The sequence below is a fragment of the Lichenostomus cassidix genome, chromosome 1 (genome assembly GCF_008360975.1).
Source record: "Lichenostomus cassidix isolate B80296 chromosome 1, HeHo_3.0, whole genome shotgun sequence".
NCBI classification, from domain to species: domain Eukaryota; kingdom Metazoa; phylum Chordata; class Aves; order Passeriformes; family Meliphagidae; genus Lichenostomus; species Lichenostomus cassidix.
Genome location: NC_139479.1, coordinates 13169630 through 13717305, shown reverse-complemented (window position 1 = coordinate 13717305; position 547676 = coordinate 13169630). Strand labels below are relative to the sequence as shown.

General features: G+C 40.2%; 4 protein-coding genes and 2 long non-coding RNA genes across 17 annotated transcripts; 3 read left to right on the top strand and 3 right to left on the bottom strand.

Annotated features, from left to right (window-relative positions):
* The first annotated feature begins 10866 nt into the window (after positions 1 to 10866).
* On the top strand, positions 10867 to 50639 carry MBTPS2 (membrane bound transcription factor peptidase, site 2). 2 transcript variants are annotated; one of them, XR_014849730.1, is made up of 12 exons: positions 10867 to 11080; positions 16124 to 16272; positions 17976 to 18114; positions 22941 to 23044; positions 25344 to 25471; positions 29328 to 29446; positions 30285 to 30465; positions 32928 to 33022; positions 35304 to 35499; positions 35630 to 35694; positions 44419 to 44494; positions 45814 to 45851. XR_014849730.1 is itself a non-coding variant. In XM_085050658.1 (11 exons), exons 1-11 carry the CDS (start codon positions 11006 to 11008, stop codon positions 46034 to 46036), a joined length of 1485 nt encoding a protein of 494 aa, XP_084906784.1. In that variant the 5' UTR covers positions 10868 to 11005; the 3' UTR covers positions 46037 to 50639. The 2 variants fall into 2 exon arrangements, 1 of the variants encoding a protein (XP_084906784.1); XM_085050658.1 differs by lacking the exon at positions 35630 to 35694 and having other exon boundaries at positions 10868 to 11080; positions 45814 to 50639.
* Positions 36626 to 41910, bottom strand: LOC146444224 (uncharacterized). 3 transcript variants are annotated; one of them, XM_085050683.1, is made up of 7 exons: positions 41613 to 41910; positions 41203 to 41274; positions 41052 to 41120; positions 40497 to 40568; positions 39898 to 40066; positions 37306 to 37364; positions 36626 to 36775 (listed from the first exon to the last, which is right to left on the bottom strand). In XM_085050683.1, the coding sequence occupies exons 1-6, from the start codon at positions 41704 to 41706 to the stop codon at positions 37340 to 37342; spliced, it is 501 nt and encodes a 166-aa protein (XP_084906809.1). In that variant the 5' UTR covers positions 41707 to 41910; the 3' UTR covers positions 36626 to 36775; positions 37306 to 37339. The 3 variants fall into 3 exon arrangements, with proteins under 3 accessions (XP_084906809.1, XP_084906819.1, XP_084906800.1); XM_085050693.1 differs by having other exon boundaries at positions 36626 to 36772; XM_085050674.1 differs by lacking the exons at positions 36626 to 36775; positions 37306 to 37364 and adding an exon at positions 39059 to 39400 and having other exon boundaries at positions 41613 to 41904.
* Positions 50640 to 71872: 21233 nt separating the features above from the next.
* Positions 71873 to 116427, top strand: SMS (spermine synthase). Its single transcript, XM_085050610.1, has 11 exons — positions 71873 to 72031; positions 87579 to 87699; positions 96056 to 96149; positions 96878 to 96942; positions 99344 to 99519; positions 101313 to 101469; positions 102378 to 102465; positions 103444 to 103558; positions 104193 to 104272; positions 114567 to 114682; positions 116015 to 116427. The coding sequence occupies exons 1-11, from the start codon at positions 71980 to 71982 to the stop codon at positions 116055 to 116057; spliced, it is 1107 nt and encodes a 368-aa protein (XP_084906736.1). The 5' UTR covers positions 71873 to 71979; the 3' UTR covers positions 116058 to 116427.
* Positions 116428 to 116569: 142 nt separating this feature from the next.
* Positions 116570 to 232120, top strand: PHEX (phosphate regulating endopeptidase X-linked). Of its 3 annotated transcripts, none has more exons than XM_085050591.1 (22): positions 116570 to 122017; positions 138154 to 138222; positions 139391 to 139552; positions 155378 to 155464; positions 156501 to 156727; positions 159919 to 159987; positions 160601 to 160717; positions 163689 to 163772; positions 164077 to 164222; positions 171294 to 171387; positions 176528 to 176656; positions 180168 to 180269; positions 196636 to 196713; positions 198282 to 198385; positions 205696 to 205754; positions 214587 to 214641; positions 217734 to 217801; positions 218832 to 218962; positions 221765 to 221830; positions 221939 to 222043; positions 223709 to 223785; positions 227031 to 232120. In XM_085050591.1, exons 1-22 carry the CDS (start codon positions 121909 to 121911, stop codon positions 227131 to 227133), a joined length of 2241 nt encoding a protein of 746 aa, XP_084906717.1. In that variant the 5' UTR covers positions 116570 to 121908; the 3' UTR covers positions 227134 to 232120. The 3 variants fall into 3 exon arrangements, with proteins under 3 accessions (XP_084906717.1, XP_084906724.1, XP_084906710.1); XM_085050584.1 differs by lacking the exon at positions 116570 to 122017 and adding an exon at positions 133537 to 134060; XM_085050598.1 differs by lacking the exons at positions 116570 to 122017; positions 221765 to 221830; positions 221939 to 222043; positions 223709 to 223785; positions 227031 to 232120 and adding exons at positions 133534 to 134060; positions 219142 to 221755.
* On the bottom strand, positions 174209 to 176212 carry LOC146444221 (uncharacterized). Its single transcript, XR_014855891.1, has 3 exons — positions 176062 to 176212; positions 175183 to 175234; positions 174209 to 174389 (listed from the first exon to the last, which is right to left on the bottom strand). It is a non-coding gene; the product is annotated as an uncharacterized LOC146444221 (long non-coding RNA).
* Positions 232121 to 233263: 1143 nt separating the features above from the next.
* Positions 233264 to 533088, bottom strand: LOC146444219 (uncharacterized). Of its 7 annotated transcripts, XR_014849725.1 has the most exons (8): positions 532945 to 533088; positions 526645 to 526728; positions 496560 to 496644; positions 434017 to 434084; positions 377018 to 377213; positions 338216 to 338287; positions 252146 to 252229; positions 233264 to 234349 (listed from the first exon to the last, which is right to left on the bottom strand). It is a non-coding gene; the product is annotated as an uncharacterized LOC146444219 (long non-coding RNA). The 7 variants fall into 7 exon arrangements; XR_014849722.1 differs by lacking the exon at positions 496560 to 496644; XR_014849723.1 differs by lacking the exons at positions 233264 to 234349; positions 496560 to 496644 and adding an exon at positions 248847 to 249063.
* Positions 533089 to 547676: the final 14588 nt, after the last annotated feature.

Sequence of the window (547676 nt, the reverse complement as noted above, 5' to 3'; positions counted from 1 at the left end):
CTGCTGCTGAGCCTGTGGGCATGGGGCTGAAGAAAAGCCAGAGGAAGAGAGAGTGTATGTGTGTGTGTGTGAGAGAGAGAGAGAGGGAGAGAGAATTACTATAGATCATGAGGGAAGTGAAACATCACACAGTCGTGCTCATGCTGGCTGGAGTATTGTCCTAGTGAGGGCTACTGATGGAGATCTCGCAATGTCATGTGTGGGGCACATCCTTACGTTTCCACTTGCAGAAGTGCAGATTCCTGGTCACTGCATCTTCACAATAATGAATTTCCCTCTTCCTCACTCCTCTGCTGTGCCTGTTTGCTGCCAGATCCACAACAGTAATGGTGACAAGAGCAGTGTCAGTATGGGCAATCCTGTACTGGCCACATGCTGCTGCTTACTTGCCACTTTTAGGAGAAGAACAACTTTTAAAATTAGAGCTAAAGACACTTATCAAAGAACCACAGAATCACAGGAGTTGCTTTGGAAGGGACCTTAAAGATCATCTACCTCCAACCCTTCTGCCTTGTGCAGGGAGCCTTCCACTAGACCATGTTACTCATCAAAACCATCCAGCCTGTCTTGAACGCCTCCAGAGACAGGGAGTCTACAACCTCTCTGGGCACCCTGTTCCAGTGCTTCACCACCCTAAGAGCAAAGAATTTCTTCCTAATATCTAATCTAAACCTGCCCTCCTTCAGTTTGAAGCCATTCCCCCTTGTCCTATCACTACCTACCCTTGTGAGAGGGTACTCTCCAGCTCTCTTGCAGCCCCCTTTATGAACTGAAAGGCTGCTAGAAGGTCACCCCAAGTCTTCTCTTCTCCAGATCAAACAGGTCAAACTCTCTCAGCCTGTGTTCATGAGAGAGGGGCTCCAGCCCTTTGATCAATTTAGCAGCTTTCCTCTGGACTTGTTCCAACAGTCTTATGCTGGGAACCCCAGATTTGGGTGCAGGGCTCCAGGTGGGATATCACAAGAGAAGAGTAGAAGGGGAGAATAATCTCCCTTGATCTGCTGGTCACATCCCTTTTGATGCAGCCCAGGGTGTTCTTGGTTTTCTGGGCTGCAAGGGCACATTGCCAACTCATATTTAGCTTTTTGGCCACCAACACCCCCAAATCTTTCTTCACAGGGCTGCTCTCAATCCATGCTCCACCTAGCCTGTACTTGTGCTTGGGAATGCTCCAGTTCAGGTCCTTACACTTGGCCTTGCTGAATTTCAGTAGGTTTGTGAGGCAGCGCGGTATCAGGATTCACAAACGGCCACCCCACGCCGCAATGTGGAGGGAGCCGCCTGTGGCCAGAACACGCTAGGCAGGCACGTGGCTGTAGCAGGCAGTGGAGCTGCGGGGGACGCGAGACTCCGTGAAGGTGTGGCGATGGAAGAAATGCAGGATCACCATCTGAACTTTCCAGGGATTTATTAAGGTCCACAGTCGAGGGTCAGAGGAGGGTGGAGAGGGACGGAGAGGCGGGGGAGGGTTTGGGGTGCTGGAAAGCCAAGATGGTGAACGTCGAGGGACGGCTCCTCAGCAGGTTATCAGGAGAGGGAACAGAGGCGTGGTTACTCAGAAGAACCAACTAGAGGAAGCCAGAGGGGAGGAGCCAGGGAGGAGACAGGGGTAAACCAATAAGATTACAGCATGGGATGGTACAGGTTTCTGCTAAGGAGAAGTCTCCAGAACAGCATAAGCACACTACAACAGGTTTGCACAGGCCCATCTCTCAAGCCTGTCAAGGTCCCTCTGGATGGCAATTAGTTGTAACAACTCATGGCTGGGATAGTGATTTCAGAAAGAATCTCCCTTGACTTTAACTCATTTGACCAATGACTCTTTTCACTTCAAGTATCTCAAAGAGGAAGATGACCAGGCAGGCTGCTTCATTTAAGCCTGTGACTCATTCTCCACTGCCTTCTTTCCCAAAAATGTTGTCATCTGGAAGCCAATAAAGCTGATGACTTGCTCTGGGAGATTGCTGACTGCTTATATCCACCCCCTTCCCAAGCAGCCACAAGAAGACAGATGACACAAAACTAGGCACAGAAGCAGCACATGCATTTGTGTAGGTCAGGACTGATGGACATGTGCATAGCAATCAGCTCATTCCAAGGAGACCCCTTGGACTGTTCCTCAGAAAGGCTGAGTATGGCTGTTAAAAATTTTGAGGCATGAGAGGACTATTGCACTTGAAACATGGTGGAGCTCACAACAGGGCTCACAGAGCTGTTCTTTGCCTAGAATGGAGGAGTCTCCAGTCAAAAGCCCTGCCTTCCAGGTGGCTGAGACCACATTAAAACAAAGACAGAATCAGGTAAGTGATGTTACATACCTCCCTCTGCAGGTTCATATTTACAACAAAAGTACCAGAAGGTAACGTAAAAGGCAAGATATTTTTGTAACATGGCCTTGTACATGAAGTTATTTCAATTTATATAACAACAGTAATATTACAAACTAGCTCTTAAATACACAGTTCTTTTTTTCATGTGTTGTTAATTTAGCAAAGGTAGGCCATTGTTTACATTTTATAACCTCTTCATCTTGCAAATATGCTTAAGAAATACCAGCTCAACACTGTTACCTTCAACAAATTTTCGTAGCAGTGACAAGTAATTGAATAGATAGTCTTAGTGATGTCTGAACAGGAAAAGAGTCTACCTGTCACCTACCTAACACTCAGAAACTATCACACCTGAACTGTATTAAATTGTGGGGATGAAATGACTAAACTCAAATTTTATCACAGATATCAGAAAATGTAGATCTGAGTAGATTTTGAAGGGGAAAATAGTCACTCTTAGCATTATTTTGCAGCATACCATTGCCTTTGAATAACCTCTGGGCTGCACAGTCCCATGACTTGCAGAGTCATCTGTTAAATACATGCAGCAGATGAATTAGTAAGTAAATAATGAGGCGTATGTGCATTTTAGATGATGGATTCAGTGTCTGTCAGCTTAGGGTTCTGTACATTGACACACATGGTATAAGATTATTATGTCTCGTGTATAGAGATCCAAAAGACAGAGTAGCAATGCATTTATTCAAAGTATAAAATCCCAGTATAGTTAAAAATAAAGTTTTGTTGCATTGCTAGAAGCTTGTCTAATTAATATGCAGCCTGGCACAACTTAGTAGTTTTGAAAGTGAAGTTGATGGTTAACAGAAATGTGTATGTGTCTTGCTTCCCCACTAAAATATTTCACTGCATAATGTCAGAACTGTTTTTTAAAGCTGTCACTACTTAATACACTTGCTTAAATATTTTGCTTTTTGAGAAGCATCATGAGCACAGATAAAACTTCTCTGAGGGTTTCAAAAGAATTCTTTTCCTATTGTAGTCCACAAGGTTTTAGTGTAATGCAAACAGTGTAATACAGTTGAAAATGCAAGTCCACACAGGAGAAGTCACAACCTCAGCTCATGTGAAATAAGACTTCTTTGAAGTAAAAAGTTAAAAAATACATTTCTGGAGTTTTGCTTTAAATTACCATGGAGTAGCAACATATTATAGACCTTTAGCAACACAAAACTTTGCTTCTCTGTCTTAATCTTAGCTCCATAAATTACAGTTTATTACCAGGTAAGAATAGTGGGTCCATGATATTGATGTTTGGCTAATTAATTCCTTATCTTTATGTTCATTTGAATTTTTTGATGAAGAATATGAAAACTAAAGTCGCAGCGTAACTAGCATAACTATTCTCTTCATTCAACACATCTAAATTACTGATTAAGATGTAAAAACAAGAAACCTGCTATCAGACAGATTTATCAGAGGACTAATGCAGAGGATCCTGAAAAAAAACCCCAAATTCATCACCAATTTTCTAACTCACTCAGATTTTATTTGTAGTTTTGAGCTCTTTCCCCTTAGTAAAGATGCATCCAAGTAACAATGACTTGGCACATAGCCTTGATGAAAGGCAGAGACTTTTAGCAATGGTACACAGCCGCGTGAGGTCAGACAGAACTACAGAAATTTAAAATACAGTGGAGCTATCAGTTTTACTAGGCATCACAAACCATTCCTGTGCTTGGTTTTAACAGAAAACAACTTTGAATCCTAGATGACAGAAAGAGTATCAAACCTCAGCAATTTTGTCAGAAGAAAAATTATTTGAGGAAGTATCATCTACTGGTTGTTTATTTCTCTCCATTTTGCCCAATCTTTATTTCTTAATATCAAGAAAAAATCAAGCACTTGCTCTTGAGTTTCTACTTGTATGGTTATGCCAACCATTAAATAACATCAAGTTATTTAATAATGAATGACATAAAATAGCATGCAAAAATGTTTGCTGTTATCTAGTAGGCAGGAAATCAATAAAAAACATATCTAACTTAGCTGATTTTGTTTCTGTGGCATTTCTGGGCTACTAAATATTAATTCAATTCTTGCATGCTCTCTTTTCCATAGAAAAGCATGATGATTATTATCACAGACTGTTCCATAGAGAAATAATTAGCCTTGAATTAAGGAGATGGTCTCATTAAAGGCCTGCAGTGACCTTGTTCTGGATTTCAGAGTTACAGCATCATTAATAGTGTTGTTAGCATCATCTATGAATTTGTATTAAGTACTGAAAACTGCCTTATGAATATAACCCACACAAATTCTAGAACATCACAGCTTTAACCACTATTACCCAAAAGCCACATTCTCCATTGATTTGTACTGTATTTAAGTTATCTAAATGTTTTCAGTAACTGAAATATGGTGCTGCTGCTGCTGCTGCTGCTGCTGATGATGATGATGATGATGATGATGATGATGATGTACAAGCAAAAAATTTTTTTCCACTTTTATGCTGGTAAATTTTAACCAGTATATATGGCAAAGCTGACAGCATAAGAAAAAGCAAGGCTAATGGCAGATTTTGAAGAGAACATGAAATTTAAATTACATGTTCATTTTTGTAAACATCCTGTCTGCTGTAATGATCAACAATTATTTGGAAAAGAAACAAAAAACATGACACTACTGCATCAGATGCTGTTCTCAGCAAGGAAGTTTGACAAAATAGGAACTGACTAAATCACTGGTGAAACTTTGAACAGAGAGACTACTAATTGTTTTCACAAGTTAGGATAATTCAAATAAGCATTTACTATCTTTATCAATCCCATCACAAACTTATTTTGATGATGGCCATCCCCATGAGTTGATCACATCAGCTGTGCACTGTTAGATCTTGTCTTCAGTGGTCAGATTAAGACCTTACCTGACTTCAGCAATGAATTTTGCTGTTGACTCAACCCAGAGATATGAGAACAATGTACAGATGTACCAGAGGACTTGGGGACTCAGCACTACAGAAGGTAATTTATTTATCACTTGTAATAAAGCATGACAGAAAATTGCAAGTGTCCATGTAATCAGCTCACACACAGCTATGGTCCCTCTGTGAGTGCAATTGTCTGAAGTCTAACAAAGAGAACAATGACTAAATTCTGCTGATTTTTCATCTGAATGGCGTATTGAAAGGAAAGAAATACATGTTTGAGACATGAAAAATCTGTCTGATAGAAAGATGCACCCAGAACATGGGAGATGAGGAAAGGGACTGGAGGAAGCAGAATTTCAAGGACATTATTAATAAATTAATGCCTTTAGATAAAAAAATGACCAAACTCAAGGACAACTGCATCAACCTGCTGAATCATTTGTGATTTATCAGTTGCTCTCTCTGGTTTGTACCTGCAGAACAGAAAATAAAAGATGAAGATTGTTAAATCATGGGTGTGAAGATTTTTAAAGTTTTAATCAGTATCAGGACACTTACCTTAGCCCTCAAGAGTCATAAGGAAAAAATCCCTACCTCATCATACCTCCAATGTTCTGAAAAAATAAAACCATTAAGAATGAATGCTTCCCATAGTGAAGATTTGAATAAATCTACTAGTCATACCTATCTATCAAATAGTCAAACACTATCTATCAAACTTTAATTTTATTGGATCAAATCAGCTACAGAAACATTTTTCAATTATCTGTGGCCTCCTGCCATACAAATATTGCGGATGTTCAGAGAGAAATTGCCAAAAGAATTCAGTGTTGGCACAGAAAGACAAGTCCTCCAGCTGCTCCATTGGGCAATGATGTTTTCCAACACAACGTCAAATCTCAAGAATCAAGTGTACAAACAGTTTCTCCCAGGAAATGATACAAAGTAGTTTTTAAACCTTCACGTCTTACTTTGCACCCATATGCATTAGGGTTGTGGACAGCAATATCTTCTATACAGGAATAAAAACAAGTCTGGAAAGAGAAACTATATTAAGCTGTTTCACTTCATCTCTAGCTGTGCAACATGGGTGGCTTTTTGAGGTACAGTTCAGTTCTCAAGACCTGGAGCTAAATTTGATGCTTGAAAATCATTTGTCTAGGAAATTACTTTCGAGAACTGCGGGCTGCTCTGTGTTTCATGTGTCCACCAGCTACTGGTGAAGTGCTGACCATAATCCTTATGCTCTTACTAGAGCATCCATGAAGATGTTCAGTTTTATTGCAACCAACTCTCAAACTATTTATTTTTATTAGTAAGAAAGGAAATGTTCTTAGCTTAGGCTGCTAACATAAAGTGGTCTGTGTAAGGCAAAACCACTATTTTGTCATGGATAGTCCACAGGTGCTCTGGCTGACAAGGGGCAGAGGGGATTTGTAGTACTGGGACACCAGTTAAAATTAGTTTATCCACCATGTGCAGTGCTATGTAATCACAAAGCTGCTCCCTTTTGTCCTTGAGGTAGAACAAAAGCAGTGCTGCTTTAACTGAGTGCCATGCTGCATGATGAAGCAATTCAAGAGCTGCTTCAGCCATCTGCACAGTCCAAGTGGACAGTAACTGTGATAACCTCAGCAGTTCACCCTGTGCAAGACATTCCGATTGCTCAGAACAGTCAAGTGTCACATATGCATAGGTGAATCCATGCTGGAGGCCCTGAGCAACCTGGTCTAGGAAGATGTCCCTGTCCGTGGTGGGGGATTGGAACTGGATGTTTTTTAAGGTTTCTCCCAGCCCAACCCCATCTATGATTCTACGAATAGAAATGCTTCAGGCTTTAACAGCCTCCGAAATTATGAACTACAGACTACTTTGTCTCAAACCATGACCTCACTTTGACTTGCTTGTGCTAAGGGCACTTCTTTTCCTAGGGTGTACAGCTGCCCTACAGGTTTTGGTGCTCAAAGCTGATAGGTCTAATGCTACCATGTGCACTTACTTCAGGTTAGAGTAAGCATGAAGCAATACTTGTTAGACTGAAACTATTCTATAATTATTTTGCATTGTGCAGTAGAATAGGAGATTTCACACATAGGGACCTCACAGGTAACTTAAAACAAAAAAAAAATCCCCAAAACCCCAAAACAGTTGTTTGACATTATGCCCTTTTATGCTTTCGTCCTTCACTGACTAAGCCATTTATTTCTTGTAATTTAGGTAAACTCACATTCATGGATAGACTTTTAAAGTTGTAAAGGTCTCCCTACACAAGAGCTAATGTTGAATAGTTGTTCTCCAGTAGATATTTCATGTTCTTCCTCATGTATAATTTCTAAATGACTATAGAAAATGCAAAGTCCAACAGGTGGGCAAGCAAGACTATCATCTAAAATGAGTAGCATAAGCCTACAACTAATATTCTTATGGGACTGGATTCTAGAAAAATATTCAAGCCACATCTCTCAAGTTTCTGCATTTCCTTTGGTTTTCTTTTAAGTCTGATGCTTACTTCTCCTTGGAGTGCAACAGCTTTGAAGAACCTTCTTTTAGATGTAATTCCAGCTGTGATTTGCCTAACAGAGTTAACGCAGATGGGTAAATGCTGCAAATTGACAGCAAATAAGAAAAACCTATCATTTGTTTTGCTATAGATCAACACTGTGAAACAACTGGTGAAAAAGCTTGTACAACTACTTTTTTTCAGAATAATCTAGTGAAGGTATATTTCTAGGAACACTTGCACTTTTCCTTTACCTATGTTTCCATGTGATTAGTGATTTAAGAAGAAATTTCATTTCTTTTAAGAATCAAAATACCAGCTTTTCAGCAAGTATTTTTGGTAACCAGGTTAAATACTGCAAACAAATCCTGAACCCTAACAGAGTATTTTGACCTCATTACTATTTAAATAAAGCAAGACTGTTTTGTACTGTAATGGGAACATAAACCCCCCCAAAACAATAAAATTGTGTAACATTTTGCCCTTATCTTTTTTAAACAGAGCAAAGATGAAAGGGTTTTTTTATTTTCTTGTTTGGGTTTCAGTTTAAAAGATCACACATATAACATATCCCCAAAATTCCCATTACCTGAGGTCCTCCCCTACACTGAGATTTTGTATATAATAATATTAGTAAGGTAATGAAAATGTATTTGTCCTTCATACTTTTACAACCAATGCTCCACACATCCCTATAGTGTGCCAGTCTCTGCATACCTCCTCATGTCTCAGATTGCATCTTTAATCTGATCTTTTTATTTCCTCCAGAAGCAAACTCCTAACCTGCAGAAGTGCTTAATGCACCACCTGTTTCATCTTTGCCCACAAATTTCTTCTTTCATGCATCCTAGTCTGTACTTTAAATTCTCACCTAGGCTTGGAGGCTCATTCTGGAAACATTCATGTGCTCTGTAAAAGCACCCCTTCACTTTAAGTTACACTGGTACATAAACATTTGCAGAATCACATTTTGTCCCAGCTTTCTTTTCCTGTCCTTAGCTCATCTCCATGCCCAAAAATCTAGAGATGAAGACTACTCAGAACGTATCTAAAACCCCATTTTCTTTCCTTGAGGCTCAAGTACTTATCCAATCAAGTCATGTTCTGATTGTAGCATCTTCAAACTGGCAACATTTACAACCTGTCCTTGACAAAATCAACATTTTAGCTGATTTTAGGTCTGAGACCATGATGAACTGCAATTGGGTACAATTTCCCTGCAAACCCCTCTAACATCAGGGCTTTTTACAGTGCTGTTCAGGCTACTTTTACTTCTATTTTGCAATGTGTCTTCTGTGGTAATATCTGAATAATCAAACATCTACTTCAATAATACACAAAAGTTGAAGAGATTAATTATTAGATATATTGATAATTAATCTTAAGATAAATATACTTACCATGTCTTGAAATATATGCCTATGATATTAAATCACTAATTGAATTTGATAGTATCTTAATTACTGTATTATTAACACTCTGTTTGGGATTTACTCGATAAATTGTATTTAATCAATAATATTGTTTATGAGAGTATTTTTTTCTGTCTAAACTTTTTGCATGGACTTGGATACTCTTGTAAGATGATTGATGTTTAACCTTTTCCAACATTCTTTGACACTTGCCCTGTTGAGGTCCACCCATGCCCTCCCCCTGATGTGCCCCTCGGCTGTGACTGCTAAAATTCTGATAGCTGAAGTGCTCTGTAACAGCGTTTGGATACTGTGTACTCACATGGTTACCGTGGGGCACTCTGCCCTGGTCACTGCTCTGGCTAATATCTGGCTCTAAGTAAAACCAAGGGGTAAAATGTGTATCAGTATCTGTGATACCTTCTGAACCATCTAAAAGTGGAAATCTTTAATACCTTTATATTTAAAATGCTATTGCTCCGTGTTACACTTCATAGTCCACAACAATTTAACTCCATGGGAACAAGGATAAACTTTGCCTTCCTGCCACGGGCAAAACACCTGCTCAAGTTACCCGAGTCGGAGCACTGGGGCTGGCACTTCACTCAGAATATCCATCTTCTGCAGTCTAGAAAACCCTTGTTTTTGTTTGTTTTCTTGAGATAAACAGCAATAAAATATAGACTGTATTTTATTGTCATTCATTTTTTAGTTGCCCTTCAAATTACCATGAAAACTCAATAAAATCCAAGTCTGTTTTTATGGCACACTAACTGAATATAGAAGTCAAAACACAATAATGCTACAAAACCCATTTGCCAACTGGTTCATTTTGACATGTCCATTTTATTTTGCTTTATTTCAATGGGTGTATGACTCTTAAAAGTACTTGTGTTCTCAACTGTTTTAATACAATTCCCCTCCATTGCTTCTGAAGACCACAACAGGTTTATATTCTGTCTATTTATATTAAATTCATGTTGGTCTATGGAACAACTTGAGTTTTCGACAAATAAGGCACAGAATAAACCGTATTTGCATAATTTCTCAAGGATTTGCTGAACCTGTCTGCCAGACCCAATCTGGGCACACAGTCGGAGAATCAGTATTGACAGTGGTCTGGGAAGGAAACACAGCGGCCCGAAGAGCCTTTGCCTCAAAGCCACTCTCACAAGCAGCCTCATGGAACCATTTTGCTGTGCAACGTGCGAAATTTCTGAGAGAACGTCAGTGGTTAAAAGGAATCCTGTACTCCCTCGTCACTGAAGCGCTTTCACGAGCTGCTTTGATCCTGCCACCTCAAATTACTTTTATTCTCCCGCACAACTTCCTGACCATTGCGAGCGGAACCTCTGCAATGAACTCAGTGGCGGACGCAGCAGAGATAAATTTAGCCAAAGGACAAACCGCCCCCAGTTCCTACTCCCCTCAGCCCGCTCCCGCCCTCAGCCCGCTCCCGCCCTCAGCCCGGCCCCGCCCCTCAGCCCGGCCCCGCCCCTCAGCCCGCTCCCGCCCTCAGCCCGCTCCCGCCCTCAGCCCGCTCCCGCCCTCAGCCCGGCCCCGCCCCTCAGCCCGGCCCCGCCCCTCAGCCCGCTCCCGCCCTCAGCCCGGCCCCGCCCCTCAGCCCGGCCCCGCCCCTCAGCCCGCCCCCGCCCACCGGCCCCGCCCCTCTCCCCTCCTGCCCCCTACTGCGCACGCGCCCCGCCCTATCGACCCCTCACGCTGCCCCACGCCCCGGGCCGTGACGTCACGCCGCCACCTGCCCGCGCTCGACGCGCTGCCCGGAAGCGTCCGCCCGGGCAGTAGAGCCGGCTAGAGAAAGGTTCCGGGCGGGTTGGGTTCCGGGCTGCCCCGCTGAGGCGCGGCGCGGCCCGCGATGATCCCGGTGCCGGTGGTGGTGACCGTGCTGGGCGGGTGGTGCGCCGTGTACCTGGCGGACACGCTGCTCAAGGTGAGGGCCGGGGGCGCAGAGCCGGACGAGGCCGGGAGGAGGCAGCGCAGCCCCGTTCCCCACCCGCGGAGCCCCGGGCGGCTCGGGGCCGCGCTCCCTGGCCAGGCTGGCGGAGCGGCCGCCGTGCCCGGGCCTGCTGCCGTGCCCTGCTGCTGTGCCCCGCTGCCGTGCCCGGGCCTGCTGCTGTGCCCCGCTGCCGTGCCCCTGCTGCTGTGCCCCGCTGCCGTGCCCCGCTGCCCTGCCCCGCCGCCCTGCCCCGCCGCCCTGCCCCGCCGCCCTGCCCCGCCGCCCTGCCCCGCCGCTCTGCCCCGCCGCCGTGCCCCGCCGCCCTGTCCCGCTGCTGAGGGATCCCTGCCCCACACGAGCCTCCCGTCCCTTCCCGCAGCCGGGCCCGCCGGCCCAGGCAGCTCCGGTTCGCTCCCGCCCCGGCTGCGCTCAGAACGCCTGCGGCAGTGCGCGGGCTGAGGGCTGAGGGACAGCAGCAAAGCGACGGGAAGTTAAGGGAGACAGCTTTTCATCTGCTGCTTGAGCAGTTCCGTGGCATGTTAATGTGCTACCTGGAGTTTAACTATTATCATATTAAAAAAAAACTAAAGGACAGTCTTGTAAGCTTGCTGTGTAGAGTGTGTGCTTATAATGAGTTTTCTAAGAAATGTAAATATTAATGCGTATTTATTCCTTTTCAATGTCTTCAATTGTACTAAAAAACGATAAGCTGAGACAGAACTCCATACAAATACTTTCTAAAAGAAATAAACTTCAATACTCAGAAAGTATTGAAGGACTCCTTTTCCTCCTGATGTGAGGGGCAGGTTTGAGAAGAAAAGACACCATTTGTTATATCTGGGATGCATCTGTGCATTGCACGAGTTTGATTAAGTGGTGTGGGGTTGTTGGTGGTTTTTTTTAAGATTCAGAGGTACGATTTCTGAGACATGACTGAAATTGCAAAGAATTCTTGCAAAGTAGGCTGTATGCTAGTTAATTATGAGGGAAAACGAAATGAAAGGTTTGATGTGTAATTCTTAATGTTATAATCCAGGAGCTGCATCTGTTTCTGCCAAGGCAGATAAGGCTTAGTGATATGAAAGTACAAAATGTTCATTTTGTAAAATATCAGAAGAAATACAAGAGAATTCAGATGCTGAGAAAACTTGGAAAAGTGTCTCCCCCTGCAGCTAATTGGAGAGCAAATGTTGCTCTGTAAATGATGAGAGCTGTTAATTGCAAAATACTAGTCTGTACATAATAAGAATAAAAAATACAGTAATTTACCTGAAGACTTCTCAAACTTTCTTGCAGCAAGTCTATATTAAGTATTTGAAAAAAAAAAAAAGGCATTGTTTTGAAACAGAAGATTGGCCAGGTACCAGAAGAACATGCTCCTGACTGCAGTGAGACACAGCAGGAAGGTCAGCCAAGAGGCTCCTTCTCTTTTGGCAGCAACTGTGTGTCTGGTGAAGAATATTAGGCTATGAGGCAAGAACTGAGCTCAGGTACCAGACCTGTTGTGCCACGATGCTGAGACCATTTGCATCTCTGAGGTTCTGAAGATCTCTTTCTGCATTAAACCATAAAATCATTCTCTTTTGTAAGTTAGGAGAGCCACTGCATGTCTTGCAGCAGCAAGGGAGGGAAAAAGCCCTATGCTGGAGCCTTCTTAGTGCCTGATTTATGTTGAAAAAGAAGGGGGAATGCCTGGAATTCTACAGCAAACAAGAGAGTCCAGGAGTTAAATTTTAACTTTGATCTTCTAACTGAAAATTGACCAAGGTTATTAATCATCAGGAATTATATGGGAGCTGTTGAATTTCGGTGAATTTACTGGTAGATCTCATGTTGTACATCTCAATGGTAGGTTTCACTATGAGTACTACAGTCAAAATAGAGTTTGGATTAAATTACCAGTTTGATAGAATTAGGAAATTCAGGTTGCTTGTTTGTCTGCTGGTACTGTAAGTCTCCTACTACAGTGACAACCCAAGGCTGCTAACAACCATAGCAAAAGGCAGTCCTGTTTAAACCTCATATCACTTCTGGTGTAATTACACCAAGAGGATGTACAGAGCATGAGTGAAAAATAATAGTAGGAGCACTTTTCCATGCATGATTCTGTTGATATTTTTGGCAAGAGAAGGATGTGTACTGTAACTTGCAGTTATTGTTTATTATGTAAACATGTTCAGTGTTCAATGTCTTTTGTTCAGTTTGTTCCCTTACTGGTTTTGTTCAGATTTTAAATATTTTATTTGGCAGTCTGACTCTTAGAGTACAATGTAGAAAGGATAACTGTATAAATGTATTTTTGCCCAGATAAATTCACATATTATCATATTGCTAGAATTGCATTAAAAGGTACGTAAGTGTTAGCAAACTGAAGCTATGCCAAATCAAGGTGGGATTTGGAATGTTAAGTCCCTCTTGTTGCTCCTCATTGTACCACTGACACCAACGTTTTCATTGAAGTTTGGATTCTGTGAAAGGGAATCACGTAGACAGACCCCTGAATTCCTTCTCCCCAGCATCCTAAGTCATCACATTTCATTCTGCCTGAAGGATCAGGTGTGAGTAAAAGGTAGAAGGTTGTCCCTCCTTCTGCTGTGAGAAATAAAGGATGCATTAGACACATTCAGTCAAGGTTGGCTCTCAGCTTTTAAGGTCAGGAAGCCAAAATGATTCAGAGCTCTTGAACAGATTTTGTCAGCACAGAAGAATGCTAAAGACTCCAGCTTGCTGGCAGATATTTATGGAGCTCCTCAGGTATTTAGCAGATGTCCAGTATCTCTAAGGCTTGCATAAAAACATAGGTGTTGCTTTTATAGTAAAACTAATATAATAAAGATCACTTAGATCTCAAAGATGCAGAGCCAAGACCTGTGTGAAGGCAGCTTGAAATGAGGCATACTAGGACATGAGGAAATGTGTATAATGTGATCCCACTGAGATCAGGACAGAAGGAGCAAAAGTTTGCAAAGAGCTTTTTAATATCTTTTGCAGAGGATTGCAGTCATTTAGGGAACATGGATACCATTTACAAGCTTGTGAAGAAAATAGAAAAGGAAAATATTTGGTACCTTTCTTTTCCATATTTGACAACTGTATGGTCAATAATTCTATATTTCTTATGGAAAACTTCATACTTATTTATGTCTTGCTAGTGCAGTGGGGCCATGATGTTGTTTTAATTCAAAGGGATAAATTTGTGGCATTTCTAGGGAAAAAAGTGGGGTTTGCATGTGATAAAAAGAACACATTTTCAAGTGCCAAGTAAATGTATCCGATTAAATCTATTAGAATCGTGTATTAGGGTGGTTTTGAGGGTTTTTTGACTGTGTGAATTAGTACAATGTGTTTTTTTAAATTTCCAAAAGATAGTTTCTCATATCAGAGGTATATTAATAACATGTATTTTTGTTCTTAATTATCTGGTAGATTATGTGAGGAGGTTTTTTTTTTGTTTCCTTGGCTTATGTACCACTAATTGTGTACAAGTCTAATCATCTTTGTGATCTCTACTGTTAAAATTAGGAAAAACAGATCTGATTGTGGACACTAAACTTAATGGTGTCCTGGAGAGTGAGTGGTGTTGATGGGAATGCATTACAGTGAAAATTTCTGTTGGTGCCCTCAGCTGATGGAACAAAAATGTAGCTGCAATCAGTAAGGCAATGAAGCAGGAAATGACACAAAAATATATGGGCAGAAAGGATAAAGGGTTTAATAGGTGCTACATGAGCAACGACTCAAGTCAATGGGTCTCACATCTGAGGAAATTTGTTACTTAAAATAAACTTCTAGTGTTCAAGTTTTAATTAATTTGACAAAACAAGAAAAGCTGTTAATACATTTGTGCAATATGAGATCCTCAACCTCCACCATCATTGTGGTGCTGGGCAGGAGGAATGCAAAGAATTGCAAGTTCTAAATTTGTTCAAAGAACCACAGACAACAGCCAGAAACTTGTGAAGTTCCTTGTGGGGGAGAAGGGAGCCTGTTGTGAACTATGCATTCCAGATGTCTTCAGTAGGTGCTGCTGCTTGTAGGGAACCTTGGGAACAATGCTCCAGTTCAGACAGCTCCAAAGACTTGTCTGGGTTTTGTCAGAGACACTCCTGCCTTGGGAACTACCTGATTTCAGAAGGCTCAAGGCTCATGTGTGCTTTTGCTGAGCTCTGAGCTCCTCTTTCACCTCCAAGGAAAGCATTCCTTCTTCATCTGGGTTTCTGAGAGAAGCTTCCATGAAGCAGGTGACTAAAGCCTATTGAGAATTCAGGTGCCATATATTGTAAGGTCAGCAATTTCAAAAACTGTGTCTATTGGTCTATAGTACAAGATAATGTTGCAGACAAGTATTTATCATGTAGTTTGTAGGTCACATTACTCATCAAGAGAAATCTTTTGGACTACTAGAAGTATCTTGAAATGCTGGGAAATTACCATAGTGAACTTGCTATTGCAAAACAGCTTGATAATTTCAAATTCCTTGAGGCTTTTTGTTAGCATTATCAGATATTTAGGCATACTCTTTAGGCATACTCTTTGTGTTTGAAAAAGAGACCTCGTTTTTGTCCTTACTAACACGTATCTGCAATACTGAGCCATATCTCACCTGTATTAGGAATTTTTTCAGCTGAAGACAAAGGAAGCACTTTTCATTATTGCAGTTTTTAAAATGTTTATTGGAATATAATTGCATGTTGAAAGAATACCATCAACAGTCTGTAGCCTTCCAACCAGACAGTAGAAGTACTGAAAGTGATTTAACACTGGGAAAGATGGTGTAATATCTTGTTTGTCAAATAAGTCTGGATACCCAATATCTTTCACGAGCCTACAATTGTTGTAAATGACATCAAAACAGTGGCATAACTTTTTCATATTATATGTCACACCTGCCTATATGTAAAAATGTAAATAACGTGTAGGGCATTTACCTGAAGTTATACATCTGTGTTTATATAAACAGATCGCATTTACTGCTTGGTCACGTTACAAAATCTTCCTAGAGTGTTTTGATCAAGCTGGTGTTCCATTCTTTTGCAGTCCTCCAACTCTCTGAAGGCATCATACGAGGACTGGCTGGTGACGTATGGCTTGAGCGTCTCTCCCTTTCACCTGCGGTGGCAAACAGCTCTCTTCAACCGCCAGTTCTACAGCTGGGGCAGATGGAAACCCAGATTTCTCTACTTATGGTATAAATTCAGCAGCTTTTTCCTTCTGTCAAATACAGAGTCAACAACTGAACCACACCGCTGCCTTCCAGCATTAGAAGGGCTGTGGATAGACATGGTTATTTTAATAGGCTAATGATAAAACCAATTTGATTGCTCTAATTGTACTGTGCCATTATAAGTCTTCCGTCTGCTAAAAAATACGTAGTTGTAATTCAGGTTCCATACTGAGATACTATAAAACTAGAAAACTTTAAACTGTTTTTACCTGTGGTTTCAACTAAGCATAGTTCTTCGAGTACAGCTATTACATGCAATACTGCACACAGAAGTAGGTCTGAAAGCAGTGTCTTGGATCCTAGATCACTTCCAACACTTAGCTGTACACTTAGCTCTCCCAATCACCAGAGTTTACAAAGTATTCAGAGACAGTTGCGTGCCTGTAGTCAATCACTGTCCACACATTCAGCAGCAATACCTGCTCAGAATCACCTTGCTCACTCTTCTATCTTCCTTCACCTTTCCCTACTAAGGATGCACAGTGCTGGGAATGGGTAGAGAAGCAGGGTGGTTTAGTATGGGTGCTCCTGGACTGGTTTAGAAAACTATTACTGGGTTGCCTTCCTAGAATTACTTTGTATCTCTTCTGAAAATATAAAATGAGTAAGGTTTGAATTTCTTTTAATTTCCTGTATTGCTACCCTCGGTGAGATAGTAATAAAGAGAGGTCTGCTTCATATTGGTTCCTCTATGTAATGATTTTGTAATAATCAGTCTGAAATAGCTCTATATCAATTACAATTTTTAATGTGTATAATTTATTACAGTATGATGTTTCCACTAGTCTCTTTAATTAACATTACAAGTACATGTTGCTTAAAATAAATCTACTAATTCCCAGTGAGCTCCATTAAGGCTGATAAGAGAACAGTTACGCTTTTGTGAGAGGAAGAAGAACTGGTAGTGAAGTGTTTTAGTTATTAAAAAAAGTTATCACATCCTTCAAGTATAGGACAGTGTAAAATAAGAATAATAATAATGCTGAATAAATATTTGTCACTAGGTGGAGTGATGTGAATCAAAATTATTTTCAACACTGATTTTAATGAAAAATAAATTGGTGAGAAGAGCAATGTAGTTTAAGTAATTGGTCTTGCAGTTGTACTTTTTGGTTCTTTAAAAAAGATTCAGTCTCATTTATTGTTCTTTAGCACTTCATATTTGTGAGAAAGATGGAAAATTCACTGAATAAGCTTATATATTATATACATATATATTATATATGTATATATATATATATATTATATATATATATATATACATAAGCTGCCCCATCATTTGATCCAGGTCTCTATATATGTGATGGTGTGGTGCAACATGGTCAATTGTACATTGTTATGTTTATATATTCATAAAGGCAATTTACGTGTATTAGGTAACTGAATAAAAGTATTTGAAAATCGATCAGGATGTGGTTTGGAAGTAAGACATTTATTAAACAGGGAGAATATATGTTATTAGTGTTATTTCTGTATATTATTGTTATTAGTTTCTTTTAGCTAAATTTTTGTACTGGTCTGTTGAGATATGAGTTCTAGTAGCTTCAGGTAAGTTTTGCCCTGTGTTTTGTGTTCTGTGTTGTGCTATAAAGCAGTTACATATCCACAGATTCTATCCTTTTTTCTTGTGGCTGTTCATTGTTGAGCTGTTGCTTCTCTGTGTAGGTTCAGCATAGGAATGGTGTTTGGAATACTTGCCATGTTTGGCTCTGTCATTCTGCTCGGAAAGACCTTGCTGCAAACACTGACCCAGATGCTCACCGAGGCTCCAAGAGCCCAGAATGATCGTATGCTGCAGGTTGTGGTGAGTCCTCTCCTCAGGTCTTTGTTTGAGAGCTGTGAACAAATCTAAAGCAGCTTCTTAATGGGGTATGGGATACTTAAATATTCCCATGTAAGAATAACCCAAATCCTGATGTTCATCTACATGAAAATGTGCTGGCTTGTTATCAGCTTTAAAAATGGGAGTGGGTATAGTAAAAGGGCAAATGAAGGCAGACATGTGGAAGAGTTTATATTAAAAATTCTCAGGAGTGGGAATTGGATAGTAATTTTGAAAAGCCCTAAATTATGGTATAAGACTATAAAATGAAATTAAGAACTTGCTTCCTCTGAGCTGTGCAGTGTAGAGGCTCCAGTCGCCTTAAAGTTGGCACAGTTCATCCATAATTGACAAGAACAGACAAGTTCTGTTTTAATACAATACAAAATGGCAGTGGAAAAGGAGAGAAGGGCAAAAAGCTTTATGTGATAGTAGAAAAAAAGATTCATTAGTGAGGAGGTTTTTTTTCTTTTACTCTTCAAGGCCCTATGACTCAATTTGCAATGTGAAATTTCAAGTGCTGTTTCTGGAGGTACTAGTTAAAGTCTAATAACAATATATTTAATTGTTTTATGGATTTCTGGTGCTGGACAATATATTGTATGGTTTTAGAATGGAATGTATTTCACAGGATGGGAGAGATTGCAAATACTGTCTTTTTTATCCCTTCACGAGGCAGTAATGGAGGAACTGACATTGCCTTACAACAGTTTTAACCTGGAAGGACTCCTAGTCACCTTTTTTATACCAAGGGTATAATCTGGCCAAAATGTATTGTCATTTTCCAGAAATTCATAAAGTCTTATGGGATCACTGCCTTCTGCCAGATGGCTCAGAGCAGAGGTGTCCAACCATGCTACTCTATATAAGTACTCAGCTATTCTAGTGAACAGAAGTTTAGAATTGTCTACAGACACAATAGACCTCCCTGTAAACATTAAAGTGACTGCGTGCAGCTAAACTTAAAAAATTACATGTGTGCAGGGAGCCTGATGTAGCATGTGCCATAAAGTCAGTGCTTTTGGATGGCTAGGTCTGTTTTGCACAAGCAGGGTGAATATGTAGAGTGCAGTGTGTGTTGGTAAAAGGAGGCAGTGAGACCTGAGAGAGAACTGCTGCCACTGCCATCACCTGTCCACAGCCTGCTCCTGAATTACCTCCAGGGACACACAGGAGTGGGCAGTCTGTGCATCCTGTAGGGCATGAGCTGAGCATGAGACAGAAAATGTTTTAATTTACATGCCAACAGGATCTATCCTAATCATGTGTCATGGTTTGATGCTGCCCAAACACCAGGCACCCACAACAGCTGCTCACTCACTCTCCCCTCCCACAGCTGATCAGAGGAGATAAAAAAAATTTAACAAAGAGGTTGAGTTGAGATGAGGACCAGGAGGAAACACTCCAAGGGCAAAACAGGCTCAACTTAGAGGTACAAAGTGAATTTATTATTAACAGAGTCAGAGGAGGAAAATGAGAAGTAAAATAAGCCCTTAAAGACACTTTTTTCCCCCAAACCCTCCCTCCTTCCCACTGACAGCGCAGGGAACAGGGTGTGGGAGGTTTTAGTCAGTTCATCACCCAAGATCTTCTTCCACTGCTCAGGGAGAGGAGTCCTTTCCCTGCTGTGCTGTGGGGTCCCTCCTACAGGAGACAGTTCTCCTGAAGTTCTCCAGAGTGGGGTCCATCTCACAAGCAGCAGTCCTCCCAAAATTGCAGCGAAGTGTGGCGTGGGCCACTGTTCCGCAGGGTGCAGACCTCCAAGGACAGGCTGCTCCAGCCTGGAAGCAAGGGCCTCCTCTCTCCACTGGGTCTCCCACTGGACCACAGCCTCTTCCAGGCATCCACCACCTCTGGCATGGGCACCTCCCCATGGGCTGTGGGTGGATCTCTGCTTCCCCTATGGACCCCATGGGCTGCAGGGGCACAGCTGCTCCACCATGGTCTCACCACAGCCTGCAGAGGAATCTTGGCTCTGGTGCCTGGAGCACCTCCTCCCCCTCCTTCTCCACTGATCTTGGTGTCTCCATGTTGTTTGCCTCGCATGTTCTCACCTCCTTCTCTTCTCTGGCTAGAAAAAACTGCATGCCACTTTGGTTTGATTTTCTTCCTAAATATGTTACCACAGAGGCATAACCAACATCTCTACTTGGCCCAGGCTTGGCCAGCAGCATGTCCATCTTCAAAGCCATCAGGGATTGGCTCTGCTGGACATGGTGGAAGCTTTTAGCAGCTTCTCACAGAAGCCACCTCTGTGCCCCACCCTCTGCTGCCAAAACCCAGGCCATATAAAAACAACACACCATTCGTGTCTATTACATTCTGGAGTAAGGAAAGCCTCCCTTGCATCTTTATTTTCTGAGATCATTATATGGATCCGTCCACTTCTGTGACACCAGAGTAAAGTGGTCATTGGCAATATATTGCTCTTTGGAGAAAATAACATAGAGGCAACCAAAGTAGAGCTGAGCCTTTGGAATTATCTGGTGTGAATTGGTACAATGAAAGCAGAAAAGCAGGATAATGTTCACAATTTCAATGTGGGCTTGTTTCCTCAGTGACTGCCTGCTGGCAATATCCCTGCATTCAAACCAAGGATTGACTGGCATTGAAAACAATTTAATACATAGGTATAATTTAATATCATGTGTGGGGATAAGGTTGCTTCTCCTAAGTTTGGTTGTGGTTCTCTTCCTTTCTTATCTCATTCTTTTGTTTCTGAATGGTCACAGTTGAGTAATTCTGCCTTTAACAAGTTTCAGTATTCTTTCTAAGGGGAATGTGCTAGTGTAAATCGACACTAAAAAGATCATCATGGTTGCAAAGAGGCAAAAAACAACTTAGGAGGACCTTCTCATTTAAAATGTTTACTTGTATTTGACTGCCTGCAAGAGAGCAAGTTAGTTTAAAAAAAAAAAAAAACCAACAAAAACCACTTTTTAAACTTAATTTTTGCCTGTGGCATAAACCTGTTTAGCCTCTGGCTGTGGAAAAAGGCAGAAACAGGTTGGCTTGTATTTTACTAAGATTTTTGCATGCTTCTGGTTTTGTTCAGTCATGCACTTTCTTTAAAATACCTGTCTATAGGTAACTGGGCTGTTTTTCTTCAGCTGCCCCTTCTTGTATTGGTTGCCTACTGACGAAAGTAGGAAAGAGACAGATCAGTTACTAGCAAAGGATCTTTTACTAAAGGCATTCCCAGAAGATCATAAAACGCAAGATATATGCTTTTTAGCAAAATACTGCTGTTGGTTTCAGAACCCTTCATGAGAGGTAGCTTCTGTTTTGGGTGAATCTTAAAATAGCTTCTTTGACGTAAAGCCTGAAAGCATCTGGTGCTTGTGTTCTAGCAGGCTGTAGCCATGGTGGTATTGAAATGGCAACTCTGTCCTCTCACTGCAGAGGCAGCACCACTGAAGTGATGCTTTAGTGCCACCAGCTGATGCTGGTACAAGCCATGATGTTTAACAATTGAAGTGTAGCTGGCTTTCATACTGTGAGCCAGTTAAGATAAATACCTTGGTCATGATCACACTCTGGACAGAATTTGTGAGGTGATTAGTGAATCCATTTGGCCGATTTTGTTTAACTAGATTGTCTCAACAACCTCTTGTAGAGTTCTCCTGCATGGGTAGGTGAATGCATATAAGTGAAGAATGTGCAGGACTGAACAAAGGTAGAATCCAACTTGCCTGGTTGGGTGCACAGCCTTTTGGTTTCCACAAGGGTGGTTTTTATAGAGTTTTATAGACAGGCCAGGAGTTTTTGCCCACAGCATCTCTTTTGTGAGACTGGATTGCAACTCATGTTGTGTTCACATTGGCTGATAGTGACCATACTGGAGTGCAACCTGCCTCAAGTGGAAAAAGCTGTAGGTCTGGCAGAAGAAATGCCCCAGGGCAAGCAGCAGAAGTGGCCTTATCATCCCACTGCAGCCCAGCAACTGAGTGGGGATGGAACCAAGCAGGGTGAAGGTCCATCAGGAGGAAGGAGGGGATGGTTCCTCATACTTTGACTAGTGACCACTTTGAAGTCTGTCTGGAAGCAGTTGTTATCCCATGACTAGCACAGTGAAGGACCTAGAGTGGTGGGAATCCACAGCAACAGGAAGAATATGAGTGGCCTGCTATATTATGTCTTGGGTAAATTAAAATAGTATACTCATTTCAAGGTGGGGGTTTTTTAAGGTTAAATTGCCATATGTAGACTACCAGAACCTGAACAATAGATGAAAATTACCTTTTTTTTAATGACTCTGTAAACTGGGATAATCTTGTGATTTATATAGGGAGAGAGAAAGGAGTCTGACTGTTCAACTGTGAATTCATTTTTTAGCTTTTCGTGTTCATATTAAGTGCCATGCAATTTTTATTATTTCATTTTGAAAGATGTATCTTTTCAATAGTAATGACTGGCTATCGGAAATTGTAAATTAATGCTCACAGTGCCAAGCCTGTGTCATTTGAGTGGAAGTCTGTGTACAATATTATAAACTTCTTGAGCTTAATATAGAGTAGGACACATTTGGTCAGAGCTGTGGGAAATAAATAGGGCAGGGAGAGGGCTTTTGTGTCTGGAAAGCTATTTAACTTTCAACAAAGAATATATATATTTAATATATTTTAAAATACACTGAATAAGTTGGTAAAAGAGGTACAAACTGATAATGCTGCATGACAACAGCCCCTGTTCTGTTGTGGGTCTGAAGAAGCAGAGTGAGAACAGCAAATTTAGAAGCAGAATGATTTGTCTTTGTACCTCTTGTTTTCCTCCTGTGTTTTGTTTTGTTGTCATGCCCACATCAACAGGTGCCTGGTGTCAATTTGCCCATCAGCCAGCTGACCTATTTCTTCTCTGCAATCCTCATCAGCGGTGTGATACATGAAGTCGGCCATGGGGTGGCAGCTATTCGGTAATACATTGCTTTTTCTCCTACTCTGCCAACAAAGCCAAATATTCCAGAGCAGTTACTTACCTGTGAATGTTGTTATTTCTGCTTTGTTTTATCTAGAGAGTCTGCTTAATCTGTAATTCACAGCTTCCTTAGATTTGAAGTTTGGAAGGGTGTACACTAAGGATAGAGTTTTAATACAGTGTCTATTGTACAGGAATTAGAAGGAACTTCTACTTTGCAAATACAGCATCAGTTTTAAAATAATACTTTTTTTTAGGTGGTCCTGTTTTTTACACAGCAATTTCATGTCTGTGCCTGTGGCACTTGAAAAGAACTCATACAATTGCAGAATGATACTTTAAAATAGATTTTTAATTTATTTGTTTAAACATAGCTTGTGAAATAGCATATGACTAGGTTAAAGCAATAACTTGGTCAAATGTGATTTGCCCCATTAACCTCAGTGATTTATTAGTTTTGATCAAATATTTATTTTTAATGTTCTTAACTATGATGATTGTTTCACAAAAGTTCTTTGACAACGTTATTCATTACTGTTAAATGTCACTGTAGCATAAGAAAATTAAGCAGTGATTACTGGGACTGATGTTCAGGTGTCCTCTGTTTTTTTCCTGGACAGAATCATCTGTCCCACGAGCACGAAGCCTTAGGTTGTTTCTCTGATTTTCTTCTAACGAGTGTAGGGGATCATGACTGCATTTTAACCCATATACTACCTTTTTTTATAACCCCAAAAGTTCTCAATCAAAGGGATGGTTTGTGAAACTCTGTGTTTCATTTGCTCTGTCTTTCAGCTTTTTTTCCTTAAATGTACTCGGAATTTTCTGTGGAGGATGAACCTCTTGATTATCCCGTCACAGGAAGAAGCAACAAAATTTTTTTTCCCTTACATGTTGCTGGCAGACTGCAGAGAAGTTAGGAGTTACTACAGACCTCCTTTTAAGCATAAAGAAAGAATAATTCTTGGATCTTAGTGGTGTGATATCTTTATTCAAGATCTAGGGCAAATGCTTTGAATATTTGAATTTTAGGTTATGTTTTTGTCAAAAAAGTGTTTCCCAGGTATTTCCAGAGGAGAAATTAATTTGTCCAATGTACATTGGTAGCCAATGTTGTTGCTGCTGTTTTCTGCTTGACTTTTTTGTTTTCCTCCTAGCATACATTGGGTCTATAGTGATGTTACTGTAAATCCTCAAGGTTTCAATTTTACTAATATGCTGTGCTGTGGGCAAATTTTATTATTCTGGCAAATCACTTAGCCTTCCTGAAATCTAACACACTTTTGCCAAATTCGGTTCAAGAAAGCTTTAGCTGTGAACTACAAGAGCTTAAATATTTGAGCCCTAGCTTAGTCAAGGCCTGTACTAAAAAAGTCTTTTTTTTCTTCCCTCTATATCTTCTACCCATCATGAAATCATGAATAGGCATTAAATTGCCTGTTATTAATTGGTAGCATGGGATGAGTTAATGCCACAGTATTAGTGTATGACTTAATTTTGAATAATTTTGTATAATTCTTTGTCTTCTTTTGGTGTGTATACACATTAAATAGAAACATGTATAAATAGAATGTCAGACCCTGTATATTGTCTCAGTAAAGATATGGGATTAGCTGATCTGTGCCTGGTTTGTCTTGGAACATGATTGTGCCGTGCCTCTCTAAGTCCCTTATGCAATTCCTAGCTTCAAAAAACCTTTATATATTTGTTCCAAAAAATTCCATTTAAAAGTAGTTGGTAAACCCCTGAAAAAAAATACTTGTGTAATAGTGTCAGATACTAATATATTTAAATAGAATCATAGAGTGCTAAGGTTTTAGGAGAAACAGACAAATGAAAATCTCCAGAACTCTGAAAAGGTTTCTTTAAAAGGAAAGCGATTTCTTCTTGCAGATATTTTTACATAGATGAGTTTGAAACTGCTTCCTACAGGGTACCATTTTTTTCCACTTAAAAGAAAAATTACTCCAAGTGTATAAATATACCTTAATATGAAAGTTAGGTGGTTTTTGAAAAGTATTTTATATGTTATTGTTACCAGGATACAGAAAAGAAGTTGAACTTATCTTTTATGTTTTTACCAGACTTGAAAACATGTGCTGCTTAAAAGTGGCAGCTACTGCAGAAAACATCCTTTAGTTTAATTATCTTTAAATTACTGGTATTATAAAAAAATAAATTAGTTTTATAATTCAAATTTTAGTCGTTCTATTTGTCAAAAAAAGTGCGCTGTATAGAATCTCTCAGGTTTTTTTGTTTGTTTGCCTTAATACCATTTCCCTTTTCTTGTTTTTAAGAGAACAAGTACGATTTAATGGATTTGGGATTTTTATCTTCATTGTCTATCCTGGAGCATTTGTTGACCTCTTCACAACTCACTTGCAGCTGATATCTCCTGTCCAGCAGTTAAGGATATTTTGTGCAGGTAATTGTTTGTGGGTTTTTTTATTAAATCTTCTTTCTTAGCACCATTACTTATTCTAAGGCATCACTTGTGCATCTTTGATTGGGTGTTTAAGGTTTAGAATGAATAAGTACCAAAGCTTCTCTTTACCTAAAGGTGATCCCTCAGTTCTGAACTTACATTATCATCTCAGAAAATCATTTGATCATTACTGTCCTTATGGAGCTGCTTTCTGGGCTAGGGATGTCAATTTGTAGGATCTTACATGAGCTCTAATTTCCTGTAATGAAACAGATAATTATATTCTAGACCTGATTCAAAATAGTTGCATGTAAGAAATTCCAGTTGTGTGGTTGGGGAAAAAGTGTGGTTTCTGATCTTCCTCTCATTAGAAAGAGCTCTGATACCAGGTGCAGAAGTTCCTCTGTCTTTTTTGTTTGTTTGCTGTTTGGGATATTTCTACATATCATATGGCCTAAGTAGCAAAACCTGGGAGCACACAAACTGGGAAATACTCAGCCAGAATGGTCACAGGTCAACTTCCTTGAGCAATTCACTACCATTTTCTGCAATAGGAGCAATCTATTTTTCAGGAGGATTGTAAGTGATTTTCACTGACCTGTGAGTTGTGTTATTATGCAGGTCACTGTGTTTTGGTGTTGCCATCAGGAGGAAATAAAGGTTGAAACACAAACATCCAAAGAGAATCACAGCTTATGGCTCCAGATAACCTCCAGATGTTTGTAGCTTGTTGATGAAGCTTGTAGATGTTTTTGGAGTCTCTCTCTACTGAGAAGCAGAGCCTGGTTGCTGTGAAAAGTCAAACTGAGACTGTGTTGCTCTGCTTGAACCACTTGCATGATTATTTCTAGAAACAAAGGTAGTTCCCAAACAACTGAAATATAGGTAGAAAAGTTATCATCTTGGTTTAGTTCTTGATACTGGTGTTTTTCTGTTGCAGGGCACAGTAGGCTAGCAGCCAGCCTGTTGTAATGTTTAGTTACTAACATTGTTTCTTGAATATTGTCTCTAAAACAACATATAGAGGATGAACATACAGAAGCCTTTAGCAAATATGTTTTCAAGCTTCCATAAATCAAGGAAATAATTGATTTATTTATAAAATTAATTATAAATATTAGGTAAGTAAATATATCTGTATTCCAAATACACTAATCAACAGAAATCATTCACTACAATAGGCTCACTTTTATGAAGCCCCATTTCTCAAAATAATCTATTTCCATCTACTGTGAACAGAACTGAAAGAAAAGGCACACTGAATTTCAGAATGGGTTGCTTACATAGATTCCTGAGACATTATCTAGAAAAATAAAATTCAAAGCTGTAATAGAAAATACTTGCTTGCATGTTTCGATGACAAGCAAACACCTAAAATAAGATTTCATGTTTCTTGGGAAACCTGAAATAGGGGAGTACAAGATAGGAGCAAGCATATTGCAGGACTGGTTAGCATGAATGGTTTGTTTTCAGTTAGGTATAACAAGTAAATGCATTTCTTTAGAGTTTATGATAGGTATGTTTCTGATGTTTAATAGGATAATTTCTAGGATGTTTAATAATGATAAAATGCAATATTCAGTAAACAACCAATTTGTTTTATTTGTCAGAGCAGTTAAATGAACCTGTTCCTGGTGTTCAGAAGATTTGAATTTATAGAGACTTGCTCTCAGATTTTTGTATGGCAGCTAAGTAACAGAGCTAGACTAGAGGCCAATACCAAATATTCTTTCTGTAGTCCAGCTGCAGTCTGGAGATTGAAAAATATATTTGTTGTACAGCAGATGGCATCATGAGTTCAAGAATAGGAAATGAGTGTTCTTGTAAGACTCATGGTATTTATAGCATAATCCCATGCCTATTAGATAGATGAAAAATTATTCTGTGCAGCAGTTTTCTTGTAATTAGTTCAAATATTTATGTTAATTTCTGAGATAATTTTTAATACATTTCATCTTGTCTTTAACAGGAGTTAAATGTTTTTTTGTTTGGTTTTTTGAATTAATTAACAGTTAATAAATTATTTTAAGGTGTTTTAGGGTTGGGTAAAGTGTTCCTTTTAAAATGTAAGGAATTAAGTATCCAAGGATGAGGCTGTTTTAGCAAGATGAAGTTATACTGAGCAGTGTGCCTCCACAGGTGTTCTCACTTGGAGCATGTTTGTTTTTGTGTGGATAACCTGGGATGAGTTTGAAACCTTTCTGTTTTAGACTTTGTGCTGTATTCCACACAGCAAATGGCAATGTTTCCTAGGCCCATGTTTCCTAGCTGTTTGAAAGTATTTGTTGTCACACTCTAGCAGTTCCATCACCTCTTTTTATCATTCTTATTTAAGAGATTTTTTTCTTCTGTTTACTCCTGTAGCAGCCACGCCGTTGAAAAGAATTTTGTTTCCATTTTACATTTTTGTCTTTTGTTATGCTGTTAAGCTGAAAAAACATTTTTAAGATAAAAACGTTAAAACAATAAAGTTAAAATATTTGCTCACTACTTTTGGATTTGTTGCACATAAATGTGTGTGTGGGAGATAAGGAGAAGTGATTACAAAATCATTTCCTATATCTGAGTGCCTTTCCATGAGATACAATTAAAACTGTAGAAAGAAACTACTTGAAGAAGCATCTACTAGTGGGAGTGGCAACAAACCCTTACTTCAAGGACTCCAAAAATGTCACTCATTTCTGCAGCATTAGAAGTGTAAAAGAAGACCAGGTGAGATGTAGAGCTAGACAGGGGAGATAAGAGTCTGCCATATGGTATGATTTCAGTGTTATATACACTGCAAGAAAGATAGGTTTAATATATTTTTAAGTATGTTTGCCTCAGCTCCTGTCCTGTAACTGCACTGTAAATATAGATTTGAATCAAACTCCTCATAACAAGATGAAGCACTGTAAGAAGGAAATAGAATCTTCAACATGGAAAAGTTTTCCTGCATTGTTAATATGAAACTATTTGTCCAAAACCACAAACCAAATGAGAAAATTTGTGTAGTGCTGAATGTGGGAAGCTGTAAAGCTTTGATGATGAAAACCAGCTGTGTCTCATGATAGTGGCTCATTTCTTCCTATGGAGAACCACATACTATAAAGATGGCAATTGCAAATATGTTCCCCAAAATAATGTGTCAGGAAATGCTGATTTGCACAATTTAGTTTCTTGATGTTGGTTTAGGTCCATATTTTCTTCTAGAAGAAGCCTTTTTAAAAATAATTTTCTAGATTTGTTTGGCACATATACATGTAATAATTTTAATTGAAATAGTGTAGATTACCATCACAAATACTGAATTGCAGCTAAATTTCAGACATCTTGCTCTCCAGGACAAACAGTATTTATCCAAAAATAAGTTCATTTATTGAGATTCTTAAATTCAGTAGTTTATTGTGGTGGAAGGTAACACGTAATACATTTCATTCCACTATTTTGAAAATATTTATGATTGAAGGCAACTCTGTACATAGAAACTGTACTTTAATAATTAAGTCAGAAGCCCAGTTTTAATTCTGGGTGTGCTGCCCTCTACATACTTAGAAAAGTAGTGGTATGTAAAATCTCAGTCTGGTAGAATGACACCTTAGAACTGCACTTACTGCTTCCCTGTCTCTTTTGATAGTATAATTCTCAGTGGCTTAGAGGTTTTTCCAAAACTCCCTTACAAAAGAGCATCATAGAAGCTAAAGTTTGTAAAGTAATCTATGTACTCTTATGCCTGTGTTCACAAATTAACTTTTCATTCATTCTTACAGTAATAATTTCAGGGAAGTTAATTAGAAGGCAGCTGTAGGATCGTTTCAAAACCAGCTTTTTGTTATTAGTGTTTATTTAGAAGCTTTTTTTTTTGCCTTCTTTTTAGGGGTGTGGCATAATTTTGTTCTTGGCGTTGCAAGTTTCATGGTTTTGTTTCTGCTGCCAGCCATTCTTTTCCCTTTCTATTACACGGGTGTTGGGGCACTTGTCACTGAGGTCGCAGAGGTAAGAAAGACATTTGCTGCTTCCACATTATATGCTTTGTGACCTGAAGTGTGCCTGTATCTCTTATTATCACAGTCAGATTTGGTCAGTGCAGCATTTTGCATAATGTAATATATTGAGCTTCTTCCTTAAAATTTTCTTCTCGGTCTTCTGTATTTTAGTATTAGCAAATAAAGGAACGTGGTGTGAATAATGATGGACTGATCAACGTACTATAAAACTGTTGAGACATTTGAGATGAGTTTGCAGGTTTTTTTCTGGGGGGTTTTAACTGTTTTTCATTATTGGCACAAAGCAAATCTACTGGAAACTGCATTATCGCTCCAGTTACTGCTATCTGGTTTTAATGTTAAAGATTATTTTGAGCTGATTTCCTTGTTTGGTCAGCTGGAAGCAAAGTAGAGATAGACTTCTGGGATTCTGGAAAGGACTGGTTTTTTTCTGACTTAATCAAATCCAGCACAGTTGAACAGCAGAGCTGAAAGGATCCAGTCTTTCTTGGATCTGAAAGTCAACTGATAAAACTCAGGAGAGAGTGACATTTATTATGTTTCATTACCTTTGAAAGTATAGGTACACTTTCTTTCTTGAAAAGTTCAGGGTATTAATTTAACTTACTTGAACTTAGTGTATTGTGGGTTTTCTTGCCATTTTAACTGCATGAAAATACTCAAATTTGAGGTCTCTCCAGGACACTCCCCTCTATCCCCCCATTTTCCCCCTTTTTACCCCGTTTTTAGTGTCTTAACCTAAAGATTTCACAGTATTCAGTAGAACTGTAAATTAACCCTTGAAGTTTTAACTATAATAATATGACTGACTTCACTGTTCTTCCCAGGATTCTCCTGCCAATGGACCGAGAGGTCTTTTTGTGGGAGACCTTGTCACTAACCTGCAAGACTGCCCAGTTTATAATGTGGAAGACTGGAATTCCTGTCTGGGAGACATTTCAGAGAAGTCACAGGTCGGCTACTGTGTAAGTGCAGCCACCCTACAGCAATTAAGCTTTCCAGCTAGAGGTATGACTTAAGGTGCTCTCCTCATTACTTTATACATTAATTCATTTATATTTTAATTTTGTCATGTCTTAAAGACTATTTTGGATTTAGAATTTGTTGTTGAGGTCAGATGTCTCATAAGTCAAGTCTGCTGTCCTGTCTTAAGCAGTTACCAATGTGCCATGCCGCTTTGTGAAATATGAAAGTGAGAAATGGATAGATAGAGGAATTTCTTATGTCTTTCAATCATCCTGTGCAAATATCCTGTATAAATTTGCTTCTTCAGGATATTGCAGAACTTGGGTGTTAGCAGTAATACAATTATCTCCTCTATTTTAAGTTCTGTTAAATGGATCAACTCAGTGATCTTTTGCAGATGCAAATTCCACAGGTTACCTCACAGCTTTGATCAGCATGACATTGCAAATTGTATTGTTTAACCCAATGATGTGCTTTATTATGGTCACTTCTTCTGATGTGTCTAACTATAGGGTTTTATGTCATTGCCCATAAACTCAGTTTTGTCTGGATTGCACATACTGCTCCTGGAAGGCAGTCGATTTCCTTCTGTTTCTATTTATACATTAGAGTGCTTGTTGCTCTAAGGGCTTACCCCCAAGAAACTAAAAAAAAAAAAAGAAAAAAAAAGTGAACCAAACTAAACTAGAACAATAAATAAAAATTTATTGGAACAAAAAAGAGCAGTCAAGTTAAATTGGCTGAGTGTATTGTGACATGCCCTGAAGCTCTCTAAAGTTTCTTTCATGCAAGCATTAGTGGAAACAGAATTCCAAAGGTAAGGGGCTGCTGCTGAGCAAAACCTCTATGATGCTATTCAGAGCTTTGAAATTGTCACTGCATTTTTCCATCATACTGGAAATAAGCAGGAGGTCAGGCAACTCGACTACCCGTGGTTTTGATGCACTATAGTACTTTTGTGAGACTGAAAAAGTAATTTTCTGGGGTTTTTTAGTATGTAAGGAAAGTAATCTTATAGCTGGTACTAAGATAAATATTTAAACTGGAAACTAGTGGAGTATGGATAAGAACCTGCTTTTAGAGGTCTGACAGATTGGATTATGCCTCTGAAGAGGAGGACAACTCTGACACATGCTTTCAGCTGGGCAGGGATGGCAAGAACCAATTCCCAGATGCTGTAGGTATATATGTACTCAGATTCTGCTGTTCTCTGAAGTGCAGTTTGAGAGTCATGGGTATTAAAAGTGCATATTCTGCGGATGAACCAGTCCTATTTAGATTGAAATACTAGAGGCTTAATGCTGCAGCCCCAATATTGCTTCCAAGCCTGGTTACTGTATTGTGTTAGCAACCCATTGTCTCCACTGCTGTCTTCTAATCAGACCAGTTTGTCTGCATTTTCAGAGTCATAAGCCTCCAGCAGTGAGAAATATTCCTCTGAAATTAAATGAACTCTGTTTGGTCTCCAGCAGCTGTCGTTTGTCAGTAACTTGACAGTTCACAAGTTGACATAAATACAGAGTATTGATAAAAATGTATATAGCAAATGGACCCCATCTACCTGACCATAAAACAAATGGAGAGTGAACTATCTGAGTATGAAGCTAGACAAAAACAATGCCCTAAGGACCTACTTGAAATGAAAAAAAAAAAATGTATTTTCAATGTAGTTTATAAGGAAACTTAATTTCATGGTCATTCACTAATCAAAAATACATGTGGTTTCTTAGCCTCAGGGTACTTGAAAAAATGTTTGCACGGTACAGTGCTTGCACCTGTAAGCCCCAGGCATAAAGCTCCATGTCAGTGGACTGCAGGTTATGCAGTGATAAATCAGCAATCAGTATCACAGGCTTGATCTGCCTAAGGAAGGTACTGCAGCTGCTGTGATACAGATCCTTACAGTGGCCATTCTTTTGTGTGTGTGTGTTTAAGCTGTTGTTGGACTGTAAGTTAGGCTTAATTCATTTAAAGAGCATATGTACAAAGGTTCTGGACCAGACGAGTTAAATCGTGGTTTAAAACATAATTTAGTCAATGCTGCTGCCTTCTAGGCTTGGAAAGCTTTCAGAATCTGAGTCTTGTAAAGGCTTTCATGATTTAAAAAATATGTTTTGAGTCTTGGTCATATCCATAGCCAGCCAGTGAAATCAGTACAGTAGTAGCTAACAAATTTTTATGCCAAACATTTGTGCAAGTTAGGAGCAAGGGGTATAAAAGTGTTTTTGCAACTCTTAATGCTCAAAACGTTTCAGTGGTAGGTCCCCAGGATCTCAAGGAGATTTATTAAGTTGAAAAAATCAGTATGTGACATGACTGAAATTGTGTGACATTCATACACATTGGTGGTGAAGCTTTTAGTTGTGACTGAACCTCAGCTAGGCTGTGTGAATTACTGTAATTCTTGAAGGCCACAGGATGATTGTCTTACTTCATTCAGAGACTGATTTTTTTCAGGAAGTTACTATAATATTGATTATTTGCTCTATGCCTCTGTTCTTTAGTCTACAGAAGACTTGATGGCACAGTTGAATGTTGTAGTAACAACAGCCTCACAGACATTTGCTTTTCATATAGCAATAAGTTGGACAGCCATCTGGTAAGTTACTTAAACTGCTAATTCTCTTTGGTAAATCTAAATTTTTTTAAATTAAATTACTAATACTTACCAATATTTAGGCAGCATACTCAAGTGTTTAAGAATATCTGCAGTTTGTAATGAAGGTATATGTGTATACTATTCTGGAAATCGCAGCCTAAGACCCCCCAAAATATTAGTTATGATTTTTCCCATAATCAAACTGGGAGTCTCTGGAAGAATCATAAAAAATCTTGGACCCCCTCATTCCTTTAGGCAGGAAGACACCTCAGTCATTTTCAGTATTCTGGATGCACAATACCAGTGAGAAAAATCAATTCTTGAGAAGAAGGTGAAATTGCTTGTTTTGGTGCTTTGATCTTTAAAGGTATTGAGCACTACAGGGAAAGCAAAGCCCTGGAATGTCTGTTCAGTTATTTTGTCTGAAGCCAGCAGTGCTGCTCCCTAAATTAAACTAAAAACATGCGGGAGAAGATCCTAGAGATTGCCCAGTTTCTCAAAATTATGGCCCATACGTCAATCTTTTCTCATCATGTTGATATATAAAGTTTCTCAATAGGGTTTTGACTTATTCCATTTTAAAAGGGTGTAGAAGCATTCCAGTGCCTACAGGGGCTACAAGAGAGCTGGAGATAGATTTTTCACAGGGGCATGTAGTGATAGGACAAGGGGGAATGGCTGTATATTGAAAGAGGGCAGGTTTAGATTAGACATTAGGAAGAAGTTCTGTATTGTGAGGGTGGTGAGGCACTAGCACAGGTTGCCCAGAGAATGTGGATGCCTCATCCCTGGAAGTGCTCAAGACCAGGCTGGATGGAGCTCTGAGCAACACAGTCTAGGGGAAGGTGTCCCTGCCCATGGCTGGGTTTGGAATGAGATATCTTTAAGGTCCCTTCCAACCCAAGCCATTCTATGATTCTGTGAAAATACAGAAATGTTTGTTAAAATATGTGTTCCATTTTGACAGTGATGGAATATTTCTATTCGTTCTCTTTACAACCAAAAGGGCACAAGAATCAATGGTATAAACTTTTCTACACACACTAGTTTGTTATTATTCTGACCTCTAGTGATAAATATCTGAAGAAACTCGAATAATTTGTTCCAAATCTGCTATATTTACAGTTTCTACAGTGGTAAACTTCCCACTCAAGGGTGTTTTTGTGGTATTTAACCACTAAGATTTGAACACATTCCAGGAGTTCATTTGAAATATGGCAGTGGCAGCAAGATTTGATAAATCACTATGCCATTGAGCCTTGGCATTCTTAAGCTCATAGCTACTACTTACAAACAGAAAAGAAATCAAAACATCCAAAAGTCTGAGACCTTGTGACTTTCAAATGTCCTTAGACTGGCTGTGAGTTTTTGAAAAATTGTTTTAAATGGTCTTTGCAGTGCTATGCAGCAGTATTTGAAAGTGTGTCCTCTCGTTCTCACTAGAGTAGAAGGAGTTTGTGTCAAGGTGAGGGTCTGACACTCATGCATTTATGGAGAGTGCAATGATCAGGCTAAGAAGGTAGGAATTACTTTTTTTTCCCTCCTAAGGCAAAACAGTAGATTGGGATTCCTTGCTTTTATTTTTAGAACAAAAGGAAAAGTGTCACTGAGCTTTTACAAGAGACATGAAGGGGAAAGCTAATTTCCTGTTCCCTTCTGCTGTACTGTCTTTGGCCTGTGGGGAGCAAGAAGGATCTGGTCTGTCAGACTGCAGAGTGACAGAGTGTTATAGGTAGGGGGTGTGGCACAGCACTACACTGAGTTCTGTGCTCATCTTAGCTGAGAACAGTTTCTTAGCTACCCACACCTGGTAGGGTTTGTTGGTTTGTTTGCTGGACAGAAGGTTTTGTTCAGCCAAATGAGGTTTTAGATCAATGAAGACTAAAACTTCAGCTTGAGCAGGTCAGTCACTAGGATGTTGATACAGGCTCTGTCCATTAGACATTATGGTTAGATGCCTTGATTTTTTTTTTTAATTTTTTTTTTTTGGTGCATGCATGTGCCTTTCTAGAAATAGTTTGCTTTTATTTTAGTTTATGTACACACTCTCTCTTCCACACTACAAAATATAGAATGACAGGTTGAATATGTATCAGGTAGAGGTTCTTCAAATCTTCAGGATTTGACAACAAAAAACAAGGAAAAAAATCAGATTTTAGCTCTGCATGGGCTTGTATCAGTAAGGGATTTCTTTGCTTTAAAAAGGCGTATTTTGTTCCTTTTATCCTGATGTGTTGGAAAATACCTTTAACTTTCATAATCTTTCAAATGCCCTTTGCAGTATGCCTGCCTGCCAGCACGAAAAGTTATTGAAACCAGCAAAGTTTGTCGAACCAACACAGACTGCCATAAGGACTTTGTTCCAAGCTTTTGTGTGACTCCTTCTTTGGAGAACCAAACAAGGCTAATCAGGGTAAAACATCCACCCCATATTGACATGCTGTATGTGGGACACCCCATGCATCTTCAGTACACAGGTTGGTATTATTTATTGAAAGTTTAGCAAAAATAACCTCTAATATGGTTTCCTTTGCCTGGCTACTTAAACAAGGTCTTGGAGTGATTCTTAGTTAATTTGTTTAATGCAGAATCCATTTCTTGTTACAGCCAGTGGAGAGACATGGACTACTCAGGCCTAAAATGAAATGTGCACAGTGCAATGAGTTATGAAGGTAATAGAAACCATATGTGATATGAGATGGTTGGGTTTTTTTCAGAAAATTTGAAAGGTCAATTTCTAGAGCAGATCTTATTCAGGTTAGTCACAGGAACCAGGTACCTGCAATTTCCTAACACAGAAATGTCTCAAAATGCTATTGTAAAATCTCTAGGGTACCTTGCTCCAACACCATGCCTGGAATATTAGCATGACAACTTAAATCACACCTAATCCAAGTACGCTAATCCAAGTATCTGTGATAGATTCCTGTGACTACTGAGCCCCAAGTATTATCACAACATAGTTTTTTCCTGCTTTATTTTTTCGTTTGACTGCCTGAAATTAAATAACATATTACATTTTAGTTCCTTACTTTAAAGGCTCTCCTTTTGGGCAAGCATATATAAATAAAAAGTAATTCTGCTCCTGAAGTGAGTATGGAAAGAATGAACAAACTCTTTCACATCCCATTTGGTATCTTGAGTGGCATGATGAAAATTGGCTACAGATGGGCTTTAAGAAGTTTGAAGTGTTAAATTACTACCCCTTCCTGTGAGGAAGGTATCTGTTCCTCACAGACAGTTGAAACTCTCAGGGTGATTTTACCTCAAACAACTTGGAAGTATCTCCTTAGCAAGACATTGTAGTTTTCTGAATAAACACTGGACTTAGGTACAAAAGACCTTTAGAAACAATGATGAAATGTGGTGGTGTAAATCCATTAACATTCTTGCATACCATATTTTTAGTTAATCTATCATTCTTTATTTTTCCATGCTGGTAATTTCTTACTCTGTGAGGAGTTATTTATTTCAACTTTTTTGCAATATACCCTCATTTAAGCCCAAAAGAGGATCTCTTCATTTATAAATTCTGGCCTCATGTCACTTAAGAGGAAAACTTTGTTCACTTGTGTGTTATCAACGCACACTTTTATATTTGATGACATTTATTTCAAATGCAGCAATGTATTTTAAGGATAGAGTTTGATAATTATTCAGAATTCCTTTTCTTGGTCTGCAACAGTACAAACTATTGGCGTTGTTCTCTTTTCGAATACACTGGAGCAATGGAGTTTTTGTTGGCGTTTCCTGCTGAACAGTAATTTTGCAAGAGAATTGAACCTGCCAGTCTTTCAGAATTTAGAAAAGAATGTTATTGCATCTAAAGAGGTAGTTCTTCTTAAAGAAGTCACTTTGTGAAAATACAGTTTGCATACACATGTAGGAATATAACTGTAAAGCAATTTACTCTTACCCTTAGAATTGTGCACTGAATGTATTAATTTGAAAGCTAAAAGCTTGATTTTATTACCAACTTCACTGCAAATGCAATCTATGCTTTATGTTCCCTTTGGAAAAACACCAGACATAAAATTATAGAGTCCTGGCTTGGGTAGCAGGCTGTACAGTCTGCTGTACCACCACAGAGTTTCATACATTCCAGTGAAACTTCTAAATATTTTAGGCTTAGCTTTGCACTGTACAATACTGACTGCAGCTGACAGGTTTGGTGTGCGTTTTTTTTCCCAAATGTGACTGATCAGAATGTGGTAACTGTTTTTTACAGTTTAAAAAAAAAAAAAATTATTCCTCTACTGTGTGAGCTTTGAAATGGGACTTACCTAGAAGATAATTTCCCCAAGCGGGACCACTCTCTTACTTCTGTAGTATCCGAATCTCCCTAAAAAAAAAAGGCACTTCAAGGCTTTGGGGAGTTTATGAGCAACAGCAGCTGTAATCCATGTTAAAGGTCTCTCTGGTACAGCCTTTTTTCTCAGTATTTCCATGCTTGTTTGCCCTTATTGTGGAGGATTGTCCTTCTTTGCTTTTAACCAATGTTTAAAGGATTACACATACAGTTCTTCTGGAGACCACACAGAAATAATCTCATGCCATGCTGTCTGTCTCCTCCATAGCACACATGCCCTTTCCCCCATAAAGAAGTTTTGAAAAGCTACTTTGGTCAACCTAGTCTCCAAGTCACTTCTAATTAAAATTGTGTCTGTTGTGAATTCTTCTCAATATTTGCCAACACCATTTAGCATTAGCCAGCAAAGGAAATGTTATTTCCAGGTCAAAGAATTGTTTAATTAGAGTGGGAAAACAATGACTGTTTTCTCTCATCTGGGCTCATTGCTGTTCACCTCTTCCCAGCAGTGTCTTTGAAGACAAGCCTGGAGAACATAATTTCTGTAATTCTTTTGTTATTCTTTAGAGGACAAACTCGCCTATTGCCATTAGGTTTGGTCCTATACAATCACTAAATGTATTGCCTCATATTACAGTCTCTGGAGCTCAGTCCAGCAACTTCCTGAAGAGTTTCTTTGTAATTGGAGCTTACTTCAGCAGCAAGGTTTGGAGTTTAGATCCATGTCTAGTGGCTGTCAGTGACAACAGTTTATTGTAACAATGAGGGAAGATTGATGATCCATTCTCAATGTAGGCATAACTTCAGGTTCAGGAGAGTGACTTGGTAGTGACCATTAGATGTTTGTCAAGATGCAGTCAAGCTTTGAAACTACAGTGTATTACAGTGTCTGTCTTCTGAAACCTCTGAATACACTGGCTGCCTCAGCCATTTTGCTATTTTGGCTCATGAACAAGAGTTTTGATCAGATGTTCTGATACCAGCCTTCAACTTGACAAGTTGTTTGCTTTGGATATCACTTGACCTGGACATACATACAAACTGGGCAATGTGAGGCTGGAGAGCAGCCCCGCAGAAAGACACCTGAGTGTCTTGGTGAGTGGCAAGTTGAACATGAGCCAGCAGTGTCCTGGCAGCCAGGAGGGTCAGCTGTGTCCTGGGGGCATCAGGGGCAGCTGGGCAAGGGAAGGGATTGTCCTGCACTAGGGCAGCCTCGCCTCAAGTGCTGGGGGCACTTTTGGGCACCATGGCAAAAGAAAGATATAAAGCCATTAGAGAGCATCCAAAGGAGGGCTATGAGGGTGGTGGAGGGTCTCGACAGGAAACCATTTGAGTAGCAGGTGAGGTCACTTGGCTTCTTCAGCCTGGAGGAAACATCATTGTGGTCTACAACCTCATGAAGGGAAGTGGAGGGGCAGGCACTGATCTGTTCTCTCTGGTGACCAGTGACAGGACTGCAGGAAGTGACGTGAAACTGTGCTAGGGGAGGTTTAGGTCAGATATCAGCAAAAGTTTCTTCACCCAGAGGGTGGTCAGGCATTGGAACAGGCTCCCCAGGGAAGAGGTCATGGCACCATGCTTGACAGAGTTCAAGCAGCATTTGGACAACACTCTCAGGCACATGGTGTGACTCTTGGGGGTGTCCTTTGCAGGCCAGGAGCTGGACTTGATGATCCTTGTGAGCCTCTTCCAACTCTGGATATTCTTGTAGTAAGCAGATACTTGAGTGAAGACTGTCCCTTTTATTCAGACAAAAAGAGCTGATCCCTGAGGCTGTTGGTCATGTTTCTGTCAGTCCAACCCCTATCCTGGCAAGCCCAGCTTCAGCTTTGTCTGAAGGGCTGGGCCAGTGGGTTTGGGGTGGAGGGGGCTGTTTCTGTTGTGGCTGGGGCTGGGCAGTTTCCACAGCTGCTGAAGGGCAGCCGAGGAGGGGCAGGGCAAGAGGGACAGCTCAGGAATCAGATGTGTGAGTTTCTTAGGGCTACTGCAGGACAGGTTCAGGTGAACTGGTCTGGCTCTCTGAGTATGTGATCAGGCCAGCGCGTTCCTGCCGGTCTCCAGAGATACGCCTGTGGAGAGAGGAGGTGGCTGAGCTGCAGGTGACACACAGGGACTCTCCACAGCAGGGCCCAGAGCTGGTGGGGCTCACTGCTGTGGGTAGAGCTGCTGGCACACCTTGGCCGAGGCACCACCAAGTAGGGAGATTCCTCCAGGCAGGTTCACTGGTCAGCAGCAGGTGCCAGTGTATGTCTTACTTTCTAGAGCAATACCACACCCCACTCTTTTTCATCCTGACTTTGCTTTGCCTTTGCCTGTCGCTCATGCAAGCTACTGTTACGCAGGCAGGCTCAGTTTGAGCAAACGCTGGCTTCAGTCCAAGTAGGCTCCCCAAGAGAAGACCCAGAAATTAGGAGGCCAGTTAAACTCACTGACAGCTGCAGAAGCCTTTGCAGAGTTTTTCGATCAACCAGTAACTTGCTGCTGCACAGCAGCCTGACTAGAAATGCTTCGTGGGTGTGAGCTGCCTCTGAAGGAAGCAGGAGGTGTGGGGGGATCCATGACTCACCGTCTTCTCTCACACCACCAGCATACTGCGAGAGAGCACAGCATTATCGCAGCTGGCACGGCAACCAGGATTATCACTATGCCTATCATACAGCCTGTTCCATGACAGAAAATACTTTCGATGTGCTCACGGGCAGTAGTAACTTCTTTGGGTGTTTCTCCAGCCTTTTCTGCAAGAGGAATTCAAAATGTTAGCCTGTCCTCTGCCAGTTAACCACTGGTGAACTTGCAGCAGGTTTGATATCACCAGAGTGTTCTCTGTTTTGCCACCAGTGCTGGTTGTGGAGGCACGTTCCCACCCTTTGGGGACAGGTTGTCCCTCTGAACAGAACTCAAGTAGTCAGGAGGAGAGTACAGTGGGAAACACTGCTGCTTGGCCAGTCACTCCTTTGACAAAAACTTATCAGGCTGTTCTACCTGCAACTCCCCCCCTCTGGGCCAGCTCCCACACCCCAGTGGGGTGGAGTCAGGCCTTCACAGGAGACACTTGAGCCTTGCTCTCCTTGTCTGCCTTTTCTCCTGCATGGGCACCCCTTGCAGCCTCTGCCAGGTTTCAGGATGTGTCTCCTGCTAAGGGACCCCAGCAGGGCTGCTCAGTACCTGAGTTCTTAGAGTCTGCTTGAGAAGATTCGTCTGCTTTCCCATTGTGTCTTTCTCCAGTGTTTGATGGCACTGCCAAAAAGCAGAGACAGGTAAAGCCTCAGCATGGCTCAAGCATGGAGGATGCAGGAGGATGGGGAGGTTCCCTCTAGCTTCCCTGCCCAATATGGGAATCAGAACATAGATCTGGATCTCAGCTCATGAGAGGGATCCTGCTCTGGGCTATTTTGTGCTTTGGGCCTCTAGGTACTCAGGGCAGGCTCTGGGATGAAGCTACAGGGGGAGCTACATTTGTGCAAGAGTCCTGTTTTTCATTGTCTGTGGAATGGGATCCAGATGTCTTGAACCCAGCACACTTTCAGCTTGTTTGCTGATGTGACATGCAAGAGTAGGCACTGGGGAAAGAGCCTGCTGCCACACAGCCATCCTGTGCTGACCACAGGACAGCAATTACCTGGCCATGCCAGTGGCTGGCACTGGCCTTGGAATGAGCAACTTGCATTTCACATGGAAGGAAGATTTAAAGGTAAATATGCCTTCCTCCAACTAACTTACCTGTGGGATTACGCATGTGCTTGATGTCTGTAGCTGGCAAAGATCTCAGCAAGCCATCGGCCTCGATATCTTAAAGAAAATTGCTCATTAATAAGCTAGTGACACATTGGTGATAATTATTCTTTCAAAGAAAGGGACATTGAGAACTTACTTGCTGCAGGCTCACCCAAGGGCTCCAAACCATCTTTCTTCCAAGCTGCCATGGAATCTGCTAGAGACTCAGCTAGAAGCAAGCACGGAGAAATGTTTCCATTGTGTGTTGCAGTCTTCTGCTTTTCATGTACAGAAGCAGTGGGCAGGGGTCAGGTGACAACCTGGGAGCCAGATGTCAGTGGAATGCCAAAGCTGCAGAGGAGAGCCTGGGGACCTCTGAGCTGGCAGCTCAACACGTTAAACACAATGTACAACACCCCTGGAGGAGAGGTGGACCCTTGGGACTTTCTTAACAGGAGGGCACTCACACAGAGGAAACCCTTAGTAAAGCACTGGAGGAAAAACCCATCTTCTTGATGAGAAGACCCCTCTAGCCCATGAAAGGCTGGACCAGTGCTGGCAGCTTACCTGCTTCATCTGCTTTATGTGGAGCATACTTGGCAGCCCCAGGATGTGGGGCCATCAGGAGGATGAGCAGGAAAAGATGGTGGACAAGGGCCATGGTCCCACTTCCACCACACTGCTGCTGCTGCAGTCAGGGATGGGGGCTGAGCAGTTGGTTCTTAAGGCCAGAGCAGTGCCCTGGGGCTCTGTGACCTCATGGCCCCATGCTGCCAGGGCAGGGCTGTGTGGGGATGGCACTCAGGGTGATCATGGAGAGCCTCTGGGGCAGCATGGGGCTGTGTGACCTCACGGCCCTGGAATGATCGTGCAGCCAGGGTGGGGCTGGGTAGGGATGGAACTCAGGGTGCTCCTGGGAAACTAACATCCCACAGGGCAGCTCCACCCAAGGGCTGGGGCACAGCCCCCACAGCAGGATCAAGTGCACCTAAAACAAATTTGCAGACAATGCCAAGCTGAGTAGTGTGGTTGAAACACCTAAAGGATGGGAAGCCATCCAGAGGGACCTGAACAAGCTTGAAAAGAGTCTCATGAAGTTCAATATGATGAAGTACAAGGTCCTGCACCTGCACTGGGGCAAGCCCCTGTATCAGGCTGCAGAAGGCTATAGTGTCTCCTTGGTTAACCAGTGGAATTTTAAAAATAAGACTAAATCAGTATTTTAAAATACTGCACTTAGTTGAGTAATTTTGGGGAAAAAAATATTGTGTCTTTGGGGCATTTTTGTTGGTCAACTTTTTTTTATTGTAATGGCTTGATACTAAATACTGCTGGACAAACACACAGAATGTTTCAAAGAACTTCCCAGTTGTATCTCTGATAATCAGCAGCTTCTCATACAGGCTTTCTTCTAGAGAGAGATTAGATACAACAAAGAAATTCTTCACTAAGCATTGTGAGGCACTGAAACAGGTTGCCCACAGAAGTGGTGGATGCCCTATCCCCGGTAGTGTTCAAGGCCAAATGGGGCTTTGAGCCACCTGTTCTAGTGGAAGATGTCCCTGCCCATGCCAGAGAGGCTGGAATGAGATGATCTTTGTGGTCCCTTCCTACCCAAATAATTTTAAGATTCTGTGATTGACTTGGAAGCCTCTGACTTTCTGAGCTGGCTGATGCCCGATATTTCTGTCTGTTGTGTTCTTCACTGAATAGTCCAACAGAATTATTTTCTCTCAGTTCCCCTGAATCAAAGGTCATTCTTAAGCTTTAAAAAGGAACATGACTTTCAAGCACAGGGGCAGTTTCGATACTGAAAAGTTCTCAGCTTGTTGCCATACCAAACACATTCTTAATTTTGCTTCTCCTTGCTATCCATATCTTTCCAATGCATGGCGTGTTTCCTGGCTGGACTTATCAGAAGGGTACATATTAACAGAAGAAGATCTTTATGTGACTGAATGGACCAGTTCTCTGCCTTATGTGACTTTGGAACTACTTTCCCTCAACAACTTTCCCTTTGTTGCTGTGTCCTTGAATTCTTTATTGAACCTGAAGAAATCTGATCTCACTCTTTAGTAAGATATACTTAGCACACTTTTGGGATGTTATGTTCCCAGTGTTCTCTTAGCCAATGGTTAAAATTTCTGTAAGGGTGGGCTAAACTGTTCCTTTCCCAAGGGATGTTTGTATTGGATGGGATTTGAACTCTTGCCTTCACATATCTCTGTGGAGCTTTATATTTCTTATGGCTATAACTTCTTCCCACGTAAGTAGGGAAAATTCAGGCCATTTTGGCTGGCAACTCACATCCAAAGTTGTTCTTTAAATTCAGAGAGAGTATTGTTGGTACTGTGTAAGTTTATTCTCAAGGTGATTTCCTGATTCTGCCTTGATTTACCTTGACCTCTTCTGTGCTTTCCTTCTAGTAGGAAAGGTGTCTTTCTTGCAGCTGTCACAAAATGGTTTTCAAATGGTCCCTGGTGCTGGCAGACTCAGACTGCTACCCAGATGCAACATCCCTGTACTAATAAAATGCCTTCTGGTAGGACTCAAACTACCTCACTTTCCTTGAAGAATCTCTCAGAAACATTTGACATGCAGTCAACTGAAGGTTCATGTACACTTTCAAAGAACAATGTGGACAGTAATAAAGTATTTCAAGATCATGTGGTCCTTGCAATTTTCCATTCACTGTTTTTAGGGATGCCAAGTCCTGCCTCCCAGGTTTTTAAGTTGCACCAAGTTAAATCTTGGAAGTGACTTACTGTCTGAAAACAGAAGGGAAGCTACTTACATATTGGCTAATTGGTGTTGTGTGATGCAGCTGTGCATCCTCTTGTGGCCTTTGCTTTCTCAGAGGGACTCCAGAATTCTGCTCTCCATCTCCCCCACTCTTGTACACCATAAGCACAGCCTCAGGTTAGGGGGATCTTCTGCAGGTACTGCAAGAAAAGATTTTTCTGGCCTTCAAAGAAAATGCACGTGTGCACCCACAGTGTACATGTGAACTGCACATGTTGAAAAAGTCTGGTAACTATAATCTCTTTTCTTTGAAAAGTACTGTAATCATACAGTGGGATCTTTATGACTAAAGATGCTTCTGAAAATATGTATGGTAGATCTGGTTTTACTGAAATGCTAATTGTTCTTTGTGTAATGACTTTACTGTGACAGTGGCCATGTTTAAGAAAAATGTAACAGCTGCACTCATAAAAACAAGAAAACAAGCAAACCCTTATTTAGATTGGTTATTTGTCCTTGAAGAAGGTCATTTCACATGTGATTTTTCTGCAAACTTATAATCTAAAATTTATAATGTTATAACTTTGGAATGACTTTTCATGCTTTGTGTATCTTTATATTTTCATTTCAGTAAGTCTCAGCAGTTTCGTACCACGACAAAACTTTCTAAGTATTGATCTGCCTGTGGTGATAGAGACATTTTGCAAGTATCCTTTGAAGTATGTTTGTTCTTTTCAGGTAAAAGGGAACTGTTTAGAATTTAGTGACCTTGCAAAATTCCAGTTGGATATAATTTTAGACAGGATGCCCTGAAATATTTCTGTAGAGATTTGACATCTTTATCCCATCTCTGCATTGATTATTGTCCATGTGCCAAGTTAAAAATGAAATCTCTCACTTTCTTGTGCTTAAGAGCATATTTTTGGTCAGTGCTTTTTTAACTCTTGAGGGTGAGCCTTAACAGATGGGACAAGAAAGTTAAAGTAAGCCTGAATTTAAGTCAGGAAAAATGAGATGTTGTTGCTAGCTTTGCACTGTCAGAGTTTTATTATTTTTGTGTCATTATACTGAAATAAATAACAGGATATTGATGATCTTTTTATTTCTTTTTCTCCATTAGAAAATAAAACAGCTATTCAAAAAGCAGCATAATTCAGTTAATAATTCAGCTTATTAGTGAACAAGATTGTATATATACACAAAGATTAGTAGACTTGAATGTGGCTAATCTAGGGACCCTTAGCCTTAGAAACTGAAATGTTTCTGCATGGCTATAACACAATTAAGCTGTATAGTTCAGTTTAACAACTAGCCCATAGAACTAGAGTAAAGGTACCACATAAGCCCCTGTTTTCTTGGAACACATCAAGGTTCACGCTGCCTCAGCTGCTTTCTGACTCATATGTCTCCTTGCCTGGCCGTTTAGGATGGAGGGAGGTACTGCAGTCAGCAAACCTTTACCGACAGTAAAAATTACCTCCTCGTGCCTCATTCTCACGTGCACACACACGTACAGAAATCTACTCAGCTTTTCTGGCTAACAGGTGAGTAGGATAGATAGGCCAGATTTCTGATTATATTCTAGTCATTTACTAGGGAGTGTTTTGGAAAATATTCCTAATCATGATTTCATACTCGGGCCTAGAATACCTTCTTAGTTCAGGCATTGTGTCAGAGCTATAACATTCCTCCAAAACCACACAAAGCAAGCAAAGAAGATGGTGGGTTTGCTGTCTCCAACTTTTACTCAAGTTGTGAAGAGTGCAGGTTTAAGTATCCGAACTTAGTGCTTAAAAAATAAAAATCTATAAAGGCAATTCTCTGAACAGGTATGGTATGGTATGGTATGGTATAAAACTAATTTTACTAATATAATTTCTGTGAAACAGAATGGCAGCTAGAAAAATAACCTTCATATGTCTCTCTCTGCATACTAGAGAAAAAATACATAAATCTTTATGTTTTTTTTACTTGTGTTTTACATTTTCTTGGATACTCCTCATGAACCTTAACTAAAATCAACCAGGTACCTCGTCTCACTATCAGGAGCACTGGCAGTTATCAATGCTGTACCCTGCTTCGCTTTGGATGGTCAGTGGATATTAAATTCCTTCCTGGAAGCCACGCTGAGCTCCCTGATTGTAGAAAAACACAACAGAGAGCTTGTTGGCTTTTTAATTTTGCTTGCTGGTAGTGCACTTTTGGCTGCCAATGTTGCACTGGGACTTTGGATGGTGACAGCACGATAGAAGATTGTATGTTCTTCCATCAGTTCTCAAAGTACACAGAAATAATGAATCCATTGCCTTTTAAAATTTATCCAGTACTGAGATTGAAATAATTCCCTTAAAATGACACTGAAAGAACAATCAACTGGTAGTTGCTGTTTTAATTTAAAACTTTACAACACCATGCCTGTGGTCATGGGAAATCTAATAGAAAAAAAGTTTTTATTTACACTATATTAATTTTGGAGAAATTGCATTTTAAGATTTCACGGGAAAAAAATCAGACTTCATAAACTCAGATATCAAAGTAAGGGAATTATTTTGCCTCAAACATTTGTAAAGTGGGAGAAAAAAAAAACTTTTATAATTTAAATAATTGTCAGAAGATCTGTGTGGGCTCAGATAATTTCTCAATCAGCATAGTCTTGAGTGACTTGTTTTGGTTTTTTTCGTCTGGTATTCTACCAAACTGGATTCTAAGAAGCCCTGAAGTCTGGTCTACCAAAACAGGGAAAAGCTAGGTAAATGTTTACCATTTAAGCATTTACCAATGCTTCTCCAATTAATAGGGTGAGAGCAGCCATATGGGTTAGTGGCTTTCATTTTCAGCTGGCCAAAATGACTGGAGGAATGTTATCCTCAGGGTGGAGATGAGAAGTGCCAATGTCTGCCAAAACTGAGGCATGTGGGAGGATAACAAAACCCACATGTTTGCATTGCTTACACTTTCAGTTGTATATTATCATAGGCAGCTGAAGTTTTTTTAAAGGCAATATTTGTCAGCAATAGCTACAAGATAACTGAAATTTAGTTTCTAGGTGCTGAAGTATGCTGTGCACAGTTTTCCTAGGTGATCTGTAATGTGTTTTACTCAGAAAATAATACTGTATTCTACCTGTTCACAGTTAAAAGTGAAACCTGTTGTTTTTATGGTGTCTATCTTATGATGCTATGCATGTAATATGTACAGTAACTCACTGATGGTTTTCTATATTTCAAAGGGTTGTTTTCCTTTGCTAGGATTCATTCTGTTCAAAGATAGCTAACAAAGATATTTAGCTGAAGCTGGTGTTAGATAGGAATTATTTAGAGGAAGAACATGATGGTGAATTGAACTATTTAAACATTTAGCTTTGCTTTCTGAGGTGAATACCTTTCTTCTTAAATGAACAGTGGAAGAGCAGTCAGTGTTTTACTGACTGAAGTATGTCTGATATACTTTGAAGTTCTTTAAGTCTGTAGTATTTTGTACCCCATAGGATTACATATTGAATGTCATGTCCTCCTGTGATAGATTGCCTAGTTTGCATAAATCAGGTTCAGTCAGAGCCTTGCCTCAGTATAGGTTGATATTGAAACAAAGATGCTCTAGCTTGGGAGCCTAAATATTTGAAATAGGAAATTTTTGAAAAATACCCTGCAACTTCTGCCTCATACAGTGCTCCCCATAGGAGCTGCTGGAGCTCAGAATTCCTTTAGAGAAATGGCATTTCCATCAGGAACTGGAGTGGAACCTAAGCTCATGGATCCTGGCCTGCCTCTCTGGAGATGGTAGGCAACCAATTCAGAAAAACCCAAAGCTTCTGAATTAACATACACAAGTTACATCTGCTATAATGAAGCTGGCAGGTTGTTCCTGGTTATTTACTGTGCCACCAAAACATGAAGTTTTATCAAACAAAACTAAAGCCAGTTTGCTTTACGCAATCACTGAAAGCCACTGTTTTATTAGGTAGAACTTCAGTCTGTGTCTGACTTCATAAGCAGGAAGAGGGTAGAGAAGATATTGGTCATGGTTTTAGCAAAACAGGTACACTAGTGCACAGTAAAGACCCTAGATATCTGGTGTAGTAGAGTACTGGAAGTGTTTAAAAATAATGAGTACATTTCTGCTAGAATTCTACTGGGTAAGGGTGGATTTAGGTATGTACAGGTGCTTAGAATCAAGACTTTAAGCAAACTGGGTGACCCAGTACATCTTAGATCAGTGTGGACAAAGGTAATAGGTTATAACTCTCTGAAGAAGTTATTCAGTGGATCCATTTCATTCTCCTGTAATCCACATTTATGGATTACATTCTGATAAGCATGTGCCATACATACAGTTACTGGGAGGATTTTTTCCTGGGGTTTTTGTCATTTATTTGGCACGAGAAAACACAAAAGGACACAGTGATTTTTATGTGTTAGATTTTTACTGGAGTATTTGTGAAGTTTCTTTTGGTTTTGTAAAATTAGAAAGGAAGCTTTTCCTTAAAATGAAATCCTTCTACTTCTTATTCTAATTAGCCTCTCAGAATCTTTAATACAGAATCCATCAATATAATTAAAGGGCATATTGACTGGACTATAAAACACAGCACTCTGAAAGATTGGATGGCTGCTACTATTTATGTATATATTATGCATTTTAAATCTGTATCAGATGGAAAAAGTAATGTCTAATATTCAGAAATGTTATACTTAGCTTTTATTTGAAAATTTCCAGAAGAATTCCATAATTATAATCATTGTTCTGCTTTGTTTTTTATTAAATTGTTTTTTATATCAGCAAATATTTACATAGCATGTTCTGATAATGCATGATATGACATGCAAGTGGCAAACTCCTTAGCATGGGGGATGTTACATGCTCTTTGGCAACTTAGAAAATTAAAACCAGCTTGCTTTTGTACAAGTTAAATGAAAGAGGCTTCACTAGAAAAAGTATTGACAAACCTGCAGATTAGTCATCCCAAATTATGAGCCACAGTGGAAAATTTGTTAACTCATCCTTTTTATTTAGAGTGAAACAACCAACTATATTGATAGTTTCTTTCATTGGCAATTCTGCATTTGGGGTTATGTTTGTATACATTTATATAACAGATACATACACAGCCATGGGAAGTGTTAGTGTATTAGTGATGGGGACATGATGTAACCACAGCTGCATGAGTTTTATTCAGCAGATGTTTCAAATATGTTTCTTACTTTCTGTGAAGCCTCAGGTACCTGCAGGGTGAACATAGTTTTTTCAGGGCACCTAAAAGAGGTCAGCCTTGGAATCCATCACTTTCTTAATGCTGCTGTTTGTGCTGTTCTGAATGATAACTGGAATGAGCAAGACTGTGTAGAAATAAAGAAGAAATAAAGTTTTCAGGACAGACCTCTCAATGGTAGTGAGGATATTTCAGCTTTCTTTTAATAAGGATTTATTTTGTTCTGTTTAGCACAGCAGCAATCCCAGTGTTGCCATAGCTTCCCATACATTCATGTAACTATTTTTAAGATAAATTATTTATGTCTTACAAATTCAGAGCTTTCATACAGATCTCAATATCATTAATGACAGATGAAGAAGGCTTATAAAGGTTTATATAGCCTAGTCTGTATTGAATTGTTTTTAAAATATGTGAGTTAAACTCTAGATATAAATATTTGTAAAATGTGCATTCTGTACACCTGCATTCAGTCCAATTTCCACAACCAGCCTTGCCTCAGCTTTGTTCTTGGTATCTTGTGAGTAAGGAATCTTGAATCTTAACACAGGTAAGATCCAATACTGGCAAATGTTTTATAGCCTCTTTGTCCTGAATTTCATGTAATGTTTTATATTGTTTAATTATCTGATGTGGCTGAGTTACCTTGGGTACAGACCCTGCATCAGTATAGCATTTGGGAGCATTGCCCTTGGGACTGCCAGAAAACAGCAGCTCTGTGACTCCTGTTCCTTGGAGTCACCACTACCATCATGTGAAGAGCAGATGGCAGTGTCTAAGGGCAGTGAAGAACTTCAGTTTATGGCAGCTTTATGAAACTTTCACACTGCTGACCTGGTGTGAAAGGACAGGAACAAAGAGCAGGATATGACACTGCAATTCCATTCATTCCATTTACATTGTCACGAAACCTGAAAAGAACTTGTAATTAACAGTTCAGAGCAGGAAGGTATGTTTTCCAGCCCTTCACTGAATCATTCAGTGAGTGGTGATCAAACTTTTTTCTTAACATTTCGTCGTTCCTTCAATAAATACGTGCTGAATAAGTAGCATGGGTAGTTGTAGCTTATTTTGTAAAATGGACTTGGGTATTTCTCACCTCTAGATGTTCTTCCTGGGATGGTTTTTGCAATTACATTATCATAATGTAATTGATCCTCATTGATACTAGGTTGAAAGTTTGGAGGCTGTTTCCAAGCCATCACTAGAAAAATCTATTTCCAAGTTGCTTGTTAATACTTTAAATTCATCTTTTCCTTGCATAACATTGTTTTTAGATATCATATACCCAGTTGATCTTATCTGAAGCCTGTCAATGGAATATGTATTGTTTAGAAATTCACTGTGGGTTTTTTCCCTCTACATGGCCTTATTTTTCACACTGACTCACAGCTGTGGAATGTTAGATTTCTAGACCCTTTGTTCCCACTATGCATTGTTCATGACCATGTTGGTTTTTTTTAAAAGGGGGAAAAAAGAAGAAAGCTTCATTTTGAAAATGTCAGCTAACAAATATATGGAACTCTGAATAATGTATTGTGGTTTTGTTTTGCTTTTTTTCTCTATTTAATACCAAACAATAAGTATTGTTTTCTATGTATGATAAATGTATCCTGCAAATAAATTCATTGTCTGATTGTTGACGTGCTTAAGTCTGTTTTTAAAAATAGGTAGAGTGACATAATTCCTTATTTGTGGCAATTGCCATATTCTCTCTTAGATTCTCATTCTCTTTGTATGTGATTCATATTCTCTGGGTACCAACAGGATACACCATCCTTTTTGGTATCTGTCCACCTCCTAAACATAATAGTAACTATCACTTTCCCTTAATTATTGGCTGATCACAGTAGTAGTTGAAATATTTGACATAGGATGTCATCATCAAGGTAAGCAAAACCACTGCTCTGGCCAGTCCTGTGTGAAGATGATGTCAGATCTAAATGTCAGTCTTCAAGGATGAACTTTTGTATGCCAACCTTTGGTTTGTATCTGCAGGCCAGCCCAGAGCTGAGCACACATCCTGCCTGGTTCTGGACAAATTTCCTTCAGTGTCCAGGTGGTGTCTGGGCTGTGTTAGCACAGCACAGCCAAGCAGTTCAGCTTTGTTTGAGAGTGAAGCGTTGATGCTGTTTCTCGGGCAAGCTCATCTGGAGCCAGCCAGGTTGTTTGTACTGAGAACTAAATTGTCCTTTGTTGCTCATTGGACACACAGTTACTTTATACAAGAAGAGCTGTTTCAGCAGTCTTGGCTTTGTTCCCAGATAAAAGATTACCAAGAGAAATGGGCACAAAGCACAGATTGGACACATTGGTAGGATTTCCCAGATAGGTTGCTATGCAGTTTTTGCTATTTTTTGAATTGCATTTTACTGGCATGAGGAGATGCCTTCTTGTTTTTTAACTCTTACCCATGTTAAAGGTAGAGACAACAGCTTTTTTTTTTTTTTTTTTTTGCTGAGGCATGCATGCTTTTAGGAAAATTCTGACATTTTTCCGTTGGTTTTGAAAATGTTATCCGTTTCTGTGATTAGGTATGTTCCTCTTGTAGTCTGGAAAAAAAAATATATCCTAATGTCATCTCAAGGAATGCTGCTTCATTCACTAATATAATTTCAGGGTAAGATTTAAAAAATCCTGTATCTTTGAGTTATATTGCTGGTAACTTTATAAGGAAAGCTAAATATAATTCTTCCTCTCATCATACCACTTTGAACCACCAAGCAGAAGCATTCCTAAACACCTGCAGTACATCTGTATGCAGTGAACTCACTTAAATATTTTTTAAGTACTCTTATAATCTTTTGATGTGACACAACAAAATACAATTTAAGGTTTAATTCTAATCTCGCGGTGGTAAACTGGGACAGTTCACAACATTTATGAGGACTAAGCACACAGACTGGTGTGGCTAGACTAAAATTTTCCCCTTTTTTTTACCTTAGAGAGATGTGGGTCTGGTGTTTGCTTTCATACTTTTAAGGCTCTGGTGGTGTTGAAATAAAATTGGATGTTCTTACCAATTATGTGTCATGTTCTCTACATTTATGGTTAGTTCTACCTCTTTAGTTATTTGCAAGTACCTTAGTGGCTGAATACTATGTCACTGCCACTTCTAACTGTCTTAAAAACACATGGTCCTATATCCTTTTTTATTTCCCTCTCAAAGGAATCTTTCAAACTGAAAACTTTTTTTTTTTTTAATGCCATCCTTTTTATTTGCTATTGCATTATAAAAGTTCCTGTCCTTTTCCCTTTCATGGCTCTTCAAGGACCTCTATTAAAATATTACCAGATTTTTTAAATTTCTTCAGACCAACTGTATTTGATTGTTGCCCACGCAGGCATCTGGTGTGGTCTGAGATATCCTAAGGTGTTCTTAGGTTAAAAATCTGACTTGAAACAACATTTTGAAACTCATCCCCCACTTGTTTCCTTTTGTCTCCGGGTGGATAAGTCTTAGGGTTTCTGAGACCTCCACATGGGGCTGGCAGATGTGGGTGAAGGCCTGTTGGAGATCAAAGACATTCTGGATCAGCTGCTGGATACTTGGAAAGGTACCTGAGGGCATTTTGTATCAAGCCAGATGCTCACGTGTGGGCAACAAACCGACTGCTTTTCTTCCTTGTATTTTTTTCTTTTTGTCTCATGAATTACAGTAGACTATGAGGCTTTTTGAGTGGGTATATTTGACATAAAATTCATCTAAAGTTTTCTGTTCATGCAGAATAGTGTGATCCAGACTGTTGTATAAAGGTCAGGCTAGCAGAATACATGCATTCTCCTTCCTGCACTGACCTTATGCCTGCAAGCAGCAGAAATTAGTGTTGCTGCCTTACCTACAGCAAGAAAAAGGAAAGCTGATCTTATAAGGGAAATCCCATCAGTCTCAAGCTGTGGAGGCACCAGGTGGAGACAAGGCTGTGTGAGGGGACTGTGATCATCTCGGCCAAGTGCCACAATTGTGGATTTGACTGGTTTTTAACTTGCAGGAGAAAAGAAATTATGAGGCAGTTAAAAATGGGTTAAAATCAGAGAAGGGAGTGATAGAAACAGGTGGTTTGTTCATTTACAAAATCATTAATAACTCTACAAATGGCATTTTTACTACTTTTTTTGTTTCATTGAAGCATTTAGAGACCTGACATACAGAACTAACAAAATTCCGTCATTGGTAGAAACACATTGGTAGTAAGATCAGAGGGGCGATAAAAGCCTGTCCTTCCAGACAGCAGTTCAGGGTGTTCAGTCCCTCTCCCTGACTGAGGATGAGGAGCAATCTGACTTTCACTTAGCCTGGATGCAAAATCAGAACTTTTCTCCTCCTTTTTCCACATTCCCCCTTCAGCATGAGTTAACCTTGCAGATGCAATTATTAAGAAAATGAATTTTTTAATGTTTTGCCCCTTGGCTTTGTTTTTGTTCCTGCAGCTATATAAATAACTAGCAGAAACTTGGCCAAACCACCTGTATCTCTATCATTGCTGCAAAATCAACAAAGACAGATTATGAACGTGCGTTATAAACCATAAATTCCTGGGTACTTGCCACTGGTTATACCAACGAATTTAATTTGTTTTTTTTTTTTTTTTTTACTTTGACTGTTTACTGCTCTTTCTTAGAGGCTTGAATTTATTCACTGGAAATATTCTGTGAGGTGTTTGCAGTGCTCAACATGCTGCATTGCTGAAGAAAGGGGAAAAAAGGGCAACCCAAAACTTGCATAATGTGCTTTTTACAAGAAAATTCACTACTTCATTTATTGAACCAACACAGATAAGATTATTTTGCCATAGATGAAGGCTGTGGTTATTTTTCCATCATTTGTATTCAAAGGTACTCCTAAGGAGAGCACTTCAGTAGTTAACCTAACTGGCCTCTGTGTACCACTGGCCTTCTGCAATGAAATGTAGCTGAACCAGAAGTTAGACCAGAAGTTAAAATATTACTGTCATTGTTGTGAAAACTTCAGCGTATTGCCAAATGGTAATTTTTCATAAACATGCAGAAACCTATTGTTCACTTGAGATTTCAACTAACTGGAACTGCACATTTTTTTAAACTTTCCCTTTTTATTCATTTTGATTGAAAATATCAAAAGCCATTCTTTTAGCTTTCACTTACAAGGTTACTTAGAGGGGCTGTCTTTTAGCACGTGCAAACAATGGTGTAAAAATAAAACTTCATAGTTTAACAAAGTGCTGCTAAATGTGATTCTAAATGCATAAATCACTCTGTCCTCATATATGTGATCGTGAAACAAAACCTGTCATATTCTGGTGTAAAATAGCAAAAATAATCCAGAAAACTAATGGTCATGCAAGTTTAAAAAATAATAATTTTTATTATTAATTACAAGTAAGTAAATAAACTGGGAGGAAAGCCCCTTAAATGAAGGCACTCTTCTAGATCAAAAAGCAGTTAAAAGGCAAAATAAACCTCTTTTCTTCTGCCATGGGTTTGTGTATACACAAAGATATGAATTTGATAAGCACTTAGTTAATTTCTGCTGGCCTGCACTAGCACCAGTTTAGATAAAAATAATGATTGTTAGTGGCCTTAGGAGGCTGTTAGCCATACAGGCTGTAACCTCAGTGCAGTGGCACTGTCAGATGCACCAAACACAATGTGCACTGAAGAAAAGTGGTTGAGCAGCTGTCTGTGCGTGGGATGTGAGGACACCCTGCAGGACAGACAATCCTGCTGTGCCTCCCTGTGTGACCTGCAGCACCTGCCAGCTCAGCCTCAGGAAGGCTCCTGCAGTCCTTAGCAGTGACCCAGGCCAGAAGAGCTCACTAAGCTCTGCCATTAAGACCTTTCTTACCCTGAGGTCAGCAGCCCTCCAGAACTAGCTCAGAATAGCCCCAAGCTCTTCTGCACATGCCCAGCCCTGGCAGCAGAAGAGTCCACATGCAAAGACCAGGCTGGGCTCTGGAATGACATGTGCTGCTCCTCTTGCCTGAGAGGCTCAGCAGAGCACTTGGTCTCAGTGTGGAATTTTTTAATCCAGCATCCCACAAAATGCAGCAGGGGTTAGTTCTGTCTTTAAAAATGCTGTGTGTAGGGGTGTGAGGAGGATACAGCAGATGGGCAGCAGCCTGGATACAATCCAGTGTCTGTTTAGTGAACCACTGAACAGAGTCTGTGTAATACTATAGGTGAGTTCCAGGTCTTGGCCAGGACCTACTTAAAATCTCCAGGACAGAGCCACGGAGTTTCCAGGAATGTTTTAAATTGTGTCTTGATAGTTGGGTTTTTTAAATCTTTTCTATATCTGGAGAAGCATACAAACCATGTAAAAATGAGGTGTTTTCTTGCTGGAGAGGAATGGTAAAGAGATGCTGCCAATTTTAAGCTTTGCAGAAAATGTTTCTATTTTAAAGAATAAAAATGCTTTAACATTTGAAAAGCTGTTCTGCTTTTCTACAGTATTTGCTGAAATACCTTTTCAATGTTTAAAAAAACCTTTTAACTTTCTTCCAAGTCTAGGAAGTGTGCAGCTTAGTCCATGGAAGCTTATGAACAAAGGAGCTTTGAAATAGGCTGTCTCCTCTTCAACTGCTGCAAATGTTTGACCTTGCTGTATCAGCACCAGTTTGGTGCTGGTAAAAGCCTGCTGTTGTCCAGCTGTAAGGAAAGCCAGCTGTCTTAAGAACAGCTTAAATTATTAGTCAGTCGGGCATCCGAAATTAGAAATTCTTGCTGGTGCATCCCAGGCTTTGGAATGCTGTCCTATGAAATCTAACACTGCAGCCAGACAATCACACCTGATACCAGGAAATTGTAGAACCAAATTAAATGGAGTCCTTGAAGTAAACCCTGAATGTGATGTCCATGTGAAAACAGAGCTAAATTAGACATGACTAATAAGACTGTTATCAATATGCAAATGCAAAGTCCTCCTTTCTTCCATCCTCATTCACCACAGGCATGATCCGGCTGCACTGACATTAGTGGGAAACCTCCTGGCCCTATACGGTGGGGGGTATCAGGGGTTAAGGTAATAGTAGAGTAAGGTGGCTTAACCTAAACAACAGTGTCAGAACTGGACCTGCTGAAGTAGGAAAAGTTGATTCAACCTAGAGAATGAAGCAAGGGGTTTCTCTTGTTACAGTTAATGCATTTTGCAAAGCTCTTTACTTCTGTAGTGTAAGACATAGCGCTATTCCTCAAGCACATCTTGTAAAAGTTACTTTGTACTGAAGCATAAGGATGTAGCAATCAAATGGAATTCAGACGGTTTTTTTGCTTTGAGCTGTTACAAGCTTTCAAGGCTGCTTTTTAATTGAACAGGCTGCTGCTATGAGGAGAGGAATTCAGGGATTGAACCCCACCTAGCTTAGTCACTTGCTTTAGGCATTGGGAAGCCACCCTAGCCTCTCTCCACAGTCAATAAAGACAGACATACCACCACAGATAAGCCATCTGAGGAGCACCAGGCTCTGGGGCTGCTTCTCACCCAGCATACTATCCACCAGGCTGAGTGAGCAGCCCGGGCACAGCCTGCTCCACAGCCATGTTGCAGAAGGACTACATTAATAAATAGGATTATTAGAGCATCCCACAAAACCTAAGAGTATTGGTTTCTACACTGCCTTATTTCTTCTTTCTTTCTTTGGTCCATAGCACACTTATGAATAAAAAGCTTTGTGTGAATAAACAGTTTTGTGGCTGATTACTGTACTCAAAAGGTCTTTATTCATCCACATCACATTCCTTCAAAGAATGTTTTAGAACATGTTCTAAAAATTGTAAATATTGGTCTTAATCATTCCCAATTTTAAAGCATTTTAGTCTAGCAACACAATATATCTTCTTATATATGTATGTGTCTTTAAGATCACTGAAACATGATGAAGAATACTGTATAATTTCTAGGTATCTGGAACTATCAGTCTCTTATTATTTTTTAAATAAATAAATTACAATAAAAAGAGTTTGAAAAGTACTTCTTGCTTAAAAGTACTCATGGTGAAGATAGTAATTTGGAAATAAACCTATCTAGAACAGGCTTAGAAATAAGCCAAACATATGCCTGCAAACAGGCATTCTCAGTTACATGTGTGGCCTCACATCATCCCTGTCCACCTCCCACACCATACGTCTCTGCTGTAGTTGTAAATAATCACTTTTTACCTTCAGAACATTTCATTACCCTTTTCTCTCTATTTCTGCCAAGATCAAGCCTGAAGGCTGGAAAGCCAGTTGGAGGTACATCTTCCCTGTCACAGCTGACTGTCACATTCTTTCATTGAAGAGAGATTTTTCACAAGGGCAGGATAAGGGGAAATTGCTTTAAATTGCAAAAATGGGCATATTTAGATTATGTATTTGGAAGAAATTCTTTACTGTGAAGGTGGTGAGGCACTAGAATAGGTTGTCCAGATTGTGGATATCTCTGGAAATGTTCCAAGCCAGATTGGATGGGGCTCTGAGCAACGTGGTCTAGTGGGAGGTGTCCCTGTCCATTCCAGGGGGGTTGGAATGAGATGATCTTTAAGGTCCCTTCCAACCCAAACCATTCTATGATTTTATGATTCCATGATTACCAGTCTGACACTGAATTCACAACCTACATTTCTTCTACCTTCTGCCTTTCCCAACACCTCTCCTACCTCCTCACTAACAAATCTAGAACCACATTGCAGAGTTATTAGTATCTGCTTGCCTTTGTTTTGTCAGTAATACAGAATTTTTAAATGAAAAAGTGATAATTTCTCAACAAGCCATTCCTATGCAGTCAGGAGGAAGCAAAGGAGGAGCATGGCATCTGTGTTTTACTCTTGATTTAGCTGGGGACTTAATTAGCAAATACATTTGTCAGACTTTCTGGTTTTTACATGTCTTTAAAAGGAATGACTGTGGTTCTATGATTGACAAAGACTGCTTAGAGAATTACGACTCCCAAGGTAATTATGTTCAGTTTGCCAGCTGTGGCAACTATTTGAAAGGCTGCACTTCTGGCCAGGAATTATTAGCTTATATATACCAGGTTACATACTTCCATACAATCTGTTGCTTAATGCTTATCTCCCTTGAGGGCATTAGAAATGTTAGGGAAAAACCTGGATTCACACAGAAGGATAATTTGCTTTAGGAAGAAAGATGTTTTTACAGTGAATAAGCATTACATGTATCATGTAAAGATGCAGCCAAGATTCTAAAAAGCAATGACTGAGTCTGGGTACGTTTTTAGAATTCCCAATCTAGAGGATTTATTTTTCCAATGAAAGAAAACAGAAAATGAAGTCCTTTAAAAAGAGCCAACTTGCACACCAGAACCATTGCTTACCACACACTAACATTTGTGTTTGTATCTGTGACTCTGATTTACTTCCCACTGAAAGAAAAAATAAAAAGGTTGGAAAAAGTGAAGACAGGTGCTAGTAAGTGCACCAACTACATTATCACATGCAATCACATTAGTTTCCTGGACAGCTGAAATAATAGCAGCCTGGTTTAGCGCCTTGGACCAGTTTCTACTGGGAGACTGCACTTCACAGTAAAGCCTGCAACACATCTGTCATCAAAATCGACAGCACCTTAGATGTGACACTGAGTAACTATGGCAGGTGATGAGAAAATCTCCCAGACTTGGCTTTGCTTCTTAAGAACCAGGAATATGATGGTTAGAGTAACAGAGTATTTCCACCATTAGCAAACTGGACTAAGTTGTACAAGGTCTGAATTAAACTTTCAGCTCAACCCATGAGGTCTGAATTAAACTTTCAGCTCAACCCATGTGAAATAGGAGAAATAATGTTTTGGGTTTTTGCTGATTCCTTTTATTTTCAGTATTTAGATCACAAATTCTCTGTGTAGAAACTCTTTTCTGAGTGTAATGACGTGAAGATATAACTCACTTTGGAGAGGGGGCCTCCAGGTACTGATGCAGAGATGGTTTAAAAGTAGTGTGCACTGGAAAAACTGGTTTTTAGAAAAGAGTTACTAGGTCTTAAACATGACCTCTGTCACACAGTCCAAACCCCAACAGCAGCATACATTTGGAAAATGAATTCAGTCAATAAGTCAGCAACAGTGCAAGGCATAGCAAGAAAAGGAAGTTATAAACAGCAGAGAAATCAGAAACTGACGGAATGAGCATGATAAAAAGGACTCACAGCAGGAGGGGATGCAAATGACCAGTATCAAACAGAATAAAGTATGGTTTAGGAGAAGAAGAACGGAAGAAGCACTGAGAACAAACAGTGCTGCATTCAAAACAGGTTGGGCAAAAGAGCAATTTGAAGAGAAAGATGGAGAAAGCTCTGCTGATTTCTAAATAACAGATAAAGATGCTAAGGTAAATGAAACATAATAAAGTAAATAAAGTATCAAAGAGCTATAGACAGAAGCAGGGCTGGAGTAGCATGCAGCAAATGAAAAACCAAGTTAATGGAGGGCAAATAGTTGGGAGAGCATTGAAGAATGAAGCCTCCAGTCAGCAAAGATTTTAAGTGATGATCACAGAAAAGAAAGAACAGAGAATGGAACTGAGGAGACAGGAAGTTGAAAGAGGGAATGGGAGAGATGACTGGGGCTTGAAACTGCAGAAAGACTGTAAGGATTAAAGAGAGGTCATATAGATAGCCATTGCTTCTCCTTCATTCAGAGGTCTCTCATATTTGGTTTGTTTTTTAGTTTCCTTGTCTTCTTAATCATGCAGCACTTTTTGTATCTATACCACTGTTGTATTACATGTTTTTAACATTTTTTATTTCAAGCAGCTTGCAATATGACCTTAGGGGAGGTTTAAGGTTTTATAGCAACCTTTTACCTACCCACCACCTCTTCTCAGGAAATTTCCAGTCCATTCCTGCCATGACTGAAATGCTGCATGATAGCATCTTTACAAAGCCTTCAGAAACAGCACAGGGCCAAAAGCATCTTATTGCTTCCCAGTTAGCATTCTCTCAAAGTCAGTTTAATCCCACATATTTAGTGCTGCAAGCAAGCAATTTCAGAAAATTAAACTGGAATTTCCCTATGTGTTTATGACATGGCAGTAACGATAGATTTTTATTTGTAGTTAAATATTATCCTGCAGTGTTTACCAATTAAACATTCAAGGCACACAGGGAAACTGATTGTGGGCTTGACTGAAAGCCAGATGAAGAGAGAAAATGTCATCGATTCAGCTGTGGTTTAGAATTGATAAAACCAGCCCAGAGAATGATTTGTGAATAAATGTGTGCATTTCACTCATATTTTGGAAGTGAGAATGCTTGCTTTTAAGGGCTGGTACATTTATGAGACATTTAACTCCTAAACAGTTTATAACTAGATCTTTGTGATGTTTTCAGCAGAAGGATATACTGTAAATATGTTACTGGAGGCTACCACTCAGACAGAGAGCACATAATCCAGGCAATGAAATGTGCCATAGATGATGAATGTCATATGAATAGGCAATAACACATGCACTATCCCTTAAAGTTGAGCTTCATTAATTATTATAAAGGTAGAAGTGAGGCTTACTAGCAGAAGTAAGACTAAAGCTGATGCTACTCACAACATATAAGTTGACCAGAAATATCACCTACAAGCAGAAAACTGGTCTCTTTCCCATCAAAAGGTACCATTTACATTTTGAACAAAACACAGGGGAAAAAAACTTAATGTGTTTTTAGCTTTATATTATTCATGAATGAGAAAGAAAAACAATATGAAAACCACGGAATGCTAAAGGCTGGAAAAAGCCTTTGAGATCCTCAAGTCCAACCATCAATCTAGTGCCACCACCATGTTCAACATCAAACCATGCCCTCCAGTGCCTCACCCACACTTCCAGGGATGGTGACTCCAACACTTCCCTGGCTACCCTGTTCCAATGCCTTACAATGCTTCCTGTGAATAAATTTTTCCTAATATCCAATCTAAACCACCCCTGGTGCAACTCAAAACCATTTCCTCTTGTCCTGTCACTTGCTACTTGAGAGAAAAGACAGACCCCTACCTGGCTACAGACTCCTTTCAGGCAGATGTAGAGAGGGATAAGGTCTCCCCTGAGCCTCTTTTTCTCCAGGCTAAAAAACCCCAACACCCTCAGATACTCATCATAAGACTTGTACTCCAGACCCTTCACCAGCTTTGTTTCCCTTCTCTGAACTCACTCCAGCACCTCAAATACATCTGATTGAAAATAAAGCAAATTTGTTGCCCAATGGTCAGTAGTCTAAACAGTCCTATTTGTATAGTAATAATGGGCTTGCACTCTTGTCCAGAAGTTGAAGAAAATTTTCAGAGTCCCTTGGGTTTACCCTGCAAAACCAAAATCAGGTGGTCTCATAATTATTAGAGATCCAACATTAGAAATGCTGACAAGAAAATATTTCCAGGAAAGCAGAATATTTAAAGAGTAAGGTGCTTACTAGTATTTCCTCTGACCATCTTGGCTTCCTCCTATTGCAGCCCCTCCCACTGTGATCCCATGGGATTTGTTTCCATACCACTCACTAGGAAGCACCACAGCAAGTACTGTGCCTGCAGATCAGAGGGACCCCAACATCAGTACCCATTCATCAGCCTGGTTTATGACAGGGAAAGCTGTTATCTCTTAGGGTCGAGTCTTTTAATCCAACTACATAGTTTCAACGCAGGACAGTGTGTGGGAAAGCTGGAAGCTGTTGCTTCTACACTCCTGCAGTGCTGCAGCCAGCAAAGGCTGAGTCTGGCTGAGCCGAGCTGCCCAAAACACAAAAGATAGCTGGTCCCATCCACCAGGAGAGCCCTGTGTTCCTTGTGCCAGCAGCTCTCAGTGCCATAGCACAACCACGTCAGAGTGTAGTAAAATCTGTGTAAAAGGTTTCTGAAAGAATGGAGTCAGGCAACTGCATAATTTGCTCCAAAAAGTCTACATGACATATTGGTTAAAAGTGAGTTTTATGGCTTTGTTTGACATAGTAAAAAGTGGCTGTCACACAAAAAATGTGTCTTGTCTTTTCCTGTGCCATTTTTATTGCAAAATCTGTTATTCAGCATTTGTTGGTTAAAAAATGAATTAATACACTTTCTCATTAGTTCCTGCACACTTCCTAAGCAAAGAGTAAAAGTTAAAGGCTGGCAGTTCAGTATTGTTTATTGTTACATGGGCTCTGTCACTTTGAGCATGTGATGAAGAGAAATACAATAGTGCACAATTTAAAACAGGAATCAGGAAGAAAATACAGTGCAAGAGTTTCATTTCAGCATTCTCAAATATCTTTTTGAGTCAGTGTCTTTTGGCATTGGCAAGACACCAGCTTGAGCTCTTTTGGCACAATGAAACACAGCATCATTGATAATGACAGATGTAGCCCTGGAAAACAGGGCAAAATACAAAAAAGGTCAGGAAGTAGTGAGAGCTCAGAATACAGCAGCTTGAATTCATCAGAGTACAAAAACAAGGCCACCATATCACTGCCTGGATCAGAAGAGAAACCTAACCATGATTTCTAATACCCTGCAGGTATGACAATACATTCTTTTCTTCTTACAGCTTAACCCCTGCATAGCAGCAATCCCAAAACACTGAAAGCATGGGAGCCAGACCAATCTAAATTACCCACCATTTGCTTTAGCAACCTTTCCATCAACTTTTAATTGAAAAATTAAAATTTTTCTACACCAGAAATTCTCATGACAATACCTATTCATAGACTTTTTAAATTTTGTATGTCACACTAGTAAAGTTGGGATTGGGAAATGGCAGGAAACAAAACAGCTACTTGGGTTTTTTTCAGGATTCATGCACTCACAAAAGTGAGACCCTGAACAGATAAACTTTAAAATAAATAAAATACAATTGCTTGTTATTGCATAAGATACTTGAAGTCCTTACATTACAGAACCCTGTATGAACAGCCTTCCTTTATGTAGCTGAAAAATCTTTGTGTACTGAAGCAAGAGACATCTTCAGTCCCTATGCTTTGACAAACTCTCATTGAGGGAGTTTTTTGCTTCTAATTTTATCCAGACAGAGGAAATTAGCAACAATTTATTTTGTATTAGGAGCTCTTTTGCTATGTCTCTTCTTAAAAGTCTGCATTTCTCTCACCATCTTCAGCCTAAAAGTCAAAATAGATACAGTAATCAAAAGTCCTACCTTTGAAAATTATACTCAGGTGTTACCAGTAGCTGCAGGTTCTATTGGAAATCCCCTTAAAATTTTGAAAATCTTCCCTCTCAAGGTTTTCACCTCTCACCTCTTTGAAGAAAACCTTCCAGAATTCTGATGCTGGGAAGAAAAAAACCCACCTACATTTGAACTTTGCATATGGTAAGTATTCCTATCTGATTACTTTTCTGATTTTCTTGTATTCAAGGTTAATGTTGCTGGCAACAATAGTCATTAAATAAGTGTTGCAGCCAAAATCTCTAAGCAAACTACTTGTTATCTTTTGAAAAACTGCTCACTCATTGACAATATCTTTACATGCCATTTTGTGTTCATCAGTTCTTTCCATTTAAAATTAGCAGAGTAAAGAAAAAAACCTAAAAAAAGAAACCTAAACCATTCTGTTAAATAACTGGAGAACATACTAAAGAAAGTGTAAGGAATTACTCAGATAATGTAAGGCAAGTAATTAGGAACCCATTTTGGAAAATTTGTGTAGAATACCATATACATCATTCACAAAAGCAATTTAGAGCTACCTGTTGAATTTTTATTTTTTAAAATGTCACAGCTGAAAAAGTTTCTGTTCTCATGGGTCTACAAACTAATAGAGAAGAAAGTACTGTTACCACCACTTTTGGGGTTGAATGATCATTAGCAACTTAAGAATTAAAACACTGATCTGACTCCTAAGCTACTGCTCTAGTTTCTCTCAAAGTATCAGCTGAGACCTTTTACTAAAGACTGAGCTGGTACCAGTGAGAGCTAACTTCCACATTCAGCATATGTATCTGACAAACTTCTGGGTTGCAAGAACACTTAAGTTTTCTGATATTTACAACAGGCAGTTTCAGGCTGAAAATTTTTATGTCAATTCCAAAAGGCTTGTGAGTAGGGTTAGTACTTTTATGCAGGCTTTGGAGGATTAACTGCTAGACTTGTCTGTTTCTCCAAATTTGGTTTATTCATTTTAGCTCTAATTGTGAAAGCATTTAGGTGAGCTATAGATCAATCACTTTGGATTACATTCTTGACTCCAGATTTTGATTTAAAAACCTTACATTTAGAAAACAGAAATATTTATAATTAGATGTTACCTGACAACTTCTTAGAGGAATCGACTGTGAAAATGTCAAAGTCTTTCACAAAGTCCTATTAACTTTTTCTGTGATGTCTTTAATGAACTCAAAGATGGTCTGACAGCCAATATAATGAGATCATGTCCAGCTGAATTGATCAGTATTATCTTACTGTATTTTTTCCCCTTGGAAAACTCATCTCTCTTCCCTAAGCACATGCTGTTTCTTATTTACAATAGAAAATGGAGATGTTTGTGCAAAAGTTTCTGCTTAGGAGAAAACTTAAAAAAAATAATCATGGCTCTCATCCCCAGATGGCAATTCTTATTTCATCTTGAGAGTATCTCTGAATAGAAGGAAATTAATTTAATCTGTTCAAAGCACTCCACTGGTGTGGAATTTACCTGAACTGTTCATAGGAAACAGATAGAAGCAGAACAGATTTTATCTGATCTGAATTAAACTGCAGGGTGAGATGAACTACAGTTTAGAACTGGCTCTCTGCTGGTTCTGAATGCAGTCAACACAACCAGATCAAATACAGGCTTCTGGACTGTAGATGTCTGAGGTTAGAGGAGGTGAGCTTCACATGCAGAGTGCACAGGAGAGCCTGATGTGCAACAGCTGTTCTGCACTGACACCTTGGCCTGTTCAGACAGGCACCTTTATTTAATCTGCAAATCCCTTTGTGGAAGAGACCATTTTCTGACTTGGAATTTGTACTGCACTTGCAATCAAAAGAGTCACTTATGACAGGCATAATGGTAATACCTCATCTCATAATAAGAAATCTAAACTCATCAATAAAGTAATACCCCTTATAGAGCTCTGTTGGCATGTTTATAACTGAATTGTAGTTAGTATGAGTTATTGGCATGTATTTAAGCATTTTGTTTGTTCTCCTTGGTTTTATATTTTGAATGTTGTTCCATAAAATGCTGCCCTGAAAGTCAAATGACCAGGTAACAAAGAGTATTGGTCTAACCTTGTCTGCAATGCACCAGACAAATACTGACATTCAGGCTCCCTTGAAGTCAGCATTAATTTGTCTTTGACTTCAGTGGCAGCAGAATTTCATGTAAGAAGCCCTGAGTCCAATATATAATACAGATATGAGAATAAAAGCCAGACTATTATTTATCAGCATTTCTCCCAGAGTGCACATTGGTACATCATCACTCAAAAGTGAATTAGAAAAGGTAACTAAAATGAACAATATTATGAGAAACAATATTGTAAAATATGCATATAAAGTATGTATTACTGGTCTCTAGTTAAAGTCAAACATCTTTTCTGTTGTCTTTTTTTTTAACAATGTCTCTCTTTTGCTCGTCTGTTCCACTGCCTCTGTGCTATCTGGATGAATCCATTACTCTAATTTTAATCAATTTCCCATCCGTTCTTTTCTGTGCAGTGATTCCCTCCCTCCATAAAAACACTTTGATCAGCAAGATTATTTTTATCTTCATGTTATGAGAGGCTAGGATTACAAATTATCACCCCATGTATATTTTTCTCTAAGAGTTTTACAAAGTATAAAAGAAATTCTTTTGCCCTGATCAGGTTGTTTTAGGTTTGCTGTAATATTTACATTATTTCAACTGTAGCTGCTAATGTTGATCAAAAGAAAGGAGAATAGTGTCCATTGGATACAGACTGCAGTGATGAAAAAGAGGGGATTTACCTGTTCAGTGTGTTTTTTGATATTGAGGGGTAACCTCTTCCCAAATTCACCTGCATTACATGGGTAATTATAATCAATAGACAAGATGTTGTGACTTGAATGGATTGGGGAAACCTATGCATTACTGGCTTTGTGACAGTAATTATCAAGAAACAGAAACAAAACAGAAGGAGAACAGGAAAGAAAACCAACCAACCAACCAAAACCACCTCCATGTAATAGAAAAATGATTCTGCTGTACCGCTGGTGGAAACAAGGGCTATCCTTAAGCCCCAACCATGTCACACACAGCCACTCCCAGCACTGCTTTTCTGACCTCACCTGGGCTTGCCATCACTCTGCTTTGCATGCAGGGAAATGAGGCATCAGGATACAAATTTTTTTGTTATGTTCTTTTTCATTGTGAACCACAGGTCCTGTCCTGTACATGGGCCTGTAAGTCACCACTTGGGAGGGGTTAAGGTATTCTAACAATCTGATGCAGCCATCAGACGTAACTTCTACAGCTTAGGTCATAAAGGAAGACTAGTGCTGGCAGGCCCCACTGATGCCTGAGGAGGTGCATCCAGACAATGTGATAGGCATGAGAGAAGGTGGAAAAGCCAAGCAAGTCCTTTGGTTGCTATCCAAAATCATGACCACCTGATGTGGCACTGTGAATCACCTGATGAGCTGCCCATGGGGATCAGATGATAACTGGGGACAAAGAGTGAATAGGGGAGGTCATCTCATTGGAGTAATTCAAAGGTTCCTCAGAGGCTATTTTCAAACACTAAAAGGGACTTATAGGATGTAATTGTTCTGAGAGATGACATAGATCTTCAAGAAAAGCTTGGTCAAATTTTACTGCATCGTGTGGGGAGTTCACAGGCAAGACTGTGGTTGGGGTGGAAAAGCAGTTCATCTAGCCTTTCCTTGTACTTGCTTTGGGGATGAGGAAATACTCATTGGGTTTCTGGGGAACTCTGTTGAATGGTCAAACATCTATAGAGAAACACAGAAAGAAACTGTCAGGTCAGTGGCATTTTGGTGGTTAGGAAAAAACCCAAACCTCCCATTATGTGCAGGTTAGAGGTATGACCTGGGCTAAGCTTAGAGGATGCTGCTGGGGAGGCAAAGGTAAGGAAGGGTCTGTCAGTTGTTTCAGTGACTACTTATCAGTGTTATCAAAATAAAAAATTTGTCAGATTCTGTCAAGATTGAAACCTGATTAGTGAGTGTGCTAACACAAGTAAAGTGTCCCTGAAGAAGGTGTGCAAGATGACCAGGATCCTGGGGTGACTGGACTTGAGGTCTCACCTCCATGGTAAATAACCTCTGCCCAAAGGAAACAGACTGCAGTCCATTTGGACCAAAGGAAATCCCAAGGGTTCAAACGCAGCACTCTGGCTGAAATCCAGCACAGGGTTCTCAAAAAGCAGAGAGTATAATAGCTGCTATAATTTATGGTAGCACTTATTTAAGTAATTAACTCTTATCTGAGTTTTCTAACTTCCTGAAATTGTTCTCTTGTTCTGTGAGAAATCTTACATCCTATGATATAATTTGACTCTCCAGGGTCTTTCTTTGCAGAATTTAAAAAAAAAGAAAGGAGTCTTTATTCATCTTGTAATCCACCTGAGTAAGTTTCCTGTTGAACTCAATACGCTTGTTTTTAAAGTTAGAGATTTTTCTCAAAAATTCCATTAAGATGTAGCCTCCACACTGCCTAAATTTAATTTGGAAAGGACAGTTTGCTATAGTTTTTTTTTAAGCCTCTAGAGCTATGTCCCAGCAAGCCTACATATTAGATTGAAAGCATCCAAGAGAGGGGAGAGAAATTATATTTGTTTTAGTAAACAGTAACATGCTCAGGCACAAAAGTAGAAAAAAGAATTAAAGAAGTAAATTCATTACAATAATCAGTTCTAGTTTTCTTAGCTGTATTATACAGTTGTTCACCTCTAGAAAACATTAATTTCATCTTATAGAATAAGAGAATGCTGTTTTGCAAAGTGGTGAATTTCATGTTTGGTCATAATTGTGATACCAGATTGTTACCTTGAATAATTTCTAAAACAAGCACTAACTTACAAGACCATTTCTTGTCCCACTCCACCAATATTTTTCTAAAATGAAGTATTATCTTCCCTCTTCTACTCCTCAAAATTTACTATGACTTCTGTCAATTATAAGCAAATACTTAGGGACTAGAGCCGTGTTTAAAAAGAGAAAATTCCTAGGGAAAAACTTACCCAGTAAGATTCACAAACAGTGAAGACGATGGAAGCACTTTCAGGGGTTTGCATCAAGTTCTATCCCTCTTTTGTTTGCAGCCCCTGCTTTTCCCATTTTGGTACTATCATCTTCTAACAGACACTTCAGCAGGAGGTTACATGTTTGCACATGTTATTCTGCTTACAAAATTGTATTGCACTAAAGTTTAACAATACTTTGAATATACAGAACCAGGCATGGAAAGGAAAGAGAACCCATGTGTATGTGTGTATTTTGAAGAGATGTTTAATTTTGAGGTTTCAATTAGCATTGTGAGATGGCCACATTATTCCTGAGTGATAAAGCTGTGAGATGCACAAGTATTCCTAAACAAGATTGAATACAACCTTTGTGAACTCCTGTCTTAAATGTGTCATAACTTTAGAAACTTTTTCAGCCATTGAAGGAAAAAAAGTCTGCTGTTTTTAAGCAACTCTAGTGAACCCTAGGCTGGACTCAAAAGGATGTGAAGTTAATGAATTCTGAACAGGTCGTAAACATGAGGAAAAGAATCTTTGTCTTAAAGGATATTTCTTAGCTGTCTATGAGAAGAAGTTGGGTTTAACTTTCATCCCCAAGGTGAATTTTGGATTGTGACAGTTGTAAGTGAAGTATTTTCAGAACAGTGAACAGAGGTGGATGTAGTCAGAGAGGATGAACTGGGAACTTGTGGTTAAAAATGCTATTACAATCTGCTTGTAAAAACCTTGAGACTTGAAACACTTGGTATTTCAGCCTGCTGTGGTCCTGTATGCAGAAGAGGTTATGCAGGCTAAAATACACATCTAGTGCAGGTTATTGCAGACTGCATAAGGCCTTTGTCCCAACTATTTTCCGGTGCAAGACTGTTCCCATCAGCTGGTGTCTTTTATCTAATCTGTCCAATCCATCTGTAGAGGGTATGGTCTCTGGCCTTGATTCTCAGCACAAAGCTTTTCAAACACCAGTGCCTCAACCTTGTTTTCCCCACTTTTGCAGTTTCTATGAGTTTCAAAATATGCACGTAATCTCACACTGAATAAACTCTTTCCAAATAGTCTGTGCTAATCTTAACAACGTGATGTCATCCAAACTCCACAGCATTTGTGAAACATGTTTTAATATTCCAGATCTTTTGATCTTGTCTCATAAATCAATCCCTTCATCTCTTTAATTATTTTAATTGCTCTTTTTTAAATTCCCTTCAGTGTAATTTTCTAACAGGAAGATTCCCAAAAATATCCCAGGCATGACCTAGCTAAGTAGTATGCACAGAGTAGTCATGCCAAAAAGTGGAAGAGTATTCTGTTAGCTCCATCCTCAGCAATGGGATCCTTCACACAGAGGCCTAACTTCTGTGGACTTTATGATGCTCTTCTGTAAAACCATAGGTAATTTACTGTTTGCTTTCACTCCTGCATGTTGATATTGCAGGTTTCTTCCTCTTATTGGATGGTTTCCTACAGCTCTACCAAAATTTCCAAGATGAACCTCTTCTTTTCCATCCTTTATTGAATTTGTCCATGTTCGTGTTTCACCAATTTTCCCAGTTCCACCTAACCCAGTGAGTGGCTGCAAAAGCCATTTATGGCTAATAACTGTCCTTTAAATCAAAGTTTAAGAAAGAAAGACTTCACACTGTTCTTCATAATAATTCATTAGCCTTTTCAGCTCTTCAGCCTACTGCTAAACCATAAAATTCTAATCCATATAAAAAAGGACACAGTGAAACCACTGTTCTTTTTTCTGCAGCAAATTTAATTTAAAAGATGAGGTTTCGACTTTCTTCAAGTGCCAGTCTGGAGTGGTTGGCCTTAACGTGCAAAACTAATGCCAGGAAAAGATTAGCATGACATATTTATGTTCCCTTTTTTTTTTCTTCCCTGTAAACCCATCAAAGCTGTTCAAGTGTATGTAAGGGCATAATTTAGCAAGGCACTCAGCACGTATGAACAAATATATTTGAAGGTACTTAGGTGGCAGCATTGCTATTACCTTCTCCCAATTATTCCACAATGGAAAGATAATGCAATAGGTTGAACAGAACACAAGGCATTGCACCCAATGAAGACAGTAAAAATCAATCCATAAAGCTCCTTTATGCAATGAGGTAACTGAAACCACTGCAGCAGCCACAAGCAAAGGTGAGAGAGAAGAGATTTTAAAGTGCAGGGATTTTACTGGCTGTCTTGCATGTCTGGCAAAGAAAACCCCACCAGTACAGAGATTGAAGTCAGCAGCAAGGAAGCATTGATTTTGATTTTTTGGTTTTTTGCTTTCTTTTTTTAAAAAAAAAGACGGCACTAAGAAAAATCAGAAAAATCAGAAAAATCAGTTCTGTTTGGGTGGTTTGTGTATCCTTGTTGTCCTTCCTGGAGGAAGGACAACAAGGATACACAAACCACCCAAACAGAACTATGTAATCCCCTACAACATCCAAGATTGGATCAAATATGTTGACTGGGAATCTCCAAAGCTGTATTTTTTAGCTAATTAATCATAAAACCCTTCAGCCTCTCACACATGAGCTGTGTCAAATGAAGACCACCTGACAAAAGTATAGTTAGTACAGACCTGCAGATATCTGTGCATCTGCTGATGCTCTTCTCCAGTGAATGTTTTGGCTTTGCTCAGGGTACCTGTGTGAAACTATAACTGTTCAAAACAAGGATCCTGTGAGCTTGCCCTGAAAAAAACCTTATTGAAAGTCATAGAAATAATCACGGTAGCACATTAGATTACACACTAACAATTACTTGTAAATCTCTTCATTTAATTGTGGAATCATGTGAAACCACTGATGCCATGGCATTGTGCAAATCCACTCTCATTCATGCAATAAAATTAAAGGGATTTGCCAGCTGGCAAAGCTCCTAGTAACCGACACAGTCAAACATCTTCCCCGTACTCGGCACTGGTGAGGAGTACTGAGTCCAGTTCTGGGCCTGCCTGTTCAGGAAGGACATTGAGGTACTCAAGTGTGTCCAGAGCAGGACAACAGAGCTGGGCAAGGCTTTGGAGCACAAGTCTGACGAGCAGCGTAGGACACTGGGGTTGTTTAGCCTGGAGAAAAGGAGACAGAGGTGACTTTATGCTCTCTACAATTCGCTGAAATGAGATTGTAGCCAGGTGGGGCTCAGTCTCTTCTGCCAGGCAGCCAGCGACAGGACCAGAGGACGTAGTCTTAAACAGCATCTGGGGAGATTTAGGTTGGACATTAGCAGGAATTTCTTCACATAAATGTTAATTAGACACTGGAATGAGCTGCCCAGGGGGGTGATGGAGTTACCATGCCCGGATGTTTTTAAGGAAAGACTGGACATGGCACTCGGTGCCTTTGTCCAGTTGACACGGTGGTGTTCGGCCACAGGTTAGACTCGGTCTCAGAGGTCTTTACCAACCTAATTGATTCTGTGATACTGTGATTCTGTGGTAAGTCCTGTAGCTAGCTACTTCTGGATACAATTTTTCTGGGTTTGTAACTGCATGTGATTCACGTAATTTGTGGCTTCAGCACGCTGTTTTACAGTTATCCGTTATGTATAAAAAAGACTTTTATTTAAAGGGCCACGAGCCGCTCGGTGCCCACGGCGGGCAGCAGGTGACACTGCCGCCCATGGCACCGCGCCGCGGCCCCGGCGCCAGGACACCATCACGGGATCTCAGGGGCCCCGCAGCCCCAGGGCTCCGCACGGCTCCCCGCACACGCCGAGCGGCCCAGCCCGGGCTCTCCGGCCCGCCAGCTCCCGGCCCGCCCCGAACCGCCCCGGCCCCGCCCGCCGCGCTCTCCCCCCGCGGCGCCGCCGCAGCCCCGCGCATATAGGGCCGCTCCGCCGCACGGGCCGCGCCGCAGCCGCCGCTCCAGGCATGGCACAGGGCTCTACCTCACTATGGCAGCAGCAGCGCGGCACAGCACCCTGGACTTCCTGCTCGGCGCCACAGGTAACCGGGACAGAAGACGGCGGGGGGCGCGCCCCTTGCCCACCCCCAGTGTCGGTGTCTCGCCCGGGCCGCCGAGGATGAGGCCCGCCCGGGCCCCGTGCAGCGCCGCCTCCCCCCTCCGGCCCTTTCCTGGCGTTCCCGCCGGGCCGTGTTTGCCGCCGGTACCCGCCTCTGTCCTCGGGCAGGCGGGCGGCCCGCTGAGGCCTCCTGCCCGGAGCCCGCCGCGCCGGGGGCTGCGCGGCCCGGGGGGAGCCGGCGGGGCCGGGCCGGGAGGGGCGGGTGTGCGGGTTTCCCCGGCGCGGCCGGCCCGAGGGCTCGCTTCCCCGCGGGGGCAGGGGGCGAGAGGTGCCGAGCCGCGGGGCCGGGGAAAGGGCAGGAGGGCCTGGCTTGCGGCCGGGCCGGGGCACCCCCGGAGCCGCCCCGGAGCTGCGGCTGTGCCGCCACTGCGCCGCGCCCGAGGCGGTGCGACGAACCGGGCTGGCGGCTGCCGCCGAGCGAGGCGCGGGAGTGCGGTGTCACTGCGGTGCTGCTCGAACCTGGCGGAGGACGCGATTAGCGCTGGAGCCGCCGGCTGTGGCAGGGCCTGACCCTGCGGGGGGCACGTTCGTGCCGGGAACCGCGGCGGCAACCACGTTTCCCGGCGGCCGAGGCGGGTGGAAGGGTTTGATGGGGGAAGGGGGGAGCTGCCGTGGGCGCCAAAGCGCCTCGCTGAGAGCCGAGCAGGCCGCGGGCTCGGTGTGGCCTTCCCGCTCCCGGCACCCGCCTCTGGGGCCCGGGCCCGCCTGGCCCTGTGTCGAACCCCTTTCTCCTTCCCGGTTCGGTGTGAAGGCAGTTCCCTGCATCTGCAGACAAAATCTTTTAAAAGCTTGGTTTGAAAAAGAGGTTCCTGACCATAGGGGCTTTGCTGCGTGCTGTGCCCTTTGTGGCATTGCTGCATGTGCACTTCGGAGAGCCGGGAGCAGGGAGGGGAAGGTATCGGTGGACTTGTCACCAAACGGTGTGCTTTAGGATAGTGTACTGTGGTTTTCACAATGAAAACCTTGCACTTTCCCTTTCACACTGAGTTTTTTTTGAGGGCAGCTTAGCCACTCTTAATGGTGACCTAATGGCAAATGAGATAGTCCTGCTGTTTTCCTTGTGCTGGGCTAATCTAGTATGAGCAGAATTGGTAAGCTAAACTAATGTAAAAACTAGTTTCATAGAAATCAACCAGCTCCCACAATGACCTGTTTGCCTCTGTTTCCCTGAATGGGTTCAAGAGTTACAAAAGTTACTCTCAGAAGTTACATCAATGACTGTCTTCTGCAGAAGGGTCAAAATTGCCAGGGATAAAGTAGGTGTATTGAAAATAAGCCGTGAGTATGTGAGCTCCTCTATGATATAAAAGGCAAGGCCGTTAATTAGAGAATGTGGTAATGATTGTTATTATTGCTTTGGTTTTAGGTAGGCTTTTCTGTTCCATTTCCCTTTGCTTTTGAGGACAATGTTTGCATCTTTCTCTGACCAAGATGGATCTCTAAACAGGGTTGGGGTGATGGACTCACTATAGAGCTTTTGCTGTGTAGATCAAAGGAGGAAAGAAGCATTTTTCCCTTCTTATATTTGTCTCAGCACACTAGACATCTTCATTGAGGTGTGAAGAACTTTCTTCCAGCTGTGACTGCTCAGAAGTTGGTTTGTATTTTTTATATGGAGTTTTTTCTCTCATCTATTGTTTATGGTCCAAAGCACAAAGAGTTATCTAAATAGGAAGAATCGATGAACGTGCATGTGTAGTTTATGTTACAGGACTTGAACCTTAAAGCTTAATCACAGATTGTCTACTAATTGAGTTTTTTCTCCAAATTTGGTGGGCAGTTAGAATTCTGAATGGTCTGGAATGCCATGAAACAACATTTAGTAAAATTAAATGTGTGGGTTTGGACCTTCAGATCTTGTGCAGATAACATGTTTTTTCTAGGTCTCATCTAAAGCTGTTGCATTTCTGTTTGCATTCTGGAGAAGGCAGAATCTGTAAATTTGGTAAATGTACACTCCTTGTTCTTCAAAACATTAGCTGTGTCCTTGTTTTTTGACAAATGTGTATTTTTGGGTAGGTATGAATATAACAATTAAAGTTGCCAGCTTATCATGGAGTCATAGAATGGCCTGAGTTAGAAGGGACCTGAAAGATTATCTACTTCCTGCCTCCCTGCTGTGGGCAGCTACACCTTGGGCTAGGCTAAGTTGCACTGAGCCCCATCCAAGCTGGCCTTGAACACTTTCAGGGATGTGGTATCCACAGCATCTCTGGACAGTCTATCCCAATGATTCGCCAACCTCACAGTAAAGAGTCTTTTCCTAACATCCAACCCAACCCTATTCTATTTCAGTTTGAAGCCATTCCCCTTTGTCACTCCAGGGCCTTTTGAAAAAGTTTCTCTCCGTTGCTCTTCTAAGTTCCCTTCAGGTACTAAAAAGCTGTGATTAGGTCACCTCGAAGGCTTTTGTTTTCTAGACTGAGCAATCCCAAGTCTCTCAGACTTTCCATGTGGAATAGATGCTCCATCCCTCTGATCATCTTGGTGGCTTTCTCTGGACTTACTCCAACAGGTCCATGTCCTTCCTGTGCTGGGACCCCAGAGCTGGCTGCAGCACTGCAGGTGGGGTCTCACCACAGAGGAGCAGAGGGGCAGAATCTTCTCCCTCACCTGCTGCCCATGGTGCAGCCCAGGACACAGTTGGTTTTCTGGGCTGCAAATGCCCATTGCTGGGTCATGTCCAGCCTTTCACCCACCAGTGCCCCCAGGTCTTTCTGGGCAGGGCTACTCTTGATCTGTTCATCCCTAGCCTTTGTTGATACCAGGAATTGCCCTGACCTGGGTGCAGCACCTTGCACTTGGTGTTGTTAAACCTCATGAGGTTCTCATGGGCCACTTCTCAAGCTTGCCCAGGTCCCCTGGCATGCCATCCCATCCTGCAGGTGTGGCAACCATACCTCTCAGCTTGGTGTTGTCTGCAAACTTGCTGAGGGTGTGCTCAATCCCTTTGTCTATATCATTAATGAAGATATTAAATAACTGGTCCCAGTACGGATCCCTGAGGGGCACCACTTGTCCTGTGTCCCAATGAACATCAGTGACATGTGGTTGTTGACTGCAACCCTCTGGATGTGATGGTCCAACCACTTCCATATGTGCCAGACAGTCTACCCACCTACTGAATCTGGCTCTTGCCAATTTTGAGAGAAGGATGTTTTGGGAGGTTGTGTCAAAGGCTTTACAGAAGTCCAGATAAATGACATCTGTACCTTGTAGGAAGGCTGTACAATAGTCTGTTTCATTGTGATGCATCTTGCAATATCTGTACATGGTAGTGGTGGTGGTGGGGGGGTTAAGAATCTGCTTGTCTCAGAGTCATATGTTTCTCACTGTTCACTCTTAACATAGCAGCTATCTAAAGGCTTCATTGTTATTGTCTACCATCAAGACTGAACATGAGATAGTATTTGAGATGTTAATAATAGATCTCTGGGATCTGTTTATTACGTTGTTCTCTGGTATGTGTAGCTCATCTTTATCTTCAGTCTTTGGAGGTTCTCTGTGAGTAAAGGAGGGAGGCTGTCTTTATCTTTGGCGGGGAAAAGATCCACAGGACACAGCTCTGCATGAGGAAGATGGGACTTAGACATGTGTTAATATTCGTGTAGCTATTAGCAGCTGCTAGTGCTGCAGAGTGGTGTAGATTCTGGTGGGTTGCTGTCACTGGCTGACTTACTTGGAATGTGACAAACCCTTTCAAGAACAGCCCTGGTTTCTTCAGGTAGGCCAGTTGTCTTGGGGTATGGGACTGTGGAGCTTGTTATGTACCTTCTTCAGGGCCCAAATGTACTCAGCAAGCATCTTGAGAATGATAACTGTCATGTAGCCAGCTCTTAATGTTTGCAGTCATCACTTCCATGAGGTTGTTGGAAATGCCAGCAATGTCAATAAAAACATGGGTCTGGGCAGTTAGAGCAAACAGGTCCTCTTGTGTTGGTTTGAGAGGGGGAACACAGTACTGCCTTGGGAATGGGGTTGCATGAGATGAATGAAGCCATATACTTCTGCTGAAAGCTACCAGTTTTTTTCAAACTTTTTAATAATTTTTTTCATATACTACAAAAATCTCTGTATTAGTCAAAAGAAAAAAGGCCCTTTTGCCTGTCCTTATAACTGTTTCCTCTAATTAGGTATCTCATTAGTTTTTTAGAAATAGTAATAGTCAGTTAAATATAAGCAGGGTTGAATCTTTGATAGCTGGACAGCATAGCCTGACTTTCAGTGATGGTCTTCTCAAAAGCTGATTAAATTAGCAACTGTAGAGTTCAGCCCTTTCAGAAGAAGTATTTTGCTTATCTTTGACTCTGGAGATAAACAGACAACTTCAGCAGGCAAACAGCATAGTGTTCCCTATCCTAAAATACAAGAGGCCTACTTTAACGTTTATGAAAATGGACACAAGTCAATTGCCTACCTTAACTGGGGCATAGAAAGCTTTAGTTGGGTCTTTTTGTTAGTCATTCAGATGAGGTGAATTTGAGACTCCTCAAGTTATTTAGTTTGAGGACTTTATTATGAAAGTATATGGATATTTGATGCCTTTTACCTCTACAGAACTGATTTTAGATTTATTGTGTGTTATAAACCTGCTTGCACATGGGAGTGTTTCCATCCATGCATGAATTTGTCATATAAGCTTAGGTTTCTTGGTTGTTCAATATTGAACTGATTAATGTTCTTCAGGTTTCTCCAAGGGTGGGAGGGGAGATAATATGGAGACTCTTGTGAGATTTGGGTTCTTCTGTTTGCCTCAAGGTTGCTCTGAAAGGCAAATTAGTTGGAAATCAGTTTTAATTGTCTCCAGGTCTACTGTTTGGGATTATTGCTGGGGGTATTATATGTAGTTCATGGTACAGTGGCACAGTTGTGCCCATAATCCTTGGGGCCAGGGCACAGATGAGTGAGCTGGTGGAGGAGAGCAGTGATTACCTGAGCTGGCACAGTTACTAAAACAAATGCTTAGGAAGCTCTTGGATGAATTACACCCTCTGGGAATTCTGAGGTTGGAGTGAGTGCAGGTAAGTCAATGGTTAAATTTTTAAGAACATGGTAAGTGAACGTGTGTGTGCACATGATCTGGTTTTCCTCACATTTATGTTTTCTTGGAGATAGAAAGAAGGGAATGACCTTTTGTAGGAAGAGTGTCTTCTCTCAGTAGCTTTGTTCCCGTCTGCAGGGTTGGGTCCACTGCTCAATTCTGACACTGTGCAGAGGGGAAAAAGATCTTAATTATCAGATGTTCTGAGTTACTCTACTAAATATTTTTTCAGTATTTAAGTTTTCACTTAGGCTGTCAAATTGTTAAATATTTGAACTGCATGCAGTTAAAATAATACTTTCATTCTTGTCTTTGTTTTGATTGGAAGCCTTAATGCTCTTCATAGAGCAGAACCACAGTTTTATGTGCTTATTTTTGGCTGTGCTGGTCTAAACTTTTGAAGTGGGGGGAAGGGTTGATAAGGTTTTGAGTTTTGCAGCTCTTTGAAGCCTTGTTGAGTTGCCTTACGTTAAGAACTAACTAAGAAAATGCCTTTCTGAAGGGACAACCTCCCAGGAAGAGGACTGTTTAAGAGAGCTAAATGCTGAGGGGACTTGCTTTATTGGCTCTTGCTTGCTGCCATTTCTGAAATCTCTATCTAAATTTCTACCTGGGAAAATGCTGCATGAGTTCAGTTGCTTGTGTATTTTGAGCTGTGTCTTGCTGTAGTAAAGACAATTTGGAACTGGTGCTGATTTGGTTTGTTTAGCAGATCATCAGCAGTTCTAGATGTTGAATCATTGTCTATACCATACTAACTGTGGAAATAGCAGAGAATTCAGGAAGAGATGACTGGCATTGAAAACTTGTTATTTTTCTTGAAAATTTTGGGTTTCTTAAGTAAGTCAATCTTGGGTATGAAGGAGCAAGAAACTGTCAAGTCCATTATTAGTTTAAGATTAAGATTATGAATGAAACTCATGAATAAAACCTTTGAGCACTTAGCTACGTGTAGAGAGTTATTTTTAATTTGATATTCTCTGGTGGGTGCTTTTGCTGCCCTATGTACTGGAGATGCTAGGATTTTGTTTTTCTTATGAGACAGATTCCGCTTTTGCGGCTGGAGCTGGCTGCAGTTAGCTGTAAAAACATATTAAGTATATTTGAACTTCTTGTGAGGGAATGGCACCTCTGATCCTTTTAGCTAAATTTGACTGGTTCTGTCAAGCATTGGATTGTCTGAAGTGCTGAAACATCTGATTGCAGTGATAACATGCAGATGATAGGCTTATCTCTTTACCTTATTGATTTATGGTATGTGAGCAAAATTTGCTGACTCCTTAGCTATGATCTGTGTGCGAAGACCATGTAAATAAGGATTGAACAAGGCTCAAATGTCTTTGGAGCTTGCAACTGTGTTATCAACCTTGGCTAAAGGTGTGTTTGCAGCTGCATTTCAGGAATGGGTCTGTTTTGGTTGTGTTTCCTTAGCAGCCTCCATGAGTGGTGTGGGCTCAGGCTGTGCTTTTGTCTGGGCTGTTGTGAGCTGAGCCCTGCAGATCTCCATGTTCTAGTTCTGACAGGCCTGGGCTGAGAACTGGCCTGCTGAGTGTCAGAGCACAAACGGGGCTTGTCAGGAGGTGTTAATACAGGAATTAATAGCTTTCCATTTTTAGCAATAAGGACTGCTATGAATTCATTCCCTGCTTTTGTTGGTTTCTGGTTTTGAAGATTAAAATGCTTCATGACTGTAACTTTGAAAATACAATTATCTGATTCTCCAGCATGATGTCAAGTTTTCAATGGCTGCTTGCTCAGACATGAAGGAACTGTCACCTGCAAAGGTGAAGGTTAACAATGTGGGAGATGTTTTTCATGAGGGTATGGTTTGAGGCTATAGAGCAAATTCCTGCAGGAAATGAAGGCTGCTTTTGGCACATCAGTATTTCTCTGACCATGCCTTTTAAATATCAAAGTCTTTGAAAGGAGAGAAAAGTATATAGGACAAGTACTAGTCACTTAATATGTTTCTAGAAGATAGTCAGGTGATAGGTGATAAAAGTGGCTTGAAAGATGCAAGAGACCAGGAGAGCTGATATTATTTGGGCATGCTGAGGTTCTGTTACCAAGTGTGTTTTCTCTTTTACTGGATTTTTGGTAGAAGTGCTACAGGTATTTCAACAGGTACTAAGGTTTAAAATGTGAACAGTCTTTGTATGCCAGTTGATGGAATTCAGTTGTATGTTGCTGGGAGACAAATGTAGTTTGTTGAGTCATTGAAACCACACTTGTTGATATTAAGGCTCAAGTGGAGGCCTAAGTTGTTTTTTTGTTTTTTTTCAGAGTTAGCAGAGAATTGCTTTATGTGATCTGTTGTGCACATTTCCAGAAAATAGGCATTTAAAATTTGTAACTGCAGTAGGATGCCATATCATAACTAGCTGCAATTAGATGCCAGATATAGGAAAATTGCTTTTAAAGCATATGTTTTTTCAAAAATACAGAAAGAAATAATGTGTAAATGTCAGAGTGAATGGGGGAGACTCTAATAGTGATTGAAAATACGGTCCCTAATGTGCTTCCAGCAGCAATGAGGGTCTTCTAAAATTTTGCCAAAAGCTAACAAGGGAAAACTGCTCTCACAGGTCTCTGTGGTGGGTTCTTTTTAGTTTTCCATATTACATTGTGCTGCAGGAATCATCGGGAGTGAGCCTTCAGATAGTGGTGAATCCACAAGCAGATGGACCCTGAATCTGTACAGTAATCAAGCCAGAAGTGTGCTTGCAGTGCTTCATTTCCCAAGTAACTCCTCAGTTATCTAAGATGATAATCAAGTACTCCTGTGAATAAAATCAAGGTAGATGCTGGAAGGTGATCCTTTCTCTTCATTCTTTCAGGTAGTTTCAGTTCCAGGCATTCTGTAATTTTTTTTTTTTTTACCTTGACTTTACTGGCTCTTCTGTCGTCAGTCACTGTTACAGTGAAAGGTTTTTCTTTTTTCTGGGTATTAATTATGCTAATAATAGAGGTCTTCTGGTGGTCACTGCCTCTGCTTATCTGTTTGCACTGGTACAGATTTTCAGAGAGACTCCTGTGAAGGATGCATCCTGGCTGCTGCAGGTATCTCTGCAGGACTATGGCATAATGCTGAGGCTCTGTGTACCTGTAGTTGTCCTGATCTCTGGCCAGTGTGCCTTGTCCAATGTGTGGGTACAAATTCTGTGTGGCAGAGTTTTGGAGACCAGTAAATATATTTCCCCATACTAGTAGTAAAAGTTGAATAACAAAGCTGAGCTGCTTCACTTCAGTGATCTGTCTGAAGCCTTCTTTGAGTCAATGTCCATGACTTAATAAAATAATCTGCACACAAGTGTGTGGTAGTAGGTGTTAACAACCTCCCAGATAGACTCCTCAGCTGGTCAGTAGGATTTATCCATCCTGAGTGATCTGAAGATGCAAAATGCCTTTAGGAAGGCTCTGGCTTTTTTTTTTTTTTTTCCCCCCCAGAAGTGAATGGTGTATTAATAAGGAAGTCAGTCTGTGGGTTGATGGTAGGGGTGTGGAAATGGCCTCTGGTTATAAATTTTTTATTAATAAAGTGCTTTAATATTCACAATTAATTTTAAATTGGTCTTCCAAGTGTGAATGAGCTCTGAATTAGTAACAAGTACTTTCTTCTGGTTCTTTCAGTATGTATATTGCAGTGACAGGTCTTCATTTGTGCTTGAAATGGTTTTGTTAGCCTACCTAACTTCATGTGCAATGTGCTTGTGTTTTGTGCAAACATCAAAATTACTTGTTTAGGTAACACATTGACTCAGTGACCAGTTGTACATGAAAGCATGAATACATAATTTTATTTTGATGCTTTACTTTTCAGTTTGGCTTGTTGTGAAGAGAGGGGTAAAACAGGAAAGTGTTTTGTGGAGCTTTTACAATCTGTTTCTTGGTTTCTTTCTTCTGCCCCTTTACTGTGGTATGCTCTCTGCTGTACCTTCTACCTGGGTTGCTTGTTTGTGCTGTGTTTCAGAAGCACTGAACAGCATGGTTATTTTACACCAAACTGTAGAACAGTTGTAGAATTATCATGGCTGCTAAGCATGTGGCATTTCCTCAGAGAGAATGACAAAAAAATTGTATGCTTTCTCTCCTTTCTAGTAAAGGTGCTCAGCTTCTGCTGCAAGTTTGAGCAGCAGAGGTGATGTTAGAGTAATAAAAGCTCCTTGATACAAAGATTCTTGTCTCTAAGAAAGCATTTGTACCTGAGATGCTACTTGATGAGGAATAAAACTTCCCAAACTTCTTAGCAATCTTTACGTCTTCATTTAAATGTGTTTGATTGAAAATTCATGGAATAAAGGTAAAGATTGGGAATGCTATGGCATAGTCTAGTAAACCTTATGTTCTGCTCTCCCAGATTAATTAAACTCCATACTGTGGAGTTTTGTGATTGAAAGTACTGCTATCCTCGTAGCAGAAGTTCACCATTTAACATTTTCAAAAAGATGTTCTTGTCTAAAAGACAAGATGGAAATGGAATATTGCTGCCTATGGAACGATTTTGCTTCATCACTTCCACTACGATTTAGAGCCAAATTTACTTTTTCATGCAATGAATTTCAAATGATAAGACACCTTATTAAGTTGACTTTATAGTTAGTCATGGCTGTTGTGTGTAATACTGTTTCAGATTAGTCTTACTCTGTTTCTGTGCTTACTGTGGTTCCTGGAGTTATGATGGTGCCATTATTCTGCAATTTGATAATAGATGCTTTTAATATTGTAGTCCAGTAACTAGAATTTTATGCCTTCTTAAGGCACAACAGCAAGGCCACCTAAACCACACTGATACTGGAATGTATTGTTACTGAGGGTGAGTTTAGAGAAAACTTTAGAAACTTTAGATTCAAAAAACAACCAGGATTACTCAGTATACAAGATCAGTTCTGGTTTTGTGTACAGTAAATTGGATTTTTGACAGCCCTAATACAACTAAACAAGTAGAAGGAGGATGAAGGAATAACTTCTTTTTAATGTATTTATTCCATTATGGAAGTGGATGGACCTCATAGACCATATTTGCTGGAAACTTAAGATCTTCTGTAGAATTCTCCTTTGAAAGTGATTATGGAACTGATACGAAGGTGGTGGTAGTGCAGATGAGAAGAGAGGGTTGAATTCTCCTGTTTGTAGCTGAGTGTCTTTAATACTTTGAGAGCTCATTCTGGTTCATAGTTGTTTTACCCACAGTTTTCTGAAAGACACTTGGATGCACAGAGTGCCTCATGTTGGCTGTGGTGATGGCATGGATGTGCCAGTGAGTTCATGCACTTGCTGATGTGAGACAGTGTAGCTGGGTCTGCCTTAATTCACTATGTAGCTAGAAATCCTTAAAAGTAGGAATGTGGGAGGTGTTCTGTGGAAACTTTTGGAATAAGCAGCCTTCTACTCTTAGCCTCGTGTAACACATAATGAAATAGAGTAAGTGCACTAGGAGACTTGATCTGCTTTCTTATGGATGAATGAGTAGTAGATGACTATTCCCACCTGCTGCCCCCTTAAGCCTCATGCCATACATGCTTTGTTGACTTCTGTGTCTTAAGTCAACATGAGGATGATCCTTACAGGTACATATTGATTGAAAGGAATAATTCTAATATAGTTTTCTGCTTCCTTCTGTTTTTTGCTTTTGCAGAGCTGGCAAGGACAAAGCAAACAATTTTTCCTGTGTGTGAGTTCTGATGGGAGACTTTGAAACGTATTACGCAGCAGGTGTATGTTGCTAACACAAGTTGATTTTTTATTTGCATCTGTTAATGTGTAAGGAAAAAGCTACCTGCTTTGTTCTGGGCAGTAATGAAAGCAGGGGCCTTGGAGTGTGCTTGGAGGTGGTACTTGGAGGACAAGGCCCAGTTTAGGTAACTGTTGGCATTCTGACTTCAGTTGAGTCTGTGGTATTGCTGCAGAAACTTCTGTGGATAGTCTGTTCCAAACACCAGTGTGCTCTGCTCACTCATTTTCTGCAGGTGGATGCTTTTAACTAGGAGAAAAGAAGTACAGTTCTTAAGTTTCCAGGTTTTAAGAGAAAGATTGCAATGCAGGAGTTGATGACTAAGTGATAACAAGTTATCTGCAAATTATTATGTACTGCTCTATCCTCTCATGTACAGTGGAAAGGGGGACCGAGGAGGAGGAGGCGGTGGCTGTTGACTTTCCATAAACTGTTGAGACTTTTAGCTCTTGTTTTTTAAAAGTTATATTTTCTCTAGTACTAAAGGAAATCTAGGACATGGAAAATACATGGGAGCCTGAAGCTTCTCCTTGGCTCTGAATTTTAAAATTTATGAACAGTTTGCTCACTAAACATTTCTACAGCACACCTCTTAGTGATGCAGTATTTTCATTGTTAAGACTGACATACAATATTGGCATTGGAAAAATGCCTTGGATTAGTCTGTGAATGAGAGATCCCTTGTACAACTATATGCCTGAGGACACTATTTCCAGTAAGTGGTGATGGTGGAGGAGGCCACCAGTTTGAGTGTGATGGGGTCAGTGCCAGAGCAATCAGGTGGAAGGCATCTCCTCCTGCTGCTCTTCTTGAGCTGCCCCTGCACCTCAGCTGCCTAGAAATAAATCTCTTCTCAGGTGTGTTCCCTTCATCACTTGTATGTGGTGCCCTCCCACCCTGTACTCAGTATTTCCTTTTCCTGTAAGATTTTTTAAGAATTGGAGTTGATAGGTAGAGTGCCTATGTGCAAGGATATCAGACTTGCAAAACACAAAGATTTATTACATTGAAACCATTTAAACAGCTCTGAACTGAAACAATATGCCAGCAGTTCAGGTTGCTGTTTACTATTAGCATATTCTGCATCTTGATTCCTAATGTGTGCTAATTCTTTAATATATTTTTAATGAAACACTTAATTTGATTAGTTTCCTTCCCCTTTTTCTATTGACTATTTAGCTAACAAGGGAAAAAAGCATCAGATGCAGAATCATATATAAGTGCTTTGATGTGTTCTGTTGTTTTGGTTATGTTATATTCTCACTTGTTAGAAGAAATTACTTAAAATCAGGGTAAGAAAAATTTGAAGTTGAAAATGGGATGAATATTTTCAAATGAGAATTAATCTGTTCCCATAGCTTACTGAGATTTTGTTAATCATAGGGCATGAAGAAGTCTTAAACCAGAATATTTTTAGAGATAGTCTGACTCAATAGCAGATCACTCCAACAGTGAACTGAAGTATGTGGGTGGAACTAGCCAGTGTTGTGCATGAGGCCAGACTTGATGCTTATGGTGACTGGACTTTGCTCTCATGTTCACAGATTACTGTCAAGTACTGACTGCTTTGCTGCTCACATTTCAGAGGAACATCTGCAGCTGCTGCAAGACTTCTCTTCAAATGTGCTGGGGTTCAAAAACTTTCTGGCTAAACTGGGCATTAACTTTCCCGAGAAGTATATATGTCTCAAATCCTATACACAGTGGGTTTTGTTCCTGTTCTCTGAAGTTGAAACTGTGGGCCTTTTTCACTCCTTCCATCGGATAGTTATCAAATACCTAAACCAGTATTTTATGCTTGGTATCCAGAGTTTGTTTCCTTTGTTCCTGAATAACAAAAAAAGGTAATGACTACTTGAACAAGCATTTAGATGTAGATTCAAAGGTGTTCCTATTGTTCTAATCACCATTGTCCTTTCTGCTTATCAGTGCTTGATAAAGCATATCTGAGCTTGGAGTGAGGTGGTGACAAGTGGATTTGGGCGTGAGATCCTGAGATTGCTGAAACTTCCTGATGCCTTCAAGCAACCACTTATGCCTCAAACATTTTATAAAGGGATCTCCAACTTTGGAGAATTAATTAGCCCTCCAAGGCAAATCTTGTGTGGTATAACTAAAAGGATACATGATGAAAGAGCATGTTGTTGTTTTAATTTCCTAAAGTTAATAGCATGATAGGAAGAGCTTAATCAAGCTTGTGCCAAGGTCCTTAGTGAAGAACTCTACTGCTGAGTGATGAGCAGTATGTGAGGGGTTGGTATGTTCATGGAGCAGAAAAATATCAGTGATGATTTGTCCTGCAGTGTCTGCCAAGATGCACCTAGGAGGATTCCTTGAAGCTGTTAAAAACAGGCTAAACGTGGTATGAGCACTTCAGTTCTTTCGGTCTGTTCACTATCTTGCAGAAGTGAAGTGGTTTGGGGGTTGGTTGGGCACTGGTTCAACTTGGGTTTTGTGTCATTTTACTCTTGGCCCTGGGAGGGTATGGCATGCGTTAATAAACAGTTCTTTAATGTTTTTGTGGTGGTGACTTAAGAAATAAAGTATGGAAATGGACATTTATTTTGAAAAAGATGAAGAGAATAAAGGAGTTGGGCAAGGAAGCAAATGCTACTGAAGAAGTGGGGTCCACATATCTGAAGTGACAAATTCTTTATGAATGTACTGCCCTTGGAGCAGCTGCTCCTACCTTCTGTGAAAACTGCTGATGCCTGCCAGAAGCTGCAAGTTTAAAGTGTGCCTTGCGAAGTTGCCTTCCCAGTGCAGGGCTGCAGAGATTAGAACCAGGTTAAGAACTGTGACTCGTAGCTATGGCCCCATTTATCTATCCTTTTGATGTCTGAAAAACATGTTGGTTTGATTGCTGGCCCACTTATTGCCACTGTAACCATGGTTACTGGGCAGACAAGCTGTGTACTCTGAGCCTTGATAATTGTGCCATGGGAGAACCTGACACTGGATAGGAAGCCCAAAATCTTACTCTACAGATGATGCAGATTCCTACAGGAAGGTAGGGGGAGGAAGAAGTTTCATGGTGGTAATGGACTGTGGTGTTTTATCAGTGGTACTACTGACTAAGAAGGATCCAGCAGTTAAATAATTCACTGTAATCTAGCAATTTAGTTTTGTTTGTTCTATTTTCTTTTAGTTTGCAACATGGAGTTAATGATTGAGATGTAGAGGGTGAAAAATAAATCTATCTCAAAACATGCATCACGATCAGATAGTCTAAGCGATAAGCCAAGCCTTTCAACTTTTATTAAATATCCTTGGCTTTTGGGGAATTGGCTTGCTCTTGACTTTGTGCTTGAAGAAAAGTAAACACTATCAGTTATTTCAGTCTGACTGGTTAAAACATTCAGGGGTAATTCAGTCCAGGGTTTATGGATGGGCAAACATAAGTTTCAAGTAATCAGATTTTTAGCGTAGCCTACTGTGGAGTTGCATAGAGATGATAGATGAGCTGAACTTCGATTTATTTAGTACGGACTTTTTTTTTTCCAGTTTTTTATAGCTTTTACAACTGTTTTATTCTGGAAACTATTGTCTGCAGGCTACCTTTACTGGTTTCCAATGTATATGTGTTTTGGGAGCAGGGGGCAAAACAAAATTATCTTGGAAATACCTCTTTAATAAGATCACGATGGGGAAGAGTGTGCCTGTGCTGAAGCATTTGGTTGTAAGCTGTGCCTCCATAATGTAGCTGTGCCAGGTGATTTCTCTGGTAGAGCTACTGTAAATCTTGGTTACATTGTTGACATAATGCATGACCATAGTGGCTTCATTCTGTGGTTTGTAAAATGATGCTACTTGCCTTACTAGGACAGCCTGTAGATTAGTGTTTTGTTAGGTCTCCTCACTGACACTGGTGTGATAGTCTTTCCAGTTTTGTTTCTGTTCTGCTAAGTGCAGCTTTAGGAGCATCCTCCGCTAATTCACCTTGTCAATTCCAAAATATATGGGCAAAACTTACAACTTGTTTTTGAGATGCTTGTTTGAAGAAGCTAAAACTGTTAATTAAAACTGTGTTGTGGGTAACAAAAACCCACAAAACTGTGTAGCAGACTTGAGGATTCTGAACAGCTTGCTTTTGAAGGTAATTGTGCCATAATAACTTCAATTATTTCCTAGTGAGTTTTTGTGTGCTCTTCTGAGAGATCTTTTCCATAGTATCCTGAAGATTTCAACTGGGGACTTGCTCTGACAGGGGTGTTAGAAAAAAGGATGTTTGTGTAGGGGTGGAGTGGATAGGTTAGTCTTCAATGCCTTTGTGGTTTTCCAGTACTACAGCTTAAATTTTTTGACGTTTGTCGGTGCTGTGGTTTCTTTTCAGAATTGCTGTTTGTGTATTAGGTGATTTTAAAAGTAATTATCAGTAAAGGCTTGTGTGGATTGTGATACAGTAGATGACCAATAGTAGCCATAATAAAAATACTCTCATTACATCCATAGTAGATAACCATTTTTGCTCAAGTGTGAAAACTGATTTAAAAGAAAATTGTTTGAATACCCATGCACTGAGAAATATCTCTGGGGAGATGAGGATGGGGAGAAGATACATGAAAGATTGTTCAAATGGTACTTAAAGAAAAATTAATCCAGACTGCCAGGAAAAACTTTTCAGCCTCTAAAAAAAGGCTGAAGTAACTTAAGTGGAAAACCCTCACTGATTATTTTTTTTCTCTCTTAATCTTGCAGCTGATTGTAATGCCGTTCTTAAAGCTCTACAGCCCATTTTTCAGGAGCAGGGAATGACAGAAACCGTTCATAACTGGGAAGACCATGGTTATTTAGTAACCTACATCAAAAAAAATGGCAGGTGAGTAGATTTTCTTCCTCTAGATTATGTCCCCACTGTCCTTCCTTAAAACATTTATTTCTCTCTGTATTGTATCTCCTGTGGTGTTGACAGAGCAAGCTATCCTTTTATCAGCCTTGTGTATGAAGTAGCTATGATAAAGGAGAATATTGTTTATAATCTGGACTATGTCATCTTGCAGTTTGGATATCAGAAGGTTGAACTGGTCAGTCTGGTCTGTACCATAGAATGATGCCTTGGTCTGTGTCCTTCCAGATGCAGGACAGCTCAAGTCAGTTCAATGTATTTGTAATTTTTCTGGTCATTAAATATGTCTAAACATGTTGGAGTCTAACCCTAGCATGTGAACAATGACAGCTTTGTGTCTCTGTATTTAAATGCTCTTATATGCTTCAAATTCTCAAGCAGCTTCTGAAATAATTAACAGCATGATAAGGGTGGCTGATGTCATTAGTGACACAAAAGCTGAGTCTGCTGGGACAAAGTGGTAAACAAAACTACATTCACTTTATTTCCTGATTCTGCTTTACAGTGTGAGGGTTACTTGACTATGGTATACATTAATCTGGTCTATTTATAAGTAACTACCATGATTTTATTGCACTTCATTTCTTTACAGTTACTCTGTTACCTGTTCCTGATGTTATTGTGGCAGTTGGTGCTTTTGGGGGTGCTTGTTTTTTGGTTTTTTGCTGGTTGGATTTGTTTGATTGGGATTTTTTGTGGGTGGTTTCTTGGGACCCTAACTAAGGCAATAAGTGAGTGGATAGGAGTAGTTCTGTGTTCATCATTCTCAGTTGTGCTCTATGAAGTTTTTAGTGTATATCAGGTAGGTTTTCAAATGTGATACTGGCTTTTTCTGCTCAGAATTATTTGGTTTTTATACTTGATCTGCCTAGAAAATCCTGTTATGTGTATCTTGCTTTTGTACAGCCTTATTTGTTCTGTTTTTAGTTACATGTATGTTTATATTCTTCCTGAATAATTTCACCAAGATTCCAGTTCTGGTAACCTTTTGTCTTTGAGGTCAGTGAAAAAACAGCAAAGTTAGTAACTTACTACTCTGATTCTATCCTTCCTCTCTATTGAGTTAAGCTTTCATGTAATTCTCCTAAAAGGACAATATCTAGGTTCTACAAATTGTGAAAAATTAAAATACAATATACCTAAAAGTAAAAAGAAGTTAAAAGATTTAAAGGTTGGTTTTATTTGATTACCTGGTCTCATGTTGCTTTCCTGCATTTCCTTGAGTTAGAGAGGGACATGAGATGTGAATTCTTAAATTGGACTTCTCTTTCCAAACTCATCTGATCAACCCCCTTAAGATGCCTCTTCTAAAGCAGCAGTTTCAGAGTTAAATTGCCTCTCTTTTGCTGTGTTCCAGGAACTTCCTAGAAAACAGCCTTTTGTTGCATAACTTTTCCAGGAGATTAGAGAACTGGCACGTGGAAGCATCTCTGAGAAAGGTTCTCATCAAAATCGAAATTCTAAAATATCTGACTTGATTGCTCTTGTTACACTGTCAACTGAAATTATTTTGATGCAAGTTGCATTGTCTTTCTCAAGTGCTGGAGTACAATACTAGTGAATGTGTGAAGGAAAAAGAGTGTAAAAGTTGATTTCTTTGTGTAGGAGAGGTGGGGAGGAATTCATGATAGAGAAACCTGTGCACTGGTGTACAGTGCCCTCATGATAACAGAAGAGTTGGTCAAGTTGCCGGTTTCCTTGGTAAAGCATGGATATCCTGTTGCTTGGAGTATAGGCCTGACCATTCATATATTGGAGAACTCTAATGAAATACACCTCTGGTTAATTTTTTAGCTGCTTTTCAGAGCTGTCCTCATTTAGAAAGCATCCTGTTCTCCTCATTTCCTCCCTACTCCCCTATCATGCTGTTTTCTGAAAGCTGTGTGTAATAGATGGGCTTCAGCAATTGCTGAATGTTGGTACAGGTTTCTAAATGGGTTGTTTCCTGCATGTTTTGCTGTTGGTAACGTTGTACTTCCCAGCAGCATGACACATGGAATATTCCAGCTCTTCACTATGCAGCTAAATACAGATTAAGTTGTATTAGACAATGGTTCAAAATATTCTTACTCCTGTTGGAAGATGGGGAAGTGGTCTACTGGCCTTCCTGCAGGGAAAGGAGGGAGAATCTATTGTGTTAGGTTGTGGTCCTCTATATCTCCAGCCACTGTTTATTGTTGAGCTTCTAAGAGAAGCTATCTGGGAGAGCATGATAAACATAGTAAAGATTTGCAGTTTGTGATATAGCCTCAAAACTGAAGATTGAAGAACAAGAGTGCATGGAAGAGCTGAGCATGAAGAGGAGATTGTTCACTTTGCAAGTGCCTATTTTTTTAAATGGTGTAGTGTGAAATGTAAATTAATAAAGAATGGTTATTGCTCCCTTGATATATTCACTGCCATTTGAACTCCAGTGTCTACTGGATTTATCTTCCTTGAAAATTGCTCACTTTAGTTTGAGAACTTACTTTCTGTAATAAAGTATTTCTTGTGCTTTGCCAGTCCCATTAAACTCTCAATTAGGGAACACGTGTGCAGGAGAACTTTCTGTGAATTTTGGCATCTCTGCACTTTTGTTTCCTCTGGTTGTAGAAAGTCTGTATACTTTTTCTAAGGTAGCCTTAAATGGTATATTTCTATTAGTGTAGTTTGTTTATATTTCTGTTTAAAGTAGTTTCAGTTAACTTAAACAAATGAAGTTGTAAACCCATAAAACCTGACAGACTGGACAGTTGAAAAACCTTGCAAAACAAACACATTTCACAAGTTGTAAGAATAAACTGATGAGCACATGAAGGATTTCATACTAAGTAGGCTTTATTTTAATACCAGTGAGTTTGTCTGCACTTTATCTTAGTGCCCTAAAAGATCATATCTTTTTAGCTAGTTCAAAAATATTACCTGAAGCAACTAAGAAGAAATCAGCCAGGGCATGCAGATTTTTACTCATTTTTCCCCTGCAAAACAGTGTACTTCATTTCCAGCTGCAGCTTGTAGTAAAACATGGAAAAAAAAGAACTTTGATGGAGGGGTAGGTATGTCATGAGCAGCCCTTGTAAGGATGGCTGGTTGTAACTTGTGACAAGCTCCCTGGGATGAGGGATGGAGTGGGGAAGGGTTGTGTGAGGATGTGCACACAAACACATTGTTAGCCAGCCAAAGGTGACTGAGCCATTGCAATACAACAATGTGCAGTTGAGGTAACAAGCTGGGTAGTAATACCTAGGAAAAATATTTGAGATGAGATAGTAATATTTTGCTAAACAGTGTCTACACTCCAAAGTTTGCTGAGATAATCCCCATGGCCTGCAGGGTGCCCTGTGCTGCAGACTGTGGAATTGTGGGCACTGCTGTTGACCAAACTTTGACAAATATACCATGTGAACAGCCCCATGGAGGGCTGTGCTGGTTGAACGAATTGGAGCTGATTTGGGGATTAAGTCATGCTTTCCTGTTGTCATTATCAAAGCAACAGATCCCCATTCTCCTTTGTCTAAAGCTAAGCAAGCAAAAATCATATGTTGCAACTCTACCTGGTCTATTTACTTTGTGATTTGTTTTGACAAAGAACCTAATTGAGGGAGGTTCAGCTGAAAACTTTTACTAATGGGGTTATCAAGGCAAGGCTCTAGAGTGGGGCAGGAAATTACTCACTTGAGCCATTCAAGTTCTCTGAAATGATGGGGATGGATGCACTTTCTGCTTTGACCACCCCCTTGCCCAAACTGTGTTTGGGGAGCAGTAACATGTGCCAGAGTGGAGCTCTGTCTCTGAGTTTTGGAGCCCCAGCAGTCTCATTTTTCTGAGCTGTGTGTTTTCAGATTGCTTCCAGAATGTTTTTAGGGTCACATTAAGCAGCATGTTTTTACTGAAGTGTCACTATCTTGGACTAAACAATTAAAAGTTAGGTTTAAAAAATGTGAGGTTTTTATCTCTTTTAATGTATATGTTACTTTGTACAGTCATAGTGCCCAGTGTATTTCAACAGGTTGGGAAGAGTTATTAAATCCACACTAAGGAGAAAAATAAGTGAAGCTAATATTTGGAAATTGGTATCTTCTCAAGTAATAATTTATTTTAATGTCATTACTACTTGTGAGTAAGTAGTCTTTTATTGTACTGCATAGAGCTATGAGGTTTTTTTTTTCTTTTGCACATCTAGGCTCTCTCTTTTGTCATGTTCTGCCTGCAAGTTCTTCAAAAACCCCCAAAACCTGAAACCTGAGTCATCGTTTCTATCGTAGAAGAATGTATTTTAGAAGGACTTCGACCTCCCCTCTACACATACCCATTTTTAACTTCTCTATCTGAATTCTTGTTTAGAGAAGTATAATCCTACTGGCATTTGACTTCACTGTTCACAACAGTGCAAGCTTTAACAGTTGAATTTAGTTTGTATGTCACTGAGATGGTGACGAATATGTTAACACTGTGAAGGGAGAGAGGAGTGTGTTTACTTTTTCTGTGTTAGTCTTTTGCTAACCATTCTGTATGCTAGTCAGCATATTTTAAAGGAGCAGGATGAACATTCCTCAGCTCTTTGTTTCAGGCTAAAATGTTGTCGTTGCCTGTGGAGTTACCCAGAGTGTAAAAATGGGCTGAAGAATAGGAAGCAGTTGGTAGGAACCAGCAACAGCTCCTGTGGTAGCTTTTATTGGTTTAATTTTTTTATTCTCTAAAAACAAAGCTGGACAAATGGTGTAATGAAGAAATGTGATTGCCGTGTTCCTTACGGTCCCTCAAGTACTTTGTAATTAAGATGAACAACACTTTTTAAAAGAGTATGTTTTAGTGAAACAGTGTTGTGCCATTTTTAAAAAAATTCCATTTTCCTAGTATAAGCAGATTTTTATTTCCTCCCTCATTGGGTAGTTTGGTAGGTAATGCTTTCAGTGGCAAGCTTTTTTGGAATACTTGAACTATTTTATAGTGACTCAATGTTAGTCAGCAGATAAGAGCTTTGATGGGTAAAGAGAAGTTTGTAGGTACCTGTCTGTCTATCCAGTTTTATTCTCTGGCTGTGGGGGTATTGCGAAATCCTGTCCTGGATACATGGGGTTGCAATGTTCCTTACTTCTCAGTACAAGTAACTAAGGTAGGATGATAAACATTTTGGGTTAGAATATTTAGATCTCTTCTTCCTAGTTCTGTTCTATTTCCAGCCGTTACTTTTTGATTTGTGCAGTTTGGAATTATTTGTTGACATCTGATGTTTCCTGAAATTCAGGTGGTAAGATGCAGCACTTAATAGAATTGTTTCTGTAGTTGACACTTGTTAGCATACAAGCATGAAAAGCTTCAGTACTGCCTTGGAAGATGGGAGAGGTGCGAAGGTGCAGCAACAAGTGGAGCCTTGTTACAGCAGGGGCTGCTTCTCAGATGCAGATTTCCTTGCCAAATGGAAAGGAAGAGGATACCTCTTCACTGAGGTTTTTATTTTCCCTCACTACTTTTGTGAAATCACATGCAAGCACACACCAAAAGTGTGCCAGGTGGTTTATTTTTAAAACAGGAATTATATTTTTCAGAAAGACAAGAGGCAGAAGGGGAGACTTTTGAAGAAAACTTCTTCCTGCCGTTTGGATTCTGAAGTAATCTTTCCTGTATTTTCATAGGTAGAAAATGGAGACTATTACCATTGTTTTTAAGAATCCTCCTCCACATATTAAACGAGCTGCTGCTGCTAAAAACCTGGATTCATAGATGTTCTGCCAAGTAGACAAATGTAAAATGACAAAAGCCAGCACAGCCTTTGCTGTCTGCTGGTTGAAGCTAGTAAGTCTTATGTGGGTTCAGCTTTGGCCCACCACTACTGCCTTAATACTACTCAGTACTGGACTGTTCACTTTTTTGAGTATCCTTGTACTGTTGGCTGCATGTTTAAATCTTTACAAGCATTTTGGCTTATTTTAGGTGTCTGTTTTTATCTAGATGGCTTATAACCAAGGTATAACCAATCTGGAGCTATATTACTGTTGAGAATTTTTAATTCCATCAGAGTGTTTTTTACTGTAAATTAACTGAGAATATCAGCCAGAAACTTGGAACTTGACTTTTTGTCTCATTACACTGCTCCATCCTGCAGCCTGCCTTTCATGTCCTCCCCCTTGTCCCAGGTGTCAGGACCCTGCTATTCTGGTAGGGGTGACAATTGGATGAAATGAATCATGGTCTGCAGTGCTATTGTCTCTGTATTCTAATGCTGTCATATCACTTATAAATCTAAAGTTGTGTGGTTGTGCTTTCAGACCAACTCTCCTCTCTGCCTCTCGTTGTCTCCCACCTCAAAGCAGAGGCAGGAACATCCCATACTGAGGCTTCCATGGAGTCACAAGGGAAGTGAAGATGTCAGCTGTCAAATCGTGTGACAGCTACGTGATTCTTGAAGTTAATTTAAAAGAGAACTAGAGTCACGGGACAATCAATCTGTTGTTCATTTGTGCCAACAATTCCTAGAATATGAAAATAAGTTGATAAAAAACTTTTCTAATTGTGAAAATATTTCTGACACTGTGCCAGTTTTCAGGGAACTAAATTACGGAGCTGTCTTATGAACCATGTGTACATATTTCTGTCTGTAGTGCCACAGCTCTGGGGACTTAACCCTTTTCACTGTGAATGGTTGTATCCAAAACCTGCTGGAGTGACCAGTACTTCCACCTACCGAGTTCTGCTCTTTTGTCTTTCTCTCCTTTAAAAAAGACCCCAAACCATTATCTAAACAGAATTCTGCTAGGCTGTTGTGTTCCCTAACCAAAAACCTGTGTGGGAGGACACCTAGTGGGTAAGCTCTGGGATGGAGGGAGGGCTGCTCCAAGGTGGTGACAGTCTGTGGGCTCTGGGTGTGCATGTGTGTGGTGAATAGAAACGCCTTTCCTTCCTGGATGCAAGAACTGTGTGCAGAGTCTTGAGGAAAGCGTCAGACTGCCCAGAGCCATCCTCTGAAGAGAGATGGGTGACAATAGTAACACATGAGAGCTGCAGATCATTGCTGTTCCAAAGCTAGCAAGGATGTTTTTATACTTGAATTGCTTCAGTTTCATAGTTTGGTTGTTTTACAGTTACTAAAAGTTATATTCAAATAACACTCAGGGTTTTATCTCTGACTACAGCTAAGGGCTGAAGTTCCCAGCACCATGGGAGAGAGGGTGTTCATATTGAGGCAGACAGTTTGCAAAAGGAGCTCTGGAAGGGACAAAAAAAGGTGGGAGTGATAGGGAGATGAGAGGTCATCTAAACTTTTTGTCACAACGAGAGTTGGTTTGTGTTTTCCTTTGGGGCTGAGTGGAGTGATAAGAGCAGACAGGCAAAGAAAGGAGCATTCAGAGAATGATACAGCTTTATCTGAGTTTTTTGTGTTGTACGTTTCTATCTCTGAATACCCTTCTTTCTTTGTTCAGTCATTCCTGTTCTCATTCCCTCTTCTGCTCTTTTTTTCTAGTGTATGTTTTTCACCTCTACTTCCTTTGTGTAATCCCCTTGTAGCCTTTTTCTGTTTCCCATTCCCTCAGAATGGGAAGGATACTGCCTCTGCTACACTGTTTTCTGGTGTCCTTCCCCACTGCCCTTAGCTCTTGTTTTGTTTGTTGCAAGTTCTTGAAGATCCACTCTTTGTTCACCTAACGTGCTTAGCATGGTGCAACTTTGCTCTTTGGCCTATACATTTTCCTGTAGTAAATATACAGTAGGCATTTTCTTGACTTTTCATTGGTATTCATCAATGAGACTGCTGATGCAATTTCTTTGCCAGTCAAAGCTGTGGTTTGCTTCAGAATGCTTATTGTTTCTCACAGATTTTTACTTAACTTTGAATGTGATCAGTGTCTCTGAATAGTTGCTATAAAAAGTTAAAAAAACCCCAAACAACCAACCCCAACCACCCCTGCCCGCAAAAAAAACCAAACTAAAACATGCCCCCAGAAGTGAAAAGGAAAATACAGGGGAAGGAAAGTGTCCAGTTGTTTTCCTAAGGCTTGTTTTCAATTAAAAAGCCCTAACCAAAACCACACACCTGTTCCAGCAGGCCTTGTTTAAATAACTGACACTAGCAGTGTATTCTTACTGTACCACAGTGTTTGTGGCTGAAATGCCTTGTTTCACTGCCTTGCTTCCTACTGGTTTTATTACTTGTGTAGTGATAGGCAAGTTCTTGCAACTTTGTTTGCTCTTCATGACTTGTAGAGGAAGAATTGAGCTGTCACTACCAGCTGTTATGGATGCTGGGGAAAAAAAATATGCATTCTGAATTTTAATATAACTCATTTCAGATTTTTGTTCCTTACTCTGATTTTTGATAACTAATTTGTCATTGTTGTCTGTCTCTCTTTAGTTTTGCCAATTTGAGAATTCACCCTCATGGATTAGTGTTGGTGGATCTGCAGAGCTACAATGATCACATGAAAGGAAGAGAGGAAGTTGATCAGGTATGAGTGCTGCTTATCTTACTAGGATTGCCTGACTGCATGGGGAACCTGGTTTTTTCAGGTCTATCAAAGTCTATCTTGGTAAAAGATTAAGAATATGAAACTCAGTTCAAACCTGGATGTTCCCAGATGAGGAGCAGTAACACCTGTTGAACTTGCATACACATATGAATGCATGCATGCACACACTCCTCTGCAAGTACTGAGCTTAATGATAACAGCAGCCTTGGTTAGGGGTTGGGACTCTTAAACTGCCCAGAGCAGTGGGGGAGAGAATGAGATGCTTAGTCTGCAACCTGGTTTATTAGTGTCAGACTTCTTTTTATTCTCTGTTCTGAGAGTTTGGGAGCCTTCATACTCAATCTTTTTCCCCATGGAGAAGAACAACTTCATCTTCCCTGGTATGAAGGCTCTAGACACTGGATATTGCAGGGGAAGAGGCTGCTGCTGTAGCAGGAATGGAACTTTAAAAGGTTCTCATGTTCCTTTGCTGAGTTGTCCTGAAGAGCAGCTAAATGCAGTGATGACAGCTGCTGTAATACGCGCATTCTTGCTTGTAACCAGGCTGAGGAGGCCAGCTAGTTACTCATGGGCTTCTAATGTTACATTTCAAAGCCTTTTCATAGCAGTTGCTATGTTTTATTGCCTTCCAGGTAGACTAATTTAACAGATATTTTGCATTATGTGATGATCTACAGATTCTACCTCATGTTTGCTATTTTTTGCAGCTTCTAAACAAAGTAGAAGAAAGAATGAAAGAATTGTTTCATGGTAATATAAAAAGGGTGAAACGGTAAGTTTGTGTCTCTACTTCTGTATGTGGCTTGTATGCATAGTTATTGAAGATAATAAGCAAGTTACACTTTGCTGTAATGCAGGGAATAGCCTGGAGGATGAATGTGTGGATGGGATATTTTTGGAGTTTGTTGCAAAGATTGCATGAAATAGTGAGGGAAAATGCAACCTGGAAGGAGGAGCAGACTGCTCTGGAAGGGCTGGGCAGCCAAGGGTGTCAGGGGAATAGGCCAGGGCATGAATTTCACCCTATGGGCCACATCCCACAGCTCATGGAGAAGGTGAGCTGGTGATGGTGACCAGGGTCAGACCTAGCTCTGTGACTGCCAGGCTGGCCTGTAGTACTGAGACAGCTCTGAGGGTGAGTTGAGTGTCAAGGATTGGCAAAAGACTTGGGTAGGTGGGGGTAGAGCTGCAATGCTCTGTCACCAGGGTGGTAGAGCCTCACCAGGGGTGAGGGTTAGAGTTAAAATGAAGCTCAAGCCCATAGAGGAGACCCTGCCCTGACAAGGTTTCCTGCAGCTCTTTCTCTCACATCTCTGCCTCTGCTGTGCCTCAGCATGTTCACTGTGGGCATGTGTGGTTTAGGGGCTTGCTAAGAAGATACATATGTTTTGTAGCCAAGTTTTTTAATATAACTTAATGATGGAGGCTTTGCCAGCCCTCTGTCAGTTTGGATTATTTAAATTCAAGGCTATATATTAAACTTTAAAGACTCAAATTGCAACTGATGACGTGGTGCTTAAATAACTTTCACACTGGGTATGGCTTGCTGTTGTCTTTGTGGTGGCTGTCTGGCAGTGACTGATACCTTGAAGCCCGGGAGCACTTACTGTAGGCATGCACATGATGGAAGGTGCTTGAAGGAATATAGAAGTGAAAATGGGTTAAGAAAAGTAAAAAACAAGTGTGAAATCAACAAGGCGCAGTAAACCCAAGGAGCAAACTACAAAATAGGAAAACAGTTAAGCAGTACTATGGCAGAAGGCAGACCTGAAGGCTGAGACACCACAAGTAAAATGGTAGTAATTTGGAAAGCAATATTATACTTGAATATTGTTATTTCTGTTTAACAGTTGTATGTAAAACAGTAGTTATCTTGCTTTACTTGAACCTGGTAAAGCCTCACGAGGTGCACAGTGTACAAACATAGATGATCTTGTGTCTGTGTTTATGGAGGAGAAGCTTTCTGAGGCTGTTTTGATGCTGAAATGATACAGGGAGGTTATGGAATCTCTGGGATAGGAGTTTCTTAAAAATGGGTCAGGACAACATCTGCCTGAAGTGATCTTTTGGTTACCTTGGTATAGGAAGATGAACCTCCTAGAACAGTGTATCTGGCATGGATCTTGTCACACACTCCTCAACAGCATTTTTTGCTTGTTTTTGTTGGGTGTGGGGTTTTTTTTGTGTTTAAATTTGTTTTGCATCATTTTGGTGTTAGCTGCACGCACGCACCTGCAGTAGGATGAATGTATCTGGAGAAGTTGTGCCTTTTTGTTGTTCTGAGGTAAGGAAGGGTTGCTCTTGCTCCCACTGTGTGCTGCCATCTGCCGGCTCGCTGGGAGTGGGAAGTGTTTCTGGAACTTTGATAGGGAATCACTAGGGAATTTAGAGAAAAAGCCCCTTAATTCTTTGAAGTGTGTGTGGGAAATCTGATGAACTGTGCCTGCATATTTTGCCTAAACACAATTCCTTTGATCATTTGCTGTAATTTCAAAGATAGTTTGTCTTTACAGGTGAAATACTGATTTGAACCAAGATACATCTCTATGGAATTTAAAAAATCAAAAACCTAAAACCCACAAACAACAAACCCAAAACAATCTTTGCAGATGCTTTAACGACTTTTAAAAAGTTATGACTGTTAGCTGATATCCATACACTGCAGGGTGACCCAGCTCAGTTTGAAACACTGTAGTAATTCATTTTTTGTTTCTCTATGTATTAAAATGTCTCTCAGTACAGCCTCACAGTGACATCCACTTAATGTCAAAGAAATGGCATTCTTAATTAACTGAAGATTGGAAGAGGTTTTGTCATGGTTTTTTTGCCTATATTCTGCTTTTGTATTTTATTAATTTCTAGTCATGAGCTGATTCTTCTACAGAGGCTCATATGTTATGTAAATTCTTTCTCTTTGAATAGAGAGAAATTCACAAGTAAATTGTAGAAGTTATACACGAAGAAGATCCACTTATATTATCTGTGCCTTAGCAAGTTATGCATATTTAACATATGGGTGGTAGTTTTCTTACATCTGTGTGTTAAATATTGCAAGTTTTCTTAGATGCCTCTTGTAAATATTATTTATTAAGGTGAATCCATGTGATCTTTAAAGTGGATTTTTAAAAATAAATATTCCAAATTTTTTTAATCTTTCATATTGTTTTTTCTAGGTTGCCAGCCATTTTGAGAGGAGGTGTCATTGATAGATACTGGCCCACAGCTGATGGGCGCCTGGTGGAGTATGACATAGATGAAGTTGTTTATGATGAAGATTCACCTTTTCAGAATATTAAAATTCTGCATTCAAAACAGTTTGGGAATATTCTTATTCTCAGTGGGGATGTTAGTAAGTATCATCTCATTTAAGGGTATCTGACATGAAAATGTTGGAAGTGTTATTTTCTATGCTGCCATGGCAATTTTAATAGATTACTAAGGGTCATGGTTCTGATGCTGGAAACTATGTTTAAGCATGTACACACATACCTGCTCCTCTATATTAAGGATATTAATCAGGCTGACCAGTGTAAAATCTAGAGTAAAAAAAAAGATTTTTTTCCAGAGTTGGGATCTTAGTGGCAGAAACTGGCCCAGGAGAATAGAAGATGGTGTTCTATAGCAGAGCTTGCTCCACTCCATTCTTTTATATGAGCTTTCCCCTGTTTGTTGCCAGTCCAACCTTCTGAGAGCTTCTCTTTAGTAGTAGTAAAACAAGCTACTTCGTCAGCCTTCAAAACACAGTGGAGTTCTAAAGAAATATGGAGAAGTGGGAGCTGGCATGTGTGTATGTGTATAATCCTACTGCTCCCTTGATTATTTAAGGGAATTTCCTGCTTGGTGAGGTACAGGACAGCTGTATCTCAAACCATTTAGCTGCTTTATTGGTGGATATCTTTTAACTCTTCTTCAAAATAATAGAACTAACTCTTAATTAAAATAGTGACCCAACCTTTCTGTGAGGTTGGTTTATATGTGGTACTTTGTGCCTGCTAACCTTCGTATTTTTGAAAGTGAACTTAGAAGGTCAGCTACTGTTCTTTAAAGCTGGAGACTGCTCTTTGCTAGAAAATCTAAACAACAAAAGGAGTATGCTTTGTAAAATCTCTCAGTTCTTATGCTGAAAAAGACTGACTGTGGTAAATAAGGGATGTTGCTGCCCAGGGATAGAATATTTATCTTCTCTCTAATGGCAGAGTAATTAAGAAATTGAACTACAGCTTTTTGAAATCATTGGAAGTACCTCTAATAATTCAATTAGATTTCTGCAACTGTCAAGGGGGTTTCTGTGCAGATGGCAGCTGAAAAGCACTGTTATTGAATTCATTAGCAAGGTATTTTCTACTTCAGATAAAATTGTATTAGCAATCATCAAATTTGGTATTCAATATTTCTAGCCAGAAATTTTCATCAGAGTTTAATATGGAAGTGAGGTTTTGCTTGAAAATTGCAACAATGTGCCTTGTAGAAAGGGAAATATGCCATTACTTCCCTTCCCTTTCATGGGATTTTAAAATAATGCTTTGTCTCATTTTATTGTTGTGCACTCATAAGTGAGGTGATGATTGCCAGGCAGAGTGATCGGCTGTGCCATGATGTGCTGCTGCACAAGGCTTGGCCCTTGGTAGTGTAGATCTGTTGTTGCAACTTGGGAGTGTTGCTGCCTGCTTTGAAGCTAATGCTGGCAGAAGGTAAGCTGCAGGGCCCTTCAGCACCTGGCTGCTAATGGTCATGTTTGGTTCTGTGCAGGGATCCACTGGTGTGCATCTAGGTTGCTTTTTGTAGCTGGGGTCCACAATGTATTTCCAAAAATTTACAGATCTGTCTCTTGCAGGATGAGTCTGAGGTAAAAACCCACCGAAGTTTTAAATGTGAGCATCAAGTTACAAAGACTCACAGCTTTGCTTTTCTTGGCACACAATATTTCCCAGTGCTGAGGTGGCCATTGTTGGGTTCACATGAAGAACTGGAGAAATCCTGTGTGGGATTCTGAGAAGAATCTCATTACTTGGACTGTCTCTGCTGGGTTGTTTCTGTAGATGCTCTTGCTTTGTTCTGTATTGTATTACCTCTGGATTAGTAGTGAATTATTGAGAAAAACCGAAGATTTATTATTTTTGTCCGATTTTCTCTTCCATTCAGATCTGGCAGAAAGTGACTTGGCATACACTCAAGCCATAATGGGCAGTGGAAAGGAAGACTATACTGGGAAAGAAGTGCTAATCCTGGGAGGTGGTGATGGAGGTATACTATGTGAGATAGTCAAACTGAAGCCAAAGATGGTTACTATGGTAGAGATATCCTTTGACAAATGGCCCATCGTTCATATCAACCTGAATTTTCTGCTGATACCTTAGTGCTGAGCACAGTTTACTGTCAGGTCCTAATTTGCATGAGGAGATAGGGTCTAAAATGAAATTTCTTTTTGCCAGCTTAGAGAGACCCAGTGACTACATATTTGTGCATCATTATGCAACCAATCCATACTACTACTGTTCCCAATCTATACTGTAACTCTGAGCAGCAGTTTACATAAAGCTGGAAAGTTACGCTCCTGTCATCAGACTGATGCTTTCTCTAATAACAAAAGACAGGTCTGTCAAGTTTGTGGTTTCTGCTCAGTTCTGCCTTCTTGAATTCTTCTTTTTTCCGAAAGAAAGCTATAAAAAAATAGTGCCTAGAAGCAAAAAAAGTTTAATCAATAGGAATGTCAGGACTTGATGAATTGTATTGATGAATTGACCAACCCTGTGTTAAAAATACCAATACAAATCAATTTTTCAACTATCTGTAGTTCAGGTAGTTTGTAATGTAAACCACTGTTAGTATGAAATATTGATCATCCTAGGTTTTGGGATCCCTTTGCTAAGACTAAAAAGAATTGTTTTTAAAAATGTAAGTTAAAATTTTAACATGGTTTAACTTTATGGAGTTTTTAATAGTCTTACAGTTCATATTTCAGGCTTTCATGGTAGTGATAACTTAAAGTATCAAAAGTACTGGTTAAAACCAAAAATAAGCACTTCCTAATCTAATTGAATCTGGAGGCCAGTACTTAAGGTTGGCTATTGCAATATATATACCAATAGAAACATTTTATTATTCCTTTGTGAATGGCACCTCTTCGAGAATTTGTTTCTGAAGAAGTAGAAACTGTTTACCACTGTTATTTCTGGAATATATTAGGCCTTAACAAGCTTCAAACATTGACCAAATGGTGATCGACGGGTGTAAAAAACACATGCGTAAAACGTGCGGAGATGTCTTAGACAATCTGAAAGGAGAGTGCTACCAGGTAATGTTTTGTTTTTCTTTCATTACAAGTAATATTTCAAATACACTTAGAGCTAGTCTGGAAGACTGCTATGGCAAAGTTTTGTGGGCAAGTCTTCTGACTTGCGTTTGGGAAGCATTTTTTCCTTTTGTGTGACACTTGGGTGTTTTAATAGCTGGAATTTGTGTTGGAAATATTCTAAGTCCATGTTTGGATTTCTAAAATTAATTACATATGTAGCTTTTAAGGAGCATGAAATAGGAAAATGTTTGCTATAACTTAGAAATAAAGAAGAAATAGTAGTAAGAATGTAGTGTTTAATCATTCTTTAAATTGTTAAAAACATGTAAGAAATACATATTTTAGTTGTTCTGTCCTGTTCAAAATACCTGCATTTGTAATACACATTAAATAATTGTTTTTAATTTGAAGAAAAATCCCTTAGTATTACACTGCTATTATATTAAAAACTAAAAAAACCAAAAACCAACAAATGTCATGCATCCCTGTAGTTGAGGTCTTTGTGTTGCATCTGACAGCTCTTAGAAATAAGCCCAGGTGTAGTCCGACATCTTTTGGTTTTCATTCCTGACCTTTAAATACTGTCACAAATATTAACTTACAAGAGTGAGCCAAAAAAAACCACACAAAAAATTAACAGAAGTCACATCCTGTTCTGTGGTAGTCAGTGGCCCCTCATAAAAATACCTTATTCTACTCATATGTTGGGACTGCTGACTGTTGTCACCACTTGGTAGGAAGAACAGTGGTCACAGATCTAGGAACTTCAGTCCTGGAGTGCCTGTGTTGTCACTGTCATAATTCTTACAAAAGTTCCTCCTTTTTTATGATGTAAGAAGTTGAAAGTAGGGCCTAAAATTTTTAGGTGTTTAATTCCGTATTTTTCCCCTCTTAATTTCTGTGAATCCATATTTGTTCCTTTTACCTGGTCAATTTTAGAGTATTTTGAGGACTGGCTACAGTATTTCATTTTTATAGGTTCTAATTGAAGACTGTATTCCTGTACTGAAGAGGTATGCCAAAGAAGGAAGAATGTTTGATTATGTAATTAATGATCTGACAGCTGTTCCAATCTCCACATCTCCAGAAGAAGGTAAATCCTAATTTATTTTCTCAAACTTCTTAACTTTCAACATTTGTCTTTCTGCTGCATAATAGTTTGCCACATAAATGCTTTCATTTTTTCCTTTTAAAAAGCAAATCTGAGAGGCAAAAAAGATAGTAAGACATCTGTTTTTTGAATTCTTTAAATATTAGAAAAAAGTAGTGCCTAGCAATTTTTTAAATCTCTTATTCCAAAATAATATGAATTCATGTAGTTCTTAAGAAAGTATTTGGAGTTCATACTCCAATAAGTTTTCCTTACTTTATAATTTCTTGGAAACTTCTGGAAGATTCCTGTGAAGAAAACGAACAATACTCCTGCCATCAGTGCCATTGTGTATAGTTTACATCTGGGTTTTTTTAAATCTGGGCTTTATTTTTTCATTTTTTATATTTTTTTTTTAAGACTTTGTAAGTCTTAAATATGTAATAGTCTTGAATCTGTAATAAGTAAACAATAATGTAATAAGTAAAAAATATGTAATAAACAATATGTAATAAGTAAACAATGTAATGTATATGTAAATATACAAATATATGTAAATGTACAATATAGAAAATATGTAATAAGTAAACAATAAATAAGTATGCTGGTCTGTTTTTCAATTATTCCCCATATGCAGATTCCACATGGGAATTTTTGCGGTTGATTCTTGACCTCTCAATGAAAGTCCTGAAACAAGATGGAAAATACTTCACACAGGTATAACATCTGGATGTAATAAAGTATTGCTTTATATCTATTGCAATTTGCAATTTTTCAGTTAAAAAAAAGGACAAAACTAACTAAAAATCTACTACAAGCTGTTTTTCTCTCTTGAATGACTTATCAGGCATTTTTGCATGAAAGTTAGGCTTTGCGAAGTGACTTGTCTTTTTTCATTATTTCAGCTGAATTTGTAGCACTTTTGTCTGGAATTTAAAAGCATAATTTTAAGACTTAGCAAGGCATACTACAGAATATTGTGACTAAGCAATTATTGGAAAAGCAGAACAGATGGACTTTATGAAGAGATACATGGTTTTTAAGCTAATGGCTCCAATTGTAGAGTGTAAAACATGACGATCTGTCATTCATTAAGGTGTGAGAGTTTGACATAGGTGCAATGGGATGAGAAAATTAGTACAGCCACCTCACAGATAATAGAGTTGTGGTGTAGCTTTCAACTGAAAATGCTTTATGTAATCCTGAATTTGAAATGCCACAAAGCTGTGTGCAATTCTTCAAAATGTGACAGGAGTGTGACTTCAGTGAAGTCTAAGTCTCTATTTCTTTTGTCATGCTCGTAAACTACTTTTCCGATGTGTGGAGAATCTAAAGACCATATTTTGGAGTAACAACCTTAAGCTCTGAAATGCAGGGAATTTCGTTTGCTTTAAAATTGTGCAGGATTAGAAGGAAATTCAAAACTTGTGGGATGAGGTTTCTGGCAATTATAGTATGCTGCTCTGTTTTAAATTGCTGTGGTTGTATGGGCAAGAGAAATTATCCTGTGGTTGAAATATAAGGTATGATTAACATGGTTGTACCACACTGTAAATTTTAACGGCATTCCTGTCCTGTTAATGGTGGAAATATTTATGGCAGACTTGGATATCAAAAGGACACTAAATCTTTTGGAAACAGAGCAAGTCATTGTGTAGTAGTTGCTGTACTTGTAGCACACACAGTGATACTAGCTGGCCTCATTGGAATGGAGGTAAACATATGCCTGGGGACAGGTTTTGTTGGACTCTGCAGGAGGACTCTTGAAGAGAAGCTTGTGCTGAAAGCTGGAATGATGGCTGTGCTGTAGCCAGAGGATGGGGGGTTGTTTTGTCAGCTGAAACCAGCTGAGGTGGAGACTGCTGCAGCCCTGCTGCCTGTCCTGTCCTGATGGGAGTAGGTGGGTCTGTTCTCCGTCATCTGCTTGCACAGAAAGAAAGGACAGCAGTCCTGAGCCAGCCCTAGTGGGTTCTAGCTGCTGAGAAACTATGCAGTATTATATTTTGTGGTCCCAAAGCAACAAAGTGGGACATGGCAGGATGGGAAAGAAACAGTTAAAATTGGACTACGTTAAATTTGGGATTGTGGCTAATGGGTAGCCAGTGAAAGGGATGGAGTATAAGAAGCAGTGTTCTTTAGCAATTTAGTCTTTCTGAAGGTGTTGGAAAAGGGACAGTTAATACTGGGGGCAGACAGCTGTCAGAGCTTTTGATACATCTACTCATACATTACCCAGCCTGTTTGGTCCCTGTAGCCCCTTCCCAGTTGGGCCTGAAAAACTAAAATCATCCTCTGCAAAACCTGAATAACCCTCTCTATTGGGTTTATGTGGCCAGGTTTTGGTAGTGGGGGGGAGTGTGGTGGTCTCCCCCATGCCTGGGAGAGCCAATGCCAGCCAGTTTCAGGATGGACCAAAGCCGAGCCCATCAGTGACCATGGTAGTGCCTCTGAGATAAGATGTTTGAAGGGCCGAAAGATGCTGCACTATAGCAGTTACAGCCAGAGAGAGAAGTGAGAATATGTGAGAGGAACAGCTCTGCAGGTTCCCAAGGTCAGTGGAGAAGGAGGGACAGGAGGTGCTCCAGGTACCAGTGTAGAGATTCCCCTGCAGCCCATGATGAAGGTGTGTTAGGGTGTGCTCCTGTAGCCCATGAAGCTCCACAGGGGAGCAGAAATCCACCTGCAGCCCCTGGAGGATCCCATGCTGGAGCATGTGGGTACCTGAAGGAGGCTGTGACCCTGTGGGGAGCCCAAACTGGAGCAGGTTTGCTGGCAGAACTTGTAACTCTGCAGGGGACCCATGCTGGAGCAATTAATGAAAAATGGCAGCCCATGGAAGTACGTATGTTGGAGAAGTTCATGGAAGACTTGTCTCCCGTGGGGAGAGACCCCACTGTGGGGCAGAGAAGAGTATGAGAAGGAAGGAATAGCAGAAACAACACGGAATGAAGTGGCACAATCCTCATTCCCCATCCCCCATCAGTGCAGAGGGGAGGAGGTAGAGAATTTGTGAGTAAAGTTCACCTTGGGGAGAAAAGAGGGGTAGGTAGGGGAAAGTGTTCTTAAAATTTGGTTTTATTTCTTATTATCCCTCTCTGATTTGATGAGGGAATTAACTGGGTTTATTACCAAAGTCAAGCTGTTTGCCTGTGACAGTAACTGGTGAGTGATCTTTCCACATCCTTATCTTGGTTCACAAGGTTTTTGCTCTATTTTCTCTCCTCTGTCCAGCTGAGCAGGGGAGTGACAGTGAGTCTTTTATGGGCACCTGGCATCCAGCCAGGGTGAACCCACCACACCCTCAGACAGCTCAATAATCTCGTCATAGGATGAACAGACTATTGGGGTGCTTTAAATAAAATTATAAATTTGTTTATAGATTTTATAATGTTTATAACGGTCCATAACTTTGTTTAAATTATTTAAACAAATTTAAGTTAAACTAATTGAAGCAAGCTACTCAGAGGGTTGGGGTAGAGTATGGACAGAAGTTCAAACATGACCACTACCGACTTTGGCAGCTTAGTCACACACTGGAAACTCATCAATGATTTTGAATGTGCTGTTGTTTGCTGTTAAATGCCAGTGATTTTAGCTCTGTGTGTTAACATTGGGAATTTAAGTTACTTTTATTCCAGCTATCTACTTCCAGGATGCTTATCTCATGTACCAGGCCTTGCTGAAGAAATCATGTGCCTTTTAAGGCAGTTGTGTTTTTAAAATTCAGGACTCTCTGTGTTCCCTAGCCCCTTCTTTGCATTTTGGTTCTCTAAAGCAAAAAATACTAAATATCATCAAGAAAAGTGGCTGGGGGAGTGTCCACTTACTTGTTAGAGCCTCATCTTTGCTGTGATGGGGAAATGTCTCATTGGAAAGATGCAGCAAAAGGATTGTTGCCTGTTGACTACTAGCCAGTTATTATAGTTGCTGCTTCTGCCTTGGTATTGTGTTGTACTAACATTGGAAATTTCTGACCCTTGTAGTTTGTAGCCTGTCCCCTTGCACCCTGAACAGAATCATGTGCATCTAGTTAGGATGTCATTTATTTCAATGCCAAAGAAATATTTTACCCAAAAGTAGAACTGTGTTCACAGAACGCCAGCCTTTCACATATATTGCTGCCTGTCTAAATGCCACTGCTGGGAAAAATAAAAGGAAATGCTTGTCACCTCTTCATTGAGCTGTGCACAAGTGTTAGAAAATGTTCTGATCTGCACGTGAATTGTCAGCAGTCAGGGTCTAGCGCAAACTCCAGATGGATATAATTTATCTGAGATTATAAAAAGATTACTTCTGGCATGCTTCTCTAACACACCTGGTGGCTCCCTCGGGATTCCTTTCCTTGGTGATCCTCAAAGCAGTCTCCAAATGCTGCTGCAGAATGTCCTGTCACCACTAGGTGGAGGTAGGTAACCGGTATTGCCTGGCAGTTTATTAACATTTGTTGAGATTCTGCCTGTGGAAGGCTTTTCAGACTACTTATTTGTATTCCTACGGGATATAAGAACTTCTGTGGCCAATTTTAAGATGCAAAAGGGACTTCCTTTCTTCCAGCTCTGGAAAGATACAAAAAGGGAAGGTAATGGATGTCATTCTCAGCTGCTTTAAGTCTGTGTTTGAGTGTGTTTGGGGAAACATGCCTCTGTACTGTCTCTGTGCAAATAGTAATCACAGCTTTGAACAAAAACTTGTATGAATAGCAGCCGTGCTTTACATGCCCTTGCTTTTCTAGCTGTATCATCTGTATTGAGTGTTGCAGCCTACACAGGATCTGCACAGAGACATGAGCTGTAGGGCCCTTCGCCTGCAGAATTTGCAAACCTGTCTGTAGGTTTAAGACTTGAAGCTTGTTTGTGAAAACTTACTGTTGAACATAACCCCACCACTTTAAGGTTCAATGGTCATATGCCATGCTCTTATTTCCATTCTTCTTCTTCTGAAGCTGGTGCTTTGAAGTGTTTAATGATAGCATATGATTCAATACAATATGAGGCCATGTCTGAAGGTGCTCAGTGTTACCCTCTCCAAGGTACAGGTTCCCAGCCATCACAGTGGAGAGAAATGGGAGTTGGTGAGGATGTAATGCTTGGTGTATCCTGAGGTCCAGTTTCATCTCTAATACACCTTCCCAGCAACATGTTTCTGGACACATTAAGTGTTTTTACAGTATTGGACTTCTTAAAACAATATTTAGATGGCCCAAGCGATTTTTCATGTGAATATGTATACTTGTAGATATTAGCTTGAAATGTTGGTGGTTTTTGTTTTTCTGAGCCATCATTCTGTTTCGCCTTCAAAGCAGCATGTGAGGATTGTCCCAAGAGCTGTAAAACCATGCTCTAAGATGCAGAGACTGCTTGTAAGGTTGTCTCTGAGTGGATTGTGTGTAGCTAAGAAAATGCCTTTTTCTGTGCTAAGTTTTTGTCCTGTTGATCTAATCCTTTGAGGTTGAGAAGGCTATTATTTTCAGCCTGTTTATGAAGTGGAACCTTTAAAAATACCTCTGAATAGGAATTTGCAACTTCCTGGTTGGGGTCACTCAGCCCAGGCAGGATAGAAACTCAGGCCACTCACAGGTTCCAGTAAACAGCACTGACCCCTGGTGCAAGGGATCATGTGTCTCCCCCACGAACATGTGGCCTTTCACTAAGCTGTGTCTTCCTGGCCACTCTCGTACAGCCCTCTAAATGTCCAGACAATCATCGTGTTGCTCCATAGTTAGACTCCTTTTTTTGGCTGCTGTGTGGGCTTTCTAATTAGCACTTTCAACGAGGGAGCAAGATTCTCCATGACTGAACCATGAAAAGAGGCTGGAAGAATGGGTGTATGTCCCTGTGTGAGCCTCTGTGATTTCTCAGTAGTTTGAGAGACTTTAAGGGATGGACATTTTAATTTCCTTTTGTTATTGAGTGTTCAGCTTTGAACTAATTATCTTTTGGCCAGTGGAGGTACCCACAGTTAGGTTTGCCTCTATTGTTTCTTTAACAGCCCTCCTTGTCCCCTAAAACTCAAGCCTAGGTTTGATGCTAGGTGTTTGATGCTGTGTATCAGTGCCAATTAGTCAGTCTGAAGTGAGGAAGGATAAAACCCAACTATGGCCATATTCAGTTTTGGCACATCATTACAAAACAAAAATAGAAACACGTGTTAAAAACAGAAATGAGACTTGTCTGGCATACAGTCACAAAGGTGTCCAGTGACAATGACATGTAGGGTAAGACATGTAAGAAATGGGTAACTATGGAAAAGGGACCCTTTCACCTGCTTTCAAGTTTAATTTCTGAGGGTTGGAGGAAGCATAGTGGCCAAAGTTCAGCCTGTCATCAGTTGATGGACACATCCCCTTTTATAGATGGGCAGAGTTAACTGGAACTTACAGGATCGATTTAAACAATTTTTCATTGCTATTTATTTTGAGGAATACTTTTATTTTCTGTCCAGAACTGCATTTGTTATTTAAATTTGTTTTACACTGCACTGTAGAAACATAAAAACTAAACCCATGGAACTACAGAATGTATGCCTTAGGAGAGCCCAGAAAAATTGATGTTGGATGACAAGCATGAGCTGTTGAAGTGAGTGCAAGCACTGAGCAGCAGACTCAGGATGCAGAAGCTGTGAAAGAAGGAGTCATCCATCTTAAACAAGGTCTTATAGGTAGAGATTTGTTAATCTCCAAGTTAAAATTGCCTCAAATACTTTTGTGACCGAAAGGTGCTTCTTAAGGGGTAAAAGAAATTCATAATTCTTCCAAATTGTTTGACATGGAACAGAGATGAGGTAAGGGGCGGTGGGCAGAGGAATTTGGTAGGGTTTTTGTATATGTTGAAAACTTGACTGAATCCTGTGGGAGACAAAAGAAAGTGATTTTGCTAATTTTCTTTTGACAAAGTGTAATTGGTGAGTCATCTGCTTTAAACCTTATTAAACATTATTCAGTATTAGCTATTGTTTGAGTTGTCTGGTGTCTGTTCAGAACAAACAATGCTCTAGCACATAATTCTTCGTTAGGCAGTGGGAGTCAAAGTGAACACAGGTTATTAGACTGATCTCTGCATTCTGGGCTTGGTTCCCTGTGGCATTTTAGTGATCCTAGAACATCTAAGTGTGATTGACATTGTTATTAACACTATAGTCTTGGTTGATAAAGCTGGTCACTTCTTTAAATAAAGGTGTTAACAATTGTGATTTTTCAATAACTTTATTGAAATAAGCTTTAAGTTTTCTAGATTTAATTTTTGGAATGCTTAACTTTGTGTTGAGTGAAGCCTGATAGTTACAAAAAATATGTGGAACTATAAAATCTTGTAGTGTTTCTCCAGAATAAAAAGGTTGATAGAAGAGCCAGATAGGTTGTCTGAACCTTTCGGTAAAAGATCTTGATTTGGAGATTGGGGTGTTGTGGGTTTGAAAAGTAAAAATTGTTTCTTGGCACGTTCATTGTTCCTGTAATTTGTTTTCCATGGTGTCTGCAGTGATTTGTCTCCTGCTAGAGGAGGGAGAAATGATGAAATGCTGAAGCGACAGTCTGGGGAAACTGGACATTTTCTATCATTGTGTATCCTATTCAACTTCCTACATAATAGTGGTATGCTCTGTAAATTACCTAGCAATGTTTCTATTTATGACTCAAATTACACACACAGGTTGTTTTTTAGTTTCCTTTTGCATTCAGTCTGATGTTGAAACAAAATTATATGTTTGGTAAAGGGCAGCTGAACCAAAAAAAAAGGCCACAATCCCCTGGATAATAACAGGTTACTAAACAAGTATTGCAGCAGTCTGTTGATTGTTGTGCTCAGTTAGTGTTAGTCTTCCAAGTTTTTACAAATCTCATTTGTTTTCTGATACCCAAATCCAAATATAAAAAATTCCATATAAAGCATGTCACCTTCCTTTACCAAATAAACAAGTACAGGTTTGTTTGTGCAATATGATCAAAATGACAATCAAATATGTTTCATGCAAGTTCTCTTGAAAGAGGGCTTTCCCAAATGTGATTCTTAAAAGATTATAGAGTGATTGAATGGAGTGGAAGCATAGGATTTCCTGGCAAGGAAGGGGCCCACAGGAATCATCAAAGTCCAAACCCTGGCCCTGTACAGGACAACCCCAAGAATCACATCACATGCCTGAGAGGATTGTCAAGATGCTGTGTTAAGATTTTTTTAAGTTGAGGTTTTCTTTTCCACTTGTGAAAACTTGAGCACAATCAAAAAAAAAAATTGAGCAGGATGCAAAAAATTCAGAAGAAGAGTGGAATGAATTCTCTTTTCACTTCCTCTGGAAATAGAAATGTTTTAAATACACTGTGAAAAAATTCTACCAATAAAAAGTAGAAAAAATAGTATAAATCCCAAAGTCAGAATGTACAATTTACACTTTGGTTCTAGTTATCATCTGATGTTGCTACATGGAAAAAGCAATGTAAATGGAGCTGTTTAGAAATAATGGTTTCAAATGTGACCTCTGCTTGTTTTGGCCTCTGCCTGTTGTACATTGTTTTAAATAGCACAGATAGTAGTTGTTCAAACTCATTGTAGTTCCTTGCCTTGTGAAAATTAACTTTCAGTTGCATCTGTGTGCATGTAATCATTTTAAGACCATTTAAAAAAATCTGGGAGCACTAAAAAGAAGCTACACAGTAAAATGAATCTTTCTTAAAGAGTATTCCCCTGGATTTAAAAGTTTCACAGTGTGTTAGCAGAGCAACACAATGTGTGAAACATAGGCAGTCAGACACTTAGGAAGCATTAAGTCCTAGGTTCCTGGGGTCCTCATTTCAAGTTAGAGGTCCTACAATACTGAATAAGCTGTGACTGCAAGGGAGCTAATTTTTTCATTAGAGATAGCCTTTTATAATTGGACCATCTGCATTTTTTCACAGTCAGGTGCAGGTTACACATGTTATCAAAGGACAGGAAGGGGCAAGACATTGCATTCAAGAGTCAGTAAAGAGCACCCCCAAAATCGTGTACTTGTGTGTACACACAAACACTTCCCAAAGTCATTCAGTGCAGCTGGAAGATCCTCCCATTCCATAGGTGGAGGCTGTTGCTTTAGACTCATTTTCTAATACATAGCAAGAAATGCAAGGCACAGAAGTTGTCATTTTGTGGGGCTTTGGCTCTTGTGCTGGATTATTAGCAACTGTGTATTTGTTGACATAAAATTCCCCTTTTGTGCTTCTTTTTATCTTCTGTGGGAAACATTCCTCCACTAGAAGTGGTAAAATGTGGTGAGAAGCTGAGGATTTTTATTTTGAGAGTAACTGGAAAATGCTAGTTAATGCTTCTGTTTCTACTCATCAGAAATCAGAAAAGGAAAGCAGGCTTTGTGCTAGGTCAAGATAAAAGACAGTTATATGATATGCTAGTAAATCAAACCATTAGGGGAAGGTGGGGACACCTGAAGATGTCTCATCCTGCCCTGCATATGACCACGTTGGCACATGCTGTGTGGGCAGTAGAGATTCATAGTCATCATATAAATTGCTGTTAAAATGCAATGTTACTTCATTGGTTGGTTTATCATGCTCAGGGCCTAAAGGTTGAGCTGGAGGTTCCTCATGAAAGTGATGGAAGTAGAAGACCATAAATCAATTCATTTGGCTGTCAGTATGCCAAGGGCCTTTAACAATATCTCCACCTTGACCACAATCACAGAATGTATTTTCACTGTGCTGTGCCACAGCAACAGTGCACTTATCTTTGGTGAGTCTTCATTCGGTGCCTTGTACCTGGAAAAAAAATAACTGAATAATTTGTAGACCACACAGCGGTGACTGTATTCAACTTCATTTAATTCTAAATTAGTGTCCAAATAACTTGTATTTGCCACACTCTTCCTGAAACTGTGTTTCAGGTTGTAAAGTATTTGCTAGTCTACTCAGTTATGTAAGCAAGAAAGGCAAGAAACTTGTCAAAGTTTGGGTTGTTTTTAAATTGAACTTTCAGAACTGCCTTTCACTGCTTTGGGTAGTCAGTGTTTGTTCAGTCTGGTGTTCTGTGAGCTCACTGTTACTGCTAAATCTTCAAACATGTTATGGATATGGAAAATTCACTCTTCTAATTAGCGCTTTGTCCACATGGACATCCCAGGTATACATTGCAGTAATTTCTGCTTCTTAATGCTTAGATTGGGACCAAGGTAGTGTTTACAAATAGGAGTTGCTTGGAGGGGAATTGGGTGGGTTTTTTTGTTTCAGGTTTTTGGTGGGGGGGTGGTGTTGGGTGGTTTTGTTTGTTTGGGTTTAGGGGTTTTTTTTGTTTGTTTTTGGTTTTTTGGTTGGTTTTTTTGGGTTTGTTTTGTTTTTGTTTTTTAATTCCTCACTCTTTGTAATCCTTGATGTGTTTGTATTCCAAGAATTACATGTTTGGGTAATACCATTTAACCCCTAAGACAAAGTATCCTAGGAATCACTTCCTTTTCAGAAGCATGACATGTGGAAACTCATGACAATGTATCCTGCAGCTAGGGAGCTTCTGTATAATCTGATGTATTTTGTGATATTTGCACATAGAAGATTTTCTTCTTTGTGGAGGAATCTGTTTAAAATTAATAGTGTATAGGTTTTTTTGTACTGCACTTAAACATTGTAAGATCTAGGCAATGTTAAATAACTGAGAAAATCTGGATGTTGTAATACTGTTTACTAATGTATTTAAGCAATCATGAAGAAAACTTTTATGGAGTAGATGTTTTAGGTAAACAACACATGGTGGTCTGTTTTAACTGGAAGCCCTAATATAATGGTTACTTCTGCTAATGAGAATATAGATAATCTCCCCATACTTACCCTTTCTTGAAAGGATACAAATTGTTGTTTGCTGTAGGCAGAATGAAGACAAGCTGTTCAGTGTTTGCCTTGTAAATATTAAATATTAAGAACAGCATGTATCTGGTTCTGAAGTATGTGGGAACCTTGCAGTAATGTCAAAATGTATGTATTCATCTCAAATTTTTCTTATTTGCTTGATTGTGACTGGGACTTTTTTTTTTCTTTCTTCAGGGAAACTGTATCAATCTGACTGATGCCTTGACTCTGTATGAAGAACAGCTTAGCAGGCTTTATTGTCCTGTGGAGTTTTCAAAAGAAACTGTGTGTGTTCCCTCCTACATGGAATTGTATCCTTAAAGACTGAAAAAGACTGGAGAATGTGTATTATTAAATCAAACAGGCATAGATTGGTTGGAGGTAATAAACTCAAGGAAAAAGGCAGTTTGGATTTATACACTATTAATGCTTTTTTCTTAGTAAATGAACTACTGTAGTTTTATTTTGAGGATAATTGCAGGAATTGTTTTCTAAAAATGCTATTAATTCACAGCTGGTGAAATGATCAGCACCTTTCATGAACAGGCTGTGTTTTTGTTAATGTTATTGAGTGGTGTGTGTGTGATGTGGGATAAACTGGTTAGGGTATAAACTGGTAAGGTAAGGGATAAGGGTAATGTTTCCTGGGAGCTTTGACAAGGCTGTAACTTCTTATTTTCTTTTTTTCTTTTACAAAAATAAGGAACTGCCTTCATACAGATTAGCATGATCCAGATCCTTAAATATTGTCTAGAGTAGATCTATTCTTCAAAATACAGCTCAGACTTGATTTTTAAGGCTGGCGAATGGGGAACAGGGTGATTCCTAACAATCATTACTAGTTAATGTTACTGGGAAAAAAGATTCCAAGTGGAGGGGTATGCATATTTCTCAGCAACACCCCATTCCTAAAAATAATCCTTCAGAATTTCTTCAATTTGTGGGTGGCAGGGAAGTTATATAAGGAGCTAGAAGTTTAAACTTCAATGCCTTAGCTTGAGGAGGGGCATTTTGATCTGCTATAAGGTTGTTCTGCCAGCTGCATTTGCCTTGAGTGTTTATTGCTTTTGTGGGATCTCCCTGGAAATGTTTCTGCAGGGTGAAGCCTGCTGTGCCTGTCCCTCTTGACAGGAAACATCTTTCCAGGATGTGCTTATTCATAATACATTAAGCACGTGATGCTGCCACAGCCTTTCTTCTCTTCTGTGTGTTCATTTTGCCTCCCTTCTGTGTCTCTAATCCCAGTGCTGTTCTGTGCTGCAGCTTCCATATTGACCCCATACTGACTCTCACCAGCTCCTCCTGCTTCTCATTATTGTCAGCTCTCTGTGAAACTCAGATTTGACCTCACATTTTCTAGACAAAAGAACATGAAGGATGTAAAGATACTTGCCCTTAAAGCTTACAGTTTCAGAGAAACTGGTTATTTTTGCCTTAACGGAACGTGTGTGTGATTTGAAGTGTAGGTGTCCTTGAACTGCTGAGTCACAAAGAGAATCTAGAGAGATTTCACTTTTCAGTGTTTTGCCTACCCTTTATGAGCTACCAGAAGTTTTCAGAATATAAATGTAAGAACTACATTTTAACTGTGTACTACAAATGTTGCCTTTTTTTTTTTTCCCTTAACTGCTTATTTTCTCCAGATGGGTGTTCTACACGATTTGGAAGAAACAGACTGACATCTGAGCATCAAGATTATTTGAGATTATCCTAAATGTACATGCTGCATGGAGCATATAGGCCTGCCACATGCTGCATATTGGCATACTGAACCTTTAAATTATATGCTGTAGATGATCCTGAAACTTAGTCATGCTATTGATTGTGAATTCTTTAAATGTTTTTTTATTATTATTTTAATTTAAAAGCAAATGGAAAATGTATATTTTGACAAGCTAGGGTGTTATTTTTGGAAGTCAACTTAAAGATGAATAAGCAGCAAAACTATATAGCTGCTGACTGCACTGAACCTTTAGAATGTGATCCTTTTTATTTTTTTGTAGATCTTCACAAACTGGTTGATTAAAGAAGACATCTTTAGCATTTCATCCCTGAAGGGTGGTCCATGGAGTTTTTTGTTGCTTTTGTTTTTCCAACAGATTTTTAATCTATGGTGCTTTTTAAAGATGGGAAAGGGTTTTTGTGTGGTTTCAGTTTTTATTTCTTTTTTTTAATGAACACTGCAGTGCTTCCATACAAAGAAGGGCATAACTAAAAAAAAATCTTCTGAGAGGATACCCCAAATCCTTTGTTGCAAAGGGAGGAAAGCCAGTCTTAAATTTTTATTTACCCTAGTTTCATTCATCATTGCTGTAATCTCTGCTGCAGAAGAATCTTTAGCCTTTTACCTCCTGCGATTCTTTAATTGCTGCCATATTGATTATTTGGATTCTCATATGGATTTAACAGTAGGTTTGTACTGAAGCATGAAGATCAAGGCTGAGTCTTCATTCCACCACAGTGCAAGAAATTGAGTGTAATAGGTTCTTGTGGGCATATATTCTCCCCAGCCTTATGGGAAGCACTATATATTTATAGTAAAGGTTGGCTTAGAGGGTGAAGAAATGTGGGTGTGTTGTGATCTATCTTTATGTGCACCTGTACGGAATGTTTTGAGGAAAGTGTGTGTGTGTGCTTCTGTAGGGTCAGTGCTGGGTGTGTTGCCACAGATGGCCCACATTGTGTGAGTCTCTTGCTCAGTTAGGTTCACTTGCAGTGGAGAAATCAGTGGAAGCTGCCATGCTATGCCATTGTGATTCTGTTCTGAAAGAAAATGCATTTTTCTTTAGCAGTCTCTCATGTCAAAATTATATTTTTGTAAGAATTTGCTATGTATTGAGTAAAACTTTTGTGTTTAAGAATTCCACTTGAAAGGAGGTAGGAAGGATATAACCATTATGTGCATTTTTTACTTTTCCAAGATAGAATAAAAAGTGCACTATTTCCCTAAACACTCAAATCCTGAACAATAACGTTTCATTTGATACCCAGTATCAACATTTTCTTAGTTTTATTGGAGAGAGTTGATATGCCCCCCCCAATATACTGTTAAAACAAACAGAAGCTGTCCTTTATATTCTTGAACAATACATGAAGAAAAATTTTATTTCATCCCACATATATAACTGTTCATGTAATCTGGGTAGCCTATGCAGAATTCCAGACTGATACTAGAAGCCTTGCAAAAATTTGTTTTTTCTTTGATCTATAATTGGCCTAAAATTGTTAAAATGTTTTCAGTTTGGAGAGCCAATAGAAGCATTTTTCAGTCTTTTTATTTTAAATTATCTCATTTAACATTAATTCTCTAATATACATGGGGCACAGTTCTTCTGTGGCCTACAGCTTGTGCGTCACTAAATATTCCCAGAGAACAGCTCCCCCCTAAACAGGAATAAAGTGTCCTGCATTTCCCTGAGTGTTTTAGCTCTGTTGTAGGCATCCCAGAAAATACCTTGATATTATTGCCTATAATCTAGTAGAGATTATTTATGATTCATTTATGATCCAGGACTGTGATCAGTATATTGTCTAGCTGCAAATGGGTGCAGGTGTCCTGTAAACAGGTGCATCCATAACTTTGCAAGCATGAATATTTCCATTGGTTCTTAGAGTGATTACTCATGTAGGTGAAGTGAAGCACACTGGTGTTTATGGGGATAGAGCTTGGAGCATCTGTGTTCCTGGGTGAGCTTGGCAGATGTAGAAATCAGTCACAACCCTGTGGGGGTGTTGGTTTTTAGCAAGGAAACTTGTGAACTGGAAGATGGCTTAATCTGCTCGCTGTACCAGGGCTTGTACTTCCCTTTAGCTGCACTGCACAGGGAGCTGCTGGGTGTGCAGGGGTGTTCTGTAAAGATTCCCAGAATGACCAGGGGACCTGAATTGCATATTAATAGGTGGGAGACAGCAGTGCTTGCAAACTTTTCAACTAATAGGGTAGGAAGAGAGTTGGAAGAATTATTTTTTTTCTTTAACTTTTTTTTTTAATGTAGTGTCTTTGAAGTGATAGATTCAGTATAAAGCAATTCAGCAAACACTGAACATTATATATTTTTTAAGTTGCTGAATTGATTCTGAGCAAATATATACACACTGTCAGTCTTTATTTGTTGCTGTAGTGTAGACTTTTTAAAAAGAAAAACAAGTCTTTGTATTAGAATTTTCAAATGCAAACTGCTATAGCTGATCAGTTTTCCATGTTTAAGGCCAGTTGGGAAATAGCTATGATTGCTGCACTATGTATGCAAACAGTTCCCAAGATATGGTTAACATTAGAGGTTTCTTAATTATTCTTTGCACTAAATGCTGCTTCCACCTAGAAGTTTATTGATTAATAGTAGTTTGTGTGAGGAGAGGACTGCTGGCATTGTATCTACTGCAACAGTGCAGTGCACATGTTAAAATAAAGGTACACTATCATTCCTTGTCTGTTTGAATTGTTAAAGCCATTGTGGATTCAGTGTTCAAATGACAGAATTGATGGGTATGATGCTTACCATTGTACCTCCCTTTTCTTATTCACATGAAGGTACTTCTCGTCCTTTTATTTAGTATCTTTTCTGTCTCAGCTTAATAAATTCAGTTATTCTCCATATAATAAATGCTCAGATAAGATACTCTATGGTATGGAACAGCACACTGATATTTGTAATGGGGGGAATTACTTGAGGCTTCAGTGATGTTTGCCTAGAAAGTTAATTTTCTGTACAGTGTTTTAGGTGTGAATTCTTTGGGAGTCTCTAAGTGTAAGTTTGAGGTAAGTTGGCTTTGTGTGACAATGTGACTCATTGCGTGGCACAGAGAAGAGACAGGCTTAGGAGAAGTCAGTGGGACATTGGGAATGATGGAAACTGGCACAGAAGTTTAAGGAAGAGGGAGAAGGGCATGAACAGGATGGGCACATCAAAGGAGTTACTGATCTTTCTGAATCACGCCTCAGAGTAATGTCATACTATGAAATAAAAACGTGATTTCCAGAAAAGAGATGTACATGAATTACAGCTAACTGGAAAGAAGTATTACTTTCATTAAGTATCACTTTGCATTAAGTACAGTGACAGCAGAAGGTTTGATAGTTGGGGAAAAAGAAAGGGGGAAGGCTTAACTTTCTAAAGGGGAAAAAAGTCTCACAGACTGAGGGTAGAATAAGGAGTAATTTTGGAGCGCCTACATGCACAACAGGGAAGATAGGTATCTTGCTTTTTTATTTTTGCTGTTTGAGAGTTTGAGGTGTTGACAGCTTGCTGGAGGGAACAAGGCAAGGGGATGGGTGAGAGGAAGAGAATTCAATTTCTTATTTTAATTGAGGAATAAGAGACTGCAGATGATGTTGCCTTTGGGTAATAGGAGAAAGCTGACAAACCTTGCCCACAGACAGAAGAGTATTTGCAGTCATTAGAGATGCTGAGGGAGCAAGTGAGAGAAGTAGCAAAGCAAGCAAGTGCTGCCATGATTAATAATATTACTGAATGACTTAGAAGTGCCTTTTTGAAATGTGGAATACTTTAGGAAACAAGGAATGAGGAATGTGCATTGAGAATTGGGAGGATGTGAAGTTCATACAATGGTCATACATTGCAGTGAACTTGAGCTTCAGAAGTAGAAGTGGAGAATGTAGAAAAAAGGAAAAGAAAAATATGAAATGAACTTAGTTGGAAGTGTGATGAATATTCCTGTGCAGTTCAAGAGGGGAAAGGATGCAGGTGCAAGAGGCATTAAGATGGAGAGGAAGTGGGGTAATGAGCCAGGAGGAGGAACCAAGAAACAGGACAGCACAACAGATGTGGTGTGGAGATTTGGGGAACACATCTGGACATACAAAAAAGAGTACCAGTCACACTGCCCAGCCTGTCCTCTGATGGTATTGGACAGAGAAGGAAGAGAAATTGGAAACATTTGGGTTTGTTTTGTTGGTTTGGTTTTTTTTTTCTAACTGAGTAATGAATGCAAGATGTGTTCTAAGTATTTTAGAAGGAAAAGAGCTTAACTGCTGGAAATTAAATGAAGACGAAAAGGAAAGTTCAGATTAAGGAGTGTTTTAAGGGTAGACTGATTACTGAAGCAAATAAATACAAACTTCATGAAGCCCAAAGGAAAGGCAGCTGTGGGATTTAACTGTTGTGGATTGTCACTGAGCATGGAAGGGTGGAAGGCAGAAGGATACCAGTGGCATCTCTGCTGTCTTCAGCTCATGGAACTGGAAATATTGATCAGAACTGGTAAATGCATGGTAAAAATGATTAAAAAGCACTGCTACAGTCATCTGACTTCAACATGCTATGACAACTTTGTGTGCTACTTGAGAGGTTGTTTCATGATTTAACGGTGAATGCACAGCACAGTGTGCCATAGTGCCTGAGCAGCCCCTGAATACAAAAGTATTTTGTTGATGTATAATGGAATCATCTTTGTGCAAGTGTTCTTTATATAGGCACAGAAATACACCAGTGGAATAAAGCAATAGTTTTAGTAGATGGGAATAACAAAGATGAGCATGTACAGCTCTGTGAAACCTTTTGTGGTTCTGGTAGCTGCTGATGTTATCCAACACTTCTTCATTTAACTTTAGTTAATTATCAAACCTGATGGTTTTGATTTTAAAAACTACTTTATTTTGTTCCATGCTTTGTCCTGATTCTACTTTTAAGATTCACATTGGGTCATCCTGTGAAATTACTTCCTAAGGACTGGCATGTCTTGTAACACTTAGGTGTTTTCAACAATGTTTTATAACCACTGGTTAGTTTTTTGGGGTGGAAAGAGGACAGGTTTTTTTCAGGACACAAATTTTTGACAGCTCATTGTTTAAAATCCCAATGAAGACTGACAGAATAATTATAGGAACATGCATTGACTTTTCTTTTTAGAAAAGACAGAATACTGTTAGAAATTTTTATCTGTGTGTTGAAGTAAAATGTTTCTACTACTATTGTAAAATTCTTCCTGTATATATAACAGTTAAATACTAAGGAAAGGGAAGTTATTTGCTGGTGTTTTCTGGAGCTGGTTTGCAGACAGCCATGTGTCTTAAGTTATAGTCAAGATGCACTTAATAGAATCATGAAGATAGTCAAGTCCAACCCTTAACCTAACACTGCCAACACTAAACCATGTCCCTGAGTGCCATATCTACTGCAGGGCTAGTGACTCCCCTGGGCAGCCTGTTCCAGTGTTTCACAACCCTTTCAATGAAGAAAATTTTTCTTAACAGCTGGTATAAAACTGCTGGTGGCACTAAGTGAGGCCATTGGCTCTTGTCCTAATGCTTGCTACCTGGGAGAATAGTGACCCCACCTCACTACGACCTCCTTTCAGGTAGTTAGTTACAGTAGAGCAATATCCTCTCCCAAGTCTCTTTTCTCAAGGCTAGAGAAGCCCTCTTGCCTCAGCTGCTCCTGCTAAGGTTTGTGCTCTGTGTCCCCCAGAGTGAACCCCAGAGGCCTGTAGAGGCCACTGAGTTACTCTGTGTCTGTCAGACCTTCACCCGCAGCTGGAGCCTCACCACCTCGGAGTGCAGTGTGATGGCTGCTGGGAGATGGCATGGGTGCACAGACCTCTGTTTTTTGCTTTCCTTTCTGCGCTGCTCCAGAATAGATGTGTTGCCTGTGTCTCCCAGGCAGCTGAGAAGGTTGCTCATGGTGCAGGTAAATAGATGTCTTTGGCCCAGGTGTCTGGGCCTGGCAGTGGTGGAGCTGCAGGAGGGCCTGGGTGAGAAGCGGCAAAATGCTGCATAGTGGAGTTGGGAACAGCCCTGTGAGCAGCAAGGTGCCAGGAGGAGGGGAGAAAGTATTGCAAGCACCAGAGGAGAGGTTGCCCTGCTGCCCTGGGCATTGCAGGACTCCAATGGAGCAGGGCCTTCTCTCCAGCCCTTGGAGGGAACTAGGCCAGAGCAGGGATCCACGCTGTTCTCCACAGGCCCTGCACTGGAGTATGAGGATATTTCCTGAAGAAACAAGAGCCCCTCTGGCAGTGGGTTGATCCTGAAGCACTGTGGCCCTTGAGAGGAGTCCCACTCTGGCGCAGGGGAGGTGTGTGGAAGATGGAGCAGCAGAGTGCAGGTGGTGGTAATGACTGAGCACAGTCCCCTGTGCCTTGCACCCCTCAGGAGTGGGGTGAGGAAGGGGCAGGAGGGAATTTGAACCCAAGAAAAACAACTTTGGGTGTGAGGGGTACTTAATCTTTGTTGCTCACTTCCCTGCTTTTTTAATGGGCAGCAAATTCAACCAATTTTTCACAATCTCTGTTGCTAACTGGTAAAATGAATGGAATCTCAGCTGCAAGGAACATCTAGAGCTAAAAGTAATACCTTATCCAACTTCCCGACCACTTCAGAGTGACCAAAAGCTAAATCATGTTGTTAAAGGGCATTGCCCAAATGCCTCTTAAATGCTGACAGGCTGGAGGCATTCACCACCTCTCCAGGAAGCCTGTAGAATGGACATTTTTCTTAGCCCTTCTTTGGTTGTTATTCTATTTATACGTTCTCATCTCCTTGAGCCCTGATGCTCAGATGTGGCATGCTGTTTTCATTATGCATGTTTTTTGTTGTCCCAGACACTCTGGGGTGTGAGCTGTGAACTGCTGAAGGTACCTCAAAAGCGGAAGGCTGACCCAAGCTAGCCCAAAACCTCAGTGCAAGGGAGATGGGGCTGGCAGGTGCTGGACACTTACAGATACCAAAATACTTACTCATCCTATCACAGACACAGGCTTTTGCATCAAAACTGCAAATGCCTAATTGAGCCAAACATCATATGATGATGTCATATTCCAGCGCCCCACCTTGATCTATACCAGTTCTGACAAAAATGAGCTCACCTTAACAGAGGTTGCCTTACAGTCTGTGTAGAGTCCAGCCCACACATGAGATGTGAAGATATTGCTTTCAAGTACAATCCAAAGGCAACAACATGTGGAATGGGAAGTGACTGTGCTTGTCTGTTCTGCCATGTGTTCCCACAGCTGGGCTCTTTGTCTGTGTTGTGTGGCCAGCTTGCTGTGGGTGCTGTTTGCACTTGGACACCAAGGATAGAACAGGTCAGGAATATTGGATATATTAGGCCAATGCAGTTGTGAGGTGTAGTGCTTGCCCAGAGCCTCCCTTCTGGAAGTGCCAGACACAGGAGACATGGGTGACAGAGCTGCAGGACAGGGAGAGGGACAAAGCAGACTGATGGTTGTGGGTACAGCACTGTTCTCACCACAAGGGAAGTCTGCAGCCCACAGCCTGTTTACAGGGTCTGGGCTGGTAGTGGGTGGGTGAGACATGGGACAGTGTTCACCTGGATTCCTCTGGAGGACCATGTTCAAGCTGCAGAAATGCCTCCCTGGAGCACCTTCAACCATAAATAAAAGGCTATACATTAGGTGTGACTGGGCAAACAAGATAAGAGAGGAATTTACTGCTCTTCTAGGTAAGTAGGACAAGAGACAGCCTCATTAAAACTGAGGAGCCCAAACCATTTTCAAGTTGCTGACTGCTTAGCCTGGAGGCATGAAAATATTAGCAACTTTTGGAACTTCTGGAACAATGAAAGAGGTTGTTCTCTTGAGCTAAATCTAAAGAGTCGAACTACTGCCAAAGCCTTTCTATTGTAGTCTGTGTGCTAGAACTATTTTAAGAGCTTGCTCCCAATACAGACCTAACCCTTAGGTTTGCTGAGACTAGAAGGTGTAGTCCCTCTTGTCCCCAGTCTCTCTAAACTTCTATTTCTAGAAGTGCTGCAAATGCCTATGAAATACATGGAAATTTAATTAGCTGTAACTTCTCAAAGACAAATATTTCAGACTTTCAAACTTTCTTGACTGGAATGTTTTCTAAGGCCTGTTTAACCCAGTCCTCGCAACACTACAGCTTATGTGAGGAGATTGCTGTGAAGACATTTATTCCAGTGGTTGTGCCACGTGAATTGTCACAGCCATCTCTGCACTCTCACTGCTTTGGCCTCACCCTGTGTTGTCCCCTCTGCTGTGAGGGTGTCAGTGAGCTCTCCCATGGCCATGTGTCAAACCAAGTGGATTAAAAATGAGCAAGCAGAGACATTAAAGGGAGATGGGAAACTGATGTCACTCAGCTACACTGCTGAAATGAATGGGTGAAAAAGCAGTTTGTGCTTAAAACAGACCTGCCTAGCAGACCTCAGTGGTGGGCAGGATTAGAAACTGGTGGTGGGATGGGGGAGCCAGTCATACCCAGGTGTAGGATATGGGAAAAATGTTTAAAGTAAAGGCTGCTGAGCACCATGGTTTATACCTGCTTTAGAAATACAGAGAAGAGTTGTTAAGGGGGTTACCCCTTGGCTTTTTCTTGTCTTTCTCTTCTCCCATCGACTGAATCCCTTATGGATCCCTTCCAACTAGAGATATTCTACAACGTTATGATTTCAGTCATCCAGAAGTTTCAAATAGTTTGAACTTTTGGGAGCACATAAAGGGTGATCCAGTAACTTTGATCCAGTGGGAATGAAGAGCTTTATCTGTGTCAGTACTCTGTTGTCGGTATAGTTCTGTAGGAGAGTGTGTTTTTCAGTTACTTGTTGCCATTCATACCTTCAAAACTTTTAAATAAACTTTTGTTTATGTCAGCAATCTGGCTCTCCCAGATGATTTTGGTTGCATGGACTGATTTTGTTCTGTCTTCTGAGGCTAGATTAAAAATACGATAATGATATTCAAGTTTTAGATACATTTTTTCACAAGGAATTTGTTTTAAAGAATGTGGGGACAGCATCCATTTTGAGCAACATGAGCTTCCTGGCTCTTGATCTTCTTTGCTCTGTTCTTTAAAAAGAAAGAAATGTGAGGCCCAATATTTAATTTTATTTTTACTGCAAGAAAAATCAGCGATGTAGTTTTCCATACCTTTGCGGGAGGAGTGCTGTTATATTGTATCACAAAGGTAAGCCCCTGCTCAGTGAGTTACAGTGGCAGGGTACCCGTGTGGGCCACGGTGATTTCCTTTGTCCAGTAGAAATGCTTTTCTGCACTGAACATGTATTATTTGGGAGAGCAGAACAACATGGTCTGGATTTGAATCGTGCTCATGACCTGGCTTTCCAGCACCTGCCTGGCTGTCTGATGGCAGTAAGTGAATCAATTTTCCAGTGAACAGCAGAAATTTGGCCATTCTTGAGTGTTAAATTGTCAACAAAGGATATTCAAATACATCTGAACTTTAAGCATGCTAAAATACGTTTTATGTCATGCTGATCAAAATACATTTGAATGGCTTTAAATATTTTATAGTGTATCCAGATTCATGCAACAGTGGATGAGTTTCATTCAGTATTTTATTTAACTTAAAATTGTGTTTTATAGTTGCTTTTATGCCTAGATATAGGAGAGAAAAATACGTGGTTAAAAAAAAGGCAGCAAGCCATAAATACTTTTATGAAATGAAGTTGAAAATACTCAATACCTCTTAGGAGCATGTCTTCCAAAGGCAAAGGCTGCAATGCCCCAAGAAAATGTAGTCATGGTGTCATGCTATGAAAGCCTGGACAGGAGCGTGAGTTTATCTGATTAACTCAGAGTGAAGTGAGCTGCATTTGCATCATTCCTGATAACCTGTGCTGGTACTCTGGAAAGTGTGGGTAGTGACTGCAAAGGCAATAAATTCATTTCAGCAGTGGTCAGCACCTTGGCGAAAAGCAGGAACACGACACTTCATTTTTTTAGACTGCTTTTCCGGGGAAAGACTCGGAACCAGAGAGAGTTAGGAAAGGCCTGTGTAAGAGGAGCAAGTCCTGGGCTCTAGGAAGTGTAAGCAAGACCTGTGAGGAAATGAAGGTCTTTCACTGAAACATTTGATGTCCTGGGCTATGGGACCACATCCTAGCTGGCTACAGCACAGCCTGGGGTCCTGATCTCTCTGATGCCCCTGGCACACTGTAGTTCTCATCAAGGTCTTGCCAGTGTTCTGTTCCCAGCTGCCCTGAACACAGTGGGGATTGTGCCCAAATATGGAGTCAAGGCAGGTTTGAGAAGCCAGTAGGAGATTCTCTTGCATGTCTTAGTGTGGCTGTGAGTGCTTTCTCTCTGGTTTGGGGAGATGGAATATGCCTCTACAGGCTCTTATTTTCTCTCATTAACTGCTGCTTCAAAAGCCATGGTACTCCTATTTGGTTTTTAGAAACTAACTGCCAGCCAGCAGACTTTTGCTTAGGTAAAGCAGATGCTTTGAGTATGCTCTGGCCAATCTTATTTCTTTTGGTAGTCCAAATTACAAGACACTGATCATATCCATCACTTTTTAATGAAAAGCACAATCTTTATGAAAGTTACCTGGTACTGTTGTAAAGTTGGATAATGAATGTCCCATTTCAGTCAAACAGTTCAACCAAGGAAGAGGCTGATCATATTTGCAGTAATTTCAAAGAACTATCAGCAGAAATAGCATTAAATTATTAAAGACCCATGAATTTATCAGTGTTTTTTAGTGGACTAAGATTCTGCTATTTGCTTGGGAAGTGCATATTGGAGAAGCTAAGGCAACTTTTTCAGAAGACTGCGATCCTTTCTGCAAGTTGTGGAAAAGGATTTAGCTTTGGTCAGCATAATTTTCCTTCCCTGTTAAGTCCTTCCCAAGCAAGCTTGGTCATGACTATTTTTGTCATTGCTATTAACTTTGCTAACAGTATTGCTAATTTCTTTGCATAGTTATTTAAATAGCTAATAGTAGCTAGTTAGAGCAATACTGAGGCCCTTTCATCAGTTTCACCAATTCAGCTATTTGTTCCTAGGTTAGTAAAAATTTATGGGGAGCAATACCACATAATGATCCTGCTTTTGATGTCTAACAAGTAATTTGGGTATGTTTGACAGTACAGAAATCCTTATTTTGTTCCACAGCCTGTGTTAATAGTAAAGAAGACAACAAAGCATTATATGAAATAGAGATGTTGGAAATTTCAGGGAAGGGCTGTCAGAGACCTAGCAATTTGACTTGTAAAGATAATTATAGTTGGTGCCTAACTGTTTGATTTTTGAAGATTTCTGCAACTTCAGGAAAGCAAATGTTTGGTCTTGACAATCCTGTCTCATGGGGCCTCATGCTGTGGTTTCAACCTGATCTGACTCTGGTGTCCCCTTTCCCGAGAGCTTGCTGACTAAATACATTTAAACTCTGCTGAGGGGCTGCTGTTCATCATTATTAGATATGTACATAGTTACTGCAGTTGCACCAATATGGGAACAAGAACAGACAATATCTAGAAATACCTCCACTGGATTGACGACACACAAAATCTCACGTTGTCAAGGGGCGTTTTATTTAGGACATCAGATTTAATGTGGGATTTTTCTGTCTTTTAGCTGTGTGCAAAATGAATTTTAATGTCATTTTGAGATGAGGAAGAAGGAAAAACCTCCATCTATTAAAATGCTTTGAAATAAAACTAACTTCAGGAAGGTCCTGAGGTGGTTGTAGCAATACCCTGGGAGAGCAGGATTTGGGGTTTCAGGTTTATGGGTGGGGGGTTTTTTGCTGTTGGTTTTTGGTGGCGTTTTATTTTGATTTTTGGGTGGGTTTTTTGCTTGATTGGTTTTGGGTTTTTTTTGCTAGTCTGTTTTCTTTTGAAAACAGAGGTTATGCAGCTGTGCCTTCCTGCTTCTGTGCCCCCTCTCTCCCGCCCAGCCTTGCTAAGTAACACTGGACCTTGTCAGCCAACTTCAGTCAAATTTGACAGAGGGGATTTGGGTTCAAAGATATTAATTCTGAAAACTCTTTGCCTGTGTGACAAGGTCTCTTGTTTCTGCTCCAAGCCCTTGGTAGGTGCATTTGTTGTGCACAGAGATGTGACCCAACAGCCCCTGTGCGAGAAGAGCTTTCACCAGAGCTGCTACCTGATGGGACTGCTGAGCTCTACTGCCTTGGGCTTAAAGCACTTGGAGGAGCTTTTGCTCTACTTTCTCTGGTTTCCCACAAAAGTTAGCACAAGCAAGTTGATAGCAGTGACAGAGTGCCTGTTACCTGTTCAGTGGCACCTCTGTGGAGCAATTGCTCTGCTCCTGGCTGCAGCTGCCTCTGAGCTCTGCTGCTGAGTGTAAAGACAGATTTGTACTGCTGGAGATCCAAGTGGGAGAGCAGGCAGGAGACATTGCTTTTGCAGAGGCAGTCATGCTTCTCAGAGAGACAGGAGGTCACAGTGTAGGGATCTCTTTGGTAGATGCAGATGCTGAAAGTAGTCACATGCAGGACTGATGGCTCTCCTCTTCTTTTAATTCAGAATGCCAGTGAATGTATGTCTCAGTGCACACCTGAAAATTCATCCATGGAACACAAACTCCTTGGTAACCAAGCTTCTTGCTTCCACTGGTCGTATAAATAGGCTTTGACAGCTGTGAGCGAACATCTGGACACAGCAAAGTAAGTGGGTAAAACTCTGGTGGAATGAAGCAATATTTTAAGGAAACAAGAGACATTTATTTGTGTTCTGTCCACCTCCCTGCACCTACAGCTATGGCCATTGGAAAAGTGACATTTCCCAGCAGTGTCTTGTTCAGTGTCTTTACACTTTTTCCAGAGTCTTTACTCATATATGTAGTTAGATTACATGAAAAAAGCAAAAATTTGCTCTGAGTTACCCCAGGGTATCTTGTATCTTTCTTGTATCTTTCCACAGCCCATGTCAGCATGCACCCTTGTTTGATCTATGCAGTGGGATGACAGATGGGAAGGATGCCCCTGTGATGGCTCCATGTAAACACTCTCTTGTTGTAGTGCGAATGTGATCTTCAGGAGAAGTAGTGTTTGGTTTAGCTAGAATTTAATGTGCTTCTTGAAGAAAAATTGCTGAAAGACCTAAAGCAGTTCTTTCTGCTTGAGAACATATGCATTGCTTCATTAAAGTGCCTTTTCAAAAGCAGCAAATAAAAAGCTTGCAAACTTGAGTGGCTTAACTTTAATCATCCCAGATGTTGGGTTTCATAGTCAGTTGCTGTTTGGGTTAGATATAAGCACCTTTTGGTCAGAGAATGAAATGTTTCCTGCAGCAGGGAAAAATTTTTCTTGGATTAATGAAAATAGCTTAGTCTACTGGGAATTAAAAAAGAAAAGAAAATTGATTTGGGGTATTAAATGTAGGAGAACAAAGTTTTCTGCTTTGCAGGGTGTTCTCCTCACAGTTGCAGTTGTAGTTAGTGGAAAAGCTTGCCACCAGCAGTGTTTGGAGCCCTGAAAATCCTGTTGGCTCAGTATTGACTCCTAATTAATGACCCACATTCTCACAGATGCACTGAGGCCTTCTGTGATGTGGCTGTACCAGTGGAAAACAATGGAGTCATTAATTTGCAGCTGTATCTGTCCCATGAATAAAGGGCACGAAGCAGTGCCAGAGTGTGGTTTTTGCTGGCTGCAGCACAGTAATTTGGCAGCTTTTGTAGCCAAGGGAGTGTAATTTATAAAATTCAGAGATCTGATGACAACTGGTCAAGCTGTCTTCAAATGCAGTATGTTGGGCTTTTCTCAAGCACGTTTTGTGTACATAAAGCCCAGTTCTGGCTACAACAGCTGCATGCTTTGAAAAACAGTTCAAGGCACAGGGTGGAACCCTTGAAATGGGATGGAATACAGCCTTTACTCTGACTCACACTAATTAATCTCTTGCAGTGAAGCAAGCATATACCTCTGCTTCTCTGAGGAAGCCACTCAAGCTGTGTCTGGTGTCTCTGCTTCCATCAGTGTGATGGTGGCTGTGTTTTCCTTTTACTGCAGACTAAAAATGCTCAGTAGTACATCAGCACAGCTGTAATGCTGTGACTGTGGACTGCTTCTAAAGTAACATATCAGGCACCTCCCAGACAGGGCAAGTCTTTAATGTGCACCATGAGAACAGTGTCTTCTGAGGCAATGTCTGTAACTCATGTGTTGGTGTAACCTTACATGTGTTATATTGGGTTTTACCTCTAGAACTGAGCTGGGATTTTTTTCTTTGTCTGAAAAGTATCAGTGATTATTTTAATATGTTTTAAAGTTATCTATATGCCAGAATTATTAAATGTTTTAAAATTATCTCTATGCCAGAATTATTAAATATTTCAGTACTCCACTCATTGCAAACAGGTTCTTTAATCAAGCTTGGGCTGACTATGTGCTGGCCTCAGGCTATTTTGCCATTCTGGACATTCAGGAACACCTATGCAACTGCTTTTCAGTGTTCCAGTGAAAACTGGGCAACATGTGTGATTTTATCAATTGAATAATCAAACCTCAAGAGATGGGAACTTCCTTGAGCCAAGCTATATGAGGAGAAGCTGACATGGTCCCATTGATTTTAGCTCTGGTCAAGTGCTCTTCTTTGACTCTGACATATGGATGGAAGTGAGAATTGTGTCTGCTTGTGGAAGAGCAGGATAACACACATGTGTATGTTTGTGAGTATACGTTCATGTGCATGCACACACACTTATATTCACAGGTAGACCTTTGCTAGAAGCTGGGACACTTGCTGTGGTTCAGCCCAGAGCATGTTCCAGAGGGTTTGCCAGCTCTGGCATATAACCATGGATGGAATATTTTGTGCATTGTCCAGGCTTTGTTATAAGTGCCAGAGTGATTCCATTGTTTGAGTGGGATCTTGGTCAGATGGAACTCTGAGTGAATGAAAAGAGATTTGGAGCATGTAGTATTTAGTTATTACTTTCCCCCCCGCCATGTCTAGTCAGTGTTTTATGAATGTTTAGCAGAGTCTTTCCACAGCCTCATTAAGTGCCTTATTGGGCTGCAATGGCCAGGGGTGCTGTTAGCAGTTCCAGCAGTTAAGTGTGGCTGTGTGTCCTGTACCTGCCAAAGAGCTGCTGGACTCGAGATGAGCAAGGCAACCAAATCCTAGAATGCTGATCAAAAACGTGAATTAAATTCTACAGGCTTCTGTCACAGATCATCAGTATCAGGACCTTATTCACATGTGCTCTGTGCACCTTTTCAAGCACTGCCAGAAATGGACCTCTGCAGCTGTTGGCTGCAGCTGTTTATGGTTTAGCCATAATTTCATAGCTCTGTATGTGCTGGAGAAACCAAGATGGGTTATTGACTACAGCCAGGCTCTACAGCCAGAGGGAAGGACACTTATACTATGCTACAGTGTAAATAAACCCACAAACCCAAACATGGAAAAGTCATTCTGCTGCTGGCAGCTGATTTGTGATTTTTCTTGCCAGAAGGATTATGTGCTGCTTGGGGCTGGCTCTTCAGAGGACTCCTGTAGCTGGAGCTTGCTGGATTTTGTTGGGGTAGCTCCATGTTCCCATAGTCCCCACCTTCTTTTTGGGTGCTTGGGAAAGGGGAATGAATTGTCCAGCCTCTCCCTACTGCTTCCATATCTCTCCTTTCCCTCTTCCCCCAACACAGATTTCTAAAGTGAAATAACTGGTTGCTGCTTTGTGCTGTTGAAAGCTGTTCTTGGTTTCTGACCTGATCTTGTCCTAAAAAGAGATCCCTGAAAGCAAAACCCAGGTAGTGAAACACTGACAGAGCAAGATGTTCAGTACATACTAGTACTTCTCAAGGGGGCAGAACTTTAAATTTAGAACTTACAGGGGAATTGAGTAGGCATGTGATAATTCAGTGTTGGTTGGGTTGATATAAAGCTGATGGTCAGTATGAATAGATCTAATACCTCAGCATTTGTACTGTCAGGGGTTCAGTAGGAAAACCATCAGGTAGCCAACAGCAAATACTTGTCAAAAGGTCCTTTTGAGGTTTACTCAGCATTTGGATCATGGACACAGTTGGTTAAGTGTTGAGATCACACCATGCCCATGCATTTTCTGTGTCAATACCCTGCTGTTTCAGCAGCCCCTTTGAGACATAGTAATTTCTGATATGAAGACTCAATTGCACCAACATTGCTTAAATACCTTTTCAAACCTATGCTGTTAACACTCTTGTGCTGAGTATTGCTTATAACCAGAGATCTGTTCACACCCATGGACTCATTCATGCACGAGTGGGAATTTTTGTACTGGGAGGCATGTGGTCCTCCTAGTTCTGTGACATCATTTCCCTCTCCTGCCCCAGCTGATGGATGTCAAAAATCCTGGGTTATATGGGGGACAAGTAGGCAGGTGAAAAGGAGCAAGTGCTTTTTTCCTGTGCTGCACCTAGCAGAGATGAAAATGCCCTCTTGGAGCTTCCTGGTGAAGAGAGACAGGAATAAGAACTGAGGGCATTTTATTTGCAGGACCCCAGTGAGGCTGTAGAGGGGGTTGCGGAGTGAAGATTTCAGGACCTTCTAACTCTAAGTCTTCTAGATAAAGTGGGCTTTCTCTTAATGTCCATGTGACATCCAGGACAACTTGTGTGAGGTGTTCACATGGAAAAAGTGTTCAGTCTCCAAACTGATAACTGCTCTCACACAGTTTGTGACATATGTATGTCTTTCTTCTCTCTCCTTGTGCAGCTTTTTGTTGGCATGGTTGGGGGCTGAGATAAGGATTTGTAAGTCCCCATAAAAGTAACTCAGGCGCATAAACTGTTATTGAGAGCATGACCATGGTGCTGCCTCTCCCTGCATCCTTACATTTTGTATGAGAGTCCAGCTCTGGAGAAAGCAAGGGTTCCTCAGAGGGCTGACTGTCATGTTCAGCTCACAGAATTCACCCTGAAATGATTAATTTTGTAATTTGATGAATGGGAAAAGTTTGCTACGTGGAGAGAGGATTATCAAGTCTACCCACTGGGAAATCCATATAAGTAAAACTTTCAAAAAATTCTTCACCATCTTAAAGTTCCAAATAGATACTTTTCCATTGAGCTTACTTGACTTGGAAGCATAGGATCATCCCTTAAAATGTGTTGTGTATCAGCAAGGACTAAAATATCTTGCCTGGAAAAAAACCCAATCTAACTTTTAGAGCAGGACTATTCTGTAGGTTGTGCTGATTATTGCTTTGTGCTGCTTGACTGTGATTTTTGGCACACAGTGTCACATACCAAATTCCCGAAATAAAATGCTACATGATATTCTAAGCGTTCTTAGGAAGCTTTAAAAAGGGATTTGTCTGCTGAGTGGGTACCCCTTCTGGTGAAGCCAAATGATGCAGCAGCAATAGTTTATAAAGAGAAAGCTTTAGTCAGCAGATAATTAGTCTTTTTAAATAAGTGCAAGAAGAAAAAAAGAAAACCTACCATCAGACTTGTGTTTGTGGAAGTTGTCAGCAATCCTGCTTTGATTGGAAAGGGTTTGCAGCTCTTTGAATAGTTAAAACATCTGTTCAGCGACGTTGTGAAATGCTCGTGTTCAGAACCCCTGATAAGAGGGACTGCTGAGCGATTGGCTCATAGAGGCTCTACAGGCAGCAAGGCTGCACGAACTGTGGCCACTGCTTGCCTTTCCTCCTTCTGGGCAGAGGAAAACGTAGGAGACAGCTACTATTTTCATGTGATTCTGCTTTGAGAGGGAGAGAACAGGAAGTGCCTAGGAAATGGTTCATGACAGAAACCTGGAGTTTTAAATAGTAGAGAGGAGGAGGAGGAGAGCTCATGGGCACAGTTTGTGAACAGTTGAAACAGTGACACAACAGCAGCAGGGGAAAACCAGACTTCTGCGAGAGCAAGCACATCCCAAGCTATGCCAATGGAAGGAGAGACAGGACCTGAGACCAGGGGAACAACCAGCAAAGCCACACGGATCGCCCTTGGTGTCTTTGTGAGTGGCACTGTTGTGCTTGGCACTGCGCTTTTCTTGGGTAAGTGGAAGTGTTGACGCTAACCTGAACACAACCCTCCCCTGCCTGTCTGCTTGGTGCCAGTGTTTGTGCTTCGCAATGTCTTTTAGTGAAAATCTCAGTCTCTTTCCCTCTACCCCCATTTTATATTTATTCTGAAAGGGATATGTGTCAGTAAAGGAGTTCTTGTTGTGGGAACACTAGAGCTGGGAGATGCAATGTGAACTCATGTAACTTTTTGAATGCTGAATTTAAATTTGGATACTCAGTTGGATGTGTTCTGACCAGAACTGGGTTCTTTCACAGGACGAAGAGAAACGGGTGAGATTGTGCTGATTATGGATTCATAGGTTGTGACCGATGTGGAGTTGTATTCTCTGTTTCCTGAAAATGAATCTGTATAGTGCACACATTTTATGGAATCTTTTGGGTTTTCCTTCATTTGTTTTTCATTTAGGGCTTGACTAAAATTCCTGTAGAAAACTTCAATAGTGCATATGTGTGCACATTTTTTAGATCTTTCCATTCTTCTGTGATGAATTGCAAAGTTGCCTTTGCAAAAGTCATAAAGAGTGCACCTAGGATGAAATTAAATTATTTTGATCAGATACATAAGCTGTAACTGGATGCAATAGAGAAGGAATTAGTTTTCCTCTCCCAGATTTGGAATCATCTGTATTTTGGTTTTGTTAGAATATCACTTGAAAGCATTTGCCTGCACTGCTAAAATGATGTGTAGAAGTATAAATGTTCCTGGAAACTCCAAGCAGAGAAGAGGAAGCTGTGTTGTAACCTGTAAGAACTTTGCAGAGTTGGATCCTCTTTTGGAATAATTCAGCCCAACTTTTCATTTCTTCAGACCAACAGAGATTTTCCTAGACTGGAGGAAACCTTACCTCTAAGCATAACTTTTACTCTCCTCCAATGAGGAGCTTGAGATCTTGTTTGAAAAGTCTGCTTTGTTTATAGTCACAACATAGAAAACAATGCCAGGTTTTCTATAGAATATTTAAAGCACCAGACTCTCTCCTGGTTTGAGTTTTTCTGCTCTAGAGCAAATTCTGCAACATTTGCAGGCAAATAAATTGTATGTTAGTGATCCCTTTCAAATCAACAAAACTCTTTATGACTGTGAGCAAGTTTGAATCTTCAACTTTCTAGATGAAAAAAAAAAAAATTCATTTGAAGAATGTAGTATAAACACCAGGGAGTAATAATGGAAAGACCTTTACTTCTTTTGCCTGCACCAGACTGTTTTTTTATTGCTTAGAGCAATAAAAGCAATAGACGTTTACCACCATAGCTTCTCAGAGATGAAACGGCCTTATCCATAATCCAGGTGTGAAAATTCAAACAAATATATTAATTCTTACAGACAGTTTTCCAAGAGTGCCTGTGGCATGTTCTGTGGCCAGAAATTCAGTGTCAAAATTTTCATTGGCATAACTACTAAGAAAGTAAAAATGCTGGCCCTGGGTCAACCAATAATGCTTTTAGGATTTGCTTGGAAATTTTCTGAAATTTTCAACCCAAAGAACAAAGGAAAAAAAAGTTGAATTGTTTTGGTTCAGCACTTTCTCAATTAGATGTTTACACATTTCATTGTGACAGGGATGTGTTTGTAAGTTTGAGCTTAACTATTTTTTAGTTTTATTAAAATGTAGAAATAGACATCATTATTTCTGTCCATGTGAAATATTTCAGGCACCTCAAGATGTTCTTTTTTTCTTCAGTTTTCATTTAATCTGCAAAACTTGGTGTTTCTGGTACACCTGAAATCAATTTTCCAGCCTGAGGAGTGAAATGTAGCCTTTTCCTGCTTTCTTCTTCTCATAGTTCAATTATTCCTACAAGTCTAAGGAGGACGTGGGAGAATTAGATATTGTTATTGACTGTTCCTTGCTTGTGCTGGCTGTGACCTCACTGTGACTCCAGAGGGGAGCTAGCAGGGCAGTGCTCAGCATTGCTGGAGTCCTGCCTGTGACACTCTGGTCCCAGTGGGGGCTGTGGCAGGGCAGGAGCCACCTCCTGCTTGGGGGAAGCAGAGTGGTCTCCAGTTCCCTTGGGTGAGAAGTCAGGCAGCTTTGAATCACAATTTGAGAGCCTCTCCTCCTGACTTGGTGCTTCTATGGGATTCCCAGATCACAGGAATGTTCATGTTGTTTGCATTTGTATATTTGTATGCCTTTTCCCTTATAGATTTATTTTTTTTAAACTTAATTGTGGAGGGTATTAGCTTAAGAATCTGGAAACAGGCTTATAAAGGAAAAAGCTAAGACACTGAGGGTTATAATCATGACCCTAAGCAATAAGGTAATGATTAGTTCTCTTAACAATAAAAAGGCAAGAGAACAAAACTATGGAAAGTTTTTCTATCAAAATCAGTTGTTACTTAAAAGGGAAATGTTACTGCCACAGGTTTTTTAAAAAATTTTTCTAATGATAAAGTTGCAAGTTTCCCAGTTGCAAGGTATTTTGCTCTTGTTTATAAGTATCAAAAATACAAGGACTGCTTCAGATTAAGAATGAAATAAAGCCTGGGCTTTTCTCTCCTTTCTCTGCTTTCTTAAGAAAAAAAGTCAAGCAAACATTCAAGTCCTGAATGGATTCTAAAAGGCTAAATTCTAATCAGGCAAAAAGGTGAGCTGGGAGGAGTGCAACACTTAATTAAAAGGGACATTATCCATTATTTGTAGTTCGTATTTGTAGTGGCTCAAAATCATATTGTAGAAATCTCCACTTCTCTATTTTCTACTGTTCTTCAATATTCCAGTAACAACCTTTGTGTGCCTCAAAACCTTGTGTATTTCTTGGCTAAATTACAAAGGTGATTGAGGTGTTGTGTTTCACTGAGCCAATGCAAACTTTAGAAAAGCTGTCCAGAAATAGTTTCACATTCCCATTTTCTGAGAAACTTTGATTGAAATTCAGGTATTTCTATCATTAGTTGTCATTAAAACAGTGAGATTGGAAACAGCTTTATATTTAATTTTAGCTTTAGGAGTTTTTATGATAAAATTTTCCTGGGCTGAAATACTATTTTGCATTTTTCTATCATTTTTGAACAATATATAACTACAGCAGAAATTGCTTTATAACTATCAGCACTGTTAAAGCTATGGTACCATAATATATTCCATTGTTGGGTTTTTTTTGTTCAGTGTTATGTGCCTTTTTTAATTTTTGCCATGGACTATTATTAAGATAATGGATGTAATGAGACATTTCTTTACGCCTACTGAGCACATCTAGTGAGTCCTATTTCACCTACCCCTTGGGATTCTCCCTTCTTAATCCCAAGTATCAATTATCTGCATATTTGCTGCCTGAGAGCAATGTCTGAAATTAGCAATTCCTGTGCTTAAATTTCAGCGGCAGTTGTAATACATGTTTTTAAAAGATGAGCAAAATTAACTGACAATTTCATAGTTCTTCTCAGCAAGGTTTTTGGAAGTAAATGCAATTACAATGCCTTTGGGAGACAGTTCTGACAGAAACTGGGTTGTGCCTTATAAAGCACAGCTATCCTTGCGCCCATTGCAATCTGCTTTATTCCAGGCTGCAATGAGGAGACCCTGGAAGTGTCCTGTTGGTGCTGAGTTGTGCTGGGCAGTGCAGTGCTGCTGCAGGGCACTGTGAGCAACCTGCTCTAGTGGCTGCTCCCTGGCCATGGCAGAGCATTGGAATTAGAGGATGTTTAAGGTCCCTTCTAACCCAAGCCATTCTATTCTCCTGTGTTTCCAAGCTCTGAAGGATGATAGCAATGCTGAATTGTTTGTATTGTGGTGATGCTCACTGTCAGTGAGTAGGGCTGAAGTGATGCTACTCCAAGCACTGTGCAGAGACAGCTCTTGCTCTGTGCTGCCCGAGAGCAAAGGTGGGGGAAGGAGAAAGCAGGACCAGGAGGGGAAAATTATTTGTAAAAGCTGCAGTATTTACTTAATGCACATTCTAAATATTTACTTAACATACATTTTAAGTGTTCTAAATCAATGTAGTCAGAAGCACTGGGACCAGAGGCTGCACTGATATTGGAATGATTGAGTACACAACATTTGGCTGCAATTTTCCAAATTCATTGCAAATGATCTCATTATGGTTTTCCATTTTGCAGTTAGCCAAGGTCTTATAAAGTTTCATCCGAAGGAACAGTACTGTTTGACTGCAGAATGCATTGAAGCTGGTAAGCAGCAATTTTATCTTCTCAATTATAACATGATTATAGTATGTTAGTGAGATATTTATACCATTTAATTTTTTTCCCATTACACATTTTACTCAGAAAGCTTAATTAATGAGGGAGAAAGAACAACAACCCCAAAGTTTTTAAAAAGTCACTGTTCAAGTTGCTTCTGTTTTATTTTGTACAATTAAAATTCATGTTTTAATTTGGTCTAATGCTACTCTAACCAGGTTGACTCAAAGTTTCCCATAGGGGTTAATTTTCTTTTTTTTTAATAGGAAACAAAGTGTTGAGTGACTGGACCCTCAGGTATATTTTGTTGCTTCCTTCCAGTAGTCAGAAAGCTAGCAAGTGAATTGTTAAGCAAGGAGTTGCTTTTGTATCAGTCTGGCACAGACTTTATATGATTTTAAATTAAAAGAGGATAGATTCAGACTAATTATATGGAAGAAATTTTTATGGTGAGGGTGCTGAAACACTGGCACACGTCACCCAGATAAGTTATGGATGTCCCATTCTGGAAGTGTTCAAGGTCAGGTTGGATGGGACTCTGAGCAACCTGGTCTAGTTGAAGATGTCACTGCTTATTGCAGAAGGTTGGACTAGGTGACTTTTAAGGATTCCTTCCAACACAAACTATTCTATGATTTTGTTATTAGGTACTCAAAAGCTATTGAGTCTTGGGCCTGTCAGACTGATCTTTCTCTTGCCACCTCTCTTTTACCTGCAATAATAACTGGTGGGGAAGCAGTCACAAAATGGAGCTGAAAATACTACAGTTATAATTTCCAATGTATAGTAGATCAGAATTTTATTTGTTTTCTTGCGCAGTATTCAGCTAGAGGTAAACAGTTACTGAAATGTTACTGAAATGCTAATTACAATCAACTTAATACGTATTGCTACTAAATTCGTCAGGCAATTAATTCTATCATGGCAACAATGGAGAGCCTGTCTTGAGGTGTCTGGCTCCAGCAGTTCATGTTCATGTAGTGCTTTGTTCAGTCATCATTGCTATATAGCACTCAAGAAGATTCATTGCAGATATTTTGTCTTTTTTGTTTGTTTATTTGTTTCTCATTAATCATAATTTCTGGACTGTAGCCTTGAGTAATTCTCTGTTTAGGAAAAAGCATTCCACCAAATCTATGTGGTGTCATTTTTACAGCTGCTAGCATCCTGAGCAAGATAAATCAATCTGTAGATCCATGTGAGAACTTCTATCGATTTGCATGTGATGGCTGGATATATAATAACCCTATTCCTGAAGATATGTCCAACTATGGGGTTTATCCCTGGCTGCGGCACAACGTGGACCTCAAACTAAAGGGTAAATATGAAATTTCTGAGAGTATTTGGTTGGCTTGTCACTGTAGCTTGTTAATTGGCTGGCTTTGAAATGACCAAAAGTCTTCACACTTCTGATCACTGGATAACATCCAACAGCCTGACTTGATGTTCTCTTTTAAGTACACTTTTCTTGTTCTTATTGAAAATCAAATTGAGAGATACTGAATTATAGCACAAACAGAATTTGGGAGGAAGAATAGAATTGCTGGAAATCCTACCAGTTTAGAATCAAGGGATGAAATGATACTCATTATACCAAAAGGAAAAGATGATGGGATTTAACTCTTTCCCCCTTGCAGCAGATGGTTAGACCAGAGTGCAGGAGCACAGCACACACGTGTAAGAATGTCCCAAAATCAGACCATCATCAGTCCAGTGCAGCAAGCTGTCTCGAACAGTGGCCAACAGCAGGAAATAATATAATAAGGCCAAACCAGGGTGATATTTCCCAGTACACTCACCCAGCCCTTGGCTGAGGCAATTCACAGGCTTCCGGAGATGGATGTTGTTTGGGTATTGGGTTTCCTTCCCACTGCCATTCAGGCTGCCACTGAAGTACCTGAGCTATCATCAGTGAAACAGAAAGTTGCTTAAGAATGTGTTTCTGCAGGCAAAAATAGCCCCAGGGTGGAAATGTGTAGGAAGAGAGGTATTTTAGTCTTCATGTGACTTGACTTTGGGCTATACTCTGCAGTGTGGCCACCTAACCAGGAAGCCCTGCAGACCAGCTGGGGAGAAAGGGTGATGATTATTGCTAGGTAGGAAAATCCAGCCAGATTCTTATAATCTTGGCTAGAAGAGAGTCATAGAAAAGAAGGGAGACGTGCAAGATTTAACATTGTTGGTGGTGTGCTTGAGCATTGGCCACCTTGAGCACATAATTGACATATTGACTGACATAAGGGCTTGCCTTGAGCTCACCACAGGATAGAAGTCAGTTTGAGGATTTAATGCTGAAATATAGCACTTATTTTTCTTTGGATTTTGTATGTGTGTGTGTAGACATCAAAGCCCTTCCCCACTTGCTTTCTTGAGTCCTATTGTATTCAATTTTCACATCATTAAGTATTTTAAAAGCTGCATTTGGTTTCAGAATATGAGTTTTGGTTTTCAGCATAGGATATGATCTCAAGACTTCTGTTTAAAATCTACTGAAGATGTCACAAAGAAAGGAAAAAAAATATTGCCAGAGCCTGTTTTAAGTTATGCTTTGCATTCTAATTGTTCTGCTGCCAGAACTGGGCTGTATTAGATAACTGCACATCCTGCATGAACCATAGCCACAAAGAGGTCAGTCCTAATTGAATGTAGAGTAGAAAGCTGTGCCTGTCATCCCTAATTTCCTCTTTTTACAGGTCCTAATCAAGGATGTCATGCTAAGCCAGATTTTATTTGGTTTTCTTTCTGCAGTCTCTTTGGAATTTGCTAGTCCATAGCTAGAAAAACACAAAGAAAGAAAGAAACATCAAAGGGAGAAGTATTTGCTTAATGGAAACTCCATATTAAACAAAGGGAGTATAATTCTGTAATAAGAGACCCTTGCCATGGAAAGGGACAAAGGTGTGAAATGCTGGCTTATGTACAGAAGTGTTTTTAATATTACATTTGCCACCTCCTCCTTAACTTTTTACTTAGTAAACTTTCCAAAATATATTCTCTGTAATTAGAAAAGGAAAAAGGAAAGTGTTGGTACCTGAAATAACAAGCATAACTTCAGCCTCTAGGCATATTTATGTTTTCACTTGAGTTATTTCAATAAATCATCTCAACACTGAGTTATTAACTTGTGGATGACCACAACCTTGCTAGCAGAGGTTTTGGCAAGAGGAAGAACTCTTTCATAGAGAAACAGTTATAGGGCTGACCAGACCTTGGAAGCAAATTTAATCTCTCCTTCCTCAGGAACTCCTAGTAGAACTTGGTACCACATGGTGAGTGTCCCTGTTTGACACTCAGTAGATTAAAATAGCCTTAGTCTTTAAAGACCTGGTTATTATGCAAGTTCTATGTTCTGAAATACTTATCATATTAAAGAAAACTATTAATCTTAAAGCGATAACATGACTAGGCCAGAAAGACACATTTTTCATATTTGATTTTCTTTGATGGTGTGATATAGATGGATACATTTATTCAGGCTATATATTAAAAAATTATGTTACTTAAAATAAACTATTTGAACATCTAATCTGTATCCTGGGCCCTGAATATTCCTGAGCCTGCTCCTGTTCCTGAGAGAGGGATTTTGGGCAAAAACCTGTTGCACATGTTGCACAAGTGTATCTTCAATATTCTGGTAGCTTCTTTCTTTTTGTTCAGGGGCAATTGCTACAGCAGAAGATCTTCCAGTAGATAATGGGTAGCAAGTGCAAGAATTAATTTTGTCTTACCAAAGAAAGTTAGTTGTAGCTGTGCAACATACTGAGCCTTGTTTTGGGTTTGATGTTTTGGTTTGTTTGTGGGTTTTTTTGGTTTGGTGGGGTTTTTTGTTTGGTTTGCATTTTTGTTTGTTTGTGTGTGTGTGTGTGTGTGTGGTTCTGGATTTTGTTTTGTTTCCTTTTTTTGTGGAATTTTTTGTGTGTGTGTTTTTAGGAGGTTTTTTAGGTTACAGACTCACAAGAGCAAACAATTTTGCAGGTGTCAGCTTCAAAAAAGGGTGGAACATTTCTCTGTATTGGTGAAGGTTTTTGGTGCCTTAATAGGGAATTCCAAAGAGGAAAAATGGTAGTAGGTCAATGGAAAATAGCTGGGAACTACTGGGTGGTAGATTTTTTGTCTGCATATCTCTGGTTGAAGGATCAGGATTAGAAACATTAATTTGGGGGTTCGTCTAGATCTGCACAATGTAATGTGATAGTTAAAAATACTTTTTTTTTCAAGATTTGGGTTTATAATGAGGTAGGAATATATATATATATATATAATGCTCCCATGGGTTTCTCTAGCTGTCTTAAGATGCATTCAAGCTAAAATCATATCATCACTTCCCCTTTAATTTCTTTTCCATACGTTGTTTGAGGGTCACTTGGGTTTATTTTTCTGCACTCAGAGGAATCCACAAACCACATGTGTAACTCACTTTGATCTCCTGGTTATACAAAATAAATAAAGTTCTAGCCTGGAGAGAGTAGTGGTAGGTCTTTCCTTGGATGTGACCTACAGCAGGATTTCAGGCGTCATGGAGGAATGTAAAGAAGATAATTGTAGAGAGCCAAAAACATCTCAAAAACAGAGGCTTGTGGTTTGGGTTATGAACCAAATCCAGGTAAGGGATGTGTAATATTTAGGTTAAAATTTCTTATAGAACTGTTCTTTTTGGAACTGTTCTGGAGAGGACTGAGGTACGACTACTTCCAGTTAACTATTCCTGGCTGGACCAGGTTGTTCCTGACTTGAAGCCAGCCCTTCCTTTTCAGCTACACCACAGGCATGCTAAAAAGTGCCTCTTGTTGATTGAGAGCAAACACTCCTAGTGCCCAATAGGTCTCTGATGAGGAAGCTCTTGGAGTGTTTCAAAAGGAAAAGAACCATTTGGCTGTGGCCTGTGTTGTATGAACAAAAGCCATCTCAAACGGCAACAGTTTCAGCCTTATGTCAGGTCAGCTTTGCAGTGGCTCTGTGAGTTAAGAAATGTTTTTCCACTTACCATAATATTCCCTGCGAAGCTATTTGTGTTCCTGATGAATTTTTCCATTTTGATGACCTCCATTAAGGTTTTAGGAGCGCTTTTTTCTTACCACTGAAATGCAAGTGGCTTTTTGTGAAAAATTCAGAGCTGGAAATCTGAGGCAAATAATTCAGTGCTTATTACCCACAGTGAACGTTGGTTATGAACCCAGAAGCTTCTTTTGCTTTCTCTGAAGTCTGAAGTACAATGGTGTACAGCTGGCTTATTTTTTTCTTTCTCTGGGTGACCATGCAGGAAGCAATAAATTAAAATAAAAACAACAAAACAAAACTACACAAACATCCCTAAATCTCAGCACTGCAAATGAGCTGATTTAAATTATGTGAATCATTTGTGAACATGTCTTCCAGGCCTTTTAAATTTAATTTATGACTGTGGAAACCAGTTTACAAATTAAGTCTCCATACTGTTCCTGGCCCAGTGAGACACCTTCTTCAGGCTGATTTGCTGTGCTAAGCTTTGCAGTATGGCTTTTTTCTGAATGTCAGTCAGTTTAAAATGAGGAATTTCCAGTGTGGTAAACAGAAAGAAATGGAAGCCTTTTAGGAGGATATAGTGTGTGGGTTTATAAAGAACATGAGACAGACAACAAACAAAATATCTTGGCAGTGTAGCAAACTTTTCCCAAGATGATCCACAGTGATTTTCTTTGGAAAATAAATTCTTTATAAGTAAAACAAGTAAGTAAAAATATTTCTTTGGAAATTTATACTGTTTGACTATGGGATATCCTTTCAGACTGGTCCTAGGAGTTGGTGTTGAGCAGTTGCTGTTGAGTGGCTGCTGTGCTGCTCAGAGGACCCTGTCACACAGGGCTCTTTTGGGGCTATGGATTGTTTTCTCCCACCATTCAACTGGTGCTCAGTTGGGACCACTGGGATAGTTTGGATGTGTCCCATGAAATCTGTAATGCAGCTGCTGACACTCATCCCCAGGTTTCCATATTAGCTGACCTGTTTCTTGTGACTTGTTTCCTTCATAGGTATTTGAGAGCTGTCCCAAGTAAGAGGGAGAATACCAGCAATAATTAAAATAAAATATTTATGCTTTTGCCTCCAATATATTGCTGGATAGTTGCTCTTGAATAGCAAAAAAGCAGAAAACAGCAATGGCACTTAATACTGTTTTGTTTGGTCTTTTCTGCAATAAATAGATCTTTCTTCAATGGTACAGACTTTCAGTGGTCCAGATCCTTCTTATAGTGGCTTATTTATCTGAATGTAAGAAAAAACATAAGTGGAAAAAGTCAGGTAAATCTCTCTGGGCAAGAAGTTAATAGCTTTTTGGTAAAATGAAATACCTAAGTCAAAAGTGGAGAAGCCAGGACTTTTTCTAGGGTTTGCGGCTGCTCAAAATGAAAGTTGTGTTCGTAATGGGTGATTTTGGAAAACCATGAGTACAGAGAGGAGATAATTTTGGTTCCCAAATGAGGTTTAAAGGAATCACAGTAACTGAGCCACAGGATTCCCACAGCATCTCCCTGGTTTGGAGACTAGAATGGCATCCTCCTCTGAGCTCTTAGCTAGAACCAACAAGGGGCATCCTACTCACTGCTGTTCCACATGTGGCACAATATTTCCCCTAAATTTACAGTCAACCTGGAGTTTTTATGATACATATCATTCATACCTGCAGATACTGAATTTCAAAATTTTTGATGGCTGTATTTGGGTGGGTAATTTTACAGAAATGAGGACTCATACTTTGGAAGGCACAGCAATCCATGACATCTGATTCCCTTTTTTGACAAAAAAAATTCCACAAGTACATGTTGAAAGTATTATTGTAATGAAGTAAATGTAATGCTGCCACTTAGTATGGAGCTCCACCTCTATTTGTAACAACTGGGAAATTTACAATCTTCTGGTTTAAATGTGGTTTAAACTCTTCTGCCTAACATTATAATGATATGTGATATCCTCTACAGCATAACAGTGGGAGGCCAGAGGGGCAGGGCAGGGAAGGAGGCAATACTACGCAGTGTACAGTTATGTTGACTTTTGGAGGAACTCACATGATGGGCTTATCTTTTTGATATACAAACTCAGAGAGTTTACAAAATGATCAAACTGTAAACAAACAACATTTCCGTTTAGGAAATGTACTTTGGATTAGGGCACTGAACAGCATTAGGAAACATTTATGTAAGCACAGCTGTGTGAAGGCTACTTCCATGAGAACTTCCATATTGCTAAAATGGATATTCAAGGAAAGAACTGAGGAATTTCTTTTCAAGGGGTGAGGGGAACCTTAGAATGCCAGTATATTAGTTGGGTTTATTTATCTAAATACAGCATCCTTTAACGAGATTGGTATTTGGGAATATTTGTTTGATTTACTTGATTTATGTTCCTTGGGACGTAAAACCTATATGAATTGATTAATTACTAGATCTTCATGAATTCCTGTTGAAATACATATTAATTACATCCTTGTGAATGCAAAATTAATTCATAATGATTTAAATGTTCCATTGGAATATCAGAAGAATAAATAATGAGGGGCTGTTTCAAGAGTCACTGCTCTATCTATGTTGAGATGAATGCTGCCATCAGGAATTGACTGATGGACATTAATTGTATCAAATACAAAACATACTTTCCTGACTTGATAATTGGTGTCTTGGTCATGATTAAATACCTTAAAAAAAAAAGCAAACAAACCAACTTCCCCCCACCAAACCAACCAACCAATCATCTCCCTCCAGCTCACAAAATAAAACAAAGGGAGAAGGAGACACAGTTGATCAAAACAAGGCAGGCCTAGATTAAGGCATCAGCTCCACAAGGACCATTCTGAGGAATGAACTCATGGAGCTGCAGAATACACTGGTGGTTTTATTAAAGAAAAGAAAACAAAACAAGTTCCTGGTTTGAAAATATGGAAATTATTATATTTAATATCTGAGGCTATGTAAGCCAGCCCAAGGCCTTCCAAAAGTGACTAATGGCCCCATTCATCTACATCCTGGGTGCTTCTGCCTTCCAAAGAAGTGGGAATATACAAACAAGGAGTTTGCCATTATGAAATTTGGTTTGAGTGATTATTTCAAGCACTTATGTACTCCAGTGACATGATTCTGGTGACCTGATTATTTGCAATGGGGAACTGAGAGAAAAAAGGTAAGTAGTAGAAAGCTGGATAAGAAGGGAATAAAAAAGATACAAAAGTGAAAATCAAGTATGCTTTGGAAAAATGTAAAAGCTGCATTACAAGCACCAGAAAGGTGTATTGACTTGCTATTTTGTTTTACTTTAAACTCAAAGGGAAAACTTTAGTTAGGCAAGGATATGAAGGAGTTTTAAGCATATGGAGGAAGATTTTTTTGCAAGCCTTTGATGCTAGTTTGATTTCCCATACATATATATATAGCAAACACTAGAGAAATCTGGACTATAATTCATCAGAAACTCAAAACAGGTATTTTTAAAATATATTTTATTTTAAAATGAAAAATAGTGAAATATATTTTGCACTGCATTAGGCTTGGACTGCTTCCCTTCCTGTCCTGCCAAACTGAGAATTGTTTACAGACAGGGGGAAAAAAAAAGGATGAAGAGCCTTAATGTCTGTAACAATTTAACACTTATTTAACTACAGTGGTGAGAAAATATTTCATTGCCTTTTTTTTTTTTTTCAGTTGGGAAGGAGTGAAATTTATATCTTTAAACATTTTCTTATTTTGGAGTTCTAGAAACAAGTTTTATTTGAAAACCAATCATTTGTGAGTCACTTCTTGTAAAGTGTCTGGTGGGGAAGAGGACTCCAGACTGCACAAGTCAGACTGTGCATAAGATACCTGAACTAGCAAGAACACTGCAGATCAACTAGCAGAACTATTAGTTTACAAAAAAAGAAACAATTTTAGGTTAGCTCAAATTTTAGGGAAGCCTCAGAAACCAAATATTGCTATCAATCACTAATGAAGGAAAGAAGTTGTTTTGTGCACTAAAGCTACATATCAGGAGACATTCTCAGCAGAACTTGTGTTTTGAAGGCTTAAAGGAATTTAATGAGGCCTTGCAATTATGTATTTGAGGGTGGGTTATGCTGGTGTCAGGAGAGAACTGTAAGCAGGCAGCTGCACATCCACTGAGGATTGTCTCTGTGATATTTTCCAGGCAGGCGAGATCTTGCTTTGCTCTTCTTCCAAGGCTTCCAAATGCAAAGCAGCTCTGAAATGGAAGCTGAGCAGGTGCATTCATGTGGGAGTTTGACCTGTGCTAATAAACCTGCTAAGAGGCATAAAGTTGTACTGAAATATTAAATGTTGTGTCCTAAAGCAGGAGATATCCGTGTCTTTTTCAGGAGAGTTCTCTGAGAGAACAGATTTAACTCTAAGAATAATCTTGGCTTGATGATACTTGTCTTGTTCCCAAAAAATATGTTCATCTTGAAATGCCAGTCAAGTCTGTCACTTCCTTTTAGAATATATATATGTATCTATATATGTAATACATTCTTCACTCTCCTTTCTATACCCTACTCCAGCTATAAGAGTCAGGTTATTTTCTTCCTTGATTGTTTTGTAACCTGGGCTGTTGCAGTCTATTAAATTCTTATTTTCATGTATCAAGACAGGAATGTTACCATTGGTTGAGTCATCTCAGCAGTCTTGTGTACAATTTTATATGCTGTGGCCAGTGCTTTTATTTTGGGGTAGAACACTGTGCCCCTCGTAGGCACAATGAAATTTACCACTGCCAGCCCTGCTTCCCTTTGGGTTCTGAAAAAAAGGAATTGGAAACCAAAAACTCTCAATGAATGTCAGCTGGCCCCAAACCATTCTGAAATGATCACTCTTGGAACATGCATTACTTAAGACTGTACATTTGTCTGGCTGTGATTTCTGTAACAGCAGTGTGGTTCTAAAGTATTTTGTGTACCCTTTGGCATCCTGGCCAAATCTGTCCTCTGTAAACTATACTGAACTTCTTAAATCCAATGTGCTGAGAGCTTGAAGACAGGGCAATGCTTTCATGACGTAGTTGGAGTCCTTAGACAGCCCCAGTGGCACAAGCATAGTTGGATACCTGGGTTTTAGAGGTTACTCTTCAGAAACTCTTTTGCCATAACTCTTAAGTGTGAAGAAAATACAGGAATTAATGATTTGACATTCTTAGAGAGGACTAGTTTAATCATAATTATAGTTCAGAGATCTCAGGGAATGACATTCTGCACACGTGTGTGTTTGGTTTGATTGCTAAACTCCAACAAAGTTTTGAGAAGGTTTTTCTCTACATTTAAGTGGTAATTCCTCACAGAACATCCTTAAAAGAACCTATTTCTGGTATCAGAGGATCTTCTGCAAATTTCCAAAAGATAACTTGAATTTTCACAGAGGTAGCACATAACAGTGCTAACTTAGGGAGAAAACAAAGCTTGTCACTGATAGCTGGAGATGGGAACAGCTCTTGTTCTCAACGGTTTAGAAACCAGATGCCTGTAGCTGTAGAGCACAGTGAGGGGAGGGGGAAGAGCAAAGTCGTTATTGCTCAAGAATTGAAAGAGAAATTCTCTGTCATCAGGTATTTGCAAATAAACCTGCTGAATGTGTAGGCCTTTGGGCTGCTCTCTGAGTCTGATCCCAAAAAGAATGCATTACAAACTGCTTTTCAGTTTAGTACTGAGCATCATCTTGGCAATGCCAAGGAACTCCCACTGTCTCTGAAATTAAAGGGGCTGAGGGGCTTTCACCATCTCCAAAGGATCAAGTTCTTTGAGTGTGTGGATCAAGTTCAAAAAGATTTATACTCATAAAGGAGCACTATTCCAATCAGTAGGACTCTGACATGAATTAGATAAGGAGAACTATGTGCCTCACTTTCTTTATCTTCAACAATGGATAATGGCTGTGTCTCCTTGGTCTGTCATGTCTAAGAGTGTTTTGAGATCTGTATCCTGAATGTACAGAGCGCAATTCCAGGAGTAACCATTAGATTATTTCCTATGACCTTTTTGTGTCACAGACAATTATATTACCCACATAATGCAGCTCAGTAGTTTGCACTGGGATAAAACATAATTCACTCTGGGGTAAAAAAGCATCAAGTCTTGAAAATATTAAGGGACAGAGAAGCCAGTATCTCCTCTGGTTGCTGGTTCCAGTGGTTAATCACTGTCACTGCTGAATCTGTCTTCATCCTTCAACAGCTGGCTTTCTTTGTGCCTTTTTTCAATAGACTAAAGGCCTCTCTGGCACCAAGCATTTTCTGAAGGTGCTTTGATATTGCAATTCCATCACCCTTTCACATCTCTTGTGAGAAAAATCATGTTCCCTCATTGCATGCTTTTTTTGTCCCTCCCTTCTATTTCTCAAGCCACATCCTCCAAAGAAAAATCCCAATTGTTTTGATATTTTTCTGCCCTCTGTCCAACTGTCCAACGTTGTTTTTACAACTCAGACAGCCAAAGGGCTGGCAGCGTCTCAGTGTGTCTCACCACTCTGTACAGCACTAAAATCATCTCCCCACTTTGATACTTCTCTGGTTTTGCAGTCCAAGACTGCTGTCTGTTCCAGCATTGCCCTGGGAGTTCATGCTCAATTATTTGTCTGCTTCTAGCTTTTCACTCCTCCAGGGTTACAACTTTCCAGGAAATGGGATGTCCCTTGGGGTTCTTGTATAATTTTTGTTTTGTTTAAAGTCCAAGCATATTCCCTGGGGGATGTTTGCACATGGATTTGTTTTTCTTCAAGATAGAAAGCATTATAATATATTTCAGATCATTTTCAGATATCACTGTGCAAACACTTGAGCTTGTATTTTCCACATAAAGCAAATGTTTGTAAAAGGATAAGGACAAAAACCAAAGGAAAAAATGCTACTGTCTTTACTAGCACAATGTTTTCTCCATATCTAGGGTTGCAAAGTGCAGAGAAAACTTAGATTTCTCTCACTAGAATAGGAAATTAGCCTCATGAATAACATAGTATTTCTCAGAATTTCAGCACAACTATATCTATAGCAAACTGATAGGATACAGTGTATATACAATGTGATCAGGACACTGATAAATTGAATCAATATTTCTAATCTGAATAAATGGTGTACATGTTTGTTTTCTCTGCAAATCTGGCTTTACAATCCCTTTTTCATGCACTCCAAGTCATAAGAGGGAAAGGTATGGGGTTTCTTGGTGCCATAAATAAAATATGGTGGTTGAAAACCAAAGTGAAGCTGTGCAAGACAGTAGGCTGGAAAATCAACAAGGGCTGGAAATGGAAAGTAAGATTAAAGGTAACACTTAGCCACAAGACTATCCTTAGCAGCTTCAGAATAGTATGCAGTTAAATAAACACACATGCAAAGCTTACTTTGTAACGTGCCTTGCTCTCACTTTTAACAGCAGATGATTGCTGTTTACTCGAGGGTAGTGAACCACAGGAAGTTGGTCTTTTTTAGCCCTCTAGCCCTGAGAGAGAACTATGTGAAGGCAACTCAATATAAACTTTCTTCCTTCCCTTCCCAGCTCCCCACCCCCAGCTGTGGCTTTTTTTTCCTTGTCTGGTATCTGAGCATCTGCAGACAAGTGAGGATCACTCCTGGCTATACAGTGGTTTTTTTGCTGGTGATGCCAAGTCTTTGTTTTGTACAAGAGTCAAGGAGTGCAATGATGTAAACCTGCCTGACCTGGGGTGACAGAAGTTCAAGAACTTTGACTGCAGTGGGAACATCAGCACCCTCAGCCCCTTGGTAGGGGAAAATGAATGATGAAGCTATTTGTAACCTTAGGAAGTTTATGATATCATGAACACCTTTAGCCAGTTTCTGACTGTGCAAGTAGTAGCTGCTTAATGAGATGAGTTATGTTACTACAGCACTGTGGAGTGGACTTGCCAATAGGTTTTGACACTTGCCATAACTAAATTTGATGTGAAGGGAAACATAAATCTTGCATCTGGGCATCCTGTGCATATGGAAACATGAACAGCGAGGTGCTGAGGTCAGTGACAGAGGCCAAGATCTTTTTTTATCCCAAAGAGAATGACTTTGAAAATAATTTAAAAGTGAAGAAAGTGAAAGATGTAACTGAAAAATAGCTGTTTTGCTGGAAGAACCATTCAAACATGTACTTGATATTTGGCTAAGGAAATGGTATCCAAACTGTGTATTTAGCTGGCTTAAGCTATGCTGGTTCACTTTGCTTGTCTTGGTTTTGATATTCTGCTTTGCAGGCAGTCTAGTGGTACAACTCAGTAGCAGCAATAAATTGTTAAATTTTGGTTGATGTTAGTAACAGTTCTGTGCTTTATCAGATGGCTGAAAGTCAGCTTAGATTGTGGGGTCTTTTTAACCTCTGCAGCCAGATTGCTATTCTATATTTAGTGCTGTATCATTTGATTGAGAGCACACTTTCAGGGTGTTTTTTCAATATTGTTGGAGTGATGTGTATTTCCTAACCTGACCAAAACTATTTATTCCTAAATATTTTTCTTTAGAGGTAAATGGTGGGCATCCTAAAATGGAAGATTGCTTTAAGGAATTAGAACTTTTAATTTGAAACAAGAAAACTGAGTTAAAAAAAACCCCACCAAAACACAAAAAGAAAGAAAGCTCCAAGAACAAGCTCAATATCCTTCTCAGTGCTAAGTGAGTTCTTTCAGTCAAAATATTGGTAGCCCTGATCTCCCTAACTAGGTCAAAGTTTAAGGAAACTGTGTTTAAGGAAAGACTGCTAGACTGATCTTCTCAGTGTATTTGTATGAATGCACGCAATTCCTTAATGAGGGGTGAGAGCTGGAGCTTGGAAAGAAAAAGAAAGGTGCTAAACAGCTAGATTGTGGTGTCTTATGAGGCTCAGCATTAACTGATCTTTGGTATTCTTTCTCTTTCTATCCCTTGAAAGCCCACATAGATTTTGCTTACATTTTGGTGTCCAAACAGAAAATATCTGAAGCTATTACAGTTTTTCAAGGTGGAAAGACAGTCTGCCCAGACAGCTATAGTTCAGGTGAATTTTTTCAGAGGGGCTGAATTTGCTCTCTGTGTGTCACTGGCTGGCATTTCCCTTACTGTACAGAAGAGCCTGAAAGCCATGCCATGTGTCAGGAGATGAAGCACTGTTCAGAGTGTGGGATGGCCCTGGGGCAGGCTCGTTCAGCTTGCAGGGTCCTGGGAGAACAGAGACTGAGCTTCTGCCCTCCCAAGGGCTGCCCTGTAGAGAGCAGTGTGCATCGACCCACACAGATATGCTCTGTAGAGAGAGGGTTTGTCACAGCCTGCAGCTGTAGCCAGGCTACTCACAGGATCCAATATTGCTAATTTAAAGAGACTTTGATGGGCCTACATTGATTTCAATCACAGTAGTGACTTTCTTTCTGTGAATAAGCAACCTCTAGACAGACTAATTGATTACACATATCTTTGATCAGTTTGCTGTGCTTCTTGCCTTTTCTTGCCATCCATCTTTGAGAATTTAAATACTCAAGAATGTGTAAAATCCATATGTATTTGTGAGCTAAATAATAAGCAAATTTCTAAATCTTGCATTTGGATTTTATACCAGCTAACGAGGAAATTTTGCAGATGTGAGCAGTGCTCCAGGTTTGAGCTTCTGTATATTCTATAGAATAGATATATTTCTTCATCTATATATTTCTGAAAATTTGAGGTTAAGGCTGAGAAACTTCTGTGGTCCAAAGAGCATCCATGGATCACATCACCTTTTTCAGTGTCCGCAGGAGTCAACTATCTTACTAAGTCTTTCATGTTTGATCACTGCATTTTACGTTATCAGCATCAATAATTGTCTTCATAAAAGAATTCTGAGCAAGGTGGCAGCATCTGCCCCATCTCACTCTCTGCAAGAGTGCAGGGAGTGTTACAGCTTCATTCTGGCACATAATGAGGTGGTTTGATGGGAAAACACAAGGTCATCTGATTTTAACACAGTTTGATGCAGGTGTGTCTCTAGAGTTGATTTTATTGGCTCTTATTCTGTGTATCTCTCTTGAGCTTCAGCCATTGCATTTTATTAGCTTCAAAATTTCATGGTTGTACAGCTTGCTGGCAAAGACAGAAATTATTGTAATGGCTTTAATGGGAGAGTAGTTTTTCATCCTTAGTTTTATGGAGGCTTCATTTATCATTCCTTTTAAAATGCCATTTTAAAAAAGTGAGCACATCTGATTATGCTGCAAAGAATTGTGCACACTGAACATATATGTTGATGATTTGCATTATATTGTATTTAACATGTTGGGAAATATTTGAGGATTTGAAACCACAGCTATACTCTCCAGAAGTATTTTTAGGGGAAAAGCTTATTAATAAATAAAAGGGAAAGTTCTCATTAAATCTCTTGAGGGTCTAAGCAAATGAGTTGGGGAATTGATTTGTTTGTTTGTTTGTTTAAGGAGAAAAGGGATTGGAGAGTGAGAACAAGTGGCATTTGCTCATCACTTTTGTACTCCTTGAGTAATAAGCAGTTTGAGGTCTGCATTATGGTCCCCTGAGTGCTCACATGAGCTCAGGTGGGGAATATCTAAGGGGTGCAGCATGGCTGGTTGCTCAGGGTGCTATGGAAATTCTGGGAAATAAGTGCCTTAAAATCCTGCCTCAAGCAGTGAGCTCCTAATATTGAGTGAAGCTGTGCAAACCAAGGCTGTGCAGAACCTGACAGTCCCACCCAATTTTTGCCTCCCAGGAGAGGAGGCATTGTGGAGTGGACTCTGGCCAAGCTGCTGAAAAGGACAGAGCTGGAAAGCGAGCAGCTGCCACTGTCTGCAGGACAGTGTTGCTTTTGGGCAGCAGTACCACCACCTCTTCCATACTCTACGTGTCCCCAGCCAGCCCTGGGCAGAGGAACAATGGTGCACTGACCCTAATTCAGCTGTGTGGGAGCTGTTTGGTTTTGCCATGGCTGGTGTTATGAAGTCCCAGTGGTTCTTTGCCTTGGCAGGCCATTGGGAATCTTGTGTTCCTCTTAGTTCCCCCTTTTGTGTGGGGAATGCTTCTCAGCACACTCACACTCTGCTGCCTTTGCTCATTTGAAACCCTGAGCTCTGGGTGGTACTACAGTGCAGGGAAGGGAGTCTTGAATTTTTCAAAGCTTTTTAGCTCAGGCTGAGCACAGAACTGGAGGCACTTGATATCAGCAAAGCCACTTTTTCCAGTGGTCCCAGTAACAATAAGGTGATGCTGTGCAGGACCTTCTTGGGTCTTGCAAAACTGGATGAGGTCCAACAGAGTTTGGCAGTCCTGTTTCTGTGCTGTGCTCAAGAGTTACCCTGCTTCTCTTGGCTGTGGAAGAGCTCATGCTGTGCTGCACCTGAGCTGACAGATCTCTCTGAAGCTCAGCTGCCTCTGCATTTAGCCAGACTACTTTGTATCTGCAGCTGCATTATGGCTGATTTACAGCTTGGACAGAACAATTTGAAGTGGCTGAAAGGGGACTGCTGAGATTCAGATGCACTTTTCATGCTTCTTCCCTTCCATAACATAATGTGAGGAATGCAAGGAATGTAGAGAGATGACAGCTTAGAAAAGTTAGTTTGGCTTTTGGGCACTGAGGACATTTACACCTGTAGTGTGATGTGAGGATGAGTGTGTGTACAGAGTGCAGCTTTACAAAAGTAGTTGGACACTTGACTTTCTGTGTCATTAACAAGACTGAGGTTGTGTGTGTTTGACAGACAAGGGGACAGTTCTCTGCTGCTTTCTTTCAGCAGCACCAGAACAGGCAAAAGTGAACACCAGTGGTCGTGCTCCTGAGATCCCGTAATTTTCTCCATTAGGTCCTGATTTCATAATGTACCAGCACCAGAAGCTGAGCCACTTGAAAAATTCCTGACTCCCTGCCTGTGTACTGGTTCCCACTAACACCCCACGAATGCCTGTCCCCTCAGTTTGCTGAGGATAGCTGGTTGTGAGGACAAGTAATAAGCTGCATCTGTCATTTGGCTTTAAATCAGTTCTCTTAAAAATAAAAAAATAAAAAATCCTTGTCTGTTGGGAATTGAAAAAGGTGCAATTATGTCTGTGCTACTGCTTAAGAAAATACACATGGAGCCTCATACTTAATTAAACAAACGCTATGATTAAACCAAATGCTGAAACAGGCAAAGTTTCCTGGTTTTTTTTCCAAAGGATTGAAAAAAATTATTTGTTTTTTCAGCTTTGCTAGAGAAACCCATCAGCAAAAGACGAGACAGTGAAGCTGTACAGAAGGCCAAGATCCTTTATGCATCCTGCATGAATGAGAGTAAGTTGATTGATTTGAGAAGGACATAGATTCATTCCCTGCATTTATAAAGGCAGGCTTTTTATCTCTCTGCAGAGCTCTGAGAAGCTTGGTGCAGATGCAGGGATTTTGCTGATATGAATTCAACTGAATGCCGAGGGTCTTTTACACATATCTAAAGCTGGCTATTGAGACTAAGGTACATCCAGGCACAAGAAGTCAGTTTTAGAGAAACCTCTGCTTGTCGGAACTCTGAAGATACGTATCTGTGCAAAAGGATGTTAAACTGTGCCCCAGCGTTGTGGGGTCACTGCCTGGGGTTGGTAAATCAGAGGAACCCTCTGATGAAATTCTCATACTGTTACTTTCAAGAGCCTGTTGCTCTTTACCTTCTACATTTCCCTAAATCTATTTAATTAAAACACTACCCTAGGGCTAGGTAGAGACATCCCTGGGCTCTTTAGCTTTGCGTTATCTGCATGTCAAGCAAGTTAGCCATGTTTGCAGAGTGCTTTTCCTCAGCTTGTAAATGTTGCTGTAAGGCAATGTACACTAGTTTGGGACACATCAGTACACTCAGGTAGCTGCACAGGTGAAAAAAGGGTTGGAAGTCCCCTTTGTCCTTCAGGCTTTATTTCCTGCACAGTTTTCTTCCAGCATGGCCCAAGTCTAACTGCCAGCAATTGAGACAGCCTGCTCCACAGCCTTGGTGCTCAGATTCTACCCCTCTAGTTTTGATTATGAATAATAACCCCCCTCCTCAGAAACTGAAGTTTCTATGCTAGTTCCTAAGCAATGAGGGGTGTTTTTAAAATTTACTTAATTCCAGCCTTTGCCTTTTTTGAAAGGCACTGGCTTGCCTCTCTTATTCTTGATAGATTAACAGGGTTGGACTTCCATGCTGCTGTGCTCATGGGCAGAGCAGAGGCTTTGAGTTTCAGCTATTGTGATTGCCTTGCCTGGAAATCAATTGATGCCAATAAATCTTTGTCTTGTGTGGCTGCTGCTGGACTTGAATTGTCTGGAATGTAATTGTTGTCACGCTTTGACATTTCAGATAAAATTGAAAAAGCCGATGTGAAACCCCTGTTAAGTATACTGAAGCATTCACCTTTCCGCTGGCCTGTGCTGGAATCCAATATTGGGCCTGAAGGGCTGTGGTCAGAAAGGAGGTTCAGCTTAGTCCAAGCCTTGGCAACTCTTCGTGGCCAATACAGCAGCTCTGTCTTCATCCGTTTGTATGTGGCTGCTGATGACAAAATCTCCAATCGCTATATCCTGAAGGTACAATATAGCATATCTAATAGCTTACTTTGCATGGTATTTTGTGGTCCCTTTTTTAAAAACATCTTTACCTGACAAATGTTTACACTTGATTGTTGTTGTTATTATCTACTGACTTACAGATTTACACAGGTGCCAATTTATGGGACTATAGAAACTACGAGCAACCACATGCTATCGAAAAGCATCTCTGTACGGGTTGTTTTCTTCTTTCAAATGGAAAAATCCTACAAAAATGGTCTCAGTAGACCAATGTCCAGGGTCTATGTGCATGAGAATAAGAGGTCAATATCTAATTCTGTGTGCTGCTTATGACTCATCAGTTGTGTGAAGAATGCTTTTTGTCTGTGAGGATGAAAAATGGTCCATCAGTAGCGGATATTTTGAACTTGAGCTGTTTTTATTGAGATGGAAACACATAATCTGGTGCTTATACAGCACCTTACAACACAGATTCATCCCAAGTGTTTTTAAACCTGAAATAGAGAATTTACCTTTTTCCTGAAATGCTATTGCTTTTAGACCAAAACATTACCAGTTTGTTAACAGTGAATGGCATTACACAACAGTTTAGTAAGAAAAAGACCCAAGAAATGTTGCCTCCCTGTAGTCTGACAAAACTCCAGAGAAAATTGTATAACTGAGGCAAGACTGAGTGCCTGGGCCAAATGCATTGTTGTTTAAGATCTTCAGATGTGTAGCCAGAGCAGACCCTCCCTCTACAGCTACAAGAAAATAGTTTATGAAGGCAAGAGAGAAGGAACAAATAAGAAAGTTATGATGGCCTTCATCTCAGCAAAATAGGATCTATGACCCTTATTTTGCTAGCATCTTGGTAGGAGTGTAGGCAGGAATACATTGTATTTAGGAACTGTGGTGGTACTGAGTGGATGTCAGTTCTAAGTCAGTTCTTCCGTATGTCTTTTGACTGAGGAATTAAACTGGTATAAAGTTGAAGGGTAGCTTTTCCCCAGCTCTAAGACATCTTCCTGGGTAGTCAACAGCAGATCAACAGTTTGCCCTATTAATGATGTAATTCTGTTAAGCTGTTGTTCAGATCCTGTCAAGTTTTCTTCAGTTGGAGACTTAAACAGATCTGAAGCAGTAGAATCAGGATGATGTTTAGTTAGGTATCTTCTGTCATAGTATTTCAGTTCAAGTCACCTATCAGCAAACTGCTGGGCAGGGACAGCCTCACTGCTGGTGTCTTGGAAATTATTTATTACCAGCAATACCTTCACTTGCTATGCTTGGGGAATTAAGTATCTAAATAACTGAAGTATCTAAATAACTGAAGCACTACATACTATGAATAACGTAATATTCTGTAGGGTATTCTGATGTTAATTTGATGATTACAATGCATCAGCCAGTGTTCTACTTTGTCCATGTTTTAACAAATTCCCAGGGGTGTAGATGTACCATAGGGTATTTCAATCTGCTTGTGAAAATGGCTTTATTGCAAAATTCTTTTTGTTCAGCATTACGAAATCATCAATGGGTCATAAGAGAAGTGGAAAACTCCAAATAAAACTTTGTTCAGCATTCAACATTATCTTTTATTTTTTTTTCCATGAGTGCTGAAGCAGTTGGTTAACTTTTTTGTTTATTTCTTATATTTGTGCTCCATTGGTTTGAGCTCTATATTGGTCATATTTGGCTCTGTTGGTCAAATCTAATTCTTAAGCCCAGGGAATTTGGATGAGCATTTAATGTAACAGTCACAAAATTGAAATTCACAAAAAAATCTGAAGTTAACTATTGCCAAGACACACTTACAAAAAGCATGACAGCATATCTTTTTTGCTTCCTTATGCTGAGAAAAGGAAGTGATATTGTTTTTCAAAGAATGAGAGTTGCACTGAGCATCACAATTACTCCTTTTTGAGGATGATTTGTTTTATTTGTTTACAGTATATTTTAAAGGTTGTGAACATCAGCCAGTAGAGGGAAAGAATACATTATTCATTTACTTTAAATTCTAAGTTTTGTTTATTTGTTACATTTTTATAAATATAGAAAATGTGAAATAAAAATGGCTTAACCTAAAGGACTTAGGTTAAAAAAGACTTAGTGTAATTGTATGAATAAATACAATCTATCTTCACTAGACTTATCTTTAGAAACAATTGCAGCATCAAACCAAAAATGCTAGAACATCAAAGCAGTTGTTTCTACTCCCATCTGTGCCTTATTATGAGTTTGGAAGCTGGTTGAATGAAGTTTTCAGCTTTGGCTTACATACCCTAACCTAACTTGATTGTATTGAGAAGTTTTGTGAAATCTCAGTTCCCAGTAATAGTCATAAAATATATGCTGTGTAGTGAGTTTTTCCTGGCTATGAATTTGAAACAGTGTGCAAATATTCCCATGTAGATATTTCACTCAAAACACTAAATGCAGATCTCAAACTTTCAGAACTAATTCCAATATTAGGGTGACTGTAAACCAGCAAATCGGATCCATGTTTAGATGAAAAAGATAAGTTAAGGTCAAAGATCCACCTGGACTACCAGACACCTTTAGCTAAAGTACTGGAGACATAACGATGTCCTGTGCATGCAATCCTGGCTGGTATCCAGCTGTTCCAGTTCATCTGCTCAAAAAGCTACATACAGCACCCAGTGCTGGTCTAGGGTGAATCTCAAAAGGATAACCTCAGTTTCAGTCAAGAAAATCTAATGATGCCTCCTGGATACGCAGCAGCTCACATGTTCCAGCACCTCAGAGGCATTTGGTGCAAACACCAGAATGGTGTGGTCCCAAGCTGACCCTTGTGCCCTTGAAACAGGCATAGGATGGGTGCATGGTCATCAGCACCAACGGTTTGATCCTGTAGACCCAGTCCTTTTGCATTTCCTATTTGCTGATGTAGCTGTTTCAAACACCTAAACCACACCTGTGATTCTTTTCTGTAGGTGGCTTTGATATTGCAGTGGGCATCTGGGGCTCCACAGACCACAGTAACATGATTTAGTAAATATCTAGCACAGGCCAGCACAGCATAACATTTTTCTGTTGTTTTGAAATCCAGTGGAACTCAGGCTGGTGCAGTGTTTTAAGTATTAGATATTTGCACACATCTATGATGATGGCTAGACAAACATGAACCCTTCTGAGGTTGCTTATCAGTTTATGTTTGAATCTGATAAATTTAGCTGTTAAATGTTACTTCTTGTTGTTTTTAACAGCTTGACCAAGCAAGCCTCTCTCTGGCATCTCGAGAGGATTACCTAGAAAATACCACAGAAGCCAAATCTGTAAGTATTATCAGCTGGAAAATAGAGCCACCATTTCCCCCCTCATTTGTTTTCATTGGTTTTTTGGTTTGTTTGTTTGTTTTGGGTTTTTTTGTTTTGTTTTGGTTTTTTGGGTTTTTTTTTTGTTGAGCTCCAAACTGAGAAAGGGTTGTGCTTTGGATTTAAGTTTTGCAGGGTATCTATCAGAAAACACCACCTCTACTACAAACACTCTTGCAAAGTTTCCTAAATGAATCTTGCTCTTGTATACAAGTATTTCTGTTCGGTTACTCTATGAGTTGGCCGAAAACACTGGTGTGCATTCATGAACATTGTCTAACTCATTTGTAAGAGCTGAAAGTTGTCAGTCTAATCCAGAAGTGTCATTTGCATTTCCTGAGATTTTTACTCCCTGAACCACAGCAGATATCTCTGTCTGTGACACACAGTACTTTTACAGTGTTATTTCTCATTTTTAACTTGCTTGGCATTCAGGGTAAGGAAAGCACAACCTTGGTTGCTAAGGCATGAAAGTATTGTACTCCTTCCTATAGCTGGGCATTCCTGGTCTACTGGTACAGCTCTGTTCAAGAGCAAATCCTGTTGTCATATCACTGTTTCTGTTTCTTTACAGTACCGAGATGCCTTTTTGCAGTTCATGGTTGATACAGCAGTGCTTCTGGGTGCAAACGCTTCCCGAGCTGAATCTGATATGAAATCAGTTCTAAGATTGGAAGTTAAAATAGCAGAGGTTGGTAATCTAATATAATCCTTTTTCAAAACAAAAAGCCATTATATCAACAGCATTAGCAATACAGATTTTAGAAGCAGAAGGAAAGGAGCAGATTCTAATGAAGAAAGGATGAATAGTGTTTCTCCCTTAGTTAATTGTTAAATTGTAAATTTTGTTCCTAGGGGGAAAAACCTTAGCCAAATACCTTTGGTGTTTTAAATTGTAATGCCAGGCAGGCTCAGCAGAGGCAAGCCTGGGGGTGGCATGGCAACATTTAAGGGTTGATGTATCAGCGAGGTGCTTTGGTCTGCCATCTCAGTGGAGGTAGGAGATGGAGATCCATATGGCAGCAGAGATACAGGGGTTGTTGGTGTGTTAGAAACTGTGGAAGCACCTGAGAATGGTCCCATAGGATTTAGGGCCTCTTGTCCCAAAAAGGTGATGAGATCAACATCCCAACTGAATGCATCTATACTAATTCACTGGTACCCATGGTGCAGCTGGAAAAATATGATATTGCTCCAACTTTACATGTCTTTCCCAACCTAAGTGCTTCTGTGATTCTATAATTTTGCAGGTGGGTAGAATCTGAGCTCCTGCTGTGCACCTGTGTTGAGAATATGTTACCCTGTAGTTTAAGAAGCAGACTGGGCTGATTCTCTGTGGAATAGTCTAAAAGCAGTGCGAGACTAAGGTGGGATGTTGGAGTTTGGTGGTGGGAGAGTGGTGGTAACAGTAGCACCACCTTAGCTCCTGAAGTGTTTTCGTGGGGTAGTCTGGGAGAGTGGATGAGAAGTTAATGATTTAAGGGATCAACTGAGTTTAGTAAACCTACCCGTATTTAAATCTGGTACTTGGTTCTGACATTTACTTAGTGACATTTTCGCCCCCTCATGGTGTTTAATTTATTCTCTACATCCCTGTTTCAGTATGGCTACTACAGGAATACCACTTATGGGAACTGCAAGTCTACTACCATTTGAACCTCTACTAAAACTAGAGAGAAAAGTTGGCCTCAGTGTTGGGAAAAACACCAAAAGTAAGGGTACAAACTTGACACAGGTTTGCAGAACTGCCAGCTGAGCTGAATATTCCTTCATATTTGCAAGGAAAGAAGCTATCCCTGTGAAATGCTGGTCTCCTGTTAGCAGAAAAGCCTTTGCACAGGACAGGTGATGCATCAGATGACTTTTATCTGTTACAGTCTACAGGATGCTTCTTAATGGCATATTTGTACAGAAGTGAGGGCCACTTACAATGGTGGCCAATCAGTGTTTCTATCTCTCTGCTGAGAGGGATGAAATTTTGTCAAACCTCTAAGCAAAGCCCAATATTCATAGTCAGTCATTTAACATGGATGGACTAATGTGCAAATACTTCCTTGTGACCCTGTAGACTTGAAAAACACTGGGTATTTCTTCTGTTTATCAGTGATGGCATAAGAAGATGCATTGTTAGGTCTGTAGCTCTAATGCTTTGCCATACGAATGTTTTACAGAGTTAATCCACAAAGTATGGAAGTGAAGCTGCCTTATAAGATGACATGGATGGTGTAACAACCCTCAGGATCTGTAACACACATAGTTATACAACAAACCATGTTTACTTATGGTTTCTTTTAGTAAGAATTATCCTCCTAATATCTGTCCAGATATTAGGCATGAATAAATGGACATGGATTATTGCATAATTCCTAATGAGCATAAGGATTATATGAATAAACATCTTACCGTGATGGAGGTACTCCTGTTTGTCACAGATGGTTTTACTGTATCCTGTGTTGCTGTGCATTCTTTTAAGTAAATGTTTATAACAGAGAACTTGTGCTCAGGAAGAGGCAGCAAGAACACTTTGGATATAGGAAGAAGTGGCATGATTTGAGAGGGCCTGTTGTGTACAAGAAAGATTTTTATTAAGTTTGGATCACTGGAGAAAGAGGGAAAGTTTTGAGATGAAGGGAGTAAATGAGTTCAAGAAGAGTTTAAAGATTTGTCAGATAAATGAAATTTGCAGAACGGAAGAAGAAAGTAATTTTTTTCCTCTGTGGCTTGAGCAATAGTACAACCACAGACACTTACTGGAGAATTTTGGTTGGAGAAGTGCCAGCTGTCTGGTTAGTCTGGCGTCAATCTCTGTCCTTTAGACTGCACAGCATACAGCCTGTTATATAGGATTTACCTTATAGCAGGGCTGGAATTGCCATCTGGAATTTATGTTTCTCTTGAATACTGAGAAAATTTTGAGCTATATCATGTACTTGGTTTGTTTTTCTATTAGGAACCATAGGGCCATTTTGGAGTCTGCATGTCCTTCATGTCAGGGATAAAAGGACTTGCTTTATATTTAGGATTTCTTCTGCTGTATCCTTGGACACTGCAGAGAAACTTGCAATCCAGTTCCTCTGGTCACCCAGATGAGAGGGCTGACTAGGGATTATTTAATTTATGTCTGGCCTGCATACTCAGGTTTCCTGCCATGGAAATCTGAATGATGGGGTGAAATGAGGAGAAACCTGTGTGTATCTGGCTCTTCCCCCACGTGGAGTAAAGCTGTAGCAAGAACATGTTCAAATCCAAGACATGAGATGCACTTCCAATTATGACAAAGAACCTATCTCAGATTTCACCTATTAAAACCTGAAGATGGCTTCTACTTGATATGAAGGGATGAATGGTCAAAGTGTACTTTTATATCTTACAAATTAACTTGTCTTTCCTTAGCATAATGAGAGCTAAATTGGTCTACTATGTTCAAAGAAGACACGCAGCTCATTAAATTTCCCAGTAATGAGTTAAACTTAAAAGGAGCTCTGTTCCATTTTGTCTAGTTAAATGCAATCGTCAGAAAGGGAGGTTAATGCCATAAATGCTTCGAAAACAGGTGGTGAGATATTTCTGCACCAGGATTATGAAGGACAGTAATGACGTAAGAGTCTCTGCAAGATAATCCTTGTTTTGATGGTTTTGGGTGTTTTTTTTCTCTTCACCAGATCATGATTCCATATGAAAATCGAACAAGTGAGGTGATGTACAATAAAATGAACATATCGGAGCTCAGTGCCATGATTCCACAGGTTGGTTGGGGATAATTGAAAAATTATTCTTTTAATATCTGACCTGTATAATTAAAACTGTCATTAGTGTTCAGAGCATGAAGGAATATAATTAGGAATGTGTGAGATCATTTATAGTATATGTTCTTTTAAATGCAATTCCAACTTTAATGAGGATTGAAAACACATGTAATGACAAAGTGCAATAGTTTCTAAGTTTTTAATAAGTAAAGCTGTGAAACCAGAAGTTTTAAAGATTCAACTTAGTTAATAAATAATCTCTCATCATTATCTGCTTTAACCAGCCTTTTCTTTGTCATTGCAGTTTGACTGGCTGGGATATATCAAGAAGGTGATTGACACCAAACTCTATCCTGAGCTTAATGATATAGGTCCTTCAGAAAATGTGATTGTCCGTGTTCCCCAGTACTTCAAAGATTTATTCAGGATACTAGAAAATGAAAGGAAAAAGTAAGGATCCTATGATGGTTTCACCCACACTTATAAGGGTACATCAAATGCTGGGCTTTTTCTATTGTTTTTTTATGAGTTTCAGCTATTCTTGGCATCAAGTCTCTAGGCAAACAGTCTGTTTGGGTTTGTCTGAATGAGGATTTAGATATTACCTTGTGAACAGCAGAAGAATTTTCAGTTTCAACACCTTTGTTCTATGGAAAATGTGGGCTGCAGTATAGCTGCTCTTTACAGATACATTCAGCATCTCTTACTTGGGTAGGGTCTTTTGTCTTGTAAAATACTTCACACCTGTAGAACATAGTTGTAAAACGCAGGCAGCTAAAATTAAACATGGTAGAGGTACTTTGCTCAGGAAAGCAAGACAGCTTTGGGCAGTGATGAAAAGGTGACATCCCATTTGAAACATCCTTACTGATGACATCTAAGGGAACTGTGATAATTCGTTCTGCAAGGCATATTGCCAAACTTTAAAATAAATATTAAGCTGTTGTCTCCATATATCAATCTTTGCTGATCATACAGTATGGTCACAACAAAACGTATCTCAGGAAAAGAAAGATAAAGATTATTCTTATGTTGTTGCTCTGTGTCTCTAGCAATGGAATACTTTCAATAATTCATAGTACCTGTAAAAAATAGCACACAAATCAAACAATAAGGAAAATAAAAATTAATGATTTGCCTAGCGATCATCAAATATAATTTCTTTATAAAACTCAGATAAATAGCATTACTGCCACCAATCTTAATCCACTGAAGAAAGTTTTTAAAATTATTTGGCATGTCCATGCTTTCTATCTCAAAGTTAGTTACATCAGCGGGGATAAATGTGTGATTTAGAGGATGCATATCTGTCAAGGTAACAGGGAATTAATTACTGGCTGTGTATAAACACATTTACATGGAAATATATTCTGAAACTACAGAGTAAATACCTGGAGACTTTTTCCATTAGTTCCATATTCAGGGAAAATCTGAGTATTCAAGAGAAGTTAAGCCAGCCTGTGTGTTGTGGCAGAAGGAGGCTGGAGTAATGACCAGAAATAGTTGTAATGCTTGTCATTAACAAAGCTCAAGACCAGGTTGCTGACCCCACAGATCGGAGGGGAGAGGGTGAGAAAAAGTAGTTCCAGTATATTCACACTGCATATGTTATAGGTGTTAATGGCTTAGGCATTTTCTACCCAGTCTTATCCTAAGAAATGTGCATAATGAAATAGGAAATAGTGCTAAACTGAACCCAAGCAGGCTTCAAATTTCTGTGTGTAAAATGTATCTGAACAGCCCAGGCATGATAACCAAGCTCATGTTTATCTATTAGGTGATAATGTTCATTACTTAAAATGTCAGAGTCTGCTCCAGGGGTAACCTTGCTATCTGGCATGAGAAAATTAGGAAATCATCTTATTGTTAACTCCTAACAATGAGGTCTCAACATTTCCCTGTAGGGTGAACCCTGAAAGCTTAACAAGGATATTTTCTTTTAGGTAATCTCATTTGTCATTCTCCATATGATATTTTAAAGGTTCAGTAGATGAAAACAACATGAATTTGATTTGTTACTGTAAACATCTGTCCTGCCTATGGATGGGGGTGATTTAAAGAACACTGACACCAATGGAAAGAATGGTCTTACTTTACTATGAATATTAAGGCAACACAAAAGTAAAATGATACATTCAATAAAACTACATGCATGGCTTTAGCAGCAAGAAAAATAAGCAAGGTAATGCACCTAATCATTATTATATGAGAGAAAGGATAGTGATTGAGAAAGGTACATCGATTGCCTAACTACTTCACCATCATCCACAGTCTGCAGTCGCTGGGTAGCTGTTTCACAGCAAGGACCTGGGGAATCCTTCCCAGCAATTGGGAAGTCCTACGTGGTGTGTCCACCCATAGGTGGGGTCTCCAAATTCACCCTGAAAGTGGGTCCAGCTTTTATAGGCCCAAATCAGCAAGTCAAAATGACTTGATTATATTTTTAGGGCAGAAGCACCTGGATTTGATGGCACACTTCCCAACCAACCAGATCCAAGGTCTTGATTGGGAGGGTTTTCCCCTAAAATATCCTACAAAAAAGCCTCTATTCATGTCAGTTGGGAAAGTTTCTCAAAATGATACATTTCTTGCAGATAACTGCACAAGGTTATAAAGAGCTAGCAGAAGCGTCTTTGTGATCTATTTTTAGCTAAATAATACTGCTAGGCACAAATAATGCCTAGGATCCATCTTGTAATTCAACTCTGGCTGAGGCTTGCCATTCAGGCCTCAGCACATCAACATCTAGACCAATCAAATTCCTAGAAAAGCATTTCAAAATTTTAGGTTTGCTTCAATGTTCATAATGTGAATTATCTTCTCACCATTTCAGGAGATGGGGTGTCATTAGGAAAAGCTGGTACTTTCACCAAGTTCATGTTCTTTTCAGTTACAAGGCTACCCCTAAATTACACTTTTATTCCAGTGCTTTGTGTGTCCCCTTCCCAGATGAACATCCTGCTAGCCTGGGTACTATTTAAAATGTCACAAAAAGATGGCTCATGCCCCAGTATTTTACACAGTGCTCTGGTAAAGCATTGCCTGAAGTTTGTTTCAGGTGGAGGAAAGACTGGAGGGAAAAGTCTGGCTACAGAAGCTGTTTTCTGTGTTGGAGGTGGCAAATTGCAAGGACTCCCAATCCTCATATTAAAAATTTCCTACTCAGATAGCCTGCTGAGCAATCTTGAATTGTGAAATCATCCACAGGGCATTGCTAGAAGAGAGCATATTGACATGGTGTAGTGGGAATTTAATAGAATTTTATTTGACTGCATGTGATGAAGTTACTGTGTGGAGCTTGCAATAGGTGCAGAAGTGTGGTTCAGAAGTCAGTCTGAAGTCCCCAGCCAGGGCTCTGCTGTGACTAGCCCAGAAACAGGACTCTCCATAGCAAGCTGCCCAAGAAGCTGAGCTATTAGCCTGCTGGAGTTTCTATCAGCTCTGAGACAGCTAGCCTAAGTCATGTCAGGTGCTGAAATAAGTCACACCTTCTTTATAAGAGGTTTTTCAGGGATTTCTTCAGTCTTTTGTGTACCCCTGAATTTTTAGTGGGGTTTGTCTCTATTGCAGGAAGAAGAGGTGTTTGCATGTAGCTGTGAAGTAAATGAGCACTGGCAGAGCTCCAGTACAGCTGTGCCATGTGAGGGGGGAGACAGAACAGTACTGGCACTAATTAGGAGCTCATATCCCTTCCCTGTTACCTTTGTGCTGGTGCTTTATGTGAGCCATAAATAGGACACTCTAAATTGCATCTTTTCTGGAGATCTTTGCAGCTATTGAAAGAAGCAGCTTTACCATTCTCATTGATCTCAGAAAGGATAATTAGTTTCATAGAATCACAGAAAGGATAATTAGTTTCATAGAATCACAGACTGGTTTGGATTGGAAGGGACCCTATAGATTATCCAGTTTCAACATCCCTGCAGCAGGCAGGGACACTTTGCACTAGACCAGGTTGCTCAGAGCCTCATTGTGGTGACCCACCCTTAAGGAGATGAACAACCTGGCCTTGGACACTTTTAGGGATGGGGCATCCACAGCTTCTCTGGACAACCTGTTCAGTGCTTCATCTCCATCACAGTAAAGGATTTCCTCCCAATAGCTGGTAAATCAATCCTTTTTCAGTCTAAAGCCAGTCTCCTTTTTCCTATCACTGTATGTCCTTCTGAAATGTCCCTATTGAGCTTTCTCATAGGCCCCTTTTCCTTTGTCTTACCTGCCCATATCTTTGCAGTATGGGACTATTAATTGAGAAGAATTCTAATTCATATAGCATAGGAGGAATTTTCTTTAGAGATGGATGGAGGCACTAGATCTCTTTTTTGGTCTTAGTCTGTGACTGAAAAATGAGACAGAGAAGTTACAATAATTTGTCTTGAACTAGTGCCTCCAGCAATGGAGGCAAAAGCTTTCCAGTACTTATAATTTGCTTTGTAACTCAATTCTGAGTACAATTTTCAAATAGATCTAAAATTTGTGAAAGAGATCTTTTTCTCAAAATGTCAATTAATTTGTCTACCTATCTCACATTAAATCTGTCCTCTTTAATTGCTACTGTGTCTGTTGATTAAAATATTGCAAACTCACAGAATTTTACATGAGCAACCTACTTTATTCTCAGACAGGACAGAAAGTACTTTAGTAAATATTCATAAGCACTGGTATAATTTTAACTGTCCCAGCAAACAAGCTCTCTACCACTTCCTTTGGGAGTGTGTGTCACAATAAGGGTCATACTGGTTAAGAGTGAGCCTACACTTTCTGTAACAGGCATTTGGAAGTTAAAATAGAGTGTACTCTTCTGAAAGGTTACAACAACAAATATTCTGGTCTCGTCAAAGGAGCACAGAGGATTTTTATGTTTTATTGGAGTACTGGATTTTGCTCCATGTGTAGAGATTAACTTCTCTGAGCCTCAGTGAACTTATCTGTGAAATTGGGATGAAAATCACCCCAAGATATGCACCCCAAGATATGAACTTGATAGGCAAAAAGTGTCAGTTTTTAAGCCAGCTGAAGATAACCAAATGATTTGAAATTTGCATAGTTGGCCCAAAAGATAAAACAATCATTGCCAAATAAATAAACAAATTTAGATAAATTACTATTTTATTTTGTTTTGAAAAACAAACTAGAACACACTGCCCTTCAAACATGTAACAACAAACCCCCTCAACCTTTGCCCCTGTTGCCCACCCCAATTAATAAACATAGCTCTGCACTTGCAAGTGAAACCTCCCTGTTGTTTTATACATTGTGGATTCTGTTGTGGTTACAATCAGGAATTATCATGGTCTCATCAGACACAGAACTTTCAGAAAATATGTCATGTATAAAAGAAGATGAGAGTAATATATGTAGGACTTGTTTTAGCATGTGTCAGCCTCTTCCTTCCCAAATTAAAATAAACCTCAAGTAATTATGAGAGATTTACTGTAATTGCCATCTGCCTTCATTACTTATACCTGACATAAACATTACTGAATTCTTGTTGATATTATTGGCTTTCAATAAGTCAACTTTTTGAGACCAAGCCTTTAGAAATTTCAGTCTTTTGTTCACTACCAATTTGAGAGAAGTTCCCCAACTCAAATGCAAGGACAAATATTGCTGTGTGAGAACAGAGAGCACATAGCAGAGAATTGATTTTTTTTTTTGGTGGTGATTAAGTACCAAATTGTAATACATAATTAGTGTGTGATAGTGATCTATTTAGCTGAGGTTTCTTACCTAAGACTTTTGGTTGAAATCAAATCTTTAACCTTTTAATCTGTGGGACTTGTATAAATGCTGGTTTAGATACACAGAGTTGTTGCTGCAGGAGTTGTTACAGCTGGATGTTCTTCAGCTCTGCTGAAATAGCTGAGGCAGATTGTTGTGAGGTTTCTGGAGTTCGAGTCATTTACCAAAACAATGAGAGCTGACTGCTTTTAGGGTGCTTCACCTGCCATTGAGTGAGAAAATTCCACGTTGCCAGAAATGTGTTAAGGGAAAAATCTAACCTTTCCGGCACTTCATAGGTTGAAATGAATTTTAAATGACCCTAAATGTTATCTCAAAATGGTGTGATTATTCAAACAGAGCTAAATATTTTGGCTTTGTAACATATACTGCCTTATAAATGTACATTGTTACTGCTAAAAAAGCTTTTTCAGATGCGTTTTATGATTATTGTGGGCATTTAGGTGCACTATATAATATATCTGTGTACTAAAAGAGAATATACCCAGTGTGAGAGATGCAACAACACATTCTGAGCTGAAGGCTCTTTGTGGGTGGACTGGAGCTTGGGTAGAGGCAAATCCAAAGTTATGTCTCTAGCAAATGCTGCTTTCAAGACAGCATGTCCACAAAGTGTATTCCCAAGCTGTTATGATTCAGAGGGGGGAAATGCTTGGGATGTATCTCTGAGTGAAGCTAATGGAATGACACTGTAGAAACAGCTGCATTGCCCCATGCTTATGGCAATGGGAGATTGCAGAAATGGGATTTTTAGAGATGGGGGAGTTGTTCAGACGGTCCATAAAAGCATCTTTAGTTGCATAGAAGCAATTTTCCTACCTATGGAGAAGTCTATGGCTCGCCAAAAATGTTATGTATATCCCAGTGGGGAGCAAATAACATTTGAATATCCATAGCTTTGAAGCAATGACTATCCTTGAAAAATATGTCGTGTATAAAAGAAGATGAGAATAATATGTGCAGACCATTGTTGAACTTGTTTTGAGACTGTTTGAAGTGGAATTGCAAATTTCATAATGTACCTTTAGCTCACATAGCCACTGTTGAACATGGAGAGAGATCAATCTAGGCTGGATAAATCCTCCAGTTAGGTACCTGAAGTTTTAGAGAAGGGGAATGGATGTCAGATCTCCTGGGAATTTTAAAAAAGCTCTTCCCAGATCTCTCAGCCTCAATTCTTATAAGATTTTTTTTACGGAGGCTTCTCTTTTTTGGTATTTCAATTATCCATCTGACAAAATAGGAATGGTAATACTTTAATAACTTGGTGAATAGTAGAAGTTTTCAAAGCATATTGATAACTTCTAATGGAAGATACAAATATGAGATAATGATAGTGCATATGGGATGGACTGTTATCTATTCTGTTACCATTTATGTGCCCTACTAATGAGGGGAGATAACATTCTCTTTGATCTACAAAAGAAAAAGCAGTTATCTCTGGATAGAACTTTTATGCAACTATTATTATAACACAGTTCTTGCCACTTCTAAGGGAAATGAAAGCTGCCATTTGGAAAAAAACATTATTTAAAAATTACATACTAGGTGATGGACCCATTAGAAATAAGCCCTAGAAGATGATTATCATGGGGCAATTATATATTAAATGGCTGCAATCATACAGATTCTTCTGTGTAATTGGGATTTATCAATCTGGCCATCACTCATTAATTTTTAAGGTGAAATTTCCACCATGCAGGTAAAATGTTTGTAGAGATATCTCTGTGAGTGCTTTATGTGTTTACCTGTCTGATAAAAATATGCCTGATTTGACAGGACTCTTGCCAACTACCTGGTGTGGAGGATGGTTTATTCAAGGTTATTTAACCTCAGTAGACGTTTTCAGTATCGGTGGCTGGAATTTTCTCGGGTAAGTTATGCTTTCATAGCATTTACAAAGGTCCTGGTGTTGGTTGTTGACACTGTTGGTTTCCCTTATAGTTGCTTATACCTTTGCAAAACACAAAATGTCTTCCATGCTGGATAAATTTCTTGAAAAACTTTTTTTATTTTGAAAACTCCCTCTAAAACAATTGACATGCATATTTTTGTATATGACACTGAGACATTTATATGACACTGACACTGAGACAAAAACGTCTTTTAGATGATGTTAAAGAGGTTTTGAAACCTTCCCTTTAAAAATCTTAATCTTCTTTTGCAGAAACGTGAAAGCTAGAATGCTTTTGAATTAGGTTATATGGGCTGTGACCTGTGCTATTCCTGCAGGCCAAGCTCTTTTGGTCAAAACCTAAACTTTAAAAAACCCTAATGCTTGCCGTTGTGTGAATACAGGTCTAGTAAAACAGAAGTCTAGGATGTCACCTTTTTTAATCTTGCTCAAAGCTCTCCCATGCTCTAATGCCAGCATTACATGAGCTCTAGCACATCGATACACCAGCCTTTTCCACAGAGAAGATGATCAGGTGCCTTCCAGTTTGGGAAGGCTTCTTCTTCTTCCAGCAAAAGAACCAGAAAACTGCCACAAGCTGTGAGAGCAGAACTATCTGTAAAGTAATATGGGCATTCAGGTAAAACACATATATTTGATTAAGTGAATCCTGAATAGAAATCTACCTGGTAGTCCTGTGGGCAGTGTGAGGGCTCCTTCAGAAAACCAAGGATGAAACTGGAACTGAATTGTGCTTTGTCATGTGTCTAAGCTACTTTGAATGGTGAACTTTGTTTGCCATTATGCAAATTGACAAAGGAGGCTGGCATGATGCTGGTAGTGATGTAGTGCAGGAGGTGTGGGTGTTATGTCCTCCCTGGTGAGGCATGCAAGTGACTAATTAAAGCACCTATAATGTTTTTCCTTGAGTAGTACTGGAATAGTTCAGAGTTGATCACATTGCTAAAAATAAACTCCAATAACTTTATAGAAACTACACAGGAAAGGCAGTCTCTTATACTTCTGAGATCTTATTCAAATTAGTCTTGTTAAAGATGCTATTTTCTTCATGTAAAATATGAGAAACTGGCTGTCAGAACCAGTGACAAGTTTGTCGGTGTCCCCTCCTGGGACATTCCTTGCTAGTGAGGTAAAATAGATTGATGCTGGCTATCAGCCAGTCTGCAGCATAATACTGAGTTACACTGAGTTATATAATGGCCAGAAAATTCCTGAAAGGAAACATTAAGCTTTGGATACTGTGCATTTGAATATGGTACTGGCTGCTGTCAGTTCTTCGTAGAAGCTTAGAGAAATATAATTCAGATTGATCCAGTGCTTATTTATAATCTCATCAAGGCTGTCACAGAATCCCAGAATGGGTCAGGTTGGAAGGGACCACAGTGGGGTCATCTGGTCCAACCTCCCTTCTCAAGCAGGGCCATCTCAGAGCACATTCCAAGATTGTGCCCAGATGGTTCTTAAACATCTCCAGTGAGGGAGGCTCCACACCCTCTCTGGGCAGTCTGTGCCAGTGCTCTGTCACCTGCACAGGAAAGAAATTCTTCCTCATGTTCAGGTGGAACTTCCTGTGCATGAGTTCCCACCTCTGGTCCTATTGCTCAGCATCATTGAGAAGAGCCTCCAAAAGGCTTCTTCCTATGACACTCTCTCTTCAGATACTTGTTGGCATTGATGAAGTCCCCTCTCAGTCATCTCTTCTGGAGGCTGAACAGATCCAGCTCGCCCAGCCTTTCCTTGTAAGAGATGCTGTAATCCCTTCATCCTTGTTTTCCTCTACTGGACCCACTCCAGTATCTTCAGGTCTCTGTTGTCCTGAGGAGCTCAGAACTGGACACAGCACTGCAGACACACCTCACTGGGCTGAGTGGAGGGGCAGGATCACCTCCTGACCTGCTGGCAATGCTCTCCCTAATGCCCCCAGGATCCCACTGCCCTTCTTGGCCCCAGGGCACTGCTGGCTCCTGGACAGCTCATTGTCCAGCAGGACCCTCAGGCCCTTCTCTGCAGAGCTGCTCCAGCAGCTCAGCCCCAGCCTGGCTGGTGCCTGGGCTTGTTCTGGCCCAGCTGCAGGACCTGCATTTGCCTTTGCTGAATTTCACAGTTCCTCTGCCCATCTCTCCAGCCTGTCAAGGCCCTTCTGAAGGGCTGCACAGCCCTGTGGGGTATCAGCCACTCCTCCCAGCTTTGTGTCAGCAGTGAACTCTCTGAGGAGGCATCTGCTCCTCTCTCCAAGCCATTGATGAATAAGTTAAACAATACTGGCCATGAAAATGGTTGTGAAAGCTTACAGCGCAGTAATAGCTGTGAATCAGCAACTCAATCGTATTATCTGCCCCTGGGACCTGGAGATGGAGAGTTAGTTAAATGCAGTAAACAGCAGTAGCTAATAGTTAATAACTAAAGCTGAGTAAACAGCTCAGTGGAACAGGCTTTAAAGGTCAATAAAAAGGACATGAGGAATGGAGTCCAAGGCATTGGGCTTCTCTATTGTTCAATACATTTGTCCAGTCAGAAGATGGATAACTGGATGTACTTTAGGATCATAAAAAGGGCCCACCAACACCTTGCCAGCTAAGTGAATAAAACATTGAATTACTACTAAAAATATATGACCATGAGATAAATTAGTGACCCTTAAAGAAAAGAATGTATTTTAGACATTCATTGTTTCATTAATTCAGCCAGCCTCAACCATCATAAGCACAGTATTTTTTTTCACCAGGTTCTCATTTTCTCTTGGTGGATTTTATTCCTTATATGTAGAAATCTTGGCAGCAAGACCTTAAAATCTTTGCAAGGAGAAGGAAAAATACATGATGAAACTTTAAAAAAAACTTCAGGTTTAGAAATAGGACAAACCTGCTGACTCTGGAGAAAGTGCTTTGAGTACCACATCAGCAACTATCAGCAGCTCCTCTGCAGTGGCACTTTGAGACCTTGTAAATGTGCAGTGGCACCTGGGGAAGAGGTTGGTTAATTGTGTCGTGAAGCTCTCAATTGACTGGGAGGGCTTGAAACCTGCTATTTATAGTCACTGTTACTATCTGAAGTACTGTGTTTTAGAGTGGTACATTAATAGTAGGAGGACTATTTGAGGGAGTTCTTGTTGACTGTTGTAACATAAATATCAATAAACCAGATGTGAGATATCATCTATTCCTCTCAGCTCTATTTTTATTGGTCTCACAGCCTGTGCTGCCTTTATGTTCTCCTTACAGTCAAGCCTCCCTCACAATAATGATAATTATTATGTTGTAATAATAGTATGTCACAGTCTAAAAGACAGCTCTGTCTCCTGGCTATTTCTATGGCTGATGCATACTCAGAGCTTTTGGAAGGAATTTCAAGCTCTGATGACTAATGCCATAACTCCCCTTCTTCCCCCTGCATCAGGAAAAAGCTCCATTTTGAGTTTACTGCGACCCCAGAGAGAAATTTTCTTCTCTTTTTTTTTTGAGTGTTGTGTCTTGTTATGTATAAAGGTTGAAGAATTTGGAAAAGGAGTTGATTTTCAAATTTGGCTCAGTTTAGAAAAATATCACCTTAATAGGTATTGGTTTGACTGAGAAGGTTTTCTTATAGAAGCAGTGTACTCTCTGCAATCGAAAATCTATTGCTGCATATACAGTATTAACAAAAAGCATTTGGAAATGCAATTCACTGGTGTATTTCAGTGTGAGTCATTGATTACGCTTAATTACAGACAATATGATAGGGAAAATCAATCTTTGAGCTACCAAAATATCTCACCTTCAATAGCTGAGGGTTAAGCTGCTCTGGAATTTTCCAATGAAATCTTTTCCTATTGGAAAAAGACAAATTCAAACCTTTCAGTTTTGCTGGATATTTAATCTTGTGCTCAAAGGAGGAGAGTAATGGGAAAAACAAGGGGCTCAGGAACTGCAAAATTGGTGCTTAAGAGGCTTGTATCATTTGTGAGAGGCCAAAATCCCTATCCTTATACCTGATCTGGTCTGATGCTGACTGGACTCTGCCTTTACACAGCTCACAGGTGTTAACTGCTGGACTGGGATTGTGCTTGTTCTCTGGGGAAAAGCTTAAAAAGTTCCTTAAATGGAAAAGGAACACTTTGAACCTGGAAAATAACAAAAGTTTCTTAAATCAGCACTGCTTATTGCTCACAAGGACCGATCTTGTACCTTGTTGTGTGCAGGGCTTTTTTACATGAACTACATCTTGATGAGTAAATGCAATGTTGGCTGGGTTAGCACCCACAGTAACAACGTTCTTCCTGTGAGAAACAGAAACCAAGACAGCAAATGCCCTTAAGTTCTGTTTTGCCTTGTTCATTGGTGTGTTGACCATTGTTGACTGTTTCTATTGAAGCTCATTTATGATGACATCATCAGAGCCTGGAAGTGTGTATATCATGACCATTCCTTTAGTAAAATATGCAAGTTGTTCTACCAACATATTTCCACTGCAATATGGAATGATCTTTATATTTTTTGTGGGGAAACAAACATATTCAGTGTTCTTGATGATTCAAACCTCTTTTCTCCAGAAAATGGTCTGTTTGAGAAAGGAACTGAAAGCAACTGTTTTACACAAACTGTGGTAAAAGTAGCTGGACAGGTAAATGACAAAAAGGTGTGGACATGTACCTACCTTTGTTAGATGTCATTAGCTCATGGCAATGGAGGGCTTTGCAGGAGGTGTTTCATAAGGATTAACCCAATTTTCATGATGACAATCTCCCTAGGCTTCTCACCCTGTCAGAGGAGAGGTAAACTTTTTCAGGAGGTATCATAGAGCAGGGTTTTTTTCTAGATGAAATTGTCCCTACTTAACGCAAAAAGAATACCAAGGTTAGTCCAAAGTTAGCACTAAGCCTCTAAGCCTAGTCTCTCTAAGTCACTGTTACCATTGTACTGTTCTGAAGTTTAAAATCTTACAGCTATTTTGTGGTGTTCAAAAGATTTGTCATAGTACTGGATGAAAATAGAAATAACTGCAGAGTATCAGTATTTTTTCCTTTTGGTGGCTATTTGACAAATATGTTTTGGACTATACTGCATGTAGGTTCTTCTTTAACAGGATGATGTTTTGGCTTAATACCTGTCCCTGCCAACAGGTGATCCATGGGACTACAACTTTGCTGCCTCAGTGGGATAAATGTGTGGACCTTGTAGAAAATGCCCTCCCCTACGTTGTGGGTAAGATGTTTGTGAAAGCCCATTTTAAAGAAGACAAGAAAGAGATGGTGAGTCCCATGCAGTCTCTGGAAATTTTCAGTTAGTGGTTTCCTCATCACAAATTGCCTCTGATATTAAAACAAAGCTTAAAAAGATATAAGATTCTTAAAAATATTTTAAATGAATTAAAAAAGCCCCAAAACACAAGGAGAAAATTGAATGAATTGGAAGAAGTGTTACCTTTCTGCCCATCTGGGCACTGCCCCTTCTTTCCATCTGTCCTTCAGATGGAACTTCAACAGTTTAGGTTCAATGTTGTTAATTTATATAAATAATGACAGCCAGGCTTTGCAGGAACAGAGTATGGGGTATTGATGAGAATGGTTTAGCATAGCTAGTACAACCCATAATATTAAAGTTTTTACTGACTAGTCAAAAAATTGGTCAAGATTTCTCTGCTTTAGGACTACCCTCTGAAAGCTGTGGGTGCTACACCTGCAATCTAAGCAAGAGATATGTAACTGATGTCTGGCCCAAATCAAGGGAAGCCTAGAGCCACATAGAGAGAGTTCATATTAGTGATTCAAATATTTTCTGCTGAAAAGTAAAAGGAAATATTCTTCCATACTGTTGAGCCCACAGGGAGGTTCGTCACTGTAAAATGTCAACAATAGCTATGCTATCACTTCTCTCAATAACATATTCAAATAATTAATTACCCTTCACAATAATTTATGACTCACTTTCGGTTCAAGTTTTTCTTATAGGGTTTTCCAATATCTGCTTTTACAGCCACTGATTTTCCGACAATAATCAGTTTTAAATTAACTAATTTAGTCATTGAATTTAGCTCTCCATGCAGGAGAAGCTTAACCATTTAGGAAACATGAAATAGCACTCTGTGCTGGGAGCAACATCTTTGAGAAAGCCCTGCACTGCCCTGGCTAAGTAGCCTGACTTTGCCTATTTGCCTTTATCTACTTCCACTGCTTTCTCAGGGAAGGATTCCATCTTAGAAAGCACACAGTTATTTGGCTTGTCCAAATCTTTTTTGTCTGTTTCCCTCTCAGGTTCTGCATTTCTTTTCATATTTGCCTTCAGCTGGAGTTTCCTCTCTGAGATCTAGCTTTTCAATCCCCTGCTTCTTGATCCAGTTTGTGATGTGCTATTTGGCCATTTTATGGCAAAAATATGCCAGGCATATGCAGAGTGTTATCCTGCACAGGATAAGTGGGAAGAGTAGGAGTATGAGAAATGTACACTTTATGGAGGGGATGGACATTTTTTCATGTTTGTATCTGTGAGGAAAAATTATGAGAAGCAGTTAGAGCAGAGAACAATTTTCTCTTGAAATATGACCTAATTAGAATGTTTTTAGTGTGCACATTCCTTTTAGACCAAAGCTTTGGAAAATTATCAAGTTTGAATTCACAGTAGCATCCATACTGAGAAATGCATATAAAATTTATGGTTTAGGTCACAACATTCAGCCTTGAAATGAACTACCCATGGAGATAAAATTACATACAGGTGAAATTCGTTGCATTCCATTTAGAAGTGTGCTTTTCAAGTTAATAGTTTGTGGTGTTATCATTTTCATTTCACTGGTTTTCAGTTCTATTTCTTTTTCTTAAGCAGTAAGAAAGCTTGTGAGTAAAGCATTCTTATTTGTACAAGATTTTTTTTTCTTTCTTTTTTTTTTTTTTACTGGCTTATGGCATATATCTGTCTATGATAAGCAAATCCTGAGTTACAGATAATATGGATTCTTTCCCCCCCATGTTTTGTGATTGATGTTTCATACCTTCGATACTTCTCTTCTTTTATCAAGAAAGACATTATTTGTGTCTAAATATAGCACTGCTTCTAACTCAGAGTGCCTGCAGTGTTTCTTACAGATACGCCTGAGCAGTTTCAGTAATAACTTTGATAGCAGGAATAGGTTTCTCCCCCTGCCCCCTGCAGCTACAGCTGCTGCATAAAGCCTAAGTATACACCAGGGTCCAGCTGCAGAGCTTGAATTTGAACTTGTAACCTCCAAATACAGGGAGTTCACCTCATTAGTGCACAAAGTTAATTGAGTCAGTGCTCTGTCATCAATATCTCTAAGTTACCCCGTTTCCTGGGGTGCAGTTTACTGTGAATGTTCACTCTTTAGTCATATTTAATGCTAGAGCTGCTCCAGTTGACCCATATTGCCTCTTAAAATATGAAAATGTTTTTTGAAAAGGGTAGGAAAAAATTAATAATCCAAGGAACTTTGCTACATCTTTTCCAACTGCACCACAAATAAAGGACAGTTCAAGATTAAAATATAAATCTGATATATTAATGACAATTTAGCTAAAGGTAATGTTACTTTTGAGGGTTTAGTCCCCACTTTTAATGACATTTCAGAGCTACTAGATTTATAGAATAAGATAATATAAATCTCTGCTACTTGACATTTTCATTATTTTTAAATGTAACATAACTGATAACACAAAGTTCTAATAAGTCTTCATCTAATGGGTATCTGTCATGTCTTGTGCTGTCTCAACTCTGGTTTGTGCTAAAGGACTCAGGCAATGGCTGGATCCCCCTCATTTCCTCACTCTCACAGTATTCCCCATGGCTATCTGTCATGGCATTCATCTGCTGATGTAAATAGAGGCAGCTGGTTGCATACACCTTTCTGGGCTGCCAGACAGATGCATAGGAATGGGGGCTCTTTAGACTCACATAATGCATATCTTAGCAATTAGATTTCTTGTTTTCTGTAATTTCAGGGTTTCTTTAATGTGCATTCTCACTGAACAGTCCTATTATTATAATTATTATTATTTTTTACTTGCATGAAATGTGGTCTTGGCTTTGCAGAGGTTTCTGAAGAAGCAGCCAGGCAGAAGTAGCTGTGGGTTTTCCCAGCTTTCCACAGATCCAAGCTGTCCCTGGTGGTTCAGGACCACAGAAGCAGTTAAGGCTGCTCAGTGGTGTGAGCCAGGACCTCCATCCCTTCACTAAGTAAAGGGTAGCAATGCTTCACAAATGCAGCTAAATACAGGCTAAATATTTGGATACTGCTTTGTGTTTGGATCACAGGGCTGTCAGCCCAAATTCAGTTCTTTGGCAGTATTAATAAGGCATGTCTCAGTCTCACATAAACCAAACCAGGCTATGGATGTTCTCTCTGCAGAAAAGGCTTTATTTGTGCAAATGCCTTTCAGCTGGTTCCTTCTGCATGGGCCAGTGATCTAGAACCTAAGGGTCAGAAATCTGCCAAAAGGACTGCAAATCTCTCAGTGTTTTTTATGATTTCAAGGTGGGTATTCTCACAAATATGACATGAAATGATCAGCAATGAACAGGGTATGTGGTACACCTGAAGGGAAAGGAGGTGGAAAGAAACTTGCCTTCAGAAGTGTCTCAGTAATGGAGAAAGCAGAAATTAGCCTTCAAGAAAGGACAGCAGATACCATCTGATCTGCAATCATTTGTGGTCTAACCAAGTCTATCACTCCTACATACACCAAACCTTTTCTTACACTAATTCTGCCATGACATATTTTACTGGAGAGGGATTTACGAAATGTTTTGCAGATGGAGGAGTTGACTGAAGGAATTCGCTGGGCTTTTATTGACATGTTAGAAAAGGAAAACGACTGGATGGACTCTGAAACAAAAAGAAAAGCTCATGAGAAGGTAACAAATATAAACGTCGAATGACTAAAATCCTTTTATGGTAAAGATTTGACTTGAGTGATAACAGTATGTCATGGACTTTACTTGCAGTTCCAGTTACTCATCGTTTTGTTTGTGAAGGGACATGTGCCACACTTTTTTTCTAGAAGCCAAGCCACATGAGCTCCAGCTTCTTTACAGAAGTTATTACTGTTACCTTTTTCTTCTTCCCTTGCCCCCATCTTTCCCTATCTGGCTCTGGCTGATGTAGACAATGAGCTTGTTTCAGATTTGTTTTTTCATGACAAAAAACATCCCTTGACTGGGATACCAGGAACACACCAATCTATACACGTCTGTCTAAAACATCTGTGACAGCTGAGGGCATTTGCTGCGAAGATGGCAGATCCAGCCTAGAAGGGGATATGAGAATAATTCAGGTTTCACAGTTTTACCAGTGTCATGGTGGGAGGCCTAACTTGAGAGCTGTCTTTTGAGAGTGTAATGGCCATCCCAGCTGAAAATCCATTTCCTGATAGAATAATCCCAGTTATGATGTGTTATAATCAAGGATGGCATTACTGGTCCTGATTGCTTTCAGATAAAGTCACAATAAAATGCAGGAGGTAAAGGTGAAGGCAGGAGGATGTACTCAAAGCTTCTTTTTCACTCTATTCCCACATTTATAGCACATGATGAGTGGAAAGGAAGATTGTCCAAATGCAGAGCTCTGTCCCCAGAGCAGCAATTAGAGGGGGTGTATAAAAAACAAGGCGAGGGCGTTGTGTAGGTCTGTGTCCTTATTTGTTGAGGCAATGAGTTATCAGTGAATTAGTAAGCACACTCTTTGAATAAACTGACAGGCAAGTGCAGTTGAACTGTTCCTGCTCTCTGTGCTTGAGTAAAAATAGCAGTGTTTTGATTTAAAAGCAAACATGGCCTTCAAAGTTTTTTTAGTGATTCTAATGAAAAGGCTGTTGAGCCATTTAATCATTGGAAAGATTTAAATTCCATATGCAGCCCATTTACATTTTATACAGCAGTGCTTTTCATATATGTGCAAATGAAATAGAGCTGCATAAATGCACCAATAAACTCTATAGCAAGAGAACAATAGTAAAATGACATTTATTTCCTGCTAACCTAGTGTTAAATGGGCTGCAGTTGTTACTTCTTACTAGCTGTTATGCTTTTTTAAAAATTAGAAATACCAGTATAATGATCTGTAATTTAGATATTTGTTAAAATTGATGCAAAATAAGAGCAGGAAGATTTTCTAATTATTTCCTTAATAAAGATATTTCTATATAACAACCTGCTTAGTGATTTTGTTCAAAATTTGCTACCTGCATTTCATCAGGAAAACAATACAAACATTGCCAAAAACCAAAGAACTCCTTAAAAAAGCTCTCCCTTTTCTGTTTTAAGGAGGGTTTTAATCAGAAGGTAGGTTATATTCCTACCTTTGGTAGGTAGAGATGCCTGTTTCCCTCTGTTGACACATTTTGTAAGCTTATGGCACTTTGCTCCCAGTTTAGGCATGTTGAAGGTTCTGAAGTTGGTGGGGAGAGTGCAGGCTGAAAAATGCATGACAATCTAAAGTCCATAGGTACAACAAAAATAATGCTACAAGCCATAGAATTATCAAATGAAGAGCAAATGGTTTAAAATCATTCTCACTGAATTGCAAAACCATTTCATAGTTTGCTGACATAGGAACCAGGTCAAACTTGTAAGACACAAGTGTTATGTAATGCCTTCAATACTGCAGCAACAAATATGTGATAGGACTTATGACTACAAGTTTAAGTTCAGATTCAGAGAAATAGCTACTTGGCTGGAAGGAAAGTGTCTAGAGAGACATTTGGTACATTTCCAAACATGGAGTGTGTGCATATTTATTAAGTATTATTTATTGTTAATGATAGATATTCTATTTGTCCTGGAACTCTTGTTTTTAGTTCATGAAATAGATTCATTACATGTAGGGTCAGATAATTCACTGGGGAAATCTAAGGTTTATAATACAACAGAACCTTCAAAATCTGTTACACGGTTCTAATTAAATCTCATGAGCCTAGCACTTTCTGATGTTACTTTTTCAATACTTAGGCTTTAATAAAGCAGCACAGACAGCATGAATTTTATGAGGGAGATTGGTTGGTTAAAAAACCCCCATGATAATAAATGTCGCTGTTGAGCAGCTAGCAGAGTAATGAAGGCACCAGTTCTCAGTGGCAAGAAGGAATGACCTTTATTGTTTTGATTTCATCACATATATAGAGTTTTCAAAAGTCACCCAGACTGGTCAGTCAGAAGTCTTCCCCCAGGCCTGATTGGCCAGGCCTGCACTGTCCAAGTTCTGGGACACTGTTCCAATAACATCCAAACTTTATTTATAAAACACAAGAAAATTCTCATGGGAAAAGCCTGTGCTAGCCACAAATAAATATCTACTTTATTATAAATATCTGTAAAAGTTGCATTTCTTTGTCAATAAATGTCATCCACATGCTGGATTCTGCACCCAGGATGGAGGAACACTGGGCACCAAGAATAAATTGTGAGAGAGAGGGTGGAGGGCAGCTGTGTTCAGCATTGGTGTGGCCTCACCTGCAGTGCTGTGTGTGGTTCTGGGCCCCCCAAAATTAAGAAGAATCTGAAGGTCCTTTAATACATCCAAGGGAGGGCAAAAAACTGGTGAAAGGGCTGGAAGGAATGTCCTGTGAGGAGCAGCTGGGGATTTTGGGGCTGTCTGGTTTCCAAAAAAGGAGGCTGAGGGATCACTGCTACAGCTTCCTGAAGTGGGGAAGTGGAGAGGGAGGTTCTGGTCTCATCTCCTTGGGATCCAGTGACAGCATGTGTGGGAACAGTTCAAAGCTACTTCCTCAAGGGAGGTTGCACTGGACATCAGGAAAGTCCAGGTGACCAGGTTTGACCAGGTGGATGGTCAAACACTGGAGCAGACTTCCTGGAGAGGTGGTTGATGGCCCAAGCCTGTGTTTATGAGGCATTTGGACACTGCCCTTAACAATGTGTTTTAACTTTTGGTCACCCTGACGTGGTCTGGCCATTGCATAAGATGTTCCTTGTAGGTCCCTTCCAACTGAAATGTTCTAATTCTATTCTATCAATTAAGTAAAGAAGGGAAGCCATTAGTTAGGTAAAGAATGTTTTGGTCTTCTATGTTTTTATCAGTAACTGTCTCATTGTTCTTTACAGTAGTGCAGATTGGAGCTTCTGCCCTAAGTTCCATGGCAGATCTGTATCCTACATGGAAATGACTGTGATTCAGATATTTTGCTCTCCTGTATTTTTAATCTCATTGCATTCTTGAAATGTTTGAATGCTCTGAAAATAAATAAACTGCAGGAACCTGGTTTGTTTATTGGGCCTGCTCCATGTGATCTATTTAATTTGCCTTTGGTTTTTCTTTAATTTCAGGCATATTGGGGTCATTAAGAATTTTTTTGAAAGAAGAATAGGGTCAGTGTGGGATCTGGCTGTTTGGACAATGAGCATGAAAAACCTTGTGGTGTTTGTATCTTTAGATGATGATAATGTAATATAAAGGACATGGCAGGTTTGAAAGAGAATTAATTGCATATCGTCTTTTTGATTTAGATACTGTTTCATTAGATACTCACTGTGTTTTCTTCTTCCTCTTTTCTGACTGATGCTCACCTTTCTTTTGTGCTTGGCTGAGGCCAAATTTGTATACCTTGCTGCCAGCCTGGTGCTTTGCAATCAAAGGAACCATCGACCTCCAAAGGACTTACAAAAGACCCTCTGGTAGAAACTGTTCTTGAATTTTGCTTTAGGCAGCTTGTCAGCTCTATCTAATCGCTCCATCTGTGACTCTCTTTGTGTATGTCCTGTTGTTTTATGTTATTCAGAGAGTACACTACTAATTTGATGAGTCAAACCGCATTAAAAGGATAAAATCTACTACTCCATGTGACACAGGGAACAATTGTCTTGCAGCCTTGATATCTGAGAATCATTGCTCTAGCCCTTGTATGCTTTGGAGTTAAGATTTGACATTCCTTTTGTAACAAAACAATACAATGAGATACCATCTAATAATTTACCTCTCTCCTCTCTCCATTCCTTTCTTTCTGTGATGGAAAGACGAATCTTAACCAAACCATCTGAAAGCCAGTCTTACCGAAACAGTTTCTAACAGGGTTAGGTGACTTTGCTTTCATGTGCAGTTCTCACCTGGCTCTCTGGATGGAGCTCACGCTGCTTCCAAAGGAGCTCTGAGTCGGAGAGAAGCGCTCGGCTCTGTGCTGTGATGCTGTTTTCTCTCCTGTCCTTACTTCTCTGGTCTATTCAACCCTGCTTTATTGCACCGTATTTGACTATCATCTCAGATTTGCTTCTAGTATGTCTATTAACCCCCCGAATTTTCAATGGAGTTCTCTGATAAACAAACACACACCCCAAAAAGCTTTATGTTCTTGCCCTTTTAGTCTCCCTTTTGTAAGGGTCTTTATGTTTTGCCCTCATTTGCAGAACAGAGAATTTATTCAAATGGGTGCTGCACCAAGGGTGGGTCTGGCAACACTCTTCGAGTGCATCTTCTGTGAGTTACCAATGGCCACGTCACAGCCTCTGAGCAGGGTTGCAGGGCTGGGGGGAGACAAGGGAGAGCCTTTTGTTTCCTTTACAATGAAGGTGCAGACTGCAGCCAGCTATGGCAGCCAAATGGTATTGACAGCTGTGTTTTGGCATGGTGGACCACAGGGAAAAGGGAGAACCCGCAGCTGAAACTTCATTGTCATAACTTGTGTGATGAGGGCTTACTTCTTTGAAATGGTAATTTATTGCTTCTGCTCTTCAAAGGATAATTCAGTGGCAGATCATCACTGACATGTTAAATTATTCCCACTCCTGGGCAGGAACCATTATTTTATTAATCACTATTTTTCCTTCCTAAAATGCCCTTTGTGCTTGGGTTTAACTGGAGGCTTGAAAAAAGACGTTTTTCTTAAATTTTGCAGTTCTCTTCTAAAATATCCTGTTAGGCTATGCCACAGGAAAAACTTCCTATTTGGAAGTTTGGTTTTTTTTTTTCCTTTGCAGTACTATTTTTAAAGCATGGATGATAAGCCAAAAGAGCTTGTTTTTCCTCCAGTAAGATTTTTCTGTAACATTATTAACCTCCTCAAGTCATGGAGCACAAATCCCAAGGTCACTGTGCAATAATTTGCCTCCTGAACTTGCCTGCTGCTTTGCTTTATTTCTAAGGAAGTTGTATACGCAACATTTGTTTTCTCCACATCTCTCTGAGTCTGAAGACTGAGTCAAGAGGAGCACAGGAAAATATCAGCACTGTGCCTAGCTATAGGTGGCTCTCTTGGGCAGTGTTAGGTACCTTTGTTTAGCCTACAGGGCTTGTTCTGCTGCTTCAGAGAGCTACAGCAAACCTCCCTAGACAACACAGTGCAATTTAGGCCAACAGCCCTTAGGAAATCAAGAGCCATCTGTACAAGCCCTGATTTAACAAAGTCTAGGTACTTTAATGGAGGTAGGTGTCTATGGGCTATCCCACTGAAGCCATTTTCTTCCCAGCTGGAAGCTACTGGCCACATCCAGCCCTGCAGTCAATTATCTGAGCCCCTGCCCCCTTTCCCAGTTCTCCATGGTCTCTCTCTCTTCACATTTGGGTGATTTCACTACAACCATGACAGCTGTACTGCTCAGAGTAGAGTCCAGTGTCTGCTTCGGACAGTGGCCAAACAGTAGCAGATGTTTAGAGATGAACGTAAGGACAGGGCAAGCATAAAGGGACACTTTCCCACTATCCTTTCTTGGCCTCTGACAAACTGCAGCTCAGTTGCTTCCTGAGCCAGAAGTGGTGTCTTTGTATTTATTCATATTTTCCTGCTGTGAGTTTGTCTAACGACTTTTTGAACCCACAACAACTTTTATCATCTGCAACTTGCCAAAGGCAGTGAGTTCCACTGCCTCACTGTGCTCTGTGGGTAAAAAGAACGTTCTTTTGCTTGTCTGAAAAATGTCACCTTTTTCTCCTAAGTTATGGCAGTGCAGAAACAAAAGGATCATCATTGCCTCTTTTCTTCTTATGCTCACTCTTGCTTCTGTGTCACCTTGGTTCAGCAATACAACCTGGGAGAATGGAGCCTCCTGCTTTTCTTCACATAGCCTGTCCAAGGCATGCACTAGATACGGTTCTGAAAAATAACATTTCATTGAGATCTGAGGCAAGCCCAGACAAAAATGCCAGGCACCACAGCTCCAGGAGCTGAAATTAATCTTGCTTAATGCCATACTAATTTTGCACAAAGATGACAAATCATCTAATCTTGAGAGTGGTTACTGGATGCTCTGCAAAAATTAAAAATGTCTTTTGTGTCTTGTGGGATCTGTGGACCTATCCTATGAAAAATAATGCAAAAATATGACAGAGGAACCAGCCCTGAGACTCAGCACCTCTCTGATTTCAAGCGGGCTTTTTTTCTGGAATGAAGGCCAGCACAAAACTGATAGAACAATACTTGGTAAAAGAGAGGGATGGAGTTTCAAAACTAAAGCTTTCAAGAAATCTTTTCCAGGTTCCTTTAAGATGACTTTATATCTTTGTTTCAAGGATGTCAGAGAACTTCACAAAGTGTGACTGTGTCGGAGCATTCACAGAGACTGCCAGACATACTTCAGAAGAACTAAGAAAAGAGAGAGAAACTTCCAAAGGCTCTAATTGAGTCTTTGGACACTTCATTCCTGTTTAAAAGCCAGTAGAGGTGACTGCTAACTTCCCAATTTACTGGTTTTACTGGAAAGTTTGATTCAGGTATTCTTGGAACAATCTTGTCATTTCTAAACTGGAAAGTGTACTTTTGTTGAGTGACAATTAAACCATAGCCATGTTTCTCCTTTGTGGAAGTGAGCATTCTGAAATTAGGGCAGTCTCCGTATGGATGCAAAAATTGCAAGGGTCTGGTTATATTGTAGCAGTTGCATTGCAGGGAGCAATGAGAAAGTCTTCTTGTAAGATTGAAATGTGTTGAAGTCAGAAAAGGCAGAGTCATATTGTAAGTCTTTTCCAACATGTCTGCAATTCCTTTGTGCATTAAATATATCACTAGAGAACAAGTCAGGTTGGAAGGGACCACAGGGGGGTCATCTGGTCCAACCTCCCTTCTCAAGCAGGGCCATCCCAGAGCACAAGGCACAGGATTGTGTCCAGATGGTTCATGATCACCTCCAGTGAGGGAGACTCCACACCCTCTCTGGGCAATCTGCTCCAGTGCTCTGCCACCTGCATAGGAAAGAAGTTCTTCCTCATGTTCAGATGGAACTTCCTGTGCATGAGTTTCTGCCTCTGGTCCTATTGCTTAGCATCATTGAGAAGAGCCTTCAAAAGGCTTCTTCCTATGACACTCTCTCTTCAGATACTTATTGGCATTGATGACATTCCCTCTCAGTCATCTCTTCTGGAGCCCCATCTTTCTTCTACAGTGTGTATGGACACATGAAAAGTAGGGGACAACTCAGTAGGAAACTGGAAGGGAAGTAGATGCTGCTCAGAAATTATGTAAGGGATTTGACAAGTTTGCACTACTTACCTAGTTTGGAATTTGGTCAGGTATTTGAGGCTGGCACTCCTGTGCCATCCCTGAGATAGCTGTTTGGAAAATACCAATTTTTAGAGTAATATTTTTTCACTGGGAAGAAACAGGGAATGGTACTTTCCTTCTAGAGTAGGAGTGTTTCATGCTTTTCTCTGAATAAAAATAGGTCTTCACTTCCCATCAGATTAACATCCCCTTTTCTTTCTTATCCCTTTTACATCAAATATTTATTTCTCATCACAAACTTTAATTTTTGAACTCTGAGAATAATCTATCACATCCTGAATTTAATTTAACCTTCACAGGAGGACTGGGCTTTCCTGTTCAGTAACTATAGGAGATGTTCTTCTCCATTGGCCAGAGTTGAAACTAATAGCCATGGCATGTTTGCTTATCTCTTATCTCTGGGGTTAGATTGCTGCTGTCAGCTTCTCCCTTGTTATCTGGCTGCTGCTACTGCTCACTCAGTTGTGCAGGGATGTCAGTTCCATTAATAACCTGAGCACCATGCAAACAGATAGTGGAAAACAGGTGAAGGGAGAGGAAATTGTATTTAACCCTGATCTCGCAGCTGTCATTTTTCAGACTCTGCCATGACTACATAAGACCAGAATAGGTGCATGACATCAAAACACTTGTGACAAATCTCATGCTTGAAATAGGAGTGAGACAGGTGGACAGACACCTGCAGGTGCTCAGGGACCAGGGTGAATCTGAAGGTTTCATGGCAGAAACACAACATGAAGGCATTGGTATGCTAAAAGACAAAGTAATTCTTCCAAAGAGGGAGAGATCTTCCACCACCCCTGAAGTCTTGGAGAGTTTTAGTAACTTTCACTGTCTTTGTTGTTTTAACAAATAAACCTGTCTCCTTTAGAGGTGCAGTTACAAAGACAATGTAGTTCCCCAGCTCAGCAGGAGCAGATATTGAGGTGCAGGAGATCCCTTCTCTGTCTGGAAGAGTGTACAAGGGCATGCTCAGGTATCTGTTGTATATGCCCACTGAGAGGAGAGCTGCCTGCTGGCAGAGGAGAGGGTGAGTGGCTCAGCAGGGCAGGACCATGGGCTGGGACTCCACCATGGACCCTCAGTCTTGGCACCGAGCTTTCCACAGCCAGGAGTGTGAGCCAGCAGCACTTCAGCTGGCTCAGGTGTTGTACCAGTCACTGGGGTCTGAAGGAAAGTTGTGAAATTTCAAATGGCTTTAGGTACTGGTATTGTTGGAGTTTACTTGTAAAGGAGCTTCACCACAAGGAGCTCATCAGACTCAGGAGTTTGTTCCTTTGGTGGTCTTTAAGAGGCCAGGATGCTGTATATAAGAATAAAGGCTTCCTCAGCTGCCCTCATTTGTGAAGGAGCTGTGAGATGTCTTGTGTTCAGTTGTCTGCATATGGGGTGAGCTTCATCAATGTGAAAATACCTAGACATAATTTATTTTAAAATAAAAAATATATAAAAATTTGGAATAGAGAGGAATTTGGTCTTGAGTAGAGAACAGAGCATTTTCTGAATATGGATTTTCTATATTTTGCAGCCTGTGTTTTTGTCTATGAATGCATCTGCTTTCCCCCCTCTATTACAAGACATGGACAACTGATAGTGATTCTTAGTGGTACACTGCTGTCCAGGGTCCCTGTTCAAGCGAAAGGAATTCGTCCTCAGAGATAAAACATGCAACTCCTGAGTAATACTTGTGTTTAAGTTCTCAGTCACTATTTCAGTTTGAGTAGTGTTAAAAGGAGTCTCTGCCATGTCTGGTTTCAGTTGCATCAAGACTGCGACTGACGCTCACTTGTGAAATGAGAAATGAAAAGCGAATTTTTCACATGCTACTCTTTATTTAAAAAAAATGCTCAGGAACCTTTGCTTAACCTTGAAAATGTTAAATGAATGTAAACTGATGCAAGCAGAAGCTAAGGTCAGAAGCTGTTCCTTTCTGGAACAGGTTATTCAGAGTTTCTTTTCCAAAACCGGAAAAGAAAAGCTGTGGTAAATTATATCCCATACAGTTGTGATGGGACAGAGCTTCCTCTCCCTTTCCTGATCCCTGAGCCTGCCCCTCTCCCTGTGTCCAGTGCCAGAGATCTCAGCACATGGGCTTCTTTGGGTCCTGGGGACTTTTATTTTGCTAGCACAGTGGGCTTTGTTAAATCTGCTGTTTGGCCAGAGCTGAAACAAAAACAGCAGGAATGATTTTTGGAGCGAGGTGGGTGTGTTTCTAGCAAAAGGGGGCATGAATGTGGGAGTATGGGTCAACTCACAAGGTGTTCTGGAGGTGAGCAGTGAAATGGCTCCAGGAAGGAGTTTCCATTAAAAATGCAACATCATAATTTCTGACCAATGTGACAATGGTGGCTTTTTTTTTTTGTTTGTTTTTTTGTGCTGTTGCAAATCCTTAAGATTCTGGTGCAAAATTGGTTCAGTAAAGATATCTAAGGTCATTTCAAAACACAAATAGAATTTTGAATTGGGGGAATGTGTTTGGTTGTTTGGTTTTAGGAGATAATTGTACTGGAGAACACAGAGTGTTGCCTGAAAATAAAGGCATGAAGGGTTTTCTAGTTGTGAGTCCAAGCTTAGCTTGGTATGTCCTATCAAAGGCAGCTTAGCAGCATATACTATGGGGCATATATCTATGTATATCTGTGTATCTATATCTATACCAGCATGATATTAATGATAGTCTGTGTCTTCAGACCACAACAGCTGCTTCTAGCTTGTTTGAAGTGTAGCTGGAGGAGCTCTCAGCTTTCCACACACCCTGATGCAGTCATGCCCCAAGTGATCCACAGGTGTGCAGAGGGGAATCCAGTGGAGAAACCCCATGCCAGAGCTGATCTGTCACTGCTGGTGTGGTGCCACAGCTGAGTCATTTTGCATTTCTGGGCATCATCCTTTATTCTGGTCTGTGGGCGACATACCAGCTCCACTGAGAATCCAAAGACCCCTAAAACTCACCAAGGTGCTTTGGACAGGAATGGTTAGGGGTTAAACACATCCTGTGCCAGGACTTGGCTGTGCTGGTCTGCACTACTTATATCTTCAAAGATGAAGATATTGTCTGTGCCCCACAAAGAAGGATGTTGTAGAGCTGTGGTTCTTTTCATGAAAGACAGAATTTCTGTCTCTCCTATATAATATTCTGTCTATAACATAATGGAATCATGCCAATTGCCATACAGAGGTCACAAATGGAAAATGGAATTAAAATAAAATGGACAAAGAATTTTTTTCTTAGCAAAATTAAAGCAAAGCTGGAAGCAGTATGAGTTTCTGGTGGTACGAGAAAATATGAGTAGGTCTATTAATTGTAGTGCTGCATTGAACTGAGGAGTTGTGCATATGAAAATATCACAGTCAATTAGTATGTTTATATAAGTAAGACTGAAATAAAGATGCTAATTTCACACTTTCTCTCAGTCCAGTTCTATTGCTAATATATATATATATATATATATATATAAATATAGGATTAATTTAAATGGAAAAGTTAATTCCAGTGGAACTTTTGTCACAGTGCTTGAACCAATGACTGAGTGTTTTTATTCCAGAGAGCCAGAAGGGATTTAAGACAGGAAAGGGTGGCACAGATGTACATTGTTGCTTTTTCTGACTCTTTTGTCCATGGCTGTCCTACTAAACTTTTAGATGTTTTTAACTTTATGGTGAGTGATAATAATATTGTCTTTCTGGATAGTAGATATTAAGACCGAACATATAATCCCAATGAACAATTTGCTTAGGACTTGCTGTTCCCCTTTTCCTCTGTGTTTCCTGGGATTGTAATGTATGGTATGGTATTTTTAAGTGTACTAAGTAGTATTTTCTTGTCAGTAAGTTTTCTCTGAGTGAGGCTTTTGTTTCTAGAGATCATTCAGAGGAGGAGGTAACTAGTGTACTACACAACCCTTCTCCACTTTGCCATATCATGTGTCCCCAGCACTTGTCTTGTGAAAGTTCCAGAATTTGTTATGTCTCTCCACGTAGTGAGTGAGCAATTCAGCTCAGTGATTGGCAGAAAATCAACTGGGGAAAAGCTTGGTTATATTTCCACGGTGATAGTGAATTGTTAGGCAATCCCACAGAAAGAGATGTGTCAAGGAGCTGAGGCAGTCTTTGGAGGCTGTGGGAGCAGGCAGCATGAGGAGACCTATGGACAGAGATGAGAGGAGCAAGGAGGAGGAGCAAGGACTAGGACTTTTTTTCATTTGGCAGCACAAAGCTATTAAATGGACTCAGCTACTTTTGAAACAATAATGTGTATTTAACTGAAAGCAATTTTATATGTACATGGGTGTCATTATTCACATAAGTAATTTGATTATTTCTTCTGTTTTTCTTTAACCTTGGCCTCAAGCTATTACAAAGATGGAATGATAGCTGTATTTTCTGTCTTCATTGTTTTATCAATTATTTTAGAGCATTCAAAACAATTATTGTAATACAGAGGGGCAGTTATGGTGCAGTGTGAGGTGGTGGTATGTGAATTATTATTAAATGAAGTACCAGTTCTTGAAAAGTCTACACAGTTTCTATTATTGTGACATGCAAATAAGAGAATGGTTAAGCCAAGTCTAAAAAATAAATAATGATAATCTATATTCTTGAGTGTGGATTAGACAGTTCACTGCAGATCAAGTACTCTTAAAAATTGTCATTTCAGGCTAAGTGTTCATGTTTGAGTTTCCACTTCACTTTCCATTGTAGTTGACAATGTGAAAATCCCTGACATTTCATTTTCCCACCAAGGAAATACTGTGCATCATTAATGTGAGCCCAATCCATCTCTCACTCAAGTCAGTAGTCACTTCCTCCTGACATCTGTAGGATTGGGCTTTAGCCCTGTGATGGAACTTTTCTGTGTTTTGCCAAGATCCATCACTCTATTTTCCTAGTTTTCCTATATGTAAACCCTAGATAGATGCAGTGATATTTATGCAGCAGTTTTACCAGATGGCTCTTGAATCATCTGGTCTCAATGAAAAATGAAAAGACCAGGCACATACATAAAGGCTGAATTAATCTTTGTAATTAAAGGGAACATTACTTTGCCGTGAATGATTTTAGCTTTCACAATGTATTTCATGCTAATTTTTCAGTGAACTGTAATTGTATTAATTTTTTATATATTTAGAAGCTTAAAAATTATCTTCACAAATTTATTGAGTCAAGTTAATATACAGATCTCTGTCAGACTCATAAAACTTTGTCATGAGATATATGTTTTATTTTGTTTGCTCTTTACAGTAAGTAAAATATGTCAGTATTTAGGGTTGTATAAAATACCCAAGTCATACTCTGAGTGGCAAAAAAGGCTCTCAGAATGCTCACACACTTGGTTGTCAAGTGAGAATTTGAATAGACTGGAAACTGGGATGCTTTGGAGCACTGAAACACGTGTGCATTCCCACGTTGGCAAGTTGTTAAGCAGAGAGTGAAAGCTCGCTTATTATTTTGTCTGTGTAGTAAACTCACTTGCAATGCTCTCACTGTGACAGAAAGACACTGATGGTAAAAGCCTGGCTATGTTTTAGTCAGTTGGGAAACTTCCATGTACAAGGAGTGGTGGAAGTAGTCCTGCTCCGGGTCCTCTGCCTCAGAGACTGCTCTCTCTGGCTGCTGGGATAGAAAAGAGTCATCTTGACTTATCCTGAAACACACTGTTGTTCTGTGCCATCCCCTGAAAGAGCCTCTTGCTTGTGATGGCAGGAGAGGAACCATGCAGTGATGAGTTTTCTTAATTTACCCAACAGCCCAATGCAGGCTGAATGCTTAATGGCTGGGGGAAGTACCCCATAGCCTCTTTTCTTCCTGTACACATGGCTGTCCAATCAGAGAAAGGAATTAAATGAGCCTTTAAACCATAAAAAGTTGTGCATGATGTATTTATGGTGAATTCATGTGCAATTGCCACACGGCTGCTGGTTCCTGTACATTTGTCACATTTCATTGACTCCCCTGTGCATGTCTCCTGGAAGGCTGGTCTCTTACACATACTTTTAATCTTATCAAGGGGAAAATACTGACATCATTATCAAAGAGCAAGCAAGTTGCAGAAGAGTTTTCCACTTTCTTGTACTGTATAAATAAGGAGTCTCCAAATTGCTGTTAAATATTACACAAGTGAACAGAAAAATAGGCATGGAAGCAAGACTTCCAACATGCAAATTTAGAAACTGCTGTCAATATGATACTAACTTGTCAATTGTGTACATTACTGGGCCGTGTGCTGGGCTCAGCTGAACAGGTTTGCACCTGATGCAAAGCTCCTAGGAGGAATCCCAGTTGGAAGGATTCCCAAGGACTTCAGGGTGTTTCCTATGTTCTCTCATGGGTTTTGCTTTGTCTATAGGAAACAGTTTCCTCAACCAGGAACCAAATATCCTTCACTGTCAGCATCAGCTTTGCCTGTCTTATTTGCTCAGATCTCTAAACCACACATATTGTGGTAAGAACTTTTAAATTACAAATGCAATAAAATAATATTTCCTATCTATCTATCTATCTATCTATCTATCTATCACCTATCTATCTATCTATCTCACAAAACACAGACAGCTTTAGAAATTGACAAAGCATCAAAGTACTAGAAGCAGCATTACCTTTTCAGTTTGCTTTTCAAAAATCTCAAGACAAACTCTGTTATTTACTAGGGTTTTATATAGCCTTTATTAAAAAACTCCATAGAGTATTTTATTCTCATGCTTAGAAATCTCCATATCACGACATGAATTGTGAAAGTCACGAAGTTAGTGAGGAACTCGTGCAGAACATTTCAGATTCACCAGACTTGTTTAAGAAGCTGACTTAGTAGAAATTAAAACTGATGAGTCTTGCTCTTTCATTTTTCAAAGATAGTTTTAAGTAGGATTGAAACATGGGAAGTGGTAAAGGAAATTTTCCAATCCCTTGCAAAGGTCAGCCAGTTGGACCTGACAAGACCACCAGGAAAAAATGAGACACTCTTGATTACCTAAAAACTTGCAGATGCTCCCTTCCAGTTTTTTTATTCTCCCTCCCCACCACAGCATTTAAAATATCGTGAAAGACTACTGAACCTTCTGGGAAAGTGAGAAAACATTCTGTTGAGAGTTAATTTGGCTCACTTCATATTTTCCATTCAGCATTTTTCTTCCATTGCTTTTTTTATTACCAGGGCAATTTGCATGACAATGGGATCTTTCTTGCTTAAGAGATCATCTGCTCCTGCTGCTAATTTCCTACCTGAAGTTGTTATCTTCTGTTTGTGACATCTTAATTATCTCAACCACAATTAATTGTGATGTCACAAATGGAGGATTATAACTTTGCATTAGAAGGGAGATTGAGAAATTGAAGGAGTTTAAAGAAGCAAAGCGGCCTTTCTTCTTGAAAAAAAAAAGAAGAGACAGAATGATTTTGGTTAAATGCAGGCAGTCCTCCATCATCCTTCTTCTTAAAGTTGTGGAACAGTTGGTTTTAAGTCTTGCTGTATAGGAGGCTGTGCTGTATTGAGATACTGTGAAGTGGGAGAAGGGGTAAAAGATATGTGGAGGAAAGGAAATCTTCCCTTTAGCAGTCACCCCCTGAAGCAAGAAGGAAAGAGAAGTCATTGGATCCCAGAGAGGTCCAGGCTCTGTTCACAGAGAGCAGAATGCAGGGTTGGTGTGGCTGCAGTTGGTTTAAAGGTCATTTATTTATTGCTTTTCATATCTTGCATTATTCATTTGAGTTTTGACATCTGAGTTTCATGAACGCTGAGGAGCACTTTTTGAGGGGTAGAGGGAATTCCAAAGACTTACAGAGAAATTGCATTCACCATCCTGAAATCATAAAAAGTGAAAGTTTTGTGCTATCCTAGTCCATCATGGTTGTAATTTATCCTGCGGATTTCTCACATTTCACTTTTGGTATGTCATCTTCTCTTTTTGTATCCTTTTGCTTTTCTTCTGGAAATTTGTTTCCTCAGAGATTCTGGGTGTCTGAGGGGCCTGTTGGTGTTTTTGTGAGGACATCACTAAAGCTGTACACTCACACCAGGATTTACAAAGTGGGAATACTCATCTACAGCTACTTCACACTGGACTGCTTATGCTTATGCAGGTTGTGCATAAACGCTGGGACCAAGTCAAGACTAAAAGAGGATTAATGAAAAGTGAAGTGTCTTACTTTAACACCTTAACTGATGTTAGGGAATGGGCAAAGACTGCAAAGTAAAGGAGTGAAACTGGAGAACTAAACAAAGATCAGTCCTGTGGTTTTTGGAAAGTGCAGTGTCCTTCAGAAAAGGACCCATCCTCAGGTGCAGATAGAAGTGGTCCTCAATGGAAATACACCAGTCTGCACTTGCTGGGACCAAGGTTGATTCACATCTGTGCATCAAATCTATTTTAGCAGTTGGCCATGTACCAGCTACTGTGCCATACCAAAACAGGCCATTTCCTCTTGTCCTTTGGAAAACATTGTACAAACAGGCATTTGACCATCTGATTAACACAAAACCCAGTAGGGAAAATCAGCTGTTAAGACTTTGCACTCAGACACATTGCTGTAAGTACGCAAAAGCTCTGCAGGCAGCAATAGACCCACTGTGATAATCTGACAACAGAATCTGGACCCTCTGTGTTGTGCTGCCGAGCTCATTTGAGGCACCAAGTTTACCTTGTAGGCAAGTTGTTTTGAAGTTAAATTTGGATGGCTACAGGGAAGCATAATAATACACAGTAGAAACTGAGCAGCAAAGGAAAAAAGCTGTATGCTGAGAAGTGGTTTTATCTGTCAAAACTTTTTTCTCTTTTTCTTTTTCAAAGGCAAAAGCAGTTATGGCAAAAGTTGGTTACCCTCAGTTTATAATGAATGACACATATATTAATGAAGACATCAAAACAGTAAGTGTCAGAATTGCAGCTTTCTTAATTTATTGCAGCCATTCTTTGCTCTGTTTTACTGCTATCCAAAATCAAAGCTAGTCTTTTTTTGGTGTGCACCTGGAGTTGTGCTTGCCTGGTTATTTTTATTTTATTTTTGAAGTAAGTTTGCTAGCTCTAAATTGTCAATGCTGTTGTATCTAAGTGAGATCATGAGGCCTGCTGGGAGTAAAATTTGCCTGGATGCCCAGAACCTTCCTGCTATTAAGTCTTTTAAAGATTAAACATACACTGTAATAATTTTGCATTTAGTCGTAAAATTAAACAAACCAAAAGCATTTCTTCTCAAAATAATGGTCTTCAATGATGCATTTTATCTCAGAATATCACATTTAGGATGTCCTGTATAAGCTCTCCTCATCTCTCCAGGCTATGAATGTTATGATTGTTGCTTATAATCTTATGCCAAGGCTCCTAACCAATGTATAGGCCTATTGTGCTGCCTTATGGACAAGGATACAGTGGGGGGACTCCTTCCTGCCCCAGTATCTGCTCAGCCTAACTAAGACAGGAAGGCAAATCATTAATTATAATATATTTTACCATTTTCCAACTATGGCATGAGTGCGATAAATTGTATTACTGAAAGTCAGAGGCAGAGTGACTGAGGAACAGCCACAAGTTCAATCCTGAATCAGTAAACAAGAGTGATTGTCATCTTTGCCACAGCACATGAACTAATACTAAACAGATGCATCATTTAGAGAAAACTTTGGAGAACAATCTCTACCAGGCTAGTCCTTGTCCATGGAAAGTGCAGGGTGAGATGCAGTGAAGACACTGCAATGAGACAGAACATGTGACCAACTCTATTGCTCAAGTGCATGGAATTGTTTTCTCAGATAAGTGGCAATGTCTGGTGAAAAATACTTGTTAATCATGATTACAAAAGCATGGTTTGTATCTGAAGTGCAACTTCCTCACAAATCCTAGAATTGTTTTAAACTGATGACATAGATTTATAACCTGTTAACATCCCTTTTCCTTGCCTGTTTAGTTGTATGTGTGTGTGTGAATGCTATTAAGTTTGGAAACTTATGGCAGCATGGAGCCTTATGGCTGCAAACATTTAACGTGGCAGAACCCTCAGAAGGTACAGAATAGGAAGTATTTGTAAAATGTAGAGCAGACTGAAAAAAGGGAACTTTGTTATATTGTTGGAAGCGGTTTTAAAATGCACTTTTAAAAATAAGTCTACTTCCTCTTGGAAAAGAGGCTCTCAATAATAGCCATCGAAATGTGCAGTTTGCAATCCATTGTTGGGTGCTTATGATTCCTTCAGCACCACTCTGCACAGTGAAGAGCTTTCCCAGTGTTCCAGACCCTTGTGCAGATCTGTTCAGCCACTGTTTTTTTAACTAAGCTTATAAAATATTTATTCTTCCTACTAAGTGTGAAAATTTTACTTGCTTTGATAATTGCTAAAAATTTAGGTGATTATCTCGTATAAGATACAAGTTCTACTTGTTTTATGTCAGCTTTTGTTTCTTTGGACATGCTTTAAAAATGTCTGTGCTTTCTCTATACAGCTGAAGTTTACAGAAAGTGATTTTTTTGGCAATGTATTGCAAACTCGCAAATACGCAGCCCAGTCTGATTTCTACTGGCTTAGAAAAGAAGTTCCAAAAACAGAGTGAGTAGACAAAAGGCAAATTTACATAATCTTCTAACAATATTTTAATTTATATTATTTTATTTGTATAATAAATACTGTTATATGTTAAGTTTCAATAGAATTATGTGCACAGCAATATATTATGATACAAAAAGCCTATGGGCAACTCCCCTGTTATTCAGAAACTCCTGTGAATTTTTTTTTGTGTAAGTTCTAGATATCCCTGTTCATATGCACAGTAGTCACATGCTTGAAGCTTAAACTTAATTTAATGAAAAAAAGGGGTAATTGAATCGCAATTAAAAATGTATTATGTCTCTTGGTCACAGTTAGAGCTTGAAATGGTACAGCAGGGATTTATGAAATAAGTTCTGTAGGAATGAAGTCATTAGTATGACATAATGTTATTATTAGGAATACAAATCAGCATTGTTATTTACCTGCTGTTGATAGCAATGATACAGAATAAAATGTAATTTGATCTACATATGTTATTTTTATTTATTTGTAAACATAAGAGTGCAGATTGTGTCACAAACTGTAATAAAATACATGAGAGAATCATTCTCTTTTTTTACTGGTGGGTAATCAAATCCTTAAAATGCAAATTAAAACCTAAGCAGAACTTAATTAGTCTAATCATGCTACTTAAAAATTACTCTTTCTACACACAGACTTTGAAATCTGTGCTGCTGCTTAGCTCCTGTGGTGATATTTCCTTAGGATTCTGCACAGTCCTACTCAAACAGAACCACACCTTGTTCTAGGGTTGGCTCCATGCTGTCCGTGAGGCAGGAAAGGATGTCAGCAGGACAGACACAGGCTGTTCATGGTTGGAGTGCTGTAGTCTGGCCCTGTGTGTTCAAGGTGTTACTTATAGCTTAGTTTTAATTGTGAATTTCACCTTCTCGTCACTGCTTTCACTGACATTGCACAGGATAACCCCAGGGGATGATCTGGGGGATTTTCCTGGATGTCAGGACTAGACCGTGAGGGTGTAATTCCCTTCAGAGGGACAGTTCCATGAGAGCAGTGAAACAACACTGGTCTCTCCACAGCAAGGGTGATCAGCAAGCTCCTCCTCATGGTCAGCCTTGGGGCAGCACTGATGCAGAATCTGTAGTTTCTTGGCACGATGGGAAAACTCCCCTGTAAGGAAAAAGTAGGTAGCCCCTGACTCAAGGACTGTAGTCTGAGAGCTGCCACGTGGGTATGCTTAAAAAATTGAAAGTGTTACCTGATTGCCCACTACAAGATTGAACACTTCTCATGCCCGTCTTTACCATCTTATTTCTAGGACTGCATAATAGCCAGCCCCTCAATACCTTTGCTGTGCTTTTCTTGTCACCCCTCAGGGCACATTCTGGCCTGGGGGATGCCAGTTGGATTTCTGATCCCTTCCCTTTGTTAGCACAGCTATTTGCTCTGCCTTCTGCAGAGCTGGAGGTAATCTCCATCTGAGACCTGGCCGGGAGGAATAATTAGGGTTCCTGCTGGGACATTATTCTGTCTCTGCAACTGTTCAGTGATAGAAAAGGGCTCTGAAAGTGGTGTCACTCTTCCTGCTGAGGGACACCAAGGCACAAAGAGTCGTTGCTACCTCGAGTAATTTTTTAAAAATTTATTAAACCAGTAACTCCCACTTACCAGTCTGAGGCATGTCAAACCTGACCTCAAAAACATCAGCCACATTTTAGCCACTTGCCACTTTTAATTATCATACTCTACTGTTTTCTGATGGTTTTTCCTCTCTTTTTTATGTTTTTGTTTTTTAAACTTTTACATTTCATAGAACTCCACAGAATTTTTGATGAAGCTTGGTGCTATGTCAATATCTAATTACCCTTGGGGTTTTGTTTCTATTTGCTTAATTTCTTCTTTTTCCTAGTTTAGTAGCTTTTAGAGATAGATATTATAAGATCATCAAAGTTGTGGACCAAAAAAGATAAATAAGAAAAAGAATGTTTAAGGAAATAAAAGTTAGTAAAGTAATATCATACCCAAAAGGTAAAACACTATATTCTTTTAGCAGACAGTTCATGTTTCTCAGCAATATTTCAAACTGGAATCACTTTCCTCAGCTAAATGGGAAATTAAAATGATGATTCAATCAAAGCATCAGGGAAAGACCATCAGGGGATAGACAGACGAGGCAGGAGATACAAGACAAAGGAGTTGGATAAAACAAGGGGGAGTGTGGATGTAAGTTGAAAAGAATTATTTTGGAAATCCAACAGTTTTTTAATCTAAATTAAAAAAGGGGAAAACCTAAAGCAGGAATAATTATCAATATTCTTTTTTCTCTGTTCTGCTCCTTCTGTCACTGGCATTTATCTGCCTGACAGGAGAAAGGAGCACAGAGGAAGTCAGACGAGACATTGCTCAGGGCATGGATGGGGGGACATCCCCAGCCCTATGGGTACCAGAAGGCTGTGACAAGGCATCAGGCTGCTGGAGTTGCCTGTCCTGCCAATCCTGGGGCCAGGCTCCCCTGAGGGCACCACGGCTCTGGCAGGTATTACTTGTCCTCAACACCAGCTCTGGATGCCAGCTGCCATCCTCACAGCTGGCTGGGGAGACGGCTGTCACCTTCACAGCTGGCTCTATCAAACAAGAAAAAACGTGCTCAGGTATCAGCAGAGAGACATATGGAAGGGATTTGTGCAGGAGCTGAGGAATATAGTGCAAAAACCAGTGCAGGTTAGGTGGAGAGGGCTCAGTGGAGAAGGAGAGGCTGGAAGGGGCAGTGTGGGAGGATGGGCACCAGGTGTGAGAACAATTATTTTAACCCAGGGGAGATACAGCTGGAGCAGAGGAAAGTGAAAGACAGTGCAGGGGGAAGTGATGGAAGGGAGAAGTTAAGGGAAGTCGGAGTTTTAGTTGCATTTACTTTTCCATCCGTGGGGCCATACACATTCATACATAAAAATATGTGTGTGTGTGTGTGTGTGTGTATTCAAACACACACCTGCACCTTTATATCAGTGATCAAATCTGTCCTTCTTAACACTGATATCACACTTGCAAATAACAAAGCATCAGAGGACTTCTTGGGCACACCACTTCCTTATTATTCACCTTTCTCCTTTGAAGTCCGGATACAATCTAAGATTTTTAGACCCGGCCAAATCTTTCTCCATTTGTCACTAGACTTTCAGTGCTGGGGATGTAGACATCTGGTTTCCCTAGAAGAGGACACACAGGAGGTATGCTGTGAGAGGATTCTGAGGTCTCCTCCAGGACTTAGCCCTGTTTTTCTCCACCACACATTGTTGTGTGTAAGCCCTGGCTCTTGGGTTGCCACAAGGGAGGGCAGTTCTGAGAGGCTCTGGAATTGGATACCATCAAGGACAGTGTAAAAGCTCCTTCTGCAAAAAGGGAAAAGCAGCCATGAAAAACACTGGGCAGGCTGCTGTCTGTTGGAGAGATGCTCCTGGCGAGCTCAGAAATTGAGTGGCTGGGACCTGCCCTGGAGAGGAGAGGCTGGAAAGGAGCCTCCTGGAGCCTTTTCCTGGCTTTTGAACCTCATTTTAAGCAGTGATGTGGCACTGAAGGCTGGGCCCAGCCTTACCAACCAGTTTCTCGCCCATCCCTAAGGGAGACAGATGGCAGCCTGGCCTGGGATAATAATCTTCTGTTTCTACAGGGGGAAATAAAATTTTGAAAGTCACCTTGAAGGCTGCCTCCCATTTAGAAGTCTTTCTTTATAGTATTTTCTCTGGAAGACATTTTTGAGCTTCCAGAAACTTTGCACGGCTTTTCACTTCTAACCAGTTTAAGTGTGTTGTACATTCACAAGTTCATTTTCTTTGTTTATATGATTATTTATTTTTTATTACTTACCTTGAATGTTGAACAGCAAACCAAATGATTTCTTCTAATTCATAAAGTTGAGAGAATAAATTGTAAATGCAGTTTGTGTTTTACAGAGAATTAAATAAATTAATAAGCTTTTTTCTGTGTTGTAAATGTTTCCAGCCACCCCTCTCCATGACTGTCAATGGAGCACACTATACACTTAACACAGAAAGAAAGATATCACAGAGAAAATTGTAGCCTCAAGAAACACAGACTAAGAGAGTTTCTGCCCCGCTTGCTATCTCAGTGGATGTTTCACATTTTATTTCTACAAGGGAATTCTCAACCTTACAAGTGTCAACTCTGCAGCATCAGGTTTTGATTGCTGCAGTAGTAGATAGGTAGTGCTACAGAACATCATTCAAAGCTGCCCCTTTTTCACATACTTATAGCAAATGAAAATACCGTAAACAGTGCTAGATTTTTTATTTATTTATTTACTTAGTAATTAATAAGAGCTTTTAATGTGTTATGCCTTTCTTTTTTTTCCTATCCTTCTGGTAATAGATAAAACACACAGAAATTGTAATCAGACCTAGAGCAAATGCCCAGGCAATCTGACTTCAAACAGGAATGGGAGAGTTATTTCTAAATTTGCTTCACCTTAACATTTAACAGCAATAGCTATTTATTACACACCTTCTTATGGAAATTTGGTGTGTTATTAGTTAAGGACTGACACTGAAGTTTCAGTCATTTCAAGGAGCTCCCTGAAAGAGCATGGCAGATGAGAAGTTGTTCTGCTAGTCTGAATGGAAGCAGTCTTCGTTATTTCCACTCTTTTGTGGAGAATACTTCCTAAATCTTTTTGAGAGTGGCTCAGAATGGTGCAACATAATGCTGGAATAGAAATACTCTGCTTGTTACTAGAGAACTCTCATTCTTCCTGACTCCTCAGTATGGCTGCTAAGTCTCTTCTTCCTAACTGTTTAAAAGCATAACAAATTTCATACAGGGTCATTCTTGAGGCCTCGTTATGAAAGAGCAATTTGGAAAGGACTGAGTTCAGTTTTACAGTCAGAAAATAAAGGCTGCCCTTGGTCTCTGGCTGATGTTAAGCTAAGGAAACAGGATGGGCTCTGCTGTTGTAGTGGTAGATAGTGGGAAAAGCAGCAGCCTCAGGACAGGGTTGCTGTTATATATCTGCAAGTCTATGAGTTCATAGGCATGAAAGTATGGCCAGAGGATGGTGTGATGTCCCCCATCAGTAACTGTGGGCCAAATGTCACCAATATTCACTGCTGCACTTGGGCAGAGTGAGGTGTTCCTGTGGGGACAAGTACCTGCATCACCAGCTCCTCACCCAATAAAAACAGGTGCAAACTTGTGCTGTTAGAGAGCTGTTACTGGTCAGTGAAAGCTCTTTGCCTCTGCTTCTGGTGTATCCTCTCTGCAGCTAGCTGTGCTAAGCCCCCCCAGAGGATGGAGAGAAGAACCAAAGCACTGTTTCAAAGTATCTGTTAGATGTCTCAGGCCCTTGATCCTCTGACTGGAAATAAAAGGCTGAGAGGAATTTGCAAAAGGGGAAGATTTGCTGTCCCAAAAGCTCCTTCCACACTTAAAAGTTGCTGTTTGAGAACAGAAAGGCCGTTGTAAGTGGAACAAGCCAACAGGGTGAGGTGCAAGTCACAACACTATGTGTCTTTGTTCAAACTTACAGTAAAATCTAAATTGAAGTGTTGACTGTTTCAGATGATTTCTTTTCAGAAGGGTTTTCTCCTTGTCAAAGAAAGAGACAGTCCTCCAGATATACTGCTAAGCCTGGAGAGCAGGTCCCAAGGCATAAATGCCAGGCTTGCGTCCTTCAAAACTGTTCAGCTGATTGCTGCTGTGAGCAAACATGAAATTGAAATGTAGTTAATTAAGTCCCTAATTTTTCTTTATCCCCTCACCACACACATTCTTTCTTCAATTTTCCATTATCTCACTACATTACCTCTAACATTTAATCTCCTTATTATGAAGAAAGCAGAAAACACACCAGAAAACAACCTCCCCCTGTTCCTCCCCTTCGCAATCTCCTAATAAACAAAACAGGGAGAGTTATCTGTGACAATTAGAGCCTGTAATGTGATGGATGGTTAAAATATGTACATGACATCACTCTTTTAGCCTTCATTGATTAGTTTTTCTAGTTGATGCATTGCAAAATAAGCTGCTCAGCCTGGAGAATAAAACAAGCAGTTAAATTTATTGATAAAAAACAAAATGCTGCCATTTTAAAACTCTCCTCTTTTTTACATGGTTTAAGTGAAGACATTAGTTATCAGAAAAAAAGGCCAGGATCTGCAGATGAGTAATTCAACAATAGGTCTCTTTTAAAGCACAAATTGTGTACACAATTGCCACTGACATCACATATTTTCCATGTTTTGATAGACCTTCCTTTGTCTTGCTCTTTGTTTTGCAGCACCTATATCTTCTCTTTGAAATAAAATTTTCAAAGCAATTACGTTGCATTGATGCAGCTTTACAAAACTTTTGAGTAATGCTTTGCTAAAGACACAGGATGATCCTGTACATTTAGAGTTACTTTTAAGTTATTATGAATTAACCACTAATTCTCATCATCTCTATTACTTTCATCTCAGTTCTCCCTTATAAAATCACAAAGTGAAAGCTTGGGCTCACTGAACTCAGGGTTTCATCTGAGGAGATTTGTATCTTGCTGAAGTCAGTTGAGATTTTCCACCCATATGATTGAAGCCACTGTCAATATAGGTGAGCTTAGGCTAAAGAGATTCATTTGCTATGCATAGAATCACAGAATATCCTGAGTTGGAAGGGACTCCCAAGGAACATCAAAGTCCAACTCCTATTCAAATCTAGGGTTTCCTCTGGTATACATGAGAAATGAAACTATGAGAAGAAATGCCTGGCAAGAGGTCTATTTATTTAGTATGTTCATGTTCACTGTGTAGGGTACAGAACATGAAGCTGTTTATTTTGAGTTTACATTCCCAGAAAGTACCTGCTCATGTTGCTGGCATAATCCTAATTGTTCAACTAGTTGTTCAGTAAAGCCTCTAAAGCCACTTTACTTGTTTCAAAATGCTCTCTTCGAATTTCAACAGGGAGCTCCTCCACATGTTTGAAAGACACCCCAGACTTTTCACAGCTGCTGCCTGTGTTGCAGCCTCTGCTGGGTGAACTTAGATTCATCAGCATGGCAGACCTCACAGGCACAGTGGTCACTTAGAAATTAAACAGATTATGTGATAGGAACACTTAGAATTGCTCCTGGTGGGCATTCATTGACTGTATGCAGATAAAGTCATCAAACAATAGACTTCAATGTTCCAGAAAGTGTTGGTAACATGCTGAAATGGAGAAATATTTAAACTTTAATGTATCTTAAGTCCTTCATGTTTTTACTTCCTTCTACTGAGTTCAATTTTTATCTTTGCTCTTTTGATTCATAGAAATGAATGTCGATGTACTGACAGACAATTTCTTTTTTCTTACTACAGGTGGTTTACAAGCCCGACTACTGTAAATGCTTTTTATAGTGCATCTACCAACCAGATCAGTGAGTATCTGCCTTCTGAGCCTCCTTATAAAGTGCCTGTTTTGGCATGTATGTATCAAACTTCAGATAACAGCTGTACCTATTGTGGTGTTTGTGACTGAAAATTGAAAATTCAAACCTAATAATTCAGCTCTGAGACTTAAGCGAGAGGATCACTCTGGAAAACCCAAAGATCCCACAAATTGGAGCTAGTATTGCTCAGTGAGTTACCCTGTGTCAGATGAGTTGCAGTGACCGTGTGTGTGTGTACTCTGTCCACTGCGAATGATAGCTTAAATCACTTTTATTAAAGCCTAATGTTTCTATCTTCTGTTTTCTGTAGCAAAAATGTGTACACACATCTCCATAAGTATACAGTGATAGCCATTCTGTCCTCTAGTATTGACAGACATGTAGCAATAAACGTGACTAGAAAAGACTGATATAAACCAGAAAACATAAAAAGGTGTATCCAGCGGATATGTTCAATACCTTCAAGGACAAGGAGTGATATCTGTAGCTAACTTAAAATTCTTACCAGTATAGTTTGATGAAATTACTTTGTATGTGCAGTACAATTTTAGTTCTGTGCTACTCACTGCATTAGCAGATGATCTGGAAAAAAGGGTGTTCTGTTCTATACAAAAAAGCAAAGGGATATAAACCCAGTCCAGGAGTACAGTTCACTCTGCTGCTGGCTGCTGGAAGGTAGGAATATGTACTAGTAGAAGAATTACCTCACAGGTAATGCCTGATACTCTTTCCTTTCACATCTACTGCTGATCACTGCTGTAAATAAGTGAATTGACCAGATATTCATCTGCTTGAGTGCCACTGCTCTTCAGTGAGCAAACTGGACTTTCAAGGCCCATCTATTTTTGCTCTTTGTAAGTGAGTTTACTAAGAAGAATTTCAGAAATAGGAATTTTAAAATGCATAATAGGATTTGATTATGGAAAGTAGTTTCTACATGAGCTGGAAAATCCTTGGTTCCAAAATTTGATTCTAAAAATTACGACCATTAGTTTGGAAATGGAAATGTACTGTGTGATGATATCAACAAAACCATATCAACTCCAAACTTGACTAGTCAGTGAAAGGTCCTTGAAAAAGTTTAGAGAAAAAGCAGCACCAGTGCCTTGACCCATGGATTCTGTAAAGGAGTGATCATTAGGTACCTGCAGGAGTGGAGGGGAATGCGGAGGTCCTGATCACTCCTGAGCTTTAGGTAGCTGCTTTTGCTTTCTGTGTTCAGAGCACAGGGAGGTCTCTGACACTCCTGGTGGAAGGATCACAAATTCTTCTCTCTCTGTAATCTGTATCACTGACATAAGCATTAGAAAATCCATGCAAGACCATGTGATCTTTGTATACAGGTAAGCTGTCAGTGTTTTCAACTTGACTACTTGACTACTCAGTTACTAGGAAGAAAAGGTCTTTTTTCACTAAAAGTGAAAGTTAATAGAGAATAGAAACTAGATGATTAAAAAAATTATTAGATTTGGGAGAATGCAGCAAATCTTGCATATGCAGTAAATGTACCAAATTTTACTGTATTTTAGTGCAAACACTCTTGTTTTTGCTGTTGCTTAATTTAATTTTCAGTACTAAACTATTGATAGTTTGAATGACTAACAATTCTGTTAACGTCTCCAAAGGAGAAATAAATAGCTGTATCAAGGTAAGAGTGCCACAAAGAGCGTAGTTAAAAAATACGGCGTATATAATTTATCTTAATGTTATATAAGTTTTTCTGCTGATCTCTTTATGTGAGTTCTATATATTTATTTCCTCTTTCTCCATATTTCAAAGTGTCTTAGATGAACCACTATGCATGTTTATAATGGTTGTTAATAATTTTTTAATCCTAGTTTGGGTAATTTTTCAATTTTCTGTGCATATGCTCGTCAATTTTGCCTTTAATTATAGGTACTTAACAAGGACAACAGGTATGTGTCATTGCCTTTAGAGTCTCAAAATGTATCTAAGTACACTTCATATCATCTAAGCAGCATGAATGCTATCTTTTTAATTATCATAATTGGAACACCAAAAACACATTCCTAAAGGATTGGTTTATTTTAATGCACTCTAGAGCAGTCAACAAATATGTGCTGAAAATAGATGCAAGTGATGATCAAAGTGTGCTAGCATACTTCTGTTCAAGAAAAGGTTTTATTTCATTACAGCACTAAAATATTGGCCCTTGGATGTGTTAAAGATAAAAGGGAACTGTTCATCAGACATTTGGTGTGTTTAGTTTGGTTTTTTTTTCTAAGTGTAAATATGTATGCCTCTAGAAAATATAAAAATAGTCACATTTCTGAGCTGTGAGCAGTAATGAAAGGGAGATTTACAGTGAACTGAGGCAAATATAAACAATGCACTCATGAGGTGTAAGCTTGAATAGATGTACTGGATAATTAGTGTTGACAATATCTCTGTAAGTTTATATCCATGCTCTTTCTAAGTCATTGGTGCTGTTACTGCAGTTCTCTAGTGAAAGTCAAGAGGCTTCTTTAGAGAGCAGCCTCAATACATGTTACAGGAAGGAGATATAATCTACAACAGAATTTAAAAATTGCATTCAAATTAGCATCCATAGAGAAAACCACAGATGAGAGCTCATACTAGCCAATAAGTATCATCTTTACAGGAAGTATCATGCAGATATTGATGTTGGCAGCTCGCTGATGCTGTGAGTTGCAAGGGAGAACTCTTATCTTGCCAGGAGCCAGGGAAGTGCTGGCAAACAGGTCCTGGTGCTGTGGCCAGGGCAGGACAAGGGGAATGCATGTAGGGGCATTTTCTCTTCCCTGAAGAACTGGACTAATTGGAAGGTTATTGATGAAATAGTTTCAAGTGTGCCATTAGTTTCCAGGAGGTTAATGAACATAAGGGATTTGGACTGAGCACTTTCAGAGCCCTGCTATTAAGTAAGCTTTAAGTGTCTTAAGTGAGCCTTCATTTTCAATTTTCTATATTTACTAACGACCACTAATCTCTTTTATTTGACTATGGTCACAAGTGAGATGATAAATGATCCTTACATCCATTCTTTATTTTGTGTTCCTAAAATTCTTATCGATGAATGTATGAAATAGAACTTTTCCTTTGTTCTTTTCCCCCCACCCCCATTCCCTCACCGTGGGCAATCCACTGAGGCTTTTTCCTTATAAAATAAAGATTAAAGTTGCTTGTAAAACAGATGTTCTCACATTTCCTACTCCCTTAGCACACAGTATTCCTTGGCACCTAACAAACCACTTCATGTTTCTCCTCATGTTGCCCCACTGAGGTTGGAAAATACCAGGTTCTCTCTTCTTGAGTAGCAAAGAGCCTCTTGTCAGGTGAAGCAGAAACTGAGCCAAGAATTGAAATGAGGTTGTGAAGTCCTCTGCTTTAAGACCATCACTTCCCTGTACCTCTTTAATTAATTTATTCACTGAGTTCTTCATAAAATTAAGCTTTGTATTCATGCATTGCATGAAACAGTTACTGTGTCTCACACAATTGATATCTTCTATCCTTCCACAATTTTTGTTTTCTATTCTCTTTGTCCACAGGATAAAACTTGAAATAAGGTGAACGATTCAGATCTATGTAATGACAGAGAGTTTGGTTTTACCTACATATGGATGCTCAAAGCTGTCTGGGGTGCTCAGTAGTGTCTGATAAATTTTTTAATGTTTTCTCATGTGTTTTATCTGACACAAAACTTGCAGGAGCCACTTGCTGTCGAGACTGATAGCTAGAGCCCCAAGAGGACATGCAAACCAGTACTGGAATGATATTCAGTTGTCCAAACAGAAGTCTGTGGAGCCATTTTAAACACATGTATCCTGCCCTTTGGGCTGTTTTTAGCCAACTGACCAACACCCCAGCTGTCTTCACGTTTAATTCCTTATGTGAATTCAGTATTCATTGATTACTGACCAGCAGTTAGTCTTCTGCTTATATCTCATCCCTTTAAAACTCAACATCTGAATTCATTCAGTGACACTTGAAAAAACAAGTTACAGCTTTTGAACACATCTGAGAATTGCCAGTACACCAATTGGCAGACTACCCTGTATATCACACAGTTTAGCACAGCTGTCTCCCATATCTGTTACTTACATATGGGATTCCCTAGCCTGTCAAAAATTGCTTTAAACAAACCAACATCATTATTGGAAGTTGTAAATGCACTAACTTGGAATAAGGCTTTGCCTTGCTCAGTTAAAAACATCATGCAAAATAATTGATTAATATAACTGAACTATAAAAATTGAATTCATGTTTAGATTTGAACTCCAAATTTTCTCATTATTTTGCCAGTCTTCCCATGTGCTTTCAGTTTACTTTATCCATTATTGCTCTGCATTGTTTCAGGGACTTATCAGATCAAATGTGGTTATTTGTGTCTTCTTGGTAAACTAGCAATATGACACTGAGTGTAAGGTTAGTCATCTGCAAACTGTGTATAATAATACCATGAAGGTATTAGCTGGTAAATGGATTTATTAAAGGCAGTAAAACCCCTCTAAAATTGGAGAGAAAAAAAAAAACCCTTTAAATTTTAGATACATTCTAACAAGCTTTATAGCACCTTGCTGCAGAGAGATGCTGGAAATTATATCATGGGAAAAAATGAAGACGGAAACCTTCAGTTACATTAAAAGTAGTTCATGCAGACAGAGTTCTGTCAGAGTTTCAGGATCAGCATAAATTCAGAGTGAAATGTTTGAAGTAAGCCAGATGTACTCCACTGCTTGAAGTGCCCCTGCATTCCAGAGCAGTAAGGTGTCCAAGGGGAAAGTTGAACAGTTACTGTCCAAGTGTCCAGACAATGGGGTTTGGAAAGCCAAACCCCATTGGAGATTAATCTAGCAAGGGATGTGAGGAAACATTTCTGCTGCAGCAGAAAGTTGAGGGAAAATGTAGTGCTGGATGAGGGCAGGGGTCCTGGAAACAAAGGAGATTTACCCTCCATGGAGGAGGAGCAGATTAGGGAATGTTTGAGCAGACTAGGCAAACACAAGCCCTGGGCTTTGACAGGGTGCACCTGCAAGCTCAAAGTATCATTTTGAGGCCACGCTTAGTAATCTTTGACAGGTTATGGTGACTGGGGGAGGTTCCTGAGGGCTGGGAGAAAGCAAATGTCACTGCTATCTTCAAGAAGGAAGGTCTACAAGCTAGCCAGATTTACATCAGGCCCTGGTAAAGTAAATCCTGGAAGCAGTTTCCCTGACCAGCTTTGTACAATATTACTAGCTTGGTGGATGAGGAGAGAGATGTGAATAAGATTTATTCTTTGGCAAGAATTTCAGCACTTTCTCCCCTAACATTCTCAAATATAAGCTGCTGTGAAATGGGCTACTCAAGCTGATTGTGAGTTGCACTGAAAACTCAGTGAACTGCTGGGCTTAAAGGGCTGTGATCAGAACAGCTGATGTCTAGCATATTGTGGTCAGTGGCACAAAGTCCATCTGCAGGATGGTCTAGCCTGGCTGTCTGAGCAGTAGGATGCATGGATGTAGGGTACCAGTGCTGTTCTGTGACAGCTTCTGCTCAGCTGTGCACAGACCAGTGCTCCTGTGGCATGTGACACCAGTGCCCATTTCAGAATGATGCTGCAGCCCAGTGGCATTGCTCCACGTTTAGGTAGGTTGTAAGAAGGTAGTCAAAGCAGATTCTGCAAGTCCAGGTCTTAATGATGGCAGATAGATTTTTGTGGGGTCTGTAATAAGATAACACAGTTTTCTTTCTGTGTGCTGTTGGTCATGAGTGAAGACTCTGGGCCTGCATTAGCAATACAGTGTATAAAGAGACAGACTGTCAGCCTATATCTCTCTTCTGGGGCTGTGTAGAGGGAGAAAGCTTTAAAAAGATGCACCATACAGGCTAAATTTGTAGTCGTGTTAGCTCAAAATACATTGCCAGTGCCTGTATCTATTCCTTAGGATGTGAAATTCCCTGAAGTCTGCAGATCTGTCCTTTGCCTGCTTGAACTCCAGTGGCATATAAATAATCCCATTAGTATTTATTGCATCTGCAGCCTACTATGAGCTCTCTGAGTTTTGTCATTAATTCTTTTAGGAGCAATATGCCAAGCAAAAAAAGAATCAGACTTCACAAGGGAATTGCCTAAATTGGGGGATTCAAATCAACACAAAATAAGAAACTGTCTGGTGATCAATCTCATGTTACAATTTCAAGGACATTCTAGGTCTAAGACATTGTTATCCTTGCTCCCCCCAAGGATGATGTAGTTGTTGCTTGCCTGAAGGAGACATTGCATAAAAAGTGTTGCCAACTCTGAATCTGTTTCTTCTAGTGCTGCAATAGTGGATAAGCACCCTTGGTGCTGCTGACCTCTGGAGAATGGGACCCATTTGCTTTACTAGCTGCCCAAGAATCACTTTCAAAACTAGAATTTTTTTCTTACCAAAAAATAAACAAACAAACAAAACCAGCAAAACCACAAACACACACATGCCCAAAACAAAACAACCAACCTCCTACTAGTGATAATGTATTCCAGTTTCCTGAGGTTTTCTGAAATGTGTATTATGTTCTACTGGCCTCTGACTCTGCTTTGGCCTGAAAATATTTCTTGAGCTTCCTTAAATGCAATCAGACTGCATAGGTGTTTTCACAGATGTCCAGAAGCAGAAAACACTCCTTCAACCAGCACTTTGCACAGTGATATCTCACCTGAAATGGATCCTGACTCTGAGTATAATAATTGTCAACCACTTGTACAGATTCAGGATTGGAACTTCTTACCATTCATTCACATGGCTTGTTCAGTGAAAACTATCTCATGGCTTAACTCACAGCTGACTGTGTTTCAGCAATGTTCTATCAAGACACATTTAGTGTATCTGGATAAGCCTGAGTGAAGATTTGCACCTAAGTTGCTGTAAATAATGTATATTACCTCTATTGCAGACAAGTGCAAATTCACTACACAAGTCTCTACCTGAACACAACAATTGCAACTCCTTAAAAAGTCTTGATAGCCTCTTGGTGCAGTGACAGGCACACCGGATTGTATGATCATTAAACATGTGGTGTGGTTGTGCTACCTTGGTTCATACCACCTTCAGTATGGGCTCATTTGTGCATTTTGGCCACAGTTCCTCTCATCTGTTGTTGTGGGGATAGGATCATTTAGAGTTAGCAGAACCTAATAATTCAGAAACCTTTTCTGAGGTTCAATGTTTGCAGGAAGCCAGTTCAGACTAGATTTTCAGCTCTGAACACAGCTCTTAACTTAGGCCTAACAAGCAATTTTCATCAGATTGTATGAGTGTACTATTTTTGCTTAAAATGTTTAAAAACATGCATAATAAATAATCATTGTGCACAGGAAGGCAAGGAGAGTTAGATCAGGAAAACATTGCCCTTGACTTTGGTAAAATTGTGGTTTGTAGTGCTGGAAAAGAAAATGACACCATGCTTTAAACAATAAATCAACATCTGGAGGAGTAAGAAAAAAACCACAACACTCAGCAAATAAGTTTGAAGACCACACTTTTTGTAAGCCAATTGCAAATAGGGAATGATGGCAGCCATGGAAGAGCAACAGAAAAAGCAGCTGGGCAGGCCAAGAGGAGGTGCCCTGTGCCACATCACTTGGCATTAATTATTCTCAGCATACTGGGTTGAGTTTGGGTTTTTGGGCTTGGGTTTTTTTTTTTTTTTCTTTTTTTCATTTGAAAGTAAGTTTTCTAAAGATTTTGTAAGGAAAAGGCAAAGATCTTGCCTGACAACTTATCTCAGGTATAAACAAATCCATGACCAATCTATCAAAAAAGAACTGAATAGGGATAGACGCAAATGAATATGGTTTTTGTTTTGATCTGAGTGTTCTTAAAGAGAGACCCACAGGGTGAAGCAGCAGTTTCTGGGAAACAAGGGAATCACCTGAGCAAACTGGTTCTTCCTCAGCAAGGTGATGTCTATGTGGGTTTACCTTCAAAGCAGGTGTATGCCTGTGCTTTATAGATGTGAGTTGATGATACAAGACAGTAAATTCCATATTTGGGCCTGGAAGGATGGCACTTTTCACCATCATATAAGAACTTTGACCATATGTCAGAACTTTGACCAGGTATATGTTTTATTTAGCAGTTCTTTGGGCTGTTAAACTTTTACCATGTGCAGCTCCACCATCTTCAGTATCCTGACACTGAAATGTCACCTTGGAATCAAAAATATAAATGTGACTTTGACTCTGAGGAACAGTTTTTATTCCTATGTGAAACATCAGTAGATCATCAAGTGCTAGAGTGTCTTCATTGATGGGTTTTTGGGAACTGGTTAGTCTACCAGAAGCAGCCAGGTAATAGCTGTAGCTAGACTGACCCTACAGCCTTAATAATCTACAGTTTTCCTTTACAGAAATGCTTAAGTATGTTCATTTACATTTGTTTTTCATAGACTAAATAGATGTAGGCTTACATTTTATCGTTTTCATGTTTCTTGCTGCACTGAAGCCTCACTAAGCTAATGCTATTTTAGTTCTTACTGCATTTGACCTATATATTAACTGTTGATCTGTTGGCACATCTGAGGGTAATCCAGTATTCTTCAGAGGAAACATGAGGTGTTTTTTTCACAGGAACAGATGCCCTTACTCAGACATGCATGTGGCAGGATCTCTGCTGCCTCTCCAAGATCCTCTCTATTGCGTTCTGAAACTAGCACCTGAGGGAAAGCTCCTCTTGCAAAACCTTCTGAAACCAAACAAATGAGGTCATAAAATCTAAACCCTTGGGCATTGTGATGGCTATTCAGCTGTGTTGGATTGACCTCACTATATATTTTTTCTTTTCTTTTTTTTTTTTTTTTCTGCTATTGCAGGATTCCCAGCAGGAGAACTTCAAAAGCCTTTCTTTTGGGGAACAAAGTATCCTAGGTAAGTACTGCACCAGGGAACCTCATCCACCTGGAAATGAGGAATAACAGGGAAAGGTATTGTGAATATATATAGCCAAAGAAGAGGGCATGGAGAAGAAAGCTGTGGTGCTGAAGGCAACAAAAACATAGTGCACAGGAAAACCATGTTGTTCTTCTGTAGGGCAAACTTGGCCTTTGTGTTGTGTGCTCTCTCCTGCTGTATCCTGCTTTTGCTACTGAAAGAGCTGACTTTGAGAAGTGCTGCTTTGTGTGATACTTTTTCTTACCCTTGGGAGCCATATGTGTTTCTGTTGTCTTAAACTGATGACTGATTTCTCGCAGGAATTGCTAATTAAGTGCACCCAAGTGGAAGTGTTTCAATGCTACAGCATGCAGATGCAGCAGTGTGCACATGGCAGGTATTAAAAGGAATTGTAAATCAGGTAACTAACACTTCCTGAACAGAAGTGAATACCCTGAGAAGCCAATTATTATCAGTTTATTGTTCACTTTCTGCTAATATCTAAGATTAGCAGTGAGCCCTTGTCTCTGCCTGTTGAGGTGCATGAGAATATCTTCATGTGCATAAATGATTGCCTGAGCAGGCCCATGTGCCAGTGTAGCTGAGGAAGGGTAATTATAGGTCACATATACTTAATTTTGAAAAATCACTGCTTTTGTGCAGTTCAATAGCTTTCTATTTTAGGGTAGGATAAGACCATGAAAAGTTTCTGATGGCAGTTTCTGAAAGTTATTTTGCAGTTATATAAAGCCAGTTACTGGTGATACATATCCTTAATAAATCTTTGTTAAAAAAAAAATCAAACTTTTCGAACATTTTGTGTTTGCCATCACCCAATCTGGATTGTGTCCTTGTAAACAGGAAATTTGGCAATATATGTAGAAAGACTTCTTCAATTTAGGAACAAATTAATTTCCATTCAAAGGGAATTCTTATGGGCCAGGTGACTTTGTAAGTGGCAATTGGGGAAAGAAGAAAGTCCTTTCTTCTTAAGGTGAACTTATTTTCTCTCATAGTTATTGCAGCCCTATTTGCAGCTTTGCTTTCTGAAGAGATTTCTCTGTATTCTGACCTTCTGCCATAGTGATAAAATTGTGGTTCTTTCAAAGTATTATACTTTGCTCATTTCTCTTCTTTAAAGGTTACCTTAGCTTAAATTGGTTTTGCTTGAGTACGTATCAAAATGAAATTTAGTAAACAAATGTAGCTGGTTTATATAAGACAACAGATTGCTTTTGTCCTTGAAATATTCTGGATGTTTTCCGTCTGCTTAGAAGAAACAGTACATGGCATTGGAACAGATAAACCATCAAAAAGTCACCAGTGCTTGCTGAAAAACTGATTTAGCAAACACTTAACATTTAGTGGCATTTTAGTGTCCAGTTCCAGCATAACCACCAAAACTGGTTACATCTATTTGCATAAAGGGGAGCTTAGTTATCACTTTTACATCTCAGCACATGAAATAAAATAACATTCAAATGTCATCATTCACAGTTATGAGCCTTCAGTGCCAGATATATTGAAACAGAGACTTCAAACTACCTGACCTCATAGTTTCCCTACAATTCTCTGAGCCTCCCCAGTCCCAGAAAGTTCCAGTTTAATATACTATCAGCTGGGCTGCACCTAATCCCTTCCATCTCTGTCCAACTGTGCCCAGAAGTGAAAAGCATGAACAGAGCTGGGAAAATTGCTGGCAAAAAATGTTGTTGAGCTAGATAAAATGCTGAGGGGGGTTCATAGATTCATAGGCCAAAATTCACTGCAAACTTCACCCCATCTTTTGGAGCTAAGGAAAGCTGTAAGGGTCCAGAACACCAGGCTGTTCTTTGTCCCTGCCACTCATGGTGACAAAGAACCTCAGAGGAAAAATAAGATACTTTTAGTAATAGGGCTTGGTTCTTCTCAATCTCTTTACATGCTTTGCGCCATTGTTTTCACACTACTCCAGCTGCAAAAGACCCTGGATAACCCCTTTACTTCAGATGTGGAAAACAAGTCTTACATAGTGCATTTATTATGGGTAATTATCACTGTGTGCTACACAAGATTACAAATTTGTCACACAAAAGGATGATATTTCCATTGCTGAAACGTATAATTTTAACCTGCATTTTTTCGAGAAGGTTTGTAATAGTACTTGAGCTAAAAAACAGTAGGGAAGATTTTAACACATGCAAAGTACTTTTCAGGAAAGAAAAAACAAAGTGAAGGATTTTAATGGGAGCAGAGGGAATTAAATGATATAATACTTTTTGGGCATGACTGAGATGAGCAATTAGTGCACTATGGATCATTAGGTCCAATAATAACATGTTATTTCCAAACCCTCTGCCTTTCTTCTATTTCAATACAATGTGTTAGGAATGCTATAAGCTACTTTGAAATATAACATCTCAATAACTGAAATAATTAATATCACAAAAGCCAAGTGAACAAATGAAAGATGCATTGACTAGATCACCTACTTCCGTGATATCCACTGCATAAAGCCCTGAGCCTTTTCCTCTTTTATCCCTATTTCTCCCAAAAGCATGTTTATTGGGATATAATAAATAAGATATAATTAATTGCCAAGCAGGAATAAAAAAATATTTCTTTTTACTCTGTTTCCCAGGTGCATTAGATCCGACTGTGTATCATACCCTATTCCAGAGCAGGTGCAACGACATTATATGACCTTTTTAAAACTGAATGGAGACCTGTTAATGCTTTATAAAATATAGTCTTTGTTTCAGAATAGTTACACCTATACTTTTGTCCTGTTCCCAGTCAAAATATACACAATGCAGTCAGCTGAAGGAGACATTTGGAACTCATATGATGCTGATAAGGGATTTGGTTGGAAGAGTGAACCATCTCAATGCTTTCAAAGTTTTAGATTAAATGTTTCTTTTAAACCAAGATTTAGCATTAGGACTTTCAACATTTTTAAGTCAAGATTGTGTAGGTGTGATTTCTAGACCCATATTCCCCTGCCTCCTCACCCCCTTTTAAAATCAACAATGATCTTTCCTGAGGGCTTTTACCCTTTAATGTTCATGACTGTGAACACTTTCTGAGGAAACTTCTTCTTTGTGTTACAGGTCATTAAGTTATGGTGCCATAGGAGTGATTGTTGGCCATGAGTTTACTCATGGATTTGATAGCAATGGTGAGTATTTGACTGCATATTGATAATTTTTTTTATTTACAAGGTTGACAGATTAAAAAGCTGACTTGTACATGCTTTAGCATTTTTACTTTTTTGGTTTTTTTTAATGGGGGTGAGTTGCAGGAAAAAATCATAGACTTGTATTTATCAGATTTATTTACATGGAATCTTGCTTGTCTGAATTGGATTTTATTTGGTAGGAAATAGGACAAGTTTGATTCTTTTTGTTTTTCTTGAATGAAAACTAAATCAGCAACAGATTCTGAAAGTCCTAACAAGGGGGAGTGGGAAGGGCAGAGGGGATAATTTCTGATTGATAAAAATTACTTCTGAGAAAACTTTTCATTTCAGGTTTGACATTTTTCAAAAAATAATTACTAAAGTTTTAAAATACAATACTGAAACAAGAGTGGTGCAGAAAAGGTGTTGCAAAATATTAAAATTGGGTTAAAAAAAAAGAGAGGGGGAAAAAGAAGAATGGTCAGAGAATGTCAATCCAACTGTCCTGACAAACTGGGTGGAATGGGACATTACCACTACCTAGGTTTGGCTGTCTCAGTAAAGTGCTTTTAAAAATAGGATTCCTGTTCAGGTTTTGCTCCAAAATAAAAAATGGAAACTTTAGAATTTTACATGAAATGGATTGGTTTCCTGATCAAGTGTAGAATTAATAATAAACTAGTTATCATCACATTTTCAGAATCAAAGAAATATGGTCTGAGGATGACAAATACAATTAAACTTCCAAGAAAGCTAAATGCCTCTTACACCATGTAATTATAAAACACACTATAGAACTCATTAGTCATTACTATCTTTTTCTGCAAATGGAAATTATGAGAATAAATAGAATGTCAGCTTTTCACTGATGATTTGAGTGGGGATCAAGGTTTTGCTCAATGATTCTATCCATTTTGTACACACATTTACATTAGAACTTTTACCTCTCATTTCTGTGCAGGTGATATATTCCTAAACCGGCAAAGTTTTCTCCTGAAAAAAACATTTGTTTTCTTTCTTTCCTTTTGAGGTCGGAAATATGACAAAAATGGAAATTTAGACCCTTGGTGGACAACTGCCTCTGAAGAAAAATTTAAAGAGAAAACAAAATGCATGATTAATCAATACAACAATTACTACTGGAAGCAAGCTGGCTTACATGTACGTAAACCACCAGTAACTGAAAACAGCGGTACATGAGGAGTTTGGGTTGTTGTGCCTTTTTTTTTTTAATTCTCTTTTTATAAATCCCAATGTATTGGGATATTAGGCTACCAACTTCATTTCTCACAACAAATGATTTTTTGAGCTGAATAATTGTGTTAAAAATTGTCTGTCAGGTTTGATTAGTCCAGTCAAATACCACTACCCACACTCTGATGACAGGGTTAAACCATTTCTCCCCATCACATCATTTTGGAATCAGAGGAAGAAGATGAAGCCACTCAGCAGGGCTGGTCAAATTATTGTAGGCATGTTAAATGTCTTCTGGAGATGAGGTCTGTAATGAAAACTGAGCAGTCACTCTTTTAGGAAGAATATAATAGCATGTTTTATAGATTCCTTTAACAATTCTGCCTGTTATTTATTGCAGCTATAAAATGGATGCATAGGCCCTACTTTATTTCAGATTCAACTCTTGCTATTTCTTCCATGTGTGCACACAGACCCCATTTGTATGTTTAATCAAGGGAATATGACAGCAGTAGCTCCTAGAAAAGGACTGAGAAAGAAAGTGCGAGGGAATGAGAAGGAAAGTTTCAGGATAAAACACACACTCCAGTCCCCACTCAATTCTGTCACCTCTGCATTCATTTTAGAAACACCATTAAGTCTTTGCCTGTTAAGAATAAAGAGGTCACATGAAATGCTTATCAATAATTCTACCACTTTTCCCAGGTTTGCTTGTGCTGGTCTCAGAGATAACAAAGCCATATTGTGCTCCAGTCTGAAGTCCAGCAACTCAGACTTGAAATACTTCATAATAAGCTAATTTACAAATAAAAATTCTCAGGCTCATTCCTGCATATTTGTAGTACAAAAACTGTCATTACAAAAATGCCACTCAAAGAAGATCATCAAAACCTTCCCCAAGGATGTGGCTATGCCCTTCCCATACCTCTGCCATTGGTTTGGCCATCTCCTTTACCTGTTGCACTGTCTGTTGAGATGAGGTGGGTCTGAGTTTCCTCTCCAGTGTAGCTCCTGCCTTTGAAGTCCGTGGAGGGGCTTACTAGAGAGATCCTGCTACCCACAGCCTTGTCATCCCATTCTTTCTATTTCCACAGGACAACCAAAAGAACTTTTTAGATGACAGAAGAATTTCCCAATTTTTTGCCATATTTTATGGCTTTTGTATGAAGACCTATGCAAGCAAAGACCTTTCTTTTATTACCATTTTTGCCTGTCATTTACATCAATATTCTGCAGGTTTTTTCCCCTTGTATGAATATTTTTCATGGATGAAGAAACCTATTTATTCTTCTTCCTTCTCATCTGGTGTACAATAAAAATGTCTCCAGAAAAGAAGCCTAATGAAAGAAAAAGTGGATTTAGAAATAGCTTCAGAGTGCCATAATCACATAAAGTCATCTCATCAAATAGAGGGCTTATCATGGTCCCTGAGCCCTGCCACAAACTGTCTGTGCAAAGTAGTCTCAAATACCTGATCCAGAGCTGCCTGAGATCAACAGAAAGACTTCTTCAACTTTTTAGATGACCTGTGGCCCTGTGCCACTGTTAGGTTAGTCTCATCTTATGCTCTAAATCAGTCTCCTTCACAAGCTCACTGCAAGGAAAATGTGTGAGTAGGAGTGCCAGGGAAATAGGCAGCTGGTGTGTGTGTCCATTCCCTGGTGTGCCAGCACCTTTTCTCCTAAAAGCTTCTCTCTCACCTCCATCTCCAGCCTCCTGAGGGCAGGGGAGAGCTGACAGGGAAGGTTTGCACTTGCCTCTGCGGCTCCCATTTTTGCTGTAACATTGTACCCAAAGGCCTCAAGCAGGTAGTCCTGAGTCCAATCTGGGTGCTCATCTGTACCAAGTGTTGGACTAGGTACCTAGTCTTTTTACCTCTTCTTCTCCATTTTCCCCTCTTTTGCCATCCTGAAACTAAGGTGAGTCCTTATGCCAACCCCACTCCATGATCCCTGTGGCACAGGAGAGAGGAAGGCTGCAGCCAGCATTGACCTTCAGAGCCCTGCTCAAAACTGTGCTCAATTATCTTGCTTATTTGAGGCACAGGAGAAACTGCTTAATTACAAATACACAGAGACCTTAGTAGGCTGGGTGAGCAGAGATAATGCTACTCCAGCAGAAATTAGGATTTCTTTGTTATGATATTGCACTTGGTAATGCCAGGAGACCAGTATCCTCACAAAGTTTATATAGTGTTGTTTCCCACAATATATTCTTGTTGCTATTGCTCCTGCTCTTGGAATCAATACCCAGGAGAAGCAACAGGAATCTCCTTTGCAGATATTTTTAGAGCACTGAATACACCATCAATTTTGATTCTGTCTCTGACAATTATTTTTAATTACACTTATTTATGTTATGACAGAAGTTATTTTAGCATATGAGTAGTATATTAAGAGTTATGTAGAGAAATAAATATAACCTTTTAGATAAAAGTTTAAGAAAGAGGCTACTGGATCTCACATGTAACCAGACATAAACAATCCTTAGGGGAAAATTACAGAGACTGAGCTCAAAGGTCAGGGACTGGATTCTTCAGTGCATTCTATCTACTATATTTTGTGTTACAGACACCTAGGAAAAGAGCCAGGATAACTCATCACAGAAAATTGTTTACTGACAGTTTTCACATTGAAACCCAGTTTTCTTAACCAAAGTTGCTTGAAAATAACGGAGGTTGTTCTTGCCTTGTTTTACTTTTTCCCCTCTTTTTGAAGTTGCTCGATTCAGAAATGGGTCAAATGACTGATGTTCTTTCATTCTGCCAAGGTGAAAGGGAAGAGAACTTTGGCAGAAAACATTGCAGATAATGGAGGTTTGAGAGAAGCTTTCAGGGTAAGTAGATAGAAAATATCTAAAACATAATATTATGAAAAAAAACCCAAAAAAAGCTGTGGTTATCTTCATGTTGCTGAAAGGCACTTAGTATCTCTTTCTTATCAGGCATACAGGAAATGGATTACAGAAAAGAGGGGAGGAGAAGAAGAGCCTTTGCTGCCAGGCCTTGCGTTCACACACAACCAGCTTTTCTTTCTGAGTTATGCCCATGTGAGTAGTACAAATGTGTTTCAAATCCCCATCTGTTAACCTGAACGATGTGCAGTGCAGAGATGAGCCTGCTTTGTTTCAACAATCTGCATCACCCAAACACAGACCTTTGAGAGTATAAGCAGAGACTTCTTCCATGACTATTGTTACTTTTTCATTCCCTCTTTGTCCTCACCTATCCATGATTCCAGAGTGGCTGAAATTATTCTTGGTTTTGCACAATGTTGTCACAGCAACTGTCTTTCTTCTTTCTACTTCTCTCCACCAAAAGGATCTTTCTGCATGTGTTGACTCCTCAGACTCCTTCAGCTTTAACTTCCCAGATTCCAGGTGCTTGCAATACACAGCAGTTTCTGACTGCTTCCACCACAAACTGTTACAAATGTACCAGCACCATTTGTTACTGCGTATGTTGTTCAAGGAAACTAAGCTGCTGTGAAGAAGTCTTAGTTTATTATTTCCCATCCATACACTAAATATGTTGTAACAAAACTTTGATGAAGGATGTGAGTTCTTAAGAAAAACATAGAGCAAGGGAGAGGATCAGAAATTATTTATTTGATTAAACAAATTTGGACAAACTCCCTACATGAGAAGTAAAATTTGGGCTATAAAGCTTTGCCACCAGCTGAAGGAATTAATCATCCCAAACTGAAAAAAACAGCACCCAGTGCTGAATTAAATTTTGCCTCGTGTCAGTTTTTCTCCAAGAAAATTTTGAAGCTATAGGGAATCTCTGGGGGTCTTACAGGACCACTGCAGGAATCCAGTGGTCCCTCACAGGGAAGGCACATGCACAGTGAGAGTAGTGTATGCAAGGTACCTTTGAGCTCAGCCTATATCCACAGAGCTCAAGACACTCAACAGACCTATTTAAACTGTCAGAGCTGTGTTCAGCCAGACAAAATTGCACTGAAGTCCACTGAAATTCTATGAGCTACCTGGCTTATAGGATTTTGTTGATAGGAACATTTATAGGAACATTTTTAATGTAGAAACTCAGGTAAGGTAGGGGCAGTTTAAAGGAGATTTTTCGTGCAATGGATACAGCTTAAGAGGGATTATTCAGTTGTGCAAATATTCTATCTACCCTGTTTTGTGGTCAGTAATGGTTGGGTTAAATATCTGATCAGGAACAGGAATTGGGGATACCACTGATGGAAATGTAGAAAATGTGTAATTTCAAAAGAAATTAACATTGCAAAATGGAATAAATATGTCAGGTAGTATAGCTGCAGTTCTAGAGATGATAACTATCATTAAGTGTACCTTTTATACACATTACATAGCTTTGAGGCCAAGAAGTGTGTTTGGTAATTATTAAGGTGTGAGATGCTGCAGCACAGGCTGAAAGACAAGCTACTATTACAGAGAACTTCAAAAAAAGAACAAGTAAAGTGGCTGTGATTAGATGATGGGAAAGAGTGGGTAGAGAAAAACAGTGGGTGGAGACTGGATCCATTAGGGGATTTGAAAACCAAGAGAATGTACTAAGAGAAAACTGCAGATTGGCAAAGGTGAAACAAAGTAGGAATTTATAGTGTCATTCCATTTTAAGCGTTCTATAAGTAATAGGCATCTTAAGAACAGTGACATTACATTTTGCTTTACTTACAAAGTCATCCCAGATAATGTGCCTGTTTCTGTTTTTTTATTTTTCATTAGGTAAGATGCAACTCCTTTAGACCAGAATCTGCGAGGGAACAAATATATACTGGAGCTCACAGCCCTCCTCAGTTCAGGTAGTGCAAATAAGGTATTTCCTTGGTGTACATACAGAATCAATCACTGCAGAAGAGAAGTGCAGAAATTTAGCATTTCAAGAGGGGGTTAAGAGCAAACACAAAATTGGACTGTGCTCTTTGTTTAGATTGGAATTGAACAGGTCTTATTAGCTCATCTTTCACTATTACAAATGCTCTTCTGTAAAATTGAGGAGCTTGCATCTACCTTCAAAAGCATTTGAACCAGAACACACTCTGATCCCTGTGATGTCCTGTAATCATGGTCTGAGTACCTAAAATGCCTCATCTATCACTTTCTTTCCCTAAGCAATTCTAGTTTAGAAAATGGTGAATATTAGGAGGGTCCTTGATTTAATCTGTCTGAGTTCATTAAAAGCTTCTAAGTCACTACCTTGAATGACATTGAAAATGCAAAGCAAAACGTGCCCTTCAAGTTCAGTTCAAGACCAAATTCTTCTGCTGGCCATCAAATGACACTTTGTTTGAAGGAGCTGTGATAGTCCAGCCATAACAGAGGGAGTCTGTCTTTGCCAAAAGGCTTTCTACAGGCTCCCCTAACCACAGACCCTCATGAACTGCCCCCATCAGATGGGGGAGGTTTTAGAGACTCATAAGAATTAGGAAGCCAGAGTTTGTTTTTCTGCTTCTTCACCAAAAACAAGTTGGTTTTGTTGGGATTCACTCTGGTTGCATTTACTCAACTAAGAATTGCATGTTTGCCCCAGTGAAATTCTAAATTACCTCTTTATTTGGACAAGGGATGTTAACTCCACAAGCTGATTCATACAATACAGTGGATTAGTTGCCTTCTAGAGAATCCTACCACTTCCTGTTGACTAAAAGAGTGTTATACCAGCTAGTGAGAGTAAAAGTAGTGCAGTATGCAAATGTGTGTGGCTTTCAACAATTGAAAATACATCGTGGTAATGAAGACAGGACTATCAGGCTGACCTTCAGCCTACAGAGATATTCTTCTCATAATTCCTACTCTTGTTAAGATTTTGGTAAAATAACCATCTGTTGTCTTTTAAAGTCCTCAGGTTTATTTACCTATAGGTATATTTATATTCTGAATCATTACATAGTTACCTTCCCATGAGATGGTGCAAATCACAAAATATACAGGGAACTCTAGGGATAGAGTATTCATTAGGAAAACTCCTGAAGGCATCAAGATATGAGAGAAAATTTCAGAGAAGTTTAGATTAATTGGAGATCTAGAAAATATAGACAAAACTTTTTCTTAGATTTTGAGTGAGAAACTGAGAACTGGCTTCTGTTTCAGAACTGCAGATAAGCACTGGTGCTTGTCTCCTCTTGCAAATCATATCACCTGGGCTAACAAATTATCTTACCTATTTCTCCCAGCTTGGTTTCATTTATGTCCCAAGACCATTATGAGCATAACTGCAATACAGCCACCTCCAACACTGACAGCTCTTTCTGTCCAAAAAGCTCAAACAGCCCTTTTAAAACTAATTATAAAAGGTAACAATAAAAATTATAGAAATGAGCAATACATATCTTAAGCATAGGTGTATGCATCTGAACTATTCACACCAGGTTCTCTTCACAGTCAAAAAGGAAATGGCATTTTAGAAGTAAATACATATATATAAATAATCTTTCAGCAGGTAATAAATTTAAATTACTTAGACTCTGCAAGTACATCTTTCTATTGATTACCAAGGGAGGCTAGGGTGACCTGCTCAGGTAAAGGTGTCTCTACTATAATTCAGTGGGAAGAAAACCAGACAGCCCACTCTGATTTGAGTTAATGTGTGGTGATATCAAGCCATGGGTAGAAAAGTGGCATGCATGCACACATAAAGATTTTTTCACTGGATAAATTCTGGGTTTATTTAATTGGCAGATTTTCAGTATTAGCATGTGTCTTTGCTATTTTTGAACGCCAATTTCAGATTGAAATCCCTGTCATGGCAGGCAGAACTCCCACCAACATCAGCAGCAGTTCTGCATGACCAGCTCTTGCTGTTCCAGTCCCTGAATATGTATCTGCAATGTTTTTACAGTAAAGCTGTATATCTTATTTGAAGCCTAACCTCATTTGATAATCCTCCCTACAAAACTGACCTTTAGACATTTTTGTGCCAGATGACTGCAAATTTTCTTACTCACAGAAAGTCTAATCAATGTAATAAGAATGTTTTCTACCATGCTGGGCTACACTGAGAAACTGATTGTCTGCAATATAAAAAAATGCCTCCTCACTGCACAACAAAGGAAAGGTATGCAATTAATATCACAGTAGATACTTTTCTGCTCTTAACTCAGGAAACTCTTTAACACCATTGCAAGTTTCAGGTTAGTAAATTCCAAGATGATTAAAAGCATAAAAAAAGCAGCAAACAACACAATTGCAATCTAGAAAAGGTAAAATAATAGTTTATGACTGCATTAAATAATGCAGATGAGAAAGCAGGAGCCAAGGATGGCTGCATGCAAAGAGCCAGCTCTTCCCCTATGCCTGAAGGTGCCAATCTGGAATGTAGACACTTCATCCAGCTTGTGTCAGGCAGGGATGTGCTGCTCTTTCTGTGTCACACCACCTGTGGTAGAAGGAAGGGGGCGTGGGAACTGGTCAGGGTAGAAGGCTCAGAAAATACATTTCCAAAATATTAGAGGAATTGCGATGCTCCCAGGTGTAAGGCTGAGCTGCCCAACAAGAAGGTTTAATTGCCCCCTCAGACTGCAAAGTCCCAGGGGTCCAGCAAGTGTTTGTGTGTGTGTGTGTGTGTGTATGTGTGTGTGTTTGCATGGGTGAGCAGAGCATGTTGTTACAAGAATCTGAGACTCTGGAGCCACATGAAACCATGTCCAGCACAACCTCAGTGTGTGCTTCCATCCTCCTGCCTGCTGCACTGCAGTCTGGCAGGGCTGGAAGAAGGATTCCACTGTGCAAGGCTACTGCTGATCTTCCACCTCTGCTGCCAAGGGTCACACTAGAAAATTGTTCTAAAGGACATACTAGCACAAAACACATTTGTTTTTCATCGAGTTTCTAGCAAAGCAAGATGCTTCTCAAAGCATGAAACAAAATAAGATTTTCTCTTAATATTAACTTTAACGGGGAGCCCTTCTCTTGAACCTTTTGGTTTTATTTGTGGAAAAATTATATGAAAGCCTGAAAATTCAGCCTGAAGTGAAAACACTGAAACGCTTGCAGACCTACAGTGTTTGACAGAAGGCAACCTGCATGTCCATCCCTTTTCTCTTTGCAGAGTAATCGGAGCCATGAGCAACTTCGAAGAGTTCCGCAAGGCTTTCAATTGCCCCGCGAACACGACGATGAACCGCGGGGCAGAATCCTGCCGGCTGTGGTAGCTGTCCCTTCCAGCTCTTCTGTCAGGAGGAGTCTGCAATGTGAACTGCTCAAGCCCACTGCTAGAGTTTCAGAATAACGGTCTGAAATCTGGAGAGGTGTTACTTCAAATGCATCTTCCTCGTCCATGCTGATGATCTGCATGGATCTAATCACTCCCTATTTAGAGCCTAGAAACATTCCAAATAGAAGAGCTTTTCCTAAAAAATAATAATAAAAAGTAACTCCTTTTAACCATAAAACTACTCCAGCTCATCTGCAGTTGCATTGCTGTTGATGGATAACTGCCATTATCAATTCCAATTCCTGATTTATAGTTGAGCGAGAGGTAAATGCTAAAATCCAGTTTTAATCTATTGCTCTGCAGGGGTTCTATGCAGAATGCTCCCACACAAAATTTATTCTTTCTGGATGAAGAAATTCATGAGATCTGCTATAAAGCCAGCTCTGATCTGCTGCGTGATACTGCATTTTCATAACTTAAGCTGTCACAGCCCAGCATGCCATAAATGATGTTGCATGATGTAAAGACACAAGACTTTATATAAATTCAGTTTAATATGTCAGATTAGTGCCTCAGGTTTTGGAACAGTTTCAAGCTGGGAAAGTACCTCATGGTATCCATCTGCTAGGACTAAAACATAAAGGATACTTGTCAGATCATGGCCTCTTCTAATTTTAGAACAGCTTATGATAAAAATCAATGTATGGTGAAAATCAGAGGCTCTCAGAGGGGATTCCCAGCACCACAATACTCATAAATATTGCAGCATTTATTCTGGTTTACATTGTAGGCAGTTTTTTCCCTGGGGATGTTTTTTACCTTGTGCTGAAGATATCTTCATCTACATTTATTATTTTAAGCCAGAAATACTATACCAGTTTTAAATGATGGATTTCATAGTGTCTGGGTCTTATAGGGCATTGTAAGTAGGGTGTGTGTTTGCCCTCATGTTCTGGATGGGGCAGGATGACTTGTGATTTTAAGGGAAGAGTATGTGACAGGAAATCAGAGTACCAGCATCATTTGACCTATCTGGATAAAAGGAGCAATTTAGGAGTAGAGGACTTATAAATACAGTAAAAATACTGGCCACCTGAGTTTTCTATTTGATTTTTAAGAATATTAATGAAAAGATATTTTATTGCAGCAGAAATACTTTAACACATATCTCTTACTGGGGGGTTGGGTCGGGGTAGGAGGCACACACAACTCTTTTTTTCCTAACAGAAAGGTACCTATATAAGTGGTATATATTTATACCTTGTGCATTATTTCATTTTTACATGGTGGAATTATTTCAAAAAGAATTTCTTTAGACATTTAATTACTGCAAATCCCTATTGGTCTCTCTGTGTATATACTTTTGTATGTATATATACACAAAATATAATTTCTTTACATGCTTAAATTTTATTTTATCAGATTAGAAGCGTAAGATAAACTTTTTTTACAAGGATTGGTCAAATATTGTTGGATAAGGACTTGATTGGATGGTCACATCCAGAGGTTGGTGGCCAATGGCTCAGAGTCCCAGTGGACATCAGTGACAAGTGATGCCCCTCAGGGATCTGTACTGGGACCAGTTATTTAATATCTTCATTAATGACATAGACAAAGGGATTGAGCACACCCTCAGCAAGTTTGCAGACAACACCAAGCTGAGAGGTATGGTTGCCACACCTGCAGGATGGGATGGCATGCCAGGGGACCTGGGCAAGCTTGAGAAGTGGCCCATGAGAACCTCATGAGGTTTAACAACAACAAGTGCAAGGTGCTGCACCCAGGTCAGGGCAATTCCTGATATCAACAAAGGCTAGGGATGAACAGATCAAGAGTAGCCCTGCCCAGAAAGACCTGGGGGCACTGGTGGATGAAAGGCTGCACATGACCCAGCAATGGGCATTTGCAGCCCAGAAAACCAACTGTGTCCTGGGCTGCATCCAAAGCACCATGGGCAGCAGGGCCAGGGAAGGGAGTGGAGACCAGCAAGATGATCAGAGGGATGGAGCACTTCTCCTATGAAGAAAGGTTGAGAGAATTGGGATTGGTCAGCCTGGAGAAGTGAAGGCTTTGGTGTGACTTAATTTCAGCCTTTGGTACCTGAAGGAAGCCTACAAGAAAGATGGAGAAGGACTTATTACAAGGGCATGTAGTGACAGGACAAGGGGGAATGGTTTCAAACTGAGAATTGTTTTGGATTAGATACTAGGAGGAAGTTCTTTACTGTGAGGGTGCTGAGGCACTGGAACGGGTTGCTTAGAGAAGTTGTGGATGTCTCATCCCTGGAAATGTTCAAGGCTATGAGCAACCTGGTGGAAGTGCAGGAGGTGTCCCTGCCCATGGCAGGAGATTGGAATTAGATGAATTTTAAGGCTCCTTACAACCCAAATAATTCTATGATTCTGTGATTATCCAACAGTCATGGTGGAGGAAGGTTTGCTGAAGCTAAATAACTGAAGCAAATTGGGTTATTTTCCTATGTATCTTTAGAATGAAGTGGGACATAATGGAAGCATAGTTTAGGGACAAAGACAGGATCTCAAACTACCTTCCAGAGTTAAGGAAGCAGACACTCCTGACCTCAAGGCTCTGTTGGCACATTTTAGAAACAAAATACTGTGATTTGGGACCAGAATATTCTTTTATCAATTTTTCCTTGCAAAAGTCAAAGTTTTCTTAAGAGGAAAGCATTTTTCCTTCCTTCATGCCAACTCTGTTCCTGAGTTCCATGGATTGCAGTTTATCATTTGAATTGCCACTATTAAATATTTTTCCTGGAGGTATTTTTCACATAAATTGTGATGGCAGTATTTTCACAGAGCTTTTCCTCAAACAAGCAGGTATGGGGTTTCAGCAAAGGGATACTTTTTGTCTGCTAATGGGAAAGTTCCTTAGCAAATTGAGTTCTGTACTGGCTTCATTTCTGTGCTCATATGAGCGCTGACATGACTTGATGTTGGCTGCTTTGGATCAACGGCACAAAGTTCAAGGTTGACATCTGGCCCCATTAAAGGTAGTACCAAGATGGATGTTGTCCTCAAAAAAGTCACAACATCACTCATGCACTAATCTGAATTTTCTAAATTACTTGACTATGCAAAGGCGGTTTCACAACAGTTGATGTTGGGTTTTCTAATTTCATCTCTCAAATCAGAGATGCATTTGCAAAAACTCCTCTCTCGTGGCTGTTCTCCAGTGGGACAGACTCTGTCATTTTGTGATTCATTAAGTTGTTTCTCTGTTCTGGATAGCAATTTTTTCTAAAATGTCTGATGATTGCCTTAAATGTCACTCTTCCTGCTCCTTGCTGGGCTCAGGTCTTTCATGTTTAATACCAAGGATTTTTGACCTGTGGTGTGTGTTTTCCCAATGGAACAGGAACCACTGCAAACTCTCTCATCCTCACTAGGATGCAGGAGGCAGGGGGTAGGCTCTGGGCTGGGACGATAGAGGGAGCTGGGTGTTTGGGGGGCAATGCACCAGGAGAGAGGAAGAGAGGGTATGACCAGAATTTTTCCCTGATTTTGGCAGCTGAGAGGGCACCCACACATTGCCAGGAAAGCCAGAAGTCCTTGCTGCTGACTGGCATGTTCGTCAGTAGTATCCTAGTTCAGGAAATCCTTGCTGTTGACTCAGGTTCTCAGTGTCTGGGGTTCAGGTCCTGCCTGTGTCCACACAAGGACCCTGGCCTGCCTCATCTGCTGCTTTTACCTCAAACCAAAGAGCTGGTCATGCAATTTACAGTTCACTTCGGATAAGCTACTTAGGTACCATTTGGAAAGCAAAGCAGAAGGTAATTGAACAAGTTCTTAAAACTTTTATCATCAAAGACAGCCAAGACATTAGTGATGGTTTGTGAAGGCTCTTCCCATTGCCTCTGTTTTATCAGACCACCTGTCTGTGCTTTGTTTTTGTGTTGTGCCTCCTTAGTCTATGCCAGCAGTGCCTTCCTGCATTGCTCTCAGGTTCAGTTATTATGTCTATGCTAACAAATCCTTCAACATATATATTCTTTTCCCAGAGCTTTAAAATTGTTATTTTGCTTAATTTTTAGTAATATTGTGTAATGTTTCTTCCTTTTGGCTTAGTAATCTAATTCTTTTTCAGTGACCAGGAGGGGAAGGGTCAACTCTGAATGGAACATTTTTGCCTTTGTAAATTTGAAGAGATATTTTTCTACTGTGTAGACATAAACAGCCTCCCTCCTGTCCCATGTCTCCTTCTTCAGGTCCTAGAAATATGGAAACCTTCTATTCTAGTCTAGTGTAGTCTTTCTTTTTTTTTATTAAGCCTGAAATGCTAAAACACCAGCTTGTACACTGTGAGTATTTCTGCTGATCATATTGTGGAAGACTTAGCTCTCTGAAAAGGCAGCTGTGTTATTCACCTGGGTAAACTGCTTAGGTACATTAATGATGTCCAAACTGGGTCTGGACACTGAAGGACCAAAAAATTCAACTGTGTTATAAAACTCTGCCTAATGCCCTGTGCAGGGGGACTTCACTATTCTTTAGGTAGGAACACTATCATGACACTAATTGGTTGAATTATTTATAAAATAATCAGGTGGGTTTGCATATAACTTTTCATTGAGTATTATTCAATTACAGACTTGGAAGTATATCTCATAACAATGTTTTATACATATATATAATATACATGTATCTGTCAGCAAAATGTTAGAAGCCTGACAACTCAAGAGGCAGAATTATAGTGGTTTAAAAAGTCTTTTATGTTTAAGTCTTTTTAATCTGGATTTTTATTTACTGGTCGGTCTATTGTACATTTGATTTTTTTTCCTTGCATAGTACATTGATTGACTGTTTTAGACAATTGTGTTAGCCAATAAAGCCAAAGTGATGAAGAGTTTTCCTATGCTTGCAACATGGCAAAATCTGCTTGGCTTGGCACTGTGCAACTCTACAATATTACTTCTATAATATAAAGTCTTAATAAGATGTAATAAAGAGCATAATGATGTGGTCCCAGGTTCTCAAGACTACTTTTACTACTTGATAGCGTAAGAAGACCTCCTCTCTCAGACAGTTGTGAAGGCATGTTCAGCCAGAGTTTATTAAGGTCCACTTGCCCTCATTACCCTGCTGGAGGCAATTAAAATAAATATCTGATGAGCTATTGTAGATGAGGGCTGGATGCCATAAAGAGCAGACAGCAGAGCTGTCTCAACTGAAGGTCACTGGAGCACAAGAAAGAGTGAGAAAAGATCCGCCTGCCTGTCAGCCTCACTCTTCTCCTCTGCCCCAAATCCACACCTGCCTTGGCCCACTCTTTGCTTTTCAATTGCTTTTAAGCATTTTCCAGAAGAGTCTGTGATAGGACAGTCCTTGTGCTGTGCCTGAGTTTGAAGTTCAGCTCAGGATACAAAGGACTTCACGAGCTTGACCAAGCACTTGTTCCAGGGCTTTCTGGGCACAGGGACTGTGCTGAGGCCTTATCCATCATCAGCGTGGCTTTTCTGGGTGCAGCGCTCCATTGCATGGGCTCTGCCCTGAGCAAGTGTCCTGACACTGCCTGGGTGGCCATATGCAGTGGCAGTGGCCCACTGTCACCAAGCCTGTGAGCATCAAGGAGTAATTGCCGCTGGTGGGGACAATGGGTGGTGTTGGTCTTGCTGCATCTTTTGGATGATGCTCTGTGCTGAGCAGCCCCTTGCAGATCATAGCTCTGTGCAGACAACTCTCCACACAGCTCGTTGGTTTGGGGTTGGGGTGGCAGGGTGTCTTCAAAAACCTGCATCAGTTCTGCCACCTACTCCACAGTGCCGCAGTACAACATTTCTAAGGGCAAAAACAAAGGTTTTCTGTGCAGGAAGATGAATTAACAAAGCAAAGGTTGGGGTCAGAGAGTGAAACCAGCCTCAGCACAAGGGAAAAGTTTTGCTTCATTCTCATGGGTTTATCAGCACCTTGGAAAGATGCTTTAACAATGTCTATAGAGCGCCCTGAGGAATTCAGGGTTTAACTGCTGCAGCGAGAGCCTGCTTCACTAATCAGACAATTTAATCCCATTTAAAGTGTAATATATATTAATAAAAAAGAAAAGAAATTAAAGATACCCCAGGGATTCTCCAGCACAGCATTATATTTTATTAAATATAACATCAAAGTTAGAAGTTACTGTGAATCAAGATAATGTGTTACACTAAATGGTGATCAAAGAAAGAGATATAATGATATAATTTTAATCATCCATAAGCACCAGAACTAAAACACTTTTATGTATGAGGTTAGACACATACACACATGTGTGTATTTTAACTGTGGTTGTGAACTGAGATGCACATTTTAAAAAATGTCTCTAAAAAATTTGTCACACCCATATCTACTGTCCAAATTGGTTAACAAAGCTTGGGGAAGGGATTCAAAAGGGATTTTAAACTTTTTCTACCACAAAGTTTATTTACACATCAGTGCTGCTGTGAGCAATGACCAGTTAGGTTGCTTTACATGACAATGCATAGTCCTCTTCCGAAATGTAAGTAGCAGATATTTAAGTACAAGAATGTGAAAAAATATGATGTCACATCCTCTTCAACATTAAGAGAGTATTCAGGTAAAACCAGGAAAAAATACATTCTCAAACAGAACAATTAGGGAAACATAAACATATGAATTTATGCCGTGATATGCAATAAGAAACAAAAAGCTATTGCAGGATATGAAGTTGCCAACCTGGGTCAGGGGAATGGTTTACAACTTGACAGATTATTTCTGCTGGGAGAAAAACGTGAGTGCAGGAGACCTGCCTGCTTTTGTAACGTCCTGGGGCACAAGTTACAGGTCAGTCCTTTGCTGGGGATCACAGTGCTGTGTCTTCTCCAAGTTTACCCCAATTAGCCCTCGGGCTTGAGGGGCTATTTGCTTTCTTTTGGGTGTCTAGAGCACCCCAAAATGCTGTGGCTGCAATTCCATCTCTGGTTTCTAATTTTATATATATTTTTTACTATTTTCACCGAAGCACACATATCATATGAATCAGCCACTCTCCATATCATGGAATTTTAAATGAATAAAATGGTGCTTTTATAGGTATGTGCTGCAAAAAAATGCAGTGCTGCTGCATCTCAAAAACATCTGTGTGTTTTGTGGAATAGAGCTGCTCTTCATCAGACAACAGTGCTTTCATGTCATTCTGCTAGAATGGGCCTTGGGTGGTTTGCAGTGGAGGGAAGAGAGCAAAATATGGAGCAACATCTGAATAGGATGACAAAGAGAAATTAGAAACTCGTTAGTGTTGTAAATCAGCAAAAGGTTTTACAAAGCATTAGTACAAGTACTGCTAAAAATGATTTTTTTTACATATATGGGCACAGGGCAGGAAGTCTGTAAGTCTGTGCTATGTGAGTGTATATAAAAATGTCAGAAAAATGAATTATTTTTTAAAAATTGAGTCTTTGGTTAAAACACTGACCTTAGTGAGTTCATTGAGTGATTAATGTCTATGGGGCCAGCATTTTACTCCATCTGGATAATAGCACATAAAATTTGCTGATTTAAAACTATTTAGGACACACATTTTCTTCTAAAAGAAAGAAATTTCTAGCCTCTGGTATTTTCAGAATCTGCCCTGTCCTCAGTCGTTTGCATGGGACTGACTCTGTTTGCTCTTGTTTAGCAGATACTCCATTTTCATATTTTCAAAGATTTCAAGAGTTACTTTATCACTGTTTCAGAATTGCAAAGTAGTTTTTTCAACTTGCCCTTTCCAGATATGGTTCTATTAATCATTAAAATAAACTTGATATGTTTTATCAAACTAAGTGTAGGCTTATTGATGGCACTGAGTTCATAAATATTTTTGTCTCTGTATATGTTTCTTTGTCTCTCCTGAAAGTCTTTGTCTCCACAATAAGGCAGAAAAGTTTTGTGTTGCAGGAGTGAGAGGGGAAGCTGTCGGTGCCCTTGGCAAGGTCAGTGCTGTCAGGCTGCAGGGTGGCTGGGGAGGAGATGGGTGGCTCACCACAGGCACAAGAAGCTGCTCAGCAAGAAGAAACTCTGTACTTGCCTGTGTACCTTGCATTTAAATGGTACTGCCTAACAAAACACAGAAATCTATTGTCCTGACCAAGAAATTAAAGTACGTTTCTTGGACAAATCAAAAAGGTGGGAAGACTCAAACCATCATGCTGACTGAGGCCAGTAATAAAAGTACTTGCATCTTGCTTGAGCAAGCTCCAGCAGTGTCACAGCCCTGCAGAACTGCCTCTGCCTGCAGCTGTGTCTTTCCTTTTGTTTTGAGATAACTCAAACTGCTGGATGGGCTGAGCCAGGAGCAGAACTCAGCCCTTTGGGGAGTGCAGCACAGAAGGAGGGCTTGGGAGGAAACAGGGCACACCCATGCTGCCCAGAGAGGAATCATAGAATCATTCAGGCTGCAGAAGATGGTTAACCTACACTGCCAAGTCCACCACTACACCATGCTCCTAAATGCTACATCCACACATCTTGTAAATACCTCCAGTGATGGTGACCCAACCACTTCCCTGGGGAGTCACCAGTGCTCCAGCACCAGTTCCCACTTGGCTGTGGGTACAGTGCACCTCTTCACAGTGTCAGGGATATCCCTGCTCAGTTAAACCTCCTGCCTCCTCAGGGAAGCCTTCCTGTGAAAAGCCTAATGGAATGGGGAGGAGGATGGGACTTGGCCCGGAGAGGTCTGTTTAAGCCCTGGTCATGCCTTGCTTTGCACAAGCACTGCCACAGTGGCAGAAGGACTGGTGTGGCAGCTCCCCAGCTGCCAGGTCCATGCATTCATGCAGGGTTCATGCCAGGGTTCTGCTCTGCCCTCTCTCCCTGTGAGTGCTGTGTACACATGGTAGGTTCCTGTGTGAGCTGTGCTCTGCTCACCAGCCTCTCCTCATTCTGCTCCCTCCTACAGCCAGGCAAATCACCACCAAGTGGGAGTGAGAAGCAAGCAGTGTGCCTTCTTCCCAAACCAGCCCAGATGAGCCAATTCCCTGGAAGGTAGAGCTTGCACCAGCAGCATGTGGCAGCAGCACTGCCTCATACCAGCCTTAGACAGAGAAAAGGTGTCAGGTCATTTTAGAGACAATAGAGGAACATTTCTCCTCCTAGCCTGGCTTGAAGTAAAATGTCATGGTCTGACTTCAGCTTAATAATTATTTTAGCTCTTCAGTGTATGATAGAAGGGCAAAATATGGAACCTTCCTTTAGTGAAGAGTTTCATTCTTTCAGCTGGGTTTTCCTTTGTTCTGCCTCAGTTCAGTGACAGCCGGCAGCTCAAGCCTGCTTGCACAGTAGTCCTTGCACGAACAACATGTGTTGAGGCAATCACTGTGGCTGTATTCAGCATGCTTATTCAGCTTTGTTTTAATAAATCCAGTAATAGACTTTCAGAGGCAATGAAGGGAAAAGAATAATTTAGAAACGAAGCTGTTGAAAAGAATACAATGCACATGCAGTGGAGAAGAATGTGATTTTGGAGGTCTGTGCAGCTGTTTTATTTCTTCAGAGGATTTTAATCAACCTGATTACACAGGGAAGCAAAGGGATTTTAAAAACAGTGTGGTGATAATCAGTCAGTAGAAAAAACAAAGGGGTGTTTTCCCTTTCTTATATCACTTGCTTTTGTTTTCTCCCTTTCATGTGATTTTACGAGTGAAAGTGTCATATTACCTGATTTTAATTAAAAAACTGTCCATGCTACAGTTTTGCTAGAGAAGCAATTTCAGTCTTTGTCCACTATATCATTTAATCAAAGACATCCTAAATGCTTTCAAGATTGCCATGGCTGCACCAATCTGACTGCCATCAATATAATGGCTTTCCCAGTGGATTGGAAAAAAACCTGTAATTGGACATGGGCTCATCCTTTCAAGTGGGATTAGCTGCTCTGCTGCATTCTTCCCCTAAATTTTAGGGTCTGATGTTCTTGTCTTGTTCCTTCTGTACTTACTGCTGCAAAGCAACCCTCCAGTGCCATCTTTAGAGCTGAGCTGTACAGGCACAGCTAAGGGAAGAAGTGTGGAGTTGCACTCCTGCAAAAGGCCACCTTTCTGCATCACCAGGAGGAACTGGTGTCTGGTTAAAACTGGGGGTTTTAAGTTTTCCACAGCACAGCTTGGGCACTCCTGGAGGCTGGTCAGGAATTAGGTGCTTTGGTGCTGCTTCATCTACTGCTGGTGACGTGGATGTGGTACAGGGCTGGGAGAAGGGGAGCAGTGACCCTGTGGCCTCCATGAGTGCCCAAGCAATGCTTTAGCCAGAGAGAGATGATTTCACACATGAAGACATGGGCTTCCATATGGGCTGATGTGGGTTTGATGCCTGCTGTGGAAAACTTTCATTCTAAGGCATTTCAAGATCCATTTGTTGGACTCATGCTATAGTAGGTGACAGCTCAGGAAACAAAGACAGATGAGGTGGAATTGAAGGTGACAGGTCCTTCTCTTGGGGTGATTGAGTGAATGTCCTTGGTGTCAAGAGGGCAGTGGGAGAGGCATCAAAAGAAAGAACAGAAGCACTGAATGTCTCCTCATCAAAGTTAAATTTCCCAGGAGTTCAGAGGGCATGTGAAGAGTACCTGAGACTTGCTTGGTTCTGCTGGTGCAGAGGGTGGATATCATCAACAAATACAACAATTTAGAAGGAACATTTACTCCTGAAAAGAGCTGGCTTTCATATATGAGAATTTTAAAATAATTCCCAGATAATTCTTGCAGGAATTAAGTAACCATAACTAAGTAGTGCAGTATCTGGAAGAGCCCTGCTCTCTGTGTCCAGATGTAATAGAAATATGATTCGTGTGGTAAAGCAGAGAACTGAAACTGTGATTGAGCTCTTGAATGTTTAAATGCAAGAGGGCATCAGCCAAAATACCACATGAAATGAAAAACAGAAAGGTGATTCCCAGGCTGATGTGGGAAGAGGCTTCAGGAGCTAGAAAAACATGCATGACGTAGGAAATCAAGGTGACAATAGTCACATCATCCCAGAAGAGCATTTCATAGGGGCAATGTACAGCAGTGCAAGAGGGGATGTATAAATGGACAACTTCAAAGCAATGTCCTATTTGCTATTTTAAGTTGTAACACAGCTGAAGACCTGCTGCCTCAGATCCCTGCCTTGGAAAGAGAAATGTGCCTGAAGGCAAGGACTAAAGGAGGAGCCAGGATGGCTCTGGGCATTAATATACCAAGCAGCAGATGTGTGACTAGGTGTGTGCTTAGTTCTGTGGAAAATGAAGCGAAACTGGAACACTTTCCTTATGCATCATTGCAAAAAGTTCAAAAGAAAAAGAGAGAAAACATTTACCATTAAAGGCAAGAGGAGATAATTTTGGCAAGATAGCTGATATGAATTCTACTCTTAGCGCTACAGTGACAACCTCAGTCTGAAAAGTGACTTCAGAAAAAGGCAAGAGTCCAGTCCTCCATTGATAGTCATGGCTTTCTCTTTCTGCTGTTTTTATACCTGATATATTTAATGAGAAAATGTCACAAATTTCTTGTAGCAAAGACAGTGAATGTGTTGAACCCTCTATTAGCTGCAGGCCAGTTCAGATGAAATATGAAAATTAATGCCTGGCAGCAAACTAAAATCTTTAAAGAAAAGATTGAGAACACATTTCATCTCCTTCTAGGGTTTTATATTTGCATGTTGGAAACATTGCAGTCTTTCATTGTGAAGACTAAGAGGACACCCCTACTGTTTTCCAAAATTTTGTTTGCACCAAGATTCTCCTAGGAAGTCCTTAGAGAGCAAGGATTTGAAGGACACAGTGCTTTGTCTCTTGAGTATGTGTTCAACCATGGATTTTTTTTTTTTTTGGAGCTGCCTTACATCTTTCTGAACAATGATGTTTCATACTTGACAGAAGTGGCAGCACTCCCAATCATCTGAATTCAATTCTGGGCAGCTTAATTAATAAAGTGCTTATCTTAATGCCCCAGGGGAAAAAAACCCCAAAAGTTTTCCAAGTGAAAATAGATATAATGTGCTGACAGAATGTTAAAATACAATTGGTAATTAGTGTGCCTTGGGAGTTAAAAATATAGAGCAAGAGTCAGAGTTTGGGAAAGGATCTGAATTGAACAGTAACAAAAGAGAACAATGATTTTTCTTTCTCTGATGTCTCTTATAAGATGAATTTTCTATGAGCTGCTTTCCTTGAGGGTTTGAAATCTTCCATGGGGGGTTGGCATCTGGAAATTGTCCCTTTCCATCTGGTTGTTGCTTCCAAGTCTTTTGAAAGATTTAGATGCATTTGGCTGGTTCCCTTGTGGGAATGGCTCCAGTGAGTTGTTCCTCAGAGTTTTTCTTACTACCAATGGGATGAATTTATCTAATTTACTGTAATATAAGGAAACAGAGAGATACCAGAAGAGCAGCTGGAGTTTAAATTAGCAAAGGATGTGAAGGACAACAAGAAGGGCTTTGGTAACAGAATTGAAAAAGGAAAACTAAAGAAACTGTGAGGCTGCTGCTAAATACAGCTAGAGACTGAGGGACAAAGGACATGGAAAAGGCAGAGGTAGTCAATGCCTTTTTGCCTTTTTTGCTGTGCAAGACTGCCTTCAGACTCTCCTGCTCTTGAGGCTGGTTGCAGTCTCCTCTGCAGCAATCCCAGAGGAGAGGAAGGCAGAGTAAGGGAGCACTCAAGCAAGTTGGGCAAATACAAGCCAGATGGTCCAGATGGGATGTCTCTAGGAGCACCAGAGGAGTGGCCAGCATCACCATGTGGCTGCTCTACAGCAGCTTTGCAAGGGCATGACAAAGTTTATGGAGCGAGTTCTCTTGGAGGTCCTGTCCTGGAGCTTGAATGTCAAAAGGGTGACTGGAAACAGCCTGATGGAGCTCCCAGCAGCATATTGTGCCTGATGAATCTGACTGCTTTCTGTGATGAGACAGATGACTCACAGTGAGGAGAGAGTGGTGCATGTTGGATATTTTGACTTTAGCAAAGCTTTCAGTGTGGTTTCCCACAGAATCTTGATAGCCACATTGGTGAGATATGTTTGGCTAAGCAGACAAAAAGCAATAAGGTGAAGGGATAATTGCCTAGACTGTGTCAAGGATTTTAATCAATAGTACAATGTGCATCTAGTTGATGGTCACTGTGATGGTCTTCAGGGATTCATATTTGGGACAAGACTGTTTTATGTCTCTGAATTATCTGGATGATAGGACTGTGTGTACTACTCACAGCTGATGCCAAGTTGTGTAGAGAGAGATCTTGCTAGACTGCAGCAAAGCAATGATATGATCCTCAAGAAGTTCAGTAAAGGGAAGTGCAAAATTCTGCACCTGGAAAAGGAGAATCCCTGCAACATCTGGGTCAGGGACTAAGTGATTAGCAGGCAACCTTGCAAAGTGGGAGCTATCAATTTGGTGTCACCAGCTGAGTGTCAGTGAGCAGTGTATCCCTGTGGCAAAGGCAGCCAATCACATCCTGCACAATTTTAACAAAACCATACCCAGATTGTCCAAGGAAATTACTATTCCCATGTATTTGGCATCTGTGAGGGTGCATTGGAAGTTCTGTATCCAGTTTTGGACTCCCCACTACAAGAAAGATATGGACTGTCTGGAGTAAGTTCACCTCCAATCCCCAAAATGTTTGTGCAGCTGGAGCACTTGATATAAAGACCATGGGAACTGGTTTTTTTCAGCAGAAGACAAGGAAAAGTGGAGAGTTTACTGCTATCCACAGCTATTTAATGGGAGGGTGTAGAGAAGAAAAACTCTGCTCATAAGGGTGCAGTGAAAAGAGGCAACAGACAGAAACAGGGGTAAGGAAAACTGTAAAAAAATGGCAGGAAAAAATCTTCACTGTGAGGAAGGTCAAATACTGGCACAAATGCTGAAGGAGATTGGAGAGGCTCCATCCTAGGAAACACTCAAACTCAACTGCAGGCAACCTAGGCAAGCTGCTCCAGCTGGTCCTGCTTTGTGTGGAGACTGCCAGAGTTCTCTTCAAACCTGAAATACTCTGAGATTCTCTGGCAGTGTTAATCCTACAGTAGGAACACTGTGTGAAACTAGAAGGTGGTGGATTAGAGACCACCATAAGAACACTTGTTTTGTGTTTTGGATGGCCAATCTAGGTTTGGGGATGTTGAGGACATTTGAGATGCAAGTGTAGACACAAGAGCACTTTGGGACTTGTTTGACATGGTGAGCCAGTCATGAAAGAGGTGGAGGAAGGAACTCCTGCAGGGGCCAAAAATGATGACTGTGAAGCTAAGAGCCTTATGGAAAATCCTGACTCTTTGCATGTTAAATGCTGTTCACATAAAATTACAAGTGAGAAATGTGAGCATCTTCTGTGAGAGAGATCAGCATTTCATAGTTGATAACTGTTCCCAGAGAGAGCTAGACTAACATGCCACATCCAGTGCTCCAGGGCTTTGAAAACAGTTCAACTTGAGACCTAAACAACACCTCTGAGAAAGGGCAGGTGGTTTTTTCAGCTGTTCTCCTGTACAAACAGTAATGCCTGAAAAAAACCACAAAGTAAACAACCTTAAAAGATGGCTTATTTATTGGAGTAAATCTTTAGAGCTGCCACTTGGAGAGCTATGATTTTGAAACTGATTTTGAGCAAATAGTTTGTGTGACTATTTATTGTGAACTGACTGCAGTGAGTGTCTTGCTCACTATAGCTCTAGCTCAGATGTTTGCTTTGTATGTCCAGTATGATACCCAGTCTGTTCTCAGTGGACTAAATGTATGGTGCTGATCCTCTTCTTTGGCAAAAGGCTTTAATTAATACTGCATTTCTCAAAAAAAAAATTCTTTAATTTCAGAATAAAATTAATTAATTCTGGCAATTAATTTGCATGATAAAAAAGCAATATTTCAAGATATTATTAGTTAGTATCTAGAAAATGGCTGTCAGCATCATGTCACAGGCTAGTTTTCCTATTTGTGACTTGCAAAATCCTGTTTTGAGGGAGGCTGCTAATGCACTCTGGCCATTTCCACATACATAATAATTGCAAAAGACATTACCTTACTTCGGGATTTTCATTAGTGGAATTGCTGTTCTCAGAATTCTGAAAGGGCTATGTCAAATGGAATCCTAGAATGCTTCTCCACAAACCCATTTTTATCAGCAAGCTCACAATACTGTTTCTGTCTCTGCTGACATGTATTGATTCTAAGTTTTCACGACAGAGATAATGGCTTTGCTAATGGCACAGTAAGTATCACAATTTACATCAGCTATAAATCATCAAGTATCTCAAGAGCATATAATCTACCATGAATGAGCTGAGTCATAAATTGTGTCCCTGTTACATTTATGTCAGTCCAGCAAACCTATATCACTTTATCTCTTCCCAGCCTACACATTTCAAAGTGCTACAGGGGAGGCAAAAAAAAAAAAAAAAGACAACAGATAACTCTAGAAATTGATTTTCAGACATGTAACAACACAGCTAAGAAAGGTCAGCAACTAAACTCCTTCTTGGGGTTGTTGGCAAAATAAAGTAAAATTGACACAAACTAAAAAAAAAAGGATGACAGCAAATTCATCTCTCTGCCCCCTGGCTTTCAAGTACACCTGTGGCCTCATCATTTAGGAGGAAAGACATGGAGCCCAGAGAGCACCACACACATGGACAATGCATTAAACTGGACTTTTTGTCCTTCACCATGAGCAGGTGGTTTTGCCCTCAGAAGCAGTGTGGTACTTTCCCAGCCTGCTGTGGAGTAGTTCTTCATGGGCAGCCAAGGAGTTAATTTAAATGATGTTCTCTCTGCTCCCTGCCAGGAAGATGAGCCTTCCTGGCCAGGGCAGAGGGCAGAGTGACCTGCTGCTGCAGGGGACACAAATGCAGTCTCAATTTTACACAACTGCTTTAAAAAATTTAAGCTGTCATGCTTCGAGACACAAGGACCTGACTGAATGGAGGGAGCAACCCTTGGCCAGTTTTCCACTAATCTCTGTCCTGACTGCCATGCATTTCATCCATGTCTGACATTGACAAATGCAGTGGTTGTAAAAGCCTTCAGAAAAAGGAAAAGATTGAGGTAGGGGAGCAAATTAACACAAAGTTTAGCCTCAAGTTGTTCTCTGCTAAATGTTTTCCTGGCATTCTTTCTGCTGGGGCAGTGCTGCTTTGGGAGTCTGGACTGCTCTGTGATGTGCTCTGCCATGTGGGCTTTTAAATTAGTTGGTATCTGGTCAGACTCTGGTTTTCTCTCCCATGAGCATCAGCAGTTGTGAAGAGGGCACTTGTTTCTCTTCAAACTTTCAAAGGTTGTGCCTAAATTTGTCTTAGTATGTAGACTGTATTCATGTCAAAGAAGTCACATTGGGCTCTTGGACAGTTTAGTTTGGGGGAAAACAGATCAGTCTGCTGGATGGTTTATCAGGTTTGGAAAAACAAATTACTCTCTTTTTGTGGGTTTATACAGGGTCTTGGTGGAATTAGCAACGCAAGCTTAGCTTTGCTGATCATGGAATCATAGATTGGTTTGGGTTGGAAGGGACCTTAAAGACCACCTTGTCCCACACCTCCTCCCCAGGGATGCCACCACCAGATCAGGCTGCCCAGAGCCCTGTCTGGCCTGACCTCAGTCAGAAACAGAAGCAGAACCAAGCCTGGCTGCATGAGGTGCAAAAACATTTGACATCAATAACATGAAGGGAGTCTACAGAACAGGCAGCTGCAGAACTGCCTTTTAGCAGAGCTTGAATGGCAAGTTGGTTCCATGCAGAGTACTTTTAAATGTTTTGATATTTCTCTTAGTCTAGGAAAATCCAACAGATCACCCCAACCCATGCTGCAGAAAGGTTTTCAGCTAACTGTGGAGGATATTCATTCCAGTTAGCAGGCTATACAATGCACGGAGCTAACACCAACCTTGACAGGCACTGAACTAAGATAGATTGCAGAATAGGTGTTCACAAATAATAGTTGTATCTCTTGATCATTGCAAGTATCTCATTTTATTTAGAAGTTTTTCTAATGGAAGTTGGTTTTGTTAGCACAGACTGTGCACAGGAAAAATTTGCAAATAAAAATACTGACATGAATTAAATTGTTGAATGGTGAAAAAATTGGCTAATTTTGTGCAATGGCCTTTGCTAAGACCCAGAAAAAATATGAGAATCCCAGGTTACCCTGGCTTCCTCAAAGTCATCATAGGATCCTTTGCTATTCTGAGCAGAGATGCATAAACCAGCATATGGAAATTTATTTTATGCAATGCAGATGGTTAAGCAAAAATATTATTCTGAAAATAACAGTAAGCACAAAATCTATAAATTCCCTTCACACTGGACCTGTGTAGTCATTTCTTTGGTGCTGAAGACATTTCACAGGAGTTTTGTTTGGTTTTTTCACTTAAACTATCCCTGTATAAAGCCTGCTGTCAAGCACAGGATTCCTGGAAACAATTACTAACTAGAATGCCTTCACATTCACAGCTATGTCATGTCAGAATTTTCTGCCCTGCTGTGTATGTTCCATTTCAGAGCACTAACTCATTTTCTTTTTCAGTGAATAATATATGATCTTTAATATTTGAATAGCCTCTCACACTGTAAAATAAAGTACATTTTGAAATGTTTTACTCTTAAATAATACTATAATTTGTATGTGTTTCACTACAAAGTTTCTCAAGAACTTTCCTATTCCTTTTCCTAAGGAGCATTCAATCAAATACAGTTATTCTGGGGCTGGAACACGAGAACTACTGAGATAAGTTAATAATGCAGTGTGCTTGCTGTGGAATGGGAGCATCCCAGCTCCTTGGAAAGCCATAGAAAATTAAGTAGAACTGGTATCTTCACAGAATGTTTTTCATCTATGAAACATTGTACAGAATTTTCTTCTTTCTTCTACAAGCATTTGGAAAGAACTAAAACTCCTTTCTTTTTCTCCAGAAATATTGTTTTAGGTAGAAGCTATGTTTCAAAAAAACATTTTCATAAAGAAAATACAAAAATGTTTTGAAATAGTTGTCTCCTCTTTTTGTTTCATCTTCAAAGTAAAATATTTTGCTTTGGGCCTTTACCCAAAGACTGCTATGATAAATAATAGATGCTATACTATTTGTAAAATGTTATTTTTATGTTCTTTCTATTTCAGCAAATCCTGCCCTTTTCTAATATTAAGAAATCTCCACGGTTGGTATCTAAAAATATTTTTCAGCACAAGAAAAATGATCTTCACTTTCCTTTACTCATTTGTTCTTGACTAAAGTTTATGGGTACTTTTCAGCTGAAAAGAAATTAATGCCATGATTGGGACTCCCCTGATATCACTGCAAAGAGCTGTGGGTGGGAGGAGGGAAGACAAGGAAGGAATGATTGCCTCTCTATAAATAGAGTATTCTCTGCACATCACTGATTCTGCACAGATGTCTGTCAGTGACATAGATGCTACTTCAGAAATTACTTAAACAGCTGCATTCCAGGCAGAGAGGAGACAATTAACAAATGGATTTGGGTTGCAGAAACATTTAATTTGGTGACAGATGTTTGGATACAAGCTTACTTTTTATTTATGGAATAAATGCTCTTAATCTGATTTCCTTCTATTATTTGCCAGAAGAACATAAGTAATTATTTTCTAGGTGAATATGTTTATATCACAACCTAAGAGTCAATAATTTATTATTTTACTAGGAGACAATAGATGCCTTTGAAGTACTATTTGACTAACCACAAACCTTGTCTCTGGGCAAAGAACAAGCGTAATGTTTGATAAGGGAATATATAAAATCTGAAACAAAGGGGCTACTTTCCAAGAGGAGGAGAGACTTCTAGGGAGAACTTTTCTGGGAGTGTTTGTCCACCCCTTACAGATGTCTCTTGTAGGGATGTATACTCAACTTGTCAAGTTTCCAAACCCAAAGTAAATTTCTTTCTGGAAATTCACTGGTAAATTAATGAGTCCTAGATTGTTATATAAACACTTTTGCCTAGAAAATAATTCTTTACATAATAATAAACTACTGGATAACCTGGGGGAACATGACACAAATTCAACATTCAGGATTATGCAGTCAGATTAGGTAACATACTTGTGCTTCCTTGTCCTAAAAACTATGCACCCTTAGTAATTCCCTGGATAACTTTCAGGTTTTGATAATGTGTGCCACCATATACTGTTTAAATCAAGTTGCTTAGAAATACCATGGACAAGGGTTTACCTTTCTTGGTAGTTCCCTCTCATTTCAGTGACTGAAACAAACCTGGAGGACTCCTAAACTGACTATTATTGCACTACTTATTTTTGCAGCTATTTCAAAAGTATTTGAAATATTTTCCCTTTTTTCCCTGCTTTGCTAAATAATCTGTGTCTGTTCCAGATCAGCTGGCATTAACAGAGGCCTGGGGTGAAGGAGACAAGGCAAGGGGAACTGGAAAGACATTTCAGGGAGGGGAGTGAGGCAAGTGCAATGGGAAGGAACTGGCTGCTGTGATTTGAAGTATGTGTTACGTGTTGGCATGGAGCAAAACACATGCAGGGAGCTAATGGAGCTGGTGTAGTCTCTCAGAGGAGATAATTTAAGTATGCTAGATATTTTAACTACCTTTTTTAAAGCCTGGAACAATTTGGTTCTAATTTCTGAGCAGGGACTTGCAGCCCACACAGCAGTAAGTCTTGATAATTATTAATTATATGTTTTTCCTCTGTTCTCTATGACCTTGTTTGCAAAAGCTGTGTGGTAAAGCTAGAATATTAAGAGGTTTATGGGCTCTGGCATGCCACCTAGCCGGAAAAAAGGAAAATATTTAAAGGACAGATGGCTAACAGAAAGTATAACCTTGAACCCACACCCTTTCAGAAGGCACTGAAATGCAGAGTTCACCCACCCTGTGCACTGAGAGTGAGGTGATTTCCTGGTTTGGCTACAATTAAAATTCACACATACTCCCTTCTTACAGTATGACCTAAAATGGCATCAGGGAACCAAGGCATATGGCAAACTACCTATGGAGAAAATCCTAGCTTGAAAACCTGCCTTAGCTTTATCCCAGCAGAGACCCACAAACCACACAGCTTTGGCTCAACCATCATGGTGTATCACAAAAGGAAAGGCTCAAGTACCATGGGGAACCCAAAGTAATTATGAAGAGGAGAAATTTTGGTGTAAAGTTTTTGTTTCTATTTCATCTCCATTACCTTGTAAGAAGCTGCACTACCCTCCTACTACAAGATCACGGTGTTCCCCTCCAAATGTGCACGTTACTCTGAAAATCCAGCCTTCTGTAAATGTGAACACTTAGGTTGTTTTTTATGTTGTTCCTACTTAAAGAAATGCTGCCCTCTGAAATTTGTCCAGTTGCCTGACTCCCCACAAAATATTTCTTTTCCCACTAGAAATAATGAAGCAACCTGACTTGCAATAGGAGAAAGATGTTCTGGGAACCATGAAAACCATGAAAACCATGAAAACAGCCTGTTTGACACAATTACAAAGTAAAAGTACGATTGGACCTGGATTTCAAGATGCTGAGGAGATACATATTGCTTTTGACTCCTCTGAAAAATCAATTGGCCTTCAATGCTTCACACACTCAGAAGAAAACATTTCCTTATTGGCTCTGTCTTGGTTTTCTTCCACAGGTTTGGAACATAATGTCATTCTCTGCATGGTGGCTTGTACAGTAATGTAATTATTGCAGTGTTGTTGGGAAGAGGCCCTGAGAACTTCAGACACTATAAAACCAGTGCCCACCCACACTTTACTTTTAACATTATTGCTCAACAGAAGCACAGAATATCTCAAATTAAGTTAGAAATCTCAAACCTTTTATCTCCTGCCCTTTTGACTAACAATGTAATGTGTTTCTCAGCTCTTTAAATTGCAGAAAGTGGTCTCACAAGAGTAGCAAACTTCCGTGATAGAGATTTATGCACAGTTATGAATGGTAAGAGAGGAAAAAAGAAAGGCAATTTTATGAAAGCATAGATGTCTGCTGCAAAAGGTAGATTGGCTGGGAAAGTTAGGGCAATAATAGGACACCCTTTCTTGCCTGAATAATATTTTAAACCCACCACTGTTTGCAGTGTGATGAGTGCTGCAAAGAGCTCACAGCTGGCTCTCAGAGCTGCTTGGAATATGGAAGCAATGATGAATTCTGCTGTCATCTTGCCTTGTCTTTGTCCTCTCCACATTTGTTTCATCTCTCATTTGTGTCTTTTTGGCAAATCCATAGATGTATTCTCTCTGAGATAAAGAACAGCCTTTTTGCCTGACTGGGCTCTCTAGTGAATAGGGAAGCAATGTATTACAAGGCATAAGTAGCTGAGCTCCTCCTGGTGAGGACCAGAAGCTGAAAACTGGTTAGCAGAACCCCTGACATTCAGATTAAGTGCTGCCAAAATTTGCTGTCTGGGAAAGACTTGGAATAGATTGCACATGGGCCATTAATTTTATCTCACAAATAAAGTAGCTAGCTAATGTGAGGAAATAAAGGTTGGGTAAAAATAGGGAGAGAAGAGACCATTACTGTGCCCACCTGCTGCCAGTCAGCTGAGAGGCATCAACACCAGACACAGCTCCTGCAGCTCCTGAGGACATGGAGGGCAAAAGCAGAAGTCCATGAGGAAAATTTGGTGCCGAGGAAAATTTGGTGCCAAGGAAATGCAACAGTCGGACTTGTGTGGGTGGGCTTTAGAGAGCTGGAAATCCCAGGGAGAGCCATTTTCCAGGCAGAAAAAGTCAGTCTGCAACACAAAACCAGGTCTGGTTATTTGTATTTCCAGATTAGCTCCAATGGGGACTGCAGAGACACAGCTGCTTTACTCTTTATGGTGGTTTGTAGGAACACAGACCACCTGGAACATCAGGGCTGCTCTTCCACTGCTTTATTTTTAGGGCCAACCATCACTCCTTTCCTTAATAGCTGCTCAGAACTCTCAAGTGATTCACATTTTCTTGTCTTCATTTAGTTACATCAAAATTTAGAAGCCCAGGTGCAACTTAAAAAAAAAAAAAGAGAAAGCAACTAATGCACCATTACTTTATTTGTAATCCTGGCATCCAATGTTACACTTCCAATTAAATATTCTTATAAAACATGTAACTGCTAGAAAAGTTAGCATGGGGTTACTTCTGGCTGTAGTCACCTGGAATCAGATGGATTTTGAACATTGTGCCCCAGGTTATTATATCTCCAGTGTATGTCAGGGATATTACTAGTTCTTTAAATCTTGCAGTTTTTATGGCAATATTGCCCAGAATCACAGAATCACAATACAGTATACAGAACTGTATACTGAACACATATACTGTATACAAGAACACACAGAGTTAAGGATAATAAGATCTTTTCTTAATGTTCTCTTCAGGTCCGAAAACTTCAGTGATTTTTTTTTTTCTTTATTAAAATTAATGTGTTTCTTCTTTTGTAGTGTTTGAGGGCCTATAACTACAGCTGTCCACAGCAGTCATCTGCAGCAGAAGAATAAGGGTTATTCAGCTTTAATGTATGATTCAGCCATGAGAAATTGGGTGTCTTTAACCAAGTTGATGCCAATGAAAATCTACTTTTAAAATAAGCCATTTACACCAGTGAAGAAAGATGGCAGTGTAGTGAGAACATATTGTCTGGCACAACCAGACCCTATTAGGTCTGGGTATAGCCTTCCAGTGGTATTATGAGCAAGACAGCTAATCACTCAGTGCCTCTGCTCCTCAGCTGTATAATAAAGGTGATAATTCTTTGCCTGGCTATTCTTTTTTTCTTGTCTCTTCTAGCCATAGACTGCACCGTGTAGGACCATCTTACAGGGTATTATTTTTATATCAGTAGTACCTTCAAATATGAAATATAGGCTAAAGCATCTGGTGTGGTGGTTATTACTATAATAAAATAAAGGCTATTTTGGATTTAGCAAGAGCTTCAACACTGAATACAGGTGCTAAGTGAGCCATCCATTTAGAATTGCTTTTGGATTAATATACATCAGGTTTTAAATAATTCCAACTTTTGAATTAACTGTGATGGCATTTTGCTAATGAAGGGTAAAATCTTCAAGTTTTACCTATGTAAGATTTTTTGCCTGGTTGGAATGTTTCAGCATATTGTCCCTGCTGCATTAATTTTGGCTGTGCAAAGCATGGAGGGTGCTAGGGGTTTTTTTGTCAAAAAGAGAAATTCCATTTCTAAGCACAGAAAGAAAACACAATGTTCAAAGCTCTTGCTTTGAATTTCAAGGCAGCACTTAGTCTCACTCATGTTTATCACCACTTGCCATCCTGCTGTACCTGGGGCTGTGGAGAGGATTTTTCCTCCACTGCTGGGCTGAAGGAGAGGATGCTGGAAGAAGCTGCTCTGCAGTGTTAAAACATCCAGACAGGAATCAGGCAGAAGGTGGGGATGCACAAAAGTGTGAACTGAAGGCAGTGAAGTGCAGCCTGTCCCACTGTAGGCAGCAGCAGCAGTGGGAGGTGAGAGGCAGCAGCAGGGAGGTGCAGGGAGGTGCAGTGGCCCTGAGAGGGATGCTGCCATCAGCACAGCACAGGGACAGTGCAGGACACTGAGCTGATGATCACACTTTGACCTGCCTTACACAGGTGACATGTTTTGGAAGTGTCACATTGCCTGCAGTCTTTTAGGGCCTTTCAGACATATGCACAACCAGCTCCACTGTGTGTTTCCCCTGACAGCTTTCCTTTCACACTTTCCTACTCCATTGCTCAATTTGATACACTGACAGGGATTTGTGCCCCAGGAAAGTGTGGCCTGATGGTATTTTCTGTTGGCTCATCATGTTAAAGTCCTCTGTGATCTGGACTTCTCTGGGTCAGGCAGACTGATGGCACATCATGATGCCAAAAGCAGAGGAGGAGATGGGAGAGGCTTTCACACCTGGAGGGACCTTGGAGACATACATGGACACAGACAGGGCCTATGGGGTCCTGTCAGAGGGATGGGCAGGATGGATATTCAGTTCCCAACTTTATAACTAGCTTTTATTAAGCCAGAAATGCTTTTTAGCTTTGTAAAAATTTTTACTTTGGCCTGGCTGTTTGTGCATTAACTTGGAAGATTCAACGAATTCCAGTCTGTGTTTGTAAGGTTTGAATCACCATGCTGTCCTGGACCTTAACCTTTTTTTCTTGCAGCCAATAAATGAAGACCTTTCTGTTCTCCACAGGAGCACAAGCATGTTTTTTAAGGCAGCATATTGCTTCTTTTTCTTTCCTGCTCCTGCAGTTGTTTTGTGGAAGACAAGGTGCTTTGCAGTGAGCCACAGGGAGGCATATTTTCTTTCTAGATGTGGCTTTAACCTGCATGATCCAAGCAACAAATGCCATGTTATGTGTAATTGTGAGGAAGTGGATGTAACTAATGATCAATACCAAGAATTGAACCATTTTTCCCATTTGCAAATTATCAATGGAAGGCCTGAGTTTTAACGATTTGTCTCTCATTCCAAATTAATCAATCAGGGAAGAAACTGTAAATTAGTCACAGTGGATTCACTGAGAAGGTGTAGATGCTGATGGCTGGAAACTTTACAGACAGGGTGAGGAGAGTCCAAGAGCCTTCAGGAGGATGAAGAGAACCTGCAGGGCAGGGTGCTGCCAGGAGCTGCCCACTGGGGAAATAGAGGAATGTTAAATCCTGCCTGCAAGCCTGGCTGCCTGGGGCAGTGGTGTGGCCTCACCACATGTCCAGTGCTTTCTGGTAGAGAGTGGAGCAGAGAACAGCATCCCTGCTCTCCCAGTACTTGCTTGGGGGCTTAATTACTGTGTTAGCATCAGACTGCCCCTTGCATGTGCCTTCAGACCTAATTACCCTGGATTCCCTTGCTGCATGGGGTTTGATATGCCCAATACATTGGGGAACACCTGTCCCACAGCCTTCCCACAGGATTTGCATGCTCCTAAAGAAGCAGTTTGGTTTTCCCTGGAAAGCTTATGATCCACAAGAAAATGTGAAATGTGCTCCTCTCTCTCTTCCCATTTTAAATGCAAGCAGCACTTTAACATAAACAGAAAAGCATCTATTTGTTTTTTATTTGCCCCAAAAATGCCTTACAGATCAATACTTACAGGGGGCTCTGGTGGGAAGCCATCTTCTGCCTAACTCTCCATCTTCAGCCTCTCTTCAGGTCCTTTCAAGCCAGACAGAAATACCTAGGAACACACAAATCTTTATGTATGTGGCTGTGGCTAGCACAGGTTTTTCCCATGAGAAATTTTCTTTTTTTTTATAAATAAAGATAAAGTTTGGATGTTGATGGAACAGTGTCCCAGAACTTGGGCAGTGCAGGCCTGGCCAATCAGGCCTGGGGGAAGGCTTCTGACTGACCAATCTGGGTGACTTTTGAGAACTCTATATATGTGATGAAATCAAAACAATAAAGGTCATTCCTTCTTGCCACTGAGAACTGATGCATTCATTACTCTGCTAGCTGCTCAACAGCGACATGTGACTTTTCATCAAAATGGTAGTTTTCCTCTTTGGGTATGGCTCTTCCTCACCATACAGTAGGTTTAAGTTTTGTGATAGCTGTCAGGTTTTGAAGCTCCCAAGAGCTGTATTTTAGGGATTTGAGATATCCAGTGTGGCATGAGGCAGCTGTGGGCTGGCTGCTGGTCCCTTGCTGCTCAGCCTCAGCTGAGGGTGGGCACTTGGAACTGGGGGGACCACGAGGGCTGTGTGGCAGAGCTGAGGCTTTCAGTGCAGAAACCTTCATGACTGATAAAGATTGTCATTTCTGTGCAAGTTCCCTTTAAGCAGTCCCTTGGGTTTTAAAAGGTTTTGAAAGGTTATTCACATGACCAAGATCAAGCTGCTGGTACCATGTCTTTGCTGAATATAGCTGTGCAGTCCTGCAGATAAATACCTGACTCCTCCAGCCGGGTAGGTTATCCCTCCATGTCTAATCTGTCACAAAAGATTTGTGTTTGAAAGCAAAATAACAGTTTTCTTACTTTATTTTTTATTACCGTGAATCTGTCAAAGGGAAGCAGCTGGAGCAGAGATCTACATCCTGAGGGGAAAGAAGAAAAATATTGTTTTGATGGGAAACTCAGCTAAATCGTTTAAATTAAGAATTACTGACACTGTGGCTGCTGGAGGTGCAAATGGAACACCTAACTGCTTGGAACAAGAGTCTGGGAAAAGTCAGAGAAGTTGTGCAAAAAAGAAGTTGTGCAAAAAAGAAGTTGTGCATAACACTCCCTCTACTCTGGTGCTTGCTAACCCTAAGGTTTTCCTCACCAAAACACCATGGGGTATGGTACAGTGAGGAAATGGTCCATTTGCTGTTGAACCATAGGGCTGAAGTCTTGCCTCAGGTTAGAGACAAATCTAGGAGGAAAGCGCTCTGAATAAATGCCTACCCCAAAGAAAAGCTCCAGAAAAGTCTGAAGAAGCAGAGGACAGAATATAACTGAGAAGGAAGCTGAGGCTGAGGTTTCACACTGTGTTATCCAATGATTGTGTGTGTGGCCTCCCAGCCAGGAAACCTCAGCCTCACAGAGCAGGGCCTGTTTCAGTGGTGAGCAAGAAGTGCCTTGCTTGTCCAAGGACACCAGGAAGGCTCTGGGCTGGAGTGTGTCCCTGTCAGGTTGCAGAGGTGTCCCAAACCACCTGACATCACCTCTCTTTCCTGCCAGCAGGTACCAAGGGGCCTATGCATCCACCTCTTGACTCACAAGATGAAATCAAACAATTGTGTGAAGTCCTACCAAGCTGAGTTCAGAGGTGAGCATGAAGGCGAAAGCACTGAACATCTCACAGCAATGTTCATGCCAGAGGCTGAGCAAAGCCAGGACTGTGGAGTCTCTCCCCAGAGGTGCAGAGGAGGGACAGACTTTGAGGCTGGCTGGACAGGGAGGTGAGGAAGCCAAGGAGCTGGTGGCAAGGGGGTCCTATGATGACTGAGCTGCTGAGCTGGGTACCTTTTGTTCACACCAGCTGCCTTGAGGTGCATGGGGATCTCTAATTTCCCAGTGCTTCAGCAGAAAAGTCCTGGGAACTGGGCTTGGAGCTGCTGTATGAAGTGGCCAAAGCACTCAGTGCCTGCTGTGTCAGGGACCAGCACAGTTTTGCCTCTGGGTTACACTGAGCTGGACAAAAGGAAAACAGTGATCCTGGTAAATGACATTAGCCAGATGATTTCAGAAATCATTCTCCAGCCCCAGGCACTGAGAAAGGGGGAGGGCAAAGGGGAGCCCCAAGCCATCGCTACACCGTGCAGGAGGGCAGGAGGGCAGGTGGCCTGGGACACAGTGGAACACTGTTGCTGGTTCTGCTGCTGCCAGGAGAGGCAGTCACACCAGGGAGCATGAGAGACCTTGCTACAGCAACAGGAGCTGCCCCACAGGAATGGGAGACCTGCCTGAGCTCAGCTCCCCTCACTGCATCCCCAGCTATTGCAAAGGCTGGAGGGAATTGCTTCTTTTCCCCAAGCAATTTCTTTCTGGTGACAGATATTACATCAATCCAGGACCTTTACTCCTGTTGAGAGTTGCTTTACTGCATAAGCAGGCTCCTGGAAACCACCAAAGTGTTTCTAAGGAAAGACAGGAAAGTTTGGACAAATTGGTGAAGAGGGTGGTACAGAATGATGCTGCAATTCACTGCAGAAGGCTCTTTCCCTCCTGAGCAAAGACCAATGTACTGAGCTATAAGGGGAATCCACTGCAGCACTTTTCATCAAAGTCACAAGTTAGAGTTAGACATTCACCTTCCCCATGTAATTGAATAAAGACATCAGCAAGAGCAGAGACAGCACTCCAACTTTAAAGACAAAAAGGTGGATGCAAAATCCTTGTGTGTGAAATGGCAATATTGATTGCAGACTGGATTTGAGGGAGAACACAGGCAGTAGGACTGAACAAGTGTGTACATGCCTCACTATTTATGATAATTAAAGTTTGAAGGTCAAAGTGTGCCTTAGATGCAATTTGCTGCATTGATCTCAAAGCTCTCAACATAAAGAGTATTTATACGTTACAGAAAACTTTATCTCCCTTCTGCACGTGCAGCCTGGTTGATAGTGGGAGCTCTGCACACAGATCCTGATGAACACAACCCACCTTTGAGTGCCATCCCAAGCATGCCAGCCATGTTGACCTAGGAAATGCGAGATTATTATAACCCCCCAAATGAGTTTGCAGTAATTACTCAAAGGCAATAAACTATTTTTTATGAACAGAACACAAGACATTAAACATTCCGTTAATGACAGCTTCGCATTTCTTTGAAGCCATTATGATTAGAGAGACATAATATAATATTGCCCTGCACTATGAAATTGCTTAGATTTCAGTTTCTCCTTCAGTGCTCACAAAACCAAATCTAATATGTTGGGGTTTTTTTTTCCTCGTATAAATTTACCCTATCCAGTGCAGGGCCTCCAAGGCACACATTTCATTTTTATTAGCTGGGCAGTGTGAGTCATCCATTAATCGGTATCAGTAGCAACACATCACCAGACTGTCCTTTGCTGCACAGCCTATATTTAGAAAGGGAATGAGACTGCTGCTGGGTTATATAATGATGCAGCTATTTATAGATCTCCATTATACCTAGAGAGCACCATCCTGCCATCTGAGCTGAGAGCAGCCAGGCTGACAGAGGTGTGATTATAGATTCGTCATCTTCCCTACCTTTCTCCCAGACGCATTTGCAATTTTGTTTACCTGCCATTGTTTCTGTTTATTCCACCTGTAGCAAAAAAACATGTAAAGTCCTGTGTACAGGCAAAAAACCACTCCAATGTTTTAGAACCTGCTATTACTTGTGGAAAGGTAAAACACTGTTTCAATTAAAAAAAACCCCAAAACCCAAAAACCCCTACATTTTCATTTACCTTCCTTTTCAATTGCATAAACCTAGTCAAATGGAGCTGCCTTAAAAATACACCCATATTTCTAGTAGCACTGCAGTAAAATTTTCAGATTCTGAGGTTTTCCCACTTTTTCTTTTATACTGATTTTTAGTGGCTAGGAGTAGAAAAAGCAATGAAAATCATGACTTTTTGTTGGGCCTGAGAAAACATAAGGATGAGGGAGTCAAGCATTTGTGTTGGAGGCAGAAATGTGTTTTTTGCTGTATCTGGCATGTCTCACAACAAAACACTGGTTCAGTCCTGCATAGCAGTTAGTTCACATGAAATACATTTTCAGACAAGTAGTTGCAAAGCAGATATTAACAATTTAAGGTGAGTTACAACAAAGGTTCAGGGCACAGTCTCCATATTTGCACACCTGAGACATTTCAGATCTTGGATTCTCCTTTGTAAATTCTCTAGAACTGTAATTTTACTTGTAGAATGGGAAATAGACCAGATTCCCACCCTGGCCTCTTTGACAAGAGCCAGCAGTATCCCTGCCTGCAGAAAAGGCCAACAGCACCCTGGGCTGTGTGAGGAAAAGTGTCACCAGCAGGTCCAGGAAAGTGACTCAGCCCTGGTGAAGCACATCTGGAATGATGGGGGTTGAATTTGCCCATCTCTAGAAGTGTTCTCCCACCTCAGCCTGCCTGCAGGCCTGGGAAGGCTGTTCCTCAGCTGCAGAATCCCTACCTTCATCTTTAAGGTCCCTTCCAGCACAAGCCTTCCTATGACTCCATCCTGAGGAACAGGACAGTGTCAGCACAGGACAGTGGGTGCCAGGCTCTGCTTGCTGGAGGAATCCAAGTCATCACAGTAGATCCTTTATGCAGTGAACAGACAGGGAAAGTTAAGTCAGAATGGATCTGTGGGACTTGGAGTGCCAAGAGCGGAGTTACCAAAGGCAATCTGGTTTTCAGCTGCTGTCAAATGCCTGCCTCCAAGAGGGATGCACACAAACTGGAGCTGTGCAGCCTCCTGCCAGTAAAGCAGCCAGATTCTTGTCCTGCTGGGTAATAGCTCACCAGCTGAAGCTCCACCAGGCTGTGGGAGATTTGGATCTGTCCCTTCCTCTGCCCACAGGAATTTATAGCCTTGGGGCACAAGTGAGGGCTGCTCAGAGTCCTGCTGGTTGAAGCTCATGGTGCACAAATACTTGGGAGGGACCAGTGACAAGCTGTTGTAGTGGCTAAAAGTAATCAGCTCCTACATGGAGAAGTCAAATGCGTTTTCTTCCAGCTTCCTGCTTTTCCATGCATTTGTTTCTCCCCAGTCCATGGAGGTCCATGAACCAGAGAGGAGCACGGGGAACCCCAGAGCAGTAAGTCCAGGTGTCTTTGTGCTGTTGATTGTAACTCTGCTTGGCAGGGTATGAAGTCCAGGTGCTGCTTTTGAGCTGCTGTGAGCAGGCTGGGTTACCTGGTGCCAGGAGCAGGGACAAGGCAAGCAGTGAATGCACCAAGGTCTGCAGCTGGCAGCAAATATGCTGATGTCTAATAAGACAAGAACTTTTCTCTGTCTCCTTTTTCCTTTTTTTGATCTTTCCTTTCTTTTCATATCTCCCTCTCTTTTCTCATCAGGGTGTTAAATGTGTCTCTTTTAACTCTGTTTAGACACCCAGTGTTCACAGAGCTGGCAAAAGTAGGATACCCTTGGAAGCTCTGTCAAAGCTGATTGAAATCAGGTACTGACTCAACAGTTTTCAGACAAATACAGTCACTGTGCAATCCCATAAACATCAAGAGTCCAGGATTAAAAATATCTCCTTGTAGTATCAAATTAGTTTATTTACGCACCTATAGTACTGGTTACCTGTATTATAGCACTCTAGCCTAGTACCTATGCCTAGAGGTTGTTTTTGCTAATTTGCAACAGTCCATGTCATCACATTGTGTCATCACAGGCCACTCTATAGAGCTAGCACAATAGTTCCAGCTTATATCATCATGTGCTATTTAAAGTGCTTAAAATACTAACCATCAGGCATCAGCCTCTTCATTGCAATTAAAAGGAGCTTGTTTCTGCAAATTGAGATAGGTAATGATACAAAAACTGATGAAATGGCACACATTTCTTTCCTGGCCAGGGTTGCATTTCTCTCAGGCCCCAGGATTTATTAAATTCCCTCATCCCTTTTAGCCTGTACATGCAATGCATGCATAAGTATCACAAGAGAATTACAATATAAAGGGGGACTCCATCAATCCGATGGCCATTAAAATATGGTCACTGACCAAATCCCTTAATATACTGAGTTACTGCTGTTGGCTTTAAATACACTTTGGAGAGGATTAACTGCAAAGCATGTTAAACCAAGGGCATATCTCTCATCCTCAGCTGCCACAAATGGGATGTAAGTTTTGCATGCAGAAGAAAGGAGAAGGATTTTGACAGCTGGAGATGCTTATCTTTCCACACCACAGGGAAGGATGGACAAGATGCTGCCTGCCACCTTTCCAGGCTGACATTATCTACACATCAGCGAAGGTGCTGAATGTCAGTCTGTGATAACTGGGGAGCACCTGCTTCCATATGCAGAGGAGCTTGCCACCTCACAGCAGCAGCAGATAATGTTCTTTGAAGTGGGACAGGGGAGGAGAGGCACAAAGCATGCATTCAGAATAGGCACCATCCTCACAAATTAATTTGAGGACTGTTTATTAAAACATGCAATAATATTGCAAATGCCTGTGTTAGCTGGCAATCATTATCCATCATATTTAATTAATCCATTGATATTTAACTTACTCTGAGCCTCTTGTTAATATATGGAGTTTGATTTATTGTGGCAGGTATTGAATAGTAAAAAAAAATACTCCCACAAAGACAATAGGTCAAACTGCTGTGGAAGACAAGAACTGTTGCTAAAAGGTAACAGCTTTTGGATGTCCTGGAAGCGATTCAGGCCAACCTGTCCTGACTGGAGGTGGGAAAAGCCCTATCTGTTGAGCCACTGCAGAGGGGTTGGTGCTGTTTTGTCAACAGCTTTTGAGGTCCAGAATGTCTCTGTGTTTGGAGAAGTTTTTCCACATCCTACAGACAGGTTCTCAGAATGTGATGACTAAAAAAATATAACGCCTCCCTCCAAGATATTATTTTGGTGTAATATTACTGTGGGGACCCTGTTTGTGTGTTGTGTCCTCCTGTGGTATAGAGCACTGCTCATGCTTCTTGGTCAGGGATTCCCTTCACCAGCAAATATATACCTTCTCAGTCCTGGTAGTCTTTTCCAACAGGGATGCTTATGCAGCAAAGAGGTCTCAGTTTTTCCTCCTCACTGTGTAGCTGTCCATGTGAGACTCCTGAGACCAGGCTTCAGTGAGGCCAGGTAAGGAGTAACCTCCAAAACTTCTTTTTCTGCTGGAGCATAATGAAACTAGGGGTACTAATGACACAGGGTACGAGCAGGTAAGGGGGAACTGAGCTCTCCAGACCTGTGATTTACTCCATCAATCAGTTGAGGAGAAAAATAGTCAGAGGTGTCTCCCAGTTACAGGGACTGATGATGCATTTTTGCAACCCATAACTTACTGTTCCCCTTTCTCTGCCAAATGAACAAACAAACAAAACTCAATACCCTCCCCACTCCTGCCAAGCCCCACAGCCCAGGATCAGAAACCAGATCCTTTCTCCCATGGGAGTGCTCACCACATTCATCTACCATAAGGACTTTTCTGTCCCAGGACCTTTCCATGCACAGCTGTGCAGAGCAATTGCTTTGAAGAGAAAAAGCACTTTAACCAACCCCACCAAGTATTTAAGGAGGCTGCACCTCATTCAGCTGTACACCTACCTTCTGCAGAGGTAGGTATATTCCCAGCTCTATTCCCATGTGAATGTATATTCCAGAGGCAAATAGGAACACGGGTGTGTTACTGCATTTAGAGTGCAATTCACCCAATCATTTAGGTTGGAAAACACCTTTAAGATCATTGAGTCCAACCATTAACCCAGCACTGCCAAGTCCAGCACTAAACCATGTCTCTAAGCATTACAACTGCACATTTTTTGATAATTTTCCTGTGCAGCCTGTTCCAATGCTTGTCTACCCTTTCAGTGCAGAAATTTTTCCTAGTAATTTCAATACAACCATACTGCCAATATGGTTAATTGACCCATGAGAGCTATTGGCTAGGCCAAATGTTGGTATCTGTTGTAGGTGAACCCCCTGGATGCTACTGACTAGAGAAGGTACAGTCAATGTTCATGTACTTAAATAAAGCAAATTATTATTAAATTATTCTGGTGTTGTGTCCTGTCTCTCATCAGGAGGCTGAGCTCCTAAGCTCCTAAGCTCCACATCACATCAGCCAGCCCTGTGTGGGTGTCTTGGCTCCCCTTCAGTGTCTCAAGCGGCACCAGGATGTGATGCTGGGGAGCTGAACTGGAACCTGACTTCCCACTGCTTACAGCCAGGGTTTGGGCATGTTGCTCACATCCTGACACTTCACAGACCATGCTTAGCTTTAGGTATGACACCCTGCCAGCACAGTCCCACTGCCAGTGTTTCTCACTGGCAAACTCACGGTAACTTCCCTCTCAGACTGTAGGTTTTTGGCTCCTGGTGTCTTCAGCTGGCAGACACAGCACCCAGACCCTAGAAGTCTCTGAACTCCAGGTTTGAGCTTTGGCTCACAGATTTATGGAGTTACAGCAGAAAGAGGAGAAAGGACAAGCTTCAACTTCTCATGAGAGCAGGGCTTGAGGTGTGGGGCAGGCAGGGATGGATGGGGCAGTGCACAAGGTGTGGCAGGGAGGTCTCATTGCTTTACTAAGCAGGTCTCTTGGCAGACTTGCTTTTCTTTAATCACTGTTGAGTGTATTCTCAGTGTAATGCCTACAAATGATCCTTCAAACGTATAAACAATTTTGTTTTGTTTAATAGACACATAGGTAGTAAAATAGCAATTGCTCATTCTTGCTTAAGTGCTGGAAGTAGCTTGAGTTGTTGGGAATAGCTGCTATAAAGGGTTTGAGGTCAGGATCCTTTGAGATTTTAATATATTTCACCAGGTTTTTAACTAGTCTTAGTATACTGTCTCTACCTGCTCCCAATTAGTGGGCTTTGTATTTCAGGATCCTGCTATGCATAAAAGTTCTGCTTTACCTAAAGAAAAATAAAACTGCCCTTTAGCAGATATATTGCGTTTCAAAGCAAATTGGTTTCATTATATTTGGAAGCCCATATGTGCTGGAAAAAGTCCTTTAACTGAGAAGAGTTACTCAAAGCCCGTAAAATGAACATACAGTAAATGTTCATGAGCTCAAACCAGGGAGCTGTTTCGTTGAACTGCAGGAGACATAATACAACTGTAGAATATTGTTTTCTCCTTTTCTTCACTTTTCATTCGTTACTATTCAAAGCAGGTGCTATCTAATTGTAGAAACAAGTTTTCTAGCTATATCCCTTCTGAGGTGTTTACAAAATTGACACAATGCAAATTAGGCAAATTCCGAGGCTTCCCTCAGCTTTTCAGCTATTTGCTTTTAAAGACTCCTGTTATAATGCAGAGATGGTTTGGAAGCAGCATCTCCCTCTATGGCACTGGGTTTGGGGCACTCCTTGGCTCCATATCTATGCCTCACATTTTGCTTGAACCTTCAGACACCAAGGAGAGCCCAAGGCCAACCCTGGGCTACTGAGCTCCAGAGAGCTGGCAGAGAGCTGCACCCTGGTACCACTGATGAGCTCTCAGATCCCTCATGGTGAAGGCATTTCCCAGAGCTGTAGCTGTGTGGGCAACTGGTCTTGACATCTCAGGGATTGGAAGATAGAGAAGAGCTGAGTTACCCTGGGATAGGAGAGCTCCCAGAGAGCCCTGCCTGAATTGTCATGCATGGTGCATCACAGCCTGGGGAGAAGCTGCTCTCCTCTCAGATACACAGGGAAATGGAGAGCCTTTTATTCTGGAGACAGAGAAATGAGGCAGTGTGACTTCTCAAGGGAGATCCCTTGATGATAAAATCTTTACAAGGCAGATGAGGACTGCTCCTTTGCAGAGACAAGGAGCCAGCTTGTGAGCCACACAATATGATGGTAAGACAAACATCCCATGTTCAGCCCACATCTTCTCCTGCCCCCAGAGGCATTCTAGTTCTTCTGTACACTACTCATTGACTGAGAAAATGAGACACAACACCTTCTGCCCTGGCTCCTAGGATAATTTATTGCTGATACCAGAGAAAATTCAGCTTCTCCTGCCCTGCCCTTGCATGTCCCTATTCCTCTGAATTATTGCCTGAGGTGCTGAGACAAGCTCTCCTCCCTTGCACTCCAAAAAGGACTTTCTTACCAACAAGCTACAGCTGAGGCTGTGTGGCTTTCCTTTCTCATTTCATCTGGAGCTGGTTAAGGACAAATAAGGGTGAGCTGACAACCCTGAGTAGCTCCTGGGAGAAGGAAAGTTGAATAAGCTGCAGGGGAGAAGTGATATTTTGTCTTCATAGGACTTCAGTAGGCAGAGTAAATAAGAATACTGCTCTAGATGGGGAAGTTAAACCTGGGATAGCTGGGGAGGTTTAGCTGTCACAGCCATCTGCCTCACCTCTCTCCTGGAAGCTGCCTCTCCAGCTGAATTATTCATGAACCACCTCAATTTACAGTTTGGCATAGTCATAGGAATTAAAATTAATGTGCACTGGCTTTGATACATTAAGCTGTAAGTGCAGCATTGCAGGGACAGAGACACATCCCAGTTCAGGGTGTGCCTGATGTAAGCAGGAATACTTGGCTCTGCAAGGACTGCAAGATGGTTCCTGAAAAGAAGAAACCTGTCAAATATGAGCCAATAACTTTACCACCCCCAAGCTACTTTTCCTGTGCCCTCTCCAAATACATTGTTTCCTCAAAAAAAAAAAAAACAGGATAGTGGGAAATATTTTTAGATTATTTGATTCAAAACTTGTTCCCCCAGCAAGACTTGTATATTTTTTCTGTTTCTCTCTGAAACAGTTTAAGATCCTGAATTGCAATTGTCTCAAATATAACACATCTAACAGGCAGTTTTCACTGACTCAGTTTGCTTTGGTGTCATGGCTTATAATCACGCTTACCAAGAGGAATGAACAATTCTACTCATCACTTCCATGTTATTTGAGATCATCTTGGAATAAATGTTAGGCTTTTACTGGCATAAAGATCCACACAGCAGAATCATGGATAGCATGCATGAGCTGAATTAGGTGTACCTCTTCAATATCCACACTGGGTTTGATCTGCCAGGTATGTCTTGGGAGTCATCACTAAAGGAATATAGTTTTTTCCTTTCCACTGTACCCAGTGAGTGACCTCAAAACTTTAAAAAGTGTTGGGAGGAAAGCCTGTGAGGTTTCCTGGGACTTGGATATAAACTAGCCAGTCTCCAACTACACCAAGCTGAAGAGAGGGGACAAAATAGGATTTAAGAACTCTGAAAAAAACCCAAAATGATAATAACAGCCTTCTTTGACAAGTTACAAAGATAAAACCAAACAAACATTAAAAAACAAAGGAAGTCTCTTAAGTGAATTGCATTTATACCCAGCTGGTGTTGTGAATGATTCAAGGACACATTCAAGTCCCATAGCCCTGTTTTCTTTCCTTCTCCTCCTTCCCCCATTCCCTCCTCTCCCTGCTCCCCAGACATGCATGCTGTGCCCTCTGCAAACCAAGTGTGAAATAGCTGCCTTCATTCATGTGTGACCTGCATCAGCCCTCTGGGAGCGTGGAGGGGAGGGAGTTTTTCCTCCTGATTGTTGAAGGCACAGGCTCATAGGCAAGACCCACAAAAACAGCTATACTGTCTTGTCTTCTGTGTGTGAGGCCCACAAGTTCCCTCACAGCAGTACTGAGAATTACACCATCAGGGCCTTTGAGTTGCATCTGTTCTGCTCTGGAGCCAGCTCATCATGTCACAGTGATGGTAAATGCTTCAAGGCTGTGGGAGCTGGAGCAGAAAATCCCGTGGGGATCACCAATGGGCAGCACCTTGCCCTCTGCAGCTCATGTTCTCCCAGAGCTTGTTCAGGATAAAGTAGAAAAGAAGGAATCCACATCTCCCCAGTATAAAATAACAGTCTCTTTTTAGTGTCATGTGCATGTCTGAGCCATCTAAAACACGGCACCTATTTTGTTCTTTTGTGTGCCTCTGGCGTACAATTGCTGTGATTGCAAGGACAGGGTTATTTCTTGCTAAGGAGGGATTTTTCTAAAAAAGAAAGTGGTGGTAGCTCCCTGTTACCTACTGCTGCTCCCCAGAATGTGAGCTTTGCTAATATAAACCAAATCTTGCAGTGACAGGGAGCTGAAGCAGCCCTACACTGCGCATACCAAACTGAAAAGTAAATGGAAACTGCAGCTTTGCTTTTATCAGCTTGCAGACAGCTGATTCTTTTTGTCTTGGCTAGCAGAAGAACCCCACCTCTTCTCCCACAATAGATCTGGAGGCTAAGAATAGACATGGCAAGTTCCTCTGACAGGCTTTAGTGGTGCCTCCTGAAAAAAAACGGGCAATCACCAGTCCATCAAGTTAAGAATCTGAGAGAAAGACAGCCCAGGAAGCACAGGGCAAGCATATTGATGAACTGCCTTGTTCAGCATTTCTTTAGGTGCCACCTGGAGAAGTTTTGCTTCTCTCTCCTGTGTCTGATTGCATCAGCAGGCGATGCTTTACTTGCTAATTCCTCCTCTTCCTCAAAATAAAAGAACAATTAAGTTTAAAGCCATGTTTATCAAGGAGGCAGGGTTGGATTAGCTTACAAAAATTAAAATTTCATGGTGTGCTGGAGATAGACACAGCAAACAGGGGAGCACTTCAATAGCTGGGTTTGTGCAGTGCTGTGAGCATTCAGAGTGTGTCAGTTTGACCTCAGTGATCATCACACACCTCCCACAACAGAACTCAGAAACCATCCTTCCCCTCTCTGGGGCTGCTCACCAGGGCTTACAGCTGGTTTAAATAAGAGGGCTAGTTATGGTTCACCCAGCTGTGGAACATCTACCTGATAGGTGTTCTGCAATTGAATGAAAGACATGGAAAAATCTTTTTTGTTTAAAAAAATAGCTGATGTTAATTTTCCCAAGAATTACTATGAGCCTAAAGGGCACTTTCACAGCTGTGCTGTCAAGAGGAATGTGCAAAGACCAGCTTGTGGCTCTTGGGAAAAAGTAGTGGCTACTTTGTCTTCTTTTTCACTGCATAGTGGCAACCCCATTTTTGAAGGATAATAAATGAAATTACAGCTTGACTTCACCAGAGCAAGGTGAGAATGGTCAGTAGTTTGCTTTTTCATAGGAATGTTGCCTAGGAAACATCAGCCTGTGGCAGCTGTATTTTAGTAAAGACAGATTAATTTTGTCTGTGAGGAGGCATGTCAAGAAAATGCTTCTAAAAGGAAGGGGGTGCAGGGAGACAAAGCCCCATCCTGCAGCCTGACCTTGCTCTCCTGCAGTTAAGGCATATCTCTTATTAACAGCTAGAGCTGCCAAAGGACCTTGAGATGTTCCTGACACTCACTGGTACACTAATTGCTAAATTAAGGTGTTCCAAGCCTCTCTTTGTCTTTGGTGCAGTTCTAGAGGCACATGGCACACAGTGGAGTACAACTGGGATGGACCTGCCTGTGCCATGGTGGGAGCAAAATGCCTGCAGATATGAGGATGACTCTGAGCTCTAAAATACCTGGACAGATACAGAAGTAATCCTTGAAACACTTTTCTGAGGAGGAGAGATGGCATCATTAAGGAATGAGAGGTGACAGAATCAGATAGTAACGAAGATCCTGTCAATACCCAGATAGCAAGGGGACAAGAAAATAAAAGCTTTGAGGGGAACAGGGCAGCTCTCAGGAGGGAGGGAAGAAAGGGAGAAAACCTCACTCTTCCAAAGGTACAAGAGCTGTAATTAAAAGCATACACAAAACAAAGCAGAGCAGTTTGGAAACGTTGAAGTTGAGGTGATATTGTCAATAGCGGAGGAGATAACTCTCCTTTTGGTCTTTCACAAAAGCTGTCAGAAAGCTACCAGGTGAATTGGGAAATGATTTTCAATATGAGAAAACTTGGGAAAAAAAGGTTTTGTACAAAAACCTAGGGAAAACTGGAACTAGTGAATGAAGGACTTCAATACAAGCTGAAAAATAGCTAGATGTCAAAGCTAGCTGAAATCTAGTGTAATGCCAGGTACAGTATTGATTTCCTTGGGAGATGGGGTCAAGGACAGGTGACTCCTATAATTTCAGAATAAGTACTCTTTTTCATCCAGCACTGCAATCACTGTAGCATCTCTGCATTTCCCATAAGTGCAAATACAATAATTCTACAAAGCCCATTTCTCTTCACTGCTCAGAAATACCCTTGTTGCCTCACTTGTTCATTTTTGTGTGTGTGTAATACTTGTACATACATGTAGTAGAGAATGAAAGATTGAGGTGCTGTTTAGAAAAATGGAGGTCCAGAAGTGAAGTTTTTAAATCCCAGGACCTGTTTTTTGTTCAATCCTGTGCTATAACTCACAAAGACCTGGGCATCCTCTAGCACTTCTGGCACAATGTCTGTATTCTGCAGCCATACCAAATAGTCTCTGCTGGTTGACACTTTCACTGGAATTCTGCTTTGTGGCTTGTCACGGAAGACATTGTCAAGCAGCTAAAGCCAGTCCAACAGAATGATTCCCAAAACCTCATGGAAATTTAAGAACAGAGACAGAAGAGACTATCTACTCTCTGTCTTTTCTTCTGGCAGGATTTCATGATCACTTTGTCTTACTTAGGCTTTACAGGGCTCCAGTGGTGGAACAGTTGGCTGTTGTGTTCATCAGGAAGCATTACTCTATGTTTATTCTAAATTTCCCTTGCTGCTGTTTTAAGCTCTCACTGCTGTTTTTTCCTAGCCCTGTTAGGGAGAGGGAAAATTACTTTTTGTTTTGATTCTATATCTTGGTCACATAGCAAAAAATAATTATCAACTCTTTTTTCAGCCTTCTCTTTCCTGAAAAAAAAAACCTCAAGCATTTAATGTACTGCATCCATGTCCAGTGCTCAGTAGATTCCCCCAAGAAACCCCACAGGTTTATTGATGTATGCTGGATATCAGCAACAAGTGGAATAGGGAAATTATTCACCCAGCTACATGGGTTTGTTTATCTATTTTCTCCTGAGTCTGACCGTGTTTTTCCCCTGCAGGAGGGCAAAGATCTTTGACTGCAGCTGGTAATCACTGTAAGTGCTCTAGCCCAAGATGCACAGTGTTGGGGTTATGCTCCCTGGAAGCTGTGGACTGGTACCAGAGACAAAACCCAGCCAGAGCTCTCTCTGCACTAAACAAGATGCTCTCCCAAGGTCACTGATTGCTTCTGTCAATCCATATCATTCATCTTGAATACCAATGCAAGTGACAGTGTGATTTTATGGACTTGTCCTATAATTGCTCCTATTAGCTCAGGATTCTTGACCTCCTGGACTTCAGGGGATGCTTGGATTTAAAAAAAAATATTTTTGCCATCATTATAATTTCACATTGTGGTCCCGATTGTGTTAGGCAGTCAGAGATGATCTTCAGGCTATGGACTGACTTAGCAATGAATGCAGCAGATGCTCTAAGAAGGTGAAGTCTGTAGAGATTTTTGAAAGTGATTCTACCTTCCTACTCACATAACTCACACTTGAGCTGACTGTGGGAAGAAGGGATCCATCAGCACCTATTAAGGCTCAAATAAAGATGGAATCTGCAATATGAATAATTCATGTTATCCATATTGGCAGATATTCCCTTGTGGGGAATCCCCCTCCAATCCAGACTAAGTCTTTGCAATAAAGACCTGGTTGAATATGCATATTTCTGGATTGTCTGGAAGGTCTTGAAAACATCCCAGAAAAAAACGGACTCAGTGAGTTTAGCTGTGAGTGTCATGGGCATCAGTGGAGAGTCCTTTGTGCTTGTGAAGGTCATTTAACTTTCAGCAGTTCCTATCCAAATGCAGCAACAGTAGGAATTCCCTTTCTAGGGAAGGTTTTAAAAAATGATCCCTCAAAGAGTTCCATGCAGGTTCTCTGCTGGTACAAACTGGTACAGAGCCTCTCCAGCAACTGCACTACCCACAGTGGTAGTGAGGTTTCTCTTCTGTTTCATTGTGTAACTTTACACGAGGTGTCACTGCAGCTGACAGAGGTACAAACTTTTATCAGGCCATGTCTTGTTTCCTCTAATATCTCTGGCAGGCTAAGGCTGTCTGCAGAGTTTTGCCCAGCTCCTTTTGGAAGGGTGTTTGTCACCTGGCTCTTCCAACAGCAAAAGCTTCTCCTGTTACTCAGGTCTTGCCTTGCACCTAGTGATGTTTTGAGTAAAATAAATTGGCACACCCCGTTTGACCTGTCACTGCTGACACCTTATAGGTACTTCATAGGTACCTCATTTGTTCACTTTCTGTGTAAAATAAATTGATCATTCAAACTATCATTCATGTACTCCTTTTCCCAACACATGCAAGGTATACTGATCAGCTGAAAAATGCTCTCCTGACACCAGCTTGTTATTTTTTTCCCAAAAAAGAGTTACTTATTACATGACACATAGACACATGTCTAGTAACACCTCTGGAACAGGGAATAAGGAACTCTTCCCTTGTTACAGACCAGAAAGACCTCGTGTGGGCTACAGACTAACACATACTTCAGTGAAGTGAGAATGGACATGCTGGGTAAGAACAAAAGGCCATTCAGCTCCCTTTGAATGTGTCCAAGAAAAGACTGTAAGACAAGAAATACACTGTGAGGATTTCATGTCATGTATTTTCTCAGCTCTCAGCAACCCCTGGTTTAGGGAAAATAGTAACAAGGAGGGGGGGCTGGGGGAGGGCACACAAACCAAAAGGAACATGGTGCAGGTTATCTGTAATGAAGACATAGGCAGCATCCAGCCTGTGGGAGGATGGGTTTTCACACTTGTTATAGACAGTGAAATAATATATCTGAATAAAACATGGGAGATGTTAGCAACTGAAGGGCAAATCCCTGTGACAATTAGTGTCTCCTCTGGCTGGCTACTACAGACCTGAGAAGGGACAGGAGCTGTGGATTACAGGTAGCAAAATTTTTGAAGAGGAGCTTTGTTGGATTTAGTGCATAAAACCAGATGTAGTTAGCAGAGTGTCTGTCATCCTGTGAAGGAAAGGGTGAGAAAGACAAAGGAGAAAAGTGGGGTTAGCAATTGGCACAAATCAGCATGACTCTGCTGGCTCTGACAATGCTCTGGCAGAGCTCTCCTGAGTCATCCCTGTATGTCAGAAGCAGGGTTAGGGACTGAGGTTGTATGAAGAGGTAAAATAACTTCATACTGATAATTATACAGACTGGTAGTTATAACTTATTTTCTGACAAGGAAGGGGATCCTTGCATCTGTCAGTTTGTTGAAAGGTGTTCCCATCAACTATATATGGGGTTTGACTTTAGGATGTAGAGGGTATTGGCTTCAGTGGAGCTCTGCCAAGAGTATTAAATGGCAAATGAACAGAACTGAGGCTGGAGATTTTGTTCAGAATTGAGTGAATGATCCAAGCTGCTTTTCTGCAGTGGAAATCCTGGCTGGCTTGCTTCTGAAATCCCCAGTACTTTGCGACCTGAGGATGTTAAGACATATAAAAACTGAAAGTGATGGGGCAGTTTATCATCTAAATTTGCCTGAATGTGAGGGAAAGTCTCAAACCAGAGTGAAAATCATGCATTCACAAGAATGTGTGTTGAAGTAACTTTAAAAAAAATCTGTTATTAATAGACAATGCTGCCATTTATTGATTAGAAGGGAGCATGTAACCCTATTACTCCTTGACATCCCATAACTCCAGGACACTCAACTGTTTCTGCATTAACAAGAATATATTGAAGAAATATTCCAAAACAAGACTTTTTGGATGATTTCCCAAAAACCCCAAATAAAATCATAATGTTCTTCAAGTTATCATAAGCATTGATTTCTCCTTAATTATAAATGGACATACTGTGACAATAAAACATTTTAACTTTACTTGTTCAATAGCAATATTTTTATAGAGAACTCTCTAATTAGCTTGTGTGTTTTCCATTTTCTGCTTAATGGTGACAAATGACATTTAATTCAGGCCAAAATTAACATCATCACAGAATTATGCTGAAGAAACCACTATTTTACATTTGAACTTCACTAGTTTCTTCTCAATTAGATGAAATATATTTCTGTCTGACATACTGGGTCCTATCTCAAGTAAAGCCACATGCATTGAGTTTCAGGGAAGAAAATGCTAACAGTTTTAATGTTCCCATACTCAATTTGACAGTGGAAAATAACTGAATTTTTATGGGAAAAGGTTGGATTTAGAATAAACCTCTGTTTCTGAGTGATGACAAAGGAAGGACTGATGGGATTATCATACTTGATAGTGTTCAGGGAAAATAATGATGCATCTGTCTCTTTGATGGATTCTCATTTTAGCCAAAGCTAGCAATACAGAATCCTGGGGATACTACTGCAATTCTTATTTTCCAAAAATTCTTTCCTAGTAAAATATTCTTCATTCTGGGAACAATACATCAGAATTAATCAGGCATGTATGGGAGAACATGTGTGTTTATATGTGAGTATGAAAAAGCAATTTTAGATTTAAAAAAAGGGCAAATTACTGGCAAACTATAAATCTATTAAAATAAAATTTTAGGCCCTTTGCCTGCAAGATGGCTAAAATAACTCAACAGACTTGAGAAGCACCTTGAAGTCAGAGTTTTCTGTGTCCCTTGGAGGGGACCTTGATCTACTCTGCTCTGGCGTGGCAGACCAAAAAGCAATTGAATTCAGCAACCACCTTAGTCACTCTAGGCTATTCATATTGATTTAAAATATGATATATTTTAATCTTTTCCTTCAGATTCAAATAGGCTGTGGGTTATGGAAGGTGAAGGTACTAGAATTTTTGAGAAGGTAAAGGGATTTTGGCAAAAATAGGATTTGCAGAAGGATAAAGCAGCTGAAGATTTTCAGACAAGCAAAGCACTGTGTGTTTTGATTAAAATGGTTCTCAGTGAAATCATTAACATTGCTAATTAAATTGTCACTTTTAGATTTCATGATTAATAGTTGATGGAGATGAATGAGTAAAGTCACACCTCTCCAGTCTTTTGCTCCAGGCTTTTCAAGATTTCCTTCACAACCACAGTAGTACCTATTTCCATGAGCAGCAGCAGTAATATGGTCTGGGTTCCTTAGCTTTGCATTTGCAGTCAAATTTTCTAATATTGAATAGGGTTTGAGAGTCTTTGCATGTTTGGGGGCACTGGAACCCTCCAAGAGCACCTCTCTGGCTTGGCTCCTCTGCTACCTGGGCAGTGAGCTGCATACTGAAGCCTTTTCATCCCTGGAGTCATTTAGAGCTTCTCTCTCTCTCTAAGCCAGCCACTGATTTTCAGGAAATTGGTAAAAACACGTTATTTTTTATATGGCTGTCCTTATGTTGAATTTGGATACTGTGCCAAATCTAAAATTTATTGGAATCAAGTAAATAGATATTTAATATACTTAGATGCACACAAGAAACCATTTTCTCAGCAAGCAGGGCAGATAACAGGCCATCTCTTCAGGTAGGATCCATACCTGTACACACCATTTTCTTCCAACAGAGTTAGGGCTTTATCTGTTCCCTGCCAAAGGTTTTGACACTGGATGACAAACACATCACTGCCAGACAGAGGCAGCCCTGCCTTGGGGACAGTGGCTTGCATGCCAGCTTTGTAACCTTCAATATCACCTTTCTTGGTATTTCTTCAAGTTTTGTTTGGTATTCAGGGTTGTAAAACTCCTTCTCCCTTGGTGCACCTGCTGCTTAGTGTCTGTGTCTTATTTCAGTTTGCCACTAACCTTTTGCTTCCCCTCTCCTTTTTCTATAAAACCTATGGAACAAATCAGATAATTGGGAAAGAACTGAGTACTGTGCTGACTCATACCCATCAATAGTTCTCCTAACAAACTTGCAAATGGAGGATGAGTATTACTGCTGATGGCCCACAAGGAACAAAATAACTCTGCTTGATATTCAGATCCACAGCTAAACAGAAGTGGCAGTGGGGACGAACCAAGACACTTCCATTTGCAAATTGACTCAACTAATGCAGAGCACTTATAAAGAAAGAAAGCCATTTTAAAGCTTTTTCTTAGGCACCATCAGAATTTAACCAAAAAGATCTGCATACACCTCACTGCAAAATGCTCTCAGGAGTTAAAAGGGTCACTGTAAAGATCCATTACTTGAGTTTTCTCCACCTATTCAGTCACTGTGAAGAGGAGGTGAAAATGACCTGTTGCCTTCTACACGGGAAGTGAAATTTCCTCACTTTTAGATATGCATTCCCAAAGGAGAAATGAAGCAATGTGATATTCAGAGCAGCAACATTTAACATTTCAGCCTCGTTGAATTCACAGCTGCTGCACTCGGTATCTGTTCTTACACACAGCAGACAAGAGGGCTGGGTGACACTGTGCATGTTCACAGCAGCTGCCAGGCTGGGGGGAAAACTGCCTTTCCTGCTTAGCAGAAAAGACTGAAGGACGGCGTTTTCTGTGTTTTTTCCCTCAGGCCCAGGTTTAGACTCACCTCAGGTCAACCAGAAAGTACCTGTTACCCTCTGGGAGGATGAATATTTGTATCTTCTTACAGTTTTCCTTTTTAAAGGCTGAGGTGGTGGAAGTCCTTTCCAGCAGCAATTGGAGACCACCCTGAGCAGCACTGGTTTGCTCATTGTTCAGACCACTGCTGGCTAAACATCCCTCCCAAGTGGGAGAAGTGGAGGAAGCAAAGACAGAAAATAACTGTCAGTAATTTAATGCCTGCCAGCCATTGATGCTTTCTCAGAGCAGTGAGGATTTTTCCTCTTACAGGGAGATTCCGTCAGGCATTCCAGCTTTGTGTGAGTCCATACAATGTCAGGCTATGCCAGGGACCAGCCCAGTGATTTTAGGACTTAACTAGATGTGTATTTCCTATATAATGTAGGATTAGGGGGGAATTTCTTGAGTGGCAAAATGTCATATATAGAAACTTAAAAGTTCCTGAAAAGGTTGTTGCTCATTTATTATCTCTGTTACTGTTAAATACATTGACTAAGGCTGTCTTTTATTGTTTAGCAACTGTTGCTCAAGGTGAATTAAAATCCCAGTAGAATCCCATATTTATATGTTTTCAGATAGGTTAGATATTGTGGATAATTACATTATTCCTGTTTACTTGGAGGAAATGTAAAAATGAGAAGCTCATCCTCACACATGAGATGCTATTAATTAGGTCATATATAATCTATTGCTTAATGAGATCCTTCAGACTTTGGATGTAGCTTCTGTTTAATTCAGAGCTTTAGACACTTCCTGCAGTGTACCAAACACAGGTGATTACTGGGATCATATAGGACTAGCAGTGGCCCCAAACCACAATCAGTTCTAGTAGTCTGGATTGCACCACTTCATTATCTCTACCCCATAAAAATTGGAAAGACCTGGGTTTATGAATTACAGGTTTGATCAGACTGCGATTGGCTGCAAACCAAACCAACGCTACTTGTTAATTAGGGAATTTTGTAAAGGGATATCAAGGGACAGAAGTTTGCACCTCATCTTCTTTTCTTCCTTGGGGTTTTTATCCAACATTTTTTACTATGATTGTGGACTATGTTGAGCAATAATTCATTATGGACCTGATCCAAAGACCATTTAAGTCAGTGAAGGCAATCCCATGTAATTCAGAAACTACCATTCACTGCAAAGGGCTCTGGATGAGCTCCAGCAGCTATAAAGTCTGCTCTGGAAAAGCTCATTCCCAGACTCTACAGTAGCTCTGTGTCAGTGTGACCAGAAAATTAATATTGGAAATTTTTGTGGGTTTTTTCTCTGCTTTGATTAAGGCTGCCATGTAAGCTTTGCCATCTGCACTTCATTAGATATGTTAAGATGAGCAGCTGTGATCCCCAAGGTTGACTAGGGTATCATAATAACCACAACCAATGGTCTGCTAAGTGCCAAAAGGAGTCACTTTCACCCCTTTCAGACTGCACCTGGAGAGCAGGGCTACAGAAAGTATTTTTTTTCCTATTAAATAAGTCCCATACATTCACAGACACCACCAAAATGGTGCTACTGTGGATGTTTGCAAGATACAAGATGATGTAGAGATCCTTAAGATCCTCCACAGGAATTCAAGGCAAACAGCCCAAAAAAAGAGAAGGTTAAAGGTCAGTTCTTCATGTCATTTCATTGGGAAGAAAAAGAAAATCAAATGCTAAATCCAATAAATATTTAAACCAGTTGAGGTATCCAACAAGTGAATAAAAAAAAAAAAAGCTAGTCTAGGCTGAAATTAAGCCCTCTGCTTCTTTCCCCACCATATTGTTGAACTGCCTTTTTGATATTTCCACATTTCTTATTCTTCACCACCTTCTCTACTGTGTTTCCCTTCATCTGCATGCCATGCCTAATTCATCATTGGCTGCATATGCATTCATCCAGCAAGAGGCCAAGCCCTCAGTCTGCTCCTTGGGACAGAAAGGTTTGTCTTGCTCTGGATAGGAGGTACAGGCACACATTTTTTCTCCAAAGAAAGAATAAATAGACAATGGAACCTTTAAAAAAGAGATGCATTTTAGAGGACGACTCCTGACTAATTTGGGCTTTAAATAAAAAAATGTATGATAAACCTGAAACTTACTTAAAGACATCTTAATACAATTTTGAGGGGCTTCTCCTTTAATATTCGTGTATCTAAACAGAATTCACAATGATCCTTGATAGAAGAAATTGTCACCCCCCTATGTGGTTATTCAGCAGCCTGACCAGCAAAGCCCAGAAAAAAACATTTAAATATTATTCTAAGAGATCAGTCGGTTTCAGGGAGAAGGGAACTACAAGAACCAAATTATGGTCAAGCAGTGGAAGAGCTCTGTGGGGCAAATGTTCTCTTTTGTGCATCTGTGCATGTTCACTGTCTTCTTCTTTTTTGCTTGCTCTTCATAAGACTGTCCGTAGTTTTGCAGGTCTTCATGTGTTTTTGCAACATAAAGTTTAAAAAAAATTGTGTGTGTGTATTAGAGAACTGCAGGAGTAGTTTTATATAATATTGCTCAGACTTGTAAATTTGACTGCAGACCTAACATTTTGGACCTGTTCCTACTTCAGTGCTAAAGGAGATTGAAGTACTTAAGAATTTTATATATAAATATTAGGCTTAGAAATCTCTTCCCTTAGAATGACTTCTTCAGTGCTGGGGAGGCTGTTTATTTCCTTCTTTGTATATGATTCCTCCAGAAAACCTGGTGCCAGCCCCAGATAGTTCCTTTCTTGCACAAAACTCAGCAGTAAAAAGGATGCCTGTACTTAGAGATTTCATCTAAAATAATGGATTTTTTTGTCTCCTCTTTGTAATATACAGAATTCAGTATTAACTTAGTAGAATATGGGCCTGGGTACCCCACATCCCAGTGGTTTTGGTCTCTCACCATGAACCATGGGAACACCTGCCTGGCCAGTATTTCCAGTAGGGTCCAGGGCTGCAGATGCTCAAATACAACTATCACTAAAGAAAGCCTCATTTATAGCCCATCTCCTGGCATGTGGCTTGTTTGATGGCAAATGGGAGACATTTATGCTGGTGGGAAATGTCCCTGCCTGAGCCCACAGGATGGCTGAGGAGGATCTAATTTGGTAAGTCTGGACTTTTCTAAATTTTCAGTTTTGCAGCCAAATATATTTTTAGATGTTTCCTAGGACAAGTAACCATTGCATTGTCCATAGTACAGCACTTTTGAATATGCCAAAAAAGAATAAACTGAAGCTAATCAGTAATGTTAGAGACCAAAATGCACAGCAGGTGAACAGAAATTTGGGAGGACCATACTGTTCAGGTAACCGAGATGTTTTACCCAGTGCCTAGGGACCAGATCTACAAATATCCATTTTTACAGACCTCTAATATTTCCAGTGAGTCATATCTTCTGTGCTTGCATGACTGGACAGTGTAGCTCAGTCACAGAAGGGGAAGGACATCTTGAATTGCTGGACCTGCTGTAAACGAGTTATGTCAGTGAAATGCAGAGTCCCAGAAAGCTTGTGGAATCCACATCCCTGGGAGTGTTCAAGAGCAGGCTGGATGGTTGAGTAACATGGTTGAGTGACAGGTTCCTTCCCATGGCTGGGGCTTTGGAACAGGATGCTCTTAAAATCTTTTCCAGCCCAAACTGTTCTGTGATTCTATGAATTGTATCTGCTCACCAGATCTGCTACAGGGCAATAGGTAGTCACCACTGGACCCTACCCAGCAATAAATTCAATCTTCTGAAACTGTCAGACTGCACTGCAGATGTACATGAAGGAATCCATGATGACCAGTCAGAGTTATTACAGGGTAACTCTGCTTGGGCTGCTATATGTCCACAAATTTCAGAAAAAAAAAAAAAATTATGCACGCGGACAAAATCTGTTTTAGAGCCTGGGTACATCCCACATATTATTGTATTACTCCACAGGAATTCAGGAGTTCTGAATGTACTTATTCAGCAGCAGAAGTCTCACAAAGTGCTCTCTATTAATTAAAATTACATTTTCTCTTATCTGACATGAAAGGAGAGACTTCCTCCAAATTATCTTCACTTTTGATAAAACACCTTGCAGCTTTCAGAAAGGTGCAGAATAATAGAAAATTCACAGCCTGTTCAAATTCTGAGACCATTAACTGAGACTGGTTTCCCAGAATAGCTGAGAGAGTGATCACTCCTCCTGGATATTCACACACAAGGAAACTCTTGTGGAGAAAGAGACTGTCAAATCATTGAAGAAGGACTGGATATGGGCAGATTAAATTTGCACTGTGCACCTACAGCTTTGAAACAATAACCATATGGGTCCTGAATGTGGCTCAGTCTCAATGTGGGGATCCAGGAGCTAAGTTGACTTATTTCTCATGGATGCAGTTTAATTTTTTTAATTTTTTTTTGCAGCTAAGTGTCACTGACTAATGAAAATATATCAGCACAATCCTCACAGGTTATTGTTCCACGTGGCTCTACTTCTTAGGTGGGAATTTGCTAGCAGGTCATGGCTGAAAGCAATATGAATGCATTCAGCTATTCAAATATTCAAAATATATCATGCTATATTTATTGGAAGCAAAGTCTGACAAGATTATGCGTAGACTAGGAACTGATAATGAAACATGGCATTGCATTGGCACTGGCTGTGTCAGCAACAGAGAAATTACAAACTTTAAATATTTATATGTAAAATGAAATGCAGCTATTAATGCTTCCAAGAAGCATGCACTGCAGTGCTATAGATAGACATGAAGAATAGACTTTTGGAATATCTCTAACAGGACAATTTATCATTTTTGCAGAATAGCTCCATGTCTGTGGAAACATGGTCTTAAAGAAATAAGAAAAAGAGTTGCAAAGAACCAACAAGGTCTGAACACGAAAAATGGATGTTCCTAAGGGCTTAAATACACAATGGAAAATAAATGTCATAAGTCATCCATTTTTCTGGATTGCTGATTTATTTATATTGATTTAAAAACAGTAAGTACACATATTCCTTTAAAATGCTTCAGAAGCCAATGATATTTATGGTCCTTCAAGAGATCATATACTCATTTTCTTTTCATTAATTTAATTTTTTCAAAAACTACCACTTCAGTGTTTCTTATTTTTGGTGTGAGAAGACAAGGAATAAACAGAGAAGCTCTTAAACATAGAGTTCATGGTGCTTAATCTCAGTTGCTTTTTTATGCTGGAATAAATCCTGAAGTCCTGCATAGAGCATGAGAAAGGAACCCTGGGAGGACTTAGGATCTGGGCTTGTTACATGATTTCCTTCAGCAGCATGTTGGAGCAAAGTTTCCTATTTCAGTCCCAACTTCATCAGCTATAAACCCAAGGACTACAGTAGGGCTGGGATTTCTGTTTACTTAGTCCCAAAATGGGATGAAAACATGGTGATTTCTGCCCAGTGATAAGAAAAATCTGCCTTATTGCAACACCAAAGTTAGTAATTTAAAGTCCTAGGAAGCTACACATATTGATTTGGACTGTTTTCAGTTGTCTTGTCTAAGCTGCTAGTATAAAATTCTAGTATTTTTTTGAGACAAAAAGGACTAAGGGTATGGTGTGGAACACTGTGCTTCAGTTTCTGTTTCCCGTATTTCTTAGTTTCTGTTTAGCATAAGCTCACTTGAACCAGCTAGGAAGGTGAACTGGTGTATTAGTTTGAAAACAAACCAGTGAGAGATTTCAAATCAGGACTATAATTTAATAGGAAAATTAAAAAATAAATGCAATAATACAAGAGAAAAAAAACCCCAAACTGACAGAGTCATATACAACCTGACACCCTGTTAGTCAGGGTGGTGGTAGCAGTCCAAGTGAAGCAGTTAGACTGAAGCAGTGATCCTGTGGAAGGTCTGGTCTCCACCTGAAGGTCCAGTGGTAGCTCTTGTCCCCTGGGAACCCAGTAGACAGGGCTAGCTCAGGCAGTTCCAAGGCCAGGTTATATCCAGGATGGAATGCTTGGCTCCTCCCTCCTGGGTGGAGCATCTCACAATAGGGTGAGATAATTCCATGAGTCATGCAGTGGTTTCTTGATGGCTCATTGTCTGTTATCAGGGGTGAGTTACAGCAGGAGATAACAGCTAATGTCCCACAGCTGGTGGTAATAGAACAATTATTACATCTATATTGCAACCTATGACCACTAGGAAAAGATCTCCTCCCTTCTATGAGTGATGGGAACAGCAGTATAAATCAGACCATTTGCCAACTGCAGCTGCCTTCGTGTTTCTCTTTCCTTGAACAGCTGGGACCAGGAGAGCATCCTGCTGAGATCTGACCCAGCAAAGTGAAGCAGTGCTCAGTCTGAAGCTAGAAGAGATCCCTGAACAGGTCACCACCCCACCAGGTGAACTTCAGCATCAGCTCAGACATGGACAGAACTGAGTATTGGGATACTCTCAGGTTAGATCATCAGAAATTGCTGGGGAAGTACAAACTGGGTGTTCATACAGCTATGACAGAGCCTTTAGTGATGGCCTTAAGTTGCCTCCTTAGCTCAGCTTAAGCAGAAGCATCCAAGTGGTAACCAGAATGAATTTCAGAATCTAAGCATTTGGTATGAACATATATACAAAATGCTGGGGCTTTTTCCACTACAGTATTTCTTGACTTTGAAAAATCATTGACAAAAGAAGAGGATGCATTGTGCAGGGGTTTTTTATCACTTGCCGTGAATTTGACAAAATGTGCCTTGTGTATTGCATTTCATCACCACAGATATCAGACCCTTTCTGAAGGCTATGGAAGAATGAATCTTGCAAACTGCAAACAGGAAATTAATCCACACTTGAGCTACATGGTCCTGAGGCTGTCCAGACACTGGACAGAAGGGAAGGGCACAGTTTGATCTGCTAGTTTTAAAAAAAGTATGTTCTATGCTTAAAACAGTCATGGTTTCTGAGCTCTGACCTACTAGAAAATGTATTGATATCATGCTGTAAGTCTCACACACCACCAAACAGCTGCTGGCACCTGGGTATATGCAGTGCTCCTTCCAAGTTTTAGGCAGGCTGACAAGATTATTTAAAAGTAAAGGGACTTGTGTTGAGCTTCATGACCTCTGAGCAGAATTTAGTCATTAAATCCTTGTCCTTTTTTCCAACTGTCAGCTTCAAGCCTTAAAAAAAAAAAATAAACTTTTTCCTTATAGCATGGAAATGCTATTGCTAAACTTAGTGCCTGTGGCATCACACACAAAGAAAGAGGAGCTCAGGTTAATAGAACTGTATGGTGACTAAATTGCGTATTTTGCTTCTTATCTTGCAAATAATGTGATAGCTTGCTTTGGTTTATCTTGGTGGATGATGGCCATTTACAATTCTGAGTGCAAATGCTCCTTAGAAGGTGAAATAGTCAATCTCCATTTCTTCCTCAAAGTTGCTGCTCAGCAAGGGAAACATCATAGTACAAAAACAACCCTGAAATGGTATTAGAAACACACTTCTAGAAAATTTGCCTGATTCCAAGTTTTAGGCTTAACCATCCCTTAGCATTCACATTTGAACCCAGATAAGGAATATTTTCTAGCCTGGATCTGTCTCTACTGTTTGCTCTTCTACAATCCAAGTGATCAACTTGATTAAACTAAGAATCAAGCAGAGAAACCCAAGGAATTCAGATGAGTTTACAGTCAGAAAATACCACAACACTCAAACCAGCAGTTGCAGTAATTATTTCTCTTGCACAAAAGGGCATAAGTGTTGTGTTCTAAATTTAGTAAATGGGAAGGCCCAGGCAATAAGGAAAAAATATATTTGTATTATGCATATTCTTCATGTGTAAAAGACTCTCTATGGGAAATACTGTGGTAGAACTGGTCATGAATACTTTAATGTCTTTCGGGAATTTGTAGGCAAATGTCTTTTCCATTTTAAGAAAAATCCTTCTTGGCTGAATATGCCTCAGGGGGTTTGCCTGATCCTGGACTATGGTTTCCTTTTTGCCATTAAAGTGAAATATCAAATTACAATTTACAAGTAAATTTGCAGTCTATAGTGATAGCAATATATCATCTAATACAGAGAAGCATTTCCAGAGCTCAGGGAAACAGCTCTCTGCATTCTTAAATGTCTGAATATTTCAAATACAAGAGTGTCAGCAACAGCATTTTAACCATACTTCCTAATGGCCAGTGGCAGGAGGAAGTGGAAGGATATTTCACATCCCATATTTCACATCACAGCAAAATCCAATACAAGCAATGGAGCATTCATGCATTTTTTAAGACTTGCCACTACTCTGCAGATAATTTAGTTTATTAAGTAATGCTTCATTTCAAGAAAAGTTACAGTATTTCATATCAGATGTTGTTCTTCTCCAGAATTTTTCTGTTTGTTTTTTGGTTATTTGCTTGTTTATTGGGTGAGGCTTTATTTTATTGTTTTTGTTAGGGTTTTTTGTTTGGTTGGGATTTTATGGGGTTTTTGTGGTTGTTTTGTTAGTTGGATTTTTGTTGGGTTTTTTTGATGGGTGATTTTGGTGGTTTTTTTGAGGGTTAGTGGTGAGGACACAAGCAAACCCTTTTTAAAATTGGATCAGAACATTTTAAGAAGAAAAAAGATAGGTTAAATATAATAAACTCTCGGTAATATTTAATCAGACAGCATATTTCAAAATAGCTCTGCACATATGTATGTAAAAAGCAAATTTTATATCCTTATACTTTTACTTTGATGATGAAAATTAATAGATTATTAACATATTATTCATCAATGAGAGAAAAAAAAATACAGTGATCAATAGAAAGGGATAAGGAGAGTTTTATAGGTCATTTTATTATACAGTGTTTTAACTTTGACAGGCTTAATGAATGTTCATTTACTTTACTGCCCAATGCCATGGATGTATGTGCCAGAAAAAAGGGGAAAGAAGACAATAGAAAATCTGAATACAATTTTCTGAAATTTTGTTAAAATACCTATCTTATGATGCACCTCTCATATTTCTCTTACTGTTAAAGACCTGACTTCTTTCTCACTAGTTTTGTAAGGATTAAGAGTCACCCCACTATGTGGTGTTGATAGTTTATTGTGGTACTGTTGTAGCATACAGTATCTGATGTCTGTAATTTAATGTTGTACAGAGGGCAATAATTTCCTGTTCTGCTGAGCTTGTTTGTCAAAACATGATGCTTTAACCCAATTTTGATGCATTCAGTGGAGAGGAAGAAAACATAGACACAGCAGTGCTTGTCTAAGGAGCTGGACAGACCTGCATGGCCATCACACTGAACCACTTCCTTGCCTTAATGTGTACTTGTGTTTTTCATCTGTGAGGGATTTCATACCATACAGATTTTCTAAGTCCTTGGTTACTAGGATGGCTGTCTTAAGCTTGCTTCCAGGATATGATTATAACAACACTCCAAACCCACAAAAATCCTTCAGTCTAGGTCTTGAGTGACCATGGACCATTTTAAAATGACTTAGACACTTTGAGCTGAATTTTTAATGGCATTTATGGAGCTCTGTGATGTCTCTTAGTCAAACCCTTCAATGGTGATCTGCTTGCATTTGTCTTTTCAACTCCTACTACTTCTGCTTCCAACACACACCTTTGCTTTCCCCAGGTAGCACCTGCCAGGGGTTTTCTCAGCTCTCCTTCATCAACTGTAGCAGAGCTGACAACGAGCAGTAAACATTTATGTAACATCAGATATCAAACCCATTATGAGCACAAACTTTCTAACAGAGCTTTTACCAATAGCCTGAGAGTTTTCAGGGATCCTGACTGTAAGTCTCTTGGAGATTTCCCATTCTGTCCCCTTTGGCAGAGGCAGAGACATTTGTGCCACAGTGGCACAAACCACACTCATGCACCTAAGTTTTCTGTAGGTTTGGGCTTGTTTGTTTGCTCTGTTGCTTTGGGGTTTTTGTTGGTTTTGGGTTGGTTTGTTTGTTTTTTGGGGTTTTTTTTTGGGAGCGTTGGTTTTGTTTTGTTTTTGGTTTTGTTTTTTGTTTTGTTTTGTTTTGGTTTTTTTTTTTGTATGACACCCATCAGCAGTAACAAGCCTTGTGTCACAAGAAAACGTTTTGGAATACATGGTAGTTTTTAAGTGTGAATTAGTAACAGATGTATATGTTGCCTCATTTATTTTTTTTAATGATGTGAGATTTCAAAGCAAACTGAAGAATTCTATGTGGCTTTCTATAAATCCATGCCTCATCCTCCCTGGAATTTAATCTATTTACTTTCCTCTGTGCTGCTTAGCATAAAAGCATCTTTAGAGTTGAACAAATGCAAGCAAATTTTGATCTTAGATGTTTTGCTAAGAGCAGGGCAGAGACAGATAAAAAATTAGCAGTGCAGATCATGCTATGAATGATACATTTCAAATATCTTTCCAGATCAATCATGTCTCTTGTATACTTTGGACACACAAGACAACACAAAGAGGTAATCTCAGTCTCTCGACATAACTTCTTGGCATATTTCTATTTGTTTCTTTACAATCCACTTCTGAAACTCATTCAAATTCAATAAAGGTCACTTCTTCTGCTTGACCAGGTTATTCCTTTTCTTTCTGACAATAGCAGTCTATGCAGAAAACTTTAAATGCAAGATTTATCTAAAAAATAAAGATGAATCAACTCTTCCAGCATTAGCACCTTTATTTTGCTCCTGTTAAAACGGGCTTAGGTATTTTTTTTCCTTCTCTCTTCTTGAAACCTCAGCATAGCTTTCACTTCCTTATGATTCATATAATTCAGAAATTGGTTATGAAATGTTTTATTGCTTCAGTTAAAATAACTTCTCCCTACTGAAGAAGCAGGAGTCCAGGTGCAGAAAAACTTGCAAATATGCAGGCATGCTCTCCTATTAGATAATATTTTAATTTATAGAGTTTACATTTTCGTCACAGTTGCTGGCTAATGAATCATTTGGAAACCAGACATACTTGGCTTGAATCAATACCTTTGTTGCAAATATCCTCCTACTAATTCAGCCAGTAATTTTCAGTGGATGTAATGTTCATGACTGATTTGCTTTGCATGCCGAGGCCAGTTATCTATGTTAAATGCACTGGATTTCTTCTTTGAGCAAAAGATTGAAATGTTTTATGCAGAACAGTAAGGAATAATGAACTTCAGGTATCAGATTTGGATCTGTACCTGCAGTTTGGTAGATTACTGAGACATAGTTACTAGCCCATGACAGTGGTATGAATAGTTGTGATTAATCAATATTTTATTAGTCAGAGAGAGCCCAGGTCTTATTCATGAGGATATGCACACACTAATTATTTCATAATTTACCATATATGATAGGTTTAAGCCATAAAGTCATGGTAAAGGAACAAACTAGTTCTTCACAGGATGTCTGTCTCATTCAATGGACTAAAACAGACTGTGTTCACTTATGGGCAATTATTCAGCATTTTGTTTTCCCTTTATTGCTCAGTGCATATTCCACACCATATTTATTGCACACAATACAGTCTTATTTTCAAGACAGATTCACTCAAGTCTTCAAAGCTTTTATATGGCTTTCATACCTAGTTTTGAAGCCCAATAGATGTTTCCATAGGCCTTCAACTTGTCTTTATGGAAGATTTTCACCAATGTGGACCTAAAATAACAAGAGATACAAATCATTCTGTAGAATTGACTTCTGCTCGTAGTTATTTCCCAATCTTTTAAAGTTTGTGCCATCTGAAAACAATACCAGCAAGGATTCCTACTTTCTTCCATGTGATAGGTGAGACTATTAGAAAGCACCAAGCTAAAAGCAGGTGTTTGGGTAATCTGACTGTTGACAATCCTTTTGGGAGGTGACTTTTCTCCATTAATCCTGAAATTTGATATGTATCATTCAGTCAGTTTAACTATCCATTAATAAAAGGTTAAATTTTATTTAATGTAATGCTATTACATTAAGCAAATAGATCAAATGCTTTTAGAAATCTGTTGATATCCTTTCTGCCAATAATAACCTCATCTGACAGAGAATTTTTTGAGACATATTGCCTTTGAAAAACAAATTATAAGCTACAATTTTTATTGAGATTCTTGTCAAAGTGATGACATAAACATGGTTGAAAAAAACTCAAAAGAAAATCTAAAGTTTAAAAGGTGTGAAAATGAAGTTTAAAAGCTATTGAAATATTTATTTTTATTTTGTCTCCATACCCCTAAAAGTTATTTTCTAGTGCTGTTTTTCCAGAAAAATGGACATTTTATGCTCTTTCTGCAACCAGCTAAAATGGAGGATTTATGATCAGTTTTGAGAAATTTTATGAAAAAAACCTCCTAAATATCCATGCAAAAATAGGCAATTTTGCCTCAAAAGGTCAAACAAAAAAAAAAGATAATGGATCTACTCAATTATGTATTAACAGACCTAGTCAACAAAGTAATTTGCAAGCGTCCTTTAAGTATTATTGGTTGCTAGGGCTCACCTAGTTTATCAAGAACTGACTCAGATAAAGGAAAACAGCAATTTTCAGTCTCCTAAGCTATTCTAAGATGCCATTTGTTTACTTCTTTTCTGACATGAATATATGCAGTTGGCCTTGAGTGATATCTGTCTGGAACCTTTATCAAGGTCAACACTGAACCTCAACTTTGGGCACTGCAGTGCCTGATCTCAGGCCTGAGAAGGAATGGGAAGACTTTACCTTATTACAGAAATGGTGTCCATCTGCCTGCTCCTGAGACCTCAGTCCTGATCCTTATCTGCCTCTTTCCTAAGCCAAAGAAAACCCTCCTGCTCCTACATTTCAAAGAGTGGTCATACCAGCCTCCTTGGATAGCACATGGAACAAGGGGAGCAGGAGCAGCAGACTGCTGGTTTATGCGACATGCAACAGGAAGTTTAGGGAAATGATTGCTTTCTTCCATTGGTTTATGTGCCTGCTGTACCTACTGGCACTTTTACTGCATCACCAACTGCAACACGAACACAGCAACGATGATTATAGCCTCTTAAATCTGATTTGTAGTGGCTAAATCCAATTCTATTTAATTTGAAGATTTTATCTGAGTTTTTACTTGCTATCCAGAGACTCAAGGAGCAGAAAATGGCTTACCATTAATTATGAATATCTGTGAGAAACAGAAATCCAATGACAAATTGTGCTGCCAACCCCCCTTGATGCCTAGTACACATTGGTCATGCTTATTTTGTTCCCACAGAGTGGCTTGTCTGTCATACTCCTATCAGCTCCTTTTATGATCGCTTTTGGGTTTATTTAATTTTTGATTAGCTCATGTTTTAGATCATTAGTTCAACAAATAACCTGTAGCCCGGTGACAGATAATCTGTGTTGAGTGAGTATCATTCAACCAAGTCCTGACAATTCCCCCTGATTTAGTTTTTAATAGTAATTTTAAACACTTTAGAGAAAAAGTTAAATGAACATGAAAATTGTTCTCAGTTTCAAATTTTGTATATCCATCATCTATTAGACACCCACTCTGGGCTCCACCATGCTAATCAATCATTTTGGGTAAGTTACTATATTTGCATTCCATAAAGAGATAAAAACACTTTCATTTTTCAAGTGCTATTGTACCTGTTATTCTTTCTTGTATGCACAGCCAATGACCATAGGAATAGGTTAATACCAATTTCTGTTTAAAAATTGACCTTTGGATGCCATTAATTTATTGATTTTTAAGTTTCCATACAGTTTAAGTTGCACAAATGGATTTTAAATCACCTACTGACCTATGTTTCTCCTCTAAAGTCCTCCAATTTTCTGGGAAAGAATTGGATTTGGGGCAGCAGAGTCTTAATGGAAAGAATTTGTTTGGGTATTGTTCAAAAGTACAATATTGTTCAAAAGCAAAGAACAATGTCCTCCATCAGCACAGATGGCCTATGGAGGAAAATCAGCTAATTGTAACAGCAGAGAAATGGTTATCTCATTAGGGAAATTTAAAAAGAATCTGAGTAGGTATTTACAGGCTCGTAATGTTATGTTCTATAGTTTCTTATCAAAACTGAGAGGAAAGAATAGGAGGAATATTGAGAAAGGGGGAAGTATTCAAAGGCTGCCTGACACTAAGGTCCATGTCCTGATTATAGAATCCATGTGATTATAGAATCAGAGAACAATTTAGGATGCAAAAGACCTCTAAAATCATTCAGTCCAACCATTAACTTAACAATGTCAAGTCCACCATGAAACCATGTCTTCAAGTGCCACATCTACTTATCTTTTAAATACCTTCAGGAATAGTGACTCAGCTACTTCCCTGGGCAGCCTGTTTTGATGATTGGCAACCCTTTCCATGAAGATGTTTTTCCTAATCTCAACCTCCCCTGGCACAAGTGAGGCTGTTTCCTCTTGTCCTATCACTTGTGCTTTGGGAGAAGGGACAAACCCTGCCTCACCAGATGTCAGGTAGTTGAAAAGAATGAGGAGGTCCCCCTTGAGCCTCCTTTTCTCTGGGATAAACACCCCCAGCTCCCTCAGCTGATACTCATAAGACTTGTGCTCCAAACCCTTCCCCAGCTCACTTGCCCTTCTCTGGACAAACTTCAGCACCTCAATGTCTTTCTAGTCATGAGGAGCCCAGAACTGGTCTGATGGTGCATCCTGCCCCCTCCTACTCCTTTCCAGGCTGCAGTGTGATCTGAATTCTGTTTGGTTTTGTTGTTGCCTTTCTTTCCCTTTTTGTGCCTTTGTTGTACTTTGTAAGTAGAGTGAATCTTAACAACAAATCTGCTGTGCTTTGTAGTTTAATATTAAATCTGACTTTTGCTCATACCCTTGTTGGTGATTTTTGGGCAATCTCAAGCACACACATTTGCAAAAACAGGGCATGGGATTTGAGGTGCAGCATCACCAGTGCTGAGCACAGGGGAGAATCACTGCCCCGGTCCTGCTGGCCACACTATTGCTGGTACAGCCCAGGACACCACTGCCTTCTGGCCACACTATTGCTGGTACAGCCCAGGACACCACTGGCCTTCTTGGCCACCTGGGCACACCCTGGCCCACATTCAGCTGCTGTGGTCCAGCACCCCTAGGTTCTTCTCCATTGGACACCCTTCCAACCACTCTTCCCCCAGCCTGGAGCAATACCTGGGGTTGTTGAGACCCAAGTGCAGGACCTGGCACTTGGCCTTCTTGAATCTTACTCAATTTGCCTTGGCCCATTGATCGAGTCTGTACAGATCCCTGCCTACTCTGGAGATATAAGTTCTATTTTCCTTGAATACTGTTGTTTTTCCCATTTCAGTGGCTCTATGGAGATGGACAGAGAGGGCAGAGCTCAAGACAGAGCACCACCATCAAGTTGCAACAGGGGCATCTGTATCTATGCATTTTATATATACATATATATAAACCCAAATAAAACATACAGAATAGATATAATAGATACAGCATGCATACAAATTTCACAGGTAAAGCCATGTGCTGTGTTGCCGTTGAGCCGCTAGCAGAGACAAGAATCCAGTTCTCAGTGGCAAGAAGGAAAAGGCCTTTATTGTTTTGATTTCATCATATATATAGAGTTTTCAAAAGTCACCCAGATTGGTCAGTCAAAAACCTCCCCCTAGGCCTGATTGGCCAGGTCCGCACCGTCCAAGTCTTGGGACACTGTTTTTAATAACATCCAAACCTTATCTTTATTTATAAAACACAAAAAGATTTCTCATGGGAAAGACCTGTGCTAGCCACAGTGCTGCATGAATGTATGTTCCCACACCCTGTGCTAGATGCTGGCCAGCTCAGTGAGCTTCTCTAAATGGCAATCAAAAATCAAGCACAAAGATGGGCTAAGTACTTCAGATTACTAGGCATGCTCATGCTGCAAGCCAAAGCAGAGAGAAGTCATGAAAATCACTAGTTCTCAATTCTTGGCTTCCTGTCTTTCATCTGAGACAGGTTTATTTCTTTTGACCATGTACACTGGCTTAGTGTGTGCTTGCACATCAGCTAGGGGCACAACTCAGCAGGTGTTAGTAGGACTGCCATGAACGAGTGTAGTATTGAAAGGTCATTCACTCAACCACTTAATGAGCCCTCAGCTCATGTCCAGAGACTGATGGCAAAGATGCACTGACACTCTTACTGAGAATAAGAGATCACTACTTCACAATGCTTGCCACCACGCTGTGCCGTTCCCAGAGCTGTGCCATAGCCCACAGGATAATGATTTGCAGATCTAAGGCTCAGGTAGTCCAGTGTACAAAGGCCCTGCAGAACTGAGACAAATCCTGGAGACCACCAAGCCCAATAGAATGCCCTACAGCAGAGGGTCTTGATGATCTCAGAGGTCTTTTCCAACCTAAGTGATTCTGTCATCACAGCTGCACAGTTTCAGCACTATGATGAATACTTCTCTGGTGAAAGAGTCTTGTTTTAAACACCAAAGAGAAGTTTCTGTTTCCCAACTTTAAGCCCCCACCCACTGATGATAAACAATCCAAATGGATGTGTGCATGGCTGGATGAAGAACAAGTGATTCAATTCAAAGTGTGGCATGACACGTATGTACATTAAAGTGGGGTGAATCAGGACAAGGGAATACTCTGATGCTATTACTAGTCAGCTTCTACTTTTGTGAAAATTTTTCAGAAGCAAAAAACATCCTCCCAAAATTGAAAAAAAGATATTTTCATGTCATTGCAGTCATTGTGTCAAGACAATTTTATTTTATTTTCTTGCATGTTTTCATAAACTTGCTTGTTCATGCAAGTCAACACTGTAATTTCAAGTGGCATAATATTTAGGTGAAGATTTCAAAATCCTTAAAAGGTTGCATCTTAAGAACAGGATACTCAATGGAGATTGTTTTGTTTGAAAGCTTGACTTCTTAACAGCAGTTATTTCTCAGTCTTGCCTTAAAATGTATGAGTTGTGCATGATTAGTGAATTCATATACATCTTCCTTGAATAATCTTTGTTCTTCTAAACCTGCAGAGCAAATTTAGTGGCTTTTCAGTGCTAAAAGACCAAAGAGCTGTCTTTCTTCCCAATTTCCTTTCATTGTTTTTTACTGTCACTGGAAGTGGAAGACAAACCATTAGAGATGGCAAATCTCCTTGTGAGGCATATTTAGTTTAAGATGTATTTCTCTTGCAAGAAAGACACAGAAAAACATCTTCTGAGAGACACTGAAAAAAGAATCAAAAAACCCTGTTATAAATCACCAAAGGCAAGTGCAATCTTTTGAAAATTCCATGGGAGAAGTGATATGCTCATGCAAAAATTTCTTATTGAACTCAGGGCTCAACAATATTATCTGCTCCTGCTCAAAAAATGACAAGGGCATGCCCCAAATTCACACAGTTACAAAGTCAATGTTCTTAGGCAAAACACTTTTTCTGAATGGAGGAAATTTGTTGTGTGTGTCAGATTTTGAATGCTCAAGGGATACCAGTCATGATATCCATTATTATTAGCCAATAAATCCTCCTGTTACTCCTCAGGGAATTTCAGCAAAAGGCTGGAGAACTATTCTGACAGAGGGAATGCCTCAATGTAATGAAAAAATGTTTGAATTATCAACCTCCTGGCCATTGCACCATATGGGAAGCATTGCTTGGGTAACAGCTGTCTAATTTAGCTGTATGTTACATGAATGAAGTCAATGATCACAGGTTAAACATCAAATTATGTATGATGTAATATTTAGCAACACCCAGACTAAGAAAGACTGGTTAAAAAGTAAATAGTCATAATGTCCAAGTATGTGAAACAAAACAACTACAATTACATCTAGGCATCTAATGATAGAATTTTGCAGAAATGGCATCATGTGTTTTACTCCCACTGGTAAAATATGGCTGGAGAGCAGAGAGCAGAGTGAGTTCAACATAGGATATCAACTGGATATGTATTAGGTACATATACATACAGGTACATATACATAGTTTCTCAAACTATATTCTGGTTTATGCCTTAATTAGATACCTAAACATCAATGTCCACATTAAATATTTTCTAAGTTTCTATTGCATGTCCAGAAATTCAGATTTTCCTTGGGAAATCAAGAGCAGGAATAGTTTCCTCTTAAAAAAAACCCCACAGGTGATTCTTAGTGAATGCTAAGTACAAGACTTTTCAAAGGAAAACAAACTGATAACCTACAAGGTGTAACTCTTTGTTTTACAGAAAACACTATAGCAACTTTTCTGGTTTATAAGATCCTGACACAAGAACTGCAAAATGCTCCACATCTGATCTTGTTTTAAGCTGTGTGTAGATTTGAAAATTCCTTGGCAATATTTTATATGTTACCAAAAATCATGAGGAAAGGTAACTCAAATCTGTATCTTCAAACTGATTCTGATCTCACACTGACTTTGCATCAATAGAACTCAGTTGGTATCAATTATATTACTTTGCTGATTTGTACTGATACCAATTCAATCAGGAAGGCTCACAATAAGTAGATTGTGAATGACTGGATATCATGTGCTCTCCCTTTTGCTTTCCACTAGAGGTACTAAATCAATTTTCTAAAGTGTCATATATCTTTATAACTGTGGATTTTTGTCTCCATTAGCTCCAATTATTCTTGTTTCCCTGCCTGTCATTTTTCTTGAATCCTTCACAAGCATTATTGCAGTGGCAAATTACCGTTGCCCTTTGTCAACTTTAAAATTAGCGTAAATGTTTATGGCATTGTTATATGGTGGTACTGTGATAAAATCTGGACATTAACAGAGGCTGGGAGATGCTGCACCAGGCAGGGAATTGCAGACTGAAGCCAGAGTTCAGAGCAAGTCTGAGTAGAGCATGTTCAGAACACCTTGGTAGTGTTTCCCCAGCTCTGGGCCCATCAAAACTGGAAGCTGTTGGGAGGTTTACTGGAATCATGGACAAGAGATAAATAAAAATACATCTTTTCTTCATATTAGACTGAAAAAAAAGTTACAGAAAGTAGGTCAAGAGTAAAGAATAAGAGACTTTGGATAAAACCATTGAAGAGAGACTTGTTGGCCATCACTCTCAGTCCTATGTGGTCTGTACTGTTATCAGCTGATTGACTCTGCTACCTGTTGATTATGAATTTTCAAATTTTTTCTGCTACCTTATGCCAGCTGACTGTTGTACCTCATTTATAGCTAACTTCTGGTCTGCACAGTATATCTTCTCCTGCCAAATAATTTTGTTTCACTTCTGCTTGTGCTTACACCTTTAATGTCAGTTGAATTTGTCATACCTTTGTTATGAGGTGGATCTCTTTTGCCATGCAAGTCCTGTAACCCTTTCTGATCCTGGCACTTAATTAATTAACACCCTCAGAGTGGTGCTGGGTTTGAACCTACTGAAGTCAGCACCAGAAGATGCACCACTGTGGTGGTCAGGGATCAGAGCTGACCACCTGACTTGGAGAGGCTGCAAAGCAGTCATGGCCAGCCTGACACATTTGTTGAGAGTTTGCAGTAGCAGTATCTAGCATTCTGCCAGAGACCTGCTAGAGTCCAGGGTTTTTTTCTAGATACTCATCTGCTAGAGTAAAGATTAAATCTCCACAGTGTCCATCTCTTCTTGTAAAAAGTGTGAGTCACCAAGAGATCAGTCCTTTTACCAAGCAAGGAGGCCTTTCACTACACTTAGTGCTCCAGAAGATGATTTGGAAAGCACAAAAGAAAATCTACAGACACAGACCCTTTTTCACTTTGGTACTCAAAGACAGATAGCTGCAGACAAGCCACAGAGAGGGCTGTGCTGAAGCCCATGTGGGCTTATCCTCAGTCTCAAGCAGCAGTGGTCTAGCCAGGCAAAACAGCACTGATACAAAACCGGCAAAAGAGCCAACTTTCTGCTGTTTGAAGTATCCAAAATTCATAAACTAAGTGACAGAAATGAAACCAAATGCTACATAGCAATGCCTTAAAAATAGGGGAGAAAAACCATTTTACATTCATGACATTGAAGCAGATGGGGTCCCATTCTCTGATAAGGGGTTCACTTTTATGAGCTGACCTTGAACTCAGTGCACCCTCTCACAAAAGCACCCATTCAGTGACTTCAGTTCCCCATCTGGGCTGTGGGAATGAATAATCCCCCCTCTTTTCCTCAGTGTCATGTGCCAGCCAAAGCAGCTCATGAAAGAAAATAAATACATGAACATTCAAGCATACATGAGAGAATAGAAGTTTTATTATCACAGAGCCAAATGTAGCTTCACATGGCACAAGCAACAAAAGTCCTCTGGTGAAACTCTGAGAATCTGCTGCCAAATTCTTCTGTATGTTCAAGAGTTGCAGTGGGATTTACAGGCTCAGCCTGAGTGTGATTGCCTGGCACAGGTACCACTTCTTCCCATGCCTGTTTAATGATGATACCCAGGCCCTCCAGCCTGCAAGGCTCCAATATTTGTGTCTCATTGCTACAATGAGGAACAAGCACAAACAAATAAAAGATTCATGCAGGAACCCTGAACAGCTGTAGGCTGTCCTCCCTGGTAAAAATGACATTTCTGGTCATTCCATTTGTGGCAGTTTTTACTTTTGATGTAAAAGATACACCTTACACCCAGAATCTGTTTTTGACAGAGGGAGGAGCAACATCATAATGTTTCCCTCAGGGGCATCACTTGATCACCATTAAGGAAACAATTTTCCTTGTGTCAGGTCTGAGGCCATTGTAAGAAATGCTTGGAGCAACAGAATTCAAGATACGAAAATGTAAAATAGAGGCCAACCTCCCAGTGTGAGGAGCGTGTGTGAATTGAAGAGCTAGGGGATGCTGGGTAAAGCTGTGATGTCTGACTGACCTGCCTACTCCTGGCCAGCCCTTCAGACCTACTGTTCAGGAAGCTCTGCACTAGCCATTGCCTTCACACTTGGGATGGGGAGATCTCAGCTCTGGGGCAGATATACACCTGTCTCATAAAGACCCTGGCCAAGACCTTTGTGGGCATAAAAAATTATAAGCCAAAACTCCTTTTTTTTTTTCCTTTTTGGGTGATATTTCCCCTGCAGATTTCCCACTTTTATGGAGATGGTGAGAATTGTTACAGGTGGATGAAACCTCAGAAAATAGTCCTCAGAGGTGCAGCTCCCTCAAGACCCGTGTAACATAGCAGACTCTGGAAACATATCCCCTTTCTCCAGAGAAACATGGAAATAGGCATCACCTGCACTGTGGGAGGTGCTCACTTTGAGAAGGAGCCCCTGCAAAGGAGTTAGTTAATACAGCTCCTGGTGTTTGTCAGCATTTACAGGGTGGTGTTTTCTATTGCAGCTGAACCCAAACTGCACCTGTAATTTACTCAGCTGTCCCAGAATGGCTGTTGATGGGCAGGAAAGAAGAAAGGCCTGCAGGTAGTTCAGATGGGCAGTAAAAAGGGAAGAATAATTCTCATAAACATCTGCTGGTAAACACATAATTCAGACTGAAGCTCATTTTTAGGCCTTTCATAATTCAGAAAACCCCCATATTGGAGACTTTGAGCTAAGACAAGTGTCCTGCACTTACATATTTTTATTATACAGAGAAAGCACTTCAGCTGAATACAAGAAAATTTGAGAAACCAGAAATGCAACAGAAATGCCAGCGGGCACACTCTTTAACCACCCTGTAAAAGCAGAAAAAGAACTACTACCTAATTTCTGTACTATTTGTTTTAATTCAAACAATAAATAAAACCCCACCGATTTATGGTTCAGATAGTCCACTTGTTCTTCCTGAAAGCAGCCACTTCAGTGAACAGATTTATAAAAAAGTCTAATCATTATAACTTTCTGAACCCTTGCAGCTTCTGATCTATTAGTGGTCTTGGCTGTGCAATAGGAAGTATATTCTGTCTGTGGTTAATGACCTTTGGTTCCTGCTCTGATAAAAGCTACAGAAAAAAAATCAGCGCTACCCATTCACCCCTAATATTTGCACAAATCATCTTTGCCTAGAAAGGAAATGCTCTTTTATTCTGTTCTGTGTTTCCCTAACTTCATCAGGAAATGAGAAGTACTGCCTTTGCTGGCAGCACCAATTAAATAAGCAGTTTTGTGGAAAATTACACAGCATCCTACATTTTTAATCCAGTTGCATGAAGCTACTGTCCTGTGGTGATCCCCAGCATGGATCTGCTGTTTTGTAAGAGCAGACAGTGGCAGAGCTGATCTGCTGGAGGCACTATATATGATAATTGCATACAGGTTAAGTGTTTTGTAAATTAGCAGTGCTTCATCATCCACTTTCTTTTTTACTGCCCGTTCAGGTTGGCATACCAAGTGTGCTGAAGGTGACTTGTCTAATCTGCAGCAGCTGGAACATCCTGCCATCCCCACAAAATGATTTCCTGCCATTTTCAAATGAAGCTTATGGAGATGGCTGTTGTTCCATCAGAAGTGACACATGGCACCATGGATTTTGCCAAGGAGCTGTGGCTTTATGTGAATCACTTGCTGAAAGAGCATCTGGGCTTAGGGGGCTGTTTTGGGTTCAGAACAGCACCTTCAGGTGTTTCTCTCTGGACTTCTGAAATCCACCTCCATCCTTCCCCAGGTCTCCCCAGCACTGCTGTGCTGAGAATTACCTCTCTGCACTGGCAGGAAAACCCACACAGTGGCTCTCCTGGCTGACATTTCCCTGGACCTCCAGCGTGTGTTTCAGTGAGCTAATGCAAGATGCATGCTCTCTCCAGGTGTCTAAGGTAACAGACAGAGATTATGTCAAGTGCTTGGTAAGAGGCATTTTCCATTTGCAACATTCAACTTCATTTAGCTGCAATGCATGAAAAAATTGACCCACGTGGGTCTTAATCTAGCCATTTAATTGTACCCCTGAAGTGTGAATGCGATGAGCATCATGGATTTTGGCACTGCTGACATTTCTTTTAAGCAGATGACAGTTTGAAAGGATGGGAGAGCATCCTTTTATCACTGCAACAGATAAATGCACTACAGAGTGACAGAAACAGCTTTACACACTGGTAAGTGGCAGAAGAGAAAGTGGTGGGGGAAAAGGCACAAAAGGCAAGACAAATTTAAATAAAAAATGAAGCATGAAACACACAAGTGTTCTTAAAGCCTCTCTGATGAATTCACACTGTGAATAACTGGTGCAGTTGACCAACAATTGTCATCAAGAAAATTACAAGGCTTTTAAAGCTTCCTTGGAAGTGTCTATTAAACAGTGGATCTTGGACATGTACAGTGGCAAAGCTGAAGGGAGACAAGGACCTTTGGTAAAGAACAAGAAGGGTGGCTGTGACAGGGCAGGCTCTCGTGTTCCAAGTGAGATCCTCTCCCACATCAATGTTTTAAAAAAGCATTTTGTTTGCTGGCCTGAGAGGCTCAATCCTTGCACAAAGCCAGTACAGTCCTTGCTGGAATAGGAAGACCTAGGAATTTTCTAGTAATAGATGTTTTTCATGATCAGAAGCAATATTTTCCAAAAGTGGGCTGTGGTAGAAGCAGACAGGAATGGGTAAGGAAAAGTTCTGGATGGGGATCACCAGGACTGTATATAACATGAAACCTGTGATTTTAAGGGTCTTGAGTTGCAGTGGGAAATTGCCAAAAGAATCTTTTTCTGAGAATATTTATGATTTTCAGCAACACATTTTTGTCATTGACAATATGTTTTCTCATGCCCCCAAATTATCTGAGTAGCTACCACCTAGCGAGAAATTCAGTTGAGACTGAAGTGTGGAAGACACAGACACCTATTGAGTCACCTGAAACTGGGCAGCTGAATTCCCATATTTACCAACCTAGATAAGCAAAATTAGCTGCCAGCTCAGGAAGATCTTTGGACTGAGAATCCATTGTAACCTTTCCTATCTTCGGTTCTGTAATTGCAGATTGCTTCCTTGTTGTGTACTTTCAGGGTGTGAAAACAGAGTTTAAATGCAAATAATGGTAATTCAATTACATGCAAGCACCTGTCTAGCATATATGTATGTTAGCTTATCGCTGGCTATCACCTATCTGTCAGATAACTTGGAAGAGTGAGAAAATCTATTCCTAATGGAGCAATAGGCTTCCAAAAAGCATTAACATGGGACTCTAGAAACAGTAAATGTGAAAAATGCCATCTGCATTTTAAAAAGTGTTTGGGGTTTTTTGTAAGAAGTTTGTTCGAGGAAGTGATAAATATAAGGACACAATTCTTACAAATGCAAAATAATTTCCTCACCCATTTTATCAATATTTTATTCCTCCCTATCCCCTAAGACCCTAAGCCTCTGGAGAGAGAAACAGAAATACTAACAACATTAATCTATCAGACATGTAATTGGAGGGGATCTTTCTTCTCTCTTGCCACAGATAATAAATTATAGAAGTTTTTGGGAACCTAATTATGTCACTGAGGAAACTCTAACATGACAATATGAATGTTTTCTTCAAGCTAACATGATTTTGTGAAACCATTATTTTATTTAAAAAGTACTGCAGAACTCAACTCTGGTCTATTTTTAAAATGATAGATTAAACAGAAAATCTGTAATTAAATACCATCCTGGTTGCTTTGCCACAAAAAGACAAAAGACCAAATGTCAATTTGAAATTAAACTCATATAGAAGCTGAGCAAACAATGAGGGGATGCATCACTAAGCAAATTATAGCAGTGCAGATATATGGCAGATATCCTGATTAGCTTTTATTTATAGTTGTTAAACCACTAGGCAAATGCAATTACATCATATTGTGTTTCATGACAATACTTTTGAAGAACTTGAGGCAATAAAAGCATGTAAGTTTATGCTCACTATGTATCCACGAAGACTTAATGGCTGCTTAATAAGGATTTGAAGCAGTTGCAAGAAAGGCCTTAGCATTGTGATACTCAGTGCTGCAAACCCTCAAGTTCCTGTACTCCAGAGCAGGAGTCAGTGATGCTGTGCCAGCCCAGCCAAGGCTGTGCTTCCTTCCTGCTCAGTGCTCTCACAGCATCCACAGCACCATCTCACCAAGCAAGGAGGTACTCAAACCAGTCCAGAGGGAAAAACCAAGAGAAGGTTGCTGCTGGAAATTGTGAGACTGACTTGCAAATGTGGGCACTGTCTTGAGAATTGTCTCAAATTGTTATGTGCAGATAGCCTCAGGACCACCACCACAAGTGGAGATGCTCCTGTCTCCCAGGTCCAGCTGCTTCTGCCAGGTGAGACTGAAAGCCAGAAATCACCTTTTTTATGCAGGTTCTAAGCATATAAGAACAGACTTCCTCTGTTTTCTTGGTTCTCTACACCATAGCTTCCATCCTGAACTTTTTTCACCTGAGGAGGAAGGACTGATGCTCTCTTTTCACCATAGAAGCATATCTATACCAGTAGCAAATTAGATACCACCAAGGTAAGGTTCCAATTCTTTTCAGGGTCAGGACAAATTAGAATTTGCACCACCTGGTTTCTAAGAAGGTGCATTTGCAGCAAACCTAACACAAAATAAAAGCATCCATTGCCTCTGAGTCCTATCCTTCCTCTGAATGAATGGAAGGCTGCCAGTGCTACTTAGATGTTATTTGAGTATGCCAGCTAAGCCAGGCTCTTCAGGAGACTTTGGTGGGGGCACCTGTCAAATATGTAGATGGGCTTTTAGTTAAGTGTCCCCAAGATGGTGACATTTGTCAGTGTGTGCAATAGCAAAGCTCCAGGCAAGTGAACCTGCTATGGAAAACTAGGAGTTTAAGTGCCTTAAGAAGGGTGAGTAGGGTTTTCTTGGATCATGCTGTTGGAGTAAGGTGTGTTACATCTAAGTCATGCTTGATGTGACAATAGGTGATTTCAGATCTCACCCTAAAAGTTTTGCTGTGCCAGGGAGAAGACCTGTACTGGTGAGAACCTGAAGATGCTGAGTCCTGAATCATATTCTAAACTGGAGAAAAAACCTTTTGCAAGTTACTAGACCTCCTTTTTTATGTTAGGTGATAAAACACAGGCAGAATATGTAGGGACATACATCTCTGTGTGGAGCTTAGGAGCAATAATGGAAAAGTTCATGTTGAAACAAAGTCTTCTGCAGTTATGGATTTTAATTTTCTTTGTCTCACTCTCTTTTTAAAATTATTTTTTGTGGACTGTTAAAAACCTTAAAATGGAGGTACAACTCTCTGGACAGTATATTTAAGACTGTTCAAGATATATGCAATTCTCTCTGTTTCCTTCCAGAGAAATACAGTGCTCCCTCTCCCCGGGCTCCAGAGAACACCAGTACCAATCCTTTCAAAGAGCTCCTTGTAGCCTTTCTCCTCAATTTTTCCAAATTCTCTTAGCCAGGGGCACATTTTTTTCTGCATTCCTGTTGTTTTTATGACAGATGTATTCAGATAAATTTTTCATTTTCTCTTACATAGACCTACAGTTTGAAACCCTAAGGACATCCAAGTAAAATGTGAAAATAGCATGAGAATGAAGCTTCCAGACAGTCTTTCTTCAATCTGGGTAGAAATAGCAAGATTTTTTGCTCATTAGTCTACCTTTTCAAAGTCTTCTCCTTTTTTTGAAAGTGTTTTTGAGACAGAATCTAGCTTTTTTAAATTAGTTTTTCATTCCTGCCTTTGAAAAAATCCCATCCATCAGTGAATTCAAGTATAAATAGTGGACTCTATTTGAAGAGGTGGAAAACAACAAGATTTTAGAAGCGTTGTTGTATTTAATCCTTGTTCCACTGCTTGCTGGTGGATCAGGGACCTGGCCTCACAGCCTGACTTTTCTCATGGTCTCAGCACCTCCCACTGTTTGCAGGCACTGCTCTGACTGCCTCCATTCCTCCTCAGCTCCTCTCTGGCTTCCCTGATCTCAGCACCAGGGCTCCCCTTTAACACCTCTCTAACAGATACTGCATTGTCCAGCTGAATCCCTATTTACTATTTTGTTTGGCATCTTTTTTATAAATCCTTCAAAAAATCCTAACTTCAGGCTTTGTCTCCCTGGGTCTCCTATCCTTATCTGTGCTGAACACCTTCCCAGCACACCTTCCCAGCCTACAGAGACCTTTCAGGCTTGAATTAATCCTTTCCTCTGTCTGGGTTTGTACTTGCACACTTTCCTCACACTGTACCTTGGGAAGCTTTTCTTTTCTGCCTCATTCAGTGCAGAGAGATGCAATGTTTAGAGAGGAAGGAGGCCTGTATGGAAGTTTTTAAGCATGGATCAGAGCATTTAATGAAGGTAAATAATGAGAGGCAGAAAGAGCAGGAACCACCAGTCAAGCAAACTGAAAAAGCTAAAGAAAGTATTTTGTAAAGTCATACTCTGCTGCCTTTCTCCTTAAGCCCTTCCTTCTACATAGAACAGACAGCCCAATCTCAAAAACAAACCTCAAAAATAAAGAGAATTGCAAGAGGTGTGAAGACAAATCCCATTTTTCACAAACTTATACATAGCTGAGGGTCAGAGAGAGTGAGGCAGAAGGAGCTGTGGGAGCAGCAGAGACACCATGGTGACAAATGAGGTGGCGTTTGCTGGATGCCAGAATGATTCTCCTTGTCACAGTGTTTGCCAGTGATCAGGAGGCAGATGTGCCTCAAACAGATGCTTCCTGGGGACAGGGAATGAGACATTTATAGAACATTGGAAACACCTGAACAAAGGTTTGTCTGGGGGGGAGTAAAGTCAAACAGAAAGTGTCTCTGTGCTGAATTCCCTTCAGATCCAGCTCTGACAGATGCTGTGGGAATGGCATTCCTTCAACAATACAGGGACAGCATGCAAGGGTTTGTGCTCTAAGCTAAGCATGGACAAATCCAGGTCACTCTTCATTCTTACAATACTGCCACAGTTACTACTGCTACTACTACTAACATAATAATAAAACAGGTCCATCCCAGTCTGAGCATCATCAGATGATTTTTAAACCAGGGAAGTCTCCTGCTTGTGAAAGGTAATAAAAACACTCAATAATGATGTGGGATAACTTCCCTGACTATCTGCAGCCAACAAAAATGTAAATGTGATCACTACCTTGAATTCAAACCTGGAAAACTGCTAAAATGCCAAAAAGAAGTGAGCTCTTGCCTAATGACTAAAAGTTTGAGTCCTTTCTCCAAGTAATGAGTTTGGCAGTATTAGTGCAATGTGCTTCATATCCTTTGAAAAATAAACATTTCTGGTTTACATACAATCTAAATGAGCTTGGAACTAAAATAATTCTTCATTGGCTTCAAATTAGATGGATTGGCCATGTCTGAGCATTACTGCTGCTTAATTTAAGATGACATATTGGCCTGGTATTTCCATTTTTAATCTGGGAAGCTGTGTTTATAAATAAGACCTTTCATCTCAGGGACAGCAATTTAATTTTTTTTGAAAACTAGCAGAGATCTATTTAAACGGTGTCTTGCACACTGCTCAGGCTGGGTACCCTGAGAACATGTAAATTTGTCTTACTTATGATAAATGGAACCATTAATAACTCCAAAAAACTTCCATTTTCTGCTTCCTGCAGCTCTTCCTGCTGTGCAGCATTCAAGATAAAGTACTTTTTTGATGCTTTGATAGCACTGAGGAAGGTGTGCATTAGATTGACATCTTTCAAAATATTTCTGGCCTGACATTTTCATGTCATGTCTGTAAAGGAGGTTTATGCATACTGACAATACACAGGAATTTTTTTTCTCCCCAGTTACAAAATCAAAAGTTATCCTGAACAGTGCAGGAAATGTAGCCTGGAGATATTTCTAGGCCCATCTCTTCCAATTTTCTGATATTATCTATAAAATTGCTGCTACTTTGGCCACCAGGAACTGAAGCAGAGCAGTGGGTGGGTTCTATCTGCCTTCCTTGAGGGGCAACTTTGAAGCATGTGATAGCATCGAGCCCAGAACAAATACAGCAACCAGGGCCACTTTCTTTCCAAAAGAAATCCTACATTTTACACACTAGTGTGGAAGTTAGAGCACTGAGAAAACAAAGCACCTTGATCTCAAACCTTTTCCAGGATGAGAGTATCTCCAAAGGATGCTCCTCTGCACAACAAAGTTACAGGTCAAGCTGCGGTGAGGACAGAGGCAATTTTTATTTGGTCAAATTGCAGTTGAATCTGATGGGAAGAGACAATCCCAGGCACATCTGCTCCTGAACAAGGGATTTGCTACAGGGTATGTACAGGAGCAGCAGAATGCCCAGAGCCTGACTGTGATTCAAACTGGAAGGCATGGAAGACTTTGCTCATGAAGCAAAAGTGAACTCACCGATTTCATGAGACTCACAATGACACTGACCCCAGTAATCAACAGTCAGCACCAACATCAGAAGCAAATAAATCACTTGCTCCTGCACTTCTCAAATAACACCTCTCTGCTTGAAACAGCTGCAGCTGGGGTTCACCAACAACTCAAAAGCACATTCAAAGAACACCATTGAAACGTACATTGCTTGGGAGAGTGGAGTACAAAATAATCTTAGACAGGCAGAAAACAGCTATTCTTTTAGTTTGATAAGCTCTTTCCTAGCAGTTGGTCAGCACAGGCAAGGAGGAGTTGTATCCAAATCATGGTGGCAATGAAACCATCCCTGCACACTAAACATTTTCAGCACCTGCTGATGAAAGTTTTGCTTTTGGGGGACTCCCTTCTAAAATGAAGTAGCCCAATTACTCAGCATGCTGGAAATGCAGCTGAGTGGGAGCACATGGGATATAAAATAGAAGATGACTGGCCAGAGAATATAATTTTGTCTTGTGTACTGGAACCCACAGCAAGTATTCCACACGTTGGGACATAATGAAGGGCTGGTTTAGATCTGGAGTGAGCACTCTCAAAATCTGAGAATTAGCAAGTAACTTTGTGACTGGGAAAAGCTCTCTGGCAGCTTTGAAGTATATTGTCTTCTAAGGCTGTGGAAAACCTGTTGCAAAGAGGCTGTGTCCAGGGTTATTCTTGCTCTAGTGAGGAAGGGATCTCCTGTTTTCCTCTGTGCTTATATAAAGTCCCTTGCATGTAAAACATTGGAACTGTGGCTCACTGCAAAGCAGCCACAAACTTGCTGAGGGTTTTAGACAGACACTTTCAGCAGGCTTCATAAGAGGACCAGAAAAAGCTCAGCTAAAGCCAAACTGCCATGAAACATCCAATAAAGACTTCTCTTTCTGCAATGTGCAGGCAGCAGCAATGAGATCCCAGTCCAAGGGACCCTATATCAAGTTACAGCTGTGCCAAGGAACGAAATTGCTGCTGTCAGTTATTTGCAGTTAAAGCACAAGCACAGCTGGGGGAAATACCAAATGCTTTTACAGTGCCCTAATGACCATGAGTCAAGAACATTGTTTATGTTTGGCAAAAAACCAGCGTGAATCCAACAAGGTAAAGCAATGTGGCTGTCACCAGTCACCACCTGCTTTCCCCTGCTGAGCTGCCTGTCCTTGGGGAGCCCAAAGGCAAAGCTCAGGGGATGAGGCTCCCCAAGCCTGTGAGCAGCACCAAGCTGCCCTGCTCAGCTCTGTACTGTGCTGGTGCCTCTGCATTGTCAGCCACCATCCTCCCATGTCTCCCCTGCTGGCACCAAGAAGATGGGTATAAAATGTAGACCAAATGATTTTATATTATTCTTAATTTCTACAAACAGGAGGTTGATAAATTAGATTGTTGGATTTTGTTTGTAGCAGCTAAACAATCTCATAATGGCTGGAGAGCTAATGAAATGTACTTCAGTCCCTGAATTGAACTGGTATGTGATTTAATTTTCCCATACGTTCAAAAACTATATAATTATCAGGATTTCTTGTCAAAAAGTGTTTGAAAGACTGCTGAGACATCTAGAAGTGTTTATTCTTCTATTCTTCACATTGTTTTTCCTTTATAATAGGGGTCAGGATTCCTCTTGACCTTCTAAATTTGAATTCTTTTTTGTCTATAGATCACATTAATTTGAATCTAATAATTTAGATAGAACTTCATTGATGTCTGCTGTCAATTCATTTATGAGTTGCATTCACACAGTACAGAAAGCAAGTATACAGCAAATTATTTTTAATTTCTTCACTATACTAAATTATGGAAGGATTATTAGAATTCACCACAATTGGGCCAGGGATAAGAGTTCCTTCAGGGTTGAAATTTCAGATTGGCTTGCTAACAATGTTATATTCATAATGCAGAGTTTAATTCTTATACTCAAGGACATATTCAGAACACTTTCACTTTTATAGAGTTCCTAAAATTGTAGTTACAGTTAATTAATAGTACAATAATCATCTGGTCTTTAAGTCTGGGTCAGATTTCTCTTACATAAATGTAGTCCTGCAGAATCCACACCTGAGCTCTGCATAGTTACTTGTACTCTCTTCAGAGCTGCTGGGAGAGATGACCAAACTGTGCTCAGGTAGACCCTGAAGGTGGTCACTGCCTTGGGAATGTCTATCTCTCTAGCTAAGCTGGAGGCAGAGCTGGTTTAGCCCAGGTGCCTCACTTTTAGGTAGCTGAAATTAGGTATGAAGGACTTACATCTCCATCTTTTGGCATTGTTGCAGCTTTTTTTTTCAAGGAAGAGAATATTCTCTTTATTTTTTGGTAATTTCTAGTCATGTTAAGTCTTATGGAATTATGCACAACTAAAGCTTCAGAATAGAGCATTAATCCCATTACACAAATGTAATCAATTAGACTTTGAAGTAAAGAATGCAATTCTGATTTATGCTTCTCACATTTCCTTGCCCCATGCCTGTCTTCCCTGTGGAAGATTGCTTCAAGATACTGCTGTTTCATGTCATATACCCATAAATATAAGAATATAAATACTAGTAGGGTTGTCATTCCTTTTAGCAATATGTACTATTTAAACTGTTCATGGAGAAAGGATATCTTAAATTGATGCCATAATTTTTTTCAAGATTTGTGTCATGCAGTTAAGGCGTATTTGAAGAGATTTATAAAAGACACGCATTCCCAATATGTGTATGGTGTAACATTGGTTTGGATTCTTAGATTATTTATCTTTATTAGAAATCATATCTCAGTAATGTTGCAGTCTAAATTTTTGATCCTCAGATGGTGATATCTTAATATCTTTTCAAGATAGTGAAAGTACCTATCACTTCTTGAAACTGGGTCTTTTGGGACTAAAATATAGTGATACACCAAAAAAAGAGTCAGGACTGAAAAACTCACCCTAGTTCTTTTGTGGTTATATCAGGTTATATACAAAAAGTTAATTTAATCATAGTGCTTTCATATGTATTTCAAATGGTTATTTTGAATACATGTTCCAGAGAGGTATTTTGAATGTAGGATCCCATGAGGCATGCAGCAGTAAGACCATTAAGTATCTGTGTATAATATATGAAAAGATCAAAGGGTAAGATGAAAAGAATAAAAATATGGTCGTGTTTGATGCTCATACAGTCTGCCAAACATCACAAATTGAAACTGAGGATTGATCTGAAATACAATGTTTGAAGAGCATCAAGGATTACACAGCCTTGTGAGCAGTGGTGAGGGCATCTGGAGCACAGATAGCTTTTTCATCTCTCCTCCCAAAAGTCAAATGGAAGGGGTTTGAAAGGGACAGTCAAATCTGGCAAATCAACAAATGGTGACAGGATTGGTGCCACAGCCAGGGGTTCAGCTCCTGGGATAATGAGATTTGCTTTGAGAAGCCTGAGGAGTGTTGGGGCTCATCTGTCAGAGAAGGGAAGAGCATCTTCGGTCACAGGCTTGCTGAGCAGGGGAAGAGGCTTTAAACTGCAGTTGCTGGGGAGGAGGAGCCTTGATCCATCCCATCCCAATCAGTTTGATGCCAGGGCCAGCAAGAAATGCCCAAAGCCTGGAGAGGATTTACAGGTCAGCAGGAGAGCACCTGAAGAGTAGCACCAAGGAATTCCAGCCACTCCAGCCAGAAAGTCAGTTCCACTGAGAATCATAGAAGCATAAAATCATTCATGTTGGAAAAGACCTCCAAGATCATTGGGTGCAACCTTTGACCAAACACCACCCAATCAACTAAACCATAGCACCAAGTGCTACATCCAGTCTTCTCTTGAATACTTCCAGGGGTGGTGACTCCACCACTACCCTGGGTAGCCCATTCCAATGTTTAACCAACTTTTCAGTGAAGAAATTCTTCCTGATGTCCAACCTGAACATGCCCTGCTGTAGCTTGAGGCCATTTCCTCTTATCCTCTTGCCTGGTCAAAGAGACCAATTCCTACCTGGCCCCAACATCTTTTCAGGGAGTTTTAGAGAGTGATAAGGTCTCCCCTGGTTTAACACCCCTGGCTCCCTCAGCCACTCCTCATAGGACTCACTCTCCAGACCCTCCACCAACCATGTTTCCCCTTTTGAGAGCCCATCTGAAATGTGTTCGTGCAAACGCAAAAACATGAAATAAACAAGAGGAGTCAGAGTTGTGCACAGCCCTGCAAGGCTGTGATCCTGTTGGCATCACGGAGATGTGGTGGGATGGATCCTGTGAGTGTTCAAATGGAAGGATGCAGGCATTTTAGGGACAGAAGAGCACAGGAGAAGGTATCTGCTTCTGTGGAAATGAGCAGCTGAATAAAGGAGCTCTGCCTGCAGATGGGGAGCTGGCTGAGAGCTCAGGGCTCAGGGCTAAAGGGAGGGCAGGGACAAGGAATGTTATAGTGGGGATCTGTGACAGGCTGCCCTAGCAGGAGGACTGAATGGATGAGGCCATCAGCAAACAAGGGGAAACTGAGGCACATAATGACCTTTCTGCCCCATTCCTCACCAACAAGCTCCACCTTGTCACCAAGAAAGCTCCACCAAGTTACACCACCTGAGTCACAGAAGGCAAAGGCACAGATTAACAGAATGAAGAGCTGCCCACCATGGGAGAGGATCAGGTTTGAGAGCATCAAAGGAAGCTGAAGGTGCATGAGCCCATGGGACCTGATGAGATGCACCCAGAGGGTCCTGAAAGATCTGGTGGATGAAGTTGCTAAGACACTGTAAATCATATTTGAGGAGCCATGGCAGTCCAGTGAGGTTCCCACTGACTGGAAAAGGGGACACATAACTCCCATTTTTAAAAAGGGAAAAAAGGAAGATCTGGGTAACTACAGGCCAGTCAGTCTCACCTCTGTGCCTTGCAAGATCATGGAGATAATCTGCCTGGAAACTATGCTAAGGCACATCAAAATTATCAAGGTGATTGATGACAGCTAAAGTGGAATCACTAAGGCATACTTAGAATCTGTACCTAATTTCTAAGCAATAAAAAATGTTAGGCAATATTTTTTACTTCAAATTACCACCTACTATTCCAGCTGCAGACGTATCATTCAGTTCCTAAATTCTGCTCTGTAGCAGAATCATTTTGCCTTATCTTTAAATAAAACTCTATTCAGAGGATATAGCCTGGAAAAACTATGCCTTATGCATGAAATTGTTGCTATAATCTAATCAATTAAGGTCTTAATGTGTAGGCTTTTTAGGTAGTTTTGACAGAAAAAAAACATTTAGAATTCAGATTGTGGTTTTGGTAAATGTAGCATCAACTGTGAAATGAATATCAGGCTGGTTTTGTTTGGTTTTTTTTAATAATTCAGAGGTTCTTTTTTATGAATGAAAGAAATTGCAGTCCTAAAAAAGTCAAAGCATGTAATCAGAACTTGTAAAATATTCCATTCTGTTTTATGACATCTCAACTCCAATCAAATAAACAGAACCAGAAAGAAGCAGAGACTTGATTGACTGTTTAAAGGAAAAGCTGTCAGTTTGATTACAGGCAAGTGAACAGACACATAACTAAATGTAAACTGCATTTAATTTTATTATGCAAGCAGCTTTAATAACGTCACAAATAAGTTATGCAAACTGAAACACTGGGTGCAATTGCATACAGATTTCTGATACTGAGTGGGGGCTGTGGATCATAGCTATTTTCAATTTAAGAGTTCTAAATTTATTAGGGAGCAAAAGGTAATTAAAATTGAGTGAGTATTAGAGGAAAAAGAAACCCAATATGTTGTTTCAAATGAAAGTGGTAGAGCTTTCAAGTACGTTTGCAACAGTAGATTCTTGCAGTACTGTGAAGAAATACCTTTATAGTGTTTCTATTCAAAAAATTGTAGCATTTTTCTAGTCCCTTTTTTGCTCTGGCTTCATTCCCCCTGTGTAAATAATTTTGAAATTCAAAATGGCTCAATAAGTGTGATGGATGTTTGACGCTAAGCTTGTGCAGGCTCTTTGGTCTACCCACAGAAGGAAGGAAGACATGAACCATTTCATAGAATCATAAAATCATTTAGGACTGAAAAAAACCTCAAAGACCATCAAGTAGGACTGTAAACACAGTACTGCCAAGTGCATCAAATTGCAAGCCTTGTCCCTAAACACCACATCTACATATCTTTTAAATACCTCCAGGAATGGTGATTCCATCACTTCCCTGGACAGCCTGTTCCAGTGCTTGACAACTCCTTTGGTGCAGAAATTTTTCATAATATCCAATCTATATCTCTCCTGGAGCAACTTGATGCCACTTCCTATCATCCTCTCTGGTTAGGAGAAATCATTCTTTTTCCTCACTGTGCTGCCCAGGGGAGATCAAACCAGACACAGCTGAGGACTTCTGAAAATGCTGGGATATGCAGCTGCTGTGAGCCCAAGAGTGGGATTTACAGCAGTGGCAATAGTTCTGTGTTGCTGAATGTTGAAGGGAGATCAGACTTTGCTGGGTTCTCTCCCATCCCATGGGACCTTGGTTTGCCAAGGTGGAGAGCTTATCTCCCCCTGCTTATTCCTTCCTCCTGACCCACCCAGCAACACAGACAGTCACAGACCCAGAACTGCTCCAGTAACGTGCAAGGGAGAGAAATTTACAATTACAGCCTCTGATGTACATCAGACAAAACTCAGGAGGGAAACTGAGACAGGGAGATGGGAAGGGGTGGCTGCTACATGATTCCCAGTAGGAGAGCAGCACTGCTCACTTGTTCCCAATGCACAGACAGGAAAAAATGTTGGAGGGTTTGTAGGTGTCACCCAGGGAGCCTGTAGTAAAACACAAAGTCCTGAAACAGGAGATGGCACATTCTCACAGCAATGATATGCCCAACAAAAAGCAATTCTGCAGCAGGCTTTGTTGTGATGGCTTTAAAAAAAAAGAAAATTTAGTCGCTGGAGGGGAAGCTGGCAAAGCCTGGAGATCAGCGATCACAATCTGATTACATTCAGTGTGGAAAAACAGACAATAAGGGTTCGTTTTGTCAAGCTGAGGGAAATTATGAGAAGTGATTCTTTTCTGACTGGCAATCTTTTTTTTTTTTTTTCCTGGCTTCTCAGAGGACTCTTTAGAAACTTAGATAACTTAAAAAGCCATGGATGTACAGTTGAAAAGATGTAATGTTTTTCTAAAAGCTCCTTTTAGTTCAGTGACAAAATGTCGGTGGTAAGTTGAGTAACAAATGTTGCAAAGAGAAATGGGAGGAATAGACAGCAGTCAGTGCAAACTCAGGGTTTGGGTTTTTTTCCTGTGCTTTTGGAGCACAGAAAAATGGAATGGAAGTCAGCAGGTAAGAACTTTGGAAAAGATACAATTAAGGGGCAGTGTGAATGGTGATAATGGAATTAAAACGACTATATTAGGAGAAAAAGAAATCTTAGTATACTAAATACACCTGTCATGGAGAAGAATGATAGCACAGCTAGTAATGAATGAAAATAGGAGAGTTTTCAATAAATAATAATAATTTTTTGTTTGGAAGGAAACAGAATAGCTCACTTATTTATGAAGACAGAAGAAGATGTGTTTATTATTCAAAACACACTAAAAATAAGATATTATTTCCATCTGCCAGCTATTTTTAAATGAGCTAGCCTGGGTAAGTATCATCATAAAAGGGCTAGGCAAGGAGATGTGTGACTGATGCAACTACCTTCAGTACTGTTAATTCATACTGCTTAACAGAATTCCACAAAGTAAATGTTCAGACCTGACCAGCAGCCTGTTGTGGGCAGCTGAAGAACACAGCTATTCTGACTTCAACCCCAAATATAAAAATTAATTACTAATGATCAGACCAATGAAAGTCACTCAACACAATTCAACTGCAACAAGACTTGGCAAAATGAACCTGATTTCATTCTTCAGTGAGTTTACTTCCTTTCTGCTGTACTATATATACATAATAGATGTAATGGATGTATTTTTTTTTTATCATCACACACACATATACACACACATCCCAGCTGAGAAACTGGCACTTTACAATATCAATAACCTTACATTAAGCTGCTATAAGATCTCAAAGGGCAATCCATGAGAGAATCTCCTAAGTGGTTTTCACCAAAATTAGTGCCAAGTGATACTCTTCATCATTTCTATTTGTGTTCTAGAAATAAATATAAAATCATTCCTAATACAATTTGGCTTAAGCCTATATACGGAAATTTGTCTAATGATGTCTACAGCAGTGAGGGCAGAGCACCAACAGAGAATGCTCTCAACAGATCACAAGTTCAGTCCAGACCATAAGTCCAAATCATTATAACAGAGCCAAAAGAAATGTTGTATGTGTTGGAACACGGGGTGCAGGTCATGCAGATACTAAGACCCTCTGTCCCAGCACAAGGCACTTCTAAAAGATTTAAATATCTTAAATGAGAAATTGAGCATTACTACAGAAGGTAGCAGTTCTGGTATCTACAGTTCAAAGTAAAATTATTTGGGATCACAAAAATTATTAAAATGATTGAAAATTATTAGGTTACATTAAATCAAATTTAATTTAATTCAAAATTATCACAATTTCTAACAGTGAAAAACTGTTCATCCTGTCAAAGAAATTTCCTGTTCTCCTGACTGAGAAATGACATGAATAGATCACCTGGCTGGAGAAAGATGCAAAAGGACTCAACTTTAGCAAAGATCAGCACCTAGCTAGGCAATGGTTGAATATTGAGGTCATCCACAGCCAGGTGAGAAATAAAGCAAACTTCAAAAACTGACAGGCCTTGACCACTGGAGCAAGACATTAGAGGAACAAATTTGACAACCACAAGCCAGGACTAAGTGGCTTTCTGGAAGCTGTGCTGCAGTTAACCAGGGGTAACTGGTCTCTAGCCAAGGATAATGGGACCAATGTTAAGCCTTTTCATGCAGATCATCAGGCTACTTCTTTAATGGTTCCCCCCCGTCTAAAACCTGGAAGACAAAAGATAAATGTCAGAAGGATAAATACTCAAAGTATTAGAGGATGTTTAAAACATGTAAATTATAGAGACAATACTGGGAATCACTCCATCTTGCTAAATATCAGTATAATTTTGATCTGCAAAGATCTTGAGCATGGTTATGATTTTATGTGGGTGGTTAAGTCCTCAGTGTTTCAACAGAATTTAAGCATCTGTTTAGCTCAGTCAAAGTTTTACCTGACTATCTAAGGCTTTGAAATTTCCCTTTTCAATATTAAAGTGCACTTTCTGCCCAATTTATCATTGGTCACTGATTATAACTGATTTCCATTGTCTTCAAGGAAAGGAGAACCAGACTGAATCATGTTTATAGTTATCTAAACCTCTCTGTAGCAAAGAAATCATTAAAATAGAGGTTTGTCTGAGCAGTCAAGTAAGATGAGTATCATGGCAAGAGATCACACTTGGAAAAGAGGTTTTGGGAACTTACTTAAATCTCTGTAACATGAAACAGCATGAGAAAACCTGAAAAATCATACTTCATTTCAGGGTGTTTCAACATGCAATATATTCAATGTACATTGTGGCAGAGTCACAAATATTGTCTTTTTGTCCATACCAGGCACATTCGGTTTTGATAAAACAATTCCTCCATTCTCATCCTCAGTTTCTACATATTGAAACACATCTTTAGTGAGATATTCCTATTAATGGCAGTGGAGAGCACTGGCTTGCACATTGTGGATCTACTCTTTTCTTCCACAAACACATGGTAAAAATTTCCTAAATTTCTCATTTTTGCCTCCAGAGGTCATCAAGACCTTTACCTTGGAGTGCAGTGTGTGCAGAGTGAGGGTGGCTGGAAAAATCCCATTGATAGTTTCAGTGACTCATCAGTCTTGTTACAGACCAGGATGAAAAGCGAAAAAATGTTCCAAAAATATACTATGTGGGAAAAAAGAGAAAGAGAAAAAGATAAAAGAGGTGGAGGAAGAGGGAGAGGAGGAAGAGGAGGAGCAGAAGGAAAAGGAGAAGGAGAAGGAGAAGGAGAAGGAGAAGGAGAAGGAGAACGAGAACGAGAACGAGAACGAGAACGAGAACGAGAACGAGAATAGGAGAAAGTGGAAAGGGGAGGGGAGAAAGAGAAAAGGAAAGGCAAAAAGCAACCTAATCAATTAATTAGTCCTGTAAATCTGTGTTAAAGATTTCCTCGGTTATTTTATTTCCAAAGTGGTCTGCAAATGTGTGAAGGAAATGCCCATCCATTGCCTGGGACAACACACAGCAATCTTTGACCATGTGGGAATCAAACTGGCATCCCAAGGAGCCAGACAGAAAAGTCTAGATGTTTTGAAGAGCATTATTTCACTCATTTGGGGACAAAATGCCAGGCTGTGCAAGTCAGAGAATTCCCCTGCCCCAGTGCAGTGACAGAGAAGATGTGAGCACACCTGTACCTGCAGAACCTCCTCGGTGGCCACATTGCTCCTGCCACCTCCTCTGCTCTGCAGCTGGCAGGGAAGCTGCATTGTGCTGGAGAGGCTGGGAAGCTGCAGCCTCTCCCCTGCAGAGGGAAAGACAGATTTTGGCAATGGGTTGTTAAGTCGAAGTCTAGAATCAATAATTACTGGCCTCAATAAAGTCCTTAGCAGTTCTGTTCGTGAAGTTAGTATGTGTGTAAAGTACCAATCTGCCTCTGAGAACTGCCTCAATCTTGTTGGAAATTTGGCAGAATATAGTCAGAAGGTACATTAGGTTTATTCTTAATTAAGAAATTCCAAGAAAGTATTTAAGCTGTGATCTCAAAATAAAATGTAAAGGTAGTTAGTGAGAATGGAAATCTAGTCTGAATCTGCAGAGAAATCAGCAATTTTTTTAATGTAAAAGATCCAATAGAATGTATATGCTCCAGGTACTCATATATGATATGGAAATCTTTGACTGTCAAATGAAATCCACACTATTAGCATACTTATAAATGCAATATCTTTACTTCAATTTTCTTCACAATGTTCATAGTTTTGAACAGTTTCATACTTAAATTCTTTCTATGTAATCTCTAGTTCTCATTCACAAACTGCTTCATACTTCAATCCTAATAATTGAATATAATTCCAAGGGTGTCCCTAGTCCATGTTTCCTCTTCATGCAGACATATTTCTCAATATAACAAAATTATTAAAGCAGTGCTGAAAAAATCCCCAAAAATGTGATATGATAATGTATAGCAAGGATAATTGCTGGAACTGGAGAGAGACTTGCAGAAAACTAGAGTGTCCTGTTCCATTTTTTCACAAGTTTCTGCACTTCTACCATCCTATGGTTTCTACTGCTGCTTAATAAGATGCCTAAGATTTTTAACAGGTTTTGAAAAATAATGGGCATGATTTCTAGAATAACAGTATCTATTAAAAGGCTGAAGGATGTAAAGTACTACCTTGAGATGATTACATATCTCTCTTTCAACGTATTTGTCAGCTTCAATTTTTCTTTTCTTTTCAAATTTCTACCATTTTATTATCAGGGAGACTGTCACAGAATGGAGAAAATTCCAGGTTTATGCTAACCACTGGATTCTTCGTGTCCATGAGAGGTAAGTCTGGGCTGTTTTGTTGGAAAGAAATCTCAATAATCTGGAGACAACAACGTCTGATACTTTCATGATGGTACATTAGTTCTTGTCAAATCTATGAGAATACATTAGCATACTTCAATTCAGGTGACAGGCTTTCTTGGTTGCTTTTACGGACAATTTAGTCTGTTCTCAAACTCAAAAGTGCTTTAAATGTCTTGTGTTGAGCTCTTGTGATCCACATTTGCATGGTTTATTGGAGGACTTGGCAGTGCTGGGTTAACAGTTGGACCTGATGGTCTTAAAAGACTTTTCCAACCTAAATAATTCTGTGGTTCTATCAATAAGCAAACCCTGGCTAATTATTCTTTGTTTGGCATGTGTGATATTCAGCAACACAAAGAAAAGTGAGAATAGACACATGACACTGTATTTTCTCTCCAAATAAATGGCAGCATATGTTATGTTTTAGCTTGTTCCTTTCCTAGTTTTCAGTCTTTGGGATGTTTTTCTTGCTTTCTCTTTAAGAAAATTATATGAAAAATTAATTCCAGATAAATGGCTCAGGGTACCTACTCCTCTTTGGAAAAACATAAAACAGAGGTGGGGGAAAGCCTAGAAGACTTGCAGTTCACCTTATTATCAACTTCAAGCACAGTAATGGCACTCAACTTTCATGTCCTGGGCAACAGTACACAACGGCAGCCAGGGATACCCACTGAAATGTTTGAGAAGTGGAATTTGATTTCAAACTGTGTCAGTGATATGGTGGCATTCTCTCCTATAAATCAGTAACAAAATCAAAATTAACTGCTCCAGGTATAGATGCAGCGATGATGCAAATTTTTAAGCTCTGTGCATATCCAGTATGTGTTATCTGATCTGAAACCGAAATTTTTCATTTGCATGTTTGCATGTTGTCATGCCTTTGTAACGGATATGAGTGTTTGGTGGCCACAGAAGATGAAACCTATACTTCTCTGCACAATTAAGGCATGTGGAATATATAATCACTCTAATAATATGGGAAATTTTGAGACCTATGGTATTAATTTATGCTGAAAGGGGTGATTCCACCAGAATTCAGATAAATCACTGTCTTGGGGAAACACAAAGAAACTTTCTGTGTCGGAAGTTTTTTCTTCACATTCAGTTTAATCTGTGATCAAGCAGAGCATGTGTAATAAGCTGTTTTGGTGTTCTGTACCACGCTTACTGTACGTGCTTATTGGCTTTAGGAGATCTGCCAGAGCAGCTGTCACAGTGCCTATCTTGTTGTCATCCCTAAAATGCTCTTGTACAATGCACTCTTGTTCCTGATAACTTCTGTAATGTTTGAGTTGTTTCAATTTATTCATTGAATATAATCTTCCAACAACTTAAGAAGGTGACCTGCAAATAAAGCTTTGTGTAATTCTTTTGTTAAGAGTCTGGAATTTTTCAAAAATGCTAAAATCAAATTAAAAAGTAACTTATATTCCTAAAGGGAGAACTATGCATAAATGACATCCCTCTGAAACTTACAGATAAGACTTAAAGCATCCTGAGGAATTCTGTATTTCTTCATTTAAAAATCTTGGTATATTTTCTTGGAGACTATACTGAGAAGCACAGAAAATACATGCACATTAGAATTGGGAAGGTGTACTTCATGAACAATAAACTCCATCAGCACAACCTACTGCCATTTCTTGGGTTGATAGTTTAAGAACTCAGTAAAATACTCTGACAGGTTAAATAAGTGGTAATGGCATCATTATAGCTGTGATGGTCCAAGAATGCAAGTGAGGAAAATGTGCAGGGAGCAGTACAGGCATTACCACAGCCCTTGGAAAAAGCAGTTTTAATTTCTCACTTCAGAGGAATGTCCTCCCTGCAAGGAGGTCCCTTTTCAGCAGCGAGATGGAGGCCACAAGTGCTCTGCAAAGAGCACTCCCAGCAGCACCTGAGGGCCTGGCTCTGCACCCCTGAGCATTTGGTGACTTGTGGCTGATCACTGGTTTTTGGAGGTTGTGTCAGCCCATGGGAGTTGGCAATTGCTACATTATTGCTACTCATTTTCGTTGTGGGGTCTAGGATGGTGCTGGTGTAAGAGGAAGAAGTGGTGATTAATGGCTTTATGTTGAAGTCAAAGAGTGAAACCAGACTTTCACTCCTCACGACTGGGAGGCCACCTATATGCTTCAGGAATTCAGCAGTTACTAATTAATTGAACAACATAATTAAGGTAAACTTTGGACAAATGTTCTCCACCCTACTTAGTTGAAAGATTTCTCCTTCTGTTTCAGACTGAAAGGAGGTCATTTGTGCTGGAAAGCCTGACCAATACAATTTCTGTTTACAAACCTTTTTAACCTGTTTTATAGTTATGTTAAAATAATTCTTTATTATATGTTCGTGAATTTGGCTTGTTTTCCTGGGACTTGTGTTTCTTCCTGACGATTTCCACACTCACAGAATTATGTACTCCCAAACACAGAGAAAATAACCAAGACAATGAAGAGTTTGTTTAAACTACCACATCAAAGAAGTATGTAGCTAAGACCTCGTAAGGCAAGACATTGACAAAATCCATTCAGCAAGTACAAAACAGTAACTCCATCACCGTGATTAAAGCGTTCTCATGAAGCCCATGATCAAGTGAACAAAATACTAAGAAATAAGAACTCGTTTCTTCCAAATAAAGTCACTTTTAAAAGGTGAAAATTCATTGTGTGTGTGCCTGTAAATGAATGATGCCTTTTGGGGTGCTTATGGAGCCTTCATCTCTAGAAGGGGTAATGTAATTAAAGTTAACCTGTGACCAAAAGCTGAAAATGTACTTTTGGATGGAAAGATAAAAGAGTCATCTGCAATGTACAATATATTGAACTGGATAACAGCATTTGCTTCAAAGCTCAAGGACACCTCAGCATCTATAATTAGAAGGGCTCTCAAAGGGCATAGACAGATTCTTTCAATTGAGATAGGTGACACTTCCTTTGAAACAGCCCCACAACATCAAAGTCTGACTTCTTTTTAACCTTTTAAGGAAAGTAAGTGAAAGATGAGTACAGTCAGCTCTGCTTTTGACTTTACCTTCTCAAAGCAGATATACATCAGTAAAAAGTCAAATGGTGCAGGCAATAGATGTATTTGCCTTTTAAACTGTAATTTTGAAGTCTAGTGCTGACTGAAGGAGGTTTCCAGCATTAACTTACTAAGATGTCTGAGCTTTTATCACCTATCTGGAATTATGTCCTCTCCATTCTTGAGTGTGCCAATAAAGATTTCCTCTTTCCCTTCTCCCCTCAAAAAATCCCTGAGATATAAACCCCTCATAGCATAAAACTGATGGACTACAAAAGGAAATGCCTATTTACTCAATGGAGGGCCTCAGAGAGGCTTTGTTTCCTTTCTAAACACTAAAAGGTGAGTGATGATCATCAAGTTTTGAATGCTGTGCTTAAGCAGTATTGGAATGTCATATATTTTTTTTTCCTTTCCCTAAGTATCTTAAGCTTCTCCTGCATCTGGATAATTGGTAGTCCCAAGACAATACCTCCCTGTATGATTCAGATACTGGAAGTATCTGTGAGTCTGTAATGGGAACTGCATCTTCATGCAATACAGTGAAATAGCATGACTTCCAAAAGTTCATTATTTTGATTATTGAAGCATTGTCCCAATATTATCTGCAGTACAGCTACTGTGGTACATGAAATAAATTCATTGGCTCCAAAGGACATATTCCACTATCAGAAGCTTTTTAATCTGAAAAAGCTCCTGCAAAAACACAGAGTGAAATCCTCATTTTCTGAAGGTGGACTGATTTTAAAGCTTAAAATAGATAAAGCTGTTTTAATATTAAACTGTTGCTATGCTTTATTAGTTACACTGATGCTATGAACTTAATATAATAATTTGTGTTGACTTTATATATTAGTCCTGTTTGAAGCTTGTACATTGTGCTGCAGCATACTGATGGGACACAAGCAGCTTTGGCTAGCACCCAGGACACTGCAATCTTCAGAAAATGTTTTTCTCAGTATGAATCAATATGAAACAGATTCTGTCTAGAATGGTAGAAGCTCTGAAGTGGCAGGGTCGTAGCCCCAATGGTCTGAGTGTGTGTGCAAAGCAAGGCTTCTGGGGAAAAGCAAAATCAGTCCTTGGGCAAAGCAGGCAGGCTTTTGGCACAACAGCCCTTCTTTTGGGAACACTGGCTCCTCTTCAAGTCTGAAATAGAAGCCACAACCCAGCTGCTATTTAAAGGTTGAGAGCAATTGCTCTGAATTTAGTTTAATTCCATCCATCAATTAGACAAATCTGAAAGGAAACGCAATTGGTATCTGGGGAATGGAGCAGGATTTTAGCAAGGAAAGAAATGATAAGGTCACTGTCTCCCACGGGACAGAGAAAGAGAAAGACCACTGATTACCACCTGTGGAACATGCAGATGCAGATTGAAATAAATTAAATTCTAGCAATTATCAGAGCATGCTAATATTAAACTGCACCAAATAGAAATCACTTGAATTAGCATATGATTAGCAAACAAACTATTTTATTTGTGTAATGAAAGAAACTGTTTCTATGATTCTAGGGCAGTTGCTAAATCTCTCCACTATTTTTCAACCAGTTGTAGACACAGATGGAATTAGCTTTCATTATCCAAGATATTAGAAATAATTTTTTTTTTATCTACACCCATGCTATAGGAACAACAATTAATTATCCCCATCAGCCAGAAACCCATCTGGATTTCAACTACATCAGTACAAATGTCTGCCCAGGTGTTAGGATGATGGAAAATGCTGCTGGCTGGGGGTTGCTATCGTGGTGCCAGATAATGAGAAGGAAGCCCTCATTCTCAGTCAGATCAGCCCAGACCCAGGGTACCACATGTGGCACTTACTGCCACACTCAAAGTTGCAAATGAAGGTTTGCAGGTGAGATGCAGAAGGTACTGTCCCTCTGAAGACCTAAAATAAGGATAACAATCCCTGACAGGTCCTGTGACTCTGTCACAGAATGGACATGGTAATATATGATGCAGCTGGAGAAAAATTTGTCAGACTTCAGCTAACATCAGCTTGAGATATTTCTGAATATAGACCTCCTTTATTAGGTTGAGATTCACCACAACAGCAATATAAAGGCTGGATGATTTTACAAATCAGTTTGATATTGTGTTGCAGCAATGAAATGGGTAGGAAAAAAGGTAACAATGTGAAATCAGTTTTTTTTCCAAGAAAGCAGAAGTAAGGTAATGATGAAACCACTGTTCAGTTTTGCACACAGGTCTTTTTTCACTCACAGAAAAAAAATTCTTTAGAGCAGGAAATTATAATGAGAAAATGAAAAACACACTAGACCAGCTTTAAAAGTCAGTTTTAATTGCAGAAATATCATCTTTAATTGTAGAAATAGCCTGAACTCTGAGGACAAGTAGTATGATCTATCTTTTGCTCAAAGTAATTAAATTCAAAAAGAGAGGTGATAAAAGGCACATATGAATTAGTCCTTTGACTCTCTAAGAACATTCCTTGTCTGTGCTGCAAGGGAACAAAGCATTTTTATGGAAGTGAAATAGCACCAAGTCCCAAGATATCATGTGAAGAGAACTTTAACAGTTTGGATGACTTCTGGTTCAACAAGAAAACTGGTCAGGGTCATTTCAGGTGGGGTGGACAAACTATTAGATGGGAGAAACAGATCCTGACTTGCCAATGATTTACACAACCATCTGTTAGCAAACTGAAGTCATGGGGGGGTTTTCCTTCATGCTAGAGAGTTTATAAACAACTCCAGTGCAAATGCAACCTTGACAAATTTATTCTGAAAGGCAGTGGGCTCAACAAGCTAACTGGCATCAGGTTATATCCCTAACCATGTCAGAGTTGACTTTCTGCAGCGTCTTCCATTATCCACCTGTCAAAAGAGTAGGAGCCCTCAGCTTCTTGAGAGACAGATAAAAAACTCTGACTTTCACCAGCAGTACCAATAAGCAGTGGAAGAACTTTTTCTGGCTCCTCCCTGAGCACTTCATTACCTTACTTTGCCTTAACAGAGTGTTAAGAAAGAGCCAAGACACAGAGGAACATTCTTGTTTTAAGATGGTTCGAGAAACTCTGTTTTTCCAGAGACTGACCATTAACCAGACCTTGTCCCACTGCTGGCTACTTTAAAAGGTCAGAGAAGGACTAACAATGCCTCACACCATTATCATTCTGGGACCTCATTCAAAGAAGGGTCCAAGGGCAGGAACAGAGGCCAGGATGCTCTGACCTCCAACCTCTGTGTCATCCAGGCAGGCTGTGTGCCAGGAGCAGAGGTCAGGCAAAAACAACTTCTTGCTGCTGAGAGAAGTCTTGCCAGGAATTTCAGCAGCAGCTTTGAAGAAGGACACCAACAAACAAGTCTGAATACCAATGATTTCCAGGGCCAGTGAGTCACTCCAGGCTATGTGCATCCTGGAGTGAAGAGCTGTGGCACCAGCTGAAATCGCTGTGCTGGGGATAACCACACCATTTGTTCTGGTTGACTTGTTAAAGCAGTTTTCTGCTTCTAACAACCTCCTGAGTGCTCACGGGAACCCACTGCCACCATGTGGCACCTTGGCCAGGAAGCCACAAGGTGCCTTACCTAGGCATGTGGCAGACAGATGGAGATCCCCACCGTTCTGTTGTTGCACACGGGAGAGGAAGGGAAGGCCTCCGTGGCTTCCCTCCTCTTCCTCTTGCCTTTTACCCAAGGAAATCTGAATTTCCAGTGGCCACCCTCTGTCTGTTTGGTCCTGCCTCAATCCTCACCACATTCTATAAATCCTGATGTGGCCTCCAGAGACACAGACCTGTTACCATGACCCTCCTGGCAGAGGGTAATGAATAATGTTTCCCTACAGGCAGCACACCCTGAATTTTAGCCCTCTGCTGGTCTTTACCACACTGCCCAAGAGAAGCAGAAACCACTTACATGTTACTTATTCTTCCTAAATTTGTTCTTGGGAACAGCTGAGGAATTATGTTTGAAATATTTCAAAAAACCTTACCTAAGGCAGAGGCAAGTGTGGCAAATTTCAGCTTGAGCAGTTCTGTGTAGTGATAAAGCAATGAAAATAGAGCTAATGGCAAATACTAAGCAGCCTTAGCCACAGGCAGTTTTACTAGCTGCAGCAGGAATGTGTGGTGTTTTTCCCATAAATACTGCATTGAAGTGCTGTATCTCTCACTCTGCTTCTGTTCAGCTAGCAGCAAAACCCTAAGCAAACTTCTCTGTATGCACAACCATAATTGAAAACAAAGTAAATTAAATGAATTCTACGCAGTGCCAATAATAGCTACTAGTTATTTTGCAGTAAAAATACCAACATTTTATCAGTTTTTAATAACTGTGTTTTCCTGCTGTTTGCAATGACAAGAAATTTCTTCCAGTAACAACACAGTTCTTCCCACGAAATTATTCAGCAGGCCTCAAACGAGCAATATATTAAAAACATGCTAAACAAAATTACTGAAATGTAATTGTGCTGCAAAGAAACAGATATAAAGAAGGGTCTATTTCAATTTCCATTTGGTGACTTTGCCTTAATCTCATTTCCAGTGCAACTCTTCTGCAAGAGTTTTCATTCAATAGCTTTCACCATCACTGACAAATGGAAAGGAAGATATAGTGCTGGATAGCATGAAACAATTTCTAGGGAATATAATATTCTCATTTATCTTCTTTTATGTTTGCAAGTCATAAAAATTATTTATAATTTTTTTAGCCTCTTCATTACCTGAAAAAAAAAATTGAAACCATTTATACCATTGCTCTGCATCTCTGAATGCAAGTATCCTCAATATGCAATTAGAATTTTCAGGTAAATTATGATCACATAAGGTAATCTAGAATAGTTCCATTCAAATATATTTTGAAAAGCTAAAGGTCTACATAAAAAATGAATGGTTGGTTCTTCAGCTGGCCTATATTCTCACTCCAGTGCCTGCATTAGTGGCACACTTCTCATGCCCTTAAGTTTTATGAGATTTTTTAACTAGACAAGAGTTAACAATATTTTCCTCATGCAGCTATCCAGGAACAAAATCCCTAGGTTTCATTTGCAGAGAAAGCAAAGAAATCAGTGCTGTAGTTGAGCCTGCACTGATGTGTTCCCAGCTGGGGCCACTGAGCCACTTTCTCAGGGCTCTCCCTTTGCAGAACACCAGGAGGGCTCACAGCACAGGGGATGATTTCAGTGCTTAGTCTGGCTGGGGAAGGGGGTCTTTCTTCGTCTGTGATTCAGGGGTTTGTAAAATATTAGAATCACCATCCTGGGGTTTATTCAAATCTGTCTTTTTCTTTAACACTGTAGTTAAAAGATTTTCTTTGGTTGCTGCCAAATAGAAATACTGAGGGGAAAAAATCAAGAATGTTAAAAGGTTTTGCAGTGACAAAGAATTTCCTGAGAATTCAGAGAATTTTAAAGAAAGAATAAATTATTTCTGGTTTATTGAATATTCCTTAGATACTAGTTAAATATCAATTCAGCCCCAAACAGTCTCTCTCCTTCATGGTACCCTGCCTTATTCAGAGGCCAAATGATCTTATTGTCAAGCCTGGTGAGTCCACATCACATGAGAGAATGGAGACTTATGCAACTCCCACGTGGTAACATGCTGATGGAGAAACAGCTTTTTTATGCCAAAATCATTCTTACAGAACTTGCCCATCCAATTCTAATTAGAAGTTGGAAAATTTTAATGAAAGAAAACCATGAATATTTTAAAGACAATAGCCTGCTGGTAAAGTATTTAAATTCAGCTCTTCTGCTTCTCTCTTTTTGCCTACCCTCCAACCTTTGCCAGTGCCTCTCTTGGGGCACCCAGAGATGCACAAATTGTAGTCTCTCCTCCAAGCATTGGCTCTGATTTCCTCCCAGCCAGCTGTGGTTAAAAGACTTGCTGGGGAGAAAAGCTCCTTCTTGCAGAACAGTATTTGTGAGATCTTGCCAGAACAACCAGGCTTATCCCTCACCACTCCATAGTCACTGGCATGGATTTCTAGTGAGTCATTGCTGCCAAAATAATACAAAATGGTAGTTTAGATCAAGAGCTATACAAAGTATTTTCACCTGGGGGACAATGCCCCTAATGTTATTGGTCATTTCCACAGTAAATACTGTGCAGCATGACTTGAGTTTGCAGTGATGGTTAAATGTTGTTTTCATAGGCAATATGAACATGTAAGGCTGAAACTCTAAGTACACAGGCATGTTGGACATCTCAAGGCACAGGCAGCAGCTAGGGAGATTTATTAACTTGGCTCAATATGGTAGGCACTTAACTTCCATACAAATTACAAAAGTTAGGTGCTTAGCCTGCTTGGCTGTTTTGATATACACTCATCAATGTCTACCTACACTGGCAGGTCTCTAGACACCTCTAAAACCTACTCCATTAAAGCATAAATCTCCTTGCAACAACTGGAACTCTGTGCTAGCACTACCTCCTGAAGGATATGTAGGCATCTGTCTGCTCCCTCACCCCCTGAAAGCCATGTGGAACTCTCTATATATATCTCATTCTGTAGCCTTGAGAGTCTGGGCTCTTGCACACAAATCAATTCATAAATTGGAGCCTCTTTATTAAACCAGATCTGGATTCTTTTAATTAAAGAAAGCAGACTACAAAAATTACTCTGGTATTCTGACATACTAGCAGAAAATTAGCTTTAATGCACAGAGGTATACAGTCATAAATAAAAGTCAAGAAACAATGAAGATTGCATTAAAGACCAAAGTGATCATAAGCAGTAACAGTTAGCTTCTTTAGGCTCTTTTAACCACATTTTCCCATTCCAGTTTCCATTTGTTAATTTAAAACAAGTTGTGTATGTTCTCCACTTGAGGGGTTTTTTTAGCGGTAATGGTCACCATGGTTATCACAAAGACAATTTAAATGTTAGGAATGCACAAAATTGATTTTTAGTGGTTCATTCCAGAATATACTTAAAGCTCCTGAAGCCTGTGGATAACAACTGTGGTTAATGAAACCTCTCCACTCAGTCATATTTATTTCATGGATTTGCTCAACTGGATAAGACTGTATTAGGGTACATTCCTGAGAGATGGATATCTGCATCTGGCCCTTAAACTAGCTATATGTTTTACACCAAAGAATCATTGTGAGTTGCAAACAGGAGCTGCTATAATCCTGGGAATGGGCCTAGGACTCTCTCCTCCTCAGTTAATACTTGTACTGGGCAGCTCTTTACAGAGGGGAGAATTTATTACTTCTGCCTCCTTCAGCTGTGCCTAATTTCCATTCAGCTTATAGTTTGAAGAGGAGAGTGCTATATGTATATCTGGGGAACCAGGAATTTGACTCAGGTTCCTAAAATACAGGCAGCCAGGATTTTTCTCCACTGGCCTCCAAAAAGTGCCCACCTGTCCCCTCCGTTTAAATTTGAAAAAGTTTAAACAGAGGGACATTTGCTTTAGGCAATCTCCTTCACAAGACATCTATAATTAAGGTGCAAGATTTACCTACATCTCTAGGATTTATCCTTAGCTGGTGGTTCTAACCCTTGTGCAGACTCTGCTGGCAATGCTTCCCTCTGTCCCCCTCCCCTGCCTGCCTCCAGCTCTGCCCCATTGCTATCCACACCTGCAGCACAGGCAGCAGCAGGACTTCCAGAGGGGGAAACAAGCCAGCTCAAATCATCCCCACTGTGGGTACTCCCTGCTAGACTCCTTGGAGCTCTCCAAACTCATTCCTGATTGCTGTCTTTGCTTTTATTTTTTGTTAACAAAAACCATTAAGCTGGGAACACTGAAATCCCCACTGAGCCTTTTCCTTTTCCAAAACTGCCATATCCAGCCTGGCACAGCAGCAATGAGAGTCTCAGAAACACAAAATCAAGCCAATGTAGTAAAATCCCTCTGGAAATTATCACTGACATCTATAAAGTTTAACATTATCCTCTGTCTAATATAAAATCCCTTGGCAGAAATGATGCAAACTTGCTTTCACTAAATGTATTAGTGGAGATGGGGGATAACTCTTGTTAATAAATAGACTGTAAATACTCCATAGTCTTCCTGCATCTGAAATAAACAAAGGAAATGGAAAAGTAAAGGAAAAGGAAAGAAAAAAGTGTTTTCCTGTTTTATTCAGTGTTCTGTTTGGTTTATTTTTTACTCTCTCAAGGCAAAGTAGGAAGTGTACAATCACAAAATCATTTTCAATCATTTTCCATAATTTTCCATTTTCCATCATTTCCAATCATTCCTCTAGCATCTTGCTAGAGGTGGCATCAGATGAACTGCAGCTTTTAGACACAGCTGAGGGTTCATGCAGGCAAGACCTTCAAGCTATGTTGGTTCAATGGTTGCCCTCTTGGCTTCCTGTGATCATGGCCAAGTCACTTAATTCTGTGTTTCAGCCATGCTTTTGCTCTGGCAGTGATAACTAAAGCCAATTGGTTTTTGCAACTATGCTTATTCATAGCAAAATCTGAAGATTGCTCAATAATTATTATTTTCCTGTTTATTTTGCTTGTGGAGATGATAAGAGATAAGGGAGAATTTTCCACTGGGAAAAAATCCAACACACAGACTCAGACCAGATGACATTAACCAATCTGCTAGTAAAGCTTTGACTCAATTTATGGGAACAGCAGTCCCTCGAGACTCTCACAGGTCCTGTTTGCTCAGGAGTGAACACCTCTGCAGACACAGCATGTGGGTCACAATCTGAGAAGCTGTGATTCACAGCAGTGGCCTGGGCACAGGCAGAGGATCCGAAGAACTGAGGCCAGCAAAGGGATTCATGTGACCATTTTCATTGCAGGTATAAAGTCGAAATTTTCCAAATTCACATAATTTTAGTGTCTTCAGAATTTGTCATGCTGATTTGATTTTCTTACCCAAATGAAAAGGCACACAGAAGCGTGTAATTCCCAAAGAAAAGAATTTTTTTTTCTTTTTCTCTGAGTTTTTTCTTAAGTAATTTATTTTCTCTCTCCTTGGTCTACACCTGCAAAATTAGGCTTTCTAAGGAATTTCCTAATCCTGCATATTATAGCATAGCAATGCTTTCCTCTTGGCTGGAGCTTAGAGAAGTGAGGCCAAAATAAAAGAAAAAAGAAAGAAATATGGAATTACCAAAGTATTGAGTTTATCTCAAGAGGGAGAACAAGAGACATTAAACTTAAGAAAATCCAGGTGTATGGAACAGCATATAATGCCTTAATTGAAACCCAGAAACATTCTAATTGTTAGAAAATGCTAATAAGCAAAACCACTGATTCCTTAAGTGAACATTTTACTAAATCACAGGCATTTAATTTCCTCTCATGCATTTCAATAGCATGCATTGCCTGAAATAAAGCACTAAAAGAAATGTGAAGATTCTGTTTACAAAAAAAAGATTTGTTGTGACAATTAGAGTTTCTTCAAAAGGATATTTTAAAATATTATCCATCAGCTAAGCTCAGAGAAAGCACATAATTTGGTACTAATTTGCCTCTAGCTTGAAATAGAGGGCACATTTCAGTGAAGTGTCTTGAGTAACCTTAGCAAGTGAATTTAAAGGAGTTCCTGTTATGACTAAGGGGATGGAAAGATCTGGCACTTCAGAAATCCCAGGGATGCAATATCCTTATATTTCTAACCAGAGCAACTTCATTAGTGCACTTTTTAAAGAACTGTAAGTGATTAACTGATAATTAACCAGTGGAATTGATTTTGATTTCAGACCATCAGCCCACACATTGTTAGGGCCATTTGATGTAGGGACGAGAACTTGTCTGCAATTCGGAAAAGTGAAATTGTGGAACAGAATTAAGACAAGACATTTTTCCTAGAATTACTCTGGAAGGTTTATATGAGTCATCTATGTTTGATACAACCTCCATTTTATTCCTCGACTGGGCATTTGGAATATTCCTGGTCTTTCTATGAAAACATCAGACTGGTCCTCGAGGTAAACTGAGTTCCCAGTTGGCCTATGAATTTTCCCAGGACAAATCTTTCATGCTAAAGGACAACCTCATTTCTTCTCTGTCTTTTCTACTGAAAAAGAAGGGGTAGTAACCTTCTCTCATGCAGCCATTTAGCCTTGGGAGCTATTCAGACACTGCAATGAGAGACACCCCCATTTCATCATGGCTGAGAATTACATATTCAGGTATTGGGAATTTTCAATGAGTTCAGTGCAGGTGGCAGCTGGCATTCACTGTTTGCTAACCAGCCTTCCCTCTCCTCTGTCCACAAAACCATGATTATGCTGACCCCACTTTATTAAGAAAATTGGGTTATTAATGTGTTAGGAAATGTATGCCCTGAGAATATTGGTACAGACAACATGAACACTGACAGCTTAAAGGGACAAGGTTTCGGGGAATCAGACCTGTGTTTGGGCTGAGACTGCAGGTGCACAGAGATGAATGGACCAAATAACTTTAAAAAAAGCAACTTTTTCATCTCAGTGGTCACACTGAGGCTTCAATGAATTTAGAAAATTCATTGAAGATACATAAACTGTTATACATTATTTCCCTATAAATGGAAGTTCAGCTCTTAATCTTTTTACAAACCTAATGTAAGTGACAACTTTGGTGAAGCTACACCGACAAACAGGAAAAACACCCAATGAGAGTAGGTCACTTACTTTAGCAGAAAATGGGTGATAAATACAGCCTTGTGAACTGTGTAAGCCAGCCCAGTAAAAGTGTTACTGTGCAGAAGACCAGTAAAAGTCTAAGAAAGCATAGGAAAAATAAATGTGAAGCAGTACAGACATCTCAACTGTCCAAGGTTTATAGCACAGTATATGTAGCTTATAACTTATATTTCAGCAATATAAAAATATATTTAATCAAATCTACAGAGAACTGTTTTATGAAGGAATGTTGCATTTCTTCCAACTCTTCAGATGAGTATTTTGCGTCCATAGATCCCTTCCACACACAAGTGGAAATTGCTTTTTTCAATTTTTACCTAAATTCTTTCCCACCCATCATAATAATAAAATAAATTCAACTTCCCTCTTTTAGATTTCCAGAAGGTTTTTCACATCTCCTGAATAGGAATTGATCTCATCCATGATGTCAGGCTGCTTCAAGGACACTGACACATGTGACATGCACAGAGACCTTCCCCATATCCTCGGAAGGCTGGCATAATTTCCTCAGTCATCCTCATTTTCACTTTACCATTTCCCCATGCTTTCTCAAAATGTGGGTATCTCAATCACATTACTGAAAGACAAATCTTATACATCTAGATTTCTCTTAATTTTCTGTAAACCATCATTCCCAGCAGCTTTGTTTGCTCTTCTGCTGGACAAGGTCATCACACAGAAGGCCCTGAAGTGCTTCAGCCCCATTAGGAGTTCAGTCGTGCACAGGATCTGGGGATGAAATATTTGCTGAAATCTCTCCTATTCCTTCACAACAATAAAAAGGAAAAAGAGAAGAGGAGAGGAGAGGAGAGGAGAGGAGAGGAGAGGAGAGGAGAGGAGAGGAGAGGAGAGGAGAGGAGAGGAGAGGAGAGGAGAGGAGAAGAACAAAAAATACCCCAAAACACACAAACTCACAAGAAAAACCGCAGTGCCTGAGCATCTGCTTGCACCGCCCCATCATCAGCTATTTTAGGCCAGTGTCACTCACCTAAGATAACTCCAGATCCATCAGGCAAATTTGGCTGCCCAAACATTTCTCTGCATGATTCTGAATTATTCTTCCACATTAGAAGCAAAGCTCTTTCTTTTAAAATTGACCTTTGGTAATTTGACTTCTGTTCACTGTAAGTTCAAAACTGCTCCTTAGTTCAGGTAGGGAATTGCTTTTTCAAAGCAACACCATGTGGCACACCAAGGCAACAAGGAAATTCAGCTGGCACTGTCCTCTCTGCACTCCTTGCTTGCCAACAGGAGTAACCAAAGTGCTGCTGCCAGGAGCCCACCTGGGATGAGCCACCTCCAGCAGCAATGCCCGAGTTTATGGCAGTGCTGGTGCCTGTGGGCTGCAATGTTTTTCTCTATGTCCTTTTTGTTTTGTGCCATCCCTGAAAGCATTCCAGGACAGGCTGGATGTGGCTTTGAGCACCCTGGTCTAGTGGAAGGTGTCCCTGCACATGGCAGGGGGATTGGAACTACGTGGTCCTTAAGGTGCCCTCCACCCCAAATCACTCCATGGTTCTGTCACTGAAGGCTGAAGGTCCATCTGACATTCTCAGAGCCTCATGTTCCTCTTCTTCCCATGGGTGACCCAGCTCAGCAAGGAGCCCACACTTCCAAAGCATCAAGGTAGCAGGCTCAGGTACTTGGCAAAGCAGGAGTAATTTTGCTCACCCAGCCTGACAGACAGTGTCATGAACGTGGCTGGAGAATCTTTTTATTATGCACAAAGATATAATATAGCGAGAATTTCTCTAAGAGATTAATGTCACAAAAAGAATATATTCTTGGGCCAACAAGTGATGAAATTAAATCACAGAAGTTTTAATAATTTGCATTCTGTCTACAAAAATGCCCAAATCTAAACAGAAAAAATAACCACAGAAAAAAAAATAAAGTTCTTTCACAAATAATTTAATAGATATAAAATATTACATTTGTGCTTAGAAAATATCCAAACACTGAGGAGTAGGTATATTTTACATACTGACTAGGAATCCCATCTCTGTTTAGGGTCCTGAGAGGATCTAACTTTGCACTGCTTTTGACAGAATCTGAGGATTAAATGAACATATATTAAGTGGGAAATGAGATTTATATGTGAAAGTCAAAGCCAAGAGTCTTGCCCTTTCAAGCAAATTGCATTTTTGTGAAAAAAAATACATCTGAATACTTCACACAGAATTCTGTAGGTTTCTACACATATACATGGAGACCTGCTTACCTAAACTCCTGTGAGGAACATGAACACAGAATAATAAGAATAATAGATTTCTATTCTAAGTATTGAATCACTAATAATGAAGGAAATCAGTGCAGTGCAATTTCTTTTTCAAATACAATTCAGTGGTGTCAACAAACACCATTCCAAACTCATCATGAATTTTTCTGCCCAAGGCTGCGTGGGGAGGGACAACATCTATTTTGATTCCGTGTACAGTTCTTAAAAACAACATCGTAATTGAATGATTCAGAAATACTGAGTCTTGGAGTACTTAGAACGTGGAACTTATTTTTCTCAGTGCTTTGGAATAATGTTTAAAAATCCCAGTAGAAATTCCCCATAAAAATGTAGGGGTCCCATTGCATGTGGAATCAGTAAAAGTCTATAGTCTAACAGTCTCTGTGCTCTCGAAAAGGTGCTTTCCTGATTTATTTGCCCTGGAAGCTGTCTCTGCTTCCAGTAGACTCCCCTCATCTGGATTAAAGTAGAAAGCATCAGGAAACTACTTCTAGTGCTTCCCCAGCCTCCCAACACCTTGCAGCCATTCAAGGTCCTTGCTGCTCCTCTGGCTCCTCCTGTCTCTCCTGTTAGGATGTGTCACAAGGATGTGCAGGTGCAGATCTTTGGCTTCCCCTGGGAATTGCCGCTTGGAAACTTCCAGTCCTCAGCTCTCACAAAGATCCTCACACTTCACCTCTTAGGAAAGCCCAGCTACTACTAAAAGGGACCCCAACAGACAAATTCTTTCAACGGCTTTTGAAGGTATCTGACTTTCTTATTGGCTTTTTTTTCCTGTTCTGTCTTTATTAACTTCACCTTCTAATTAGGTCCCATGAAGATACATCTCCTCATTTAACTTAAAAGGTTCATTGACCCTCTGGCATACTGCTATAACCCAGTAACCTGTGAGTACAGTAATTAGGACATTATGAAACACTGAGTTGATCTGCACACTTCACATGCAGAGGAAGAGACGTGTGCTGTGTTGCAAAGAGACCTGGCTGAAGGAACAGAAGCCCAAAGTGAAGCAAAAATTAATATTTTAAGAAAGAATGTTGGGATTATTCATGGGAAGGAGAGATTGATTGGCACAACAAACTTCAAGGAGAGTTGCTAAGGACAGCACTCAATTTACTTCAAGAAAGCTCCAGGAGCAGTAAGCAATAAAAAGCAAGGAAAAGGCCGGAGAGGGAAGGGCAGCAATCACTCACTGAGTTTTGTAACACATTCCTACTGCAGCAAACTCACTGTAACAGAGCAGGTGATAAGAAACTAGCCAAGAGTCAGCTCTTGTCATGTGCTGCTCCTGGTGTGACCTGTGAGATGAAGATGGACCCACATTGTCTTCACCGCTTTCCTATAAACATTCATGTAACTCCACAAGGCTATTCATGCAAATTCAGGAGGCACAGTTTAATCATCAAGGAAATGGCAGCACCTTTGCTAAAGTGTTTTTCTTGTGAAGGCAACTGGCTCATTCTATTCTTATTTACTACTACATTGTTTTTCAGCCAATAAAAGTAGAATGTGTCAAAATGCCTGACAACTCCAAACACCAAGAGACAGATGAAACTGCAGATACAAGCCAGTGTGATACATCACTGTGAGTACGGAGCAGGATTTCAAGCACTTGTTTCAGACATCCCTGAAAATAATGGTTTATGAACCACATCCTGGGCTTTTTAATCATCACAGATATAGTGCCTTCAACAGGAGTGCACTGCTAAATATATGTGTACTGATGCACAACATGATATTCTAAAACAAGTGTATCGAGCTTAGATCTATGTCAAAATAAAAAGTGCATTAAGTGTGCACATGGAACTGTAGTTGTACCAATGAAGAATGTAGCTCATTAAATTGCTAGATTTAATGACAAGATTGTTAACATCACTGAGATATCTGCAAAATCCTTTGGATCATCCTGGATTATCTTTTCAGCTATTCCTCTTACATAATTTTTAATTTCCTTGGCAGTTAATCCTGTTATGGAGGAGGTTTTGAACAAACAGTTTAATTTTTGCAAATTGATTTCCATGATATCCCTTTTCCATTGTGCCCCTTCACCGTTCAAGCTCTGCAATAATATTATGTAATGGAGCCCACACATCACCCTTCCCTCTTTTATAAAACAGTCACATCACACCATGTACTTTTACAGGCACCTCAGAAAAATGATTTGCTGGTTCTAAAACCCACACACAATTCTTTTTTTTTCCTATTTTTTTCCCCACAGAGATCCTGATTTGCTTCTTCAACATCAGTTATTTATCCCTGTAGCAGCCTGAAAAAATAGGCAACGTTAGTCACTCCTGTAAATCCTGAATAAGCGATGTTAACGATTACAGTTTACAAAACTGTTACTGCAGGAGACACCTCAAAGTTCATCAATGAAATAAAGTGCGCCTTACAGTCTAGTGCTATTCCTATTAATCAAAGCTTTCCCACTTTATAGAAGCAGGCATGCTTTGAGCCTCTGTGTGTCTGGGGAGCTCAGCTTGCTGTAATTCCATAAACATTTGTCTTCCCTGCAGAATCACGAAGCCAAAGGGGATCAATCAGGGATGATATAACTCAGGGCAAAAGTGCTGGGATCCAGTTCAGTGACTTAGGGGCACACCTTCTACCTTGCCAGATGGATGCCTGTGAAACTGGTCCCTCAAAGCCCTGCATTCCACTTTTGGCCACTAGGAAAAGGCTGTGGTGATGCACAGACAAACTTCAATGCCAGTTCAAAAAACCCTTTCTCCCTGCTTATGACTTTTTTTTTAAATTCTCCATTATGCTATAAGATATAAAACCACCACATCCATACTGCACCTAATGGTTGGAAAGGAAGGAGTTTCTGGAAGAAACAGCTATCCCAGTTTTACTCAGTATCAGACCATAGTCTTTCTCTCAAATATCATCTTTATCAACCATGCTTTGTTTTCAGATTCAAAGAAACATTTCCTCTACATGGTCAGCATGAGATCCAGGTAAGTGTGGCATTTTCTTGTTTAAAGCAGACCTTATGTCAATGACAAACCTCAAAGGACATATTCCAGGCAAAGGCAACGTTTGTGTGGATTCCAGGACTCCGTCTCTCTCCAACAGGCTGCTACCCAGCCTTTCCACAATCAGCGTAAGAACTCACAAATGTTCCCATTTCGTTTCCATATTTTCCTTGCTGTGAACCAAAGAGGTTCAGGGGAAGCTTTAGAAAAATCTTCCGTAAGAGAGTATGCAGTGAAAGACATTTTCTCTGCTCAAACAGACCTGATCCCCAAACACTATGAAAAATTTTGCAAATAATTGTAACTATATGAGCCAACTCTCATCTAAGCTGTCAGAAAAGACCGGGAAGCACTTGCAAAGGACTAAGGGCATTTGGAAGCATGTCAGAGGGATTAAATAAGGAATAAGAATTGTGTGGGTCTTTGAAGGAGATGGCACAGAGAAGAAAAGAACGGAGAGGAGAAGACAGCATAAATAGTGTTTCAAAGCTGGAAGTGTCATAATCGGGTCAAAAGGGGAAAAAAGATGGCTTTAGCAATCTGTGTGCTTATAGCTTGAAGAGAGATCAGAGAGCGTGTGTTATCACAGACAAGGAAGGATGTAAAGAGATCTGGAGGAGGAGATGTAAAATTTTTTCAGTCCAAGTTTTCTCACTGTAGAGCTCAGAACCTTGGTGTCCTAGTCTTAGTTGGGAGCATTACTATAAAAATATAAGCAGCATTCATAACTATTTCTGCTCCTCCTTTTTCCAATCCCACATTTCACAGTTTAATAAGTCATCATGGTGGATGAAAAGCCTTTGGCTATATTTAAGCTGCTGGTCTATTTACACAGCAGGTGCAACAGAAAAAGCTGCCCTTGAGTTTCCAGTCTCCATTAGCCTTGCCAGCAGATGAAATCTGTACCAGTTTAGGAAAACATCACATTTTCTGTGGCTGTGTGTAGAGAAGGAGCAGAGGAGTGAGTAGCAACAGCCTCGTCTCTCTCTTAGTTTGGGGCTCATTCCAGCTGCATTGTTTATATTTAGGCTTTGTTTTTTGGCATTTTCCCTTTAATCATATATCTCTATTAACACACACATATTATAAGAAGACAATGAGGTTGGTTACTTAACACCAAAATTCGGTATGTCTTCAAAGATCAGTATCAGGGCATGTAGAACTGAAGCAGCATCCTACAGAGCCACCTTGGTATAAAATCTCCCTGGCTAAAAAATAACCATGTATTTCTATCCTATATGAACCAGCTACTGCCAGGGCCAAGAAATGTGGTTGGATAGTGGCCTTTGCAAGTGTTTTCTGGCAACAGAGAAACAAATGTATGCCCTTGTCCCCTGCTCCTCTGGCTGTAGGGTGTTGAACGTCCTCAGGTCCCAGCCACTCCCCCTCTCACCACTTTCCAGGTCTCTTATTTTCTATTCCTGCCCAGGCACCTCACCCCTCTCTGCTCTGCTCCTATTCCCAGGCTTCTCTGGCTTTGTTTCCACTGCTATACAATCCCACTGGGGTGCTTCTATTTCACCTCCTGGCTCTCTCCCTGCTCCCTACCCTGGTATCCCCATCCTGTGCTGTGCCACTTCTTTTTCATTTCTCATCCCTAAGACATGCACACAAAAATCCCCCTGGCCCACACAGGAAGCACCAGCTTCTCATTCCTGATCTACATTTCTGACCCCATCCCCATTCTTTCCCACCTTGCTCCTGACAATGTTAGACACTCTTTTGACATTATACTTCTAGGACAAACAATTGTTTTTTTCCTTAATTTTATTCTTGGAAATTGCTCTCCCACTTCTGCTGAAACATAGAAAAAGTCTTGAAACTAAAAGGCTGCTTTTGGAGTCAGCTGTCCTTGCCCTGATGGTCTGCCCAGGAGATCCAACCCAGTCCCATGTTGTTCAGAAAATTTTGATATTAAGTTAAATCATCAGGGAAAAAAAAATTAAACTGGAGCACACCAACTGAAATTCACCCAGCAAAAATGAGCTTTTTCATAGCCCCTCTGGTCAAGAGTAAAACATGTTCATTGACTCCGACCACATATAGTGATCCTTTTTTTTCCTTCTTTTTTTCTTTTTTTTTTTTTTAATAAGGAAATACGAACTTCTGTTCATTCAGCATGTCTACAGTCCCACTTCTGGGAGCCAACATAGTCATGCCAATATATCACTGTCACTGCTTGGAAAAGAGCCTCAGATTTATGGCAGGCACAGAACCCTAAAATAAACATATAACAAACAGTTCTGGGACCAGCAGAAGAAGCAAAGCCTGATTTATTACAGATGAATTATACCTCAATTTGCTAAATACTAAACTCTGGCCAATCCTTTTCCCTCAGCTAAAACAGCCATACCACCTATTGCACATGTGGCCTGCCTAGTGCAACTGGGGATGTGTTCATGTAAGTCTGTCCCCCTGCCTTTGTTTTCCTAGACCCTTTTCAGCGTCAAACCTATCAGAAAATTGTGTATCTAAGCCCTCTATCCCCATGTAAAACTCAGAAAACCAGCTTGGAAGTCATTGGAGAAATTATACATATATGTGTATTCTCTTCATACAGACATTTGTTGAAACAATGAATCTTAGACCTGTGCAGGAAACTGATATTTTTTCATAATTTTCCAAGCATTGACACAATTTTTTCCTTTATTAAGTATGTCTGTAATATGCGTTGCTTCTGTAGATCACACAGGTCTGTAGATATTTTTTTTAGGTCATAGAAATATAAAATTCAAATTATAATATGAGGGATCTGCAATAACCTAGTGAGAAATAACTGTTCATAGAGGAGTGTGTCAAAGACAGCCTTTGATGCCTCTGATTGCTGATCCATGTCTATGCAGCAAAGACACACACACTGTGCTGTGGGGCATCTATGTCAGAAGCTTCTGGGTCAAGCCACTGAAGATCTTTCACCTTGGCTTTCACTCTGTTTCTTAAATGTCTTAGTGAGAATATCCAATTTTAAAAAATCCTGGTATATTTGATGTGATTTCTCCATATTGCAGCAGGTATCTCCAAAATGATGGCACATTCCCATTAGTACAGTTTACACTACAGGGAACAAACGATTCCAAAAGTCAATGACAGTGAAGACAAGGACCTCCTAATGTGAAGTATCAGAGACAAAAATTAGGGGGGAAATAAGTTAAGGGGAAAATAAAGAACTGGTAAGACAGATGGAATAACCTCAAATCTCTGAATAACCTACAGCAATTTACACACCCTTCGGAAATGCAAAGTTTTTGAATTAATGTGGTTATGTAGAATACATATTGCTATTCCACTAGCCCATGTGAATACAGATTTCAGCCCTAGGAAGAGTGTGTTCTTTCAGGGCACTCACTGATACCTGTTTGAATACCTGTTCTGTTTGTCCTATCCTATCCTATCCTATCCTATCCTATCCTATCCTATCCTATCCTATCCATCCTATCCTACCATTCCTATTTTTTCTTACATTACATTAATCATTGCATCTTGTCAAAATCTTTCACCTGAATGTTACACAATACTACTCAAAACTGTTACATACAGCATTCAAAATTTTTCAGCAGTTGTTTTATTCTCTGTACAGTCCTTTCCTAAAAATAATTTTTAAAAAATTGCAAATTCATTTCACACCAACTAATTTATATATTTTTTTAAATCCAGATAGTGTCACAAAACATAAAGTGAATCTTTGTTCTCCTGAAACTACAAGGGGATTTGATTAGAGAGAAGGTAGCTCTTGATGCTTCTGCCAGTAGAGTTAGCATCCCTACAGCCATTCCTCTTGTCAGAAAATCCCAGCTGGTAGTTTTTGGTGATTTTTGTAGATCAGACACCAACAAATAATTTTTAACCTCTTGACTACCTTTTTGAAACTAACCACTGGGCCTTACTTGAGTGTCCTTTTTCTTCTTGATTTCAAGAAGTTCTGGGAGTAATCTGCACATCTAAAAGTGTCTGTGGCCCTAAGCTCTAGTGACTGTAGGTTAAACATTGGAACTGGGTTGTTTTTTTATGAAAGGTATCTGAAAGCTGTCCCCTCCAGAATCGAAATAGCATTGGGTACCTTTACTATGAAGTGACTGCTGGGGACAAATGCCATCCACTAAACTTCAAAATTTGCTGTTGTTTTTAAGTTTCACAGCTGTGCAGCTCCTGACCCAAGTGAATTTGACCTGCAAGTCCTAATGACACACAGCACAACGTGGTGTGACCTTGTAGAGTAGACCTCGGGGTCCCAGCATTACAACTACACGAAAAGATAGCTATGAAACTAAATAAAGTGCTCAAAGTTAAAATTTCTCTTTTAAGATCAATGAAAAGATTTTATTTGAAGAAGTTATGGCCCATTTCTGTTAATAATGAGGCTGCTGCCAGACAACCTAAGAGATATATCCCCCCAGGCCATGGTATAGAACTAAAGCCAAGTGAAAAAGACTACAATATATTAATTAATCACTGGACTTCCAGCTTCTCATTAACAGTCTCCACTGAAGTTTTAGTAATTCCTAAGCATTGCAGAAAAAAATAGAACCCACTTCAGGGATTCAAGCAACAACAGATTAATTCAGCAAACTTTTGAACCTAGTGTGGGGATTGAGTTCTAATCCTAAATCTAAAGAGGATTAAGGAGGAAAATTCCATAAACACAGAAAGGCCAAGACAAAACCAACCAGCCAACCAAAAAGCAATGAGGCAAGGCAAATATTTTATCATAGGTTCTCGAAAAACTGCAGGAGTTGGATTGCCTGATGCCAACAAGAAACTTTTCAAAGGCATATGAATACTACCATCTACAAATTAGTCTTTTCATGTGAACATCCCTGAAAGGTTTGGGGGGGTTTTGGGGGGTTTTTTCTGGTGGTGGTTTTTGGTTGTTATCGCTGGTTGGTTGGTTTTGGGTTTTTTACACTTTGACTTAACAAATATGAAATAGAGGGTTTAGTTAGTGAAGAATCAAAAACTTTAAATTTGCTGAGACATTCTGAAGACTCCATGTCTCTAGTCAGATACCAGGAATCCTGAGTTTCAATTACTTTGCATCTTGTGGTAGACAAAGATTTCTGTTGATTTGTGTTAAGGCTGAAGTGTGAACTTCCTAGAGTTGTTACCACTTAGCAGACACAAGAAGATCTACAAGTGGAGGAATGGACTAGCAGTGGAGGATTTGGCTGGGACCAAACCCTTTGACATGTGCTTTCTATGGCATAGTGTTGCTTAGCCATGAGGAAGTAATGCAGGTCAAGGAGTCCTCTTTTGGAGCCACATAAATACAGTTTTCTATGAAATTTTACAGAGCATTCAACTCCTGTACAATTTCCTAAAGTGTCGGGTGTTCCTTGAAAGAAAAAAAAAAAAAACAAAACCACAAAAAACCAGAAAACCACTTTTCCCAAGAGTTCCATTTTTCATCTTCAGCATGCTGTTACAAGTTCATGAGGATAAAAAAACCAGAAAAAGGCAAGGCAAAGCAGTAAGTCAGTCCAGCTTATTCTAATAAGCAATGTCACTGTTTCAGTCACTGTCTAGCTAAATGGTGTACCACTTCAAATTTTAGCATTGTAAGTTCCCAAGGAAAAAAAAAAGTAATTCTAAAAATTTTAACATTTAAAAAGTCTACTCACTACAAGTAAGAATGAAACATTCTGGTAACTTTGAATTAAGTTTGCCATAAATTGGAGGGCTATAGAAAAAAGTACTTTAGGAAAGGCTAGGATTTTCCTTAACAAAAGTTACAGGTTTTTTTTTTTTTTTTCCCTAAATTAAGTCAGGATAACTCTAGAATGGCTCTTCATCAGTTACTCTACTGATAAAATACTATCTGTGCAAGGCAGTGAAGAGCTAAGGAAATCACAAAGGTCTCAAAGAAACATAAAGAAAAAACCCAGTGACTGTATTAGAGTGGTCCTGTTGCCTGCACAATTTAAGTTTGCACATTACTTTTCTGTATCTCAGCCTCAGTGCCAGGGACTTACTCAATGCATGGAAGTATGAAGATGAACAATGGCTCTTTTCACCTTTATAGAAATCAGCTCCACAACTGCAGTGAGCAGATATTCTACACGATGCAATGACAGCAAGGGAGGTGTGAGTTTTAAGTTTAATTCTGCTATGCAATGAAAAAATTGCAAAACTTTCTACAGAAAGTGAGAAATTTCTCAGTATGGATGAAACAGGGGTTTATGTCAGCTTATATTTGATATCTATTCTTATTTTTGCCCATATTTGAAGATTATGTTAATGATTCTGCTTTAAGTCTGTACAGAAAATCAAGCTAGGAACAGTGTAGAGATATCGAACAGATTATCTGGGCTACCTACCTGAAATGGAGCATTATTGCATAACATATTCTTCAAAGATGTGGTGTCTTAAGCAATAATCAATGTCTGAATCTGTGGAGCAAATGGAAGTTATGCTTGATTAGTAAATGTTCTTGACTGAGTAATACAACAGAACAAGACACAGAAAGGGAAGAGATCTTAGTATGGTGTTAACAAGTTCACAAAAATGCAGTGAAGGTAACATCCGTGAGCCATATAAAGCAGGAGGCACAGAAATAACAAATGAGACAGATGCTGTCAGAGATGGAAAGACTCACCTGCAGGACAAATTACTCCATCTAACCATCTCTAGCTCAGGGCCCTACAGATCTCCCATGGGCTCTGACTTTTTTTAGCTGGTTTAGAATCTTCCATTTTTTCTGGGATTGCAGCACTGCAAACACACTATAACTCATTTATATTGAGGATAATTTGATTTGGGTTTTTGTTAATTTTGTTTTGCGTCAAATGAAAACCCTGGGGATATTAGCTGCATTAATGTACACAATTACTAGCATTTTTTACCAGTTGAATGTCATTTTGTCAATTTGGTAAAGATCAGTAAGGCTACAATAAAAAGAAAGCATGATTTTCAGACACATCTGTTAAGTCTGGGGGCTCTCCCACCTTCCTCAATACAGATGATAACCTACAAGCAAATGGGGCTCACTGGCTTCTTATTAGTAATCCCACTGCACAAAATTATTTTACACCACCTTTGGGATGAGAGACAATCAAATGCACAAGCAAACACTTTCACAAATTTGGCATTCCTATGATAAGAAATGTTTAGGACTTCCAGATAATTCAACATTGGAAATAGAAAGAAGAATGTGTATTTAAGTTTGGGGCACTGATAGACTAGGTTTACCAGTATTCAGAACACTAATTCACAGATATTTTATATTAAGATGAGGTAATCCACTTTTTTTTAGTTATCCCTTTCTCAGTGAAATCTCTGTGCAAATCCAGAAGATTCCTCCCACAGTGACTTTGAACCACAAGTATGCTGACCTTTAAAAATCAACACCACTTTGTGGTTCTGTTCTTATCTTTCCTCTCACTGACAACTATGATAAAATTGTTGGCAGACTGTCGATATCTCAGACCACAGACTTCCAGTGAGTCACCAACTGTTCAGATTCCTCGTTATTCACAGTCCAGCTTCCTTCCCAAGCCTCAAGGGACCACTGGTGTGGGAAGTGCAAGATGTTAGTTGTGATTCTGGATCTGGCACCTTGATAGTGAAGCTATCCTGCCTTGAGCCCTAAGGCAAGAGAAGCTGTATATCCAAGTGGCACTGAGTTTCACAGCTGCCACAGTGAGTTTTTGGCATATAAAATGTCTGGGCTGCCTTGGGGTCCCATACTTAGGAAGGCTTTGCAGAGTACATTGTTTTATTAGTTTCACCCAAGGAGCAAGAGAAAAGAGAGGGACAAACATTTTGTGTTGCAGTCCCCAGTGAAGCCACATCCTTTCCCTCAGCTGTGGCAATGCTGCTGCAGGAGAACCATCAGGAGCAGCAGAAGGAGCAGGGAAGGCAAAGACTGCAGTGGAACAGAGCAGAGCTGCAAGAGCCCAGGAGTTGCTGGCCTGTATGGGTTGGGATGAGGGAAACAGGCTTGGCAGGACGAGTCTGGGAGGAGCAGGGGGAAGAAGATGAGAATGTAAGGATTTGTTTGGTGAGATGTTAGGCAAGTGGTCACACTCATGGCTCTGGTTTGGTTAAAGAAAAGAGGCGTCAGAAAGAGATATTTTTTCAATATCAAAAAGGAGCTAGGTCTTGTAAATCAAAATATAAATGCATCTGCTGACCGTGACAACATAATACAGATTCACACCTCTCTTCTAGACCTTTCTTGCTATTATTATGTCCCACTTCTGATCCAGTCATAGCATTTTGTTACAATGAACTTTGTAGCTTCTTTGGCTTCCTATGGAGATCTTGCAATCTGGTTGGATTTTTTTCCTTTTTTCTTAATTATCAAATAAAGACCAGCAGCAGATAGTTTTGGGCAGCTGACTAAGAAGATTCCACATGTTTTTGCTGTTGACATGTATAAATGAATGTAACCAGTTATCACCATTAAGAGGGACTACAGAGAGCATTCACTAGGAAAAAAACAAGCAAAACTCTTGCTGAAAATGCACCCTGGTGATTTTTGTACTACATATCAGTGTCCTTATAGTATTTGAATTAAATTTCATTTAATGATAATTTATAGAGGTATGCTTATAATCACACATAATTAGCTGAGTAAGAAAAGAAACACTGACTTCCTAAAGAAATACAATAGATTTTTTATATCTTTGCTTCAAAGACAGTAAAAGGTGTCAGCAAGCTCCCATGCTTGAAAGTTTCTGGCCCAAGTCCAACCACTGCAGCTCAGAGCCATGTAAAATCATCTGCTGAGGTCAGAAAAAGCAGACCCCTGCCTGTGTGACACTGTCTGAAACAGTAAACCCTGCTTCTCATCACAGAGCTGCTTCCAGGTCTGCTTGGGTTCCTGGTGCTGTCAGTCCCACAATCAGAGCTACTTTGGTGACTTCCCTGCCTGCAATGCTCATGTACCACTTCAGACTGAGAGAGATAAACACTGAGAGAGAGATAAATACTGAGAGATGGATGGGGTCACTCTTCAAAGGTGTGTGATCAAGAGTGTCTTTCTAATGACTTCAAGTGGACTTTGGAGTAGGTCTTGGTGCTAGTGCCTGTTATCCAAGCAGAATAAAGCTCCATAGAACTGGAAACCAGCTGTATAAAAATTATGAGCCATCCTAGCAGCTGGCTACTGTATTTATTCTACAGATTAGAAGGTCTATTCCTTTTTGTTTTTCACAGGTAGGCATCAAAGCTCTGTGACATATTAAGCATTGTTTATTAAGTATGATATGACAAAAAACCTACCACCTGTTCTACTTAAACCTCTAAAACATTTGGATCTTAAGCAAAGAAAAGCCCTAAAATGCTGAAGCACATCACTGTCTCAGGGGCACTCAACAACAGCAAGGTGGAAGAGCCTAAAAATAAGGCCCACCTGTTTAAACGGCTGAGACAGATAGAGATGAGCAAAAGGCTTTGTAATTAAACTGCAGTGTAAGAAAAACTCATCCAGAGTCTTTAGAGAAACATGTTCCAGATTAACAGTCAGCTCCTGGGCTGCTTAAGGAAGCTGCTGATAAACCATGGCTGGATTTTCTAGCGCCCTGAGCCATGTGACTCATGATTGCCTCCACCATTCCAATCCCTCTTGAACACTCCACACTGCTGTTTCTGATTCCCATTATCTGTAAGGGATGTATAAACTCAGTTTCAGGGGTGTTTATTCTGTGGTGTGGACCTCAGTCACCCTTTGTGAAGTTCCAACCCATCACAGTTACTGGCAGAGCCTCTGCACAGCTCTGTTTCACCACTGCCAGACTGTGGCTGTAGGATCACAACCCCAGAGCAATGTGGGAGAATGAAGCCACAGAGAAGCTCCAGCTTGAGTTAGTTGTCTTGCCTGACATAACTGCAGTTACCTTAAGATTACCAGGCACAACTTTTTTCTTTAAGTCTCTCATCTGAGGCTCTTTTTCTTGTTCCTCTAGCAAATTTGAGACTATTTATGTTTCTATTAATCTTCTATTAAGACATTTTTCATCTTTCGTTTTATGATCTCACATTGGCTTTCCTTTGATAAAACATCTCTTCTGTTAAGGCACTTCTCTGTGATATTTGGATATAACAGACTTTGAAACAAATTAGTCCTTGATTAGTCCCTGCCTGTTTCTCCTCTCTCTCTGCCTTTACTTAACTTATTCCAAAAATTCAGTGCAAAAACACATTTCAACCTAAAACTTGAATTCTTGAGATTAAAACATGTGCAGTGAGACTCACCACTTTTTATCTGAAATGGGATAGACAGCAGGTAGCATTTAGTGCATTCCCTTTTTCTTGACATTGCTATGTGTATTTTTTTATGCTGTTGTTCTGAACCTTTGCCATATCTGTATTGAAGAACACATTAGAAAAAGAGGAAAAAGAGGGATAAAACGGATATTTTTTGCCTTTCTGGTGTCATTTCTTTCCCCCATTGGTTTCTGTGAAACGATCAAAGCCATCTACCAAGATAGCAGAAAAAGGTTTAAAATGTGTTTGTCCTCTGGCTTCCTGCTGCTCTGCCTGAGCCTCTTTTTCCCTTTGCCATTTACAGCATTGGTAGCTTCATTAGCAAGGGATTACAACAACCAAACCTGCCCTGATTCTCCAGCGAGTGTCCTTCTCCCTCCCTGTCTTCAATTACCTATTTAGCTACTGCTGTACATTCAAACCAGGACTTTTTCCAGCTAGTTTGACCTGGTCAAATAAACAAGGGCAAACCTAACCTGACAGCGTGTCCTGGCTGAAGGGATCCTCACTGGCACAGAATCTCCCCAGCCATGTCTTTGCTGACCCCACAGAGCTGCAGGAACATGGATAAAGGCCAGCATCAGGGAGACAGCTGCAGCTCCTAATGCTTTGGCCATTTATAACTGGTTCTGAGTCATCTCTTGGACCTAAGGGTCATGCAGCTTAGCCAAAACTGGTCTCCATGCCAGCCAGATTTCAGCAGAGGGAACAGACAGTCCAGGTTTGAAAGTGAATGCACCTTGCTCTACACATGCCCCTCTTCCTTCTCACCACCCAGGGACTGATAGTTTTGTCACTGCTGTCAGCCTCAGATCATCACATCATCACATCACATTTACCCCAAGGAAATGTAAAATGCCTGTCTTTTCTGCATAGAAACATGCATTTGGATGCACTCCCAAAACACTGAAGGGAAACATGCAAAGGTAAGTCAGCTCAACAGAGAAACCATGAGAACAATCATTCTCAGCCAGAGAAGGAAGCTGACAAGCAATTCATCAGTGACCTCCAGAAGTTCAGAAATCAGTGGTAAAGTATGCTCTGCCACCACAGCATGTAGCTCTCCAGTGGACTTTCAGGAAACCAAGATTATGCTGAAAATAGAAGGACCTCCCAACAGCTTGTTTAGCACCAAAGAGGTACCAATTCCTTTGGGAATCTGAATAAGAAATACATAACTAGCTTATTGTGTAAAGAATACAAGTACTGTAAAAGGTTGTATCATGTCTTCTACAGGGACCTTCTACACAGATCCAGTGAATCACAGGAAATCTGCTCTATCCCCCCCCAAAACCACTTCCCCTGTGTACAGCAAAGAAAATGTCATATTCTGTTAAAATCAGTTAGTTACTGGAAAATTTTTTTAGCTGAGACCAAAATAAAGAACAGGAAGGAATGCTTCTATCTACAGTCTTGGTACATTTAAATGTTTCCTTGATTTTATAAACAAGGTTGCATTGACAGGTAAAATATCAGTGTCCATCCTGTGTGCCTTTGAAAACACCTGTCAAGGAAGATTAAAACCAACATTATTTCCAGTCTAAAAATAAGCTCTGAAAAGCACTGTACTGCATGTATCTCTCAGTCATGCTTTGTTCCTTTTGCACTGCTCTGTCACAAATGGGCTCTCAAACCAGCTGATAACACTGATCACCTTGCAGGGAGAGATAAAAGGAGTCTCTTCTTGAGAAGACTGAGAACTCTTCTCGCTATTAGGTCTGTCTGTCTGTCTTACCACTGGGAAAACAGCTTACACCTCTGGACACTGATTTCTGAACCCAGGAGAGTGAAGGTGGCCCTGCTGCAATCACAACATGCTTCATCATGGGCAAAAAGTACAAACGAGCTCAGCATCCCCATCTCTGAAGAAAAATTTCAGCAACTCCAAAATTTAACTTTTTTCCTATTACCACCTGTAATTTGACCAGATAGACCAGTTTTGCTTAACAAGCCAGGTCTTGACTAAAATACCACTAAAATTAAGGGGCCTCTAGAAACAACACTCTGCTTTACCCATACTGATGCTCTGATTTGCAGAAGACAGGTGAAATTATGAGTTTAGCCTCTCTATTTCAACGCACAGTGCCCAATAGACACGTAAAACCTTATGTTACCACCAAAAATTTCTCCATAGCTGGGCAGCTGGAAGACAAATCTCTCAAATGGCTATTCAGACTCAGAAATAATGGAATTTAGGCAAATTCTGGACAGTCTTATGTGTCCAGAGCAGAGCAGAGGGACACAATCCCCTCCGTTGACCTGCTGGCCACACATCTTTTGACGCAGCCCAGGACACAGTTGGCTTTTTGGGCTGCAAGTGCACATGGGCAGCTCATGTCCAGCCTCTCACCCGCCAGGACCTCCAAGTCCTTCTGGCAGGGCTGCTCTCAATCTGTTCATCCCCCAGCCTGGACTGATACTGGGGGTTTTCCTGTCCTGTTGGACAACAACTGTGGAGAGCAGTGAGTCGATAATTCTGCTGTGGTGTCTGTCCCTCAGTGCTGCTAAAAACCCTTCTAAACCATGGGGCTCTGAACATGTGGAAATTATGTGCAGTCTTCCAGGAAGCTTTTCATTTGCTATTCACTTCCAGCAGCAGGAAAGCCTTTCTCAGATTTCCATTTTAAACATCAAATCAAACTAAGTCTGAGGATTACTGTTTTCCTACGCAAAATGAATGAATAATTAATTGTCATGGGATTTCTCTGTGTAGTTGCCATCCCTGAGGAATTAGATGGAGTCCTTGAGATTGAAAACAATAATAAACACAGGGACGTGCAGCCACTGCATGAATATTTTGGATTATTCCACTTCATATTCTGCCAATAATCCCACTGTTGCTAAAGCACACATCCAGAGCTCAGGTGATGATGATACATTTCCAGTAATGCCCCAGATGTGATCACCTTTAATTTCAGTGGAACACCTGGCAACAATACACATCCAGCATGTATTACAGTGGCTGTAAGAGAGCCACTGGGGTGGGATGCAAATATTTGAAATGAACAACATACAAAATTTGCCAAGTGCTAATAGAACTATTAAAACATCTGAATAACAAGAGAGATGTTTACTGTTCCCCACAATGGAAGGGTTTAAAACTATTTAGATCCTGAAAATAAGGCTCTACATGTTGTCCAGGAAACACTGCAGTGTTGCCACCCCTGCATTGCTACCCAGTGTTCTCAACTACTTTCTCACTACCCATACTGTTGTCCCAATATCATGATTGTTCACTGCCCTATCAGTTTATAAAGGGTACCTTGGGACAGATCTAGTCTAAATCCAATAGAAAGGATAGGATTGGTTTATAGTTAACTATTATGTCTCCATCCCTGGCCTTCTTCACTGCAGACTCCCCACTATTTTCTAGCACAGACTCCTTTACAAACACCCTCAGTCTGGAAATAGCTTGTTTTAATATGAAAAATATTTTGTGGCCTGTTGGTATCCTTGCTCTAATGCTAAAGGACATTCCCTTCTTATCTGGAAAGTGCATGGCTACACTGAGTTTATTCCAATTCCTAGAGAACATATGTATCAATAACACTTATGTAGCAGTATAAATTTGTTTCAGTGGCTTTTGCAAGCTGAATGATCTCAAATCCTCAAAACATCTTGGCTGTTTCTTCCCAGATCTAGATGCTATAAAGCAAGCCCTTAGCAATTAATAAGAAAACTTGCAAAAAGCAAGAAGTTGCTTTCAATGGAGAATCAAATGTTTGAAAATGTTTTCAGTAATCAGCTCCCTGATGACATAAAACTAATCTGGAAATCTCACAAGCATTGTCATTTCAAGGTCAGCAATTCAAACCTGTGATGCCACAAAGCCAGCTCATGATATCTTGAGGGCTACTCCTGACAGTAGAAAATTAAGATGAATATAAAAGAAAAAAAAATCTTTAGGTTTGAACAGAAATAAGACTGCTCCCTCTATTATGGAAACAGTGGCCCAAAAAAAGCAGAAAGATCCAGTAAGTGTCCCAGCTGAGGGGACAACCCTTCCATTTGCACTCACAGTTCTTCAGATACCAGAGAAATCAGAGAAGAAATCTGGAAGAAGCCCCAAAGATATGAAAAACTTCTGACAATTTTGTTCACATTCCAAAACATAATCAGTAAGGAGACAATAATTCACAAATTCTGGTACTTCTGATATGCTGAACATGCTGGAATTTACTCAGCTCTGACTTTGAGAACTGCTGCCTTTTGACTTTGAGATGAAAGCTTGGATAGGTCACCAAGTAACTCAGACTGGTTCATCTCTTTTCCCCTACCCCGTTTCTTACCAAATGTCACTTGAAAGACATTAAACATACAGGCTCTAAGGAATCAAAATACCTGGCATTACTGCAAAAATCTGCAAAATTATGTCAGCGAGTCTTTTGGAAAAAGGAAATGGATCCTGGTTCAATTTCTTAAGAACAATTGCAAAATGTATTAGAGTCCTCTAGAAACTGCTCTGTGCTCAAGAGCCTGGTGTTCCAGCTGCTGTTTTGGGGAGCATAGGGGAAAGGAATGATTCATCTGCAGACTAAGTCACCACCTTAAGTGGTTCCCTCCCTAAGGCAGGTGTCCTAAATGCTGCTGTTATTCTTTTGTGACAATTATGCTTTGTGTGAACAGGAACTTGCTTTATACAGTTCACTTATGCCCAGGAGGAGAAACCTCACTGGTTTTGTGATCATTTCCAGGAGCAGTCCCTGAAGATGGCGCATTTGGAAATGACATTATTTCATACTGCTGCATAGCAGCAATTGGCACCCCAGTCTACCAAAGACACTACTCGAGCAATATAAAATAGCCAACACCCACAAGGAGAAACAGATTTCTATCCCAAAATATACCTCTGCAGAGTACCTGTTGTATTGCATTTAATCTAATTTACTAAAGGAGAGATGAACCCTCTTGCTGCAATCAAGCTATTTTTAAAAAGAGATTGGTGATTCAGCTGAATGGTGACTAAACCACTGACAAATTTCCCCTATCAGCTTGTGTGTATAAAAAGATGCTTTGCTGGAATGTATCATCTGCAGATCCCACTATCTTGTTGGAGTGATTGGGGGTTTTCCAGTCAAACTATAATACTTTAATTATTATTTTAAATTATATGCAAATGAAGCTTTTAGCACATTTCAGAGAGGCATTGGGTCACACAATTGAGCTGTATTGGGTTTGCATGGCCAGGTTTTGGTCACAGCTGGGGCTAGGAGTGGCTTCAGTGGGCAGTTTCTAGAAGCCTTCCCCAAGTCCAACAGAGCAAATTCCAGCTGGCTACAAGACGGACCCACCACAGGAGGGAGAACATGTGAAAGCAACAGTTCTGCAGACATCAAGGTCAGTGCAGAAGGTGGGCAGGAGGTGCTCCAGGCGCTGGTGCAGAGATTCCCCTGCATCCTGGGATGAAGATCATGGTGAGGCAGCTTTGGCTCAGCAGCCCATGGAGCAGAGATCCACCTGCAGGCCCTGGAAAGGATCCACACTGAAGCAGGTGGATGCCCAAAGGAGGCTGTGACCCCACGGGATATCCAAAAGACTCACTTTGTAGCAGTCTGTGGAGGACTGTTTCCCACAGAGGGACCTCACACTGGAGCAGGGGAACAGTGAGGAGCAGCTGAGACAAGGACTGACCTCAGCCTTCATTCCCCATCCCCTGAACCACTGGATGGGAGGGAAGGAGAGAGAAACAGGAATGAAGTTACACCTGGAAAGAAGGGAGAAGTAGGGGAAGGTGTTTCTAAGATTTGGGTTTATTTCTCTTTATCCAGCTCTGATTTAATTGGCAATAAATTAAACTATTTTCCCCAAGCTGAGTCTGTTTGCCCGTGACAGTAACTGGTGAGTGATTTCTCCCCCTCCTTATCTCAACCCACAAGCCTTTCACGGTATTTTCTCTCCACTGTCCAGCTGAGGAGTGGAGTGACAGAGTGGCTTCGGTGGGTACCTGGTGTCCAGCCAGCATCAACCCACCACATGAGCCACAACCGAGAGAATGTGAAACAGTATTGCACAAGATCTTTGGCAGAAACTGCCGGTTTAATTTACTTTATATGAGCCTAAATGTATCTTCTGAAAGGATAAACAGACACATTCCCATGAACAGACAAACAGAGTCATCCCCCCTTCTGAATGTTGGTCTGCAACTCAAAAGATGCAGGTTGAGCTGCCTGCTCTCTACAAGCTGCTGCCTTTGGCAAACACAGGATTACATCTATGGACTAGAGATGACTCTGATGCCTCCTACAGCTGCTCCTTCCTGTAAACTTTCAGTTAATATAGCAGAGTAAGGAGGGGAGAAGGTGAGTTCTTAATTTATATCAGCAGAGGGAAAGAAATTAAATCTGTAAAGTAAGTTAAACCGGAAATGAAGTTGAGAAACAACTATTACAGCCCCCTGAGTAGGACACTTAATTACTCTATAGCTCCTTTGGAAACTGCCTTCTGGGGACTATAGCAGCAGCTCATGCTCATGACATTTATCAGGATGTAAGTTTGGAATATAATAATCCTGGCAGTTCACTAGTGGGTTTGCTTGGTCCTGAAAAACTGATTTCCTAGGAAATTACTTTTTAAGACCTATCAGTAGTTCTGTCTGGTTTCTCTGATGATTTACAAGACTAGATAACCTGTTTTCTTGCCATGGTGAGAACAAGTCTTAGAGAGCACAGAGGAATGTTTGTCCTTCTCTTCACCTTGATTTTAAAACCTCCCAGCTTATGTCAGTGAAACTTGTTACACATTTAATTAGCTATTTTGTTGATGCAGAGTTAAAGACAGTTTAGTAAATATTCTGTCTATTATTTCTATCCTCATAAGTCAATAATGAAAATTATGTCGCTCAGAAGACAGCATATGCAAATAAATGTGCATATGATAGACTGCAAGCAGAATTTGCTGGCATCTAATAGGTGTTTAATTGCTTTGGAGTGCTACTAAAAAAACAACATTATTAGGACATTTTTCTTGCAAATGGGTTTTAGAAGCATACGGTCAGCGCTATATAAGTGCAGTCTTATAATTAAAATAAAATAGGTTAGAAATTACAAGGTAGAAGAAAATAAAAGCTCAGCAGCAAGTATATATATGGCTAAACATGGGTTAGTGTGTGGTGGGGCTGCACCTTAATGCTGTGCTCCAGCACTACACCTGCCAGGAATTACCATTATGGCTCAGGAGGAACTGTGGCTGTCTAAGGAGGCCTCAGGGAAACAAATCCTTAGCTGGGGCTGGCATGAGTACAAATTAACCAATTAAGGCACCTGTATCAATATAAGCATCCTGACTCATTGTTTAATGGGATAATTGGAATTCTGTAGAGGAAATAAAGTTGATTACAGGGATCAAGCAGAGGGAAAGCTTTCTGAGCATTTGTCTTTTGCTTGTGACAAGCTGTAGCTCAGGAGGCAGAGAATGTGTGATGAGGCTGCTCACATGGAACAAACAGCACTACGGGGAGAGAAAGGTCAGGTCATTACTTTTTAGTGCTCACAATAAAATTGTGTACATCCTTGTCTATGAAGAAATAGGCAAAGGTCTGCACGTGTAAGAATAAATATGAAGTAGATATTCCAACTTCTTGTATGTATCTGAGTTCCCAGAATGTCCTGGTTTTACCTGATGAGTTGTTCTTGGTACAAAGCAATTCAGCAGATGATTTTCCCATCACTTTATATGCACCTATAAAACAATTTACAATACAATCCTAGGTGTCTGCTCCTTGGTTTTGATGGGTGGATTTACCCATGAAAGCATATGATGAACAGATGGTGGAGGAGAAAAAGTCAGAGATGAGGGGCTAGTTGGGTTCTCCAATCCAAGGAAATAAGATGCAGATGATTACTCTCAATAAACAGAAGACAAACTGATCTCGAGAGAGGAGGAAGAATGGAAATTCACTGAATTTTCAGGAAGCAATCTATCACAAAAGGTCAGCAGGCCTTTCACCAGAATATGTTTGAAGAAGAAAATGAAAAGGCATCTATGGCTAATTGTGTCCAAATGTATGATTTTCTTTGAAGGATTCAAAATATTTTTGTCCAATGGAAACTGGGGCCACGTAACTTCTCTTGAATGTTTCTGAAGAGTTAGCTGATTATTTGGGAGGAAAAAAAAAAAGAAAATCAAGTGCAATAAAAGACCTAGCATTATCTTTTCTTCATCTGTCAGATGAAAGTTTTGGGTGTACAAGACTTGTCATATTTTATCAGGGATATCAACAGAGAAACAATAAAGAACACCTAACATTTTATTTATTTATTCCCATTCTCCTTTTTTTTTTTAAACTTAAATCCGGCAGCCACCTTTGGAGATGGAGTTAAACTGAAAGTATATCCTAAAAAATTGGAAGGTATAACATCTATTATCAAACATGGTTATATGGTACCCATAGTTCAAATACAGTTGTATTTGATGATCTCTAAAGTTTTTTCCAACCTACACAATTCTATGAGTTTTGTACATACTCTCTTGGGAACTACTGACTGTGCTCATGGATTGTGTGATTAGACCCAGGAGATTCCTCAAAAAAGGCTCAGGATCAAGCCTGGGCCCTTTCTCATCTCTCACAGCATAAATTGTACCTCTACTTGATCTAGCCTGGAGATAAACCTGGACTGCCCTGCCTGGAAACCCAGCTCTGCCCTCAGGACTATCACACCAATCCAACAATTTCACCAGGATTTGGTCAGTGGGTTTTTCTGCACTGGGCTACTGTGATGCAGTTTCTCCCCAAAATCTGTACAAATGATTGCTCTCTGTGCTCAGGAGCCACATTTGGGGGATGAAAGAGCAGCTAGCCATCTTAAACTCCTCTAGTGTGGTGTTCTCTAAAACAAAGGGAAAAATTGTCATCGCTTACCTTGAAGTGTTTATCTCTAATGGAGTAATTATTATACACAATACAATATTCCACACACCTGGAAACAGAGTAGAGCATAGTAGAAATACTCCACTGGAAAACATATGCTAGAAAATTTAATGCATTTTCCATATACTGGAAAAAAAATCAACATACTGGAAAAAGATTCCACTTACTGGAATTTGGATTTTCCATGTTTTCCAGTGTATTTCCCTGTATTTACATCAAATTTACATTTATGTTTTTAATTCTTGCACTTACTCTTTGCAGGGCATGGATCTTTAAAGGACTCCAGCTGTAATGAACTGTATCTCTCAAGATGCAGGTTTTTCATGTATGAGTATGAGAATCCTATAGCTCAATTTTGGAACTGTAGGAGCAGCTGGGAACCATGGAATCAAATAAGGGCCAGTACTACAACTCTCTTAAGGCTACAGAAATTTGCAAAGCAAAAGTCTTCCATTTGAGGAATTTAAAAGAATTTTGTTACAGTTGAAAATGTCCAACATTTCTGTTCCAATTTAATGGAAATCTGGCACTTCAAAATTTTGCCTGATTTTGCATCAAAACCAAAGATGAAAAAGGATAGAAATTCTCTATTCAATAATGACTGACATGTCCTAGAACACACAGCACACCATAATGTTATTGAAAAGAGCAATAAAATAAATGAGTACTCTGTAAGCTCCAGAACACATAATGAAATGAAACACATAATGAAACACAGAAGTCCATTATTTTATTATTATTTTTTATAATGAGAGTCTACTCATCTTATCAAACTTCTGTGATAAACTTTGCCTCTTCTCAGCCTGATGAGTTTTGCAAATTGTACAAATGAAACAATTCTTGCGCAGCATTACACACAGAGAAGAAAGGTGCACGCTGATCAAAAACAAGGACTTGCAGCAATTCTTTAAATGAAACCACATTTAATGAGCACTAGGATCTTTCTGTAGAAGAAAATTTAAAGAACAATCACATTAGGAGAAAAAGATGACAAAAAAATATGTACTTTCTGTAAGCACGTGATGAAGTTAGTGTCTCAGCAGACACCAGATTCTACTTTGAAATCTATTTTATTGACTTGTAACTTAGGCAAGCAGGATGACTCAAAGGTAATTGACAAGAGAGAGATAGAAGTAATATGTTATTATATGTGCCCTGAGCTGTTTTCTCACCACAAAACCCTCCAATACATGTATATCTTGTAATTAAATATTATATAAAATTCTTGCTGAATACAACTATCATGACTTTCAGATATGTCTGTTCTGGAAGAGCTCACCAAAATATTACAAAACAATAAAAAAAATGTATTCTGCTCTTGGCATTTCATAGAGTGTTAGGTAAAGTATACTCTTTGTTGCCACTTGCAGCAACAAAGCCAACAACTGCAGCATGTGATTAGGACTCTGAAATCTCTCCTTTATCTGAGATTGCTTTCTGAAATCAAATTCAGGCAGAGAGAAAAGGAGAAACAAACAAGTTTACCGCAGCTCTGCAGTAGCAAATAATCAAGAGAACTACTTGAAGAACACAAAGTGAAGCACCAGATTCTTCAAATAACATGATAATTGAAACACAGGTGTTGAATATCCAATTATGTGCAAATCTCTCTCCTCTCTGAGAATGGAAAGGGCACAGAAGGGTTAGCCTGAGATGAATGACAGTGCGGGAGGAAAAAAGGGCCAGTCTGTGAACTAGAGGACAAATCTATCTCAACCTAAAATTTGTCATCAGCTGTGTTGTACAGGCAGTCTGCTCAAACACATGACAAATGACACTGCTATTCATAGAGCAGGCATAACACAGGCATTGCCACAATCTAAATTGTTACCAATAGTGTCCCATGCACCTAGAAATGTCATACATTCAGCTGTAGAGCACCACAGACCAAAAGTGTGCTCAAGAGGAAATTACAGTTAATAGAGTAAAAATTATCTAACACTTATGTGCAACTAACCTTTTCAGTTGGTTAAACAAACAAACAAACAAAAAACTCCAACCAATGAAGCTTTTAGCACCTCTTTTTCCGGTTGCACTGCATTTCAGGAAATGAGAAATATTTAATCTCTGGTTATAAGGAAGCAGTATTTTGTTTTGACATCAGGTCTGGGGAGCAGATTCATCCAAATGTTCCACATCAGTCGTTGATTTGCACAGCTGTGAAGAACGGGTGCATCTTCAGCTTACTCATAGCCCCCTCCTGTCTTTTAAAATATATTTTAAGGGCACAGATTGTCTAACCAGTGAGTTATACTGTATGCATAAAAATACGTAGCTAATAATGTTCTGGCTTCTTCATACAGCTTCATGGAGAATCTTGGCTTCAGACCAAACAACAACCAAAGCAAAGCTTTTTCCCCTCAGTGTTTTAGCAAAGTGCACATAATACATCTTTAAGTAAATTAGTGTTATAACAGGTTTCCACTGATCCATCTTGAGAAGTCAAATGAGAACCAAAAATAGATTCTGTTTTCAATTTCCCCTGAGCAGCAAAATGATTTGAAATCCTTCCTTGCCACAGGAAACAAACAGATAAAACCCCCAAGTTTTGCAATGATTCAGTAAATATATGTGCCTGTTCAGTAGTTAAATCCAGGAGCCAAGGAGCTCTTTATTAGAGAGGGGCATGAAACATATCTAATAAAAGAAGGAAGCAAGTGTGACTCTCCAAGAAAACCCCTTCCTCTGTAGTCAGATGCTTTGTGGCATTTGCAAAGGAAAACTGAACTCAAAGTATGCAGCAGATGCCAAAGACACCTCCGCAGAGAGGTGAAGAACATGTAAATAGCCACGTACCATAAGTATATCTATGCTTTAAGAGACTGGCAAAGTAGAGGTAAAGAGATGAGCAGATATTATTTATGGGAATAAACAGCACAGGCTAAACAATAGATTGTAACTTCAACTTGAATTATGAAAAGGGAAAAGACTCCCTCTTGGAAAATTCCTGCAGAATGGCAAAGTCATTGAATCAGTAATAAACACAGCAAGCATTTTAAAGCAGAAGAGCCCTTTCCTTTAGGGCTGATGGGATTATATGCATTTTTTTCAAGTAACTACTCCTGGAGTTGTCTGAGGTAAGTGATTGTATTTTCACAAATGGAAACAAGATGATCTCATTTGAAGGTTTAGTACTTCCTTAAAATATTTATGTAAAAAAGGTAGTCTCTGGCAAAGAGATTTGGATGTATTGAAGGAGAGGACAAAAAATAAAAACAGCAGCTCAGCATTCAGCTCAATTTTAGTACATACTTTTTTAAAATCATAAAACCATAGTGCACAATTTCATACATATAGTTGAGATCAAATAGCTGAAAGAAGATTTCACTGAATATACTTGACTGGCATAAACCAGACCATCTCTAATTTTGCTAAAAACACATGCATGTTAAATTATTTTCCTTAATGCCTGTTAGTAGAATTGGCATCTAGTGACAAAAATTAATCACTTTTTGTATTATTGTTGCTAATGAGATGTTCTGGTTTTTTTTCAGCAAGGCATATGTATAACACTCATCACTAGTGGCAGTGGCAGTGTAAGGAGGTAGCATGATTATCATGGCATCAAGCTAATTAAGATTAGCTTAAAGAAAGCAAAGGATGCCCTCCTCTCCAACTCTGTAGAACAAAAGGAAGGGGGAACAAGGGAAATATTAATAACATTTTATATGAGAAGCGCTTGACTTTGTTCTGCTTATGTGGATTCACATCTGAATAAAGTGAAAGGAGAGAAAGGGAAAGTATTTCCTGGTCCTTAGAAAAACAACAAATGGGTTGTTAATTGGCAAGTGTTTAAAGGGCTGGTTCTAATCAGGGTAAATGGGCTTGTTTTTCCAACACTGGGTCTCACATCAAAACAACAAGAAACAATTGAAAAATCTCTGCTGAAGAAAGCTAGAGGAAGTGGGTTGTCACCAGCTGTTCAAAGACAAAATCCTGCAACAAATGTGCAGCAGCAGATGCCGTGAGAAGCACAGGGAATGTAAATGCATATGAGTCATCACATAAGCTTAGGGGGGACAAGCCGCAGGCCAGATCCTGGGGCAAAGATTTTTGTGACTTTAACCATCTCTCCACTTGCTTTGTACTTTGTTCAAGTACACATTATATTTTTTTGGAAGAAGATGTCTTTAAGCCCTCTTAAAGAGCCCTGAGCAGATGGAGAGTATCTTACAGAAATATTATGCTTTGGGCCTATGGCATCAAAAAAGGAGATGGTCCAGCATCATTATCTATCCAGCAGGGAGAAGAGTTTAAAACATTTCCCCCTTTCCCCTCTTTTTTTAGGTTCATGATAATGATAAAAATTGTTAAAAGGATCATTTTTATAATTTCCAGCATTTCACTATTTATTTTTCACTGCAGTTTCACAAATAGCTCAACTGGCACACTGGGAAAGGATAGGAAATTGGCATAGCAGCAAAAAGAGAACTACCTGCTGTGTTTCACAGAGATAATCCTGAGGATCCCATCTCAGGTTGGCTGCCCCTGGGCAGAGGGATAAGCCCTTCCAAAAGTTAAAGTACCACGGAACTTGAAATTAAAGTGACAGAAGGATGCTCTCTGGGAGTTTTCAATAAAATCCTGTTTCTCAAAAAGAAATAGCAAGAAAGAGACAGAGGGAGGAGTCCCAGACTCAGCTCTTGCCTCGGCTGTCCCAGCTGTACATATTTAGGCACTCTCATACTCTAGTCACTATAAAAAACACACTCATCTACACAAGTCCATAATCTCATAAGAAAATAGATCATTGGGGATTATCAAATTCTCATCCATTTAATTTCAAAATTATCTTCTTGTTTTCCCCCAGCAACACCAAGCTCTCACATGGAAAGGAAAAAAAGGCTTTAGCTGAAGACTTTGCATGGAGGTGGATCTACATTTTGAATCCTTTTTTGTTTCATGCTACCATGTTCCACTGTGACAGATCCTGAGAATTCCCTCCTGCCCACCATCAAGGCAGCCATCCCCAGTTTCTCCACTGAATTAATGCTGCTTAACATGTCAAAAACAAGGAAAGGCTTTTTGTGCTTTAAAGGAAAACTCCAGAGCTGACTGGAAACAGTGATTTAATTTTGTGAAAATATTATGATCTTTTGATATTAGAACATACTGATATGTGATCTTTCCTGGTTTAAAGAAAAAAATAAAACAACAGAAGATAGAGGGGGTGAGGAGAATGGACCCTCAATACGTGATGGTGCAGACATTTGGAAATCCACCTGTGCCAGAAGGGACACTGCAGGAACATCAACCCAGTGGGGAAACAATGACATTGAGCTGTGCTGGGTGATGATTTTCAGGCTCCATTGGGGTGATGCTATGAACCTGGTGGCACCTGTCACATATACCTGCACACTCTATCAGCGGTCAGATTGTAAGATTGTAGTCTTCATAGATTTGGGGAGGCATATAAGATTATAGTTTTCTTTGGGATATTTTATCTGCAAAGCGACTCTTTAAGAAACAAAAAAGCCCCAAACACATTTGTTCCTGAACTCAGAAAGGAGGCTTGAGGACTGGCCTTTGCCATGTCTCACTGCAGAGCACAGGCAGGAGCCAAGCGTTAGCAAGTCCTTCTTCTGTATCTGGGCAAATTTAGCAGGAAAGCAATGAAACGAGCCCTTGTTGCTCTTTATCCCTTGCCTGCCAGACATGTGTTTGAAAGAAACTGCTGGTGGCATTTTAGACGTGATCCAAGCAAGATTCTTCTCCAGGCTCATGATGCATTCACTTCTCTAATTGCACTTCCCATGGCCAGCAGTCGGGGTCCCACCATGGGAAGGGATGGGACACACAGGGGAGCCTGATGGCACACAGGCTTGTTCCTCAAGCCTGGGAGGCAAACTGTGGCATCAATCTATAGCTCATGGTGTTTGGCTCTTCAGTGAAGAGAGTGAACCTCAGAGCACTTACTGTATTTCCAAGGGAGGGAAATCCAGCCTGACTTGGTTTTGTCATAAGTGATTAGATTTTATTGCATGCTTATGTACTTCTCCTAATCAAATTAGCATGTTGGCTCAAAATCAGTCTAGCAGAAAACCTCTCATTTTCTTACCCATTCTGCTTCATTTATCACCTGGAATTACCAAAGTTTTGAGGTTTTCTTTTCTCTCTGACTAGGCCCAGTTCCGCTTAGCTTATAAAATCTGAAACATTCATCGCCCAAGGTTGCAAGAGCAATGAATATTTATAATCCCATCTTCCCAGCACACTCAGAGGTGTCTCACAGTGTGACTTCATATTAGAAACGTCCCACATGTGGGGATCACTCAGAAAAACACAGATTACAAGTCTGTACAACATAGAACAAGGTCAATAGCCAAATTATGGGAATTATCACCCTAAAAAAGGTTGCATATCTGATGATGCACTGCACCAACACTGATTTATAGGTGTTGTACTAGTGGCTCTCCACTGTGAAGACAGAATTTCAGCTATTAAGTTACAACGCTATTCCCTGGTTCTTTTTCTGAGGCTTCTCATGAATCAGCTGCAAATTGTATAACACACTTCTCTCACCATTTACAAAGGTAGGCCCTATCTCCAACAGTAAGGAATGGAAAAGCAGTTGCCAACCTGGCCTCACAAAATATTATAGTTTAAAGAACACAGTGACTTGTGACAAAACACAGGCAGGACTCCAATGATGAGAGCTGCTTAGAAAATACTGCAAATGAAGCTGCCGAACCCTGCAGACACTTTTGTTAATTTGCTGCAAATATGGGTATCTTTCGAGGCTGAGGCCACACTTTAAGAAGCCCAACCCCCTTCCCATTCGTCTCCAAAAATGCAATTAATGCTTAATGTTAATTCAGATTATTTTCCCATTCAAGACAGAGCTATGAGGATTACAGTCAGTTTTAACACTTGTCAGGAAAATACAGTTCCTTCCACTTTGCAGACAGGCAATTAACGTTCAGCAGCAGCACTGAAATTAGAAACTATCTAGAGGCCATTTTAGGCCAAGAAAGTTTTGCCATTGATTTTAATGCATCAAGATATAACGTATTCTCCAGTATCCTGCCCTTTCCTATTTTTCCCAAACTTTGGGTGAACCATTAAATTGAAGCCTGCCCTGTAAATCCCATAAGCTATTAATGTAGTTCCCTTAGCTGGAAGATAGATTAATGACCTGAGACTTCTGTAGAATATTTGCTACTTCAGTGCAAATTAATATCATATTTTATCCTCATTTTATACCCACATCCAGCACTTCCTTCTGCAAAGGATACCAGAAGGAGCTGATTATTTAAATGCCATGATTCTAAATCTTATCTTCAAATTTTTAATCAAACTGTTTAACATGAGTCTTAAATTGCTGCATTTCCATTTTTCATGCTTCTGTCACCTAATTTTTCATGCTAAGAACAAAGAAAAAACTAAAACTCAGAAGTGTTTAGGTGGGGTTTTCTAATACTAATAAAGTTTCTTAAATGCTTTATGTTTTTCAGGACTCTGTCCTCCTCTACATCTTGGGCTGGGACTAAATAGAAATGCCTTTTACTTCACCCAGGTCTAAGTTCTCAGTTTTAAAATAGGTAGTTTTAAATTTTCTAGATATCGTGTGCTATCCTGCAAATAACGATTTTATTCACAGTCTCCTATATTTTTTAATATTTTTAATTGAATTACCAGTTCTTCTTCCTATGCCTAAAAGAACACTGTTTACTAAACACATTTCTCTGACACTGGCTGCAGTTTCTGGAGAAAGCAAAATCGTGAAAACATGAAAATGGCTTGAGACACATGTATAGTTCTAGAAAATTCCAGTCAGGCCTCCTTTCTGTAGGAATTAAAATTTATGACAAGGTCTACAGGTCCTCAGGCAAGCACAGGAGGCTATTAGAGGAAATAAAAGAAGTGGCAGTGGGGGAAAAGACGAAGTTGTTTTCTCTTACTATTCCTTCTTGCCAGCACTTTTAAAAAATTTGGTTTTTACTTGTAAACAGAAAAACTAGGTTGAAACTTCAAACTTGGAGCAAAATTTTTCGTCCTTTCTATACTTCAAACCCTCAATAATAATACTACTAAAAATAAAAACTAAAAATATTATGATAATAAAAAAGAAACAGCAGTTTGAAATGAAACTACATCTCTTGTCTATATTTGCTATTATTAAAAAATCTATGGAGAAAACATAGTCCCTTTCCAAAGTTTTTATTGTTGACTCCTTATGCTCTGTTTTGGCAGCTGCATTAGGTATCAAGTCAGTCACATCACAAATTTAACACAGACTTGCAACCACATTCACTTGCACTTGATCAAACTGCCTTGTTTGAACAGACTTCATTAGTTGGTATCAGGGATTGCTGTGGTCAAAACACTTTTGGGGAGCACATTTCAGACACTCACCCTTCTCTTGATTAGAAATATATTTTACACCCAGTCTTAACATATTTATAAGGTATTACCCTGGAGGTATTTAAAACGTTTAAAAGTGTGGATGTGACACTCAGGGATGTGGTTTAGTGGTGGACTTGGCAGTGTTAGGGTAATGGTTGGACTCAATGGTCATTTCCAACCTAAATGATTCTATGATTCTGTGGAATCTCACATATAATGGCAGGGAGAGCAAAAGACATTTTGAAGAGTAAATCATTGCTAGGTCCCCAGAGACTGCAAAATGATTGGCTGGGTAACCCTATCAGAAACACCAAGTTCCTATTTTCTGTGTAAGGTGTCGGCTTTGACTACCATGGGAATTCTTGCACGGACCCTTTGTTTGAGAAATAGCTTTGAAGTTAGAAAACAGAGATAAAAGGCCATGGAAACAGTGTAGGTAGCAATGTAGGGAACATGAAAAAATTCAGAATGACAAACTCCCCCCATCCTGGTTTCAGCTGGGACAGAGTTAATATTCTTCCTAGTAGCTGGTAAATTGCTTTGTTTTAAATTCAATATGACAATAATGTTGATAGCACACTGACATTTTGGTTGTTGCTAAGTAGTGTTTCTAGAACAGTTGATCCAAACTGACCAAAGGGATATTCCACACTACAGAATATCAGTGCCCCTGTGTGAACTGGGGGAGTTACCCAGAAAGGGGCTGATTGCTGCTCAGGGATGGGCTGGGTACCAGTCAGCAGGTGGTAACTGTGCATTATTTATCTCTCTTAGGTCTTATCTCTCTCTCTCTCCCCCTATTCTTTTTATTACTGTTATTGTTACATTTTACTTCATTTCAATTATGAAATTGTTCTTATCTCAATACAGACGTTTTATCTTTCCCCCCCGATTCTCTTCCCATCCCACTTGAGGCAGGGTGAGGAGTAAGTGAGCAGCTGGGTGGGACTTAGTTGGCAGTTGGGGTTAAACCACAACACCCCCATAAAATCCAATCCAGACACTGCTGTCTATTATTAGTTCATTGGTGCCCAAGTTGCTAAGCATTTTGGCAGGGAAAATCAGAATGCACTTGACTCCACTATGCTGTAGCCAGTGTGCTTCCAGTGCCCAACATAATTCTTTTAATGCCAGCTCAAGTACCACTGCACTGCAGCACTGCCATACTTTGTCTCAGCAAGGAAGAGATAGAGCTAAACTACACCTCCACTCAAAGCTTCCCCTTCCTTTGTCCTGGAGGTAACACTACAAGCAGCACTAACAAAAAGAAATAAAAAGAAATTAATTTGCAGTAGTATTGCCTCTGAAATCTCAGTAACTCTAACTGTAACAATCAAAATAAATTAGGTAATTGGAAGAATCAACAGAAGCTTTCATAAAAAACACTGAGACCCAAACTATCCTATCTACCATACTGACAAGGGGAGAAGAAAGGAATCTCACTAAACCAAAATCCAGAGGAACAGACACAATCTCTAAGTTTCAACCTTGATTTAATAATTGAAACATCATGTTCCCTAACATTACATGTGACATGCTGTGGCATGACTTCTCTGATGTGCCAAATTCACAGACAACTCCCTGGTTTAGATGTTATTAGTCTGCTGACACCCTGTCTGTCTTAATTCTGCCATTTCCAAGCAGAAATGAAGTCACAGCTCTAAAACATGGTGTAGATACCCACGCATTGCACTTGTCTTTCCAATGGAACCTCCTCAACAGATCAGTTTCCAAAGGCCAACACGATCTGGCTGGCATCATTCTCTTGAAATCTAAACTGTTTGAGAAGATAAATTATTGTTACTACATGCATAGCACCTGTCATATTTTACCCACTGAAATGTACCATAAAACACATTTCCAGTGACTGTCAAGGAAGGAAGGATTGGTGTTGGCTGCCACTAGTGACAAGTCCCTTCCTCCAGCCTTTTGTCTGAGTTGTGCAAAGCCCTCATGAAGATTTATGCACATCCTTTGTCAGACTTGAGGAAAACCTCAACCTGGGCTCTCGGGTACTTCCTACAAATTCTTTCAACTTTAACCTGTGAAATAGATGCTGTCTTTCGACTGCTGGCAATTAGCTCAGTGTGAGAGGATGACAAGGAGGAGACTCTGGGCTCTTGCTCAGCAATGATACTGCTGCTCTCAGTTTGTCAACCAGCCAGGGACAAACAGTTTGTTGTGCAAGTGTTATCATTTTACTGAGCAGATCCCCAGTGCCACACTACAGCTGGCAAACAGCAGAAACAGAAGCAGTTCCATTAAAAGCATGTGCTGCACTCCAGCCTTCTATGGGACACACTTCCCACATTCTGGCTTCTTCTCCCCATCTTCATTCTGGCTTCCCCACATCACTTCCCCACATTCACTCTGGCTTTTCCACATCCCCACATTTGCCACCACAACCTTAAGAATACCAAGTTTGAAGGTTTTCAGCCTACTGAAGAAAAAACACATTTAGCATTCACACAGTGAGAAAGCTGTCTTTTCCAAAATGTTACATCTAAGATTGATTCAGAATCATAATGGAATGAGACCTCAGCTGAGAAAAGGGAGAAGATGAAGTTAATTAAAGTGCTGTCCAGCTGGAACTTGAAAATTCTTCAATCAAGGAAATATATCATACCCTGCCTCTTCCCATGTACATTGAAAAATAGCAACTGCTGTGGATTTAATTAAAACTTAGACTTAGTTTTTAGTTAATACTCTTTACTTGATTTATTATTATTCAGTTAAGATGCAAAGTGATGACCTTCGTCATGAAAAAGAATGTTTTCCTACATTATGACAATCTATGTGATTTTTTTGTTGGTTTTGAATTTAGGCAGTTTCTTATAACACCTGGGGAAAACTGGAGAACAGAAATGTTGCTAGCTGAGCTGGTTTAATTCGGCCTTTCCATTTGGTTCAGATGTGGAGATTTCTGCTTCCTCTATTTTGTTCAATAATTTTTCATTGTTTCTCAACCACAGATTTCAAGTTAAAATGTCATATTTAGACACAGATACTCAAAGATTGCACGAAACTCTTTCTCCATCAAAGCCCATAATCCATGTTCCTTCACTAGTGAGGAACTGTGCAGCAACTAAACGAGCCCACCTTGAAGCAGCAATGCACTTGATTTTAATCTCTCTGTGGTTTCCTCATCACCTACAGAATCCAAATCCCAGCTCACCAAATACACCTGTATATAATTCTAGAAAGATTCAGACACATTTCTTCTCCCAGCTACAAGCACAACAACTCAGAGGTCTCTTGGCATCAGGAGCAGTAACATTTATACCAGCATCTCTCAGCTACAGTGCCACATTATGAATAAAGCATGAATTCAAAATCACTGCAGGGGTGAAGATCTCAACCTGCAGTTGCTCTGTCAGCAAGGGAAACTGCCCCAAGCTGGTCCCACACTCCAAAGGCATAGGTCCAAGTCTGGTGGGCTTTGCATGTTTGCATACAGTCTCACATTAACAAGGTTCTGCTGATTTCAGAGGCCTTTTGGAGAGCTTGGATCAAGATGGGATGTTACATGGCCCAAGCTAGTAAGATGCTCCAGACATTAGTTGAACTTGTCCTGGTATCTGCACTGCCCTCTCAAACATGGGTGTGCTGAGGAGCCAAAACCACACCATATCAATCAGTTTTCATCATCTGAATGTGCTCCCTACCACCCCCTAAGCTGATAGATTGGATTCACTTTGCAAACTGAAAATAAATCCAAAATAAATCATTCTGGCTTAATTGATAAATCAAATCTATGGGCTGAAGCCACTGCTTGACTAACTGCCTCAGTGGCTGGGGAAAATTATAAAACAACCACATTACAGACTTACAGCCTGCCTTCAGTGAGCAGCATTCAGCAGCAGAGGAATCTTTTTACACTTCTAACATAACTGCTCACCCAAACTCACACAGAAATGCTGTTGTTTTTAACTATAGTCTCTGTTAGGGCAGTGTGGAGCAGAAGCAGAGTCACTGAGCCTCCTGACTCAATAGTAAAAACAAGCATGGTCTTTAAAAACATGCATACTAAGAAGACTGAAGTTAAGATGAAAATGTCCACTTTATCCTGGAGAGAAAAATAACCTAAAAAAATAGTTTTAAGGCTTGTAAGAATGGGACAGATGAAAGAAAACTTGCATCCAGTAGTTATCTGGGTTCCCACTGGGTGTTGTGTAAGTACTACCTTTCCAATCTGTAATCTGTAACTCCAGCAACCTAGATCCTTTTAAAGGGTACAGTATTGGGAAATAAAGTCTCCACTTCCTACAGCCTGAGATAACCATCACAAAAATGCATAAGCTTAGGCAGGGAGACACATCTGGTAGGAAGGAGATGAGGAGAGGCTGAGGAGGCTGCAGAAAGTTGGGGAAACTGTGGGAAGGAAAATGCTCTCTGATGCCTACACACCTGCAACATGCACTACTGCTCACTTACCAGGTCTGTTTCACTTTAAATCTTTGTTGTAAATTGACCTAAGGGTTTAATAAACTAAAATGTAGTCAGAAAAAATAGAAATAAGAATAAAAGAATCCTAAAAGAGGTCTCCTTCTATAATCATTAGGATAGAAATGAGGAAAGGTAACAGCCAGCTGCTGCTCTCTGTGACTTCCTGTCCCACTCCCCACCTCAGCAGTTATGATTTTATGTCACATCAAAGGTTCATAGAATATGGACTTAAATGCAAGAAAATGCTACCTAGATTTTAGAGAGACTATATTCTTCATATTAACAGGTTTTAGTATTCATGGTTTTTCACTGTTTCCTATACTTTGTAAAAGGAAAGAAGAAAACCTCACAGCATTTCCTTGAATAAAAACCTTTTTCTTTTGATGTTTTCTGCTCTGTAGAGAAACTCACATAATGAAAGTATATGCAACACAAATTAATCCCCCAGTTTAACTTAAAACATGGTGGATAAATCCACAGAAAGCCTTATACAGTATTTATATACTTCCATTCAAGTTTTAGAAAGGTGTTTCCACGTGTCATGGATAAACCAGAAAAATAGATAAGACTCAGTACACCTATTAATGTTCAAATCCATTAAGTGTGGGAACTGAAATGAACAAATTAGTATCCCTGAAATTAATTTTTCATATTCATAGTAGTGCAGAAAAACTAAATTTGAGGCAATGTGATAGAGAGACATGTCATTTACATACCTCCTTCTAGAGCAGGGAGTAGTGCTGACAGGTACACATGGCAGAAGAAAAAAGAAAATGTTGTAACATTCATTTAGCAAGATCCCAGGAAGATACACCCAGCAAATGCTTCTCTCTATGAATTGTCTACTGCAGCCTTTGAATTTTCAGTAGTCTTATTTCATGTTAGCCTGTTGTAATAAACAAAAATCAACTCACTGCCTGTTTTAGAGACCCCAGAGGCTCGGTCTGATCTGTGATGGTGAAGCCCCACGACCAGGCTGCAGGAAGCAGAGGTCAGGCAGTGGCACAGCCTCTGCATTGAGGGCATGCACAGAGCAGAGTCAGTACATCCACAATTCACAGCAGTGAGGAATTGAATTAAGAACTACCATGTAGCCTGAAAAATTTGTTCCACAACACACACAGTCACTGCTCACACTGAGATGAGTCTGAAGATACACCATAAACATTTGCCAAGTGTCTAGACAAGCACTTCTGGTGGTATTAGCTGAGTAAATTTGCAGTGAGTTCACACAAGCTACAAGAGAACTGCGAACATCAGCCTAGAGAAGGCCAAAAAAAGGTAACAGATTAATCACACATGGAGTCACTTCCCATCTTTAGGGTAACACAGTGGGTCAGGCACATCCACCCAATAAAATGCTTCAAAAAATGAACAAGAAACAAATGATAAGATGTCTGTACACAATGTCATGCAAGCTGATATGTTAGGGTAATGACAAGCTCAAGTTCTAATTGCTTCACTTTGCCATTCCTCATTGAATTAAGTAGCTAGAAAGGATGGATGATACCACATGGATGAAATAGGCAAATTAAAAGGATAAAACATGGAAAGCAATAAGGAGAAGAAAGACAACCAAGAGAAGGTGGAACAACTTTTGCCAATTCATTGACCTTGGTACATTCTGTTGTATTTTTAAAAGATAATTTTTCCCTTTAGAAACACTCATCATTGGCCACATGCCTGGATGAGTCAAAAAGAAGACACATGGGCACTCAACTGACAGGGAGATTTTACATATTGTCATTGTTCTCTGGAATTTATTTCAGATAATGAATGTTCCAGAGAAAACTTTTTCCTTTGGTCCAAATATTACAGAAAATATTTAGCTGAAACCAGTCTGCTAATGTATTCTCATAAACATGTATCTTTGACAGTAACGTTAGCAGCTAAAAATCCACTAAATAAACAATATAGGGAAAACTAGGTCATCAGTCATGCTATGGAATGAAAAACGCAATCAGAGTTACTTTTAATAAATGCTCACCCAGCATTTCTGCACTTCTGTGTTTCTTATGCAGAAGATTTGACATTGCTAAGTATTCTATGCTGAATTTTTATTTCCAAAAGAAGTTATAAATTAAGCAGCCTATTGTGCTTAGAGTAAGGTTATGATCACTGTACTATATGTCAAGTCATTCTTTCAGACTTTGTGCTAAAAATACAACTTTGTGAAAATCCCTGCTACTGCTAACAACCCTGTGAAGTTCTTTGAAGTGCAGTGTGGCTGTCAAATATGTCAGTTGCTGAGGGAGCCTCTCATGGTGCTGAAGAATGAAATATTTGATTTGTGAGTCAGGAAAAGTGGAATAGAGACGTGCTGGCACAGAACTGAGCAGGTTCAATAGCCTGATCACCAGTTTTTGAGTTGGGTACGCAAATGTCAGATACCAGAAGTAGATCAAAGTGCCCCAGGCTGCCGTGAGCTCTGTGTGGCACATTTGGAGCCATTAGAGAGTCTATCCCTGCACTGCAACCACATGGAAGTCTGTGCAGAACAGAGGCCAAAATTCAGGAGGAGGCATTAAGGGAGAAGCACAGTGAGACACGGGTTTGGAAAGACAATCTGAGCAAACCAAATCTCTCATAGGGACTTGCAGTTCGAGGCATCCTGCAAGACCTTAGGTTGAATGCAGCATCTCTGGCACACTTTGCAGTCCTGCTGTTTGGGAAGGACATCTCACAGCCTCTCCCCAGAGATACGGTGAAAGAACATAGCCTCAAATGCTGGTTGTCATTATGTGCAACACCTGAACCCTCTGGTTATCATCCTGTTATGTTAATCACTACCCAACAGACTGTAAAACCCCCACTCCAAACCCAAAAATACTATTATCACTCACATAACTTTGACTGTGCTAAGCATTTTTTCAATATATTAGAAAAAAAAGAGAATGAGCACACGAACATTTAGTCTTTCTCATTTTTAAATTATAACTACGCTGTGGCTAGCACAGGCTTTTCCCATGAGAATTCTTCTTGTGTTTTGTAAATAAAGATAAAGTTTGGATGTCATTGGAACAGTGTCCCAGAACTTGGGCAGTGCAGGCCTGGCCAATCAGGCCTGGGGGAAAGCTTCTGACGGACCAATCTGGGTGACTTTTGAGAACTCTATATATATGATGAAATCAAAACAATAAAGGTCATTCCTTCTTGCCACTGAGAACTGGTGCCTTCATTACTCTGCTAGCTGCTCAACAGCGACACTACTCCTTCTAACCAGGGACTGCAAAATAAAGTTATGCCAGAGGACTTTGAGTTCACTTCTTCTTTTGTAACATAATGCAACACATTTTTAGTTTCTTCATCTCTAAAGTCATAAAAGAAGCTGCTGTCACTCTGCTGACAGAAAACAGATTTCTCTTCTCATTCCCACTCTCAAGATACTTCCAAGTCTTTTCAAGTTGAATCTGAACTAGTTTACAGATTGTTATTGGTTTAATGTAATGGTTGAGCTCTTAAAAATCTGACATATTTATATGAAGAAAATAGAACAGTTTTACTTCTCTTTCTAATATCTGAATATTAAATGTATTGCTATATGCTTTAATTCTCCAAGGTTCAAATCTCAGTAAAACAGTTTCTTACATTTTTCATTTTTTTTATATTTATATATAACTTTGAATCTTACCAAATTTCTCCCAGCTTCTAATTGAAATTAGCCATAAGTGAAGACTGGCACGTGCTATACTCCTCAAAATCACTTTGCCGTGTTATTCCACCTGATGTACATGGGTTTGGTACAACATTTTTGGTGTTGTCACAAGACTGCTACCCTTGTGAGCAGCTCTGTGATTGAAGAGTTAGTGTGGTTTACTAAAAATGAAAGATGAAGCACTGAATTTCACAAAATTGTAAATCATACCACAATTAACTGAAAATGTCCATGCCAAGCACGTGCCAAGACACAAACTCATATGATTAAAGGAGAAAGCATCAACCTTTTAACACTGCCTAGATTTTATATCACAACCATAATGTTGTTTACACCAAATATTATTATTTGACTATGAAAAGGGAGAGTTTGCTTTGTTTAAAAGTAGACATACACCCAAGGAAAACCGAGGGAAATTACTGGCCTGTAGGTTTAGGCAGGAAGAGCATTGGTCACACCCTCAGTAATGTCTGGATATCTGTGAAACCCATAAGAAATACTCAGAGTTTTTAGAAAGAAGAATCTCTGTACTGGTTTGCAGATTAACTTTATAATCTTGCAATGAGTTTCACTGATCCTTCAATTCATATGAACAATAACTTTCAAAGAATGTTAGAAATAATGAAGTTATGATGAAGCACAAATAGGGAAAGTATGCCAAACCTCAGCCTGAGGTGCCTGGCAAGTCACAGAAACATTTTTACATGCTGAAACTAGCAGGGGAGTTGAATAATTGATTGGAAAAATTCAGAGAAAATAAACTTGCATTGGAAAATATAATTTTGTGCCCAGGGGGTTTCACTCAGAAAGTTCACTTGGTGTTCAAGCACTCCACTCCAGACAATTCATGTCCAGGAGCAGGAGTAGCACCTCTGTGCCCTGTCCGAGCTAGAAGTCTTGTCAGCTCATTAACTTGAGCTCTATATCACATGAAAGCAGCTTCCTGGCCCTCTGATCTGAGCAAGCCTTCCCACACCAGTGTGGCACAGCCTAGTGCTCCCAACCCAGGCACACTTCCCTCACCCCAAGCTGCCTCCCCTTCAGCTGCATCTGCCTCAAGAAAACAGATGAGCCCTCACTGCTGAGCCTTTTAATGGAATCTCACATTCCCATGTATTATAGAGAGTAAGACAGACCCTATTAGAGCTCATTTGGAGCATTTCCTCAAAGAGGAATCTTACTGTGCTTCACTCCTGTCGCAATTCATCAATGTTGATTTTTTTAAACTGGTGTCCATTGTATTTATTCATTGACTTTTTCAATATTTACACAGGATGTAATGATCTACTGATAGTTCATTAAGTGGTTCATTTATCTTGTTACAAATCAAACTAGGAAGTCTCTAGGAAGCATGGCCAGCAGGCCAACGGAGGTAATTCTCCCCCTCTTACTCCACTCCCATTAGACCCAACCTGGAGTATTGAATCCAGCCCTGGAATCCACAACATAAAGATGTGGACCTCTCCTAAGAAGACAGGCTGAGAGAGTTAGGGTTGCTCATCCTGAAGAAGGCTCCAGGAAACCTTGCAGCATTCTTCCAGCACCTGAAGGGGCCTACAAGAAAAGTGAAGAGGGACTTTTCACAACGGCTTGCACTGATAGGATATGGGGGAATGGCTTTAAGATGAAGCAGGTCTAGGTCAGCTATTAGGAAGAAATTCTTTGCTGTGAAGGTTGTGAGGCACTGGCACAACTTACCCAGAGCAGTGAAGGATGCCTCATCCCTGGAAGTGCTCAAGGCCAGGTTGGCTCAGGCAACCTGGACTAGTGAAACGTGTCCCTGCCCATTGCAGTGGGTTTGGAACTAGATGATCTTTAAGGTCCCTCCAACCCAAACCATTCAATGAGTCTATGATCTCCAAACTGTTTTACAAGAGCTCATTGACAGAGATTTACAACCTGCAGATCAGTATGCAGGACCAGTGTTTTCAAAATTCCTCCATTCCACATATTTCCAGGAGAAAGTCACATTTTTTAAAACCACAGGTGCAATACAGTCAACGTACCTAGTGTCTGGCAGAGCAGGTTGGAGCACGGATCCTGAGCTGTCCCTGTGCTGGATTGTCCCTGCAGTTCCCATTTGCCTGGCCTCTCTTCTTGCCATGCTCAGCTCATGGCCAGAACAACCAGGTTTCAGTCCTCCTGAGGAATACTGAATGATACAAACAAATATTAGCAGCAAGACTCTCTAAACCCTCTGAAGGGGAAACAAAGGAAGACTCTGTTCACACCATTACACCTCTCTGTATCATCACACAGTGGACCTAAGTTACAGTTCCTTTCTTCTTCACCAGCCACCAGGTTTTCCGATATCAGTCCTTTGGCTGGGTTGGGCTAACTCCTGGACATATTCTAACTAACCCCACTAGAATCAGCCAGATTTTTCCAGTTTTACCTAGATATTATGGAAAAGAACTATGCAGAGTGTTGGTGCAAGGCAATGCAGACATTTTAAGATTATAGTAACAGATATATTCAGTACTTCAGAGTAATCATGTTCACATACTGCTGAAGATAATAAATACATTTTCCTTTGACTAAAGTGGTGATAATATTTTTCAGGGAAAAGCTGGAGATTATTAAAATGCATTGAGATTAATTATTGCATTTATTTTATGGCTTTTTCTTAACTGGTTTGTAAAGTTGAATGTGATAAAATAGCTTCAGAACACTGTATTGAAATGGAAAAAGAAAATCTATTACTTTCACAAGGTTCTCCCTTTTCCAGTAATTATTTGTTGAATTCAGCAGAAGTTAATTAGAAATTTCCAGATTTGTTTCCTAAAAAAATTGATTTGTTTCAGGAAATAAAAAAACTTTGTGTAATTCCAAATTTGTTTAGAAATGAAATTTCATACCTCCGTTTCTTAATGATTACAGCATACATAACCAAGAGTGGCCACTCCTATAACAAATGTTAAGGGGTAAATAATCAAAAATACCCCATATGTATTATTATTTGATTTTTAAAAATTCTTAGTTCAGGTATTTAAACTTGTTAGTCAGTGACACTTAGGTGCCACAGACATGTACAATTTTCCCTGCGTAAAGCAGAAATTCTCACCTAGACCTAATTAAGACTTGCATCTGAATGCACAAGGGAACACTCACCCAACACCACATCCAACCCCAGCTTGAACCTGGACAGCCTGGGGGACACTGGGAGCAGCAAACTACAGAGGGTCAGGAGATGAGTGCCTTTGCTACTCCTTGCTCTCACATGCTCAGAGACCAGTGACACTTTTGAGAGTCAAAATTAACAAGACTTGGCATCACAATATTATTTTTTTCTTCCTCTTTTTCTCCAAAATGATTCTGCCCTCTAGTCTTACACACACAAACATATGTCCTTATGCTGTGGAGTCCATGGAATATTCAGCCTGGCTTAAGGAGGGACAGAGGAGTAAAGAGTTCAGTTTTGTCATCCTCTGTCTCACTGGTGTGTACTTTATTCTGCAAGTGCTTCAGCTGGGGCCAACAAATCTGCATGCACAGAGTAGAGCACTAATCAGGTCAAATAAGATTAAATAAGGCTGGCAGATTCAGGTCACACCAAAGGTAAAAATATGAATTATTTTTCAGAAATAAGAAATTCGGTACCATAAAATAGGAAAAGACAATACATATTTGACAAAATTTTGGATGAAGGGACAAGCCTTGTAGACCACTAACAGCTAGCAAAGACCATTGATGCCACAAGCTCCATGGCTGGAAGCTTCATCTCAATGGGAGCACTGAGACAACCAGAACAACCTGCACAAAATCACTACCTGAGGAAGTACCACCCTCACTGATTTCTTTGATTTAGAAATTATTCCTGTGCTCTAGTCAGCCAGGTAATTGTTTTACAAAAAGAATTACTAGTATCAGAACTTCAGCAGCTCTGAAATGTCCCTCTGCAAGCAAACAACTAACTCTTCCACCCACTCAGTACACCCCCACTTGTGAATTGCAATTAGCATTGCAAACATCTTTCCCTTTTCAGAACTATCGATTGTGTTATTAAATAGCAGCAGAGAGTTTAAATGCTTGGAAATCTGCTTTAGCTTCCATTCTCTGTTATCTATCTACCTACCAAACTGTCTATCAATTATCTATCTATCTATCTATCTATCATTAAAAAAAAAAAAAATCCAGTTATATACAGATTCTACCATTACACAACTGTTGCGGTGGCCTTGGCACAGTTGAGCGCCTCAGGTTCAGGATGCCATGGCAAAGCCCCTGAGGAGTCATGGATTTGAGTAAGCTCCTTGGTCACAGTGACCTGAAAAAGCACTCCCATGGACCTTTGCCACAAGAATAGTTAATATGCACCAGCATGCTTGACAATTGACCCTGCTTCTCTCCCCTCCCCTATTCCATATAAGGTTTTGTTCTAGAAGTTTCTCCTTTGTTCTCCAGTTAAGTTGTTAGCCATTGGTTCTTTTGGATTTTGTACCCTCCCCCTCTGTGCCCCTATTGGACAAACCCTGTGTCAGTCATCTGTTCTATGTACCCCATTGGCCGTCTCTCGTTTCCCCACCCCTTTTCCATTACTTTAAAAGCTGCTGCACAGCACAGAGCAGAGCCATTTTGAGCTCCTCCCTACCTGCCATCCTGACCTCCCTGCCTGACCCTCAATAAACCCTTCTTCGACCCAGCTCAGAATTGCCTACGTTTCTTGCTTTTGCCATCTGATCTCCGACCTCCGCAGCTCCTGTAAGAGCACAGCTTTTTCTATCCTTCCACCCGCTGCCCCGAAGGGCGAGCCGCTGCTGCCTGGGGAAGGCCTTGCAGTCCTGTCACCCTGATTCTGAACTGAGTCAACGGGTCCCAGAGATCTGACACACAACCATTGCACAACCTTCTAGATATGGGCAATATATATTATACTACAGGTATTAGCCCAGCTCACCTTGTGTGAGTCTCTGTTTTTCCTACTTACTACCTTGCCTTTTTGGTTCCTGGATATATAGATATGTATGGATGTATTGGTTTTAAGGAGGCAGAAAGAGATATTAGATATATAGTTGCTCTTACAGGCAGACATTGCTTTTAAGGATGAAAAGAAGAATGTGTTATGATTAACAGGAGTTCAGAAAATTGCAGTGTTAGGCAGTGAGCAAAACACCACATTGGTATTCGTATATTCTTAATATACTTGTGCTATCCTGGTATAAACCCAGAAATTTACCACACACTGCAAGATGATAGCAAACATCCTCTATAATCCTGTGTAGGCCCAGTGGTGGAGCTGAGAGGTGAAGCAGAAAGACTAAGAAGCATTAGGACTCTGAGGAAGAGATTGAGCTGGAGCCTCACTCTGCCATCCTTCCACAAATGCACTCACCATCCACGTCACAAGAAGCAATGGATCCCCTGCCCTCTCACCACCAGGTAGAAGAGGGGGACCTTAGAGATGGAGGGAAATGGAAACAGGTTTTTGCTTGGGGGTACCAGGCAGAACCTCTCCCAGACTACCTCACCTCTCCAGGTGCCCTTGTAGAGTAGGTGTGAGGCCTTGGAATCTGAGGAGCAGGGAAATTAGAATGTGGATAAAGGTTCATCCAGGCTGGAGGGGTCACCTAGGGCAGAGCAGCCTATGCCCCACATCACAACCTCCTCAATTAAGAAAAAAGATAAAGGAGTAAATACCTGAACAGAAAATAGAAGGTGACACCCTTTTGAAAGGAATGGAGGGCCCAATATGCTGACTAGACCCAACCTGCTACTCATCGTCATCTTTGAAAGGTCATGGGAATCATGAGAGTGCTTGAGAACTGGAAGAAAGAAAATGTCATTCCAGTCTTCAAAAAAGGACAAGAAGGAGAAGCCAGGAGCTACTGGCCAGTCAGCCACAACTCAGTCCCTGGAATGGCAATGGAGCAGAGAGGAAAGCAGTGGATACTGGTTATCTCAACTTCAGAAGGGTTTTTAATGCTGTCTCTCACAATATCCTCATAGACAAACTCAGGAAGTGTGGACTGGATGAGTGGACAGTAAAGTGGATTGAGAGCTGGCTGAGTGACAGGTCCCAGAAGGTAGTGATCAGTGGCACAGGGTCTAGGTTGGAGGCTTGTCACTAGTGGTGCCCCCCAAGGTTAAATACTGGGCCCAGTATTGTTTAACTTATTCATCAATGGCTTGGAGGGAGGGGCAGATGCCTCCTCAGAGCACTGATGCACAAAGCTGGGAGGAGTGGCTGATACCCCACAGGGCTGTGCAGCCCTTCAGAAGGGCCTTGACAGGCTGCAGAGATGGGCAGAGGAACTGTGAAATTCAGCAAAGGCAAATGCAGGTCCTGCAGCTGGGCCAGAACAAGCCCAGGCACCAGCCAGGCTGGGGCTGAGCTGCTGGAGCAGCTCTGCAGAGAAGGGCCTGAGGGTCCTGCTGGACAGTGAGCTGTCCAGGAGCCAGCAGTGCCCTGGGGCCAAGAAGGGCAGTGGGATCCTGGGGGCATTAGGGAGAGCAGTGCCAGCAGGTCAGGAGGTGATCCTGCCCCTCCACTCAGCCCAGTGAGGTGTGTCTGGAGTGCTGTGTCCAGTTCTGGGCTCCTCAGGACAAGAGAGACATGGAGATCCTGGAGTGAGTCCAGAGGAGAGCAACAAAGACAATTAAGGGACTGAAGCATCTCTCTTATGAGTAGAAACTGAGGGAGCTGGGCCTGTTCAGCCCTGAGAAGAGACAACTGAGACAGGACCTCATCAGTGGCTATTTGAAGAGAAGGTGTCAAGAGGACACAGGTTCTTCCTGAGGTTGCCAAGCTTATGACAAGAGGCAACGGACAGAAACTGATGCACATGAAGTTCCACCTGAACATGAGGAAGAACTTCCCTGTGCAGTGACCAAGCACTGGCACAGATTGCCCAGAGAGGTTGTGGACTCTCCCTCACTGGAAATATTCCAGAACCATCTGGACACAATCCTGTGCCTCATGCTCTGGGATGGCCCTGCTTGAGCAGGGAGGTGGAACCAGTTGACCTTCCAGCCTTACCCATTCTGTGATTCTGTGAGATTGCTGTGGCACCACAAAAAGATTCACAAGCTCCGTGTCCAGGAAGGGAGGAGACAGAAAATCGCAATTCAAACAAGTTCTGACACTGGAGGATGAGCAGGGTGTGGAAATCCACACATCAGAAGGGTTTTGTTTATCTCAGTCACAGACAAACTCAAACAAGGCCTTATTTGCATTTGCACAAACAGCACAGTGTGCTACAATAAGCTTCTCTAAATTGATTAGCCGGAGGAGGGGAAAGCAGACCTTCCTAGCAAGTTGCTTTGAAGATTCATTTGCACGCAGGGCCATGATGCAAGGAGCGATCACATCAGGCGGTCCAGAGCAGGGCTGTCCGCTCTGCTCCAGAGGACTGCGCCTCGGGAGAGCCCACAGAGCTAATCCTCAGCTGCAGCTGCAGCTAAAACAGCAGGCAGTTTTTCCTGAAGTGCTTGGGGAACAGATTAGTTTTTGACACAGGTTTACCATGCTTAATTTGATGCTTTCATAGGAGCAGCTCCATCTCTGTAATCAAGAGCTTTTCTCTTTGCTTTCCTATTTTGATTTTAAGCTTGTCTAGCCACAGTATTTTGACAAATGTAGAGTACATCAGCGTTAGGGATTTAATACACTCAAGTGATGTTGCAGACAAGCCATATGCAAACTGAGACAAGTCTGGGAATCCATGGGGTCATGGTGAAGTGCTAGGAACAAAGGGAAAAACTTCACAGGGAGGGATTATTCAGTGGTTTGTGACACAGTTTCAAGCTGAGAGAATCAGCTTCTTTGAAAAAGTCTCACATCATCACATATGTCCTTTCTAATAAAAACATCAGGTAGCCCTATGTTCCACATGTAAAGTACTCAGATAGCTTGCTTATTGACTACACAGTGGTAAATTCTTCATTAAAGCTGGTTTCTAGCTGCATCTCAGAAACTGAATGTTCATTTAAGCGAAAAGTGACCCTGAAACCATTGCTACTGAGCAATCTGACCTTACGTGGGAAAGTCTGCGCAAGTCATCAGACAGATTGCAATAATGTATCTGAGAGGTGAAAGATAAAAGCCCAACTACAGCTGGCTTGGCAAAAAGTGTTCTCACAGGAACATATTGCTCCATCAACACTGCCATTCATAGAAATGTACCAGCTTCAGGCATGGTTTCTAAGATTCTGGGGAGTCAGACAAAATTCTTGAAAATGAGAATTAAAATTTTTTCTTGAACTGAAATGGACTGATCAACTCAGGTCAGAAGAGTGTAATCCCCCAAGAAAACTGCCATGCACACAGCTGGTCTAGGAGGAGAAGAGGAGCTTGAACTTGTGGTTCCTGCATGCCAACAAACTTTTCTAAGTAATTAGCTCAAGACCATTAGTTTCCTAATTGGTTACCTATTCCTTCCGTCTTATATATGCAAATAAGAGGGTAAATTTTCCTGTGATAGGAAACTCAGCTATAATGTTACATCCTAAGGAGAGTAGTTTCAAAGTGTTTGTTTTTCTCTTGAGACCTGATGAGACAGAATCTAATTATTTTCATCTCTATGAGTTCAGGAATTCAATGACCTTTTTATGTATGTATATGAAAGTAAGACCATTCACCATGCAGGCGGTCCCACACTCTTGTATTCTAATCTATAATTTTTCATTGGAACTACATTTCACTACTTTACTTCCAGCACTTCTAGGTGAGCTACATGCCTCAGATTTCAGTCAAGGTAATTTCCAGACAGTGATAATTTTTATCCCCCTGCTTTTACATTGATTTATAGAAACTGTGATGAAAGATTTGGAAAAAAATCTGTTAGTGTTACATAGCTTCTTTTTTTATATCCAGCTCGTTACATTAAGCAAAAAAGATATTAAACTACCACAATGACATCGAACAGCAAGCTGAATTAGATTTGCTTATTGAAAAAAAAATCAGCAGGAATGAATGAATTTATATTTCCTTAAATGTTGCATATGCGCAAATATTCTTAATGTTCAGTGTGCAGGCAATTCAGTAAACCTAGAGCATGCTACAAAACCTCAGCAGCATCTGAAAGGGAATATCACAGAAAAAGGAGTTATGAGTGAAAGATATGCTTGGACAGAAATCACCATTTCCCTGTACAATTACATAGTTTATTACAGCTGATTTTTCACGCAATTAGTAAATTAGATCAGGATGTTCTAAGTTTCTTTTTTCAGCAATCTGCAAAATATTAAAAGCAATAAAATAATAAATCCAGACATTTATACTGAAGTGCCTATGGGGCAAGTTGCCATATTTCAGGCTTACTAAAGACTTTATTGCCAAATCCCAAATTATGGGACTCTGACACAAAATGAATCTTTTTAGTACAGCTGTGTTTATTTTAGTACAGAGTATGCCTACATTTGTGCTTTAGTTCAGATCATGAACGTGCTTTTGAAGGCAGATTGTGCAGTTGCTGCCACTTAGCATGCTTTGATTCATATGATGGAAAGGCCTCAGAGGATACTTTTACAATTAACCAGACTCTTTTCAAATTAAGCCAAATAGGAGGATGGGATTGAGGAACACATTTACTGTCCTCCAGCTGCTATGAGCATTTTGTCCTTTGGACTAGAACAGAGCAAGTTTGAAGTAAAACTCACCTGAAATGGGAAAAAATTGCCCTCAGTGAGTCCTCAGCACCAGCTGGATCTCTTCCTATGGCTCTGAACTTCATACACATGTAGGTACAGCCTCCAGAGACCTACAGTAAGCACCAAAAATTCCTTTCCATTCTTCAGAAGGAAACAAAATTGCAGCCTCAGTGTACTGTGGGTTTCAAGACAAGTGGTTTTGAGCCTCTAATGTACAAGGGAGATCATAAGTTATCTAACTACTAAACCAGAGAAGTTAACCCTGATCTTTCCCAAATAGCTATTAACCTAAAATTATCCTACCAAAAAACACCAGTGACGTTTTAAATCAGGCTGGGGTATGTCATTAGAACAACATTGCTTATGTCACATCATACTCACTGGCTTACATAAAAACCTCTAGAAACAAATATCTCCCTTTTGTCTTTATTTTAGATTGTAAGGCCACTGGCTTAGGGATCACAACATTGTGATACGAGAATGGAAATCCCCATTCTGTTCATGACTTGGACTTGCTGCTGCTTATCAATTCAGCAACATCACCTCCCTGTGAATGTACTTCATGAAAGCTAAGCATGCTGGTCCACACATTTGGCAATTAGGGGTTTCCATCTTCAGTTAAGTTATGCACTGTTACTGAACTGCCTCCCAAGGACAGTCAGTCTCAGTAATACAAAACCTCCTACAACTGATAATGGCATTACTTCAATGTCAAGTACCTAGACTTGTTAAAATATTTTAAATCTAAATTTTAAATCAAACCATAAAAGTTGTACAGGATATTTTAAGTCAAGTAAAAGCCCTACTTCTATTACCTTAGACTTATCTATATCATTTGGTGATTTTATTTATTTTGCTTGAGGATAATGAATAACAGGAGCTACAGCTAGTTTCCACGCAGTCAGATAATGGTTAGTGGTCCCAAGGAGAGAGATCAAGTGAATGTCAGCCCTTACCCCTGTATCCACTCAGGGAAGTTTAGTTGTTACCATAGTCTCGAACAAGTGCAAAGTAGTATGTAGCACATACAAATTGCATAGTTATGTAATTATGCAAATGACACTTGCATGAAATATGTCATCCATAAGAGAAAAAATACCACTAAGCCTTGTGGAAAAGAGTTTCCTGCTTTACAGGAACTAAATTTAGATGCCTAATCTAAACACCAAGACAGCCATTATCTGATTCTGTTTATAATCTAAGCGGGCAATAATTGCACCTGTCTCTGCCGAGGAACAGCATAATTTTCAAAGTAGTGGGTGGAAGCCAGTGATATGCTGGGATTAGGAAATACATGAGCTGGATTGCAAAGTCTTTGATTCTGAATGGAAACAGAAGGAAACTCTGGCACATCAGGGTCAGCAGTTTTCTACCAGCCAGGGCTTTGAGGACATGCTGTGTAGACCATATTCAAATCCTTGCCCACACATAGTAGATCCACTTTTGTACCTTACCAACAGATGCATTTCACAGGCTTTTCTGGATTTGATACAAGGATAGAACCATTCTTGAGATTCCTGAGTCCCCATTGCCTACATTTTCATAAGGTTCTGTGACTGTGTTACTCAACTTCAACATTTCAAATCTTCAGTTCACTTTGCTTTTTTATGTGTGTGGCACAGCAAGCTTTAAGAGGATGACACTGGAGTGCTCTAGCAAAGCCCACCACACCAACACAATCCTCCTGGATATCTCTAAAGCAGCAGGGTGCGTTCCACTTCAATGCCAGGGCCAGCTTGGGAGCTGCTAATGCAAGAACCTGTGTGTAAGAGGCATCTTTCACTGGCCAGCAGCATAGGGCTGACCCTAGGAAGTTGTAGGAAAGTGAGAAACAAATGGTAAAATGGAATGTCTGAAGACTGAAGGTCCTCCCAGGACTTCTTAAGAATAGCAAAGCTGAGGCAGGATTTCTGCCTGCCTGTCATTTAACTTAAATCATAGCTCTTCCCTGACAACACAAGATCAATTTGCAATGCTTTGGAGATTCAGTGTGTATTTGCTTTGCTTGCTTTCTCTTTATTTGGAGAATATAAATGAGGATAGAAAAAAAGATGAAACTTTCCGAGGAAATCTTGTTCCCAAGGCAGAAAGAAAGCAACTGGAATAAAAAAGCCTTCTCTTGATAAGAGATAGGGTGGTATTACAGAGCCATGAACAAAGCACCACTATGTAAAGCAAACTTAACAGTGCCTGATGGGCCGGTCAGGTGTATAAACACGTAGACATCAGAAATCTGCTTACACAGAAACAGAAGTGATGGCATTGAAAAACTTTTCTGAGAATGGATAATTGCTGCAAGGCAGGTACAGAGTTTAATCCAGACTAGGAAAACTGCCTGCACTTTTGGTTTTCCAATGAAGGAACCTGCAAGTGGTAAAGCAGGAGTTATTTCCAACCTAGACAAGCAGACATAGGGAGCAGAAGAAGATGCCTATGAGAGATAGGTGAAATTGCCAAAGAACATTAGGACTGGTTGGGAGTTAAGGCTGAAATAAGTAGCTGTGGAGCAGCTGAACAATCATATCCCACGAGGAGAATTGGTCATGCTCATCTTACAGAGAAGACTCATACACTGAGGAATGACTTACCTTTTTTTGAAAGTGCAAAATGTTCACACTGTAACAGAAGATCCCAAGATGTACATTATCTACAGCAAGAGTGGAAAGCTTAGACCACTTTATCACTACATTACAAGAGAATTTGATATATTCTGTGTAAAGAGACTTTATGATGAATACTTAACATCTTTTGAAAGATGCAGTGTCAAAACCACTAGAACTTCTAGGGGAAAAAAAGAGAGGTTCATGGAAATATCTGTTAAACTTGCTAGTTCTGCTAAGTGGATAAAGTGAAAGGAGAGCCTTATTTACACCATGACAGGTGCAAAGCCAGCTTTCAGTAGGGAGGGGGGAAAAGACATCTCAGTGGGAGACCAGAAAAAAGGCAGGAGAAAAAGGCAAAAGAAAATTATTTAGGACTCGTCCACAGAGCACAAGAAGAAACTAAACTATGAAGACCTGTTCAACTAAACTCCAAAACTCAGTATCTTTTGCTCTTCTGAAGCTGAAACTATAACAACAGGTGCTGCAAACTCTGTCTGTCTTTGTAGTGGTTTTGTGTGGTGAGCAGATGGGTCCATTATAAAATCATCAGCTTGTACACAGCATTTCAGTACAGCTCAGTTATGACCAGTCTATTCCCATGTTTCAATTCCCACTTATTTCCTTCTTTGTAGTGAATGGAGCACACGTAGAGATACAGCAATTAAATTGTCATTCACAAAGGCTGGAATTGAAACACATCTTTCCAACAGAGGCATCTATGCCTGCATTCACATTATTACTTGATCCTTCACTGTTTCCTTTTCAGTGGTTTTACAGTTGCCTAATAATTAGATATTCAGTTAACTGCTAAAAAAACTCCAGGAAACATGATACGAAAAAGAAAAGATAAATGAGAAAGTGGTACATCTGTCTGAGGAAATGCAGAGAAAGCCAAACTCCAGCTGTCTGCATTTATCTGCCTGGACACTGGATGCAGATTGTCCAAAAGCCCCACACTTGCAGAGTGGGTAGAGCTGCACGTCAATTTGCACATCAGAGCTGAGCACGTTAGTTTGCCACCAAGAAAATGTGCTGATCCAGCCTTTTGGCCAGGCTAGCCTCATGTCCCATTAGCCCTGGCCACAGGAGACTTCCTTAGCCTTGCTGTTCCCAGATGAAATTTATTCCTGAAATCTATCCCAGCAAATCACCACAAATTAGTATCTTAATGTCTTAAGCTATAATTAGTTATTTCATTTCCCTTTCACTGACATCCTGCTTTTGAGCAAATTTTGCTTTTGTTGCTAGATAGGAACAGTCTTTTCCATATGTAATGGGTTTTCATTAATTGTTTGTACTGGTGTCCTTTCAAAATCACAGGTCCCAGCATATCTCCAATTAACACCTGGTGACAGTTGTTTTAAAATCTGTTTCTCATGCAAGAGTTGACTGGCCAAAGAGGACAAAGATACTGGCACTGCAGCACAAATAAAGGTGGCAGATCAGGTCCAGAGTAAATGACAACAGTGTCCTTCAGGCTAGGTAAGGAAGGGGAGGACAGGGAACACAGGGGAAGTGAATTTGAGGGGCAGATGGCAATAACTGGTAGAAGCACATGGAGAAAGGACAGATGATCCTCAGGTTCACAAACTCTTCTATATTTCTCGAGGCTTAGCAGCATTCAGCCAGAAGTAGGAGTTCATTTTATTTAAAAAGGTGCTATCTTGGCATTACAGAAATAGACTGTTCTCTGACTGGCATTACATTAATCAGCCTCACTATCACTGCTATACCAAAACTCATCTCTGTAGCTACCTAGGATAAGGCTATAGATATGTAGAATATGGGTCCAGCAGAGCCTGATCAGGGACTGCTGCAGCAGCTGATTTTCTAACAGCAGTAGAGCCAGGCCTGTATTTATCCATCCTGCTGAGCTCTGTGCCCTGCTCCTCAGAAAAGCAGCCTTTGCCATATCCCAACACGACAGATGTATCAAAAGATCTGCTTCTTGGTGACAATGTTGCACAAAATACCAGGTGCAGAACAAGAGATCATATCAAGGAATCGCTTAGTTATCTTCACTCACTCAAAGTCTGTAAAGTAACGATGATGAAGCTAATTAATTGGAGGCAATTAGTGCAGGTATCTGAACAAGGAAGAAAATTGTACAAAATGAAATAGATTGACTTTGGATGTGGTTGTATCTTTTTTTACCTTGTCAAGATAATTTTTATTGAGTTATACATTTCACATCATGGAAAAGATTCAATTCGGTGTGAAAACATTTACATGTAGGCATTCACAGACAAATGCCTAAACTCTGTTTTGAGTTTGCAAATGCTAAGCAGCTCCTTTGGAACAGCTCATTTGGACACCTGCCTGGGATTCAGATGCCTAAACACAGACAACTCCTGTTGTTTGGGTGCTGTGGAGATCCCTGGACCAACCCTTAGCTCATGCTGCAGGGAGTGCTCCTGGACCCCTGATACTGACGAGTCTTGAGCAGACATCTGGGGGACCAAGGGGCACCTCAGAGGGCCCTCAGAACTGTGGCCAACTGATGACTGTCCATAATAGCCTCGCTGAAATTATTTTGACTATCTTGTGTTCAAGAAATGACTGGATGTGGCACTTAGTGCCATGGTCTAGTTGGCACGGTGAGCTCTGGTCAAGGGTAGAACTTGTTGATTTCAGAAGCTTTTTCAACCTAATTGATTCTGTGGTTCTGTGATGTAAAATAATTTTCTGTATCTGTTTCCATCAATACATAGCATGGTTTTGTGCTTAAGTCTGCATACAAATAATGCTCTTGAAAGTAGATGGTCTCTGTCAGCTGAAGTTACAGTTATGTAAATAAGGTCATTTACTGTACCTTTATTAAATCCATGAGCTCTTCCTTTTTTCCAAAAAAAAAAAAAGCAGCAAACAAAACCAAACATAAACCATAATCTGTCACTGCACAAAATTTATTTGTATTTCTGAGTTTTATAAATGAGCTCTCCACATGCCTATCCATTATGGTTTTAGCATTCCTAAAGCCGAATCTCCCAGTTTTTCCCAATTACTATGCCTTGCTTTTTCTCTTGATCTGCACTCTCATTGTATGCTTCAGAATCAGTAGACTGAAACTGTAGATATGATGGAGGATGAAAAATTCAGTATTTGGAGAAACATTTAACTACTGTTTTTCAAAAGCTGTGGTGAAACAAGGAACTAAGACAGTGGTAAGAAGAGAGACCTTCCAAAGTAGAAAGAATTTTCAAAACAAAACACAGGTTTTTCTGAGGGTTACTGTAAAGGGAATCAGAAGCAAGCACAGTAGAGAATTAAACAAGCAAACATCCAGCTTTATGTATTATATGTATCATTAAATATAAATGAATAAATAATGCATTGCATCTTGGTAGCTTTTTTTGGCAAAACGGTGAACTACATGGTCACTGGAACAGGATATAAATACAAAACATTGATTTTAATAAGGCATTTGAAACACCTTGAAATATTCTTACATTCATTGGTTTGGACATACTCAGGGTACCATGCTTTATCTACCTGTAATATCACACTGAGACACTTGACATGGTATTTCCACTATCTTCACATCTGGGAAAATGAGGGGAGCGTGTGTTAGTTTTACTAAGAATAACAATATTTTTCCTTGTGGATGGAACAGCAATCTCTTCTTTTAAAAACCAGCCTAAGAGATCTCCATTATTTATAGTCTCACATTCAGGGCTGCAGAACCCCACTGTTCAAGCATTACCAAAGGTCAACAAGTGCTGGAAAGAATTGTTAACTAATTTGAGTTCCAAATGAGAAGCATGGCAGGGAAATATGTTGAGAAGCAACATAGCCTGTGTCCTTGTCTAAGGCTCTGGAGAGAGACTTGGGAAATTGAAAAGGAGCAGCAAACTGAGCCAAAATCTGCCGTTTGTAATGTGGACATCACTATGTGACTTGATGTCATGAAATCCAGACAGTAATCAATTTCTCAGTTCATGGGAGGAGCCCACAGAGGAGAAACACAAATACCTAAGGCAATGCACTATGCAGCCTCGTGGTACTGTCTGGAAACACTGAAAGAGATACACACTGGGAAAATGCAGAAGAGAAAATCTGATGAATCATACACTGCAGGAGAGATACTTGGTGGAGAAAGGGAACAGAAAGGTAGCAAGGCGGAAAAAATCTGAGGACTATACACAGGAAGAAGGGTCAGAACTGAGACTGTGGTATGCAGTAACAACAAAAAAATAAGCCCCTACTAGCAGCCAGTGCAATTTGCAGCTCTTTTATTAGGTGCTCCACTGTGTGCAGTCTGTAGGACAGAGCTCAAGAGCAGGAAGGCACCAGGGCCCCACTGAGGAACCCATGGGTTTACCAAGTCTGCCTGGGAGATGGCAGGGGTTGGGTGGCCCTTCCTGATGGCATATTCTCAAAAGCACACCCCAAACACTGCCATCTGGCTACCTGCATGCCAGGATGAATTGGAAGGACTCCAGACAAAAGCAAGACAAATGACAAAGAGCTGGAGGGAATGACTTCAAAGGAAAGATTAAATGAGCTAAAATATTCATAGCATGGCTAAGGAACCACTGTAGGTCAGGAGACATGGAATACAGTAACTATGAGGTATTCTTAGGCAGAGGTGTAAACGAAGAGGTCTATCATTGGCAGTAAATAGGGAGGAGGAAGAATTTGTCATATTATTGATATCCTTTTCCGTCAATTTTTGCTTGGTACATGGTAGCTTGACCATACCATCATGGACTGCCAGCAGCAGGAAAGACACAAGCACTGAAAAACAAAACTCTCTTTCTTACAAGGGCACTTTGAATTCCGTTTTATAATTCATTTCATTGCCTCCTCTCCTTTCTTACTGCTCTAGGCCTGGCTCATCATTACACAGGTCTAAGTAACCAGTTCTTCCTGGAACCAAGAATATTTCAACCAGGTACGTTCAAAATAATTTATGAACATTTCTAGAACTGCTACTTCTTCTATGCCTTGTTATTGTAGGGCCAAAGAGTCTTGGAATTCCTTGGGCTCACATAATTTCAATGAAATAATAAATGATATGATTTTTCATAAGAATTCCTCCTCCCAACTGTTTTATGTTGTCATTGTTTTTGATTTTGTTTGTTTGTTTTTTTTTCTGTTCTGTCTTTAGGGTACATGCAGAGACATCTGAAAACAGATACACCCAAGTCTCACTTCTCAGAAGGAGAGTCCTTGTCCTGGCATCAGTTCCCTGTTTAGGTAGATTGTAGGTAATCGGGGGAGGGGGGGCAGAGACTCCAACTGTGCTTTCCATCAGCATTCAATTTGTGCCTAGGACATTTATTTTCTTGCCATTCTCCCCTACGTCCACATACGAGTTTTTCACCTTTGAACTGTTTTCCTTACGTTAGTTTCTTCACTGACTACTAATGATGGTAAGCTTTTCCCAGTAAGGATTCTTTTTCCCAGTAAATCTTTTGAGGATGTCACTCCCACTACACCTTTTCTTCCTTCTCACCCTTTACTCACTGGTGTAATTTACACAGCTCCTTTTGTCTTATCTTTAACACAGAAGGTCAGTACCTAGGCTGCCTATAATCCTACAAGTGAATGTTTAACACTGAGGAAGCTTTTCCTGGATCATGGAAGACTGAGATTCTTCCAGGCAGTAACATTACCCCAAGTGATATGAAAGAGAAAGACACTTGCTTTGCTAACAGGTGTTTTAAAAGTATGAGTTAAGAGCTTCTCATCCTTTCTGTTCAGCAGCCATTTGACCAAGAACTGAAAAAAACATCACTGAATCCCAGAAGTTACAGCTGTGCAAAGCTCACATACTGAGAGTTGCTTTGTCTGCTCTATGCTCTACTCTTTACATTATAGAAGAGCTCCCCACACTACCATTTGCTTTCTTTTTCAGGTCATAAACTCATTTCCATTCATAATGCAAAAAAGGAGTAACACAAGCCAGGGCATGGAAAACTACATTTTAAACCAAAATAAGCCTGTGGATTTTATGACAGGTTGAAAATGTTTAAACGGAACAGCTTTCACTGGAGTTAGCAGCTTGAGTGGTATGAGAAAATTCATGGAAATCTGTTGATTTTGATGAATTTCCCCATATAAAATTGGGTTTGAGTAAGCTTTTTATGGGAGTGGAATGGTGTATTTTGGCAAAGAACCTCTGTATGCTACATATTTATAGCTCTGTGCAATATCATGCATGCATTACAACCAAAATTATATTTCATATTGCGATATTTTATATTGTCAAAAATGAGAATTTATGGGAATTTTATTTTATTTAGAAGTAGAAATAGATGGAATTCTATTTTTTTTTTTTTACAGGATCTGGTAATACTATTTTCCTCCCTTCTTGCTGCTTTCCTGGTGAGCAAGCAATCAAATTTTAAAAGGATAATCTTTTCCCAACCTTTGGCTATAGTTAACAATGCTGCTTAGAGACAGCAGTTTGAAAAGTTACAGTATAATTGATGCAGCATGAAGTGAATCAAGAGGGCAAAGTTGATATGCAGATATTAACATAATCCGCTCCTCACATACCAGAGAAGTTCACATTCTTTCCCAGCATGTGATTTCCTTATAGAAAAATACTTCTCCCTTCATAGCACAGTCCTTTCTTGGAAGCACAAATGACAGCTTTTACATCCTGAAAGACTCTCTAGTCTTCCCTGCTGTCACAGCCTGGACATTTGGAAGAGAAAAAGAAAAATGCCCAAGTTTGGGTTTTTTTTTGCATAGAGAGCAGTCAGCCAACAGCAGCCTCCCCATGCAGCTGTTTCTACACACATACAGAGCCAAAGGCATGAATAAACCTTTTAGCTTCCTAATAACATGTAAACACGCTCAAATCAGTTCTGCATTAGATTACTGATCCTCATTTATGTTACTGCCTGAAAACATTTGAGGGTGGCTCAGAGCAGATTCTTTCTTTTTTTTTTTAAATTTCCTTAATTGTTTGAATAAGCAGACATAAAAGGAAAAGAGCAAATGAATTTGTTCTCTGAAGGGATGAATGCACTGCTAGCTTTCCAGTGGGGCATTTTGTTTCCTCTCTGCAGCAGGCACGCTTGTGAAATTAAAAGATTCCAGAATAAAGTCAAAGGTTTAGAAACCACCTTATTTGAGCTCATGATTAAGCTTTCAGGTGGCCTTTGTTAACACAGCCATTTTCCAAATCTGATCATGCACTTGTGAGATGAACCAGTTTTGAAATATCTCATTTGCCCATGCTCCACCCAGAACTAAGCAGACACATCTGTGGTATCTCACTCTCAAAACCAACCCAGCAAGTTTTTTCTGCTGCTTCAAATAGTCTCTGCATTCAGCATTGGCATCAGTGTGTGAAGAGGAAGGGACAGAAGGATGTTGAAAGGGGACAAAGAAGTCAAGTGTGGTGGGGTTCCTGCCTCAGCACCTCTGCTGGATTCCTACCTGGGGACTACACAGACAGAAAGCTTAGCAGCACTTCCCCATATCTCCAGCTGTACTCACATGGCATATAGGTTCTGCAGCTGTATGTGGCTATTTGCCAGCTAGACACGTCAGAGGAGATCCTATAGGATCTCCTTCCTGACAGCTGTTTTTCAGAAATAGAGCCAGTGTTAATAACAGAAACAGAGAGATGCAGCAGTTGCTTGGCCCATCGGAAATGAGGCCACTTGTATGTAAGAGCTTATAAATGGATTTGGTTTTCTAATTTCAGGACCTACATTTGGGGGGAAAAAATCCTAATTCATCATACAGTTTTCATTTTTAACCTCTCTGTAGATATGCAGATCTTTAATTTTCAGTTCTGCATATACACATTATAATCTCTCTAAGTATAAATCAATCAAATGGCCTTCCTGTATATAAATTTAGTATTCCCTGATCAGCGTATCTTTCATATGCATGAAAGAACTACCCCACATGCTTCTGCAGCCTCCTACATTTCCCTGTTCTTTTATTCAGCGGTATTGGATTTTCATTTTTTTTAAGCAGTCATACTCCTTTGACAGTACATAGCTGTCATGGTTCTGTCTCACAGGTTTCTATACATCAGAGACCAGCTTTAAAACTATTTTGACAGGTTAAAAGCTGGGATTTTTCCAGGGACAGGATGGAGAGAAGCAGGAATGAGAGAAGTGAGAAAGAGTATTCCTTGACACCCCCTAATCTCCTCAGTGCAGATGGCACTGTCGTTTTCAAGTAGCTTCTGTGCACAACAGCCTTTGCAAAAAAGTGAAAGTTGGAATGCTGAAAATAGTCTTCTTGGGAGATACATACATATCAGTATGTGCATCTATCCAGTGTGCCCAGCTGTGAATGCATGAGCAGACAAATGAGCAAAGCTCACCTTCCCTCTTCCTCCCTCTGTCCATTCACTAAAATTAATTGTTCCCCAAGATGCTTTAGGCCACATTGTTAATTATTGTCTCTCTCTTCTGCACCTGAGGCATCACACTGGTTTAGAAAACAGCCTGCAAACAGATGGAGAGCTGCTGGAGATGCATCTGAAGGTATGTGGGGGAAAAAAAAAAAGGACACAGACTTTATGATACTGCAGGCTCAGATGGTCTATTAATTTTCAATAATATTCTGGAAAGGAAGGAGATCTCTACATGTTTTTAGGCCTAATTTGTTTTCAAAAAAGGAGTTACAAGAGCCAATTACTTTTATGATTTCATCATAATCATTTATGCTTTAGGAATATTTATGGGGAAATATTCCAATCACCCCTGCAGCAGCATGGCTGTTTCTTAGATAACCCTTCCCCCTGGGCAGGCAGCTGTCCATGCACTGTGCCTGACAGCACCAAGGCTGGCTGTCATGCAGACCAGACAGAAATGCCAGCTTGAACTGGATGCTGTATGCAGCCTCTTGCCTGCTGCCTTGATGCCCCTGGCTCACCCCCAACACCTTCCTCAGCCACCTGCTTCTGCCACCGTGTTGTCACAGAAAGCCACAGCAGCCTGAGGCAAGGCTGTCCCTTACATGCCCAGCCTGCCTCCATCCCACTTGCATGAGGCAATATCCTGATGCAATCTCAACAAAAATGCTCCATTCTTTGATCCAGCTTAGCACTTAACAAAAAGCCACTGCAGTTGTTGACATCAACTGTTTTTTCATCTTCCCAGGCTGAGGATCAAAGCTGGTACAACCACAACAACGAGGCAGGGATGTCTCTAATGGTCCTCAAAGCTATCCTGTCCTGCACAGGAGAGCACTGCAAAGGCACACAAAGCACAGGCATCCAGACCTACCTGCTATGCACCATATCAGCTTCAAAACAGGTAAAAGGGTTTCCCTCTCACAAGGACTTCAGTGTGATCATTTTCTGTGTAAAAGTACCCAAGAGACATATCAGAAAATCATGAGCTCTTCTAATAGAGCCATCTTACCGTCTTTGAAGGGAAAACTATTGCTGCACATAAGGAACAGTTGCAATTTCTAAATGGGAAAAAGAAGCCTTTCAGACTTGGCTGGAAGTTCAGCTCTGCACATTAGCCAAATTACTTTAGAAAGGCAGTGGAAAAGTTATTTATAGATTTATCAAATGACTATCCAAAGGAATCCAGGTATTTTAGCCAAGAAGCAAGAAAAAGCGAGCTAATTATACCACAACCAGATCTCTGATCCTTATGGGGGGGCGGAAGAGAAGGTGATACCTACTTCAATGGCCACCCTTCCTTTTCCAGTGTTGGCATCATGCATATTTTGAGGAGCAGAGTCTGTTGGTAGAGATTGGTACAAAATTTGTTGTGTGTTATAGGCAATTTGTCATGCTGTTATATGAATGTGTAAAGGAACTCTGGAACTTAAGTATGGTGTCATTTCCTCCAATACACAAATTCTGCACATAAGTATTTTGCAATCAAGCAGAGATTTTCAACTGCCCTTTAAGAAACTCTTGGTATAGAAACAACTAAATGCATAATGCATTGTATATGCTACCATACATTAACTTAGATTACATAATCTACTGTCTCTCACTCTTTTAAAAAACTCATCAAACATAATAGTTATGTCACAAGAATCAGTCTGTATCATTATCACCTGCACAGGTTAATAAACAGTATATTGTTGCATGACCTTGGGATTCCTAGTCAAGGATTGCAAGTGAAGGATTCTTAATTTGCTTTTCCTCCCCTTCTGCAGATGGTGCAAAATGTGAATATTTAAAGCCAGTAGGGTCAGATAATTTTCCAGCTCCCTCTCTCTCTGCAGAATCAGTATAAAGGTCTCAGGCACTCCATCTGCCCCATGGGTAAGAGGTGGAGGTAAAGGTGGTTCTTGCTGAACCATCTTCCCGCTCAGTGCTGCAGAGGATGAGGTGGGTTACTGGCTAGTGGTGGTGCCTAACCAGAGCACTGCAGACTCCAAAAAGCAGTGCTGCAAATAATACTAACATTTGATCTGGAAAGGACAATCTATTCCAACACTGTTTTAGATTCCTTTCTTCCTGCACTGAACCTTTTGTTTTGGACAACAGTTCTTTGGTAAAATGCAATTGTCTTTAATGACTTGCTTTTCCCAGCTGTCACTGTCATTGTAGCAAAAATTCAGGATGATTTATTTGACCTGTAGCAGAGGTGTAACACTGAGACTTTAGCTCTTCTCCCGTCTAACAGGAGTGTTTCCTCTGGTAGGAGCAGGTCACTGATACTGGCTATTGACTATGGATAGGCACCAAAAAAGCCCCAATATTTGGGTACCTGTCAGACACTTTAAGGTCTGTAATCTGGGCTGAGAGCAAACTTGTCCAGTGGTGGTGATATATCATAGACTCTTCCCTGACTGTTGTAGGCCCTAAGATGCATCTTCCATTTCTGCCTTTTATGAGGGAAAATGAGAGAAGATATATGAAATCAATTTGCACTCTCAAAATGGTGCTTTAGTCACAGGTCACACAATTAGCCACATCTGCAAAACAGGATATTTGCTGATTGCTAAATTCTCAGCTCCAAGAACCTGGGCTAAATGTTAGTTTAAACACTTTGGTACACAGAAAAGATGTTGCCATTGCACACCTAAATGTCAGATATTGCAATGAACATATGAGTAAAGGAATGTTTTTTTCTCTGGAAAAAAAATAAAAAAGGTTGTGGCTGAAAGTTCTGGTCTGTTCTGTGTCATCTGTATCCCCTCTTGCTATTCCAAGATATTTCCATCCTGAAGAGCCATATGATACTTCTGGTGTATCTCAGTCAGACTTTATCTGTTAGCTTTTAACTCACACTTGGTAGAAAAAACATTTACATCCCCACAAAATAAGATTTTGCCTCTAGCATCAATTATCATTCATCTGGCTATTGAAGAAGCTGACAGGTCTGTATTGTCCCTGCTCTCCTTTTTCATGCATCTTGAAATATATTTGTCTTTCTTTCACCTCATGGCATCTCAACATCCTCCTCACTTCTCTAAGATATTTGCCAGCAAGGCTTTTAGACATCATCACCCCACCATAAAAGATCCAGCAATGACATCCATACATGCAACCTGATTTAAAATGGTCTTACTTAGCCAGTTCCTGACCCCTTATGCTGCTAAGTAAGGTTACAATTTACCCCACAGACTACTTCTGTATGCATGTAAGGCCTGGTGCAGCTACCTAAGTAAAATATGGTAAGCACCCTTCTAGTTCTGATAATTAACAATAGTAAGGCTTCAGCTAAAGTGCTGGTATTTACAAAATCTTGGGAGTTGTGAACAGACATCACAGATTTGGTTGTGTGCCTTAAACAGATGATACAGGACACCCTTCTGTACAAGCCTCATAATGACCCCAGTGACCTTGCTGAACTCGCCAGAGAATGATCAGCCCAATGCAGAAAGGACAAAACAGAAAGCAAAAGCAAAATGAAACAAACAAGTTCTCTGTCACAGCAATTAGCAAAGCAACCTTTTGGGGAATGATATCAGCAGAGGTTGGCCTCTGCTCCTAGGAGGGGGAACAAACAAAATGACTGGCAGACAGGAGTGAAATGTTTCAACACAGATGGAAGACTTGCTCTAAATTTCAAACAGGAGACAATGCTAAAAGGAAAGGAGAAAGGAAGAGCATGAGAAAAGTCTATGAAATATGAAAGAAAGCCAGCATGAAGGAAAAGGAAAGCAAGCAGGGAGGATAAAGAGAGCTCCATGAAGTAGTTCTGCCGGGAAACCATATCAAAAGTCACAACCAGTGTAGCACTAGCAATGGCACTTTAGTAGAGAAATCCAACCCAATGGTAGCCAGGAGAGGAACCAGAGGTGCATAAAGCCTTCACTTCTTTTCCTTCCATTTTTGCACCATGAGCAAAAATGGAAGGAAAAGAAGATATTTTTCACAAATGTCTCATACATTCTCTCATAAAATGTGAACTTTCCCCAAATCAGCACAGCCAAAATAGCTAAACTACTTGCAATACTTACATGTAGTGCCTGCACCTGTCAGTAAGAGTGATTATTAATTTTCTGTGCATAGGTCATGTAAAAAGTCACGTAGTTACTCTGTGATTTAGTTTCCCATCTGTAAAGCCGCCACCTCTGCTTCATTAAAGGCAAAGAGGCAATAAATTGACAAGAAAGAATATAAATAAAGAAGGACAAAGCAGATGATTTAATGGCAACATCAGGCTCAGGTCCAGATTAAAATAAAAAGCATATAAAACAGTGAAGCAGTTAACTGAAGTGTTTTATAATAAAAACATAAGCATTTTCCAAAATTTATCTGAAAAGGGAATAGGACAATTCAAAGTATCAGTATGAAATTAAATTCCTTTCTTTGTTGTAGGTATTCACAGGCTGTGCTTCCCTGTTGCCTCCAATCTAGTAAGACTTTTCCCCCTTCTTTACTCTTCCTAATTGTCAAGGTTTAAAGGACACTGAAGAGCACAGGATGGGTTCATTAGAATTGCAAAGTATCGCCGCATACCATTTGCAGCAGGGCACCATTTATCTCTGTTGCCACACCATACTGTGAGGTGGCACCAAAAACCAGACACTGCAGTCCAGTGCTAGGGAATGCTAATCATCCTACATCAGACCCAAACCATGCAGGATTCAAGGTTAACTGTGGTTGAGAACATCTGTTCAAGGCAATAAATGACTCCCAAAGGCAGTCCAGTGGGCTTTATGTTTTTGACATGACCAGCTTCTTTCCATTGGCCTGGGAGACCTGGGTCAAATTCCTGGCCCTTTGTTTCAATCCCTTGTGTCTACATAACCACTTCTATCCCCTTCCTCCAATGGAGGCCACAGCTACCTCTCCTCAGACCCTTTGAAGACCACCACGTTGTCACCCACAGTAAAAAATGAACAGGACAATGTCTTTCTTTGCTTAGTTGCAGTGAAGTAATAATATAAATTACAGCTTCTGCACAGAACTCAGCACAGCAGTCTGTGAATAAATACCATCACACAGTTTAGCTAAAGAAATCCGTCCAGCCAGTTGCATAGGTTCACCCTAAAGTCATGTCCAGATTAACACCCAAGTTTAGTCTAACTCAGAAATTTCTACCTTTTCCCAAAGTTTACTTTAAAAATATTTCTATTTTAATGTCTTTTATATTAAATGCCGCACATTGTTTCCTGTCCTATAGCAAAAACAAGCAGAACTGGAAAAGGTACTCAGTCAGCATTACCTTGTGGTGCCAAAGAACAACTAAAGGAGTAACTATGAAGTTGCCAGATCAGAGATGGCACATTAAGTTACTTTGCATTTGGTCTAAATCTGTAGTCCTGCTTGTATTGAAGTCAACAGCAAGCCTGCAGTTAACTGCAACAAAAGTAAGATGTATTTTACGGAGCCACCATAAAGAGGTGGGCAGGATTATCTAATGACATATTCGTATTTTACTAAATGTGTTACTTGTCAAGCTAATTAGTTACCCTGTAAATGAAAAGGTCAACCCTGCATAATATTTGCATCTCATCTTTCTGAGTCAGGTTTCCTGTGCATGGTAGGTGGAAAGAAATAAATTCTACCGAAGTTGTGAACGGCTGATAGGAACACTTTGGCAGGCAGAGAAAAAATTGAAAAAAGCTGTTCAAGGCTGATCTTTTGCTAAGAACATGGAACATGTCCATCAGGAAGGCACCAATCGCATTGCCACCAGCTCCATATCGTACAATTTGTTTCGAATAGCTCTTCAGCCAAGCAGTACATTGAAACTGTCATTCACACCTTTTTCACTGCTTCGGTTGCTCTTTATTAATCCACATATGCAAGTCGAAGAGAGACAAGGCTTGTGAAATCACTCCACTCCACCAAGGTGCTACTTTTGACCCCAAATTGCCATTCTTTAGAGAAGAGTTACCTGACATGTCACACTATGTGTGCGCACTTCGCAGTGTGCATATTTGCCCCTATTTCTACAGCTGGAGGACAAATCCATCACAGTACAACTATTCTACACCTGCAGCTCACTAATTTTGAAGCTCTCAGAGCCTTGGACATCTATAGCAGCCCTTTTCTTTTCCAACACCTTTGTCATTTACATGAAGGTAATGAAAACTGAGGTATTAAAACTTGACACAAAAACAAATGCTTGAAAGATATTGACAAAGCCATTAGAAAGTGGTTAAAGAAAAAGCATCAGAAGCTTTCTTGGGAACTATCAAACTGAAAAAAACAGAACATTTCAGGGCAGTCAGCAGATTAACCAGGAATTTTGGAATTTTTTTCTTTTTCAGTAAAACAGCCAGCTTTGTGTTTCAGTCTGTAAACATCCTATGCCAGAAGAGGATCTTCAGAGACTCTCTGTCCTTGCTAAAGGGCTTTACTTAATGGGGTGTTACATGAAAAAGCATATCTGTCTTTCAGGAAAATGTGCCCTGCGGGCTCACTGAAACAGTGGCAATATCTAGAGGAAAAGAAAACCAGGATATGAAATATGTCCTGGCTATTGCAGGTTTAAATATATATTAAGTCACTCTGCCAGGACTGAAAACTCTGGTGTTATAAATTTCCCAGCAACCTGTGAGCATTAAGTAGGTGTCAGGGGACCCTTCTCCCTTCAACAAGGAGTCCCATCTTCTGAGCAGCGAATCTTGCTGTCAAAGGCTTAAGTCTTGATTGCAGAAGCTGCCCAAGCCAGCTCTGAGCTGACTCTCCAGACAGGCTCCCCATAGCAGAGAAGCCACAGGATCCTGGAACCCCTGCCTGTGGGCTGAGCCTTGGCAGCACTTCCACTGTCACTGACATATGAGCTGGGAATTTAAAGCCATATTTAATACCTATATTACAAAGGGTTGCATCGTTCTTCAAATGACAGATCAATTGAAATACCTGAATTATATCAGACTATTTCCTTTGTGAGCCAGGATGAGAACTTTGCACCCCACTTAGCTGGCCTATATGTAAGAGGAGCAAGTGGATTGCTTAAGATGCAATGTAAAGAAAATTTAGCTGATAACTTGTATTTCAAAACCCTTCATACGCCATATGTTTAAACCAAAGCTTTAAATTCAGATGTACTTAAAGATGCCTCCTTTTTTTTTCCTGGTGCATATTCAAGCTTAGGGACAGGTAGCATTAGGAATCAGATAGTCCATTATAAAGGAAGTGAACACATACTCAGTTCTAGGCTTCAGAGAAGACACATCCCCATCCCTATACCTCTCATCAGGCAGGATTTTCCTGAATCCAAAGAGCAATGAATATGCCACTCATGTTCACCCTCCTCTACACATGGTTCATCTAATAACTGCTTTCTTCTGGCAGTGAGTTACCAATCTTATAAGTCAGAAGGGACAATTACTCCTCTGTGTTACATCATCTCAACAGAAAGAAAAAACAAAATTTCCTGATTTTACTTGTAAAACTTGCACAAGAGAGATTTAGGAGGTAGTAGTAAATTTTTTAATCTCTTTCTAATATGAGCCTGGCTAAAAGCGCTCTCTCCTCCGTCATTTGATCTTGGCTTGATTCAAGAGTATCTGTCTTGTATGCAACTGTCGAAATCTGGAACTATCAAAAACCCCAAAACATGTACAATTGTAGAATTAATATGAAAAGGGTTTGGTGTTTGAAGACAAATATTCTGTGTCAACTTTAGCATTTTATGAGCAATATTGAAATTCTCAGTGTTTACCTCAAGGGCCCAAGTACCTTTAAACCCAAGTTACGGTTGAAGCCAGTAACCAACAGTGCCATTTGGTACCTCTGCTACTGGTTCAGCTCTGTGCTGTGCAATTTCACCACATCAGCCCCAGATGTCCTATTTTTAAATTGTTTTTTGTCCTGCTCTTTAACATACAACTTGCTCTAGAAAGAGAAAATGTGAACAGCAGTGCAGACTTATTCTTAAAATAAATGCTCCCTTAATCAAAATTGGATGACTAACAAGCATAAAATTATGGCTCTAATACCACATATAATCGTTTATCTCATTGCAAAGAGGCATACATCATTTGCATTGTGTTCCAGTAGTGTTTTATATCCAGTTTACCATAATCTAAATGAGCATGCACAGCACAGACAAATGGAGATTCTAGCCCATCTTATGCATTTGCCTGGAGAGCACAATGATGTTTGTTGTGTATGCTTTTAAAAACTGTGTTCCTATAAATAAACACATTAAAATGTAAAGACAATGCAATGGGCAAGCTTACTGCCTGAGCAGTTTTAATTGTGAGATATACTTTCCACAAGGAAAGAATGTTTTTAAAATACTTTTTTTTTCAGGACAGCAATTTTAATAAAGTATATTTGAAACTTATATGAGCTATGGAATAAGCTTGTTGAAGAGAATTTAAACCTGTGGATACATCAGCTCAGCATGTGGGTATTGCCAACCGCATTTACAGCTCAGACTAGAGAGTATTTTCTTCTGCCCACTCCTCATTATCTGGGATATACTTAACAGTCCAAGCCAGGGACTCAGCTTTAAACAACTTAAAAAACTTATAAAAATGGTAACTGCCAAAGTATGCATTTCTTTCCTTGAAATTACTTCAGCACAAAAGCCATAAGAAGCTTTCACTTCTCCAGCTGCAGCATCCTTCCTATTCCAAAACCCACTTCACCTGTGAAGCTCAATAATGCATAGTCCTTCAGGGAGAGCAAGTATGGCTTCACATGACAATATCTGCAGGAGCTGATTCCCAGCTCCCATGTATGACTTTACATACTTTTCCTACCTTGCAGATCTGTGAGAAACTGGCACTTAAAATGCTGACATTTTTATGAGAGACAAGCTGATCTTCTATCTAATTTTAGAGAGCTTTATAAAGCTCTTTTTCCCTCTTCACAAGGATAACTCACTTGGCACAGCTGATCTTACTGTACAGAAGTATGAGGCTTTACAGCAGAAAGATATGCATGGTAAAATTCTCTTCTGTATTGTCAAAATCATTTATCTGTGACATATGTAGCATGAAGATGAAAATACGATATGGTGTAATGGTTTTATTGTTATTTCACTTGGACTGAACTGCACTGTTTGTGCCCCATTTGTGCAACATGCTTTTCTGATTCTGCCCACAACCTAAGGCTACCATCCAAATATCAAAGGGGCAGTACAATCTTGACACAGATTAACCTCAGAAATAAACTATAGCTATATTACAGAGCTGTGAAGTTCTACCTGGAGATTATTTGCTCAAAGAATGGGAACATGACAGAGATGGTAGGAGGATGAATTGAAGATGTCCCTACTCATCGCAGGGGTGTTGGTCCATCCATAAAGGATGACCTTTAAAGGTCCCTTCCAACCCAAACTATTCTATGATTCTATGATTCTGTGAATGATGCTCAGCCAATGAAACAGATAACTGGATGCTCTGCACAGCGCATCAAACCCTCTGGAGTTCAGCAGAGTATCATTCTCTTTTTCCATCAGTCCCTCTTGTATGGATTTAGCACTTAAGAGAATAACTATATTACATGTAGGTACAGTTACTAGAAAACTATATTACATATAGATGTAGTGTATGTTTTCATGTGGGAATTAAGAATTCTGTATTATCTTGGTAAGCATTGTGAAGGTAGTTTATTATCTGTATGTCCAGCTCTAATTATTGATTGACATTCAGTGTTCTGCTGCTGGGGGTGGGTTTAATTGCATTCCTCTACTACTTTAAACTTTACTCCTGCTTTCCTACCAGCATAATAGTAAAAACATTATTCTGTCTTTACACAGTCATGTTTCTGCATTTATTCTTCTTTTTCTCCTGTAAAGTCTGCTCTCTTTTCAATAACCTGCATCTTGTATATCAGTGGTGTTCAGCTTTGACCACTAGTTCAGCCTCATTTGTTTCATCTCTTCTTACAATGTATTCCACTTTCACTCAAATGCTTTTTTTTCTCCTAAATTAATTTAAAATTCATTTCATCAGTCCTCAGTATTTATCTCAAATTAGCTTTTTAGAGAAATCAATTTTGTGTGTGTCTACCTATGACATAGTGTAAAGAGACTCATATGTCCAAGCACAACGTGTCCTTTATTTTACTTTTCTTTAGCTAGTCGGGATGGTCCACAGAGAAATATTGCACATTCATCAAGTTTGATTGCCTGTTCTTTAAACAACAGCAATTGTTCTTTCCATATTACACATCCATGGAATCATAGAATGTTCTGAGTTGAAAGGGACCCACAAGGTTCATCAAGTCCAACTCTTAAGTTAACAGCCCATACAGGGATTGAACCTATGACCTTGGCCTTATCAGCATAATGCTCTAAACAGCTGAGCTAATTCCATTGATTTCTCCTACAACTTTCTCCCAAAAATACAGAAACAATACTACCCTCTCTCTGTCTTTTGATGTTTCCCTAGCTGTTAAGAAGATGTGAAACAAAAAGATATTCCAAAGGCTTTTCTTACTTCACCTTAATGATTTCCCTGGAATTTGTGAATGTCATTCATCTAGATCAGTTACCTTGTCAAAATGTAATGGTTCCATATACTTAAAAGTGTGCTCTAGCATAATAATAAACTCTTTGATACCTTCTGTGGGAAAATACATTTTCGTCTTCCAGATGTGACCTTCAGCTTTTTCAGAAATTTCTATTCTATGGAAGACGAAACACATTGAGTTCTCTGAAATAAATTCTTTCTAACAATAGCTCTTATTCATGTTGCTTTATAACCTTGCAAGCTAGGTTTGACAGATAACTCTGTACATATTCTATGCTTATAGAACCATTTATTTTTACTATATTAATGCCATTAATTAGCATTATTATTACCCACATTAAAGTCTAAATTTTGCTTATCATCAATTTATCATCAATATCTTCATCCTTCCTTGCGGCTACAAGAACTCTCCCTTTTTCATAGGAAGCATTTTCTTCCTCCATAAGTAATTTTATTGAGTGTGAGGTAAAGTCTGGGTTATCTGGTCCAAGCAATCTAGCTTACAGTTGACATTCACATACTTTCCACATACGTAAATGTATACTTTGAGAGCTTCTACCTTCTGCATCAGACCATTGTACAGAACAGAACCATCTGTAGCCATCTGTAATGACATATACAGAAAGGGGGAAATTCTATATTTACTTTACACTACCAGACTTGTGCATGTGATGTTGGGTGTTATAAGAGGGAGGTAAAAGTTTGCAGGCCTAAGAGCACTTCTAGCAGTGCAGAGCACTGGAGTGAGAGGATGGACAACATACATGAGCCTGTTCATTCATGTAGTGCAAACTGACAGCTGTGAAACTCTGTACTGTAGACAGAGCTTGGCCCAGTGTGTATATGTATGACACTATACACATGGCAAAACTCGAACATTCCAATTCAGATTTTTTTCACACTGCTCAGGTACGAAGCACCCATCTGGTGCTTTCCAACCTAAACCTGTTAATAGATCCTGTGTTATTAGTTTTATATCATTTACTAAATGTTCCCTGAGGAATGTTTTGTGGATATGCAGAAAGAGAGAACCTGGGTATATAAATGTATCTGTGCAATGTACAGGGTCTGGAGAAACTGACTTCACCACCACCAACACAAAATACACAAAGAAACTGTTGTTACTGTGAAAGTCTTACAACATGACACATCACAGTACAAGACAAGCATTTGACTATCCAAACTAAAATACATACACATTTATAAATATACGCTAGATAACGAGCTTTGTATGGCCTTCTCCACAATTAGACCATTATCTGAGCAGTGGCAAGTCCCTGTTTGAGACAGCTGCAGGGCAAGCTTGTTCATTCCAAGCAGTGCCACTCCCTGAGTCTATGCCAGTTTACACTGATCCCATTTGCACCCCCCATCAGTTCCTGCTATCACCCACACTGTGTGCCTTTTACTGCTATTGTGTCTTTCATCTGCAGATCCCTTTCACATACTGTCATCTCCACCTTTTTCCTTAGAATCATATTTCACATTACTGCTTCTCTATTTCACGCTTGCAGCCCTCCCCGCTTGCTTTGTCTAATTGGCTCTGAAAACCTTTTTCACAAGGACGTAACTACTTAAATTATATTGATCAGTTGCCAAAATTTTCCTGAGGAAATGCACATTGTTTAGGTTTGAATTATAATTTTCTTAGCAATTTCATTTAGGTCATTTTGGAGCATTTTTTCATTCATTGGGACACAGATAAAGAAGCAAGTTTGGCTCTGTAGGGAAGCTGGTTAGGGAAACTGTTTCCAAAGAATCCTATATATCAGTCTCTGACTAAGTAATACAATATAACTAAATTGTCCTTGAAGGATGGAGTCTTCCAAACCCATGGAAGTGATCTAACCACTATACTGCAAAATCAGGGTTACGCTTACTCCTACTTCCCCTCCATAGCTCATTGAATTGTTAAATCTTTTGTACAATCTGCCATATCTACCGGGGCAGAATTTGAAAGTATTTGTCCCCCGCAACAGTCTATATGCTGGGGAACGTTCCAGGTCAGATTGTGCTTGTAAAAGCAGAAAAAAGGGCTGAAACAAGATGTCCTCTTGTAAAGGCTGAGGAGGAGGTGAGAGGAATCACCACCTACTTCTGCTCTGTTCCCTTTTAAAAGAAAGGATTGATTCTTCTGTGTGTTTTTCTGTGAAAAGGAGGATTAAGTTCCTGTTTTCATGGCTGTAACTCATGTGTGGAGAGAAACGCACAGAGAAATACAGTTAAGCATACAAGCCCCCGTGAGGGTTATGGCCCTAACATGGCTGCTCCTCCATCTTTCCCAGCTGGAGAACACAGGGACTCTGCTCGGGTAATTAACTAGGGCTAGGGTTAAAACATGAGTGAGTCCTCAGAGCTTTGCTGTTGCTGCCTGAGCTGGCTCCATGCTTAGGGCTGTGCAAACCACTGTGGATCACATATTTTTTCTTTGCCCTTGTATGGGAAACCTACAGCTCCAACTCAAGGCCGCAGGTTCTGCCACGAGTCTCCAAATACTTCATGGTATCAAAGTCCTTGTTTGACCAAAACTTAAATCTCTACAACTTATCAATAATTTAATTACTTTTTTTCATGTAATACTGTATGCTTTTGATCATTCAGGTACATGAAAAGTTTCAGCAGCTGGAACAGAGCGAAGTATATATGCAGGTATATGAGTATTAGCACTGTCAGGCAACATACCGATGTACTGTACTTAAATCTTTATGTACCAATGGGCATCAAGCCTGGTAGGTGCTGAAACCATTGCTGTGTGCCTCACCTGCCTGCTTTTGTGCCTTACCATCCCATACACAACACGTCAGAAGTTGTGCCTCCAGCTGTTGTGTGATTTTGTGGCCTAGCTACAGCTCTGAAAGTCTCTTCTCCTCATCCACTGCTCCCCTCACCACAGCCAGAATATTGCTCCCTGTGTGATCCCAGGATGCAGCAGGAGGAGGGGAAAGGAGTAGGGCAGGGATGCTGGATGCACTGGGATGGTTGGAAGCTATAGTTCCTGCAAGAAGAGCCCATTCTACAGGGTACCTATTTGAGAAGGAGAGGAGGGAAGAACAAAGTTTCAAGCTTCCTGACATCCATATGCTGCAGACTGCAGTATGATTTACAGGTCTTCTCTCCTGAGCCAGAGGAACCATCAGCTTCACAGTCAGCAAGACAGAGTTAATTCTCTGTTCCACCATCTCTCCAAACCTCAGAGAAGCTCTGTGCCAAGGCCCTAACTGAGCAGCTGCCAGCTGGGGTGATTTCCTCACACAGGGCAGGAGTCAGTCACAGTGTGGGATGGACACTCGTCCTGAACTGGCTGTGATGAAACCACCTAGCTCTGAACTTTGATAACCTGTGCCAGTAAAGTTATTGAGTGATCATGAGCATCATCTGTTAACTTTTTTTGGATGTTTCATTCGCTAAAAAGGCAATTTTAGCTCCTGAAGAAGGCATTCTAAGTGAAACTCAGAAATGTGGCCTGGAAAGATCATATAAATGGGATTTTTCTCTCTCATCTCTCTATGCTTTTGATTATTCTTGATATTGTATAATGTTAAGTTATAAATAGAAAGCATTTTGAAAATGTTGTAATATCCTGAGTCTAATAAGAGAATACCAGAGCTAGAAAATATGCTTAAGAAATCAAGATTACATAGCAAACTCAAGATGAAGAATTAAACTCGGCTTCACAGCAATGGAACTTAACAGCTACAATAAAATGTGAACTGTGAGCTCAAGCTGGAAGCTACAATTGAAATGTAAACATTACTTATTGAAAGCAAGATGCCGCATTAAAAACAGAAACCACAAAAGCTGAAGACTTGTGGCATCACTGGATAGAGCAGTGATGCTTTTCACCCTTTCAAGTGGATCTAATTCAGATGATGTCCCTCAGCTAACCAAACCTTCAAAGTCCTTGTACTTGATCCTTCAGTAGAGCATGAATTTGTTTTGGAATATTTTAGCTGAATTGATTTCTTTTTCTCTTGCCTTTTCATCTCATATAGAAATTATTCTCATCTCCTTTCAGGTCTTTTGTGTCATAACTCTGCACAGGTAAAAGGGCTGGTACTGATGAATGCATGACAAGCTTTTCCAATTCTCATAAATTAAATCAGAATATTTACTAAAAATCAAAATGAATTCTTTCTTTTCTATGCTGGAACTTAAAGCAAAGAGCAATTTCTGCTTCGAACCACTGACTCCTTTGGGGTCTGGGGATGGCCAAGAAAAATCACAAACATGAATAGAATTGTTTTTGACTAGTACTGAAGCATAACTAAAGTTATAATAATAAAACCATGGCAATAAGATTATATGTGCTGATGTAACTCTGGTGAAAATTTCAATGAGTCATCTGTGAGATCAATAAAAATTAGGCTCATAACATAGTAAATAAAATGGTTTGGAAGTATTTCAGAAAAGACTATATGAAGCAGAAATACAAATAACTAATTTCTGTGGAGCTTTGCTAAAATTGACATTTATTGCATTATACCATCCCATTCAAACAGTCCTTTGTTTAGACAACTAAGGCAACCAATGAAAACCCGATGAAAAATATCTTTTTTCACTAGAGCCCTAGCTTCTTGATTACAACAAAGTGAAGCTAAGACTTTGGGTAACTAAAGGTGACTGGTCAGAAAAGAAAACATTAACAAGCAGCACCTAGGATCAATGTCATCTGACGGTCAGAGCTGCAGAAGGACAAGGTCTGTCACACTGCCACTGCGCCACTATGGAACTAACCTCCACAGTAATAAGCAAGACAACAGGGGTCTTAAAAACTCTGCAGCTGAGAATACAGGGTTTTTTTTCACCTGACCCAACCAAAAATACTTGGCTGTAATTGCATGATGGGAGAAAGAACACTCTTTGAAGTTTAAGTGTTACCTGCCTACTGAAAAGCTGTCTTCGAAGGTCATTTTTCTTCCAAATGTGACTGATCTGTTCCATGTGAATGCAAATTCTCATTTCTGCTTTGTTATTTGTCAAGAAAATTGCAATCAATATTATTGTAATCCAGCTCTTATATACAGTGTTGAACGTTTTATTTGTCTCAATGAATAAATAATTTGAACTGAGACTGCTCAGTGCTTTCTGAGTATCTAAAAAAAATGCTGGATTCTCCTTTTCACTTTTAAGCTTTGAGTTACAGACCATCTAATTGCCTGGCAGCCACTGAAGTTCTTAAATTATAAACAGTGAATTATCTTCTTGCTTTTGTTATTAAAACAAATAAGTAAACAAGTTTGGGAGATGGTAAAAATTTAATATAATCAGTAAAATGTCTATATAAATTGACATTCATATTTTCTCTCCTTTTTTTTTTTTCTTTTTCAGCTTTTAAATTAACATTTCCTGGACTTGATTTCATTTCAGTTTTAGAAAAAATTCTACATACATGTGTACCAAATGTTTAGATTAACACTAACTGCAGTCATCATAAGTTATGGGAAATTTGTATGTACCTACCTATAGAGAAGGTGAATTCCCACAATCCCAAAATCCTTAAATGCATATAACAAAGGTAATTTTGATAATTTTAAAAGAATATTAATAAATGTTATGATACATATTTCTGCACCCAGAGTGACATTCCTCTTTTGAAGAGTTTTAGCATCTGTAACAAGTAATATTTATAACAAGTGGAAAGTAGGTCTTGAGAAAATCAAGCTGACATTTAGAAAGCTACATTTGGTGCAACTCAAATTTACTGCAGCTGCAGTATAAATAATCTGAGCACTGCCAAAGATGAGCTACTTATGTCTGTATACACACAGAACAATTTAAACTTCTTCACATTTAATTTCAAATAAAAGGCATTTTTACGGCTGATCAGTGAAGTACACATGATCTCAAGCATGACAAAGCCATGAAATCTGAAGGAACTTCCATCACAAAGAGCCTAAGAACACACCAATTTCTTGAAAACCACTCCACAGCCCTCTCCACTAAATCCAGCTGTAATGTGGAAACTTGGTGTAATTCCTTCTTAATTATGTTGAATACCATTTGCAGATAAAATCTGTAGGAAGTTAGAGATGCAATGTTCTCTCCAGCACTTTACCTTTTTGATAGTGCTGGATAGAGGGGGCTCGGGGAATACAGGCAAAGATATGGCTGGAATTTCAGGACAAATTCTTGCTATAGAAAATACCTCTGTTTTAGCTTTTCTCCAGGTACTGCACACCAAGGTGTCTTACACACATGGAATGGAGGAAAATGACATTTAAGACTCAGTTGGGCCAGGTCAGTATTGGATGATTTTAACAGTTAGGACACACTGGATTTAAGGAGGGATCTCATCTTAAGCTGGCCCCTTGAAGTCAATTTTGTTACTATCTCAAAGGCAGTTTTTACAAGAAGCTTACAGACCATGGACTTTAGGGAAATATTCATGATACTATAAGCTCAGGTATAAGGGAAACAATGGTGTGCTGATTCTTTTTTAAAATGGCACTGCATACATCAGTGCTTGCTTTATCCACATTTCAGTGTCATCTCACGGTGTGGGTCGTGGTAAACTGGAAAAGCAATAAAAAGCTCTGCTGACAAACCTTTAAACAACAAGATGTTGTTTCCCGTCATAAAAATCAAGTTCCTATTTCCAAGTTTAAAAATTATGTAATTGAGGTGGTCTTTTCAGGTGTCTTCATCCTTCTTCCTTTTTTTCCTTTTGCACAATTCTTAAATTCTTAGAGTTGCCTTATCATTTTAATGACATATGAATAACATCCAGATTGTGTAATGTATTGAGTTTCATTGAGAATTATTCTGAATATTTAAAGAAATAAGGATATGCTTGAAAGTGTTAAAAAAAAATTGGCATGTGTTAACATTTCATAGAATTTTTCCTGAAATCTGTAATTTTTCATTAATTAACTCCCTTTGAAATCTTTGAGTCATCTCATGAAGAAACAGAAAGTCTGTGTTAGATTTAGGAGACTAATCATGCAATCAAAGAACAATTTAATTCATATTCAGTGTGATCTCTACAGAAACAGAGTCAGACTTTAAAGTGTTCATTGCAACCTTTTCGTGAACATTTTTACTTTTCAAGATAAATTACTCTCTCACCCAGGAACATCACTGATTTTACAGGAGTCTCATCATCTAACACCAAGCCACTCAAAACCTTGTAAATTTAAAGCTGAAGCTACAATTAAGCGTAACATATCATAGACTTAGAGAAAAATATGAAGTTATATTACACAAATGCCCTTAACCTTGTCCTGCAGAGATGATATTTAATAATTACATTTAAATATCTTATCCTAGTAGGATCAACTGAATTTTTAAAAAATCTGTTTCTTCTTTTTGGCGTCCTAGAGAGAAGTGATGAAGTTGCTGAAGTACCATACCTATGCATTCCTTCCACTGGCTCAGAACAACAGCTGCACATACCTGTGGGCATAATTTTGCAGCTAGGACATTAACCAATATATCTGTCAGTCAGGAAGACATATAAATGACTTAAGATGCATCTGTAATTGAATGTGCCTACAAAGTGGGGGCCAAAAAACCCCACAGACAGCAATTAAAAAAATCTATCCCTTTTGGCAGATCTGACATGACCTTGATTTCTCGTGTCATATGACAATACTGTCACTAGTGCAATTGTTCTGAACTTGAATGGGCTATTCTTGGCTGACACCATTGGGGAAGTCAAAACCCAGCCCAGAGATGCTCAGATCACCAGATGGATTCCACAGGTGTGATGTCCTTCCCAGCCTCATTCACAAAATCATTTGTTGCACCCATTGCCAAGGGAAGTGTCCTTGCACAATAAGCTTCACTCTTCATGCCAGGTTTTTCAAGAGCAACAAATCATTCAACATCAAGCCATGGCTGATACCCCATGCCATGGGATATCCCATATCCCAGCCATGGCCTGTCCCTTAATTTTATGATTTCTCATAATGGAGCCAAGGCATGGAAGAGCATAAGGGAGAAATTAATTGCAGCTTCCCTGTTCTAAGCACTGTCTGAACTGGAAACAGGGGGGCATCACAGCCAACATAAACTTACTGGCACAAATGCAAACTCTGCATGTGTCTGAACTTGCACAGAGAACACTCTGTGATTCCCTGCTGGAAATCAGCAGAGGATGGTTATGTGCTGATAGTACAGATCTACTCTTCCACCTGGAAATGAGGAGCAATCCAGGGTCTGAACAAAGTCTGTGGCTTCAGGACTGATCCTGTCCTGGTTGGTCCATGAGATTTGCCCCTCTTCTGAGATGGCTGCATATTCCAACATTAGTCTTGTTCATAAGAATATGGACTGAAATAGGGACAGTGGAAAGAGATTTTTTGCATGTTTTGCTTTCTTGTTTGCTTGTTTGCAAGACAAACATTCTGTTTCTATACATCTGAAAAAAAAAACCAACAGAATCATGGAGTGGTTTGGGTTGAAAACGACCTGGTTTGCATTGCCTACAGCTCTGTAGGACCTTGAAACAATGTATTCAACTGCTACAACTTGAGCCAAATGGAGACAAAAAAAGACAGTTACAACCAGGTGCTAATTCTATTTATGATAGAGACTTCCAGACATACAGCTAACTGAAGCAAAAGCTACTGAGTTGCTCTGCCTTTCTGGCTTTAGAAAATGTCAAATGGGTTGATTGCTGCTGCATTATGCTAAGTAACACAAGTAAAGGATCCCCTCTTCTGTCATACTGTGTGCTAATATCTTCTCTGTTATCTCTGAGGTGCAGGAAATACTGTAAGACATATTTTAAAGGTGAAATAATCTTTATGTTGGAGGGAGAAAACTACTTTCTTAAGGTAGAAAATTCTGTCTGGGTCAAAGTCACAGCTGCTAATTGACTTGTTTACAAATTGGCTGCATGTATCTGGGGCAGAAGAGGAACATTTTTGCTCCTGACACCAGCAATACACTGTCCAAACAAGCACATCTTCTAACACAGCACGGCTGGGCTACGTCAGCTCATCTTCTACATCCTTATCAGTCATTCCTAACCAACTTTCTTATCGTAACTGCTTCTTCATATCACTTCTGGCTGCTGCAACATTATGGCCCACAGGCAAACAACTTAAATTTTTTAGCTCATAATTTCATGCATTTCTAATTTATTGTCTCACTTTAAATCTCCATTAAAATGAAAATAGAAGAAGGGAAAAAAACAAGCCCTTTGCATACTTATTCACCAAGCAGCTTTCTTAGAGGTCTAATTATGATATGAAAACATGATTTCCAACTTTGCAGATGATACTAAATTGGAAGAGAATAAAAACAAATGAGGAATAATTAGGTAGTGCAGCCAGATATAAAAGAATTTAGATCATTTTATATTTCAGGAATAATAGATGGCAAATGCAGGGCTGTGCAAATAAATTGAGAATAATTAGCCTCACAGTGTGGCATAAAAAGTGGGACCCTGTTTAGAAAGATGAGAGGCTACAACACACTGAGTGAAATAAATTCTGAACTTTGAATGCAAAATTCACATCTAAGATTCCCTTACTTATGTGTCTTGCTAGCAGTCTCAGTGGTACTCCCCTAGAAATAAGACAGAACTCAGTGTCAGCACAAAAAACACCACCTGGCCTCTGGGAAAGGAAGAGCTACATGGTATAGTCTAAGAAGAACAGTTTCATCCACAGTAATTACACAGAACTGTATTGCCAAAACAAGGGACCACAGGCTGTATTCAGGCTGCAGGACATCTCTGCCCGAACCAGTATCTTTCTCTGCGGGCAAAAATAAAAACAGTGGGCAGAATACACCGAGGAGATATTTTGTTTATTTGCTGAAGTGCTCCTGCAGAAGAGGCACCTGACTCTGACTGCGGCAGAAATGCACTTCTTGTTTGGAAAGAGCTCTAGGCTGGTCAGGAACAGTCATTTTTTATTTCCTTACATTACATTATGTTCCTTAATGTATTCAGGCCTGAAGTTAGAAAAAGGCTTCCAACAGTTGAGCTGGGAGGTTCCAGGAGAGCTGTCAGTGGGAACAATGGTGGAAAGCTACCTCCCTGGTTTTAAAATGTTGCTTCATGAACCATGACAGATTAAATGCTGAGATAGCAGGGATGGCAAGGGACGTCACCCTGAGAGATCACTGTGGTTTCCTACGCTGCTGCTTTCCGCTCTACATACTGCTGCCTACTTCTCTGCTCTTGACTGAAACAACCTGTCAAAAATGCACCCCTCTTCTGCATATATCAGCACATTAATTTTCAGCTATGTGATATAGGAGGTTCTTCTGTATCAAGCCAAGAAAAGAAAAAGAGCCTTTTCCTTTCTTGAAGAGATGAAGATTTATTCAGGAAACTGATTTTTTATTTTATTGAGAGTTGTCTGTTCATTTTGAAGGTGGGTGAAGATGGAAAATGGACAAATGCATGAGGAAATTAAGATCATCGCTGGTGAGTCAGTACTGCAAGGGATTACTGACTTCAGAATATTTTCACTGAAAACAGAATTAAATAGACCTCACTAGAATAACAATAGCTAAAATCCATCATTAATTCATGCAATTTGGAAAGTATTAGGTTGATCTGTTTGCCCATCTGGAGATGCCTTTATGGGGGTGAAGATTTACCTTCATAGGTCTTCTTAGGGTAAAGTTTTAGCTTCTTAAACAATAACAAATAGTGAGAAAAGCTTAATTGTTAGGGCATTTATGCATTTCTCTCTAGACATGTTTTCCACAGAATAGGTCTGAGTTATTAGCCATCTTTCAAAGCATGCAAGTGAAAGGACATTCAAACCTTCCAAATGCAATGAAATGTATTTCAGCATTTCTGCACTAAACGCCTGCACAATTTATGGCAGAGTGAACCTAATTTCTATGTATGGCTATACCTAACACAGGCTCATTTCAGATTTGAAATTCAGCTCTGCCAGCTGACTAATTGATTCATTTTCATAAATACTCAAAAATTTGAAATAAGAACAATGCTTTGCTGTAAGATATTGTTTTGGCCAGTACTAAAATTAACTATGAATATTTACTTTCAACAAAAGCCAGTGGGACCAACAGCAAATAATGAAACCATAGTGATTTATAATTTTTCCTTTCTACAATCCCTGTTGTTACATGAGATTCAGCAAAGTTTCAAATCTTATAAACCATCCCCTTAAAATATAGGTTATTTTGTTATTCAATCTCAGTTTTCTGTTCTCTGCCTCCTTCCCCCTATCCCTTCCAAGAGCCCTCCCTCTCCTGGGATCCCTCTAGCCCTGTCTCAGGATGTGAGACAGTGAACAAGGTTCCAACATGAGCTTTGATAGCAACCATGTCCATAATCCTTCACCAGAAGAGTTGAATTAGGATCTTTTCAGGGAAGGTGGGAAATAGCTTGACTCCAGAAAGAACAATAAATCATCCCAAAAATCCTTGAACATATATCCTGATGTCACCCTGGTTTCCAGAGCAAAGACCTAATTTAAAACATACAAGCTCAGACTGTGGCAATATCCTCAGGAAGCGCTGCTGAGGACTGCAGTTCAGTTCCCACAAGTCCCATTAGGTCAACTTGTGCAGCTGCAGCAGGAAAGTTGTGATTAACATAAAGGATGGGAGGTGATCTGTTAGTCCAGTGCAACTCGTGCATGGTCAGCCTTGTAGAGCAGCACCTGCACTGGTGATGGACAGTTCTACCAGCTCTAGACTTCTAGGAGCACAGCCCACCCTTGTCACATCACCCTTCTCCCCAGCTGCAGTACAGCAGCTCTCCCTCCCACCTCACCATTAATCTGTGGCACCAAAACCTGGCATTGGGGCAAACAGGCAGGATGGGCCTCAGGTAGGTTTAGAATCAAATATATTAATTTATAAATAAAATCAGTTTTAGATTAACATGATTTTAAGTGTATGAGAGGTAACTTAAAAGCTGTGACTATCATTGAGCTCCCTATGTCCCAGAGCTCTTTAAGAGTTCAGAGACAAGCACACCTCCCCCTGAAACCCATCAGCCCTTCTTTTTCTGCAGTAGATATGCACAGTTTGAAGAAGTTTTCTTGGCCCAAGAATGAATACTGTCATTTAATTCAAGTATAATTTTGTTAGTGATAGATACGTAAGTCTTTCATTTATTTGTTGTTGAGAAAAGCATCTCTATAGAAATAAAAATAAAACCTATTAAAAAGTTAAAAACAGCCTGACTTGCTCTGCAGAATTTTCAATCCTCCAGGATTCAGCAAAAATAGGATGGAGTACTTACATCTTCAAAAAGCATTTAGCCAAGCACTTCATCAAATGTTAAAGTGCAAAAATATGAAATAACTGAAAAGTTGGCTCACTGGACTGCAAATTGGCCAAGAAGAGGAAGTGAATTTGAAGAAGAAAAGAATTTCTAAGAGGTTGTGATAGAGATCAGCAGATCTTCAGCCTCTCAATATTATATTAAAAATAGCACCAAAAGTTTCTGCTGTCAGTTCCTGATAGCAGATTCTGGTTAACAATATGGAAAGAACAATACAATCAGAAACAGGAAAATGTAAAATATTCATGCATTGCAGTACTCATAAATAACAACACATGAGACAGAAAAATAGTCAAGAAAGGAATCTCTATCCAATGGAAAATTGTTGCAGAATTACAATGAAAACAACTCTGTATCAGAAAAAAAAGTCTATAGCTAGTTCAACCAAAAGTGCAGTTCCTGTAAGACAAGTTAAATTACCTTAGAATTAGGCTCAGCTGAGAAAGTCTTAGGTATATATACACATACATCTGTGTGTGTGCATATATATAATTAGTAAAATATAATCCAGATTAAATTGAATTCAATACTTTTTTAAAGAGCGAAAGCATATGAATAGGCACACATTTTTACAGTACAAATTGTATCTAACCTGCAGTGTCCTATTGGTCAACCTTACCTAGTGTCTATGTGTCAAACCAGATTCCCTAGTATTTTCCACTTTTGTTTGGTAATAATCACAGGTGCTCTGTTTTATCAGTATGAGGTCCACCATGGGTCTGGGATAAACCTAAGTCATGATCACCACCTGCCCTGCATCACTAGAGATGCATCAGTGCAGATTGTATGAGTAGAGAATTAACCAGGCACCACCATTCCTAGCTCAAGATTAAAAACAGAGGGGGTTTTTCCCCAAAATTCTTCATTTTTTCCTTCAAGCCCCACAGTCTGCTGCACAATCCACAGAGGTATAAAGCACAGAAACTCACACCTTCCTGTAATCAAAGGCTTAGGCTGGCCTTCCAGTAGTTGCTTCTCTGCCAATGCTCTAGTGTAGTCTGAAATGAAGCATAAGATTTCAAAGGACTTCCTCACTTCTTTAAGAAAGAAAAGGAAAACAAACAAAAGAAACCTTGTAATTTTAGTTTTTACATAGTGTTTGCTCTGCATGTGCCTTTCAAATATTCCCTATGGGGCTGTGTCTTTAACTAGACAATCTTTTTGCAATTTTTTTATTCAAAATTCCTGAGGAGAAAAACTGTGAATGACCATATATATGTAATAAATTTCCTTCATCCTTTCACAGGTTTTTTCCGTGTTAGATGCTAATGCTATTTAAAGGAATTTCCGCAACTTTTTTGTCTTTGTGAATTTCAAAACTTAGAGAACAACATGTTAAAGAACTGTCTCTTTCTGGTATATAACGTTTTCACACTCTGATCTTGGACAAATTTGGCGAGGAATGCAGACAAACATTGAAGAAAGAACTGATGCGAGATTTTATGTTGTCATTGAATTGTCATTGTCAGTGGACTCAGAGAAATTATGGGTTGCTAAAATTTCAACATGACCAGTGAGGACATGACAAAAGGATTTAAGAACCTCATGTTCTTAAGACATGACATGTGATGATACGAGGCTAGGGATAACATTAAACAAGTGAGAAAATCTATACCGCTTCCTCAGAAGAAAAATGCCATCCTGTGCTCCTGAATGGTAAAATATGCAAATAGCACCACTGAGTCAACAAGTACTGTAGTGGCTAAATCTTTGCACAGAATCTGATGGATTTCTCCATTGTGAAAGGAATCTAAGCAAAAAGTCGTGAAATTTCTTTCTGGAGATTGGTTTTAATAGTGCAGATTACAAAGAGGCAGTGCTTTTTTTAAAATAATGTCTTACTCCTCATTCTTTGCAGTCAAGTCATAACTGTTTTATACCATAAAATATGATTCATGTCAGAACAATGGCAAATTTTTTGAAATTTATGATGCAGCACCTGTAGTAAATGTCTAGGCATGAAAACAAAAAGGGAAGACAGAAATGTAAAGACACCAACTGTTTAACAAAATATACAATGGAATAACAACCATAAAGAATATCTCCACAATAAATGTTCAAAATTAAAAGCTTTTGATCCATCTTAGTTCTAAAAACTGTATTTATCAGAGTAAACATAATTCTCTCTGAAGACCAGACTATCCTTCATCAAGCATTATTTTCCTGTCAATCAAAACTTTTCACAGCCATGAAATTACAGTGTGGCCAGAGTTCTCTGGATACTTCATTACCAATGGCTTCCACTTGTCCCAGTGCCACTCTGTTTTTAATAACCATGCACTCTGGGAATTACTCGTTTTCATAACTGAAGGTATTAATGAGAAAAAATCAGGGGGAAAACAATGTGTTCCTAGATCTTTTCATAAAGGGCACCACCACATGACATAACAGAGAGACAAAGCAAAAGCTGAAAATAAATATTTTTGTTTCAGTTGACATAATCATTATCCAGACATCAGTCTAAGAACATTCATGCTAAAAGTAGTGGGAAATAGCCTGGAGAGATTAAGTGAATTCATCTTAATAGACGGCGTTTTGTAAGAATGAGCTTTAGCAAAATCTTCTATGCCTTAGAATCATGGAATGAAGGTTTTCAATTTGCCTAGCTGTGGAAAATCCCCAAACAACAAACCCCTTGAAAACAAAAGTTATTACGTGTCTTTTGGTTCAGAGCTTAGCACACAGGACTGTTCTTTCCAGGGCAGTTTTCTTAATCTTTTCTCAAAGGTAGGGTTACATCTTTCCAGTGAAGGGTTCATAATTTTTGCTTTATTAGTTTCATGGTCATCTGCATTGCATTGACTGATATCTGATTTCCTAGTATCGCAAGCTTTGTTTTGGCCAGAGCTGGGGTCCTGCTTTCCACTGGAAGTTATGAATCCTTTACTAAAAGCAAGACTTAGACATAAATGAAGATGTAAATTTCAAGCGATTATGTAAAACTGAAAAGCAGAAAACTATGAAGACAAACATAAGGCAATGCATCACTAGGAGCACCAGTTTCTTTTTGATGTGTCATAATATATCCCATAATGTCACAGCTGAATGACCCCTACTGCAATATGTAGGCTTAAAAACATGGTTCAATAGGTCAGGCCTTTAATTACTATGAATAGAAGTCCCAGTCATCCAACTGCACTAAACAGATCCCCTTTTTACTCCGTTTTCAGACCTTCCAAATACTGCAATTTTTAGCTATATCTCCAAAAAGTGATATTTTTTGTCAATCTATGTAAACTCTCATATCTATGTAAATTCTCATGAGAATATAAAGCCAAAAAACTATAAAAGAAGCCAAAGATTAAACATAATGAGCAGAAAAAAAACCATGAAAGTAACTTTCAATACTCTTGAGGCACATGGTTAACCACAAAGTCAGGAGGTACGAACCCAGAAAAGACTACATCTTTGGGCAGAATCTCTCCCTTTTTCTAAATGCTGACATATATATTCAAGAACAGTGACCATTTTTATGTTGAATCTACTTGACATAGCACGACAGATAAAATTAACCTACAATGCTAAGCAAATAAATTCAGTGCATGCTGATCTGAACACAGACTTTCTTTTCTGCTGGAAAACACCAGATTTGTTTTCATTATGATAGGAACAAAAGGAAAAGCTGAATTTTATTTGTAAGGAAAATAATTGGATAAACTAACATGTTCCACTTCAATAATGAGTATTTTTATTATGATTTTCATTTAATATTATGTTCAGACTGTAGGTTGTGAAAATAAGAAGTATTTCTAAATGAGAAACCACAGCATTTCATTATGGATAAGACTGAAAATGACATTTTCATAACTGTTCCTTAATTAGATTTTACAAAAGTGATGTTTCACACAGAATTTTACTATTTAAAAATAAAAATGCTTTTTTCCAGTGAGAAACTTGTAGTTTGGAAACCTCTCCAGCTTTTACTGCTACAACTGAGAAAATAATGTACCATTGTTATCAGTCCATAGTGCAACTTTTAAAGGATCGAGAATTTAATCAGAACCAAATCAAACCAAAACCCACTTAGGTGAAAACCAACTTGTTGGAGCTGACAGAATGTTAATAGTGTAGATAGTTGAGACAAGCCAGAAATTCAGTGCAAACTGTGTGTCCTATACACTCTATACTTAGCACCAATAAGCAGATAACATTAGAGAATGGAGAGCATTGAATATCAAGAGCAGCAGACGCAGAAAGGGAAAGGCAATGAATGCACTTAAGAAGTCATCAAGAAGTGGAAGCAATGAGGAAACATTCACATAAATATGCTACAAAGTGAACAAAAATGATGCTCTGAGAGACTTTTGCAGCAATATATTATTGGAAGGAAAAAGTCAGAGTATGCACCAGACTAAGTATAATCACTACATACCAGGCAAAATAGGAAGAAAAACAGTCAAGGTATTTTATATCTTGCAAACAAGCCTTTATTCAGAAATCAAATTCAGGAACTGAAATTCTGCAGAGTCCCTAATTATGCTCAGTTTTGTATCAGCCAGCAAAAAAACAGGAGGAAAAAATCACTTTCAGAGTGAGATTAAAACAAGCAATGGCTCAAAAAATAAAGGCCAAGCACTTAGCCTTTTTTCATACATGCAGAATTAGCCCAAATACTAAGAAGAAGTGAAAAAAATATGAGCCGTGAAGCTGATTAATCTCAAAATTAGAATATTTATTATGTGCTGCATTATGTGCACTTAGCCACCCAATATTAAAAATTACAATCCAGTAAAATGAAGGAAATGGATTGTTGTACTTCAGAGTGTCATAAAACGCTGTTTGGAGAAGTCAGAGCTGAAAACAGTATGTTGTTTATCCTGATAAAGGAGAACACAGGTGAGGAATCCAAAGAGAATGGACTGGGGGTTTCTGCAGGAGCAGACGGGGCAGAGGGGGTCACTCTAAAGGATTTGCTACAAGCAAATGTTTCTTTAGCAACTGCAGGACAAACCCTGACAACCTCACTGCTTTAGAGGATGGATAGAAAACATGCTTCATGCCTACTGGGTAGAAGAATGCCTCCTTCAGGAGGCAAAAAATGCTCAGGTGAACGACAAAGTTTTCCCAAGCCAAGTTCCAGCACAAGAAAATATAACTGGAGGCACTCAGCCCCACAGACCTGGAGCGCTCAGGCAAAGAAACAATCTTACCTCAGGTTTTAATTTTTATTTGATTTATATCAGAAAGAATATTTAATAGCTCCCCTATTCACCTACGTGCTCTGTAATGCTCACACATACAGAGTATGAAGATTATGAGACAGACTAATGCTTCTCTCCACCAAAATTACTGTAATAGCAAAGCCATTTTGCAAATGACAGTGTAAGTATCAGCTCAGATAATTCTGGAAAATTAATGCCTCAAATGAAATGCTGCCTCAGAGCTGAGGGAATACATTTAATTCCTTAGTCTTTTTACTCTTACTTTATATACATTGTTTACTACTCTGCAGTATAATTTCTCTTCCCACCCCCCTTCAGCATGAGGCCAGCACAGTCATTTAGCAGGCTTTAAAACCAAAAAAGATCTCAGAATCAGTTGACATGAATGCTGAGTGCTACTAAATAGAGAAAGGTGAACAGCTTGTAGGATGAGGTGGTGAGCAGAGGCATGCACTCAGTCTCCCTTAACCTGGAAAAGGGGATAGGAAAGCCGCACACAGCTCCAGGCAGCAATTCATTCATCTTCTGTGCCCTAAAACTGCTCTGCAGAGGTGCCACTCTCTCTCCATACTGATAGATGGAGGCCAAATCATTAGCATGGACTAAAGCACCTGATTTTTGAAGCCTTAGAATACATTAAAGAGATCCTACACTAAAGACTATCTGATTCTGCAGGACAATGACAAGGAAGAAAAGCTTCACAGGACAATACCAGAAGAACAGTAAGGGTGGAATAACAAGGTGACTGGAACAGTAATACAAGTTTGCTGATTGTTTGCTTTTTGATTTGTTGATACATTTCTATTTTTGAGACCTAGAGAACTGCCTCATTCTATTTATGCTACTAGTAACTTGGTATTTACTACTAATAATAAACATTTATTTTTTTTAACTGAGAGTTTGCATAGGCCTCTCATTGTATCAGATTGTACAATTACCAAACAGAAAGGGCAAGTTCTTTCCTTAGCCAGTTCCTTGGAGGCTCTTAGTCCACAGGGCGCTAAACACAGGCTTTATCCACTATGTGGGAAACATCCATAATACATTAAACACACTCCAAGAATCCTCTAAGAGGGTTGAATATAAAACAACATCAAGTAGGGGAACAGTATGGAGCTATATACCTCAAAGGTTCTCTGAACTGTAGCACATTTGGATCTGTGTCACACAAAGCAAATAAAGAAAATTCGTTTTTTCTCAATATACTATTTACTATACCTAGTTCTTCAATGACAATAATTTTAATTTATTATCTGGTTTTGGAGACACTTGATCTTTTCTTTGCTTCAGGGCTGTGGTATTTGCTTTTGATACTTTATGTTTGAGTTATCACAGGGCTTTAATTGTCATACTAATTGTGGTAATTCAGGTCTTGTGTTGTCTTTCTACTGAATTCAGACACTAAGTCAATCTCATAAATGGACTAAATGAACTGTTACTGAATTTACCTGGTTGCAGGACATCAAAAAATATTTTGCAGAAACTCAAGCTCCCAATCTGCAAAAACGCTCATGATAATGGACCACTCAGTGGATAAGTGACACTCAAAGAATTGTGTCAATGGCTTGATGTCCAAGTGGAGACCAGTGACAAGTGGTGTTCTTCAGGGGACAGCATTGGGATGAGCACTGTTTGTCAGTAACATGGACAAGGGGTTGAATATGAGCTCAGCAAGTCTGTCAACAATCCCGAGATGTGTGGGGTGGTCAAGATACTGTAGGGAAGGGACGTCATCCAGAGGGACCTTGGCAGGCTTTAAAGATGGGCCCATGTGAACCTCATGAAGTTCAGCAAGGCCAAGTGCAAAGTCCTGCAAGTGGGACAGGAACAGCCACAAGCACAGGCTGGGCAGAGAATGGATTGAGAACCCTGGGGAGAAGGACTTGGGGTATCGGTGGATGAGAAGCTGGATGGGAGCCATGGGCACTTGCAGCCCAAAAGGCCAACAATGTCCTGGGCTGCATCCAAAGAAGCATGGGCAGCAGGGCCAGGGAGGGGATTCTGCCCTTCTGCTCTGCTCTGGTAAGACCCACCTGCAGTGCTGCACCAGCTCTGGGGTCCCCAATATAAGGATGTGGACCTGCTGGGAGTGAGTGCAGAGGAGAGCCAAGAAGATCACCAGAAGACAGGCTCAGGGAGCTGAGGTTGTTCTCACCCTAGAGAAGGGAAGGCTCCAGTCAGACTCCCAGTACCTAAAGGTTCTACAAGAGAGCCAGAGAGGGACTTTTCACAGGAACAGGTAGGGAAGGGATAGGACAAGGAGGAATGATTTTAAACTGAAAGAGGGCAGGTGAAGGTTAGACATTAGGAAAAAATTCTTCACTGTCAAGGTGGTGAGGCACTGGCACAGGCTGCCCAGAGAAGGTGTGGATGCCCCACCCCTGGAAGGTTCAAGGCCAGGCTGGATGGGGCTCTGAGCAACCTGGTCTAGAACAAGGTGCCTGGAAGGTTAGTTGGAACCAATCTATGATTCTATGATTTGAAGATTTGAGGATTCCATTCAGGTCTTGTCAATTATTAGTATAAAGCTAGAGCTAGGAAAGAGATTTTGCTGGTTTTGGAATCCATGAGTCTGTAAGTTCCTTCTAACTGAACTGTTTGATAGGAAACATACAACATTATCGTAAAAAATAATTATAAGGACAAAATTAAAAGCAAATGAAGAAAAGACAGAAGATAGTCACAAGCTGTTTTGTTGCTAAAACTACTGGAAAGCAAGTACTACTGCATATTATCACTTAGACAATATTTTTCCATTTTTTCTTATCTCCTTCTCTTTGTTACAGTTTTCCTTGCATGCAATTACACTATTGCTTTAGTTAGGATCAAAAGTGAATCTTCTCTCTCCACCTGGGTTCAGAGAGGTCTCAGAGCAAGTGAATTGTTTTCCTAGTAGGGTTACTCACTGGTCAGTAATAATGCAGCCTTGTACATTTAACACTTTCTTGATAACCCAAGCATAACAGAGGTCATGCTTTGTTAGATAATGAGATGTGCAGGACTGAAAATAGTGGGAGACATTAAATGCAAGATGTTCTTGACAAACTGGAGAAATGGTCCGAAAAAATGCAATTCACTAAGCGTGAATTCTAGCTCTAGATTAGTGTACACAAATACAACATGGGAAACAACTAACCATGGCAGCAGCCATGCTGGAAAAGATCCGGAGGAGGCAAACAGAAAATGACTCAGCACTGATCTACTGCTGTGGAAATTAATGCCCCTTATGCTGGGAGCTCATACTCCTTAAACAAACAGAAGGTTAATCTCTAAGTCATACAAAATAATCTTCTTTCCTACTTTCCTCAATAGCCCTGGAGTCTCAGCAGATCTGATGTGTCAGGTGTTGAGCATCCTTTCAAGAAGGATGTAGACAATCAAAAGAGAACACAAAGAAGGATGCTGAATAAGGTGAAAGAGATTTGGTCTCTGAAAAAAAATTGAAATTTGGAATTGTTTTATCTGGGAAAAATGTTTTACAAGGCACAAAAGAAAATATGTTCTCTATGAATCAGAAGAAATATGAAAAGTTTAGACTGTAGCAAAAGTCTTTGAGAAGTTTTTTTATATTGGTTTAACCAGTAGAATAATTTTTTCTGGAAACTGTGAAAACTCCATCAGCATGGTTTTAAGCATGGTTTGATTGAAACCATCAGAAATGTCACAGGTGGAGGAATCTTGGCTTGAAGCAAGTACCCCCAGTCCAGATGGCAGACACAGCTCAACTGAATAACCTCCAGTCTGACTGTTACATTTCATAGTTTTGCTCTGCAGAAGACAAAAATACATACTAGGATTTAATACTTTTCAAATTCTACAAGAAGATACTCATAGGCTTGGCAGGTCCAAAATTTCCACAAGGCATCACACCTGCTTTGTATATGCACAGGCAGTGTTAGATGGGAGAGAGACTTCCTCTATAGGATGTGCGATCATCAGGCAGCCCTGGCAGCAGGACTGCTCACACACATGGCTGTATTAACACACTGCACATGGTGGTGCTAACGAGGGGGAGCAATGTCCTGCTGACCTCTGTCCTCCATTCAATGACTCCCCAGTGTCCCCCCATCTGACCTTCATGTTGCTCCTGAGGGATGGTCAATTAGATCATTGCTCTTTTCCTCCTTCTCATTGTTTCACCTGACCCCCTCTCTACTGCATTTTTCTTTTGTTTTTCTATCCCATACATCTCCTCCATTTCTTCTAATTGCAGCAATTCTTCAGAGACACTTCTCCTCTTTTTTAACATGGTTTGCATCCATTTAGAATGCGAACATGTACTATTAGCTTCTCTTCAGCTCCTGCAGCTGGGGTTTCTTCTGTCCCTAAGGCATTGTCAGAGATCATCCCTTTATGTGCTAAACATGGAAGGGGTTCACAGTCAACATGGAGATGCCAACAATTCCAAAACAATCCTGCACCACATCAGTCAGCCCGCTTAGTTTTCTACTTTCAGATCGTTGTAGGCTATGAGCAAACATCTCCAACAGAAGTCATGGGGATAATCCAAAAGCACCAAACCCATTATAATTAAATATTGTTGGAAGAGGTGAGACTGGATTCTTTGACTCCTACTGGCTTACAAAAAAACAATCCTTAAATATTATTATATTTGAAAGACACCAGTTAATTCTGTACAATATACACTATTAGCAACTGATACACTTGCTTTGTTTAGGGAAATCTAAAGAATAAAACAGATTGCTGTTTCCATCAAAACACTTCAAGCTGGATTTTAATAGTGCTGAAATGCTAATTGTGAATTGTATTTCACATCATATACTGCAGACTAATTTAAAAAAAGGAAAACATATTATGGTAAATACCACAATGCATTCACTATGAGTCATCTAAGCATATGATGACCTGGAACAATACCAGCAGCACAGCACAAAGCAGCTGAATTTAAGCTAGAGAGAGTACAATGCCTTTTGATCAAGCCTAGTATATGCTGAGAATTTATACAGCTGCACATACACCATAAGGTTTCTGGCAAAGAAAACAATGTGAACATTCTTTGTCTCTCCCTCTTCTTTCCCCAGTGCAACCCTTCCAAATATATTTGCACTAAGTCACTAAGAAGAGAAATAAGTAGTCTTGTTTGTATGAAGTACAGGCAGCTTCAGCATCAGTTCCCCATGCTCCACTGTGATGCTGACCATGCTCATATTACACAGATGCTTGCTTTTAGCATCCTAATGAGAACTTTCAAGAATTCAATTACTATTAAATTAGCTTTACTGAATGTTATCAGAATGCTTCTGAGGGTTTTTTATTATCCTATCAGCACAGGAAGGAAGGAATACCACACTGTCAATCCAATTATTTTTCGTGTACTTTTTACATGGAGGGGAAGGGTCAAGCATATGATTTGTCTTTCTCAGGGGAAAAAGAAGAAGGGAGCTGACATCTTTGGGAATTCAATACCAGTTCCTTGGAATGCAAAGAAAGCCACTATTGTCAAAACCTCTCAGTCCTCTCAGTAACCACCAGCTTTTAGTAGTCACTGTAGCATTTCCAGAGACTGCTGAGGCTCCCTCTGAAACAGCTATCAAGTAGACAGGATCATCATTATCCACAACACAAAGCTGGAATTCAAAAGACATTAGTTTATTCTCTGCCTCACATAACTGCTGATCTTCTTTGAGGTGAAAAAAGCTCTGAAAAAGCCCAAATGGCTTCTTCCAGGTGGGTTCTGAAGCCCTCCAAATGCTCTAAGACTATGACTGTATGATTCTGAAATACCTGGGTGTGGAGGTGTGGTTGCTCCCAAGGATACCTCGGCTTTCAGAAAAAAGGTCGGAACACTGGTCCCTAGCCCTTTCTTCCAATAATTACTTATGTTTCCCCCAGTACCTTGAAACATTGTCCAAAGCAATATTGCAGAGGGTAGTGTACTTTAATTATGGTAACATTAGGTGAATGTTTGATATTTGTAAATACGCATTACATGGACACATTACATTTCTCTCAGCTTTCCTCCTTCACATCCCTGGATACTCATATTTTTTCTCTAAAATATGCACTAGAAAGCTCTTTGGTACTTTACCCCTTTGATTTCCATTCTGGTGGTTTTGTTTCCACAACTTTTTTCTGAGAATCAAGCATTAACAGGCCTCCACTGGCTCAGAATTGTATTCTGTTTCTGAGATGTGTAACAACCCTGTTATGAACTGAGCCAGAAACTAGAGTACGGGTTGGATACATAAATCCTCCGATGTCCCACTGTGCCCAACATTCATCAATAGCTCAGTCAACTGCCCTACTATTAGAAATAGAGGATGCCAGCAGGGATCAAAGCACAAGGGACTCTGAGTGCCTATTAACTGAATTAAATTGTCAATGTATTAAACTTCCATGAATTCACAGGTTGATTTTAGCTTGTTTAGAAACTAAGCTTCTACTGGGTGATATAAAAATACCCACATACAAATACATGTCTACAAAAAGAGGGAATCAATACTCTCAATACATTGCAAATTTAAAAGAATCAAATACAATTAAAACCCGCTTAGCTTAGCAGCAATGCAGAAGAATATAATTATTTCTCTCAGTGCTTAGATTACCTTCTCTGTTAAAACCTTTTCTTCTGTAAAACTTTAACTGTTCAGAGAGCATAAAGAACAGTAAATAAATATGTGGCAATAGTAATTTAGTTATTCACATTACTGGAAAAATGGTTGTATTTATCGCTTCAGCATACACAGTGCCATAAGATTGCCTTTTCTTATTTCTTGAAATAAGCCAAGAAACAATTACCATCCAAAAATGCCAAACCCCCAGGTTCACATACACCCAGCTAACTCATGTTGTGACTGCAAGCTGGAATGTCCCTGTGCCATGCAGCCATTGGAGACCTCAGTGACACTGTAAGGTGGCAAAACACAGCACTGCACTTGTGAAATGGCAGCACTGCCTGTTCCATGCAGGAGGCAGCATCCTGAGGGTGCAACATTCTTCCAGCATCAATCACTTCTGAGCCAGGCAGGTACCATGCCTGGGGAGAGGGCAGCAGATGTGCTCCCATTTCCCATCCCTCAGAGCCAAGGCAGGATGTATCCTGATCATTTGCACTCCAAGACAGACATTTCCATGAGCCACCAGCTGTAACAGCACCAGGAGCTGCTGCTGGAGGGCAACACGCAGCAAAGGGGTGTCAGGCCCAGGCAGCCTGCGAGAGGAGGGCAGGGTTTTCCATTCTGTGTTGGACAGACACGAGGAGGCACCAAACAGGCAGGGGTGTCCTTACACCTCCCTGCGAGGAGAGCATCTCCCTCTGCTGCACTCGTGGCCTTGCTGCCCACCTGCCTCCCTGACAAGCACATAGCTTGAAGAGCCAAATGGTTCAGATTGTATTTTTCCATTTCAAATGAACCAAGTGGTGTTGACTAGCATGGAGCAGACAAGCCATGTATCAGCAGCCTTTGTAATGCCTTAAGAGTAACCCACTTCAGCTGAACCACTGCAGGGAAGTCTCCCCACAGCCAGTAAATGGGAGAATTAGAAAAGACACCACATTTATAAAGCTGTGCAAAGCCAGGACAGTTTCCCAGCTTTCCTTCATATTTCTTGTACATTTATTTTTATATGAGGTTTTAGAATAAACTTTAAAGGCTTTTTCAAAGTCAGACCCATGGCTTTTTCCTGTGTTTATTTTTACCCAACTGAGCTCCCATTGAATTCAATTTTAACCCAGTAAACTTGATCAAGAGGAGCTTTGAGGGGACCTTGGTATGTCTGAGAATAGGCGCTCTCAGCTTTTCCTTCTCCTCTGCTCCTCCAGGACAACTGGCAGCAGCACCACAAGCTGCTTTACCTCTTGTCACCTCACAGCAATAATCAATACAAACTAAAAAAGGCAAACAGTGCAGCTATTATTTGAGAAAGAAACTGCAAAGACACCCGTGGTCTATGGTCTGTGGAGATGACTCATTCCACAGCACAATCTAATTCCAAAACAATTACAGCAAAATCAAAATCCTCACACAAAGGAGAGACAAAGCACAAAGTCTGGACCTCTGCTGAGCACATGACTCTATAAAGCTAACATGACTGCAGAGATTGCACTGCCATTTAACCATAAAGCACAACTGTCCATTTGCTTTAAACTCTTCCATGGAAAATTAAAGGTAAAGAAAGCAGAATACAGGGCAGCATGGTTCAAATGTGAGTGCTTGTGCAGCAAATTTGTTACTGCAGTTTAATTCAAAAAGAGAATTAGCATTCCTTTCCTCCACTGTAATTTAAAACAAATTACCCACTGACCAAAACCAATAGATTATCATATTAATTGGAAACTTTTATGTTCATTATATTGTAAGAGAAAACCGCAATTTCTCTAAATATGTTCATTACTCAGATAATTATCCAAAACAATTATGCAATACAATTACCCAAACAATTACTTAGAAGGGAAATTATCTCCAGATGCATCACAAGCTATTCTATGAAGTGCTCAATATTTATAGTTTTAGTTGTATTGGCTATGATCGATCAAATGAGTCATACATTGTTCTGTCAATTCTCCACTGGGAGCAAATACTTCTAGAGCAAATATACACTAATTCTAACTTCAGGTGGTGTAAATATCACACATGTGATATTTACATTCATACTCTGTGGCAGAAAAAGTCTGAACTGACCAAAATCTAACCCAGGCAAAATGCCACTTGACTATGTATTGCACTGCCTGTACTTGCCCTTCAAGCAATATTTTATACCTGTAAAAAACAAACTAGGCCAACTTCTGTGAAACAATCAGATGAACTGTCAGATTCGTTCTCTTGATCTGAAATTAGTCACTAATTTGGTGGCAAGACTATTTTAAAAATCACAGTTTTCCATGTCAATGAAGAAAATTAAGAGGTAACTGTTCAGATGTCATACAGTATTGCAAATTCTTAATCATGAAAAAAGACCTTAAGCTTTTATTTTAGATCTGACTTTATGGATTTCTTGTTTTGAACTTAAGCTACATTATCTTTTAATTATTAGTTTTTCTTGAGGTTTGGAATGAACCTAAGAATTCAAAGCACAACCACAGCCAAAGCAGACAAATTTTGCCTGTGTTTGTGGGCAAAAAGAAGTGGAAATGACAAACCAGGCTTCAGCATCTATTAACTCTGAGTAAAAAATTTAGCAGATTAGCTGTTTTATAATTAAAGGTTCAGGCCATGCTATGAAAGGCCTAAGAAAGCATAGGGCTGAATCAACAAATTCTTGAGCAAGTTCACCACCAACTCATTAGTATTTCTGCATCATTGCATTTCTAACATTTTTTGGAAGTTTCCAGGGTCATAATGCCAAGGCTCGCTCAGGTCCACTATGGTCTCTGACTCACCCTAAGCAGCAAGGTTTAAAAAGCCCACAAATTATACCTCATTTTACTGTTTCAAAACATCGCATATTAAGATGTTCCAGGTCGATCATTGCAAAGACTTGCCACAGCTTACCCTGACAGCACAATCTTCAAAATATTCTTAGACCTTATTTTCAGATGTTTTTCTCCTAGTTGGACAGATTTGACAGTACAGATAGGTAACTAAGCCCTAGGGCTAGGCATGAGTTTCACTTCTTAACAATATTTTATCTACAAAGAGCAGCATACGAAAAGACAAGTTGCTCTGTGCTCTGCAGCGTCTATTGACTTTAAAACGCAAACTCATACTTCCTCCTCTGCTTTCATAGAAGAATTTAATTGGTGCCAAAGTGAAAGATCCCAGCATGACCTGTCTCCACTCTAAGCCACTCCAGCTGTGATTGTGAGCAAATTTGTACATTCAGACACTGCTGCAAGAGAAACCTTCCTAATAAGCTGAGGTTTTGCACTGACGGAGGAAAAAAAGGTTGGAAATAGGGAGAGCTGAGACTTGGCTTACCCTACCCTTAGAGTTAAACAAAGCTTTAAAGGTCTCAATAAGGACCAAATGAAAATAGAACAAGGACTTGACTATTTACTCCACACAGAAGAGTTGGTACAGGTAATAGTACTAACAACTTGTGTAGGATAAGTGTTAACCTATGGTTTATTAACCTATATTTAGAATCATTAGGATTGCAGTTCCTTGCATATTTTTTCCACTTTTCTGATGAGAATCTCACTAGGGATGAGACTCCTTTGCAGTCACTAGGTTTTTGACTGCACCATGAGCAAGTCTGAGTTAGCTTTAAACTACCTGCTGATGCTTAAAAGGAAAAGTGAGTCACTCAGCCTCAGCATGATATGTTCACTACCCACCAGTGCAAGGTGTGCATGCTTTATCATAGAAGCATAGAATGGTTTGGGTTGAAAGGCACCTTAAACATCACCTAGTTCCAATCTCCCTACCATGGACAGGGACACCTTCCACTGGACCAGCTTTCTCAGGGCCCCATCCAACCTGGCCTTGAAAACTGCCAGAGATGGGGCACTTTTATGGGCAACTCCTTCCTGTGCCTCAGCACCCTCACAGTAAAGAATTTGTTCCTAATATCTAATCCAAACCCTCTTTTTGTTTAAAACCATTGCCCTTTGTCCCTGGAGCCTTCTCTTCTCTAGATTGATCAACCCCAACTGTCTCAGTCATTATGAGCTGCAGTGCTGCTGGATGGGCATTCTTTGTTTTCACACATTGGCCTCTTTCCTTGGAGTGTTGTGAAGGGGATGGGCTGATGCAAATACACTATACATACCCATCACTGATATGGCAATATCCACAGCCAACATACATGTGGCAATTTGTTCCACTTTCTGATTTTGACTCTGCAAAGCTTAATCCTTGCACATTAAAAGAATTTAACCACAAAAAATTTTAAGCAGTAGCTTGTCTGAGAGTGTTGAGTTAGATATTAGGAAAAGAGGTTGACTGTTTTTCAGTACTGTCAATGAAGAACCACAGCATGCAGGTAAAGAGCAAGAAAGTGAAGAAAATATCGGAAAGATAATGCCAGTCCTTTAAAAGAGTGCTTCAGATGGAGCTAAATGTGAACACAGGCTAAATGGGCTCAGTGTCCCAAGAGTCTTCTAAGGAAAACTGAAGCCTACTGAAAATAGTCTTGTTCTAGAAGAATTTTCCCATCCTTGGGTACTTTTCTATTTAACATACGACAGACATACAAAAATATGTCACACACACATCAGGAGAGAGTAATGATTTTATCCAATTAAATGTCTTTTATAGTATTATTTAAATGTTAGGAAAATAATGACCTAGAAAAATACACACGCAATAGAAATGCCTTTAAAATTCTATGTCTTTGTAATTAAAAATAAAACCACATGGTTTCCCATAACTTCAGCTTGAAACAATTGAGCATCACCTCCACAGGCTTAGAGGCATGCTCTCTGCAACCAGTGGAACTAGAAAGGAGAGAAAGGCAGAGATGAAAGGCAGAGATGAAAGGCAGAGCTGGCACATGGGTATTATTATTTTCTTGCTTTTTTGGGCAACTGAATTGGTCCATCCCCTGAGTTTGTCACATTCACTCCTTTCTATCTCACTCAGAAGCAGTGTACCTCAAAAAGCCCCACTTCCAGTTTTGATTCCGCAACAATGGATAAATCAATATTTTAATTCTCAAGCAGAGGTCCTTCCCCCAGGTAATTTGTCTGAAAAAAGTTTCAGCTTGGCACACTGGGAAGTAGCTCATTGCTAAGAAAGCTCACTGAGCTGCTATGCCATAAGAGAAGGTAAGGGAAAATAACCTGCAGGATGAGTTCAGGACAACATCACTCAAATACAAATAATGGACAGAAGATTTAATGCCCTTTGGGACACCATTACGGCTGAAATTTGTGACCCAATGAAGCATTTATTTGCCACTGACTGGAATGGGACTATGATTTAATTGTTTTTGTGTTCTCCCAAAGTGTGGAGGACTCAATTTTTGAAACTTCAAGCATAAATCTGGAAAGAATGAGTGAAAGAAACTAGTCATAAATCAGGAAATGTAAACAGTAATTACAAAATGAGTATTTTCTTTAACAGGATTTTTTAACAGAAAAATAGCCATGTAGATTAAAGTCAATCAGACTATTTTTGATGTCTAAATTTTTTGCAGAGAAGCATTCATTTCAATGACATTTAAGAGGGTCCATGCCAATTTCAAAAGGAAAATAAGGAAGAGAAAAAGGAATCAAAACACTTCCTTTCTCAATTTGAAAACTGACATTTTGATTCAAGCATTTTCACCTAACAGAATTACAAGGCTGTGACTTTGTGCCAGTATGGAATAAAAATAGATATATAACCTTCAAAAAATCATCATAAAATCAATCTCTTTCCTTTGACCTGCTCTCTAATTGTCTAGAATTATATCATATAGCTTAAGAAGCTGCCAAGAAATGTCCAAATATAAAGACATTATGAAAGTAAGCAAAAAATAAGGGTTTTTTTTTAATGTAACATCACTGATTTTGTAAAAACCTTGGCTTAATGGCCCCTTTAAATTGCTTTTTTCCTCTATATGTGAAGCTAAAAATACATTCTTGCTACTAGATGTTACGGATTTCTGGTGATCTCAGATCCAACTGCCTCACTTTTTATTAGCAAAAAGAAAAAGGAGTTGTTATTTGCCCTACCACCAACATTTTAAAATATTTTCAGTTCTTATCTATTATTCTGTAGATGAGAAGGGAGTTGTAACTGCTGTTGGATGGGCTTTAACTGGAAGATCACTTTTGCTTTCATAAATATGCATTAATGGCAGGATGGGGGCAGAGGAGGCAAATCCACTTCTTCCTGGCAGACTGAATGTGTGATGTTGGCTGGCAGGAAATAAATGCTTCTTTGGTCTGGAAACCAATAATACAAAACTTAAAATGGGCCAGAGCTTTCTTTCAGTGGCTCTACACAACCAAACCTCAGCTTAGGCACTCCTGGGGTCCATTTCCAGAGCTAGATCTTGACCCTGCACTGCTGTGCTACCCTGCCTGGATGTGCAGGAATCCAGTGGAGGTAACATCTGGAGCAGCCTGGAAAGGTGAGGTGGAAAGCAGCTAATGAGGAGGCTGTCACTAGAGGGCAATGCAGCACTGCAGCTGTCCCACTGCTGTCACCCCGAGTGTCCAGCCTGTGCTCTCCAACAGCCTCCTGCTCCCTGGGGTGCTCCAGGAGCACTGGGCAGCCCTCAGCCCCCCAGCAGCCTGGGACATGGTGCCTGTGGCTTTGCACATCCTGGGCAAACCAGCTGTGCCTCTGCTCTGTGAGGAAACGAGAACAACCTCAGCCTAGAGGAAGACATTGCTTCAACAGAGGCCATTGGATTAGGCAGAGGGATGTGGGATTTTGCAAAACCTGCAATGCTTGGTGTGTATGGCAGGCCATTAACTAGGTCAGGGGACATTGCATGTAACAGGACCTCCTGGCAAGGTGATATCGCAGGAGTCAACAGCAGAAGACAGGCAAGGGCTTGAGGGAAAATTGAGTCTTCATACAAGCAAGCAAGAATCCCATTTCAGACCAAAAATCACAGCAGTTGTTAGGCATCCAAAACAGCAACAATTCACAATCAGTTTTGTCCAGAAAGAGAGAGAGAGCAAAGAAACAAGTTTTGAATGTGCAGAGTCCCGAGGAAATGTCAAATTTTGAACCCAGGGCTGAGGTGCAATTGGTTTGGTGCCACTGTTACGTTACAAGAGTATGATCTAAGATTCTCAGTATTTAAAGAAGATGCTTATTTTCACAGAAACAGAAAAAAAAATCACTTTTTAATGCAGATTAAAATTCTCTACCCAGTTATAAATCAAAAATTAACAACTTTATCTAGGTCAGGGCATTGAAGCTACATTAAAGTTTTATCCCCATTCACTAAATTTTAATTTTAATGTGGCACATCTGACAAGTCTTATGGGACTACTTAGAATCCACTGACATCCTTCTGTCACTGGTATCAAAGCCTCATCTTTGAAACCCTTGTTTCCAGATACCTAGCTGCCACTGGATTATTTAGTCTCCGCAATGGTGTCACAATCAATGGCTGTGCAGACATTCACATGCATGTCCCACATATGTCAGCTAAAGCTCACACACCACAGAAATAAACAGCTTTACCTCTAGAAACACAGATTTCTATGTAATCACTTAAAGGTGAAGCTATAAATCTTTTTTTTTTAATCCCTTCCAGACTTTTTAAAGTAATTGGAACTGGTTGCCTGTAAATTAAAACTCTAAAACAACTCTGCAGTTTAATTTGCAAACAATATTTTATTACAGGAATGGCTATGAGAAGAAAAATAATCTGCATATCCCTGCCATCATTTTTATGACTATTTATGGCAGGAATGTTGATACACTATTTGACAAAACTGTCTGTGGATCTGGAAGACATCCTATTCTGGAGCAGAAACTACCACATGATTTATCTAGTCAATCGGTCCAGAATTATGGAAGAAATTTAGTGGTTTAGCCATTGTGGCCTTTACCATTTGAGCAATTACATGGCTTAAATACAGGTCTCTTACAGAATAACAGTTAATGACACATTCATGGCAAGTCAATGTACATTCCCAGATCATTCCTTGCCAAAAATTCAGTGCCAATATTTCAAAAATATTGAAATGCATATCTATAAGGTAGGGCAAATGGTTTAATATCAGCTTGTTGGAAATTAATTTGACCCAGGTAAAAATCCCCAAACTTTTGTTCTGTTAGAATTCCCAAGCAGCTGCCAAGGTTTGCCCTCAGATCTCAGACCTGCTGTTAGTATGGCCGTGACTCCACAGCAGAAATACCCTGTCAGCCTGGGCAGCTGGCTAATCCTGGGCTTGTGTGCAAGCCTGCAGAGAAGGGAAAGATGTAGAACACAAAGAGACATCCATAACACATGCAAAAGGACAATACATGGCAGAATTACAAAGAGATTTTCTTTTCACTTGCAGTTGTGTTCCACAGCACGTTCCCACTGCTGCTGTCTTGCTTACAGGTTCCCCCTGCCACACTCAGGGGAAACACCACTGTCCTTGTGTTTCACAAGATGGAAGGTGTTGCACTAGGTCTGAACCCACCAAAGTATTACATCACCCTGCATTTCTCATCACAGTCCTGAAACTTTTCACTACTGGAGAGCTTTTAAATCTACTTCTTTCTTCTGTGATTTTCCACACAGACCAATTTTCAGGCACCAGAAGCTTCTAACAAACATGGCTCTGGAATGAAGGAAAGGAAGGACAAAACACATCCAATAATATATGTTGTATCTAATTAACTTAAGTTGGCAGTGCTCTCACTGCATCTTTGACTTTCAGCTCAGCATGCACTCCATTCTGTCCCAACCTCTTCACATCACAATGCACCAATCTTTTAATCTGAATTTACAATATAAAATGTTTTGCCTGTCACACAGGGACTTGAAGTTTCCTCCATTATTTGTTCACTTCTCTCCTTCAGAATCACAGTCTAGTAAGGGGAAATTATGTTTCACTTACTTTTTTTCTGTAAGGAGTAAAAATGTGAAGATAAAACTCCAAGAGTGCCAAGAAATGTTTTTGCCTATTAGAAATACTGGTCTGGTTCTAACTAGTCTGGCCTGGTCTTCAGGTGGGAAGACTAAATAACATACAGCAATAAGCCACTGATAATTTTTCTTCAGAGAAAAATATTTTATTTCTATGTCCTTGGTACTGATAATTGACCTTCTAGTTCAAAGCTAAAGTGCTACACCTGAGCCTAGCTACAATTAAGTTCAGAGTATTTGTTCTTTTTGACATGTTAGGATTACATTTATTGAACTCTAGCTTTGTTTTTCATTGAATGCTGATGCATAATTTTACCACTTATTAGCCTTATTTCTCTTTCTTGTTGCAGATCCTAAAGTGTTCCAAGCACCATTCCACCTTAAAAATAAAGCTCCTACTTGTTTGCTTTTTCATTTACTTAGCCAGACTTCAGATTGCATTTTCCTGAACACCACAGCTATTTATCCAGGGGAAGGACTAAAGGACAGATTCCTTCTGACATTCTCAGCATGCTGCTGTGAAGACTTCTGGCTTCAAGGACCCATAATAATGGAAGATGAAAGCTTTTTAACAGTTCACCTTCTTGAGTAAATTACCAACACACAAAGTTCAAAGTAAGTTCAAAATTCATATTCCTCTCCTCAGGAACTGACACCAGTGAAAGCAAAGTAAATGTATCAGGACCACTGAACACACATTTTTGCATTTACATGGAGCAGAGAAAAAAAAATATTTTTTTCCAAAGGAGAAAAAAAAAGTAAATAAAAAGGCCTTTTTATAAAGCCTAATTTCAAGGATATTTCAGGATCCATTGTACATTATTTGTGTCTGGAATAATGTATTCAGGCACACAAATCAGCCAATTCTGCAACTTGGCTTCATTAAATTACTTTATACATAATTCAAGATGGAAGTAAATTCTTTTCTCCTTACTTACACCCTCCCTCTTTACACCTGCAGTCGGTCATATTACTACATTTTGATTGACAGAGTGGCTTAGTGGCTTTTAAACCTTCTGACAGAAGCAAACTGAGAAACATTCTCTAAGTTCGGCCATTCCTGTGGCTATGGGCAGGGGGAATTCCAATTTTCATCAGTAAAACATATGTGGGCCACAAGGAGTACACTGAGCATTGATACCACAGAGTACCTGAAGCCATGAAACCTCCAAAGCACTCAGAACAGCTCAGGCACTTTGTCCCACTGACCCACATTCATCACCAAGCCCTGCCCATTCAAATACGCACTTTATACTCCCCTAAGTTCCTGTATCAGTTGATGCTTGTCACTGGTTAGCATCCTCAAATACCAAGGATACTTCCTAATTCCAAATAGGTAAGGAGATCAGATGTTATGGCAAGGAAGTACTTTGATTAGTGGTGACCAATATATGCAAAAAAGTGAAGAAAAAAGTCACCAATTTCTTTTAGACATCAGATACGGCACTCTGGACTAAGGAAAAACCCCCATTGAGTTTGTAATTGCCTGGTAGAGGAGAAGTAAAAAAAGGAACTGAAATCGTTTAAAACTTTGCTGATCTGTCATAATATTAATGATTTTCCAACTTTAACATGGCCCTGAATACTACATAAACCTAAAAGGAAAAATAAAATGAAAAAGCTCCCCTAACTCCCTCATCTTCACATTAAGATGGATTTTTGCAATGAATGAATAACCTCTTTCACTTTTAATTTAGGCCTACCCATCAACATGGCTGTTATTATTCAGAGCAGCAAAGTCCTTGCCACACTACAGCAGAAGTAATAGCTACATCTCTGGGTTCTGCTTTCCCCAAGAATTCACAATGTATTTAAATAAGTCTAGTATGCCATAGGTATAGCAGACAAGCCTGCTTTTAATGAAGGGCTATTTTTATTTCTTTCCCAACTTTATATAACATGACTGCAATTTGCTTGTTGAAGAAAGGATCATTAATAGCATGTCATCTCTCCCCTGTACGCAAGGACTCATGACACCCCTGGACATTTTCAATAGTCATGTTGACATCTATATCCTACCAAGAAGCACTATGTCATTTACTAAACAGCACAGGCAAGGCAGTATCCTTGATGTTTCCATAATACATGATGCAGTGTTTTCCTGAAAAAAGCAAAGCAAGAAATAAATCTACTGCCAAGTAAGTTACGAACTGTGGAAAAGCCATCAGCTTCTTCATCTATGCCTGTCCAAGACCGAGCACAATGGGATGCCACTGTGTGGCTCATGACTGGGACTCTGATCCTGCTGCCACACAGCTAAAGCTGATTGAGACCTACCATTGGGTCTTCTCTCCTGCATGGCAGGGAAGTGAACTGTAGCACTGAGTAAAGCTTTCCCTGATCTAAGTCCACAGTGGAGTCTTTCAAAGGGACATTAGTGCAACACCCAGACCATGTGCTGTATGGTAAGAGCTGGGTGTTCATGTCCCCAGGGCCCACCTTACTGCTCCCTCCACGCTTTCCATAGGGATATTTTAATTCAGAATCTAGAGGAGGTTCCTCTACAAAACTATCTGAAACAAAGTTGTATGTGTGCTTTCCAGGTTACATTTTGAAAACCATGTAGAAGAAACCAAATGCAAATGTCTGCAGTCTTATTCACACATAAAACAATATAGAAAAATTAATTACAAGTGATACAAGTGGGCAAGTTATTATATCATACTTTAAATCGTCACCCTTTTTCTGGACAGACTCCAAGTGTATTTAGATTTCTTTAGGTGAGCCTCTGTAGCATATTCAATATTTCTACCAAACAGATTATTTGGGATGTACCAAAAATGCAACTATTAACATACAGCCTACCTTTCAAGGCAGTTGACAGTCAGCTGGGACGGAAGATGTAGGTCAAGTCACCTTACTGTAATTCGGATCTATTGAAAACCAAACAGAAAATTAAGGAATGAACTGGAAAAGGACCTTGAGGTGAAGATCTCTGTTTAACTACCTCAAAAATAACTGTTTCTCTGGTTTCAGACACGCTATTGGCTTTTTTATTCCCAATCTGTGGGGTTCACCTTAAAGCCGTCATTTAGAGCTGTTGCATTCTGTGATCACTAATCAGAGAGGAAGAAGGGAAATGTTACATAACTCATGGAAAGGATCTCTACAGCAGAAGCAACTTTGGAACTAGCCAGGACTTGCAAGGTGAGGCTAAAATACAAGTAAGACCCAGGTGGACAGGCTTTCATTGGTATAGATGTTTTACCTTTTCACTGTCTGTTTGTGAAGAGATACAAACACACCAGGTCCTGAAGAAAATGCTATCTTGAAGTGTGTAATGAGCACTGCCAGGAGGCAAGAAGTTTCTTCCAGGACCTGGTTCCCAACACCTTAAGGCTACAACCACTGAACCAGCGCAGGAGAGACTCTGCCTCTAGGTGCAAGGTAGAGATGGAAGAAATGAAACACATCACCCAAGAGGTAGGGCACCTGGAAGATTCTGAAGGTTTTCTGCTTTTAACTTGCTGAGAGAGAGCCTTGCTGAGCAACATGAAGGCCCTGTAGACTGCCTTTCATATTTTGTGTGCAGGTATTCTGTATAGCCAAAATGAAGAACACATTCTGAAGAGCTACCAACCTCAAAATAATGCTCAAAATAATAGACACACACCTAAATTCTACTGAAGTTAATATAATTTTGCAGATTGAATTGTGAACTTTATGAACTTTTGTGATTGCTGAACAGAGTTTTTTTGTGACCCAGTATGGTATTCCACGTAGAAAATATTTCAGCCTGCAGTGCTGTGAAGATGGGATCCCCTTTGCTCAATATTCTGTTTTAAAATAAAAATAAATGCCCAAAAATCCACAATATTACAAGGAATCCAAGTCTAAAAATCTTTTTAAAATCAAGCACGTGTTTAAAATTGTGCAACTTATATCAGATTTAAGGTTTAAAAAATAAACTGCTTACTCAACAAAAAGTAGGTTTATGTCACAGTTGGAACACAGTAGACAACTTGTAGTTTATTCAGAGCAACCAAAAATGATTTTTTTTCCAGGAATATATTATTTCTATCAGTATAACTACGTTATGCATCACTTACATGCGTGTGTAACAGCAGTTCCCAAGCTGTGATCATTTTACTCATTTCTACTATAATGCACAGATAAGTGATTAGCTCCTCATTTCTCTGATTAAAGTAGGTAGCAAGGAAAGAGGTGTGAACAGTATGTTGCTAATGAAAAAATTTGGGTGCCAAGAATGAATTGCAATAATTGTAATATTTGATATTAATAAGATGAGATAAAGAAATTACTGACATACTTTCCCAGCTGCTCACTCAGTCACCATACTGATAGGTAAGCTGCTCGAGACTTATGTATGAGAGACTTAATACAGCTAATAATAAATTATAATGAAGTCTGAACAAGGATATATGAAAATTACTGTGTCCACATGACATTTCGTACTGCAGGAGGAAAGGCTGAGTCAGCAGGAGGCTGGAGAGCTGTAGTAATGAAATGAAAATGAGCTTTTCAACTCAAGGAACATCACAGAGATGGAGTTCTAACTCCCAGCAAAAGCCAGCAGGCAGAGAATATAACCCACCTGGCCCTACATAAAGTGATAAAGTAAGAAAAATGCAAGCCCTCTCCCAGCACCATGCCTGGGCTGGAATGATGTGCAGAAAACATATTTACTGCAGCTTTGTGCCACATTATCTCCAGGGCTTCAAGCCTCTACTGCAGGGTAGGATAGTTAGCTTTCCTATTAAACATGGCAGGATGCGGCTGGAAGCTGAAGCAGAAGAGATTGTGTTTAATGAAACTTCACTGGGTCTTTCACTTCAGTGGTGTATTAAGACCTAAAAGCATTTTAACCAAAACCTTGGACTCTTCTGTAGAATTCAAAATACAGACCTTGAGTTCCAGCTCAGCAAATGAATGATGCAGCAGTCTATCACTGTTGTGAAATACTTTTTTCCGGGTGTCTGAGTACAACCCTTGGGGTGACTAATCCTCCACCTCAGTTTCAAAATCCCAGCTCCACTATTTTAGCTGGGGACAGGAGTGTGCTTTTGAAGAGACTCTCCTGAGCATTCCCCATTACTTCACTTTGCTTTTCACTGCAGGGCAATCTCAGAGCACACAGACGGTGTTCACTTCAGATGAAACAAAACTGGGGTGCCCTGAGTGTGCTCCATTGCTCATGGGCACTCATTCAGCATGATGGAAGCATATCTTTAAGAAGATGGTGTGGATGTTGGGTCTCCTGCATTCTCTACTCACCTCTGCAGGGTCATTCCCCCCTGCTAATACAGGCACACAGCTGTGCACCACACATACACAATTCCTGCCAACATGTCCATCCCAACCAGGAAGCTGGAAAAACAAAATTCTGAGATAGGAATTTCTTCTTTAACTGAAGTGAACATTTGAACAAATGGGTATTTGCAAAGCTACCAGTATAAACCCCTTTTTACAGCTTTACAGGGACAAGGAATATGAGTAACCAAGGGCATACAGACAGACTAGACAAGCATATTGTACCTATGAAATGCTTCTCATCATTACTGCAAGCACCAGTCCTTGCATACTAGGCATGTAATTCTTGTCATGCTGTCTGTAATATTATGACAGAGGTTATAGTTTCAGGTGTAATGTGGGCTGAAGATGAATCAGGTTCATATGTGTTCAGATATTTTCATATTTTCATCTTCTCCCATATGGAAGAGACAAGAAGACAGGCAGCTTTCAAGGAAAAACCTTATCGTTTTAAACATCTTGTCCTAAAATTAAGTATTTTCTCTGGAACAGAATATTAGTCTCCCTTAAAAGAAGATATAAATAGGGAATAATAAATAAAATTAAAATATTTATTTCTTTAATAATGAAATGTTGGAGCACTATACAAATTTCTCTCCTTTGTGGTTGTTGTTACTGTTATTACTTGATTTTCCATTCCAGTGAAAAACTGATACTTGGAACCAACAAAGAGGCATGCATCTGTTGAATAATGCTAATTCATATTCAAGCTGTGCTACCTAATTACAATGCATTTTTCATGGTACCATCACAGATTACTGTGGATGATTCTTGGTCAGTCACGACTTACTTAATTAGCAGGAACCTCACTATTATATGTTTTGACTTTTCATGAATTGAATAGGGTATGCCTTCCAGCTCTTATGATCAAACACACTCCCTCCCCAAAGTATAAGATTTAAGCCATTATATTGATCAGATCACAAACAGGCATCTTTTTGCTTTGCTCTACAGATGTAAAAATGAAAGCAATATCCACAAACCAAATGTATTACAGCGAATAGAAAACTGACTCACTCCTGGAAAAGCAAAACACAATGTATCTGAGGAACTTCACCCTAAAGAGCTTCATTCTTGAATAATTTTAAGAGTATTTTTAGATATTAGTGTAGGTGTTGGGGAAAAGCCCACATTGCGTTAAAGTCTGCCTTTTGTTTAAAACACCATTTCAAGAGATGATGTTATGCAATTAGAAAAAAGAAAGGAAAAGAGTCTAAAACCAAATGATTCAACCCAGTTATAGTAATAGAATTTCACACAGTCTGTACAAGGTTCTGTCTTAGAAAGTTTTAGAAACATTCAGGTATATAGTTTAGTAGATCACTGAGATTTATGTTCATACACTGTTCATATCATGTTCATATTAGATGAAAATATCAATATAAATCTTTCTTTCCCAACATGTTTAGACCAAATTATTCTCTTTACAAGTCTCAATCCATATGTCTTAAATATCAAGGCCTAAAATACTGGAATCTTAAATACATGTTTTTGCTACCTGCCTTAGATTAACTGCAGTCCTCTGTGTCATGCAGTGGGCACTGTATCAAAAAAAAATTCCATTTGTATCTAGGAAAGAGGCTGAGCTGGTACTTGACAGGCAGGATGCTTGCTACAAAAGAGGAATAACACAGCAAAGGACAACCAACATTTTTTCCACAAACCTTAAAAACAGAGACAGTTTCTGAGGGAGAAAAGACTATTTGCTTTCAGTGCTGCTTGCACTCAGCCTCTGCTCCCTCAGCCTCTGCTTAGGATTGCCAAAAAACTTATGCATACCAGGTCACATCAGCAGGACTTTCCAAGCCAATGTCTTTTTTCTGAGGACAGCCATTAACAGATACTGGGTGGGAGTGAAAGGACAGAGAGGGCACACAATCATGCTTTGTTCTCTAATGCCCTCCTCACTTCTGGGAGTTTGGGGACCACCAAACTAGGAGGTTACATCCACAACATGGTGCTTAATCAAGCTTGTCAGCCAGCTTCTTCCCATGAATCCCTTGGACTGCTTTTAACCCAATTATATTTTGTACACTGACAAACTCAGGCTTCAGTTTATGGATGAATTCTTGGTGTGGTTTAAACAGCTTTCATGGGGTATACCTCATCTCTAGGCATGTGAGAAGCAGGTAAAGGAGAAAGGGGAAGAGGGAGGACAGGACTGAAGGAGATCAAATCTGTGTCTCAATGGGTTTCAAATTACAGAGGCTTTCTGATCATATTGGAAAATTTGTCCACTCTTCTCTGCGTGTACTCATCTGGACACCAACATCTGCGTTATTTAAAGTCTGTGTAAAACAAGACTGTGTAAATTATTGCCCTGGCTTCCAGTTGGAGCCTCTATTGAAATATATTACCCTAAAAACATGACCTTTATCTCTCAGGAAGGCATGACTTTGCAAAAGTTTTTCTTTTTGTAGCATAGGTCTGTCAAGAAAAAAATTCCACAGCTGAACTAGAGATTACTGGGAAAAGATACTCTACTGCGAGCTTGGGGCTATTCAGTAACACGGCAAACAGGCTACAAGTCAGATTTATTCCAGTGGAGCCTGCATAAGCTGGTGTCACCAGCCAAATGGAAGATTTAATGTCTTCTCATATATCCAGCCCATAAATCTTCACACTACACACCACCGATACTCCTATCAACTTCTAAGAAGGTGGTCTTTTAGATCAGCAGAACCTTAACAATGACAAAAACAAGGCTTTTGAATTTTACTCTGTAGCTTAGTAGAGGTAACAGAAATGACAGGGTGGCAGGCAGGTAGGTTGGTTGGTCACACTAGTTCACATTTTAAATAAATAGCAAAGGCCTTTTCTTTCAGCAGTTTATGCACTGACAGGCCACTCCAGTGGCTGGCACATCTCTACTGAAGTCCAGAGTGCCACCTCTAAAGAATACTTTACCATGAAGGATACAACGGATACAAAGCTCAAAATTAAAGATTAAAATATTTTCAGTAATGACAACAACATACATATTTAAACTTAGTTCCAAATGCAACAGGGTAATTTTTATCTATGAAGTCCTAAGGTGAGATCTTTTTTCTTTTGCTAGGAATACTAGGAGTTGTGGGAAGATGTCCAAGTATTTTAATGTTATCAGGTCACTATGTCTGTTCACCTGTCAGGTGCTGCACCATATTTAGCAACTCCTGTCACTTCTGTGACAACATTTGTCATTGGATTGCCATTTTTGCCTATTCCTAAATACCCTGCAGCTGCTTCTCTGAAAGACTGAGTCATCCAAAAATTGTTAAATCTGAAAGTCAGTGTCAGTTTGGCTCCCAGAAAAATCAACACATATGACAAACCATCCACACTCGTGAGGAGGTGTTCAAGGGACTTGTAGTGAGACCCTAACGTGCTGTGGGGAGGCAAAGATTCTAGCACCTGCACACTTTGCATGGTGTGGAAGCTCAGTAACTCCACTGTAATCTCCTGGGGGCTAAGAAGGAAAGTCAGTCAGCACCATGTCACGAGCTGTGGTGAGGCACCTATCCCTTAAAATAGGCTTGAGGGGCAAGAAGAATCCCATGCCCTCACCCACTGCAAATTTGATGTGATCAGTGCCCCAGCTATGCACATGTCCCCAGTCTCCTGTACACAGACTTCACAGAATCACAGAATATGCCAAGCTGGAAGGGATCCACAAGGATGATAGAGTCCTGATCCCTCACAGGACCACCCCAGGCATCCCATCATGTGCCTGAGAGCATTGTCCAAATGCTTTTTTAACTCCATCAGGCTTGGTGCTGTGACCACTGCCCTGGGGAGCTGTTCCAGTGCCCAACCACCCTCTGGGTGAAGAACTTTTCTCATATCCAACCTAAACCTACCCTGACACAGCTTCAGGCCATTCCCTCAGTCCTGTCACTGTCACCACAGAACAGAGATCAGTGCCTGTCCCTCCTCTTCTCCTCATGAGGAAGTTGTAACTGCAATGAGGTCTCCTCTCAGGCTCCTCTCCTCCAGGCTGAATAGACCAAGTGCCCTCAGACACTCCTATGTCTTCTCCTCAAGGCCCTTCACTATCCTCCTGGCCCTCCTTTGGACACTCTCTAATAGTTTAATGTCTTTCTCCTATTGTGGCACCCAAAATTGCCCCCAGGAGTCAAGGTGAGGCTGCCCCAGCTCAGAGCAGAGCAGAGCAGAGCAGGACAATCCCCTGCCTTGCCCGGCTGGCCCTGCTGTGCCTGATGCCCCCAGGACAGGGATCTCCCTCCTGGCTGCCAGGGCACTGCTGGCTCATGTTCAACTTTCCATCAACCAGGATCCCCAGGTCACAGCTGGAGCTGCTCCCCAGCCTGTCATTCCCCAGTCTGTCTGTACATCCAGGGTTGCCCCATCCCAGGTGCAAAATCCAGCACTTCCCCTTGTTAAATTTCATGTGCTTGGTGATTGCCCAGTCCTCTAATTTATCAAGGTCTCTCTGTAGGGTCTCCGAGCCTTCCATGGAGTCAACATGTTCTCCCAGTTTTGTAGAGTTGCTTAGTGTCCCTTCCAGTCCTGCATCCAAGTAACTTATGAAGATGTTGAAAAGCATGGGGCCAAGGATGGAGCCCTGTGGAACCACACTAGTGACAGGTCACCAGACTGTTGTCACCCTATTCAATACAAGCTTTTGTGCCTGACCTCTGAGCCAGTTGCTCACCCATCACATGATGTGTTTATTCAGCTGTGTGCTGGAAATTTTGTCCAGAAGGATACTATGAGAGATAGTATTGCAAATTTTACTGAAATCCAAAAAGATTACATCAACTGACTTCCCTTGATCAGCTAGGGGGTTACCTTGCCATGTAGTTATATTATACCAGAATCAAAGCCAAATTTAAGATCAAATCTCACCAAACTTGGGCAAAACACTAAGCAGTTATGAATGCTATATACTTAAAATACTATATATGAAGATACATATATTATTGATATTGATATAGATACATATATATGAAATTACACATTCATGCATATGAAGCTTCTAAGGAAGGTGCCTTCTGATCAATATTAAAAATTATTCAAATTAATTTCCAATTGATCAATCTTTGTATCATTGAGAAAATATAAAATGGAATTTAGCTGGACATAAATTGCTCACATTAGGGAGCCTCTTAAATGCTAACAGCAAAAAAATTGACATTTGGCTGCAGGAATTCTTTCAAACAGCAACAGGAAATAAATAGTAGCAATGCATTTTGTTATACACATATGGGAATGAAATAGCAAAGTTATATGCTGACATTTTGTCAATCGTCAGCTGTAAATGGTGCATTTTTAAGATTGCCAGTGATTATCAGTAATTGCCTGATGTTCAGTGCCTTCACCTACAATGATGTTCTCAGAGGCTATTTGAATTTTGCTTGGGGAGGCCCCAGGAGGTAATTTTATTTGGTTTCAAACTTTTCTCTCCTGTAGAAAATCTGATTTGCATAGTGGGTATTTTGAGTGGTAACTGTCGAAGTTCTATTATTACTTTACATATTTCAGGTTTATAACTGAACTACTGAGTGACATTAGACTATTCTGTATGTTTCCAGCTATTCCAATTCTTTGCTTCATAAACTTCTGAAAATAATAAAATCTTGTTTTGATGGAGCAGCTTCCGAAACACAACCATGAGGTAAAATACCAAAAGCAAACCTTCAGGCTGTTTATGTAAGCACTGGGGGAGTGATCAAAAAGTAAAATGAAGAAGTCTCAGGAGTATATAATTCAGTGGCAACACTTTGCATTTATTTATTTATTTATTTATTTATTAACATTTTAAAGAAAAAAAAATTAAATACTTAGAATGTAAGGCTACCCAGTGGACACCATACTTTTCATTCTCCCCTACACAGATTTCATCTCTGTCCCTCTCCTCATAGTACTGATTTCAAAATGATTTTGTCATCTAGTTGTTTTTTGGGTTTTTTTATTGTACAAGAATAAGGCTAGACAGCCAAAGATAAGCTCAACATTTATGTATTCAAATCTGCATTCTGTAGGCACTTCTGCTGTTTTGGCATTGTTACTGTTCTTCAGTTCCTGTACTTCCTAAGATGAACTGCAGTCTTCCTGCAGCCTGGCACTGGTCAGGCCTAATGAATGTCCCCTTGAGGTCTGGACATGGTTAGAGGAGACACATGCTTTCCTGGGAGATTCTTCCTGCAGAATTGGGGAATATAATTCACCAAAGTCCTGAAAATCTAGAAGTGCTCAATTACCAAGATGATTAGGGGTCTGGAGCATCTCTTTTATTAGGAGAGACTGAGGGAGCTGGGTCTGTTTAATCTGGAGAAGACTGAGAGGGGATCACATTAATGCATGTAAATATCTCAAAGATGGGTGCCAAGAGGATGGTGCCAGACTCTTTTCAGTGGTGCTCAGTAACAGGATGAGGAGCAATGGCCATAAACTAAAACACAGGAAGTTCCACCTCAACATGAGCATGAACTTCTTTAGACTGAGGGTGGCAGAGCACTGGAACAGCTGCCCAGGGAGGTTGTGAAGTTTCCGTCTCTAGAGACGTTCAAAACCCACATGGACACATTCCGGTGTCACCTGTGCTCCAGGTGACCCTGCCTTGGCAGGAGGTTGGACAGGGTGATCTCCAGAAGTCCCTCCCAACAATTCTGTGACTGCATGAAGAAACTTATTAAAAAGCTCGTGGTATGTCAATATTCACTCGCAGGAAAGCTGTGTCAATGGCATCTGTCAGAGCACCATGGACTCCCAGTCAAGCAGGAGGGCTCTCCATGGCAGGGCCTGCAGCCTGGCCCAGCCCAGACAGGAGCAGGCCAGCCGCGGGGTAACAGGGCAGCCCCAGCACCAGGCATCTCTCTGGGGCCAGGGACAGGAATGGTGTGAGGCTGGGCCGGGATGTGGAGCTGCAGCCATGCCTGGCTCAGGGCCATGGCCAGGCAGGGCTGAGGGAGCTGGAGAACAGCCCTGCTGCAGCGTCCCTGGGGCAGGGGCTGGCATAGTGTCCCCAGCCTGGGCAGGGCACAGGGAGCCCTGAAGGGGCTGGGCTGGCACAGGCCAGACTGGGAGTGTCCTTAGGGCCCTGACAGCACAGGGTATTATTTATATAGCTTTAGGCCAAGGATTAGACAGTGAGGCATAGTTTCTGAGTGTTTGGTGACTGACAGAAAACAGTGTGTTCCAATTGGATTTGCTGGTGAATGTTTGGGCTGTTTTCAGAGTGCTGGTACTGAGTAAGGCTGGTTGGATGTTTTCTGTTGTGCACAGCCTTCCTTCCTCACTGCTGCGCTGATGAGAGAACCAGCTGTAGGCATGAGAACAGCATTTCTAGTGTCTAGTGTTTCTGAGGGGGCAGATTGCTCCACACAGCCTTGTAGGATGGCTGGCGAGTCTGAGGAAGATATGCATAGGAAAGCAAGTATTGCTGGGAAGAGTGGGCGGAAAGGCAGAGAAAATCTTCCTAAGAGCAGCAGTGCTAAGACCTCTGGGAGCACCTTTTCCCTGACAGCAGGGCAGCTTGCCCAAGGCTTTCCCTCTTTGCTCCCCAACCAAGATTACAGAATCAAACATTCACAGAATGGATTGGGTTGGAAGGGACCTTTGAAGATCACAGAGTCCAATGTCCCTACCAAGGGCAGGGACATGTGCCACTAGATGAGGTTGCTCAAAGCCCCATCCAGCCTGGCCTTGAGCACTACCAGTGCTGGTACCTGTAAGTAGTAGTGCTGCCTGGCACACATTCACTTCTGGCTCTGGGTTGGTCACCTCATGACTGCAAAATTTACTTTTTAACTCAGCTTCCTGGTGAAGTGTGAAGGTGTTGGGATTGCTCCAAACTTATTCTCCTACAGATCATTAAAATGCCCACCCTTAGCAAGTAGCATGATGCAACAACAGTGGATCTACAAAGAGAAACAGGTTGGCTCCCCCACAAGACAGAACATTATCCAACTGGATAGACTCTGAATAAACTACTGAATTCAGACTTTTATGGAATGAGTTAGAAGAAAATAGATGGGAAAAACGAAGAAATACTGGTGTCACAAGGAACTTTAATGCTCATTTTGCATTCATTTTTCAGCAAGACTCCTTCCGGGTCTGGAACATATCTTCTATCCGCATCTCTTCTGAAATCATGTTGGCAAACATGAAATCTAATACCGTAACAGTGTCAAGTAAAGAAAGCAGAGTCTCCTTATGTACAGAAAGATAGTTTACATGCAGCTCAAGGAGGGAAGATATTCTCCCATTGCTCAATGAAATTTTTATTCTGGCGTTAAAAGTTCAAGAAGTCTAGTCGACTTTTTAAAAACAGTTGAGCTCCCTTTAATTCACTCTCCCTCTCAACCTTCTACTAACTAAATGTTTTCCTTTTAAGCCTAATGGAATTTCAGATCACTCAGTGTTGGGTTTTTTCCTAAAATAAATAAGACTGTTAAACTGTGGGCACATTTTGTCAGATAGGTGTGTCACCTTGTGATTCTGCCAGGCACCAGAGCTACAGAATAATGTAGATCAATCACAGTGCAAAAATCAGAAGCAGAAGACAGCACTTTTACAGTTTGCTTTGGTTTGTTACAGTCATTTTATATTAAAGCCACTGAATTAGAAAAGAAGCAATTGCTCAATTGCTCTCAATTGCTAGAGAGCTGCGTGAATTTTACAAAACCAAAAAGGTTTACCACGGATAAGCACCAAACTTTTTATGTACTTTTGATGAATTACAGTATAGCAGCGTACCGTGATAGTCTTTCACAGACCTCTCTCCTCCTGAAGTTCCTACCAAGGTTCCAAGGCACAATTTCCTAACAGTGTGCATCTTCCTGCAGAAAATTAGGCATCTGGTAATTAATGTGGGATTGCCTTTTTAGAGAAGGTTACCAGGAATTTCCTAACAAGATAAATTCAAGGCGAAACAGCACAAAAAAGTAACTGAGATTAACTGAGGATATCAAGAAACAAATCTGCTGATTGGGACTGCTTGTGCTGCAACAGAGACAGACTTATTTCGTTTCCTGCAGAAATAATATTACCATCATTCAGCCACAAAACAGAAGCCTGCATTGACAATCTGCCTTAGTTTTCCTCAGTGTTACCTTCTGCACATTATCATTTTCAGCTTAATATTACCTTAACCAAAGAGGCCCCAAATGCAGTCACCCTACTGAACACTTTTATCAGAGAGAACAGGAGATCAGAGGTTAAAATAGTTCCAACAACCTTAGTGTTCACTGAGATAGAGCAAATTCTTAATCCACTCATATTTTTTCTAAAGAGAAATAGGTTATCCCATGCAAGAACTTTTCCCCCAATTTTTATTCATGTTAACTAGAAGTCAGTGTTCCCCATTTAAAATTTTGTACAGCCAAGCACAAACTCCAAAAAGTCTACAGTCTAATCAAAAGACAGAGAAGATTATTTTCAGAGGAATACCTCAGAAGGATATTAAGAACTAACCAGAACTCGAGGCTTTTCAAAGTTCTTGGCTGAAAGAGACAGTTTCTGTATATTTTATATAGATACAAAAAGGAAAGGGAATTCTAATGTAAGAAGAGAGTCTGCTGAGAGGAAGGGACAGGTTGTTCTCAGCAGGCTTGAATATGAACAAACTCACAGGCAAGCTTTGAACCTTACCTCGTAATTGGTGTTGATATAAGAAGAGTGACTGTGTGCAAGAAAGGAAGATGATGCCCCCGTCCCTGAGGCATGCACTTCAATCCTGATTGAGAGAAATTTTTCCCTTGGTACAATCACTTCTACTTCAGTGAAACTCCAGCATAACGAGCATTTTATATGCACTGCAGAGGGACCAGAATACTAATTTCTAAATGGAAAATGATAAACATCTTCCTCTATTTAGGCTTTTGGCTATGACAGGGAAGGCAGGCATGGATGGAACTCCAAATAGAAATGCCTCTGCAGGGATGAAGGCATTCAATATCTAGTAATGATACAAGTTCTTTACAATGAATAAATCCCAAACAACAATTTTTTTCTGGTACCAGAACATTTATTCACAGAAAGATCTTTTAAAAGTCATCACATTTGATTTTGCTTTTGGATAGTTAAAAAGTTATTATATCCCAAAAGCAGAGCATATTTGAATAACAAACTCCTTAATATAACAAGATGATTATGTATAAATATTTGCCTATCACTACAGTGTGCTTGAACTATTGCATCTTTAAACTTGTATTAGCTATCCATATATGTCAAACTGAAAGTGAGATTAATATAAGCAAGTCTCTCATTAACTTGCCTTCCTGCATTGGGAAAATGAGCCATGAACAAATTTCAGAAGTTATGAGGGTTAATTTGGATAAGCAGACAAAGTGTTGATGTTTGCCTGATTTATCTCTTGAGTCTGAACCATAAAGCTTATAAGCCTGAAACTCTACTTAATTTAGCAAGGTTTTCCTGATTTTTTAGCTCAGACAGAAACGAATGGAAGTTCATTAAATTCTTGTGCCTCAGGCAGGGGATGTATAGGTCTTGCAAGTCTGGATTTTTTGTCTAAGGTGTTTTCTATCAGTAGAAGTAATTTTTCTGCCTCGCCAGGACAGAAACTCACATTTTTAGTGAGCCTTTTTTTAATTTTCAGAATGGTGGTATCATGAATGATATCTCTTTTGCCTGACTATTTTGAAAGCCACAATCAAGCAACACACAAGGAAGAACTGCTGCCTCATCTTTTGGCTGTTATACAATGACTGCTCCCCGTTGTCTCAAAAAGTTAATCTTACACACCTCAGGTTATTGACTGAGACAGACATTTCTCCTCCTTCCCTCCGCTGTCATAAGCATGTTGGCCATGACACACATTGGTAATTCTAGTGTGAGTATGCTGTCCTTGCTGTCATCTGGTGTGGGGAGGGTCACGAGATGGTTGGGCAAGGCACTGCAGGAACCAATCCCTTCAGCCCAGGGAGGGAAAAGATGACTTTTAGCTCTGATCCTGACAGAGGGAAGAAGGAACTCCCTCCTTTTGGGAAATGTGCTAGAGGGAGGGATGATGGTAACAGCAGGAAGCAAAATGATGAATGCAAAATTCACAAGAGACAGGACTGCAGCACAGCTACAGCAGATCGGGGCAATGGACAACACAAAGTTCAGGAACCATCTGTACTTTCAGACTGTGAAACCAGACTCATCTGACCCTGCTCAGGGTTCCTGCAATAATAGGAACTTTTCTCTGTGTTTGTTCCCAGTGATGTTCAAGACTGTTTCCATTATATTGTGTATGATCCTTGTAGACCATGAACAGTTCTTAACTGAAACACACTAATAAAATCACCACTGACAATTGAAAGACACCCAAGTTTTATCAGCTGCAGTAAAAAGAAATCTGTTCGGCTAAGTCTGTAAGGTTATGTTAGTGCTAAAATAAATTGCAAACTTACAGACTATTAAAGAAAACAGGATTGTTTTCAGAATACTACTTTTTCCTCAGAAGGAGCTCTTCCCCATACAACCATATCAAAGGCAAAGGACAACTGGGAAGCAGTTACTTCTGATTTATTTACCTGAGCTTTATATAAGTAATAAAGTTTCTCACAGAGTGAGCTTTGCATCTGTCATTCACTTCTGCACTGGTAGCACCCTAACCTCTGTTCTAGGCTCAGGAACTTTTTTGAACAAGATACAAAATATATTTGACAGAAACCACTACTTCTATTTAAAGCCAGCAGCAGTCCATCCACTTCATGGCCATAGATACAAGGATTGTTAGCACATAAGTGACAGAGCAAATAAAATTATCCTATAAAATTCAGTCTTAAACTGATGGTAATTATTTAAGATGTCCCAAAGCATTTTGTCGGCTATAAGCAAAAAATGAAAATATCCTTGCTTCCTAGGGCATATATTTAAATTTCAGTATCTTGTCTTAAAACAAATAAACTAACCAACCAACCAATTGGAGAACAAATCTGCTGAAAGGCAAATACAGATTTCTCTGCCTTCCTATCAGGATGACAGTAAGCCTTAAATGAAGAAGGTTCATCTCTTTTGGAGCGGAATTTAGTGTTTCCCTACCAGGTTATACATATAAGCTTGCACTTGAATGAACATACACTTTTCATCTTCATGATGAGTTATGCAGAAAGAAAAGACAGATCGTGTATATGTCGTTCCTTAAGAAAATTTTATATTTTCATGAATCTGTTCATGGTTTAAGCCATTTCTTTCAGATGTCTCCAGTTAAACAGTCCTGTTGTCTCTTCATTCCTTTTGCAAATTAGGCTGTCACTAGGTCATGCCTTGCTGTTTAGTTATTTTTAGCCTTTCCATTACACCTGGAGATGTTTGCAGCTAAAGTGCTGCCATCTGGAGTTGTTAATGGCATGCTGGTGGAAGTGTAATCACTGCATGACTTTGTTCTGCACTTCCCCAGGGTGCAGAAAAATGTGATACACATTTAATTTATGTTAGTTTGGGCTTACAGCTGCTCATCATCAAATGTGATAATATATACAATTTGGTGCTCTCCTTCAATATCTTGCCATCAAAAATTACCTTTAACATATCAACAGTTCCTACCATCACCAAAATACACCTGTATACACTAAAAATAGCTTTAGGTGAAACCTGTTTAATTTTTGTAGGAATTACAAATGTAGGAGCCTTAGAAATCAAGATGCAATTATATTCATCTTAGTAGGAGGTTCCTCTCTTGTTGGTATTGGCACTGATTTTGGGATTGCAATCTATGTCTGCTTTTCACTCACTTTAAGCTGCAGAAAGGAGACTTTATCTGCATTATCTGATTTGTCTCTGCTATGTGATAGCAGAGAATGATGTATTATTGTCTTAGCTATAGCAATTTATAAACCAAGAACCTAAATTCTGCCTTCCAGCCAGGGGCTGTTTAGGCTTGGGAAAGAACATTATCATGTAGGTGCTTTGCTGTTTCATTTGTTGTTGTTTGGGTGAGGTTTTTAACTACAGCATTTTACCAGGGAACAATCAAAATCATGCTCATATTCAAAACAAATGGAGTCTTTTCTCCATATTAACAAGTGATTCTGACTCAAAGGAGACTTGGCCTCCTAACTGGAAAAAAATCATGAAGTCTGAATTACAGAAGAGGAAGCAAGAAGAGCCTTTGTAGGCAGGTAACTGCATAATTCATAGAAGAGGAAACAACACATGCAGCATGGAACCTGTTGTACAGAAGACCTATACTTCGAGGTGCTGAGCAGCATTATCAGTCACAACTCTTGTCATTGCTCAGATGTTTCCTGCCTAAGCTTCTCACTCTGGAAAAAAAATAATTGATTTTCATGTAGAGGCTTGAATTAATTCCATAGACTGTACTCCACTAAAAAATGTACCCCTACCTTGGGCTCCATCATCACGAGCTCTCTCCTTGGTCACCAAGCACCCCAAAATGCAAGTTAAGCCACAGACAATACTTGCTTACTCTTATGTGGGAGGTCTGCAGTGACTCTTCTCTCGTGACAGTCTTGCAAAAAAGCCCAGAGATGGGAGGATTTGCTTGAGTGTAAATAAATATCAGGTATGGGGAAAGCTGATGTTGTACAGAGTGTTAGGAGCCTTCTCATCCCAGACAGGGAGCAGGAGGATTTTTCTGACTCAATAGACACAGATCCTCTCTCCCATTAGTGTTGCCCAAGGAGGGGCACAGCAGTATCCCTGATGAGGCCTTTCAGTGCCACAGAGGCATCCAGCTCTCAGCGAAGTTCAGCCTCTAAACTTAGGAGGCAATGCCACCTGGGGGTTTACAAGACCTCTTTTTCTCCCCCCTTACCCAAAATGCATTCTTTTGAGAAGCACTGCAGTGTAAAGGGAGCACTGAAGAGAAATCCCAATGCTTCAGTCTCAGGGCAAACAATAGAATACCAGGCTGAAATTAGACAGTTTTGAAAAGCAGAGTATGCTGTTAAGCAGCCAAGTTGGAAAATTTTGACTCCTGACTTTTATACTAAATGTACATGTTTGACAAATAACAATTTGAGAATTTTACTTAATGTATAGCCTACATGTTTGAGTCACACCTTCTTCAAAAACTCAGACCTCACAGAAAACTTAAATATCAACCAATCTGAGGAACTGATAGTGGATGTGTGGATGAAGGGGTATGTAAATTTTTCTAGATACTATGTTGACGCAGTTGCAAATTTCCATATTGCATTACAGCAAAAAGACTATAATTTGTCACAGTCACACAAAATGAATTTGGAAAGCTGTCTTGGCAGTATTTTTCCTAAACAAACTTCTAGTATCTCTCAAATCCTCTCTATATTTTCCATATTTGCCCAAATGCTTTAAGGTTTTGTTTCTAGCTCTATGTTCTTTTTTTTTTTTTTTTAATCACATCCTATACAAGTAAGATGAGAATAAACTTGAAGAAAACAGAAAAAAACATTATTTTTTTTAAACAGAGATTGCTTCATTCAGACTGGTGGGAGGATAAAGGCTATTCTGCAGATCTAGTTGTCCACTGAGATGGTGTTGAAAATGCAAGTGAAAATGGAAGTTTTAACGTTAATATTAATATTCTGCCAAGAGATAAACAAGGAAACTCACTTTTATGTTAGAGGACCTTACATCAGGAGAATGCCTGGAATGGACATGTGGAGGGAGCCTTTATATTTGGTTCAATACTTACATACCATAGTTTTAAAAAGGTTAAAAAAAATGAAAGAAATAAAAAAAATAGAGAAGAGAAATTTGGAGGCTGTTCCTGTTACTAGAGTAGCAAGTTGTAATGGAAAGAAACATCTCTGGCTGAACTTCATTTTCCACATTTGCAAAACACACACCTGTAGGTCTACTATCTTTGGACTGCAGCTGCTGTACTTTGACTCCAGGCTTAGTGGAAAGAAAAGAAATTAATACTTCTTTCTGGGGAAAAAAAGCAGGTACAGCATCTTAACAAGATACACCAGGGTAAGAAGATTGTGTTATATGACTGGTGACAAACTTTGGCTTTATAAGTTCAATATGAAAACTTCTAGTTTGTTTTTACTGTATTCTTAGGTTTGTATTCTTGAAGGAGGGGAACATACAGATTCCCTTCTGGACATGATTTTGGGTCACCTGTAAAACTTGTCAGAGGTGAATTTTCAGCAGGGTTATTCTCCAGTGTGATCATTTTGTTCACATGAACATGAGGGCAGTGTGACCACTATGGTTTTATTAAAGTTTTTTAAATGGATTTTTTTTAATGTAAGTGCAAGAAGGCAATGTAGGATGCCAATTTTCTACTACCATTCCTTAAAAAAAACAGGGAAAAGTTTTTATATGCCAGGTGGAAACAATGACCTTGTGAGAACTATTTACTAATATAAGAAGCCATCAGAGGATAGAATATTCATAATAATTGGGAACTTAATTAGATATCTGGCAGTGCTTAAGCAACTAATTTATTAAAAAAAAAAAAAAAAAGCCAGATCAACTAGGGTCACCTCTCCAATAAAATGAGAAAAGTGATAGCTATCTTTCCTTTAATGTGTATTCAAAACTAATGTCTTTAAGTATCACTTCAGTTTAAAAAAGTGTTTTGACAGAGAAAAGGATTTCCTTTTGGGCTAATTTATGTCAAGATTTCAACTATAGGTGATTCTAAAGGAAATAAAGAAATGTCTCCAAAAACAGTCTGCAGAAAAGAAAAGGCTAAACTGTTGAAAATACTTTTTAAGTTTCCTTAAAAAAAAAAAAAAGATTAATATATCTCAGAGTATGGCGCACCAGGACCCAGATATTGTCAGGGGTAACATCTTTAAGGAGCATCCAAGGGCTTCCCCACCCCGGGCACAGCACGTTCCAGGCAGGAATTAAAGAGTGAATTTGAGCCTGGAAAAGGCTTGGGAGAGGGCATGTGTTTTAGTTTTGTATTTGTTTCTCATTACCCACATCTGCTTTAATTGTCAATAAATCAGTTTAATTTCCCTCATGTCAAGTCAGTTTTGGCTGGGATGATAACTGTGGTAATCTTCCTGTTTTTATATCTGCCCAGGAGCTTTTTTATCTAATTTCGTCCCCTAGTCCTGAGCAAGGGAGGGAGGGAGTGGCTGGGTGGACATCCAGGTGCTGGCCAAGGTACCACAACCCCCACACTCAGAATGGAAGAGCCAAAGAATAGCTCCCAGCTTCCACCCTAGCACACCACAGGTATGTCTGATCCTGCTAATGCAGGCTGAGGTCACAACAAGCAGCATAAGCCATTCCTATGGCTGGACACCTCCACAGAAAGCAAATTCCACTTTTTTATCAAGAAACAGCTGCTTTTTTAGTTCTGCACCATGACTACAACTGATAAGATGAACTTTTTTAAACCACACAGAGGTCAGTACAGCACAAGTTAAAATTCAATGCTTGTTTTAACAAAGTTAGTGAGATAGAGGAAAAAATCACTATTATGTTACAATAGAAGTAGCTTTTTCTACAAATAACTATAATTTGAAATTCTATAAAGCACCAAATGGGGAACACAAAGCCTTCTACTTCCAAGCATGTGAGCTAACCTTAGTAAATAGACAAAAGGGTACAATTTCATTTGGGCCTAAGGTATGTGTACGTGCTACTACTACATAGTAGCGAATTAAAAATAAAAGTACTTCAAAAACCTTTGCAACCCACACTCCTTTTGAGTTACTTTACATACCTTGGGGGAGCCCTAAGCTTTAACAGCAGAAGGACATCCAAATTGATTGAAACATGAGCAGAAACTGTACAAGGTCAGCAAGGCAAGGTGGAAGGTAGATCTCTTAATTATTAGGGGAAAAAATGTATTTTCTTCAGGAGAGGTTCTGTTTATATCTAGGTTATGTTTTCCCAGTCCTTGCACTCTTCTTCACCTGAAACTATGTTTTTAGTTCTTTTTTTCAGGTTGCTTAATCCAATTTCCTCTTGAAATAATTTCTATTTATTGCTGATGCATATGGTTTGCTACAGTCTTCCCTACTTGAACTCAAATGCTTCACTTCAATGCCTTGTCTACAAGTTTCCAAGTCTACTTGTCAACTTCATGGTATGTGACCTCACATTTTTGAAGCAAGAGGTATCAATCTATAGCATTCTTTCAGTATATTCCATCCCACTGTGAGATGCCCTCTTAGCCCCAATTTATCTATGCTGTCTAATATACTACAGCCTGTAGCTAGGTCTGTCTAATCTGTCTTCATAACTCATATCCTCACAGTCCTAAGCACTTATATAATTCTTTGCTGCAGCCTGTTCAATCTTGACAGCAGGTTTTTCAATATGGCAAAGAATTTGCTCAGAGCATTTAGAAGCTGGGCGAAAATCAAATTACATTATTATAGATTTTATCATAAACTACAGACTCATTGGAAATAGTTTGAATGGCTTCTTTTTTTCCATATTGTTACAAAATTTAATAAAGATAAAACTATTAGAGTTCAGTTGATAGTATCTTTCAAACATTTAAAGGAAAGTAAGGAACTTATAATTATTACAAAAGTGAATTTTTTCAAATGGATTTTACTCTTTGTGGTGTCCATCTGGGAATTTGCTCCAAAAAGTCTTGCAAAATATACACATATATGGCAGTATGAAACTCTTAGAAAATTGATTAATTTGTATTTTCAAGGACAGTAATATCAGTTTTCCCACACATTTATAACCACTGCAGTATTTCTTACAAGTATGTACTTCTAAGGACAGACATGGCAAAGTTTGGGTTTTGTTTGTGGGGATAAAGCAGCATTGAAAGAACACTTTGCATCTGTAAATGCAGCAAAGCACTGAACTGCTATTGATATGGCATTCACCCTGTGGGGGGATCCAGTGAGGCAGAATCCCAGATCCAGGGTCAAACTGCCCTACAGGAATCCAGTAGCACTTGCTTTGAAGTCATTAACAGAAATACCTGCCCTACCAGATTTGTCTGGGAAGATTTCTGGAGACTGGGAAGCCTGAGTTGTGGCTGAGGTGGTTATTTTATCTTGCAAAACCAGACCTCTCCATCCTTCCAGCACCAAAGAAGTGCTTCTACTCAAGTGGAAAAAATCTCCAGCACCATCCCCTTGTAATACCTATTTCCAGCATTGCTTTCAGCCATTTCTGCACATACCATTACATGCACACACAAAGGTGAACAATCACTTTTCATATATTCATATGCAATAAAATAATGCAGAATGCTTAAGTAAATCAGAAGACCCAAATCTGCATTTTATAGGTCGTAACAATATTTTGTGTGAAAAATCTGTTGTCACCCTCCTTTGGCACTTTGGGCTCTGCTACACTGAGATAGAAAAAAATCTCTGAATTACTTAAAAATGCAGTAACAGCAAAACAAGATTATAAAAGTGCATAATTAAATAAACTATTTTTAATATTTAATTACTACTGTAGTTATTCTTTTATAGAAACTCCCAGAAGAACTGGATCTGAACTGATTCCTTAACTGGATTCCCAGCAAAGTCAAAAACATAACCAGAAAGGGATTAATGGAGAAAAATCCGAAATGGAAAGAAACGAAGCGAGGAAGATTTGGAACCTTGGTTGCATGCATAAAACTGATGTTACCTGAGGCACCACTGGACAGCCCAATATATCACAGAAATATTACATCTATTTCAGACAGTGGGCTATTATTCCTACAGAGCAGAATGCTGTCTTGCCTGTTCTTTGCAGCCTTGTGGATGTTCGTTTCAGTGACAATGAAATTGCATGTAATCTCTTCTGATTACACCAAAATTGCTAGGATTTGCAAAGAACACATTTGAATTCATACATCCAAAAAGTAAATCAAGCTTATAATTTAGGCAACATAACTTTTGTAGATCTGACATCAGACCATTCTGACTGAAAAGCTTAAGTCTGACTGAAAGGTTTAAGGAGGCTATTTTCGGATCCATCAATAAAAGACAGTTTCCCAAGGAACTGTGATATTTATGTGGAGGGAGAAAACTTGGTCTGCCTGCATAGATAGGAATGTTCACTGTTTATCTGCAAATGCGACATTTTCTACTATGCATTTTGAAATGAAGATTGTTCAGCAGTGTCAGACTTCCACAGCCATGATGTGTCACAGGAACATAACTAAGCAAGGGACCCTGTGCCTCCAGTCACAGCTTTGTTGAGCTACAGCAGTACAGCACAGCAATAATTACTAGATAGCTCAGAAAGAGACCTAAATAGGTAAATGCCATCATCATGGAAAGGTTACAGTGGCAAATCTTCTACTTGCATTTTAAATGCAATCTTTTGATGCTGAATTATCACCCAAGAAAATGAAGAACTGCCTTACTTCAATTCTGCATAAAGTCTGCTTCTGCAACACCTCCTTTTGACTTCAAAGATTGATTCACTAAGATTTCCAGACCTGGATATTTGAACAATCCAAACAATCCCATGGGCTTGGGTTTTTTTTTCATTAAATATTATTAAACAAAACACTAATTTAATTAATTTTCTTGGGAGATCCAAAATCAAATAGCAATCAGAATACCTTTAATTCCCTCTTTGCTGATCCACAGTGTTAAATGAGATGAGAAAATGGCTTTTGTTTCCAATATTACTACAGCACAACAGCAGTTTCTTTGTATGGTTTTACACAGGTTTTGAACAGCTGGTTTGGCAGCTTTATTCAAACAAAAATTCAGATCTAACCTTGCGGCAATGGGAGGAGAAGGGGCTTTTAGGGTTCAAATAGAAATAAAAATCTCATGGAAGACAGGAAGATTTGTGCCTTCTCACCATCAGGACACCCTTCTAAATTCCTATCCTTTAACAAAAAGGTGACATCAGTGGCAGGAAGCAAAAACAACTCATATCCAGCTAGAGAGAATCAAACAGAGCCAGAAACCAATTTGCAGAATCTTGGCTGACAGCAAAATAACTGCCCAACTCTCCTGAGATTTCTAGTTTAAATTCTCTGTCAATGTATCACACACAAAGTCCTGCAGCAGCTGACTTCACTAGCCTCCCTGTCCTCCCCAGAGCACTAAGGACCAAACCTCACAAGCAATAGCACGGCTGTCCTCACATTCAGAAGGCCTTACATGTTAGTCCATACTCACTGGAGTGTACACCCACAGGAGTGGAACAGTTCCCTTCCTTCCTCTCTGGTCACAGACTGATTTTACCTGTGGGGAAGACAAGGGCCATGCACTGGGACTGTGTCCCTCTGTCTCCTTCCCCACAATATTCATGCAGAGGCAAATGAGAGCTGCAGTACAAGCAAGGCACAAGAGACAGGTCTTGTCATAGATTTAAGTTGTTCCTCTGCAGCTCAGCAGGACACCAGAGCACTAGTTTGACAATGTATTTCCACTATGCTTGCTCTGCCCTGCTTCCCCCATTCAGAGTGGGAGGTTCAGTCCAATCCTTTCTGACTATGAAGGATTTGGCTTTATCAGAGTGGATTTGCTGTTTGTGCCACATCAATGACAGAAAACTTTAAAAGAAAAAGACTCCATTTTTTAATATCTTCTGCACCTTCACTGTCATACTCAAACTTGAAGCCTGAGATTTTCAATATAACCAATTGACTTGTTAGCAAAATCTTAATCACTGCACACAATTAAGATGTGGGCTTAGGTTTCACCCCAAAAGCAGAACTGCAGCAGAAGAAAGCCTCCTCACACCAATGCTACTCTTATATTCCATGGTCTGGATCGTCTTCTTATCCTAGAATAACACAGATGTAGGGCTCTTCATCACAAAAGAAAGAAGGAAAGAAATGAATGAAACAATTTTACTAGTTCCTTAAACTTCCATGCAGTTTAAGCATTGCTTGGTATTCAAGTTCCTGCATAGTCTGTTTGAACTTCAACGTATAAAACTTTAAAGCTTATATATTTTAATTTTTGTTGTTGTTTTTTATTTATTTTAAACTTGGTTTTTTCAGGCGGTTTTTGGTGTCTTTCTTTCTGCTCTCCCTTTTTTCCTTTCCAACACAGTCTTTTAAATAGTCTAGCAAGTTTTTTTCTGATACTTACTGTGTATCTGTATTGTCTGCAACAAAGACCCACTAGTGTACATCCCATAGACTCAGTGGACAAAGGCATATAAATCCCTTTGTGACTGTGACCCCCAAAGATTAGTGGCTCCATCTACAATCTGGGTTTTAAACACACTTATTATTTTAAGTGATAGTCTTGTCCCCAGAGCTTATCATCTGATTAGGTAAAACAGCAGGAGGATAAGGTAAGATTTATTCCCATTAGCAGATGAGAACAGAGACACAGTTTCATTATCTAAGGTGATCCCAAAAGTCTGTGTTAGAAGCACAAGACAAGGTCATTTCTTCAGACTCAGCATCCAAGCAATGTCCAACCTCCATACAAGATGTTTTTCTCCTTAGTTGCAGTAATTCCTACTCTTTAGCTCAGGTTCTGTTTATCTAAATATGCACAGTTAACAAGTCATTCTGATTACATGAGTCAAGTTACAGCCACTTCTAACCTGGAGCAATGCATGCAGATAGGAAGCAAGGAGAGGAGCCCCAGTCCTTCTCTTGGACATGGCTCTTTCTTTCTGGTGGGACACACAAGGTCAGCAGGACAAATATCCACTGTGCATGGGAACATGACTCTTGATGCCCATGGCTGGAACTGTTAATTACAGTTCACATGTCCAGCAGATGTTTATGAGCTCCATCAAACTGTTCCACAAGTGCTGCATGAACTAGTTATAAATTGGCATTTTCTGCCTTGGTGGCTGTAAAGGTTATAAAGGATCCTCCTAGCATGACATTTTCAAGCTGAAACAGGGGTTCCTGGAAGTTCATAGCCCTTCTTTGGTTCCTCTTTACTGCCTCTGTTTGCACAGAAGACTTTGAAAGTGTCACTATCCCACATTTGGATAACGAGATTAATGACAGCTGAGCTCCAGAAAGTTCTTTATTAGGCATTTCTGTAATGAGCTGTAATAAGTACTATGCCTACTGTGACCTATAACTGCCATTTCTTTGTGAGCCAGGCTGTGAAAAGATGTGAAGATGTGTCACCTGGCCAACACTGTGGCAGTAGAAATACCTGGAATATAGTTATATATGACAATTCTTTTACCAGCACAAATTATCTTTGTTCTATTATATTTATTTACAATATAGTTTTGCCACTGAATCCAAATTGGGAGCATTGAAATTACAGTGTATTAGTATTCTTACACCGGCATAGCATGAAAAACAATCCTGGAAGCATTAATTAATTCTAAACAATCAGCTAGGAACCTTTCTTCTTCAGCACACAAGCAAATTCCCAATGACAGAACAGTGCAACCAGCATATTTACGTAAGGATTACTTCCTCCCAGAAGATGTAAAATGTGTTTTTGACCAGACAAGAGTGTTATTGTTCTGCAGTATACACAGAATCTTATTAACCTGGCTGAGAAGATAAAAGGAATGGCAATAGCACGGTTAGTGAATTTTAATAGAAAGTCTATATATATACCGACTCTTGTTAAAATGAAGAAAAATAGAGAGATTTTTTTTACCATGATGAGACAGAAGACAATTAGAGGAGTCATTCCAAAACAAGTTACAATTTTATCAACTCAGTGTCACATTTTGGGCTCTTGATAGGCCTTTACTTCCTTTCTGATTTTGCCCTATACACAGTGAATGAGCTTATGACTGATTCAAATGAGACAATAAACACCAAGAGTCTCACTACTGCACAGTCATTTTGTCCTCCCTACTGAGACCACAACCTCCATCCCTATGTCAGCATCTCCCCCAGGCCCCATTTAAAAAATTATCTTAACACAGAGGTGTTTCTTCTTTCTCCTCTATGTTTTCTCTGCTCTTCCTTAAACAGTATTTGTCTAATCTTGGTTGAACAGAACTATTCTACTGAAGGTAAGAGAAGTCAAAGTCCGTATACATTGACACAACTCAGTCTCAAAATATATACTGAAAACAAAGAGGGACAGCAATTGCTATTACTGAGAGATAACATATTTTTAAAATGTCCTATGAGGAGCTCAGTATCAGCATATTACTATTTGGGAAGAGAGGACAAGAAACACCATCTTTCAGGTCATACTTGTAAGAAAGAAGATTCTGTTCATCAATAACATATGGCTCCAAAACACATTGAACCTTGCTTCATTTTCAGCCTCACTTCATATTTTGCCACTTTTTGCTGATGTGAGCATTCACTTTAGTCCCTTTGCATTTACTTGTAGTTCAATATGCACTGTTGATGTAAATCTCTCACCTTCTTTTGTCCCTTCAGATTGCACTCAGCTCCTTTTGTTCTTCTCATGCCATACCTTTAAGAGCTTACGATTCATAGGATGTTTCTCAACCTTCTAGGCAACTCTTTTCCTGTGAAATATTTACATAACCTGATTGAACATGGCAACAATGATGGAAGCCCTTTCCCCAGTTTCTCTGATTCATTACTGGAGATAATAATTCAATTTTACTTCCATTAAAAAAGAGGTATTACCTATAAGCAACTGATTTCAGAAAGCAAAAATTCTAATAGATTTGGATTCACTTACAGAGAAAAGTATGTACCTGTAGCAGAGCAGTAATCAAATGAGGATTTACAGTAATTTAGGTGATGTTTTATACCGGAAATTTCATTTTCATTTGTTACAATTCTTAATCAGGTCTCAGAAATACAAAATTAATCACAGCCTTTTGAATCTTCAAGTTAATGAGCTCCAACCTGAAATAAGGAGAACTTGTTGATCAGAAAAAGAAATCCCAACAACAGAAAAGCCTGGCCTTGAAAACTATTCATGCCACATCAGGAGGTTTTACATCCTCTGTATTTGAAACAAACATAACACCAAGTTGCTAAAGCAGTAAGAGAGTAGAAGTGTTTCAATTGTAGTAAAAGGTTAGGCAGGCCAAGGTAACTGACACTCAAAACAACTCTCAAAAAGGGGTTCAAGCACCTCTCAGATTTATTTTTTATTTAACAGGAATGTTAAATAACATTTCCTGGAGAGTAAATAAAAGTTTCAAGCCTTGAGAACTCAATCAAGAGGGTGCCTGTTTATTACTAGTGTTCTGTGAACTGAAGCAAGCACTCTTAGACCTGAAGTGCACTGGCCATGCTACACGTTTTGGGTCAGGGCAGGTTTGGAGCAGAAAGGAGGGCTGGAGAAAGGGATTGGTAATCTGTTTCTGGGAGTCCATAAAAAAACACTACCTGAAACAGCAGCGTGTGGCCATATTACTCCTACTCTGTTGTCACACAGCAATCACACAATAATTAAATGAACAATATGTGCCAAACAGATTAAATTAGGATTTCCTATATTCTTGTAATAAGGAGAGCATTTCTTATTTCTGGTCACAAACAAGGAAATTGCAAAGAAGTAAAGCCACATTAGATGCCTTTCCTTAAAATCTCTTGAGGAGACATACAGAAAGAAAACTGTCATCTGAGGTAGGTGAGACCTAAACCAAGAGAGACCCTTGGAGAGGGGTACAGAACCACCCACCAGTGATGCTGAGCCTTTCTTCAGATACGAAAAATGAAAAGCCACCCACTCTTGCCTTAGGCCCGTGATTACCATGAGCATCATGACAGTAGAAAGCAGAGATAAAAAATGCTAACTTGGAACAGAACAAACAAGGACAACTAATGCTCTACTGAGGCCTGAGACTGCAGAATGATCGGAGAGTCTCTGCTGGGAAATGGCCTTCCATGGTCAGACACTTTTCTCAGCAAGGTGCAAATAGCCCTCAGACATAAAAGAAGAATAGCTTCTGGGAAACCTGAATTTTCATCAGAAAGTCAGTCAGCAAGCAACAAACAGAAAAGATGGAATGGTGCACCTTCTTGAGCAGGGGTGAAGGGATGGTCCAATAACCCCTTGAGGAGCACCCTGGAGCCATCATCACAGCAGCTTCCCAGGGAAAAGGGAATGTGTTGGGCAATTCACCCCAAATCCTCGCACTAGACAACCCTCCCTACAGTTACAACACACCCTAGTATGGGAAGGGCACAGCTCAGGCCTGCCTCTATGTCATGAGGAACTTCAATGCCATTCTGCACCTGTAAGCTGAAGTGCTTGTCAAAGGATTCATTGCATCTGCAACATCCATTCCTCTAAGCTGGTCTTTTGGCTAAAGAACACAGAAAAAGAGGCCAAAGGACAATTTGTGAAATCCACAGATACACCTCCAAATGAAGGAGACTGATGTCTTGTGCAGACTGATGACTGCTACACTGTAAAATTTCCTTTTACAGTATGTTCTATATTTACTGGCAAGCAGAAGCTCTGAGGGCTTTTCTGTTGATTTTTCTTATTTGCTTATTTTGGGGAATGGTAAATTGCAATTTCACAGATTGGTAAGAAGTTCTTTTGCTTTGTATCACTACATGTAAAGGGTCTGTACAAAAACAAAACCAACCAGAAAAAAATGCCACTTCAAGATGCCTTCTTAAAGTAATGAAGTTGAAAAGCTGCTGCAGTTAGCAGTTGACAGATGTGTAACTCTGGAAAAGAGTTAATTAATATAGTCAAATAGCTGTACCTTGTGTTCCTTATTATATCCAGTTGTGGACAACACTTCTAGGAATATCTCATTTCCTTTTTCATCCAAGCTGAAGGGGGAAAATGAGCTCTGATTTAAGATCCTATTTCCCAACATCTACTTCACAAGCTAGCTACTATACTTAATCAACAATGAGGCTATAAATATGCACACCTTGTTATTTCAATGTTTCACTTGGTGAAACATAAGAGGCCACTAGTGGACAGCTAGAATAAGAATGAAGGATTACTGCAGTAGCTCCTAGATGACCTGATATAATGCAAACTTGATGATAGAGTCAAAACTGGGGGGAGGGCCATATTTCACTCTGTCAGGTTTCAGTGACAGAGACCACATCAGGGCTATTATCCATGATGAAAATGTAGATATGTTGCAATTTATTTGGAAAAGACAGGCTATTTAATAAGGAAACAAAAGAAATGATAGATTGAAACAGCCGAGTCCACCGCTTATGAGTAGGTGGACTATCCCAGAAAAGAATAGCTGATAGCCTTTTATGAAAGATGCAACACCACTTTTGCCTGGCCAGGTGTGATGTATTCCAACCTGAAGGGACCTTTTGCACCTGAAATATTAATGAGAGGCATCTGAAAACAAAAAATGAGACCTGGCTGCACATAAGTGAAAATGTTATGATAAATATGCCACCTGTGGGTAAGATATATAGAGAAGGATATATTGAGGAGGAGGCAGTATATACATAAGAGATATACAGGAAGTAGGTTACAAAAGTATTCACAAGTGAAAATACATTTTCTACAAGAAAAAAGGATGGATTTAGCTTAAGTTAATGTCCAGATCATCTCTTCAATATGTTATGACATTGACACTCAGCACTGTTGCTATAGCAAAAGAAAGGGTGAAAACAAAATAAAGAGACAAAACAATCAGTGAAAATGATCCACTTCCTCCCACACATGCCTTTATTACAGAACTTTGATTCCGAATGAGGCTACCCTTCTGTACATATTCACATGAATTGAGGAGACAGGGTTTCAAGGGACAGAGCAAATAAGACTATGAAAATGACTTGCAGAGCCTTACACTTCTGGAATCTCTTCTATGAAAAAATGGCAACTGCACCTCTAACAGGGAAACATCAGGTTCAATGAAGTGTTTTCTCCCCAGTTAATACATTCTTTTCTTATAAACCTAAGGGAGGAGAGAAAAAGATTCCACAGTAGCCAGTCACACTGGGATGTGATTCAGAAAACAGGCTGGAACACAGATCTTTCCAAACACTCCCAAATGTGCTAGCCACCGAGTTTCAGGCAATTCACTTCTGATCCATGCTGGGAAGAAAACACATTCTGAACTATTACAAAAATTTAGGCTATTTCAAACAACAGGACCTATCATCTAGCAAATCCTAATCTCCAGTCCCAGAGATACAGCAAGAGGATCAAAGCTATTCCAAAATCCACTGTTGGCTATGTAGGTTCACATCATATATTTGCAACACTTCCATGGACATTCTCTAGAAAATCAGCAGTAACCCCTTTGGAAATTAATTCTTCTCTCTTTGTACCACAAAAGAAAACAACACATTTTAATCCATTTTCAGTGCATGAAAATCTTTCCCTGTTGGGATTTAGAAGAGAAATTAATCCCAAAACAGTGATTCCGGTACTATTCACAACCCTCCCATAAACTCCTCAGCACTGTTTCAGGACTAATTGACAATGCAGTTACATTGTTGGTGATATAAAAAAAATTCTACTGCAGTATTTCTTCAGTGTCTTATGACTTAAGTGCAGCAGGTATTTGCTGAAGCAAATAAAACTATCCAGTAAATCCTCTGTAACTTTCTGGGGTAGGGAAAAGAGATAATATTTTCAAAAGGCTGCTACTGTAGAGTTGTTTTCATGACCCACCTGGGAAAAAAAGGCCATAGCTAAACCGAGTAAGACAACTTCACTTAGTTTCCCTGCAATAAAGATGAAATCATCACTGGCAAAAACACACTGAATTTTAAACTCAGTGCATGGAAAGGATATTTTGAGGGGCATATATCTTTTGCCTTTCATGATGATCAATAAGTCAAGCACTCCATCACTGGAGCTCATGATCATAAATGTAAAGTGATTTAAACCCCAGAATTCACAAGAAGTCACAGGAAATTTTGCTTTCTTACCACTACATTTTTAATAGACTGGCAATGTGGCAGAGCCTCAATGCTGAATTGCAAATATCAGGTTTAAAAATTCCTGGCTGTGCAGCACAGAGCTATGATGCAAAGAAGCTGGGCAGGGGCAGCTATGCAGTGATCTGGTATCTGGGCCAATACCTAGTTCATCTGCAGACTTTTGCGTCTATTAAGATTAATAAATATTTAAAAGCTACGCCACCAGCTCCAATGGCAAAGAAGACACAGATCTGATGTTCTGATCTGTTTTCCTATTTAGACAGTCTTGAATAATTCCATGGCAGTCGCAGCCAACTGCACTGATATTCCCAGTGACTGAATTGGCAGATAATGTTCTCTCTGGTGAACAGTACCAGAAGATGCATAACACTGCATGGGTACTCCTGTGGAGCAAAAGGTTCAAACACTGGGTTTGATGGATGCAATAGCCTTATCTTCAATGGGATCAGGATATCATTTAATAAAGTATTTTTTTTTAACTTACTTAGACATGAAGAGTCCTGTAAATGTGTGTTGTAGTGAACCTGTCCTTGTCACATTCAGTATAAGAAACCTTCACATTTGTTGCACTTTTTTGGTGTTTAAGGCAGAAGCAAAAAAGAGTCACTTTATCCATGCTTGGTGATACCTAATTCAGTTTTGTTTGCATCCTGCTGAGATCATCCCACATCCTTGCAGACGGGATGCAGTTAACTATTAAAATCTGCCAGAGTGAATCAGCAGGATCTATACAACTTCTCACTGCAGACTTCCATGTGTTGCAAATCAAGGAAGGCAAGAGAAAAACACCTGATTATATCCCTGATTTAGACAAAGTTCCTAAAAAGAAGCTGGGTCATGTTTGGGGGGAAAAATTAAAAAAAAAAATCCAACTAAACCAACCAACGAACCAAAACAAAAACAAACAGGGTATTTAGCATATGCCAGAGATTGCACAAGTATATTGCTTCCTTCCAATAAATCAGAGACTCCAGCAAAGCCCAGTAACAGCAAGCATTTCAAAACTGCTACATAAAATAGTTATTTTTTCTCTGAAGTACACAATTACCATTCTTAATAATTAAATTAAATAAGTGTGTTATACATAAAAGAATTTATTTTTAGTTGGGAATAAACATCTTTTCTATATTGCCTTTGGAAGGCTGTGATTTTTGGTTGGTTGGTTTGTGTGTATGTGTTTTTCCAGTGGAATTTTTATAAGCACAGAACTAAAGATGACTCAGAATTTTTATGAAGAGAATTGGGATAAATATTTGTGATAAGACAGAAGAGACAAGTCTATTGCAGAGTCCCACAGTTTTATAAAAACTGCTAAAGCTGGATCTTGTTGAACTCTGGACGCCGTATTAGCAGGCAGAGGCTGGGAATACTAATCACAGAAAACTTGCAGTAAATCTGAGAGATAAACAACAGGGTCAGGGACTGAAAATTTCTGGCAGATAAGCTTTGTGCCAGAAATGTTTTAAAGATGCTAAAAAATACTGCAAAAGCGCCATGAAATAATGGAAGAGGGCATCACTTTCTTCCCTGAGAAATCTGTTCTCATTTGAGCATGAATCACTGCATACTTAAATGTGAGACCCTCTTCTCCCATGCTGTAAAATACACAAGTACAGGATCTTTCCCACCAGCAGCAAACAGCTGCCAACAGTGCTTCATGGAATTGCTTCCTAGCCTGTTCATACAGCAAAAGGTGCCAGCATGCTGAACATACATACACCTTCAATCAGTAAAAAGGATAAGCTGCTGCACATACATGACCGTTACTTCATTATTTACTTTCAGAAGAATGTCCCCACCACCTTGTTGGAAAACCAGAGCAGAATGGCAAGGAACTAATGGGGAAGTTTTAGTGCATCTGAATGGCTTGAAAATAGAAAGGTGATGTCAATTACACTTACAGTGAAAACCATGGCAATTAAATCACTTTGGTAAACAAAATTATAACAATTTTCTGCACAGAGTCACTACATTGAAAACAAATGAGAAAAGTTTAGATTTGTAATCGACAGAGAAAAACAAATTATATAACTGTATTAGCTTTAAATTAATTCTGTTGTTGGACAGATGAGATACGTGCTAGTACAAGATACCTGAATAATTAATTTGCATAATTTTAAAAAAAAGCATGTGAATTTATCCTTAATCAAGAAGAGTGTGTGACTTTTTTGAGTAATTTCAAGGTAATGGGCAGGAAAATAGGAACTGTAGGCTTTCCTCTTAGAAACCTGGGGGAAAAAACCAAATAATGTCAGGATGAGAACTGTTGGATGATTTCATAATTAAAACTGAAGTCCTAAATTCTTTACTATGAAAATGTATTTTTTTTTAAAACCAGTAAGTTGTTTCTCCAGCCCTCACTGCTAGAAACTTACACTTCAGTCTGCAATTCCCAAGCTTCAGCTTCCAATTGTCCATTCCCAGTGTATCTACTAGTCATGGTTTAACCCCAGCCAGCAGCCAAGCCCCACACAGCTGCTGGCTCACTCCCCCTCCAGTTGATCAGAGAGACAGTTGGAAATGTAAAAGTGAGAAAACTCATGGGTTGAGATAAAGCCAGTTTAACAGGGAAAGCAAAAGCCATGCACACAAGCAGAGCAAATCAAGGAATTAATTCACTGTTCCCATGGTTGGGCAGGTGTAAAGCCATCTCCAGGAGGGCAGGGCATCAATACACATAAGAGTGACTTGGGAAGATAAACACCATCACTCCAAACATTCCCCTTTCTTCTACTTCCCCTTATACTGAGGATGATGACATACAGCGTGGAATGTCCTCTGGTCAGTTTGAGGTCACTTGTCCCAGCTGTGTCTCCTCCCAGCCCCCTCACCAGCATGGCAGTAGAAAAAGCAGAAAAGGCCTTGGCTCTGTGTAAACCCTGCTCAGCAGTAACAAAAACATCTCTGTATTATCAACCCTCTGTTCAGCACAAATCCAGTGCACAGCCCCATACCAGCCACTGTGAAGAAAATTAACTCTACCCCAGCCAAAAGCAGCTCACTGCTAAATTCATCAGATTTCTGCTGTAAGACAGCTTCTTGCTACACAGGCAATATGTCTACTTTTAAATGTCCTCTGCAGTGGACTGGTTTTCTTTTCTCACTCCCTTGCAAAAAAGGCTATAATGAAGTGTCAGAAAATAGCCTTGTATTTGCCTTCTGCACTCTTCCCAGCTAGCCAACATACTTGTATGTAAGTATGCAGACAACACAACTGCACTGAGTATCCTGGCACTAGTTCCATTAATGCCAAAGCCTTAATAGCATGGCTACATTTTCATTCAATGTGCAGCCCACTGACACTTGCTAGGACCTCACTTGTCAGTTCCAGCACCACCCTGTAATGGGAGCTCAGTTCAAGCTCACAGTCACTGCACCTCCTGGGGCTCTGAGAGGTTTCCCCACGTCTGCCCAGACAGGCCAGGCAAGTGCTGCTCACTGGTGGTTGGCCCCCTCCCTGGCTGTGGGTCACATCATTTTGGAAAGCCCACCTTCTCTCATGATAACTCTGATACTTCTAAATTACTTTTCTGCCTTTGCTTTACACTTCATTAGCCTCTTGTTCTCTAAAAGTCCATCAGCAACTATTTTGTTTAACACTGGTAAAAATTTAAAAACCAAACATTTTTAGAGAAGATTGTGGGCTTCCTCACCCTACCTTGATCTCCAACTCTTGCTAAGGACAAGTATAGCCATTTCAAACAGAGTATCTAAAATTGCTCATTGAAACATCTTAATTATTGCATTTTAATTCATTTAATATATGCTATATTGATTTCACTTGGCAGTAATTATTTTTCTAATCAGAATGCTTCTCTGCCAAAAGTCAGTTGTTTTACAGGAGTCCGTGACAACAATGTTGCTTTTATCTCACAGATTTGTAATTTAATTAAAACTGATACCAAAGAAATAAATGAACTGTTTATTATAAAACCATGTTGAATAACACTCATTAGAATGACGGGATTATGGCTTACATTGATTGTTATCATTCTTTTCATGATTGGTTGAGAACTGATAAAAGGCTAGACAATTTAACGCTACCTAGCACAGCCTTTAATTTATAAACATACAGACAGAACATTAGTTTTTACTGTGTCCCCCATATCTTCTATAACACTCCCAGAGAAGCTGAACTCGAGTGGTTTGGTGAACTCCTCAGCCAGTTCTTTCAGCACTCCTGGCTGCATTGCAAGATTGCAGCGTTCAAAGGGAGCAGCAGCTGCTCACCAACAATGCTGCTCACATACACTGCCACACTGCCAGGCACTTGCTCTTGCCTCTGGATACTGACATTTGAATTTGTGCATTTGCAGACTAGGTGAAGGAATGAAAGAACAATACAACACTCCTGTTTTTATGAGGGAAACAAAAGGAAACATATTTCAACTTTTTCCAGTGGAACTCAACTCCCAAAATTCAAATCATTAAACATTGTCTTTCTTTTCTTGACAATACTTGAAGAGCAGTGAGTAGCTTTGAAAAGAGAAAAGAAAGAAACAAAACCAACAAAAACACAATGAAGAAGCCCAAACCCAAGAGGACAAACACAAGGTGAGAGAGCAAGTAGCACAGGAGGAGACAGGTCGGTAACAAGCAGCTGGGCAGTCCCTCGGGAAATCCTGTGATTGAATCACAGCTATTGACCTCCCAGCCAGGGCTGAAGCACACAGCAAGGCCGGGCATCCTCTGGGAAACAGAAATCTTTGCTGTGCTGCCAGCCTGAAACCTTTCTGATTGCTCTGTTAGTCCTTTCCAGCAGCTCTATACAGCTCCATATTTCACCCTCATAGAGGAATGTAACACTTGTCTAAAAACTTTCCAAGGATGACAACAAGCACATACTTACTCCTATGAGCACAAAAATCACACTGAAGAGTAAATGCAATACACAAGCCTTGTCTAATTTTGGGATTATGGAACCCAAACAAGAACTGGAGTTCCCATCAGCACTGATGAAAGACATGTATTTTACAGTATGAGCAGGACATGAGGTGAGTGGACACCACATAAATGATGATGTTCACCAGCAAAGATCAAAGAAACCAAAAGTCTAGTAAGAAAAAAGCAAATAAATGGCCAGAGTATCTTTACAGAATCAACAGCAACTTAAACTCTAAATGTCCTGTTATAGCACACCATTTATAAGGAGCTGGACTGATTACTGTCTCTAGAGACAGAGAGAAGAGTAACACCTGAGAATGCTAACACAACTTTTAGAAGGTTTCAAAATACTCCAGACAAAAAATATAGAGATAATGGTCCAAATCTAAAGTCTAAAACTGAATCATAGTACACAGGCATTACAAAGTACCCATCCCTGTGATCTAAATGCATAGCTTTTCTAAAATTCATGTCTAATACATGCAAAGACAGAGAGCTAACCATAGTTTTCAATGTACCAACAAAAACACATGGCCTATTTTGCCAGAAGGATGTGTCTGAGTCTAAGATGTTCCAGAGTAGAAACCAGCAGCCTGGGCAGTGTAGGTATCACACATTTTCATCTGACTGCTGCCTTGAAAATGATGGAACCACAGAGCTTCAATATCCAGAATATAAGACTTTTATTCAGATTAAAGCAGAGCACTGCATTTGCCAAACCTCAAGATAGGAAGAAAATAACTATCCATGCCCAAAATTTTAACTGCTAGTACAGACTCTCAGTCAGGTGACTTAATACTGATCACCTCACTTCTTCCAAAGTCTAGGAACACAAACATGATCCTTATGTCCCCAGGGTTTTGAGTCACTTCCACAGTCATATGGTAAATAAATGTTCTTAGCTGAGGAGCCATTCCCAGTTCCTACCAAATAATGACCCAGACTGCTGTGGCAACACAAGAAAAAGAGAGCTCCCTCTTGAGTCCAGAGGAGGACCATCAGGATGATCAGAGGGATGGACCACCTCTCCTGTGAGGAAGGGCTGAGAGAATTGGGATTGCTTACCCTGGAGAAGTGAAGGCTTTGATGTGACCTAATTGCAGCCTTCCAGTACCTTCTTGTAGGGACCCTACAAGAAAGATGGAGAGGGACTTTTCACAAGGGCATGTAATGACAGGACAAGGGAAAATGGCTTCAAACCAGAAGAGAGTAGGTTTAGATTGGATATTAGGAAGAAATTATTTACTGTGAGGCTGGTGAGGCACTGGCACAGGTTGCCCAAAGAAGCTGTGGATGCCCCATCTCCAGAGGTGTTCAAGGCCAGGCTGGATGGAGCTCTGAGTAACTTGGTCTAGTGAAAGGTGTCCCTGCCCATGGCACCAAGGCTGGAATTGGATGATTCCCTTACAACCCAAACCATTCTCTGATTCTGTGATTCTCTTCATGTTCTCACAATCACAGTCTGGTGTTTCAAAACTTCACATGTAGTCAGTCATAAAACAGGACCTTTACCATTGTCAACATGTGTATTCACCTACATGCCATACACCATCAAAACTGCGCAGTGAGGCTGAAGCTGTGAACAAGAACACAGCAGGGGGATGAATCTACTGAGAGAGAGGTGAAGACAAAAAATGTCTCCCTGCATTGCTAAGAACCTAATTCTGCCATATAATCAGTGCTCCCCAAAAACCACCAGGGTTCACTTGATTTCAAGAGGATCACCGAAATGGTCTTTATATCCCAAAACAAGAGGTATTTTCTCTGCTGGAAGTAAGAAGAGGGCTAACTATCACACCACTTTTTACCCAGTTCCAGCCTCCAAAGGAATTTTGCTGGCCACCTGCATGAGCACCCAGGGGAGTCCTATGCTTGTCTCACCAGCAATGAAACACTGAGCTGAACAAAGCAAGGTCAAACCGTTTCTGTAGAGACAATGATGTCACCTTTTCACAAGAATCAGTCTTGACACGTCTTTTTTCTATTGTTCTCCCTTACAATGATGCCATATTTCAACTATTGCAAGGAAAAATAACAGCCTGTAGGCCAGGACAGAAGCACAATGGAACAGCAACCTGATACACTGGAGTGCATATACTAAACTAAGCCCTTCCCCTCCCGGTCAGCTGGCACTGAGGAGATCACAGTCCCCAGGAATGACGTTCTGTTTTACATCACATGTAACCTCTGCATCCAAAACTGAAAGCAGGAGTGGTTCAAGAGCTTGTGGGTGTGTTTTGGATAAGTGCCATGCCAAAATCAACAGTGGCACTGCAAGAAGGTGACAGAGAAGGTTGAACCATAAATCTGCCAGGATAGATAGGTGGGATTCTAATTAGTTATTCTACCTTGTGGGTGACTGCATCTGCAAATAAAAGAGATGCTGAAAAGCCTATTGAAGTTCAGTGAAGGTACCATTATAAGAGAGGAATAACAGAAAACTAGTCTTAGCTCGCATTCCCCAATATCATCCTTAGAGTTTTCATGCTAGACAGAGATGTTTCCTTCTTTTATTCCCAACACCTTAACAGTGGACTGAATGATCTTGCAGATGTCTACAGACTAGTACCCGTATGATTAATCCAGATTTGAACCTGCAATTATTATCATTGGTGCTTGTTTTGAGTAGTGCGGATGTTTTTCTCACACTTTCCTTTGCATCTTCCAAGCAATCAAGTTCTATAAACATCTTTGAAAAACCAGAGTAGTTTACATTTTATTCTTACAATAAATACTCCTGTCAATATTGGTTAATACTGCATATTTAATACTACATAATTTTAAGAGCTATTGTGGAAATTACTGAGCATAGAGAAAAAACCAAAAACTTCCAACTTCTCATTGTTTCTGATTGCAGATGTTATTCCTATTGTCTCATTGGAGGACTTCAAAAACAACCTGTAGTTGCATGCATATTTCCTTACTTTTCAGACAAAACCTTGAGTGAATTATCCACTGTATTAAACTAAAGATATTGTCTCCAGAATATTCAGATGGGGTTTCCCTGTTGGATGGAGATTATTGTGTTAAAACCTTTGTGAATTTACTTCATTGTAAAACATAAAATCAGGAGAAAAACGGTATGAACTATTTATCTGTAAGGTAATTGTCTGCGGACAGACAGTTGGTTTGCAGCAGACCATATTCTTCCTTTTAACTCATAGGTCAGATCTCAGGTCCAGTATTCTGCTCCCTTCTAAAAAACCCCACAGATTATCAAGGGAACAGTGCATATCCAAGGCCTCTGCAGAAGTGCATCCAGTGAGATGTTGCTGGGTCAGGGAGAGAACCAGGAGGGCAGGATTAGCAAGCAAAACCCAGTCTTCCTCCTAAAGCTATATGCAGGTCAGCACAGCATCTTTGCTGTGATTTTCTTTCAGTTCCATGTACACTGTAGTGAAAAGGAATTATTTCCTTCTGTGGCAAAACCATACAAGAGGAAGCAATCTTATATCTTTCATACTCTATTTTCATACTTCTGTATTTACTACGGCAATTCATTGTGTTTTGTAAGCCTACCACCAAATGATGAATTTTTATTGTATTTAAGCTTCATGATAAACATAGCACCTAGTAGACCTAATTATTACAGCCTGTGCTCGTTACCACAGGAAGCTACATTCCAAAGTTGTTTAGGGTAGACAACTCCCCGAGTCTCAGGTCTTTCCTCATTAAGCCACAATTAGTATGATAAACGGGGATGGTTATTTGGTTACAGGCAATAATGGCATTGCTTGCTCATCACAAAATGGGGACAAATAATTAAATATTACAATAAATGGCTTAATAATTAATAATACCTCCATGACCTGCAAATAAAGCAGAACGCCATCCAGGTGTTCATTACAGGCTGCAGTTCAAAGCCAACATGGCCTTAACCTCAAAATAGCTATCTGCATTAATGTGGTAGGCAGAAGGATGAAATCGTGCTTGTCCTTGACAGGAACACTGCAAGGTGCTTGAGAGGGAATGTGTACAGTCAAGCTGAAGCTGGAGTTGGTAATCATTTTGGCTAAAGCAGCTGCAGCCTGAGGAGCCTGTGAGTGCATCCTTGGTGGCTCCCTACTTCGTAAGTACCATCTAGGCCAGCATCTCTGTGTCCACAAAGTGACCTAAAGAGCACTTGAGGACCCAATTTTGTAATATACATTGAATTAAGGAAGACTATTCTGAGGTACATGGTCAGTACTAGGTTAAATGAAAAAGGATTCACTTTTCTGTCACTTAGTTACCAAAACAGCATTATATAATCTCACTTAATTGCACTCTTCACCTCTTAAACATCCTCAGCCTTCTGTCTCAAGCCATCTCTCCTCAGGAAACACCTCCTGCTGACTGAAACTGCTTTCCGATAATTAAGCTCAGTATCCTCTTTTCTCCCAGGGGTACACAAGACCATGTCTGTGTCATAGAAATCAAATGCAACAGGGCTCAGCAGCACCTCGAGAGGGTCACCTAATTCGCCTTTCGTCCCAAAGGCAGGATCAACTTCTCCTAAATTGTTCTTGACAGAAGTTCATTTAATCTGCTCTTAAATCCTCCAGCGGCTCCACAGCCTCCCTCAGCAATCCAGGCTGTGATCAGCCTCCTTTACCGTTAGAAATCTCCAAATGCTCAGGGTACATTTCCTTTACTGTAATTTAGCCCATCACTTCTTGTACCAGTCTGTCAAAGGTACAACTGCATCAAGTCCGAGAATTTTACTTGACTTAATTTACTGCCAACCAACACAAACATACAATCACTGGTTCATAGTGAGGGGAAAAAAACAAACAGAAATCACTGTGCAAAAACCTACTTAAACTCCTGTCCTTCCCCCTCCTGCTCTCAAGTACTCTTATTTTTGCTTTTTTTTTATCTTAGTGCACCAAAATTCCTCCAGTGAGGCATGGACGCATGGGAGGCTGAATCAGTGTAACTCATTCTAACACTCTATGGTTAAGGTGTCCTGCCATATTCTTCAGTTTCCCTTTCCCAGTGTGGGTTGCCCACGAACCCCAGTCTCTCAGTGATGTCCCATCATGGGTCAGCCATGGCCACAGTCCCCTTATTGTTTGCTTTCCCCAAGCATGTTCAAGCATGAAGGTTTGTTGACTTCTCCAAGCAAACTGGTTCCCACAGGTAGACACAACATTCCCTCTGCAGCCACACTGAGCCTCTTGCAAGCAGCAGCCACACAATCTGCATGTGAGTCATGGACAGTTCAGGGAGGAGGGGCTGGCAGCAGTGCAGTGGTGGTCTACTTCCTCCAGACTGAGGGCTCTCATCTCCAGGCTCTAAAGACAGCTGGTGGTCAATATCTGCAGACAGGTCCCTGGGTTTGGCCTTTTGGTTTTCTTTCCCTCTGTCCCCACTGCTGCTCCTAGAAGAAGCACAGTGTAGTAATGGTCTCAGGCTTCACAGGCAGGATGTGACTTTTGCTCAAGTATCCCTGGGGTAGCTACATCCAGCTCATCTCCATCCCTGATGGAGCCCTGATCTGCTCAGCTGCCCAGAACTGCTCTTCTTATCAGCCCTGTTACTTCTGAAGTCAGATTTTCTTCCTTCATGTTTCAGTTTCATTGCTCCGCTGCTGAAAGGTACTTATACATGCGCTAAAGTACTTTCCTTTGCTTAATCAAAGCCTGTGTACTTGTGTGCAAACACACTAATTGAAGGCAAAACTGCTCTTATATAAGGCACTACCTGATGTTTTTCATGGAGCTGAAAATGCACAAAGACCTTTGCGCCCATTAAACGCTTTAGGAAAAGCTTTCAACTCTAGGTGAGGAAATGTGTCATGGGGAATTTGAGTGCATTATCATCAATATCATCGGAAGAGAAGAAAAATTTATTCCTGACAGTTGTCTTTTACAGCATGTCATTAGAATGATCCCTTTATAGCATCCATTCATATACATGACATCTTAAGTCATACCAATCCATCTTCCACAGCAGATAAAAGACTATCATCCTTCTAATATCTCATTTTTTCATTTGAAAGCCTGAGTCAAAAATCATTTCACAAGCATTAACAAGTTCAGCCTACCAGTTTCCTGGAATCCTCAAGTATTTTCTAGAGCCATCTCTTCTTCCTTCCTTTCTGCCCCCACCCTGATCTTGTAAAAGAAAAGTAAGTACAAGAATGCAAGACACTTCCCCAATGACGGACTAAGTGAAACAGACCATTTTTACCAACCCAGATTACTGATAAGCATATGATTTTGTCATCAAGAAGCCTGTCTGACCAGATGGAATATACACCTCATCTGTTCGGTTTTCGAAGCCACCTCCCACAAAAATAATCTGTGAGTTGGAGAAGACTAACAGCACATATGAGGACAGCTGTCTCTCTGAGATGCTTGAACAGACAACAAACCAGTTGGGATTTGGTGACAAGCCTAGCAGAGGCTCTTTGCTCTGGTGCTATGTAAAATTCTCACAATAGTTAATATCTGACCTCGAGTTCTCCTCGGTCCTATCTTAGATCACTACAGTTCATTTGCTCATATCTCTCACTAGAGATATGAGCACATATCTCTCACTAAAGAGACAAATATGTACATCCCACATTGTGCTTTCCTCTCTGAAAACAGTCAGGGAAACTGAGGTAGCTTCCACACATATTTATGTCTTTGTAACCCGGAATCATCAATCTGCAGCTGACCAGCTTGTTCTAAGTTCAACTCCTTTTACATTTTTATGATCTCAATAAACAAATGTGCTTCCTCTCCTCTGCAAGTCAATATTTTTTCTTATCTGGGTTCTTGACACAACTCTTACCAGTTCATCATATCAAACCTGCCTTCTTCAAGGACTGCAACAGGTGAGACTTTCCATTCCTTATACTGCATTTAGATAGGTAAGGTCCAATCTAACATCCATGGACAATAATGGCGTGGTATTAAATCAGACTCATAGGATGTGTTCTCTTCATACAAAGCCTATTTCACAGGGTAACTGCATTCAGTCTATGGAAAGACTTTATGTACTGATTAACAAAGTGCTTCTCTATATATCGTAAGGCTTAGTTGCCCAGTCTCATGTTAAATGTTTGCATTGCTGACACTGGATGTCAGCATGCTGTCACTAAAGAAACATTGTTATGATAGGGCTTTTAGCACAAAGATTACTAAGCAATGGAAGACAAAAAAAACCAAGAGTACCCATTCAAGATCTCATAATACAATTAGCACAGCATAATAGATAAGAGTTTTCATGCAGAAATCACCTACTTGATTGTGGAGGGAAACACTAACAGTTTTCTCTTCTGCAGCAATATTAAAGAACTGAAGTTTATTCCTCATGCAGCTGAAGGTATCTCTTCATAGCCAAGTCAGTACCACCCAGAAAAGAGACAAAGAAGTAAAACCTGTACACTTCATTAAAGGCAAACCATCAGATTTGTAGCTTGTTTGGTGATGACTAATGAAATGCACATTTATTTCTCGCTACCTCCTGCTCCAGTAGGAAAATGGCAATGCAAGCCACAATCCTCTCAGTCAGAACATACAAGTAATAAAAGAAACATATGCAGAACTCACCTCATTGTTTCTAGTACATGGCATTGAATCTGAACTTTCAGTCATCCCAAAAGCAATCCTTTCCCTGAATTCACAGGGAAATCTCCCTGTATCTGGTCCACACAGAAATCAGATTTTTAGTAGGCCTTCATATATACTTCTGAAATTCATGATCTAGTGAGTTGGATTTTAAGTATTTAAAATTAGGCAGAATTCTTTGGAGTTATACGGACTGGAGATTTTTCTCCTTATTTTTAATGTTTGCACATGTGTTGCATACTTGGAAATGTCCATTTTTTTATGCTGGATACATATAAGGGAGTGAGGCTGATAAATACACAGAACCAAGAGGTACAGGATTCTGGATAACCGGAAGTTACCCCACATTTAATAATTATGGATTTCTATCAAAGTACACAATAAAAGATTAAGAGCTCATCGCAAGCAGAGACATTTTCATTTGTTGCTCACATCAGTAGCAAATAAGTCCATCTATTTGACTAAATCTTTGTACAGTAAAGCACAGAGTACAATTTGCTGCTAAAGTTGATGTCTGAAAAGGTAAAAATACAGTCCTTTGACTGTCAAAGACTCTAGGCATTTATACAGTTTTAGAAGACGATTCTTCCCCTCACCCTCCCCATTTTAGCCTAGTTCCACTTTGAGTAGATACATTTTCCAGTCTGCAAGCTCTCCAGGTTTAATGAGATGGTTTGATTGGCACTCAGCTAGTAATTGAAACACAGGACTGTGGGTGTGGCAGGTACTTTGGCTCCTGCTGTACTCAACGACCTCCACAGAGGGACTCAGCTCTCTGCCCCAGGGATTCCACTCTAGGGAAGCCTGAATCACTCCTGGCCGACCAATCGACCCTGTTGCCTTTATGCTGACCATGCTGACCACAATTTAAATATCTTCCTTAATCTGGAACTAAATCTCACTATATATGGCCAAGCAAATTCTCTGCCTTCCATTCTAAAATGCAGCAAACAATGATGCTGACATTCAGCTTCCACACAAACACACATTTCAAATTTCAGTTTGAAGTGAAATAAAAACAAATTAAAAAGCCGATTTTTTCCCCCCAATGTTACAGAGCCACAAAATCACAGAATGGCTGGAGTAGAAGGAGACCTCTAGAGGATGTCTTGTCCAAACTTCTCTGCCTCAAGCATGACCAGGCGGGGCTGGCTGCCAAGGAATTTGTTCAGATAACTTTAGATTATCTTCAAGAATATAAGGATGGAGACTCAACAACCTTCCTGAGTAATCTGTACCAGTGTTTGGTCACCCTCATGGTGAAAAACTCCTTTCCTATGGCTCCACATGCTGTCTGAAGTAGGGTACCTTTAATGAGAACTTTTAACGGCACCAAGATTCCTTGGCTATGTATTGGTGAGCAGAACAGTGCCATTTGTGGATGAAGATTAAGAACTACAGATTGGTACCACACCTCTACTCTTGCCCTTTGTGACTTGAAGAATAAAGCTGACTGTACTCATCAATATCCTCACACTGTGAAGAAATGATCCCCATAGGTCTTTATAAATCTATGAAGAGAATTGAGCAAACCACAAGAAAGACTAATGTCTGTAGCATCAAAGCCGAACTGGCTTATGCAACCAGCTTCATGTGTATTTTAGTACTATTTCTTTTAAGTATAGCAGCCAATAGATTAAGTCTGAACTTGAAAGGTCATTTAACACAAGTAGGAAGGAAATGCTATCTTCTAATCCTAATATTTTCACATGGCCAAAAATTGAAAACAAGACCAAGCTGCTTTCTCCAGCTTCTTTCCTGTGGTAGACGAGCATAGCTACACTCATTTCAGTAAGACTCACCAGATGGTAATAGTGTAAAATAACCTGTGTTTTTAAACTGTGTAGTTTTCAAATCATATATATATATATATATATACACACACATATGTTTTCATTCTAATACATGCTAAGAAGATAGAAAACCAGTAATTTAAAATAGAAACAAACCCAAACCAACCTACAACCATTCAGAGGTTCAATAGAGTGCCTTTAATGGCCTTAAAATGCCTGCTAAGGCAACTTAGAGATTCAAATCACAATACTTGGTGCTTAGTACATACTGCAACAACTATTCTGGGCAGCCCCAGTTATTTATATTTTGATTGTTTAAGGTAAGGTCCTTAATTTCCAACCTGTGTTGATTAGCTTGCAGAGAAAGGGACAGCACAGGCGACATGGCTTCCATTTGATGTACCATTTCACAAAACCCTCACAGTAACCAGTGAAAAACATGGCAGACAAGGAGATGCTGCAATAAATGCTGTACTACATTGCAAAGAATATCTTCTAACTTTCTACAGCAGAGATGTTTTATGGCATGCAAATGTATGTGCAAAGATGCATGTACATTTATCTCTCTGGTGAAAAAAGATCAATCTGTAGTGCGAGAAGGATACACTTGAAAGCAGGAGTCATATTTCTCAGCCGAAACAACACTAGGGTACATCTTCAACAGTTTTCATGCTCTTATGTTGTTATTAAGTGTCTGACTATGGCCTTATCACATACACCAAGAAAACAAGATGTTTTGCCACCACATTTCTAATTTGATGGATCATGACTTTTATCTCCCAGCAAGGATTCAATCTTTCCATGTCCTTTTTTATGGCTACTATTTAAGGCACTGAGCCATGGCAGGATCTCACATGAGCCATTTCTAGAATACAAAAAATAGTTTAAAAATGAGAGGGTACCAGTCATTTTTGTAGTAACTGGGGAGTGGGGCTGAGAGGTACATGACCTATGACATCCACAATGACTGAACCTTACAACACACTTCACTAGGGCTTGAGTCTCAGTTTTCTTCGGCACTCATGGTATTTCAGTGCCACACTTGAAATTTAACTATTTTTGCCAGTGTGTCATCTTCACATAATGTTTTAAGTATCCAAAGAAGGATAAAAGAGAGCCACCTTTACTTTCTAATCCCCACTACTCTCCAGTCCCCTTTCACATACCATATGGAGGAAAGGAATGAACACACAGAGCTCTTGTAAGCAGAACTTACAAGTTTCCTGGGAGGCTGAAGTGGGCCACATTAGCTTCCAAACATTCCGTGGACAAGTAAGTAGCAACATTTTACATAGTGCCTGCATACCTAAAGCAGCAAGTAACTTCTGCTAGGTACATACTCACCTAATTCCCTGCTGTTCCCCAGAAAAACTTGTCAGGCCCTGCTGACTTCTTGCAAAAACTCCGCATTTCTGCACTGGTCTCAGCAATTAAGTATTTAAGTGGAATCAAATCACTTAAGAGAGAAACAAAGCCAGAATGCTTGCAAAGGCAGCAGCTCCTGTGCCCTGTGTGTTGGTGCCATCTGAATTCACAAGTAGAAGACTATTATTTTACCATCCCAGAATATTACCCACATCAAAGAACAGTGCATGATAATGGCATTAGAACAGATTAATTCAGTGAGATCAAAGCTTGACAGTCTGTTTCCTACTTTGGATGTTTCATGATGAATGGTCCATGATGACTGAACAGGAAAAGTGTTTAAGAAGCCACACAAGTGCAGAATTATCTTTCCCTCCGCTACGAATGGAGACTCCATGATTACCTGAGGTGGGCCTATGGCTATTTCTTTTCTTTTTGTAATGTTTTTTAAGCTACTTAGATTTTTGGTTCACAGAGCATCCTGAAAAATACTTCCAAATTCAGTTTTGAGAAGTCACTGACACATCACCCACTAATGGAAGCTAGCAAGCAAAAATCTAGGAATGCCTGAGCAAGCCACAAGTAGTTTTTCCTTTGGTCTTCACAAAGTTTTTCAAAGGACAGGGTCTCTAATTTTCCTCCTCTACTTTTCAGACTTGAAAATAGCATTATCAATGAGCTGCCCTCAGAGGATGCAGATTTTGGTATCTGTCAACCTTACTCACAGGGATTTAAAGGGAAGTACTGCCATAATTGCATCCTATCTGGATGTACCATGATGCTCTCTGGTCCTGTGTCAGCAAGCAGCAAGAGTGAGCTACTCCATGAGGAAAAGCAAGCTGGAAGCCAAGCCTGGTGACAAAGCTGGCAAAGGCAATGGTATCAGCAGCAAGAGCCCAGTCTCACCACACTGTGTGAGATAGGATCCCAGAACAGGCAAGTCCATGATCACAGAATCATGTAATACTTTGAGTTGGAATGGATCTTTTAAAAATCAAGTCCAACCCTCCTGCAAACAGATAATGAGTATTTCCATGGATGGAGAATCTCTGGGAAATCTGTTTCAGTGTTTTGTCTCTCTCACTATAAAAAACTTTCTTATTTCTAATCTAAATTAACCATCCTTCATTTTAAAATTATTACCCGTTGTCCTATCAGTACATGCCCATGTAAAACATTCCTCTCTCTCTTTTTTCATAGGTTCCCTTTAGGTACTGGAAGGCTGCTATAAGGTCCCCCTGGATCGTCCAGGCTGAACAATCCTAAATAAGTAATAAGGCATCAGGCCTCAGGTCAAGAAATCTGTCCACAAGTCAGGGCCAGGATTTAGTGTGGACAGGCACTAGCAAGAGCCTGCAACACCTATAGCAGAGTGTCCCAAGCAGGAACCAATCTCATTCCCAAGCAGCTGTGGGAAGCCTCTGCCATGGGAAGCCTTCTTCCAGCTTTTGGTCAAAAAAACCCCAAGGCAAAAAAAGCTTTTCAAATGTCTCTTTCTGACCAGAGATGTGGTCTTGAGTGCAGAGGGCTAAACTCATGGGAAGGATGTGGAATTGTGTTCCAGGCTCTGCCACTGCTATCCCAGAGGCAAGGGGGACTTCCCTTGCTGTCTGCATTGCTCCATACATTGCAGCTGCTTCTGTGGAAAATGCTTCACAGGCTGGATGACTGACACGACTTCCTTGCTTAAGTCTCTCCTCTCTAATGTGGCCCTTCATTTACTCTTTAAAAAAGCTACTGAGTGAATTTCAATTTAGATTATTTGAAATAGCAAGATTTTTAAAGCAGTTCAAGTAGAGGAAATCACTGTTGGAAGGCCATAGCTGAGCCACCAATTTCATCTTTAAAATGGATTTATATCCCCTCCTCTCAAAACTCCTATTAAAAAAAAGCTTCAACCCACAAGAGGTGACATCAGGTCAACAGTATAACGTCTTCTTAAGCATCACATTGATGGTACAAGTGTGTTTTCAATGACAGTTTGGCCAATGAAAAATTCCCCTGTTCAAGTGTTGCTGTATTTCAAAGCCTAACTGAAAGTTACACAAATATCTCAACATTTTTCATCACTTGGAATAGTAGTTTGTGAGTTAAGGGCAGATAATTTCAAGACAAAATATGTGCATCAAAGCTACCTTAAGGGACTGGTGCAGGCAATAATGACCTCAAAATGACTACTCACAGGATTAAATACTGTATACAGGAGCCAGCAATTTTAACCTCATTAACTGTAGAGTAACCTCAGTTCACTAACTCAATTACTTAAATAATTTGCACAATCACTATTCCTTAATTACTAGCACAACTTTAATAGCAAAGGTGTAAAACTGTGGAGACATCATTAAAAAATAAAGCTGCTAGAGAATATTTACTAGGTTCTCCTCCAGTGCTTTAAATTCATTCTGCCTGAAAATGGAGCTTGGAAGAATATTGACTATTAAGGCTATGGTCCTTCCAAATTTGTCTGTTGCTTTGGTAGAATTTGGGATGCAATCTGTGAAGATGGGGAGAGATTTAACAGACTCTGGATCTGATATTGGTAGGTCAGCTTCATTATGGATTTTTTTTGTTGGCAGTCTTGCCTACAAATTTAAGAGAGATGGGAATGGGTTCTGGACCAGTTTTTCACTTTGCTTGTGGGTGGTATGGTGGTGGTCTTTAATAATTTAAGAAAACAGTAGAAAAGTTTGTAGACAAATAAGTGAACTGTCTTGAACTTGACATCCTTTGAAAGAATCAGACATGGGGGGAAATATTATCCTGGAAAGGAGATTAGACAGCAATAGAGACACTTGCAAGTTGTCAGGATAAGGATCACTGTTGAACTACCATTTTAGCAACTAGTTCATTGTGCATGGAAAAACAAAGTATGGAGAAGGAAGTTCCAGGACATCTCTTGGAAAATTAGCAGGGAATGGAAGGGGAGAGGGAAGAAAAAAGGATTTCTCTGAAGGGTGTACAGAAGAAGCAAGGAATCACAGAGTGAAGAAGAGAAGCACTAACATAGTCACAGCTGAAAGCAGCAGGGGAGTCAAGCAGATCCTTTCTTTCCTCACAGTCCTGCAGGAAACTGCCCTGTCATGTAATTGGAAGTCAGATGCCAATTTTGAGCTTAGGTGCATAAGGAGGCCTTGGAAATGTTTTTAGTAGAGCAGACCAATACATAGAACTTACTTCAGTTTTAGTGCAAAAACAAAGTTTGCATGAATTGGTTCATTATAATACTTTCATATGTTGTTTTTGCCCCTGCTTTCTACAGCTGTGTAAAGCATGACAGTAAGAAACCTGTCCCCATTAGATCTATTCATTCCATAACAATAATACATACAGTACAATAATAGAATATGAATGAGCCACAAAATAATGAACTTGTAAAATCTATAGAGGCAAGAAGTACGTTTTTATAACCTGCTGAGAAATACACTACAGAAGCATTTAACCAATTATCTGTATATTCTGCCCTTTTCTCAGCATATCTGGAAGCACAGGCGCTTCCCTGACACCTCGGGAGAGAAGCTGCCAAGCATGACTCTGCCTCCGCTGCAGCAGCTACACCCACTCCTGTACTCTGTGGCAGCATCAGGGAGCAGCAGTCTCCTTTTTCTTCCTGTGAATGTGAGTGAATGTCCACCAGTCTTAGAACTGAGAATCCCAGACACATTGCTGCCAGTGACTAAGCAGCATCCATCACTCAGAAATCTGGTGGGAACATGATGAATTAGTCCATAAGGCATATCCACCTTTGTTGATTTGCTGTACTTGTGGGGTCTCCTCTTAACACAATGCACTTAAGAAACTGTCAGTGCTGTTTCACACTAGATATGTGCACATGTGTGCAGTTTTTATGAACTACCTTCTTTACTAGAAATGAAAGTTACCTGCCTCTGGTGTCTTTCTCTCTTGGGTTTTGGATACTTACTGATGTTCCCATACAAGAGCTCTGTTTATCTCCCCATAAGTGCCAGTCTGGATTAAATTCCTTTCCTCAGCAAATTCTGGTCACCCTGTCCAGAATGATTTCCAAATCTTCCTGTGATCTCTCTCTGGCAGTCAGCTGCTGTCCAGGTACTTCTAGATCCTGACATCACCCTAAAGTCACTTTTTTAAGCGTAGGTTTGTGACTAAGTTCTGACAAAAAAGGGAAATCATTTTACTTTCTGCTTTCCCCCTTTACTTCACAAAGTGCTGTATAAATAGATTTCTCTCTATATATCAGCTCCTGAAATGTTTTAGTGCTCTTTCACATTTAGCAGTAATATAAAATAGCAGCAGCTCAATTCAGTGCTTTAGCACTATTTCTATTACTTCCAGTGCCTGATCCAGCTATTCTAAAATTAGTTTGTGGACATCAACATTATACCTCTGCCTGCCTTTAGACTATAGGCTTCTCAGTGGCTGCTGTGTTTGTACAGTCCTGGCCAAAGATCCTCCCTCACCCATGGCAACTCTTCTGAGACCCAGCAGCAATGTCTGCAATAAAACTAAAAGTGCTTTTTTCCTGGGCCACACAGAGCATGTAAGGCTTAGAAATGTTTGTTATACTGTCCTAATAGAGAAAATTACTGTGTCTGGCTACTCTTAAGTTTGGCACAGGGTCGTTTTCCAAATCCGGGGAGGCATACGCTCAACATGGCAACTCAAACAGACGCAACAACCAGTGCTCCAAATTTTGGCTTCACTTCATCTCATTACGAAAAGCAGCTCATGTCCTGCTGTGGAGGAGATGCAGGATTAAGCAGGAGGTCAGACTCCATCATTCTGCTGATCACTTCTGTCCTTTACTGTCTAAAAATAAGTTTTCAAAGTCCTTCTTAGGTCTAATGGAGGCTTCATAAGAAATCCTTGAACTGAGATCCATTTCTGGATTCATGCAAACAGCTGAATGGATCCATGTGCAAGTCAAGGCTCTGATCCAGCAGAGAAATATATTCTTATTCCCTTTACTAGAAGTTTTTAAAATTCTAAATGTTGATGCTTCATTCTGCACTTCCTGTAATTTTTTTTTAAGTGACTTTCACAAAGGACAGTTGGCTAATATTCAGTAGTCAGCTTTGTACAGGAGCTGGTGGTTACAAAAAGTGGAAAGCAATATTCCAGCAAATTTCCTTGTCCTCCTGCACTTTAGTGGGGTAATCTGCTGTTGATTGTGAACATTTGATTTGCAGCAGCAGCACAGGTTATATTACCAGTTTCTTCTCATATTCTCAAGCTAATAATTCATTGTACAATAGGAAGCCAGTATAAGAATATTAAAAATGGCAGAAAAAGTTTTGGGAAGTACCTAATTCCTGAAATGATAGAGGTTGGATCAACTTTTCTTTTTTTTTCCTAACCAAAAATCACAAATTGCTATTTTCACATTATTTTTATAGCAGATGCTGAACATGCTTATGGCAATTTCCACTTAAAAGAATAACCATGATTTTTGAAGACTTGCCCTAGCAGTGTCTGGTATCTGAGCAATACAATATTACATAAAATTCTTGGATTTTAATAACATTTCTGGATATGGATCAGTTAATAAACTTTGTTTCACCAACCACCTAACAGATACCCAGCTATGACTGCTTAATGAATGTTTCCCTGAAATGAAATCTGGAACATTTCAAACTACCAGACTGAGGGAAAAAATAATTCTCTGTAAGAAAAACCCGGTTGAAGATTCAGTTCTGCATAGCTGAAGCTCCCTTTATTTGAATTGGCAGCATCTTCACCTTTGAAAATCATCTCCTATAGCATTGTGGCAATCTTTAATGTTGACAGTGATTATTTACTGAACAATATGCTAAAATAGGTTGCTGGAAGTGCAAGGCCAACTGTTCCCATGCAGTCCAGCTTCTGTAAGAGTAGTATCCCTCTGGACGTACAGGCTCTGCAGGGAGAGGTAGGCAGGGAGCCTTTCCCAGGGGCAGGCTTGAAATGCCTGAACATACATTAGGCCTAAAAGCCTGCACACTTTGAAGTTTTGTTACACAAAGTCACATAGCCCAACTGCAGATGTTAAGCCCTCTCTCCCTGCTCTGGGATGCAAACTGCGGAGCTGCAGTTGATGATGGAAGCTGCACCTGCAATGGAAGCTGCAGCTGGTGATGGAAGCTGCACCTGCAATGGAAGCTGCAGTTGATGATGGAAGCTGCAGCTGCAATGGAAGCTGCAGGTGGTGAGGGAAGCTGCACCTGCAATGGAAGATGCAGCTGGTGATGGAAGCTGCACCTGCAATGGGAGCTGCAGCTGGTGATGGAAGCTGCACCTGCAATGGGAGCTGCAGCTGGTGATGGGAGCCATACAGTCCATGACAGCTGCCTCTTGCTGCCCTCAGCTGCTGGTGTCAGGAGCATGGGGCCACCAGGCAGGTATCACCTATGCACTGTCTGGAAGGTGTGCAACATGCCCTGGAGAAGACTGTGATACCTTGGGCTACCAGGCTTCCATCTTTCTATTTATGAGAAGGGAAGACTGGAGAGTGGGAACGGGGCCCAGTGCTTGATCTTACATTACAAACCTGACACAGGGAGATGCCAGCCAGCCCTAGTATGAATCCAAGCTGGACCAGCACAGGCTTGCTTCGTAGTCCTGTTGTACAGCCCTGAGCTCAAGGCAATAAATCAGCTTCCTTGTTCCATCTTAACAATTTTATAGCCCCTGTTACAGACACTGCCTCATAACATTACCACAAAAAAATCATATTTGTGATGATAGTGGAGTTGAATCAGCAGTGAGTGCAACTTAGGCACTGAGCTGATGATGAACAGTTCATCACTGACTGTGGAGAGGCAGCCACAGCTACAACAACAAAACACTGGGGATTGTGAGTCCTATGATAAACAATATGCCACTTCCTTGCTGCTTCCACCAAAGCATTGTATAAGAGACTAATGATCAAATGCATGTAGGTGACGTAGCAGTTGCCAAACTGCTAATTTATTGGGATTTGTCAAGCAAAAAGCAGCAGTGGCTGTGGAAGAACTATTAGTGAATGTGAAAATGGATTTTGCTTCATAATTGTCAGGATATTGTACTACATTGGTAATGGGACAGTTTTAGGCAGCTCCACCTTTTTTCCAAAATGATTAATTAGAACAGTTCAGTCAAGCCAATGGTGTACATTTCTCTTGGGTTCATAAACTGGCTTTTGACAGAAGAACACACAGACAGGAAAAGAGGAGGAAAAAACCCACAAAGGTGGAGCTAGGACATCCCAGTTAGGGACTAGCTTTATTTTTATGGCATAAGTGAAAACACACTAAAAATGACCTTTTCACTAAGCAAAGCCCTTTTAATCTTGTCAGCTCAACATGAGTGTGGGTACTTCAGCTGCTGGACTGAACTACAAAATGCCACAAACACCAACTGCATGTGAACCCTCTCTGGTATAGCCACTGGGGTTGCAGCGTCATTTTTGCAAAAGTAACAAAACAAAACAGAGCTTACTATACCCACTGAGGCAGGAAGGCAGCGCAGGAGAACATCTGGTCCAAGGACAGAGATTTCACAACCTCTCTGGGCAACCTGTGCCAGTGTTTGATCAGCCTTTGAGTAAATGTTTAAGTAGAACTTCCTGTATTTCAAATTGTGCCAATTACCTCTTGTCCTGTCACTGAGCACTAGGTCTGTCATCTTTACTTCGCTCATCCCAACCCAATCAGGTATTCATGCCAATGGGTAAGATGCCCTCAGTCTTCTCCAAGCTGCACAGGCTCTGCTCTCTCAGGCTCTCCTGATATGACAGATGCTCCAGTCCCTTCATCTTTGTGGCCTCTCACTGGGCTTGCTCCAGTACATTCATGTCTCTCTTGTGCTGAGGAGCCCAGCAGTGAACCCAGAGCTCCAGATATGTCTCACGAGTGCTGAGCGGAGGGGAGGATGACCACCCTCAGTCTGGTGACACCCTGCCTGCTGCAGTGCATAGGCACAGCCAATCAGGTCCCAGGTGCCAAAAGAGAATACAAAACGTGTTATAGAATCATAGAACCATTTAGATTGGAAAAGACCTGTAACATGTCCAACTTGTTAAATTAAGTCCAACTGTTAATTTTGTACTGCCAAGTCCACCACAACACCCTGTCCCCAAGTGCCACATCTACACATCTTGTAAATATCTCCAGGGATGGTGACTCCATCACTTCCCTGGGAAGCCTATTCTAATGTTTGACAACCTCTTCTGTGAAGAAATATTTCCTAATATCAAATCTAAACTTCCCCTGGTGCAACCTGAGGTCATTCCCTCTTGTCCTATTGTTTGTTACTTGGGAGAAGAGACCAACACTTCTTCCCTACAACCTTTCAGACAGGTGTAGAGAGCAATAAGGCCTCTCTCAAGCCTCCTTTTGTCCAGGCCAAACAGCATAAGCTCCCTCAGCCACTCCTCAAAGGATTTGTGCTCCTCACCCTTCACCAGCTCCATTCCCGTTCTCTGCATGGGCTCCAGCACCTCAGTGTTTTTCTTGTAGTGAGGGGCCCAGAACTGGATACAAGATTCAAGGTATGGCCTCACCAAGGGGACAATCACTGCCCTGCTCCTGCTGGCCTATTGCTGATCCAGGCCAGGATGCCATTGGCTTTTGTGGCCACCTGGGCACAGTTGGCTCATATTCAGCTGCTGCCAACCAGCACCCCCAGGTCCTTTTCCTCCAGGCACCTTTCCAACCACTGCTCCCCCAGACTGTAGTGCTGCATGGATTTGTTGTGACTCAAGCTCAGCATGCAGCACCTCACCTTGTTGAATCTCATACAATTGAGCCATCCTGTCATAATCCCTCTGCAGAGCCCTCCTACTCCCCTGCAGATCAACATGCCTACCCAATTTGGGGTCATGTGCAAACTGACTGAGGGTGCCCTCAATCCCCTCACACAGGTCATCAATAAAGATATTAAACAGGATTCACCCCAGGATTGAGTCCTGGGGAACACCACTTGTGACCAGCCACCAGCTGGATGTAGCTCCATTCCCCACCACTCTCTGGATCCAGCCATCCAGCTAGTTTTTTACCCAGCCAAGAGTATACCAATCCAAGCCATGATCAGCCAGTTTCTGCAGGAGAATGCTGTGGGAAGCAGTGTCAAAGGCTTTACTGAAGTCTATGTAGACAACATCCACAGCCTTTCCCTCACCTACCAAGGGCATCATCCTGTCATAGAAGGAGCTCGGATTAGTCAAGCAGAACCTGCCTTTTCTACATGCGTGCAGGCTGGGCCTGAACCCCACTTTTCCTGTATGTGCCACAGCACTCAATATGAGCTGCTTCACAAAAACTGTTCATAAACGGGAAACAACACATGAAAATCCAGTCTGAAGGGGCAACTTTGTACTGGGCTGCACAAGGTTGTCTTACCTTCAGGATGAGGTTCATCTCATCACTTCTGGCCACTACTATCCAGAACAGTACTCACGTACAAAAACACAGTGTGCAGGAGATGGAAAAATTTTTTCCTCCTTAATGTCCAAGCATTTGTGGAATTTGGAAACTACTCAGCCAAGCAGCTAGGAATGTGAAGGCAGCATCAGAAAGCTGGTTCTGGGAGAACTTTTTCAAACATTCTAGGACTTTATGTTGAGGCATTTCTTTTATTCCTATACCTGATCTAGCTAATCTTTTGTCAGTTTCAGATAACACTAGCGAACTTTTACATAAGCAAACTATTCAGCTGGAAGCCATGTGTGGAAGCCATTCTTTAGCCCTTCTCATTGTGCAGAGACTATAGCTGTTAAATGTTGACACCTTTTTTTTTTGGTCTGTTTAAGAGAAAAACAATTTATAGAACAATTTCACAAGTCTCTGTAATTTATCTTCACAAGTCTTTTTAGTTTAGCTTTTGGATTGAAACACTTCAAACACTTCAAACAAGTATCACATGGCTTTCTGAAGCCTGCTACAGAAATAATAATAAAAGGCCTATTGTAGAAGAAGCATAACTAAACACACAAGGAAGACATGATTCATTGGGACTGGGACAATTCAACATCTTCTGTAGATGAGTATTTATTTCTTCCTGATTCACTGTTTCCTGAGGTATTTCTCTAAGCAGCAGCAAAGTGTCAAAGGCAAGAAGAATTTTAACAGCTCAGCACATGTATAACAGACTCATACTGAGACACAGCCAACTGAAGCTGTCATAAGGAAGATGATAGAAGAGGAGATAGACAGGTTTGCTCAGGGATTGAACACTATAAGCAACTCAGTAGTGCTGGCTGCAGACCCGCCCTGTATGCACATACATGGGAGAGAGGCAATGAAAGCTCATAAAAATGGATATAAGATGAAAGAAACTTTTACAGATGTAGTGCAGCCTGGAAAGGGATGTGGAACTATGACCAAAACTAGACTCCTACTCTAGTCAGAGAAATAGAATTTTGTAGGTGTTCAAAATAACAGATTTGTAGTGTAGAAAAATTGATACAGGCTCTGTATCAATTCGTTTTTCAAATGAGAAAACTTGTAAGACCCTGAAAAATTATTAAACCCTCAGGTCAAAGGTTCACCTAACTGGACAGGAGAGAAATTGAGATACTATTCTTGCTGAGCCAAGGTGGAAAGAAGATATTCAGTGAGCTTAATCAAAAAGTTAACAGAAAGTATTTAAACAAACCTGGCAGAAGAGCTAGAGGCTTTACTGCAGGAGACTGGGAAGCCTGAGAATGTCTCCAAAGGGCTCAAGACCCAGAGCTGCAATTTTCACTGGGGAAAAACATCCAAAGTAAGGCTGAAACCTGGCCTCTGCATTGCTCTTGGTTGTTTTAGGAGATTTGATCATATGTTTGCTATTTATAAGAAAGGAGCCACAAAAACCCCACATTTTCTGGACTAAATTCTCTGTAACTATAAAAAGCCAAGAAAGATAATTTCTAAATATGCATTTTAAGTATCAAATAGATACTTGACAGAAGGTACTCACACAAGTAAGGAGTTCAACTATTGATTTACCAAACAAGTCTTTGTTCTGGACAAAAGGACAAAATCCTTTTTATTTTGCACAAAATGACCCTTGGAGGATATGAACTAGCTTCATTTTTCTTTGGAAGCCTCTCAATGCCTCATATTTCATGGGTGATGGATAGCTGTCTATATTTCACAGGAAGAGCTGCCATGAAGGAAGGCGCCTTTCAGACAAGAATCACAGAATAGCTGTCTGTGATAATGGTTTACAGTGCACTAGCAGCACATATGAAGTCTCTTCAGAACCAAAGATGATTTTTATGAAAAAGATAAAATCAGAACTGAATTCCAGGGACAATCAGGCAAGGATTCCACATGATTGTGGAAGAGTCATATATCAGGCAAAGATCTGCCCAGCAGTGTAACCCACTTGCCAACAGAGTTATCTGAGACATTCAAGTCTCTGGCAGCAATTTTAACTAATGAATCCACTGTAATTAACTCATTAGCAGTTGTTCCAATGAGTTTAGCACTGTAAGCCTCTGAGGCTCCAGAAAGCTAGATATTTTAGAGGCTGTAAATTTTGCAAGAATGTGGCAGATGTTTGCACAAGGCTTTCCTCAGTAAACAGAAGTGTGTTCAACCATCTTCCACTTCTTGGGAAAATGTAACCTTTGTGGCAATCCTTCCTGGCAGAATGCATCCTACAGTGCTTTTCCATGGCTACTCAGGCTACATAGCAAGGCAAGCAATAAACATACACCTTTTTATGCTTAACAGTCAGGTCTTTCTTTACTTTTGGGGCTAAAACAAAACCTCCTACAGCTACAGCTCCATTAGGGACTACAGCAGCTGGCAGTACTGACTTTGTGCAGCAAAGAACAATAGATGTATAACACACAAAGGTCACTTCTGTGACGGAGTGGGACCTGCTCTAACAAGTTATGAATATGTAATAGAAAATGGAGTTTGACAGGTGTCTTCTGTTTTCCAGGATGAAGTCCTGCACTATGTGGAAAACTCTTCCCTTAACTGGATCTTGCAAAAGCTACTGAAATCCACTACAGCATCACACCAAGCCACATATCAGTCAGGGCTGCTCCATGACCCAAAGGCTTCCCTTGCAAAGCATCCCAGGCAGGAGCACCCCATCCAAGTCCACACTGCACACCTTCAGGCACTGACTCAGGGGACGCCACTGGGGGGCCACCTATGCAGCCACCAACTGCACTCTCACTTAGATCTCACCCAAATTCTCTGTACGTGCCATGTACAATCCAACAATGCTGGCTAGACAACACTAATCCCAGTGTGAAGGTGGGACCAGAGGGTCTTTCCAACCCAGGCATCCCTCAGCATCCCCTATCCCTTTTCATCAGGGGCACAGCCTTCCAGTAAAAACATACTGTAGGAAAAGAGGGAGAAAAGCCACTCCACACCAGGACAGCTATGCTTTCCATACTTATTTGCTCAGAATCCATTGCCCCAAGGATAATACATACAACCCTTGGCCTTCACTAGGCTGGACTCCTTGAAGATCCCTGTTCCACGGGGGTGCTCTACTCCAAGTCTTTCTGGCATACGTGTGTTTTACCACCATCCCTGTCAACTCTGCTTCTAGCAGTTATGTCACAGTCCTCCCCATGGAGAAGCAGGGAGCCACAGAGACACTGTGCCATGTTTTCCTATGGGATTGGCTCTGACCTGTACAACAGAGCTAGAAAAGCCCAGCCTTCCTGCAGCTCATACGCTTAGGACGCTCCTTTATACTCTAAGGCAGAGGATCTGGACAGACTTGCTGCTTTGAGAATAACAACACAGGTTTCAGCACTTAAGTTGTTTCTTGTATCAGATGCTTAATGCAGAATCATCTGCATTTTATTTTTAAATATTGAGAGAAACATTTTATGAACTGTCATTATCTAGTTTGGCAGATAACACATGTATCTGGGTCATAGTTTCTAGAGTTTCATCACAGTCTGGTAGTAGTTAAGCATTTTCTAATGAAAGCTAGAATTTATAGACACAAACACATCAGAACTGCAGGGGGTAGAAAAACACAAAACCAGACAATTCTGAAACATTTCAGTGAAGATCATGAGAATCTGCAGTCCAGCCAATACCTGCCCAAGTCTGAGTACAGTTAAAAACAAGCACCCTGGGGTTCTTCTCTATTTCTTTTAGATCTGGACCCTGCTGACACTAAAAGAGAACCAGGGAAGGAAAGAGCAGCTCTGTTATGCAGGCTGGGAAGAACAGGACAGCCCAGTCAGGACACACCTGGGGTGCTGGTCTGACTTTGTTTAGCTCTGCCTGCAGCCAAACTCTGACTTGCAGTAGTGATTATACAGCTCCTCATGCATCAAAAACATGCCCTCAAAAGCCATGAGGAGATGTAAGATCTGTTGGGCCAAACACCCTCCCAGACAGTGTCCAGGACAGCTGGCAGCTCAGCCACAGACCAAATGCACTAAGAAGAGGCACTAAATCTCATCTGGTCTGCTGACGGAGCAGCAGTTCTGTATTGGTGGGCTTGAGCCTTTTGGGAAGATAACCTTTCACCATTCCTGTGGTTTTGGCACTAGCTGACTCTTTGTGTCAGGGCAGACAGAGCAGATGAGCCCAGAACAAAGTAAAAAGCAGCAGCAAGTGCCAAGCAAGACAGGACCTCACTTCAGCTCCATCAGAGTCTGCCAAACAGGTGAGGATACAGCCCCTGAAGCAGTGATCTCAAACCTCTGGTGCAGCTGATAGCTGAGGTAGCTGTCCCCACATCTTTAGCTAATTTTCATATGTAAATAGGGCCTCATCTTGCATGTCTGATGAATAACCTTTACTACTGTTACTGATGTCATCTTCAGCTCAGATAGACTGTGCACTTGCCACAAACAACTGGTACAAACCTAGTCTTTCTCGGTCTGCTGCACTCCAGTTTTTGGAGGAGGAAAAGACTAAATTTGAAGCTTAATTATTTAAAATAAATTAGTTTCCTCACTTAAGAGTTAGAGATGTGATTTAACAAGTTGGAGACTGACATTTAAAAGTTTAGTGGTGAGTCAGACTATGCCAAAAGGGTGCAATTGAGAACAGAGTGAAAAGTGAATGTAAACTCTCTGGAGCTTTAATCTTGATTGCAATATTACTGACAAAACTCAGCCCAGAACTGACCCAGATTCATCTTGCCTAGCTTTTTAAACATAGATGTGACACCCCATTTAGAAACTGTTGTCCTACACACCATCTGTAGTTTATGGAGAAAAATCAAGACCTCTGGGGGAAATCAGCCTGATCTGAATCCCAGATCTCAACAGCCTGTTAGCAATATTCCCTTTCCTTTTAAAAGAAGTCTCCTGATTGCATCACCCCTTGCATCTGTGAGCTGTAGGAGTCAGGCTGTTCATAAAAATCTGGTTTAGACACCAGAACATCTAGAACTTACCCTCTGTATGCAACGTTCATAGCTTGCTGTCTTGCCTGCTCTGTCATTCTGCTGCAATGACCACTGAGGATTTCTGTGATGTAGGGGCACCCAGCAGGTGCCATTCTGCACACACAGCAGGTGCTGCTCACATCCACACTGCCACATTAAAGCGTGGAGTTTACACAGCCATCTGGAACATATCTCCAGGTGCTTTTGAGCACCCATAGGCACAGGAGTCCAAGTGAAGCCCCATGAGCCTTGTTTAACAGCTGCCAGTTTGTGGTCCCAGGGCCACCAGGGATACTGTTCTGCTGTCCAAGAGGACCCACACTCCTCTTCCAAAAAGCTGCCCCAGCCTATACTGGTATTTGGGGTTCTTCTGCCCCAGCTGTGTGTCATTTTGGTCAGACTGCCAGGATGCTTCTGAATAGTAGCCCTGTCCTCCAGCCTATCAACCTGGTGCCATACAGGGAGGGCCCTGCTTCCCTTTACCATCCTCCAATACATCCTTCTAGGCATGTCAAAAGGTAAAAACATCCCATCTTTGCTTCCTTTTCCTCTTTCTGAAACTCCAATACAAGGGGGATAATTACAAAGTGAAATAAGAAACTATGTGTGACAGAGACAGATTACCATGAGACTGCATTAACGAAGTTCAGAAAAAGGAATTGAATGGGAAAACTTTCACTATTTTTGTGTTTTAAGTGCACACAGACAATGCAAGATTCCTATTTGCCTTAAAGGTACATAAATTTTTACTGGCTTTATTTGGTGGAAACAAAGCGTAAAGTTCAGTATCACAGCACAATGATAAGGGTCTGTAAGCTGTATAGTCACTGGATAGATCAATAAAATAAAAATGCAGTTTCAAATCAACCAAATATAAAATAACTTCTCTGAAGGCAAAGAACCAGAACAGTCTACAAGGTTGATGGGCCATTGAGGAAAAAGATTCAAGAGTTCTTTCAGTAAAGTTCTTCAATTTGTCAAGCTGTAATAAACTGGTATTTAAAAATATACATTGTACTATGCTTTGCCTGGAAATTAAGAGAGACCATACCACTAATACAACTAACTAAATAAATAATTTGATTCTACTATCAAAACACTGTGCTCATTTTGCATTTTTTCAATAGGAAAAAAATATTATTTCCTGTAGTGAACTCAAGGTGAAGAGGAATTAAAGTGATAACATTCAAAAGAAGTGCATTTTTTTATATCATCTACAACAGGTGGAGAATAATGACACAGAAGAAGTTATCAAGATGAAAATGCAAGCTATGGAAGGTTTTAAGATGCCCTTTCAGGCTGAAGAGCAATGCTGAAATAACACTTTCCAGTTCCATGTATCTCTGTTTTTCCTAACTTTTCCCCAAGGTTCTCCATGTTTGTATGTGGTTACTGATTCAAAGTGATCATCTTATTTTGTAATAGAGATACTGACTAGATTCAGAATTCCAACAGGAAATTAAGATTTTGCAATCATTTAGAGATAAGAAAACATTCGTTATCCCCATCCTATAAACCAGCTCCCCAGTTGGGAAACTGAGACCCTAAGAAGATCTTTTTTTCTGTTTTTTCCCCAGCAAAGACAATAGGCTAGTCTTTAAAGCACACTCAGATTACATGTGGAAAATCTAATTCCAGGTGCTTCATTGGTATTGATCCCAGCAGGGATTTGAACACAGGAGTCACAGGGCAGTGTCCTAGGTGGAATCATACGGTGGTATTAGGAGCACTTTGCAAATGATCCACGAGCTGGGAACAGCAGGAGCATATCCATATATCGCACAGATGCTTCAGGAGTTCACAAGGTGAGAAGCACAGCAGGCTGGGAACAGGACACTGGGGTCAGGCTCCAGATTTTGAAGATAGAACTCCATAGGAAGAGATTGCTTTCCTTAGAGTAAAGAGAAGAAAGTCACAAGGCTACTGGTTGGAAGACACCTCCAGTGGTCACCCAGAGCAGCCTCCTGCCCAATGCAGGAATGCTGCCAGCACCAGCTCAGCTCTGCCATGGCTTTGTCTTGCTCAGTCTTGAATACTCTGACAGGCAAAGAGGGCACCACTCACCCACAGGTAAGGCTTCTCCTCACATCTAGTCTGAGCCCTGCAAGCTTCAGTGCAGCCATTTATCCCTTGCCATTTATCCCTTGCCATGCGTTTTGACTCTACCAAGAAGACTTTGGCTCTGTCATCTCTGACTTGTTCTTTAAATAGCTATACACTGCTCTATACTATACCACCCTTCAACTTTGTCAGTGATTCCCTCAGTCTCTCACTGTAGCTCTTGTTGACCCACTGGACCCATTTCTGTATGTAAAGTGCTGCTACTGCTCCTGTGAGGGGTATCCAGACAAATCAGGAAACACTTCAAGATTTTTCTCCTTTTCTTTCCCTTCCCTGAACTTCTTTTGCAACACAAGCATATTACCACAAATAACTTGCAATGATACAAATTAACCTTATCTGATAAAAATTAACATGGCCCAAAAGCTGTTGCACTGATCTATGACAAAATATGGGGTTATCACCTTTATTTGAGGTGCCTAACAGAGACAAATAAAGAAACAGAGAAAGATTTATGCCTAGGCTATTCTTTTTTTCCTAGCTGATAATTGAAAAAAGTACCTGAAGAGAGCAATTAATCTTCCTTATCTGAGCTGACTTCTCATAAGAGGCATCACCTTCTGGAGCTGTCTGTTCACTTCATTGCCTACAAAAGGAGGGCGATAGACTTAGGCTCAGACATCAAGCTTAGTGTAGAAGACTCCCATGTTACTAGCAATGTTTGCTAATAATATGCAAGCTAAACAGACAAGCTGAGTTCCTCTCCTAAATTCAAACTGGTTTGATAAAGCAAGCAGGAGTAAAAATGTGGTTATGTTTTGGTAGAGAAAGAAGTAGTTACAAATCTAAATGCAAAGATGGCGTTAGTGGTGCAATTTGCATCACTCTCCAAAGCTTATGTGTAGCCATGACACTTTTTTTAGTACTGTGTAAAATGTACAGTTTATATTTAATTCAAAGTTTACAGACTCTGGAAAGTTTCACTGCTTTCTTACCACAGTGGACACCTTAACTCTGTTCCCTTACTTCATTCATCTCCTCAATGAAATTCCTATACATTATTATAAAAGGAACACATGTCATCTCCTAATTTTATTCTAAATTGCACATTATTATTTTATATGATCTTTCAATATTACACTCATGAAGTGCAGAAATGTAAGCCCTTCTCTACTAAACAACCACTCCAAAGCCTAAGCTCTAGCATTATTCATACCCTAGCAACATCACGGCAGATTTACTTTATCAGCACCACTGTCTTTTTCAAAGCTGACAGGAAGGAGTAAGAGCATTGTGAGGGGTCATCACATTTCACAAATGTTTTGGCTGGGAGAGATAGATCAAAAGGCATTTTGGCATGGAAAAAGAGGACCTCTCGGAACAGAAAGCTAAGAAAAGTACCTTGGATAGGAATTTATCCACCTCCCTGCTCCTGAGTAGAAGCAATGAGGAAGTGAACTGAACCCCTGGCTTGCTCTCAGGAGGTGTGATGGACTGGACTAGACTGAGACAACCAGGAACACCCTGAGCAAGTGGGCTGGGAAGATGAAGAGTGATACCTTCACTCCCACACAGAAGCAGTGACTCCTGAAGACACAATGCAGTGTCATCTGAAAGCCTTTATGCAAAAGGTCTGATTTCTAGATGAGATGCTTTTCAAAACCCTTCAGTCATGCAGATTAGTGTTGGATGACTGATATTGCCATTCTGTCAAAGAGAAATAGTTGGGACCAGTGAAAAAACTTAAATCTAAAGTACTACAGGCTTTTTTCTTCTTTAGAATGCTTATTTTATATGCATTTATATATGGGAACACCTCTGAAACAAAGTAGACTGTAAAGAATTGCGATTCTATACATTTTAACAGAAGCACTACAGTTCTGCCTAAACCAAAAAATTCAAGGGAGAAACATATTTAACTGATTGGATTAGAAATTCAGTGTGGCAAAGATCTTATTCAGCCTCAGTAAAGTCTGGGCAAGAAAAAGAACAAAAGAGAGACAAATTCACATTAGCACTGGCATTGAAGATACAGAGGTAAGCTTGGTGGGGGGAAAGGCCAGGGAGAGATGGACAATTAATACCATAGTTTTGGCAAAGACTCATATCCTATCATTTTAGCTATCAACAGAGCATCCTCCAGACAGTGGTGCAAAGCACAAATTCAAATCCCTTCCAGCCTGAGAAGCAAAGACAAACTAGATTGCTAACACATAGATCTGTATTTGTTCACTGGAGTTAAAGAGAAGTATTAATTTTCTTCTGTCAAAATTAAATAGATTTATATTTGGCTTACTAAAGGTATTCTGGTACATAATGGTGCAAAAAAAAAAAAAATCCAGCAGAGAATTGGTAGCAAAAGCAACAAAATACCTGAAACTTAAGCCCTGTGCCATACCTTGCAGTCATGACCTTCAGCTCCAGCAGGTTCTGCTTTTCCAGCTCCCTTATCTACGTTTCTATATAACAAGTCCAGCTAACAGAAAGCACATTTCAGATCAAAAACCTTATTAAAGGAACATAATGTGAGGAAGATAGGACCAGGTGATTGACAGTAATTGTATTGGAAACGGGAAAGGCTGCATAGCCCTTTTTGAAATGCAGATTTCCCAGGACTGTGAGAGGTTGAGATCCAATGCTGCATTGGGCCCATTAAAGAGCTTTTTAGGCCAGAAGGGATATCTTCAGTCTCACTTCACAGGCCACAGCATTTCACTCTTTAATTCCTTCATTAAAGCAGTAAGAGTTCATTGTGCTGTATCATATCTAGATTCAAAAGGATTTTCAAGGATAAGAATAATCTATAAAACTCCTAGATAAAGTTATTCCAGCAGTTATTTAGCCTTGCTGTAAAAAGTCTTCTTTTTTGTCACCTGAAATAATCTGGTTTTAGAGATTGAGTAGCATCATGCTTTCATTCACTAGATTAAATTGTCATCCTGTATCAAAAAATGTCACTGTGTAACAACTCTTAAACCACGATAAAATAGCATGCCAACCTTCTCTTTGTCAAAATAAAAAGATTGTGCTTCTTCACGTCTCCTCGCAGGCAGCATGTCCAGACCTCTGTACTGGTAGGATTTCAGAGGAATTTGAAACATCAGCAGCAGTTGCACCAGGACAGAAGTCAGATCATGCCTTAACTCCTACAGGATATCTCTTCACCAGATATATACAGGTATTCCTGGTTTCCTTAGTCCCACACTGTACACAGGGTGGTTCCAGAGTTCCCTGACAGCACAATGGCCTTGCACCACCAGTCAGGGGTGGCAGCTGTGGAAAACAGGAGCCTGAAACACCTGAGAGAATGCTGTCTTATGGACAACTACACTGTGGTAATGCCTAAAGACTTATAGCTTTTTCATGTATTTGTAGCTTTGTAGATTTTTAATATATAGTTGTATAGTTTCTGGTACTTTTCCTACCCTTTCTCACATTTTAGAATAGTAAGCTAACCTTTTCTAACAAATCCTTGAAATTCTGTTTAGTCTTATTCTCAAGAAGAGAAGTTCTGATGAGGACATCTTGTTTTTCACCAGAATTTGGGTGACATAACAAGAAATAGGGCAAAGAAACTCCTGCACCAACGCCAAGTGGCAGACCCAAGGGTGGGTTACTGGGGCAACGTATCTCTTATTGGATGTACCGGCTAGATATACTAATTATTCCTTATAAAAATTGTAGAAATCCTGTCTCACGTGTCCACAGAGCCATATTTGTGCACCTGAAAGCCTTCATTAAAGAGGTGCTTTTTATGTTAATATTACTCTTAATATTGTTTGGAAAGCTTTTGTCTTTTGATTCTAGGCAACAGTGGAGTCAGAAATACCTGAGCTATCTTTTAAAAACTTCACTGTGACGGCACAGAGTTCTATACAGCTAAATTTATCTTGTTTCTTGGCAGTCTGCAGCATAGACATACTGGGTAAGATTCATCTGGCCAAGTGCAGACATTCACATCTGAGCCAGACACCCTTGGCTCCTATATGGACATCTTCTCTGAGAGTAGGTGTTTGAAATAGATTACATGAGTCACCCCTTAAAAGAGCCTACTTTTCTCCATGGATCACATAGGGAACCTAGAATAGCTCAGAGGTAGGCACCTCCAGGCTGTAGTAAAGTTTGCCAAATTGAATCCCACCCACTCTGAGGAGAGAGCATAGACTTGAAAAAATGCATCAGAAAATTTCAGAAATCCTGTTTTTGCATTTTTCTTCCTCCCCTTTCCATCAGGCTTGGTAAGAAAACATTGAATGTTTGAGGGAAAATTGAAAATAATTTTGTCAAACTTTTTCATTCAAAATGAACCTTTCTGAGTACTGTATGATACTATTAGTACTGCATGATACTATTAGTACTGCATGATATTATTAGTACTGCCTCACTTCAAACCTGCATGTATTAAGAATTTCAGATTAATTTGTTTTATTCAAAGAATCTCTAGTGGAAAGTTACACTTTTCCATATAACTTTCCACTTTGTTTAAAACTAGCAGCCTTTTGTCATTTCAACATTTTAGTAGCTTCTTCCCTTTTTTCTGTATGATTTCAGATAGGTCTGGAAAAACGTGACAGAACACTTCAGTGTTTGCATTATATCACTAACGTATAGCAGGGTACTGCACCAATTGCATCTTGGTTATTTTGGAGACTTTTCTGTTTCTCATTTGATTTTGGTAAGCAGTAATAGTTATGTGCAATGTGTTGCTTAGGAACCACATACTAGATACTGTGTGAACTCAATAATTATTACTGTAGTTGACCTTCATTTCTCCATAGACATTAATAATTAGAGTACATATTTTCATTAGGATTTGGAAAAAAAAACCCAACAACTTAAAACACACAGATCCAAATAACAAAGTATTTCCTTCTGCTTACATCTTGTCCAGTCTCACACTGACCAAATGGGAACAGTGTGTAAGTGGTGCTCGCAACCTGAGATTCCAAGGGGTCCAAGAACCTTCTTAATTTCCTTGACTTATATTGTGAGAACGAACTGATTCACAGGTTGAGCTCGCAGTGCTGGAGATAATGTGTTTCAAGATTTAGTTCAAGAGATTTCAAATGAGGTCCTCTGCTACATGTTGCTTTAGAAGAAATTATGTCCTCATTTTTATTTTTTCTTCCTTTAGATAGAAAAAACTAGTATTTCATATTAAAAAATGGTTATTTTAAGCCCTCTTCTGCGCTGTTCTCCTGGAATACAATAGTTTAAAAGAACCAGGAAGATGTGACCACAGAAATGCTATTCATTTGCCCACATCAGTTACCCAACATGCAACTGATCTTAAGAGTTGTGCTAGGTGACTGAGTTGGAAGAGACTCACAAATACAATACTGCTGTTGTCCTCTCTTTGGTTTTTTTGATACATTCATCTTCCATGTGCAAAGTCTTCTGTCACTGGCCTACCAAGCATATATATGTAAAAGAAGCAATACTTTTTCCTGCACTACAGCATTATTTCTCTTTTTCCCTTTTTTTTTTTTGAAGAACACAACCAAAGATGTTCCTATTTTAAGTGGTGACTGAAACGACAAGAAATTCTCAATATTGCTCTAAAGCAAGGTAAATTAAAATTTTGCCTATGAAGTGGGATGGAACATTATAGGTCAAATTTTCATTTACTTTGGGGTATATTTAATCTCAATGTTTTGGGTGTTCTTTTGGTCTTTTTCAGCAGCTCTTTTAAGTTCCAGCAATGAAAGGGTTAGCATGCAAAAGCTGAAAAGTGTAGCATTTCTGAGTACACTAAATGAAATGCATCTTTTACATCTTACCATAAAATTAATTATGCCAGAGAGAAAGGAAATCTGTGTTATACAAGCTCTCAAAGATTTTTTCAATGAAAAGAATTCAGACCAACAATCAACACAGACATAGGAAACTGCATTGTTACAAAGGCTTTATCCTCAAAATTTATGATAAATGTAAATTTGAATTCCACACTGCAAGATAATGCTGAATGCCCAAAAGATAAATCATGCTAAGGTAGATTTCAAATGGAGGAAACGATGAATATTTAAGAAATGAGACTCCATAAACACTGCCACATTATAAGCATCCAACTTGTGTGGTAGAGTGCATTTTTATTTAACAACATGATGCAGGAGCGTTTACAGATAAAAGCAAGAATCCCCCTTTCAGACACAAACCAAATAGTTCTTTCAGTGAGATATGTATCCTCATGTATTTACATGAGTTAAAAATGGCATAAAGTCTTATCTAAAGGAACTATTGTTTGACTATGAAGCATCACTTACATCTTTTACTTGCCGAGTTGTCAAACTTTTTATGAGTGATATCTGAGTTTCCTCAGTCATCCTGTAATTACTATGCAAGCACAGAGCAGTATTTAACTGTTTGACCATGTAACTGCACTTGTTGGCTGACTTGATTATTTCAAGTCAGGAAAAATTACATTGCATTGGGCTTTGCTGTGGTACAAGGATTGTGTCATCCCTTTTCATTATTTAACTCTTTTTCTTCAATAGACTCATACTGTAGCTACATTAATTATTATGAAGATTACTAATTATAGTAGCAATACTCATTATGTTGTGCATATATTAACAGCACAAGCAGCACTTGATTCCTGGTGTACAGCACACTGGAAATTCAACTTGATTTTTGTGGCTCTCACTGCATCTCAAAACTGCTCTTGCCCCCAGACAGACAAGGTCCTTGTGTTACAACACAAGTTTGTTCCAGAATCAGCACTAACTTGTACATTCATTTGATAAACTTTGAAACTTAAGCATTTTCTCTTCACTTCCAGATTCTCTCACCCCTTGACACGGGTCAACTCTTCAAAGGATCGCCTGACAAGGAGACAGAACAACAGCCTGAACAGAAATGTCCTGCTGGGAAACAGCAGCACCCTCTGACATACATCTGCCACAAGTTTCTTCTAGCACATCATTAAGACCAGTAGTCACAGACCAAGATTTTTTTTAAAGTCTAATTTGATTTCACACAATATTCCAGCTACTGTATTCATTCAACAAGCCCAGTGCCACGATTTTTACAACGTACACAGAAAACATTTTCTCAGGGTGTGAATTCTTTTGTGGTTCAACATACAGAAGTCAAAAAAATGATTCTAGGATTTTATGTTTCCACCTTGGAAAAATTTTGTGTTTCTATCGTGGAAAAATCCCAAACAGTTGAATATTTGTATCTTCTGCAAAGATTTTCCCCACAAGATCAAGTTTGAGAGCTTGTTCTGGTGATGCCCAATAGTCTACAGCCCTGTGTGCTGTCACACACACTCTGTCTCTCAGCAGGCATGGTTCTGCAGCTCTGTCTCCATGGAGGGGGGCAGGCAGGCAACTGGAGAACAGGAGTTGCTGCAAAAATTGAAAGAAAGACAACCCACTAGGATAAGGCATCAAGCTGAGCAGAGGAGAGCTCACGTAATGGTCTCCCCTACTCATCAAAAATGTGTCTTTGTAAAGTCATAGCTTCCCCAAACTACCAACAGCTCCCTGTGTAAGAAAAAGAAAATAAAAAATAACCCCAAACCAACCAAACAATCAAACAAAAAGCAAAAAGCAAAATGCATGTGAGTGTTCCTGAATACTCCCGAATACTCAGTAGCAGCTTTAAATGGACTGATTAAACCCCCTAAATAATAAATCAATGACCATAAGATAAGCATAGATTTGCCTCACATGTGCTACCTGGTATATATGAATATATCTCCATTAAAAATTTTTAAGGATTCACTTCTTTCTCAACAGGGACAAAGCAAAGGAAGGGAAGAGATGATAGTTTAATGCAAAAAGTTAAGGCTGACTGTCTAGAGCAGTCCTGTTATTTACTTGGCTCTCAAGCACACCCAAAGCACACAGCTGCTGTACACACCAGGTAAAGAGAGCTTTGCAGGCTGCTTACTGCTGCAGGGCTGTCCAAGACCTTCACTAAGCTGCAGCACTTGGCACAGTTGGTGCAGCGATCCTGCACAATGCCTGTGTGTTTCTCAAAGCCCTTTTCCAAGTCTCTGCGTGATTTAACTGAGAGCCAATATTCTACTTCCACAATATTTTAAGTTAACAGCAAAAAATTCTGGACATATCTTATTACTGTGCTTGTCTGTTCCCCCAGGGCCTTTCTGCCGCCTCTGACAGCTTTCTGATTGCAGCTTCTCCTTGCCCAGCAATGCCTCAGGTTTCATCATCCAAATTACTGTACTTTAAGTCCCCTGCAGTAACTGTGTTTATTTCCAATATCCCAACAGGAAGACCCCCATCAAGATGAGTCATTCTTATTTCCAAGGGTGTTGTGCTGAGACTGCTCAGAGGAAGATGCAGCAGCAGCTGCTTTGTATTAGCCTAGTGGGGGGAAAAAAGCACAAGGCCCTGCTTTCAGCTAAATTTCTCTCCAGCAATAAAGACGTTTTTTCCAGAAATGATGAAAATTACAAACACTTATGCTAACAAAAACGCTGTTGGAAGCACCAGAGTCCTGAAAACCTCTGGAATTGTGCCATGATGTGCGGAAAAGGGAACCGGCTATTTTAAACTTGCTGCTGTCTGGACAGAAAGTGATGCTTTGCTGTGAGCTGCTGGGCCTCTGAACTGTTCATTCATGCGTTATGTTTTGGCAGCCTTCACCATTTCCACAGAATCACTGGCAGCAGCCTCACTAGAGAGCAGGTAATTCTGACCCTGCAACTTATCTACCACTATTAATCACAAACAGGTTTTTAGCTGCCTCATAGTAGTGATTATTCAGAGCTATTTTAGGATGGTGTAACGCTGCCATGAAATCTCACACATACAGATTCTCTGAAGATTCAGAATAAGCCTTGATTTCCACTCAAAGGAGCACAAGAAAAACCTTTCAGCATGTTACTGCTGTAGCACAGAGCCAGCTCACGCAGACCTTCAAACAATGGAGCTAGAATTGGGTCAAGATGTAGCAAGACCCTGAAAAGTTTTGGTTTTAAATCAAAGATGGATTTCCAGCTCTAAATCTGCTATCCTTGAAAAGAATTCATGCATATTATACACAGGTAGCACAGATCAGTCACTGGACTATAGTACCATTTACTCCTGGGCTCCAGAGAGGTAGCTAAAAATGAACAAATACCTGTGTGTATCAGCGTAAGAACCCCACATTCCCAAAACTTCGATCAGTGGAAAATTTGTCACTATAAACATGCATTGCTTAGGTGTGATATGATGTGACTTTCTGGAGCCACTGCAATTCAACAGTGATATACGAAATGAGGAGTCATGGACAGAGCACAGAAAACACAAGTAAGGCCACCCAACAAGCAGCTGAATTTTCAAAGTGCTGCTTAAACTCTGGTACTGGCTGTGAACAGTGGGACAGTCCAAGATCAGAGACACAGGATACAATTTCAGAGATGTGGTTGGGAAACATCTCCTCTTAGAGTCCACCTCGCATATATAACTTTGAAAGCTGCCATTTTAATTGCAGGCATTTGTTACATTTGTTCTTCCCAGCTACTCTTCTTTTCCCAAGTGGAATGAAAGTGGTGCCTGACAGGCTATTTGGAAGATTAGGGATTTCTTTGTTTTTTGCTCTTAATGTTCTTGCTGAATTTATTTATAGCTTGGCTGGTTATTAGAACTTGTTCCATATGGTAATCTGGCAATGCCAAGCCAGGGATTTAAAATAAAAAATAGATTATTTCAGCAAGAATATATATTTTTTGTGATTTGGAAATTCACTCAGAAGTACTGGGACACAATTTAACCCAGCTTTTCAGGGGAGAAGTGAGGGAGGAAAGTAGCCAGAGGGTAAACTGGAGACCATATGAAAGTAGAAATTTTCTTTCATGTTGTTGGAAAGTGGCCCAAAAGCTCATTGTGTTGAAGCCTACTTCAACAAGAGAAAAGAAGACAGCTTTTCTGGATTAGAGGGTTTTCCAGTCTTCTGCTTCTGTAGGAAATGCAGCTATGAACCCCTGGGAGGGGAGCAAAAAGAAAACACTCTAGGAAGCAAAGAATATGGACCCAAACTAAGACAAATTAGATACATACCTGTGTAACTGGAACAGAAAATAGTAATAAATTACGTGTTTTGTTTTAAAGCATATAGAGAAAAGGCTGTTCTGCAATGCCAAGGGGACAATAAGAAATAAGAAATTATATACATCTAGGTTACCTTGAAAATCATGCTTTAATGTTTCAAATGGCATAGTGATACCACAGTGCACGCTTTTGACCCCTGCTTCAAAGATGCCTGGACTAGAGTTGGCCAAAAATCTCAGATACACATTTGATGAGGGGGCTTTGACTAGAAAAGAGAATTTCCTGCTTTGTAACTGGTTAGAATAGAGATTTGGTTTGCATCCTACCTTCAGCATAAATTTATAAAAAAAGGAAACACACAAGCAAAACATAACAAAACAGTAAACAGATTTCCAAGTCCCACATGCTTTTGAACAAGTATGTCACAATTTCCCCAGAGTATTCAGACCAGGATGGCAGCAGCACTGGAAAAATATATCGCACAAATAGCATCAGCAAGGGAAAATTGCATTTTTATTTATCAGTAAAGTAAAAGTCTGAACTCACTGAAAAAGTACTTTTCCCACAGACAAATTATTTTTAAAAAATCATTTAAAGTGAAGACAACATTCTCCATACCTCCAATTCCAATGCCAACAATGGAGACCTATATGTAGAACAGAAAAAACTGATCGGTCTAATCTTTGCCAAATTCTGACCAAAATTGTGCAGGATTCAATATTATCACTAGCAGAAAGGTCAATGTGACATTCAAGCAAGACTGATTGCAGCTACTAGCTTTGCTTTTTTGATTTCAGTGTCTTTTGTAAACCCAAGTAAAAATACATGGAAATCAGGTGTGCTGCTGATTTTGTTTCTATCTTGGCCACTGTGCAAAATACAGTAGCCAGTAGCATCAGTCAAAAAATACAGGTATTAGTGTACTGATAAGTAAACCAAACTTTGGGTTTCATTTCCTCACCTTACACTTAAGGAACAAAGGAGTTTGTTACAAAACAAGTCCTAAGAGGAGTGCTGACGCACATTGCTCTCAGTTTCAAGACTTTTAAAAGACATTCAGTTATTGTGTTAGACAGAGTTTTGAACAAAGGCCAAGATTTGGCATGTTTTACAGAAGCCTGTGAGAGCTGGTTGGCTTTTGGAGTCCAGGAAACAAACAGAACTGTGTCAGGGAAGGGGGCCTGACACACAGAGATGCGATACACAATGACACACAGTCTGGCTTGATTATTGGGTTGCTGCCATCAACAAGACCCAGCCAAGGGTCCCCAGGTCCACCAGAGAGGTGGTGATCTGTCCCAGTCCCTGGGGATCCCCTCTGAGCCAAGCAGCAAGGAGGTGCTGGTCTTCCCTGCCCAGCACACAGAGCAAGTGGCACAGCACACTGAGGGACAGCATTATGGTGGCTCAAATCACCCTGTCCCTGCCTGCACCTACACAATGACAGAGCTCTGATGGACACATCCCCAGCTGCCTGTCCACCAGGAACACATCCACCACTCTCCAGTGAACCGAAGAGAGGAGTGAGTGCAGGGAGGGACAGACACATTACACTATTTTGGACAGCAAGAAACCTGGCTGTAGGAAATGGCACAATCTCAAGTGGTGGTTTAAACCAGCTCAATACACCTGAAGAGAAAGCTGACATTACATCAATAAAACCATACCGGACATTGCCAGTGCTCAGGCTGATTTTGTACTCCATATATTAGGCAAGAAGAAGCCCTCTGCTCTTCCCCTGCTTGGGCAAAATCCATGGGATTTCCAAGCCATACTAACTCATTCAATAGTTTGCTCTTTAACACATCTCAACTGTCATTAAGATTACACCAAATACAAAGAAAATCCCTTGCTTGTATGAAAACATATCTTTATATTTACAACTGTTTTCACTTTAAGACTGCCCAGCAAACCAAGGCACAATGAGTTTAACAATTACAGGTTCTTTTCTTGCAGCAGTTGAAGGTAAATGATCCTTTCCTGTTCCAGTCTTTCATGCTAAGGGCAAACTGTGAAGTGTTCTAGGCAGGTGGGACCACAAACTCCCAGACAAGTTTCCTTTTTCTCTGCTCTAATCAATGGGAAGGTCAGGGTCAAAGGCAACATAGAAGAGATGGCAAACTAAATTCTAGTATTTCCTTTTTTCCCCACATGAAATTTCTTCCTGAGACATACTTCCATACACATATTTTATAAAAGTGTAAAGGTAGAAGACATTTTAAGGTCATAACAGGGAATAATGCACATCTGTGAAAATTCAATTTTTGTATAAGTATATGCATTTTCTAGTTTCTTTCCTGATCCTGCAGAAGTCAGTATCTAGTGCTTGCCATCTCATGTATGCACCAGTTTTCCATTTGCCACATCCTTTTCTGTGAATGCAGTACTAATAGTGTTCTTATCCCTTCCAATAGAGCGCATTGCAGCAGTAAGAATACTTCAGGCAAAATAGGATTATCATAGCTTACATCCACAGCACAGGACATGTAAGGTCAAAAGTTTCCCTTGATTATGGATATCCCAGTTGAGATACCACCCACCTCATTTTTTGAGACTACTTAGCATTCTCTCTGCTGTTGCGCTGACAGCAAAAACTTTATGCACTGCAGTTATGGCCATGAGCACTCTGTATTTTCTAAAATAAGATCCCAAGAACATTTAGTCTAACAAAAAATTAATGACAAGCTTGAGTCGATGAGAGTGTGGTTAGTGGGTGTACTGGCATTATAAGAGAACTCAGAAGCACCAGCACAGAGATTGCCAAGATCTCCTTAAAGGCGCTCACCTCTCCCCAGAAGGAAACCCCTCATCCTCTCCTCCTCCAGTCCTCTACATCATTCATGCTACCCAGATCCCAAAAAAGATACACTTTGCTGTTAGGACCACCCCTCCAACTAAACATTCATTGACACAATTTACAAATAAGCACAGTTTCCTTACAGAGAGAGCTGTCATGGTGCTTAGCCATGCATTGCTCCAGATGGATTTACGTTATTTCCAGTTCACACCACTGAACAGGGAGGTCTCCTGTCAGCAACAGACACAGTGCCAGGATGAGATCTACAGTGTGTATTGTGAACCCTGCTCAAGTGCCTACATATTCTCCCAAGTAGGAGCACGGAGCTTTTTCCCATCAGCTGACCAAGGATGATAAAGTGGGAATGAGAGCAGCTCCTTCCAGTTACTCTGCACGCAGCCTGTCAAAGCCATGAGCAAATGGGTCTGTGGGACAGCAGTGCTCTCCTTCCTGCCACAGAAAAACAGGAAGGAGAACTTTGAACTTCATGGAGGATCCATGAAGGAAAAGGGAAGAGGCTCAGGTAAAGTCCAGTCAATGAAATTAAAAAGTATCCAGGATGAGAGGTGTGGGACACAAAGCAATCACTGCCCATAGCTGTGTGCTATCTAGGGAAAAGGGCCAGGATGAATCACTTTTATTACCCCATGACTTATCTGAGCCAGGGGAAACACAGGGACACTGCTGACATGGATCATTATCAGTGAAACTGCATAGCTCCTACCATAGCGTGTTCACAGCACATCCCTGAGAGACACAACTCTGCCTCTCAATGGCCTGCATATGAATGAATTACAGCAAAAATTATATGCCACTCAGTCTTGTTCTACTACTCCACAGGTACTAATTCCTTGCTGACTGGCCTGGAAAAAGAGATGAAGTTCAGCACTCCTCTGTGCCTGCCCCACCTACCCTCACTCCTCTCTGGAAAAAACCTTGCCAGTGAGGCATCCAGCATTCCAAGCGATCCAGAGCAAACACTTTCAAAAATACCAGTGGGAAACATCTAGAATCCAGTTATAATCTGCTGCCTGCTGCTTTTGTCATGACTGCTCTGAAAGGGCTTATTTTCCTATGCTGCAGAAAATGGGTGGTGAGGGGGGAGGATATAAAGTGGTAAATGAGTGGGCAAGATGGACACATCAACCACTCAAAGCTGTAGCTTCCATATGTTAACACAGGGAAAGAAAAAGAGAAAGCTATCAAGGCAGTATCAGCATGCAATCCTGATGACAGAGCAGTACAATGGATGCTGCACCCAATTCCTTCCAGGAAGAGAAATAAAGGTTACAGGAGTAGCAATTCCCTGCTGCAGGACTGCAGAAAAACCTCAAAGAGTATTTCTTTATTCATGGCAAGGTTTAAAAGATAGTGCCTATTGGCTCTGGCACAGCTAGTATATGTGCTCACACACAAGCACACGCAGCAGACTCAGCCCTTCTGTGCTGTAGTATCAAAACAATGTTTGTGTAAGCCGAGAAAACCCCCGGCTCCTGTCCCACAGGGGACACTCAGAGAAACCATAAAAGTGTGTCTGAACATATTTCTGGCTTCCCACATTTCTGTGCTGCTCAGCATTCTTCTTGAGTCTACCCCAGATCTGCGAGTCCATACATACATTCTCTGGAGGCCTGCAAAATACTCTCTGAGCAAGCATTAAAACACATGGTTTTAATCTTCTGAAACTATTATAACTTCAAATTTTGGAGCAAAACAAATGAAAAGGGGGAACTATGTGCATAGCTTGAACCCCATGCATGCAAGGTTCTAAAAATGCAAGAGTGTCAAGTGCAAAATGTCATTAATTAAATTCAGCCCTCACCTCATCTTTAAATTAATTCAAAACCTTCACTGCTTGTTGATCAGTAAAGTTTCAAAAAGCTGCTCTGTCTGTGAGCCACAGTGGCTGCTCAGACACATACACTGTGTGTGGGACAACACAGTGGAGCATGAGAGACTGCAATCACAGGGAAAAAGAGTAGCATTCACAGGCATCACAGAGCTGCAGCATGAAGCAGTTTAGCAGCAAACTTACAGTTCTCAGTAATACCTAAAGAGCTGCTATTTTTTCCAGTGAGCACCACTTGGAGAAGTTTGGGGCCAATCACTGTCTTCAAGGAAAAAAACTTCCTGCATATCATGTCTTGTCTCCAGTGAAAACACCATTACAAGATCATTAGCCTGAAGGATCTGAAAAGCATTCCCGTAGTAGGAAATATTTTAGGTTTATAACATAGGTGTGACCAGGCTTATCTATTGGCAAATCTATTTTTCAAATATTTCTCCTGGTTCCTAGAAGATGCCAAGCTGTTTGGCACCAGTCACAGCTGTGCTGGGCACCATGCTAGCAAATTAAGAAAATACATGGTCATGGTGCAGTGTACACTTTTTGGTCAGCCTAGAGAGATCACATGAATGATAGATACCTTGCAACCACTGCCTGTGACACCAATCAATACCAACAGCACAGCCAGGTAACAGGTAATGCTTTGTAGGTTTCCTGGGGCAGCTCTCAAGTCTCCATTTTCTATTCATCAAGGCTCAAGCCAGAACTGTTCCAGCACTGTTGTCAGACTTTCTCCCTCAGCACAGATGAGGCTGCTGCTCCCCTGATGAGTCTGTACTAAGGTTTTCACCAAAATATAGACTAACACACCACCATCACCCCCCACCTAACCACTGTCAGTGGGAAAGAACTGCAAGTAGAGCCAGTCACTTTACAACAAAAAAGAAGAAAGAAGTGCGGGAACTATCAACTATTTAAAAATTAACTGCATAATTAACTGCATTAACTCTCAGGCTGGGAGAACCAGGATATGAGGCACTTTCCCTAACAGCATCAGCAGAGTCCCCAGAAAGGAAAGTTGAGTTTGACGCCAAGCCCTGTGTGCCTGATCTTTTGCTGCAGATGATCCCACAGGACCCCTGCCATTCCCTACAATGCCTTGGGGCATTCTTGTACTCTGGTCTGCAATGGGAAGTGGCAGCTGCTCCTCCCCAGGACTGCCTGGTCTTGAATCCTCTAAGCTGCAACTTCATGTTCTTACAATCAGGCACTGTGTCAAAACAATGTCTTTTTGTTTATTTTGTTGTTTTATTTATAAAAGATAAACACCTCATGGGAAAGACAAGCAGGCAAAGCACAAATCTACATCCTTTCTCCATTTATTAAGAATTGTGAAAAGCAAGTAAATATTTTGCTGAGAAAAGTAAATGTTCCAGCAGTCAAATATGATCTCATTCCAGTATTGTGTTCATATGCTAGCTGAGTCTCACAATGCAGTTTCAGACACCTGCATGCTGTGTGCATCTGTATTTCTCTCTTCTCCCATATTCATGCATAACATATTTAAGATAGGGACAATGCTGTCAGAAGAGAGAGCAGAAATTGCTCTTATAAACACATCAGTAGTCATGGAATTTCAGAGCCTAAAGAGAGAGTTGATCATTTCAATACCACAAACCTGCACATTCCCCAGTGGCAATATATTTCTAGCATCACTAAGAACTACATGTTCTTCCCACAGTTATTTTCTTCCGCATCTGTAACACCTTGTTTTCTGTAGCCATTTCGTTGTGAATGGAGAGACAGTCAGGGAACAGCTTTAGATGGAGAGGGAAACAATCCTTGAAAACCTTGTGTCACTCTCATCTTGTTGCTGCAGTTTTAGAAACGGAGGTGGCCAGTTTGTTTGCTTTATAACACACAGGAAAAGACTACAACTATGAGCTACAGCCTGCTAGATTTTCTACAACATCCCAAGACCAGAAGGAAATCAATAACAAAGAAATACATAGAATATCTTCTTCATTATAAATAGGAAGTGTGCTGAGGACTATTAGCTGTTCAGCAATCAATAATCTGAATAACTGGCTATGACATTTATTTGAAAATTTCACAGAAGTACCAGGGCTTGTTAGAGAGCACTGCAATGGAGAGTTTGATCAACTCCAGCATTGGAGGAAAATGCCACCCATGTTTGCAAATGTATGACCAGAAAGCCCATTGAAACTGCTCTAATATCTGGTGCAGTTCTGATACTGTACCCTAGGTAGCTGACAATAAACATTCCTTCAAAAGTGATTACCAGGAGTTATCTGTACAGCTAGAGAGGGAAAATTTCTTTTGTGTGTCTTCAGAGAACAGTTACAACAACCTGATGCAAATATATATGCCTTTGTTTCTTTCCCTTTACAAGACCACCCTCTGTAGCACTCCATCTTTTCCCTTATCATTTTCCAGTGAAAGACAGCGCTAAAGCCTCTTTTGTTTGTTCCAGTGCTTGCAGAAACCTCTTTCTTTTGACCTAAGGGCTGCCTCTGTGAACTGTTCTAACTAAACATCCCATTAATGCAGCCCATTAGTCCTTAAAGTACACACCTTCTGTAACACAACTTTGTCATAGCCACACAGAGCCAACAGCCTCAGTGCAGCCACTGAGGGACTCTGGCTGACCTTCTCACCATACACAGGTGTTGGCAACACCACTGAGTTGCTCACACCATCCATAATACACAAGGTATTAAAGGGTCTCAGCATAATTTCTCAGTGTGACTCCTCACAGTAACACCCTGTCTCTTGAAGATGACTACTATCTCACTATTTACTTCCTGGATAGGAAATAAAACTACTTGAATAACTTAAGAATTTAACTAAACTTAAGGAACATATTTTTTCTTAACATAATACCAGTTGTGTGAGTTTCTTTGCATGCATACACTCTAATACACACACAGCTTGAAGCTTTAGTAAGGTGAAATAAAAAATGTCACTGCTGAAAAAACTGCAGCAATGTCCTAAAAAGTGCCGAGTTCTACTGGGTTTTTTTTCTCCCCTTTTTGCAGTCACAGGTACTATAATACCGATTCTGTCCCTACTTCCAGTTGCAATAGATGGTGGGTGATTAAGATTTAATTCACAACCATTTATGCTAGCATGTGTGGAGACAAATCTGTAAAGGCAAATTGAGTACGTTCATTTAAGTCTCAGACATCAAAGAAACTAAAATGAACCTTAAGCAGATTGCTTTTCAAAAACTAATTTTAAAGCCAGTCTCATATTTTTGATCATTCTGAGCTGGTGGTAACTCAAATAATTTTCTCTCCATCTAACCTTCAGCCTTGCTCACCGTTATTCCTATGTGCTGAATGAGAAAGGAGATCAGCAGATCAATTACTTAAAGCCTGTTGCAAAATGGCTGCATGCATTTTATAAGATTCATATTTGCTATGGAGGATGATCAGTGCAGATATTTATCGTGGAGTGAGGATGTAGCAGAAAGATTAATTCTTGGAAGTAATTCAGCCTGACTGATAAGGTACAATGCAGATACCGTCCATATATCAAACCATACCCTGCCCAGTAAGACTGACAAGGCTGTTCACACACAGCAGCAATGCCTACTCCTGACCTGGCTGCAAGAGTGAAGACACTGCATCCAAATAATGCTGCAATCCCTGTCGCCAGTCCCACCTTTCTTCAAAGAGATAAGCAAAGTACAGTTCAAAGACTATCTGAGGTCTGAACAGGGTTTTTGCCCCTTCCAACATAATTGTTGCCAGTTTCACTTTGTGAAAGGTCTCTCTTCAAAATGTGCTCTTCTGCACTGATATAGTTCCTCTGCTACCTATAAACAAGGAAGGTTTGACAATCTTTTTAAATTCAGAAATCCAATAATACAAAAGTCACTGAAACCAATCTTTTGAAGCCCTTTTTTTTTTTTAAATTTAGGATTCTTAATGTCCTTGCTGTCCCAACAGATAGGTGGTTAAAAGGAAGGCAAACTGTTTAAAAAGAAAAAGGAGGATGTGTGGAAACCATACAACAAAGTAACTACAAATGGGGCACTGCTGTAGAACTCCATTTTTTTAGACACAGGAGCAAGGGAATAAATCAAATAACTCAGACTGTCCAAGGCAATATGACGGAGCGTGGAATTTTTGGCACATAACAGTCTCATGATGAATGAAAACACAAATAAAAATCAATGGCTGAGTTGTTCAAAGAACAAATTTTCCCTAGCAGTAAAAAGACTTGAATACTGGCTGCCAGCCTAATTTCATTAGGAAATGCATTCCAATTAATGGAAGCTCTGCAAACAAGAGATAATTACTAAGGCAAGACATAGGAAAGGCCTTACAGCCTTTCAGCTTCTCTTCTTTGGCTGCAGCTTGCCCTTTTCTCCATCCAATTCATTTAAGATGGGGGTCATTGGAATTCTGTAAGTGTATTTTCCAACCTCCTCCCCATTCCTGCTGCACAGGACTTTCCTTGCCTGCTTCTGTCATTGGCTTCATCCCCCATACACACTATGTACTGTGAAGTTTCCCATGCTGGGGAGGGATGTGTTTGTCCTCACATCTCAGTGTCTGAATGCCAGTTGTGCCATTATTTCTGTGCTACTTGTTCATATTCATTTTGATGCTATGTTTCCTGTGCCAAATTAAATACTGGCACAGACAGGTGCCTGAAATCAAAGTTGTGCCTGCGTATGCTCTGGCAAATTTAGTTTTTTCACTTCCATGATTTCATTTCCCAGGAAAACAGCAATTATGTAACCTTGGTAGAAACAGATGCCAACAATATTAAGCTCACAACTGCACTCCTTTCACCCCAAGGGCTTCTTTCAATGGGAGGATGGAAAGTTTCTTAAAACCAAACAAGCAACCCGGACCTTTTGTTTTAACAGACATGCTTCCCTATCCTATCTGCACGTAGGCAGACACGAGGTACTTTGCCTCCCTCACATCATACCCTCAAATGCTGTGTACTTACAAAGTGTCTTCCCCACATCTCTCTCACAATCAATACTGGCCTTGACCCAGAGGATATTGGACAGCCCATCATGAAGGTGTGCAAAGTTGTCCCTTCTGCAGAGCTCAACAGCAAAGAGGAGGCATCCCTGAAGTCCCTCCATTGCACACCAGAAAATGCTGCTGCCAGGGACAAGGATGCTTTGCAGGAGCTGTGTCCTGCCTGGGTTTTTCCACCCTGCAGCTCTGCAGAAAAGCTTCAGTTACATCCATCTATACAGTGAATAATGCCCAAATGGCTGCACCTCTGTTCTCTTGCTCTCTCTTTGATCTCTGGCACAAGTTGAGTGTCCATGGACCCAGTGACTGCTATGTCAGCTCACATAGGCCAGCATGGCACCCAAGGGCTCAGCACTCAGTCCTGTGCAGTGAGGGCACTGCTGTTCTCTGGGCTGCTGCCAGCTAGCCTGGTATGGAAACACATGGGTCAAGTCTATGAAAACCAAATTAACTGCAACACGAGCATAGAGGCAACCCCACTGATTTTGGGAGACCTAAATCTCAGTGGGACACCAACCTCATCATCTGTTTACATTTCACTTACTTATTTGGAAACTTGAGCACCTGTCCACAGCCACCACATGGCATTACATGCTTCCAATATCTTCACTAACAGGCAAATAGAAAGGGGAAGCAGAGAAAAAGCACTGGGTTTCACTGAATCATAGAATTGTTACAGTTGGAAAAGACCTTTAAGATCAAGTCCATCCATCAACCTAGCACCACCACCATCTTCACCATTAAACCGTGTCCTCATGTGCCAAATCTTCACGTTATTTGAACACTTCCAGGGACGATGACTCACCCACCTCCCTGGGCAGTGTTTTCCAAAGTTTTACAACCCAGTCTTTCCTAATATCTAATCCAAATCACCCCTCGTGTAACTTGAGGCCACTTCCTCTCATCCTGTCACTTGTTACTGGGAGAAGAGACCAACCCTCACCTGGCTACACCCTCCTTTTGAGAGCAAGAAGGTCTCCCCTGAGCCTCCTTTTCTCCAGGCTAAACAACACCTGCTCCCCCAGCGGGTCCTCATGGGACTTGCCCTCCTGCCCTTTCACCACCTTTTTGCCCTTCCCTGGACTTGCTCCAGGGTGTGTGGCAAGGGATAAAGGCCTGATTCACCAATGCTAATAACCTGAGTCAATGATTTTTAAAAAAGGAAAAACATCCAAACCAAACCAAAACAAAAACAAACAAACAAAATACAAAAACCACCGCACAAAAAAAAGTAGCCTATATCACAGACAGCAGTAGCACCATGTTAACTATTGTATGCCATACAATGCCTGTGTCCAGAGGCTGATCAGCTCACTACATGCATTTTACACGTGGCTCTGCAGTTCTGAAGTGTTGGGTGAGACGTGCAATGTATCTTTCTCTCCCACTGTGGCGATACAAGATCATCATTTTAAAGGTCTTCCCTGGCGTGGCTGCCAGGCTGTTTGTCTGAGCTGCAGTGGTATTTTTGGAGACAAAGACTTGGACGCGGCGCAGGACAGGTGGCCTGGCAGCAGTGGTAGGAAGCTATCAAACCGCGCAGTGTACATTTCAAAACACAAACCAGAGGGAGAGGAGATAAATCATTTACTGTATTTAACTTAGCATATTGCTACTTTTTGTGACTCATATAGTCTTGCGGAAGACTCCCCAGACAGGTTAAGCCAAGTTTGAAAGACAGACGATGTAAAGTTTACAGACTGCCAGGCATTTGTGAAGTTAGGATGCATAAATGCATAGAGGCAGCAGTGAAAACAAAATTGAAGATGGAAGGAATCTGTATCAACCCATCTTCCTTCAGTCTCCCTGGGTTTCAAGGATCTTCCTTTTGACCACTGGCCAAAAATAAACCTGAACCATCCTCTGAAGGCTAGTGCAAAGAGGCAACAGCCAGAAAAAAAGCATCAGTACCTTGCACTCCACCTGAAGAGTCTGTCCAGAGCACTGCTGTTGGTTGTACCAGGCTAAGCAAGCCCCCACCTCTTTCCAGTGGCAGGGCTGGACACCTGCCATCACATCACCAGGTCGCTTGGCCAGAGCTGCTGTGCACCCACAGCACTGTCAAGCTACACCTGGCCCTGACCTGCAGCCCAGGCACACACAGGAACCACCTGGAGCCACATCCACAGCAGGACCAAGAGTGCAGGAAAGCTGGGGCTCAGTGGGAAATGTCTCACACAGCACCTCTGTGCTGTGCCCAGGCCTTGAGCACAGCTCCCACAGACACTTGTGCATCCCACACCTGGTTACCCTCTTACTGACGGTTTTCTCAGCAGCAGACAGCAAAAAGATTTCTCACTGAACTGAAAAGGCATCATTCTGTTTCTAGGGTACTTAAAGCCTCCAACTCAGCATATCACTAGAGACGTATTTGTGTGCAGAGTTCTATCAGGCACATCTCACTGGACCACACATGATGTGAGATTTGCAAACCCAGGCACAGTGCACATGGTCTTCCTTCTCAGCCCAATTCCAGTTAAAAAATTCCAAACTAGGGGCCTCCCTGGGAAGGCTGCATTGCATAGCAATTCTTTTGAAGGTAGTTAGTTTTAATCCAGTTACCAAGAGTAACACTCTTAGTACACTAATTCTGTGTTCTTCATTTTAAGCTGAATTCCTTGAAAAACAGATTTTCTGGACACTGGTACTTTTGTCCCCATGCTTTCAAACATGCAGGCTGCTCTCAGCTAAGTATGTCAAAGGGGTCAGCATCACCAACCTACCGAAATCCAACAAGATTCATGACAGATGCAGCCAGACAACGGAAGCCCAAATGGGAGTCCCTATACAAGAAAAAATAATCCCATTAAAACAACCACAATGCCAGATACCAGAGCGCTCACGGGGTGGAGAGATTTTATTGCAGCTCAGCAGTGCGTAAAGCTTCAGGCAGACCTCATCACTAGTTAGTCACAGGGTAATGCAAATACAAGACACAACACTGTGAAAACAATCTTGTGCAGATCTGCCCCCATCTCACAGAACAATTTATGAAAAAATTAGGATGTCACACAATGCTGCATGCCCTACAGCATGTGAAATTATCTTTACCAGACAAACTTATAAGAAAAGTCATCAGCTATACTTGGCTAGACATTTTCTCTGCATCCTTTAATAATTTATATTGCATTCATAAATTTACTGACTGCGCTCTCTCTCTCCCTGACCCATCTCAGCCTGGCCCACAATGGACACCAGAATATCCTGCTATCATTTTCAGGGTCATCACAACAAGTGTGCCCCTGCAATCTCTCATTCTTTTATTGCAAATGCACACTGTTCTCATGCCTAGTTCTTTCTTCCATCTGAGTCAGGAGAATGAATCATCAAAAATGCTATTGTCAAATGCTTTCTATGAATTATGTTCTGCACTGCAGTGGCTTGCTCTGCTCAGGATTCTCTAGTTTATTGGTATTTCTCCGTGGGATTGCTTTTTGAAAACACTGAAACAAAGTCGGGTTATCCCCAAAAGGGGGCAGCCGATTTTAAGCCATTTTTAATGGGCATGAAATTGAAAGCACCAGCCAGTTTGTTACAAGACCGATGTCAGAAAGTAACATCACCATAGGTGTCCAGAAAATATTATTCCAAAAAAAAGTGGAAGATGTATTAGCTATAGATATTACATAACTCAGCAACATCTAATTAACGGGATACCAGTAAGCCCCAGGAGCACACGTACCAACACACAATACCTACTGCTGTATTTCTCAGTCTAACTTTCATTTCAAGGGCATTTGCTCACATCAGGTACCTGAGGTACAGAAGAAAAGGAAGTGTTGCTGATCTTTGGTGTACAGCTTTATCCTATTAACAATCTTTAGCAAGTATGGACAATTAAGAATTCTGTGTGGGTTTTGATCCCTCTGACCCTGACTGGGGTAGGAACTGAAGGTGCTGAATGACTTAAGTCAAGCAAAATCTGCACCTCCTGTAAACCACACATACCCCAAAGTCAGACATCCTTGCTCATTACTTTGATGTTGAATAAATAATATAAAAGACAAAAATATTGTAAAAAAAAAAAGCAGAGTCTAGAAATTAAAACTCGATAGTTTTAGTCTAGAAATAAGGCATATGGTTTGAACAGTGAGAGCTTATAAAATGAAAAGTCCAATACAGCAGAAGCCAAATGATATCTGTGTATTAATTCTTCTTTGAAGCTACTATCTCTTTCTCAAGACTTTAAACTTTTAGGATTTTTTTTTTTACGGTTGCATGCCTGTGACAGGCAATTCATGTCACAAATAGAAAGTTATATCAGTTACTTTCAATTTCAGTGGTTTTCACTCGAATAAGTAGTCCTCCAAAATTGCTCTCCAAAAGCTTGTATTAGATCCTCCATCATTTGCCCATGGCAGATCAAAGCTAGATGACTTTCTAGCAATACAGCATTAGTTGCAAGAATCCCTAGATCTCTTTCACGCTGAAAGTCAGACTAGAGAAATACAGCTCTTTTCCTTCTTAGTGTCTACAACACAGAAGTCCTGATCATCACTTTTTCTTACATTTAAGCAGCTATTAAAACTAAGCCTTAATGAAAATAGTATCCTAAGACAATTAATTATATCTTTAAAGAGTCAGCTAAGAATATAATTTCCTACCAAACTCCACCTATGCTACTTTTTTTATAAAGACACAGAAACAGAACATATTATGAGAAAACAATTATATCAGGCCTTAGGAATGTAAAAATTGAAAAGATCAAAAGTGATAAAAATTCCAGTGAAATTACTGTAAGGAGACCAGAAAATGGCACAAAGTATATCCATTTTCATGATGAAGACTGTAATGAAAAAAAGAAAAGTGAAAAACTAATCTGCTTCTGAAGTCTGCATGATCTGATCTTCCATCAATTATCTATTCCAATCATGTAGACAAGAGTTTCTGTCTACAGAGCAAATCCACTCTGATAGTTAATCCTGTTGTCTTGTAGTTCCCCCTGGAGACCTGGGGATACAAAGTATTGTGTCCCTGTGTAGCGCTGTTCAGATATAGTTTAACAACTCCACTCATCAAATCCTCGCCATGCATGTATCTCCTTGAAGAACACAGAGAATGACAATCCCATCTCATCCACATACTGATTCCATTCCAAGCCAATGTAGCAGCAGTCTGACTTCCAGGTCTGTCTCACTCTTTTGCAGCTGCTTCTACCAACACACTCCCTGCACAGCAGGAGGCTGAAGCCACAGCTTTAGCTCTTCCTCACGCTATCAGCTGCCTACTGAAATGTTCTAGGTCACGAACATTTGCAAATTAAACATGATAATGGGATCTCTGAATTACCAGATAATCAGATTAAATCTCTTTTTCTCAAAATTACATACCTCAACTGATACAGAAATTAAAATGCAATAAATAGGATGCAACCTTTCCCACCTGTGTAGTGCTGCTGAACTGTGAAATTCCTTTCACTGTTTAAAGTACCTAGTTTCTAAAGACAGTAACTCTTCATCACATTTTGGTTTTACTTGTAGTCTGGTAAAGGCCTCTCTCCTTTTTTTTTCTTTTTTTTTTTTTTCACACATACCTCTTTTGTGATCTCATTTTTTCTTTCACCTGCCTTCTGCCACAGACACATTTTGAATGTGACAGTGGTTGTAATTCCTCTCCATTTTTTCTAGTTTTTTCTTTGAAATTAGTATTCCTGTTTGTAGAAATAAAAAGCACCTTGTATACTAACTTCAGTATGTCCATTTATTTATAGTTTGTGCATTTCATTCCTTCCTACTAGGCATCTTCTTCATATGGGTTTTCAATTACACAGAATTTCATCTCAGCAGAACTTTTTATTACATGGCGTTCAGATCAAATAGTAAGCCACAGAAGATCTTTACGGACAGAGTACACTGCATTTAATATATGTGGGATATGAAAGATTTTGTACATAAACAGTTTTTTAGCCCTAAGTAATATATTTCCAGAAATGGATTTTTTACTGAACTAATATCTTCTCAATTATCTACAGATCAACAGAGTATTTCCTTAAAAATCATAAATATATAATTTAATATCATAATAACCTTCAAATGTAAAGCCTTTTCAATGTAACTATTTAGCTTCTCATGTCTTATAAAGAAATTTATCAGAGAACATGATTCCAAAACAGATTTCAGACTACAGTATTCCTTTGTGCAGAATATATCTCCATATACTCACAGAAACACCACTTAAAGAACTTAGGAGACATTAGGAAACATTTTCTACCCAGAGGCAATTGCATTTAAAAAAAAAGAAGCAAAATGTTTTACTGATTTTGATTCAGTTATATGGAACCACAAAACAGCAGTAGATTTTTAGTTACAGATGGAAAAGGGTCTTTGTCATATCATTCTTTCATTTATCAGTCCATCTTCAAATACCACCATCAACAACCTCACCATTTCACTTTTTTATACTCTGCTTCTCCCTCCCTGTATCTTCCCTTCATGTTTTAAGAAATAAGGTTTTGGCATCAAGAAACTTCATCCCTTTGTAAGCTTTTCTGCCCTTGGCCACAGAAGACCTTCAGTCCTAGACAACTTCTCCAGGAATTATCTCTTCCTCAGTTAATTACATTCATGTTAATACAACATTTAGCTATAAACATATATATGAACACACATACACATGGACCCATCTGTATTTACCTCTCTGTGAACCAGCCTTGAGCTAGCAACAAATGCCTCCCCAAACTCAGAGAGTGGGCTGGGGTTAAAGCTGTGACAGCATGTTCGCAGATGTGGATTTGCATCAAGGGAAGACAGTGTAGCCTCTTCAAACAAAGCACACAAAATTCACTTTTTTAATACATCTCTCCAAATAAAGCATTTGACCAGCTGAGGAACAGCTGGGACTGAAGCTCAAGCATGCTGCAGTGTGCCCCAGCTCCCGGGGCTCTGCCCTGGCATATTGTACCTGACACACAGGACTTGCCCAGCACAGATACACTGGCAGTGGGTGGAGCCCACCCATGTCCCAGGCATGCACAGGCCTATTGTTTTCAGTCAGCTGCTTACAATCACTCATAAGTCTGTCAAGATTCATGAGCACTTCTTAAACACAATTGTGGGAACAGAAGTTCAACTTCCATGCCATTTTGCTCCATGACAAATAGTTCTGATCTTTAAAGCTTGGAAAAAAAGAGTATTTTTATGACCTCATTGCAGTTCTTTCTGTGCTGTGACCCTGATGTTTGTGGAAAGGGCAAAGAAATCATATACCGTACATCTTGCTAATCCTTTCAGTCCTTGTGTTTAGGCATCATCCATAAATAGCTACTGGTCATAAAAAATACTCCTGCACCTAAGGCTAGGAGCTAGATTGCAACCAGAAAGCTCCTAATCAGTATTTCTCTTGGCAGGTATGCCTATGGCATTGGTATGCCTTTCTTTTCCATCCAGGTTGGTCAGTATCTTTCATACCAATGATTTAATAATTAAAATGCTCTGAACAGAGGAATCAGACAGGTGAACAGAAGTTCTCTCAGGTCAGTTTGCAATGCCTGCTGGTGGGCAGGTCACTGGAATATAGACACGTACAGCAGGAGCATTCTTGTCTTCTCACTAAGGACAATGATAGTCCTGGCTACACATGAGACAGCCACAGCCAAGCTCATTCTTCTGGCAAGACAGAGCAGACAAAATGAGATAAGGACAGTAGTTTTTAGATTGTAATACTAATAAACCAAGACACAAGCCTTAGAGAACATTACACTAAGCCCCAGTCGAACACCACAGTCCTTTACCAGAGGCACCTTCAATCCAGCTCAAAAACAGAAGGGCACAGCTCAGCACAAACTGAGGGGGCAAAAGAAAGCAACAGGATGTTCTTTTTAAGCATGATGGGAAATTATCAGTCCTTATAAGAAATTCAATTTGTGGCAAAAATTGGGGAAAAATTAACATTTGAAGGCATGACTTCATAGAGGAGATAGAGAAAGTTCTACTGATGTTACAAACAGTTCCAATGTGTAAGTGTTGCTGCAACTGCTGGAGAATATAGACTGCATGTTGTAGGCTGCTACTACTGAAACTGAAGGTAGAAATTGAACATAAAAAAAGGATAGGCTTTCAATGCAGTAACTGGAATGGGGGTAGGGTGGGGGAGGAAGTATTTTTATGGTCACAGGAAAAAAAAGTAGATTTGTTTTTGAGAACAAACATGGAGGGACACATTTTCTGTTCATATTTTTATAAATTGAAAAAAAAAACTGTTCACAAAAATAATTTATCATCACAGTTTAAAAAACATTTTCAGTATATTCCTAAAGCAAGACCTGAAATTTGGTTATGCATTTGCACTTGGGTACTTATCAAATTTTGTATTTAGTGGTGTCATCAGCATGGTCCAGTGGATAAAAGAGTAGCTTGAGACGCACACATACTACCCCTGGCTCTGTTTCTAGGTGATCTGGGCATGTAATTTCAAAGTCCTCTGCAAAGCAAGCCAGCTTCACTATTTTCAGTTTTAGTAGGATGGAAGGATAAATTGTTCCAGTGGGCAAAAGTGATAGAGAAATGGCATGTACAATTACTAACTGTACTAATAGTATATGAAATATCTGGATTCAACTGAAGAACATTTTTCATTGCTTTAGCAAAAAGGTGAAAAACAGGCAAGTGCACATCAACTGTTCTCAAGGCAAAACTTTTGCATGCATTACTTTCAGAGCCCTGGCGGCAGTGAATGGCAATAACAAAAACTGAATAGATACTCAGAGCTGTATTTAAATGCAATGGACTTTCTAAAGATCAAACTTCTAAATTATTCTGATTCTTGAGAATGTGGAGCAGAACCTGTCTCTGTGCATTAAGACCCCTTGGACTGATCATGATGTCTAAGTTGTAACTCTGAAGTTGTTTTTTCTTTCTGTCACACACCATTTCAACATTAAGAAATTTCAATGTAATCTTAAACAATCACAGCTCTGAAGAGAGCCACAAAATTCTTTCAAATGTAAGCAGTATAAACACAGTCACAGAAAAACTCTCTACCAAGGTTTTCACACAACCTCTGTCAAGCACAGTGCAGAATCTCATCTAGCCCAATGTAAAAATTTCAGCTTTGTCCCTTACTGCATTTAGCCAATTCAGAAACCTTGTGAGCTGAGCACTACATTCACCTGCTATGGTTACAGGTCAAAAACAGCTGCATCAGAGAACAGAAGGAATAATAAGTCAAATTCCTGGTTTCTTTATCCTGGCAATTCAGGAAGTCTCAAGGAACACGGTAAGAGAGCAACAGGAAAGGCGAGTACAGACATCTCTTAAGTTCTAAAGCACACACATGACTTGCCCTGCTTTCATTCCTGCAAATAAAAATTTTAACATAAAGCAAAAATTTTAACATAATATCTGAGAAGAGCAAGAGACTACATCAAGTTTCATCAACATTCAGAGGCCTAAATAAAACTCTTAAGTTCTCAAAAAAATAAACCCTTGGGGAGAGAGAGAGTCCTCTTGGAGATGGCCATAAACTGCATCCAAGAAACTACCCTGAACTGAGGTAATATTTCTTTAAATTACAGAGGTCTCTATGAGTTCAGCTCTGAAAAACACAACTCTTCCCTAAATCACGTCCTTTTTTACTAGAATTCATTTTTACACAATATTTGTACTGTTACCAGTATTCCAATGGTCCTTTTACCTCCCTGTTACAAAGACAAACCTTGCTTGCTCAGTTTCACCTTGTAGAAAGTGCATTTTATTAGGCTTATGTTGGCTACACTGAAGAGTTCCTTCCCCCATGATGAACCAGAACAGGTACTTAAACAGAGCAAGAGAAACTGGGCCACCCTTCTTTGGTAAATCAAGCAGAGAGTGACCTTGGGGTTCCATTTTTCCAAATCCTTTACTGTCACGACATTATCTAAGCCTTTTTCTCCCTCTTAATAGCAATACAATGTACATGTGCAAAATATTTCTCCACCCATTCTCAGTACTGTCACTACACATCTAAGAGCCACAGCAGCTCACTAGAACCTCATTTATGGCACTCTACAGCTTGCACCCACTTTACTAACACTGACAGATCCCTTTGCATCAGATAGCTATCCTCTTGCTTAAATTTACTGTGGAAAACTGATATTGTGACCATCTAGGTCATCAATAAAGTGCTAAATGGTCACTGCTAATAACCAGTTCTTATAGGATCCAACAGAAAGGCACACACTCAATGAGGATTCCCCATTTACAGTCATGTTTCATAGCCTGTCTGCCAGCTTTTAGTCCATTTAAGAAGCATCAAATTGATTTCATTTCAGTCTAGTCACTTGATCAAAAAATCATGCCTCACAGAAGCGTATTATATATTACTTCAACGCAATGGCATTGATCAAACTGTATTTGTTATCTCTCAAAAAAGAGAATAAAGAAAGGAATAAAAAGGCAGGTTGATAAAATCTATTTTCCAAAAATCACGGGTGACTAGACTTAAAGAATGATAGGAAGCTTAAATGCAGTCCAGTTAGAGAATTTCTTTCACTTTTTCCAGGACCAGAGCCAAATTGACAGGCTTCCAATTATCCAGAAGATTCCTTTTGAAAGCATTGGTGACAAATTTCCAAGTTCACTGTAATTTCTCCGTGTTTCAAAGCATATCAAAAAATTCAAGCTTCATAACCCAAAGAAGCCTACAGTGAATTCTGTAAAAACTTCTGGGTATTAGTCATCGGGTCCAGATGTTTAAATAACCCAAACAGTAGCACAACAGCAGCTCACACAGCAGAGGGGGAGGAGGCTGTTATGTGCTTCACCATCACCACCAGCCAAGACACAGTCTTGGTACTTTACTATCCTTTACTGACACCTGAAGAAGAGAAGTAATTCAATTAATACTTTTATCTAATTCTAATAGACATTTTTCAACTAGCAACAGCCCACTCTTTTGTACAGACTCCTTTTGTTCTTACTAGGTTTCTTTAAAATAAAAAAGAAGACAAGAAATAGGTATTTCATCCATTATTCCATTCACCATTGAGATTTTTGTGTGCCTTCATCAATTTCCTAAAGTACTTAACTTATATTTTACAGAATATTTGTACCCCTACCTTCTCACTTGGGGATTTCCATAGCAATAGCTTTTCTTTGTTGTGTTTCGTCCTTTCTCTTTTTGGTCATCAAGTCTAACATTCCTAGACAGAAAAAAAAATGTTCCATCATTTTTATTTCTCTTGAAACTTGTTTTCAGCACTATGAAATTGGTCATTTTCTTAAACCAGTGAGAAAAGGGACTTGAATATATTTATTACAGGAAAACAGAATAAAATCATGATCACTTATGCCTAATTAGCGACTCATTAGTGATTTGGATGCCACACAGAGAACTGCTGTAGGAGAGGAAAAGCTGTGGTGCTGCTGACTACAGCTACCATGACACTCAATACAGAACTTCACTGTCACCGAAAATCCTTATGTGCATCCCCCAGAGTTCTCTTCTCTGCTGTGGAAAATTTACCCGAGAGAAGCTGCTGGTCAAAGGCTCATGGCACAGATGGGGGCTTCTTCCAGGCCACACCACTCAGCTCCTCAAGGAGCAGCACCACAGACCAGATGGCTCCCAGCTCACCCTGCAGCAACCCTTCACAGCAGGTTCCCTCAGAACAGGCTTTACACAGCAGAGCAATTCTGCCTGCAGCCCCCTGTCCAAGGAAAGTTAAGTATATCCCCACTGGATCAAAGGATATTTACTTGGCTCTGGCCAAGCTGAGATACACACTAGATAGCAACTTGAATGAGATAAGATGCCAAAACATGAATTCAAGAACAGGACACAAAATTCAATGAATATCATATGCAGATCCAGTGAGGAAAAGAGATTAACCAGTGGTGTAAGACTCTACAGTGGAAGGACTATATTTATTAATGGTAGTTTATTATTTATACTATGTCCCAGGATTATTGTTTCTGCTGTGCAAAGATCAAGAAAAGCCTTTTTACTTTAGCAAAGAAAAGAGTAATTTGCGAGATGTCAGTGGACTGTGTTTTCTGTTCTTCTGCAATAGCTATTCTCTGAAGGCTTAAACGGATTGTTCTTTAACCATAATGTTGTTAAAGAAATGCCAGGAAGTTTATTCATGGTTTATTAATACTGCAGAGGGCCCAAAGCAGCAAGATAATGTCCAGACTTCCAAAAAACAGGCTTGCCAACCATCGCCTTGGCCACTTTCCAATCAAAGGAAGAACATGATAGCCAAACTGCAGCTACAATGACTTCAGAAATTGCTGAAAAAAAAAATGTAGAATGACCCAAGACACAGAGCCCTAGTCCAATTTTATACTCACACCAAAAAAAAAAGAATCCCAAAATTTTATTTGCACCGTCACATAAAGTCCAGACAGGGTCTGTAAGAACAATTTTTCTCCAAATGCTTTTTCAGAGTTCAGGTTACTGTTCTGACACCAAAAGGCAAAGCCCCTAACCAATTGCAGTGCATTTCTTCGTCCGACCATATGCTTTCTTTCCCTGCAGAATATTGATAATACTGTCATCTGGATTCCTCTTATCTTTTTGATAAATGAGGCTATTGCCTTCCTAACTTATTAAGGCATTTACATTTGAAACACATATCTGAGATATAAAGTAATTATGAAGCCTTTACTATAAAACTATTTTGGTGAAGATCAACTAGACTCAGGTTTTCAGTTCCCAAGATCTTTTAAGATTGTTCTCTAACAAAAGATCACCTGCATTTCCTCTGTCAGGGCCAAACATGTTTCCTTTTCAAGGTTAATGCCTGCAGGATTTTGTTAGTCTCTGGAATGTTACTTGATGGAAAAGGGGTTTTAAAGTAATAGTTTTACCATGAAAAGTAGCTCAGCTTCTTCTGAAGGTACATTCTACTATTGATCAGTCACTTTGCTTTCTATGAAAATGAATGACCATATGATACATAGAAGTGTCCTATTGTATCCCCTTAAAAGACAGAGGCTCCCACCACCAAGTGCAGAAACAGAGTCCAAAGGCATTGCAAGGCTGTCCCTCACCATGGTTTGGGGAGGCAGGGGGCAGGGCATGGTACCTTCAACAGAACAGAACAGATTCCACTATGCCCACTGCCAAGCATGCAGCTCCTGCCACCAGGCAATGCCTCCTGGCTTCTAACTCCTCCGTATTCCCAAGATGAAAGCAGACATTTCAGGTGTGATTGCCTGTCCCAGTTGTTTCAACCCCTCATAAAGGAAAGAAATTCCTTTATTATAAAAGTCACCCATAAATGGGTGGCTGTTCCGTACTTCTGCTGGATGAACCCTTTGTCACTATGTGACATCCATGCAGCCTTTCTTCTTTTTCCTAACATATGCAATGTTAGGAATAATGAGTGTACCAGGGCTCTACGTCCTGTTAACACAAGGTGTAGATTTTTTTAGAGCATTCTCAAATGTGGAACTGCTTCAATAATGCCATACAATTTAAATCCAAGGATTATGTATCAGTGTTTCTTCTGCAATCCTTTTTTTTTCAAAGAAATAAAAACTGACTTTATCAAACTGTACAATCACAAGGAAAAATCTGGGAGCCTGACAGGCAGAAGCCACTCACTTTTCCTGGGGCACTGCTCCTCACCATCTCAGTGCCAGAACATTTCTAAAGAACTGTCACAGGGGGATTTGAGGTGAAATCCCTAAGATTTATATTAAGCACGAGTTTGGGTATCAGGAGACAGTTATTCTTAAGTCCTCCTAATGAGGTCATAAGGAATTTTGTTTTCAAACACAGTATTTCTGGTTCCAAAATTGTAACTTGTAAAGAATCTGATGGGTTTTGGACTGCATTTTAACATGCATTTCTAGATGGTTTTTAAGGTTCGTTTAAGGTGGAAACTACCTTTGGATATCTACCCAGCTCTCACAACATGTAAGATGAGACAATTGTGCAGTAAATCTTGTCATTTAGCTCACTTGAATTGGGATTTCACTTCAGGTTTTGGCTTAACAAAACCAGGTACAGCATCCTAAGAGTGGCTCTAGCACTTAGAAAGAGGACAAAAATCTGGAGAATTACAATGAAAAGAAGTGTGGGAGGCAGGTCAAATGCGGGGACTCTGCCCCTCTACTCCACCCTCATGTGACCAACCTGGAGCACTGCATCCCAGCACAGGAAGAACACAGACCTGTTCGAGCAAGTCCAGAGGAAGGCCACAAAGAGGCCTGGAACACTTCTCCTACGAAGACAGGCTGAGAGAGTTGGGATTCCAGTACCTAAAGAGGCTACAAGACAGCTGGAGATGGAGCTTTTACAAGGGGCTGTAGTGATAGGACAAGGAGGAATGGCTTTAAGCCACTCTTTTAAGCTCAAAGAGGGCAGGTTTAGACCAGTTCTTAGGAAGAAATTCTTTACTGTGAGGGTGGTGAGACACTGGCACAGGTTGCCCAGAGAAGCTGTGGGTGTCCCATACCTGGCAGTGTTCAAGGCTGGGCTGGATGGGGCTCCGAGCAGCCTGGTCTATGATTCCATAAGTTCTATGATTCCATAAATTTACAATATAGTTTGTTTATTCAGGGATGCCAAGGAGACAGCCTTAGTAGTCTTTGCCTTTTTCTCCTATAATGGACAGAGACTGTTTGGTTTTGTGGTTTTTTTAAGCATTAGTAAACAGCAGTCCTAAACAATGCAATATTACTTCATAGTGTTAAAACACCAGTTCATGTACTATGTATTTTGTTTTCTCCATTCCACTCTAGGCTGTTATGAAAACATAAACAACTTAAAACATTTGTTGCTGTGCTATGTATAGCTCTACTTGACTCAGAGTCCTTTTTCTTTGTTCATTATTTCTATCTTGAACTGGGAAACTTTTCTTGAAGCAGTAGTGTTTCTCATTTGGAATTAAAAAAAAAAAAAAGGCAAGAGAAAATGAACTTTTTAAAAGTCTCACATCTTACCAAATATACCCAGTCATAAATATGCTACAATCAGCACACTACACATTTTATGTAGAAAGCACTAGATGATGGCAGAATTCAATTTGTGCTATGAAAGCAGGAACAGGGCTTATAAGAATGCTTGCATCTGTCCCTAATTTGCTTGCACATAAACCCACAGTAATCTGCTTTATTGCCAAAGACATATAAAGAAATTGGGCACCAAGCAGCATAGGTAATCTTGAAATGGAGACCCTCCAGCCTAATTAGACACAAACACCCAAAAGGCCCGAGACTGAAATATGGCATGTAGATTTTGAAGTGTATGAAGAGACAGAACAGTCTCATTAGCAGCCATCTGAGTGTATGCTTAAGCCTCTGAAGTTCCTTTTTTGACGTAGGGAAGGAGTAAGCCATGCCTGTGCCGGAGGCTAAGCACAAGGAAAAGCATCCTGCTCCTTCTGGAAAAGTCCTCTATCTCCCAACTCCCACCCCAGGAAGCTCCTCCTGGGCTTTGTGCAATTCCAAGCCACTCTCTTTGTAAAGACATACCCGCCGTCTGCCAGCTCACTTAGTGTCAATAATGCTGGGAAGCCAAAACATTAGAAGTCTTTGAAAAATAAGACAAAGAAGCAATTCTGTGGATAGTTTATCAGGTATTGGTTTGTTATTCACTAGTCAGTAGATATATTTCTTAAGAAAGTTAGACATGGAGTTTTGCCAAAAGCCATTTAAAAAGTGATAATTTTCCATATTTAAAATGTCTGAACTTTTTTTTTATGGCATCAAACAACTATTGTTGGCTACTTTCTGTTTACAAGCTTGTCTCTCTCTGATTTCATATACACATCTACTTTATAGAACAATGAAAAATTATGAGTGAGTTAAAGAAATAGACAGAGGAGAAGTCCATGACAATCTTACAGCAGAATGGCTGTGGCAGAAAAGGCTGTGCATAGAACTGACCTCCAAGTTGCAGATTTCAGGCACATTCAGGGACTATCTATTTTTGGAACCATAATAGCTACACTTAACTAACCAGAGGGTGTGATAACTTGATAAAAACATTTCTATCTCCCTCTAAGTTATTTGGAGGAACAATGCAAGGCAACACATTATTTCCTTTTTCAATTGAATTTTTACATTATCAGGAAATATCACACTGGCCACAACATTATAAACAACTTTTGGTTTTAGTAAAGTAAAAGGAGCTTTGTGCTTCTTTTCTTTTCCTGCAAACACAACATGAAGGAAACACATGGATACTGAAGAGTCCAGAAATCTTGTGTGCAATGAAAAATTGTGGCTAAAGCTTTATGTTAATTGACATTCAAGGTCAATGTGTATCCTCATCTGTGATGCTGTTCTTGTATCAGTGCCTGAGATCACCAATCAGCCACATTTTCTTGATAAATTTTATGGGAATACTATTTGACATCTAGCCTTACCTGCAAGTGCCACCAAAGCATCACTATTGCAAAACAAATACGCAAATGTTGGGTGGGGATAATTTTTTTAAAACCTTTTCCTGAAGATTATTTTCAATGTTTTTTGCATTTGTAAAGGCCTTATTTGGGTTTTTTCTAAGAATATGTACCGGGATATCCACTGTTCTCTTTTGCCCTTCCCTATGCTTTAGGTTTGAGATTCAAGCCTGACGGTACTGCCCATCGCCGTGTGACCTCAGCCAGCAGTGAAAATCGGGGGATGCCCCTCTGGTAGGGGACCCGCAACCCGCGGAGGGAACAGAGCCTTGGCCCGCGGGGCTGTCTGCAGACAGACATGAGCTCACCGCCCACGCAGGAGCCAGCTCTGCTCGGGAGCCACACAGCCTCGGCACAGAAACTCGTGCCCAGCTCAAGGAGCCGAGATCCGCCGCCAGGCACCCACCCCGAGGTGGCCGGGACAGCGCAGGGACAGCGCAGGGACAGCGTGGAGGAGCGCACGGAGCGGGCACCGCCTCTGCCCTGCTGACCGTGGGGGAACAGGCACCAGCCAGGCCGGAGACCTGCCAGCCTTCGCTGAGGACAAATGTGAACAAGGGGAAATTGAGGGGGAAGCGGGCAAGCCTTGGCTGATTGATGTGGATCAAAGGGCAGGTGCCACCTCCATGCGCCCAGGCCGACAGCAGAGCAAGCGGCCCCCAGCGCAACCAGGGAGGGTGTCGGGGACGGGGTGGGGCTTGGGGACGGAAAAACCCGCCCAGGCACGAGGAGGCCGTCGGCGAAGCCAAGCGGGATGGGAGAGGCTGGGAAGGAGATGGCCAAGGCGGGCAGAGCAGGGTGGCGGAGGAGGAGGGCAGTGAGGGGGAAGCCTGCGAGCCCCTGCCCCAGGGAAACAGGGCTTAGCTCTGGGCCGAGGAGCTGCACCCTCCCCGAGGCAGGTGCGCCCTGCACGGCCCGGAGCGAGCCCCGGTGCCTGACCCCGTGAGCTGCCCCGGGTCCCCTCCATCGTCCCGACCCCGCCACGGGCAGGACCCCCCTTACCTTCGGCTGCGGGCGGGGCCGCTGCTCGCCCGGCCGCCGCTCGCCCGGCCGCCCGGCTGCTCCTGCCTGGGGCGGCGGGGCCGGCCCGGGGCTCGCCGTGGGGCAGGGGCGGCCTGCCCTGCCCTGCCCAGCCCAGGCAAGCCCGGCCCGGCCCGGCGGCGAGGCGCTCCCGGGGCTGCCGGCGGCGCGGAGCCGAGCGGGGAAACCCGGGCTCTCCCGGCTCCCCCGGCCGCCGCGGCACCTGTTGCCAGGGAAACCCAGGTGTCTCCTCAGCCGCGGCCATCCCCGGCGCGGCGGCGGGGGCGAGGGCCGCGGGGGCGGCGGCGCTGGCGGCGGGCTGGAGGCGGCGGAAATTTCACTAGCGGCTCTTTCTACAGGGCCTGCGAGCGTGTCTTTGGGCAGGTTTCTCGCAGTTCTGGGCACAGTAAACCCCGCTCGTCTGTTAAGCTAGGGCCTGTTTCAGAAAGAGTAATTGTGTTTTGGGCAGGAGCTGCCAGTCGCTGCGAGCACAGGGAGACTCCTGTGTTCTTGCCTTGCTATGCAGGACTGTGGAACAGGTGGAGAAATCATGAGCGGATTTCCTTTGGCTTTCTGACAGTGGAGAGCGATGTCATTGCATGGACTGGTTCAGCAGCAGTTCTCCTATCCACAGCATAAGGGTGCAGAAGTGTGGAGGAAAGATCACAGGAGAAATTAACACCGCTCAGAAATTGCCTCCACTCCCTTTTGCTTCACGTCTGTTTTCCTTGGAGTTAACAACTAATCAATTCCAGGAATTTGAGGGAGGCTTGGTATTGAAGTAGCTCTGCAGCTAGCTGGGCTTGCCAGCACCCACTCACCTTAGGGCTAATCCCTTGTGCCAGCCCTGGCTCTCTTGGACTGAAGTCTTCTTTGCATCTTGCTTTTGCAGCAGAAAGGATGGGTCTCTCCATCTGGATCCTTGTGGTATTCCTTTATTTCCAAAATACTCTAGTACTTCACCTGGAAACTAAAACAGTTTTTTACAATAAAAGTAAAAATTAATTTAACAATTTCTGATTATATGTTCATTACAATTAATTTTCCTTTGTGCGCTTGAAGTTAACTTTTCCTACCAAAGGAGAAGTTTGAAGTTGTTTTATGTATTTCCTGTTTGAAAAAGCAAAAATGGGGAACGACTGTATATATTTTGAAGATGTTAGTAAGCAAGAAATGTATATGATTTTATTCAATTTAATGTATCAAGACCTGACAGTAATGATTTACAAACCATCATTTGCACCATGTACAACTGAAGCAGTCAGGAAATGTCAGAGCAGATATCTTTCTCCCTCAGAAAGGCCAGCTCTGCTAAACTGAGTATCCACAGGAACACACTAGTTTTCAAAGGAATTTTCGTCGGAAAAACCCCTAAGATAGGCTTCAGGTTTTTTTTTTTAAGACAGACAAATGGACATAGCCTCTGCATAGGCTGTGTCCTGGCACCGGGGGCCCAGAGGTAGGTGTCACATTCCCATATTCTTCTGCCAACAATAGTGGGGAGCACCCAACACTCTGGGCAATAGTGGTTTGTGCCCCATAGACCTTTTAATCCCATACAAAACCACCAGGCACTGGCTGGTACTCTTTTATCCGAGGAAAATCACATCAGGTTTCAGCATGTGTGCCCTCTCTTCCACATGGCTGGGCTGGAGTCTCTTCTTAAACTCCAACACAATCCTATCCCCAAAAAAAAACCTGCTTCTAAAGGGATTGCCATCGTTGTCTTGGATGGGAAGAAATGCGGTAAAATTAGAGAGATAAGGATATTTTATTTCCAGATATATCCTCCTGCAGCAGTTGCTATGGTTTTGCACATTCTGAGGTTGTTTTGCAGCATCAGCACTAAAAATTGTCATAAGACATCAAAGGCATCAGCTGAAGAAGAGGCAGCTCAGTACCCATGCTGTGTGCTCATTTCAGAGTTTCTGTGTCAAGAAATGCCACAGGTAGCAGTTTTTAGAGTCTATCAGATCTTCAGACCCCCTGCACAGTGACCCACAAGGCAAACTCCTGTACCTTTCCCTTGTTTGAGCAGGACTAAAAGCTCACTTGTGAATGAGAAAGACACATGCTATGTGTAGCGTGTGCTCTGATAAATTATCAATAATTCCTTCTTCCTCACTTTTTTTGCATAATATTTCACCTTTCTCATATGCAGTGTGAGAGATGAATCATCAGTTTAATAAATACCCCTGCAAATGTGAAGTGCCTTTCACTGAGCTTGGGGGCAGTTACAACCCATCCTCCTCAAGTATTCAAGTTACTGAGCCAAAAAAGAAGAGCTTTATATACTGTTGTGGCAATTACCTTTCCAGAATATACTATTGCCCCATCTCTTCTTGTTTCTTGACAGGCTTAAAAAAAAATGCATAGGGAGGGAAAAAAAAATCCTCAAAGTTTGTTTTCAGTTCAGTGAAATTGCCATGGGTGCTGTTCATTTGCAGAAATATCTGACATAGCTTGATTCTGAAGAATACAAAAAACAAAAGGAACTTCAGAGATTTTTTCTAATGTTTTTTGACCATGACTGTTGTAAAGTTTATGAAACTTGTATATGTTTAATGCCAGAGAAATGGTGCATTTCTAAGGTCCCAGTTTGTGACCTTGCATGAACTCATCTTTCATGGTATGAATAAGGCCAGGAGTAAAATGAAGATTAAAAGGGGGATGAAAAGAACTAATAGTAAATTTTAATATGCTAATTCTTTGTGGCTGGTATTCAGATGACACCTGACCTTATAAAATCTACCAGTGATAAAGATTTTTACCTGCCATTTTGTCTCACACACAACAACAGCACCAAGCCTGAAGTATTTTTAATCAAGGTGCCTGCAGAACATAACAGGATTTAGATATTTTGGTAGTTTGTCTCATGCGCTCTTCCATCTTTCTCACACAAGAAGGATTCAGTTAACTGAGTCACAGCAAAGAAACCATGCAGAATTTTATCAGAAGGGTTATATGCAAAAACTACGTGCTACTTCACTGGAAACCAATGGCACCAGTCCAGTAACTAACATATGCTATGGCGACGGTGACACCGCATGGAAGTGATGGGCTGGGCTGCAGGGTGAAAGGAAGTGCTAAGCAGAGTACACGGTAGACGGAAGGAGCTATTCCAGGTTTATCTTCCCAGTGCTATTTTTAAGTTTTTAGATTAAATTTGATCTCAATACAGTGCTTCTTTCCATAGATACGGTCCTTCTTTCCATGGATTTGGGAGTCAGCGCAGAGCGAGCACATGGAAAATACTTCCCAGTTACAGCATGAACAAGCCAAGCAGGAGGGACTCACTGCAAGATTACCATCCAAATCACCATCTGCCCAAGGGAAGGGACAGCATGTAGTGGCACTGTTCCTGGAGCAAAGAAAGGACCAGGTAGTTACCATGTCTTCATTGCTCTCTGCAGAAAGTTGCTACAGCCCACCTTAAGAGGTTTGTTCCTGCACTGGCTTGTTCATGCTGCCAGTGGCTTTAACAAAGACACAGGCAAACTTCTTCTTGTGTCACTGCCCCAAAGTTTCTTTATTGCACCTCCACCAATTTTGGGGTGGGGAGGTGAGAAACAACAACAAAAACAGGACTTAAAATGTGGCGCCCCAAAACAGGAGAAAGAGAAGCTAGGATGAGAACATATTTCCCCTTGGACACCTATGACATTGTCCTCGCCTTCATCTCCTGAAGATACTAAAACACCAGCCCTATTTTTTATTGTTTACCTTGACACAGTTTCTTCAAGTAACAGAGTACTTAGGATAAGTCAGGCCTGAATTATGGGAAAAAGTGGTCTGAACATCTGTTCTTTACATAAACAAAGGCTTTCATAAAAATTATTTGGCCACTTAACAGTGGAATTGGACCATCAGAGAAGAGGGAGCTCCTTCAGCCTATTTTCTGAAACTAATAATCTATCTACAAAGAGCAGTTCAAAGAACAGGCCCCTAAGACTGCAGAAGGGAAAGGCTGTTCAGTTACTCAGTGTAATCTCTACCATAAGCTCTATCATATCCCACAGGTATAAAATAACAACATCTGATCTGAAACCATCTGTAGAGCTGCTAAGTAAACATATTAAAAGCTAAAACTGTAACTAAAACTGCTGCCCATCGTTAGGTATTGCCAGTGAAAGTGAAAGTGCAGGAAAAGTCAAGAAAAGGTCCTTTCATCCCTCACTGTGCCTCCTGGCTCTCAGCTGCTTCTACTCCAGAAGTGGTCAGACACTAGAAGCTATTGAGTTTCTTACCATGTTAAGAAGCTGGCCTAGAAAGCATAGGCAGCATAAGGTAACTTATTCTAGTGAAGCCCCTTCCTGTCCAGTATATTTATTACACTCCCTAGCTTTCATGGGACATAGAGAATTGCTTCTGCTGACCACCCATATCAGCAAGATTCCACTTCACCAGGGTGCAGAAACTGGGGAGCAGCCAGTTACCCCAGCAGTACAGCAGCTGTCAGAGAAGCATGAAGAGCTCATAGGGAAGCTGAGCGCTGGGTCTGACATTTACAAACTAAGAGCAAGGCTAGCTGCAATGTCTACAAGCATAGAACTTTCATTCACAGTTTCCAAATGTTCTGCTTCACAGAAGTCAAAAGCTCCCACTAGTCCCTCAGGAGCCTACCTGAGATCAGAAAATAATTTTATCTAGCACAGAAGACAGCTGGACGTTACTGTGATCAGGTTTGGCAAGTTCCCGGGGGTGGATAGCTCATTGGATAATATCACCATTATGTTGGGCTTGCTTCTCTGCTACATGGGTGCATAATTTAAGACAGTGAGATGAAACTTAGCACACAGAATTCTACTTGCTTTATTCTTAGCTTGACAATTGCAGTCAGTCAGTCATTTTATATCTGTATATAGCATTTAATCCATATTGCAATAATTCATGTACCATGTTATATTGCTGCACTGAGCCTCTACCAGTGTCAGATCAGTCACCTCTGTCAATTCCCATAGGATAAGAAGCCCTGTAAGACCTATCCAAAATAATTTTTTACCCTGGATGGCTGCATATGATCTAAGTTCCATCACCAGCCAGGTACCAGGGGCAGAGCAACTGAAGTGGAGAAAGGCTGTTGGAAATGGTATTCCTGCCTGTGTCATACCAGCTGCAGAACTCCTGCTCTTTTGTTATCTGAATCTGCACATGTAGTGGCTGCCTGGACAGCCTCTTATTTTAATTGCTATTACTTTCAATGACATTAATCTGGGGGAGGGAACTTAGAGTTAAAGCAGCATATTTTATGTTTATAGAAATGATAATCACGTTCCGAGAGCAGATTAAAAGGGCTCTCATAATGATGGCAGTGAAGGCAAAAGATAGAGCTTTCATTTCCATAAAGCATCAAGCAAACCCTACTTTACTGCCAACACAATCTGCTGCTGGCTCTAACTATTTATGTTTATTTTTATGTATTTATTATGAGTTTGTCCCCTGCTGTCAAGGAGACAGGCTTCTGCTCCTTACCTTTCAGGAATGCATTAATCCTGATGATTGGTTAATGTATGGGGAGGGAACAGAGCAAGGAGAATACAAGCTGCAGCAACCTAGTACAGTGTAAATCCTGGGAACAAGCTGAACTAGATAGAGGAGATGGAATGCAGGAACTCTTCTTAATCCTGACAATTACAAGCAATGAGAAAGCACAGAACCCAAAATAACACTCCTGGGTGATAGGAGACTCTTGGTTTTTTTCTCCAAGTGCAAGTTTAATGCATCCCAGGTTGCGGTTTTGAAACAACAAAATACAAGTTGACGCAGAGTTAATTCTCCTTTCTGCTGCTGGCCCCAAAAAAGCAGGTGTCGTCATGGGCTGTTGGCTGCCTCCTCCCGTGCCCAGGGTACAGTGATTAGAACAGCATGAAAAGCCCGGTGAAGCCACTAGAGCTGGCACGGGGCACTGTGCCTAACAGAAAAGCAGTGGGGGAAGAAGTCTCTTGATGAGTGATGTCGCTGTAAATAAGCCATAGGTTAGCACAAAAAAATTCAGTTAAAACCTTACTTTTTTTCCTGTTCGCTTGGTTGCCAAATTTGCTGAAACTCCACTGGCTGTATGACTAATCACACCTGTTAATATTTCCCCTCTGTGATAAACCTAAGTGAAGTTACATTCAGAACACTCATTACAAGCCCAAAAACGCTGAAGGAAAAGACAAGGAAGGGAGTCCTAAATTCTGAAATCTCCTGTTCCTGTCCATCTTCTCCTGTTGTCATCTTCTAAACCCCATGAATGCCTTAACTTTTTAATTATTCTTAATGATGTGATAGTTTAATCCTTGCCTTGCTGGTTCATCATAGGGACATCAGCGATCCAATCAGATGTTTTGGGAAGTGAATGGATCAGGTACAGAAATGATAGAATTGCTCTAGTAATAGCAATTTAAATGTTTCCCCCACTCCATACCTCCTCTCCACAGCCTCCATAGCAACCATGTTTTTGAGAATCTTTGCAAAGATTCTCAAAAATTCAGTCTCCAAGGGAAAGTAAACCCCTAAAATCACATTTTAAAAATGTGAAGCAGAAAAACCAGAGAATTCTTGCACTAGGCACAAGAGGGAAACATCACAAAATCTGAACCTCCAAGTCACATATCAATTCCAATTTTACAGTTTTCAATTCCATCAATGCCAGTTTTCAGCATCATTATAGCCTTGTGATGCCTTTAAAAATGAGGAGGGAGGGAGGATTTTTCTGTGCAGCTCCACTGAAACCTGTGTCTAATGATAATTTAAAGTAATTTATAACCCATAAAGCAGTCAAAGCAAGGCCAGTATCACAATATCTACTGATATTTATGAGTTTGCAGGTCCCAGTTCTATTAATATGAATAATATGCAGATTATTAATGAGATAAAAGAGTGTTTATTGTTCATGTTTCATTAAAAATACTAAGTGAGCGATCTGCAAACTACTGACATCTGAAATTATGGTTTGTGTTATCTGCAGATTTTGCTTTGTTTGTGCAGAATGGGTCAGATCATAAGTGGTTTATGATGCTCCTTAACATACAGCTATGGCATAAGTAGGCTGAAAAGACAGATGCTAGGCAAGTCAGCAGTTTACTGATTTAACATTCAGTGCATTTGCAAGGTTAACACAACTTCTGTCCTGAGCAAAAAGAAATCAGGGGCTTCTACATTCCCACTGTACCAGATGAGTGGTGGTGGTTGCAAGAATTAAGGGCACTGCTGTCACACAAGAACCTGCATTATAGAAGAGAAAAAGCCCAGAGGGTAAATATAAAATTCTCTGCTTTCTCAGGCAGCATTTGTGCAAAATGTATGTATGCATAAATACTTCTGAACTTTGTTTTATTGCCTTTCATTTAGGGAAAAATGTGGTGGTTACAGAAAAGCAAGCATCAAACTTTCTTTAAAAATAAATTATAGTATCAAGCCTAAATTAGCAAATCTGCAAGTGCTCTGCAATGTCCTCCTGAACCTAAATCTGTGTTATAAGAGAAGACGCCTTCTATATAGAAGGTATGACATGAATTAACACAAAAAGGAAGAACAAGGAACCTGATATGGAATAAGGTACTTAAGCCATGCAGAAGGAGATTTAAAACCAGGTTTGTGTATACCAGGTAATAATAACAAATACCTCACTAGAGCATCAGGCAAAGCCAATGTGAGCACACTTCCTGCATTCATCTTCTCTCTTTTAAGAAGTACGGCAGCAACACTTTGACTCTATTTTGCTAGAATGTCATTTCTGGCATTGTATATTGTCCAGTGCCTCTGCTGACATTTTGTTTTGGATCTCTCTAGATCCACACCACAGCAGCAGTAGCATTACCCTCATGATATAGTGCTGCAATCCCTACAACTGTGTATCATTAGTGGGAAATCATTTTAATGCTCTTGTAAACACCATCAGAGAGCCAGGAGACTATTTGTATTTGTTTTACTGTCACAGACTAAACTGCCTTATTCCAACCCTGTCCATCAAATTAGTGTTGGACCAAGTTCAAAGCACTCTAAACCTGCCAGCTCCAGTCTGGCTGGAAGTTTAATAGAACCAGGCAACCACTTTCTGGTGCAGACACTGCAAACATATCAGTTGCAAATAGATGTATTGATAAGGTGCCCTTTCTCCATCATAGGGAAGACTGTAATCCCCATGTTGGAGGCACAGCACTTTGCTCCAAAGGTTTTATTACAGGTTTTATGCTTCACATTGGCACAACTTTTCGTTTTCCCCACATGGAGAAAATGTAGGTGTATAAAATACTGGATAATCTTCTTACATAAAACATCTTACATTTTTATGTAAGAATACAGTCTATATTTAGTCCAAAGTCTTCCCCTCTGAGGTAGCTCTTGGTTTTAACCCAAGAAGAAGGAGAAATCTTGGCAGAGTGTTAAAAGAGAAATTTTCTGACCTAGTAGCTGGAAAAGATGGTATGATTTTTAGGAAAAAGTTATACTTTTCTTTCAAAAAGACTGAATATTCAGTTCGGACCACCCCATTTAACTATAAAACACAAAACTGTTGACCAAAACATGGTTCCTGAGTGGGGTTTTCAAGCCTTAGCTGAGTAGGAGGAACAGGAGGTGACCTGGGAGCGCAGCTAGCCAGGGAGTTGGAAACACTGTCCTACAGAGCCACCAGGATGAAGTTTCCTTGGCAAAGTGGGGTAGCACTAGTAGCTGCAGAGCACCTGTGGGGGTATACTGCAGTGGTGGTGCACCCCAGGCTGTACTTCTAGCTCTTCCATTAACCACTGCTGCTGGAAGTTGAGAAGGAAGCCTCATCTGCCCAGTCAAAGGCCCAGTCTATATGAAAAATATTTGCCAGAAAGAACTATTGTCACAGGGAACAGGAAGGCACAGAGGTGATTAATGCATTTTTTTAATGCTGAAAAAGTGCCTGTGGGCTGTTCCCAGGAGCAATACTGGTAACAAGAGAAATTCTGAGTGACTGCACACTCAAGCACATTTCTTTTAGCCTTCATTCTTGATCTTTTTGTTCACTTTCTGTCAACAGCAAAGTGTTCAAAGCTAAGCTCCACTGCTCATGGAAAGCAAGATGTTAGCTCGCCTCTCAGCCGCAATCAAAATTTGAATTGTATGTTTAATAAATTGGGGTTGTGATGGTTAGTTACAAGAGCTAACAAAAGTATCTCTTAGGATTTGCATAGCAATCCTATACAGGAGGAGCTTCCAAGTACAACTATCAAATATTCACAAGTGCTTGTAACCTTTTCACTTGCGTCCAGATGCTCTCCCCCGTACCATGCTGTGCAGGAGCTGCCACTAAAATCAGCACAATTCCCAACAGAAAATGCTACTCAGCTTGAGTAAAGGTGACAGAATCGAACCCTTGGAGGGGGAGGATGAGAAAACTCAGTATTAGTTTGAATAATTAATGTATCTGAGAATATCCTAATCTCCTTATGAAGAGAGAGGCAAAATCTAAATACATTATTCATTATGAATTATTCAGTCAGCTGTGTATGAATTATCCTGGGAATATTTCACTGGCTTTTAAAACTTCTTTCCTAGAACAAATAAATCTAGCTTAGGAAAAACATCCCCTTTAGTGGCCAACCATATTTTCAAACCAGTCTGTCAGCCAAAGATAAATTTAAAATATTTCCTAGCATTTATATCTACTGTAGCATCATCTAGGAATCCAGGCAATACATTTGCATCATTGTAGCATCATGTAGGAATCCCAATAATAGCTTCTCATTATCTTCAGCTCAGTACAGACCAAGATGTGACTGTAATGCTGTTAGATTCAAATGAAAGTGTAAATGTATTCTAACACAATGAGATTTTATAAGACCAAATCTAAAATTCTGGAAAGAAGGACTAATTGCTGACTAAGCATACAACTACATACACACACCTTCAAGACCATCTCCATGAAAAAGTGTGTTTTCAATGTCACACCTGCTGCATGAAATGAGACAGAATTTTTCCTAGGATTCCTTCATTCAGCCCTACTGCCAAAACCTCACCAGCTCAAGGAAAAGATGCATCTATGAATAAACAAGATAGCTGGATTTCACTTTCTGGGCTCTGAAATCCCTTGAGTGCAATATGTTTATTAATTTATTTTTTTTTCCTGAGATTTGTACAGTTAATATTGTTGAGGTGGGAGAGGTTTAATATATTCATGCACAACAAAACAAGCCCACTCCAAAGTCATCAGAGAAGACATCGAATCTGCAACTTAAGTTTCTCCATTCTTTGCATCCCTTTACTTTTTTCTTTGGTAGGACAGAAAACATCGTGTCCCTAGTGGAATATAGAAGGGTAACATAGTGGATGTAGCAGCTTCTCCTTTGCTTATCCTAATGCAATGAAAGGCCTGTGAGATGGGCTAGTGGGAATGTCAGCAGTTTAAAACTCTTACAAAAAATACCCAAGAGCAAAACTTTAGTACCACAATGCCACAAGAAAAGTGCACCAAGCTCAAAAAAGAAACAAGCTGCAAAAAAACTTCATAGCCTTTCAAGCCAAAACAGAAGAAGGAAAAAAGGAGGATAAGAATTGGCATCACAGATGGAAAATGGCTATAACAGATCTCAAGCTTCAGTGAGAAACTCTGCTCTGTCTCAGCAGGGGGACCTTTTGAATCACATTTGTGATTCTTACTTCACTTATATGAGGTCTATTTTGCTTTAAATCCTGTGTTCATTCCTGGTTATTTTCTCTCTCTTAATTAAACCTTCATATCAGACTTTTATTAAGATAGAGGCAAAGCCTGTACCTTCCTCATTCTCTCAAGGTTATCTTCTGAAATAGGATTGAATTCTTTTAATGGAAAGAGAGGGGGGAGAGAACTACTAAACCTATGGGAAAGTTGTAATTCCACAGTAATTTCTAAGAATACAAAAGATTGTTGTATCTTGCATCTGGACAATCCAATTAGCGTAATGTCTGGGAATTAAGCAGGCTGCTGATCATGTTGGAGAACTGACCTATTTCAATGGAAAACTGTTGCATTTGCACAGCAGTCTCACTGCGGCTCAGTAGCCAAGTCTCCAGAATCATCCTGAAATTAACCATGGGCCATCACTGCTCAAGGAAGGAATGGTAACTTGTTCTTGAAAATCACAGGCACTGTAATACCTGTTCACTGAGTTGTGTGCACCACAAAAGTCAGTGTGGTCAGATTTTCATATAGGTATCCACAGTTGCTGAATTCACAGGTTTGTTTTCTAAACAAGGAATTAGATAATGGACTCAGGATCCATTAAATATTTATAAAGTTTTTCCATTTCAGAGTGTAGAAAGAAGTCTTGCTGGTTGGAAATTTTTCAATGAATGCATATCTCAAAAGCAAATTTCCGTCCCCTTTCCACCTCTTTTTTATCCTTGAATGACATGGAGTTACATACAGTTACTGAGTGTTATCACAACTTAGGAACTTTGTTTTGGAGGGGGCTTTTCGTCCTATATTTGGTTTGCTTCACTAGTTCACTCCACACTTTGGAGTGTTTCCAACTGCAGCCAAGAGCAGAACTCTGCCAAGCTGGTTCCACTCTGCCAGCCACTGGGAGTGCCTTTCCTGTCAGCAAAGGTGCCAGAGCTCTGGACTCCCCAGGGTGTCACATACTTCCATGGATGGCCACAGCCTCAGCTACAGCTTATCCCCCTCAGAGAAGGGATAAAGAGCCAAACAAAGTTATTTTCTATGCTGGAACAGCACTGGGGCTCTCTCACAGAGAAACATTGCTCTCTTCATCCTTTCTTAGATGTAGTTTATGATACTTACCTCCACAAGCCCTCCTGACAGTTTTTTTAATCAGTAACAATGCAAGTGGAAATTACAGAGAAGTCTTTATCAACAAGAATTAGTTAAATGTTTGGTAAAAGAAATTTCACAGTTTCAGAGGTGGGAAATTTTATGTCACCTTCACATTTTATTTTTATTCTCAAACTTTGTGTTGATCTCCTTCTAGACAAGATAATTATTCCACAGAAGACCTTTTTAAATATCAGAGCTCTGCATGCTTTAAAAGGAAAATAATTTTTAAAAGGAAGAAAATTTTAAAAATTAGAAGAGATAAAATTAAGAGATGTCTGGAAAACAAGTCCTATACGAATATATCGTGCAAAGCATTTGACACTGTCACACACAACATCCTTATTTATATACTGGAGAGACACACAGATTGAGCACTTGGTGAATAAAAAATTGATTGGATGGTTGTACTCAAAGGGTTGTGTCAATGGTTCAATGTCCAAGTGGAGACAAGTGACATGTGGTGTTCCTCAGAAGTCCGTATTGGGATCAGCACTGTTTAACATCTTTGTCAGTAACAAAGACAGGGGCATGGAGAGCACCCTCAGCAAGTCTATCAATAACATCAAGCTGTGTGGTGGTTGACATGCTGGAGGGAAAAGATGCCATCCAGAGGATCTTGACAGGGTTCAGTGGTGGATCTATGCAAACCTCATGAAGTTCAGCAAGGCCAAGTGCAAGATCTTGCACCTGGGTCAGGACAACCCTTGGCACAAACACAGGCTGGGCAGAGAATGGATTGAGAACAGCCCTGGGGAGACGGACTTGGGGTACTGGTGGATGAGAAGCTCAACATGACCCAGCAGTGTGCCTTTGCAGCCCAGAAACCAACCGGGTCCTGGGCTGCTTCAAAAGCACAGTGGGCAGCAGGGCAGGGGAGAGGAGAGGAGAGGATTCTGCTCCTCTGCTCTGCTCTCATTAAACCCCACCTGTAGTGCTATGTCCAGCTCTGGGGTCCCAGCACAGGAAGGACATAGACCTGCAGGAGTTAATCCAGCGAAGTCCATCAAGATGATCAGAGGGCTGGAGCACCTCTCCCATGAAGAGGAACAGAGAGAGCTGGGTTTGTTCATCCCAGAGAAGAAAAGGCTCTGGGGAGATATTCTAGCAGCTTTCCAGTGCCTAAGGAGCCCACAAGAAAGCTGGAGAGGAACTTTTCACAGGGATGTGAATGGAGGAATAACTTTAAGATGAAAGAGGGTGGGTTTAGGTAAGTACTAGGAAGAAATTCTTCACTGGTGGGGTGGTGAAGGAACAGGAACAGGTTGTCCAGAGAAGCTGTGGATGCCCCATCTCTGGAAATGTTCAAGTCCAGGTTGGATGGAGCACTGACCAGCCTGGTCTAGTGGAATGTGTCCCTGGCAGGGAGATTGGAACTAGGTGATCTTCAAGGTCCCTTTCATTCTTAACCATTCTATAATTCCATGATAATAAAAGGCCTAGTCATTCAATCTAAAGGTAATAAAAGATGTAACTGCCAGAAATACATAAAGTTAATAAATAAGAATCAATATCTCTGTTGTATGTGGCACTCTTTATAAATAGACCCCAAAGAGCTTTGTATCGGAGGTCACTCTCACTCTCATGAGGACAAAGACCATTTATTTTCATTTGTGTAAAAAATACCATTTACAATTTCAATCCAGAAGATGACACATCTCCCTGAAAAGGACTTACTTTCTGAAATCTCCTCTACAGCTTGAGCATATATATTGTCATATATATATGTTGAGCATATATATGTTGGATGAAAAACAATCAGGCAAGGAAAGAAATTGGCTCATATGGAAAAGAACTGGCCCAATATGAGCCACCAGAATTATTTCTCTTCTTGGCCATTTTAGCAGCTCTGAGCAGAAGGCAGTCTAATTGCTCATGTCTTCCGTGATGTTAAATGTCTTAAGGCATAGCAGGTAATTTCTCCTTTCCACCATAAAATAGTTTACCATAGAGTTTTTGCAGGAAGGAATATACCAGAAGTTTACTAACTATTTGGGTTTTCCATCAGGGTCAGATATTACAGTATAATTAAAAGACCTATGAGAAATTAAAAAATAATGCCTACATTCACTAGCAAGAAAAAAAAGTTGGGACTGTAAAATGTGATGTTTTCTGCTAAAAGATCCCCAACCTCTTTCATTCATCCAGTGGAAACTGCTCTGTGACTGAACCCTCTTGTGCAGCAGTAGGCAATAAAACTCTCATAGGTGGAGAATTAGCCCAGCCATCCGAGCAGCGTGCTTCTCACTTCTCTCAGTTGGTCCTATCTCTGCTTTGAACAGTTCACTTGATAGATAATTCAGCAAATCAGCATGTTACCTTTTCAGTGATTTTATTCACACTAAGTCAGAGTTATACTGCAGGATGAAAACAAGCCCTAGGGAAGCCATCTGATCCAGCCAGGCATGGCTGGCTCCTGCGCTGTTCTTCTGCTGCCAGCCGTCAGAGCAGAGCTTGATGTGATCAATACCACATCCCACCAAATGCCAGCATTTGTCATCTTAGTGAAAAGTGACATGGTTCAGAAATTATAACTTTAGAAGGAAATTCGTTCAGCAAGCAGTGAGTACTGGTCACTGAAAATAAAATTGTATTATAACCAGTGACTAACCTGCCAGTGCCCACACTCCAGCTTTGAAGGAAGCATTATAATTAGAAAAACAGCATTGATTGAGGTGGATGGTATCTGTATCAGGCTTCAGTCCTAAGGGTAGGTATGTCATCTTAGATGCTACCTGAGTATCTAGGAAGGTGTGAGATCTTGGAAAGCTTTTAATCATTTTGGAGTTTCTTTTCGGCTGAACTTACTGACTCTGCCTTCTGGTTTGCTTTTCTCCTCAAGTTCTTTGATTAATCTGATCTACTTTTTACTCCAGCTAAAGTCAGTGGGAGTTTCACCTTTGATTTCACAGAGCTTTGGCCTTGCCAATATAAAGGAATTAGCCCT

What these genes read in the sequence shown, in the direction of transcription:
- MBTPS2 (XM_085050658.1), top strand. Translation starts at nt 11,006, where the DNA reads ATGATCCCGGTGCCGGTGGTGGTGACCGTGCTGGGCGGGTGGTGCGCC. An exon ending in CATGGGGTGGCAGCTATTCG is followed by an intron (nt 23,045 to 25,343) that starts GTAATACATTGC and finishes CTTGTTTTTAAG; the next exon opens with AGAACAAGTACGATTTAATG. An exon ending in GTGATAGAGACATTTTGCAA is followed by an intron (nt 44,495 to 45,813) that starts GTATCCTTTGAA and finishes AAAATCAACCAG; the next exon opens with GTACCTCGTCTCACTATCAG.
- LOC146444224 (XM_085050674.1), bottom strand. Translation starts at nt 41,706, where the DNA reads ATGGCCCTTGTCCACCATCTTTTCCTGCTCATCCTCCTGATGGCCCCA. An exon ending in ACATAAAGCAGATGAAGCAG is followed by an intron (nt 41,275 to 41,612) that starts GTAAGCTGCCAG and finishes GCTTGCTTCTAG; the next exon opens with CTGAGTCTCTAGCAGATTCC. An exon ending in TGGTGGTGTGAGAGAAGACG is followed by an intron (nt 39,401 to 39,897) that starts GTGAGTCATGGA and finishes CTCTCTCCACAG; the next exon opens with GCGTATCTCTGGAGACCGGC.
- SMS (XM_085050610.1), top strand. Translation starts at nt 71,980, where the DNA reads ATGGCAGCAGCAGCGCGGCACAGCACCCTGGACTTCCTGCTCGGCGCC. An exon ending in AATATAAAAAGGGTGAAACG is followed by an intron (nt 96,943 to 99,343) that starts GTAAGTTTGTGT and finishes TGTTTTTTCTAG; the next exon opens with GTTGCCAGCCATTTTGAGAG. An exon ending in TATTCTCAGTGGGGATGTTA is followed by an intron (nt 99,520 to 101,312) that starts GTAAGTATCATC and finishes TCTTCCATTCAG; the next exon opens with ATCTGGCAGAAAGTGACTTG.
- PHEX (XM_085050584.1), top strand. Translation starts at nt 133,943, where the DNA reads ATGCCAATGGAAGGAGAGACAGGACCTGAGACCAGGGGAACAACCAGC. An exon ending in GGTGGCTGGAATTTTCTCGG is followed by an intron (nt 171,388 to 176,527) that starts GTAAGTTATGCT and finishes CCCTGCCAACAG; the next exon opens with GTGATCCATGGGACTACAAC. An exon ending in TTAATGAAGACATCAAAACA is followed by an intron (nt 196,714 to 198,281) that starts GTAAGTGTCAGA and finishes TTCTCTATACAG; the next exon opens with CTGAAGTTTACAGAAAGTGA.